This window comes from Delphinapterus leucas, chromosome 2, assembly GCF_059928025.1.
Source record: "Delphinapterus leucas isolate spDelLeu-1000000601 "Yukka" chromosome 2, BTC_Dleu_Yukka2, whole genome shotgun sequence".
In the NCBI taxonomy this organism is placed as follows: domain Eukaryota; kingdom Metazoa; phylum Chordata; class Mammalia; order Artiodactyla; family Monodontidae; genus Delphinapterus; species Delphinapterus leucas.
Genome location: NC_143130.1, coordinates 42,427,656 through 43,004,371, shown reverse-complemented (window position 1 = coordinate 43,004,371; position 576,716 = coordinate 42,427,656). Strand labels below are relative to the sequence as shown.

Below are 576,716 nucleotides of genomic sequence, written 5' to 3'. Positions count from 1 at the left end.
GCCAGGTTTGTGCCCAGGAAGCCAACCCAAGAGACATGGCCTCCTCTGCTTACAGGGCAGAACTGAGACCTCCAAACCCCAGAAAATACAAGATGCATCTTGTACCTTGAAGGCCTGGAGTAAGAGCTGAAACAGGAGCTATCTATCTCTAATGGGCATATTCTGGGAGGCTCTTACGAGTGAAGTGAATCACTCCACAAAGCATTCCCCACTCATACTGCTCACAGTTCCATGGTTTGAATGTATAGTGAGATGCAGGTCAAGGTCATGGTTATTTGCAGGGCTGGATATTATCCCCAAGTCAGTCAGCTATTCATGCAAAGAATTTCACCAGGCACGTAGTCTAACTTAAACTGACTTAATCAACTAAATTTTCTCTGCGTTTCCTCCCATCTATGAGAGGGAGGAGTTTTCAAATTCACTTCGAAATAATAGTCTTTAGAAATCAATTCCTCTCAATTATCTTAGCAAATTCCTAGAAACATATGCCATTTAAACAAGCTGCATCTAGTATATTATTGAAGACAAAGATGGTGGCATGCACCATATCCAGTGGAATAAATCCAGTTACAAATTCAGCTCTGCAAGACCAATATCATCCACATCTTACTATAAGGTAATTAAAATTCAGAGAATTTAACTTACCTAACTAAGGTGTGGCAGAATCCAGGTTCAAGCCCAGGGTTTACTCCAAGCCCAATGCTCTAACATACCATAAAGCTTTGCCTTTAAATGGGCAAACGCTGGAAATTTCAAACTCTTATTTAAAGGGCTTGCTTTTCATGACTTATATATAAGGCAAGTGATTACAGAAGGCCCATCCAGTATGGTAGTGGTTCTTAACTGTGGGGAGATTCTGCTTCCTAGGGGACATTTGCCAATGTCTGGAAACATTTTTGGTTATCACTACTGGGAAGGCGCTCCTGGCATCTAGTGGGAAAGAGCAGGGATGCTGCTAAACAGCCTGCACCACCCAGGCCAGGCTCCCACGATAAAGAATTATATGCGCTAAAACGACAAGAGTGCTCAGGGCGAGAAACCCTACGCTGTGGTATAGGGAGATGGGAAATGAAGAAGGGAAGGGTTGAGGAGGAACCCATCTGAATTAATACGTACAAAACTTGACTATAGATACTCTCTTTCCTTTCCATGCTATTTTTTTTTAAACCCAGACTTGAAGACAATTATATACCACTGGTGTTACAAAGCATAAACAACGCAAACCAGCTATTCGACTTTTAGGTCCTGCAACGCAGGTTCTGCCTGGGGAAGGGCAGAGATGCAAAGTTTCCAAGTTGAAAACTCACATGGTCTTCCCAATCTGGAAGCTGTGAAGCCCGAGGGTGAACAGTGAGGGGAGAAGGCCATGGCAAAGACTTACTTCCAGAGAGCTGAAAATCCAAATGTATATATACATATGCTACAGTTTTCCAAATGGTTGGAGTTGATGTTGTGATCGGTAAAACACAAGTTCACTTAAAAACACTACTAAGGGCTTCCCTGGTGGCGCGGTGGTTGAGAGTCCGCCTACTTATGCAGGGGACACGGGCTCGTGACCCGGTCCGGGAAGATCCCACATGCCACGGAGCGGCTAGGCCCGTGAGCCATGGCCACTGAGCCTGGGCGTCTGGAGCCTGTGCTCCGCAACGGGAGAGGCCACAACAGTGAGAGGCCCGCATACCGCAAAACAAAACAAAACAAAACACTACTGAGTGCATTGGCATTGTTTATCTTTTTAGTCAGTGAATTAAATAAATTATTATGATAGCAGATCAGGGGTGATTGCTACTGACCTACAAGCATTTTGTAGAAGTATACCACCAGGGTAGTGCCTGAAATGTCACTGAACCCAATATGGAAACCATCACCAGTCCTGGAGAGATTGATAGCTGTGTCTGTCCTAGGAGAGAGAGAGCAGAGTTGATTTTAGTTAGTGGAGCATTTTTTTCTGATTAACTCTGATATCAAATTAGACTCTGGGACGATAACCAAGTCTGAGAATTCTAAATGGCTGGCTTTGCAGATTCTCAAAAGAACTCTGAGCCCAATCTGCAAGGTACAGAGCTAGGGCTGCACCCCACCTTGGCTGATAACCTCAACCCTGACCCCAGTCCACACATGCAGCATCTTCCCCCAGTGAGAAATGGCCTTCCTAGCCATTCCCTGGCAGGAGGCTTCATTTCCTGGGAATAAATGTCCTGCCCTGCAACTACATGAAGGTGAGAATTTAATTTAGAGATAGAAGGAAAGAAAGGAACTAGATTTGGAAATAATAGCCTCACATAAATATCAGAGTAAAATCAATCAGGTGGTTTCATAACACCTGAAACTTAAATAATCCCACTTAGGAAATATTCTTAAAAATCTTGACAAATCATCTACCATACATGAGAGTAGTTTGGAAACTCACAGCCAACCAGTGTGCTCTGACATCCGGCACACGGCTCAGGCCCTGTGTGTGGCCCCAGGTAAGCCTCCTCCAGCACCTTGGGGGCCGTGTGGAATAGTGGACAGCTCGAGTCTACAGTCGACTTGGCCTGGATCAAATCCCAGCTCTGACTCAGACAAGTCAAGTGATCACAAACCTACCTAACTACACTGTCTCAGTTTTTCTCCAGTATAAAATGGGGCCAATAGATCTACCCACAGGATTTTTATGAAGGTAAAGAGACAATGTGTGTTTAACCGAGTGTCCTCAAGTCTTGAAGCAGGCAGGAGTCACCCTTCCCATTAACATAGAAAAAAGAGTCAAAGTTCACCCACCCCACAGGGAGAGGGAAGTCAGGGCTACCTCCAGAACTTTAAGGATCCTGGGAACTGGTGGGGTGGACACATAGATTTTGCTGTCACTTCCTGCACCATATGCTTATTTCTGCTCCTTCTGGGTCCTCCCTCTGGGTGAATTCCCAGTCATCCTGCCAGGTAGCCCACACCAGTGGCTGCTGTCCTGTCACTACCCAACTCCACCTCAGCCTGAAACAGCCCCCTTTTCCTTCATTCCCACAGCTCGGCTAATTCAAGGCTGGGTGTGCAGCAGAGTCGGCTAAGAGTTTGGAGCAGAGCTTCTCATACTTAGCACTAGTGACATTTGGGACTGAATAGCTCTTTGTTGTGAGGCAGACCTGTGCCATGGAGAATGTTTAGTTGCATCTTTGGGTCATGACTCACTAGATGCCAGTAGCGCTCCCCCGCCCAGTCACGGCAACCCCAAATGTCTCCAGACGGCATTGCCAAATGCATGGAGGACAAAATCGCCTCCCCCTGAAAACCATTTCTTTGGAGGCAACAGTGGAGGGATGAGACTGTGGCATAAGGGAAAACTAACACAGGTTGATACTTAACAGTAGTATCTTCTACTATTAAGTAGTAGGGCTCTTCCCCCTGAGTCCCTGGATGCTTCTTCTGACCTCTTCCCCATCCCTCCTCCCGTGCAAGCCACACCCTCCATCTGTCTCTGCTCCAGCCTGTTGTAGAGTAATTTCACCCTTTCTTACTCTCTGCCCACTCTTACCTAGACAAGCCCATATTTCATGATCAGCAACCCCATCAAATTGTTTTCCTAAAAAAGAAAGCCCTTCTCCTCTTCAACAGAATTCTTGTGCAGTTGTGAGCAGCAGACCCAGGCTGCCTTTAACATAGCTCTCCCATCCCCATCGACCAATGGAAACCGCCCAGCTCAGTGTGTGGCACAGAGCAGCCCTCTGTAGATGACGGCTGTCAACACCGTGACCGTTGGCATTGGATCTGACAGCGGTCATACATGTACACCAGCCTCTTCATTTATCCTACGGGGTGCCCTTCGAAGAGGGTCTGAGTCAGTTCTTCTTGACTCTGGAATTGGCTTGTGGTGGGCGGTTCATTAAAAGCAGGCTTTCTCCTTCCATCCCTGCATCACTGAGAGTCCCAGGGAAGCGGAGTTTCCAGTAACGACAATGTCTTCTGTTTAAGCCAGAAAGTAATATATTCTATAATATTCCTATTGAGGGTGTGCGTGTGAGAGAGAGAGAGAGAGGAGAGGGTGGCAGGGAGCCGTGGGTCGGAGGGCAGGGAGGTTTTAAGGGGAGCACAGGCTGCCAATTGAACAAGGAGAGGATTTAACACCCACTGCACCTCCAGAGGCTCGTTTCCCTCTTTTTCTGAAGCTCAGCTCAAGGGCACACTGCGGATGCTATGGCCGTGCGTCAAGGCCTCACCGTCCTTGCCTTATGGTTTCAGTTTCACGGGTTTAAGTGTCTCCCTTTGCCAATAACATTTCCCCTGCTGCTTATGTCCTTTCCATCTGACTTGTATCGATCGCTTCCTCCTGGTCCTGAAGTTATAAAAGCTGCAGTAGCTCGTGTCCCCCATCCTGGCCCTCGGCCTCAATAGCAGTCCTACCTTGGTAAATCAGACTTCAGTCCCAGGCCAGGTCCTCCACGTGGAGGCCTCTGACATCACACCTGCCTGGCCAGAGATCCTAAAATGGCAGAGCTGGAAGTGCAGAACCGAAGCATCTAACTCTCCCTGCTCATCTAACAGGTGAGGAAATAAAGCTCAAGAGAGACATCAGAACTTTCCCAGTACCGCCCAGTTCCACCCAGATAGTTAGTACAGAGCTAGGACTTGAACTCATGACTTTTTATGCCTGATTCACATTATAACAGTTTCCTCTATTCTTCATTCCGTTTTGGAAGCAAAGATCCCTGTTTACTCTGGAATAATCTGGGGGCTGCCGTAATACACGCAGAGCTCTTAATTTGGTTGCGTATTCCAAGGGACTCTCGAGTGACATTTGGGGTCTTTAGGGGCTCGACCACGCTGGGGGTAACCCCAACGTGTCAGCAACTCCAGCCAAAGCTCTTTCTGCCAACACAACCACGTGTCTTCAGCTGCCAGATTCTTACAGAGAGTTTATTGCTGTTTCAATCGCTAGGACAGTCCATCTTGCTTTACAAGGAGAGGTGTGCTTCTGAAAAAATTGTACATCTGGTGAAAACTTGATTCATAAGTGCTCTGGGTCCAAATCTCCTTTTTAAAAATTCCCACTGAGGGGTAGCCAGGGTGGCAGCTTTTGCTGGAGGAGGTATCTGCAGTTAATACAGTAGGATTTTTTAATGAAATCCCATTTTCATTGACTTATAATTCCCAGGAAGCATTAATGAATGCCTCTTCATTTCTGATTGATCTTTAACGGATGGTAACTTTTAACACTTTGGCCTTTTGGTTTCCTCTTCTCTTTCCCTAAAATAAGCAGTTTGTGATCTATCAGGGCACATTTAAATACCCAGGGAGGGAAGCTGCAGGGCAGGGGCTGTTATTAGATGGTTGCTATTTAAACATAATTTTGTGATGGTGCCAAACCCCTCTTTAAGCCTAAGACCTGTTATGTAATAAAAAGAATTGCCTTTTAATTGGCCTGTTGGTAACTGTGGATTGTTTTTTCTGCCTTCCTTGGGAGGCAGTGGGGTACACTGGAACAATACTCTGAGTCAATCCTGGTAATCAAGGTATGAAACGTTGCTGTTTATTTGCTTTGTCATTTAGGGTAAATCATTTAACAGCTCTGTCCCTCAATGTTCCCACCTGTAAAATGGGATTGTCGTGATGATCAAATGGCTATAGAGGCTCCCTGCTTCTTTTCTTCTTGTCCTTTCTTTTATTTCTCAAGGCAAGAAATACTAAAAGTAACCAGTGTTGTTTAGGGATAGGGTGCTCCTAGACCATCTGCTGCCCTGTCCCCAGTTGAGACTTGTTGGCATCACCAGGTGACCCAGTGCTGGCCTTCAGGGTCAGTCACTGCCTCCCCTGGTAAGGTCCTTTCTCCATGTGAGTGTGTTCTGTACCCTTGCTGTGGGATCATTGCCGAAACATCTGCAGAACCCCAAACACAAGGGGTAGTTTCAAGGTGCCCCAGCCTTTGCACATACCATGCGCACCACCCAGAGCACCTTCCCACTTTGTGCATTCTGAAAACCACTTTCAGGAAAGACTGACTTCAGAAAAGTCTCAGCACAAGCACCACCTCACCTATGAAACCTTTTCTGACCAATGCCCTTTCACAGCCAACTTGACCTTTCCCCCAAGACTTATGAACAGGGGTCCGATCATGGGTTCCGTAAACCTCTACTGAGCTTTCTTGTGGGCACATCTGTCTCTTCAACTAGTTGGTTGAGCTCCTTATGCAGAATGACCTTGACTTATTCAACATGTTTCCCCAGTATCTAACATTGTGTCTGACACTAGGTGCTCAGTAAATGTTTGTGAATGACTGACTGACTGAATGAATGAATTAGTGTTAAGCTAAAGCTGATGGCCAAGCAGGGTGTGCTGGATTGAATAGTGTCCCCCCAAACTCTAACCACCTAAAACCTGAGAATGTGGTCTTATTTGGAAATAGGATCTTTAGAGATAGAATCAAGTTAAAATTAGGTCATACTGGATTGGGATGGGACATCACCTAATAACCAGTGTCCTTATAAGAAGAAGGAAATCTGAACAAAGATGCATGCACAGAGGGAAAGTGGCCATGTGAAGACTCAGGCAGAAGCCAAGAAATGCCAAGGAAGAGACAAGGGAAGATTCTTCCCTAGACCTTTCAGAGGGAGCACTGCCCTGCAGCCTACTTGATTTTGAATTTTCAGCCTCCAGAACTGTGAAGGAGTAAATTTCTGTTGTCATAAGGCACCAAGCTCATGACAATTTGTTAAAGCAGCCCTAGGCAACTAATACGTAGGGTCAAGATATGTCTCTAGACTACTGAAGAAATGGGTGGAAGGGTTTCTCCAGCCCAATGTCTTTTGATTGGGTAAAAATGCAGCTGGTATCCAAACCCAATACACCCAAGTTTTTCTAACATCTAAAGCACTGTTCTTTCCATAGCACACCCTACCTAGACTTCCTACAGCCAGTGAGAAGGTGGGAGGCTTCCAGAATACCTCTCATATTTGCAGTTCCTCCTTTTCCCTCACAGCTGGGGAGACAGCTAAGCTTCTGGGGTGCTTCTGCCTGGAGCATATTCTGGTATCTTCATGGGTGATCTTGGGCATGTTACTTAATTTCCTTGGGACTTAAGTCCCTCATCTGCCCAATAGTTACCTCATGGGAATGTTGTGAGAATTAAATGAGTTATTACAAAGAAATCTCTTATTATGGAAGGTGATAAGGGCTCAATACATGTGATCATTAGTTCTGTAGCATCATCATCATTATGCTTTTTCTCAACTTCCAAGTCCAGGTCACCCCAATCTGTACCCTGGTGCACACACACACCATCCCAAGAACACCCAGCATTTTGACTTCCAACCTGCTTGATGCCCAGCTCCAGGCAGAAGTTATAGTTTGAATAATGTGACATTGCCTACATAAAATTGTTTCCGACCTACAAAATATGGGACTTTCATATGATTTGATTTCATAGATGACAACTCTTTTTGTCCTTGAAATGGAGAGACATAAACAAAGGTACCTTGCTAGCCTTCCAGAAGAGAAATTTTTAAATAATTAAAAAAAATTTTTTTAATCCAGCTGGAAAGAGTGATAGAACTGTATGCCCTTTACAGACTCCCCTGGCAAGGAGGGAGTGGGCCCCCAGGGAATGGAGTCCCTCTGAGAGGAAATAGGTCCCAGAGCCCCTCTGTATGATGGGAGACAAGCCCAGGAGTGAGGACACTCCCTGTCCAGGTGGTCTAACATGAGATTTGGCCCAGAGCAATAGTTAGCACTTTGGCTTCTAAAGAACAAGGAGGAGGATGACTTGAAAGTCGTGAGACAAAGGGGATTTATGCTCAGAACCCCCGAGCGGTCCTCTTCTGCTCTCTAAGAAGGGCCCCAGTTGACACAGGGCAGGTGGGCAGGGCCGCCTTCTCCGGCTCCTAACTCAGCGCCTTTGAAGCGGGCTCAGATCTGCTCTTTCTCCCAGAAAGCCCCTGCTGCCTCCGTCCCCGCCCCCCCCACCCCCCATGTTAGTATTTCCTTAGCACCCTGCCAGCAAGAAAAGCTATTTAAACAGCTCCTCCTGACACGGGCAAGTCTTCCCCTTCCATTTAGGAGTCTCTCTGCTTCTGACAATGGCATAGCTGGGTGTGGGGTCCTGCCCAGCTGGATCCCAAGATGCCTGGCCTCTGACCTTGCTCTGTCCAAGCCCTGCCAGCCCACGGTCTCCCATGTCTGCCAGCACTGAGGGAGGCGGGGAAGGGGCGGGGGGCTGCATGGGACTGTAGGATCAGACTGCCTAGAATTCCAGCAATCCCAGTCTCCTTGGCTTTGACTTTCCACATTGATGCAGAAGGAACCACCCCTGTATATGTTATTAAAGGGCTCCGTTGACATCTACTCCATCAGCAAAACCCATTCTTCCCACTTTACTGCACTGAAAAGCAATAGATGTGCTCACAGAGGCATCATTATTCATTGATTCTTTGACTCTTTGGTGTATTCATCCGAATGACTATAACTAATATGTATCAGACACCTACCCTAGGGAAGGCCCTATTTTGAGTTTGCTGCGGTCTCAATGTCTTTTGCCATGGGAAGTACCAGTACATTAGGGTTGGATAGAATTGACAAGCACTGACCCAGGGATGGGGAATGTCTGCAATGGTGAGTCTTGGTGGCATGTGACTCTGCACCCACGAAAAAGAGGAGCCCTGTCAAGTTAGGGCAACATGAAAGAACAGAGTATTTGTGTATCTGCGGGGGTGGGGATGGCAAAAAGGGAAGGAGCCAGCTAAGGTTACTGAAAATTGCTAAAATATTGTTCAGTCTCTGGTCCTGTTTGGCATCCATCAGCAATGCTGGAGTCTGGACCATGTAGTGGACTTTCAGAGCCTGACCAGCCATAGTCTCATCTAAGTGAAATTAATGCCTGCACCCACTCAAGGGTCAGGTTAGGCAGCCATATGTTGTATCCCACGATCCCTTCCCCTAACACAGAGGATTGCTCCAGGGCGAGCACCTAACAATGGTGGTCCTTCCATACACCTGGCATGAATGAAAAAATAAGCTGAGACAATTAGAATTCTTTTTGTCCAACTGGGACACACAGAAAGATGGAGCACATCACAGCAGAAAGCAGGATGGAATGAAGTGTGGAAATATAGTCAGATTATCGATGAGCTTTGTGCAAGCCAAACGCATGAGGCCCCGGCAGTGATGAAGAAGCAAGGGAGAGTGAAAGGAGCAGATGCCCAGAGACGAGCCAGGGTTGGGGAGAAAAGGAGGAAGAAAAAAGGAGGGGCGAGGAGGGCAGGGAAGGAAAGAGGGGAAGAGGGGACAAGAGAGAGGTGGGGGGACGGGAGAAGGAAGGAAAGAGAAGGAGGACCATGCCGCAGCCCCATGAGAGGAGAAAGTGGGAAAGAGAGAGAGAGAGGAAGAGAGAGAGAGGCCTAAAGCTGTTTCCATCTATGATGTGCCTTCATTTCTTCCTCTAGTTCCCCGGGAGAAAACCACATAGCTTTACTAACTCCCTTTTCTGAGATTTCTGGTCCTTGCATCCAGAAAGCACCCACTAAAGCAGACTCTAGAAGATGAACATGCCATTCCCCCGGTGCTGGAAAATTACGGAATGTCGTAAGTCCTGGTGCCCAGTGCCTCTTCTGGAGTCCTCAGGGCCGGCTGCATTTCAGGGTGCAGATGTTTGCCGTCTTGAGGAAAAGAATCCGTGCATATACTGTATGTCCTCCAGCACCCTCAGCAAGGCCAAAGGTAGCACCTGTAATCAAACACATAAATATTCACACTACATGGATAACCTCGCCTCAGATAAGGTCACATTTTTGCAGCAAAGTGAGTTCACATCAGGTCAGGTTTTGCTGCTAATTAAGTTACGAAAGAAGTTTCCATTTCTGAGCTCTTTTGGAATTGCAAATAAGGAATTGTGAGCCTGTTGTATTTGCCAGGGAAATACCAAGCTCACTGTCTTGGGACCTTCTTTAAAGCAAAACAAGGAGGCCCTGTGGATGCCCATTTGGGCCGTCAAGGTGATGGCTACACAGCAAGCAGCCAGAGGCCTTGGATTGTGGCCAACACCCCGCTGACAGCACCGTCCTGGCTTGGAGAGCTCAGGGCTCTGGTGACTCACTGCCCGTCCATGTGCACTCATCTCCCTTGACCTTCCAGCAGAGCGATGCCTCTTCTCACAAGATTCAGCAAATCCAGCCCCCAGGGAACTGGTCAAGAGTCACTGGCCTTGTGCCAAAGGGCCTCATTAAGCACTGCCTGCTGTGGGAGCTTGGGGCTTCCTGGAGCTGCCTCACCCTCCCTTGTTCCCAAGGCCATTGCTTTATTAGGTTTACTCACCTGTATGCATCTCCCAAGGGGGACAGGCCTCATGGGGCAAGTAGCTCTTTCCGGCTGGCTCTGTGGACTGAGGTCTACCTGGTTTGTTCTGATGGGGTACTGGCGCTTGAGCCAGTGGGGTCTGCAGATTCACCTCAATTCCCCAAACCTTAAATGAGCACTTCTATGAGAAAGGCCTGGTCTGAACACTTTGAGAGCACCTGCTGTGTGCAAGGCCCTGGTCTACACACTTCAGGGAGCTCACAGATGAATAAGACCTAGTCACTGTTTTCAAGGAAAGGGAATAACCTTCCTGTGGCTTGCTAAGTGAGAGCTACTTTACATATGTTAACACACTGACACTCATGACTCTCCCGGGAGCTCTGTGGGCTCATCTGACATTCCAGGGCTGAAGCTGCTCCCCTCACCCCATATTAGCCTGTAGGTGTTGCTATTTGGTGCTTGATGAGAGTTTCAGGAAGCTTCTAGGAGTGGGATGGAGAGGAAGAACAAGCATGACTTAGACTGATGGTGAAACGGGCAGCTTCCAGCGGCTCAGCAGGGAGTCCAGCCCTGCCCCAGGGGCCAGAGTAAGGTCCAGAACCAAGGCTTAGCCTGCCTGGCGTGCACCCCACTGGGAGCCTTCAGTTTCCATGACAGTTGTTTTATCAAGAGCATTTATGAAGCTAAAGAAATTGGAGGAAAACAAAAAGCGAAAATGGATTAAGATACCTCCCACGTGCCAGGTACGCTCATATGCATATGCTCATCTCATTCAATTGCCCCTATAACCCTGACAATCATCATTACCCTCATTTCACAGGTGGGCATACACCAAAAGTCTCAGAACACACGAGTGCCTGAGACCGTGTCACTGAACCAAGGGCTGCGTGACTCAAGTCTACCACATCAGGATGCCATGTGGGCTGATGGGATTAAACAACAAATACAGGATAAACAAAAGGCAATATGTCCACACAATGGGATATCATTAGCCATAAAAAAGAATGAAGTACTGACACGTGCTACGGAACGGATGAACCTTGACAACGTTACGCTAAACGAAAGAAGCTAGTCACAAAGGGCCACGTCCTGTATGATCCTATTTATATGAAATGTCCAGAAGAGGCAAATCTATGGAGACAGAGAGATCAGTGGTAGTCAGGAAGGGGGGATGGGGCACAAATAGGGAGTTCCCGCTGAACGGGTATGGGGCTTCTCCTTGGGGTGATGAAAAAGTTCTGGAATTAGATAGCAGTGATGTTTATGCAACATCGTAAATGTACTTAATACCTGGTACTGTACACTTTAAAATGGTTAAAATAGCAAATGTTATGTGTATTTATTTTACCACAATAAAAAAATACAAAAATTTGAAAATATCATCCACTTTTACCTTGACAGCCCAGCAGGGATCTTGTCCCCACTTGCAGCGGGAGAAGCAGTCGCAGACATCCACAGAAGTTCCTCAATACTCTGTCCCTCTATCACTAGCCCTGCTCAAAGTTCTACTGAAGGCTTAGAATAACCCAACCCCAGTGAATGCGCAGTGGTAAAGGGAGTCTGTTCCTTTAAAAACTAACCATCCTTCACACACACAGAGTTCGTCCTACCCTCCTTGAATACATGGAAACATACACATATGAATACAGGAAAGAGATGCATATATACATATGAATACATGGAAACATATATGAATGGGGCAAACAGGAAAATCTCATTCATTTATACTAATTACCATGACAAGAACAGCTACAAACTGAGTGGTCTCTGTGTGCTAGGTCAGAGGCAAGGTGCTTTTGATTACATATACATTTTACAACAATTCAGCAAAGGTAGTATTGCCAACCCCATTTTACAGACTGGGAAACTGATCTCTCAGAGGTTAAGTGGTATGCCCGAGACTACACTGTTTCTATGTAGTACAGCAAGAATTCAAACACTTTATCTAACTTCAAGGTCTATGCATACCTAGGGGAAGAATTGTCTGAAATGGGGAAAATCCTGAATTATACGATATGAATAAATTACTGCCGTTTTTTTTTTTCCAAATACATTAACGAAAGCTGGCAAATGGAGTATTTCATGATTTTCCTAGATGTTAAGCATTACACAGAAATTGCATGCTAAGCTTTTGTCTGGAATGTGAGTTTCTGTGTGCTGATTTGTGGCATACATGTTCACCACTGGAAAAGAAAATATTTGCAAAGAAAAACCAAAATTCAACAATGCTAAATTAGTGGGTACAAATTAGTGGGGTCTTAGTAATGTGTTTCATCACTTTCCAGTCCCATCAAGGAGTGGTGCTGGGCTTACCCCTGCACACAGCCACCATCATCTTATGAGTGTCAGGGATCCTGCACCATTTTCCACTTGGGTAATGTGAGGGGGCAGTGATTCTACATGTCCTGGGCACTTGAGGATGGAGTAGTCCAGACGGGGCAGTTTGGATGGACTCAGCAAAGTCTTGGGAGCACGGGTGGTCTCCATCAGCTGGACCACTCAGTGGCCCCCTGCAGTTGCTGTTGTGGAGAGCCCTCAAGGGAGAGGGAACAACTTGAAGAACAGCTCCTCAGCCCAGATGCCACAGTGACCATCCAATCGGTGGGGAGTGAAGGAGAGACTGGCTTTATGTCTCAGTGGCTCTCAAGAGCCACGGGGCTCTTTCCACAATCTCCTCGCCCCTCCCCTCTCCAGTTCTCTGAGTGGGTGGAGAACATTAAGGTTAGTATCATCTACACCTGGTTCTGTTCTTCTCCACTATTATTATGGAGCACACGGTGCCTAGTCCCCTCACGATCTTCCGGTTTGATCCTCAAGAGCTTGTATTGGAAGTTTAAGTTATTTTTTCCCTATGGCTCCCATTTTAACCGCCTAATTCTTCTTGAAGCAATGCAGATGCCCCCTGCGCAATGGTTTCCAAAGTGGGGTGAAGATGATTCATTTAGGTCTGAGAGAAAATTTGACTTCAATACATTTTTTCAAAAAACTTTTTAAAATATGCTTTATTAGCTTTGAATATATATGGATGGATCATAGTGTATGTGCATATTTTATAAGTAAATACATATGTATATGTTCAACTAATAGGAGTGCACAATGAAAGAAAATTAATAAACTCCTGTTCTAGGTGATTCCAACGGGTCAATATATATGTAAAATAGGAAAATAAATGAAAAATAAAAGATAACTACTTCAAGATACTGTCTGCTTTCATTTGTTTTCACACATATGGCCCATAAAGACTAAACATTCTCTTATAGCAGAAATAAAGTGCAGGTAGATATTAATCCACCTTAAAAAGTGCTCCTAGCCCAATGGTACCAATGGGTCCTGTGACCTGTAACAGGAGAGTAATACAGGAGTAAAGCAGGAATTGTGGCACAATACCTGATATGCAGGGATTTTCTTTTTCTTTTATTTTTTCTAACCAGCTCCTTCGATTCTATGCCTCTGTGAAGGATCTCACTTTAATGTGAAGTCAGTCTCAGGATTTATGGGTGTGGGTGTGTACAAACCCACATACAGCATCGGTAGGGGAGGAAGATGACCTTATGGGAGACATGCTTCTGGTCCATGGATTAATACACACCCTCACGCCTGGCTTTACTGGCCTAGAATGTCCCAGCAGTTGTAGAGCAAGGCTCCATGTGAACCCCAACCTTGGCTGTGGGTGTGAGCTGCTCACGGGCTGCCTCCTTCCCTCGGCCTCAGTGCTCACTGAGATCACATTAAGACCTGGAAGCCTCTCATGGGGGAGAGAAGAATACACTTTTCTTATTGTACAGTCCATTTCATTCCCAGCTGCAGGATTAAATTTATTCCTTTCTGAAGTGTTGTCTGTGCGTATAAATCATTTAAGCTTATATGTTTTCGTTGCTGTGGCAACTGTGTGGCTAATTGAATTCCAAAGTGTCTTTCTCGATTTCAAAGCCATGAGAAAGAGCCAGAGGACTTCACGGTGGGAGTCAGAACAGAGGTAGAAGAGGTGGTGGAAGTGAAATGAAAACGACACATTCTCCAACTGTCTCCTGAGGTCCCAGAAAAATGCCACTCAGATGTGCCAAGCAAAGGTGCAGGAGACCTCCTCTGAAGAGAATGGTTAATGAATAGTTACCAGGGCTTCTCTGCAGAAGCGCCTGCATCTTCTGACTCCAAAGCTCCGGGGTCTCCCTCTTCTCATTCTCTCTGACCTGCTCGCTCTGCCAAGGACAGGGACTGAATCTTTTCATATTGAGGTTTACTAGCTGTTAGTAAACACCTGTCTGATGAAAGCTTCTTGATGGATGGTTGGATGGATAGATGGATGGATGGATGGATGGATGGATGGATAGATGGATGGATAATTGGATGGATGGATGGATTGGAAAAGAATTACCAGAGGCAATTTGAAAGGAAACTGGCATCTTTTAAGGGTCTATCCGATGCTAGGCACTGTGCTGGCATATGTCCATTACAAACTCAAAACAACCTTTGTAAAAGCAAGTGTGATTGTTCCTTTCACAGATAAGGAAACTTCAGACTTAAGTTTCAGGAACTTGTCTAGGGACCCTCTGGTTAAGTGGCAGATGTAAGATGTACCCAGGTCTCTAAAACTCCAAAGCCCATACATATTCTACACTTTCAACTATATTCTACTAGCTCCCCCAAGCAGAATAAATGGATCATATCCTCCTGTGCCCCCCCATATTAGCCCCACTCCTCCTTCTCCTTTAATTTCTCTTTCTCTCACATTCTTTTGCTTTCTTTTCCTTCCTTCCTTCTTTCCTTCCTTTCTTCCTTTTTCTTTCTCCCTTCTTCCCTCCATCTTTCTCTCTCTTGATTCTGTCTTTCTTAAACAACTTTATTCTTATTTGTCAATATGATATGTGCACACTATAAACATTTAAACAATATAGAAAAAAATTAAAGGATGCAAAAAATGTCACCGAATACCTCACCACCTAGAAATAACACTCCAACTAGATAAGCATCATTGTAAGCCATCATCTATACATATTCAGTAGGTAAATAACATTTTTAATACACTCTATCTTAGATACTTTCTATCTTAGATAAAATTATTGAATTAATAGTTAACCTTTCCCCATTAGTATTTATTCATCATAAGAAACAATAATTACTGAAAACTTAATCTATGGTTGATACACAAATATGAAAAACATTAAAATGTTGGAGTCATTTTTATATTGCTTGTTTCACTTTCTATCATATTGACTAATACCCCACTAGGAGAAATGGAGAAATACTTGCAATGGTTTCTACCACCTTTTGTTACTTTACATTATGTTTTGTATTGCCAAGTATATATATATATATATATATATATATATATGTGTGTGTGTGTGTGTGTGTGTATATATATATATATATACATACATATATGTGTATATATATACGTGTGTATATATATATTATATATATATATATACACTTGGTAATATATTACAATATACTCCAATATTTGCAATATATAAATATATTGCATTTTTACTAGGTGTTTCCTAACATGGGCAATTATATTCAGACCTATTTATTCTGATCTAGACTGGGTGAGTTCTGTTTGACACTCCTCCCAGTTGAACTGAAGCCTTTATCCACCAGCAGGAGTTTGAGAGTTGAGTAATGTGTGTCATCAGTTTGCTGTAGCTGGAGAAAATCCAGGGAGGAAAGAGGGACTGCGCAGCAGGGAATGAGTTTTGAAGGACTCGGTGGGGTGCAAATGTACTTTGACAGAATATCTGGCTGATAGCCCAGCCATAACTGGACACCCAGGAGGTGTGGTTGGATCTCTCCCCAGACAGAGTGGAGCCCTGAGCCCTGGGGAGCTCTAATCGCCTTTCCTGCCTCTGTTGAAATGTTCACAAGTAACCAGGGGCTTCTACACACAAGGGTTTGCCCTTGACTTTCCAGCACTGGCTCAGCCACTTATCTGCAAATATCAGCTTTTTTTTTTTTTTTTTTCAACTCACATTTTCTCCGGCTTCACTTCTAAGGGCCGAGGGAGGAAGAGGAACCATACCAAGTCCGCCAGAGTGTTTATATTTACAGCCAGTACTTTTTGAAGTTTATGTCGTGAGGTTACACCCCAGTCCTTATCTGTTTCCTACTTAGTAAATTGTTTTCAGGTTCTTTCTCTGATCCTTTTTAATTATTGGGAGGGAGAGATTCTGTTCCTGTGCTTAACTCCACCATCTTTACAAAAAAACTCCTTCTTAGATTATTATTCCTTTAAGCGGCATAATGGCATTAAGTTTAGTAGGTCTGCAGGCCTTGGTCTGAAACCCAACTCTATGCTTTAAGACAGTGGTTCTCAACCAGGGCCAATTTTGTCCCCATGAAGGACATTTGACAATATCTTGGAATTTTGATTATCATGACTGGGGTTTTCTACTGGCATCTAGGTCAAGGATGCTGCTGAACACCCTTCAGGGTACAATCTGGCTCCAGCTCACATACTCACGGGAAAGCCGCCCACAACAAAGAATTATCTGGCCCAAAGGGTCAACAGTGTAGATGTTGCAAAACCCTGCTTTGGTAGCTGAGTACATTTGAACAATTTTTTTAACCTCCCTAAACTTTATTAACTTTGTCTTTAAAATGAGCATAAGAGATTCAGTTTTCTTAGACTGATGATTCCGTTTTCTTATTTGGAAAATGGGAATAATAAGGTCCAGCTAAGCAACAAACAGATGAACCTTAAATGATAGCTTCTGCCCTTCCCTTGTCCCTCTCTATCACTCAGTTTTTGACAGCAGGACCAATTTTCACTTTTATAAAATGTATTCTAGTTTTGAAGCTCTGGGAGTTGTTATTATTCCTGGATCCATTAGTGGCTGCCAGTAACCTTCTTGTTGTGTAACAGTCAGAAAGAAATAGCCATGACCAGGCTGGGGAAACTGAGGAGAGATGGACTGAATTTGGGCAATACGTGGAGAAGTGTCTAACTCCTGGGGTTTTCTTTTATTGTTTGATTTAATGAACCTCAAAAGGGCTTGGCCTTGGGAGGCACAAATCAATAATGTAATTCCATGCTGTCAGGGGCTTTCCTGTCCACCTCGATAGAGAGAAAGTCTCCCGAAGAGCATCTAAGGCCAGTCAGAGAGGAAATGAGTTCTTAGAGGAGGGGAATATGGAGCCCTGATGGTGATGGTTATGATGGTCATGGTGGGGATGACAATGATAGTAATGATGGTGATGGCGGTGATGACAATGGTAATAATGATGGTGATGGCGGTGATGACAATGATAGTAATGATGGTGATGGCGGTGATGACAATGATAGTAATGATGGTGATGGCGGTGATGACAATGATAGTAATGATGGTGATGGCGGTGATGACAATGATAGTAATGATGGTGATGGCGGTGATGACAATGGTAATAATGATGGTGATGGCGGTGATGACAATGATAATGATCCCACCATTCATGTAAGGCTTATTAAGGGCAAGACCAAGTACCAAGCACTTTGTGCATGTCCTCATATGACTCCATACTATAAGAACAGATCATAGTATGACTATGTGTCTTTTACATATGAGAAAACTGAGGCCCAAAGAAGTTAAATGACTTGGCCATGGTCCCCAGTTGATTAGTGGATGAAAAAAACTTTGGGAGAATGAGAGGTATTTTTCCTTCCTCGCTGTTTGGGGGACAAACCTTACAGGTGGTACCAAACAGAAACAAAATTTGCTGAGCAGTTAGTCAGACAAAAGCTTGAATTTTGCCCTTGCCTAATACTTGTTCGTGTCATTTGACAAGAAAATTAATCTTTCTGAGACAGCATCTCCAAGCCTCAGTTTCCTTATCTAGAAATATGAAGATAAAAATACATAATTCATAGGGGATAGTTATGATGGCTCAGTGAAGGTTTAGCGAGATGCCTATCTGGTGCATATTATGGGCTTAATGAAAGTTTAGCTTCCTTCTAGGGACCCAGGTGAGGGACCAGAACAGGGAAAGCTCAGGGTTGGAGCCCATACCAGCTCTGCTGAAGCTGGACTACAGGAGTTGGGCAGCCAGGGCTGACTGAGAGTAAAACTGAGGGAAGTTCCAGCTGTGAGTATAATACTGCAGGGAAAAAAACAAAACAAAACAAAAAAACAAGAAAAACCATGGTAGAAACTGCCCTCATTTCTCTGGAAAAAAAAAATGTAAAGTTCTTATGAAAGAGATGCAGCCTTGTTTTTTTTAAAAAAAAAAATTGTCTCAAGGAAATTTGCTGATCCATTCTTTCTGGATGGAAAACCCTACATTTATAGAAGGAGAATAAACACTATTATAACTCTCCTTGGGTCTTTTAGCCAAACTTTGAAGTCTCCTGATTTAGTATGGGAATCTTCTTGGATATTTCAGAATGACTTCTCACCCCTACTCCTCTGATTATGCTTGAATGATGGGAACTTAAACATGTGGAGAGCATCAACTCAAGATGAGAGAGTCCAACTCTCTTCTCTCTGCATGAACCGAAGCCCCATCCAAAGGCTGGAGATTAGCGGTCATTTGGTTCTACCTGTGGATCCAGGCAGGATCTGGATTATCCTACCCTACCGGATTACTTTCAGGTGGTCAAACACCACTTTGACTCTGAGTTACTCTCTGTCATTTATTTCCACTTGTTTTGAATCACAAGAGACTTCTGTCATAGGTGACCATATCTCTAACATATACACGGGTATCTGTCGCAAGGCACAAGAGGTAACAGTAATGTCCTCTCACTTTAGGGTGTCAGGGTCCTAGCCTCACCCCGACAGACAGAACGAGGGGCTCAGAGCCTACCTCATCCCCCCAAAGGACAGAGTCCCTGATAAGTATACCATCAATAAATACCAGAGCAGATGTCATGAAATTCCGATCAGAAGAATTTATAATGTGAATTCAGGTATTATATAGTGAGAAATAGATAAACAGAAATTGTCGGTCAAACTCCTGGCAGCTGGGGCCGGCATCAGAGGCAGTAAATAAACTAACTCCATAAATCACGTTTATGATCAGCCCCATTGCGCATAACTCTACCAGTGGGGCTTTCCATTAAGTAGCAGGAGGCAGTGGCTTGTTGCGGCTCATAGAGATCGAAATGAGCAAAGGCAGTGTGTCCCTGGAACAGTGACCGAAGGGTGTCAGACTATGATTGAGACATTACCCTGCTTTCTAGGTCAATGTTTGCGTAAGGGCTTGGGAGAAGGGTTCTGGCTTTCCACCTGGAGTAATATCCAGGAGAAGGTCAAGACATCCACGGAATTCTGGTTTGGTAGATCTCAAAGCCCTAGACCTCTCCATCCACAGCACAAGGGCAAAAGGAGTGAGAAGTTGGCTGTATACTAAGAGAAGCTGGGGAAGTCTCTTTATCAAAAACTCTTCTGTTAGTCATCATCCAAGTCATAACTGAAATCCTGTCCTCTGTTGTACTCTCTGAATCTTCTTATAGCCTTGATATTAGTAACCCAGACGTTCTTCTATTCACTGTGGAATCCAGAGTGTGGGATAAAGAGGCGTATGGTCTGGGGAGAGAGTCTTAAATCTCCTTTACATCTTCAGGCTTTGGCACATTATAGTACCTCTAATAGAAGACCGCTCCTAAATTTATTACATCAATAAATGAATGAAAGACTATCCTGAAAGTGATATATTCTAAACTGCTTTTTCCCCATTGTTTTTGTTTATTTGTTTGCTCTTTGATTACAACCCTCCATTGTGGTCTTGGACAGCAGCTTCAATCCATGTGATAGGAAGGATAGGATGGTGATTAAGACGACGTGTACTAAACCCAACTGCTGGTTTCAAACCCTACCTCTGCCTCAAGTAACTGGGCAGCCTTGGACAAGTTATCTAAATCTCTGAGGCTTGATTAGCACATCTATACAATAGAAATATTAACATATGTCCTAGTTAAAAGAAGTAACTCATTCAGGGCTCTTGCAGACAGCTTGCTGGGCAAATAGTGACATATGGCTTAAATATGAATGCCCATGACCATGTCTTGGCACCTTTTCTCTTCCACGGCCTCTCTCCCTTATAGTTGAGTATTTGTCTGCTAAGACTACTTGAGCTACTACTTAAGAATGTTTTCAAGAGTCTGAGGAGAAAGGACTATGATTAAGACACTCATAGAGATTGGCTGGTCCATGCACTGAAACATTAGAGGAATAGGTTCTGAGAAGCTCAAATAGAATTCCTGGGAGCTCCCTCATATGTATGTTCATGACCCATGCCAAAAAATTACCCCCTCACCTAGGACATCAGGTCTGATAAATCTACCTTGTGTCTAATGAGTACCTTCCTGGCATGTCTGTGATCGATGCCATGATAGGCAGTCTCCAGGTTCAGGTTCAGGGATGGCCAGCTGCTATTTCTGAAGTTTCCCTGTTAGACCACTGCTTCTTTGTGTCACCACTGGAGTGATGGTTTTTTAGGGGCATGTTGTCTTTATAAGACAATAGTATCGACCATGCCTTCAGGCATTGGAAGATGCTATCAATAGTTTGTCTCAGTTTTTGTTTACCTGAGAACCCTGGCTTCGGGCAAGTAGTTGAATGAGATTATTAATCAAGAACCTTCCAGACTTAGAAGTCTGTAACCTTATCCAATCCTTGAACTGTCTTTCAAAATAAATGCCAAATAATGGGTCAGAAGGATGTGAGGATGCTCTGAAGTGCAAGTGCAAGACCCCAGGGCCTCCCTGGACTTTGTGTGCAGTAGGAAGTAGTCCCCTGCAGAAGGGTGAGGGTGGGGGTTTCATGTATGTGGCGTGGGACCCGCTGTCTCTCCCTGCATTTCCATGATTTGCCATCACTGGACTAGGCAATAAATAGGCCAAGCCACCAGGCCTGGACTTCAGAGAGCATTTAAAAATCCTACTTTGAGAAACATTACTTTTGCCTTCAGGCAGCCCAGGAAGACACTAATGTAAAGGCAGCCACATGCTGGGGAAGAGAGAGATTTACTCATAACTTCCATGTTGTCAAGTGGTTCAGAATTCTGGATCCTGAGAATTTTCACATGTGAGGCTCATGAGGCACAGTGGTAGCACTTTGAATTCAGTACAAATGATCTGGGCCTTGGAGAATGAGAAATCCAGTTCAACGCAACAAATGTCTACTAAGTACGTACTATATACATATCACTGTACAGAGAACATTAGCCCTTGTCTGGAAAGACTTAATGCATGTTCCACTTACTCATCAAAAAGAGTTTATACACTGAGGACTTTTGTCCCATGCCTGCAAGGGGCCTAATTATGAACTTGTAATTTTTTTTTTAACTCTAATGGCATTTTAGTTTATATATATATATATATATTTTATTTTTGGCTGTTCTGCGTGGCATGTTGGATCTTAGTTCCCTGACCAGAAATTGAACCCATGCCCCCTGTAGTGGAAGTGCTGGAGTCTCAGCCACTGGACCGCCAGGGAAGTCCCATGAACTTGTAGTTTTATGTGGCCGGGAGGCAAGGGCCGGGTGAAAAATGTAATTTATTACAAGGGACAATTGAAGAACAAAAGTCTTTTGCCCTTTAGGTATGCTAACTTCCTTCACTGCGATAGAACCTTCAAAAAGCCTATTTGGGTTTCTTCCCACTCAGAGCTTTACGAATTACACACGTTTTTTTAAGGCGGTGTGAACAGGTATTCTAGTGATAACAACGTGTTTGATATATGGAGATGAGGAAGATATTTCCATTACTGTCTGAAACCCAAACATGGTGTTGTAACTTAATCCTTAGCTACAGTCTTTGAAGGGAGATGCGCTTAGAGGAAGGAGACAAGTTAACCGCATGGTACGGACAAGCGGCTGGTCTAGAAAGGGCTGGGGCACGCACGACCTGGAGCTCTTGATTTTCCTGAATGAAATTTCTCTTTTAATACTGTGTGACATTACATGGTAATGTCTAAACCCTTATACCAATGGTTCTCAACCAGGGCAATTTTGTACACTCCCCGTCCCCAGGGGACATTTGGCTATGTTTGGAGACATTTCTGGTAGACATACCTGGGAGGGGGACAGAGGAGGAGTACTAATGCTCTAATGAAAATGCTGGTAAACATCAGAAAATGCACATGACAAACCCCACAACCAAGAATTCTGTGGTCCAAAATGTCAATAGGGACGAGGCGGGGAACCCTGCCTTAAAGCTTAAAGGTGTACTCTGGTGAACCCTCATGAGTGACATTACAGCCTGTGCCTCCCTGTCCCTCCCCGACAATCCACTGATGTTTTTGAAATAAATTAATGGAAATAAGTCTTCCTCATTAAAGGAAACACATTATATATTGTAACGAAGAAAAAAGGAAAGAAAGGGAAATTGGGAAGTAGAGAGAGAGAGAGGGAGGGAGGGGAAGGAGAGAGAAAGAGAGACTAGAAACGAGATTTAATGTAATTATGCCAAAGAATCATAAAATCTTTGGGGTAAAAAAAAATCCGAGGGAGTATATTTTATCCCATCTTAGGAACTAAAATTATTGTAACTAAGAAGTTGAGTAACAACATATGTGGAATGACAGGACATCATGACATAGAGCTGGAGGTCGTCAATCCTTTCCTTGTGCCCTGCCTCAAATTATAAATATATGTACGTCCTTCTTGAAACATTCATCTCAACCCAATATCCAACTTAGGGTCTACCTTAAGCATTGTGCAAGCTATTTGACCTTCAGCAAAACAGGGTCCCAGCTCTCAAGATGATACTGAATCCCACAATCTTTGCACACATTTGGACTTTCCCAAACTTCAACCTACCTTTAAATTCAACACACTTCCCTACTGAATAATGAATACAAATAAAACAAGGACATTGATGTTTTATACTTTATTTGAGAAGATACCCTACATAAACTATGTCAGGAGGATACAGGTCTACACACGATTTCATCAGTCAATAAATGGAGTTGTTAACATAACACAGAAGATATGATAGCATGAGGAAGACAGAAGTATGACCAAGGAGTATTTACAACTCTCGCATATGCTATATTTATATTGGAGATGGATATATACATATATACATGTACATGTGCATATACATACATATGTCCATACATACACACACATATATACATATATATGTATAAAATGTTTTTAAGCAAAAACCAAGAAAAGAGTTTGCCTTCTTGGAGTAATTAACCATTTGAAAGTGAAGAATGGTTGGTTTCCATTAGTGTCATGGTGTTAAACCTCCGTCCCCACATTGAACTCCAACACTGATAGATTCCAATGAAGACACGTTGCCTTGGGATGGAAGCATGAGGGTGAAGAACGGGGTGATGGGTACAGGGCCAAGAGTGAAGGACATGCACAATGGGAGAATGACCTTTGGTGATACCATTAAATCATCCTTTTGTATTAAACATAAATTATTAATACAATTTAAAAAAATAATTTTCTGTTTTCTTTTGAGGTTAGGGAGGAAGGAAGGGTGGGCTGGGGAATACAGAAAGGGAGGGCACTTGCCTTTTCAACACATCTCTTAATATTAACTGAGAATACATCCCCCTACGCTGGGGCCATCTTACCAAATTTAGAATCTGTTTTTGTGGATTTTTTTTTTTTTTGCATAAAACACACCTTTACATAAGAACTTTACTTAGATGATAAGCCTCTCCTCCAAAGGCAAATAAAATACAATCATCACTTTAACTAAACTGACTCTCCAAGACTTGCCAGGATGCAGATAAACTTAGCATGGCCAGTGGATGTATTTGTTAGAAAGGAAAAGAATGGAAGAAATAGTACCTCAAGGAAGGGGCACTATGAGTAAAACCCAGTTTCACTAAAACCTCAGCCACCCATTTTAAGTCAACGACTTTGGGATCCAAATGATGAGAAGCAAGAATGATCAGCAATTTCCAGTGGCCTGGGAAAAAAAAGAAACAAGCATTGTGGAGGAATATTTTTAAGTCATAAAATAGACCTGAGGAACAATCAATTGAGATTAAAATAAATGATGTAAAATCCAGTTGAGCACACCTCAACTCGGCTGCTGCCAAGGTGTCCACCAATGAATGGTGAGTTGGCAATATTATATCCTTCATTAAACTTTTCCCAAGCCACGCTACATAGTTTCTTTTCTAAACTCTGTAAGATTAACTTGGCCTCAGAACAAGTGCCTAGATGGATCATATGTCCACACGCCATAGACACCATTGCTCAGCAGTTGCCATAATCCATCGAACACTTCAGATGGCTACTATCTTTACACAAACATTGGGAAACACACACAAACCCACGGAATCAGACGAGATATAATCACTTTACATATATTTAATACAGAAAGCTTAGGGAGGGGGTGGAAATCAGTTACAAGAGCACCTAAACTTCATTTGCAAAATTCCTTCAACTAGTGCACTGAAGTAGGTACCAGCTGATTTTCCAGATATTGAAAGTTTGCTGCCCAACCTCAGCCTAAAGATAAAGGGACATGTAATGTCCAGTAGGAAACAAATCAGTGTACATCATTTACACGCAATAAATCCTTCATTTCCCTTGAAATAAGATATGTAAAGTAGCACTTAGTTTAATACAAGTTTTGTTCTGCTTCAGACCTAGCTGTAAAAAGCCATTCATGCAAAAAATTACCTCCAGTTTTAGCTGGATATTTAAAGGACACTTCTACTGAAAACAAGTCCCTTTCACATAGGGAAGGGGAGCAAATCCCACTCTGGACAGCCAGTGTCGGCTGAGGGTGGAAAATACAAGACTTTGGTGTTTGTAGGGCATTTGCCTTAAGAACCCAGAAGTAGCACTGAGCTCGCCTCTAAGGAGGCAGAGGGCTAGAAGTGCCCTTGGAAATTTTAGGAATTTTGCAGAAAAAGTACTGAGAACCTCTATAGGATTTTTTTCTCTGGCCTGTTCTCTCCTGAGGCTGCCCTGGGCATACCTCCATTTGTAAAGATGACTACTTCTGTATCTCCATCTCAGACCACCTTCCTCCCTGACCAATGGATCATTTGTTTCCTACCAGTCAATCTACAACTCCTTCCTCTCTGTTTTAAGGGAAAAGAATCTGTTTTATTAAACTCTATTACAGCGGTTGGTCATTCATGTGCATATTCTTTCTAAACTAGGGTTGCTCTTTGATTTCAATATAAAACAAAGCTCCTCTATTCTAAAGGACTCCAGTAGAGAATTTTTGACCCTGCTCTCCCACCATCCTCACATAAATAGTCAAGAGAAACTCTTGCCATGGCCTTTTTTGCATAGCAAGTGTGAGCACTGGAATGGGATGCCCTCAAGAAGACAAGGAATGCAGGGAAAGGATAGATTTTTTTTCCCCAGACCCATTCCAAAGTTCAAACTCACAGCTCCATTGAACTCGCTCCTCTGAGATCTGGCTCTGGTTCTACCACCTCACTTAACCTCAGAAAAAATCCTTTATAGTTTTACACTACTAAGTGTTATGAATCATGCTAAGCAACACTGAAGAGAGGGGGAGAAAGTGGAGGAGAGAGTATGGTGGGGTGTTCAAAGCCTTGGACTGGATGGTTCAGAGGCAAGTGAAGTGGAATTTATCTAACATCTGTGAAATAGAAGACAGTATTTAAGGTGAAATCCTCAGTGACTCTCTTGCCTTCCCAGTACAGTGTCCATCCTGACATGAGTGAGGCAAATGCTGCCAATCAGTTAAGAGAAAGCAATGTTGTCTCTACAATGACATCTGTGTATGATTGTGCTGTATGACAACTGTCCCATCACAAAGCAAAGAGACAAAATGTGCTTCTGCTACGCATTTTCTCAGCGCAACCCTTCAGTCTAGCCTGACGGAGGCCTTAAGGAGCCATTTGCATTTTTACTATGATTGTTTAAGGCTAAGTTAGCTGCTGAACAGCATTCAGGATTGAAGGGTGGCTGCTGTCATTCAAAGCTGTGCCCCACCCTGAGTCTTCAAAATGTTAACAACAGCATCACTGGGCCCTTTTCTGTCCCCAAAGCTCATAGCTCCTGCTCAACTCCTGTGAAATACTGCCTCCAAATGCGCATGGAGTAAAACATAGACTTGTACTTTGTGGGAAATGTGCAGACATTTTTTTTTCAAAGTGATTGCCAATAAGCTATCCTCCATTTGGGAGTTCACAAGTCCATGGTGCCTTGCGAAGACTTATTGCAGTGGGTCCCTGTGCCAAAGTGTGTCCTCCACTGATGTCTAAGTGTCTTTCTTTCCACTGCTTTGAGCCAAAAGACCTGGGCACGTTAGCCCAACACCCATTATTTGTTAGCAGATTGAGAACGTGACACAAACAAGCTTGGAAATTAATAAAAGGTGTAGGCACCTGAACTTAAGAATAAAGTCTTCCAGCTTGAGGTCCCAAAGGATGGAAGTAAAAGAAAAACCCCACCCTTTCTTGACTGGCAGGTCAATCAGGCTAGCAGTCATTGGTTCAATTGAGGGAGGTGTTTGCTGTCTCTGGTGCTGAAAACAGATACCCCCCAAATCACTGACGGATGGGAGAAGTGAGAAACTCTGCCTATCAAACTGAAAACTCTTTCAACAGAGGCTGACTTTGGGTGACAGCACTCAAAACGTGTTTTAAAAGTCTCTTTTCTTATGCCATTCCAAATGAAAGCAGCCCTAAAGTGACCCTAGTTTTCCCGTAGGACAGAGTTAATGCATTGTCATAATACCAATGGGGTAGCTCATCCAAACCGCCTCCCCATTCAGGACCTATTGGCATATTCTCTCATATGAGTCAAGGACTCCAAACTCTTAGAAAAGAAGCCTATAAGTGGATTCAGCACTGAGGTCTACAGAAACTGCTTACTGACTGATTCCTTTTCCTGATACCTTTGCAGACATAGGATTGATGTGGCTTGCTAGGACTAAATGTTTCTGAAAGAAGTATTTGGGTAAAAATTTACCATATACTGAAACATGGGCCTCTGAATGCCTCTTCACCCCTAATTTCATGGTCACATTCTGAGAAACTGAGCAGAACTTTTACTATGCTCAAGAGAAAATCTAAACTTGTAAACAACTACTTCCTAATGTTCCCAGCTCCACTCCCAGCCAACACACACACACACACACACACACACACACACACACACACACACACAGAGGAAATCTCAGAAAGTAAAACCTACTTGAGAAACGAATGTGATTCTTCCCTTAACAGTACATGAATCTTTGCCAGAGAGAGCAGGGCTACTGTTTTCTCTCAAATTCAAACAGAGAATTTCTTGTCCCAACTTGCGTTCTTTTCATTTTATTTTGACATACCCTTGAACTCATCTGCCTTGGCCCAGATACATGACCAAGAAAAGTCCTTGATTCTGTAGGGTAACAAAAGATTAACATGGGTCGTTTTGGGCTGCTTCCAACTGCAATGGGCTTGGGGGAGCCTTTGCTGTAGACATGAACTATAATCAATCTTTTCCAGCCTTGGAAAGGAAATAGCCCAATGGCCTCAAGAAAGGCTAAATTCTCAGAGAGAGGGAAGAAAAAAAGCATTAAAACAAGTTCTTGTTGCTCCTGTTAATATATTAAATCAAATTTTCCATATCCGGTGAGTTATTTCTCACATGATACCTCTGAAATCCTTAAATAATCAAGTCTTGTCCCTAAGAAGTTACATAGGGAAATGGCTTGTTCAAGGAAGGCCTTAAACAGTGCTGTGAGGGCGGTCATCTCCTTGGGATTATCAGAATGAATTATGGAACATCACCCTGAACCAGCTTGACTTCTCCAATCTCACATCATAATTTAAAATCCTAGTCATAACCCAGTTTGGACTCTCATTTCAAAGAAAGCTAGAATGCTTTCTGTCTGCTGGACAGCTGCAGGGGGAAAATCACTGGGACAGAGTTTCAGAGCAAAAGTGTTGCTTTTCTATCTAAGAAAAACAAAAATTGAGCCCCAGGTAAAAAGAGAAAAGGGAAGCTGAGATAGTCTGAACTTGAGCAAAAGATTTGTGAATTTCTTAGGATTTCAGTTACTCAGTGTTATTCTGATTTCTCTCTGGAGTAAGAAATTAAAAAAAAAAAAAGGAAGCATGCACAGCATTTACTCAGTTGCATCACACCTGATCATTTCTTGGAGATCTGAAGGAAATCACATTTGAAAGATTCAACAGACCAACTAGTCACCATTGCAAATAGTGGCTGGTGTCACAAACAGCTGGGATTCTTTTAAGGGGCTGTAAATGACATCACTGTTGTAACCTTGGCTATCTGGCCTCAGGATGTATTGTCAGGGGTTTCATTTCCAATCAGATGTGTTTCTCGTGGGAATCTCAATCACACCTATTTGTTAGTGCTCAAGGCTACTGCAAATGTGATTTGGCATTTGGTCTTCACTCCAGCGGTTATTTTTTTTCCATCTTAAGTTTATTTCCCCATATACAAAATGCTGGCCCCATAATACACGTGATACTGCTTCAGGATCATTATCGCTTTGGTTGCTTTCCTTCAAGATTGGTTTCTCTAGCCAATTTATCAAGGAAGCTTCATAGAGTCCTACTTAAAAAAAAAAAATTACATTTAAATCTACAGAAACTCATGAAAGCAACAATGGATAATAGGAGTTAAACACAGCAGGAGATGCCATTTTGCTACAAAACATTCAGGATTCCAGGCCTGAAAACAAAATCTACCATCATTGCCTTTTCAGTGACAGAGCCAAATGGGTAAAACATCTTCTTTCCACTTTGATTTTTGTAAAGGCATTTCTGGCCCTCTGTGCTCGATGGCCATTCAAAGAGGAAAATGCCAATGACAAAAATCTAGAGGGGGCGTGTAAGGGATGGTGGATGGATGGTAAGCGTTCAGAGTTTCAAGAGCTTTCAAAGGAGAGCTGCAAGAGATGAACTGAACACAAGATGAAAGTGGGGCCAACTTCAGGGAGGGGACGTTTGCAAACTTGTTCTAGGTGAGACCTGGAGAAGCTATCCTTCACTCAGAACTGATCTGAACAACAGATGAGACATAGATTGATCTGCCCCATCACTGCCAACAGAGAAGGCCCCAGGTCTGCAAGTTGCTGCCCGCTGCCCACTGTAGACTAAGGACGCTTGCACATTGGCCCAGAGAACTGAAGTGACTTGGGCACAGTCACTCAAGCGACACCCAGTGAAGCCAGCTGACTTCCTGCCCGGTGCTCTGTTCTTGTCCTCTGGGACGTTGAACTTTCCCAAGGAAAGTCTAACCCTTCCCCTTCATGTTCCCATTCTATTTGAATGTTTGTGTTTGATATCTCATTGTTTCAGCCCCAAGATAGGTTCAGTAATCTGCTTGAACCAACTTACATTTATATTTATACTTAATATGTACTACAGGTCCCAAATCAGTGCTTCTGCCCCACCCCGAAAAATTAATTAAGTAAAATCTGCATCAAGGTTCAGTTTGGTTTTGTGTTTCTGAGAAAACAAGTCCAGCCTTTAAATATGAAGGCTCTCAAAACTCAGGATTTAGTTGCCCTTGAAAAGGCCCTAATTTCATAAATGATCAAAAAGTGCAAAAAGTTAGAAAGTCAAAGACTGTGTGCTGATCAGAAAAGGTGAGCCATAGTAAGCTCTAGAAACCACAGGCTTGGTGCACACTTGTCGGCACATCCATACGCATGGAGGTTGGTGGGAGAAACACAAATGGGGCACACTGCTTCCTGGGCCTTTTGGGACCTTCGGGGAGTGTAGAGGCATTTGTGTGTGTATGTGTGTGCATGCAAACAAGTATAATCTAAGTAATAAAATAGAAAGATGAATGTAGTTTGTCCTACGTGGGCTTGAGCACCCAGAACAAAATACCACACTGATAACTGCTTTTAAGTAAAGTTATCAGGTTTGCCTCTTTATGGTTGTGACATCACTTGGCCCAGAAATCCATTTTTCCAGTCAATAAACACAATGTCCTTGACTGGCAACTTTCATTTCTCCTGAAGGAATATCTAAGAGAATACAAGGAGATTCTTGTTACTCATATTAAAGACAAGAGGCAAAGTAGGAAAAACAATTTCAGGGAGAAACAGACATCAGTAAAACCCCAGGGAAATTTGTGGTGGATGCATCTAAGCTAAAGGACTTTTCTCAAGACTTTTTGATGTGATGAATGGCCCCAGTTTGTAGAGAAGTTGCGATTTCAGCTTTGAGGTTTCTGCCAGCCGCTGCACCTCTGTGTGGTTCCATAGCGTGAATTAGAAGGGGTCTGGGTCATTCTGGAGCCCACCACCCCATAAGGAGAGAGCTGGCACGCTGGAGCTTAGGGGACAGTTGCATTCTTTGTAACAACCAGGAGAAAAAGGAGCTGGGCTGTCTCTTTTGTTAGGACCATAGGAAACTTCTACTCAGACATAGGGCAAGCCCTTTGTCCATCAGAACCCACTGTCCCCACCTGACCACCGGGCTGCAGTCAGGACCTGTTACATCTGAACCTGGAAATGCTGGAGGACCGGAGAGCCCAGAGCAGGGCTCACGGACACGGGGCACACTAATTCTTTATGAACCATTTCACTTTGTGCAGCATAAAGGTACACGGCAAAGCTGTTTGTCATCAGTAGAGTGGCTTTCGTGCCTTGATTTGTAGTCCCCTCGGGGGAAAACCAATACGATGACAACCACGTCACTCTGAGCACAAAGCCTGGTTCAGCACCGTGGTCAGAGAGAGGTCAAAACTCCTTCTCCTGGGGTCAGAGCCCAGATGGAGAGAAGAGTGGGTGCGGAGTGAAGGCAGGGGGTGTGGCTGATGGGATTCCAGATGCGATTTGCAGAGATCCACCGCATGCATCTCAATGAGCTCTGCAGTAAACTTCACTGCACAAAGGTTAATCTAGATGTCAACGTTGTCTGACAGCACTGAAATTACTCCAGGGCAGGGCTCCTTCAGAAGTCTTAATATAACAGTCACTTCCATCCTGCCTGCAGGAAATGAAAGTTTCCTGCTTTGTGTGCCGAATCATTCAGCGCCAATTTTCTCCGTTTGAAGTCCAACTGTTTGTGGTCCCGGGATTCACCTCGTATTAAGACCTTCATGAAGTTTAAGAAACTGGATTGTCAGTCCTATGGAAGCAGGAGGATAGGAGTCGAAAGAAAAAGAAAAAAAGGACAGAAATGAAAGACAAGCTTCTTTACTGAGATTTACTTCTCTACTGTGGAAAGCAGTCATCAAATCATCTGGACCAGGTTTATTTATTCACTCCGAACGTGAGCTCAGAGGCACCAGGTAATGTCGGGAAGCTGTTAAATGGAGATGGAACATAAACTCTTCTCCAAGAGAAAACAAAAGATGTCAGGAAGGTATTCATTTGAGTATGTCCTACCTGTTAACATATTACAAAATTTGTTTTTAGGACTCCTGTGTACTCTTCTTTTTTTTTTTTTTTTTTTTTTTGCCGTACGCAGGCCTCTCACTGCTGTGGCCTCTCCCGTTGCGGAGCACAGGCTCCGGATGCGCAGGCCCAGTGGCCATGGCTCACGGGCTGGGATCTTCCCAGACCAGGGCACCAACCCGTGTCCCCTGCATCGGCAGGCGGACTCTCAACCACTCCGCCACCAGGGAAGCCCCCATGTACTCTTCTTAAATGAAGGAAAAGCTACCAGACTTAGCTTAGGCACTCATATTTCTCACTGGGCTTTAGAGATGTTGCATCCATAAGAATGTCAGAGTAGACCATGGTTAGTGGCTGTCCAGGCTCTCAGTCTACCTTTGGACTTTCAGGAAGGATACATAAATTTGTCACAGTATAAAGTGAGAAGAAACCAGCTTCTCTCGTGAGATGTTAAACTGAAAAGCAAGACTTGAGTGACAAGGCGTTTCTCAGAAGGAGAATCCAACAGGCGTTTCCTCAACTACACTATCTTGACACATCTTCTATTAGAAACTTCTAGATTTGTTGGCCATAAGTATCTCTTGCAAGCTACAAGCTTGGGCCATGGCACTGCACACAAAGCATCGTTTACCTTGGTGATTAGGAAAAATTAGTAGAGCTCACTGTCCTGCCTCTGTAGGATGGGAGATAGCCCAGCTCACTGGCTTAAGACACCATCCATACCGCAAATATCAGACCAGGTCTTGTTTTAAATTTGGAACTTGGTCAGTTAAAGATGAAGGGGAATCTGAATTTTCTTATTTTGCCCAAGAATTCCAAGTACTTTGAGAGAGGCCCCGAATCCCCTTGGATCTCCTCATGAAATAGAAAAGTGTCTATGTTGGCATACCAAGACTTGGGCCAGAGGATCTCTTGTTGCAAAGTACAGAATGTGTTTAGACAGTCAACAGAACTATGATTAGGAGGAATGCACTAGGAAAACAGAGACTCTGTCAAAAGCCAAGACACAGAACCTTAGGGTGAAACAGCTTACGTTCACAGCAAAAGTCCTAGTACCCAATGCAGGGCTTCAGATATTCACCACATCTCCCACAGTCAGCAATGCCTTTCAGAAAGAGTAAACAATGATCCTCATCTCACATTCTCTCTGTCCCGTCCCTCCTAGGCACTGGTTTCACCTGCAGTGCTGGTGACTTCAATAGCAACCCCAGAATGGGATGTGATGTGGTAGAAACGGTTAGCTCTTGTGTGATCTATCAACCAGGAAGAGTGATTTTCAGATGCTCAGAATGTTGTCATCAGCATAATTTAATTCAGGGAGCACCAAATGATGAAACTCTACAAGATGCCAGATTTCCCATCAGGACCTTTCTGAATGTCTTAGGCCAGTCCATCTCTGGATTTCTCATCCCTGAGAAATGTAAGGGTCAAAGAAATGAAGAATGATGGAATCAATTTGCTGACGCCAAGGGGAACTTCAATGAAGCCATCCCAATTAAATATATAGGTATAAGCATACAATGTATATAGGCCTATACTCTCCTCATGATGACATTCCCGGTGACGTTATGCATCCCAAAACATGTTCCGAAGCCTATATTGATATATTAATGACGATACAAAAACTTGGAATCTTCCTTTGAAACCTAGTAAGTGTTGGCCAAAAAAGAAAGAAAGAAATGGTATCAAAGAAGATATTGGTGCTCCAGTAACCAAAAACATAGTGGCTACAGCAGCATTTTTTGCTCTCAGGCAAATGGCATGGAGTATTCTAGCAGGCTGGCTCTCACCCAAAGTTGACAATAGACATCCCAGGGACATTAGAGGGCAGCTGTCTAGACGGCCAACACACAGGGGCTCATGGGACAAACATCTATAGATGTTTCTCGGCTCCAGACTCTGAGCAAAGCACAAGAAAGACCCCAGATCTCAAGACTGTCCATTGGAATAACCGTACCTCGAGTCAAAATAATACTGCTGCTGTTGGGTTTGGAAACGTGTGGCAAAGAAGCCGCTCATCACTCCTGAATGGAGAAGAACTTTAGTGAATGGTCTGCACCTTAAAATGCTGCCCTCTTTCCAACATCCTAGCTCCTCACAATAGCAGGTGAAGGTAAAAATCTCTTGGATTTTGACCCAGAGTGCAGATTGCCAGTGGCCTGTCTGGGCAGTAGGCAGGCCTGTCTCCACATCTTGGAATAGTTTCTGTCAACTTTGGGTATGTTGGTGTTGAATGGAGTAGGATGGCCAGTTGAGGAGGACAGGCTGCTGACAGTCAGCCAAGGGGCCGGATGGCAGCCTCCCTGAAGAGCATGAAAATCGGGTCCTGGGCTTGTCTGCCTGGCCTCCCTCCACCAACAGCCCTTAAATCTAACAGTCACTGAGCCTTTCTTGTTTGCCTTCTATAATCAATTTCTTACCATTGATAAGTGTCCCTCATCCCCATCGTTAACGACCTTTTATTTTCTCTTATTTCTAACAAGCAAATTTAAAAAACAAAAAAGTGAGACCGGAACATAATATTTTTTAACTGAAAGGGACCTTAAAGATACCTATTTCCACCTTCTAAATGTCTCAGATGAGAAATCTGATAATTTGAGAAGTTAGCTGACTTGGCCAACGCCACCTGAGTAACTAGAGCAAAGCCAGGAATTTCGATGGTCTTTCCACCACTCCATGTTGCCACCTAACTTCCCATGTATCCCGCACTCTCCAGGCATGACTGACCCCTTTTGCTTCTGAGTTGTCTCGTGCAACCCCAGAAACTTGCAGTCTGCTCTCCCATTGGTGTTGATTTCTGCAGTATTTAGCACCAAAAATACATGCACTGGCGTAGTCTGCAGAGTAAGCATCACCAGAGAAAAAGAGCCACGTTCAACCTGAACCCCGAGGGACCAAGGATCCTTTGCCTCCAGCGGGAAGCCTCTCTCCAGGGATGATTTGTGCACAGTCTTCTGAGTGGAGGAAGCATCAAGATTTTGTCTGTTAACTAAATGAGGCTTAGTGACCCTCAAGATCCACCCAGAGGTCAGGGATATAATTAGAGGGCAGCATCTGGTTCACATTCAAAGTAAAGAACTGGAAGGACCCTTGGCCATGGCACCCTACTCCAAGGTGGGCATCCAACAGCAGGTCACTCACACCCAGTCCTGGAGGGGACCAGGTGAGGATGGCATGGCAGGGAGACCAGCCTGGGGAACCTGGAGCATCTACCACAGCTACAAAGGAGCTTGCATAATGCTACACCCCTTCCCGGTCGCTCATACATGGACTTCTAAACCGTGGAGTTTGGTAGGGGGCGATGAGATTGAAGTAGACTGGAGTGGCCATACTGGCTAATGGGATGTCATTTCAACACCCATTTAACTACCTCAGGCTCCTTAAAAATAAATAAGTAAGTAAATAACACTTCACCAGGGCCTTTTGCCTGTGTAGGAAGTCTAGGAGGGTGAAGGAGACCAGATGCTCCTTGTAGGCGTAAAGTAACCTCGGGCACTTCAGCTCCTTCATCGTTGTGACTGCAAAGGAGGAGAGGACAGTCTTATTGGAACCCACCTGTGCCCAGGCCGACAAGCCCTCTGAGGCAACTGCCCCCACCCATGCAAGGCCTGCAGAGGGCTGCCCTGGCATTCCAGAGTGGTCCTGAGAAAAGGGACACAGAGAGTCGGTGCTGTTAGAGTCTAAGAATTCCACAATGTAGAGATTAGCAAACACACCTCTTATTTTGCAGATGGAGAAACGGAGACACGGGGGAGTCTTCTCGGTCCTCCCTCTACAGAAGAATCCACCTTCTCTGCTCACCCCAGAGCCCTGAGTACCCTTTCCATTTCCACAGTCCCATTCTCTGTCTCCTTCACTCTCCAAAAAGACTTTTTATTTTGTCCACCTGCTGAGGTTAGTAAGTCAACATGCAGACTCTCTACACAGAGAGCACAGCAAGGGCAGTGAGAAAGCAGGCCCTCCCCCTCTGCTCCTCCAACCCCGTACCCTTCATCTTGGAGTCTTACAGGAGACAGCTGCTTATGGTGGATGTGAAGAGGGTGTGACCCCCAAGGCCTACACAGAGGCTGAAGGGACTCAGACAAGGGCAATCTGACAACACCAGTCTCCTTGTCCGCAAAGGAATTGCGTACTTCCATTAGGCCATGAGGACGCAGCGCCCTGCGCTGAAACCCTACTACATTCTGCATTCCCAATTGCCCATCAATCCCTCCCCACCCTCCCTTTCTTCCAGACTATCAGGGACTCTGAGGTTCTAGGAACACACAGCCAAGAAGATGGAAGCTACACAGTGTCTGTATGGGGGAGGATGTGGCAGCAACAGGAGCCTTGGAGCCTCATCTCTCACTAAGAGACACCTCCCTGCAGCTGCCCCAGATCGCTCCCCCCTTGAACAACTTTCCCTTAATTCGCTAGGGCCAAACCAGACTGCAGAGTTCAACCCAGCATTAACAGCCCCGGAAGAGACCAAGGCCCACCAGGTGGAAAGACAAGGGGGGAGATTGCCATAGGATAGCACAGGATTCTTTTGAGGGAGTGCATCCCAAGAGCTCTCCACCAAAGTCCTCGGGGCTGGGAGCACAGCACAGAGAGAAAAGACACACCCAACTCCAACACCCCTCCCTCCCCTCCCGGCCCCACTCAGCAGCCTCAGCCATCCCTGAAGCAAGCCTCCACCCCCACCCCCCCACCCACCCTCCCACCTCCCCCCAGCCCCCGCCACCGTGGCCTACAGTCCGAGCACAGCTCGGAATAAAAATATTTGTGGGTCTAAAAAAAGAAGCAAAACCACCAACACAAAATTCAGTCCCAAACCCCACCCAGGATGCCTGCACTGCAGCTGACCAGAACATCCAGGCGGCTGATGGTCCCTTAAGCTGGCCAAGAGGGGTGCAGGTCGGGGGACCCAGAGGCTCCAGTCGGGCAAAGCCCAGTCCATTCGGTAGCTCTGTGCTTGGGTGAGGCGGAGGGACTGGTGGCCTGGGAGAAGCACATCCTCTTCTCCCCAGCAGGAGGGCTCTGTGGGGCTAAGCTGTGGGTTTCCATGGGCATTTTGTTGTCACGGGTCAGGGGGGCCCGCAGATGCACCCCTGTCGCAGTCTTTGACAGCGGCAGCTGGGAAGGCAGTGATTCCCCTGGTGTCGGGGCAGAGGGAGCTGGCCCCAGCCCAGATGCTTCCTTCTCTCTCCCTGGTCAGGGCTCCGTCCTCATTAACATGCCAAGCCTGCGGCAGCGGCCAGGCATTGGATGCTTCCCCAAGCAGCCTCGGCCCCTCCCCCTGCACCCAGTCCACAGAAGTGATTTCTCAGCCCCTGCATTTTCACAGCACTCAAAGGCAGATGCATCAATCCTTCCAGGGGCTGGAAACGTGAGGAGAATGACAAGGGGCCAGATGTAGGTGCCAAACAGATTCTCCCTGCCCCGCCCCCCGGCTCCTGCCCACTCCACTGCCTGGCTCCCTGAAGCAAGCACTGCCCCAGCCTCTCGCCAGACCTGGGCCCCTTTCTCGGCAGTGGGGTTTACCTGGGACTTCCTAGAGGCCCAGGAAGTGGGAGCTAGAATCTAGAGAAGGCAGGTTGAGAAACAGACGACCCAGTGGGGCAGACCTTATAAGACCTGCAAAGAATGAAGTCTCCTGCCGTTGGAACCCTGCTGTGCCCACATGTGCAGACAACACGGGGGATGTCTGACACCCCCCTTAACTCCCCAATAGCCTGAATGTCGGGGGTGCGGCCAAGGAGACTTTCCAATGATGGAAAGACAGGAGGCAGTGCCTTGACAGGGTTCAGATTTCAGCTTTTAATTCTGTGGTTCTTTAAATCCAGGAAGTCCAGTTCTTGAAGTCCAGAGGAGAGATGACACATCTCTTTCAAATTTAGGAAGGAACTTGAGCATGGTTTACAACAAGATGGATGTAGTCCACTGTCGCCATGGTTTTGTGTTTTGCTGTCGTTGTTGTTTTGTTCAGTGTTTACCTGTAGGCGCCATTGCTGACTCCCCAAAGCATCAGGACTATACTTTCTAGAAAAGACAAATTAGAAAATCGTCTTGAGGGGGAGGAAAGGAGGAAGGCATGGAGCAGACGGTCAGGGGATGTGTGAGGCGTCCCAGAGGCCCCTGGTGCGGTGTTCTTTCCTTGCTGAGCCTGTCGATGAGGTCTGCCCGTGCACATATGCAGAGCTTGGAGCTAACACACCTGTGCAGATGATCACCTGTGCAGCAGTGATTGGCACTCCACCCCAGCTCCTCCAGTCCCAACGTGAAGATTGTCTCTGTGCATCGTCAAAGTCTTCTGCTCCCAGACGCCGGAGCTGAAGAAGCACGGGCCACAGCCTGCGTCTAAGGGAAGTTTCAATTGCATTCATAATACTTAAGATTTTCTGAGTTGTTGTTACAGTCTTACGGTTTGTGTATCAGCAGCTTCTCTGTGCATCAGAGAAGAGGTTATCTCTCTGTAGATATAGATAGTTAGATATATAAATATATATATTTTATATATATATATATATATGCCAAACTGCCTTACAGGGTTTTTATCCTTTCTTTTTTTTTCAGTGTTGTATGTGTAGCAGGCACTTGAGTTTATATGAAGATGTTTGCTTCAGTCAAGGATGGAAGAAAAGAGTCTGTGCAGTGGAAAAGAAGGGGTGTGAGGCCGGGAGAGAAGAGGCAACAGAATATGAATTCACGACCACTGGCCACCACTAGCCAAGGATGTCCAAGTAGATGGGGGTGGCTTTCCCCAGAGCATGGAGGATTTTGTAGATCTCCTTGATGTTCAGCCGCTGCTGCGGTTCCCTCTGCCAGCACCCCAGCATGACATCATACACCTCTTTGGGGCAGACTCGGGGCCTCTCCAAAACACGACCTTGGGTGATGCACTCAATGACCTGAAAAAGAGAGGAGAACAGGGAAGTTATCACCAAAGCTCAGCCTTGGCCCTGTGGCTCAGGCGCAGCAGAAGGCAATGACTTCACTGATGAGCTTCAGTGCAGAGGCGGGGTACCCTCCTGAGGCTGGGCTGGAGACCAGAGTTGCTCGCCTGTCCTGTGCATGGGTTCCAAGGGCCATGATCCAGCACTAGCTGGTCCAGCCCACTGCTGCCCTCTATTCTCCATCTCTTAGGCCAGGCCTCCAACTCCCACAGACACTCTTCCTTTCACTTCTCTCTTCCTCTCTAGTCCTGAATCTTATCTAGATGACTGAGCTGCATTCATTTCCCACTTGACAGTGGGGATTGGCAACTGACCTGTCCCACCCCCTCTTAGGAGCCTGCATGATTTTGAAACCCCCTTGAAGGAGCTCTGCCCCTCCATGGCTCCCACTTCCTGTCAAGCTCCCCTCCCAGGCACAGCCTCGGTGCACATGTGATGCTTACCTCTAAGCCATTACACAGGTCCCTTCCTCAGTGAGGCGCATCCTCCCTTGCTCTTTGCACTAAACCATGTATTCTGTTTCTTGAAAAGTCCTTAACACTAGGACTAACCACCTGATTCACCACTGCCCAGCTGGGTGTCCGGAGAAAGTCAATTAACCTCATAGGATCTCAGCATCCTCACCTGTAAGATGGGGATCAAATGTCTCCCTTGACCACCTCCTAAGACTGCTGTAAGGACCAAATGAGGCCAGGGAAAGGGATTGTATGAGCCACTGTACCAAACGGGAGGCCATAGGGAGGAGTAGGAAGAAAGCAAATAATGTACACCTGGACCATCCCCAGCTGGCCCCTCAGGACCACGCCTGTAATTTGCAGTTCAATTCCAATTCCCCAAAAAGATTTCTTTGCTGACACTGTGAATTTTCAAGATTCTATCTTACAGTTCTCAGGTTATTTTAACTTCTGCCTAACTCTCCCACTGTAACGTTGGGCAACTTATGTACCCCGAACCACAGTTTCCTCGTTTTGAAGACAGACCGTGATGATAAAATCACACAGAATTTTCTCTAGTAGAGTATGTGAAAAACGTTATTTCCCTCTCTTTGCCCCCATTAATCTGTATATAGTTTTTATCTCCCTAGGCTGCCCCCAACAGCGCCTTGTCTGGAGTGTGGGCTCATGTCACTCTGACTCTGAGATGGCTTTGTCAAACAATCACTGTGTTAGCACTTTCCTGGTCCTGGTCACCCCAGAGTCTGCAAAGGCCCGCTAGGCTCTGTTCTTTGCCAGCCTGAAAGGTCTCCAGCTGTTCCTGTCCCGTTTTTATTTGAACCCTGTCTCCACCTTCCATTACCTTCACCTCCATGAAAAGGGGTCCAGTTCAAACTGCAGTAGCCACTGCCTAGTGCTAAGATTAAAAGCACTGAAGGGTGGTGTCTCCTCCAATGTGGGGCTCTCCAGCTTGTCAATTTCAATACAGCAACTCATTATCAGTGACTGTCAGGACTTCACTGCTGGTGTTGGTAGAGTGGAAGTGGTGGCCGGGGGTAGGAAGCCCATCTTCAAGGCCAGTGCCTTACCAAGCAGTGTCAGAGACGACCACAAGAGCCCCGTTAGCTACTCTAAGCCAGTTTAGGGAACCAGGACAGATCATCTGCTGAGACCAATAGAACCCTCAGCCCAGATTCCCCTCTTTACTAGGGCAACCAAACTACATAGGGGCTGTGATCAGGGTGCCTTGTGTGCCTGAGTGCATGCAAATGTGCCAACACGTGTACACAAGCATGTGTATATATGCATGCATGCATGTGTATGTGTGTGTATGTTTACCACTACTCCCTACCCAGGAAAACAATAATTTTTTAAAGCATCATAACAAATGAGTTCTGATATACACACTTACATTTTTTTTAAAGGTCGTCAAAATATTTTGTCCTATTTTGGGAAATGTGGTCAGGACCCATTCAGTTTGCAAATGATGAGACGTTACAAATGTAATGAAATGCCTTCTTTTCAGTCTTGGACATTTACTTAATTAAACGGTCAGGGTACAGGAAAGCAAAAATGAACATAGCTTCCAAGAAGAGAGACACTTTCTGGAATATTCAGATAGGATTCTAATATTAAAAGGTCCTCATGTTCATGTTTTCCCGGAAAAGAGAAGACCATAAACTGCAATCTTTTATAGGTCTGCTGGGTTGGGAGACCAAGCCCTTTACTGTTTACAGACTGGACTGAGTTCCCTGGGATGACACAATGGCACTGAGAAGCATCTTGCTTTGGACCACGGCCCAAGCCTTCTCCAGGCTGATGCTTTCACCTCTGGCCAGTCCATTCCAGAACCCCAAGCAGCGCCCCTCCCTTTGTCCTGAATTTCAACAAGTGTTTGTGTGAAAAGTACTGAGTTAATATAGGCTAATGTGCTTAGGAAAATGCCTGGCACTAAATGTTAGCTATTATTAAATTTGATGAGTAGCATTTTTTATTAATATTGTAAATCAAAAGTATAAATACATAATGTGTATATTATTACATTTACTGTTATGATTCATCTTATTCCTGGAAGTCCACACACAGCTCTATCAGTAACATGAAATTTGCCTTGCCAGTTCACCTTCCTGCACATCTCTGGGCCTGGTCTACCTAAAGCCTTTGGGGACCCAGATGACTTGGGCATAGTAGGTGTTTCCACAAGATGGCACAATTGAAAAACTCATAGTTGTTTTTTGTTTTCACTTTCTGTCTTAGTGAAACATTTGTGATTTTTAAGTGTAGCAGAGCAAACAGAACCGTGACTTGCATCTCAATTTCAACATCTAATTTCATGCTCTCTTGACAATCACAGCACATCTCCTACAGCTATAATTTTTTTTCTACCAAGAAGGTCTCTCCCTCTGCTTCTGCCAGCATTTGCTCTGCTGGCTCCAAACCCCACCTAATGTTTTACACACTCTAAGTGCTGGCCTGAGATGTCTCTTATCAGCCTTCCTCCAAATCAAGGTTCCCATCTGTCCCCTTTCTGTACCTCTGTGTTTGAGAGCTGGAACCATGGCTGTTTTCCATAGGTGAAGATCTCCCAGAGAATCACCCCAAAGCTCCACACATCACTTTCCGTAGTGAACTTCCGGTACATGATGCTTTCAGGGGGCATCCAACGAATGGGGAGCATGGTGTGTCCTCCCACCTAAAAGGGGTCGAGACAGAAGCACACACAGTGACCAGATTGCCAGAATCAGTCATATCAGTCTGCACTCTTCATAGGCAGATGCCCTCTTGATGCATCTTATTCTAAGATAGCCAAACATGATGCAACTTTTGTGATGAGCGTGGGGGGCCAGTGGAGATAAGCCTGCGATACTGCAGGCAGCTAGAGTAGTAATTAGAGATAACACCTAAGGGAAGGTATGTTCCTTGGCATGGAATATAAAGAAAGATTACAAGATGATTTGAAGTGGGAGAGAAGATTTCAGAATCTGGTACTACAATCAAATCTAACCTTGAGAGGGAGTCCAGAGGGAAGTCACAGAATCACTGAGCAAGGCTACCAAGTGTCAGAGTACTTGCAGATATTAGGTTAGGCTCCTTGGCCAAGGAGGTTGGATGCATGGTCCATGTGCATCTAATCTGTATTACTATGACTTGAGCTTTATCTGACAATCTTGAATTTCTCACTGCTACTTAGAACTCAGTGTTCTGAGTGAAGGGGATAGGGAAGTTCAAAAGTATGAAAGACCACATGCTAATGAGAAATCAGGTGGACCAGAAGAGAATTCACAACAGTTCTTAGCAAGATCTCAAAGGCCAGTAAGGAAAGTGTTTTTTTTAAATAGCCCGAGGAGGACGTCAGCCACCTGTGGGTTTACAGATCTGACAGTCAAGGGCAAGAGGAAGTGACTGACATTCAGGGTACACTTTCCTGAGAAAAAACATTAGGGAAATCCTCACTGCCCAGGAGGTTAGAGATATTATTAGCATAAGTGGGAGAAAATTCACAGCATGTTTTAGAACTCAGGAACTAACTGTATCATTCATAAATAGAGCATCAGAAATGGGAACTTCTGGCTAATACATGAAACTTGTTGGAAAACTGCTTTCGACTGATAGAAAAAGCTCTCTATAAATGTCCTGATGAACTATTGGTATTAATCAAAGTTCTCATTTTTATGATGGGCCAGTTGGAGGAATTATAATCATAAACACTTAAGAAAGAATGACTTGTTGGCGATGGGCAACCTTGTTTCTAAAAAAAAAAAGAGATCATGTTTGCCTTATCCACTTGAAGTATTTTAGAAGATAAATGATAATATGGATTTGCAGAAGTTGTTTTCAACCTGGGATTTTATAATCAAGGTAGCTCTGTATCAAATGTAAAGACAAATGAAGATGTTTCTTTCAGACAAGCAGACTCAGAAAGTGTACCACTCACAGCCTTTGAGAAAAACAAAGAAGAAAAAATTGAGGATGTACTCCAGAAAAACAGAAAAAGAATCTAAAATATATGATGACTTGGAATATAACAAAGAGTGCAAAGCAAATAAGCCACAAAAAACACAATTTAAATCTAAATAATGGTCACTAATGTGGTAGTAAAATGTAATATAATTACTAATAAATGATTTCTGTAAAATAGAGGCATAAAGTAAATAATAATAGTAATAATACAAATAGTACCATCACTGCTATTATTAACGATATTCTGGAATGAAACTTCCAGATAATTTCAACAATAAGTGCACAGACGAGTAGGTAGGGAAATAATCAAAAGCCTGATAAGGGCTCTGTCTTTTAGAAGGAAGGGCAAGGGAGCTTACAGAAAGTCATCAGTTGTTGATTACAACAGTTTAGATTTAAATGTGCTTGCTAAAATTTTAAAGTAGCTTCTAAAAGAATAGAAATAGTACATATAGCTTCCAAACCAGTTTCAGGAAAATAGAACTAAAAATCTCTAACCAATACCAAAAAGACTACAAAAAGGGGGAGGGATAATAGTGAATAGCACAAAATGAAAAAGAAGTTTAAATAATATCACTATAAACAATAAGAATTAATGGGTTATATATGATACCTCTTAAATAAGAGAAACATTTATGTTAAAAAATCAATATGCATGTTATCTAGAAAAGACATATTTAAAAGGAAATAACAGAAAATACTGAAAATTTTGAAAATACTGAAACTTTTGAAAGAATACAAAAATATAACAAACAGTAAAAAAAATTAAATATACAATGTGTATAATATTAACTATACATAATAATATATGACAATATATAATTGAATATATAATATATATTGAATAGATGATATTCAATATGTATAATATACATTGAAAATATAATTCATATATAGTATATTGAATATATGTCATATATTTAATATAGAACATATCAAAATTGAATGCATATATGAAAAAATTTCAGAAAGCCAAGAACTAAATGGATACAAAGTGGTCTATATTATATTTGAAGATGGTAAAATTCGCCATTATGAAAATTATGAACTTTTTTGCTCCAATTAAGATAGCAACAAAAATGTATAAAAAGTAAAACAGGTTATAAATAAAGGAAAACTAACAAAGCTACAATTACAATGGAAAATTAAAACACTTATTTTGCAAAATGATAGATCAAGAAGACAACAGAAATAAAGATACATTTAAAAAATAAAAGAAATGAGTTTTAATTGATATATATGAGTGATGCATGTACATTTCAGCCTCCTGAAAAAGCTGCATATTAATTTCAATTATCTAAAAGGCATTTATAAAAACCAATCACATATTATCCTCACAGGAACTCTGAAATTCCAAGAGAAGAAACAAAGTAAACATAAGGTAAAAATAAAAGAAGAAAAGCCATTCTTTCAAAAGATGCCCAAAATTACCAACACCCTTTCCTGATTAAAAGCCCTAATTCATTAGTAATAAAAGGTAACTTCCTGTATTTAATATACTAAATATCATATTAGAAGGTATCTTCTATTACTGATTTTATGCAATACTTTTCAGGTGGCCCTAGCCACTACAATAAAGTAGGAATAAAAACAAGGTAAAAATACTGAAAAGGAGGAGTCAAAACACCATTGTTCGCATATGATATGACAGTTCAAGACAATTAGCTAAAAAGCAATGAGAACCATTATATGATTTAGTAAGCTACCCAGACATGAAATGAATATACAAAAATCAGACTATTCTCATGCACTAGTAAAATGACTTCAAAATTCAATAAACATGCTCGTACATTAGCAACAACAACAAAATGTTTAAGATTCCTAGGTATAGCTTTAGCAGAAAATATACAAGGTCTATGTAAAGAAAAGTATTGAAAAACATAAAAGAAGATCTGAATACATGGGAAGATTGTCTTTTCCTTGGATAGGAAGACTCAATATCATGAACCTCTCATTCTTCCCTAAAATTAATCTAAAAATTCAACACAATCTAAATAAAACCCTCAATGGAATGATATATGGAAACTGACAATATGATACCAAAATTCATTGAGAGGAGTAAATATTTGATTAAAAAAACTAAGATATACTTGAGATAGAACAACAAGGGATATTTGCTGTATCAGATAGCATAACATATTATCAAACTACAGGAATGAACACACTGTGTTACTGGCATAGCAATAGACAATTTCACTGATCAATGGAACAAAATAGAGTCCAGAAGCAGACCCATGTATCAATACTGGAATTTAATATATGAAATGATAGGTTAGTAATCAGTGTTGGGACAATGAACTATTCATTTAAAAAGTACACTTAGATACCTACCTCACACCATATACAAAAATCATTTCCAGATGGATTAAAGAGCTAAACATAAAAAACAAAACAATAATCATATTAGAAGAAAACTTAGAAAAGTATTTGGATAACCTCAGGAGAGGAAGTCCTTCCTAAATAAGACACATGTTCAAGGAGCCATAAAGGACAGAATTCAGAGATACCACTGGTATAAAATTCAATACTTTTGCATGGCAAAATACAAAATAAGCATAGTTAAAAGACAAATGACAGAGAAAATATTTGCAATATATGTAACAAGGAATTAAAATCCATATATTATAAAGTGCTTCCTTAAATTAGTTAAAAACAAGAAATCCAACAGAGAAATGAATCAAGGGTAAGAGTAGATGATTCACAAAACAGCTACAAATGGCCACAAACACATGAAGAAATGTCAAAACAATAAAAGACACATTTTTTTAATATTATGTGGGGAAAATGAAGGGACTGGTATTATCCAGTGCATGAGAGGTCCTGAGGAAGAGTTATTCCTTGCTAAGACTGGGGTAGCTTTTTTTGAGGGCAGCCTGGCAGAATCTGTCCACACTAAAGATGTTAAGTGTCTTTTAATCCAGCAATTTTACTTGCTCATGTAAGCAAAAATACTTCGTTGAAGATATTTTATTTCATTGTTTTTAAGGGCAGGAATTTGTTCATCATTAAATGTATATGCAGCAGTTAAAAGGAATACAGTAGAGTTATGTAGAGTGATATGTCAATACGTCTAGGATATAGTAAATGAAAATGCAAAACATTAAAAATATATATTAGCATTCTCATTTATGTAAAAATGTGTATGCATAGGGCTTCCCTGGTGGCACAGTGGTTGAGAGTCCGCCTGCCGATGCAGGGGACGCGGGTTCGTGCCCCGGTCCAGGACGATCCCACATGCCGCGGAGCGGCTGGGCCCGTGAGCCATGGCCGCTGAGCCTGCGCGTCCGGAGCCTGTGCTCCGCAACGGGAGAGGCCACAACAGTGAGAGGCCCGCGTACCGCAAAAAAAAAAAAAAATGTGTATGCATAAGCAAATATATTAAAAGGCAATAATGTATTATATAACTCTGTAAATGCATAGAAAAGGTCCAGAAATATAGCCATTAAACCAGTGGTTTTCTCTAGAAAGGAGAGTGAGAACTGACCAAAGAGAAAATTCCATTTTTTTTTACCATAGTATGTATTTCTATGCTGTTTGTAATTTTATCATAATCGTGTGCCACATTTGAAAATTTTAAACAATAAAAGAAAAAAATAAACATATGACTAAAGGAAAACCAGTGGACCTAATTTATTTACATTCTAAATCAAAATATTACTTTTGAAGAAAAATTGGGTTTTTGATAGAATCTAGTGGAATGGTTTATTGTACCTGGTTTCTTGAATAAAAAGAAAAAGAGGTTAGGAATATGGGAACATTTTTCTTGATGAAAAATGGTAAATAACAGGTTCCTCCAAATTGATGCTGGTTGTTTGCCTCATTTGATGATTTTATACACAATCTGAAAGAGCCATTCCAAATTGAAATTTCCAAGTTTACCGTAAGAGGAATTTGAATGTGCTGGTGTAAACTTTGATGAGCTTAAGCGTCTGGGCAGAAAATTATCAGAAGGGTATTAATTTGCCACAGAGGTGCCACTAAGAACTTTATCAAGATTTTCTCTGGGTGGCACCACCAATGTGGGTGAAGTATATATGACATTCCTCCAGAAGTGGACTAAAACATTTCAAGTGAACTGTGATATAACAATGAAAAGTAATAAGTTGGAAGTCAGAAGCTTGTATTCTGATGTAACTTATTCATTTATTTTTGCGCTACACGGGCCTCTCACTGTTGTGGCCTCTCCCGTTGCAGAGCACAGGCTCCCGACGTGCAGGCTCAGCGGCCATGGCTCACGGACCCAGCCGCTCCGCGGCATGTGGGATCTTCCCAGACTGGGGAATGAACCCGTGTCCCCTGCATCGGTAGGCGGACTCTCAACCACGGCGCCACCAGGGAAGCCCTGATGTGACTTGTGACAAGCTCTTAACCTCTTTGAATTTCAGTTTCCTCATCTTCAACATAGGAGTCAAGCAATGGCCGTATCTAAAGTGAGATGATGTATATAAAAACCAACTGAGCATCACTAAATACAAAAAATAATACATGTAAAGTGCAATGACTGTGCCCTATGTGTAGTGAGCAGCAGAGCAAACCTGATTTCCTAGATTGTCCATATTTCCCATAGATCCACCTAGACTACACTGATTTTCCTTCAGAGCTACCTGCATTCTTGTGTCCTTCTCCCACATTGGAGAGATACAGTCTGGGAAAGGTAGTGGTCAAATCCTTCCTTGGTAAAAAAAATACTGACAAATATCCCCATAGCGAAACCTAGCCAGGCAAGCAATGGGCTGAAATAATAATCTTAATAAAAATAGTCCTAATTAATGCACACTGAATTTCAGCCACTGGATGTTTACACACACCCCACATTTAATCCTCTCTCTCGTCATATGTGGTAGAATTCCCTAGTATCCCCATTTCACAGATGAAGATAAGGTAATTTGCCTAGGCACTGCCTGAGAAATTCTTGCTAATGATCCAAGCTCTCAATGAGATACATTAAGGATCTGAAAGCTGAGCTTTAAAATAGGAAATATATAGGAATAAGGCGAAGATTCCAAGAAATGAGTCTAAAAATAAAATAACTTCTTGGAGAGCTTCGGATTACACTACCTTGAGTAATACCTTCCACCACCTCTGTTATTGTGGATTCGGGTGCTGTCAGCCTGATCTTCCTTTATGAAGTTCCCTTTTAGGGCTTCCCTGGTGGCGCAGTGGTTGAGAGTCCGCCTGCCGATACAGGGGACACGGGTTCGTGCCCTGGTCCGGGAAGATCCCACATGCTGCGGAGCGGCTGGGCCCGTGAGCCATGGCCGCTAAGCCTGCGTGTCCGGAGCCTGTGCTCCGCAACGGGAGAGGCCACAGCAGTGAGAGGCCCACGTACCGCAAAAAAAAAAAGTTCCCTTTTACCTAACAATGTCAGCAGCCACTGATGATCATTGCCCAGATCCATTACTTCATTAGTGGCTTTAAAAGGGTGACATTCTAATTCTAACATTCCCTCTGCATAGATTAGCTGGAAATCTTCTATGAATAAAAACTTTCCTTCACTAACTATTTGGTTACACTGATAACAGTTTATACTAGAAATTTTCCTTCACTATATGGTTACACTGTTTTGTTTTAGTTTGGTTTTGAGAAGCATCATCAATTCTTTGTGTGTGCGTGTGTGTGTGTGTGTGTGTGTGTGTGTGTGTGTTAATACATTTGAAGTGTTTCCATCAATTATAATTGCTCTTTTTGATGTTCAACTGTTCAATCTTTGGCCAGTAGCAGCCTCTTCAAGTTGGCACCTCTCACCAGACCCCAGTGGTCTTTGATAGCATCCTTGCTTTTGGACAAGAAAAAATATCCTAGGCTCATCTTGTCCATTTGCTGCCCTGGCCCTAGACTCTGTCATTTTTTCAAGGAACCCTGGATCCTTTTGGTGGACAATGGAATTTAGAGACCACACTATGGAAGCCAGGAATGCTCACTGCTGTTGGGTTGGTCAGTATTTCTGGGTCCTTATAATGGAAATAACTAGGAAAAACTTTTCTTTCGAAAGAAAATACTTCAGGAGTTTATATTGCTTTTTCCAACTCAAATTTAGGATTACAGAGCTTTTACTTGACTTTGGTTTTATATCTGTACTTTTTTTCTTATGCTGAAAATCTTGATTCTTACATTAGTAGTATTACTTATTTGCTTTATCCTAATACATATATTTCAAATTCAGTTCAAGTATCTTTACTAACAACATGATTGCTGAAAGCTGTCTATAGTCTTTGCAGTTCTTTTCATCTTTAAGATATACCTACTAGGGACATACCTAAAACATTGCTATGTTTTAAAGTCATGTGAAGTAATTCCTCTCTGAGAGACGAAGTCACCAACCTAATACACAGGTTTATCCATTTCATTTTGCTTTTGATTTTTAAGAATTGCTTTGCTTTTTCTTTCCCATTCGACATAATGTTTTACAAAGATGCAAAAACCATTACATGGTTTTAAAGTCAAACCAAAAAATCAAGGTACATGAAATCTAAGTCTAGTTCCATCTCTGTTCACTCTCCTCACCCTGATCTCCTCCCTCCAGAGGCAACCATTTTATGTTTGTTTTTAGTTTATTCTTTTATTGTTTGTAACATAAGCAAATATGGATTATATTCATTTTCCTCACTTTCATAAATGAAAGTAGGATACCATACCTGTTACATACTTTACTTCTTTTCCCCCACTGGGGTTCTCATTCCTTTTATAGCTAGATAGCACTCCATGTGCATGATCACACCACAGTTTATCCAATCAATCCACTATTGATAGGACTGGGTTGTTTCCATTCTTTTGTTATTGTCAACAGGGAAATGCTCTCTTTACGTATAGCTCAGGTGGTTCTCACTCCCCCTAAAGGGTAATTGCCTAAAATTTCCATGGAGTGTAACAGGCAGAGATAGACTGCAGTGCCCACTGAAATGTTTTCAATAACATAACTTTGGAGATACATGAAGTCTTTCCAATGGGTACCCAGGCAAGGATAGTTTTGAAGGATTATGCAGATCCTCAAGTCTCCTATGGATTTTTTCTAACACTGAGAACTCGCTGTGGTCCAGCAATTTCCCTGCCCAATTGTGCATGCACACACACACATGCCTGCCACTCTCAAAAGGAAAGACAAATCTCTCACTCATTCTAAATCTTAGGATAGAAAACCTACAGAAGACAAATGAATAAACTCTGTGAAATATTGGTATGGGTGTTGAAAATGAATGTCTCTAGTAACTGGGAAATAAATTCTTTTGCAAGTCTGGTGGTTTCCAATTCTTTTCAAACCACTGAAGGGGGACAGACTTCAAAGAATTATCAGCTGAGAGAAGATTAAAAAGAAATTTTGATAAGAGACCAATATGTGATTTTAGGCAAAAAACGAGATATGAGTTCAAAGAATTGTCACGTTACAGTAACAAAATTCTTTCCTTTCCCATCCGGTTTATTGTGAATAACGTTTCTCATTTCTTATATTTATAAAAATGAAAAAAACAGTAATAGAATTGATCCTGAACCTTAATCTAATTCCTTACCTTAGCAATAAATAATATTCATCAATGAATACAAACTAATCGAAAAATATAGAGGTATTTCCAAAAATATTGTACACCTTATCTTTCACATTCATCAAAAGTTGTGATATATATACATTATTTTGATCTACTGCCTATTTCTGTGTATTACTAGTAATTGTAATGATAACTCAATCCAAATCTCTTAACATCTAGAAACTTATGATCATTGGGCATTAAAAATTATATTTAAATCTTTGTACATATTTCTGTCACACTAAATTATGATAGAATGGCCAATAAAAGCCTTTCATGCATAAAATGAGAATCCATAAGGATAAAATTTGGTAGGGAAACTGGAATGAAAATATAAATTCAAGAAGAAAAAGGAACCATGTAAACCTGAGTGTTTAAGTACTTGTTCATGTGTTTTATAGATGATAGGTCAAATTGCTCTGGTATTTAAAGTTCATTAGCATTAAAGGAGCGATGTATCTTTCTAATGTCAATATTTACAACGCTGTGGAAATGACATACTTAAAAGTATGGTGACGATTTTAGATGGCAACTTAAAACATGCAAAGGGACATACATGGTTTTTCAAAATTATTTTAGGGGTATTAAAGTTTGAAGATGACAGGTATAGAGCCTGGGCATCTAGGGTGTAAAGTTTATCTTTCCCCAAGGCTGTATGTCACCCATCCTCAGGCCTGCAGCTATATCCTGGGAGAGGATGTGAAAAGAGGAAAGCAAAAACTACAGCCTCACCTCCAGCCTCAGGTGCTTGCCTGAAATCCTCCAGCCTCATTTCTTTCATTCAAGCCTTCAGCCCTCACTCCCAGCCTTGCCCTGAGGGCCAGGAGTAAGTGGGATTGAAGGGTGGAAAAGCAGGATGGCTGCAGAGGCTGCCAGGTTCCTTTTCCTTCTGGGGGCAGGATGCCCTGGGGCAGAGTGTTCCTGGTGGGAGGCAAACCTCCACCCTCCCCACAGCCATCCCTTCTCTTCACAGCCTGCCTTTCCTGAACAAGGAAATTGTCTTGCTTATTTCCATAGAATGATGTCAACTTCCCTGCAGTCAGAGGAACCCACTGCTGTGGGTTAAAAAGAAACTCAGCTGAGCTCGAGAAAGCTCTCAGGTCTCTGCATCTAATTACACAGAAAAGGAGGCAGCTTCTTCAAAGGACATATGGAAGCCCGCTTCTCTCCCAGAAGTTCAAAATGTCTATCTTCACATAATTCTGACAAGGTATAAAGGAGACAAAGTGACCCATATATTCCAGATAAAGAAATAAGGACCCAGCAAAGGTGAGCAAATACAGGGCATTATTGATACCAAGGGAAGGATTCAAGCTTCCTCTGTAATCACTAATCTATATGGGCCATGTCAAAATCTGTTAAAGCCGATGAGAATGGCAGATGCTTTCTGAAGAGTTATAGAAACTTTGCAATGTACATTAATGGCAAAATACCCTAATCAGGAGATTATCATAAAGATTGTCACTTATGGTGCCATTATTTTTTACTTATTCAATTTTAATCTCTCTTAATTGCATGTCTCAGCACATAGAAGAGTCTCCATATCCATTAAGGAAAATAAAAGGCTTAGCATATATGCTTTCTTCATCCCCTGGAAAGTCTCCTGGTTTCCCAAATGCCCCAGTACCTTTGCCTCTTACACCCAGATCTGCTCGTCTGAGCAGCTCGTCAGCCAGGCGGGGGGCAGTCACCTTGAACATGCCCCAGGTAGGAGTCCCAGCCACTAAACACAGTCTTTAAAATCACTGCCACTCTTATTCCCGAGGGTCTGGGGTTTTCAAGGGCTGCATATCAGTATTAGCTACATCCAATACAGACACATACATCCATACATCGGGAAGGAGACTGTTTAGATGAACATATGTGCATGTCAATCACATGCATGTGAGTACAGTCATGGATACAAACAGGTCTGTCACTCATGCCCCGAACATATGAAGTTGGTGAAATCTCCCTCTGACACCTCTTGAAATAAATGACCTAAATGTAGGAGGAAAGGCCCAAAGTTTTTTTTTTTGCTTTTTTTTTCATTTTAACCATTTTTTAAAATTGGAGTATAGTTAATTTACAATGTTGTGTTAGTTTCAGGTGTATAGCAAAATGATTCAGTTATACACACACACACACACACACACACACACATACATATATACACATACCTGTAGTTTTTCAGATTCTTTTCCATTATAGATTATTACAAGATATTGAATATAATTTCCTGTGCTATACAGTAGGTCCTTGTTTACCTATTTTGTATATTGTAGCGTGTACACATTAATCCCAAACTCCTAATTTATCTACCCGTCCCCTGCTAATCCCTTCGGTAACCATAAGTTTGTTTTGTATGTCTGTGAGTCTGTTTCTGTTTTGTAAATAAGTCCATTTGTATCATTTTTTTCAGATTCCACATAGACGTGATATCATATGATATTTGTCTTTCTCTGACTTAATTCACTTAATATGATAATCTCCAGGTGCATCTATGTTGCTGCAAATGGCATTATTTCATTCTTTTTCATGGCTGAGTAATAGTCCATTGTGTGTGTGTGTGTGTGTGTGTGTGTGTGTGTGTGTGTGTGTATCAAAGTCCTTGCATCCTGTCTCCAAGATAGCAAAAATAAATGATTTCACTCTAAACCAGTTGGTTAGCTTTGCTGACAGCCTCAAAACTCGCCAGAATGGCAGAGCCCTCCTTCCTGGAATTAACCCTTCTCACTGCCCGCCCCACTCCAACTGCTGGGCTCTCCTAATAGCTCCATCCCCACATATATGGGAGGCCCTCGGAGCCTTTGAAATGGCAGCCTGCCCTCAGGGAACTCTCTCAGTTCTAACTTCTCTCTCCTCCTCCTCTTTCCTTCTCCCCTCACTTTCTCCAGTGTGGTCTTCTGAGTTGAGGATGCTGTATTTTCAACCAGCTTTTCACCTCCCTGCCCAGCTCTAAAATTTGATCATTCACTAGGTATGCTTCTTTGGTGTCTGAACCTATACTCTTTCCCTCCAGATGACATCTGGATTCCTGGTGCATCTTTAGGGGACCAGTCTGCACTGCAACTGCACACTGTCAAGCCCCTCAAATCCAAGTTCTTTAGAATCCAAGGTCTGAAAGGAGAGATTCAACACTAAAGCTATAGCTCATGAACACACAGGGCTGGGAAGGGCCTTGGAAGTTACCTAATCCCCCTAAGGGCATGGAAACCTTGGTTGGAAGAGAGGCAGTGACTTGTTCAAGGTCACTAAGGAAAGTTAAATAAAATGGAACTAAAGTTCCAAAGAATCTTGTTCTCAGTGTGAACCTTTTAGTGGAGAAGGGCATACATACATAAAGGTGTACAAATCAAAAACACACAGATTGAATCTTATGAAGTTTAAATTTTGGATCTATAGTCTCCTTTCCTCACTGATGTGTACGGACTTTGGGTCACCTGGCAGAACTCTGAGTTTCCTCCTGTTGTAATGGTGTGTGCCTTCGGGATGTATTAGCTTGAGTATTTGTTTGGTTTAGATCTACAATCTATGTGTGTGTGCATTCATAAATATGTGTCTGTCTGTGGCTTCATACCAGTTGCAGAGATTTCACGGATGAAACCTTTACACAAAAGACTGAGATTTTTCTATAGTGACATCAGACTTCTGACTTAATAAGGCAAAATTGTTTTGGCTTCTTTTTGTCTCTCTTCCTCTTCCCAATCAAGTAGGGCAAATTATTATGTAACTTCTTATAGACACAAACTGAAGATCACGGCCCCAGGTCTAATGGGTGCTTGGAACTCTTTGGAGGGAAAGTGCAGAGGAAACTCACAAAGACACTATTATAGCACTGCTCCCTCGAAGCAGGGCTTTATGACGGCTTAAGCAAGAAATGTCCGTTTAAGAGAACTTTGGTGGAATGGATGTTTCAGGCTGAGCCTCTAGCCCCAGGATTAGGAAAAACCACTGGAGTTTTCCAAAAATACAAGGAGTTTTAAGAGCCAAGTTGTTCAGCAGTGTGAGCCTAGAGGATAAAGAGGCCCATTGTGATTCTGCCCAACTCTCTTTACCTAGAGCTGCATCTGCCGGGAGCAAGTTCTCAGATGGAAGCCCCAGGACACATACCTTTTATAACTTCCCCTTTTGTTTTCCTCTTTCTAAATCCTGTCTAAATGCTGGCACTCATTCTGAGAACTCATTGTCCTTTACTGCCCCAAACAATGTATATTTCTATAGAGCCTACATTGCAAGTTCAAAGATGTGGGCTGAAAAATGACTTGGCTCTGGTTTTCTTTTCCAAATGCCCAGACGTGGAGCCTCCTGGCTGCACTCATATCTTCTCATGGAAGCAAACTTGAGGGATGTTGTTAAAAGGGCCCAACTTGCTGAACAAAGCTGGAGATATCAGCTCAGCTCAGATCCATGGATCACACTGGATCCAGACTGATCCATTCAGACCCCAAGTGCTTGCTAAACATCAATAGATAAAGGAAGGCAGGAGGATAAAGCCTCTTTGTGATCAATCTAGATTTTTAATTTACCCTGTACAGCTCAGGCACTGATAGGTTTTGGTTTAGATTCAGATTTATTTAGCAAAAATAAGATAATCCCTTTCAAGCAAGAATGGCTTTGCTAAATATTTAGATGTCTCCCCAAATCTGAAAAATATAACAACTGCTATTGAAAATGTGTGTATAGGATGAAGAAACAGAAGATCCAACAGAGCAAAAAGGATAATTTATAACTTGGCCAATACCCTTTACTAGCTAAGCAACCCTAGGGGATGTATTTGACCTCTGAAGACTCAGCTTTCTAGGGTATAAAATGGGGACAATAATGCAGCTACACAGAACATGGACAGACACTAAATGAGATATTAAATGGAACAGAGACATGGTGGGTTTTCAATACACATGCTCAGGCATGTGACTTTGGATCAAAATCTTTCTTGAAAGATGCTACTTTCTCAATGTCTATGTTTAATGAATGAATAGCACCTCTCAATTTTTCCAGGGACTTGGACATTCTGCTCAGTGACCCTTACAACAAAGAGACACCATTCTTGATTTATGGATAAGGAAACCAGCTCAAGAATGGAATGTCAGCAAGTCCATGGTGGATAGAGGCCAAGCTAAAAGTCAATCCACTGCCACACTCCAAATCTCTCTCATTAGGGGTTTTGTGGGTTCAAGACAATTCGACCTACAAACACTGGGAACGGCTAAAAGAAGCTTCCAGGAGCAGTGTGGCCACCAGACCCGGATCCTTGGAATATTTGGCTGTTTACCAAAGCAGGGTTTAGACACTTAGGAAGTGCACCTAATGTGAATCTCAGGGAAGACAAGACCGGGCAGGTTAGTGGCTGCACAGCCTATGAGAGAGGCCTCAGGGGAAAAAAGGAAGAACAAGATAATTTGAATTTTAAAAAGCAAAGACTAAGATGGGATCTTTTTCCTCCAAAAGCAAACCGAATTATAATTGTCTCCTCCAGCCATCTTCTCAGAGACATTAATAACAATAGCAATAATACTTCCTATTGAATGAATATCCCACCAGCCTTAAGACGACAGCATTGACTTTTTAATCACGATTCTAGTTTTATGATATCATCTTATAAGCCTGGGCTTTCCATCCAGGAGCAGGGGTGACCAGACAGCAGATGTGCACCAATGGCTCCATGAGAGAAAGAGCTTTTCTAATAATCGCTGGAATAGCCTCCCTTGAAAGCCAATGAGGCCTTATCTGTAAATAAGCTCAGGCTGAGTCCCCACCTCTTAAGCTTTGAATGAGAGGCTAGACTATGTGGCCTTCTTAACTGAAGGCTTTTTTTCCCTCTAATTTCAAGATTCCAACAGCCTGGCACACTTGACCCGTCATTTATAATGTCTGTTATGCAGACCCAGTGCCTGGGTCGTGGGAACACCTTCTTGCCCTTCCATTGCGAGGGTCCCAAATCAGCTGTCCCAGAAACAGACAGCTTAAAACAGCCTCTGTTTGGTGCTATTGATCTTCATCTCAGACAGAATGTGTGAGGACTAATTAGAGAATGTTTGTAAAGCCTAGCCAGTAGCACGGGACTACCGTTGAAAGCACTGATGTATAGTATTATTTCCTATAATGACAGGGATTTCTGTGCTGGTCTGACACCTGCCATCATGAGGGGCTGCTTCTGAACTGTCTCTAAAAGAGGTTTGGCCAGCTGCGGTCTTCCCATTTCCCTCACTGTGAGAGCCCTCGGGTCATGCTGCATGTGGCTCACACATCTCTCATCTCTCTGGGCCAGAGGTTGGAAAAGGCAGGTAGCTGTTTCTGGGTCAGTGGAAGGTAAGACCTAAAGCCTCTAACAATCTTTGCACCCTGCACACGCTCTACTCAATGCTGTTGAAAAAGCATAAAATCTCCCATTAAAAAAGCTGCTGGGTGCAGAAACTGGTCCCCAGAATGGGAACAGAAGGTGGCCCACCCTTAAGCAGATCGCACAGCAAAGGCAGTATAACATCATGATACAGCATTAGACACAAGGCTGCAAATTCATAGCCATGTCACCTCCAGAAATCACTTAACCTCTCTGAGCCTCGGTTTCTCCATATGTTAAACAACAACTGGTATTTACTTCCTAAAATGACCATGAGGATTAAATAAAAAAATCCATGTAAAGCATTTGGCACAGTATCCAGCACATGGCAAGTGTCAATACAACGGTCCCCATTAGCACTATGGGTGTGCTAGTAGCATTGCTATCTTAGCACATATTTGCAAGAAGCGTACTCCACATCGAGGATTTAGATAACATAGGGGGATAGGTTTTGAACTTCTGTGGGTGCAGGTAGACGGGGGTATTTGGTGATGGTAAAGATTGAGGCCGGATTAGGAACTAAATCTCAGGTGTCCTTGGGTATGGCTCGTTCAGTGTTGGGCTTCCGAGAAAGAGAAGTCTTTTTTGGTTTTGTGCTGCCATAAGAAGCAAACAAACCCTTACCTCCTTTCTCCCCTCTCCCTCCACTTGCCCTGTGCTCTTAATGAAGCATTTGCCATCCCTCAGTTACAGTGCTTAGTGCAGGTTGAACACATCAGCCAGAAAGGCACGGCTGTAGCTAGAGGTAAAATCTGCTACTTCTGAACCTCTCCAAATTAATCATTCTAACCTGAGGGAGACTTGGGCCTTTGGGCCCACCTTTTTGTTTTATTAACTGCCAACAAAAAATGCCGGAAGTGGCTGGGGAAGAAGCACAAAACGGGGGACAGGGAACACTTTGCATATTTTAATTACTTCAGTAAACAATACATATCACAGCAGAAGCCTACCATCAATGGCTACGTCCCAGGCAAAGGGAATTTGGAAGATCATCATGGGACCTGACATAAAAAACATGCACCTCCTCCTTAGGCTAGAGGCTGCCTTATCTAGCTTCCCTGAGCTGGAGTTAAACTTGCAATCCCTCCACAGACTAGTTGCTGGAGCAGCTCCAACTAGGGCAAGAAGGTGAACAATACACAACTTTTCACACTCAAACCTTTCTGGAGAATTGAATGCTCCTCTTCACCCAACAGAAAGAGGGATTCTTCTCGGAGTCATGAAACAAGACCCTTCGATTCTACAGGCAGGACACTTGGTGCCTGAGAGGAGAGAGCTCACAGATCACTGGCTGGATCTCTGGCAGGACCACAAACATGAACCAGTGGATAACATTCTCCATCCTCATGTAAAGGTGGGGATTCAACTTAGAAAAAATAACAGGATTAAGTTCTCAGGGAAGCCTGCGGTTAGGTGATAGCAGCTGAATCACTCTTCGAACTGCCAAGTGATTAATCAACTTGTTAATACCACTACTATTTTTATGCATCACAGGTTCTTAGTTAGCCCTTCCCCTACGAAATTCCAGGAAAGAGTATTAGTTAACCTAGCCACCCCCCTTCCAGTGATGGGTGGCCTCCAGCATCTTGGGAGGAAGGCAGCAGGAAGGAAGATCTGACACCAAGGGAAGCCGTGGAACCCAGTGGAAAAAACACTGGATTAAGACTCAGGTCAACTGAGTTCTTACCCTAGTTCCACCCGGATGTCGCCCTGCGGCTTTGGCACCCTGTGCTTCCTTTTGGTCTCAATGTTCACATCTGCAATAAGGAAAGAATTGGACCAGAGGATTGCTACGCTTCTTCTCCGTGTGAAATCGGCATGAGATTGTCCAAAGCAAAATTTTCTTATCTTCATCAATATACCAGGAGCACTGAACAAAAGCTCAAGGTCCTTCCCAACAACAGCAGCCTCAGCTGCCTGGCTTTCCAGAGTGTGTGTGTGTGTGTGTGTGTGTGTGTGTTCCAAGAAAGACAAGAAGAGCAATGGGCCAGAACTTGGGAGCTCCAGGGCCCTGCCTTAGGTTTACATCACACCACCTGGCTCATCCCTGGGCCCCTGGGTCCTCATTTATAAAATTGGTAGGGTGAGCGAAGAGAATTGGGCTAGTTGACTTTTAGGCCATCTAGTTCCAAAACACGGTGATTCGGTGAAGCAAAGACTAGATGACCTCTGGATGCCCCTCCCAGCCCTGGGAGAAGGTTGGAGTTCTGAGACCCACTAGTTCCACACAGCCCACTACTCTACAACTGGATCCCAGGGTGCCTTTTTGCAGTGAAGGGTGTGAGCCAAGGGTAATCTCAGATGAAAGAGCTGGAGGAGCTTTCCCTCCACACAGCATCTGGCATCCCAAGCTATCATCTGAGGCCTGCAGCTGTGGGCTGCCCCTTCTCCCTTTATAAACAAGCCCTACCTCTTGGCTTCTCCCTCAAGGTCAAAAGGAGGGGGAAGACTGCTCCGAGGATGAACCCAGGAGAAAGTCTTAAATGCTAAGCCAGTAATCACAGTTGGATGGTTTTTTTCAAAGGCATTCCTACTCTATTGTACACATTCATGTTTCCAAAAGCGTAGAAGGAGGATAAGGGCAAGTGGGCTTCTTGTCTCTAATGAAACTGGGATGAAACATCTTACTCAGGGTCACTTAGTGAGTCCCCAGGAGGTAGAGCGAGACTAAGTCTGGGGTAGGCAATCCTCAAGCATAGTGCCCTCATCTTAATTTATTTAAACCTCTGGTCTCCACTGCAACAGAGGTAGAAAGAGATTCTTTCATTATTTCAAGGTTGGGGCAGAGGTGGAAGGCTTGTCCCAGTGAACAGGGATACAGAACAAAAACTTACTGAGTGTTTATACTGGGCCAGGATCTATGATAGATAAGACAAAATGCACTGCTTCATCCACTCCTCTCAATATGCCTTGGCTCTGGAAATTATTATTATCAAAAGCATTGTATGAAGGAAGGAAGGGAAGGAAAGGGAGGAAGAGGTTAAGCAACTTATGTGAGTTCAAAAGGCTGAAGAGTGAAAGATCCAAGCCTCACACCTAAATTATTCTGATTCCAAAACCAATGTTCTTTTGCACCCCCAAGTCAGAGGTCTTATGCATTTTCAAGTTGAAGGGAGACTCACTTGTAAAAAAAGTTTTCAAGCCTATAAATTGATGGGCTGGAGGTGGCAGATTTGGGGAAGTATGATAGAAATCCCAGAATTTGATTTCTGTAAAAACACCCATAAAAGCTAAAGAGGATTTTCATTCAGAAATATCTAAATCTGCAGATTCAATGAAGGAAGATGGAAGCCAACATCGGCCCAGAGAATGCTCATAAAAATGACACTGGAAAACATCATATGTTCCTCCTCGTAGACGGACTGGAAAAAGCAGTCAGTCACGGGCTTTGCTTCCTTGGTCTTTGCTTTGCAGATTTTCTCTGCGTGATGCCTGGCCTGACTCCTGTAGAAGTGAGGCTGATTATTTCAGCTGGGCTCCCCATGGCAAGGACTCCCTGATGAAGACAAGTCTTTGTTAGTGATCAACTAGGTCCCAGATAATCTGTTCAGCTCCTGCAGCATGTATCATCATAATTTTCAAAATTCATTAGCCTTGATTGTTTGGAAATCTATTTCCCATTAATGTCTCTTTCTCTAAGATCATCGTTTCAGGCAGAGAAAGAGGAAGGCAGAGAGAGATGGAGGGATGATGGGCAGGTTGAGTAGAGAGGAGAAGGAAGGAGGGAGAGAGCTAGCAACACATGTCAAGCCTGGTGACTTATTTGGGTCTTAGAATTAAGCCACTGCAGAAATAAGTTCTAAACCTGGATTTGGTGATTACTGGGACAATACACTGCCTTTTTGCTTAAGATAGATTAAGTTTTTTGTCACTTGTAGCCAAAAGAATCTTGATCTAACAGTCGAAAATTCAACTCTCAAGTTCATCTTTATTTCTAGGAATAAAATGTCGATTTCTAGAAATGAACCTAAGAAGAAAGACTCAGAGAGATGCCAGAGGCCCAGATAGAAACCAGCTTGCCCAGCTAGGATGGAATTGCAATATACCTTTTCTCACCCCCTGAGTGCACTTTTCTTCTTTCCTGCTCTGCGTGCTGGTACCCACATGCCAGGGTCTCACCAGCCACCAAGCATCACACACATGTGGCTCTGAGACAAGCACCTGAACTGAAAGCTTTCCTTGTATGACTGCACCTGCCCAAAACCAGTGCGATTGGCTGCAGGTCGCATCAGACATCTAGTTTCCGTTAGGGTTAGCCACAAATGCCAGCATGGGAGGAGGTGGCAGAAATCAGAGGAACTAGCTAATGCTCAAGAGAGGTAGGGACCAGCCCAGCAGACCCAGGCAAAAGAGATAGCGGAACTTATGTTATTTCCACCAGCATCTCCAGACAGGAGGTCTTGTCACAATCCTTCCAGACATATGGATTTCTCATAAGTCATCTGTCCCCAAAGAATTGTGGAAGCAAATGGACTTGACCAACTTTGAAGATAAGATCCAGAACAAGGAGTATAGAATCCCATCAAAAATGCTAGGGCACCTTTGCTAATGAGCGGCATTATGGCACAACCAGACGGTTCCCTTCTTTTCTCTGTCATCTTCCCTCTGGCTCCCCAGAGCCCTTTCACGTGAAGCCCTGGGCCCCACCCCATACCAGGCAACTCTCAGCATGCTCTTCTGGGGGTTTGCTCTGATCTGAGACGTCTATTTTCAGATCATCAGAGAGCAATGCCAAGAGAACCAGGAGTTCAAAGATTAATTACCATTGAACGGGCAGAGCTCCTATCTCTGGATAAATCTCCAGGTGAGAACCCAAAGGATTGACCCTGGGAACACACAACCAATTTCCCTGAACTTAAGGACATGAGACGCCACATAATTAAGAGGCACCTCCCACAGGACAATGTATTAGGCTCCCTCCCAAAAGGCCAGTCTTCACTTTCTTACATTGCAAGGCTTGGAATAGCAACAAAAAGGTGAAAAATCATATCCCACAATTTCAACGCTGTTCAACTATGTTGGTTTTTGACTCCGTCAAAGTCCTAGTGTGTTTTAGAATACTCTCTAGCTCATAGACAACTTCACCACAACTTGATTCACCCTACAACATCCGTCCGTGATGGCTGAAAAACACTAACCTGCAGAGAGGGGGTGAAAAAAGCTCATCTTGAGCTCTCCTTTTGTGCCTTGGGTGTGCAAAGAGACAGGCATGTGTTTTCAGGTTAATTAGAAAAACTGGGTTCATTGGGGTGAGGAGATACATCCTTGGGTTCCCAGCATGCTGGTGTAAAGGGTGTGCCTTGGGTCTCCAAGCGAGTTCCCATACTGGGACTCACTTACGACCATGTACCCTCACAGACTTGGGTCAAAGACCCCAGCATTGTCCTTCTAGCTGCAACTAAGTCCTTTCTAGAATTAAGACATTTAATGTGTGACTGGCAGGGTGGGCAGTATGTAATCAGTGAAAGAAGGAATATCCTTGTCAGCTTAAAAGATAAGCAGACATTTCTAACCTTTACTCCTGTTCCAAATTGGTACACCACAGAGCACACGGATGCAGAAGAGAGAAGTCAACTGATGTTGAAACGGGTTCATATTTTAGAAGAAAATGTAGTTTGCTTTCTTGCCTCTTTTTGCCAGGGAGGGGACTCGGAGACAAGTCAGGGAAGAGTATCCTATGGAGGAAGATGAATGATGATTTTCTCCTTAGCTCGTGAGTTTCAAAGCGATGGAGGGAAACTAGATAACAGGCTATAAGCAGAAAAGAACCAGGATTTGACGGGGCAGCCATCATCCAATAGCTGGAATACCACAGTAAGGGACATTCAAGTGCCTGGAGTATATTCTTAAGTGATTCTGACATTGTGATGGTAAAGAAAATCCTGAGTAAATGACAGAGTAATAACTTCTATCCATATGACACATATTGTGAAACTAAGAGACATTGCCTTGACGTGGACTGAGACCTCTGGATAAATATGTTACAGAAGTCCAAGGAAATAACTGCGTTGCAGGTGGAAAGATCCTCCTTTAGAGTAAAAGGAAAACGGGAGAGGGTTATTGGAGATCCCAAAATAATTCTTCACTTTGCTACAGCAGCTCTCTCTGGTGCACGTAAACGGCGGTTTTCTTACCACACCACTTTACCAAGAGCCCACCTTATGCATAAAATAAGATTCTACTTAATTTTTTTTCTGAGAAGTATGTAAATGTACATTACAAATAGACACAAGGTCACAGAGTGATATCAACGTTAAGTATAACCATAAGAAGGTGTGGTCCAGAGACTTCCTGCTTCTTGTTAATAGCAGTCCCAAGACTGGATGAAGTCAGTCTGTGGGTTCCATTCACAAAGGCAGGCAGGAAACTTAGGATTCTCTTCAAACTCAACTCTTCACTCAATCCCCTGTTGAAAAACCTTTGTCTGGTCTCAGACGTCTGCATGCATTCTCCCCAACCCTATTACCTATACAGAGACCCATGCACCGCCCTCCTTCCAACGTGCACGAAACCCAGGAACCCAGGACACACTGAAGTCAAGCTCCACCTCTGCCTAGGATGGATGCCCCAATGGGAAGACGAGCTCTCATGCCCCCCGAATGGTCCATGCCTATCCCCATTCCCAAGGACAACAACATAAGGAGAAGCAGCAGAAGTTGCTGTACGTCATGCACAGTCAGCAAAGACATGTACAATCACCCCAATACATCTACTCCTCATCCAGCCATGCGCGTCAGCCAATTCGCAGGACCTTCTGGTAATCCAGCGAGTCCTACTTCTCTTTTCTTTCTACTACTTCCTGCCAACTGGTATCTATGGATGGATGCTGAGACTAACTGATAGAAGCAGGGTTTCAGATATACTTTCACCTGGGTTTAGATCCTGGCTGCACAATTTTCTAGTTCCATGTTTAAATGTCGGTGTTCTAACCCATAAAGTAAGACTTTGATAAATTCTTCGTGAGAACAGTGTAAATTAAATAAACATACTCAGAGCCCCTAGCAAAGTGCCTGACAGGTGTAGGTGCACAATAAATGTGAGTTGTCATCCCCTACTATCCCCAAGGACACCAGATGGAAGAAGAAAAGCCTTGAACTATCCTGAATGGCCAGGGCAAGTCAAAGATTGAGGGATTTTCTACAAAGATGCTCCCCAAGTGGATAAAGCCACAGCCTCATTCACTTTCTGACACCCTCTCAGTGATGTTAGTTGGAGATGAAACCTATCAAAGACAAGGTATGCTTCCAATGCCATGGCCACCCCTGATTCTGTCTCCTCAATTTTTTTTGGTCATTCTGAAGTTTTTGAGGTTTCTTTTGCTTTGGATTCAGAATTTCCAGATTTGACTTGTTTCAGAAAAATTTAAGCCAAGCCATTAAAGCCTTCCTTGGCTAAATTAAATAAACTAAAATACACTGCAGTCTTCAGGAGACTCAACTGCTTTGACCTCCCCGTCTAAAACTGCAAACACACATGTGCACACACACACACACACACACGCACACACACACACGCACACCCCACCACCACCCCACCACCACCCCACCACCACCATTACCATCACCAAGCATTTCTTTTTCTCTCCTCTGCTTTATTTTTCTTCTAAGGACCTGTTATTCTCTAACATGAAATATATTTTACTTTATCTTTATTTTCTATCTTCCTTATTAAGGTCAGAGATTTTTGTCTGTTTTATTCACAGTTGTATCCTTAGCACCTAGAACAGTTCACAGTACATGAAGAGAGTGACTGTATGTCCCAATTTCTCAGGGAAGGTCCCAGTTTATGCCTGTGGTATCTATTTAATTATTAGTAGCTTCTCTTTTCATTCTCTGAGACATCCAAGTTTAGCCAGTCAAATACACATAGTTGATTAATAATAAATATTTGTTGAACTTAATTCATAAATTTGACCAATTTGATACTTTAATTAAGCCCATCAACTCCTGAAACCAAGAGTTTTACCTTGATGTGAATGAAATGCATATGATGTTTTAAAAGCATGAGTGATTAATCTCTTATAATGGTCCTGCTTTCAAAATTCTCACAAGACTGGCAAACATGTTCTGATAAACTCAAGCTCTACACAGCTGTTAGCACTGAAAAATCCTAAACGTTAATCCCTTTATTGGTAACAGTGCCAAGAAGAGATACCTATAAAAATGGGATCCTGAGAGAACTTGGGAAGCTATGCTTAATTTACCTCCTTAACCAAATCATGAGAGAAATGAATGGAATTGTAAAAGCAACCCCGTTCACCTGCCCAGAAGACTGACATCAGGATAATGTCATGTAATAGAAACCAGAGGCTTCTCTCTTAAAAATGAACTACAACACACCCAGTTAGTGTCTGGAAACAGCATCTGGCCTGTGGGAAAGCATCTCGAGATGGCAAGAAGGACTCGTATTTCCTAGTCTGTGTGAGATTTTAAGGTTGGGTAGGTAAATTTTGTGTTTCTATTTTCCCAAGTGGACCATTCCCCAAACAGAAGGAAACAGCCTCTAGGCAAAAAGTGGAAGGAAGCGATCCACTTCTGTCTGATGATCAAGGCAAGACAGATGGAACTTTGACTAACGCTGCAGTATGTCCATCTCCACTCCAGAAACTACCGTAGAAATTACAATGGGGAGGGGGAAAACCTTCCCCTCAATACTCAGGGATATGACTCAGGCATGGAGCTCTGTAATAGCTATCCTGAACATCAAATTTCTTAGACTAAGCTTCGCCTGAAGTCAACGGGGAGACCTCCAGTTTTTCAGACCCTGAAGTCTATGTGGTACTCTTAGTTCCTTAAAGGGAGTCTCTTAGGGAGTGTAGGCATCCAATGTGTATTCAAAACTCAAGGCACCCTTCCTGAAACGCAAGAAAGCAGCCAAACCACAGTCCATGCAGAGCCTCCAGCCTCTACACACGCGCAGGCCCGGACAGAATCCCTGGCAGCCATTTGAACTCCGGCGGCTCTCCCAGATGTGCACCTCATTTTAGCAGAACATGGCCCCGGCCCCTCCACCACCACCACCACCACCACCATGCTTCTTGCCCATGAGACATCCGAAGCACATCAAAGCCTTTGGCAGGAAACTTCCATGAATGTTAAACGATGTCCCCATGATGGGAGGCAGGGGAGGAGATGTGGGGAGCAGCCCCAGCCCATGGAAGTTCCTCTCCAAAGTCTGCAAGCTGTCAGTTTGTGTGTGGACTGCCCAGCCCCCTGACCCCAGAAACGAAATCCAGACTCACTGTGGAAGCTGCCGATGCTTCTAGCCTCTGCCGCTGCCATGACACGCTGAGTGGGCCCTTCTGGCATAGCCCTTCCTGACAGTGAATGGGGGAGAGAGGGGGGCAGGGGAAGAGAGAAGAAAGGGATGAAGGCATAGGAAGGAAGCATGGAAGGACGAAAGCAAGGAGGAGAAGGGAGGTGGGTATATCCTTAACTGAATGGCCTGTCTCTCTTGGCCACAGCTTCCAAACACCTCTCCCATGTTACTAGAGAGAAAGGCTGACTGCATCAACTCATCCCAACTGCCCTCACTCAGGAGTCCACGGCTAGGCAGACACACCATCACACCACTCCTAGTACACGACAACCAGCTTCTTCCTTTGTGAGCCACCGAGATCCAACTGGTTTCCCTCCAAGTGTTCTACTCCTGACCAGATGAGCCTTCCAGCCAACTGACTCTCTGAAAGGAGGTAGATTTTTACCTAGAATTTTCATCCCTTTAGGTCAAGAAATAGCACCTTCTCCAAAGCTTCTGAGGAAATATTTGTCTTCAGCGAAAAATCACTGAATTTATCACTACTTTTAGGGGTTTCTCTCCCAGATGCCCTTTCCTGCCTTTCCAATTTAGAAAGGAGGTGAGCTAACAGGACGTCATCTGTATAGAGCCTCAGCCCTCTTCCTCCTTGCTGTCAACAGAATCACCATTTATTTTCCCTGTTACCACTTGGGAAAAACCGTTTTCCCTCAAAAAGCCTCTTGAGAAGTCAGAGGAGGGGGTGTGTGTCAGGCTGCCTTAGAGAAAGAACTTACGGTACCTTAGCAATAGCATTTTTCAAGCACCTCCCAAATCAAGAGCTGTGGACAGAAGACAAGAGACACAGTCCCTGCTCTCAGTCAAACCAGAGGCAGAGAAGCACAGGAATGAATCAAAAAAAAAAAAAAGAAGAAGCACATTCAGGGCTTCCCTGGTGGCGCAGTGGTTGAGAGTCCGCCTGCCGATGCAGGGGACGTGGGTTCGTGCCCCGGTCTGGGAAGATCCCACATGCCGCGGAGCGGCTGGGCCCGTGAGCCATGGCCGCTGAGCCTGCGCGTCCGGAGCCTGTGCTCCGCAACGGGAGAGGCCACAACAGTGAGAGGCCCGTGTACCGCAAAAAAAAAAAAAAAAAAAAAGAAGCACATTCATGAAGCAATACATCTGTGTGTGTAAACCAATAGGGCGATGCCAAGGAGACCATCCCGTGAGGACAACGAAATGGGCATCACTGGCTTTTGATGGCAGTGAGGAACAGACAGAGAGAAAAAACAAAGGGGGATATGAGAAAAAGAGCACATGGGAAGTTGGGAAGAGAAGATGTTATGGGCTGAATTCTGTCCTCCCACCAAATTCTTACGTATTAATCCCCAGTACCCCAGAATGTGACTAGATGTATAGAAAGGGTCTTTAAAGAGGTAGTTAAGGTTCAAAGAGGTCATCAGGGTGGGCCCTAATCCAATATGACTTGGGTGCCTAGAAGACTAGGACATTTGGACCCAGACATGTATAGAGGGAAGATGATGTGATGACACAGGGAGAAGACGGCCGTCTACAAGTCAGGGAGAGAGGCCTCAGAAGAAACCAACCCTGCCAACATCTTGATCTCAGACTTTTGTGGTACTTTGTTATGGCAGCCCTAGCAAACTGATGCAGGAGTCCTTATGAAACAATGGGAATGAGCAAGTGCCATTGTGGAATGAGGGACAGGCTGGCTAGGTGTCAGGGGGCTTCTTGTGGGAGGGAACAGGAAGGAGACTGGCAGAGTGCAGGGTGAGAAATGTATATTTTTGAGAAATTATATTTCCCCAAGCTTTTAAACAAGCAGGCAGAATGATGAAAAGTTTGAGAAGTATGGGATGGAGGGCTCTGAGACTGAAGGTGCACACACTGATCCAAGTGTTGGTCTGATCAGGGTGTGAATTAGGATCATTCCAGCCAACATTCAAAGAACAAGTGATGCTGAGGTGCTATGAAGAAAGATATAACAGGATTTGGTGAAGAATTAGGTACAAATGGGGAAGAGACAAGTTCAAAAATGACTCCCATTCCGGGAACCTCCCAAAAGAGTTTTTGTTCATGCCAACAGACTGCTGAGGAGTGGCTATTTGAGAAGTAGGAGGTCACCACGGTGAGTAGTATCTCCAACGAGACAAGTTTCAATCACCAATGAACTGTCCAGGGGAGACTTACTGGTTAAGCAATCAAAGAGAGAAGAGGTAGAAGCTAAAAATGTAAATTCAAACAGCTTCTGCACAAAAGCAAGAAAGGGTTATAACCATGTGAGTGTGTGAGCTTTCCAAAGTAGATGTCTAAAATGGTGGCACTAGAACTTCCAATGGGAAGGAGAGAAACCAGTGGAAGAGGTAAAGAATGGCTATAAAGGGGAGTAGATCATAGAGCATCATTAAGGCATTGAACAAGGATGTTAAGCAGTGGGGGAGTGGAGGGGTGGGAGAAGGAATGGGGCAGTTATTGATAATGTCATTCAACAGTTAGTTCAAAAATGGATTAGACTCTTTAGAGGAAAGGAATCTGAATTTGGCCGTGGTGAAATAATTAGTGAACCCCAAAATGCAGAGTCAAGGAAGGGGTAAGATCAGAAGCTTAAAAATTAAGACAGAAGATGAACACAGCCTATTAGAGTAGTTGAGGAGACAAATGAAAGTTGGAGGTGACAGAAAGGTCAAATGAAGAGTTTTCTTTAAAGTAAAAGAGATCATAGAAGACAGAAAGAAAGACTTCAAGATAGAGTGAGACAAACAGTCACAGCAAGAGGTGGGCTAGAAACAGGGCAGGTGACAGATGGTGAGGTGTGAGGGAAGTGAGAAAGAATGCAGATGTGTGAATCTGTTGATATGGAGAGGGTGAATCTGGCCTAATATTTCACAGCATTACAAAAATACATATTTGACACAGTTCCTGGCATAAGCATAATAGTTCCTTAAATTACTCTGCCACTTCTAACTTTAAACTCTACCTAACTTTATGGAGATAGTACTATACTGTTAGACCATTTAAAATGTCTATTCACAAATGGCCTCACATTCTTTAGAAAACCTTACTTAGGAATCAGAATACGGAAACCATCTCTGCCCTGCCCAACTTTTTTGTGCAATCTGAGGAACACCAACTAATCTCTCTGAGCCTCGGTTTACTGGTCTGTAAGTAGGAATAATAACAATAGCCTGGTTGACCTCAAAGTCCTTTGATGATGACCAAAGAGAAGCATTGGACCTGTGAGATGGGAGACCAACGTTCTTATTTTAACTCTACCACCAAATAGATGCATGAGCTTGAGAAACACCTGCTCTTTCTCTGGAGTTCAGTGTCTCCATCTGTCAAATAAGTGGGTTCAACAAGATGACCTCCAAGTTGATTTCTAGCCAGGATTTCATGAGTTTGCCGGTATAGATCGCTTACCCAAATTTCATGGCATTTATCAAGGGCTCTCACAACTGGCTTAGGAACAAAAGAGGTTAATGGATGTAGGAGGACAGTCCAATTGGGTGGCTTCAGTCAGGGGAGAGAGGAGGATTTAAGCAGAAGACTAGGAAGCCAAGAAGTCCTTGCTATCAGATCAACAGGGATATATCAGAATTTCTAAGCTAGATGACACTGACCATTTGATTCATCTGACTCCCTTGCTCTGATTTCTTCCTCATGTAACCTTCTCAGTGTGGTCAGGCTCCCCACACAGGCTGGCTTACTGGGAGTGAATGCTTTGATCACACAGCCTTTCAATAATCTGGTCCCCTGTGCACATTAATAAATTGTCCTCCTGGTGCTAACTGCAGTCTCATGGGTGTTTTAATTATTGTGAGACATTCTCTCAGGACTTTTCACTGATAAGCAGATGTTTGGGCCTTTGGTAGGGAATCAGATCCTGCTGGCTTTTTCTTAGGTGACACCACTGCATCTTCCAGATATACCTACCCAGAATCCCCACATACTGACTATTGGTACCTGGCAAGTGGGGACCGTTATAGGACCATTAAGGAATAATAGCCGTTATTCCTTACCCATCACAAACACTTGGCATAGGGTAATATATTTTTTAATTAAGCACTTTTATTAAGCGCTTTTTATGTTAAACATCACGGTGATAAAAATGGAGTGGGTTCCTTTGCCTTTAAGGGAATTTATGCTGTAGAGGGCTACAGGACATGCATGTACCCAAATGACTCAAGGACATGACTAACTAAATAAATACAAAGATCAGGAAGTTGGGGATTGACCCATTGAGTAAGAAAATTATCAACTTCAAGAACAAACTGGGCCACAACTCAAAGTTCCATCCTAGCTACAGAGGCTGGAGAGCATGACTCAGTGGAAGAGAGGTTGTCATGGTGATTGGCAGAGTAGAAGAGATGGCCTACTGACAACCACTGCCAATCAAGTTTGGGGATGAACTTGTTTCCAGAGTGCACATGATCATCTACTAAGCAGACTATACTGCTGGTGATGGTGGTAATGGTGGTGGTGGCAGTGGTGATAAAATCAGCAGCACCCAAGCCAACAGTTCACAAAGCTCTTGAATATCCGTTATCTCATGTTATGCACAGGAATGAGCAGTGGCCATCGAGTTGCATATAATAAGAGATAAAAAGGAGGGAGGACTGGGCTTTAACCAGCCTTGTCTCTATCCCCAAGGCTCTGGGGCACATGACCCTAACATCTTCCTCTAGGGTAACAAGGGGCATCACACACTTAGGAGGCCTGGCCTGGAGAATGAGCTCTAGTTCTGAAGGCCTTTGTCTACCACAGAATTCATGGTTATGGTTATCAAAAGTTAGCTTCTTCTTGGAGCTACCAGGTCCGAAATGGGAAAGTTCTTCCTCTGACCAACTAGAAGTGCTTTCTTTTTCCTCCTGGGCTTCCAACAGACCAACTCCAGTGGTCTACATCAGTCCTGGAAGAGTGAGCGGCTTTGTTTTTATCTCCCTGAGTTCTCTTAAGTAGGCTCTTCTCCCCTTCAATGTTAGGATCTAGCACCAAAGACCATCATAGGAAATACCCTGGCTTGTAGCTAACTTTAAATTATTTAAAATTTCTTAGACGGATGGTCCCCAACTTATGATAGTCCACCTTCAGCGTAGTGTGAAAGTGACACGCATTAGGTAGAAACAGCACATCGAATTTTGAATTTTGACCCTTTCCTGGGCTAGCGGTAATGCAGCAGGATGCTCTGACGTGATGTTGGGTAGCAGCAATGAGCCTCAGCTGCCGGTCAGCCATGAGGTCACAACCCACACACTTACAACTATTCTACACCAATACGACCCTGCTATTTTTCACTTTCAGTACAGTAGTCGATAAATTACGTGAAACATTCAATACTTTATTATAAAATACACTTTGTGTTCGATGACTTCGTCCAAGTGTAGGCTAATATAAGTGTTCTGAGCACGTTTAGGGTAGGTGAGGCTAGGCCCTGATGGTCAGTAGCTTAGGTGTATTAAATGCCTCTTTGACGTAGGATATTTTCAAGTTACAATGGGTTTATCAGGAAGTAACCCCATCGTAAGTCGAGGAAGATCTGTATGTGATTTCTACCTTATTCATTCACATAGAATAATAACTACCATCTATTGAGTGCCTAATAGGTACCAGGCAATTTGCATACATTATCTTATTTAACCCACACGAAAGAAGAAATTGTTCTCATTTTTTTTTTCTCAGATGAGGATCTAAGGCTTAGAGAATTTAAGAAAATTTCCTGAGGTCACATAGCTCATAAGCAGAAGCTCAGGATTCAAAGGAATATCCATCTGCCGGACTCCAGAGTTACTGGGTACTTTGCCCATTTTCTCTTGGGTTCTTCCCATCCCCACCTCAGCTTTGTCCTGTGGGATTGGCTAAACTTAAAAAATAAACAACTGGGAGTAAAAACTCTGTTTAAAATTCTGAATATCAAACGCTATGTTGACCCAGTCCTCCTCCCTCTCCTCCTGTTTAGACTCAGATCACAAAGTCCTAGGCTTTGAGGATTAGGAGAGAAATACAGTCCCCTACTAGGAGGAAGTCAAGGGAACATACTGTTCTCTTTACATGCAAATATCTTTGTGTGTGTGTGTGTGTGTGTGTGTGTGTGTGTGTGTGTGTTTGCAGTACGCGGGCCTCTCACTGTTGTGGCCTCTCCCGTTGCGGAGCACAGGCTCCGGATGCGCAGGCTCAGCGGCCATGGCTCACGGGCCCAGCCGCTCCGCGGCATGTGGGATCTTCCTGGACCGGGGCACGAACCCACGTCCCCTGCATCGGCAGGCGGACTCTCAACCACTGCGCCACCAGGGAAGCCCACATACAAATATCTTAATTACAGCTGGTAGAGAAGATATTTGTATGGAAATTTATGTATCTTTATATGTTATATATTCAGTTTCCCATTAAAAAAAAAAAAAAGCCCTTTATACTTGAGGACCCCAAACTGGGTCTGTTATAATACTCGCCACAGTCAAGTTATAAAGAGGCTGCTATCCCCACCGTCCACAGGAGCAGAGAAGGATAAAGTGAATCAACACCCTGCTGCCTTCTCCTCTCCTTTCTTGAGGTTGGGTTCCAGTATAAACATGCCTCATGTTCTTGAAACTTTCTGATGAGGATTCTGCCTGTCCTTATTTTTCCGCAATATCTGTCCCCATGGAGATCAGGCTGACTATGATAGCATCTATCCCATGCCTGCACCACTGTCACTGACAAAAGGAAACAACTAGATTTCAATATTACAGGGAAGTGAAACCAAATTTAGGAGACCCCTGGAAACTGCTCTCAGAAAGAGGATATTATGTTTTTGGCATGTCAAGGGAGGGAGATATTTATATCCTATTGATTCCCCTCCAGCAAATAAAACACAACCAATTACCTATTTTGGTCTCACTGAGCATCTTCACGTTTTCCTGAGTGTTATAATGTCTGTTTTATAATATAAACTGTGTTTATCTCCTCTAAGGATATAGGAAAATATAGACTTATTTTGCAGCAGGTAAAATTCTGGCTAGACATAACTGAGAACTTCCCACTTCTAAAGGGTGTTACGAATTAGAAAGAAAAATATAGATAAATCTCTCACTAATGATAGCTTCCCTTTGCCACAGCTGGAAGGAATAAGGGGGAGCCAGTGGAATCCCAGGAGATGCACCGGAATAGAGCAAGCAAACCATCTGTCGGGAATGATTCTGAAGCTGTTCTGCCTGGGGCCACAGGGGTGAAATAGATGACATTTAAGGCTCCTTCCAGCTTCATGTTTCTTTAAAATTGAATGATTTGGCATTTGTTCATCTGTTTTTAACACTCTAGGGATGCAGAATGGACTAGGTGGCCTAAAATATGCATTTGCAAAAAATCCATCCCGACCCTCCATTTCACTGTTATTCTTTTTCAAGCTTACAGTACAAAACGGATAGAGGCTTTGAGTTCCCAGGCCCTAGCCTTGAGTTCATCTTTCCCAGCCCCACTAATTCCGATGGCTTCTCTTCCACACTCCACTGCTAACCCCATAGCAAACAGCCTTATTGTCTCTTCCCTGGACCATTGCCATGGCTTTAGTGGCCTCGGGTCCCAGCCGTCTCTCCTACATGCCACTGCCTGATGACTGGTCCTCACAGAGCCTCATTTACACTAAAACAGATGACAAACTTCCCATGACTGTCCTTCAGTTACCCACGTCAGAACAGCTGGCCTTTCAAGAGCTGCCATAGTGGTCCCATCCTTCCTTTACAAACATCCTTCCATGCATCTTTCATGTACCTTCAGGTTTGGCTGGTTGAGTGACACACTGTTCCAGATCACTCTCCTGGTTTGCCTATTTCAAAACTATCTTTATTCCTCCTAAAATTCAACCCACTGATTGCCTCAAGACCCAAATCATCCCTCTAATTACATGGGCTTTTGAAATTGGTAACCCTATTGTGTTATGGTGGAATTACAAATTTTCATCCTGTTTCACATTCCCTATGAAAATTTCATTTCCTTGGGAATACAGATCACATTCTCTTCATCCTTGCACATAGTCAGGGAATTGTATTGAATCCTGTCCCCAGCACATGGACCTTCTCAATGGCTAGGGTATTTGGCACAAGGGGAAATAAACCAGCATGGACAAGTTTAGCAAATGTACAAAGTGGATCACTTATCGTAAGGCTGTATAAAGGATCTAACGCTGACTTGCTGCTGGAGAATCTCAAGGTCTTGAACACATCACCAACCCTCTCCAAGGCTTAACTATAAAACGGAGGCCAATAATAGCTGACCTGGAAGATTTCAGAAGACCCTCTTCCTTTCCCAGTAGAGCACTAAGAGGCTGGTGAGAAAGTGCAAAGCTCCACAATCAGCATGTGTAAAATGAGCATGCCTCCTTCAGCCGGTTTTGGTGTGAGGGCTTACATGATCAAGCAGGGAGCCCCAGGACACAGGAGAATCAGGCGGGATTCAAGAGCAGATTTATTCATCCACTGATTCTCTGCTGCTACCATTCTGGTTGTCACCTCTGTCACTATTAGGTGTAGCTGGAACACATAAGATCTGCCCTAGATCTTAACTGGGGAGCTTATTGAAGGGATCCCGATGCTTGGCCCTGCAGGGCATGGAAGCCCTTCCACAAAAGTGATGCCTATTCAGGCTCCTCTTGGTCTGGCCTAATCCACTTCCTGCCTAACTCTGAATTCCCATTCTGACTTCATTCATTCTTTCATGCATTTGTTCATATGTTTATTGGGTGTCTGCCAAGTTCTAGGTCCTGTGCCGGGCACGGAGGACAGCAGAGTGAACAGGAAGGTGCACCCCTGGCCCTCTGCATCAGGAGGATCAGAGCACCAATCTCTTACACCCCCATTCTTCCTGTGTCAGCATACCACCTCCCCTCCAAATCAAAACATCTGAAAACATTTCTATTCTGGAATTCCAACCTCGTCTTCTTCAGGACTTTCTTTAATTCCAGATTTGAGCCCTAAACTCTTAGTGTTGTCTGATATTCTGAGAAAGATATAATGGTACCAAAACCCCACCCTTGTCAAAGCCAGGTTAAAGGCAGTCTCAGAAGTGTATGAGTCAGTGACCCATACAAGAAAAGGGATCTGTCATGGGGCATAGTCTTAAGAAGCGAGAACAAATCGCTCTGGCACTCACTCTGGTGCAGAGATGTTTGTTTTCTCTCTGTAAATATGTAACAGGAAATTAAGCAGTTCACCTTTGTACATCATTTTCATACCACCTGTGCATGAGCCAGATGGCAGCTCTTTGTTTTAAAAAATTAAAAAGGAAAGAATAGAAGGAGGAGTTTATCTCCACCTCTCCCTCTGCCCTCCTATACACACCCTGGAACCTACACTGGGCAGATGAGCGCATGTGCGCGCACACACACACACACACACACACCTGAATTATCTGCATTTAGCTGTGTTAGGTACCAGAAATCAGCAAACTCCTAGGCCCAACAGATTTCAGTAACGTATGGTAGCCGAGAGGTGCAAACCTGTCCCGGGTGTCAGCTTGCAGAGAGAATCCTTCAGCGTTCTTGCTATCTAATAAATCACTGTATTCCCCCAGAGTCTCAGCCGGTGTACCAAACAAAAAAAATCTTTCATAAATCACCTGAACATGGACTTAGCTCTAAGATTCATGAGCAAGACCATATAAACACAGACCAGAAGAACAGGCAAGTACTGATGACCCAGTATTTCTATTTAAGTTGAAACCTTGGGAAGGAAATTTTCCAGAGGTGGTCAACATAAAGGCTCTGCTCCTTTGGGGCAGCTACACGATCCCAGTTTATTTTCCAGTGGTCAGGAGGTCCTTCTCTCTGACCCGAGAACTACATGTGGAAATAAGATTATCCCTGAGGTTCTCCTGCCTTGGGTGTGAAGGGGACTAAGGAAAATAAACAACAGTTTATCCAGTAAGTAGTGTATTCCGGGCTCTTTACGCAGATCAACTTGCTTAACATCAAAAATAACCTGATTGAGAGACCATGTTTGTCCTCGTTTGAAAAACGGGGAAATTAAATAGAGGTTTCAGGAAAGCACATTGAGGTCCCATGGCTGTTAATGGCAGTGTTAGGATGTGAACATAGGTAACATTGGGCCCAAATACAGAACTCCCTTGTCACCTTGATGTCTTCCAATATGGATAATAAGACTTCACAGTTTATTACTGATATGACCTCAGGCAAGTCTACTTCTGCCTTTTGTTTTACAGAAGGTGAGGGAGGGGTTGGGGCTGTGTACACATGACGACCTTGTGGGCACCTGTACTGAACATGAAGATATGACACAAGCTGCTCTTTGAATATGCAGAGTATAATATCTACCCACCATGAGTGGATATGCGGTTCTCTGATGGTGCATTGTGTTTTTACTGCAATAGCTATCCGTTTTTGTTTTTGTTTTTAAGTTTTTGGCTGCACCCCATGGCATGTGGGATCTTAGTTCCCCGACCAGGGATCGAACCCACGCTTCCTGCATTGGAAGGCAGAGTCTTAACCACTGGACTGCCAGGGAACCCCCAGCTATCCTTTTTTTATTTTATACTTCCTTGGGACCAAAGACACACATTTTCAGGCCAGCTGGCCTCTGCTTATACCTGGCTTAGAACTCATGAAAAGGGAACTGTGGATACCTGGTATGTGAACATGTTCCCACCTCACTCTCCCATCCTTGAATTCCAATCTGCCCTGGAGCCCACAGAAACAAGATGGATCTACTCCTTGTAGCGCTCCCAGGTATAAAGGGCAACAGTTCACAACTGTTCAAGTCAGGGCACAGCAGGATCATTTGGAGATGTAATCTTTTTTTTCTTCTCTCTTTTAAATCAAAATCAAGAAATATCAATTGCGCTCCTTGAAGCAAGCTTAAAGTTGAGTTTGCACACATTCTGGTCAGATATTGTTTCCCAACACCCTGGTAAAGCCAGTGGAGACCAGATTGGTATAATCAAACATCTGCCTCACACAGAAAAACAATGATCCATCCCTTGCTTTTATCAACACCAACATAAATCTGAGCTCAGCCAGACAGGCCAGCAAACCCCATTATGCAGAGTGCAGAAGCAATTAAACGGTGCCAGTTCCAGCTAGACTCAAGAAATCTATGACCCATGGGCCCTTAGTGACCACACCGATGCCTCTCTTGGAAATGACTGAAAAAAAATTGGTCTAGATGCGAAAGAAAGACTCCACTTTGACATTTCCTGGCAGGTCTGCCCTGCCCATCAGTCTGTGCCTACTGCTACATCATGCTCCTTTTTCCATATCTAGGGATGTTGGACTGGGCAGGTAGCTAGAGAAACTGCCCAGTTTTCTGCAGACTTTCTACCTTCACTACTGTTTGGTCTACTTTGCTTCATATTCTCATGATGGTCTACCATCTGCCATCTTTTGGCTGTACCATGAACTCGTCCATTTTTAGCCACAAAAGGAATTTCTCAAATATTCCATTTTTCTCCAGGTTATGGCTAAAATAAAGTGTCTTGAGTGATCCCTTATAATGTCTGAGCAATGTTGTTTAGGCAAAGCCATCAAGAGCATCCAGACAGAATTGATTTACAGATGCCAACCCCAAACCCACAGCCTCCTGACCCACCGTGCTCAGGCCAAAAAGACATATATCTAGGTCCTTTGATTCACAATATGATCATTCATTCTGTACAAAGAAGATGAGGGAAATGGCTGCCATGCCTCTCAACCTCCAAAACATTGCCCCACCCTCTCCTTATATACCATCCAAACTCCTTACCCATTCAAAGACCCCAAAGTAAATCCTCCATATATCTGAGGCATCTGCCTCCCAATCAACTTGCAGAAGTTATCCTATCTCTGTATACAGGTTGCACCCATATTTCTCCTTTTGGGAATAAATGCCACTCACGCCCACCCGTCCTTTCCCTGGCAATAATAACATTGTCAGAACCACTCACTGATCCGTGGGAAGATGATTCCCAAATACAAAGGGGAGCAAAATAAGACACCTATTAATATAAAGTAGACACTTTTATAGAGGTAAAATTGAACGTGATATCTCCTCTCACAATCAGAAAGCTTTTCCTAAGGCCCACCTGTACCTCTCTCCAAAGTTGGCAATGAGAACCTGCTTCCTTCCCTCATCTTTCCTACGCCATTTGGATAATTCTGCTCAGCAATACGTTAACCATTTTTGCTACTTTATGTTGGGTTCTGACTTCTTATCAAGATCTACCTTTGAAAACAAGCCTATAAGCTCACCAAATAATGTTAAAGAATAAAATGTGTCGTGGGTGGGCTGGATACGGAACTCAGTTGAAAGATGTTAAAATGTAGCACCAAGTTGAGCTTGTCCACGTGAGCATTTGGGGATATATATGTGTGTGTGTGTGTGTGTGTGTATGTACCTGTTTGCATGAAGAATGAGTATTGATGGAAGTAAGAACACAGTGCATTATGTCATTGCAATGTAAGTATACAGTCAAGTATCCCTATCCAGGTGGAAGGGAGGAGTGAGCTATCCAGAGAATAATTAACAGGTATGTTGAGATGCAGGAGTGGCCAAAGGACAAGCATCAGATGTATATCTGGGCACAGATGTGTATATGTGTGCTCCGGAGTAACAGGGTTAATGGACAATGACAAAGACATGTGAGAAGGCACTAGCTCTGCCACGGATTGCTGCATCTGGAGAAGCCACCTTACCCTGTAGTAATCAGTGCTGTAGACATCTCTGGACATGCCAAAGTCTCCGATCTTCACCAGCAGGTTAGCTCCAACCAGGCAGTTCCTGGTGGCCAGGTCCCGGTGCACGAAATGCTGGGAGGCCAGGTACACCATGCCAGAGGCAATCTGACTGGCAATGTGGAGCATTTGAGAGAGCCCCAGCTCTCCTTTTGCCTGGCGTGGCTGCCCGTCCACAAGGATCATTGCATCTGGCCCATGGGCCCTGTGGGGTTAGGCAGAGAAGAGAGGGGGCAGAGAGAATTAAGGAGATCAAGGGGAAATGTCTTCTTGCGTTCCTGTTCTCTGGAATGCACCACAGAAATGAATAAGATCTCTTCTCAGTCTACTTATGGACTATTTCTATCTACCCAAAATTATATTCTGTGAGTATGGATATGGTCAAACTCTACAACCAGATTCCCAACTAAGATGACAGCAGACGTGCTTTAACGAATCAGGGAATGAACCTACTCTTGAATATGTTATGGTTATCCAGGGGCTTCCCAGGTTCTTGATGTCTACTACAGAACAATTAATAAAACAATTAACTCTTACACAGCCCTTACTATGTTCCACACACTGCTCTAAGTGTCTTAAATATTATGTATTAACTCACTCAATCTTCCCACTCCAATTTTGAAGATAAGGAAACTGAGGCACGAAATGATCAGATCACTTGGTCAAAGTCACAGAGGTCCCACAGTGGCCACATGGGTGACATGTGGCTGTGGAAGAGAGTTTTAAACTAAGCTTCCAGAGGGCTTGTTAAATACAATTCCTGGGCCCCTACGATTCTGATTGGCTAGGCAGAGCTCATTCATTTGCATTTCCCAGGGCTGATGCTTCCAGGGCTGATACAGTCCACATTTCAGGTAGCAACGCTCTTCAGTCTACCTCCTAACCTCTCCACCACACTGTCTAGGATTGGGTAACTTTTGTTAATGGCAAGATGGGATGAAGAGACCCTGTGACCCTGAGGCAGAGACCTGGGGAGCCACAGCACCTGCTCCATCCCAAATCATGGGCCAGATTTGTTATCCTAACACCTTGCCCTGTCATATCAGTCACTTTTAGTGTTCACTCTTTTCTCTAAAGAGCCCAGTCAGCTCTAACTACACCCAGGGCCCTTATTTATGAAGTTGTGAGCCAAGGAGCCCTGGTGTACAATGAGACCTCAGCCTGTTTTACTGCTTCTCCGGTTTCCACTGAAAGGTACCGTTAAATATAACACGCTCATTTTATTATCTCCTGTGGGCTCTGCCTACCTCATGCCTCCAAAGGAGAACTACTACATCAGCTCACAAGGAAGAGGGATCAGCAGGCAAGCCACATTCCCACTTACCAGGAGAGTGCACTGCAGCCTGCCCCTAAAACACACCAACTGGGAGATGCAAGAGCAGGAAGGGCCTTCTTCTCTCTTTTTCTTTTTCTTCCTGTTCCCTTAGAGCGGGCATGACAGTGGTACGGAGTGGCACTCGGGACCTCTCTTTAGCCTTGCTGGTGGCACTTGGGGCTGAAGGCACTACTGAATCTATGGGGAGGGCTTGATGGTAAATGGACCATGTCCCTCTGACCTCAGGGAAATGGAAGCACAGGAAGAGGAAGATCCTGAGTCCTGAGAAAGGATGCTGCCTGTATTAGAAACTACCATGGTTCACAGTTCTGATAAAATAATAATTGTAATACTTTTAATCGTAGCTACCATTGACTGAACACCTAGCTACATGGGAAACTTGTCCAGGCCTTATACAAATATAGTCATTGAATACTCATAACGACAAACATGTGAAGCAGTTATGAATAGTCTCATTTTCCAGGAGAGAGAATTAGGGGTTAATAACTTGCTCCAGGTTACATCACTAAGACATATTCAGAATATGAACCCAAGTCTGTCTTATGCTAAGGACTCAATTCTTCAGGAAAGGAGTAAATTTCACTGTGAAACCAAGTTCAGGAAGTTTAGGAAAGCCTACAGATACCTTCCAATTCCTCTAGGGCCAATTTTGGAAACCTGCTACCAACCCTTTCCATTCCCTCCTCAAAACACCACACCACTCAGTTGAATGTCCCACTTCAAGGAGATGCTCATCAAGGCTTGGGGAGTGTGCTAGAGTTTGCCATAACCCACATCTGAGCTCTGGAAATCTCATTCTCAGCAGTGGAACCACACCCTAAAAGCGTCCAGGGCCCGAGTGTTCAATATGCTTCCTGGGACCCTAGATTCCACAGACGCTCACACATGCCTGCTTCTTCCACATCTGGGCACTACTTGGAGGTAACAGGTATGAGAGGCAGAGAAGTGCTAACTCTGCTCTGTCAGTGAGATGCTATCTTCTTTGGGGAAGGTAGATTTCACATCTCCCCAAACCCCACTGTAACTCCATCCAGAACATCTGCTTGGGGTCTCAGTCTCTTAAAAGTTCCATCAGGAGCCCCTCAAAATCCAGATGATCCTGCTTCCAGGCTTGTGGAAACCCTTCTTACAAAAAATCCAATCCTTCTAGAACAGTGCTAGCCAACAGGACTTTCTATTAATGGAAATGTTCTATGCTGCACCGTCCAATATGGTAGCCACTAGCCACATGTGGCTATTGAGTATTTGAAGTGTGGCTAGTGAGACTGAGGAATTTTTAAATCTTATTTAAATTTAGTTATTGTAAATTTAAATTTAAATAGCCATATATGGTTACTATACTGGATAGCCCAGCTCTAAATTTATCTGGGGGAAAACCTGCCCTTGAATTCAACCATCTCTGTCTCCCAGTGAGTTTGTAACCTTGTACCTTCTTATTCATCATCAAAAAGTCTCTGACAAAAAGGTTTTCAGGAGGTGTGGAAGGTGCTAGCCTCACTTTGCTAGTGAGAGCATAAGGCGCAAAGTCAGAAAGCTATTCACGGCATCAGGGGAAGGGCTGGCCCTAGAATCTTAAAGTTGGAAGTTACAGGCTGGCAGGTCCTCTGATCTCCCTTCTTGGACCCATTTCACACCCTGCCCTTCTTCTTAGTCTACCTTAGAATCAGGAAGAAGAGTACAGGTTCCCTTTCATAGCATCCTCAACATCCCCCCCTAGAAATCAGGGGCAAAGGCCTATATCCAACTGCTCAGGAGGTAATGTAGAAGAATGAAAGGTTGTTTTCATTTCTAATCTCCAGACTGAAGTGTTCAGAGGAGCGACAGGACTTCTGGCTCCAGAGAGAACCCCAGGGGTTCGGTGGGGTTTAGGGGCGGGGATGGCCATCCTCGCTTACCTGAGGAACTTGTTCAGATCTCCGTGCTTCATGTATTCAAAGACCATGATGAGGGGGTCCCCATCGCCACACACCCCATAGAACTTGACAATGTGCTCGTGCTGCAGGTTGGTGAGCAGTTCAGCTTCCCTCTGGAAATCCTTCCTGGCCGCCAGGGTGGGATCCTTCAGGGCCTGGAAACAACACGGGATACTGGTTTTTAGCAGCTAGAGGGCAGGGGTTTGTCTGTTCCCCTCCTGGGAAGAAAGCTGGTGCCCATAATAAAGACAATGCTGATTCCCAACAAGCACGATCCTAATCGGCCTTTAAAGATCATGAGGCTAAATCACAATAGCCAGACCTGACTCCTGCTTCCTTCAGCATTTTGAACCTTGTAGAAACAGAAACCAACTTTTTGACACCCACGTCCCATCCCATCCACCAGCCAGTTATTTCAAACTTTGTTCATCTCAGAGCCCTAGGCTTCCTCAGAGATCAGCGTGAATGGCAGAGGGAGGGAGCTGGGAGGTAGAAGGCCTGACAAAGACCCATGCCCCCAAGAATTCCCCAAAGAAATGGTCTCACAGTTAAAATAAACAGTGGGGGAACCAGTGCCCCAAATGCTTTATCTTTGTAAATTAGCCTATGCTCACAGCCCATCTGAAATCAGGATGACAATGTAATTAAGTTTCCTTGCTCTTTCTATTTCTTGATTTTAGATTATGAAAAAGTGTATATTTGCAGAGAAACATGAACACTTTGGCTTCTAGAAGGCACCTGTGTCCTCCTTTAGGGGACTGAAGGAAGTACTGGGGTGTAACTGGGACTACAGCTGTGGGAACAGCAGTTAATGGGCAGAAGGCTTAGGACCCACCCAGGACTGGGACCTGGTAAGGTATCACAAAGTCCCAGGGTAGGATGGGAGGGTGGGCATCTGGTGGCCACAGAAATGTCACAACTTGGCCCCTGTGGGAGTGGGAGACCCGGTGTGAGGGAGAAGCACCAGACCAAGCCACTTGCCCTGGGACCCAGGAAGATAAATGGAAGAGCAATGGTTAAAAGGGGTGTCAGTGAATGTGGACTTTGTAGACCAGAAGGGGAGGGTGAGGCCAGACCACCTCCAAGGGTCCTTGAACAGGACCTTGAATAGAGCCCAGCAATGACCAACGCAGCCATGCTGAATGATGAACTGTGAAGGGCAGGGTCATTTCTACAGGAGGAGCAGCCTGCACAGTTGAGCTCACGTATGTCTTCAGCCTTTCCCATCCACCTCATGAGGTCAGAAGGCAAATGGAACCAAACATCCACTTGCTTCAAATGACAGAGTTTAGTAACCTCAAAAGACAAGACATGAGGCAATGAAGGAATGGGTGTGAAGTTTACACATCATGCTCAGGGTAGTGGAAATCTAGACACGATTGGTTTGCATTCCCTCTGCCAAGCATCTGGCCTTTTCTGGTTATTTAGGCAGACTAGGCTCCCCTGTAAATTATGCTACTCTTGAGAAGCCTCCCGAACCAGAGATCTTCCTCTTGCCACTGCAATCCCCACTAGCTGAAATCCACAGGGCTGCCTTGGCTTACAGCGCTGCAGGAATGTGAATGTGCAAAAATCATATCTAAGGGGCCCATCAAACCTCCGTCAGTCATTAGCATACATTAGAGATGCTGGACTCATAGCTTTAAAAGGGCACTAGATATCATGTTTCCACCTGCTCATTTCTGGTGGCTCAGCCCTCAGTTTCCTCTGGGGATCAGGACACATTCACACAACTTGAATGACAGAAGCTAGAGTTTAATTATACCACAGTAATCTCTTGGTGCTGGGCTTCTTGGTGCCACCAAGTTCAATGGCAATGCCTCTAGAGCCATGGTGTCTCAGCCAGCAATCAAGGCCCACTCCAACTTCAACAAGCACCACCTTGCATTCTTTTCAAAATTTGGAGGTTTCACCAAAAAAATGTTGGATTAAACGATTCTACTCTTGACCAAAATGTTGGAAGCTGTCTAATACAGTTTTCCCATCTTACAGGTGAGAAATCTGAGGTCCAGACAGGGAAATGATTTGTCAAAGATCATGTAAGAAGTAATAGCTTGAGTGTGGAGCCCAGGATACATTCCTGTCCAGCATACCTGCTTGAGTTAATTTATCAGATGAATTAGTCACTGGTCAGGTCCTCAGGGGAATGGTGGGCACGGAAGTTAAAAGATGTGAAAGGGCAGAGGAGAGGGTCAGGAAAGGTGAGGCGTGTGGGCAGTCAGCAGAATGGCTGGGCCCAGCAAGGATACCAGGCAGGCCAAGGCCAGCAGGAAAGTGGGAGGGCCACTGGTCCATTACTGATTTTTACCAGCTCTGATCTCATGTGCTTTCCACCTCATCTCTGGCTGCCTTCTCAGAAAATCTACCCGATAATAAAGGCATAGGCTGCCGTGTGTCCACATGCAACCAGAACAAAGATGTCTGCAAAGCCTTCTTTCTACGGGTGGAAGAAGGCAGAGACTAATGGTGAGAGGGAGCCTCTCTTGGTGACCCAGCTCCTGAGCTTCATGGACTGGGGCATGGGTATAGGATGACTGTCAGTGATTTACTTATTTTCATGAAGAATAAAAAGGAAAAAAAAAAAAAAAAAAAGGAACCCAGCATGGGTGGGATGAGAATACAGAGATTTATGTGAACACTGGATTTATGAGAGGGAAAAGTAGATCAAATTTGGGGCCAGCCAGATGGCCTCTCTCCATCTCTGTAAATCAGTCTCTCGCACAGTCCGGATGCCAATGGCAGCCGTTGGATATTTCCATTCTCAGCTCTCGAGCAGTCGCAGCCATCATTCCCAGGGCTGGCACCTACTCTGCAGAGCAGATAGGAGTTCCTCATTTGGAAGATGGGGCACAAAGCAACTGCTGTCTCTTTTGGTCTTTCCACACCCCTTCTCCTACCCATTATCTCTCTACTTTTATGATGGGCTTTCCAGCTCTTGGGTTAAACCTGAAGTTCCTATGTAATTGGCAAGGGGTCTATTGTGGCAACTGGGGTCCAGAGCTGCAAGTGGCCCAGGTCCCCAGGGATTGATGCAATTGGGACAGAGATGCCAGGAAAAAAATCTTGAGAAGGAAAATCAGCCCAGAGACTCTCATGCACCTCTCAGCAGAGTCCATGCTCAACCTCTTCGGAGCCGGGAAACTTCAAAATGGGTCACCAGCCAGTGGCATGGGGTGGAATGGGTGTTCCTCACAGCTGCCAACTGTTGGTGCAGGAAGACAGGGCTTGCCAAGGAGTCTCTGAAGCCAGGGAGGTTGTGTCCAGGCCCTTCCAGTGGTATCCATAGAGCAAAGAGGAGATCTGGAATTTTCCCTTCTTATCTCCTTTTTCCCCCAAAGTCTGAAGACATTGCCCTTTTTAGTCTCTCCTTTATGTACATCAGGTCTCATGTCCACTCCCAACCCTGGGTTTCAGTGGGGCTGTTTCGTCGGTTGGGGGAGAAGCAGTCTAGATGGCAAGAACATTCAAATTTCTCAACAGCTGCCATCTCCTTCAGAGTCACTTCACATCATCATTTCCAGTCTAGGGGTTTTGCTGCTTTCCATTTTCTTTTTCTTTTATTGGGGCAGAGATATTTCAACAGATGCTCAGCTTCAGATTTTACTAATATACTAAAACCCATTTTAGTACATGTGCAGAGATACACACATCCATAAACACTAGAGCTTAGTTGTACTTATTTTTTGAATTTTAAATAAATGGAATCATACATATAGTGCTATATATATATATAAAATATATGTATATTTCTATATCTGTCTTTTTTCATTCAGCACTGTGTTTTTGAGATTTTTCCAAATTGTTGCATGCAGCTGTAGTTCATTCATTTTCCTTGTTGCAAAGTTTCTCACTGAATGAATATACCACATTTATTTATCCAAGCTGCTACTGATGGACACTGGGGTTGTTTGTAGCTTTTGGCTGTTATAAAGAATGCTTACGAACATTCTTAAACACATCTCTTTGTGGAAAGATAGATAGAGATAGATAGATAGATAGATAGATAGACAGACAGATAGATACATAGCTGTCAGGTCTAGACCTAGAATGCAAGTGCTAGGTCACACAGATGCCAATGTTCTAAAATACCAAGCTGTTTTTCAAAACAATTAGACCACTTTATATTTCCACCAGAGTATGAAAGTGGCAATTGCTCCATATCCTTGTCAGCACTTGGTTTTGTCATTGTCATTTAGCCATTCTGCTTGGTATACAGTGGTATCTCATTATGGTTCAATTTACGTATTTCTGATGATTAATTAGAATGGACACATTTCTCATAGTCTTATCGGCTATTTGTCTGTCAGAGGAGACTCTTGAGCAAGTCTATTGTTTGTCAAATAACTATTTAAAAGTTGCACTACCTATTTAAAAATATGAATTACATGCTTTTAATGTCACTCTTAACACTACACATATATACAGATTACACTCTGTCTTGTCCTGCTCTGCGTTTGTTTCATGGGTATTCTCTTATCTCCCCAACAGACTGCAAGTGTCTTCAGAACAGAGGCTGGGATTTCGGCTCTTTGTTTCCACCATAGCAACTGCTGGGCAAAAAAATCTTGCTTTAAAAACCACAACTGTGGGAAAACTTAATTTGGGGTTATACTTGGATGTGTTCTCTGGAAGTCCATAATTACCCTGCATCAACTTGAGAACAAACTCAAGAGGAGGAAGCCTGCAAAAAGGAATACAATCTAAAGAGGATGAGAAGCAGGAAGCACCATTTCTTGGCTGTTCTCCAGAGAAGACAAGCATCTCCTCCAGGGGTTGGTCGCTGGGCGGATCCATTGGGAGGCAAATGGTGTAAAATCCCAGAACATTCATCTTCTCAAGCTTCCCAGACCAAAAAGGAGGAAAGGAAACCCTTTTAAAAGGGTGACAACAGAAACACATTTTCTGCATTACCCAATCTGGGTACTGCCCCTTAATACCAGACCACTCATCGGGAAACGTTTCCCAGGGTTTAGGCCATCATTTCATTTCCTGCTCAAAGCACAAAAATATTAAGTTCATCCACCAGTCCCCAGATGGATGCTGGAACACCCAGTCGATTAGTGTCATCCTATAAATTAAAATTTTTAGGGCAGGGTAGATTCTAAGTTTAGGGACAAAATTAGAAAGCTTTCCACATCCCTGGTCCAAACTGTTTAAAGACACCCTCACTAATCTGACCATCCCATGTCTATGGAGACACACTGAGCAAGTTTACTCACAGCATATCCAGCAATAATAAGCATTAGCCTTTTATGGGGCAATATGCTAGTTCCTTATTTATTTTCTAGAGCAGAGGTCAACAGACAATGCCCACTTCTGAAAAAAAAAAAGAAAAATTATTGGAAGACAGCCACCCCCCCATTCATTTATGTATGGTTTAGGCTGCTTTCCCACTACATGGGTAGAGTTGAGTAGCTGTAAGGAAGAGTGTATGGTCCTCAAAACCTAAAATTTTTACTATCTGGCCTAGTATAGAAGGAGTTTGGCAACCCCTGTTCTAGACGGTTAATGCAAGCTCAGCAGGTCATATGTCGTGTGTCTAAGCACATTGGATAATATCAACATCAAGAACAATGATGTTGATAAAAACAAATAGCAATGAGTCTTTACTAAGCATTTACTGTGTCCCAAGCAGTATACTAAATATTTTTCATATGTTATGTAATTTAATCACCAAAATTTTAAAGAGGAGATATTATATCTCCTATTTTACAGAGAAGGAAACTGAGGCTCAAAGAGGTTAAGCATCTTGCACAGGGTCACAGAGCTAATCAGTGATGGTCAGGCACCCACCCAGCTCTCTGATTCCTACCCTATGCCTGTAGCCTGCACAGCACTGCCTGCATCCATGGAGGGCACTTACCCTCTGCAGACACAACAAACTGTGAATACAGAGACCCCAAAGTCTCAGAAATATGCAACTGCCATAAGAGGTGGCTCGGTCATGAGCCCTCAGTGCTAAGGATGGACCTTTTGAGGCCCAGGTGAGAGTCCTCGTGGGGAAGGAGGTATCTCCTGCTCTCAGCCCAGAACATCACGCAGAATTCACGCTGGCCTCAGAGGCCTGCTCGCTGCACCCACTCCCACAGGGGCCACTCCACACCCCAGACCTGTGGGTGCCTCAGTGAGGCTACTTGACTCTTGTCTGTGCCAGTCGTGTTCAAAGACGTGTCTAACAGTGACTGAGAGAAGCTGCTTCCTGCTGGAGGAAGGTAACTGGTAGTAGCAAAGTTCCTTCTCTCCTGCCCCAAGCAAGTCGGCTCCAACTGCAAATCTGCAGGGCTGGCTCAGCAATACCAAAGCCCTGTGGTTAATGACCCATCTAAGAAGGCAGGAAACCTCAGGCATGCTGCCCCTTGGGCGCTGAACCTGGATCCCACGGGGTACCTAAGAATGTCCTCCAGCCTCACTCACTGTCCCTCCCTGTGCTCAGTACCTGACCCCCCAGCCCATCTCCTATGCCCAGTGACGTCTGCTGACTTGAGCAGTGGCTCCCAGGGCCTCTGTAAGCTACCCACCCCTCATGCAATTGTACTCCCGAGAAATGGTCAAATGACTTTCTGGGCACGGGCAGCACATCCTGCAAAGTCCTGAGATGGGAGGAGGGACAGCTGGGGACAGCGGTGAGCCCAGGGCCTCCAGAATAAAACCAGGGCCCATCAAAGGCATAACTTGTCCCTCCGGCTGCACCGTGGGCACAGTCCCCTTATGTGCTACAGCTCTTGACTTCCGAAGCCAAAGGAAGCTGATTTGGGTCCTAAGGAAACTTCATTTACCTTGGAGCAAGGGCATCTGATTACGTTAGTTGATACCATCTTCCAGCATGGAGTGAGTCTCTCTTTCCCTCCCACCTGACCCCAGCCACACCTCTTCCTTCCTGGGGCCCACATGCCTCTGAGAATTACCTTCACAGCCACGAGCATCTTGTCCTTGGTGGGGCTGAGGTTGTAGCACTCGGCCAGGAAGACCTTTCCAAAGGCTCCCTCGCCCAGTTCTCGCTTCAACACGATGTCTCTCCTTTTAATGTGCTGCACATCTGCAGGAGGGGACAGAAGAGAGCAGCCAAGTCAGTCCCAGGCACTTGCCCTCCTCGGAGGCTCAGGGGGACAGGGGAGCACAGGGGTCTAGAGCAGGGAGTTCTGCTTTTGAGTCCACGGTAGGGACAGGCAAGCTCTAGCACCTTACCTTGGGCGTGAAAACAGCCATCGCATGGTGGTTTGAGGGTTCCACCCAGAATGAAATCTCAGCTCTGTCCCCGACTAGCCCCGAACCTCTCTAAACCAGTCAGTAATCGTTAACACCCAGGATTCCGGCATAATCAGCTATAGTTGCTGGAGAGAGTATACAGCAGTCTCAACAGTTACTGTGCATGGGAATCCCCTGGGCATCATGCAGGTCCTGATTCAAGTGGCTCTGAGAATCTGCATCGCTAATAAACTCTCAGGGGATGTCTGTGGACTGTGGGTCCATGCACTGCACTGAGTAGTCAAGAATCGAGTTTGAACCCTGGTTTCCACTCCCTGCTAGTTTTTGAGCTTCGGGAAGTTATTTCACCCCAGCGCCTCAGTTTCCTCATCTGTAAAATGGAATTAACACCAATACTTTACTCTCTGAATTCTTGGGAAGATTAAATGAGATAATTCACATGAGAGTTTGGCCCAGTGCCCTCCCCCCCAACACACATGCACACACACACACACACACACATGCACACACACACGGACACACCACACTGGCTCTTGTTATAACATAATGACTACAGTGCTCCTAGCACAGTGTCCGGTTCATGATAGAGACCACTAAGTGGGAGTTACAGTTATCTGGGGGAAGCCTCTACTTGACAAGTCCCTCTCCTGTGAGAGAGAAAACACAACGAAATCACAAAATCAAGTCCAGAGACCTCCCCAGAACCAGGCTCTGTGCAAAGAGAAGGGCTACCACGGCCTTGGCTAATTTAGCAACCTAATTAAAGTCTGCCTGCCAGGAGAAAGCAAAGATGTGACCTCAGCCCTCCCACCTATTTGGAAAGAATGCTTCGAAGGAATTGTACAAGAAGTGGGCTGCTGAGGTGGGGAGTGAGCCGGAGATTACTCACCGACCTTTCCATTAATCGTTCAACAGGCAGAAGCCCATTAAATACCTGTATTCACATTATGAAGAGCATCGCAGAGCCAGGAAAGAGGGTTTTCTCAACCTTGTCAAAAAAATAATAGTTGAGGACACAGGACCATGGCAGACTGTCCCCAAGAACAAGAGAACACATTACAGGGACAGAGGGGTGTGACTGCAGGGCCGTAGTTAGTGTTTTGGTTGGCCAGGGGATTCTTCTCATAATAGACTACACAAATCTTGTTTTTTTCTATCAGAATTATTGGTAGCCCTGCCATGCCCCAGATGACCTGCCGGCCAGCATCTGTGGGTGCAAGCATTTACAGACCATTATTCTCTCTTCCCAGCAAGACAGACCTGCACGCTCCCAGGCCACAGGGCTGCCAGGGAGCTGCCACGTGCTGCAGGGCTTTGCCCCCATCTTTACAAGGGAATTAGAAATCGGTTCCCTCTTCACACCCTCTGCTGCTCTGTCCTAGCCCTCTGAGGAATGGTATTTGTTGGCCTTGAAGGGGAGGCTGAGTCTCACATGGAGAGAAAATGGGATGTCAGGACCTCTCCAGGGAGGCCATCTGCTCATTACTGCACAGTCATTCCCAGGTGACTACTGATGGGCTCCTGCGAGATGAGCATTCTGACGCAGCCTCAGAGTGGAGATGGGATGGCAGATTTATAGGGCCATGCCCACGCCTCTGAGCCCGCAGGGATCAGTCAGGGATGGAAAGTCAAGGGCACTGGGCTCAGGACCTGGATTCTCCCCCACTATGGGCTGGCCCACCTCACAAAACATCTGGAGTCTCAGTTTCCTTATCTGTAAAATGGGTGTGGGAGGATAATACAAGTTCTACTTACCTGCTACAAGGGCTATTCTATGTAAAAGTTAGAAAACCTTCAAGTCCTCTGAAATGGTGTGTGTTTTCACCATTACTGATATTATTTTACAAGAGGGGAAAATGAGGGCCAAGTCAGGAATCGCCAACTGGGTTGAGATGGGGCTCGAATCCAGAGCATCAGGACAGACCAGACTAGCCAGGCCACTTGAGGGCCCTTTGGCCCCTGACCCCTCCCCAACCCCAGCCTCCCACGACATTGCAATAGGACAAAAATCAAAATCACCTAGAGGGCTTATGAAAACTGTTCACTGGGGCCTTCTCCCAGAGCTTTCTGTTCAGGAGGTCCAGGTTGAGGCCTGCAAATTTGCCTTTTCTAACAAGTTCCCAGGTGATGTTGATACTGCTGGTCCGGCACCCCTCTTTAAGAACCACTGGAACAGGTTGACATGAGTGGGGTGAGGAATTAGTCAGCCGATGACCAATGTTCACTTTTTTTTTTTTTCTGTCTTACTCCTCCGCCATCTTGAAGATCCTCTCCTCTTCCTGCCCCTTTCTTTTTTTTTTTTACATCTTTATTGGAGTATAATTGCTTTACAATGGTATGTTAGTTTCTGCTTTAATGTTCACTTTAACAGCTTGGCCTCAACAAGTGCCACAGCCACAGGTACGTGAGACATGCATCACCACTCAAACACCAGGAGGAGGCCTGCAATCCCGGACTTACCCGTGTGGCCTAGGTGGAGTCAAGCCCCCTCTCAGAGCCTCAATCCCTCATCCTCACGATGGAGATCACACCTCTCTTGATTTCTTACATTCTGGACGCACCTCTACAAAGGCAGAGCTACAGAGCTATATATGTTCCTGGGTCCCTAAATCCAACTCCGGACTGGGTGACGTCACCAGCTCCCCCGCCAGAGCTTCTGACTCTCAGCCACCGTGAGTCCAGAATGAGCAGGGAGGACCTCTAAGGAGAGTGGGGCTCCATTTTCCAGCTGCTGTGCCTGGGTCACGTCTCAGAACCCTCCATCTCCTCTCCCTCCCTCGGCAGCAAGAATCACAAGCCTTGAAAAGTTCAGAAAAGTAGAGCTTCCGGGAAGATGGCGGAAGAGTAAGACGCGGAGAGCACTTTCCTCCCCACAGATACACCAGAAATACATTTACATGTAGAACAACTCCTACGGAACACCTACTGAACGCTGGCAGAAGACCTCAGACCTCCCAAACGGCAAGAAAGTCCCCACGTACCTGGGTAGGGCAAAAGAAAAAAGAATAAACAGAGACAAAAGGATAGGGATGGGACCTGCACCAGTGGGAGGGAGCTGTGAAGGAGGAAAGCTTTCCACACACTGGAAGCCCCTTCGCGGGCGGAGACTGCGGGTGGCAGAGGGGGAAAGCTTCGGAGCCACGGAGGAGAGCACAGCAACAGGGATGCGGAGGGCAAAGCGGAGAGATTCCTGCACAGACGATCAGGGCCAACCAGCACTCACAAGCCCGAGAGGCTTGTCTGCTCACCCGCCAGGGCGGGCGGGGGCTGGGAGTTGAGGCTTGGGCTTCCGTCAGAGCGCAGGGAGAGGACTGGCAGCGTGAACACAGCCTGAAGGGGTTAGTGCGCCACGGCTAGCCGGGAGGGAGTCCGGGAAAAGGTCTGGAGCTGCCGAAGAGGCAGGAGACTTTTTCTTCCCTCTTTGTTTCCTGGTGCGCGAGGAGAGGGGATTAAGAGCGCTGCTTAAAGGAGTTCCAGAGACGGGCGCGAGCCGCGGCTAAAAGCGCGGACCCCAGAGACGGGCATGAGACGCTAAGGCTGCTGCTGCCGCCACCAAGAAGACTGTGTGCGAGCACAGGTCAGTATCCACACCCCCTTCCGGGGAGCCTGTGCAGCCCGCCACTACCAGAGTTCTGGGATCCAGGGACAACTTCCTCCGGAGAACGCACGGCGCGCCTCAGGCTGCTGCAACGTCACGCCGGCCTCTAGACGCCGCAGGCCCGCCCCGCACTCCGTGCCCCTCCCTCCCCCGGCCTAAGTGAGCCAGAGCCCCCGAATCAGCGGCTCCTTTAACCCCGTCCTGTCTCAGCGAAGAACAGACGCCCTCCGTTGATCTACACGCAGAGGCGGGGCCAAATCCAAAGCTGAGCCCCTGGGAGCTGTGAGAACAAAGAAGAGAAAGGGAAATCTCTCCCAGCAGCCTCAGAAGCAGCGGATTAAATCTCCACAATCAACTTGATGTATCCTGCATCTGTGGTATATATGAATAGACACCGAATCATCCCAAATTGAGGAGGTGGACTTTGAGAGCAAGATTTATGATTTTTTCCCCTTTTCCTCTTTTTATGAGTGTGTATGTGTATGCTTCTGTGTGAGATTTTGTCTGTATAGCTTTGCTTCCACCATTTTTCCTAGGGTTTTATCTGTCCTTTTTTTTGTTGTTGTTTTTAATTTTTTTCTTCTTATTTTTTTATTTTAATAACTTTATTATATTTTATCTTACTTTATTTTATTTTGCTTTCTCATTTTTCTTTCTTTTTTCCTTCTTTCCCTGCTTCCTTCCTTCCTTCCTTCCTCCCTCCCTCCCTCCTTTCTTTCTTCTTCTACTAATTCTTTCTTTCTACTTCTACTAATTCTTTCTTTCTACTTTTTCTCCCTTTTATTCTGAGCCGTGTGGATGAAAGGCTCTTGGTGCTGCAGCCAGGAGTCAGTGCTGTGCCTCTGAGGTGGGAGAGCCAACTTCAGGACACTGGCCCACAAGAGACCTCCCAGCTCCACATATCAAACGGCGAAAATCTCCCAGAGATCTCCATCTCAACACCAGCACCCAGCTTCACTCAACGACCAGCAAGCTACAGTGCTGGACATCCTATGCCAAACAACTAGCAAGACAGGAACACAACGCCACCCATTAGCAGAGAGGCTGCCTAAAATCATAATAAGTCCACAGACACCATAAAACACACCACCAGATGTGGACCTGCCCACCAGAAAGACAAGATCCAGCCTCACCCATCAGAACACAGGCACTAGTCCCCTCCACCAGGAATCCTACACAACCCACTGAACCAACCTTAGCCACTGGGGACAGACACCAAAAACAACGGGAACTACGAACCTGCAGCCTGCAAAAAGGAGACCCCAAACACAGTAAGATAAGCAAAATGAGAAGACAGAAAAACACACAGCAGATGAAGGAGCAAGATAAAAACCCACCAGACCTAACGAAGAGGAAATAGGCAGTCTACCTGAAAAAGAATTCAGAATAATGATAGTAAAGATGATCCAAAATCTTGGAAATAGAATAGAGAAAATGCAAGAAACATTTAACAAGGACCTAGAAGAACTAAAGATGAAACAAACAATGATGAACAACACAATAAATGAAATTAAAACTACTCTAGATGGGATCAATGGCAGAATAACTGAGGCAGAAGAACGGATAAGTGACCTGGAAGATAAAAGAGTGGAAATAACTACTGCAGAGCAGGATAAAGAAAAAAGAATGAAAAGAACTGAGGACAGTCTCAGAGACCTCTGGGACATTAAATGCACCAACATTCGAATTATAGGAGTTCCAGAAGAAGAAGAGAAAAAGAAAGGGACTGAGAAAATATTTGAAGAGATTATAGTTGAAAACTTCCCTAATATGGGAAAGGAAATAGTTAATCAAGTCCAGGAAGCACAGAGAGTCCCATACAGGATAAATCCAAGGAGAAGTATGCCAAGACACATATTAATCGAACTGTCAAAAATAAAATACAAAGAAAACATATTAAAAGCAGCAAGGGAAAAGCAACAAATGACACACAAGGGAATCCCCATAAGATTAACAGTGATTTTTCAGCAGAAACTCTGCAAGCCAGAAGGGACGGGCAGGACATATTTAAAGTGATGAAGGAGAAAAACCTACAACCAAGATTACTCTACCCAGCAAGGATCTCATTCAGATTTGATGGAGAAATTAAAACCGTTACAGACAAGCAAAACCTGAGAGAGTTCAGCACCACCAAACCATCTTTACAACAACTGCTAAAGGAACTTCTCTAGGTAAGAAACACAAGAGAAGGAAAAGACCTACAATAACGAACCCAAAACAATTAAGAAAATGGGAATAGGAACATACATATCGATAATTACCTTAAATGTAAATAGACTAAATGCTCCCACCAAAAGACACAGATTAGCTGAATGGATACAAAAACAAGACCCATATTTTTGCTGTCTACAAGAGACCCACTTCAGACCTAGAGACACATACAGACTGAAAGTAAGGGGATGGAAAAAGGTATTTCATGCAAATGGAAACCAAAATAAAGCTGGAGTAGCAATTCTCATATCAGACAAAATAGACTTTAAAATAAAGAATATTAGAAGAGACAAAGAAGGACACTACATAATGATCAAGTGATCGATCCAAGAAGAAGATATAACAATTGTAAATATTTATGCACCCAACATAGGAGCACCTCAATACATAAGGCAAATACTAACAGCCATAAAACGGGAAATCGACAGTAACACATTCATAGTAGGGGACTTTAACACCCCACTTTCACCAATGGACAGATCATCCAAAATGAAAATAAATAAGGAAACACAAGCTTTAAATGATACATTAAACAAGATGGACTTAATTGATATTTATAGGACATTCCATCCAAAAACAACAGAATACACATTTTTCTCAAGTGCTCATGGAACATTCTCCAGGATAGATCATATCTTGGGTCACAAATCAAGCCTTGGTAAATTTAAGAAAACTGAAATTGTATCAAGTATCTTTTCCAACCACAATGCTATGAGACTAGATATCAATTACAGGAAACGATCTGTAAAAAATACAAACACATGGAGGCTAAACAGTACACTACTTAATAACGAAGTGATCACTGAAGAAATCAAAGAGGAAATAAAAAAATACCTAGAAACAAATGACAATGGAGACATGACGACGCAAAATCTATGGGATGCAGCAAAAGCAGTTCTAAGAGGGAAGTTTATAGCAATACAATACTACCTTAAGAAACAGGAAACATCTCGAATAAACAACCTAACCTTGCAGCTAAAGCAATTAGAGAAAGAAGAACAAAAAAACCCCAAAGTTAGCAGAAGGAAAGAAGTCATAAAAATCAGATCAGAAATAAATGAAAAAGAAATGAAGGAAACGATAGCAAAGATCAATAAAACTAAAAGCTGGTTCTTTGAGAAGATAAACAAAATTGATAAACCACTAGCCAGACTCATCAAGAAAAAAAGGGAGAAGACTCAAATCAATAGAATTAGAAATGAAAAAGGAGAAGTAACAACTGACACTGCAGAAATACAAAAGATCATGAGAGATTACTACAAGCAACTCTATGCCAATAAAATGGAAAACCTGGAAGAAATGGACAAATTCTTAGAAATGCACAACCTGCCAAGACTGAATCAGGAAGAAATAGAAAATATAAACAGACCAATCACAAGCACTGAAATTGAAACTGTGATTAAAAATCTTCCAACGAACAGAAGCCCAGGACCAGATGGCTTCACAGGCCAATTCTATCAAACATTTAGAGAAGAGCTAACACCTATCCTTCTCAAACTCTTCCAAAATATAGCAGAGGGAGGAACACTCCCAAACTCATTCTACGAGGCCACCATCACCCTGATACCAAAACCAGACAAGGATGTCACAAAGAAAGAAAACTACAGGCCAATATCACTGATGAACATAGATGCAAAAATCCTCAACAAAATACTAGCAAACAGAATCCAACAGCGCATTAAAAGGATCATACACCATGATCAAGTGGGGTTTATTCCAGGAATGCAAGGATTCTTTAATATATGCAAATCAATCAACGTGATACACCATATTAACAAATTGAAGGAGAAAAACCACATGATCATCTCAATAGATGCAGAGAAAGCTTTCGACAAAATTCAACACTGATTTATGATAAAAACCCTGCAGAAAGTAGGCATAGAGGGAACTTTCCTCAACATAATAAAGGCCATATATAACAAACCCACAGCCAACATCGTCCTCAATGGTGAAAAACCGAAAGCATTTCCAGTAAGATCAGGAGCAAGACAAGGTTGGCCACTCTCACCACTCTTATTCAACATAGTTTTGGAAGTTTTAGCCACAGCAATCAGAGAAGAAAAGGAAATAAAAGGAATCCAAATTGGAAAAGAAGAAGTAAAGCTGTCACTGTTTGCAGGTGACATGATACTATACACAGAGAATCCTAAAGATGCTACCAGAAAACTACTAGAGCTAATCAATGAATTTGGTAAAGTTGCAGGATACAAAATTAATGAACAGAAATCTCTGGCATTCCTATACACTAATGATGAAAAATCTGAAAGTGAAATCAAGAAAACACTCCCATTTACCATTGCAACAAAAAGAATAAAATATCTAGGAATAAACCTACCTAAGGAGACAAAAGACCTGTATGCAGAAAACTATAAGACATGGATGAAAGAAATTAAAGATGACACAAATAGATGGAGAGATATACCATGTTCTTGGATTGGAAGAGTCAACACTGTGAAAATGACTCTACTACCCAAAGCAATCTACAGATTCAATGCAATCCCTTTCAAACTACACTGGCATTTTTCACAGAACTAGAACAAAAAATTTCACAATTTGTATGGAAACACAAAAGACCCCGAATAGCCAAAGCAATCTTGAGAACAAAAAACGGAGCTGGAGGAATCAGGCTCCCTAATGTCAGACTATACTACAAAGCTACAGTAATCAAGACAGTATGGTACTGGCACAAAAACAGAAAGATAGATCAATGGAACAGGATAGAAAGCCCAGAGATAAACCCACGCACATATGGTCACCCTACCTTTGATAAAGGTGGCAGGAATGTACAGTGGATAAAGGACAGCCCCTTCAATAAGTGGTGCTGGGAAAACTGGACAGGTACATGTAAAAGTATGAGATTAGATCACTCCCTAACACTATACGCAAAAACAAGCTCAAAATGGATTAAAGACCTAAATGTAAGGCCAGAAACTATCAAACTCTTAGAGGAAAACATAGGCAGAACACTCTATGACATAAATCACAGCAAGATCCTTTTTGACCCACCTCCTAGAGAAATGGAAATAAAAACAAAAACAAATGGGACCTAATGAAACTTCAAAGCTTTTGCACAGCAAAGGAAACCATAAACAAGACCAAAAGACAACCCTCAGAATGGGAAAAAATATTTGCAAATGAAGCAACTGACAAAGGATTAATCTCCAAAATTTATAAGCAGCTCATGCAGCTCAATAACAAAAAAACAAACAACCCAATCCAAAAATGGGCAGAAGACCTAAATAGACATTTCTCCAAAGAAGATATACAGACTGCCAACAAACACATGAACGAATGCTCAACATCATTAATCATTAGAGAAATGCAAATCAAAACTACAATGAGATATCATCTCACACCAGTCAGAATGGCCATCATGAAAAAATCTAGAAACAATAAATGCTGGAGAGGGTGTGGAGAAAAGGGAACACCCTTGCACTGCTGGTGGGAATGTGAATTGGTAGAGCCACTATGGAGAACAGTATGGAGGTTCCATAAAAAACTACAAATAGAACTACCATATGACCCAGCAATCCCACCACTGGGCATATACCCTGAGAAAACCAAAATTCAATAAGAGTCATGTACCAAAATGTTCATTGCAGCTCTATTTACAATAGCCAGAAGATGGAAACAACCTAAGTGTCCATCATCGGATGAATGGATAAAGAAGATGTGGCACATATATACAATGGAATATTACTCAGCCATAAAAAGAAACGAAATTGAGCTATTTGTAATGAGGTGGATAGACCTAGAGTCTGTCATACAGAGTGAAGTAAGTCAGAAAGAGAAAGACAAATACCATATGCTAACACATATATATGGAATTTAAGAAAAAAAATGTCATGAAGAACCTAGGGGTAAGACAGGAATAAAGACACAGAACTACTAGAGAATGGACTTGAGATTATGGGGAGGGTGAAGGGTACGCTGTGACAAAGCAAGAGAGAGGCATGGACATATATACACTACCGAACGTAAGGTAGATAGCTAGTGGGAAGCAGCCGCATAGCACAGGGAGATCAGCTCGGTGCTTTGTGACCACCTGGAAGGGTGGGATAGGGAGGGTGGGAGGGAAGGAGACGCAAGAGGGAAGAGATATGGGAACATATGTATATGTATAACTGATTCACTTTGTTATAAAGCAGAAACTAACACACTCTTGTAAAGCAATTATACTCCAATAATGATATAAAAAAAAAAGTTCAGAAAAGTCATGTGGCAGCCGCATAGAGGGGGCCTTTTCTTGACCCTCCCTCCACATGCCAGGAGTTAAGAGCCTGGGGGCAGCTGCCAAACCCCAGCTTCAGGAGGTCAGAGCTTTGAAAGCTGTGGGTCTTGAATGTGGCAGGGGGCAGGTGACCATGATGCCGGAAACTTGTCTGCTCTCTGAAAGCACGAAGCAGAGCCAGCCACGGACCAGTGTCTGCCCTCAATCTGCAAATGGATCTCTTTCAGAGACATGGAAATGCCCAGTGGCTCAGAATGAAATCACTGGGGCTCATTCAATTTGTCTGCAGGGAGAAGTATTTTGAGACCAATACCTGAGCTAAGCCCACGGATGGGGTGGTGAGATCTGAGAAGGGGCAGAAGAAGCAAGGGACAATAAAAACAGACTCCATCCCACCATAAATCCTCCCCCAGGAGAGAACTTCCTCCCAGCCATAGGGATAAGAACTCCACAAGGTAACCTGGGAACTTTGGCTTCGGCACAGAGAGGCTGGATTAGGGCTAAATGCATAAAGCAAATCACTTCCATGTGGAGAACCCCGTGTACCAACAAGACTCTAGACTCCAAAATACCATTCGAGCAGCTTCTTTCCCTGAACCTAAATAGGAAGACACAGGTAAAGGGGATTAATTTGTGCCCAATCCTACTATTTGTTCAACATTCCATTCTCACGATAACCCTGGGAGGTATGTGTGATTGTACCCCTTTCGCAGATGAGAAAATGGAGGCGGGGGGGGGGGGGCGGGTAACTTTCCAAAGTTTGCGGAACTAAAATGTGGCCAAAGGACTCTCTCTTTTTTTTCTGACTCCTGAGCCTGTGTGCTTTCTGTTACCCGGGGCTGCCTTTCCTCTGTCCTCCCCGACTTTGTGGCCGCCAAGACCATCGGTCCACAGAAGCTCAACCCTCTGTCTTCCCCCTTCCCCTACTCCTGCCTGACTTCTCTAACCCTGTCCATCCCTGGACCCTGATGCAACATCTTCCCAAGGGAAAGGGTAAGAGCCCCCACCCACCCACCCAGGAGGCCCCGGGGAGGAGGGTGTGGGTGGGGAGTGTGGGAGGAAAGGGCACTGACTGTTCAGGCCCCTGGGGAGTGGCGGGAATGAGCCATTTTCATTTCTGACGTCCATATGTCTATTGGGGCCTTTTTTGTGTGTTGATTTTTAGCTCACACAGTACTGCTCAGAGCTGCCTCTGGTGAAGCCATCTGACCCACAGGCCACAAAGTGATGGATTTTCCTAGGAGGCAGGGGCATCAATCTCCTTTTCCTGCCTGGCTGGCCAGCTCAGCAGAGTCTGGGTCACAAGGCTCAGATGTCGGGACATGGGCAGGGGAGGAGGAGAGAGGTGGATACACAGCACAGGCCGTGGGAAGACCTCCCAGCCTCCTGCACTGAGGGGGCTGCTGGAGAGAGCAAGGGGCTGGTATACAGTAAGGAGTGTTCTTGGGAAATGGAAAGGGTTCCTGACCTCTTCTGGCCTGGCTCTTCCCTAACTCCTTTTTTTGGGACAGCCACCACTGGATTCCCCCAGAGGAAGCCACCTGTACAGCCTCCTGTTCCCATAGGGCAGCTAATCGATTCATCAGACAGGCACAGACTGAGGATTTCTATGAAATAGTTACTGCACCACAAATTTTTCTCTATATTGAGGCCCAAGATACTCATTTCATCTGTGTGGGATTCACTTTGGGGAGGTCTTCTAGGCCCGGAGCAAGCTTGACTTAGGGCAGAATCACTAATCCAAGGAGGTCACCAGCTACCTCTGTTCAAAAGACCTTGGGACCCTGAGAAGTCGGCAGGCAGGCTGTGTTTACACCCTTGTCCTTAATCTGCTCACCTGGGCTGCCTCATCCTGGCAGGTAGAGGTTTTCTGCAATACTTAGTGTGACCTGCAGAGACCCACTGGTCATAGATGTGGCCCAAGACACGGGTGACCACTGTCAGCTTCACCTCTGTGTTCTAGGAAAATGGGGGTATGGCAGCCATATACTACTTATTCATCCCTGCAGACCAGGGATGAAGAAGAAGCATAAAACCCAGGGGAAAACATTATGTTGCTGAAAGAGTGAGACCTTGGGAAAAGAGACAGGTATTTTAATCCTGACCCTGCCACTAACTGTGCCTTACCCTCCCTCAGGCTCTGGTTCCTTATGTGTAGAATGGAAACCTTCAATATCTACTTGGCAGAGTTGTTAAGGGGACTGATATAAAAATTTTAGGTAAAAGACAATAGAAAATATCTGAAACATAATGGACATTTAACAACAGTATGTCTCCTTCCTTTCTGCAAGATTTTGCTTTTAACTAAAAGCTCAATCTACCTGTGAACAAAATAGTGGCCTGGAAAGAAACTTGGAGAAGGGTGGTGATATTCTCCTGAAATAAAATGACATGAGGTTGCATGGGGGTGGTGGGGGGCCAGCAGTGACTCAGGGGGTCACTGGCAGCCTATCTGAGCCTGCCACCGCAATGTCCAACCGCCTCCTCCTTCAGGTCCAAAATAGTTTGCGGGAGGAGGTTTTTCAGACAATGGAATAAAGACATCAAAGGCAGAGACAGCCACCTACTAAAGATTGCTATTGATCAACAGAGAAAAAACAGATTTCCCAGGCTTGGCAGTTATAAATAATGGTGATCCTGACTCTGCTGTATGTCAACAGTAAAGTCAGTCCCCCAAAGCCAGCATGCTCCCTCAGTCACACTCAAAATTCCTTAAGAGAAATTCATTGGCCACCTCGGTGCTTTGGCTAATTATTGTCCTAGGAGGGCAAGTATTCATGCAGCACTGAGATTGTCCTTCCCTGAAGGCTGTCGCCTAGGGGTTGCAGAAGCAGGCTTCCCAGCACTCCCAAGGGCTGGCCATAAGTTCTCTTAGCTGAGCCTTGATGGGTTTTCCTAACCACCCTGGCTTACCTTCTTCCCTGGCCCATTGTAATACCCAGCTCCTAACTGGTTCCTAGGCTCCTTGCTAAGACCCCACAGATCTTTCCCCCATCAACTCTATCTCACCCTGCACTTGTCTCTTTTAGCCCATTGTTATCCCTTTGTGCCCTTATTAATAGTAAAAATAACTGTCATTGACTGAGCACTTACCCTGTGCCCGGCACCGCGCTAAGTAGCACCTTCTCTTCACAACTCTCTTAAACGCAGCACATTGCTACCCAAGTGCTACAGATGAGGAAGTTAAAGTTCAAGGTGTTGAAGCAATTGCCCAAGCTCACCCAGCTGTTAGAAGTGGCCCACCAGACTCTAAACTCTGGGATAAGCAGATGGCTGCCACCGAGCCCATCCTTTTGTCACAGCCCCCTCACCTCTGTAACTCGTACGCCAGACAGAGGCACTGATTTCACATCTATATACTCAGCCATAAAAAGGAACGAAATTGAGTTATTTGTAATGAGGTGGATGGACCTAGAGTCTGTCATACAGAGTGAAGTAAGTCAGAAAGAGAAAGACAAATACCGTATGCTAACACATATATACGGAATCTAAAAAAAACGGTACTGACAAACCTAGTGGCAGGGCAGGAATAAAGATGCAGACGTAGAGAATGGACTTGAGGACCCGGGGGAGGGGGGGGGAGGGGAAGCTGGGATGGAGTGAAGGAGTAGCACTGACATATATACACTACCAAACGTAAAATAGATAGCTAGTGGGAAGCCGCCGCATAGCACAGGGAGATCATCTCGGTGCTTTGTGACGACCTAGAGGGGTGGGGTAGGGAGGGTGGGAGGGAGGCTCAAGAAGGAGGGGATATGGAGATATATGTATACATAGAGCTGATTCACTTTGTTGTACAGCAGAAACTAACACACCATTGTAAAGCAATTATACTCCAATAAAGATGAACAGAAAAAAAAAAAGAACAGAGATTTTCTTCCAATGGAACCCACTCCTGCCACCCTTGGTCGTCACCACCTGAGGTCCAGGTGAGCAGTGAGGATGCCTTCTGGAGATGAGGGTGGTGCCAGAGGCAGAAATCCGAGACCCCAATGCCCCGTAGAAGAACAGAGGGTCTCCACAGCCTTGGAGGCTCGCGCATTACAAAGTGAGTCCTGAGAGCAACTGTGTGCAAAGGAGGAGGGAGATTCTTGGCAGGAAAGGGTGGAAGAAGGAACAGGGAGAGGAAGGAACGATCTCTGAGAAGTGTGTGTTTTCCTTGCACCAGCCAGACCCAGGGTCTCAGGCTGCCAAAAATGCTCAGAAGAAAACATTAATGCAATACCACACATTTAATTACACATGAAATGGAATGTCTTTAAATGAAAAAGAATAACATTCCCGGAGCTCCAACTGTGGGTTTTTGAAGCGGCAGGAGGCAGATAGAAGGCCAGCTCTGAATCTTGGAGGGGGAAAGTGACTGCCGAGAGGGCAGGACCCTGCCTTTGCTAGTGGTGGGAATATCCGCCTGCCATCACAGACCTACCCTAGCCCCTCCTCCTGGCCCAACTGGCTGCGTCTTGCATCATGCCTATGCGTGGCAGGACAAGTGTAACTAACTTCTCCTTTTGTACCATATAAGAGCATGACAGGTAAATGTGCCCTCCCAGCCAGCTACCGACCCTTTGTTGTGGTCTGCAGTCAACCCAGCCAGTTCTCCACCTGGACAGAACAGAGCATGGCTGTACTGTCCCAATAACTGCTCTTGCAAAGAAATCCCTGGTTCATTTATGGACTAGGAAAACAAGAGGACCTCCTGGGTCCATGTCAAGGATTTTCCAAGAGAAGATATTTCCAAGGCTAGAGAGCCAACAGAAGAACTCTGCAGAATTTCTCTTGGAGGTATAGATTTTTAAATTAGTCCCCAGTTACTAACCAAATGGAGGTAACAAGGACAATGGAAAAGGATTCCAGGAACACCAGCGTTGTCTGTTGCTGTCGCTGCCCCACGGTGGATTGTTTGTCTAAGACCCTGATGTTTCTGCAGGCCAGCCCATATCCCATCCCAAGGCTCTTCTCACTGAATTCCACACCCCACGTTACTTTCAGTTTGATGGCTTTGCAAAGGGGCTCTGGAGGGTGCTAGCAGATGTTAAAATCAAAAGGGCAATACCCTGTGTTATTGACTTTGTAGATTGGGTCCAGCACAGGGCCCAATACACAGTAGGTACTCACTAAATATTGAATGAATGAATGAATCAATCAAAAAACACCTCCAGGGCGCTGCTAGAGACTTTAGCAAGAAAAACACTACTAAGAGAGAGGAAGAAGGGAAGCCGAGGAAGTAGTAAAAAGAAAAGAAAGATGAGTCAGAATGGGAAAGGAACAAGAAAGTTCCAAAGAGCAAACTTATTTATGTCCTGGCTCCAAGACTGGCCCCAGGAACCAGGATCACAGGGAACCAAGACAGTTCTGAGACTCACATCCTACCTCTCAGTCTCTGGCACTGCAGACTTCTGAGCAAAGTGACCCTGCAGGTCTGCATCTGCCAAAGTTCCGCAAACACCAGGTCTCTGCTCCAGGGCACATGTGCACCCTTAGGCTAGAGGTAGCGGTCTAGGGCTGCAAGACACCGTGTTCCCACCAAGATGAATAAATAGACAAGACACCCTGCTGTTTCTGGAAGCAGTGAAGAGAGAGGATCAGCAGAGGACTGTCTGTTCTGGGGTGATTTCCAGCTCACGTTTCCTGACACAAGAAGTTCAGTGAGTGAGGCTAAAGTTCAGATGTGCTTCTGCCCCCAGGTGCTACCCCTCGGAGCTCAGTCACAGGAGCTCAGACATTTACTGACATCACGGGGCCCCTGACACCAGCCTCCCTAACCAAGCCCATCCTTTCCTACCCACTTCCTTCGTCTCCATGCTGTGTCACCTCTTCCCATGGTGAGAGTACCCCTCTGGCTCTAGTTAAGCGTGGACGGCCCGAGCCAAGAGGAAAAAGCAAAAGAACTCCCCAAGGAGAGCATCTGGAATTGAGAAGTTAGGTGCTGAAAGATGAAGCTCAGGCTCTGACTGGGAATCTGTCCCTCCAACAACTTGCCCAGCTTCCCACTTCCTCCCCCTTTCTTCTGGATGTTCCCTTTCCAACTTGATAATGTCAAACTCCCACTCGAAATGCCCATACAAGGGGTTCTTCTGCATCTCAGTCTCCCCAGAGGTCCTTCTCCTCCAGCATCAGTGCAGGGATGCTGCCTCAGCCTCCCACCCCTGGCATATAACTCTCTCCCCCAAGTGCATCTGGTGATGTCATGGTTTCCCACAGCAGACATGGTTTCCCAATATTCAAGGTTGCTCCTTCCAGCTCTGGAGCTCTGGACCAAGACATAGACTGCGGGGCACCATGGAGCCCTGCATCTTCACACAGGAAGTCTTGAGGTCAGGAAGCAGAAACACCTATGAGAACCCCAGGGTGAAGCAGAGGAAGGTGGACCACAGAATCACAATCACCCATTCATGGAACATGCCACTGGCCTGGACAATTACCGGTGACCTTGGATCCAGCCGAAAACTGAACCCCTTCAGACAGGAAGAGGATGGGCATTGGAAGATGGACATTAGGAGACCTCTGTAGTCAGAAGCAACAATATGTCCAAATATACAAAACAAATACAAAAGAAAGAAAAGACACCAGTATTAGAGGCAGGGGAGTGAAGAAGAGCTTGGCTCTGGAGTGAGACAGGACTGGGTACAGATTCACGTTCAATGACACATCTTAGGAAGGAGCATTTGACAATTTACTAAACCAGTCTCAAGCCTCGATGTTTTCCTGAGTGAAATTAAGAAAGTGTCCATCTCACAATGTTGTATCTTTTTCAGTGTAGAAGTCTTACAAAGCTTGTGTTAAATTTATTTCTGAGTATTTTGTGCTATTGTGAACGAGATTTCTAAAATTTTATTTCTGGCTTGTTATTTGCTAGTATACAGAAATACAGCTAACTTTGGTTTTCTGATCTTGTATCATGCAATCTTACTAAATTCACTTAGTCCTAGTTCCTTTTTTTTTTTGTGGAAATTCCTTAGAACATTCTACATACAGGCTAACGTTATTTTCAAATAAAGTTTTATTTCTTCTCTTCAAAAAACAAAGTGTCCACCTCATTGAATTGTCATGAAGACTCAATGAAATTATGTGCGTGTACAGAGATGTGTTTGCGGTACGTTGAATGAACTCATGCTGTAAATATTCATAAAGGAGCAGACCCATTCCTTCCTTTCACCCACCCCTTCCTCAACCCTCCAATGATCCTCCCTGATGACTTAATCTCTCTGAGCCTCGACTGCCTCACCTGTAAAATGGAGAGTAAAAGAGAAAAAAGTGCCCGTTGCATGGGGGTGAGGTATCTTTAAGCGAGTAAGAAGCGTTAAATGCTTAGAACAGTGCGGGGGCACAGAGGCAGCGCTCGGTACACGTTAGCCTACAGCGCCAGCGCCCTCAGGGTAATCTTTAATCTTAGCTCTGGTAGTTGAGAACTGTGATAACATGGCCCAACTCAGCTGGGCCCAGACATGCTTCCTTTTCAGCCCCATCTGCACAAAGTGCTCTTTGTTGCAGGCTCACTGCTGCCCACCCCATTATACCCAGTCAGGCCTCCCTTCACCTGGCCTCAGGGTTTGCACCCCTTTCTTCCAGACTCTGTTGGAGGCCCCTGAAGCCCACCTCCACAGACTGCGGAGGCCGTCGGGGGGCCTAAGGGGTTCGTGATTGAGCCCCTTCCAAGGGGGATGCTCCCATTTCCAGCTCCCCCTCCCAGAGCTAAGGCGTCCTCCAGTCACGGGCCCCCTCCCTCTCTAAGCCTCCCGCTCTAGTCCGCACTCTCTTCAGCCCTGTATCTGATAGGGTTCAAGGTCAGAGGCTGGAACCTGTGGGTCCCGGCCACGCAGGCCCTGGGTGTGGGCAGCTTGAGCTCAGCGCAGCCGGCAGATTCGTTCCGCACAGCCTCTGCGATCCCGAATCCCAGCCTCCCGTGTGGAAGCCCGCTCGCTCTGCCAGGTGTTTTCCCACCACGTCCTCTGAGCTGACTTCCAAGAGTTCCCCCCTCACCAGATGTTAAAAGCACTGGCCGGTGGTTTCCTGGCCTCTCTCCTGAACCTCCCCCTACTCTATAATTCTGCAACCAAAAACAAACAAACAAAAAAGATAAAGTTTGAACTGGTGGAAATCCAGGTGCCACACTTGGAAGCTCAGACTAGGTCTAATCAAGTTCACCAAGTTCCAAGTTTGCTGCCTCTCGGGCACTGGCTAAAGGCATTAGCAAACCCTCGTATGGTGCCTTGGATCAGAAGCTCATTCTTTCTAGCTCTCCTAGTGCCCAAGGAAATGGAGACAGATAGAAGTTTGGGCTTTGAACAATGTCAGTATTATTTTTTTCTTACCAGTCCTTTGGAAGATCCCAGAATTTGGGGCTAAGTAACCGTTGGGACTAATGTCAGTGGAAAATCTGGAGAGAAGAGACCTCATTGAATATCACAGAACCCAGGCCGGTGCTGCTGACAAGTGGGCAGCTCTCATCGTTAGGTCTGGACGCCCTGGGGTGGCCCCCCAAAGCATCAGCCTCAGGAATCCACATAAGACACACTCAAGAGCTCCACAAGACGCCATGTTCCCATCTCCTGCAGGTGGACCCCAACTCTCCCTTCCCATCAAGATGGGGGCAGTGCTTCCCTGGTGGCGCAGTGGTTGAGAGTCTGCCTACCGATGTGGGGGGCGAGGGTTCGTGCCCCTGTCTGGGAGGATCCCACATGCCGTGGAGCAACTAAGCCCGTGCGCCATGGCCGCTGAGCCTGCGCATCCGGAGCCTGTGCTCCGCAAGGGGAGAGTCCACAACAGTGAGAGGTCCGCATACCGCAAAAAAAAAAAAAAAAAAAAGATGGGGGATCCCTCCCCTTTCATTTTTCATAGGAGATTTTCATTTAATGTCGCAACATTTATACACCCTCTGTCTACTGTGGCTGCCTTCACCAGAGAGCACTGCGACCCTCTCCTGACCCTTACCACTGCTTTCTCGTTCTCTGAGAACAAGCTGTTCTTAACCCCTTGCCCACCTGCCCCTTCTCCTTGTGGGTTATTAGCCTTCATTGCTGGCCTGCTTTTTACTCCTCTGTGCAGCTGCTCTGCTCCTGTGTGACCTTTTCAGTGTGCATGTTTGTATGTGTGTATGTGTGTGTGTGTGTGTGTGTGTGCATGTGTGTGCTTTCTTTTTCTCTGAAATAGATCCCCACTGCAGGCTCCCCAGGCAGGAGTGAAGGGCTCCTGAACCTCCATGGCACAAAGTGCAAGCAGGGTCCACAGGCCTGGGCTGCTGTTCCCTCCTGCCAGCTCTCTGAGAGGCCAGCCTTTGAGCAGGGCTCCCTTTGCACAGCCCATCCTGGCCCCACTGACTGCAGGCAGAGGAATTACTTGAGATCAGATGTTTCCTGCACCAACTCTTTTACCCTTTCCCTGTAAGTCTCTTCTCTGGGAACTTACCCATTTTCTCATTTTCAGCACAAAAAGTACAGAAGCTGAAAGCCCAGGCAGCTATGGCCCTCTCCTGCAAATGTGTCTTTTGTCAATTACACATGGATGTCATCCTCTATAACTTTTCCATATCTGTGAGATTTTGGATCAAACATATGTGAATCTCCAGTTACTCCAGGTCATGATTTAGGCAGAATGATTTAGGAAATCCAAGTTATAAAATCAGGAAGGAATTAAATATTTGGATGGAAGACCAGTCATGGAAAAAAAAGATGTTATCTGCAAAAGAGCAAAACCGCTTGATAAATGTCTCACTGAAATGAGGAAACCCCCAAAAAAGTTTGTAGCAGACCAGAGTTTAATAAATAGAATTCGCTGTACAGTGCCCAGTGAATTTAACATGTGTGAAAAGCTATGTCATGCTCTTCACCTGATGTGCTGTCTGTTCCGTTTTAGTTTCGTGGATGTTCAAAATAAACAGATTAATAAATAAAATCAACTGTAAGTGCATTCATAAGTTCCCTGACAGCTACAGTGATCTACAGGGGTCTGATTTTTTATATATATAAATCTTTTCGCTGCTCATGTTGCAATTTTGGGGGCCATAGATTTCCCAGGAGTGTGGTCGGGAGAATGAACCGTGAGACGGTGCAGGTTTTTGGTCTTGTGGGAGTGGAAAGGGCAGGGGGGTGGAGAAGCACTTTTTATGCCTTGGTGGTCAAAGGCCCCAGTGTTGGCATTAGACATACCCAGCTCTGCTACTGACTAGCTGTGTGACACTGGGCATCTTAACCTCTCTGAGATGATATCTATTCTGATAAATGTGATCCACCTTAGATGTAAGTAAATGAGATAATATCAGTCTGTAAACCTCTTAGCACAGTACCAGGCATCTAATGAGTCCTAAGACTGCTAAGACATTCATTTCTACTCTCTTAGCCCAGATTGCTCAGTTTAGGCTGTCTCACACACGCTCACTTACCCTGACACTCGTGGACACAGAGAGAGGGATGGATTCAAAGGTCCTCTCTTCTCTAAGTACACGCCTACTCCGCCTACCCACCTACCCTGAAATAGGAATTCGTCCTCAGAAGCCTCTGCCTGCCACTTTCAGCTATAGACAACTCCAATAGCTCCAGGCCAGATGCCTTCGAAAAGGGCACTTTGCTTGGCTGATGGAGGCTTTTTGTTATCTGCTGTCAGGAGGGTCGGGAGACCTGGGGGCACGGCAAGGCACAGGGAAGCTGGAGGGCAGCAGGTGACACATGATAAGCTCACAGTAGGTGGAAGTTACTTGGAGTAGCCTCTACCTTGGCTTATGGAGCTGTAGGAGTGGCTGAATGGGACGCTGGCCAGTGAGTGACTCTGTGTCTGGGTCCTGGCGAAGAAGAGCATGGAAGGAGCTAGAAAATGTCCACCCGCCACAGAGCCTGTAAGTAACCCTTGCTCCAAACCTATCTGGCAAGTACAGCCATTGATCCACCCCAGCCCCCTGCATGATAGTGGTGGTCCTGCACAGAAAAGAAGCCAGTTCAACAAAAAAAGTCATTTTGACAGAGATGGAAACTGGATTACCCACCTGGACTCTCCTGGGGCCACACAGTCATTCAATCTGTGATATAGTTAACAAATGTGCATTAAAGTTACAGTGTGTCTCCCTATGTGCTGGGGACACAGTGGAGAACAAAAGGCTATCCTGGGTCTACAGGAGCCCACTAGTCTAGACCCAAGACAGACGAGTCACGGGCAAGTTTAACACGGTGTGATAAGCCCCGCAGAGGGGCGGGGTAAGGAGAAGCCTCCTGCACCACCTGGAAGGTACATCTAACTGGGTCTTGAGGGATCAGGGAAGACTGTGCAGGGAAACTATCTCTCCTCTCTGAGCCTACATTGCTTCCCGTATAAATGGGAAAGTATATGTAAAGGTGACCTTCCCCAGCAATCAGCAAGAAAATGCTCCATTTCTGTCATCCTCCGAGAATAGCAATAAAAATGCGTGAATAGCATGCTGCAAGTTACTCCAGTAAGTGCTCACAGACTGTGCCGCTCTGTTTTTCAGTGGGGGGAGAGGACGCCGTTTAAAGGAGAGCTGCCCAGGAAAGCCAGCCTTGCTCCGATCACCGCGCCTCAATCCTCTGGCTGTGCCTAAAAATCTCCCATCACTGGGGCAGAGAGGAGGGTTTTATTGCCTCCTTATCCTACCTACTTGGCTCCAGCCAACCATGGTCAACATGACGAATAGACCAGACCGCCTGGGATCAAATTCAGACTACACCAGTCATTTTGCTCTGTGATCTTGGGAAGGTTACTTAGCTTCTCTGGTCTTCAGTTTCTTTATCTATACAAGATTTGGATATAATAATAGCGCCCGCCTCATAGAACTGTTCTGAGTATAAATGTGTTAGTGTGTGCAAACTACTTAGAAAAGTACCTAAATTAGGCAAGCATCATTAAATGTTAATTATCTTCACTATCACCGTTGTCCTCCTCCTGTTCATCAAGATCTTCATCATATGATGAACACAGTCCCACAGAGAAAGCATTTACACCGGCGGCACCCTCATTGTGGAGTGTCATTAAGAGGTTGGGTGTGGGGGGCTAGAGTGGGAGTATGGGATTAACAGATGCACACTATAATATATAAAATAGATAAACACAAGGATTTACTGTATAGCACAGGACACAGGGAACTATATTCAAGATCTTGTAATGAACTATAATGGAAAAGAATTTTAAGGAAAGAATATATATATGTATAACTGAATCACTTTGCTGTACACCTGAAACTAACACAATACTGTAAATCAACTATACTTCAATAATAAAAAAAGATGTTGGGTTGACTCAAACCCAGGCTTCACTGCCACTAGCTGTGTTGTCATTTTGAGCCTCAACTTTCTCATCTGTGAAATGGGCTCATAAGAGGACCCATAGTATGGTATTTTCAGATTAAATGAGCTCACCGATAGAAAGCATCCAGCAGAACCCCTGGAACAAAAGGAGCTCTTGGTAAATGGTCATGGCTGGGTTGCTACTAGGTTAACACAGAGGAAGTCAATGTTTACGTCTCATCCGACTGTAGTCACTGTCTCCTTTAAGAACGGGGGGGGGGGACATGCTTCATATAAGTGAGAAATAAATCTTACTGCTTCTTTGGCCTCTCAGAGACTGTGAAAGAAGACAAAAACATTTTAGCCTCCTTCTAGTTCTCCCTGATACTGGAAGTTGGACCCGAAGTAGCTGGCTCATTATTTAGCAGAGCACATTAATTAGTCTGTGTAAATGCAAAAGCAGGCTCAGCGCTGAGTAAGGAAAGAACTAAACTGCACTGAACGTTGAAATGTGGTGCCTGGATTTCCCTGGGAGGAGATGAGCGAGGAGAACTTGAAAGAGAAAAAAGGGGGGCCTAGCATCATGGAAGTGGCTTGGTGGCTGGAGGGCCATTCAGGAACAGAAATGTCTAAGATTTCATATTTGGTAATTTGTGTTGCTTCCACATAACCTTCCCCTGTAACATCAAAACTATAGCAAAAGCCACTCTCTGTGATGTTCTGAGAATAAAACACTGAACAAAAGGCACGTTTCACATATCAAGGATAAAGATTCAGGAGAGCTGTGGTCCATGTAGATGCTGAGGCAGGTCTGTAAACTCGCCCATCCAGTGAGAACAGGAACTTGGAAATTTTTATGAGAAGAACAAGACACCCTCAGCCTACCCCATCCCTGGGCATCCTTGGAGGATGGGCTGGAATGTGTATGTGGGGTGGGGCTCCCACAGTTTCATGTGAAGGATGCTCAGCTGTCATCTGGCTTGTGAAATCATACTCATTATCCCAATCCCTACCTGACATCTCAGCTTGAGTGTCTAGTGGTCTTTCACATGTTGCACAGCCAGAAGAGAACTCTCTCTTTTTACCCTGCCCCTGCCCCTCCCCAGGGCCTCAATTTTCCCCAGCATGGGAAAGGACATTCCCATTCACTCAGTGGCATAGACCCCCAATCCACCCGTTTTACTCGATGGTTCTTTTCCATAGTGCCACCAGACCCATCCATATATCCGATTGACTCCAACCTCCAAACATGTCTCAAATCTGTCTGCATCCCCACTTCTTCTCACCCCGCTGCCACCATCCTCCATCCTCACCTGGGCAATGGTCTCCCAACTGAGCTTCCATTCTTTTTCCCACCCCTCACTCCCATGCCTCCACCCCTTCTGGGACACGGTTGGCCAGCCAGGGTCATCTTTAATAAAAAGTAAAGTAGGAAATTTACTATCCCTTCCCTACTTCAAATCTGAGTTTAGGATGAAAGCCAAACTCACTTTATCGTTGCTTATGGGATGTAATCCTGCTCTCTGACCGCACCACCGACCCCTCCTGCACCCTGCTTCCTTCCTTCTCACACATTCCAAGCTCAGTGCCACCTTAGAGCCCTGATAGCAGCCCTGACAGAGTCCTGATTACCTGTCCCCAAATGCCCACTTTCCGACCATTCAACTGAAAGGGACACTGGGTAGAAGGGACACTTCTATCACAAGACACTGTTTAAACTTTCATGCATGGCACTGCTGCCATCGGAGAGTTGTCTTCCTGACTTGTCTGTTTATCCACTGGCCTCCCCAGTGGAATGCCAGCTCCATGAGAGCTAAGGATCTTTGTGTCCCCATCAGAACTGTGCCCCAGCAACTCAAGGGATAGATGAGTGACCGCACGGGTGGGTTTGATTATCATTATTCCATAGGCTCCTGTGACTCTGAAAACCTCCAGTGAGAACTGGAGATCGAGCACCATCCATGGTGGCTGTGGCTTCAGCAGAACCAAATTCTGAAGCCAAGGTGGATGTGCTAATTATTAAGCCAGGGCAGTTCCCAGCAGGAGGGCAATCACAGCTCTGAGTTAATATAAAGCTTAAGGCCACAGTCATCTGAGCATAGATTCCACCAGTAAACACAAGAATGTCAAAGTTACTGAAAACCAGAAGCTCAGGTTTTCCGTCTCCCCTGAAATCCCATCTTCTCCTTAACCTGAGTCCCTGCACCCAAGTGAGGGCTTGATCACAACATTAATTCATTAAACCACTGACACAGACAAAATAAAGAGCCATTTCATCAACTGGGAAGTCCTGAACTGCATTGCAATTAGGTGGGTTCTGTGAATGTCTCCAAGGGTAATGGCTAGGAGGCCAGGCATGGAACCTCACTCCATCTCTGGGACACAGGGTGGGCATCCTTGTATGGGCCAGCATATCCTGCCACAGCCTGCCAAGCTGAATCCTCAGCAGGGTGGGAGACTGAGGATGAAGGGGTTTGCCTACTGCATTTCCCAGATTGCACCCTACTAGGCAGCCACCAAGTTTGGCTACGAAGCACCCACAATCAAATGTGCATAGAAATTGAGTTCAGCCAACACTCACAGTAGCGGAAATAGGCGGTATTTTGCGTCCTTTATGAATGTAAGTTCATCAAGATCTGGGTCTCCTTCCCAAACAAGACTGACCCAGGGCCTCCTTCCAGGGGAACCATAGAAAAAACCTTCCCAGTGCAAACTGGCTCATTCTCAGTGACTTTGTTCAATACTTTGCTAATGAAACAAAAAGAAATTCCCTCAATTCCCTCTCTTCAATTCTACTTATCTCACTTTTATTTTTCCCTCGTCTTAGATGAATTGATAGTTCTTTTTTTTCCAAGGATACCCTCTCCACCCAAGCTTTCATCTTCCGTTTTTTCCATCTACTTTTCAGATATTGTCCCATCTAGTATTTACCTCTGCTCGATATTATAAATCTCTCCTTCCCACTGACTTCTCACCTACAGAATAAGGTTTCCCCATTCCTAATAAAAAGCGTTCCTTGACCCTACTTCCCCTGGAAATTTCTCCCGTGCCCCACTTCATCACCAGATTCACTGATAGGGAGTCTACCTACTCGTGCCGGCTACTAAGCTTCAGCTCCCTATTTGTTTCTCAAGCCTTTAAACTCTTCCTTTTACCATTTCACTCCCTGACCTGTCACAAAGTCATGGGGATCTCCTGATACCCAAATCCAACAGCTTTTTCTTAGTCCTCATTCAACGCAGATGAATCCCGAGTCCTTCAGGGTCTGACCAAAGCTCACCTAAGCTCTCTCATCAACAGCTATCTTGCCCATGACCAGGGGCACTCACTTATCTATTCAGACATAGATATGATCAGGATTCTGGAATTCCAGGAAGCAGAGAACATACAGAGAATGACCATAATGTTGTGTATTACTTCACTGTGCATGACCATTTCAGTGACCAGAGCTGAATTCTCTTTGCAACCCTGTTGCAAAGCCCTGTGCTTTGAATTAAGTTTAGATACCCATTCAATCCTGGAGTATCATTAAGAGAATGTGTGCCACTGAGGCAGAAAAATCCTCAGTGAGTCATATGGGTGAACTTCCAGGGAAACTGGAAATACTCCTTCCTGGGAGATCTTTCAAAGGAAAGGAGCATTTAGTTAATGCCTTAGTTAACAACTTTTGAAAATGAACAGCTATTTATCAAGCACACACGGTGCTGAGCACGGTGGCATTAGCAGTTTTGCAGATCAGCGCACCAGCTGCAGCAGGGCCCGGGGAAGGGGAGGGGGGAGTTAGGCAGGCAGGAAGCAAGCCAGACCTGAGGTGGCTGCAGTGGCAGGGCCGATTCCTGGGTGCGCACTGTGCTCTCCGCTTCCTGGGCTGGGGTAGGTCCTGCCGAGGGCATGACTGGATGAAATAAGCAAGAAATGGACACTAGTATGTCAGTGAGGGCACCAGGCCCCCTATGGCCTGGGCATCAGTGGCTGCTCCAATCACCTACAACTGCTTCTTTGCAATCCCATTGCAGGGAGGGAGAAAGACAGTCTCTCAGAGGTCCTTCCCATGCTGTACTTCCTTGATTCCCAGCTAGCCTGGCTTCCAGGAGAATGCCAGAGAGCCTCATATGGTGGGCCACACATGCCTGAGTGGGCTTCCAGGGCTGGCATCCACGGTCCCTCCCTCAGCCTGGCAGATACGAAGGGCTAGCACCCAGGGATCCTGGAACACACATGCCATCTTGGCAGCCGCCTCTAACAGATGACCCACGAACAGCTTGCCTGGGCTGTAGGTAGTGACACAAACCTAATTGCACTCGTTGGTCTCCATTTCAGTGCTCCTCCCAGGCCCAGTTTTCCTTTCCCTTCCCTGTTACCACCCGATCTCAATCCTTAATATCAGCCCCTTATGCTTGTCTGTGCCCCCATATGTTTGGGTTCTTTCTGGACCATCTGCTGTGCTGTCCATGTACCTCTCCTTTCCCCAGGACCTCCTCTCCAGCAGATAAGAGCCCAGGAACTCAGAAGAGGGGAGGGTCAGTTTCTCCTCTTGGTCAGCCTCTGTCCCACGCCCACCTCAGAAGGACACTAAGGGCCCTTTTAGGAAAAGAGAAGGGGACTCACTGGAATCCCAGCATGCTCTTTGCTGTCACCACTGAGAGCTACCACAGAGAAAACATGGCTGTCGCTTGGCCTCCAAAGCTGCAGATTTAGATAATCTCATGATCAGTCTCTCCACTTCTTCATCTTTCCTGTTGCTATTTCCTTGAATCCGCTCCAGCTGGTTGACTTCTCTCCAGTTTGGGCCCCTCTTTTTTGGCTGGAAATGTCTCGCTCTGAATTGTCTGTGGCCTTTCTTGCAGCCAGCTTCAACCTCTACTGCTGTGCCCCACTCAGTATGTTCCCAGGTGGCCACCTGCTTAAAGGCCAGGGCAGGAGGTCAGGGTACATGGGGACTGCCTCCCAACCCTCACCCTGACCTTGAGAAAGTCAAGCTGCCACGCTTGGTCAGCCATCTGAACGACATATGAGATTAGAGGCTTCACTCAGAATCCCATTAACATTTCGACTGTGCAGCTCAGAATCCCCAAACCTAAAATGTGGCAGGACTCTGGCCAGAAGAGCCCTTTGGAGAACAACATTATGGGAATACTGACAGCGCTTTGAAGTCACCTGGGCAAAGGTAAGGACCCCTACACTCACCAACTTTGTATCCTGGGCTCTGAAGACATCGTGTTCTAGAAGGAGATGGCTTCCCTAAGTTAGCTCTCTGTTACAAGAGGACAGCTGTCTTAAGGAGAGCCCACTGGCTACTTGGGGATTCTTGGGGAGTCCCTAAATACCCAGGGGTGTCTGCAGTGGGCCACAAGGCATGGATGCAGGGACACACAGCGCCTCTGGTGGGCGCTGCCGCTCAGCCATCCCCCTCATTCAGTTTAGCTACCAAAAGTGTGGAAATGCCTGCTGTTATTCATGAGAATAGAAAAATAAAACAAAATAAGCCAAGTTTCCAAACTGTAAAATAAAGATGGTATATCCACACAGTGGAACCTTACCCAGCCATTAAAAATCATGCTGCAACTCTGTGTTTATTGAGGCTGTGGAGAACCTCATTCTCATATATTATTACTGAGGGTACACATTGGTATAACCTCATATGGGTTATAGGTACAAAACAGGTATACCAAATAGCCTGTGGGGATTATTTGGACCTGTATTAATGTTGTATTTAGGTTCAACCACATTTATTTAGGTTCGTTATATTTTTGATCAATCCATTGAAGTTATTTGTAAGAGCAAAATATTATAAAGAAATTAAATGAATTTGGATACACCAAGGCAATGGAATAGCATGTATCTCTAAAAAAAAAAACAATGAGCAATTTCTCTCAGAGTTCCAAAAAGCTTGCAGGGGGAATACTATAAAGCACAGGATAATATGTGTGATATAGTTTTACATGTGCAAAATGGAGGGGAAACAAGAGTGTATATTAATATTTGTTTATATATAATTTGTTTAGATATAATTCATAAGGACACACAATAACAGTGGTTACCTGTGTGGTGATGGTGGTGGTGGTACAATGAACCTGCAGATGAGGGACAGGTGTAGGAAGAATTCATGTATATATGTAACATATATATAATAACTGAGGTAAACAATACCTCAATAAAGTTTGTATATAAAATCTTTATTTTACATCAACATGTTACATATATTTATTATATATATCATACATATAAACTTTATTTTACATATATATTGACATATAAATAAATAAACTTTATTGAGGTATTATTTACCTACCATAAATCTCACCCATTTTAATGTACAATTCAATGATTTTTAGTAAATCTACCAGTGGCACAACCATCACCATAGTCCAGTTTTTGTACATTTTCATCACCCCAATAAGATCTCTTGGGTCCATTTACAGGTAATCCCCATTCCCAACCCCAAACCTAGGCAACCACTAATCCACTTCTTGTCTACATAGATTTGCCTCTTCGGGACATTTCATAGAAGTGGCATCGTGCAAAACAGGATCTTTCATGTCCTGCTTCTTTCACTACTTAGTATATTGTTTTCGATGTTCATTCACGTAGCATATACCAGTACTCCATTCCTTTTTACTGCTGAGTGGTATCCATTGTTCGTGTATCCCGTATTTTGTTTATCATCAGTTGATACACATTTGGGTTGTTTCTACTTTTTGGCTATTTTGAAAAATGCTGCTATGAACATTCATGCACAAGTTTTGTGTGTGTGTGTGTGTGTGTGTGTGTGTTTGAACCATGTGAATAGATTATCTATAAAAAGTCTTTTAATATTGCAAAAGGTTAGTTAAATGGCACATGAAACAACCTTATAAAAAAGGAAGTAGCAAAGCAATGGGTGTGTGTGTGCACGTGCACATAGAATGATTTGATTCTGTTTAATAATTAAATAAGAACATAAAAAAGATTTGAAAGGCAGAAAGCTAAAATGTTAGCAGTGTTGTCTCTGGGTGATGGGACTGTGGATAATTTATGTGTTTGTGTGCTTTTCTGTATTTCAACAAATTGTCTACTGTGAATATAAATTACTTTTGTAATCAGAAACAAACCACAATGCTATTAGAAGAAAAACACCATCATACCCATGCAATTTCTCCAAGGTCTTTACCTCTCTGCTGTGGAAACATACCCTCCCAATAGTCCCCATGTAGGGGAGGGGAGAGTGCATCCTATCTCTCTCTCTCTCTCTCTCTCTCTCTCTCTCTCTCTCTGTTTAATGCTGGTCACAGCATCCGGAAAACAGCAGATCCCCAATAAATACAAATCAATTTTGGAGACCTCAAGATCAGTCTCCATGGCAACCTGACAAGGGCATGACACTATATGAGCACCACCTCAGGGTGGAGATGGTCCAGCACAAAGAACGCTTGACTTGAACAGCCCGAGGCTGCCAATGGACCATAGTATTTATCTATGTGGCAATGGGATCAGGCTTCCCAGACTCAAAGAGGCAGACATCTCTCTAAATGACAGAACATTGAAAGTCTGAACTGATCATCCTGATTGTGGGTTCCCTGAACTGCCATTTCTATTTATACAGCTGCAAACAGATGTCATGATTCAGTATTTTCCAGAACTACATTTAAGAACTAAGTGTCTTTCCTCTATGTTTACCTCATTCACAATTTCATCATATTGCTTCATAATTACTCATTTGTCTGCACCAGGCCTGTCCCTTACATTTGTAGGACCTGGGACAATAGAATAATTAGAAGCTCACATCTCACATGTTCAAAAATTCAGAAGTCATTAATCAAGCTAACACGCTCTTAAATAAGGTACATCCTATCTTCCTACCTTATTGAATACATTTTCAGAATGACCTGAAGAACCAGGTACAAATTTAGACATCTCAGGCTCCTTGGAGTTGGGAGTTGGGCCATGCGGTGCCAGAGAGCTGGACCCTGGCTTGCTCCGCTTTTCCATTGCACAGCCAAAGAAGCACAAGGCGCCCCAGCCTGAGCCACCACTCACCCCTCACTCACACTCCCCTCTGCCCCCAAACAGCAGCCCCTTGGCCAACTCTTGGGCTTTACAGGGCACACGCCTGCAGTGCAGCCCACCCTTAGGAGAAAAGACCAACGGACAGGCCTGCAAGTGCCCTGGAAGTGGGCTAAGGACCATTTTGGTAAGGAATTCTGGTTTAGGCAACTGCAACTTTATCTAGAAGGGGTGTAGGACAGGGGATATGGATGCCATGGCCCTCGGACTCCTGGCAGCTGAAGGAGGGCCCTGAAAAGTATGAAAACCCTCTTGCCCAAGATAAGGGATACCGATCTGTATTCCCACTAGACTGGATTTCTTGACCTTGGCACTACTGACATTTTGGGCCAGGTAATTCATTGTTATGGGGGCTGTCAGTTATGGGGGCTATACCCTTATTTGTGATAATCAAACTCCCTGGGAGACAAGTCACCCCTTCCCCCAATAAGAACCAATGCAGTAGACTGTGAAGCTCTAGAGGGCAGGAAATACAACTGCTTCACTCAGTGGCAGAGTAGATGCCACTCATGGTACAGAGTAGATGCCCAATAACTGTTTGAAGGATGAATCAATGAACCAACATCAACTCATGACCTCAGAGGCATTCTTGAAAGACCTTATTTTCCTGGTGAGGATTGTGAAATACTGGGGACAAAGGGCTCCTCAGAACAAGCTGAGAGCCGTTCTTGATCCCCCAGATATAAATGATAAATCTGGGTTATACAGGTAGAAACGCTAGGAAGCATAAACACGGTGTCGTGCACCCAGGACCCCAAGGACGGGACAACTCCCTCTGTCTGACGCATGTATCGAGTTGACCCGACGAGGCTCCTTAAGACCTTATGCATTTCATGGTCCAATCTTTCTCCACCAAAGCTGCCCAGGTTAGGTGCATGAGGGAGGGACCAGGGTCTCTAAACTTAAATAGACGCTCCTAAGGGACCTGGTAGAACACTGCTAAGTCCTACGTGTTCCTTAGACAAATCCAAATGCGATGCACAATGAGGGCTATGATGCACATGATGAGACTTCTGACCCGCAAGGTGCCGATTGCAAAAGCTCTTCATCCCCCTGACATTCATTCTCCCTGTCCGCAACATTGGGATTCTGCAAACCCTGTTCATGCCGAGTCTCTTCAATCGGCCAATAATATTTACTGCTGCATCAAGCCCACGTTCCTTCTCCAGAGCAAGCACGCACCCAACCTCCCAGTTTTCTTTATAAGAGATGAATTCTTTCTTGTACGGTTCCCACATTCCTAGCAACCGAGCATACATGGTTATATCCAGTTGGGTTTGGGCTGGCACTTTAGGGGCAGTGGTGATGTTTGCATTAAGAAATGAAGTTCTGATGGAGTCCGACATTTGGAGCAAAGTGCATAACTGGTACCATTCACTGGTACCAAGAGGACCTAGACTTGATTTCCGAATCTGCTCATGCATCGGTTTTCCCTAGAGTGGCAGGTCTCAAAATGTGGTCCAAATAGCCCTGGTGGCCCTGAGACCTTCTCGGGAGATCCACGTGTCAAAACTATTTTCCTAGGAATGCTAAGATGGTCTGTCCTTTTGTTCACTCTCATTCTCTCACAGGTATACTAGGAGTTTTTCCAGTGACTTCCTGACATGTGATGGCATCATTGCCCTGATGGCTAAATAAAATGTGTGTGTGTGTGTGTGTGTGTGTGTGTGTGTGTGCGCGCACTTGTGTTTTCCGATGTTTCTCAGTTTTAATTTAAATTACAGTAATTGTAGATGAATATAACCCACATAAACAAAAACTCTTCAAGGTCTTTCTAATTTTTGAGTGTAAAGGGGTTCCAAGCCCAGAAAGTTTGAGAACCACTGTCCTAGAGCAAGAATGCTAGTCGTACTTCTACAGCATTGAAAGTAGGGAGTGGGGAAAAAAATATTTGGAAGACCTTTCTGTGAGGTAGAGTAAGTTACCGAATATAAAAATAAGTACACTTTCAGAGTTTTATAACAGGAGTGTCACTGTGACATTTTAACTGCAAAATGTTCTCTAGGTTCTTCGAAGTGGAAAAAAAACAAGTCTAGAAAAAAAGCAAAAGTATTAATATTTTCAGTAAAAGCAATACATCTTAAACACAACATTGCTTGTTTGGAGGTTTACCGATGATCTGATTTGCACCTGGACCAGCCTCAACTCAAACACCCGCAACCTGTCCAAAGATTGGCTCTATTTGTTGGCATCCCTGAGAGTGTCAATTACACTTGCAATTTTAAATTTGACTGCAATTTTGAGATTATCAGTGGCTTTCAGTTACCCATGCTATAGAATCAGGATGCATTATCAAACAGAAGTATTTTTATTAATATCTAAACAACATCACTGAGGAAAATAAACAGATGAAAGACCCCATTCCCTCTGGGTTTAACACCAATCCTTCCATCACATCTGATTTTCCCTTTTTAAATTTCTTTAATTCCTTTTCCCCCTTCATGTAACAGAGATGCTATTTTCTTGCCACCCTCACCCAAGTGCCTAGGTGTTTTGACCACATGGCGTCATTCATACGCCCAGTATACCTACCTAGAAGAGGCATATGACAATTGGCTCCATTTTTTAGATGGAACAACTGACACATGAAATCCACCTTCCCAGATCAACATGGCCAACTGATGGCCAGGCCACCAACTGCTACCCAAGATGCTACCCACCCATACTGGAGCGGGGGTCCCCAGATCCTTGTCTGAAGAGGCACAAGCTGGAAGCTGATGGGGTCGTTTCTAGAAACTGCCTCTCCCCGACTCACAGAAGCAAAAGCCATACATTTTCTTAATTAAAAGAACATTAATAGTAATCATAATAACAGATAAGGAGAGGTCAAGAGCGTGTCACCAACAAGAAAAGTTTTACCATTTCAAAGCTGGGGCAGTTGGATCGTGAACTACCATCTCAAGCCCAGCCACTTTTCTACATCCAGCTTCCATCTTCTGCGCTATAAATAATTCAGAGTTTTCTTTTTTCTTAAATATCACAAAACCAAGTCGGAATCTTTATGTGAAGGATTCTGCTGTGTCCTTCTCTCCCTCCTCCTCTCCCTCCCTAGCCAGCCCAGGCAACTCCCAGGAGAACGACCCCTCAAGCTTTAACATTTATTCTTTGACATTTCAGACTATTTGTTAGGCAGAGCTGCCTTCTTGAGATCAAAGTTGGAAAATCTCTCCAAGAACTCCCGCTTGGCCCTGTCCGACGGTGACAGCGAGGGTCTATTAACCTCCAAGAATCTGCTCCATTCCTCTTCGGGAGAAATCCACCAGCCCTCACCCAGAAGGGCAGCCATCCTCTCCCTCCTCCCCCTCCCCAGCACTCCAGGAGGGGCCAGAGGTCGCCCTCCCCACGTGATACACTAAGACACTCAGCACAGAGAGACAGACCCCAGAACCAAAAGATGTCCCCCACTAGGAGACAACAGTGACTCGTGGGGACATGGTATTTGGGACACCTGTCTGGGTAGGACCTTTTATCTGAGGGACAGCAAGCTCAGAGACAAATATGGAACAAGGAAAGGTAACTTACCCAAGTCATTTTGCTGGCGGTAGTGCTGAGACTGATGCCAGCTCTTCACTGCCGTGCACTACTGCTAGATGATGTCACCTCCATCCACCTGGGAGGGTGACCAGGTTTAGGGCTGAAGTCTTAAGCTCTTACGTGAAATGACTTACCATTTTCTTCCGAGGCATTGCAGTGAAGGGTTCCTGCACTTCACAAGAGCACCTACCCACCAGCTGCCAGAATCATTTCTTCCTCCATACAAAGCCGAGGGCCAAACTGGGGGACCGAGCCTAAAGCTGGGCAAAGGTGTCGGGGTGTTGTGGTTCACCTTTTTTTTTTTTCTCTATTTTTTTTTTTTTTTGTGTGTGGTGGTTCATCTTGATGTAAGAGGTCAGTGGTTGACTAACCCATTTTGCTCGGTTCTTCTTCAAAAAGCTTCTGCCCACACCCTGACCCAGTGTTACCTAGAGTGTATGCATGAGTCTATTTAGCGTGAAGAGTGGTTTATGTTCAATTAGATTGGGAAAGAGGTAGGATAAAAAGGGTTATTTAAAGGAGGACTTCTCAGAGCCTTTAGTATCCTAACACGCATGGTAAACCTACAAGAGGTTGGCTATACCATACAATGCTCTCCAAAGTTATTTGATGGGCTCTTAGCATCTTCTGAAACTAGAGGGAAACATTTCCACAGCCAAGGAAAAGGAGAGCACTTGATCCTTACAGCATGATTTATTTAATAACAAGTTGGGCATTCAAATGAAGACAGGACCCCATTGTAGAAACTGAAGCTTTCCCAGAAAACTGATCAATCCATGTAGGGCAGTAGTTGGTCAAGTGGCTGACCCACAAAATTACTAAGATGGCCAAAGATACCATCCTAGAAATGCACAGTGGTGTCATTCTGGTCTTCTTAGTGACCAGGTTGTCCGTTTGGTATCAAAGGTACTACACAGCAGTTGCCTGTTACAGTACTGGGAAGTGTCAAGTTGACAGCCACAAAGATTGAACGATTCCGTGAGTCATTCGCGCATGAACTCAGAATTTCAGTTCTCGCAGGAAGGACATTCTCCGAATATATTCTTTATTCATGGTGCCTCTCCTACCCACCCTCCCCGCCAGAGTCAAGTTCTCACTGGTCGGCTCCGCATCTGGCTCCCTCTGAAGCAGAAGGCTTTGGTCCAGAGCTGTGGCTCTAAGATGGGGGCGACAAGAGAGATCCTGGCTGTGCCCTCTCAGCCAGCGTGAGTTTTCAGAGACCTAACGCTCATGACAAAAATTGCTTTGAGATTTCCTCTCAGGTTCTCTGTCACGTGAGTCTTTTTCTCAGAATTAACAGTAAGAGAAGGCTGACACGTTGGTGTATACATAATACGTGGGCTGGACTTAGCATCTAGCCTGCATTCCGGAATTTTCCTTATCCCTAAGGTTGCTTGTAGGAGGGACCTGGGAGAGGTGCCTACATTGGTTGGCCCATGGTACACAGACTTTAGGACTTGTCCTTCTTGACTGTGGCAGCAGGAGGGCAGATATTGGAGACAGTTTGTCTGGCCAGTGCTGAGAAGGGTTGGCAGTGAAACAGCGTTTGTAGGTCCAGGGGTCTCCTGTGTTATGGGATCTAAACCCTCTCAGCTCCAAATTCAAGGGTGTTCCTTGTCTCCCTGCTCCCAGCACCCTCGAGAACCTGGCTGTGTGTAGTAAATATCTCCCTAGGCCTGTCCAGCTACTAAGAACTGTGGCACAGACTGTAGACAGATGTCATTCCTCCAAGAGCACCCAGGACCCCTTCCCCCCAGCCCCACACCTTCTCTTCCCCTGAGAAGTCCATCTGGGAGTCAGGATCACATGACTTTGGCCAAAGGCTGCTGCAAACGTTGCAATGTAATGGACATTGCATTGCAATTTTAAAACATTATCACGGGGACCAAAACACACCAAAGCTGGTGTGTGCTTCAGAGTAAAAAAGTAGGTGGCATTTCAGAGCTCTATAAAAGAAGCATCACCAGGCCATAGTTGACAGCAGTGAAGTCACTTTACAGGGGTTAGGTCCTTGCCCTTCTCACTGCAGAATAAACGTAGGGACAAGAGAGGGAAGCCTTGTCCCTTGCCTTTTGAAGGGAAATAGGCCGGTTGCTCCACTGAGGTCCCCAAAGGCCGAACCAGGCTTCATTTTGCTGCCATGGTAACAGCACATGGGAGGTAGAAACGGGGAGGAGGAAAGAGAGCTCCATAGACAAGCTGGGTGTCGCTGTCAGCCACCAAGGCCTCCGCCATTACTCACCCAAGTCAGGCTTGGTGGGGTTTTTCCGAACTGACATGACACTCTGTTCCTCAAACTTGGATGGAGCCACAAGTCGGACACAACCCTGGAACTCATACCTTTGAGCAGCCTCAACCCTTGGTCTTCAAACCTTCTCCACAGCCATGTAGGCCATTCTGATCCACCTTCCAAACTCTCAGACGGCGCCTGCCATTGCTCTTAGACAGGGTGTGAAGGGAGAATTGCTCTTTCCCTCTCAGAAAAGCCAAGCTCCATTCTTCCTGCCTTATGCCACATGCCCCACCCCGTCCACTCTCAGCCAAATCAAAGTCAGGTTTATGGACATCAGAGCGGCCTTAAGCGGCTCCTATTTGCAGAGGGTCGTGGGAAGACACGTGATCCTGAGATGCCCAGGGCTGCCTCTGGTCTGAGTAGGAAGCTCATGCATCCCCTGTTTTCCAGGCTTGAAAGTCTCAACAAAGCTCTCAGTCAGGGTTTCTCTACAGCTCGGATCTTCCCTGGGAACTTGGAAATCCTGCCTTTCTCCTCTACCCAAGTAGTTCCACATTCCTTCCCAAACTGGACCTGCATGGACCTGGCCTTGCCTTTGGCACAGAATCTGAGTCATCAGCATCCTCTGTGTCCCTCTAGGATCTGTGCTTCTCAGAGATCCTCCTGCCTTTCTGGTTTCTTTCTTGCACGGGAGCCGAACAGGCTGTAGTCAAAGGATAACCCCAATATCTCCCTCACTCTCCCCAGTTCTCACAATGCCCCACCCCCAAACCTGCAGAATATCTGAGCAATGCATCCCCTCCAGCTGGAAGGCAAAGGGGGTGGGGAAGGAAGAGCTACTGCTCTCAGGTACACACCCAGGAGGGGACAGGATCCTGATGGAAAGAGACGAAAAGGCAGCGAGCTCTTAGGCCTCATCACCCACCCAATCTCCTCCCCGAGCAAGCAGAGCTTAAGTCCCAGGGGCAAACTGGGGTCACTTTATCGAAGGAGGAATTGGGATTAAAATCCTACCCTCGGAATCCTGATTAAATTTCCAAACCATGTGCAAAAGCAGACGAGAAATCTGATCTCTTGCCAGCAAGAGATCTTCAACTCACTTTGGGTTCAAGGAGAGTGGAAGGAGGCTTATTTAGCTCTGGGATATATGATTAGATCTTGGCTGAGATTTTCTTGAGAGGTGAGTAGGGCGGTGTGGGGGGGTGGGGGTGGTACAGGATTTCTAAAGGCAAAATGCAGAACCAGAGCTATCCAAGGCAACTGAGGCCACTGGCCGCTTCGGCCACTCCCCAGCAGTACAGTGGGGATGTCAGGGGTGCGGCAAAGCTAGGGGTGCAGGGGAGTAGAGCTTCAGGCCTCCTGGACAATTTGGATGCGGACCAGGTTCCCCTGAAGCTCCCACCCTCCTCGCTGCCCCGTCGCCTCCTCCGCTGTCACACTGAAGAGTTTTCCCTCTGTCCTTCCCAAAGGAGCCTCAGAGCAGCCAGCATCCCTTCACCTTCACGCCTCCCCGTCTGTCCCTCACTGCTACCCTCATCTTGCTCTCCATTTCAGAGTCACTCTGGAGGCCACCTGTGAGTCTAGCCGGAGCTCCGAGTCGGTAAACACTGAAGGAACAAAGGCCCTCTGCCTAGTCCGCATGTGGTGCAGTCCAGGAAGCTACACACAATGAAGTCACCCTGCATTGATCTGCCGGCTCCCCGTGCTCTCTCCACAGCATCAAACCCTCCCTGGCGTCTAGCTGCTGTATCTGAGACGCTTGAGCGTCTGCTCAGGCCTGGCCTTGACCTGCAGGAGCTGGGCAGAGCCAGGGGAAGCGTCACGGCCCAGTGCTAGGCTGAGGTCACACCTGCGGCTGGGGAGGGGAGCATGTGGTGCCTGGGAGCTTGGCTACACAAAAGAATTCCCACGTAAGAAGGGAGCGACAGGGTAGCCCAGAGCCCAGCTTCTTGGCTTCCAAATTGAAGATGCTTGGCATCTGCTCTTTCCCTGGGTGAGAAGCACATGGCCGAGCTTCCACACACCAGGAGGTCTTTGAGGAAGGGTGAACAAAGTTCAGATGGGGGTGCACAAGTCAGGCAAGGATCTTCCTTCCACTACCTTCCTGCCTGAAGCCGCTCCTGCTTGCCCAGACCTGAGCAGCCTCACCTACCAACTTGAGGATCAGGTGTGTCTCAGCCAACAAGTCCCTCTTGACAGCAAAGATGCCACCCTTGTCTGTTTGGGGATCTCACCAACTGAAAACCAGATGATCCATCTTAGATGTAAGAACAACCACATTTTCAGGCATCAAGGGTCACTAAATGCTAGAATGTGTGAAGAAGGAGCGTGGCAGACGTTCTTTTCAAAATCACCGTGTTCGGGTGTTTCCAGGAGGAAGTTAGGGATAGCATCTAGCCCCAAAGACCCCTGAAGGACTTCATCTAGGGAGCCAGGGGGAGGCTATGACTGTGGAGATCCCAGGACTGCAGCTTTCCAGGAGCAGATGGGGCTGCTCTATGGGGCAGCTGAACAGCCAAGAGCACCAGGAGGTCAAAGAGACCCCGTGTCAGTCCCGGCTCTGCCACTCACAGCTGTGAAAACCTGGCCTAGTGATTACTAACCCTTTCTGAGCTTCAGCGTCCTCATGGGTCAAATGTGCCTGGCTCTGAATAGGCGCTTCATAAGTTCGCCATAATGATCGTTACTAAGGCTCCCCAGGAAAGCCCATTCTTTGGAGCTTGGCAACCAGTTCCGGGATCTGTCCACACAGCCCTAGTGAAAGACTCAGGTCCTCTCCAGAGCATGTCCCTGGAAGGCCCTACAACTGAGCTGACCACTGTCTACAGCTTCTTAAGGGAACAGTGAGCTCCCCACCCTCTGAGCTTCAGGGAACAGGGTTCAGAACCAGGGCCCCTCAATCACTCCTTCCAGAATGAAGATCCAGACAGCACATGGCAGGCACACCGGTTTCATGGATTGAAGCTTTGCCGCGAAATCCCCTAGGACCAAAACGTAACCTCAAGTCTGAGAAAGCCACTGTGAAATCCTGTGGGTGAGATTCCAAACACAGAGCTACGGGTCTTGTTGGTCCCCTGAGCCTCCCTGCCTGAAGCCTGTCCAACCCAGCATCCTTGGTGGGCTGAGTTCCTCTCTCCACGCCTCCCCTGTGCCAGCGCTGACTGGCCCAGAGCCTCTAACGTTGGGGTAGATGCCATGGGACTTCAAAGCCCAGCAGGAAAGCATGGGGAACAGAATCCTGGACACTCAGAACAGCTCCCCAGTCTCAGCCAGTCCTCATTCCTCCCGGCAACTTTTTCATGCTTCCCTGCCATCTGCCACGGTCTCTTCTGCTGCTTTAGACCTTCTCAGCGCTCTTAGATGCTCTCACTTGTAGCACAAGGCCTTGCCTTACACTTGATAGGCAAAACAGAAGCCACCAGACAAGAGCTCTCTCATTCCCTTGCCTGCCCCAAACCTCTAAACCCTCATCTTTTCCTCTTCCTCCTGCTGCGCCAGGAGAGCTCTCCCTCCATGTGGCTGAGCCTTCCTCCTGAGGATGGGCGCTTTTCTTTCCCATCTTCCCAGGGGCCGTTTCTATTCATCATCTTTTCTCCCAAGCATTGGCAGGCTCTACGCATCCTGATAAAAAAAAAAACCTTAAATATCTCTACTTATTAATAATGAAATTCTCCCTAGAATCCATGCAGCCTGAAGGTCCCAAAGGCACTCTCAACCCTTGGGGCATCCCTGGTCCAATCCTGGAACCCTTGAGAACAGGAGAATGCGGAGCTGGGCAACCCCCTACCCAGGCCACTCTATAGAAAAGGAGCTTCCATTGGGGATGAGGTGAGGTGAGGGCTCAAACCAAGCTAGACTTAAATAAGAGATTGAGTAAGGGTAAGTAGAAAAAGCACCAACCTAGCCGAATCAATCCCTGTTGGACTTCCACCTTGAGCTCACCCACCTTACTTCCGCATGCCTCATCTTTATTTCCTAAGTAAGAAGCCCCCAAAAAGCCTACTGAGACCAAGGGAAGGGTCAAAATCCTCCCAACCCCCGACCTCCTCTCTTGTTCCAAATCTCCTACATACAAAGTCCCTTCCTCCTAAAAGGAAGATATTGTAAGTTACAGAAGGCATTTTGACCCTTCTAGCTGGGTCAGGGCCCAGGAACCAAGGGCAGACAGATACAGCCAGCTCATCTAAGCATTTTAGCCTCAGTAGGACCCCAGGACCCTTCTGCCTCTCCTTTTCTGGCAGCCCACATGAGACCTGACATGAGAGTTTGGCCTACCTTAGTGTGTATGTGTCTGTGGGGGGGCAGGGAGTGGTCTCTGGATGATTGGCATGTTGGCCTACAAGCCCAAAACCCCATCTTCCTCTGGGCAAAGTCACTTCCCCAAGATCCATAAGGGAGATATAAAACCACTGCAACCAAGGGAAAAATTACACTGGCTTACTGGTGCACCAAAGATAAAGGATCCTTCAACCCCACTCCCAGACCCCCTTACACATCAGCTCTGAAGAAAGTATCTCCATAAGCCTTGGCTGTACGGACAATAAAAGAGTCCCCAGCCACCGAGGAGACGAGGGTCTCAGTAACTTGAGTTGTAGCTGAAAGAGTCAGGTTTGAACCTGGCTTCTGTCTCTTGTGCTTGTGTGACCCTGAGCGAACCATTCAACTCTCTGTGCCTCTAATTCTTTCTCAGTAAGATGAGGAAACCCTTCACTGTATGGACTCAGTCTGTATCTGGAGGGGTCTCAGTGAAAGCAACCAATGGAACAGATTGTAAAATCCTTTGCAAACAGGACTTGGCTAAGAAACTTCTTTAAAAGAGTAATAGTAAAATTGGGGGGAATTAAAAAACAGGGTAGCCTGAAATTTCTATGTATCTTTAATATTCTTTGCAAAATTGCCAAATAAGAGGTCTGATCCAGTCATTTCATTAGAAAATAAAGTGTTTATTAAGAAACTATACACTGAACACTCCTATATGTCTCTGCGGAAACACAACGCCCCATGGTCATAGCACAAGGTGAAGAAAATGGCAGAATAAAAGATGCTGGGATGGATGGAGCCTGGGAGGCTGGAAATGAGGTAATGATTTACAATAATTAAAAAACATCATCCTCAAGCTTACTCCTTAAAGCCACACTCAGGAGGGGGCCCTGGCCCAAAGGGTTGGCAGGACACAATGGGGAATAGCCAGACATGAAGCAATGGGGAGCAGGATGGCGGGGAGCTGGGAGGGGCTAAATAAACGCACTTCTAGGCCCTGGAGAGAAGCTGAATCCCCGTGTGATACTCTGAACATTCAGGCGCCCGGGAGGCCACCCCAGATACTAGGCAAGAACTTGGAAAGCTGTGCATTTTTAAAGCCCATGGAGATGTCTGCAGAATCAGGCTGGGAACCCGACGTGAAGAACCACCATCCACAGGACTCAGGACCTAAAACCTTAAGTGGGAATCCTAACCCCCAGGGCAGAGAATCTGTTATCTATTACTGTGCATCATCACTCCAAAACTCAGTGGATTAAAACCACCACCATTTTGCCCTACGATCTCCCCATGGTTGGCCCCCTCTTCCATGCTCCGCCCTCAAGGGGGCAGCCTGCACTGACCCCCTACAACGGAGGCACCATGGGTGGGTTGGGGGGAACTAGGCCAAGCCCGAAGTCCACGCAGCCAACATGGCAGCAAATCTGGGAGAGGTTCAGGCCCTACAACTGTACCTTTCCTATTGAAGCAGGGGGAAAAGCATCCCTTTCCCTCTCCCCAGTGGATCAAATTGAAAATGGGGGAAACAAACCTCCCTCTTTGGGAGAGGGTGGCCATGGAGTAAGGCATGAGTCAAAGCAAGCAAAGTAAACACATATATTGACCAGAGAACAGGATGACACTTCCATTGGAGCCATGAGAGGGGCTGGAGGAGGCCAATTTTTACTTCTCTTCCCCTTCAGTTCATCTTGGCCTTGAAATGGTGATTCCATTGGGTGCCAAAAGTTCTCAGAGTCAAGAATAAGTAAAAGTGGGGGAAGAGAGCCAATCCCGGGATCATGGAACAGCAGGAAGGGCCTTGGTCCCTGATTCCCTTGGTCCCTTGTGGTCCTAGCAGGATGCCCAATTCACGGGCAAGACCTCCTGCAGCCAAAGCTTGTCGGAACTGCAGATCTAGAGGCCAAGAAGGAGCCCTGGAGAAATTCTCTTCTCCAAGGAGTTTTCTAATACCACTCACTGTGAGCCGTTCCAGAGAGAAGAGGAAGTAGGGGGAAAGTGTGTCCAAAAAAAAGGTATGGTTTTCTCCACCAAAAAAAAAACAAAAAACATATATATATAGAAAACGATTGGTTTCCATTCTTTCCTCTGAGACCTAATCTGGTGCCAATACTTGGGCCTGGCTCCCTCTCCTCTCACCGCGCCGTCTCCACCTCTGCTTAGATGTTCTTCCCCACGGGAGGCTGCAGGGCGACGAGGTCACTAAGAGGATGGCCTGGTATCCTAGGGAGAGCCAGGGAGACCCCACGCTTCCAAGCGGGGAAAGTGAGGCCGGAGCACGGCTGGACTTCATCAGGCTTTCTCGTGGTGGTTGGGTTGTTTGTGGAAAGCAAGAGAATGGCTAGTGTATTTAAGAGATGGCTCCTGGTGCACAGGTTTTTAATTCTCTTTATTGGCTCTTAAGATGATGGCAGGAGCTGCCTTGGAGGCCAGAAAAAAAAGGAGCACAGTGATGATTGGAGGGAAAGGGCAACCCTGCCAGTGGCGGATGGGGGCAAACACCCGTCTTGGTGGTGATAAAGGATGCAGGGGCACCGGCGGCTCGTGTAGTTTCTACTTAGCATCCCCGGATCCAAACAGAACAATGCCTAGAGCTTCCAACCTCTCAGAGGGCCCAGCCTACCAAGGTGACATCAAAACAGGGAGGCTTAAAAGGAGTTTTTAAAAGCCATGACGTCCTTTGCTGAAATAAACATTGACATCCTCAACATAGATGCCATGGTTAAGAGGCTTGGAATGTCCGGGAAGGCTTATTGGATTCAACATAATTTCTCTGAAACCTATAAAAAACAAAAACAAAAAAACAGAAAAACAGAAAAAAGCAAAATAAAGTAAAAACCAAAACCCCCAAAGAAGATCAAAACTAGAAGGGGAAACAGAGAGGGAGCTTGAAAGGTAAGGGGAAGAACTAGAGATACGGGACACGGATACAGATATATTGGGAACAGCCAAATGAATTCTCAGCAAAAGGGAAGGATAGGAGGAGGGGATTAACTTAAAACCAAGCATGGTCAGAGAAACTGGAAACACTCCACTTTTGCTGCAGCCTCCACTGAACCGAGGAAGGGACGTGAGCAAAACATTTGGGGGCTTGGCCTTGGATTGTCCTGGAAGAGGAGGGGAGGGGCAGCCTCATCTAAGTAGGAGGAGGCCCTGATGATGAGCTTGAGAGGGAGGTGGGAACAGGGCATAATCGCTAGGGTCCCTGGGGGGCAAAGGGGTGGGAGGAAAATGCTCTCCAGACCTTACATTCTTAAGGGATACCTGAGGGCCATTTCTAACCCTAGGAGCTGGGATAATGTGAACCACCTTTGATTGCACCAGGTTGGGGGCACTGTACTTCCAAGACTATAAACTCCTTCTCCTTCACTTTTTCCTCTCATTTCACCCAGTCAGTGCAATGATGGCTGATCTCTCAGCCTTCCCATAATTCCAAGTCTCATAGGGGATGGAATACCCTGAAGGAGTAGCATTGGTGGCCATCAAGCCATGGGCAGCCTCAAGCAAGGAGGACTTCCATGCTAGCTCAGCTCCTCTCTGGCCCCACCCTGCCATGGACGGAATTAGGATGTCCAGAGACGTGGGTGTTCCTGATCAAATCTCCAGAAGGAGGTTTTTCAGTCAACCCCGGATTAAAATAATGTCTATAAAATAATGTAACGAGTGCGTGGGTGTTTACGTGCGTGTGCAGACAAGATAGGAGTAAGCCAACCTTTTTAGGAAAGCTGTGTGCAGGTATGTGAAGAGTGTAATGGCAGCTAGACGTTGAGGCTATGATGGGGAGAGATCGAGTTGGTAGCACTGAGACTTTCCCCTCCTCATTCTGAGGGCATATTACGATCAAAACAGAGTTGAGTCATCTTGGATGTTGGGTGCCCTCCTTCTGCAGGGAGTGGGGTTAGATTGTGGAGATGGAGGAAAGTTCCTCACTGATGAGGTCATGTTTAGAGGGAGACTTGGTTTCAACATGAGATGTTTCTGTGCTAGCATCACTATGCTAACCCAGGACAAGGGCTCTCTTGGGTCTGAGGCAGAGGGAAGGCAGGCCATTGGCCTAGAGGGTCTGTGACTCCATTGTTTCTCTCCAGGCAATGGTCCCTCTCTCACTACTCCCAGATGCCTCACCTAGGCCCTGTGAAGTATCCTGGCCTGGAATATTTCCCTCACCTAAGGGATTTTAGTACCAATCCCATACTAGGCATCTAGTCATCCCTGAGTCCTCTGGGACCTACAGAAACTCATGAGGTCTTAAGATCTTAAGAATTAAAATTGGTGAGGGGGACAGGGGGTCTGTACTGCATACAAAGACGTCAAAGGAGGTAACTCACCATGTGACCTTGGGTAAGACACTTCCCCACTCTGGACCTCAGGTTCCTCATATATATAGTGAGTTGATGGGACTAGATGATCTCTATTGTCCTTCAAGTTTAGTATCCCATGATTGTCTATGTTTGAAAAGACCCCTGGCAGAAGAGGCAGACATGGGGGAATTAATGGTCAGTATTGAATCCCATGTGCAAAGACATGGGGAAGTACTTTTCTTAAGTGCACAAGGCCAGAAACAGAAATCCAGGTGTTCCCAGCACCTGTACTCACACTGCTTTACCTGTAGGGGCACCTGCTTTATTTTAGGCATAAAATCTAGATACATGGTCCCCTGAGTATCACACAGTGGCATTAAGGAACTGCATGAGGGGATCACCATAAACTCTGTCTAACCTTTCCCTACCATGCTTACCCCCCCATCCCTCTTCTTGGCCCAGGGGAATCCTGAACTTGTGCCCATCACTGCTTTTGTCAATGCCATTTCTGGGGCTGGAAGGATGATTCCTATGAACTGAGCTGATGATCCCACAGGTCTTGAGAATACCTTTTTGGTCCCTTCTCTCCTAGAAAAGAAATTCAGCTACTCTCCAAGAGGGAACAACATGACAAGGGGGAATGAAGAGGAGAAGAGATGGGGTGTTTGGCCCCTTGAAATCGTTCTTGCCTCAGTTAGGGCATAAACAGAACGACAAAAGCTGGTGGTTCCCTAGAGACCTGACAACTCTAAGTCCTATGAAAGAGGTATCATAGCTTGTGAGTGAAATCTCCCTTGAAGGTCATGCAGCATCGTGGGCCCTGGAAGGCTCCACGTTGGATCCATTAAAAGCCAGGGCCAAGCCTCTGCCAAGGTCCCTGAAGCCACCTCCATGAACATGAGCCTTTTCCCATACGAGCATGGATCTGAAGTTTGTTTTCTCTGGAACTCTTTCCCAGGTGAAGCCTTTCCAAGATTCTAAATGCTGAAGCCTTATAGCATAAGGGGCACCGCTCCAAAATCCTCCATTCTTCCCCCTTTCACTCAGAGCAACCCCGGAGCAGGAAGGAAAAGGCATATGCTTGGGGGAAGGCAGGGGGGACAGGGACCACCATGGACATGGACTGGGAAAGGGAGAGATGGCTGGAGGAAAGGCCAAAGAGGAGCAAATATACTTCTGAAGAAAGCCTCGCCCCCCAGTGGCCCATGGATCCTCACGTCTAACCTTTTCCTCCATCTGTCAACAGCTGTCCCCAGAGTCATCCAGCACAAAGCTACTCGTAGGCCCTCTGTAATTCAGAACAGAGCCTGGTCTTCAGGGACTGTCTAGGTGTATGTTTCCTAAGAAGCAAGCCAGAGACTCTGGGATCGTTTTGGGAAGGGAGGGAAGCTGTGAAGGAAGAGGCTAGGGGGTGCTAAGCACCCAGAGAATTGGATGAAAGCTTTCGGAGCCAATCCCATTGGGCCAAAAGCCGGTTAAATCTTCAAGGGCAAGTTCTTTAATATTCACTGCATCAAGAGAAGGGCTGCCTTCTATGGCCATGCAACACAAAGGATGGCCTAGACCTTCACACCTTTCTGTTTTTCTGACAATCTTGTAAATCCTAATCATCTCACCCTCTCTGGGGTTTCATCCCTGCCCCACCCTCTTGCTCTGGCCTTGGAAGTCTAGCGCTACCAGCTTTCCAGCACCCACCAGTGAGAACTTCCCTTGCATCATTTGTCTACACACTCATATGACTTTGGATTCTCAAGGCCTGCCTTTCTGTCCCTGCTTCTTCCTTTTTGTTATCTGACATGGTAATTTTATTCCCTAACCCCATAAAGTGGGTTTGGGTTACGGCCTTGATAAAAGGACCAATACCAAATGGAGCCCTATTGGATTATTTCCCAACATTCCCTCATCAAATGTATTCATTCATCCTCTTAAAGTTGCTACATCACAGAAACGCTTAGCATTTACATAGCATTGGCTGTGAGAAAGAGGAGGTTGATATACACAGGAGTCCTGGCACTGAGGTCATGGGTGGCTTAATCATAGGGAATCAGAGGCACAGAGCAATTGAGATCCTTGTCCAGAGAGAGTGAGAGCAGGAGGGGTCCACAGGATAGATGTCAGGGTGGGGAGCCTGCACTGTACCCCACCCCAGTCAGGGGGCATTCTAGCCACACCCTCTATACCATTCCCCAAGGGGTGAGAAGATGTGAAATGTCTTGAAGCATGCTGTGGGCAGGAATGGGCTAAAGAAGGGAGACTCAAGCAATGCCCAGCTATAATAGCCCTACCATCCAATGCATCACTGATCACCCTGGAATCCAAAGACCTATATAAGTTAGTGATGGTGCCAGGCACTGCTTACAGTTAATTAAGTATCTCCATTTTATTTTATTTTATTTTATTGGCTGCACCACGCAGCTTGCGGGATCTTAGTTCCCCGATCAGGGATTGAACCCAGGCCCTGGCAGTGGAAGCGCAGAGTCCTAACCACTGGACCACCAGGGAAGTCCCTCCAATATCTTTTAAAAGTTGATATTATTAACTCTATTTTACATGTGGGAAAACTAAGGCTCAGTAATATATATTAAAAAAAAAAACCAAGTACACTTTGTGGCAGAGTCTGATATTGAACATTGAACCAAGTTTTTCATAACCTTAAACTCCTTATAATGAACTGCTTTGCAATATGGCTTCCATTTGTTGAAAATCAATGTACGGAAAAGGAGGCAGAAATGGAGGTCAAGGCCGCAGTGATGGGGACATTCTCCAGGGGAAGCAGGGCTTTACCTCCGGCTCCTTCTGCAAGGCCTGGCTGGAGGGCTAGAGTGTTCCTTCCTCACTAACAGCTTCCCTACCAGAGAGCCGAGTGCCCCCCATGCCCCGCCACTGCCCTCCTCCAGTAGGTGCCCAGCTCAACCCTTTCCCATGCTGCCTCATTTTCTGCAAGTGTTAGCCAGCCACACCTACCACTTGGTGTGTATTAGGACCTACCAAGTAAAGAATCCCAAACTCTATCTAGACATTGACCCCTTCATTTTGATGTTACTTCTGGGAGTTCAGCTTAAGAAGGATGAAAAGTAAACCTGATGAAAGAGAGATAATCATGAATTTGTAGAGAAGAGCAATTGTTCAGAACATAGTCACACCTAGAGCAAGAGTGTAGAATCTGAGAATCCTCCTGGGAGGCCAAGTACGGAGCCCAGAATTGCTCTCTCCCCAGCACTCTCCCCTTGGGTCACTATGTGGGCAAGAAGTGACAGGAAAAGGTACATTATGGTAAAGAAAATGTCCCTCATAAATGTCGCTTGCTTCGTTTGCTGCCTGTGTGGTGACCTCTCTAAGGTCATGGGAAGAAGGTCATCAAAGAGCCCCAGTGATCCCGGGTTATGACTATTGTTACGTGGTTCTGTACCTTTGCCTCCTGATGTGGCTATTGTTGCTCTCAATCTAAGTTCTTTCCTGCCATCAGATTCAGTAAAAAGACTGTGGCACTGAGCCATGCGGGTGAGACCCAAATGCCTAGACTTGCTGGCCACAAATGATCTTACTTAAAGCTCTCAGATCATTGCCTCTGTTATTCTGAGGTTGCAAACCTAACCAATGGGCCACCTGTGGCTCTGGGTTGTGTCTCCTTTTAGCATGATTTTTAAAAAATTTTTGAATTAGTTGCCAACATCTAAATGTTGGAAGATTTCACATTTAAAATATCCCTATTTCTAGCTTCCCTTAAAAATCCAAGAGTTCTGTCAATGTTGGGCCAGCATTTCTGCACAATGATAATCAGCTAGAACAAAGTGGTGGCCACTCCATTTAGACAGGGCATGTGTTCTCTAATTCGCCATATGCCACACCACTCCCTATTATCCTCCACCTGGTCCCTTCACTTATTTACAATCCCTGCATGGCTTGTCTCAGCATTTGAGTTGAAAACTTTACAATAAACATAAAGCCAGCACTAGGTTATGGGCTGTGCATTAAAGACCAGGGAATGCCCTCTCAACAAGTCTCACTGATTATCCCTATAATGACCAAACTTATGCTCCCTCTGGTTATGGTTAAAAATGATACATAGTGGCTGGAAACGTCCATCAGAGGGATAAACCTATCTCAGAAAGAGGAGATAGTTCAGGAATTGAACTGTATGGGTAAGAGGGCATTGTGTTCAGAAATCAGGTTCCCAAGAAGAAAGCATGCTAGAGACCACTTATAATGCTACTGTTGGGTGAGAAGATGGTATTTTGGGTATTTGTATCATCAGCTGGCTGTGCTTCCACTTTCCTTGACACATGGAAGGCACTTGACCAAAGGTTACCAAGTGCCAGCTAGCAGGACTTTTCAATACAGCTGTTAAATTTCATGGGGTATGATTTGACTCAAAGTATTCCCATATCCTTACAACAACAAACATGCTACAAAGGCTTCTATAGGGTATGCAAATGTACTTGGAACTGAAACGTCCCTCTTGTATATTTTATGGCTAAGAGTGCTGAACTGAGATCCCCAGCTTCAGTACGCAGCACCTTTTCCTGCAAAGTTGCCTCAATACTGCTGGGAAAATCAATGATGAGACTGCCCTGGCCCATGTGCAAAGCCGGCTTCCAGCTGTGCGCAGATGCTCTCAGGGAGGAGGCTGCAGCTGAATGTAACCCAAATGTGAGTTAGCTCGGGGAATCATGCCAGGAGAAGTCACAGTGGGAGGGCATCCACACCTAAGCGCAATAAAAGGGCATGGAACACTGAGATTCTCAGACGAAAGCCAAAGGCTCTTCCCTGAAGGAATCTTGAAGGTTCTCCTGACTCTTCCCTGAGGAATACTGCAAGGCTTGCACTCAAAAGGAGGAGGAATGTGCTTGGGGGCTTCGCTCTTGGCATCACTATTGTCCCAACAACAAGCTGAGCTTGGATCAAAGGAGTGAAATGTTAGTTCCAGAGAAAGGGAAATTCCTTCTACTCCAGGACCTGGATGAAGTGACCTCTTAGAATCAAAATACTTCACAAGCCATGGAGTAAAATTAGTCACCTGGTAAAACCTGTTTACCATTCTCAAAATTAACTATATAAGGGACAATTTGTAATACCAGACTATCTCTTGCTTAATTGAGAGGAGAGAGAGCCTCAGGTATGAATAACCTTTCTCTATGTTCACTCCCTCCCTGCACTTCAAAATACTTGTCTTTATATTCAGCATATTTCCCCTTTTTGATTCTTTTCCAATGTTTGAAATATCTGAAATAAGAAAGCGTAGAGATTATCAAAACTGTGTACCTACCACCCAGTATTAACAATTTATTACATTTTGATACCTTCTTTCCAAATTTTTGAGAGAAATAATACATGACACCTATGGTTGTGAGCCCATGTGAATGCATCCATGATCCTGTCCCTAACCTAATCCCTCACCAGAGGTAATCGCTGCCCTGAAATAGATGAGGGTCATTTCCAGGCATCTTTTAATAATTTGCCTGCAGAGGTATATATCTGTAAGAAAATTGGCTAAGTTTAAATTTTAAAACAAGGGATGTTTTTTCTAGATTTATCCACATTAAGACTTGTAGTTCTGTAACTTGTAACTCATGTAGTCTATCATGTGACTATACTACAAATTATTTGTCTGTTCTACTAACTGACACTTATTTCCATTCTGTCATTACTCCAAAAAAAGTTGCAATAAATATTATTACACAAGTCTCTTTACGTGCATGTGGGAGAGTTTCTCTAGAGCAGCAGTTGGCAAACTTTTCCTATAAAGGCCCAGATAATAAATACTATTTTAGGCTTTATACAAATCATACGGTCTCTGTTGCTGCTACTAAATTCTGTCATTGTAGTCTGAAAGCAGCCATAGACAACACAGAAACAAACAGATGTGTTCCAATAAAACTTCAATGATAAAAACAGACAGTAACCAGATCTGGGCCTTGGCCCACAGGCCACTGTTTGCTGACCTCTAGAGGCTTGTTACTCAAACTATGGGCATGTAGACCAGCATCAGCATCAGCTAGGAGTTTGGTAGAAATGGAGACTCTTAGACCTCAGTGAATCAACATCTTCATTTTAACAAGTTCTTCAGGTGATTTCTATGCACAAAAAAATGTTTCAGAAGAATGACGTTAGTCATTTATAATTTAGTCATTTAGTCATTTATAATTTAGTGTGTAGAAATCCTTCACTGTATTGCTAAACGTTTCCCCAAACTGATGGGACCAACTCATATTTCTACGATCACTAAATGGATGAACGTCTTACCCTGTATCTCCACATATGATATTATCTGATGTGTGACAGATGTTATCTTCTTGTAGCTTTAAGGTGCATTTCCCTGATTACTGCTGAGGTTCACATCATCTCAATTAGAGTTTCCTGTTCTGTGAAGTGTCTCTTCCTATACTTTCTTCATTGTGTTGTGTGTGTGTGTGTGTGTGTGTGTTATACGTGTGTGTGCATTATATATATTATGTGTGTATGTGTGGATATATATTACCTATATAATAATATTATATAATAATATGTAATATATAATACATACACATACTATATATATCTATACATACATACATACATTGTATATAAGTTGGTCTTTTTTATTTGTGGGAATTTGTTATTTATTCTGCATGTAAATTCTTTGTTGGCTGTATGCATTGGAATTATGTTCTCTCAGTCTATGGTTTATCTTTTACCTTTGTATATGGTAAAATTAAAGATTTTTAAAAATTAATGTAGACAAATGCATTAATCTTTCCCTTTATGTTATTTATAATATGTATCTTAAGATTCTCCTCCCTCAATGTCAAAGGATATACTCTTTTCCTCTAAAAGTACTATATTTAACAATCTCTCTTAGAGAAGAATTCCAAAAATTTATGTAGCGTCTCCTCACTCAAGGAAATGGAGCTTAACTCCCCACCTTGTGTGCTGTGTTTATCAGCTTACTTCCAAAGAGTATGGCAAGGGGAAAACGTAACTTTACAGTGGAGAATCCTGGTCTCAGCCAGGCGATCAGGGCTAGCATATTCAGTGATGCCATGTGATAAGCATGATATGATGTGATGAGGGCAGCACACATCTCTGTGGTCTTCCTCCCCAAAACTCATGACCCCAGCCAACAAGACTAAATTGGGAGGCATTCTGCATAAAATCTGACCTCAAAACTGTCAAGGTAATCAAGGACAAGGAAAGTCTGAGAAACTGTCACAGATCAGATGAGGTTAAAGAACCATGATTACTAAATGTAATGTGGTATTCTGGATGGGATTCTGAAACAGAAAACGGACATTTGAGGAAAAACTGGTGAAATCAGAAAGAAGTATTGAGTTTAGTTAACAATAACGTGCCAAAGCTGGCTTCTTAGTTGTGACAAATGTGTCATGGTGATTTAGGATGATTACAATAGAGAAAACTGAGTGAGAAGTATAAGAGAATTCTCTGCATTCTTGTTGCAACGTTTCTGTATATCTAAAAGTATTTTAAAACAAAAACCTTATCTAAAGCAAAAAGTTCTACTTTTAAATTTCACCCAGAATTTATAATTTATTGTGTGGCTGGTATGAGATTATTTTTCCTCATGTGGTTTTATTGAATAAATTCTCCCTTTCATACTGATTTGCAATGACACATCAAAAATACACACATAGCCACACATCCTTCTGTTTGTTTATCTATATATCTACATACATACACATGTATGTTTTCTGCTAAAAACATATTATTATGCTTTCGCCTATTTGTCTCCCCATCTTAATTACTAGAACTTTATAATAAGTCTTTTTGTCTTTGTCTATGAGAGCAAATCTCCTCAACCTTCTTTTAAAAAAATACCTTGGCTATTCTTTGTCTTTCATTCTCTCATATAAATTATAGAATAAGCTTATCAAGCAAGTGTCTTCAAAAACCCTGCTGGGATTTTTATTGGGAGTGTATTTAATTTATAAACTTGGGGGATAATCAACATCTTCATTATATTGGTTCTTCCTATTTATGAATAAGATATATGCTCCATTTTCTCATTCTTCTTTTATACTCTTAATATTGTCTTGTATTTTCTAGAAGATATTGCATATCCTTTGTAGAATTTATATTTTTTTGCCTTTTTTGTTTTATTTCATTTTTGCTATTGTAAGTGTGATTTGTTTTCAGTTAAATTTTTCTAACTGTGTTTAGGGAATATATTAATTTGTGTTTACTGATCTTGTATTAGTAACGTTGCTGAGCTCTCTAACTTGTTCTAGCTTTACAAATACCTTTTGATATTCTATGTAGGATGATCATATCATTCACAAAAAGATGGTCGTATGTCTTTCCACAATTCTTATATTTCTTTTCTTGTCTTATTGCATTGGGTAGAATATCCAGATCATTGTTGAGTAAAAGTCAGGATAACAAACATCTTTATTGTTAACTGTTTTTTTTTTTCTACATGGTTCATAATGTTGGATTGTAGTTTATTTTGAGTAGGAAGTTTTTTTTCCCCTCTTTTCCTTTTGTGCTCAGTCATCATTGTCTAATGTTTTTGGTGTTGTTGTTGTTATTGCTGCCTCCACCAAGGCTCTTAGAACTTCAATTCCAAACCCATCCTATAATGATGGCCTGGGGCCCCTAAAGGGTGATAACATTTTAAAATAAAAAGCTGCTGAAAACAAAAAGTTCTACTTCTAAATTTCAACCAGAATTTATAACTTACTTTGTGACTGGTATGAGGTAATAATATAACTTAATTATTCCTCATGTTGAATAGTTTCTCCCTTCCATACTGATTTGCAATGGGATATAGCAGAACCGTCTTCAGCTAGGTGAGTGGCTTAAGTCAGTTCATCATCTCATGGTTACATCTTTACCTCTCTCCCCTACCTCCTTGGGTTCAGAGATTCCTATTAGCTGTGCTCTCAGATAGGGGTTGGCAACACTATTTTTTCAGACTCTTTTCATCAGTGTGGAAGCCTGTCCCCAACCCATGGCTTCAAGCAGTGACTCTAGCCCTGATCCCTTGACAATCTGGACCACATATAGTTGTGCAGGACCCTTGAGAGCTAAATTTCTGTCCTTACTTTTTGCCTCCAGACTTGGAGCCCAGCCTGAGAATGAATGTACCTCTGCTCATCAACCTTTTGTTTCTGTACTATTTCTGACTCATCAGGTTACTTATCTTGCTCTTAGGCCCACATAGCTGGGTCTTAGGCCCAGCTACGTGTTCTTATATTTTTCTGTCACTGCGATGTGTTTGGAGCAGAGGAGGTGCACTAAAGCATGAACCCACTGCACCATCTTGACCACAGCCTGATTACTTTTCTTTATTTCTGTATGAGAGAAAAATGTATTTTCTTTTTTTCTTTAACTGCTGCCTTCAATCCTATCTCCAACTTCTTTCCTCAATTATTTCCTATCTCTCCAGTATCTTCCATAAATCCTGTTCTATTCCCCTTTCTGCAGAAATCTACATATGGTCATCTCTATCTTTTGGTATGTGCTCATGTACCAAATCCATGTGTGCCCACATTCCCAGTCTCTCACCTAGTAAATGATGGAGCAATGTCCTCCACTTTACATACCGTCTGCTATCATCCCATTTCCTTAGTTCCTCTGGGTACCAACATTTTGCATGATCCAATTCCAACTATAACTCCACTATCTCACAGATCATTAATGCTTAACTTCCCATAAACCAAGTTCTATTCCCTCCACAGAAACTGACCTCTTGAAGGTCACCAATGGTTACTCCATAACTAGATTTTCTCCATTCCTCTTCACCTTGGTCATTCCACAGAGTGTGGTATCTCAACCATCCCACATCCCCCATGACACTTATAATACTGTGTCATCTTTCTACCTTTCCGCTCCTGTTCTTTCTGTTGGCTTCTTTTCCTCCACCTGTACCTATGGTGGTTTCTCAAGGATCAGTCCTTTCACCCTTGGTTACTCAGAGTGTTTCTTGGACCAGCAACTGAGAGCTTGCTAGAAATGAGGACTCTCAAGCTCTTACTCCAAACCTAGTGAATCAAAACCTGTATTTTAACAGAATCCTCAGGTGATTAAAGTGTAGGAATGCTGTTCTAGCCATCTTCTCTCTCTCTCTCCCTCTCTCTCTCCTTGTACAATCCATCATTAATGTCCACATCCAGGGGTGTGACATCTAACCCTTTAACTCCAGCCAAAACCTTTCTTCTAAATTCCATTCTCATGATGCCAACTGGCTACTTGGCATTTCCATTATTGTGCATCATAACCACAAACCCAACATTTCTATAATCCCCATCCCAAACAATTTCCCTTCCTGATAGGCCAATTCTTTAAAATCTCTACCATGCTTATAATCACCTAGGCACAAACTATCGGAACCATCCTCATTTCTTGCCAGTGTCTTTCTAATTTCCCATATCTAATCAAACATCAGGTTTCAATATTTGTTTTACAGTTTCTCATGTACACATGCTTCTACTAGATTCCCCACTTCAGCAAAGCATGGCAGAAAGATCTGGAGACAGATTGACTGGCTATCAAATTCCTGTTCTACTACCTACCAGGTATGTGTGACTTTAAAATCTTGAGTAAATTACCTAATTCTCAGAGCCTTGATTTCCCTTTCTGTAAATTGGAAATACCATTATCTATCTCGCAGGTGCTGTTGTGATTTAAAAAAAAAAAAAAGCATCAGGTCAAAGTCTGGCACATGAAACAGATGATTAACAAGTACTGGTTTAGGCTTCCTCAACCCCCATTTCAATTTTAAGGCCACTGTTTTGGGGCTTTGTAATATATTCCTCTGATTCCAGTCCCTAGGTTAAGCTTTCTGACACACCATTGTCAAATTATGTCACTAAAACATCATGTTCGCCAATCCACCACCGTGTTCAGGGGCCAACACACATTGAAAGTGCCTTTGTATGAATCCCAGATGGCTTAGGCTGCCATCCTGGTCTTGCCACAGCCTGTTTTCAGCCAGATATTCTGCCCTTGTCACCCACCCCTCCCCTATTCACAATCTCTGGTTAGATAAACTCTAAGTTGACCATATCTTACAGTTTTTAGTTTCCGTCCTCACTTCCATGGTATTGTGCTGTCCTGAGTGTTTATCTTCTAACTTATTTTCCCCATCCAATTCCCATGAATTCTTCAATAACCAGCTCAAATCTCACTGTCTGTATAAGTCATTTGGCAGTTAATTGCGACTTTCTGTGTGATATTTCTTCTCCTGTTATCTGGAACTGTTTTAAATATAATATACAACAGTGAAACTATTCGTGGATATATTTTTTTCATTTCTCAGTAAGATCATTTTTTAAAAAAAGCTAACGACTAGTATTTATAAGCATTTACACATGCCCAGACAATGAGTGAAGTATTGTGCATGGACTTCCTCATCTAACATTCACAGCATCCCTATGAGGGGAGAACTGTTATGGTCCTTAGTTTGTGGATGAAGAAAAAAAGGAGTGAAGATGTTCAGTAACTCATGCCAAGTTGCCCTGTGAATAAGATGCAGCGCCATCTTGAATCTAGGCTTTCTCATTCCAGCTCTTGTGCTATACTGAATTGTGCTATATTAACCCCTCTGCTATACTGAAACCAAATCAGGAAGCACTTCCAACAGCTCCCTCTATTTCTCACCTGATAGACTAGCATTTTAGAGAATAGAAAACTTATTTTTTAGAACCGTGTGGTATGACTCATGTGTGTGTGTGTGTGTGTGTGTGTGTGTGTGAATCTGTATAACAATATGCCACATTATTTTGAAGTTCTACTATAGTATCTTGGCATTTACAAAGCATTTCTTCTTCCAAAACTTTAAATGATTATGTTAACCTTACAATAACTCTGTTAGGTAAGGAAAGAGAAAAAAAATTATCTTAACATCAATGCCTCCTTGTTGATCATGTGGCTCTCCCAGAACCCAAGTCCTCAAGTCTATCTGCTATCCCAGGGTGCCTGACTTTCCTCAGGGTCATGGCCATTTTGTTTAGGCTCCAATGAGCAAAAGGCAAAGGCCTGAATCTAGCAGGAAATGTACTCAATAAAGTCCAAATCCCTGAGTGGTATAAATTTTAAGCAGATTATCTTAGAGTAGGGTATGGCTAATAGGATCAAGTAGCTGGCACATTCTAAATTTATAGCCCTAACAATTAAAGAATATAAACCTATGAGTTGCTTTTCTGACTTGGAATTCCGATGATTAGTGATAATGATGAAGGTATTGAAAATAATGGTGAAGGGAAAGATGAAAAGAAGACAGACAAGAAGGGTCCCACCATGTGTCTCTATAGAGCAATGGTTCTTAACCTTTCTTGGGGTTTGCTCTCTTTAACTAGAGGGAAGCATCATACACACAGACACACACACACAAAAAGACTCATTCATTTTGGGCAGTGGCGGTGTCATGGTCTAGCTAGGAACCACATTAAGAGTAGTAGATAGATGCTATACAGGTCAGAAAGCATCAGCACTTTGCAGTGACAGACACCGGCAAATGCAGATTCAAATACCTGCTTTCATTGTGCTCCAAATCTCCAAATTGCCAACACGTATTGAGGGGCCTCCTGTGCTCACGGGCACTATGTTCAGAGGTGGGAAGGGGAATACCAAGATGAGTAAAACCCAGTGACTACCCTAGAGAAACTTAAAATCCAGTGCCATGTACGTGAAGGTTAGACCTTTCTAAGCTTACCTAGCAATAATTTTTGCAAATATCTGAGTAGCAATTTTCCACGAGCAAAAGAAGAAAAAGAAGTGTACAGTCAACTAGGATCCTAAAATAAATTATTATAATGTGGGATCTACTCTAGCAAGTGTTGAGAGAAAGGTACCCACCCAGAGCTGTGGGAGTTCAGTGGGGGAGCAATCCCATGCGAGAGGAGGAGAGGGGGTGGGAAAGATGGTCACTAGGCAGAAATGCGTGGGGGGCATTGCAAATGGTGAGAGAAGCATGGGTGAAGTATAGCAAGTGGGGGATTGTTATGGGTTGATTTGTGCCTCTGCAAAAGATAACTCCGCTACTTCAGAATGTGACCTTATTTGGAAACATTAATCTTTGCAGATGATCAAGTTAAGATGAAATCATTAACACTGTCAATCAATTGTACTTCAATAAAAAAAAAAGATGAGGTTACTAGGGTAGGCTCTAATCTAATATGACTGTCCTTATAACGGGAAATTTGGACACACAGATACACACATACACACACACACACACACACACACACACACACACACTAAGAATGCCACGTGAACCCGAAGGCAGAGACTCAGGTGATGCATCTACAAGGAATGCCCAAGGTTGCTAGCAAAATACCAGAATCTAGGAGATACACACACAACAGATATTTTCTTAGTGCTTTCAGAGGGAGCATGGCCCTGCTGACAACTTGCTCTTGGATTTCTGGCCTCCAGAAATGTGAGACAATAAATTTCTATTGTTCTAATATGGCAAGTTTGTCGTACTTTGTTAGAGCAGCCCTAGGAAACTAAAAACAGGGTTGTTGTTTTTTTTTCCAGAGAAGCACAGTATAATTTGGCTGGAACACAGCAGGAATAAGGGAGAAATGGGGAACCAGCTCAGCAGGGGACATTAGGAAAGCAGTGTTGGGCACTTTTTGTGGGTAATCTTATAAAATTGTGACACCCCCAATCAAGGGACGGTACTTGGGCTGCACTGTGGAAAGAATTTAGAAATTGATGGACAGATAGCTGAACACAGACAGGCAGATAAACAAAGACTGATGAGGGATCAATAGATATGGTATAGGTGGATACATGGATATGAGATTTAGATTCAATGACGTATCAGTGAATGACCATGATCTTTCTACTTAATGTTAAAAATCAATTTCTAAATGTTGAATCCTGTTTCCCACTTTCAAAACAATGTCACATAGGCTTGGGAGAACAAGTCTTATAAATTTACAGGAGTTACACACCTGGAAAAGCAGTCTCAGGGACAGGGAGCCCCTGCTCAGGCAGACACACTCAGCCCGCACTTAGCAACTCTAGGTGACAGCTGTGGGGCACCTCTGCCCTTAGGGACCTTGGCTGAAACAGCCAGGTGTAACAGAAATGACCTCATGCCTTAAAAGCAGGACCGGAAGAGCATTAGGGCCTTCCGAGGAATTAACTAGAGCGGGAGACGACCTCCTCAGAGCAGATTGCATTTGCTGTGAGGCTTTTTTTCTTTTTTTTAAAATTAATTTTTATTGGAGTATATTTGCTTTACAAAGTTGTGTTAGTTTCTGCTGTGCAGCAAAGTGAATCAGTTATAGGTATACATATAACCACCATTTTTTAGATATCCTTGCCATTTAGGTCACCACAGAGCATTGAGTAGAGCTCCCTGTGCTATACAGTAGGTTCTCCTTGGTTATCTATTTTATACATAGTAGTGTATATATGTCAATCCCAATCTCCCAATTCATCCCACCCCTCCTTCCCCCCTTGGTAACCATAAGTTTGTTCTCTACATCTATGAGAGAGAGAAGATTGCTGAGAAGATGGGAAGGAAAAGTTATTTCCGGCAGAAAGAACTACTTGAGTGATGGTCTTAGTGGGGAGGTGTAAGATACGTCTGAGGAGTGCAAGGAGGTCCTATTGGGAAATAAATGGAGATTAGCTTGGGGCAGATGTTGAAGGAACTCAGGAGCTTGAGCAATGGATGAGTTCGGATAAATGTGACAGAGGGGATGAGTGGAGAGGTAGGGCAGGGGCCTGCAAACTTTTTCTGTCAAGGGCCAGATAGTAAGTATTTCTGGCTTTCCAGGCCATACGGTCTCTGTTGCAACTATGCAACTCTGCCAGCATCACGTAAAAGCTGCCACGGACAGTAGGTAATGAATGAGCGTGGCTGTGTTCCCATAAACTTTATTTATGGACACTGAAATTTGAATTTCATATCATTTTCACGTGTTACAAAAGATGATAGTTCTTTTGATATTTTCCTACCATTTGAAAATAAAATGATTCTTAGTTCCTGAGCTGTCCAAAAAAGCAGGTGGTGGGCTAGACCAGGCCCGCATGTTATAGCGTGCAGACCCCTGGGTTAAAGGGTGACTGAGGCACAGGTGGACAGTGGTCAATTAGGGCTGGGATCATGAAAGGAGAATCAAGGAGATGGATGCCAGAGAAATGCAAAGGTATCTTATGCAAATCAGGCATTTCGCATCTCATTAAATGTGGGAGGTGGGAGAGGAGGTGGGGTCTAGGCAGCCCCAGGGCTCTCCAGCGTGACTGATCACAGGACCATTGGCAACACTGCAGAGCACCTGAAAAGGAGTAGGTGTGGGAGAGCAGGTGATGTTTTCAGAACAAGCCCAGAAGAGCATCCTGCAGCCCTTAAAGGAAGTGTAGCAACAATTGGAATCGGAATTAGGAACCTTACACTCTTGACTTTATTTCATCAGACCGGAAGCAAGACACTTGTCCTTAAGCGATGCTCCTCAAGCAATGCACTACAGCACACAGGGTAATTCTCAGCTCAAAGCTCTGTCGTCTACTCCAGTCACAGTAGAGCTGCTTTAGATATGACAAGATCAGTGGAAGAACTGAGACTAAGGTCAATTTATTGCAGAAACTTTGTGCATTGATGAATTCTTTGGGGATCTCCCTGTTCCTATCCTCCCCCAAGCACACCAGCTGGCTTAGGAGTCAGGAGATATGATTTTTAGGCTCTGGACTCTCGCCATAGTCAACTAATTCAACGCCTTAGGGGCCCTGTTTCCTCTTCTAATGAGGATGAGGCTATCTTTCTTGCTTGAGGAGCAAAGAGAAAGGTGTAATTGCCCTGATTGTTTAACATGGCAGCATGGTAAAGGGAATAAGCAAATCCTAAGTTTCACCTCTTGTTCTGCCAGCAACCAGGTGTGGGTACACACACAAGTGATGTCACCCCCTGAGCTCAGGCTTTCCACTGTATAATAAGGATAATTTTACTTCCCTTGGAGGCCCGGGGGGTTACAAATATGTATGTGAAATGCACAGGGCGGTGCCTGGCCACAAGCAGAATGAATTAGATTATAATTCCAAATGTGAGCCATAGGCAATGTGCAATGATGAAGCCATAGGTGCCCTAGGAAGAGAGACAAGGCAGTGAAATGATGAGACATTGGGTTTGAACTCAGTTATAGAATCTCTTAGTCCTACAAATCCTTCAAAACTCCCAGGCAATAAGTGCGAGTACAGTTATATTCTTATCATCCTGGGTGACCCTTCTCAGCTTTATTATTCCACTAAATCAACAGGCTCTGGAAGGTATTCCACCTGCAAATATACACCCAGACAGACACAGAGAGTTGAGGGGTGCATGGGGTTTTTATATGACTGCATTTTAGCAGGTCATGTGTTCTTAATTCCAAAAACGCCACCTTTCCCTATTGTCACAACAGGTCATGTCACACTTTATGTAACCACCAGGGCTCCCAAAGCATTTGAACATGAGCTGGAATCAGACTGTACGAATCACCATGTTTTCACCCACTGTAAAGACCTTACTCCTCCCCAAGTATCAAATGTGATCAAGTCTTACCATTATCTTAACATCTAGTACTTTTGATGGAGATGTGTGCTTTGAGACCTAGGGGAAAGATATGAAATTGGGGTACTTTTCCTTCGTAAGACACCTGGGGTCATGGTTTCTCCAGAGATGTGCCATAAGCGCTTAGATAAAACCTGCACCTCTTCTGAACACTTGTGGGCCCCAAAGTCCATGTCATCCCATGCAATTTGTACCAGTGGCAGCAGAATGAGAACTGGACAATCAAGCAGATGGCCGACCCTGAGAGACAGGGAAGGCTCATGACCTCTCTAAGCTTCAGTTTTTCAATCTATAAAATAGAAATAAAACTTTTATACCTTCTCCCTCACCAGGCCATTATGAACTTTAAATAAGAGTCTGTCGGAGTCTTCCTTGAAAGAGTACAGGATTTCTTAGTCTCTACCTTACTGACATTTGGGGCCAAATAATTCTAGATTGTGGGCAGCTGTCCTGTGTATTGTAGGATGTTTAGCATCCTACAATAGATGCCAGTACCGCCCTCCATCCCATTGGGACAACCAAAATTGTCTCCAGACATTCTCAAATGTCCCCTGGGGTGGGGGGCAGAGTCATCCATGATGGAAACCACTGTTACAATGTGTTCTATACCAGTAGAGGACCTCACCACCCGCTGTACTTCAGGAACTGGAGAAATCAGGATCCTTAATGCCAACTAAAATTCTGTCTTCAGCCATAATATATTCTGATGCTCCCCAAAGCCATGGACCATTAATAGGACTGAGAACAACATGGCTGCCTGCTGTGATGTGTGTGCCCTGGCTGTCGGCAAGGGGGTCAAGGACGCCTTGGCTGCATGAGCTGTGGGGTGGTGGCCACGCTGGGAGCGGATGCCTACGCAGTGGTGGTGTGTGCCATGGCCAGGGAGCCAGGCTGGCAAACAACCCATATTGGAGTCTTAGGAGTGAGCTTAGTACAATTATATGAGTTCATGTTCTGATGCATTTTTTTAATCCATAAACTCATTGCCAACCACCCCTTATTATACCATATTAAGGGGTTTAATCACTTTTAATCAGAGTCTTTCCTAGATGACCAGAAACAGAAACTAGAGGAACTTCAATAGCCATTATGCCAACCAAGAGTAAGACAGATTCCATGGGAGCAATCTCCCGTGCTGCAATCATGCTGATTAAGGCCCCCAGAAGAGTCAAGATAAAAATGTCAAATGAGATTTGTTCTGGATTTCAATGATTTCTGGCCTCACATGATCAAGTTCCAATAAGCCTGAGAAGAAAAGTCTTAGTGGGAGGTGGGGGTGGGATGGGATGTGTGCTGCTGGCTCTGAAAGCTGACCTGCAAGGCCCCAGTGTGATGTACTGGGATGGAGAAGGAAATTCCATCAATCCTCAGCAACGGAGTTCCCCAAAGGCTCCCCTTTTCCAGGCAATGCTGGGTCTCCCCAGGGTAAGACCAGGCTCCATGGGTGCTCCTAAAAGCTTCTCTCCTCCACCCACCCACTTTGTGAAGTGGGTTTGGGCATGAAGCCACTGACTTGCATCAAGGGGATATTTTAACCAACATTCCTAAGAGGTGCACCATTGGATCTATTTTCAGGTTGCTGGTGAGTGTAATTCTGCACCCCACACCCTGCTCTTTATGTGGTGCTATGCGAGAAGCTTCTGTTAGACCACAACATTTGCAAAAGTTATTCTTCCTCTGAACAGCAGCCTGTAACCTAAAATATTTACCTCTGTGCTTTGGCCATTAGGATGCCTGGAGCCAAATCTGCAAGCTTCTTCCATCATCAGGCGCTTAACAGTCTAATCTTGCCACTAGTTTTATTTTATTTCCTTATACTTATTCCCCCTATTTCCAGATATTATCATTCCTTTCATTCATCATATCGCATGCCTGCGTATATTTTTGCAAACCACCTCTAAAACTTTTTGCAATGAGACAGAATATCACTGAATAAATAACATGTAGACGTTTTCCCTTCTCCCATGTAAATTTCATTTCCCATGTGTTGAGCTATATAGATATTTCTCTGGGAGGGACACAGCGGCCACATCATAGAAAGCTGCTGTGGGTATGGGATTGATGAGTAGCTGAACTGGGCGAGTTCACCTCCAAGATTGTATCTCTGACACCTTGGATTGGCTCATGGAAGTCTGAACTCAGATGAGGAAGATGGCATTGGGACAGACAACAGAGGCTTACTGGAGAATGCAAATGACCCTTAGAGAGAGAAAAAGAGAAAGAAGGAGAGAGAGAGACTTTTATATTGTATTATAATATGATTCAGTAGAACTAGACACTCTTCTCTGTGAGACCCTACTCAAAAATATTGATTGAAATGCTGATTTTTATCAGCTCCTGATCCACAGACTTGGGGATTCTAAGTATGCAGAGCTCAGACTTCTTGGTGTTATGACGGTCCTATTCAAGGCATGTGGATATAGGCTTTCTGTTGCTCCCAGTGGGATAACAGAGGAGCCCTGAGTGGAAGTCACAGGATTCAGGCACAGCTAAGGACTAACAATTGGTGGATATGTACCAGTATGTTCATTGTTCAAATGTAAAGTATATCCACACCAGTTGGTAACTAGTCACTGCGCTGAGTGGCCAGACCTTCAACACCACTGAGCCAGCCCCGGTCCCTCCTCTGAGAATCTCTGCAATTCATCAACAGGGCCCCATGCAAGGTCGGGTGTACACATCTGTTCAAACTGCGCAACGTCCATGTAAGTTTGGGGTTTTTTTCAGAATTTTTTTTGAGATCTAATATACATACAATAAAATTCACTTTTTAAAATTGTATAATTCAGTGGGTTTTAGTATATTTCAAAAAGTTGTACAACTATCACCCTATGTAATTCCTGAACATTTTCATCATCCTCCCACACACACAAAAAAAAACCGAGAAAAAAAGTCCACACCCATTAGTAGTCACTCCCCACACTTCTCTCACCTCAGCCCCCATCAACCACTAAACTACTTTCTGTTACTATGGATCTGCCTATTCTGGATAAATCATATAAATGGAATCATAAAACATGATTTTCATGTCTGGCTTCTTTCATGTAGCATAATGTTTTCAAGGTTCATCCATGTAGTCAGACATATCAGTTCTTCATTCCTTTTTATGGTTCAATAATATTCCAGCGTACAGATATACCATATTTTTAAAAATCCACTTTTCAGTTGATGGACATTTGCATTGTTTCCACTTTTTAGCTATTATGAATAATCCTGCTATGAACTTTAACGTACAAGTTTTTTCAAAGACGTATGTTTTTAATTCTCTTGAGTATATCACTAGAAGTGGAGTTGGTGGGTCACATGGTAACTCTATGTTTAATGTTTTGACGAAATGCCTGTTTTCCAAAGTGCCTGCACCATTTTACCCTCCACCAGCAATATATGAAGGCTCCAATTTCTCCACATCCTTACCAACACTTGCTGTTGTCCAACTTTTTGATTCTAGCCATCCTAGTGGGTGTGAAGTGATATTTCAATATGCTTTTGCATTTCCCTAATGGCTAATGATGTTGAGCCTCTTTTCATGTTATTATCGGCCATTTGTACATCTTCTTTGGAAAAATATCTATTCAAATCATTTGCTTATTTTTCAATTGAGTTATCTTGTTATTGAGTTGTAAATGTTCTTTATATATCCTGGAATAACTCCCTTATCAGATATGATTTGCAAATATTTTCTCCCATTCTGTGGGTTATCTTTTCACCTTTTTAACAGTGCCCTTTTGGAGCACGAGAGTTTTCCATTTTGATGAAGTTCAAAGCATATATTTTTTCTCTTGTTGCTCATGCTTTTGGTGTCATATCTAAGAAACCATTAACTAATCCAAGGCTACAGAGGTTTGCACCTATGTTTTGTTCTAAGAGGTTAATAGTTTTAATCCTTACATTTAGGTCTTGGATCCATTTTGAGTTAATTTTTGTATATGGTGTGTGGTAGGGGGTTCAACTTCATTCTTTTGCATGTGAATATCTACTTGTCTCAGCACCATTGTTGAAAAGACTATTATATTCCTATTGAATCATCTTGGCAACTTTACTGAAAACCAATTGAACATAAATGTAAGGGTTGATTTCTGGACTCTCAAGTCTATTCCATCGATTTATATGTCTGTTTTTATGCCAAGTACCACACTGTCTCAATTACTGTAGCTTTGTAATAAGTTTTGAAATTGAGGAGTTTAGGTCTTACAACTTTGTTCTTTTCAAGATTGTTCAGCTATTCTGAGTCCCTTGCACTTCCATACACATTTTAGGATCAGTATGTCAATTTCTGCCAAAAAAGGGCCTCCTTGATTTTTGATATAGAGATTGTGTTGAATCTGTAGATCAACTTGGGGAGTATCTTAGCAATATTAAGTCTTGCAATCCAAAAGCTGCAATAGTTGTTAAATGAAAATAATATTTGAAAAAAATAAAGTTAAAAAGTATAAATAGGGAATTCCCTGGTGGTCCAGTGGTTAGCACTCCATGCTTTCACTGCTGAGGGCCTGGGCTCAAACCCTGGTCAGGGAACTAACATCCTGCAAGCCGCACAACACGGCCAAAAAAAAAAAAAAGTATAACTATTTATGCATTGATATAATAATGGTCCATGGGAGGTTGTGAACTCCCCATTAGGAGAAGTATTTACAGAGAACGTTGATAATTTTGGCCAGGTGCAGTGTAAAAGGGATTTCCTCTATATGAAGGATATCACTCCTTTCAAAGTAAAAATCTAAGAGCTGGAGTTTTTGGAGTTTTCTCCACTCCTCAAGCTATTAAGAATTCAGGATCATACACGAAACTATACTGCCATAAAATCTCAAAGGACAGAAATAAGTTCAGTCAAGGATGGATAATGGAAGACCTGTTCAAGACATTTCCACTAGCAACCTGACTCTGCCCTAACTGCCCTCAAAGAAATGGTGAATCTGTTGATAGTGTTTATGTGTGCTGACACTCATCCCTGCTGGATGAGGTTGCTAGGAATTACAGGAGGATGGAGGAGCCCTAACCCAACCAATACCCATCTACCACCAAACTAGGAACTGCCAGTTGGGGAATCTACGGGATCTCTGCTTTAATCTTTAGATTTTTAAAAAATATATATATAAATACTGGAGTAACAAAGCAAAGCAACAAACAGGTGTACAATTTCATTGTTAACCTCATGTTGAAATGGAGAGGAACAGTTTTACAAAAGTAAGACCCAAGAAAAACCTGAGAGGCTATGCAAAAACAACAGCAACAACAACTTACTGGAAGCCCAGAGAAAACAAGACTCTTATGAATCAAAATACACAGGTTCTTAAAAACCAGCAACAAAAAAATAAAAACAAGCATGACTAACCAGGTAAATCTCAGCCTATCACAATAACTAGAGCATATTTAAAAACACAAACAAAAAAGCAGACTCCCCAAGTAAAGAGAAGAGGAAGGAAGCCCAGAGAGCTTGGTAAGCAAGCCCAAACCAGACATTAAATGAGTCCTCAACACTCAAATGGCTTTTGAAAAACCCTCCAAGGCCAGGGAGAAGACTTTAAATCTACCAAGTGCATCATGACAGCATGTGAATCCTTAGTTCCACCCAATAATCCCAGAGCAAACCACAGGGCTAGGGTTGAGAAGGCAGCAAAGGAGATAAAGTCAATGAATTATCTGACTAATTCTTTACTGAGGCAATCAAATGCTAGCCACTCTCTTGTCTTTTGAAGCAGACTAATGTGGAACACAAACAGAATGCTCTGGATCTAACTGACAACTCTATGGAGATAAGTTGGAAGGTCTCAAAGCAGCCACCTCTGGGCTTTGAAGCAACTCTATGAACTTGTAGAACTATTGACTAAACCATTCATATACCTCATGGAAACTGTAAGCCCGTGTGCTTCAGAGCTTCCTTGAAAAAATCTTGACTGGCATGTTCTGGGGACTTACTGTGTACTAGATGCTGTTCTGAGCACCTGCCAGGTTTTAGTTCCTTTACAACACATAACTCCAAGACGCAGGTACCACATTGGTCTAATTTCTGATGAGACAACCGAGGTGCAGAGAGAGCTTAAGTAACTTTTCCGGTGTTACATGGTCCCTAGGAGGCAGAGATGAGATTTGAACCTAGGTGAGATTTCTCCAGAAGCCACGCACCTTAACTACAACAATACCCTGCTCCTCTGGGAAGCAAGAGGACCACATAACACATTTTCAACCAGGGAATCACTCATTGCTTAAGCCAGCATAACATATGGAGGAATAAACACTTTCTCCATAAGGAAAAGTTAAACCTGATGAAAATCCTCAAAGGAGTAAATAGGCATAAGGGTGTGGAGAACCAACTGCTATGATATCTTTGGATTTTGGTGTTTTTTTTTTGCACTAAGATTATCCACCCCATGGCTATTTTTAAAATGGAAATCTCCATGGTAATTGAGGAGATATGCTGTCATGGATGGGAAACTGGTCAGAGTCTCTTGGAAATCCTTCCTCAATCAGAGCAGAATCTCTTGCGTCAGGGCCACATAACAAAAAAGAGACAGGAGAACAAGTATCTTCCCTAGCCTACCTAGCTTTCTTGGGGTACTTCCATTTGCTGTGCCCCTGACTTGACTGTGGGCTCTACCTTATCCTTATCTTGTCTCTCAGCATCTGTGCCATACTCCACCTGGTCTGATGCCCACACTTTATCCATCATAAGCTCCTTCACTCCTTACCTGTACCCTCCATTCTCAATGTACCTTCTGGTACCCTTGATCTCCAAGAGGGAGTACACCAGAGTACCTCTGATTTTTCAATGATCCTGAGCTCTTCCAGGTACTATAACGCTAAAAAAAAAAAAAAGGCATAAAGTATAGGAAGATGCCATGAGACTTTTTGAATGTGCCTTGAACAACAGGAGGGAGGTAGCCCAGAAAATGGGCAGATAAACTTTCATATGGACAAGAAAAGGGGAGTGGCTTCTCGTCAACGGAAATCTAAATTAGGCAGCCTAGAAAAGAGACATAGGACAGATTCAAAAGTATTCCTTGAGGATATGGTCTCAATATGTGCTACTTTGGCCAAAAATACCAACACACCGCTGAGCATTATCAAAACAGCTATTAGAAAAAGAACACATTGTCCTACTCTTGTGCAAATTCAAGGGGCATTTCCATCAAGAAGAGTGTGTGTGCCACTGCCCTCCACAGGGCAAGAAAACATTTAAAAGAATTTAGCAGGTGTTTAGAGCAAACTTAAAAGCTCTATGTGACTCGGCCTTGAACTACAGGGGTAAATATGAACAATACCGAATTTGTAGAACCAGGGGAAGGATCAACTCAAGTGAGTGATGGCGTCACCAGTATTCAGTTCCTCTTGATCTGGGCCCACAGAAGGAATGGATGGAGTTTATCACAGCATTGGCATATTCCATACGTGAAATGGCATGTCATTTAACCCTTCCAATGGCATTTATTATTACCATCTTTCAGATGAAAAAAATGAGGTCCAGTGAGCATAATTTGTGCAGATATGGTAGTACACCTGGGGTTTAAGCCTACATTTTTATAACTCCAAAGATTTTCTATTGCATCCTTTTCCCTATATGGACCCTAGGCTCCTTGCTCACTGGGTCCAACCCCTTTGGGCACACTCACACTAGTCTTCCCTGACTGATGTCCTCTGGACACATAATGATACACCAGAGAGGAGGCCTAAGTAGAGCCCACGATGTTTCTCTGAGGTCCCTGAGGAGGAACCAGGCACCTTATGTGCTTGACCTCCAGGTCAGTCAAGATATGTGATGGCCCCAGACAGGCCCATGAGGTAATAATGTCATCACCTGGGAGGCTTGTGTTAAGACCAAAGTCTCATGGGGACAGGTTTCCCTTGTTAATCACCCCAAACAGCCATCAGTGTCCATCAAAGGGTCTGGCAATGGGCGTGTCCCTAAAGCTCACAGTTTATCTACCCTAAAGTCACACTGGTTTTCATGAATTCCTTTACAAAGTCACCTGATTTTACCTTCTGCATGGGATCTCCCCCTGCAATCGGTGGGAAACCCCCCTTCTATCTGCTAAACCTTTAGACTTCATGAATAGAATAGGTTACTTCAATTCTAGTTAATATTTCCATTCTGAAGGGGCCTCTGGTATTCCCCAAATCCTGGGACACCTGGCATCTGTATATCCTACAACCTAACATGCAGACAGAGCAGAAAAATATGCTAGTAGGAACCTCCCCCTCTAACTGACACGAGCCCGGGACCCTGACCTCTCCCACCACAACTGCACGGTCTACACCTCAATCTCCACAGCACCCGATTTTCCTGCAACTAAGATTTTCTTGATTTTCTACCCCTGAATATCACTAACAACCTATCAGAGATGGGGCGATACGTTTGGAGGGATCTTTGTTCAAATACATATGGTAAATCCAAGGCAGACCAGAGCATAACAGGTGTGTCGGGGAAGGACCTCTCATCTCTGAATATGCTGAGGGGCACTGAGGTTTGCTTGGGGGAAGACAGGATGTATAGCATTTCCCAAACTTATTCCCAGAGGAACCCTTTCTTCAAGAGCTTCTCATAGGACCGGTGATCTTCAGAACACACATAATTTCCTCGGAGCTGTCCGAATAGCCCCAACTTTAAGCAAGAAAATAAAAATGCTTATTCCCAAATCCAGCAGGCAGTAGGGTGGGTGATGAAACAAGAATACTTCAATCCTCCAAAAAAAATGTTTTTCCACACCTCTTATAATTATTCTGAGCGTTTTTTCTTCTTCTCTCCCACTGCCTCCATAAGAGTGTAACTCAGGAAAGGGATTTAAATGACACAGGGACGAAACCTCTGCAGCTATTAATATCTTACACGGCTCAGGTATCATTCATGGTAAAGTGCTTTTCAGATTAGTGACTGAGACAGCTCTGCTTGTGGAGTGCCTGGTACGTTGCTCTGCCCTTCCAGGAGCCCATGGACAGAGAAGGGAGAGCTGATCATTATGCCCATCCACAGGTCCCATGAAAAGGGACTGCTGGTGGCCAGTAGCGGCCTCAGCAGAAACACAGCTCCATCGGGGGGCAACAGCCCTCCACACGTACACAGCACATGTGGCTTCAGGTGGAAAAAAGGATGAACTGAAAAGCCCTGCCCCGTGGCATACATGGGCTGATTCTGGGACTTGAAGAAACAGGGAGCATCTCCTTGATGTGAAAAATGGGCCGGGACATCCGAGGCTCTAACATTAGAGATTTATGGGAAGATATGTGCGAACACAGACACATGCACACTCCCGGAGAGAGACACAGTTGGATTTCTGCACACACGCACACACACAGACTCACACCTGCACAGCCCAATGCAGACGGTCCCCAAACTGGATTCCAGAATACAGCACCGCCTTAGAGACAGGAAGCTACACCACGGGTAAATTTCACACTCCCTTCCTCATGCATGGAAAAGTGACCAAGGCTCATCTTGGGAGAGTCTGCTTAGCTGAGAAACACATGTGAAAACTGCCAAAAAGCACGTGGAGCACTGCAAATGGGGCCACATGAGAAGCAATGGAAGGATGTGTGAGGCTTTGGTATGAAAAGAGGGAGACACGGCCCCAGTCCTACCTCACTGGGAGGAGCCACGGGGAGTCAAGGGCCTGCCTGGTGCTAGAATGTGCGTGATAGTTGGTGTTATAGTCATCGTAACTCTTCCGACGTGGGACTTTATTACCCCCATTTTCCACACAAGGCTCAAAAAGCTGAAGTGGGATTATTGGAGACACACAACTGGTAGTTGGCAGAGCAGGACTAAAAAAACCCAAGGTCAAAGCCAGGGCTTGCTCTCAACATGGCACTGCTTGCTGAGTGTCTCCAGGCAGAAGAATGATGTCCAGGTAGCGTGTTCCCAGGAGCCTGATTCTTAGGCCAAGACAAGGGGGCCTTTCTCACAACTAGATCTTCCTGCACGTGGGCTGGACCATGGTGGAAGGAGGAGATTTGGGTCACTAGAAGAAGGACTTGAGATGGATGGCCACCTGCAAGGGACGTGAAGGAGACCCAGGCTTAGAAACATCTCTCAAATCTCCTTCAATACTAAGATTTTCTAAGATTTTCTTTGCTGAGAAACAAGCAAAGACCTGTACTTAGGAAATTGATTTTTTCCTGCCTTCAGCCTGTTTCCAGATATGTGAAATTCTTAATGAGCACATTAAAGATGTGCTCATTTGAATCAAGGCAAGGATTAGGCAGAGGAATCTGAAGACCTGAGTTCTAATTCTTCCTCTCTTCCACACACAAACCAGCTGTATTTCTTGGGCAAGCCACTCAACCTCTCTATGCCTCAGTGACCTCATCTGTCCAATGGGTAGATGAATGGGACACCTAAGGATCCTTCTGCCTCATGATGCTGCACTTCCAGGCATCCTTGGTTGTGAAAGCAAATGTTCTTTCACAACTGTAGCTCTGCAGCTTCACGGAAGGAGAGGATTTGCCAAGGAATTATCTACTAGGATCACTCGACCACTTCTCTCTAGAGAAGCAGAGAATCAAGGGAACCAAAATACACTAGAAAGAAAGAGCCTCCTATTCAGAAGGGAGGTGTCCCCTGAAAGAAAGAAGTTAAAATTAGTTTGGGTTGGGCCTCTCCAGGAGAAAAAACAAAGGCAGAATGCTGAGACTAACTGAGAGGGGATATACTTTCAGAACCTGCGAGAAGAAGAGCGGTGATTCTGGAAGTTCCTTGTGTAGAATGTTAGGAAGGAAATTTCAGTGAAAAAGGAAGGTAGGGCATCTGGTTCTGATTATACCAATGCCACCAAGTCACAGAATCTCTTGGGACAAGTGTCTTAGCCACTCAAGGCTTCAGTTTCTTATCTGTAAAGCAACAGATTAGATGGAATCAGTATCTGAATCCCTAAGAAGCTAGCCAGCCCACACTCAGACTACCAACCAGGATCTTGGGATGGGGTCCAGGACCCAATGTTTTCTAAAAGCTCCTGGGTGATTCCAATGCAGATGTCTGAGGACATGTATTTGGTATCCATGGAACTCGGTAACTTTTAAGCACGTCACATTTTAAATTCTCTGCCTCCAGCAAGTGAGTCTGTTTTCCGGTCCTTACCCCAGTCTCCTGGCACTCAAGGTTCTTGGTGGTAGTAGAGGGATGCTGAGGAGGAATCAGGGCTCTGTCCCCAGCAATTCTTCATATTAAACAGATGCTCCAATCCCCTTGATCCATGCTCCATTATTCATAAAGTCATATCAATTACTGAAATATTATCTTGACCACTACCGGGAAATGGAATAAATGAGATCCACCTCCATGAGCACCGTCTCCCTTTGCTCTCCCTGCTGGAAGATGCCCCTTCCATTAGCAACAGCTCAGATATCCCCGACTTTGCAGACCAGCCCCTTTCTTGGGCCCAGAAAAGAAATAAAGTAGGACCGAAGTGGAGGGCTGTCAACACTCAGCTAAAGGGGAACAGACTCCTGGTGCTCTTTTCTGTCTGCCTCACAGGGCCCTCTAGTTGAGGGAGAGGGGTTAGTCTACTGGGAAAAAAGTTGTCATTGCCCATAAATTTTTGAGGCTTTATAGCTAAGAGGGCTGGGAGAAACCTCAGACCCAGTGGCATATTCAAGGAGTTTAATTCTCTGTGTCGTTAAAAATATGAGGATAGTTCTGATGATGACGATAATATTAGCTAACATTCCAAATTATGGAGCTATGACTATGGGCCAAGCTCTTTGCAGACACTTCCTTTATCCTTGTTTTAAAAATTTATTATAACTGAACATGCACATAACCACAGAGCCAGTAATTTCAATCATAAGTACACCTCCAATGGAAACGTGCATATGTGGATATGCGTATGTGTGTGTGTGTATATATATATATATATATATATATATTCACCAAAAAATATGCTTTAGCATTTTAATGTCCACACTCAGCATTATTTTGGATAGCAAAAAAAAAAAAAAAAACAGAAAAAAATAGAATGAACTCAAATGTCAGCCAACAGTAGGATGAATAAATGAACTGTGGTGTATTCACATGATGGAATACGACAGGGCAGCGAGAATAAACTAATTCCAACTATTAATACATACCACAATGTGGATAAATGGTACAAGTAAAGTGAGAGTTAAAGAAACTACACCCAAGAATACATAGTGTGTGACTCCATTCATATAAAGTTGAAAATCAGGCGAAACTAATGGATGGTATGATAGAAGGCAGACAATTGGTAAGACAATTGCCTTACCCTTGACAAAGACAAAGGGGCATGAGACAGCTTCTGGGGTGCTAGTTACATGGGTGTAACCAGCACTCACACAGCTGTACATTTATAATTTGCCCACTTGGTTTATACCTCAATAAATGATTTACGTTAAAAAGCGGGGGGTGGATCACAGACTAAAATGACCACAAAAAGGAGGTGAGCAATGTAAATGAAGGGCAAGAGTCAGGTGTAAGCCAACAGGGAGTGAAGGGACTCTGGCAAAAGGCAGAAAACACACTCTGTCTAGAAAAGGCTGTTGCCTCTAGGCTCTAGCTAATAATTGCCATGCAGGAATGCAAGCACCTGTTGCCAGATCCTTCCATGTTTCAAGAGAAACTATAAACACAGAATTGTTATATGAACTTTCCCAAGTCTCAGTTGTTAGCAACAAATGAGAAAAAAATCACAGGCTCTGCAGAGGCCAAACAACACACCTCTGTGGGTGGCACGTGGCCTCGGGGCTGCTGGTTTGCACCTCGAAGCTGCAAGGCGCTATTTTGCAGATGAGAAGTTAAATGACTTAAGCATTCACAGCTTGTAGGTGCTGGAGCTGAGGCTGGAACTTAAGCCCAGATTTTTCTACTAGGACATGTGATCACTAATGTTATAAGAGGCACCTCTGCTCCTATTCTCAGAGCATCCTCGGATCCAGTCAGGAAAGAACACACCATAGAACGATTTTCCTTCCCAATGATATTGTGGACTCCTTTGTCCTCCAGGTGGCCAAACCGATCCAAGCCAAAACATCTGGTATAGAAAGAAGAAATCCTCTTTCAAACGATCAGGCATGGAAATTGGCCCCAAATCGCCTTCAGATCTAGAGGACAAGGTTATGTGGTCACCTTGTCCTTTTCTCACCATCCTGTCACTGCTATCTGGTTTGTCTCCTCCAACCAGTCCCCCCTTGATCCTTGTGATGGGGTGACCCACCTCATCCCTCTTCTCCAGGTTTCTAGGACCCAGCTCTTCCCCAGATCTGGTGACCTGACCTCGGTCTACTGCTTCTGCCTCTGACACCACCCTTCTTTTGCAAACTCTTTCTACCTTTGGATTCAGCAGCCCTTTCCAAAAGCCCCGCTCTGTCTCCATCTCCCGTCCTTTCCTCTCCCTAAAATACGACCCCAAGTCCATGGCTCTGTGCTTTATCTATGCTTTCTCTATGCTATGCTTTATCTATGCTTTCTGCATTACTTTGCTCTCAAAGCTCCAACCACCACGCTGATCCCCGATCAAGATTTAAGGTATGAATATCCTGGGGAAAGGAGAAAAATTTATGTAAAACAAATTGGTAGTTCTTTCTCCAAGCTTTTTAATATTTCTTCCTGAAGTAAAAGGAAAGGTTGAGAAGAATTAAACTATTCTTTTTGCTGATTCACTTTGTTATACAGCAGAAACTACCACACCATTGTAAAGCAATTAAACTCCAATAAAGATGTTAAAAAAAAACTATTCTTTTTTATTTTAAATGATGAATGTGTTGAAAATATGCATATATTGCTAACAGATTTTACTCCTAAAGACAATTTAATAAACTTATTGAATAAGGAGGGTTTTAGTTTAAAAGATATACATTCTGTTTTTGTCCACTAAGATCCAATAACAGAACTTGCAAATGTAAGAGCAAAAAAAGAGCAAAATATATGCCCAGCAATGCTAGGGTTTATACACATCCACTCAAAGACCTCCCACACTATCCCAAATAACTTGGGTTGGTTAACAGGTCTGGTTGTATCATTCACAGACACAATTTAGTGTGTCTGAATCACTCACCTGATGCCATACTGTGGGTTAATAGTAGGTACCTAGGCCTGGTTTGCCAATGTTTAATTCAGAGTTCATGCCATCACACACACTGTCACCCTTATACTACCCAAGAAAAGGAAAAAAAAAATCCGTTTTATTTTTTGCAAATGTTCTTCTTGTTCCTTTCTGATCCATAGCTTGTTGGGGGATATTTCTGTACCCCAGTATTAGCTTCAAATGGTTTGAAATAAACAAGCATGGCACCCAGGCCATTACCTCTTGGCTTCTGACACACACCCTTCACTCCACTCACCCAGAACTACTGACTCTCCCCAGAACATGTCTCTATAATTTTTCATGTGCTGCTCCTTCTGTCCGGGGCCTCTCAGCTCTTGTTGCCTATAATTTCTACTCATCAGTAAGTGTTCGCCAACAAAAAACTCTGTCCGTGGCTGGCTTTTAAAAAACCAAAATAGAAAGGGATTAGAGAAAGTTTAGCTGCAAACTCATTAGAATGTGGCTCTACTCTTAATTCTATGAAGGACTCACAAAATGCATGTATTTCCATATTTAACAGGAAGAGGTTAGATGTACCTAAATTCAATACTTTAAGGGGCATTCACTGTACTGGTATATTCTCTGAACTTTTGGAAATCATAATTACATTCTCACTAATCTGATATTTCCTGGCAAAATCATCTCCTTGACCTTGGCAAGGAAGTGAAGTTCTGGGACTGGGTCATGGTTCAGGGTTAACTTGGTGGAGAAGCCAGCACTGGAGATACACAGGTCCTGGCTGTGGGCATATCAGCCAGTCACTGAACAATGTCACTGTAATGTGACACTGGCTTGGATAAAGGGAGACATTTCCCATCACACGTTTCTCTACCAAGGGGAAAGTGTGATTTGCCAATGATGTCAAACCAAATCTGCATGACCAAATAAATACTCCTGGGATGATCTGGTAGGTCAGAAGTGTTCTAATGACATTTCAAATTCCTTCTTTAGTGTAACTAAGGCAGACTGTAATCATGGTACCAATAGCCTAATAGCTAGAATTTAGTGATAGCTTTCTAAATGCAGGCAGCTGTTTGTATATGTCCCATCATTTAATACACAGAAAGACCTAATGAGGCAGGGGTTCCCATTATTGCCATAGGGACTTCGAGAGATGACAGAGCAGCAGGCCCAAACTCCAATGTCCATCAAAGCCTACACGTGGGAAGGCCTGGGGGACCATGGGGGAGAGGCACCCACTGTTCTTTGAGGAATTCAACATTCAGCTGTCTAACTCCTATCTTGCCATCTCTACGTCATCCTCAAACCCACAAAACAATGGACACCTGAGTGGATTGGGACAATCCAATGCAGCCATTTTGACATGGCTGCTAGGACTTGGTAGATTTGATATAAAAGAAACATTTTAACACCATTTAAAATACAAAATCTTCATACTTGCATTCTTATTATTTCCAAATAACATGCAAAGCCGGCATCCTTACCCCATCCCTGATCCTTCCCCACACCTTGCTTACCCCATTTCTCACTGTCATGACACTCTGACCCCAAGCTTTGACAAAGTCCCCCATTTGGAGGGGCCTAGGACAGCACAGAAGTCACAGATGGTGTGAAGGTAAGGGATGAGGGTCTTTTGTTTATATTACTATTACCCAGAAAAGTGTTTTTACACATTCATATCAAAACAACCACAGCAAAACGACCTATTTGTTTGCTTATTTGTGTTCTCAGCACCCAATATAGTATCTAGAACTTAGTAGATGCTCAATAAATGTCTACTCAATGAATAAAAATTTTTAAAATACTGCCAACAGTTGTATTAAAACCCATCTCAACTTCTTCAAATATTTTATTTTATTTTATTTTATTTATTTATTTATTTGGCTATGCCACATGGCATGTAGGATCTTATTTTCCCAACCAGGGATTGAACCCTCGCCCCCTGCAGTGGAAGCACAGAGTCTTAACCACTGGACCACCAGGGAAGCCCCAAATATTTTAGATGGAAGGAAAAAAGGCAGCCATAAATATCTTACTTAGTGCTTCTCAAACTTGGGTGTGTATCAGAAACACTTGGAGGGCTTATTAAACACAAATTGCTGAGCTCTGCCCCTAGAGTTTCTGATTCAGTGGGTCTGGGGAAAAAATCTCGAGGATTTGCATGTCTAACAAGTTTCCAGGTGATGCTGATGCTGGTGGTCTGGTGACCACCCTTGAGAACCATTATCTTATAGGAATGAAGGTCTTCTGAAATTCCACTGTCAACTCTAGAGTGATAGGATGCTTAAAAATCATGAACACCATCTTCCTTTGGGTCAGAGTTTAACCAGGCAATGGAGATGTGCAATGGAAACATGGTGCTTGCCTAGCATGGGTTCTGCACACAGTGGGCCATCAGCCAGTGTTTGTCAATGGAATACCTAAAGATACAAAGCCATACGCTCGGTGACGCTAACACAACCAGCTTTCCACAGAAACAATAAAGAACGTCCCAGTGTGCTGTTTGTCAACTGCAAATCATGTGAGGCCATTTAGAAGCTGAGGAGTAGAAACGAATTCCCTTTGTGAACGGATGCATTAAGTAACATGAAAGCTGCATGGGAATCAAATAGATGCCTAGCTGCAAGTTGGTTTCCTCTTTAATGCCATTAGGAACTCAGACAGTCTTCTCAAAAAGATCTATTGTGTGCAAATGACATTTTAGATCATGTGCAAGCACTCTTAGCAGTGCCTGACTTCAAGAAACTAGAGAAAATATTAAGATAGTGACACTGTCTTTCACCAGGAATCCAACGAGGCAGTGTGGCAGCGCCCCTTGAAAATTTACTAAAATAACAAAGAATCACTCCAAAGAGAAATGGTGATATTTGAGGTGTTTTAAATCTGTGGAACTGTTGGAACAAACCATACTTGATAAGGATGACTTCTGGGTTCAACTGCAGAATTCCCCAAAGTCACTGAAACCAATTTCTGTAGCAATTACTGCACCTAAGTCAGACAGTTCACTTTTGTCAGACATTCTTTATTAAATGACCCAGACAAAATCAACTTCTGTGAGGGAAATGAAAAGACTGCATTTCCACTTATAGGCTCAGGAGAAGTGAGAAACATCAAGAGAGAAGAGCCATTGGACAGAGTCCCCCTCCTGCCTCCAAAAAATCCTGTGGCTTTATTTCACAGAATTATGACTCTGGCCCTCAGTTTCCTCATCTGTAGAATGAAGAGACTGGTCTTAATGGATCTCTTTGGTCTTTTTTAGATTAAAAAAAAATTCTATGTTCTATCAGGAAGTTAAGTTGAAAGAGAAAGAACAGGAAAGGAAAAACTTTGCTTTCAGCCAAGTCCTATTCCTAGAATGATTTGGGGTCCAAAATTTGAAAGCAAAAATGTAAGTGAGGATTATATTGCAATTGACTAGTTATAAAACCAAGGCCAGCTATGAGTTGATCACAGGTTTTGCCAGTTTTCAATATGGCAAACATACATGCTCTCCCAGGTGCTTCAAGAACGAATACTTCTGGGACTCTGCCTGGCACATCCTGCAACACAGGAGCTGACTCTTCACAGAAACACGGACTCTGATTCCTCTTCTTACCAGCTCCAGAGAATTTCCTTCTTTTTTTTTTTTAAGCAAAAAGTATTGGTCTATGTATGTTTAGAAATGCACAAAACAAATCAAGAAATAAATTCGTATGTGGAAGGACAGAAATGCTAGTCTTAAAATCTAGGCAAAAACCTCCATTTTTATAAGCCTAGGAAGACAATATAAATAAATCAGAAGGAGTCAAACCTGCTGTCAGCAATTGCTAAATCTCTGCCATTTTCTAAATAACCTGCCTTGTGCTGAAAGGTATATGCAGTGACTGTTTCATCTCTCTCCTTTCTGGGACAGGGGGCTTTCTGTGTCTGCTTGAAACTGTCCCTAAATTCAGAGAGGATCACCTACTTTGTTTGACCTTTTTGATGATAAAATGAGTGGTTTCTTTACTTCTCAAAACACTCCCTACTTCTGAGAAACTGATAACAATGACAAGTGTGGGAAACAAAGATTGGAATGATTTAAGTGCAAATTCCGTGAATAGATGCATCATTGCTGTTTCAAAAACCTATCCTATGTAAGAACTAACATACGACCCAGCAATCCCACTACTGAGCATATACCCAGAGAAAACCGTAATTCAAGAAAACACACGCGCCCCAGTGTTCATAGCAGCACTATTTACAACAGCCAGGACAAAAACCTGCCCTATGTAATAGGTCAACAGGATGCTTCCTCTACCCAGGGACCCTTCTCCAGTTACCCATGACCTCCATCCCTGTCCCTTCAAAGGCCCCTGTCTGTATCCAGCTACTGCTGCTGTGGCCTGGAGGGGCCTGACCTTCCACCTCTGCCCACCTAAATCCTCCTTAGCTTTCTAGGAAGCTCAAACCCTCCCTCCTCTGTGGCAAGCCTCTGCTCCCCTAATTTAAACAAGCTGGCACTCTCCGAGCACACCTGGCCCTTTCCTTGTAAGGTTTCTGTGACAGCATCCCTGATACATGCCTTATGCCTGGATCACACGCCGCTCTGTTCCTCTCTCTCAGCCTCATGGCAGTGACTCTACAGCACAGTAGTTGCTCCATAATTATGAGTTCTGTGCAAAAAACATCTTCTGTCCTCATTTTTCTCCTGCACTGTGTTTACTCTGGAGTTGGCCTTGTGATAGAGAACAAAGCAGTGCATTTTGATTGACTGATTGCCAGCTCTACAAGGGCACCAACGTGAAAAGGGCCCTGGCCACGCATATGTAGCCACTAAAAATTGCTGCATTATTTTTAATGAGATGAAATAAAGGTCAATGATGTACTGTTAAACAACAAATTCAGATTATAAGACCGTATGCAGAATGTGATCTCATTTTTGCATAATACACGTGTATGTATTGGCATAGGCATGTCTGTCTGTCTGATTTGTTATAAATGTAGGGAAAAAAAAGGGAAAAAAAACCACTGGAAGGCAGCGCACCAACGTGTTCATAGGTTCATCACCGGGGACGGTATTGATGGTAATTTCTATTTTCTTCTTTGTACTTTTCTAGATTTTTCCTAAAATATTTGCAATGAGCATATACTACTTTGGAGTTAAATATTAGGTGTCATTTTATTTTATTTTATTTTATTAAGAAGCAAAGAGAGGTGAACAAGAGCTGTGAGTCACATCACTATCAACAAAGGACCAACTACCGAACACGTAGCTCCCATGGTACGTGGTCAGCACATGTGGGGAGAAGCCACATAGAGTTTTGCTTAAGGACCAGGAATCTGAACTCGCATGGCTAAGTATTCCTAAGCGTTCCAGCACCTCTTCCTATGAACTTTCTCCTGGACCACAAGAGCTGGAGCTATTTGGGTCATTTTGCTGAGACCAAAAGAAAGGAATGAGCTTACCTCTAGTTTCAGAACTAGGCCAACTGCTGTGGCCAACTGGGCCCAGCAGGGCACGCCTGCTCCCAGGGGCCTCTCACTCACTGCCTCTCACCCTTTGCGTTCCAGCAATGTGAAATGACGGATACTTTTAATACAGGAGACCTGTCATTTATTTATTAGCTGGGGACAGGCTCTGCAGCACAGAAGGATGCATTATAAATCAACTCCTTTCTCAGTCATTAAAAATTAATCCAGTTCATAATGTAGAACGTCAGTAATTTCTTTACTAGAGCAGCATGTCGTTTTTTTTTCTTTTCTTCCAGGTTTTGTTTTTTACTTCCTCCCTTCCCTGAGGATACGTTTTTTTCTCACAGTGGGCTGGGTATAAATTACCCCAGGGAAAGGTATCAGGAAATATAGCTTTTTCAGACAGGTTACAATGGAGCACTGGAATCAAAGCTCTGCAAAAAAGACCGTTGACTAATTTCCCCTCAGAAATATGTTCTTACGGAACCTTCCCATTTTGCCCCATGGAAGCTCATTTATGATATTATTCTTTTGTTTCGGACCCACCGTGCATCAAAAATGGAAGGCATTTTAGGTCCTTGATAGGCTAGAGAGAAAGAAATACATAAGGCAGGTGATTTTAGGTGTGTTGGGAGGTCTCTGTGCCCCATCTGTGGCTGGTTGCTTCCTCACAGAGGGACCTACATTAGCTTTTCTTTTTTTTTTTTTTTAACATCAATACATATTGATCTACTTTATTATTTTCAATGACTACATAATATTCCATTATATAGATGCACCATCATTTTTTAAACTTGTTCCCTCTTGATGGGTCATTGGCTCTCACTGACAAAGTTTCCATGTAGCTTTTCTAATGTTTCCAAATTAATTTGGCATTCACCAAAAAAGATGTATGGGTATTAGAAGCCCAGGCCCAGAACAGGAACCCTTCATATACCTCCCCGCTTTAGGCCTGGGATTCAAAGATGCCAAGCAGACCAGACGATGCTGGAATATGCCAAGAGGCTGCAAAGCTGATCCTCTGAGAATGCTTCCCTTTGGTTCTTCCCCTGAGTGGCAGCTCTAGGAAATGCAAAAACTTGGAATTATAAAGAGGGTAACTTCTGTGCTCCCTGGCTTCAGAGGGAGTAAAAGGGAGAATCTAGAATATATGTGCATCTTCTCCCCACCTTGGGCACATTGAGAGGTTTGCAATGGTTGGGTCAACCAGATGACCTCCTCAGATGACCTACCAAGGGCTGTGTATGAAAGGAAGGGGACCTTTCCACACCTGCCTGCTCTGCCCCCTGGCAAGCTGTCCTGGTCCTGGGGGGTCTCCCCGAGACAAACAGTATGGCCCCAACCCAGGTTACTGGCGTTGATATCTTTGTCAAACCAGCCACAACTGAGTTAACCCTCCTAAGTAACAAATCCCCACAAATCCCCAAGCACATATTTAAAATCTATTTTCAGAATTACACTGAGCATAATTCAACCAATCAATGAGCCATTAGGAGGTTAGTCCCAACACTTCTTCATTACCAGTGGCATTAGGGCCACCCGACTTAGCAGAATCCAATGCGAAGAGTTGCTGTGTCACCAGCAATTCTAGGTCTGGGGACGGAAGCTAACACAGTGCCTGGTGAGAGGCCCGGCTGGCTACAATCTGGGTGACAAATTAAGCTACACAGCCACCAGGGACAGGAGAAAAGGAAGCTTGGCCAAGAAAGAAGCCAATTTGACCCCAAGGACTCTCATTCTCTTCCTCCCAGTGTAGCTGCTGCATCCCCTCCACTGCCCATTGATTTTGGACCCCACTCTGGGAGGCCTGCCTTCCAGGCATCTGAAGTTCTAGATGACCTGCTGAGGTAGGAGTGAGGAGGGTGCTACCTACATGGGAGCCGTGAAAGTGCTAGAAAGGGACTTCCTTCTGCTGACTCGATGGTGGGCACCATGGGTCATCCAAGCCAGCATCTGTCTGACAATCACCAAGCTCATCCTCAGTCTCCCGGAAGGTGGGGTGCAGGTGAAGTAGAGGTCAGCTAATAGTGAGGGGACACAGCCTGGGCCAGGGCAAGAGGCATGTTCCTAAATCCCTGAGTTTGAATCCTGACTCCATCACTGACCAGCGAGTGACCTTGGACAAGTTCCTTAACTTCCATGAGTCTGAGTTTCCCAATCTGTGAAATGGGGACCATAACACTTACATGACAAGTGGATTTAACATAGACAGAAGGACTGATGAGGGGAAGAGAGGGTGGCGGGCTCCGTTGTACCGCAGTTCTGTCATTGCCGAGCTCTGAGACTACAGGAAATGACTTAATCTCCCCAGTGCCTCGGTTTCCCCATCTACCAAATGGGGGAAGTAATAGCACCTGTGGTTTTTATAAGATTAAACAATTTATCATATTTAAAGAGTTTTCAATGCCAACAGTAAGCACTCCGCTGTGTACGATTTTATTATTATTTTCACCTGCTTAAAGCTCAGACCCCAGCCCTGAGTAGGTATTGAGAGGTACTGAGTAAATGTGATTTCTCCTCTCTTCACTACTCTGCCCCTTTCTTTCTCTTCAACAGCCCCTGCCCCGACCTACTCTCCAGAAACGATGCTTCCAAAGGATCATACAGCAGCTCCCAGGAATTCACACAGCTTGCTCAACCAAGATAATCGGATCCAGCTAAAACCACATGAAGAAATTTGTCTTTGCTTGGGCATATTAAGTATAGCCTTGAAAATTAGCAGGACAATTTCCCAGACCAGAACAGTACTGACAACGACCACAAATTACCAGCTTGCTTTCCCTCAGCAGAGATAGAGGAGAAGTAAAATTTGCATGAGATCAATGTTCTCATCTTCCTCCTGCCACTTCTACCCCAAGAGGCCTCTGTGTACTCCTAGCAGAGCAGTTGACCCTCGTAGAAGAACTGGGGTGGCGGGCAGTGTCATTTCTCACTTTCTTTCTTGCTAACAGACTCTGATTCTGTGGAGGGTATTCACACCCCTCCGGGCAGCCTTATGCCTCAGGGGAAGTGAGCTGCAGCCCCAAGCCCAGGGGAGTATCTGGAGGAGCCTAGGTGTTTGTTTTAGTTCCATTTTCTTTATGGGTGACTGGCTTAAGAATAAACAGATGACATAATTCTGGCCAATGAGACAGGAGGGAAAGGCTGCTGGGGAACTTGGGAAAAGGTTTTCTCAATTTCAATCAACCCACAAGAAGAGACAATTCTGTGCTGTCCCTGGGCCATGTGTTTGGTTGTGATGCCTGGAGCTCCTGCAACCATTCCATAATCATGAGGGGAGCCAGCCTGGTGGTAAAGCCAAACACAGAAAGGCAGAGGCAAGAGAACCTCAGAAAAGCAGAACTAGAGTCCTAATGTACTTAACCAGGAGCCTTCCCTACCTATTTACTTGAGTTATGTGATGACCAACTGCCTTCTTGTTTAAGCCCAAGTGAGTCACGATTGCCTAGTACTTTCAGCCAAAAGATCTGAACTGATACGATCAGTGCCCAAAACATAAGATATGTGCACAAATATAAACAAGACCCATAAACATGTACATTTGTGTCTAAAAGTCCCACGTGTATGTCTGCTGAGGAAGAATGAAGGGGCCGTGCACTTATGTATAAGAACAAGGAAAATGGGCTTCCCTGGTGGCGCAGTGGTTGAGAGTCCACCTGCTGATGCAGGGGACACGGGTTCGTGTCCCAGTCCGGAAGGATCCCACATGCCGCAGAGCGGCTGGGCCCGTGAGCCATGGCCTCTGAGCCTGCGCGTCCGGAGCCTGTGCTCCACAACGGGAGAGGCCACAACAGTGAGAGGCCCGCATACTGCAAAAAAAAAAAAAAAAAAAAAAAAGAACAAGGAAAAAAGGAGGCCACTTGAGCAGCCAGGCATTAAAGCCCTAACTGTATGGGCACAGACATACAAGTAACTCAAGTGATGCACTTGGGCAGGTATATGGGGGAGCAGGGGCACTGCAGTTTCAACAAAATAATGTTTCCTGACAAGGGGGAATAAACAAAGACTATAAAACCAACACAGAATCTCAGCATGAATCTCTCCGCCATCCCCTAGTTGCACCCACAGCTTTGCAGTCTCATAAACCCAAAAGGAAATTGGCCTGAGCACTCTGCTCATCTGCATTGATCGTTTCCTGACAACCAACATATTACAGTCCTGACTCCCAAGAGCATCTCTGTGGCTGCGGATCTGGGTGATAAACTGCTATTCCTTAGAGTTGGGGGAAAGAAATCATTGGAGGGAAATATTCTTATCTTTTCAGAAATAACTTCAAGCTTTGCAAACCTCTATTTTTGACACCATCAATCTGGTTTCCTCCAACAGCATATCTGAGGCAGGAATTGTAACTATCGTTGTAAGAATGTCGTTGTCAAGGCAAGGATGGTCATGTATATGCCACTTTGGCAAGGTGACAGAGCCCTTTCAAATTCTCATGCCACGTCATCTCAAAAAATACCAGCTAAGGTGGTCACATTTTCTTATCTCAAGTTTAGAGATGGTGGATGCCTTGCCCACAGTCATGTGGCTGCTGAGTCAGTAGGCTGGGACCAGGGTCTAGGACCACCCATACTCATCTTGCTTTCTTTTCTAATGAAAAGGGATCCCCTTCTTGAAATAAAGAGGTGCTCTGACCTTCCACCCAATGGTTTGGAAACAGTGGCTTGGGGGCAGCAGCTTGCATCTTGGATTGTGCGTTTCTCCTTAGAGACAGCTCCCTGAGATTCCAATCCTAAGTGGCAGATCTGCCTGGAAACAAGGAATGCAGTGAAATTTGGCCATGACCAGCATCTCTGGTTTAGGAAGTGTTAGAGGCACCTGCAAGAGCTTCTAGGCAGAGAATAACCAACAAAGACCCCTGATCCACTTGCATGAAGGGCACTTAGTGCTCTGCCAGAAATCCTGAAGAATGCCACCACCCCGACTTGGGACATTCCCATGGAACTCAGCCACTTCCTGTCCCTCCCAGATGCCTGGGAAGAAATGGGACAGAACACATGCCAAACAGGTTCAGGCCCATCTGGGCACTCTGTCACATGAGTTATCACATCTGCTGGGGAGGCAAAAACAGAAACCCAAACCCCCAGAACAGCCCAGAATGCGATCCACTGAACATCTGCGTCCACAGAGAGATGCTAATAAGTGTACCTCAAAAATCAAGTTCGGGGGTCCAATAAATTTGGGAAATGCTGCAGACCCAAGTGTTCTCCTACAAAATTGCAATGACCTTTACCATTAGAAGCTCTCAGAATCCCACAGTAAAACAAAAAAACATATTCAATCCAGGTTTTCCCAAACTTATTTGACCGTGGAACTTTTTTTTCTGAAAAACTCCCAGAGCACCATTTGGGAAATCCTGCGTTAAAGGCAGCTGGGGAGAAGACAGAAGGGCAGTTGCACCCAGGGTTTCTTGGCTAACAGGTGAGTAGAGCTTGGGTTTTTAATTACTGACCATTAAGAAGACAGCACAATGAGAAGGAGAACTTCCCAGCTCTTAGGCACATCTCCCATCTGGAGTATGACTCATGTGCTCATTCAGAGGAAATGGAGATGATGACCATTTTCTCCTGGAAAGGGCTTCTGGAAAGAGAATACTAATAGGGACTGCCACTAACAATAGCACCCCTTGCTGTCTCTAAGGATGGTGAGGGGGTTCTTTTTTCCTGTCTTTTAGCCTCTGCCCATAAAACAGGAATTTCTTTCTCCTCAGAGACACAGGAAGTAACCCCCAGCTCTTCCCCCAAACTGTGTGCTTGGTCCCTCTCTGTGAGAAGTGAGTGATTTACCTGATGGGTGAGGTGGGCAGAGTCCATCATCTCTCATCATATTCTCTTCCAGGTAGGGCTAATGCAGAAAAGGGAGACTCTTCCTGCCTGTGTGGTTTTCCAAGGAGCTCCTAAGCTTTCTGACTTGCAAAAATGAGGCAGACCATGACCCTCCATGCAACCAGATAGACAACATCTGCTCTGAGACCCAACTCCTGTCTGTGCATCCCAAGTTCAAAGCTTGGGAGAGGCATCAAGAAGCCCATTTTGGCTTTACTTCTAAGCAACTTTCTTAAGTCTAGCAAGAAAGCCCAACTTTTGATTCCTATCTGATCACTGTGTGGATTTCTCAGCTGGTTCAGAATGATCACCCTTAAAAACTCCCATCCAATTTAGATGCTTGAATCCAGTTGAAGGAAAAAAGAGTAAAGGTCTGGGAAACCTTGAGCTGGAGAGGATCTCTGGAGGGAAATTAATCCTCCCACTCCTTGGAGACAAGACTGAGGCCAAAACATGCCAAGAAGACAAAGAGTCCTTCAGCTCCCAGGGCTCTGGACAGGAAGGGAAGGACCCACTCCACATCTCACTCACTTTCAGCTGTTGGGTGCACCTTCCTCTGCGTTCATGTTCCCCCACAAAATGACATGACTACAGGCTGGCTGAGGGTCTTATCATTCCTCACCTCCTTCTCCACCACGGAGCACATGCTTACCCCCTAAATACTATTTTTAAGCCAATTACCGTGTATTTACAGTGAGCATAATTATACCTAATTACTTAATTAGCATGACTGCATGCAGCTACTAACTTTGAGTATGTGATTATGGCGGTGAAGCACAGAACATACGAGGTCATGAGACTCAATAGGAAGGCAGGTTGTCTTGGCTCAGGGAGATGGACCAGAGTCTGTCCCTTTGGACTAGTTTGGTTACAGCTCCAAAGTACATGCTCAGCAATTTCTAGTGTTTCAGATAATTTGGGGGAAATGCAATCACATGATTTTTTTTAATCCTGGGATAGAGAAAAGAAATGGCAATATGCTATGCTTAGATTATGCCTAGATGTAAGGGATTTGGGAGTCAGTAACCACAGAGGTTACTCTCCAGGGACTGAAACCCTCAGGACAAGCTCAAGCATGTGGGCCCAGGACTCACTGCCTTGGCTTTCAAGATAACCCATTCTGGAATCATTTAGCTTCGTCTGGAAAGAAAAGAAACTGGTAATGTGTCTGAGCGCTCCTTTCCTCCTTGGGCTCACCAAACCTAACACCACAGCCTTCTCAGGGGTCTGCTACTTATTCTAACCGGATCTGAAAATAGGATTGAAGAAAAATCCAAGGCGAGCAATCCTAATTTTTGTTTGTTTAAAATGTTCTGTGGGGCTTCCCTGGTGGCGCAGTGGTTGAGAGTCCGCCTGCCGATGCAGTGGACGCGGGTTCGTGCCCCGGTCCAGGAGGATCCCACATGCCGCGGAGCGGCTGGGCCCGTGAGCCATGGCCACTGAGCCTGTGCGTCCGGAGCCTGTGCTCCACAATGGGAGAGGCCACAACAGTGAGAGGCCCGCGTACCGAAAAAAAAAAAAAAAAAAAGGTTCTATGAAAGACTGTCTGGCAAACAGAGCCTGGAGATACCCAATCGGTGAAAAGGGCTAAGGCAAAATATCACTATTACCTTCACCAAGATTCAACCTATAGTTCCCTTAATGGGGACCATCAAGATCCAACCAGCAGAATAAAGGAAGAGATGTATCAGAACGGCTCACGCCCACATTGGTCCTAATCTCTTCATGTCACATTTAGCCAGGCCTCCCTCCTAAACCAACCAGAGTGGAGCAAACAGCAACCCCCCCACACCCTGTAAACCAGCCTCCACTTCAGCTCCACTCCCAGAGGAAGAGCTCCTAGCCCAGCCCTGTAACCAGATACCATTCCTTCCATCAGGCAAGTCCATCAGGACTTGTGCTAGAGAAAAACCTAGAAAGGCATATTCTTCAGTAGCAGCAGCTACGACTGCTGTCTCTGCTCCTGGTTCCGGGGCGGGTGGCCTCCCAGACAAAGGAGCCCATTCTCCATATTTCATCTGCAAGTCCGTTACGCTGAGCTAAGTGGCTGGGAATAAACACGCATCACTACCTTGTGCTAAGCAATGTTTGTTAGTATAGAAGGTGACAGAAATCTATATCATGCCGATGCACTATTAATACTGCATTATGTCCACAGGCTCCATACTCCCCACCACAGCTGGTAAATCGGCCCTGGCAGTTCCTCCTCCAGAAAAGACAGGGTCCGTGGCTGATTGGCCCAGAAGAGGAGGAAGAGACAAGCCACTCCCTCACTCCTGATGTAGGAAACACTGGTCCCAGCTAAAGGGACACAGTTCACAGACCTACTGGTTCCAGCTTTGGTCATCTTTGTGGACGTCCTCGCCTTTTAGGCTGGTATGATAAGGGGGTGCATCAAGCAATTGCCCCGAGGAAAGAGAGTGAGGACAGGACCTCCAAACAGCTGCAATGTAGCCAAAGAGAGGTAAGGAAGGGTGGGTCCTTCACCCCATCCCAGGGCCCACGTCAGAGTAGCTGGTACTCAATAAGAGCTCAATGGATGTTTGTTGACTGACTGAGGAATAAAGGAGAAAAGGGGGTTGGAGGGAACCAACACAGATGGGGTATCAACAGCCCAATGAGAATGACGTGCTGTGAGGGACCCCAGGACAGAGCTGCCGGCTCAGCCAGGGAGGGCGAGTGACAGGTCTAAGAAAGCAGGATGTAGAGGTGACCAGCCAGGAGAGGCTGAAGGTTGAACGCACACGTATGGTTCAAAGTGTAGAGACTCACGTGGAAAACAGAGTCCTGAAGGCCTGAAAGGAGGCCCGAAAGACCAGGGCCAGCTTGAAAATGACTCATGGGGAAAGAGAAGGCATTAGCAAGGTTCCTGGGAAACCAAAACAGAAAAGAGCTTGGATGCCCGAAGAGGTGAGGGTCACTGGGGGCTCCGGGTGGGCACCATAGAGAGTCACTGTGACAAACTGCTTTTGAGACGCTGTGAAGGCATGAGCACGCTGGTCAGAAAATCAGGGCGTCAGTTCTGTAGTCAATGTGGCAATTGGCCTCTGACCAATGACAAGTTAGAAGTGAAGTATGCTCACTATAGGCTAAGTAGCTACCCGGTGAGAAGTATACCATCATCATGCTGGTATAGTTTAGAGCAGAAGACATATAGATGCACACACTTGTGTGTACACACACATACACAGACACACTCAAGAAAGCACACAGAGTAGGTGGGTGTGCACTGACAAGTCCAAGAGACCCTGGGGCAGGAGCTAAGCAGTGGAGGCCAGTCTAATATGAAATGAAAAGAACCTAATCCCCCTTGGTACTGCCACCTGGAAGACAGTTTGGCTGTTTCTTACAAAGCTAAACATCCTCTTACCACGCGATGCAGCAATCATGCACCTAGGCATTTATGCAAAAGAGTTGAAAGCTTATGTCCATGCAAAACCTGCACACAAATGTTTATAGCGGCTTTATTCATAATTGCCCAAACTAGAAAGCAACTAAGATGTCTACTGTGGGTTGAGTTATGTCCACCCACACCCCCCCCAAAAAAACAGGTTGAATTCCTAACCCCCAAGTACCTTAGAATGTGACCTTATTTGGAAATAGGGTCATTGCAGATGTAATTAGTTAAGTCAAGATGAGGTCATACTGGAATAGGATGGGCCCCTAATCCAATATGGCTGGTGTTCTTGTAAGAAGAAGGCCTTGTGAAGACAGACACACAGGGAGGACACCATGTGAGGACAGAAGATTGGAGTGATGCAGTGGCAAGCCAAGGGATACCAGCAAACCACCAAAAGCTGAGAACAGGGAAGAAGGATTCCCCTACAGGTTGCAGAGGGAGCAGAGTCCCCCAAGACCTTGATTTTAGGCTTCCAGCCTTCAGAACGACGAGACAATACATTTCTATTGTTTGAAATCACAGTTTGTGGTACTTTGCCACAGCAGCCCTTAGACACGAATACAATGTCCTTCAATAGCTGAATAGATAAACTATGGTAGAGCCATACGATGAAGTATTATTCAGTGATAAAAAGAAATAAGCAATCAAGCCACGAAAAGACATGGAAGAACCTTAAATACACAATGCTAAGTGAAAGAAGCCAATCTGAGGAGCCTACATACTGTATGATTCCAGCTATAACAACATTCTGGAAAAGGCAAAACTGTGAAGACAGTAAAAAAGATCAATGGTTGCCAGGGGCTGGGGAGGGGAAATGAATCATGGACCACAGGAGAGTTTTAGGGTAGTGAACCTATTGTGTGTGATACTTAAATGATGGATACATGACACGATGCTCTTGTAAAGCCCATAGAACTATACAACACGAAGAGTGAACCCTGCTGTGAACTATGGACTTTAGTTAATGATAATATATCAATATTTGTTCTTCAATTGTAACAAATGTACCACACTAATGCCAGATGTTAATAATAGGGGAGATTTTGGTGGGGGAAGTGTGAGGGGGTAAATGGGAACACTCTGTACTTCCTGCTTAACTGTTCTGTAAACCTAAACCTGCTCTAAAATTTTTTTTTAAAATTAAGAAACTGACTTATCCCCAGGACCAAGTATTTCCTTATCTGAAGGCAACCATGGTCCCCTGGGAACTTGATTTTGGGGAAGAATTCAGAAAGGAGGATAAGTCCCAACAGCCAGACCAAGGCTGACCTAGCTTCATGACTACAGGGACCTTCAGCCAAGGTTCTCTTCCCCATAGGGCTGTCCTTATCCTGGAAACAGGGAGAACATTGAGCCTCCACAATACAGCATTCCTCAAAAGCCAGCTTCCCTGAGTCCAGGAGGTGGAGAGTAAATGCTTGTGGACCACTGGAATCCCAGGCAATGTGATCTGACAGGGAAAGGATGCATCCTGGAGTCAGTAGGTCTGGGTTTTCATCTCAGGCTCTCTCTTAACAGCTGTATGATCTGGGACAAGTCCCTTAAGCTCACTGAGCCTCAGTTTCTTTATCTATAAAATGGGTATATCAGCCTCTCCCTCAGAGAGTGGGCGAAAGATTGCATGAGGTAAAAAATGGAAAGCCCAGCCCAGGGCTTGGTGCAGAGGAGGCTGTCGATGCAGATCAACGACCTTTCCCTCGGTCTGTGACATCTCTCGAGAGCCTGTGCCTGGAATGAAGACACACTCACCAAGTGTCATCTGACACTTGGTTGGTTGCTATCTTCTCCAACCCTAGTCCCATGTTGTGTTTCCACAGACAATGGAGACTGGTAACACAGGGGACTTCCCTGGTGGTCCAATGGTAAAGAATCCGCCTTCCAACGCAGGGGAAGCAGGTTCGATCCCTGGTCGGGGAACTAAGATCCCACATGTCGTGGGGCAACTAAGCCCGAGCGCCACAACTACTGAGCCCACGCACCTCAACGAGAGAAGAAAAAACCTGCACGCCACAACTAGAGAGAAGCCTGTGTGCCACAACTAGAGAAAAGCCCACGCGCCGCAATGAGAGATCCCACATGCTGTAACTAAGATCAGATGTAGCCAGAAATAAAAATAAATAATAAATAAAGGAAAAATTTTTAAAAAAAGACTGGTGACACATAAGAGCTACTTCTTGGAATAAGTTCAAAGTCAGGTTTGGGAAACAGGACCCACATCTTTGAGAAGGGACAGGACGACCTAAGATTTCACTCAAAATCATGCATGACTACTGTGCATGGCTTTTCCTCTAAGCCGTGGGTTCCCAGGAGGGAAAGGTCACTTTGCAACAGGATGGGTCTAGGAAGAACTCACACGTGGTTGGAAGTGAGCCAGATGCCCAGTGATGAGTAGGTACAGGAAGGAAGAAAAGGGAGTGAGGGGATGTGGGGAGAGATATGGGCATTTCAAGTGGGAATTACACTGTGGTAACAGTCGGAGGTGTGAGCTTGGAGGGAGACCTGGAAAGAAGTGACTAGGGGTAGAGGCTGGTGAATCAGCAGCAGAAAGGAGCAAGGTGAAGACACGAGGCCCTGGGAGTGGCCCCAAGGGGGCAGAGGGTCCCATCCTGCATCTTGGGAGAGCAGCCCCGGTGGCAGTAAGCCCCTGAGGGTAGGGACCATGCATGCCTTGTTCGCCATTGTTTCCAAAGCCGAAAAGAAGGCCTGACACAAACCCTCAATGAATATTTATTGAATAGATGAAAGGGAGAAAAATCAGCACTGTGTGAATGACTCAGATGCTAACGAAGAGGAGGGACCCAAAGGAATATGCTCAAGTTTTACCAAGAGAACTCAGGGGTTCCTGGGGAAACAGAGCTATGAGACAGGGAATGTGAAGAGGTATAATGCTGAGTGGAAGGGGACAATGTCTGAAAGGGGAGGTGAGAGCAAAGGATGGCTGGCCAGGGTCAGAGAGAGTCTCTGACTACCAGCCCACCCGGAGGGGAGAGGTCAAAGGGAGGAGTGGAGAGCTGGGAATGCTGACTCCGGGAAGATGGGGTCCCGTAACCCCTGAGACAGAAACAACCTGAGAATAAAGGCTGACAGCCTGGCCTGGGGACAGAGGGCAGGAGGGGAGGGTGACATGGCTTAGCACCCCCCAGCTAGCCTCTGCTCTCTCAACCAAGAGGCAAAGTTGTCCTCTGAGAATGGGTTTGGGAAAAGGGGATGAACAGAGAACCTCAGGGCCTTGAACAGAGCCGAAGAGCCTTCCAACCGAGCAACGGGCAAGAGGCAAAGCATGACTCCTAACACAGCCGCCTGCAGTCCAGCCCAGCACAGGCACCACAACTGCAGCCCAGAGCAGTCACAAGGGGGACAAAAGTCACCTAGTGCCCAACGTTGCTACAAATAGCTTGACACTTCTCCCCAGTGACCCACCTAGACCGGCCCCTTGCTGTCTCATTCAGAAGGACCTTGCCTCAAATTGGCTGTGTGACATGGAGGGCTGTACCGGTTTCCTGATGCTTTCGAGCATCAGGGGGCTTTAAATAAATAATGAGGGCTGCCTCACCAGACTGCAGATTCTATATCCAACCCGGAAGAGCAGCATCTTTATTCAGCTCTTCCAGAACCCCTGGAAAGACGGAATAAATTTAGAATAAAGACAATGCCAAATGCAGAGCACTCGGGAACGTAGGTGAGGGGCTGCAAGCATCTGATAACGGATGGTACTAGGTGAGCTCTACACATCCCTGCAGCCCTGACACACTATGAAAAATGCTATGGACCAGACTGAAGACAGAGAGAAAGTGAGAGGGCAGGAGAGGAGCAGCATCTTAATCACTCCAGCCAGAAAGGTCCCACCATTTATGACAAACACATGTGTAAAGAAAGAAAAGCACTTCTGTGCTAAATCCATCAATGGAGGACTTGCGGAAATGAGGCCTAAAGTCAGGTAAGCTATGTCCCTGCGATTTCTTCCCACAGTCCGCATTGTTAAATGGGACGAGGAAAGGACTCAGATGGGAGACCCCCCACCCCGGGGCCCCAAGATATGAGTATTTCTCCTCCCTTAATCCCCTGCTTCTTGCCGTCTCCCCCCAAAGGAGTGACCCCAGCCCCGTCTGCAGCATCATAAACGTTCGCTGCTTATTTATCTGCCAAGGCACATGTGGTTTTAATTATTTATGATAGTGTTCCATCGCACATGGGGATGTGTCTTGGAGTCCCTTCCCTTGACTGATGAAGCCTTTGTAATCAGAGACCTGCTGCTTCCCAGCCGGTAAATCTCAGCAAGGAGAGGGCCAGGCGCTCCCTTCCAGGACGGTGTGAGTCAGCCATGGATTTGCAGAGGGCGGATTAGCCAAATCCGGTTACAAGGCTCCTGCACGTTGTTTGTCCTTGCCACACATGTTTTCTGAAAACAATTAAGAGCCACCCATTGTCTGCCGAGAGGATAAAATGTACCGCTTCCCTGAAAAGGGTATCTTCCCTAATATCAGAGGGTTTGGATAAGCTGGATTCATCCAGGGATTTTGCTCTGATGAGGTCTTGTTTGTTCCCTACTCCCTCAAGTCTTGTCACTAAACCTGCTTCCTCTCTGTCTCCACCGACCCCTTCCTGTGTACACAGAAGTGCTGTCTGGACGTAGAAAGGCCGCCTGCTTTGAGTCACAAACACAAGGAGCTGTGGAGACACTTCTCCTCTGCACCGTTTCCCAGGGCGACAGCTCCTTGGCTGGGTGCTGGGTCCTGACATCAAAGGACACTCAGAACCCACCGGTCTCTCCACGGTGCCCACTTATTCTGATGGCCCAGAGGGATCTTCCTCCCCACATGCCAGATTCGCCCCATCTGGAAACTATGCCACCACCTGGTATCAGGAGCCCATGGGACCCTACTCTACCCCAGGGCCCAGAGCTTCCGCGACAGGGAACAAAGCCCATTCTCATTTTTCCCGGATTCTGTCTTTATGAATTCACCTACTCGCTACAATTTATGTGCAACCCAGAACACACACACACACACAGCGCTTTCACAGTCATTCACAAACATTCGAGAAGTGGTGACAAATTTGAGTCACCCCACATGCACATTCCCGGCTGAGGTTAAAAAGCCATGCTCTGCTTTCTCGTTTCAGCTCTCATACTGTAAACAAGTGTCCTTCTCGTGGTCTATCCAATGCCACCTTTTTTGCATATATGTGCTTTTCGTGGGTGAGATTTCAGTTTAAAGCAGCCCCCAAGCATAGTGCTGAAGCTCTGTCTAGTGCTCCTATGAGTGAGAAGGCTGCGATGTGCCTTATGGAGAAAAGAGGTGTGTTTGATAAGCTTTGTTCAGGCATGAGTCATAGTGCTGTTGGCCACTATGAGTTCAATGTTAAGGAACCAACAGTATGTATTAAGGTGTCTTTAAACAGAAGCACACATAATACAGGTTACGTCTTGATCAGCTGATAAAAGTGCTGTGACCAGAGGCTTGCATGAACCTAACCCTGGATTCCCCCTAGGAACAATGGTCCAATATTCGCTAATTTAGTGGTCAAAGTGACTTTACAGAATACTTGGAATAACGAGAATCAGTTGTATATTCAACAGCAATGCCAAGTCTCTATTCAAATATCAATATCGCTCTAGAAAGCTCAGGAGCGCCAACCCTGGACCGAGCTTGGACCCATGCTACCATCCCAGAAGGGCTTTCCTCCCAGCCTCACCGAGGTCAGTCCAGGATGACCCTGATCTGAGGTGAGCGCTTTAGCCAGAGTAGAACCATTCTTTGCACTGTCTTCCCCACTGTTTATCTGAAATGCAGGTATCTTTCTTCCCTTGCCCAGCCCTGGTCCAGAACCCAAGTACCCTTCCTCTAACTGGTACTGATGGGGGAGTCTGATAAACACTGAGACAGATTCTGGAGGGCATCAAGGTTGGGAGGCAAATGATGACCTTACCCTGATTTTAGCCCAGTCCCTCCCACTGTGGCGATCATCTCACTAAAAACAGAGGCAGAAACACAGAAGCAAAGGTGGACAGGGTGGCTGGATGCCCACTCTGCTATAAGATGGACGAGTGGGGGCAGCAAGAGTTCTGTGAGCTACAAAGAGCATAGCCCAAGTATAGAGAGCTCTGCCAGCAGGGAGAGCAAGACCAGAGGCATTTCTTCCTAGGCTGACCTGGGACCAGCTGACCAGACAAAGAGAACAGATTGGCAGAAGCCCACGGGCAGGGAAGGGGGACTCACAGCCTCCCAGAGCCTCGGGTTTCCTGTCTATAGATGAGGCCTTAACCTACCCCATCCCTTCTGTCCCTTCTAGCTCTAAGGCACTCTCCAGGTGTCTCTGTTCCCTCTCCTGACATAGCTGACTGTTTCTTGGGAGCAGAAGCCGTGGGAGGGGAGGGGTGTGCACTGTAGTCGCTGAGCCTAGATTGAGCCTGGGGGCACAGCAAGGGAAACAGCTGCTGGATGGAGGGCCAAGCCACGGAGGCACCAGGAATGGGGAGAGGCCCTAGCACACTCAGCAGAAATACAAAGGGAGGGGCTGAACCACCAGGAGGAAAGAGAGATTAGGAAGCAGGTGCCCTGAGCCCTCTGGTCTGAAGGAGACATCTGTAGCGGGGAGGGGAAGGGTCCTAGCACAGGGGCCATGATCTGATTCTCAGAACGTGCACTTCGGGGCACTGGAGGGGCAGCTAGAGAGAGGTTTCCATTCGAAAGGTCCTCACCGCCCTTCACTCCCTTCCCCTCTAGTGGAGGCTGGGGCAGCGGGTCTGACGACCTCAGGGGCTATTGTCTGGACAGAGTCAGGTTACATTTCCTGAATACACAGGCCAGGTGCACAGGTACAACCAGCCGTGTCTGTGCCCCCTGCCTTACTGGGAGCACCTCTCCAGGTGGGGCTGGGCCTCCTGCCTCCAGGCTGCTCCCCGCCCCGCCCCGAGCCCGCTCTGCCCAGGGGACTCTGTCCCAGTGGTGTCCCCTCGCCCAGGCTATTCTTCAAGTTTTGAAACAAAGAGGGAGGGTCTCTTAGAGAGTGGGAGGTTAGCAGGTGGTAGGTCACCCCAGAAGGTTCCAGAACCCCAGCTACGTGGTCTATCACCATGCCACCCTCCCTCCCCAGAAGGGACAACATTCTACTGTGGTACTCACATGTGTCTGGCTTGTGGCAGTTGTGTCCCTGACGGAAGTACTGGGGGTTCTCAATGACCGGGATGCGAGTCATGCCGATGACCACTGTGTCCGGCCCGGCATCCAGAGATGAGGGCGTGGTGATGCCATGGTTGATGTGATGCAGCGGGCTGGCTGAGTCCTCCTCGCCACTGATGACAGCCACAGGACCTGCACACACCAGGAGAGACACAGGACCCCGGTGAAGTCACATCCAGCCAGTGCCCAGCCCTGCCCACAGACCTTTTCACTCTTTTTCCCACCACATTTTCCATAGGAGCAAAATCCACTGGAAGAGTATTCCTCGAATGCTCTGGATTCTGAATTGAGAATAACCGCTTAATTCTCTTTCATGAGAGGGAGAAAAATCTACCTCATCACACCACGGAAACAGCTGCAAAATAAGAGTGAATCTAAATGATTATGACATGAAGTATCCCCACTTTCCCCAAATCCAAATTAGTTCAAAATCATTAAAAGTTCAAATAAGTTTCTTTGCTTATACAACAACAACAGGATTTTAAAAATGGCCTAGCAGTAGTATGCAGCCTGTCCCTTGTCTCTTCAAGAGCTTTCAAAACTACTGGTGCTGGGTCCCACCCTCAAAGATTCTGATTCAGTTGGTCTGGGGATGCAACTTGGGCATCAGGATTTAAAAGCTCCCTTGTGAGTCCCAAGTCCAGCTAAGATCTGGAGCCTCTCTTTAGGGCCTTGGAGGCTGAGAACCTTTCCAGAGTGGCCATGAGATGCCCACAGGAGTATGAAGTAACTTTCCCTGGATTCTGCTATCAACCCTCCCCGGTCCACAGACAGATAAGCCCAACGTGGGCTTGGATCTAACTCCGGCCAGCTTTCGCAAGCGACAGCATTCAGGCTGCAATACTAGTAGCCTACAGACAGCTGGGCCAGCTGACCCACTCTTGAAAGTTCCCTATTTGCCCCAATGGCTTCAGAGAACATCATTTGCATCTTCACCAACCCTAACGCCACCATATTCTAACCCAAAGAAGAAAGCCAGTAAATAAGGTGATTTGCGAACACAAGTTGAGAAAGATGATTAATGCTGCTGTCTTGGTAGAGAAATGATTCTGCCTGGTGGTGTGATTCTCCCGTAAGTACAAATAAAACTCCTGTAAAGTGAATTAGCTGTGACTGTTTGTGGCTTTCTACAAGTGGCATTTTAAATGGCTGCTTTGCAAGACACACGGTCCCAAGACAAAGCACCTGCTGTGATTTGGTTTCGCAGCTTTTGAACAATATTTCCACTACAGAAATCCACTTACATCTTACTGAAGTTTATGGGGAGACTATTTCCCATCAAATAGCAAGGTGAAGCGCCAATGAGGCAGAACTAAATGGAGGATGGGTAAATGCAAACTGAGAACCCTGAATTCCACTCTGTCAGCACAGACAGGCTTATTTCAATCCACGACAAATGTCTGACTGTGCTTGGAGACCATGTGAAAAAAGTAGCAGTAAGGGGTTGCCCAAATACTCGCAGGCATCACGTGCCTTGCAAAAAGAGGCCAGTTCTCGAAAATACCTTGTGAACTTTTTTGAAACACTTCACAGTGATTTCCAGTTAAACATGGAATGCTGAACACTGGTCTTTAGCCTGCTCACCCCAAATGTTATTAACATACAAAGGAATTAAAGAAATATTGGTGCACAAAGAGGAAGAGGGGAGACAAGAGGAAATGAGATGTTTCAACAATGTTTTGGCAAGATGAGAAACCAAAGGAGGAGAAGCTCGCTTACAGAGAGGAGGAAGATAGGGAAGAAAGGACCACCAGGTCTGCGGCAGGGAATCATGACAGGAAGTCAGTTCTGCTGGGGAGACCCAGTACTTGAAGGGTCAGGGGACCAAGGAAGGCTGCAGTGAGGCTCGGGGCTGGAACAAGTCACTCCGGCCATCACCTCCCCCCAATCCGTCAGAGTCTAGTGGTTTCATCCCAGAGAAATTGAACCTGAAACGTTCAGGGGAGGGCTGGGGTGAAGCACGAGGCAGAGCTCCTTCTTCTTGCTCCTAAAACAACAGAAACGGGACTTCCCTGGTGGTCCAGTAGTTAAGAATCCTCCTTCCAACACAGGGGACGTGGGTTCGATCCCTAGTCAGGGAACTAAGATCCCACATGCCGTGGGGCAACTAAGCCCGCGCGCTCTAGAGCCCACATGCCACAACTACTGAGCCCATGTGTTCTGGTGCCCGCTTGCCGCAACTAGAGAAGCCCACGTGCCACAAGGAAGAGCCTGCGCAATGCAACGAAAGATCCCGCCTGCCGCAATGAAGATCCCGCGTGCCGCAACTAAGACCTGACGCAGCCAAATAAATAAATAAATATTTTAAAAATAATAAATAAAACAACAGAAACCAGGAACAACACTGCTTACCCAGCCACCTCACCCTTGGTCTTGCCTCAAATACCGCCACCCCAGAGGAGATTACAGAATGCTTCTCTGGAGAAACTAAATGCCTTAGAATGGACTTCTGGAGAGTGACATGTGAGGGTCTCCCAAGGAAGTCGAGCTTACATGGCAATCATGCCTTAGTGAAGCGGGACAGTTGACAAGCCCCACTGTGCACACAAAGCAGGATCTTATTAGCTTTCTAGTGTTCAATTCCTATATACGAAGAAACAGTCCAGGATCACCAGACACTTCAGCAAAGCTTCAGCATGAGAGAGGGGCACAAGACACACAATCAGGACCTGCAGGAAGCAGAGGCAATTCAGGGAGCAGAAGATTTTTTTTTTTTTTTTTTTTGCAGTACACGGGCCTCTCACTGTTGTGGTGTCTCCCATTGCAGAGCATAGGCTCCCGACACGCTCCGCGGCACGTGGGATCTTCCCGGACTGGGGCACGAACCCGTGTCCCCTGCATCGGCAGGCGGACTCTCAACCACTGAGCCACCAGGGAAGCCCTAGCAGAAGACTTTTTAAAAAATATCTTCAGAAAGATAAATGAAGATATTGCATCCAGAAAACAAGATGATACTTAAAAATGACCAATTAAAGGTAAGAAAGAATCCTTGAGAATTGTGATCATCAAAATTTGAAAGTCATAGAAGAGTGGAAGATAAGTCAAGAAAATGTCCCAGAAAGTCAAACAAAAAGGAAAAAGGTGGTAAATAGGAAAGAAAAGATATGAAAATTAAAGACTCGATCTAGAGATCCAACATCTGATTAAAAGCAGAGAGAGACAGAGAGGGAGAGGGACAGAAGGAGAAAGATGAAAGGCCAAAATAAAAGAATAGGGAAAAATTTGCCCAAAATATTATCTACGCAGTTCCCAGAACAATTAACACATACGTGAGAGCATGCATGCATGCACATGCGTGCACGCAGGTGCGTATACACACACACACACACACACACGACACAAAGTTATGAAATGCCAGAACCATGAGGATAAAGAGAAGATGCTAACAGCTTCCAGGAGGATGGGACAGGTCATATTTCAAAAGGAACAGGAAGCAGAAAGCCTAATTCTCCATAAAAACCTAATACTGTTACTGTAACTGACCAAATTCCTTCAAAATTCTGATAGACAAATTTTCAACCTAGAATTCTATACCTAAAAATGTATCCACCCATAGTAAGGGCAAAAGGGACATATTTTCAGACATGTAAAAATTTACCTCACCCTTTCTTAGGAAGTGACGTGAAGTGGAAGGTTCAGCAAAACAAAGGGGCAAAAAAGGAAAGGGGAGTCAGGGATCCAGTTCTCAAAAGACAAAACAACAGAAGGTCCCCCCACACACATTGGTCCCTTCTGTTCTCAGCATTACAGGACATGGGTTGTTACAGCAACATGGAGGAAGGACACCAAATCAGGAGGAGTTTGGAGAAGACAGAACATTGGACATTCGAATCTGCTTTCATCAAGTCAATGGACAAAGCGAGTGATCAACAAAGTGGTCCAAAAGCCTGTGCTTTAAAACAGTGTCAGCTTTCTCGACATTATTTATTCTGGAATCTGAAAAGGGCTGGGGAAAGAGCCATGGGTAGAAGTGTCCTTCTATAGTCTCCCAAGCCACGGAGAGGATGGATGGGGAGGCCCACAAAGACCTGACAGAAATAAAAGAATAAAGCAGACTAAGGAGCCCTGGAGGACCCACTACTTAAAATGCAGGCGGAGAAAGGGGAGTTGAAAAAGGAGAATGAGAAGAAACGGCCAGAGAAGGCTGTTCTCTTAGAAGTCAAAGTAGGAGAACTTCCAGAAGCTGAAGAGCATCATATACAGAGGCCAAGTAAGATGAAGAATGAAATCAGGCCACTGCATTTGACAATAAGAAGGCGGCTTTAATGAGAGCAGTTTCCACAGAACAGTAGAGGAAAATATCATATTATAGTGGGTTGAAGAGCTAGAGAAATCACCATCACCATCATCATCATTTTTATCACTGAGTGCTTCCTATATATCAAGCTCTGGAAAGGTAACTTTTTTACCTTTATACCCTTATACCTTTATGTGCCACCAGCATCCACTCCAAGAATCGATTTCCCTTCCCAAGTCTGGCTGATTCTCCTGTCCTTTGCCTCAGGGGGAAACCCACAGACCTGTGGTCCCTCTGGGAAAGGAAGCATTTCTTCTTACCTGAATATCCACAGAAAAGAATTTATTAAGATACAAAGAAGGGACAAGTAATTCAGGGGACATCTCAGCTGTGTGGGGAGCTCTCTTCTATTTTCTGAGCCCTAAGGCAGGTCAGGAGGAGTCAAGCTTGCTGTCTTCTTAGCTCTCAACACACACACACAGACTGTCTAGTATCTGTGATGGGCCTCTCTGCTGTCACTAATCCATTCCTAATTGTACATTTATTTTGGTATGCAGCACTAATAAACAAAAAGAAGGAAACAGGTTTATAGCCCTTCTGGTTAGTTCAAGCTTTTGAGAGAGACCTGAAGGAAGACAGGTCTGCTCAGACACTCCCATCACACGATTCTCTTCCCAAATAGGTGCCTTTTTTTCCCTTCAGACCTATGGTGGGTTTTGTTCCTCCAATCACACCGTAATAGAACCATTAGATAATTAGAGACAGCTTGATGGCCCCGACAGGTGTCCTGCCCAGCAGGATGGTCCAAACTGTCTTTCCAGAGTCTCTCTCTTTCCTTCCCTGCTCGTTCTATAGGAGAAAATAAGGGAGCAGAGCCAGGGATGGCTCGGAATTTCATAAGTGGTTGATTCCAGTGTAGGGCTCAGTTTCCCCCAGAAAGCAAAGGTCTCTGATGGGAACACAGGTGGAATTTCACTGCAGTAGAGTGAGCTCTGACCCAGGTGGGCAGGGCCCCCATCGCAGGGAAGCTGGGGGCTGCAAGGCACCACAAGGCCTGCAGGGACATGGCATCCTCAGAAGCCTCTGGAGACTCAGGGTCCACAGTACAAAAGGGGAGGGGAGGAGGGAAGGGGTGCATTGCACACAATGAAAGAGGAAAGAGTAGTAGCCTCCCTGGTAATGCATGACCACAGAAACACTCACTGCCTCTTTCAGATCCGAGGAAGAACCTCCTTAGAATCATCTCTCCAGTGTTTCTTACCCTTGTCACCTAAATCCCCTTCTGTTCCACAAATACCCTAACTTACAAAGCATTAACAATTCTCAGACATTTGGCCCCAAGAACACCCAGTCATTGACTCTACACTCTGGCATTTGCCCAGTCAATGTGTGGAAGTGGAAGTCTCCAATTTCCAAAGGAATGACTTGGAGTCCCAAGGATGTGGTTACAACGAAAGGGAAAGGGAGGAAAAATAAACCAACTTTTATTAAACACCTACTATATGCCAGAAATATTGCTGGGCATTTTATTCTCATTTGATCCTCCAAAAAATACTTTTATCCCCATGCAATCAACTGGAAAACTCAAATAAGTTTGGTTTTTCAAAAATCACTCAGCCAGGAAGTGATGGAGCCTGTATCTGAACCTATGTTCATCTCCAAAGTTCTTCCTCTTCCCACCAAACTACCCAATTTCTCAATAGGATGACTGACACCTAGTATTTTTTATAAATAGCCAGAACTCGGTGTGAACACATGAGCCCATTAAGGAAGCCAAAACATCACATCTGAATCAAGTCACCTAGGGATAGATCACCAAATATTTTCAAGGCTGAACCAACCCATATAAGATAACTTTGGGCAGTCAAGGCCAATATTTATGGCTAGATTGTAAAATCCTGGAGCCAGGATCCAACCATTTCTATACTCCTTCATTTATCCTTGTACTTCTTTCCAAAGTGGGGCATGGAGAGGCGGCAATCTCGCCTAGCCATTCAGAAAACCCTCTTAGAAATTATGGTCATCATGACTGCTGTTCACCAAGTATTTCCAGGCACCTGGTAGGAAGGCAGTTTTCTGCACTCCTTGAGGTGAGGCAGTGCCCTATCACTTTCTTTGGCTAATGAAAATGAGCAGAAGTGATCTGTATCACTTCCCCATGGAAGCTTGAAGATCTAGTGTGTTGATAACATATCACCTCACACCTGTTAGAATGGTTAGCATCAAAAAGGCAAGAAATAACACATGCTAGTGAGGACATGGAGAAAAGGGAACCCTTGTGCAGTGTTGGTGGGATTGTAAATGGTGCAGCCACTGCAGGAAAAAAATATGGAGGTTCCTCAAAGAACTAAAAAAATAGAACTACCGTATATTCCAGCAATTCCATTTCAGAGAATACAGGAGTCCCCCCCATTATCCACGGTTTTGCTTTCTGTGGTTTCAGTCACTGGTGGCCAACCGTGGTCCGAATAGTAAATGGAAAATTTCAGAAATGAATAATTCATAACTTTTAGGTTGTGCACTGATCTGAGTAGTGTGATGAAATCTCACACTGTCCCTTCTCCATCCCACCCTGGACATAAATCACCTCTTGTCCAGCACATCCCACGCATTAGTCACTTAGTAGCCACTGGGTTAAAAAAGATCGACTGTCATGGTATCACAGTGCTTGAGTCCAAGTAACCTTTATTTTACTTAATAATGGGCCCTAATGCAAGAGTAGAGATGCTGGCAATTCAGATATGCCAAAGAGAAGCTGTAAAGTGCTTCCTTTAATTGAAAAGGTGAAAGTTCTCGACTTAGTAAAGAAAGAAAAAAATCATACACTGAGGTTGCTAAGATCTACAGTAAGAACCAATCTTCTATCGGTAAAATAGTGAAGAAGGAAGAAGAAATTCATGCTAGTTTTGCTGTTGCACCTCAAACTGCAAAAGTTACTACCACAGTGCATGGTAAATACTCAGTTAACATGGAAAAGGCAGTACATTTGTATAATAAGAGACCCTGAGAGAGAGAGAAACCACACTCATATAACTTTTATTACAGTATATTATTATAATTGTTCTATTTTATGATCAATGTACCAAATTTATAAGTTAAACTTTATCATAGGAATGGATGTATAGGAAAAAACATAGTATACATAAGGTTTGGTGCTATCTTCAGTTTCAGGCATCCACTGGGGACCTTGGAATGTATCCCGCATGGATAAGGGGGGGACTACTGCATATCCATAGGAAATGAACATACTATGTCAAAGAGATATCTGCACCCTTACGTTCACAGTACCATTATTTACAATAGACCAGACATGGAAACAGCCTAAGTGTCCATCGACAAATGAATGGATAAAGCTGTGGTATATATATACCAAATGGACTTGGTATATATCAACCAATTTGATATGTATATCAAATGGAATATTATTCAGCCACTAAAAGGAGGAAATCCTGCCATTTGCAACAACATTAATGGACCTTGAGGGCGTTATGCTAAGTGAAATAAATCAGAGAAAGACAAACACTATAAGATCTCACTTATGTGTGAAATCATAAAAAACAAACAAGTAAACAAAAATAAGTCCTGGGGATATAATGTACATCATGGAGACTATAGTTAATAAAACTGTACCGTGTATTTGAAAGCTGCTAAGAGAGTACATCTTAAAAGTTCTCATTACAAGAAAAAAGATGTGTAACTATGTGTGGTGATGGATGTTATCATTTCACAATACACACAAATATTGAATCACTATGTTGTATACCTGAAACTAATATAATAATGTAATGTCATATGTCAATTACATCTCAATTTTTAAAAAAATCCAGTGTGTGATCTGCCACATTTTCTTTTTCCTGCCTTGGCAATTGTGGAAGCATGAGGCAGAGGGCCAGGCAGTCCTGAGTGAGGCTGACACAGAGCTGGGGTCTCCAGCCAACACCTGGTACACATAAGTGAGACATACAGCTTTGTTGTTTTAAATCACTGAGATTGGCAGGGGTGCTGTTTGCTATCAGCATAACCCAGTTCATGCTGACTAATACAGGAATGAAGTCGTCTCATGTTTAACAATTTTACTTTAATCCTTTCCTTGAGACAATGAGCATGCTTCACACCATCCTCAACAAATCTCTACAAAAGTGTCTTATGAAAAGGGTGGGCTTATTGTCCCTAATGATGTGATTCATCTTAAACGCCTATTCCCAACTCTGCCCCCAAATTAAGTTCTAATCTAATCTAATACAGTTCCACTAAGAGCCAGATCATGGCCTCCTTTGTTGAAAAAAACTCCGCCCTACCTCACTCTGACTTGGGAAGTATAAGAAAACAACAAACCTGGATGGGTCTCATGGTTTTTTAATGTGTCAGAATGAAGCAAACAAGCCAACCTTTGGATTAAGAAAATGATTTTTTAAAAACTTCAACCTTTTCCTACTGATAAAAATCAAACATTGACGTGTCCCTGGTGGGTGAGAGCTTTGCATCAACAAATCTGAGAGCCGGAACTCATAAAACAAAATAAGTGAAAGCACAACAAACACAATTAAAAATCCAGCCATGCTCAGAGAGGGATTCCATTTACAGTCTCATAAAAAGGGCTTAGTCCTCAGAGGCAAACAAAAGAAAATCAGCTTCTTAATTTTTATTGGCAGAGGTGGGACAGAGGCCAAATGAACATAGGCTGTGCCCAAGAGCATACCTGGGGGCAAGTCACCAACTGTTCCTGGACCAGCTCCTGTGGTCCCTCCCCTCTCTGCCTCTTCCAGCTTCCTGACAGTCTTTGCCACTGTGATCTCTGGGGCTTGCCAGGTCCTGCAGGCTGCCCAACAAGGCATGCTCTCCTCACTTCTGCACTCCTCTCCCTGAATCTTTTCCCAAAAGGTAAGCTTTATTCTCTGGCTCCAATTCCCTCCCAGCCTCTTACAGGAACCAAAGGCTTTGTTCATGCCTCGAAGCATTCATAGCTTGGAGGTATTGCTTGGAGATTGAAAATGATGCTACTGAACAACCAGCCAGAGAACACACATTTAAGGAAAGGGAAGGCAGGACTGGCTCGCTGAATACTTGATTTCCCTTATCTCGGTTAATCATCACAACAACCCTGGTGTTAGATCTTGTTATCCCAGTAACACAGTGGAGGAAATTGAAGCTCAAGGTTTCATCATTTGCCCAAGGTCACACAGTTAATAAATGGTAGACAGACTCACGTCTATCTGACTTCAAAGTCTGGGCTCATTTCACTGCATCATGCTCCCTGACCCTCCAGCATTGTTTTTCTGATATTGGGACAAGTTATGATGGGTCAGCCACAGCTCCTTTCCATGCCCAATCTTTATTCCCTTGAGACTCATTTGTAAGAGAACTGGCTTCATTGAGTGAGGCAGCTCATGACATTTCCAGGGAACTTTAGACCCACAACCCATGCACCAGGTTGTAGCCGGCAGAGGCAACCAGGAGTTCATAGACAGAGTGGCAGGCAGCAAGGGGCCTGAGAAGGTAGAAGTATGCAGCCTGGAGGGAAGGCAATTGTCATCAGCTTTCTCCAAACACTCTTTATACACTTTATAACACTCATAATATTTCAGAACATCCCAGGCACGAACAGGAAGCGAGTAGTCACCTTCCGAATGCGTGTATAAGCCAACTGGAGTACAGTATGCTGGTGTTTTTGTCCAAGGATTATAGCTCAAATCTCAACTTTTCTAAATTCAGCATTAGCCACTGTACTAGTCAGTGTTACCCCAAAATAGAGGCATTTATTTCCTCTAAAGAATTATCCATAGATCTTCCCCATCGTCTTGGGGACTGTGTGTGCATGGAAGCATGCTGAGCACGCTGTACTAGGTGTTGCCATGTTGGATCACCGATGTCTCCATGTCCTTCACCCACTCGCTCATGTCACTTTTTTCATTCCCTTAACTATATTGCATAATCTAATTTCAACACTAAGACCAAGAGAATGAGAGTCCAAATTCCTGCGGGCTAAGCCCAGATGTCTCTGACTTGACCTGGTTCACAAGTGGGAAACAATATCTAAAACCCCATCCATTGACCTGTGGATGGTTTCAATGTGAGGTTCTTTAAATTAAAGTGAGGCATGACTAGTTAGAAGAGGTAGAGACAAAACTCTTTTCAGGAGAAACTTGGGGCCTTACAGGCACTGGCTCACGGGGGGCTTCCCCACTAGAAAAGCTTCCCACGGTTGCCTGGTCCCGCCACACTGCTTTCTGGGCAATAGCTTATCCAAGGTATGTCAGGAGGAAACCCCTTGCCTGGTATTTCTAAGTACCTGCGGAGTGATGCCATGGCATAGTGCCACCTATAGAAAACCCTGCTTCCTTCTGCAGAGTGATGGCCTCATAGGCTCAAACAAAACACCGTAAAAAGAGCTGATGTCTGCTGAGCACTTTCTGGCCAGCGGGCACTGTTCTGTCTCATTCAAGGCTCACAGTGGCTCAGGGAAGTGGGTCCTATAATTAGAGTCGGAGCAGTTGAGTAGTCTGCCCAAAGTCACACAGGTAGTAGGTGACAGCGTCGTGGTCGTAGCTGGCTGTCAGACTCCAGAGACCATAATCTTAATTACCCCCCTACCTACCTTATGGTACATAATTATACAGCCTCAAATCAGTGGGGTCTAGAATGAAAACACTTGAGCTACAATGCCCCTAAATCAAAGATGCTGAAATGAGGCCTGAATTTAGATTGGAGAGAAACCGTGAAAGTCCAACAGCTTCTTCCAGACCAGTCTGAGATTGTAAACTCATTCCCAAGCCCTGAGTGTTCACACGCAGCTGTCCCTGTGCTTGGTACAGAGCCCATCGCCTTACATCAGACAAAAAGACATTTCTCCCTTTGCTAGGAAATGCTCAGTGGAAAGGTCTGAGGCCTCCTAGGAGTCCCAAGTTAGTGAGGAAAATGAGAGTTACAGACCCTAGAGCTTTTTAGAATGGGGATCTCATGATTTGGTGCATTAAACCCCATAATCTAATAGCAGTGGAAACCCTCGGATCTGTGTGACATTTTACTGCTCCAAGGCACCTTCTTATCCATGGACTCAATTACCACAGCAACCCAATGGGATACTCAAGATAGAGACTACATTGCCCATTTTACAGATGAGGAAACTGAGGCTCAGAGCTGTTGAAATGACCTACCGCACATTCAGGGGAAAGCTGTGACTTCAACCCAGCTCTTCTGACTCCCCATCCAATGTTCTTTGGAGCTCACATCAAACTTAATTCCTCTAGAAGTGTCAGGGGTGGCCAGGAATCGCAATTCTCCATCTAGGGAGTAAGATCCAAAGTGGCGTCTCTGGGAGCTGCGAGGACTCCCCACCAGGTGGATCTTTGTGGAAGATTGGAGATTTCATGAGCTTAGCTGTGAATCTCTTCTTCTAAAATTAGAAACTCATAAGACTGACTTAGAAACCACAGGGCCAACGCACGTGAAAGAGAAGCATAATAAACCCAGACAAAAGGAGACCCTGCCTTCCAAAAGGCAGTACAAGGTCAAAATCAGCACTGTGAGTGTCCAGCAAAACTATCCCAAAGAACACAGATTCTTGTGGTTGTCACTGGAAGAGACATAGGGCTGTCAAGACATGCCCAGGTTTCTCTGTGGTCTCCAAACGGGGACCCAGGGTTCTCTGTTGGTGCCCACAGAGGTCAACAGCTCCTGACCTGCTGACACCCTGAACCTCACACCCTCTCACTGTGGGACCATATTCCCTGCCCTTGCAGAGATGCAAGGAGAGATGCAGGGAGAGATTCAAGGAGAGAGGCAGAGATGATGGGGAGTTGCTGCTGCTCACCGGCCCTTCTGTGGCTTCTCACCTACTGCTTACTGGACCAGGGGTTGGCACCTGCCGGCCCTGGTTGGCACATCTCCCAGGCCCAGCTATCTGCAAGACAGGAATTCCAAAAAGACTGTAAATCCGGGACTCAGGGTCCTATGACAGGAGGCTTTCACCCTGCATCCTTGGCAAGGATATCTCCACAGACAAGTCACTGAGCCGTCCTTTGAAATTTTACTTTGGAACTTAGTTATGCCATTGACCGGTATGGCTCTTTCTTGAATTATGATGAGCTTACACCCCAATAAACCTATCATAAATTGAAAATGCATTTAATACACCGAACATCATAGGTTAGCCTAGCCTACGTTAAACAGGCTCAGAACACTTACATTAGCCTACAGTTGGGCAAAATTCTCTAACACAAAATCTATTTTATAATGAAGTACTGAATATCTCATGTAATTTATTGACTATTGTACTGAAAGTGAAAAACAGAATGGCTGCATGGGTTCAGAATGGTTCCAACTGTATCGGTTGTTTGCCCTCCTGATCGCGTAGCTGCCTGGGAGCTGCAGCTCACTGCTGCTGCCCAGCATCACGAGAGAGTATCATACTGAACGTGGCTAGCCTGGGAAAAGATCAAAATTCAAAGTACGGTTTCTACTGAATGCACATTGCTTTTGCACCACGGTAAAATCTAAAAATCGTAAGTCGAAGGTAAAATCGAAAAATCGTAAGTCGAACCATTGTTAAGTCAGGGATCATCTGTATTATGATTTTCATTAGAATCACTGTGTCCTTAGAAAACTATGAGGAAGTCATATCTCTGTTTGACCCCTACATTTGAACTGTCCTGTTGTTAGACTATCCTGGGGTCAACACTGACCCATTTCCTAGCTCATCCGAACTCAAGCTCCTCGGCTGGTCCTGAAGTCTCTAGATCATAAACTCCTAAATGTCAAGCACTCTCTCCTGTATGTCTTTGAACTTCTTTGAGGTCCTAGTAAAATGCTTTTAATACAGCAGGCAGTTAGAAAATATGTGTTGTCTGCGTGCTATCTCAGGCATCAGTAAGCATTGCTGCCCCGAATGCATTTAGTTTCCTAGGGCTGCTGTAACAAAATACCAAAATCTGGGTGGCTTCAAACACCAGAAATGTATTCTTTGAGAGTTCTGGAGACCAGAAGTCCCTGAACATGACCATGCTCTCTCTTGAGACTCCAGGTGGAATCCATCCTTGCCCCTTCCTCCCTCCTGTTGGTGGTTGGCAGTCCTTGGGCATTCTTTGGCTTGTCAATGGATCACTCCTCTGTCATCATGTGGCCTTCGTCTCTGTGTGTGTGTCTGTCTCCACGTTTCTTCTCCTCTTTTTAGAAGGCCACCCTACTCCAGTATCACCTACTCTTAACACACATCGTAATCACATCTGCATAGACTATTTCTGAAGAAGATCGCATTTGCAGGTACCGGTTAAGACTTCAGTATATCTTTTTGCAGGACACAATTCAACTCACACCACCAAATCTCCCATCTGTCTCCCTCTCAGCTTGGGTCTGAATGGCAGGGGCGGGCATAAGGAACGAAAGGGCATTATAAGGATGGTGATAAAACTGGAGAAACCTCAGGCTCTGGGTTGAGTTGGGAACGCATGTCACGGGCATTTAGCCTTCCAGGGGCAAGTTCCCAGGGATCCTAGCACTAAGCTAGTTCCAGAATCCTAACATTTGAATTCCTGGTTCATGCCACACCTTCTGAAACAGGCCTTCCCACCCACATCCTTCCCAAATACTACCTTCTGTGCCAGACTCTGAGCCACGCACTAGGGAGGAAAAAGAAGATGAGGCCTGGCCAAGAAGAGACTCCCAGGTCTACAACAGGGGCACACAATAGACCAGGGGACGTGACACAGGTGATGAGGATCGCATCACAGATGTGCCCAGGGCAATGGGGTGGCACATAGGAGACACTAAACCAGGGCAGGAGAGAAAGGAAGGCAGCCCAGAGGAAGATCTCCAGCCCCACAAATGCTCTAGCTTTGAGGTCCATCACCCTTCATCCCCGCAAACAGTCAGTGCCTCACCCCAGAGGACTCCTCTTCCCTCCTGCCCTACAGACACTGTCTCCCCTAGTGCGGCGACCATCACCTCCGAGGCACCTTGAACCTTGGCCACTGCCTCTTCTCCCCACATGCCTGGGCAGCAGTTGAGCAAGGGCCTCGCGGCCCCTATTAATCTCTTGGCTCACTCATCCCTTTCACAAAGCCGTAAATATGATATAAGCATTTCATTCAAGCAGTGCTGCCACAGGAACTGGGGAAGGTGCAGAGGATCCATCGATTTCCAGCATGTGAAGGTATAAACACAACACCAAAATCGATCAAAATAACATCATATCAACTCTGTGATCGCCTCCCTTGTATGGCACGCTTTATATACTGTAGTATCTGTGCCCATTTACACACCTGCCCTCCAGCCCCCTGCAAGGGCTCCACTGGCCAGGCCAGCACTCAGAGTGTCACATTCTCTAAGGAGCCCCTTTAGTCACACAGGGCAAGGTAATGATGTCGCATGCATGCTTCCCACCAGACCCTCATAAACATGCTGGAAATCCCATGCGTGCTCACACAGATGCACTCCTGAGCAAGAATACGTATGAACTCACACATAAAGCAACACTAGTTTACTGGTTATTAAACAGGTGTTTAAGGTCTACATTTCTTTACAACTTTACCCCTTCTCCATCTCACCAAAGTATGTCTGTGGGTAATGTATATACTGTACTAAAGTATAATATATCAAGGACATCAAACACTCAAACCGAATATCCCAAAACGGGGTGGTGAGGGAGATTCTAGTAGTAGTGAGTTAGCCATTAATTTTTCTAAAGATGGACACATGAGCCAGATTGGTACAAAGGAAAAGGAATCCAAAGATCTAACCATCTAATCTGAAAATGCACATTCCTCTTCAACTTTGTGACTTCCTGCAATCACTTTTAAGGTGTTCTTCTTTTTTTTTTTTAATAGATAAACAAGGATTTACTGTATAGCACAGGGAGCTATAGTCAATATCTTGTAATAACCTATAAAAGAAAAGAATCTGAAAAAATATATATGTTGTGTGTGTATAAATCTACCTATATATAATCTATCTATCTATATATAGATATAGATACAGATATAACTGAATCACTCTGCTGTATACCTGAACACAATATTGTAAACACAATGTTGTAAATCAACTACACCTCAATAAAAAGAAGTCAAAAATAAAAAAAACAGACACGGTTGACTAAACCTTAAGTTCACTAGTCAGATTCTCCCACCTCTGTGTGATTACCTGTCACATCCTATTGCAACAGAATCCTGAAAACAGAGATTTCCATATCCTAGTCCTAGCCAAGACTACTTTATTTTATTTTTATTTTTTTAACATCTTTATTGGAGTATAATTGCTTTACAATGGTGTGTTAGTTTCTGCGTTATAACAAAGTGAGTCAACTATACATATACATACATCCCCATATCTCCTCCCTCTTGCATCTCCCTCTCACCTTCCCTATTCCACCCTAAGGAGTTATTCTTATACTGACTTCCAGATTAGGTAATATTATTAAACCTCCCAGTTCATAAAAACTTATTATTTTCACGGTACCTCCTCATCAAAACCCTATTTCCTGGTGAATCCATTAACCTAAAGGAGGTTCAGGTAAGGAATTAAACCCTGTCAAAGAGACAGCATCTCCTCATTTAGCTCAGATATGCTTTGTTCTTAATTACTGAAAGGGGTGACCATACATCCTGATTTTCCCAAAACTGTCCTTGTTTATACCTGTTGTTCCAGGATATTTATCAATAGTGCCTCCTTTGGTTTGGATGATAAATGATATAGTCTCCCTAATAAAAGTACCTTGGGCCTCCTGTGCATGGGAGTGGAGGCTGGAGAAAAGATGGTCATGGGTAGAATCAATTGCTGTTCCAGACTCCAGACACAAGGGGGCGATACCACAAGTGAAGCAGTGAACCACTCTAGCCAACTTGCTTCCCTTCTAACTTTTTAAACTCCCTTTGAAGCAGTCCTTGGAGGGACCTGGCATGTATCTTTAAACTATCCATATAGGACACTGTCCTTCTTGGACAGTCAATAAATATCACTTGATGATAATGATGACGCAGCCATTGATTTTCCATTCCCTCTTCTCCCTCTGTTCCCTCCTCCTTCCCCACTTCCTCAGGGTACAGGTCAATCAATCTTAGGCCGTCTTGATCTACTTGGAAAACTTAACTGCCATGAAGCTAAACCACTTGTCCTCTGGCTCCAGTCTCTTAGAGAAATTAGTGCCAATGGAAGTGTCAGTATCAATTTCATAATGTTATTGGATGAAGGCAAGGCTGGGCCAAGTCCCATATTCCTGGCGGGCTATCAAAGTGATGAGGATTATGGGTAAGGAGACAGACAGCTCTGACAGGAAAGGCAATGACTCAAGATCAATTAGACTGACAAGCCTATCTTTAAGCCATATCACTTAATGCTGACACTGTATGTTCCCCACAGAGATTTAGAATACTAGATGCAGAGTTTTCCCGGTGTCTCCAGGGGTAACTAGGGAGCCTGGGGGCTTGCAGAGCAGCCCTTGGCCCTACACCTGTCCCAAGAGAATCTGAGCAAATGATTCTAACGAAAGAGAAGGATTTTGCTCTGGTGATGGGAAGAATGAATACCTGGCCTCCGTTTTCCTTTTTATCTTTTTCCTGCCTTCTAAAGAAAATGTCAAGATAAAATGTAGCCTATGTATTTAAATTTAATTCCTTTGCAGAGTCAAGGGACGTCTTGGGATTATTAAAATGGAAATCAAGATCCTGTAAAAGTCAAATCCTCCTAGCAGGAGAGGAGATTTGTCAAGGAAGACGGGAGCAACAGTTGGAGGCCACAGGGTCCCAGGTTCTAATCCGAGTTCTTAGCCCAGCATTGCTGTGAATACAACAGTTTGCAATCACGTCATTTCTTTGGGGCTTCAAATGCCTCGCGTAAGGTCAACCATAACCTCCTGCTGCCCGGCAGCACTGTGAGGAAATGAAATGCCAAGAGTGCCAAGGGCAACAGAGGGATCAGAGATTCTTTAAGACCCGGCAAGCTGTGCAGACATTGTTTTGTTGTTGTTTTTTTCTGTGTTTGGTAGAAGATGCACAGAAGCAACCCTGGAGCTGAGGATGCCGTGGATGGTGAGACTGAAGAGAGAGAAAAGCCAATCTTGTCTCCTGCTAAGTGAACCATGTGCAAGGAGCATGGAAGTGATGCTCAAACTACTTTTCTAGTACGCCTAGACTATTTTAAATCCTCCGGCTTAACAGGTTACTTTCCCTAGTTCTCATGAGCTTATGTTCCCAGGACAAAAGGCATAATTTTGAGCTCCTGAGATTATAGCTATTTAAGCAGGTTTGCTTTATTATTTTTTTAATTGCTTAACCATATTTTTTGTTAGCATTCTATTAAAAACTCTACAGTGATTCATAATGGAAGTTAAAGTTCACCTTAGTGTAACGTGTCCATTTCAGAATATGTATGTGTCAGTGGGGTTAGCGAACACCAATATTAATTCGCTGATCTTGTCACTGACTTAAGTGGTGACGCAAAGCAAAATGACATATGGGAAAGACCAGTATGGAGCAAGCCTGAGCTGGGTAATGTCAACCTTGGCCAGAAGGCTGTTGTCAATATTATCTGGAACTGCTGACTTCCCAAACACACTCAGAACATTGCCCTAATACGCAAATGTGTGAATCCCAAGATGCCTTCAAATAGAAGACCCTTTAGCTGCACTAAGGATCTTTTTAAGGTCATTAACCAGCTGGAAGAGGGGCTGGGGGCAGAGAAACTTGACATGTTAGAAGTTCCCGCTAATCAAAGATGGCTCAGAATCAATGATTCATCATCTCTGGAATGGCTGGCGAAAACTGTCGGAATATACTAGACAGTAAACAAGTTTTGTTAGGCACACACATGGGTTCAGAGGGCCTGCACGTGGAATGTTTTTGATTTCAGATGTGATACATGTGTCTTTTCAAAATTTCACTAGGTAGATTGAGTCATAGATACTACATATATGTGTGTATATACATACACACACATACACCATACACATGCACACACACCAGTGAACTAGATGTTATCTATGGAGAATCTTCTGCACTCCAGGCACTGGACTATGCTTTCCTGTATTTTCTCATTTAATAAACTACCCTTGGATGAGTATCTATTATGGCCAAGAATTGTCCCAAGCAATTTGTAAATATTGCCTCGTTTCACCCTCATAACCTTGCAATGATCATCTCCATTTTATAGACAAAGAAACGGAGGCTCAGAACTATTTTATCACCCTGTCCACAGTCCCTCAGTTGATAAATGATGAAGCTGAATTCAAATCTAAGACCATCTCATGCCAAGGCCGGTACTCATCCTGTAACGTAGTCTGCCACAAAGTATCATTTTAAGAAAACCTAAAAAAACAATATGAAGAATGAGAGAGCATATTTAACATTTCCCTTGGGTCTGTTGCAGAATTTCCATCAAATTCACTCTCTAATTTTATTAAGGTGTGTCCTGATTCATCACATATACAATTTAGGCTTGATACTCAAAGCCCATCAGTATCTAATCATCTACCGACCACAACTCCTACTATTAACTGAGTAAAAGTTCCTTTTGTGTTATTCCCCAAATAAACGATCTACATTTCTACCCCAGTCGTACCTGTGTTCCAGCCCAAGCCACTTGCCCTGATGCCTCCAGTGCACCCATCAGACCCCCCACTTCCCAGGAGCCAGCTCAACTCCCACCACTGCCTTGAAGCCTTTCTTGAACCTACCTCTCCCTCTGCTTTCCCCCCATCCAGCCCACCTGGCCACTTCCTTCTCTAAATTCTTGCAGCACTTCTGAAAACCAAGGTTTTCCTGTCACCCCTCTTGTGTCCTTCTATTGATCCTTATCCTCTGCAACTCAAGGATAAGCCTTTAAAAAAGGGAGGGGCTGGTTCCGATGCCATCTTTTTATTCCTCTCGACTGAGAAAAGACAAGAGTGCTTATCACGATGTCTATACTCCCACCATTGTCTTAACTACTATGAAATTAGTCAGGCCACTTAACCTCTCTAAGTATTTGTTTCCTCATCTATAAAATGGGGTTAATAATAGTAGCTGCCTCATCAGGCTATTGTTAGAGTTAAATTAAATATTTATGTAAAGCACCTGGCTTGGTATAAGTGCTCAGTAAATGTTAATAATAATACTGATAAAGTAAAAACAAAAACAAATGGCAGTTAGCTAACTCAAGAATGTTGCTGTTGATACTTTTAACCTCTGCACTAATTATTGATTTGAGAGCCTCTTTTTTTAATATGGCCGCTAATGATAGCATTTGCATTTCTGAAAGTCTCCCACTCCATGCTAGGGAATTAGAATTAACCAATGCTTCTCACCTCTGATCAAAGAAAGAGTACTTAATGATGCAAAAAAAGAAATGAGCTTTGTTAGAGATAGAAAAGAGGATCTGAAATGACAGTTTGGCTAAATCTTCTTGGCTTCCATGGACTTCAGCCTGATTCTTCACCTATCCAGGAACTTGGTAGGGATGCAATAAATGTTAAAGGGCAGTGCTGCCCTCTGTGCTACATGGACATAGTTCCCTAATTTCCATACATAAAGGGGAAGTGCAGAGTAAGGGATGTAATAAATATTTCCAGGTGTTCATCTGAAATAGCTAAAAGAACAGGGCAGGAAGTACACAGAACTTGACACAGGATTCCTCATCCCATATCATGTCCTGGGGAGAGGCTGGGAGATGAATGAGCAAAGGGGGCATCTCTTCATCTCCCAATGACAGGAAACTGGTTCAGAGAGGGAAGCACACATGGCTAAAAAATGGAGAGATCAATTTGAACCCACATCTGTCAGACTTAAAAACCACGTCTCTAGTCTTTGCGCAGGCACGTGACTGCCATAACCCCAACATATCAGAGGCCGTGGGCATCTGATGCCAGAGGTCTCAGGGGCCATCATGTCAAAAAGCTGAGTCTCCCCTCCAACCATGCATTGTATGATACTGTAGGTTAAATGTAATTAATGCTGATTGTAATCACTAGGAATTAATAGATTTATTATAATAGTGAGCTAAAAATGGCTTATGCTAATAAATCAATGAGCAATGAGAAGGGAAAGTGAAAAGTCTTTGGGTAATGGGGCCAGGAGTGGAAGTGGTAGGGAAGGTAGTGTATGTGCAGAAAGCTGCCAGCAGACACGACAGCCAAGGTGAAACAGCAACAGAAGCACTCACTCCTGGAACAGCTTGTCAGACTCCAGGTATCTGACCACCAAGGAGCTGGAAGTTAAAGATACTTTGGGCCCAAGGGTATCAGCTGACAAAATCTGGGGGCCTCATCAGCTGTGTGACTTTAAATAAGTTACTTAACCTCTCTGAACTTTGGTGCCCTCATCAGTAAAGCTAGGTAATAAGTCTAAGACAGTCCACTCACCAATTTCGACATTTATTAAGCATCTACTATGTGCCACGCACTGTTCTAGGGACTGGAATACAGTGAGCAGAACAAAGCCCCTCTCATGGGGAGTTAACCTTCCAGGGGGATGTGACAGACTGTGGATAAGTAAGTCAATAAATACATGTCAGGAAGGAATAAGAGCCATAAAATGCAAGGGGGGGCAGAGAGGGATGGAAGCTAATTTTATATATGGGATGGTCATGAGGGTTATAGGATCCAATGGGTTCAAAGGGCCTGCCCTACAGTCAGCACATGGGTGCTCCTTGAGGTAAGCAAGGCAGGAGGCCTGGAACCTCGTAAGTAGTGGAACTGTTGAGCTTTGGGGGGAGGGCTTAATCAGTTTCCTGGGACTGATACACAAGATCGTGTAAAGGGTACTTTTCAGGAACAATCTTTGAAACCTGTAACCCCAGATGCTGCCATTCACCCTGAGTTTGTCAAAAGCAAGCCAACCATAAATCTGACTCCCAACATCCAGCAAGGCCATAAGGGACTTTGGTTCAGGGTAAGGACTATGGCGGGAGACTGTCCAAGTTCAAGTCCAGGCTCTTTGGACCTCAGCTGGGCAGGTTATTTGTCCTCTCCTGTGCCTCAGTTTCTGCACCTGAATAATGGGAGAAATAATAGCACCTACCTTACAAGACTCTAAGATTGCTGTGAGAATTAAATGGGGAAATGTCTGGAAAATACTTAGCACAGTACCTGGCACCCAGAAGGGGCTAAATAAATGGGAGCTGTTAGGAATAGCATTATTAAGTGGGGATACATGTATGTATATGTTGAGATGAGAGGCTGTGATTAACTGAACTGCTAAGGATTGGAATTTCATGTCCTTTAGCAATTTGCCCTGAGTTCTCGTCTCTGCGATTCGACTCTGCAGAAAGGCACTGATTGTTTCATTTGACACTACAGGAAGTTGACAGAAGAAGGTTGGCCCCCTTCTGTGCCAAGGTAGATGGCATGTGCCCTGCTGTGGAGGGGAAATCAGGCTGAGAATATTCAACGCATGGAGATATCACAGGCCCCGGCGCCGCAACTGATGGCGCATCAGTTCAGCAAAAGCCGGAGGCCCTTCTGAGCAAAAAGAAATGGGAATAATAAAACCTGCCTCATTTGTTCGTACTGCCAGTTAGGCAGCCAGTCAATCCCAAAAATATACTGAATGCCAGTTGTGAGTAAAGCATTAAATAATAACATTAATAGTTACCATTTGTTGAGAACTTAATATAAGCCAGGCGTGACATTCTATACATCCTACTGACCCAGCTCATAGCCTCATCCTCTGTGAATTCTGGTCTGAGCCCCTCGCTACTTTCACCCAGCCCCTGCTCCAAGGGAAGGGACCCCTCCTGCTTTGGCATGCATCGTCACCCCCCAACCCAGACTATGGTACGCAGTCTATCCTGCCCTACAGCTAATTATGGGGCCTTAGGTGCCCTGCCTTTGCAGGCCCCTCCAGAGCAGGGACATGTTAGAGCCATGTCCATGTCCTTAAAATGAGCAGTGCATCAACAGGCATCCAATATGGTTAGAATGAATGAATAACTGGATGAATGGACACTGCAAAAGAGCGTGGCACCTCCATACTTCAGCCCTGGAGTTTCTGCAAAGTCCTTGGTAGCTGACATTCTGGTGGCAACCACAGGGGTCCAGCCAGAATATTCCTGGGACTCCATTCCCTCCTGGGTCAGTAGGATACACAAAGCTGCCCCTGGCTTCTGAAAATATAGCAGTGCTTACTATGTTCCAGGCACTGTGCTCTTTGCAGGCATTTCCCCCCTCACTGGATATTCCCACAATTCTGTGAGCTAGGTACTATGAATATCACCATTTTGCAGATGAAGAAACTGAGGCTCAGAGAAATGTAGTCCCTTGCCCAACATCAAGCAGATGGAAATTCACAGAGCTAGGATTTCAACGTCTATACGTCTAGAGCCTGAACACTTCCTGTGCTTTACAAAGCCATGAGGTGGCAGAGGGTCAGGGAAGGAGGGATGGCTGAGGGTGTGATGCATCCTGTGAGCTTAGATTCTGGCTATAAATGCACCTCCCAGGCCCCACAGTGGAGCCCCAGGGCCTCCTAATTCTATAGATAACTCAAAGCTCTTTGCCAACCATCCTCTTCAGCCCTCCCCATCTCTCTATAGGAAAGAGATTAAAGGAAATCTGTACCACTTAAAAAATTAAAGCGGGAGGAGTAGGCAGATGGAGACATGTGGTGTCTCAGTGACCACATCCAACCAATAGCGCTGGGGAAACCAGAGGCAGCTCTGGGAGAGAAAGCACTTCCCAATTTTTGGATCGGGCTCAAGCTCAGATTCTCATAATGCAATTTTATAAGAACAGCCAAATAACATACTTCCTGGAAATATAAAATATATTAAGCCGACGCCCCTTGGAAGCATCATCATCACCGTCCTTCTAATCTTCATCACAGTGTCTGAGACCTTACGTGTGCACAGCACTGGATGATTCCAAGCACTTTCACATTCACTGGCTCATTTGCTTCCCTCTCCAATTACTCCCAGACAGAGATAAGGCAGGTAACGTCCTGCCCTTCTAACCAGTGACAAAACTAAGACCGAGTGAATTGCCCAAGATTGCACAATCAACCAGCTAACGTGAGAAGCCAGGATTTCTGACCTCGTGCTCCTATGCTTTGATTCCATGCTGCAAAATACCCAGCCTAGGGGGTAAGGCATTAAACAGGGCAGTCACTAAGTTCGTTAAACCCATCAAGTAGACATCTCCCCCTCCCAGCAGCTGGAGCAAGTTTTGAATTCAGGTTGCCTTGATAAGGAAGGGAGGATAGGATGGAAAGGGGCTCATATCTTATCTCCCCAGCATCACTGAAATGAGACAACCAAACTGCAGAAGCCAGAAACGGGCAGAGAAAAGTGCCCTGGCAGCAGAGTGGCATTAGATGTAGGTTAAGGTATGACTTGCGGTCAAACTAAAGAGAAAGCAGGCAGACAGGGGGAATAAAAAAGCAGAGTGGCAGGCCCCTGAGTTCCATTGGTAAAATTTTCCTAGAGCTTTCAACTGAACAAATCAGTTAAGACAAGGTGCGGGAGACATTACAAGCACAGACCCTTTTCCTATATATGTATCTTTAATGTGGAACCTCTGTCATATGGTAGAGAGTTGAAGAAATATGTGTATAAAATGGAAATCGAGCAAAATATATATCTTTTTATAGCCAATGATTCATACGAAGTGACGGCTCTTAAATATTAATAATAAGTAAATGTTTAGGGCATAAGATTGCAGATGAAGGGAGATGATAACATTTCTCTATTTTTTTCTTCATGGTCCAAATTTAGAAAAATAAACACAGTAAATACTCTACTTAGAGTTGGCAATACTTATATAGTTTATCGTCTGCCTCAGGGCCTTGGTTCCGCTTGGGAACAAATGCACTGCTTCCACTTAACAATGAGATCATAATTTGGAGCTGGGAAGAAACCTGTTTCAAGAATTAAAATAATCTCACACAAATTTCAAATATGACAAAGAGACGGCATTTTCACAAAAATGCAAAACTCACTCGTCACCGACCTGCACAAAACCTTAGCATGCTTCCTCAGCGTTAGAAAATCTCTAATTAAGAGACTCTGTGGCCCCTCTCCTGCTATCTTCCCATTGTGATGCCTCCCTGGACAGAAGGTAGAGAGCTCTCCTTCGGGCTGATGGGCTTTAGGGAGGGACCAAGCCCCTTCGGATGATCACCTTCACTTGAGTGATGGCCTCCTTCATGTGGTATCAGTAGCAGAAAGAAGTGTCCTGACCAAGGGCACTTATTTGAGTTCCTTGGCCAGTCCCGGAAGCTGGAGGGACAGGACACTCACGGTGACCTTCAAGGAAAGGTAAAGGTGTTTCTATGTTGCTGTCAATTACAACTTCAGGAGAGCACCTGGGAAGCAGGGTCTATCCTCCCAGCACTGGGCTGTGCCCCCTAGGGGCTGTGAGATGCTGATACAACCTTGACTCCCACCTCCAGCAAACCAGGGCTGCACCCAAGCTCACTCAGATGACACCTTTGAGCTACCGCCCAGCCCTTTTTCAAGCCCACTCAAAATGACTCCCACTATCTTTCTGGGAGAAGAAGATTGACCTCTTCCATGTTGCTCTTCCTCTGCCTCTGATGATGTTCTGGGGAGAAGTTTGCTGCCTGCCTGGGGCTGACACACCACTGACACAGTGAATCACCTGCAAAGGGAAAGGAAGGGCCAGGGATGAAGAGCTGAGCAGATGCTCTGACCCCAGAAGCCACGGGTGACAAAGCTCACTCTCCCAGGGTGAGACCTCGTGACTCTCCAAGTCTATCCCTCTCCCTGGCATGTGGAAGGGAGAGCAGATGGCAGAGAGCACAGGCCAGGGCCTTGGACTCTGATAGTGTCTGGAGCGAGTGTGCAGGAACTCAGGTTGCTTTGGGCAAAGGGGAAAGGTTGAGGGTTTTGCACAGCAGTTAAACACAAGGACTCTGCCATCAGACAGATTTGAGCTTGGCTTCAAATCCCACTTTCTCATTTACTAGTTGAGTGGCCTTGGGGAGGTTATTGAGTTTCTCTCTCGGTTTCTCCATCTATAAAATGGTACTGATAAGACAGCAGAACCCAGGGTTAAATGAAAAGTGTTTAACATTTATTAGGTTATTATCATAAGTGGAACTGAATATCTTCCTTCCAAAGGTCAAAGGTTAACAAAAGTCTAAGGTCAAACATGGGGAGTTCTGTCTTTGAGACTCTCTGCATTCCTGAAGGACTCCTAGCATTGCCATTTTTTACCACTTTTCCCAAAATCCCGCCCCCAAGCAAACCTGGCACCATGAACCCCACGATGGTCCAGTGCCCTTCCCTGAGAAAAGAGCCAGCCAGCTAACCCAGCAGAAGGCCTCCTGTATATTCAGATGCAACCATGCTCAACTATTCCATCCTTCTGCAACCTGACCTAAACCACAGGGCTGGAAAAGGGAAGTGGAATCATGTTCAGGAGAGCAACTCGAGAGCTGTGTGTCAGATTCCAGAAATCTCTATGTCATCACAACACACAAGATGATGCTAAGCGGAGGGTCTGGTCATCAGGGAAGTGCCCCCTGCATTCTCTTCTCCAAGCAGCAGAGAAAAGTGCGGGACTCTGGCCTCTTCCCGAGGATTCAGATGTTCCTCACGAGAAGCAAGCTAATTGTTAATCTACAAGAGACCCAGCAAGCCCACGGAAGGTGCGCGGCCCCTTTATTTCACTCATACCCTCTGTCTGAGGCTTGTTACAGCTCCCCTGGAAGAAGATAAAATATTCCAGCAGCAATGGGTCAGGGGGGCAGGAAAAGGGCCCGTGCCACTCCAAGAATTTGATGAGCGTCTGATATCAGCAGCATAAATAAGCCCGTTAATAAATTAGAGAGCTATTCATTTAAATGGATTCTGATGTCCCCTCAGTGCCAGTTAATCTGTAATTCAGATAGACCAGGGGTGGCTCTGCTGGAAGACAAGAGTCCAGAATGTAAAATGATTTTGTCTCCTGAGAGCCAGGGATTTCACTTGGTAAGCAGCACACATGTCCTATGTGTTCATTTCGTGGTCACTACTCTCTCTCTATCACCTATAAACCCTGAGTGATAGGCACAAATCCCAGTGATTTGCCTGGGACAAACACACACTAACCCAGACCCACAGAAATACGGCCCATGCACATCCCACATCTATACATGCCTCACACACATTCCATCCTGTGCACAGCTCCAACTGTATAAACACACGCCCTGGACAATCTTCCAGAACACCCACCCTGTCTTCAGAGAGCTGCCTTCACTCTAAACTATAGCAGAAGTCTGGGGGGGGGGGGACACAGCCTCTTATGGGATGAATTTTGTCCCCTCAAAATATGCTGGAGTCCTAAACCCCAGCACCTCAGAATGTGAGGTGTATTTGGATTTGGAGACGTGGTCTTTAAAGAGAAAATTAAGTTAAAATGGGGTCATTTGGGTGGGCCCTAATCCAATATGACTGGTGTCCTATAAAACAAAATTAAGACACAGACACACCCAGAGGGAAGACCATGTGAAGACACAGGAAGAAGATAACCATCCATAAGCCAGGTGGAGAGACCTCAGAAGAAACCATCCTTGACCTTGGACTTCTAGCCTCCAGGACTGGGAGAAAATTAACTTCTCTTGTCTTAACCCCCCAGTCTATGGTGCTTTGTGAGGGCAGCCCTAGCTCACACTAAGCCAGGTGGCAGTCGGTGCTCGGGGTGTCACACAGCCACCATAGAGGGGGCTCAGCCTATATCAGTAAATGTTGGTCAACTTCTGCACAAGGACACTTGTCTGGAGGACCCTTCTAGTCTTTGATGGTGTAATCACCAAAGGCCACATGGATGTTAAAAAGGTTTGCCAGCTAGACCGTACTATCAGAGATTTCCTGCTGCTGCTCCTATAAGTACTACTGCATATGTGAGCCCAACTCAGCAGCAAGGTCTGAGCATTCCTAGAGCATCCAAAGACCACAGAAGGACAATAGCAAGGACAGCGACAAAACGACTAGCATTTTTTGAAACGCTCAACGTGCCAGGCCCGTGCTAAGCACTTTCAATCCATTACCCCACTTAATGCTCCCAACAATCCTATCTATATAAGTAAGTACAGCTACCGTCCTTATTTTAGAGTCAAGGAAATTGAAGCTCAGAGAGATTTAAGGGAATCGTGTAAGCGATGAGCTGGGACACAAGCCCCTGACTTAATCACTACGATAATTTAGGTTCCATTCGGTTGCACAAATATTGATTGCATTTGTTTTCTTTTCCAGGTCCCATGCTGGGAGGTGCTGGAAGATGCCTGGTGCTTCTAGCCAGGGGCCTGCTAAATAAGTTCCCATCAGGTACAGGGTGTAGGCCCACAAGTTGTCCCTTGAAGGCTGCTGCGGGCACAGCAGAAGTTTCAGGTCTCTGGTATGACGTCCCAAGCAGGGGGTGCAGGAAGAGAACCAGCCTGACCATCAGAGACCTGGGTCTAGTCCCAGGCCCGCCCAGCTGCTGACCAGCTCTCGGCCTCAGTTTCCTCATCAGAAAAGTGGAGACAGTTATATCTGTCCTGGCCACCTCCCAGGGTTACTTGAGGCTCCATGAGAGGATAAAATGGGGAGAAACACCTACCAGGTCATATAACAAATGCTGCTGCACCTTCCGGGAGCCAGGCTCTGGGAACACAAAAGCCGGAGTCCCTGCCCTCTCTAGGCTTGCATCCTAGCAGGTGAAGCCCATGATAAAGAGGAAAGAGGGAACCTACAGCACACGGTGAGGAACTGCTAAGCTCTGTGTGAAGCAGGGTAAGGGGCTAGGTGTGATGGTGGAGGGGTGGTCGGGAAGCCTCGCTGAGGAGGTGACATCTGAGCAGCGGCCGGAGTGCCATGAAGGAGGAGCTGGGAGACCAGCTGGGGGAAGCAAGTTCCCGCAGAGGGAACACCATGTGCAAAGTTCCCCAAGAAAACAGCACACTCAGCGTGGTCAGGAATAGCACGGAGGTTAGTAGGGCTGATGGGAAGTGAAGGCGGAGATGAGGGTAGGAGGGGAAACCCCGGGCCCGGCCAGGCAGGATCACATGGATCGTGGGGAAGAGCGTGCTCTCTGTTCTACACATGCTGGGAAGCCATCGGGGGTTGAACACCCAGGGCTGGCACAGTCTGACCGTGCTTCACACGGGATCACCCGGGCTGCTCTGTGCACAGGGACTGTGGGTCCAGAGGAGAAGTCAAAGCATTAGCCCCATTCAAAGGCTATCTCAATCATGCAAGAAAAAAAAAGATGAAGGCATAACCCAAGTGTGAGAAGTTATCCTTGTTCAAGAATATTTACCTTCAGCCACTGCTATCATCTTCACATTTATTCTCAGCATATTCACAGTGGTTTATGTTTGCATCTGGGTATCAGACAAATGACTGCGATGCTTCTCTTCCCTTTTCTTTCTTTTATTGTTGTCGTTTTTTTTAACATTTCAAATGTTCTTCATTAAGAGAAAAAAGCTGTTCTTAATCTGCTCATCCATTTCAATTGTTTCATGTCCCTTTATTGATTTTTATGTGGAAATATTTCTTTTAATATTTCAAAAACAGACCCGTCGTTTAGTGGCTTTCAAACCTGGTATCAGGTAATAGCTTGCTTGCCAAGAAAGTGAGCTTCCCCTTCCCCCCACTAATAAAAAAAATCAATAAGTCATTAGAGATGCCTTTAATAAAGATTAAATAAATGAATAAATTTAACTTTTACCCGACCATGAAACGCACACTTGCTAAGGTAAAATAGCACGGTCAAGTTTGAATGCTTGATGATTAAACTGGGCTCGGAGAACAAAGCCCTACCAAGGCCTCCCCATCACTGACCGACCCCCTACCTGACCTCCAGTGGTCACAGTAACATAGAATGCTCATGCCTCCCTCCCCAACACATGGGGAGGGTCAGCTGGGCATTAACTAATAGTTGCTCACCTCTTACCTATTTTTAGCTGGGCAAATGTTTTCCCAAAATAAAGACTATATTTCCCAGCTCACCCTGCAGCTAGGAATGGTCATTTGACTCCATTTTGGTCAATGGGATGTAATCAGAAGTTTTGGGTGACAGCTTCTAGGAATTCTGCCCCTGAAATGCTAATGTGATGGCTGGAGCCCTAGCCACCAACTTAGCCCATGAAGCAACATGGTAAAGACAGTGAAGCAGCACAACAGAAAGACCCTGAGGATCACAGAACCAAAATAACAACCCTGGATTGCCTACATCCAGACTACTTTTTCACAAGAGAAAAATGAATGTCGAGTTTTTAAAAGCCACTGTTATTTGGGGTGGGGGTGGGATGGTTCTGCTACTCATAGCCAAACTAAGTCTATCATTATTATCATTACTATCATTGTTCTCAGTATTATATCTGGCAGAGAGGTAAGAAACTCCTTTTCCTTGGGCTACTGAGGGTCGGCCCTGGGTTTCTTTCTCCATGTGCTTGCTCTGTCATCCCCCCTGTGCCAAAGGCCCAAGGCCCCCTGTTCTCCTCCACTTCCAGAATCTCAGGCATTTAGAACTTCTTGTTTTCTGCATATAAAGGCGTTTGGGGAATGAGGTACCTTCCATCTCCCTCACACACACACACTTCCACTGCTCTGGGGGGAAAAGCCCAGATTCCTTAGACTGGGGCTCAAAGCCAGGTTCCATAGTTCCCTGAATGTCAGCGCTGTTGATGATAATGATGACAGCAGTGGTGAGAATCAGGCCCACGTGCCCAGCCTCTTCTCTTGCTTCCCCGCCACCAACTCACGAGCACATCATGGCCAGACAGAGCTGTTGATGGCTCTCTGAACGGGCCTGTTCTCTCAAGCCTCCTGATTCTGCAGATTTTCAATCTGTCTGGAAAGAGCTTCTCCAGCTATTAGATTTGCCATGTCCCTGAAGACTGAGTCCAGGTGCCACTTCTCTTGGGAGGCCTTTATGGATGACTCCATGCTCCGTCAGGTGTCTCTGCTGTGCCCCCAGAGCCCTGGGCTGGTAGCTGCCAGAACTCTCAGTTCTCTGGCTGTTCCTCAACTCATGACCTGCCCCCCTTCCCCTGAAGACTGTGAGTCCTACCAGGGTGGGGAGCATGTGGTTCACATCTGTACCCAGCACCAGGCACTGGGACGGCCCCTGGCTGACCCCCAATCATTAGCAGCATGCTTCTGTTCTCCTAGTTTATATTCACGCTCCAATGCCTGGCATAGCATCCATCTCACATGTACCAGTGCTCAACAAGTACATGTTGACATGGGCAGAGGGCTGAATGAACTGCTCCCAGAGCTTCTTTTCTCTGGTCATGGAAGTCCAAGTAACCAGGAGCCCAGAAGTAGGAAATGGATGAGTTGGATGAAAAGAGAAAGAACCTCCCTTGCTTCTGTCTTGGTCAGTGTAGGGGACTGAACAGTAACCTCATCCCCTGCTGCCAAACAAAGAGAGAGATATCCACCTGGAACCTCAGACTGTGACCTTACTTGGAAGTAGAGTCTTTGTAGATGTAATAAAGGTAAGACTAAAGACGAGATCATACTGACTTAGGTCGGATCCTCAATCCAATGACACGTGTCCTTCTAAGGGACAGAAAAGAATGCAGAGAGGCACAGAGAAAAAGGCCATGTGAAGACAGAGGCAGAGCTTGGTTTTATGCAACCACAAGCCAAGGAAGGTCTGGAGCCACCAGAAACTGGAAGAGTCAAGGAAGGATTCTCCCCAAGAGCCTTTGGAGGGAAAATGGCCCTGTTGACACCTTATTTTGGACTCCTGGCCTCCAGAACTACGATATAATAAATTTCCATTATTTTAAGCCACCCAGTTTACATCATTTGTTATGTCAGCCCTAGGAAACTAATACAGTCACCTAGGGATGGATCAGCTGATTTTACAGACAGTCCCTCAAGGCCACACACTCCCTTACCCCAGCTCTAAACTTCACATACACAACGTCCACATCCTCTGCTTTTGATCTTTTCCTTTCTTCTTTTTTAAAACGCCAGTGAAGACACATGCGTTGCCTCGTTAAACACTCCCCCGGCCTTTTGGGGGTAGCTTCTATCATTATCCCCATTTCAGAGAGGAGGAATCTAAGTCTTAGAGAGGTGAGCCATTTGCTCCATGGTGCACGACTGGGTCTCCCCTCCACTGCAGTGGGACTCAATGTCTAGACCAAGAACCCCAGAGCCCTAAGGAAGAGCCAAAGCTTAGTTCAAAACAGGTTTCTGGGGTTTTTGCTACTGAGCCCCAAGTCCCATCCTTCAGTCTGTGTAACTCCTTCACTTTGGGACTCAATGTCTCCTTCACCACTACCCACAACAATGGACCACATGGTTTCCTGAGGGTCAGGAGGGAGGAATCATGGATGAGAAAAATGTCTTTTAGACTGCGGGCTCTTTAAGTGCAGGGACCTCATTTTGTTTTTCTTGGCTCTCCAATACCTGGCACATAACCTACGCTTGAGAAAGGTTCTTTTGTATTGAATCAAGGGGGTATGAAAACTAGATAACTATAACTACTCTAATGCCGTGGCTCAATGGTGTCCATGCATTTTACAGACTCAAGCTCCATGACTGTATTTCCTCCACCCATTACAGAGAGGAGACGGAGGTCATCTTAGCTTTTCACTACTGATGAGCAGCCAACCTAGCACGGAAGCCCAGTGTTTCCAGTCCTATCCCTCTCCTCTGTCTACTGGGTCAACGTCCTGCCCATCAGTCTGACCATTCCATTACCAGGGAGAAAAAAATTCCATGGCAATCATAGCCTCTGGCTCTCCAGCAGAAAACTTTCTACTGAGTCCTGTTTCCAGTTCAGAGGACTTTAAGATTAAAGTCAAAAGTAAGCAAGGTAGAACACTGAGGAGCCCATATGGTCCCTGTCCCTAAGTCAGGTGGTTTGAGGCTCTGCCCGGTGACCAGATGGCTGCTCAGGGCTGCCCATTCTCTAGGACACCCCCCTGCCTGGAATGGAGGGAAGGGTGTTCCAGACGGCCAGAACTGGGCAGATACCCCAGAATGTTGCTGGAGCACAACCTACACCCCTACCAGATGCCATCTGGATGGCTGTCCCCTCAATTTTTATTCTCATGAATCCTCTGGGGACAAGTCCAGCTAGAGATTTGATTAGCCAAATTTGTACTGGAAAAGTTCTCCTTGGAACTGTTCCCTTGTTATTTATGCAAACCTCCCTCCTCTACAAACGGGGCAGGAATTTTAACCCAACAGAAGTTCCATACTCCAAGTTCTCTGCTGAAATAAAACTCTCTCATCAGGCAGCTTTAGGACTTGTTGGATTTCTCCAGCGTATCCTTCGCCTGATCCTTTTGACACCCTCACATGAGTCACACCACCATAATTCTTATCCAACAGGGGGAGAGAGACCCTGATTCAGAGAGGAAAGTTGACTTCACCAGAATGGCCTACTGTCAAGGCTAATCCCTGAGAAAGGACATCTGGGCCTTATGACATTTGAAATAACACCAGAGCAGCTAAATCATGCATCAAAGGCAAAACTCCAGATATAAAAGAAACAACCATCTGGGCTCTTTCTCCCCAGTGCAGAGAGGACCACAGTTTGGCTTTCTGACATAAACTCTTCTGATGTCAAACCCCTTGAAGGTAAAAACCTTACATTCCTATGCACCACAGCCTGTAATCCACCCTAGAACAAGGCAAGAGAATCAATGGATACCCCAGACATACATGGGAGAGCCATGCCTCATTGACTATCAAGGCAAGGTCCTTCTCAAAGACAGTGAACATCTGCTTCCTGTTTTACCTGGAAAAGGGGGGTGGGATGTAAAGATGGAATCACTGTCCAGGGTGAAAGTCCTCACCTGATGGTTGCTGATCCTCTTCCTAGTCAATCATTCTAAGAAACAACGGGAGGTCCGTAAAGAGATGAACACTGCCCCACCTTTCTGAATCACAGCCTCCTCCTGCCTCTTTTGTATGCCCTTGAATAGGAAATTCTACAGCCAAACAGCACAGTCAGGAATATTTGCCCAACAGAACTGCAAAGCTCTGGATGAACACGGCAGGGACCAGGGTGGGGAGAAGAAGAACATGTGAGAGGTTGTCTGTCCCAAGTTCACCCCAGCTTTCCATAATCTTCCCTGGCTACCTGTGGGCAAGTCCATATACAGTCACCACAGAACCACAGTCATCAACCACAGGAACAGTGCTATCCTGGGATGGATTTTTCTCTGTGTGGTTACGACACTGAGCTGCAGCCTCCAGACATATGTCCCACACTTGTGCAGACAGCCTGCTTCACTGATTCACCTACTGGGGAACTTGGCTCTCCTCTCCGGGCGCCCTCAAGGACTGGAGCCCTGAGCCTCTCTCCATGGGTCCCTGGGAAGAGCCTGGCCCTCACTCCCCTTTCCAGTTTAGCTCCGTTCCTCCAGGGCTCCACTCGGCTTTAACATCCCCGTGTCAGCTTATAAGGCCCACTGCAATGACACATTGTCCCAAGTCGGCCTCAGCATCTCCCACCCCACTCCCAGCCCCACTCACACAGTTGTCAATTAATCCCGCTCTTACTCTACCCAGGATGCTGCATGGCTTCTGGAAGTCTGCAGTCCACCCACGGGTTTCTGACCTTATCTTGGAACTACTCCACTGAATGCGCGGTACCAAAGGGCTCAGGCCCATTCAGCACAGCTCTCAGACTTGTGCACTCCTACGCACTGTTTTCATTTCACTTCCTCTAAATTATTCCACTATCCCTGGTCTATATATTTACCCATACAGCCTCCCATGGAGCATTACTCCCTACAATAATTATCTCCGGTTTCCATGTATTTATCTCTGAGATCTATTTAGGTAGGGTATCTACCATCCCTCCTGGATCTATTTTCATGTCTCTCTCTGTCTATAGTATTTATCTCTATTTTAACATGACTGCCTTTTTTTTTAACCCTCAAACTGGGACAGTTCCCAAGGGGATGGATTTTGCCTGCAGTTAAAAGCACGATGTGATCCTACACGTGCTCAGCAGCTAAATTCGTGGTGGGTCGGAGCAGCAGTGCTTGTGCAGCAGAAAGGCATGGATTTGGAAAGCCAAGAGGGCACAGAGGATGTGGGAGGGGCCTATAGGCTGTCTTGAGACCCTCCTGGGGTGAGTCCACCCTCAAAGAAGAATGGGATAGAAGAAGGGAAGAATGGAAGAATCTGGAGGCACATTCTGGCTTCAAATCCCAACTCTACCTCTTAGTTAAGCTCTCCCTTCGTTTTCTCTTTGATAAAATGAGAATCCTGTAAGTCCCTAACTCATAGGCTTTGGGGCCAAGGTGAAGTGTGATATACATGAAAAGTTCCTAGCAGTGGGCTTGACATAGAGTAAGTGTTCACTAATGAAAACGACTGCTCTTATAATTATTGTTATTCTTCTCAATATGCTCTGATACCTTGTTTGGCAGTTTTTATGAGCATCAACGCCTCATAGGCTGTGACTGTCTTAGGATGGAGACTTAGTGATATGTATATTCCTAGCTCAGGAATATAGTGGATAACAGATAAACATTTAATCAATGGACAAACCTACCCAGACACTTTTATTTTTTATTATTATTTTTTTTTTGCAGTACGTGGGCCTCTCACTGTTGTGGCCTCTCCCGTCGCGGAGCACAGGCTCCGGACGCGCAGGCTCAGCGGCCATGGCTCACGGGCCCAGCCGCTCCGCGGCATGTGGGATCTTCCCGGACCAGGGCACGAACCCATGTCCCCTGCATCGGCAGGTGGACTCTCAACCACTGCGCCACCAGGGAAGCCCCAGACACTTTTAAGTGATACAGGAGAGGAAAGGTGAGGATACAGAACAAGAGTGAGGTTTGGAAGGAGGAAAGCTGCTAGTTGCCAGCACTGGGCAGCGTCAAGGTCAAGCACGTATGCCAGACATTTCACTGAGAGTTAAAGAGCTGAGCTATGGGGCTTAAAAGGCGGTAGATAAGGCCTGGAACTGCTACTATGGGGTGAGCAGGAACCAAATCAAAGGCCTGCCAAAAAGCAGTGGGGATCCTGCTGGGGCGCGAATGCCAGATTTGCAGTGGACCCACCTAGTATGCGTCTATAGCTGTCCTGCTCAGCGACTCAGGACAGGAAAAAAAAAAATCACACAATGGGGATCAGCAGAGCAAGGGTTGTTAAAGCAGGCCGAGCAAGAACAGCAAGAGTTGGGGAAGCCTAGAGTCCCAGGGAGATGCCATGAACGGCTAACAATGGGGTTGGTCTGGATGAGGGAGCAAATGGAGCCAAGAGAGCTCAGAGGTCACAGGGGGCCAAGAGACTGGGCGTCAAGAGAGGCTCTAAAGAGAAGGTACAGTGGGAAGAAGGAGGGTAGAAAGACAGAGGTAGGTCTGAATCTCAGGGAAATTCCAAGCCATAGGGCAAGCCAAGAAGTGGCCTCGCTATTGCATGGCTGAAATGGAGAGGAAGTGAAGGTCATTGGTAAGGAAGGGGTCAAAGACATGGGGAGAGGGGCTTCCCTGGTCCCTGGCGCAATGGTTAGGAATCTGCCTAGCAATGCAGGGGACACAGGTTCGATCGCTGGTCCGGGAAGATCCCACATGCTGCAGAGCAACTAAGCCCGTGTGACACCACTACTGAGCCTGTGCTCTAGAGCCCGTGCTCTGCAACGAGAGAAGCCACCGCAATGAGAAGCCCGCGCACTGCAACGAAGAGTAGCCCCCACTCGCCGCAACTAGAGGAAGCCCGCACACAGCAACAAAGACCCAACACAGCCAAAAATAAATAAATTAATTAATTTTTTAAAAACACACGGGTGGAGGAGAAGTATCAAGGGTCATCAGCGCTGTGTCTGATCTCAGAACTTCAGTGCTGCTCTCAAGTTCTACAGCAGAAGAGTGAGACTTTAGAACAACCTTGCAGAAAGAGATCCATCATAACAACCTCTGGGCAAGTCCCACTTGCCTTCTCTATCCAAGATGATATCACAATGTAAGAAGCTATCAGGAGGCTACTTGAGCTCATGGCGGAGCATCTTGAAGATCTGTGATGATTACTCCAAGTCCTGGTGTTGCTACAACCTTTATGAGTCACATTCAACTTTGCACAAGTTTGCCCAGAGGGGAACAAAAGTTGCTAACCAAATCTATCAGCCTAGGCAGAGAACTGAGGTGACATGCAAACACCTGGTATTCCAATGACTGTGCAGTGCTATCAAAGGGAGCGAAGTATGTAGGCAGCCTGGGTGCAGGCAGAGTCACACTGGCTCCTCCCATGAAGAAGCATTACTCCCTGTGGAGTAATGCCAATGGCAGAGGATGACTAGTAAGAAGCAGGATGCTGACACTCAGGACCCAGAGAAGCCCAGGCCCATGTTAACAGGGCTGGCAGACAGATGGGGCCACGACATGGAGGAAGCTGGCATAGAACCTGCAGACTTTTGCTTCCAAACTGCCAGATGTCAGCTACAGCTTTCCATCTGCCTTTTCTCATCCTCTCCTTTAGTGTTTCACTGTTTACATGGTACACATCCAAAACATTTGCTGACCTCACCTAGGCAGGTGGGTTTGGTGAAAAGGTCAGGGACCTCAGCACTCAAACTGTTCAAAAAATGCAAGCTACCTTCTCTCCGGCACATGCCCAGAAGCCAGAATTCACAGGGCACTGTTCAGAGTCTAGAGAGATTTCTGAAAAATCCGGGGATGCCATAGCAAGAGCTATACTCACTACCGTAGACCGTGTACCGGCTTCACCTGCCACCAACCCATCTTGCAGCCTTTTCAGTCCTGCTTCCTTCTTCCCTTCTCCCGTCATTCTTAGTGCTGCCATGTGATGCAGGGCCGTCAGTGGGAAAAATAAAGACCCCATCAGCAAATTCAACAGAAAACTGGCCTCCATGGGCAATACTGTTCCAGAAAGAAGTCTGAAGAAGTAGGAGGAGAAAAGGTTAATACTAGAAGGAGAACTGGGAAGTTCCAGGTGCCCTGGGGTCTACCAGCCTGGGGCAGCTTCCTTAGAATTATCCGTGCCAGGTGTGCCATAGACGGCACGAGTCCTGCCTTGATCATCCACCAACTTGAGCCCAGAAGGAGAGCAAGGTGGTACCCATGGAAAGGGGCACTAAGGTAGCTGTGGGCACTCCATCTAGCCATCAAGCAGGTTGGGACATAAGGATCATCACAGATGATCCAAACGTGGCGAGAGGGGCAGAGAAATATGACAAGGGATGCAGAGGGAGAACTTCAGCTTTCCTCCCTTCAGTTAAGAGGGTCTTGTCTAGGACACTGCTGAAATTCGGATGGCCAAAAATCAGCCCTAATCCTTTCCTTCCCACAATTCTTTGCTCTTTCTATTCTAACTCCCATTCCGTATTCACTCTCCCCCACCTTCCTGATCACCAGCATCCTCCCCGATGCCCACCACCACTCCCCTAGTCCCAGCCCACCCACCTGAGGTCTGCAAGGCTTCCTGGGAGCAGGAACCTGGACCAGGACCACAGCGACATGTCTCTTCTCATCCTGAACTGGAAGTCAGTGAATGATGCGCTTAGCAACCAGGGGTCTAAGGACCACTTTTAACTGGGACCCAAGAAGAAAAGCCACTACTAAAAGTCAAGGAGAGAGAAAAGGAGAACCAGATAAAAAAGAGAAGGAAGGCTCCTAACCCTCTAGCAGAAAAATAGATAAATACAGGCTCTTAGGAAATAAAAGATAGAGACAGAGACATCAGCCTGGCCTGGCCTGATTTTTTTCTCTCTCGCTGCAGTAATGATCTGATAAGGGTTTAATCCTACCACATTCTTCATGTCCTAACTCATCTTCACTGAGTCTCAACTGCCTCCTGAAGATGGACCTCAGTCATGGAGGCGGCAGCTCCGATTAAGTCCAGTGCCCAGTGAGCTGCGGGCTGCACATGCCGCCCTGCACCTGAGGCCCAGGGCCTCACTGCCTCCTAGGGATGAGGGCGAGGGGTGGGCGCTGCCTTCCGGTTCTGCAGAGCAGCCTGCCTGGGGAGCCCTCTCCGCTTGCCTGCCACCGTGCCTGAGCACGGGACGCAGGGGGGATTGAGGGAACCACAGTGCCCGCTGCTTAGAAGATTCCAACCTGTCCCTTCTGCTTGGGTCTCTCTTCTGATGTTTCTGTCCTCGCTGGCCAAGGCCAGAATGCCAGGGAGGTAGGTGGGTTGGCACAAGCCATTGCATTCGAGATCACCACATTCATCTTTGCACATCTGGAGCAGGGCTTCCAATAGAGCTGAGGTGAAGAAAAGGGAACCGATGTTTATCAGGCACCTACTATACGGTGGGCTCCATGCTGTCTGATTTTATGCATATTCTCACTTAGTCTGAACAGCAACCACCCGACAAGAGGTCATTAGGCCCATTCTAGAGCTAGGAAAACGGAAGCTGGGGGAGACTAAATGACATACTCCAAATCACAGAGCTGGAAAGCACTGACACACCTGATGAGAGGATGCTAGAAAAAAATGGATTGAGGAGCTATGCACAAAGCACCAGGACTGTGCTAGAAGCAGGCGTTGGCAGACATATAATCCTTGCTTCTGTATTTGCTCTGCCGCAGGGCCCCATACTCCCAGCCTCTGCCCGGCTTCTGAGTCCTGCTTCCGTGCCTCAGTTCCTGACGGTTTCTGCCCCAGCACAGTAGCCTGTCCACAAAGCATCCTGGGATGGTGATCTTCGTTCTCACAGACCCCAGGACAAAACCAAACCTCCACCTCACACCCCCTCAGGGGGAGCCCCAGAGAAAGGCCACGTGCCCCCGACAGGCTGAGCTCAGGGACGCTCCGGGTTTTCTCTGGATCCATTACAGCGTAGGGCACTGCAAAGCAGCTAGGAATTTACTGCGGGGTCAGGGTGGAGGGGAGATGGTGGGGGGCAAGTAAACTACACTTTCCCAAATCTCGCCTCAGGCTGGAGTTGCCCTTTCCTTTCCTTCCTGTTGTTGTTTTCCATTTTCTTTCCTCCCTTTCTTGAACTGCTTTTAGTTACTTTCAGGCAAGGCAGCCAAAAACTCCAGGTCAGCTAGAAATAAACACGTTTTATTCTTATTGTAACACAGTTAACGCACAATTTGATGGGACGCACAATTTGTTTGGGAAATCTGAGGAAGTGGTAGTGAGAGGGCAGAGGTGCGGTGGGCATTTGAAAGCTGAGATTTGGCAGCCTGGCTGTGTGGGGAGAGGGCTGATGAGGACTGCCAGGCTTGGAGAGCAGGGTGAGGGGCAGGCAGCACTGGCTGGGGGACGGCAGAAAGCCATAGATGGGCAAATCCAGAGCCACGGATGTTCTGTTTCCTAGCAGCCTCACGGCAGCCCAGCCAAGACAGCTCACGTGTAGGGGAGAAGAAATCAAGCTTTTATTTAGCACCTATTCTTGGTCTTTTGATTCTCACAACAACCTTAGCCCTTATTTCCATTTGACAGATGGGAAAACTGAGGCCCAGAGAGCTTAAGTTCAAGTTTAAGAATGGCAGAGACCAGCCTTGACTTCACATCTGACAAATCCCAGAGCTAACATTGGTATAAAGACACCAGCAGTTCTCAAAGTGTGGTTTCCGGACCAATGGCATCGGCCTCACCTGGGAATTTGGTAAGAATGCAAATTCTCAGGCTCTATCTACCTCCCCAGAAATGAATCAGAAACTGTGGGGAGGGGGCCCAGTGATCTGTGTTTCAATAAGCCCTCCAGGTAATGCTGACACGGATATTTCTTCAGGGGCACTCAGCGGACAGGCAAGCATGGCCTAAAAAGAGAGATTCCCAAAGTGTGGTCCCCAGACCAGCAGCATTTGTAACTCGTTAGAAATGCAAGTTCTTGCCGCCCTACCCCCAGACCTACCGACTCTGAAACTCAGGGTGTGGGACCCCCAGGACTAGTGTAACAAGCCCTCCAAGGTGGTTCCGATACGCATCCAAGTTTGAGAACCACTTCACCTTCTGCTGCCTCTTCCTCATAAGCAAAGTGGGATGAAAACAGACACCCTCAGCTTGTCCAAGTGCACAATGATGGGCACTCTGTCACTAATTAACAAGCTCCGGGAATGAAATATTTTAATCTGTTATAGGTGCATAGAGGGCAGGTGGATAAGAAGATGAGAGGGAAAAATCTGAAGATGCAAGACCCAGGGCGAGGTCCAGAGGGCTGCAGCCCTCCAGAAGGGAAAACAGCTTTGGCATGATGGAAGCAGGGCCATTCTCACATGAAAAGATTGAGAAAAAAGTAGGGTGCCTCCAATGAGGGTTTTGTTTTTTTTTTCTGATGATATTTATTCCAGAAGCAATTAGGATTAAATAGCAGGAAGACCGAAGACCTCAGGTAACTTCACCAAATGGAAATCGGTCTATAGAAGAAACGTCCCAGACCAAAAGGGCTTGTCTTTGTCTCTCCTCAATAAGAAGTCAGTGCCAGACTCTGATGACCACCGATTGTATGCCCAGCACCACGGGCCATGCTTTTCACACACGATCGGTTTATCTCACAATAGCCCCACCTTCCCTTTTTATAATAGGGGAAACAGAGGCTCTGAGAAAGTAAGCATTTTACTCAAAGCTTCACAACTCGCAAGTGAAGAGCAGGATCCACACTCACCTTGCTGTCGGAAACAGCCAGTGGCCTCTGGTCTGGCACTGTCCATGAGAACTTCCGTTAAGAAGGGAAATATTTGGCCAATATGGTAGCCATTTGCCACGTGTGGTTACTAAGCCCTTGAAGAGTGGCTAGTGTTACTGAGAAGCCGCTTTTTAAATTTTACTTAATTTAAATTAATTTCAATAACCACATGTGGTGAGTGGGCATTGTATTGGAGAGTGCAGCTCTAGACCAATGGCGAGTCACATCTCGGATTTCAAGTTGATCTTTGTTCTCTGGATGACTCAAGCTCTGAGAGAACTGGTGACAAAATCCTAGGACAGGCCCTGGTCACAGAACAGAACAGCAAACATCCTTTTGCCCAGATCACCTTCACCCAGCATCCCCTTGCAGGTAAATGGTGATGTCAATGGCCATACGTGACCTGGCTCTCCTGTGGCTTTGACAAAGCAAATCTCTCTTTTCCTGGGGCATCCCCATCCCACCGTCACACTGGGGAAATTCATCTTGTCATAAAGGTTTCCCAGGATTAGAGTTGGCCAGTCTTAGTCACACATTAACCCTAGTCCTTAAAGAGGAGGATGGCCTTAAGCAAACTACTGAATTTTTAGAACCTCCATTTCCCCATCTGTAAAAATGAGGAAAAAATAATTAGCTTGGATGGTTATTGGAATGAACTGAGCTGATGTAAAACGTAAGGCACCTCCTCCATTTGCTGACATCCTTACCCCCTAAACCCACACTCCACTACATGATTGCTCTAAGGTCTAGAAGCCTCCCACCACCGGGGGTTGTTCTGGCTCTTCATGGATGATAAGGCACCTCACATATCCGCCTTAAATAATATTTCCCCGAACGCATTTTAGAGTCAGAATCCAGAATCCACAAGCAATTGCAGTCACCCGCAGCCCAGGGACCCCAGCAGCTGCACCTTAGCTGCCTGAATCAGCCGGGTCTCCCCACATGGGCTGGACGCCACCGGCTGCTTCATGCTTGGCCTAACTCAGGCCACCTGAGAGGCCACCCCTGCCATCCACAGGGCCAACAACTCCATTCACACAACGGTGGCCTCTGTCCAGCCGAGTCTACGACGAGGATGTCTAAAATCAAGTTAATTTTGCCTTCACCAGTAGGATTGTCAATAAAAAGTTATTATTCAGTCAGTGGATGTTTTAATTACCATATGTCAAGCGCCGTCACTTTCCATGAGCAGTTTAATGGACCCGAGAGACAGCCCTGAACAGAACCCCAGGAGAATCCCCAGCCCCTCTTCTGTCCCTAAAGAGGACCCCACCAGAACCACTTGACCCTAACCGCTCTGCATTCCCTTCTTAAAAGTCTCCAAAGGGAACACCTCCCTCTCTCTTGAAAAGCATCCATGCACCCCAAAGCTTCCTCAATCCAGCTGGAATCTCTCTTGCTTCAATCTTGTGATAGGTATTTGCAAGAACAGTTGACACCAATTTACAGGCAATAAAGTAGAGGGACCTTTAGCACCATGGCAGGGGTGGGGTGGGGGGGTTCATATGAGAATCCCAGCCCATGGGCAATGTCTGTGCCCACCGACAAATTATTCAGCTTCCTTGGGCCTCAGGTTCTATTCCTACAAAACAGGAATAGTCACACTCACCTCACATGAGATCATGTATATGATGAATTTAGCTCAGAGCCTGGCTCACTGTATGGGAAAAACTGGTTTTGTTGTTGATGGTACAATAGTTGTTATTATATAGGAGGCATCATTAAGTGGTACTTCCTCCATCGAGTCCCTTCCTGATTCCCCACTACATTTGCTTTATTCCCCTGTATTTATTGAATGCCTACCAAACACCAGAAACTACCCTCAGGCCGGGGTTGCATGAAGAAAATGGATAGGTCCTTACCCTCATAAAGGTTGCAGAAGGGGAGCTGAATATTTAACAAATAAGCATACACACCACACACTCAAAAGCATTTAAAATTGTGATGAATGCGATGGTGGAAGAGTCCACAGTAGAAGAGGGAATCACAGATTCTCGTTAAGTCCGAGAATCACAGGTTTTAAAATACTTCCGAGGATGAAACTGCATTTCTGCAGGTAGATTTTGAGTGCCTGGAGGGGCAGGCAAAGAACCAGTTCCCATGATCTAGCAGAGTTTCCAGCTAAGATGGAAAATGTGCTAAGGGTTAGTTGAATTAATGAAGGGATGGATGGCTGTATGGACGTAAACCTTTTTGCTACACCTTCAGTTACTAAACTTGGCTTCTGGTCCCTCACTCCCATACCTGCCTCCGTTCACTGGGGTTTTGCCTTCATTTTCTCTGTTTCTCAACATCATCTTAGCCCCACCCCAAAGCTGTCTCGAGTCACGAACTGCATGCCTTGGAAACGCCTCCTGGAATGCCGTTTGTTCTCAAAAACCCTTCGCAGACAACATTTTCCACTCTGCCCTCCCAGCCCTGCCAGAGTTGTCTCCACTTCTTCCAAGGGGAGTTTAAAAATGGAAAGCCACGTGCAGATGAAAATCTTGAGAAACCCGGCGCCTTGGAAAGGTGAGCACCTTCCCTGGGAAGGTGGCTTATGCTGGAGTCATTTGTCTGGCTACGTTAGATGGCAAGGTCTTAGGCCAAGAACGAGAATTTTATGGCTCCTAGAGCGCTGTCAGCGGGGGCACTCAACAAATCGTAAATAACCCTGGGGAGGAGGCAGCAAGTGGGAAGACTGGGTAAAATACTGCAAAAAATGGCCCTCCTGCGTGCAGATCTGGGATGTGGCTTCATTCTCAGTCTGTGTCTCAGAGCATACTGAAACCAGAGCCCTGGCCGGACCGTCACCTGAGGTCAAGGAACTTCACCCCATTGATAAAAAGCAGGTAAATCTCCTTCCCAGACAACCGTGATGTAGGAACAGCGGCACAACAAACACATAGCAATGCGGACAGAGGACAGACCCATGTGGATTGCGAAGGAGAAAGACAGAATCCAATGGGGAATCTCAGAGCTCACACTGATGTGGATTTACAGGCCACCTGGGCTACAGGGATCCAACCCACGGTTAACACTGCTTTGGGAAAGGCAGCCAGGACAGCAGCCCCAAACCAGGGGCTGTGCCTGTAGGAAAAGAGAGAAAACCTCTAATAGGAGCCAGAGCTTGGATCTGCAACATGCTAATGCCGTGGCCTTGAACAGGTGGGTGCATTAATATCTCTGAGCCTCGGCTTCATCATCCTAGCATGGGGCTCAGGGGCTGTTGTGAGAACTTATCCTCCATGGTAGGTTGTGAGGGCAGAGCTGTAGCAACGCAGCTAAGTCCCTGCTGTCAGGCACTTCCATTCTAACTGGGGAAGAAGAAACAGATAGATATCTTGTGTGGCAAGTCATGATAGGTACTACAGTGACAAATAAAGCAGGGTCAGGGGAAAGCAAGGCCAGAGAAGACCTCTGCAATCAAGTGACCTCAGAACAGAGACCTTGATAAAGTGAGGAGGCAGGGGGCGCAACATTCCAGACAGAGGGGGAAACGGGGCACAGGTCCTAAGGGAAGATGTTCTCAGGGTGTCTGAGGAACAGCAGGGAGGCCAGGGTGGCTGGTGGACAAGCAACGGGGACAGTGGCAGTGGTCTAGGTTGGAACACGTAGGGCCTTGGGCTTTTTGCATGAAATAGGAAACCACCGTGGGTTTGGGGCAGTGGAGAGAGACCTGCAGCGTGTTCCAAAATGGCCCTTCTGGCTGCTGGGTAGAGATTAGAATGTGGGGAGCAGGGGTGGCCGAGAAGAGGCCATTACAACTATGCAGCAGGAAGTGATGGGGCAGGAGGTAGAGGTACTGGTGGAGATGCTGAAAAGTGGTTAGACTCATGACACAGTTTGAAGGCGAAGCTAAAAGGACTGGGTTAGACGTGGAGTAAGAAAAGGTGTCAAAGATGTCCCAGGGCTTAAATAACATCCAGGCCAGCACCTGGCACAAAGCAGATGCTCAATATACATTCGAGCCTTTCTCCCTTCCTGATCCCACCTGCCAGCAGCCACGCTGCTCAAGGAGCAGGAACCCAGGATGCCTCCTGGTTCCAGAAGCTTGAGACACATGGGAAAGGAGAGAACTCGAGGCAAAAAGTGAGAGAGCCCATGTCATCAGCAAATCCTGTCTCCAGAGCACTGGCAGTCACAAACTCTCAGCTCACAGCTTAAGAGGAGAGCAAATGTGAGGGTATGGCCCGCTGATACAGAGCTGACTAGGGGCAAGGATATTCTAGTACAAAACCTTCCAAGGACGACTCAATTTTGTTTTATATGAATTTAGTGGGCGTGCCATTTGACCCCCAATTCTACTTTATATGAATTGACAGGAGTCTGTGCAAAACATTTAAGTAAAAGGACATTCACCAAAGCATTATCAATAATGGAAAATTGGAAGCAATCTAAATTTCAAACAATTAAGGATGCATTCAATTCCTAATTTGAAAATGGCAAAAGAAAAGCACAAATTAGAAAATAAAATTCACTAAAATATCCATACCTAGAAATAACCATAAGGAAATTGCAGGCATATATCGTTCCAACTTTTTTTTTCTATGCATCTATTTGAATTTTTTGTTGTTGATATAAAAATGGGATCATACTGAATATACTGACTTGCAATCTGACTTTTTCTATGTAGCAAATATTGTACATATTTTTCATGCCATCAAACATTGTTCTATGACATGTTTTAATGGTTTCATGGTGTTTCATTATTTGAATGAACCATGAGTTACGTAACAGATTCTGTATTGTTGGACATTTCAGTCATTTCCAATTTTCCATCATTACAAGTAATGCTTCAATACAAAACCTTGTACATGAACTTTCATGAACATCTCTGATTATTTCCTTAAGGTAAGAGAATGCCAAAACACGGAATTGCTGAGTCAAAGAGAATATCCATTTATAAGTTTTTGAAAAATACTGTCAAACAGCCCTCCAGAGAGTTGGTACCCATTTATATACTCCCAGAGCAGGGAATGCGAGCCCCCATTTCTCCGCATCTAAACCACCATGTATTATTATTTTTGTCAATTTAATAGGAGGAAGCAGAATCTTGTGACTGATTTAATTAGTGGTGCTTTGATTCCTACTTAAGCTAAACAAATTTCCATATTTTATTAGCCATTTTACTTTTTTTTCCTTTCTAATTCTGGGAATTGCCTGTTGCTGCCTTTTGTTTATCTTCTTCATGCTGATTTTTGAGAGCTTATTAGACCCACAGGCAATTTACAAGGAAAGTTACTCCAAAAGCCACCATGGGCCTGAGAACCAAACATCACTTACAGCAAGCCCCAGTGTGTTTAGCTAAATCCCATAATGACATGGCTTTTCCAAACTTGGGGCCAAAGGACCCCAGGTTGGTGAAGGGAGGAGCTGGGAACCAGAGGTGGAGAGCAGTAGGCCAGGTGGGGGGGTATACAAGCACGGCATTTGTGGCCTCAATATGGCAGACGTTTGGCATCTCCATAGAAAGGAAAGGAAGTGGGCACACACACATATAACTGGCCCTGTTGGTCCAACCAGTCAAGTTCCAGAAAAGGACTTATCTCTCAAGAATGAAAGTGTCAATACATGGCAGCATAAGTCTCTGAGAATTACCGTGTTTGGTTTCCCTACCTTAGCACTAAACCAAAAGAGGCTAGGATGAATTAGCCGGGAGGGTAATTTTATACATAGTTCACTTCTAGCACTGGTTGGCAGAGGGCAGCTGCTTAGGCTGGAAAGAAAACTGTTTTCTAAAGTAGAACTGAAATCTCCCTCATGCACGAGAGTGGCTGGCCTGGCAGAGGTTCAGGCCTCCACACAGGAACCCTAGAAAGGGGACCGAAAGCCTCAGGGCCTGGACCCAATGATGGCTGTGGAGGCTCAGGAGGGGAGGGAATGGGAGAGTGGGGTGAGGTGTGTCCCACACCTGCTGGACCACCAGGGAACAGCCCAACGTGCCCCCTTACTCCCGTCAGGGCCTTGACCCTCTGCAAACTGTTGCCACGCTTTGTCCAGGCCACATTCCTCAATCCCACTGACAATGGTTTGTTCCGTTTCCCAACCAGAGCCCAGACACGCTAGCCCGACAAGGCTAACTCCGTCTCTTCAAGCAACCTTCCAACTGTCTGTGACAGGCGCAGCCCCTTTCTGGAAGCCTGGAAGGTTGGTTGTGGACACTCTGTTCTCTTGTCTGCCTCCAACTTGCCAAGTCCCTCTGAATCTGAGAGAGTGGGGCGGTGAGGGCTGTGTAGGCAGCGTCCCCCTATCCTCAGAGCCCCCAGATTTCTCTGCATATCAAAATGGTGAAGACAGGGGCTTAGGTCATCCCTCCCTATAGATTGCCAAGAAGTGCCTGAGGCGGGGCTGGCTCCCCTGCCCAAGTGGCCACCATATTGCAATCACCTCAGGGCCCGCTAAGACCCCATCCACAGCCTCACTGAGTCTCACCTTCGTGATGAGGCTGAGGCTATTCAGTCAGAACCCACTTGGGTTCTCCCAGCTCCACCATGGCCATCTTTGTCACTCAAGCCCTGCTTGGAGCAGGAGACCCTGCTTGTGCTTTCTGAGTTGACCCTTCCCCATGCCTTGCTCCGCCCGGGCTCTACCCTCATCCCCGCACCAACAATCTCCAAGCCCAGACTTTCAATCACTGTGCTAAGAGGTGCACCTGACAGTGGTGCCCTCAGACTTTAGCGGGGGAAGAAGGTGATGATGATTTTTCTGTTTTTTGGTTTACCATCTACGTATTGTATTGCATCTATGTAATGCAATTGTATTACAATTGTATTGTAATTGTATACGTATACAATCAAGAGAATCAAGTGTACTGATCTTACGTGTATAGCTCAAGAAATCGGGATACAGGTGTACACCTGTGTCACCACCAGCCAAGTCTAAATACAAAACATTTCCCAAGAAAGTTCTTTCATTCTTTCCTCCCAATCACTACCAGAAGTGACCACCATTTGATTTCCATTAGCACTGACTCGTTTTGCTTATTTCTGAACTTCATATAAATGGAATCACATAGCATGTTCTCTTTTGCATCTGGCTTCTTTCACTCAACATAATGTCTGTGAGACATTTATTAACTTCGCCGCTGGCACTAAGGGCCGAAGAATTTAGTGATTCTTATTCGAGAACACTGCTTGTGCTTTCAAGCTGTGTTCCAAGGGGACCTATGACTCCCACTCAGCGGGGAAGGGAGGGGCAGGAGGTTATAATGGGGGGAGTGAGCTACCCTCTGGGTTCCTCTGCTGAAGCTGTTTATCTGTCTCACACAGAGGGCTTCCATTAAGATTTCTCTTGCCTACCAGAGTTCTAAGGCCAAACAACAACAACGCAGTTATAGAAGCTGCCCAGGTTCTCTCCAAATACACTGTGTTTCTCTGCTCCATGGTCAAAAATTGAGATAGAAGGTAGATAAAAACACCAAGGCCAACACACTTTGGGTATCTGGATGATTCCAGGTGATAAAAAAGCCCATCCTCCTTCAAGTATCCTTATTCTTATTACGAGAACAGAAGACCTTCCAGCCCCACCCTCTTCCGACCGCAAGAATGGGATCTGGGAAATCTAAGACATAGCTTGCCAACCCTCACCCCACTCCCTGCTATGGGCCCCCTATCCTGGCCATCAGGGGGGTGGTACTTCTAATGGCCACGTCTAAACAATAATAGATCCGTATGTTGCCAAGAAAGGTTAAGATAGGATGGCCAATGTGGCCATGGTCAAGGAGTGGCACTGACATCCCACCTGTCAAGGTGGCTCATGTCAATTTCTCTTCCTTCCACAAGTTCAGGGTCTTTGCAGGAGTCAGACACTGACCTGTTGAAGGCACAGGGGAGGGGTGGGGAACAATTCAATTAAGAGCAAAAGGACTACAGGCTTGAGGATTGAAAAGAGCAAACCTAAGACTTCCGCAACACCCTTGGCTCTAAGCCCCAGAGGAGAAGGGCATGGGGAAGGGGGGCTGGGCAAGGCTTCTCCAACCCCTCCACAGCCTCTGACTCTGCCCCAGACCCTGGCGGGACACAGACACACATTTTGACAAACACTCTTCCCCTCATTTTGAAGCCCCTATGGATTGCAAGGGAAATTTAATCCATATGTCTCTGATTCATTTATACTAAACTCATCAACATGTTGTTTTGTAAGAGCCATTTCATGTCCAAGTGCCTTTTTGAAAAAAAACTCTTAAAACCCCGGATTTTTTCTTCAAAACGGGAAATCAACTGTGCCAAGAGAACAGGAACTTGAACCCTGAGAGGGTCAAACTGGGTTCAAAGCTGCTGCTTCCCCAGAGACCCCAACCAATTGGAAGTGTGTCCACTGCCCCCTTGCCCCCCTCACCTCTCTGGGAGGCAGAGAACCTGAAAGCAGCCAAATCAAAGCAGGAGAAGCCAGGAGAGAGAAGCAGCATTGGGCTATTGTCAAGGTCACACTGTTCCGTTCACAGCAAGGCCACGCTCCACGGAGCCTACAGAGGCCTGCAGGCCTGCAGGAGGGAGAGAAAGCCAGCCAGGAGCTCTGTTCTGGTTCATTAGAAGTAGCATCTTTACTCAAAACAGAATCCCTGCAAGAAGGTTCCTCTGGAAATGACCCGGGGCACCTGGCGCTGAGCTCAGTCGTGGGCTTTGGCAAGGTCTCTGGAACGGCAGTGAACTTGGAAGGTCCAAACTAGATGGATGCAAGGATGACACTCTGCTCTGGCTTCCCCTTCCCCCTCTGTGTGCTCTCTCTCACCTTGTTGAGTTTTCTCTGTGGTTTCACATACACAAAGATGTCTCTCTGTCCCTGGCCCAGTGGAGCCAAAGGTTATCAAGGCGATGGAAAATGAGTGGGTTGATTTCCTTAAACCTCAGAAGCCTTTAAATGTAGGCAGGGATCCTGAGAAAGATGTGCTGGGGCCACCTTAAGCTCTGGCAGGCCTGTGGCCAGCCACATCCTCTCTTCAACAAGGAGACCATAGAATCAAAGCATGTGCAAACCCCAGTAGGGGAATGCACATGGTCTGCACACACAGCACAGTTGGATAACCTTTATTTCAGGGGTTGTCAATCCTTGACTGCTTCCCTAGAGAGCAAGAAGAGAATTTAGAGTGAATGCTTATGTTAACTAATTTTTAAGGTCAAAAGGGTAGAAAACAAGGTAGTCAATGTCAAATAAAGCAGAGGCAACTTTAGCACAGCAGAGAAGCTATGGCTGATAAAACCCCCAATCCTCTTCTCTTCCTGTATTGAGAAAAGGGTTTAAAGTCAAACATCACCAAGATACGGGATGGGACTTTTAGAAGCAGGAACACCATCACCCACAGCCAGGTAAGCATATTACAGTGGGGTAGGTTGGGTTATTAATATTCTCTTCCCTCTCTCTCCCTGCCCACTGATGCTGGGCTTGGCCAGGTGACTTGCTTTGGGCAATGAAATGCAGAGAAAGTGATGATGACAGTTCCAAGTCAAGGCTTTAAGAGGCACAGCATGTTTCCTTGCACTCTAGCCATCTGTCACGAGAAGAACATGCTCTACCCCTTTAGCTGGAGCCCCGGAATGAGAAATGTGGAACAGAACAGGACCTAACCCACAGTGTGGGGCAAAACTTAGCTGAATTTAGCTGGAATTAGCCAAACCCTAGCAAACTCACAGCACTTATTTCTTATTAATAAATGCTTGTTGGAAGCAACTGAGTTTGGGGATGTTAATTACCCACCATTATGCAGCAATAGCTGACTAAGACACATGATTATAATCTAATGACCAGACTATGAGAAAGCAGTTTGGTCAGCTCTGCCTTCTATATGAGACCTGCTCTGGGCCAGTCATTCCCTAAAACTGGTCTCCATGGCAGTAGGATCACTATGTTATTATTAGTTTATTACATCATTCCACAAACGTCTATTGAATTAAACTGGGCTGGCCACTGGGAATACAGAGATTAATTAGGACATATCCATGGCCTTAAGGAGATTATAGGTTACGTGACAACAGTCACACAGAGAAGGGAGACAATGGCAATGACTGAACAAGCCTAGGATACTGAAGCTCTGCGATCTAAGAGGTACACCTAAGTAAGGGTTGGAGTGAAGTGCAGGAGGGGGACAAAGGGTGATCAGGGAAGGCTTCATGGTAGGACTGATGTCTGAGGCCTGAATCCTAAGCAATAAGAGAGACTATTCTCCGTGCAGAGCTCTGCCAACAAACCACACTTTTCCAAACCTTTGGAGCAGCTGCCCAGTTTCACTAGTATAGATTTGGCCATGACTGCTTCCCTTGTTCATATGTTCGCAACACTTTCCTTGAGCACCTACTATGTGCCAGACCTGCACTGTCTGATTCTGTAGTGAGCACTTGAAAGGTGACTAGTCTAAGTTGTGATGTGTTATATAATTGTAAAAACACACTGGATTGCAAAGACTTAGCACAAAAAAAAGGATTTAAGATGTCTCATTAATTTTTAAAATCGGAAAGCTGTTGAAATGATAATATTTTGGCTATGTGGGGTTAAATAAAATACATTATTAGAATTCATTTCACCTGTTTCTTTTTCCTTTTTTTAAAAAAAATAGGGCTATTAGAAAACTTAAAAGTACATACATGACCCTCATTATATTTCAATAAGACAGTGCTATGCTAGACTCTAGGCCTAAGTCAGGCCACACAGGAGAATCCCCCAGTGAGCTTTTAAAAATTCTAATGCCTAGTCTGCCCCCCAGACCAATTAAATCAAATGTCAGGGGTGGCACCCGAGCATCAGTATTTTATTAACTCCCCAGGTGATTCCAATGCGCAGACAAATGCAGGAACCAATTCCAATGTGCAGACAAATGCAGTTCTAGCAAGATGCAAGGGAAAAGGCACAGCCCTCTTGTCATCCAGTGGGCACACAGACATGGTCACTGTCTGTCACCGTCGACTATGACAAGTACAACGTGCTGGGTCCTCAAGGGCAGATGGCTGGCCTCTCAGAGCTCTTCCTCTCCTCGCCTGGGACTCTTGTGGGCTGATTGCCCCAGTCCCTCTCCTCACACACATCCATGGCCATCCAGAGAGTGGTTTTTCAGAGGCCAAGCCTAAGCTCACCTACAGCCAGGCCCCCTTCTCAGCCCTGTACTCCCCGACTTCCTGACTCTGGTTTTTTTTTAAAATATTTTCCTGGCTGTACCACGCAGCATGTGGGACCTTAGTTCCCCGACCAGGGATCTAACCCGTGCCCCCTGCACTGGAAGCGCTGAGTCCTAACCACTGGACCACCAGGTAAGTCCCCCGACTTCCTGGCTCTTAACCTCTCTGTACCTGAGGAGACTCAACTCATCACGTTATTTGGTCACAGAGCGGTTTCCAGCAATGGAACACACACACGCACACAAACACACACACACTTAACAATCATTCTGCTCACACAGTTCATCTGAATATTAACTGAGGGCCAGCCATGTAAAGGTCATATAACAATTAACTGGACACAGCAAGTTCCCCAGAGGCAAAGTGTGGGCCGCAGGGAGTCAGGAAATTTTTGTGTATGTGGAAGCAAAAGAGCTGGTCCTGCAGAGTCAGCAAGGTTCAGCAGCTGAAAAGTGAGAGGTTGGGGGAGGCTCCGCAGGGTCACTCAGTGGCGGGTTCCACTCCCCAACTGGCCTCAGGGGGCAGTGTCGGGTGCAGGTGTTCCCGGGAGGGGTTGCTCTCCTCTCGGGGTCTCATCTTCCTTGCGCTGTGAGTCCCCCTTGCTAGAGGCACCATCCCTGGAATAAGTTTCTGCTGTCACTCAAGAATTCTGCTCTTTGGCCACAGAAAGTGCCACAAAAAGTGGGGACGGGAAGAAGGAAACGGAAGTGAACACAGACGGGAGAAAGCCTGGACCCTCCCGAGACCTTCTTCCTGGGATCAACGGGACAGACGAGGATAACCCAAACCAGGCAATGTGCACAGACTGATAAGGAAGTCTCAAAAGGAGACACCCCGCCTCAGCATCATTGGAGCCCAGGGACATCAGACTCGGGAAATGATCACCACCTTGATTGTGGTGATGGTTTCACAGGTGGGTACAATGCCAGAACCTCACGTCGCACGCTGTAAGTGCTTCCAGATTACTGTGTGTAAATTAGACCTCAATAAAGCTGCTTTAAAAAATATCAATGCTGAGGTGTGAGACCTTGGATAAGTCCTGAAACTCTCTGGGCTTTGGTTGCCCCAACTGTAAAATAAGGACAATAAGAGTACCTGCCTCGCGGGGTGGTTGTGAGGAAAGCCGGCAAAACACAGCCCGGTGATTGGCTTGGAAATACCAGCTCCTATGTTTAGTATAGTAATAATAATAATGATGAAGATTATCATAGTAATAATAAGTATAGCAATACCATGAGGCAATGAGTTAAGAGGCATGACAGATTTCTGCTCATCCTCTTGTGCCCCTGCCATCTGCCCTGAGAAGACCATGCTCTGTCCCTTCAGCCGGGGCCCCAAAATGAGAAACACGGACTGTGGTAATGGCAGTAATATAGTACCAGTAGTAATAATGTAGTAATAGCAGTAATCGTAAGACCATGTAGTAAGAGTAATATAATATAAATGTTAGTATATGTAAGATAATATTATACAGATATCAGCATAGATAACATACTATCATAATAGTATAAAATTCATTAATAAAATAAAAGCAATGTAGTAATTATGTTAGCGACAATTATTATTGTTAAAGCTAGAGCAGCATGGAAGCTGTCAGGCCAAGCGTGGGCTGTGAAATGAACGGGCAGCCTACACGAGCTAGAATTTATCATTCAAGGAACTTGAATGTGGTTCCTGTCTCGCAAGGCCCTGTAGCAGAGGATGGTTGAGAACGCAGGTATTAGACAGGGCTTAATCCTGGCTTCCCTACTTTCTAGCTGTGTGACCTCAGCCAGGCTGCTTCCCTACTCTGACCTTCAGTGTCTCCATGTAAGCTAAATGGAGCTAAATCTATTCTACTGCCTCTCAGGGTTCCTCTGAGGATCCAGTGGGAACATTCACATTCCATGCTGAGCACAGTTCCTGGCACAGAGCTGATTAAAGAAAGCTGGCTAGTTGTGTCTCCTCCTCAGCGTCAAAGCTGAGACCACGTGGCCCATGGCTGTGGGCTGAGTGACATCTGAGCTCTCCTTAGTGTGATGGGAGGAAGGTGGGTCCGGAAGCCAACATGCCTGCATTCAAATCTCACTCTACTCCTTCCTGGCTGCACGCCTGGAGGCCAGTTACTCAGCCTTCCTGACCTCAGCCCCATTATCTAAAAAAATAATTTAATAACCAAGAGCCTTAAAAATGCATATTATTTAACCTAACCACTCCATTTCTAGAAATTTAGCCCAGAGAAATAATCAGAGATTTATATACAGTGACATCCAAAGGCACATTTTTTAAAATAGTGAATAACTGGGAATAACTGAAATGTCTAACATAGGAAATTAATTACATTATGGTGCATCCAAATGATGTAATACTGTTCATCCATTAAAAAAACATGTCAAAGACTATTGAAAGACATGGGGGAAATGTTCATGACATATTATTAAGAGGAAAGAGTGGTTTACAAAACTAGCTGGGTCACTATTAGCCTTGGGGTACCTTGGATGAATTCGAGAAAGATGCTCCCCTCTGATGGACCGTGCCGCTTGACCATCTCCAGCCTCGACTCTCTGCCCTTGAGCAGGGTGCAACCTGCACCACTGGACACAGCAGCCTTTCCTGCTTCCCCTGGGGTTTATTCCCACATGGAAGCCCCTCCTAAAACACAAGTCAGCTTACGTCCCTCCCCTGCTTTACAACCTCCACAAGCTCTTTACTCACTCAGAATGGCTGCCAGAGTCTCTACTGTGGCCTAAAAGGCCGTGTGTGGTCTGGTCCCATGTAATCTCGCTGACTTCATCTTCTGCTACTCTCCCACTCACTCCCTCCTCTCCAGCCACACTGTCCTTGATGTTCTTTGAACATGCTATTCTTTGCACTGGCCTTTCCCTCTGAACTATGCATTTCTGCCAGAAATGCTCTTCCCCAGATATCTACAGGATTCCCTCCCTCACCTCTGTCAGATTTATTCAAATGACATCCTTTCTATCAGGACTTTTTATAGCCACCCTATCAAAAATTGTAGACTCCCCCCAACACACTCTGTCCCCCTTCCCAACTCTATTTTTTTCTTTAGCACTTATCACCGCTTGACATTTTATGTATTTTGCTTATGTATTGGGTTGTCCTTTTCTCCCTCCTCTAAAGTGAGATCCCCAAAGGGCAGGGGATTTTTTGGTCTGATTTGGTCACTGCTATGTTCCCAGTGCTGAAAACAGTTCTTGGTACATAATAGGTGCTTAATAAATTTCTGTTGAATGAATGAAGTAGGCACAATAGAATCCAATGTAGATTTTATATAAAGCAACTCACTGATAGGAATTATCTCAGGGCGGTAGGAAACCACAGAATTGTTACTCTTTTCTTGTGCTTCTCAGTATTTTCCAAAACTGCTCCATGACTGTGTATTACTTTAGCCTTCAAAATGAAGAAGAAAAGCCATGGCACTGGTTTTCCATGGGTACAACAAGCAGACCTCACCACATGGTGGCTGGCGAGTTTTAACTCCTCTTCCCACAGCAGACATGGCACTTTAGGGAAGGCAAGTCAGTGTCTGGATCACTTGGGGAATCACAAAAGAGAATAAAGTGATGTCGGTTTTTAGCTATAAAATTCAAACCAAAATCCCTGCTTGTCTCCAGTTTCTCCAGAACCAAGACCCTGCTTTGTCCTGCCAACCCTCCCGGGGGTGGAGGCCTGTCCTTGTGCCCCATCCCCGGACACAGACCTGTCTCATCACCAGCCCTCCCTGTCACCGACTTCCCCCTAGATCACCCCCTGTCACCTCTGCCAAGCTTGCTGGAGCCACCCTGGGGCCTCTGCTCTTGTTCCTTATACAGGAACACTCCTCCCCCAGATGTCTGTAAGGAGTGCCCTTCTTTGCTCAGGTGGCCCTTATCCCTTATTCTAGAGGCTTTCCTACCCTAAAGAGTTCCCCAGCCCCTCCACCAGGCTGTTTCTTCTTAACCTTAGTCTCCTCCACCTTGGCCCTTATCACAACCTGACAGGTTATATCTGTATTTGTGGGTTTATTGTTTGTCCTTCCTGCCCTTCCCCACTAGCACAGAAGCTTTGTGAGAGCAGAGACTTTTATTTACTACTGAATCCTAATATGTAAAGTAGCCCTTGGTGAACAGAGGATGCTCAAAAATGTTGGAGGAAGGACAGAAGGAAGGAAGGAAGGAAAGAAGAGAGGGAGGGAGGGAGGGCGGAAGGAAGGAAGGGAGGGAGGGACCCCTAGACCTCACAGACAAGCATTCTTCCATCCATATCTACATGAAGAAGGGGAAAGAGTGAGATCTGCTCAGAATCTCTATCAGAGAATCACTGGGCAAGCCCGGTAGGAAATCCTTAATGCGAATCCAGCCATGGTCATTTTCCCTCTAGCAATGACATGTCCCAGATCTCTCTCCAGCCACTCCTAGGGGTATAATGCCAAACAGATAAATAAGTTCACAAACCAACTTGCTACTAATGTCCAGGACTCAGACTTACATTGTCCTCCCCCCCACTCCTTCCTCAGCCCCTAGCATCCCCACAGCCAGCTGACCCACCCACAGTCCCAGTCACCAGCCCCTGGCAAAGCCTCCTTTCTTACTGCTGTCCCTTCCTATCACCTACTCTCAGGTGGCCAGTCCATGGCCTCCAGCCCTAACTGATGGCGGAAAGGGCTGTTTCCAGGACAACTTGAATACACACCTCCTCTCACCGCCCCTCTGGGTGCCTGGTGCACAGTGGTGCTCAAGGCATCTGACCAAGATTCTCACCTTAAAAAAAAAAAAAATCAGTCAACACCCATCACAGGAGAGCTGCTGATTTCTAAATTTAGTGCCCATGCTTCCTCTATGATCTGTGACCCAGAGAAAAGCCAGAGGCACTATCTCTACTATGACATCTGCCATGGGTCCGAAAGGGAAATCGGGGTAAATTGGGAAATGGCTTTACTACCTGCAGCTTATCCTGATCAAAGAAAGAGGCCAGACTTCTGGATGGATGTCTGAAAGGGACTTTGGAAAGAACAGCATGCCTGCTGGGAATTAGGGCAGATTCATGATGTCTTAAAGTTGGAGAAAGAATTAGCAGGAATGGCAAATGTATGTCACCTCAAACATCAAACCCAGATCAATTGGTAGTGGATGACTAAAGCCCTGTGTTAAGAAGGATTCAGTGCCTGAATTTAAACCTAATAGTGCTGTGATCAATTAGTGATGTCTTCCACAGGCACAAGGGTGAGGAGATCACATACTTCCGACCCATATTTGTGAACTGGAAGGAAGGGGTAAGTGGTCCTTGGGCATGGCTCCCAGACTCTTTTTATCTCCATGGCTCACCTGCCAGATGAGCATCCCCCAAATTGTGAGCAATTCCCAGTGTGCTAACTAAAATGCCACCCCTTTCTGCCCTACTCAAGAGAGCATCTCAGAATGCAAGCCAGTGAAAGCACCATGAATCTGCGGTAATTTACTGAACAAAGTAAATCACCTGCAAAAGCTGGCATTTTAATATTGCTAACAAGTTACGTGCATCCCATCTCACAGTGGATCATACATCACAAGGAGGCAAATGGGAACCACGGATCTAAGACGTCCTGCCTTGCGTAGCACAGCAAGCCAAGGCACGGCCACCTGAGCAGCTCCTGTCCGCAGCCCAGACCCTGCCTCAAGCTCAACAGACAGACAACCTCCCCCAGGCAATCAGGACAGACAGGTCAGATGAAACTCGGCCAGCAATGCCGCCCTGCAGTGTTAAATAACCTTAAAGGGCTGGACCACAGCTCTGGTCACTGAGATTACAGGGGTGAATCTGGTCTTGCCCTGTTCCAGCATCTGGTGGGTGCCGGCATTCCTTGGCTTGTGACCATATCACTCCAACCTTCAAGGCCAACACCTTCAAATCTCTCTCTGCTCCATCCTCCTATTGCCTTCTCCTCTGTGAAGGGTCAAATCTCTCTCTGCCTTTCTCTTACAAGGATATATATGACTTCACTTAGGACCTTCCTGGAAATTCCAGGAGAATCTCCTCATCTCAAAATCCTTAATTTAATTACATCTGCAAAGATTCTTTTTTCCTTAGAAGGTAACATTTACAGGTTCTGGGGGGGAGGACATGTTATTTTGGGGGGGGCGGTGGATGGAGGTGAAGGTGGCATTATTCTGACTACCACAGAAAGTAAAACCAAATGTCACTGTACTTCAGTGTAAACATAATTTTTTTTCCCTTGATAAGGAATCTCAAACAGATGGGGAAGCATTTTCTGGCAGGAGGAACCTCCTTTTGGATCACAAAGTCAAACATCTATTCTCCTGGAAAAAGTCAATTCTCAAGGGAGTAAGAAACAAAGGAGGAAAAAAGGGAGGATATTCTCACATAACCACCAGATGGGCAGCATGACTGGGGTGTAGGGAAGGGGAAAAATCTAGAAGGGACACTTCTAGAGGACCTACTACATGCCGGGCAGCCTGCTAGGTGCTTTATTTGCAGTTACGCCTCTTATCCTTATGGGTGGGCATCCACTTCTCTACTTAACAGAAGGAAACTCAGCCCTGTAAAGGCAAATGGCTTCCCCAGATCCCACAGCTCATAAATGGCAGAGTCACGATTTGAACAGACATGCTCTGTCTGCATCTAAAAGTCACCACAGTATATCTAGTCTCTGGTGATGCAAGTGATCATCGTAAGGGCAATTGTGGAATCCAATCCCGGAGGCAGTGCCATGACCGTGACTGTGACCGTGACCGTGCAGGCATCACCCGCTATGGGCACCCTGGACTAGAAGGCAGGGCTTTTGCTACTGACTCAGTAAGGATCCCTTTAACCCTCTCTGGACTTCAGTATTTTTGTTATAAAGTTAACATAATATAAGCCCTCTGCTTATCTTGTGTAAATAGCTATCATTCACTGACTGTCTTGACAGCACTAGTTGGTACCATTCTTCCCATTCCCACAGGCAACTGAGGCCTGGGGAGGGCAAACAGCCCTGGCAAGGTTACCATCCTGGTGGAGCCAGGATTATATGGAGCCCTCCTCAGCTCCAAATCCCATGACACAAGGAGAGGATGCATTTTTGATCCTCTGCGTAGATACTGTGCGGTTCCTTGGAAAGTCTTTAGAAAAAGCCAGTAAAGTGGGCTTTTCTTGCTGCAGCCTTCAGAAGAAAGTAAGCTGTGGAAGTGGTCTTGGGAGAAAGAAGGAATCTTCCGTCAGCAACCCCAAAGCAGATCCCGCCCAGCCTCCAGAGAATGCTGGGAGCAAGAATGAGATCACACCCATAAAATACTCTGCCTTCCCGGGAAGAAGGATGATGTGAAAGTGTGAGCCCCTCACCCCTACTCCAGGGCTGGGCGGGGCACAGATTAGGAAACCAGGCCCTGGGGGACCACCTGCAGCCCCTGGCAGTGTTCACTAACTGAGCAAAGCCCCAGTGCCCTGCAGACATGAATGCACCTCCCTAAACACTTGATTTACTCCCAGGGGATAACTTAGACAGTGGGAAGATTACAGCTCAGTGTTTTCTATCATTATGAATTATTATTATTGTTTAGATTAAATCTGTCTAAACCCATCATAACAGAATGAGTCTGACTGGCCAAATGCTTCTTACAGAATTATTAGTAGAAATGTTAACGGCTAAATGAGGGTGGAGGTCTCACAGATCTTGTTTCGACAAGATGGGCTCCCCGGTACCCATTACCTGAGAGTTGCGGACATACCGCAAATTGATGGCACTCTGAGCCAGCATTAGGTGTACCTGTTACCAAGGGTCCAGACTCTCTTACTTCCATGGACATTAGACCACTCTAAGAAGAAAGGATGGAAACATCTCACATTCTCTAGGAGGTTGACTGTGTTCATATCAATGGTCACATTCTAGAACTTAATAATCCCCTCAGAATATGCTCTGGCTGGGAAGCCACTTGAAGAAACAGCTGCTGTTTGGAAGAATGTCTCAACAAAAGTGGTCTTGCTACACTCCCTTCCTACTGAAGCAGAACTGAGAGTTGTACAAACCCAGCTTTGTAAACCCTCAGTTCCATTTCAGACCTGTCTGCTATCCTACCCAATTAATTGTAGATCAACATCAAATCTTCAAAGTTAAACTTCAAAAAACATAACAAATTGGCTGGGACAAGAAACCCACTGGAGTCCAAATCAATGGGTGCTTCATTCTTCCTAGGTTTAGAAGGTTGCAGAGAACGCTTAGGTCTAAAGATCTAGCTCTGGTGATTTTGGTGCCCTTGAGGATGAGGCTGGGAGTAAAGGTGAAGTTAGGACACTCCCATTTCTCCAAATTCGACTCCAAAGGAGGATCTAAACCTCCAAGCCCTTCCCTTTTTCTTTTCTTAACTTGTTACTGTGCAATGATTATGGACCCACAAAAAGTTGCAAAAATAGTACAGAAGTGGTCCCCACATACCCATCACCCAGCTTCCCCCAGTGGAGACATCTCACATAACCATAGTGAATTATCAAAACCAGGAAATTGATCAGCACAATCTTACTCAGATTTCACCAGAAAGCCCGATCCCCTTTTGCAGTGTCCTTTGTCCATTTTTAGCTACCCAGCATTTATTCCCTAACAGCAACCTGATTTCCGATTGGGGCATCATCTTTCTTCCATTGTGTGTAGTATAGTGGGAGGATAATTTTAGATGGTGCCCTTCTGAAAATAAACCAGAGTGATCTTTCTCCCTGTCCCAGAACAAACAAGGGGACTACAGGATATCTTAACAATTCTGTTCCACTACAAGATGTTAACTATGCTGCCAGCTTACTACATACATTATTGAGCAAAATCTTATTCCATCACATGTCTAAACCTGGTCAGCATCCTCCTCCTTGGTCCTGTTACGTCCTGAGAGTCTTCAACATCCTTCTATCAATTACCTTTTGTCTGGTTAGCCAGAATCAGTTTCCGTTGCTTGTATATAAAAGAATGCAGACTGAGTCACCTATGAATACTATCAACTGGGAATGACCTGACTGGGGTCATGCCCATTCAAGAAGATCTCGGTGAATCTTGACATAGACTCAAGGGCAGATGCTACTGAGGCCCCACCTTACATCCCTGGCCCACCTGGGTTTACTAGCAATCATGCAGACAGTCTCCATACCCCTCAAGAGCCTGCATCTTTCTTCTTTGCCTGAGGGCTCTCTCCAGTACCAGGAAGTATGCTTGGCCCCAAGCAGGTACAACCCAGAAGTGCAGGGGAGTTCACACCCCTGGGGACAAGCATAACCAATGAAGGGAGGACAAGGGTCAGTGAGTCGATGCCCCAGTCCCTAGATCTTCATGGGAGCAGTTTTGAGGCATGTCCCCCACCCAGATTCTCAGATGGTCCCCAGCAGGGTTACACTCCAGGGACCCACAGCGAGAACTGCTCATTGTCACCAGCTCTTGGCGTTCTCATCTCCCCTCAGCATTGTCCCCTCTGCTCCCTGGAATCACCTCCCAAATAAACTACCTGCACAGTAAGTCCCTGTCTCAGAGTCAGCTTCTGGGTACACCTGAACTCAAGACTAAAAACACAGAAAAGACTTTTACAGCCTACCTAAATGAAGGAAGAGAAAATCTGACAGAGCCTTTAGGCTTCTTTGTGGAAGGCTGTGTTTGAGCGCCTGATATGTGGCCAGTGCTACAAGCTGAACTGATAATATTTTGAATATATTAGGTTAAATAAAATATAGTGTTAATATTACTCTCACCTGTTGGATTTTTACCTTGATTAAATATGGCTACTAGAACATTTAACAATACATACATGGCTTGAATATATTTCTATCAGCACAGGCGGGAGGAATGTGTCAGGTCTAACAGTTGGGATGTTATTGCTACTATCATTGATACTGTTAGCATGATAAACTGAATGGACCAGAGGACTCTAAAGACTACCACGATTATTTATATGTCTAACTGAGGAACTCCCAGGGTAACAGTAACTCACGGATTAAAAATTACTTTTACTCAGTGCAAGAAAGGGATTAGGAAGGGGTACTCTCATATGCTGATGGTGGCTTTGTCGCTTGGTCAGACTCTTCTGTAAAGCATTTTAGCAATATGTTCATCCTCCCTCTTAATACAATAATTCCATCATCAGAAATCTAAGCCAGGCAACTCATCCTAACAAAGGAAAATGATACGCACAAAGATGTTCACTTCATGGTTGTTTATCACCTAAGTGACCAATAAAGGCCAAGTGATTAAATTTTAAAAAGATAGATTTATGTGGATTAAAAAGCAGGCAATCCTTAAAAATGATGGTTATAATGATCAGGTAATGATATGGAGACAATTTTGATACCACGCTATGTGAAAGCAAAGATAGAAAACTGATCTACAGCATAAATAAATATGTAAAAAAGACGAGAAGGAAATGGACCAAGATGTAAACTGTGGTTATTCTGAAGGTGTTAGAACAAGGATGATTTAATGTTTTTCTCCATTTCCCAAGTTCGTTTTACAGGCATTCTCTGCCTTAATGAAGAACAAAGAAAATGACCATCTTCTTTAATATGTGAGCTGCTAAAAGCATGGACTACAGTATCCTTCTATTTTGCCAAATTTATGTATAAAATCTATCTTTTCCTCTGACAAAAAGAAACAAAGGTAAATCTAGTTCAAGGTGCTTCTGAAACAAGCAGGCCAACGGGAGGAGGACACTTTAATGCAGCCTTTAGGCACAGAAGAACAACTTGGTTTATAAAGAGCAAGTCACACCTGACAATGGCAGCAATGTCTTTTCCTGATTGACCCAAACGAGCAGGTGGCCCAGGAGACTGAAACCGAGATGAGAGAGTGGAACTTCAGAGAAGATACTGACGTGGCCTCTATCCAAATCTTCCTTGAAAAATTAGCCAAATTGGCTGGAATATGCATGCTATCAGCTCCCATCATTCACAAGGACCATAAGCTCTATTTACAGGGGCTTATCTCTCAAGCCATTTGTGGAGCTTCAGCAAGTCTCGAACATGAGCCATGAAGGTGCTTGGACGAGGATAACAGAGACCTGGGTAAGATGGAAACACTCACCAGGAGACTGTAAACAACAGAACTGATGATAAAATGCAGTTTCTTTTCTTGAGCGAAAGCCTCCAGTTAGTGCACAGGCTATGGAGAGGTTGGAATTAGGCCCAGAGAATGTGTTAACATCTTTAGTAACTATCTGGAAAAAGATGTAAACAGAACATTAATTCACAAGGAATAGATCAGCAAGGACCAGAAGGCTAGAGGAATAACAGGAAAGGATGGCTAGAAGCAAAGCCAGGAGAAAAGGAACACAGTGAGATGGAGTATGAATGACAGGTCTGGTCTAGGGTGAAATGAACGAGGCACTCATCTCAGGCACAAAATTTCAGGAGGTGCCCAAAGGCTCAGTAATCAAGAGAAATAATAGCATGATGTAATAGTCTAAAAAAAAATCTAAGTTAATGCAAAAAAAAAACACTGACCTTTTTTTTTTTTAACCTTGATTACTGGGGGGTTTGGCATCCTCTTAAATTTTGTGCCCAAAGCCTCACTCACCTAATTTTAATGCTGAAAGACACTCAGGAGAGAGGAAGTGTTCTGTGTGAATGACAAGGTATAAGAGCAAAGGCCAGAGGGAGAGCTAAGGGTGGAAAGAGCAGGGCATGTACTGAGTGGGGTAAGCCCTGGACATTCCAGAATAAGGGCCGAGGACCGTCAAGGAAGCTGTGAGAGGCTCTGGGGAGGTGACCAGTGGAAGCATATTGGGCAGCTTGTTAGCCAAAAGATGGCAGCAACTTGGAGGGAGTTCAGAGAACCAGGGAAAGCAGTCAAAATGTGAAGCATGACTGAATTTGGAAGTGGAAGGGAAAACATGCCCCAGCTGATAAAAGGAAAAAAAAATGACAATCTGGAGAAGGTACATGGGAGAGACAAGGAGCCTTGGTTGCAGTATCTGCTAAAAGCTGACGCAGTCCATAACCATAGGAGCTGGATGAGAGAAAAGCCTTTGGAGGCGAATGTTCCAAAGGACAGAAATTCAAAATGTGGGTCCTTAATTTTACTGATTTACCTCATCCCTTAGTTGCCCCAGTATTCCCTGAAATTCTTAAAGATTTATGAAACAAAGAGGCCAAGAATTTAAGCTCAAAGAGGTACAAAATGCTACAGTGGAAGGAACAGAGCATCAAGAGTCAAGAGACTGGGTTCTAGCCTGGTTCTGCCCCAACCAACACTGTTCTCCAAGAAGTCACTTGATTTCTCTCCAAGTCTCCAATATTGCAGCAAAAAGGAGGTGGGGGAGAGGGCTTAAAACCATTTGTCTCTTATTCTATCACCAGGTTGATCTAAGAGTTATTAAGTGTTCATATGAACAGGGAATAAGCATGGAAACCAGAGACTGGATGTTATAATGGGGTGACCCACGCACTTGTTGACAACTCACAAGTGGAACGTAATGCCACAAGCACCAACTGAAAAGACTTCAGGATCTGGGGAGGGGAGTACAGAGTTGGCCAGGAGGCCTGGGTGTTTCTCTGGACCTCTGAGAATTCTGCAACTGGGAACTCCTCAAGGCAGCAATGGGCAGACAAAGTCTAACTGTGGATTGTGTGGACCCCTGAATTATTCTTCTAGTGATGAGGATGAAGGCTTAACTTTGAACTCCCTGAGGCTCATTCTTCACTCCTCTGTGTCCCACCATCCCCATTCCCAGCCCCAAGGTTGGCCCCCTTACAGACACCAAGGTCTCCTCAGAATCTGTTAGGAAAGGACAAGACAAAGAGGTGAAACAGGAAGCAAGCACTGCTCCAGAGAACAACTCAAGGGGTTTTGGTGATGTCGTAAGTAAATTATAACCAAGGAGCCAAAAAGGACTGATCCTACCATTTACTCCTTCTCCCCACAGGGCGCCCATTTAGAGAATCTCATGCAAGAAAGAGTGGGCAGAGGGGAAGCAAGCATCATGTGGTTAATCACTGAGCCAGCAGCCAACTGCCCCAAGTGGAAAGTTCTGGTAAACCTTAGATGGTCCAAACAGAGCTTACTACTCCGCCCTCTGTGAATTAAGTAGGCCTTGGCTAACTTACCTACCTGAGAGCAGGCAGAAGCAGGTGGAAGAGAAAAAGACACCCAGCCAGGATTATGTCCGAGGAGAAGGTCATAAGGAAGAGTGCACCACACAGGTACTGACTTTTGAGGCACAAGAAACTTGCCCACTAGCAAAACACGACCCCATGAATGAATGCCCAGGGCTCTCTCCAATCAGGTTAGAAAATCCTCCTGGCTTGGGATAGTTGCTGGCAAGGGGAAGAGGAGATGGGGGATCCCCACCCACCAGCACAAAGACCTGCCCAGGACCACAGTGACCTCTGGGGCCAGCTTCAGGACAGCATCTCCCTTGGTCCTATGCAACAGAATTATTGATGGATGGGGAGAGGATGCTAACAGAGGAAGCAGGAGTGGTTCTTCATGATGTTCTCTGGATACGAGGCATTCAGGAAGATGCTTCTAACTTCTCATGAGCTGCTAGACCTGAATTAAGCATCTCTATTTAGTTATACCAAAAAAAAAAATCTTTCTATAAATAGACCACCCGGAAAGGACAAAGCAAAAAGAAACTTGGGAAATAAAGAACTGGCGTAAAGGCTACCAAAAGAAACTGCCATTCCCCCAATACCTCCCCAGGAAGATGCCATCAATAACTGCATTTCCATCAGCATCCTTCAGTCAGCTGAGGGATATTCCTACACCTGCCTGAGGATTACCTTCCAGAATCCCACAGCCCTTCAAAGCCTGTCTACACTGGCTCAAAGGCCCTGCTGCACAAAGTTATAGCCACCTTCCAGTCACAGTTGATGGAGAGGCTTCTGATGGTCCCCGGTGTATCTCTCATGGTCTTTGCGGACGATACTAAAAGCAATAGCTACCTACTCGTAAGTGTCTACTGGGCACAGACTAAGAACTTTACAGAGATCAATACATTTAATCCTCACGACAACCCCACATTATAGACATTACAACTCTACAGATAAGGAACACTGAGGTTCAAGGAAGTTAGGCAATACGATGGTCAGTTTTATGTGTCAATTTGGTTAGTACCTACTCATTCAATTGCTCCTCAGTCTAGGTTTCGGTTGAAGGAATTTCATACATGTTGTTAACATCTACAATCAGTTGGCTTTAAGTAAAGGAGATTCTTCAATAATGAGGGTGGGCCTGGTCCAATCGGTTGAAAGGCCATAAGAGAAAAACCTGAGGTGTCTCAGAGAAGAAGACACTGTTTCAAGACTGTAGCATTAACTCCTGCCCGAGTTTCCTGCCGACCAGTCTACCCTACAGATTTCAGACTTGCCAGTCTCCACTATCACATGAGCCAATTATTTAAAATAATTACATACATGTATATATATACATGCACACATATATATACAGGGGCCCCCAACCCCTGGGCCGCAAACCGCTACTGGTCCGCAGCCTGTTAGGAACCGGGCCGCACAGCGGGAGGTGAGCGGCAGGTGAGCCAGCGAAGCTTCATCTGCCGCTCCCCATCACTCCCCATCGCTCGCATTACCGCCTGAACAATCCCCCCACCCCATCTGTGGAAAAATTGTCTTCCACAAAACCGGTCCCTGGTGCCAAAAAGGTTGGGGACTGCTGTACGTATATATACGTGCGTATGTGTGTGTATATATATATATATATATATATATATATATATTTATATGCACTCACTTATACACAGAAATTGGCCCTTGAACAACTCAAGGGTTATGGTGCCAACCCTCTGCACAGTCAAAAATCCCCATACAACTTATAGTTGGCCCTCCACATACATGGTTCTGTATTCACAGATTCGACCAGCTGTGGATCATGTAGTACTACGGTATCTACTACTGAAAAACATCCAAGTATAAGTGGACCCTTGCTGTTCAAACTCATGCTGTTCAAGGATGAATAGAGAGAGAGAGAGAGAGAGAGAGAGAGAGACAGATCTCCTAGTGGTGTGGGAAGGCAGACTAGAGTGTGATTTTTCTGATTCAAAAGAGTGATGAAAAGATGGGGCAGCTTTAATACTGCCCATGAGTTAAAGAGGCAGAAAGACCTTAGATTATACAAAGACAGAAACCTCCTCCTTTCTTTGCGTCAAAAGCCCATCTCACCATGACAGTCTTCCACTCTCTATAAAACCGCTGGGAGGTAAATCATAGGAGACAGTGACTTTCAAAGGCTCCAAGTCTTCAGTGGTCAGGCCAAAAGTCTTTCCCATTAGAAGGTGAGGGATGCAGGCATGTGGAAATCCATCCACAGCCTCCCTTCCCCCACAGAGCCCCCACCTAACCAGAGAAAAGGGGCTCCATCCCATTTAAGAGTCAAAGTACAGACAGAGATTCTAGATGCATCCCAGAGGCCCTGAACTCCATGCCATGGGACACCAATGGACAATTCTAGACTACAGACACACTTCCTATATGCCTGGCTACTGACTTAGGTTTGCTGTGCTACTGAATTTCCTCCCCAGTCTAGCCTGCCTCCTATAATGGACCCTCTCCTTTCCCAACTAGCCAGATATCTGGAGGAACATGCCTAGCCTGCCGCCAATAGAATATCTTAGCTACAAATAACACTAACTTAGGATCGCTGGTTTCAACAAGACAAGGTTTGATGAGAGGTGTATGACACATATCCATCTTTAACACTGAAAAGATGACGACTTTTTGTTGCATGCAGGTGTGTCAAGGAGAACTGCTGCATGAGATTCTTTCCAGCTCAGACATGGGTAGGTTACAGTTTATACGTAAAAGGTACTTCTCATCTCCTTTTGAAATCCATTCTATTGTTTCTAATGAAGATGTGCGTTTCGTTAGAACAATCTTTGTCTTCCCTATTGCAACCTGAGATAGTGTCTCCATAATGTTTGGTCATTTATTCCTTCCTTAACACTCTTTCACGAGGATGAAAATTAGATCTGCTGGCTTCCCACTCTGCCATCAGCACCATGTTTTGACTTTGGCTGAGTTGCCCTTGACAGTCTCATGCTGTTACCACTTCCCAGCTATCAACACAGAAATTCAGTTGTTTTGAGTTGTGTGTGTGTGTGCGCGCACGCGTGTGTGCTCATTTACTGGTTGACTGTCCTCTCCCAGCCCTTTCTGCAGTCTGAGGCCCTGCATCTCCATACTGTACTGTCTCCTCATTCCCATGGCCAGCTCCATGCAGGGCCGGAAACTGGGATGCTGCAGAGTGAGGATAAAGCATTCCTAAACAGCTCACGGGCACTGGCAGGGAGATGAGAAGAGAACATGGCAGGGGAGTTATCTACCTGGAGGGGCCATGAGGCCAGAGCCAAGGGGTCAATTCCTGACTCACTTGCCCTTTTATGTTTAGAACACAGTTACGCTGCTTCATCAGGTTCGGCTACTGCTTAGCCTGGGAGAACTCCTGGTTCTCACTCGACTCAATGGCAAGACTGAAATTTTCAAGTCCTGGCACTCTGGATGGACTGATGTCTCAATAGACACTAGCCAAGAGAAGACTGTGCAAGGGCTCTGATTACTAAGGCTTCATTGGTCTTCCCAAATGACTAGGAAGGATCATCATACATAATTCAAACTGAGCTACGCTTAGAATGAGAAAGCACATTGCAGTGAGGCAGTGGAAGGGATGGTTACCACAGCTCCCCCAGTGTATGCTGGACATTGCCAGGTCCAGGCAACCGCCGGGGCTCTTCTGGGTGCTAGTGAGTGCTGGCCTGACCATCCACTCTTAATGCCTCAGAAACATCCATCCAGAATGAGGGACCCGTTCAAGGCGGGGCAGCTGACTCAGTCACTGCTGCCTTAGAGCCAGAGGGCTGGGCTTGGGAGAGGCCTTAGCGATGAGGTGGCCCAAGCAGTTGGCTCACTCTGAGTCATGGAAATGGGGATCAGAGAAAGCAGTGACCGCTCAGGCCACACAGCCACTCGGTACCAGAGGCAGGAGGAGGACCCACACCTCCCTAAACTGGTCTGATACTCTTCCACCAGCCCTGACACACTACTGCTTCCCTGGGTCTGCATTTATCTTTCTGTAAAATGAGAGCAGGGCTATATCTTTGCCCTGTGGTTCATACAGAGGTCGAATAAAAATAACTCCATCAAGTACTTTACGTTCATCAAAAGAAATGGACCTCATGAGTGGAACTACACATACACACATGCTTGTGCGTGGAAGCGATGCCTTCCTCCCACCTGGGAGAGCCCTAAAAACATGCCAGCTGCCATGTTTTTGCCCAGGTGATTGTCACTGCACCGAGGGCTTCCCACATGGAATCCCAGCTAATGCTCTCAAAAACGGTATCAAGTCAGCGCTATACATTTACGTTACAAATGAGGACAAATGAGGTTCAGAGAGTCTAAGGGACTCGCCCAAGACACACATCAAGTGTCAGGTCTGGGACTCCAGGTCCAGTCTTAGCCCAGAGCTTGTGCCCCCAGGCACAGCTTCCCGCAGCCCCCATCTCAACCCTTCAGCCTTTGCTGGAGTGTGTACATGCATACGATTAAGGATGCTGTCACTAAGATGACATGTTTCATTTGAGTGCACCCCAGCTTCCACACTTTCAGCCGTGTCCCTCAAGGCCTTTGAAATGCCCCACAGTGCGGGACCCATGATTAGGACCGATGCCACTGCCGACAGAAGAAGCTTAGCTTGGCTACTGCCAAGCCTCTCATACCTGATGCTTCCTGGACAAAGCCAGGCTGGAAACACCCACAGAGGGAGCTGAGAGGAGCTGAGAAACTGAGAAGGCCTGGCTTGTGTCTTTCTTACACTCATTCACATTTTATAAATGCAGCCTTTGCCCCTTTGCCATGGAGCCCCAGGGAAAGTGGATTAAATTCTGAATGAACCAGATGAAATGTGAAAGCAAGCAACATGAAAAGAGGAAAGGAAGCAAGAAAGAAAAATAAGCTTTGCAGAGTATTGGAAAAGCTAAAGACATGGGTCTATTGAATGACACGGGAAGATGTTTAAGAAATATTAAGTGGAAAAAATAGGTCAAAAAAACTGTATGGATTGTTCAAGCCTAATTTCATTGAAATATATGTGTAAAATATAAATGTGAATATAGATATTTAGGTATATAGGTCGGTAGTTACATAGATCTGGGTGTATCTCTGTATGTGTGCATATGTATTCACGTCCAACAGGATTGTCACTGATTTTTTTTCAGTATTTTCTAGATTTTCCATGATGGAGTTATACTCCCTTTATAAAAATTAAAATATAAAATATAAAATACAAAATAAAAATAAAGGTGTGAGCCTTCCTGGGGCTACAGTGTGACTGGGATCCCTGGTTTCCAGGGCCTTTGTTGGTCCAGAAAGACTCCAGAGGTGACGGCAGCCACCCCATCACACCGGACTCTGTCCACAACTTCACAGGCTCCCTGGGGAAAGCCAGGCGCCGACAACAACCAGCTTTGAAAGCCGCCCTGGCCTCCCTGACCCAACTAGGGCCCATCCCAGGTCTGCCAAGAGCAATCACAGACACAGGAGCCCGAGCCCATCCACTGACAGATGGACACGTCCAGTTGGGAAGAATGGATAAAGTGTGCAGAACCTTCTGTAGGAAGTAGTGAAGTGAAAACATCACATACTCTGAGACCTGAACTCACCAAATAAAGTGCAGTATCATCACTAAGCTGGCAGTGGGAAAGGCCACCTGGGGCCCAAGAGATCAACTAGATAGAGAAAGGAAAGCAACTGGGGAACATTCCAAGCGTAGACCAGCGGGGGAATCCAACGCAGGGAGAAAGTGACATCCTAGAGATGTGATGGCAGGCAAGTATCCTGGGCTGGACCGAGGGGCTAACCATCACGGCATCAGGAGAAACCAACAGCACCCCATAGGCAGAAACCCTGGGTTTCTGCCTATGGATGGGAAGTGTCCCAAAGTATACTCCAGCCATTCAGAGAAGCCAAGTGTGTGAGTGAGGAAGCACGAGCCACCACCCCTACCTGCCAGGAGTTCAGAGACTACCCTGGGGCTGTGGACACACAGCACAAAAGAAAGTTCATTGCCCATCTCCCTCAACCTTTGACCTCTCATGATTCAGACCTGCTGATCTTAAAGGAATAACCAATTTATGCAACGCACACTCCTCCCAACTCCCATCTCCCAAGGAATTCTCACCCTTCTTACTCCACGCTCCCTCTAACCTACCCTGACTCCCTTCCCCAATCCACTGACAAGTCATAGGATATTACAAGGACAAGGGACCTTGGAAGACACTTAATTCAAATCCTTCTTATTATGGAGGAGAAAAGTGAAGCTCATAAGGTACCCAAAGATAAATTAGAGTACAGCCAGGGCTAGAACACAGATTTCTAAACTATCCCATGACACTTCCCAAAGTAAATATTGCAGGGTTCAGAAAATGGACTTGAGGGTCCGTTATGGAAGCTAGAGCCTTGCTAGGCCAAGTGTAGCTGACAGAACACCAGGAGCAGCCTCCCCTGGGTGAGAAATTCAGAATCGCAGGCCCTGCCCCAGACCTACTGAGTCAGAGCCTGCATTTTACCAAGATGCCCTCATGCTGTCATGCACAGTAAAGTTGGAGACACCCTGAACGAGAGAATTCTCCCTCTGATCTACAGTCAGGCAAGAAAGAGTCCCTCGCTCTCTGTGCCCAGCCCACGCCTTACTTTTCCCCAACCCAAGAGAGGGCCTGGAAATTGATGGCAATAAAAACCAAAACAACAATGCTCCCATTTCTGGTCAGTGGATGCTTCTCTCCTTATCCGTGGAGAGCCTCTGCGAGGCACTTAAATCTCTCCGTTAAGCAAACGGCACGACCGACTACACATGTAAGAACAGGTGGCAGATCACCTGCGAGAGCCCCGAGGAGCCGCAAGAGGGCTGGGTCATTAAATACTGCAGGGGCACAGATGTGGCAGCCGGCCCCCATGCAGCAGGGTGAGAACCGGGCCGCTCCATCACCTCACTGAAGGAGGGAGGGAAGAAGCCAAAACGGAAGGAGAGAGAGCCTGGTCCCACCCTCGTCTCTTGGTCCTTCATCCTTAAGCCAGATGATACCTGACATGAAACAAGCCACTCATCCTTCCTAAAGCTCATATAAGAAACAGGTCTTATTTGACAAGAATTCGTGCGTCACAAGTTCACAGTGAAAAGCAAATGGGAACATATAAAGTGCCAAGCACAATGCCTGACACATAGCTGAGGCCCAATAAACAAGAGTTTTCCCTGCCATGTCTTCACCCCTCCATCCCTCCTACCTCCTTCTGTCCCAAAGTGTTTGTACTCTGTCAGAAAGAGGCAGGGGAGGTCGCAAGGCAGGTTCATAGCCTTGGTTGCCCACTGAGATCACCTAGGCAGCTTTAGAAACTACTAGAGTCTGGGTCCCGTCCACTGAGATTCTGACTTAATTGGTCTGGGAAGCAGCCCGGCCACTGGAATTTGTAAAAGATCCTCAGGTTAATTCTAACGTAGAACCAAGGCTGCAAACCACAGCCATTATGGGATCTGTGGATTACTCGGTGCTCGTCTGAATGGAGCGAAAGTCATAATTATTTCTCCCCTCACCACGTTCACTGAGTGATTACTACATGGCCAGGGACTAAGCTAATTGCTTTATATACATAATTTCATTTAATTCTCACAAAGCCCTGTACAGTAAGAATTAGCCCTCTCATTTGTCAGTTGAGGAAACGGAAGCCCAGGATAGTTAATGAGTCACTGTAAGTGCCCCAGCTCCAAAGCAGCAGAAGTGGGATTCGACTCCGGGCCTGTCTGACTCTCAGCTGTAACGGGCACCAGGTGCGTGGCTAGGGAAGAGGTCTCAGTGACGCAGACGGAGGAAGGAGTCATACAATGGGTCTGATTCCACACAAGGTGGCGGTTAAAGGAAGAGACCCAGAGGGAGAGGGAGGGGTAGGTAAACACGGTGTGATCTTAGGGAAAGGCAGGTCCATCCAGCATCTTCCTGTCCATGGAACGCCACGGGGTAGGAGGAGGAAAGCGAGGCAGGGGAAGAGCTGTTAGCTGGAGGAGAACATTCCTGTCTCTAGCTTACAGGTAATCAACAGGCACCGAAAGAAAATATCCAGATCACATGCCCCATCACAGTAGCCACAAAACTGGGGGCGCCAGTGGACAGGGGAGGAGGGCTAGGCTCCAGCGCTGCAGAGGCAAAGCTCAGGGGGACCAGAGGACATTCACGCACCCCTCTGCCTGAGGCAGCCTATCGGCATTAATAAAGCTGTGTGAGTTAGCCCATCACTGTCCCTCTACTGGGACAGGCGAGCGATCACCAAACACTCTTTGAATAACGGGGCAGGATGCTATGGAAGAAAAGCACGTGATGCTGAGAAGAGGGGTCACAGGGGCTACTCTGGCTCTGGGCGGCCGGGGCAGGAGTGGCTGGGCAAAGAAGACTGGGCTGGAACAAGAAGGAGGTGGAATTGGGAACCCACGAAGCTGTGGGGTGGGGAGCCTTTGAGGCCATCCAGGCGGAGGCACTGCGGCCTTAGGGAGAGTGAAACATTGAGGAAGCAGAGGCAAGGCCCCCATGGCAGGACTGGAAATCCCATAGCAAGCTGAGGCTGGGGAGGTAGCAGAGGGCCCAGGCAATGCTGGGCCTGGGCTGCTCTGTCAGGCATGTCGGCATCTCTCCTAAGAGCCGGGGGAAGCCTGGAGGGTCTGGAGCAGAGAACGGGACACACGAGCAAATTTCCATTGCAAAGTATGGCCCTGATGCTTAGACTGCAGTGTAGAAAACACAGCAAGAGGGCCAGGCCCAGAGGGTCGTGGGAAGTCTGCTTAGAAAGCTGAGGTGGGAGCCCTGGAGAGAGTGGAGGGGGCAGTGTACAAAGACGGGGGGCGGGGGGCGGCTTCAGGGACTATGTAGGACGTGACACAGACCGGACCAGGGCTGTGTCAGAGCAGGCAGGGGTGGATGGCGGGGACTGGAGAAGGAGAGGTATGTGCCAAGGATGGATGACTCCTGTATCTCCAGCGTATGGGACATTCACTGTGACACAAATGATGGGGGTTTGCCCCTGAGTACAGTTTGGGGCATGATGGCCAAGGCATCTACGGAAACTTCAGCTTTCTCACCTGTCTCAGCCGCCTCTTTGAACCTGGGCCAAGCTCCCCACTATGACCTCAGGTAGAATCTGGAAGTGGGGTTTCTGCCAGGGTGTGCTACGCTGTTTCTGGGAGTTGTAAACTTGGAGAGACAGAGGAAGAGAGAGCAGAAAGCAGTGGGGGCTGAGATTAAAGGGCCACAAAAGACCCCATTAACCTGCAGCCAAGTGTCCGCCTGAGGCAGGATAAGCAGCTTATGAACTGATAAGAGGAAAGTATGCAGCTGTTAGCTTGGGGAGCTTTTGTCACCGGTTTGTGAGCAAGCAGGAGGCTCTCAGATGATGGAGGGAAGGAAAGGACCATCTGTCAAGGGGTCTCTGCAGTTCTCTGGGATGGGGACCCTCCAAAGCTCTCAGCGGCCCTGGAGCCTCTTCTATTCTGACTTTCAAAAGCAAAATCGTGGCTTAGAGCATGCAGCCTTGGAGTCAGATAGACCCAATGACCCTATCAGGGTTCTCAAAATTCCATTTTTTTCATCTGTAAAACTCAGGATGATAATATTGATCTCAGAGCATTCCTGATTGTTAAAATAATGGCAAGAATTATATAATTAGCTATTTGGTTGAGCAGTTACTATGCTTTGGGTACTGGGTTCTAGGTTATGGGTTCTGTTTTATATATATTATCTCAGTTCACCCAGTGAATAAGCCAAGCCTTCAAGATTTTATGTAATGAATCAACATCTCAAGGCAAACTAGGCTCTCTCAAGACAGTAGCTATTGTGGATAACCAACAATGACCTACTGTATAGCTCAGCGAACTCTGCTCAATATTATGTAACAACCTAAATGGGAAAAGAATTTGAAAAAGAATAGATACATGTATATGTATAACTGAATCACTTTGCTGTGCACCTGAAACTAACACAACATTGTTAATCAACTATACGCCAATGTAAAATAGCAAGTTTAAAAAAAGATGGTAGCTCTTGGTATTTTTATTAGAATAACCTCAGAGGATACTGGCCCACCTGTATTGCTGACTGGCAAAGCCATCAGGCTGAACCACCAGCCTCAGAGGCTGACCCTAGCCGAGGAGATTTTGCTTCCCCTTGAGTCAGGGAAGTGGTGGAGGCTCAGGCAGGCTGGGGTAGGGAGATGGGAGGAGGAAAGCAATGGCCCAGATGGCAAAAGGCCACCTGCTGGCCAGCACCACTGTTCCCTCTTGTTCAGCCCTGCTGCAGACTGGTTGGGTACCAGCCTATCTCCATGGGCTCCGAGCAAGGTGAATGTTTAGCATTAGCCATCTGGAAACTTGCACTGAGGGAGGGCCACAAGAAAGTCTCCTGATGGACTTCCCTGCTGGAGCAGTGGATAAGAATCCGCCTGCGAACACAGGGGGCACTGGTTTGAGCCCTGGTCCGGGAAGATCCCACATTCCGCGGAACAACTAAGCCCGTGCATCACAACTACTGAGCCTGTGCTCTAGAGCCTGCAAGCCACAACTACTGAGCCCCTGAACCACAACTACTGAAGCCCACGCGCCTAGAGCCCATGCCCCGCAACAAGGGAAGCCACCGCAATGAGAAACCCACGCACCACAATGAAAGAGTAGTAGCCCCTGCTCTCCGCAACTAGAGAAAGCCTGCCTGCAGCAAAGAAGACCCAACTCGGCCAAAAATAAATAAATAAATTAATTTTTTAAAAAAAGTCTCCTGATGCCCACAGAACCTGGCAGATCCCAAGACTTCTCAGGACCCCACTCTACTGAGATATCTGTGAGGTGCAGAGTGATCCCAGGACTTGTACTACCACGAAGTATAGAGCTGTGACTATTCCTCCTTAGCTTGAAAACTTAGAGGGACTTGGGGACATCTGAAGCCCTGAGAACAAATTTTGAAAACATTCTTTCCCAAAGGCTAGAGAGAAATAGGACTGTAGCATTACAACTTTCCTCCTCAGCTTTGCAGACCTGCCATCACTGATCACGTGTCCTTGGGCTAATCACTTTCTTTCAATTCTTATTCTTTCAATTGCCTTGCCAGGATAATACCGATAATAGCTACTGTGCAGCATTGTCTTAAGGTTTAGTATGTGTCTGAAAAAGTGTTTGGCATATAATAAGCACTCTATTAATGGTCCCTATTTATAATATGACCTGCTTCTTCAAATATAAAGAGTTCTTGGCAGGCTCCTCCATCTTCTGATTAATTTTTCAGGGTACTAGGTCAGTCTACACCAGGGATCTGAAGCTATGGTCCACAGGCCAAATCCAGTCTGTTACCTATTTTTGTAAATAAAGTTTTATTGTAACACAGCCAGACCAATTTATTTACAAAGTGTCTACAATAGCCAACACGAGTGATTACAGCAGAAACCATATGGCCAGCAAGGCCTAAAATACTTACTATCCCGCTTCTTAATGAAAAAGTTTGCCAATTTCTAATTACACTGAAGTTTCTCAAACATTAATGAGCATCACAATCACCCAGGGTGTTTTTTAAGAATACCGATTTCCAGGGCCTACCACCAGAGCACTGGATTCAGGAGACGTAGCCCAGGAACCTGCATTTTAATCAGCCCCCACCACCATCAATGATTCTGATGCAAGTGGCCCAAGGACACATTGGAAGGAACCCTGGTCTGTGCAATCAGCAATGCTAAGTGACACCAGAGCCCCGGTTGTCCCCGTGAAGGGGCAGATGGAGCCTAGGTTGGGAGAAAGTCAGCACTCTGCATCTAGTAAGGAGGTGAATGCATCCTGTGCCCCCTTTCCCCAGCAGCTGCCTGCTTTGTTTTAAAGTTCAATGCAGAAAACTTGGAAGACAAAGAAAACAAAAGTCACAAAGGATGAAATAAAAAAAGCTTTCATAATCCAACTATCCAAGGATAACTACCATTTATATTCTGACCTATCAGTCTATATGATCCCAGTATTCTTCCCAGGTATATATATGAAAATATTTTCTCTTTATTTTACAACAAAAACAAATGGGCACCTGTTTGCAGTCTTTACTCACTGGAAAATACATAAATATTTCGATAAACTGAAAGCATTTCCTCTAAGATCAGGAATAAGATGTCCACTCTTACCACTATTATTCAACATAGTTTTCGAAGTCCCAGCCACGGCAGAGAAGAAGAAGAAATAAAAGGAATCCAAATCGGAAAAGAAGAAGTAAAACTGTCACTGTTTGCAGATGACATGACACTATACATAGAAAATCCTAAAGATGTCACCAGAAAACTACTAGAGCTAACCAATGAATTTGGTAAAGTTGCAGGATACAAAATTAATGCACAGAAATCTCTTGCATTCCTATACACTAACAATGAAAGATCAAAAAGAGAAATTAAGGAAACAATCCCATTCACCATTGCAACAAAAAGAATAAAATACCTAGGAATAAACCTACCTAAGGAGGCAAAAGACCTGTACTCAGAAAACTATAAGACACTGATGAAAGAAACCAAAGATGACACAAACAGATGGAGAGATATACCATGTTCTTGGATTGAAAGAATCAATACTGTGAAAATGACTATACTACCCAAAGCAATCTAAAGATTCAATGCAATCCCTATCAAATTACCAATGGCATTTTTCACAGGATTAGAACAAAAAATTTTACAATTTGTATGGCAACACAAAAGACCCCAAATAGTCAAAGCAATCTTGAGAACGAAAAACGGAGCTGGAGGAATCAGGCTCCCTGACTTCAGACTATACTACAAAGCTATAGTCATCAAGACAGTATGGTACTGGCACAAAAACAGAAATATAGATCAATGGAACAGGAGAGAAAGCCCAGAGATAAACCCACGCACCTATGGTCACCTAATCTGTGACAAAGGAGGCAAGAATATACAATAGAGAAAAGACAGTCTCTTCAACAAGTGGTGCTGGGAAAACTGGACAGCTACATGTAAAAGAATGAAATTAGAACACTCCCTAGCACCATACACAAAAATAAACTCAAAATGGAGTAAAGACCTAAACGTAAGACCAGACACTGTAAAACTCTTAGAGGCAAACATAGAAGAACACTCTTGGACATAAATCACAGCATGATGTTTTCTGACCCACCTCCAAGGTAATAAAAATAAAAACAAAAATAAACAAGTGGGACCTAATGAAACTTAAAAGCTTTTGCACAGCAAAGGAAACCATAAACGAGATGAAAACATAACCCTCAGAATGGGAGAAAATATTTGCAAACAAAGCAACTGACAAGGGATTAATCTCCAAAATATACAAACAGCTCATGCAGCTCAATATCAAAAAAACATACAACCCAGTCAAAAAGTGGGCAGAAGACCTAAATAGACATTTCTCCAAAGAAGACATACAGATGGCCAAGAGGCACATGAAAACATGCTTAACATCACTAATTATTAGAGAAATGCAGATCAAAACTACAATGAGGTATCACCTCACACCAGTCAGAATGGCCATCATGAAAAAAATCTACAAACAATAAATGCTGGAGAGAGTGTGGAGGAAAGGAAACCCTCCTACACTGTTGGTGGGAATGTAAATTGATACAGCCACCGTGGAGAACACTATGGACGTTCCTTAAAAAACTAAAAATAGAACTACCATGTGACCCAGCAATCTCACTACTGGGCGTATACCCTGAGAAAACCATGATTCAGAAAGACACATGCACCCCAATGTCCACTGCAGCACTATTTATAATAGCCAGGACATGGAAGCAACCTAAATGCCCATCAACAGATGATTGGATAAAGATGATGTGGCACATATATACAATGGAATATTACTCAGCCATAAAAAGGAACAAAACTGGGTCATTTGTAGAAACGTGGATGGACCTGGAGTCTGTCATACAGAGTGAAGTAAGTCAGAAAGAGAAAAACAAATATTGTGTATTAACGCATATATGTGGAATCTAGAAAAATGGTAGACGTGAGCCTATACGCAGGACAGGAATAAAGACACAGACATAGAGAACGAATGTGTGGACACGGTGGGGAGGGAAGAGGGGGTGGAATGAATTGGTAGATTGGTATTAACAATCCCATGTGTAAAATAGATAGCTAGTGGAAACCGGCTGTATAGCTCAGGGAGCCCAGCTCAGTGCTCTGTGGTGACCTCGATGGGTGGGATAGGGGGGTGGGGTGGGAGGGAGGTCCAAGAGGGAGGGGATATATGTATACGTATAGCTGATTCACTTTGTTGTACAGGAGAAACTAACACAACATTGTGAAGCAACTATACCCCAATTTAAAGATATGTATACATATGAACACTTTCACATGTCAATAAATATTGCTCTCAAGTATCACTCTTGATATTCAACTGTTAAAAAAAGAATGCAGTAAATACGTACATGTATGAAATCATCACACTGTGCACCTTAGACTTACACATTGTTGTGTGTCAAATATATCTCAATAAAGCCAGAAAAAAGAGAAAAAAAGAATGCGGTAGATCTCTGTGAACTAATATGAAATAATCTCAAAGATAGTCACCAAAAATAATGCGGTCCAGAACAATGTGAATACAAGCTGGCATTTGCATAAAGGCAACGGGAAACATCTCTCCTTGTATAGCACTGACTATCTCGGCAAGGATACACAGAACCTCTAAATAGTTATTATCTCAGAAGCAGGAAATTAGGCAGATTGAGAGTATCTTTTACATTATTGGGCTTTCTTACTATTTGCATGTATATCCTTACAGAAATATTAAAAATTTGCTTTTAAAAACTGTCATTTCTCTTTCTTTCTTTTTTTTTTTTTTTTTTTTCATTTTTTGGCTGGGTGACATGTGGGATCTGGGTTCCCCGACCAGGGATGGAACCCACGCCCCCTGCATGGGAAGCGCAGGGTCTTAACTACTAGACTGTCAGGGAAGTCCCCCAAAATTGTCATTTTTAAGTCTTCATTGAAATTACATCATTTGTATGAACCACAGTGTGCTCAACTAACCATTTATTATATTTAAGCAATTCTTAGTTGATCGAATTGACTGTGTAAGTCACAGTGGGATGAACGCCCACACACATCAATATGGGCAGCCGTTGGTGATCACTACCTGAGGTTAAATTCTCAGAAGTGGAGTTTCTGGGACATGGGCTTCCTCTGATTTTAGCCTTTTAATAAAATTTGCCAAACCACTTTCCAGAAAGGCAGGCTCTGTCCATACACTTAGCAACAGCAAACATGAATGTCCATTTTCCCTTTCGCTCAGATGGCCCCTCATTTCTGACAGTGCTTCTCTTTAGAAGGCCTCCAGCTCCAAACACAGCCCAATCAGGCCGGCGTGTCCCCCAGATGCCCCCCACCTCCAGCCCCGCAAAGCAAGCCCAGGCAGTGGCTGGGACGATTGGAGCCATTTCCTCACCTCACGGCCAATGACAGTACTCAAATCCTGCCTGCTTTTCTTAAAGACTAAGCCAACAATGGGGGTGCCCCCTGGCACCCCTCCACTGGCCCAAGGCCAACCCACTGAACTCAACTGATTTGGAAGGATTCACTTGGAAAGGTAGTTCCTGGAACTACCTGGACACCCTCCTCGGGGCTTCAAGTCAGACCTCCTGGCGGACAGACCGACGCTGGCATTCTTCTCCCCCACCTGGGAACAGGTGTGCATCGCTGTTACAGCACAGAGGCCCCTCTGAACTCAAGAACCCCATCAGGTAGGGAGGCTCGGCATTGCTGGGACTGCTAAGGAAACCGTTCCAGTCTTTGGCCAACTATGCAGTTCTTATTCCACAGTCAATTGGGAGGGCAGGGCAGGTGTCCAATGTAAATACCACTGGAGCGGCAGGACTGAGGAGAATAAAATTCCAGCCACCAAGAGCAGTGCCTCTGAGGCTGGCAGGTGCCCTGGGCCACCACTGACTTAACCCACTAGGCTTCCTCCACCAAACAACACGCGCTGATCCACTTCAGGGCCTGCCAAGCCCAAGCTGCTCCCATTTCCTGTAGCTCGCAACATTACCTCCAAGATCAGCTATGGGAGGAAGAGGAAACGGGACGTGGAAGTTTCTAGAAGAGGAGAGGAGTGCCTGCCCAGTCACACAAGGGACTCTGGGCTGGGAATGCTGCCCGCCCATTGACTGCTGGCCTCCGTGGGGCTCTGCCTCCAGCCCTTGTGTTGATGGACCTCACGTTTGTGCTAAGATCAACAGAGGCAGCAGGCCTTACAAGTGCCCTTGTGTGGAAGGAGGTGGCAGTTCGGTATGAACCAAGGAAGTCACTGCAGAGCTGCTTTAGGAAAGAAGCAAGGCTTATTTACCCAAAGAGGGTAGAACTAAAATTGCCTTAGAAGTCGTGGTTCTATTTTGTAATCGTATAGTCATATTATTCCAACTAGCAGAGTCAGGGGTTGAGGCCGGCTGATTTTGCTAATGATGCACAGGAAGAAATGGAACACAGAGATGTGACCTAAGTCCCCAGGTCCCAGTCCTGAGGTTTTCACTTCATCCTTTGTTCCCTGAACTGTGGGGCCCGGAGCAGCATCCTCTGGAAACTGCTTAGAAACACTGACTCTCAGCCCTTCTCCAGAATCTGCATTTTCATAAGATCCCCAGCATCCCCCAGGATTCAGTGCAGTGGTTCCTAAACTTTAGTGAGCATCAAAAATCTCCCTCACTTCACCCCAGGTCTGACCCAGTGGGTATGGAGTGATCCCAGGCATCTACACATTTCACATGGTCCCAAGGTGACCAGATACACCGGTCTGCAGACTGCATACATGACCTGGGCAACTAATTAAATGCACAGATGCATCTTGGCCTTACACCGCTGGTTCTCAATCTTGGCTGCACAACTGAAATCACCTGAGGTGTTGAAAAAAGCATGCCCATGCCTGAGTTTCGCCTCTAGAATCGGATTTAATCAGTCTGGGGTGCCGCCTGGGCCGAGGGAGTCATACAATTTGACCAAGTGATTGGAATGTGCAGTGAAGATTGAGAACCATTGATTCAGAGGGACCGCATTTAAAACCTAGTTTTTTTACTCACCAGCCACATGACATGGGGCAATTTAACCACTCTGAGCAGCTTTATTGACTTTACAATGTGGAGAACAGCCACTCATCAGGACTAAATATTATAAGGTATATTAGACCTTATATGCCTACGTGTGCCTATATGTGTCTGGCACATAGTAGGTACTCAATAAATGCCCAATGCCCCCTATTCTCTTTCCTTGCTATGATTAGAAGTGAAAAATCAGCTGATACTCTTATCTTTACCCCAAATCCCAGCTCCTCTCTGAACAGGAAGCATAGAAATATCGGTTTCCCTCCTCACCATTCAGGAAGAAAATGAAGGCTCTAGGGCTTGAAACCACGTTGGAATGTGTATTCAGGGAGCAGAGCTGGCTTCACGGGCCTGACCCTGACTCCATGCTCAGAAGAGCCCCATGACTGGGGTATAAGTCTCTGCTGTAGCTGTCCTGCAATTCTAGTGCTTTAGGAAGATTTTGCACTGGGTCCCATAAATTAGGTAGCCGGGCCTGTCAGGAAGGAAGCTGGTTTGGAGACCAGTGCAAGGATGCCAGCAAATCCCTCTCTGGCTTGTGGCAGCAGAATTAATACAAGAGAAAAGAATAAAGGGGTGTGTACCAGAGTGACTTGGTGAATCTCTCTCTAAACTAAACATACAGGGGTATCAGGGAAGGGAGGAAGAGAGGGTGTCACTAACCCTCTAAGAGAAAGAGCCAGGAAGAGACCAACCGGAAGCTCTTCTCTTTCCTCGGGATGCTCTAGGGCCGGAGGCGGTGGCAGACACCACTGGCGGCTGAGCCCCAGCTGGATGCAGGCTCCCCTTTCTCCTCCTGCAACACGCTCCTTCCCCACCCCATCCAGCTCATCCCCCACGATGGATGCACAGCACAAAGGGCAACGGGGTGAGGAGTAGCTGGGGCCAGGGATTTGCAGCAGTTTGCTTGTTTGACGTTGTTTTCAGTGTGTGGTTTTTCTTCCCGAGTCCAAAATCATGTTTCCCCATCAGCAGTTGTTTTGATCTCTGCTTTGCTGCCTGTGGTTCCGAGGGCCGCTCTTTGGACATCCAAACGCCTCTGCAGAGTTCAGGGGAGAATGGGCTGCGTGAGCCCAGGGCTCGGACGCTGCAGCCATGTGGAAGCTTCTCATTAACCAAAGCCCATGGTCCTTCCTCCTCTGGGCAAGTGAAAGCCCCCAGGACCCATAGGAGAAGATACAGAGATGGAAAGAATGTGCCATAAGAAGACAGGAGATTCTGTTGGAGCTGTTTCTGCAACTTGACTGTGCAGGGGTGCAAACCACATCGGACCAAGAACATTGCAAGAAAGTCAAGACCGGCAGCCGCTTCCCCTCTTAGTTTTCCATCCTGGTGCCAGGATACAGTCAGATTTCTGGGTCAGTGAGGAAGTGTGTCACCAGGACTTTGGATGAATAATAAAATACTAAAGTTTGTGAATTGCTTAAGAATAAAAATTAGTATGGATTTGATTTTATTCCTAGTTTTAAAAATGCTAACTCCTATGCAGATATATTTTTCTTAGGTGTGAAGCTACAGCAAGGGCCAGCATTTGTCCAAAAGCCTGGTTACACCTGCAGGAGTGTATAAGGCATGTGACTGGTAGTCTTCTGTCACATGTAAAGTGGGGGACGAGAGGCTGAGAACTTTTAACCTGAGGTATCAAAGGGCTGTTAACCCTGTGGGAGCCTGTTGCAATGGCAGGAATTAGTAAGAACTGTCCTGTTGCCAAAATCAAATGAATCAGAGGCAATGGCTTTGGCTATGGAGCCAGCATATTGGCCACCTTTGGCCCTGCTGTACAGGCGGCAGGGGCCTGCCAGGAACAGCCCACGAGCAGGTAGCCACAGAGGAGAAACATTTTGTATCAGACTCTATTTCCAGGGATTTCTCTTCAAATAGAAGAGTCAGTGTTGGAGAACAGCTGGTTCCCTGGTGCCCTGAGAGAGAGGAACGGAGCAGGGCAGCCTTAACACAACCATTGGTGACAGTGCGGGAACTTCCAGGACCATTCACTGCACACCTGCAAAGATCCCAAAGACAGAGCAGCAAAGGCATGCCAGAAAAACGCACACTGCCTTCCAGCTTTCTCAACCCTCTGGGCACCGCATTCTAGAACTCTGTCACCAAGCCAGGTGCGACTGCATCTGCAACCAGAAATTTGAAATGAAGTCCAAAGCAGAAGAAGAGAAGCAGAAGGCTCCTGGCTTTGATTACTTTATGTCCTGCCTATGGATTGGCCACACACGTAACCTATTTTATTTAGACCTGAACGAATGCTAGGAGTGTTCCTTGGGCTTGGAGGGTCTCTCAAGGAGTCTGAAAAGAGGGAAGGGGCATGGAAACTTTTGTTAGGAGAATCCAAGGGCCTGAGGATAACAGAAGTCTCAAAATTATGTTCAAAGAGGCATCTTCCACCAGGAATCCCAAGCACAGGGTCATTGCCAAGGCCAGGGGTAACCTTCCTCACTTGCGTACCTCAATTCAGAGGAGGAAACAGCAAAGGAAGTCAAGAAAGAAAAACAAGCAAGAAGGAAAAACAGACTTATTTCGGGAAGTCAGGAAACCCAAGTCCTCCACTCAGTTTCACTTCTGCCTTGCTCTTGGCTTCTGATGCCCCGTTAAATCAAGGCCAGATAAGTGTATTTCTCAGGGCAAAAAAAGCTGCCTTGTCAGTGGCGCTAATGGTTACCTCATCCAGGGTCAAGGTCACCTTTCAGTAGTCTCAGAATTCTCTATTTCTACCCCACACTCATTGTATCAATTCCCTGGCTCTGTGCTCAGGGCTATAGATACAGGGACCCTCTATCCCAGCTGAAGAAGGAATGCCAGTTAGAGAATCAAACATTAGGAGGCCAGGATCCCAGCCCTACCTCCATCCAGCTGGAAGAAACCCTTCTCAGTCCAATGTTCCAAGGTTAGGAGAGTGGGCAGAAATGACTCCTTCCCCAGTCTAATCATTCCCGTTAACCAAGCAGTTAAACCAGAGGGATAACAGGGCCATTCAATGCAGGCAGCCACCCCCGAGATCTTTTGGCAGCAACCAATCAGTCCCTCCAAATCTGACTCTGACAATCCACTTGGAGAGAAGTTACCATCTGTTTATGGGAAAAAAAATGTTAATAACCCCCAATCATAATCAAATAGGCAACCACTTTAAGTACCTATTAGCTGATGCTAATTCACAATGGAACAATCCTGGAGTGCCCATCCACGGGCCCATCAGGGGCACCAGCACACGTCCAACCATTAGGATGGACGGCAAGCAGATGAAGCACCTAAGGTATTACCGGAAGCCCAACCAGCCTTTCTAGACTCCTGTCCTTCCCAACCCTCTTTCTGGCTTCTGCTGCCTTGCCATGCAGTCCCCAACATGTCCAGAAAGAGACAAAGGAAGTCCTCTAAGCCTGGGAAGCAAGACTCCTCCATCAGCTCCCACCTTTTCCCCAGGCCAGGTGTGTCCCAGCTTGAGAAAAGAGGATTAATAAGAGACATGTTTGAAAGCCCCTTTGAAGCAGGACAACATTCAAAGATAATTAGATAAAGTATTGGAAGAGCAGACCTGATTTATTCACAATCCGTCTTCCTTTCCCAGACCTTCCCAGGCTCTCTGCATACAGCACACAGGTGGGAAAGCAGGCCAGCACTGCTCTAGCTAGTCGTGCATTTGGGCATGCCATTTCATTTCTCTGTGTCTGCTTCCTTACCTGTACAATGGGGACATTAGCCTAATAAGTCTAGGGTCTGTTTCAACTCTAATAGACCGTTATTCTGTTTCCTCTGTGACAGTAAGAGGGAGCCAAGAAATATGAAGTTCACTCCCACAGTATCTCTGATCTAGACGTATATAAAGATGCTTAAGAGGTAGTCAGACAAGAGAGACCAAGTAATGTATGCCCTTTTTACAGCCTGCAAAAACCCCACACGTTTGCTTCTTTCTCCATTAAACAATAATGATAGTCACCTTATATGAAAACTATAGGACATGTTTAAGTATTTAAAGACACACTAGCATCTTCTACCTGGTTATTGTTCTAACAACCACGTGAAATAAAGATGGCAGATGCACGTGGATGTTCATGGTGGGGCGGCCAAGACCAAGGAGTTAGGTCATTCTATCCATAGTTGCCATGAGAAGTGACTGAGAATGCAAGGTAGAACGTCCGTTCTAGAACCAACGCAGCTTAACCAGACTGAAAACCAGAGCAGGTCACCTCCTTTCTTGGGCTTCCTATGCCTCAGTTTCTCATCTCTAAATAATGACACTGCAGGGCCCGGCTAGATCACTGTCACGATCTTTCAATGTCTAATTTTAAAATATTATATGAGGATGAGCATGGAATAAATTCTAAGCCATGTCACTTCCAGGCCCAGGATGCACCGGCACAATATAATTAGTTAAGATACTGACATATTTTGATATATTTCTGTCCCTCCCAGTAAACGACCCCTGCCCTGAACCTCCCGACCACCCACCACTCAACCACCCTGTGATCCAGCATGATTATGAGTTAACACCTGGCACAGCAGGGAGCCCCCGGGTGCCGGCTCCAGCAGGAGGGTAGTATGTGCTCTGACTGGTCAGTGCCCACACCACACCAAATACTTCAGGATCATCCTGCCACTCTAAAGCATGGGGCTTCATCCACAGCCCAAAGAATGCCCACTGGACACTCAGCCCCATTTTAGAACCTTTGTGATTATAAGAGAAGATGAGCTCGAATCCTAACCCCTCCACAGGGCAGAATCCTGACCTCTCCCCAGGCCAGAATTTCGATCAACGCGATGGCAGTTGATAACAGTAAAAAAGTGTCTGAGACAATGCATTTTCAGTTCATTTCTATAAACTCTGGTTAATACATTCAACCTCCATAAAATAGGTCCCCAGTGGAATTCCTGTATGTACCAACATGGAGAGATCTCTAACACATGACAAGCAAATAAAGAAGATGCAGAAGGGTGCTTAGAGCATAAACACGTGTACAAATTAAAACATACACAAAGTAATGCATCTTGTAAATGTATTCACATATGTAGACATATATATGTGTATGTATATATGTATATCTTTCTTCACATCCTGTACCTATCTGTGACCACTCTTGGGAGTGTTACAGTCTTTAATCATGCTGTTTAAAACTCTCGGGACACAAGCTCTCTCATCCACATAAAATTTATTAATAAGGTCTATAAGAGACAAATATACTTTTGATTGTTTTCTAGATGTCTATGAATAAATGCAACTGTGATTTGGAAAAAACAAACAAAACAAAACATATATATATACATATATGTAAGTAGAACTATAAAATTGAGCTGGTTACCAGGCTTGGCCACTAGGATTGCCGTAGAGTAGAGGCAGTTGCTAAGTTGGCAGTCCGCAGGGTATGGGGTCAGCTGGGAGAGAGCCATGGCGTGAAGGGTGGGTGTGCAGAGACAGCAGAGAAGGAGAGACAGAGATACAGGGAGAGAGACAAAAACAAGTGGACTGATGGATGCACAGTGAACTCAAGCTAATGACTGCCTATGGAAATGGGAGTGGAAATGGGACCGGGGTGACAGTTAAAGCCATCTTAGTTTTATCAGTAATAGGAATAAAACATTAGATGCAACAGAAGACAAAACAGTAACAGCTGCTTATGCTAAGTGACAGGAATATGAGTGCTTGTCATACCAATGTCCGTATTTTTCTATATATTTTTTTATTTCTCAGAAGGAAGTTCATTTTAATAAGGCCTCCTCATCCATACACTGTGTTCCAGGCCCTCAGATGTGGAGGGTGGGAATTATTTATGAGTCTCCCAGATCATCTCTGCTCCACCTCCACTGCCCAGGCATCTCAGATTTCCAAATGAGCCCTAACTAGCCCATTACTGATTAACAAGCTGTGCTTGTTTTCTGAGTAAAACTGAAGTCATTCATTTCTAAGTTCAGAAACAATTTGTCAAAGACTGTGCGAAGTTTCAGGCATACTCAGCTGAGTGACTGCGGGTTTCTGCAACAAGTCACTCCTGGTCTAACAGGACAGGTGATGTGTGAGCAAGGTAATGACAGTGCTCCAGGATTAGGGTAGAAGAAAAGCATTTTTACTAAATATTGTGTGGGACAAAAGAGGGCATGATTAAGCCTTGAGAGGGCAGCCCTTCCTGGAAGGACAATGAAAGAAGCTTGGACAGGCTTATACACAAAAAAGAAGAAAACTACAACCACAGGTACCCTTATAAATGTCAATTACACACAGATCTCAACACTCAGAGCAATGCAATGAGGGAGGTGGTATCATTCCATCATTTTGAAGTTGTGGGAATAGAGGCTGTGAGAAGTTAAGTAACTTTGCTGGAAACAGAGCAATTAAGTGACATCACAGATTTTTAACCCAGATTTGAAAATTCAAAGCTGAGGAACGGGTGGCTCTGAAGAGACGGAGGTTTGCCTGAGTCAGATTTGGGGGACTTCTGGTACATGCAACTTTGCTCTTTTTTCTGGACTGGGAGGCCCACTGCTAATAAAAGATCAAGGGTGTATGCAGCCTGGGGCATTTGCTGTTTCATCCTAAGATGAGAACTAAATACAGTCAGGCATAACAAAGATCAGAAAGATGCAGGCTTAATTCTAAACAGGGTCAGCCTTGGATACAACATCTTATCTTGCCTCTCACTCTAGCCAAGCTTCTTCAGGTCGCCTGACTTTAAATTAAGGAATATTTCACTTCCAAACTTATGGATATGTTCTTGTGGCGCAACCAGGGCCAATGAAGGCAGCTCAGCCCGGGAGAGGGGAGTGGGTGTTGGGAGAGGCTCCAAGGACAGCTGAGGGGAAAGCACCACCCTGGGTGCTGCCTAATTCATCCGACATGGGGACACGCTCTTCCAGAAAACAGATGACAATTAAGAGGAAAAATCTGCTTGTATGGTGGTGCCAGTCTTGTTGCAGGGTCTCAGCTGGTGGTGTGCCTCTCCAGGGGGAGAGCAATAATGCCCCGTTTTTCCCTTTGGTCAAGGCCCTGCTGTTTCCTTAGGTGGAGGGAGGAAGAGCTAGGAAAGTTCCTCCCATGGTAGGAAAATTTTGCACAAGTACTAGTGCCAGGTCCTCAAAGCCAGGAGCCCAAGGATGATGCTAAGACTGAAGGCTCAGAGCCTGCATGGTGGTCACTGATCTTCCAAACCTGTGAAGCCCTGTTTGGCCCGTGGGGTACTGGTAGATAAAACCTCTCCAGCCAAGGTGGCTGACCGTGGTCTCCTCTTGTTTAAGTCATCTGGCTTCAGGCCAAACTTCTAATATACAGAGAAGTTTTATAATTTGCCTTTACGAGTTATTTCTCTTGGTCAAAATATTTCATTTGCTTCAAGAAAACCTGGTTTGCTCTTCTGGGACTTGTTCAGCTTAACCAAGAGCAGAAAGAGGCAGGAGGCTTCTGGGAAGCCAGACAGTCCTCCCCCATAATTTCTGCCTTTCTAGTTCTCTATGGCTATCCCTTGCTATATATCAGTGTTCTAAACTTGTAGGGTGGTCACAGACTCTTTTGACAATATAATAGAAGCTATGGATTAGTTCCTTCCCAACCCCGCCCCCTGCCACCGTGTACAAACAATTAAACATTTACATATAAGTTCAGGGGACCACTATCCCTGTGAATCTCATTCATGCTTTCCCCTTCAATTCCTGAGCCCCCAGGTCAAGACCCCAACCACAGATACCAGTTCGTGTGCAGAAGTCATCGAAATTCATCTTTCTGGATCCCATAATCTCACCAGAAGACTCCAATCTGAATCCTTGCTCAGGAACCTGACGGCTTGTCAAACACTTCATACTCCCTCCCCACCCTTCTCCTATTAACATCAGCCATAAATGGAAACCCCAGCTGGGAGTATATCTTGAAATTCAAGTTTCTGTTTAAGCACTGGTATCCAGCCTCCCTTGTGCCATTTGGTCAGATCCATCCTGGGACCAGGCAGATGGATGCTAATTCACCACATTAACCCCTTTTGTGCCAGTCCCCTTTTCCCAAGCCTTGGTGGAGAGCCACGTCTCACATTCCACCCCAGCTGTAATGGGGTTGAGTACTCTGTGTTGTGGAAACTGGCCAGCAGATTTAGCAATCACGTTGCTCTTGGCATCCATTCTGGAACTCTGTGTAGAGCTACGTGCTGAGATACCATGCATGGGCAACCTTTCAATGCCACAGTCTACCATCCTACATTTAGTTCTGCTAATACCTTCTCATCACAACTCCAAGGATGGGTGCAGACAAGAGAAAAACCAGGTTACTCAAACGAAGAGTCCTTTTACCCACCAAAAATAAAAAGAAATGTAAGTCCTCTTCATTTGCCCTCAAATCCAACTTCTTTCCCAAATCATCCTCATTGTACCAGCCCAGTGAAGCAATGTTTTTAGCCATTACAGAAAAACCAGGTGGTCCACAGTTTGGTCCTCACACCAACACTGCCTTCAATCCATCACTACCAATAATAAACGTGTAGATGGGAGTCTCTACCAGGGCCACTTAAGCCCACCACCCTGAAGCCCTCTCAGAGAGCAAAGAAATTAAAACAGCATCTTTTGATCAAAAGGAGCCATGTTTCCCCCATGAGACCCTCGCAAATGAAAATTCCACCTTACCCTTCATTCCAAATTTGGACCGTCGACCATACTTGTTGATCATGATAAAGAGAACCACCAACAGGACACAGGCAAAAGCAGCAAGTCCAACGGCTATGGATACCTATTGGGAGCCAAAAACAGACAGTCGAGCAGTTACAGAAAACCGGAGTATGAGGTAACACGCATGCTCAGATGAGAACATCCTATTACAGTAGCAACCGTAGCCCTCCCAGAACTTCAGTGAACTTCAGAACTTCTCAGACTGAGTAAGGTCTTGAGAAGATGTAATTTATGAGACTCTAAGAACATCGAAAAATAAATTACCCAGATTGATTAGAGAAAGTTCCATGATTCAGTGTTCTGAGCCCTCTCATCTGGGGACCATCCTAAGAGATGCAGGAGGAAGCCCAGAGATGCTTCTGTCTGTTGTTCCGTTGTGGTTTTAATTAGCAAGCAAATCTTGCATCTTCACATTGACATTCTTTGCATAATATTCTTATCCAGGAGATTCTAAAAAGACCCCTTTCCTTTTCTCCCCAGAGAAACCTCAGGCTCTGAGAGCGGGGCGGGTGGGGTCACCTCCCACTCAAGAAGATGCCCTGGGCAACTCTGACTTTTGTAAAAGGCTGTACAGTTAGCAGCCCCTTCGAATCAGGCCCAGCTGGCTCCTAATGGAGTGGGAAGTTTCAAACTGTTCTCCTCCCGAGCCCTAGGGCTTAAAGCAGATCCTCAAAGACTTCCTCAAACAATGAATTATTCTCATCAAACAAGGAAGGTTTTAACCACCTGAAAGGAGGTCATTCATCACGGCTTCTCTATGCCACGTGTGCTAGAGTTCCAAATAAGGCAGTATTGGGAAAAGTTAGCTACTAAAACAGAAGCCTGAAAAACTACTGCATCAGTAAACACCTTCCTCTTGACCAAGGAGTGACTCACCCCAAAAGTGTCTTCCTCTGGTTTATGGGTCACAGTGATAGGAGGGGTGGGGCTCACTTCGTAGACTGAAAACCAAACATAAATAGAGAAGAGTAGTTAGCTTCCTGGCCATGAGAGCCTCAGCCACGGTCCCTGCCTAACTCCCAAGCCCTCTTGAAAGTTCTTGCTGGAGAACATCCCCTTGAAGCCAGACTCTGACTGCCTGGCCTCCCCAGGCTTTGCAGGGGTCCCCAGAGATTGGATCTCCGTGTGGCTGCCTGGTGGGTACTGATGACTCAAAGACAGACTCCATAGGTATAAAGAACCTTTGCTCCCGTCCCCCAATCCCCATCCCAGAGTAAATAATGTAACCTGGACAATGTGGGCCATGAGCTATTGAATAAATAAGAGGGAAAAAAATGGTTTGGGATCACAGCCAGGGTCTGGATTCGGCCAATTTCGTGGGTGATGGTAGCTGTTGCTGACATTCAGCTCCTCTCTGCACCCTTTATCCTGTCCCAGACTCTCCATGCCCTTCCTCGTTCCCTCTTCACTCCTCAGTGAGATCCAGGAGGCCTGTGGCCCCATAAACAACCCACTATCCATTGCCCTACGGCAGATTTCAGAACACAGTGGCAGCTTCAGTTGGCAGCAAGTTTATCTGACTAGGAAACATCTGCTCTTCCCAGCAAGGCCTGGATGGGAAGCCGAGCATCCATTAGTCCTCCTTCTAGAGTCAACTCCTTGTCCAGAGAGAGCCCCAGTTCAAAATTCTCTGGAGGGACATCCTTTGAGATGACAAGTCCTCAAAGACCGAGGACAAACAAAGGAATCCAGGTTATATTTACATCTGTGCCAAACAACAAGGGGCGTTCTAAACAGGACTGTCTACTGTCTCAGGCCGAACAGGGAGCAGAAATGGCCTCAGCCGTCCCTGTTCCTCTCCCACAGGGGACAAAAGGAAAAGGAATAAATATGTTTCCCCACAGACCATGAGCGAAACACCAAATCCTTTGGGGATCGTCTAGTCCTGGCCCCAAATCACTTATAGACTGAGCCTCAATAATCTCATCTGAGGACAGGCGAACCTATCAGGAGACCTTGTCAATCACAGCTCCACACGAGGTAGGTCCTGGCTCTCAAAGCAGGTGACAAACACTAACATGTTTATAGGCTCCACATTCTCTCTGCAAGAACAACCGAGATGCTCAACAGGGGTCCACCGGGGCACGTGAACCCCACATCCTTCCTCACACCACCTCGGTCCGTCTGGGTGGGAAGACACACAACATGGTCAGACCCTAGAAAACTGCGGGGAAACTGAGGCAGCAAGTGACTGTCCAAGAGGAGTGGGCTTGGAACTGCTCAAGTATTTCTACTCTCCTTTCACAGTTCACTCAGATGCTCTCAGCGGCCACGAGTCTGAGGATGCTGGTAGAATATGAAAGAGGGCTATTTGGACTCAGTAGTTACCAAAAGTATCAGAATAAATCACTTTCAAAGCAAAAGGTAAAAGAGACTTACAAGAGACAAAGTTATCCGTGCTCTCTGCAAAAAAGACAAAGAGATCATTAACAAACGTAATAAAAAACCAGAACAGTCGCACTCTGTCTTTCTCATAGCTATGATCTCTCCCACTCACCATGATCCCCTGTTGCCCTGGCAGCTGAAAACTAAAATCCTTGGCTCGTCACCCCTCCCCCACACTCTTTAGAAGGTGGTCTTCCAAATGGAGAAGGAATAAGAGCTAAAACTCCTGGTTTCAAGGGAGGTGGCCTGGTCCACCTGGAGACTAGAAACCATACTATGAGATGAGGAACTACATCCAGACTCACCATCTCACCCTCATTCCTCCCGCCCTCAGGTGCCCAGAGTGTTGGGAACGTTGGTGGTACATTAGCGCCAAGAAGAAATGCTTGCAGGATGGGCTTCCCTGGATCTTCCTGGAAAATGCCAGCTATGATCTCAAGACACAATTCCTCAGATCAATATGTAGAGTTTATTCTAGTAGGTCATTGAGACGTTCTTGGGAATCCCTCTAGAATCTGTCCACTCCCCAGATGAAAATGTGTTATTTGGTCTTTGGCCTTTAGAAATGGCTCACCTAATAATGAAAGCCAATCATTGTTGGGCATTGATTATGAGCGAGGGGCTGTGCAAAATGCTTTATGTAATACATCAATCCTTATAACCACCCTAGGAGGTGGGTAGCATTATCCCCTTTCAACAGAAGAGGAAAGAGACTTATAGAAATTAAGTAACTAATTGAATGTCACTCATCTAAGAAGGGATAGAGCTGGATTCAAATCCAAGTCTGGGCTCAGAACCACTCTATCAGAGATTCTCAAACTTTAGCATGCCACAGAACCATCCAGGAGGTGATCACTACCATTCTCCAGTAAAAAGAATGAGGGATCCTTGGAGAAACACATTAATTCCAGGGCTGGGGCAGAGAAAGTACAAGATGTGCTTGGAACATCTTGCAGTACTGGAAAGTAAGAAGGTGCTCAAGAATTAATGGGGGCATGAAGAAGGGACACAGGAGCCAGTATGAAGGGGTCTCCAATGGCCAAACTGGGGATGATTTGAGCAACAAAATATAATGACAATATAATGACAGTCATAGATTGTTATGAGCTGAATTATATCTGCCCAAAATTCATATGTTGAAGTCCTAACCCCCAGTACCTTAGACTATGACTGTATTTAGAGATAGGGTCTTTAAGAGGTAATTAAGTTAAAATAAAGTCACTAAGGTGGGAACTAATCAAATATGACTGGTGTCCTTATAAGAGGACACTAAGACATAGACGTACCCAGAGGGTGGAAGGAACCAACCCTGCTGACACCTTGATCTCAGACTTCCAGCCTCCAGAACTGTGAGAAAATAAATTTCTTTTGTTGAAGACACTCAGTCTCTGACACTTTCTTACAGCAGCCCTAGCAAGTTAATACATGGATTATAATTCATAGAACAAAATAAATACCCATGAGTCCATACAGATATAAAGAAGTAATTTAATCAACAAATGAGGAAGAAAAGAAAGCTTTTCCTTACAATAAAATCCAATTAATAAATGTAGAGGAAAAGGATAGAAATAGAAAAATCACCATTGACAAATGGCACACTAATATTTGTTTCAGGCAAGAATCATCAATGAATGCTAAAACTAATGTGTGAAAGAATGATGAGAAACAAGATATTTACAAAGCTTCAAAATATTATGCTTATTAATTACAGAGGAGAAAAAAATAGTCACTCTGCAGTGGAGAAACCTAGCAGACACCATCCTGACCAAGTGAGAAAGTTAACATCACTGGTAATAAAATGTACAGACGTCGCGTACCCCTGACACAACGTACTGAACGGGCACAGCATCACTTCTGCGGTGTTACTGCCAAAAATGCCTAACTGGCATTCAATTGTGAGAAAACATCAGGCAAACCCAAATTGTGGGACAGTCTACAAAATAACTAGTTAGGATCCTTCAAAAGTGCACAGTGAGAGAGTGGCATGGACATATATACACTACCAAACGTAAAATAGATAGCTAGTGGGAAGCCGCCGCATAGCACAGGGAGATCAGCTCGGTGCTTTGTGACCACCTAGAGGGGTGGGATAGGGAGGGTGGGAGGGAGAGAGACGCAAGAGGGAAGAGATATGGGGATATATGTATAACTGATTCACTTTGTTATAAAGCAGAAACTAACACACCATTGTAAAGCAATTATACTCCAATAAAGATGTAAAAAAAAAAATTAAAAAAAAAAGTGCACAGATCGTGAAAGACAAAGAAAGCCTGAAGAACTGCCCCAGATTTAAAGAGAATAAGGTAACATGGCAGCTAAATACAATGTATCAATATAATCCTGGATTGGATCTCAGAGAAGAAAAGGACAGCAGTGGGACAACTGGTAAGATTTAGATAAAGTCTGTAGATTAGGTAATAGGGTTGTATCACCATTACTCTCCTGGTTTTGATCACTGCCCTGTAGTTATGTAAGATGGTAACACTGGGGGAAGCTGGGTGAACAGTATAAGGAAGCTTTTTTGGTACTATTTTGTAACTTTTCTGGTAAATCTCAAACTATTTCAAAATGAAAAGTTAAAAATCTTTTAAAAATTTTTAAAGAAATATGGATTATTGGTCCTCACCCCAGAGTTTCTGACTCAGGAGGTCTGGGGGAGGTCTTGAGAATTTTGCATTTCGAACAAGTTTTCTTGTTCTGCTGGTCCCTTTGAGAACCACTGCATTTTACTCCACTTCCTCCTGGCACAAGCCTACCACACCCTGAAAAATAAGAACTTATTCGTTCATTCATTCACCGTGGGTCTTCCATTTACCCAGGCCCTTGGCTAGGCTTTCACAGTCATTGTACTCACAGCTCTATCAAGTATGCGCCAGCAAATATTCTTCCCTAACTACCCGTGGGGGAAAATTGATGCCTTTCTGTGAAGGAGTCCCTTAGAGAAAGCCTTATTCACAGTAAATTCACTGCTAATAGGTTGCTTGCTCATCATCCACTTTGTGTTGTTTTGTGGGAGAGCAATACAGCTTTCTCCAGATTCCTGAGTGTGCCCTTCAGGCCCCCCACCCTCTTCTAAACTTCAGGTGACCAAACGGCTGATTTGGGAGGAGGATGGAGGCAAGGGGGCCCTAGCCTTGGCTTCAGAGCCTGAGAAAAGAGAGGTGCCAGATCAATTCCTAGTTAACACCAATTTGCATATTTCTCATAAGGCTCTCATTTATTAGAGAATATGCTCACGTCAGCCAAATGTTTTGGCCGAATCTGTAAACCCTGTAATCTCTCAATCAGCCTATGAATGCTTATCTCCTTTGCAAGAGCCTGGAAACATTTATACACCCAGGAAGCACACAAGCCTTGGAACAGCCAGACCTTCTGGGTTCTCTCTAACCTGTGGGAGGACTCAGAACTTCACCCTGGAAAAGGATGGTACCCGAGAGTGGTCCTCACCTCAGCCTGCACCAGCAGGCTGGGAGGACAACCGGACCAGTGTGCCAAGGCAGCATCTGAATCCCAACGGGAACTGGGCATGAAAGCAATGCACATGTGTCCTCCAGATCCCAAAAGCCTCAAGAAAAACCCAGCGGGAAAAGCCAGTGGGATCCAGAGAATGGAGAAGAGAGGCAGCAGCTTGCGTCCAGATAGAGAGAGATGCACATAGACATGATAAGGAGAAGAGATGCCCTGGCTTCAGGTATAAGGAGGGAGTGGGGAGCTGCGCCAGGCGTCCACACGCTCTGCCTACCCAGCACAGAAGGCCACATGCTGCTGCTGCCTCCTTTCCCCCAGCACTGGCAGGTTGGGACCACATTCTAGTCTCAACAAGTTTTTTGGGGAAAGAAACCAGCCTTGATGCGGCTATGGACACTGGGGCAATGGTGTGTCCCACGGTTTGTACCCAGGGCCCTGACGGAATTCTGATTTCTGCTGTCACAAGGTCATGATGAAGAGGCTTCCCAGTCAGGTAGAAAGAAATGAGGATTCAAGAGTTATGGCAGCTCACTTATTCCTAAACGTTTTGTCAAGTGTTCTCAGATATTTGTTGCACATGTGCAGGCAAACACACACACACACACACACACACACACACACACACCTTGTCAACATTCCTCCTTCTATCACATCATCATCTAAGGATCCCCAACCTTCCAGGTACCACCTCGACCCTAACATGATCCCCAGCCTCCCCTGACACTCGGATCCCTGACTCCTCACGGTCTCCACTCCTAGGCCCAGATCCCTGGAACACCAAAGAGGATTCCATGCTCCTAGAACAAATCTCCCTTTCCAGGGACTGGTTCCTACACTAAGGCTGAACTCCAGGCTGAACATTCTAGCGCTTCTTTGGAAATGCAGAAGGAAACACCAACATTTGTATAGCATGTGAAGTTTACAAAAAGCTTTTCCAGAACATTTTCATTTCAATGTCTTGCTCTGAAAAAATCCTTCTGATGGAGGCCTCTGCATCTGCAGACGGCTCCACTGAATATACTCAATGCAATCAAAGCTCTCCGGTGGGTCTCCAGCCCATGAACAGTCAGGAAAGAAGACCCTCACCTTCAGATCTCTGTTTTTCCCCCAAAACAAATCCCTTTTCAGTTGCCCTTGGGTGTTTTTTTTTATATATAATAATAAAATCAAACAGTAATTCTGTGCTTACTCTGTGCCAAGCACTGTGGGAAATATTTTAGGTGGATTAATCCACTATGTGCGAATTAATCTTCACTACAATCTTTGAGGCAGAAGCAGGGGATTGAGTAATTTGCCTGAGATCACAGAGCCGATAAGCAATTGAATGAGAATCTGAATCTTGGCATTGTGACTCCATAACCACTACCCTAGTAAACTACCTGAAGCCTGTCTGTTAGAACTTAGCAGCTTGATTAGAGAGCAACGACCAGATCTAGAACTCCTAAACTCAACTCCTAAACTCTCCACCTAGAATCCTAGTCGTAGCCAACAGCTATCGAACCTTCCCTCTATCCGGACACAGAGCTAAACGCTGGGTGGGCATCACTTCATTCATCCTCAGGGCAATTTAGGCGGGAGCTCTGGTTATCATTCCCACTTCACAGATGAAGAAACAGAGGCACCGAGCAGTGATCATCCTTCACCTCACGCCAGCCATGTGCTAAGCCCCATTATCGGAGCCAGTAGGGCCACAGATAGGATAATACCTCCATCTGTCTGACTTCAGAACCCTTGCTCTTAATGTCTGTTTTGCTGCCTGGGAGCGAGAGGGGTACAGATGACAAATACAATGTCCCCACACCACAGCAAGAGAAGAGCAGGAGTCCACCGAGAGCCTTTGTATCCAGGCTCAGCAGGTGTGAGGTTTACTGTCCACTCCCCTGGATAATTTACTCTCCTGACGCCTAGATATTTTGTCTCTTGACATGACTGGCCCATCTTTTCCCTGTCACTGCCTTTCCATCCACTGACTCCTTTACAAACAAGCAAACCTTCGCACAGGATGGCCCTGGCAGGGTGTAGATGGGTTTGAGGGACCCACTGCAGGTGAGCTGTTTCCCTTCAAGTTCCTCTGTAACTTCACCCTCCCTCTGGCCTCCTGGGTCCACCAAATGTCATGGCAGGAGATGGCAAACGAGGGAGTGTCTGAATTTTCGGGGGCGGGGGGGCTTGTTAAAATACAGACTGCCGGGCCCCACCCCACAGTTTCTGATTCAGTAGGTTTGGGTGGGGCTCCAGGATTTTAGTTCTAACACCTGCCCAGGTGATGCTGATGTTGCTGGTCTGGAGACCACCCTTTGAGAACCACTGGCCTGAGGAGAACTGAAAAGGTGACAGGCATATCCAGAGATGAAGAGGAGGGGCAGCTGTGTCTCTTGGGGACTGAGGAGGCGTCTGTATGGCTGCAAGGATGCAGAGAACTGCTTCCCTCCCAAGGCGAGGGAGGACAAAGGAAAAGCCGTGGCCACTGCTCCTGCTGCCCCATGGCCAGGACACCCTCTGCATGCAGAAGCCAGGGTGGCTCCCCCTCCCTCCCGAGCATTCCAGGGCTCCCTGCTCTCGCCAGGCCCCAGAAGCTTCCCTTTGGAAACAGAAGCATGACTTTGGTGAGGGCTTCACTCCTCGCCCATCGGGGAGTGTCGACTCTCCTCTTTAAAAACAGATTCCATTCTCTAATCACCAGATGGGCACAAGCAGGGCAAAGGGCCACTCCAGCCCTTTATGCCAACAAAGCCTAGCCTGACTTTGGCCCCAAAAAGCAAAGTATCTCTGCATCTAAAAGCTGCTGCTTCTGCAGTGCAAGACAGGACTCTTCCAGCTCCCGTGTGGCCCACACTGGGAAGTGTCCTGAGGCCTCTTACTGGGCATACTTGGAATGATGTTGGAAATGTAGGACCATATGGGATGGCCAGGGTCTCAAACATCGGCACGTTCTCAGTCCTCTCCTGAGTGATGGCTCCACCATCCCCTGGCCCTCAGTGGCAAGAATTTAGCTTCCCAGGCGGTCTCATCTCTCCAGAGTTTCTCTCAAAGCCTCTAAAGTTCGAGTTTCCTCGCACTGAGATTAAAAAGGCCTCTTGGAACTGCCACCCCCTGATTATCCGCATGCTGTGAAATCACCTTCACAGAAGCAGATGCTGCACAGTGCTAGTACTCCAAAGCCCTGTGTGTGTGAGAGACAGAGAGATCGAGGTCAGTCTTTACACTCCCCTTTATTTCATTAGAATCCTGGATTTCCAGGAACTGAAGGCCGAGAGGTCTGTTGCCAGCAGACATCACCAAGGTCATCAAAGATATATGGCTTCACTGACAGAAACTTATCAGCTACCAAAACCACCCCCAAGAGATGCTGCAACCACTTTCACTAAACTCTTGGGAGTATTTTCTTCTCCTCTAACTTCAGGAAGGTATTTGAAATATTCTAGCCCAGACAGAGAAAGACAGACTCCCCTCCCAAATACTCAAAGTTCTCTCATCATTTCAATGACCCCGTCCACTAGAATCAGCACCATCCAGGCTGACAGCATCAGGTACCCTCCACCCATCAGCTCACCACGGAGCTAGAGGAAAAGAGACACAGACCTGGAAAGCCAGCCAAGGCCTTATCACTACCCAGCAAGTGGAAAGATTCTGTTCACTTGCCTGTTACACGTGGGGTTGAACCAGATTGACCCTGAAGCCCCTCGTAATGGAAGGTCATCAAACCATCGTTAGGTACCAAAGCCTGTGATACGTGCTTTGTCTACTTTAAGGTATTTAAAAGTCATGAGATTCTTATGGGAGAAGTACAATCATGCCCATTTCACAGACAAGGGTATTGAGGCAACGATCATGTCCAGAGTCTCCCAACAAAAAAAAAGAATTGGGTCCAGACTCTCCGCCATTCTTATCCACCTCTCAAGTCCCCACTTTCTCTACCGTAACACCATATGCCCTTATATGTACAGCTGTGTATTTCTGAGGGGGTCTTGGTTTTCACTGTGACTGCTATTGGAAATCAGAGACTTCATCTAGTTTACACAAAATTCTGGTGGTGGCTGAATATGTTCCAGTGTGTGTTTGGTTGTCGATGACGGTATTTGTGTTGATGCTGCTTCTCCTCTCAAGCCCCCACTCCCCGTCCCCCTGAGCTCCTGGAGTGGATCAGTCACCCCAGAGCAGCCCTGCCCTCACCTGGAAAGGGCTCCTTGAGGAAGTGGCCATTGATGGTCTGGTTGGCTGTGCCCAGGGGGTTCTTGGCGATGAGGGTATAGTTGCCGTTGTTGTAGTGGGTGGGCTTGTTGAAGAGCAGGCAGCCCTCGGAGACCTCGCCCTCCTGGTAGTACTCCACGTGGATGATCTTGGACTCACGCAGCGGCTGCCCGTTGTGCAGCCAGTGCAGTGTGGGCGGCGGGTTGCCGCGCACCACGAACTCGATGCAATGTTCCAGGCGCAGCTCAGGCTCCTCCAGGCTCACCACGCGCGGGGGGTCTGCCGGGGAAAGGCCAGCTGACACCCAGAACACAGAGCCTCCGGTGTCCCAGAGCAGCCTTCCAGGAGCTGGGGTGGGCAGCCCAATTCTTCCCCACCCCGCTTTAAAAAGACCTGAGGGAATCAGAGGTTTCCCCCACAACACCACCCCCAAAGAGGGGAAGAGATGTCTGTCTTCACTCAAGCTTCCTGGATCCACTACAGCTGGAGGGTTCCCTCTCATGACCTTTTAGGGGTTTAGCAAAAGGCAGACTTGGGCCAACTTAGGAGTAAAGTCAGAGCTGAGTTGGAGGGGCATCATCTTCTGAGGGACAGGGACACCCTTTCTGGGGTTATTAGCCAAGGACTGACTTGATTTGCTCAGTCCTGCCCCACAGGAGTCTTTCTGCCCCTCCTGGTGGACCAGGCCCATTGCAGCAGCTCTGCCCGGCCCCAGCCTCCTATGCTGAGATCCCCAGGGTCCCAGCCGCCCCCCACAGGGCATCCGCTCACAGTGGACAGTGAGGGCGACGCTGGCATTGCTCATGCCCACCACGTTCTCTGCAATGCACGTCAGGGTGAAGCCGTTGTCCTCACTCGTCACATTTACCAGCGTCAGGTTGATGGCGTGTACGTTGGTCCAGTTCAGATTTGTCTAAAAACCCAATAAAAAAAACAACAATCATGTGTATAAAATAAGCTGCCAGGATGTATTGTACAACATGGAGAATAGAGCTAATATTTTATAATAACTAAAAAAATGTTTAAGACTGTACATTTTAAGTTATGTATACTTTACCACAATAAAAATTTAGGAAAAGATAAAAGAAAAAAGAAAAATTAGATGACGGTACAAAAAAAAAAAAGACAACAAACAGTTTCTACAAGGGCGGCTCCCCCACCTAACCCCCAAACACCTTTAGGAATCAAAAGGAAAGCTGAGCAGTAGGTGAAGGAGGCCTTGCTGGTGAAGGCACATTGACCAAGGGCCAAGCTCTCTACAGTCAAGAGCTTAGGTAACACTCACACTTATCCCATGAGATGAATGGTAGCATTATGCCCATTTCACAGATGAGGAAAGTAAGGTACAGAGATGTTTATAGCATGTTCAAGATCAAGCTGGCTAGAAAATGTTGCAGCTGGGTGGAACCCAAGTCTACGTGCTTCGTCCTATAGAAATAGGACCACAAACTTCCCCTCTTCTTCTTCCTTATTCTCACGTCTCCTGCTTCTATTCATGATTTTAGCTCATTAAGACTAAGAGGTGATAGGTCCCAAGCTTCGGACGCCTACCTGGTGGGTGTTGATGGACTGCAGTCCGGTGACTATCCAGTCCACGTCGGGCAGGGGCGATCCAGAGCCATTGCAAGTGATGACAGCATTGTCACCCTCCCGTACGGTCAGGTTGGCATGGCTCACACTGATCTCAGGCAGGTCTGGGAGGGAAGACAGGGTGGGTGAAAAAACAGGCAAATACTTGCTACCAAAACTTTGTCCGTGGGGGCAATGGTGGCACTGCTTGCTTTGTCCAATAATGACTCCACAAAACCTGCCTGACCTCTCAGAAGTCCCCCAAGTCCCAGAAGCTTCACACCACCTCCCAAGCAGACGGTATAACTCAAGATTTAAGCCCATGCAGTTGGACGTGGTGGTTGGGGAGCGGGGATTGATGAGGAGGACAGTTGCTAAAGGAATGCAGCTCATCAAATGACATCAAATGACATCTTCCACTTTGGGCACTGGTTCTCAAAACTTTGGTCCGCTTCAGACTCCCAAGGGGATCTTGCTAGAAATTCAGATTTCCAAACTCATCTCCAGATATTCTGATCTCTTAAGTCTGTGGATGGACCCAGACATCTGCTTCTCTAAAAGTGCCTTAGATGCTCCTGATACAGGAGATCCAGAGACCACACCTGGACATAACACTCCTTCAGGTTTGCTTAACAGGGAACTGACAGAGAGAAAGGACTCTGGTCCAATGACAAAGAGCACACTTAACCCCTTTCTGCATCCCTGGAACCAACCTTCCCACAGCTGGCTCATGAAGAGACAAGAATGAGCAAGGAGGTAAGAGGGGAGCCAGATCTGCACCCAATGCAGAGTTCAAGGCTGGGAGGGCAGTGGGGAAGGAAGGCCCTGGCTTTCCCAGCTGATGTGCAGCACCATCCCTGGTGTCTGAGGGAGGCCCGCGTGGAGCCAGCTGGGACCGGGCGGCTCACTCACCGCACTGGCTGATGTTCATGCGAAAAAGTGGGAGCTGGGAGCCGTCGGCACTGATGCAGTAGAGGTTCTGGCTGTTCAGCTTGGCCTCCCCCTGCTCCTGCCACAGCTGCATCCAGCGGATGTCACAGCTGCAGTTGAAGAAGTTCTGCTCCAACCTCCTGTGGGCGAGAAGCGAGGGAAGGGAACCCCTGAACCGAAGGTGGCCCAGCTCCCTCCCAGGGCTGTGAGGCCATGCATGGGCCCCCACCTGCTCCTAAGGGACTAAGGAGATAAGGGTTTAGCAAGGTCTCCAAAGAAATAAAAAATACTTATAGAAGTCCATGAATTTATATAGTTTTTAAACAAATAAACTCATTCCAAAAAAATCCACTCCACTGAACTTACCTGCCAAAGAGACCTTTAAAATACATCGGCTTGGGAAGCTCCTCTTCTCAAAACCCTCCACTGGCCTCCCAACACTTTGAAAGTCAGAGTCAAAGGCCTACGGGATCTATACCACCCTCTGTCACCTCTCTGACTTCATTGCCTGCCTCACCCTCTCCTCCTCTTCTTCAGCCACTCTGACCTTGCTGTGTGTCAAGTTTACCAGGATGACCTGCATGCTCCTGCCTCAGGGCCTTTGCACTTGTTGTCTTTCTGCCTACAGAGTTTGGACTGAGAACATATCTGCTAGATCAACTCCCTCCCTTCATTAAGGAATCATATAGCCTTCTCTGACCACTTCTATAGGAAAGTTACCACCAACCCCTGCCCTCACACTGCCCAGTCCCTTGCCTGACTATTTTCTTCTTTCTGGTATTTGTCACTGCCCAGCATCACTTTAAATATTTATTTGCTTGCTTGGAAGTTTGGGGCTAGCAGATGCAAATAAGTATATATAGAACGGATAAACAAAATAAATCTAAAAATTAAAAAATAAATATTTGCTTGCTTGTTTATTATCTGTCTCCCCAAACAAAAATTAAGTTCCATCAAAGTCAGAGACATTGCCTATTAAGTTCATTGCTATATCCCCAGTACCTATAACTAAGCCTGGCATATAAATACCCGTTGAATGAATAAAAGGAGGGAGGAAGGAAGGAAGGAAGGAAGGGAGGGAGGGAGGGAGGGAGGGAAGAAGGAAGAAAGAGGCTATTCTCCCCGGGGAGAAGGTGATTCGCTGTTTCCAATATCTGCTCAAAGCCTATCTTGGGACCAGCTTTATTCCTTCATAAATTCAACAAAATCCTTAATAAGCACCTCATCCATGTCTGGCTGTGGGCTGAGTGCTGCTGAAACAGAAATGAATAATCAGTCCCTGTCTTCCAGGAGCACTCAACTTGGTAAAGAAGACTGTCTGATAGAGGAAGAGTCAAGTTCAAGGCCTTCCTTCTCCACTCATTTTCCTTGTGACTTAGAGGGAGTCATCTCCTTAGGGGGACAATTGAAGGGCATAAGCTGATGTAAAACTCTTAAAGTCAATGGCACCTGATAAATCTGAATGCCAGGATCACTCAGGGGAACATGATTCTCTTTCTGGACCAGTAAGGGGATGAATCTATTGGTGCCCAGAGGGAGGGCCACTTGGGTAACTGCACTAAGACCCAGGATATTTTTGACAACTGGCAAATTCCAAAGTAGTGAAGCACACATCAGCATTAACCAGCTTTCAGAAAAAAGTGAGGCCCTTGGAAGGGAGGAATCAGTGCTTTCTAGCCAACAGGACAGCACAGGTAGAGTGTGCAAACACCCCTGTATGATATCCTCTTAGTCTAAAAGTGCCCATGACTTTGCTCTGCACACCACACTCTTTCAGCAAAGAAGACAAGAACTAACCTTCATCAAGCATCTGCCTCTCAGAGCCAGCCAGTCTCTCGTCATGCACAAGAGGGACCCCCTCCTATGTTTGGAGGAGTCAAGTCACGTGCTCAAGGCCCCTCGGCTGGTACGTGACAAAGCAGGGCTTCAAAGCTTAGCCTGTTGGACTCCAAAATTCACGCACTTTCCCCGCCATCTATCACGTGTAAGGCGTAGCTAGATGGGAGATTCTAGGAGGAGTAAGCAGGATCCCTGAACTTTGGAAGCTTGTGGAGGGAAAGACTAGGGGAAGGGTTAGAGGGATGATGCAGGCTGGACTGTGGAAACAGGAAAGAAAGCTTGTGCTACAGCAGGAGCACCTGGAAATGAAGCTGGAAGGGCAAGTGGAAGCCAGATGGTGGAGGACATTCACTGCCACATCAGGAAGCTTGAAATGCATCCAAGAGGCAGTGGGAACCACCGAGGCCCTTGTAGTTGGAGAATGAAGTGAACAAAACTGTAAGAAGCGTAATCCAGCAATGTTGAACAGGATCAACCAGAGAGGAGGACAGCCGGAGACTGGGACCCCGGTTAGGATGTCTGATAAACACAGGGTCACCGTGTACAGTGCTGAAGTTCATGCATGTCTCAATGCACCCAGCCAAAGGGATGAATGGGGGATGAAATCCAGCCTGCATACCCTTGACCAGACCCAGTGCCTGGCATGGGGCTCTATCCACCCAGAAGAGGCATCTTTTCTCATTCACATATAGGTACCATATAGGCTAGCAGGCTCCAGGTCAATGTTCTCCAACTTTTTGGTCTCAGCACTCCTTTTCACTCTTAAAGATGACTGAGAGTCTCAAAGAACTTTTAGGTGGATTATATCTATCACGATTTACCATATTAGAAATTACAACTGAGAAAAATTTAAAACACAAGAACGCATTAGCACAAACTCCATCAAGCATCAGAGGAATGATGTTAACGTATGTCACATGGCCTCTGGAAAACTCCACTGCCCACGGGAATGAAAAAGGCAAGTAACGTCTCAGGGTTATTATGAAAATAGATTTAACATCTTGGTCTCCCTGTAAGGGTCTTGGGGGTCCCCATGGGACCCTGGACCACCATGAGAGAATGGCTGCCTAGTTACTAAGAGCCTGGAGTAGAGAGGTAAAAATTGGGGAGAAGGAAGGGGGAGATGGAGCAAACATCATAAAGGAAGACACGGTGGTATTTGGTGCTTCCTTGGAGGTAGAAGAAAAGGAAAGAGTAAAAGATGACCCCAAGGTTTTAAGCTCCAGGGAACAGGAAGTCAATGGAAGACAGAAGTATCTTTGGTTGAAAACAGAAGAGAAAAACCAGTGGAAAGGAAGAGGGGAAACATATCAGGAATCGGGTCAGGGCAGGGCTGGGGGTGGGGAGGGAAAGGTAAGGTCCTAGAGCAGCAAAGTGACGGATGAGGTCCAGGACCCTTGGAGGGGTTTGCCCTGGGGTCAAGGCAGATGCTTCTGCAGCTCAGAAATGAGGGAGAGGAGAGAGAAAAGGTAGACAGGAGAAAATGAGGGAGAAGTCAAAAAAATAATTGGATAATAACGTTTGCATTGCATTTACTCTGTGCCCAGCACTACGCAGAAGGCCTTACATGCCTCACCAGCTCTGACCCTCACAACAAGGAGGAAGCAGGGGAAGGGAACGTCTGAGGGCTTCCTTAGGAAACACAGGAGGTCAAATTCCCTGTCCGGCGTTCCTGGGGAAAGGGAGTGGAACAGTGGTTGGGAGTCACGCGGTAGCGGCTGTGAGGAGAGGCCTGGCAGCCCTGCTGGAAGGATACTGAGGGTCCAGATGCCAGAACACATGCACACTGAACCAAGTCAGCCTGATTTTTCCCAGTTGCTTACTTGACAAGATGTGGTCATTCATTCTTAAGTAGCTGTAAAAATACAAATTACCCACCTGGGTGGAAAATACTAGACAGGTGAGAGTCTTGGCCAGGCTGCTTCAAGCTACATGTGCTTTATTCAGTTCTGCCTCTTGTCTGAGCCCTGCACTACTGCGTATCCCAACATCTCAGGGGCCCCCCAGAAAGGTGGACGGTGCCACAGCGTCCTGAGGCTGGCAGGGGAATCCAGTGAGATATGTGGGGTGTGTCTTAGACCCTTCCAGGCATGGGCACGCTAAAAGCTTGTTTGTTTCCCTCCTACTTTTTCCTCCAGAAGGCATGCACCATGAGACCTGGTCGTTTCCTCCAGCCCAGGGTCTCCTGGAAACTGCAGAAGAACTTTGAGTTCTTCCCCCCATCCCTCTGGACTCTCCTCCTGGACAAGACATACATACGGCAGAAAGCATTTTCAGTCTCAGAACAGATGCCCTGGGCATCTCACCGAGCAAATCCACTATCGTCTTCATATCCTGACAAGAGGGGTCAAACAGTGAGGTGGACCAGAAGCAAAGAAGGGCAAGTCCTGGGTCTAAATGATGCTGTCCATCCTTGCATCAAATCAGGTCTGGAGCAGAGGGGCCTTCAGCCAGGGCTTCAGGGGCAGACTCAAGGAGCCTAAAGCAAGCCTTCCCCTGCTCCATCAATAATGCAGGCGGCCCCATGAATAATACAACAGCAGCTCCTTCACAGCAAAGATTACCAACACCCAGCCCTTTCCTCAAGATGGCCCAGGGCCTAATCGTAGGGCCCTTGGGGCTTCCCACAGATTAACTCAGCCCCATCCGAGTTTGTGCACAAAGACACTTTGCTGAACAGTCAAGGCCAAGGCTGAGCATTTAAAAAACACTGATTCCCCACTAGTCATCACTCTGGTTTTCTTCCCTCCGCAGCATCAGTGCTGCCAGTGGCAATCCATGGCCAGGTAGTGAAATATGGGGAGGGGGCCCGAATCTGTTGTCACAGAAGAAAACATGCCCAAAGGGCACCCTGGAGATGCCAACAGTCCTGTGGTTAAAAAAAATATCCAAACAAAAGATCTGAGTTGAGCCAGTTGTGTCACCTTGGGCAACTATAGTAGATTGAATAGTGTCTCCCCCATCCCCCAAAATATGTCAAAGTCCTAAGCCCCAGTAGCTGTGAATGTGACCTTATTTGGAAATAGAGTCTTTGCAGATATAACCAAGTTAAGGACCATGGATGAGATCATTCTGGATTACCGGGGGCCCGAAATCCAGTGACTGGTATCTATGTAAGAGAAAAGAGGGAAAGATCAAAGACAAAGAGGAAGATGGTCACATGAAGACGGAGGCAGAGACCGGAGTGGTGCTGCCACAAGCCAAGCAACACCAGGAGCCACCAGAAGCTGGAAAAGGCAAGGAAGGATTCTCCCTAGAGCCTTGGAAGAGTGTGTAGTCCTCCTGACACCTTGATTTTGGACTTCTGGCCTCCAGAAGAGTGAGAGAATCACTTTCTATTGTTTGAAGCCCCCAGATTTGTGGGAATATGTTAAGGCAGCCCTAGGAAATGAATACAGCAAGTATTCATTCAGCCTGAATTCTCCAAGGCTCTGTTTTAATGTCTGTAAAATGGGGTAATTGTGCTCAATCTGCCTTCTTCACAGTTACCATGAGGATTAGTGATAATATATGTTAACGTGCTTTGTGAAGTAAAAGGGGCTATAAAGAGGCCCAAAATTATTATTATAATAACAGTATTATTAACATGATTGTTGAGTGATTTTGAGAGCCGTGGCAAGTGGTCAGGGCCAGGACTGGGGGAAGGAAAGTGACAGGATCAGCACAAACCCATCCCCAAAATTGAGTTAATATTTTACCAAGTCGATTAAATCTGTAAATTATACCAGAGGTAATTATCACTTTGCTTTAAGAAAATGAAATATTCCAATCTATTTTAATCATGTCTGCTCCATGCATGCAGGGTATTAAGAGAAGCCTGTTCGAGATACACTAATGGTCCTTAGAGTATTTCTGGAGAGTTTCTGTGTTGTGAGTTTATATCCTTTGGTGCCTCTTGCCTTTGCCTAAATGGTATCATGGGATTCAGAATCCAAGCTTCTTTTCTTTCCAATTCATTCTTTACCTCTAAGTCAATCTCTTTGATTCTTGCTCAGCTTTCTGGACAGACTGTTCCCATCTTCTCGGTAAAGGGAAAATACCATCTTGCCATAAACAGAAACTTCGGAGAGCACTTTGCAACACCAACGCAAATTTCTCCAAACCCGTGCCATTGAAAGAGTGCTGGCTACTCAGAAGCCAGTCTTGAAAGATGCTTCTGGTTCCATCAGTAAGAGAAAAACACAGCCTGGACAGTTGAGAGGCGGGCCAGGTGCCCGGCCAAGACCACACCCTTCATCTCACAAAAGTAAATGAGAAATGAGTGAAGGAAGTCTCTGGCACACGGTAAGGGCTCTGAGATGCTAACTTGTTTGGATTTTTTCCCCATTTGATTCCTCTGAGGGGACCCGCCATCTTGAGTTCTGGCGGAAGGGGACGCATAGCATGAGGGCTATGGTGCTGAGTTGGGTAAGGAAAGAGCTGGTCTTTGAAAACAATAGACCTGGATGGTGGCAATGCTAATAATCACAATACTAATTCCCATTTACTTGCCATGTGATGTTGGACCAGTTATTTCACTTGGCCAAGCCTCCAATCCCTCATTTGTCAAACTGGGTTTAAGCATGCCTCCTCTGTGGGATTGTTCCAGGGGTGAGACAGGACCTCGTATATATTAGATACTCAATATACACCTCTTTTTTCTCCTTCTCTGTTACTGGAAAAGTTGTAGACACTCAGCCCTTCTGATGGGGAATCCCAACAGCATTAGTTCTTCTATCAAGGATCAGAGGAGGGGCTGCTTGGGGCAGGCAGAGATCCTCAGTGATGGAATAAAACATGCTAAGAAATTGTTAAATGCCCTAGCTTGCTCCTTCTGTTCCTGCAGAAGGTCGCTCGAAGCCTCACACTTCTGCCCTTGTGTTCTTCTGGCTGCCGCAGCTCACAGAGCCATCTCCCTCTGGCCTCTCTCCTCTAGGGCCAAAATTCTTTCTTCCTGGAAATACCCGATCCACGCCCACACCCCAGCCCACAGGCTCCACTGGGCAGACCCTGGCAGTCTAGATGGCTCATGGCAGATGGCACCATGTGGACTAATTAGGAAGTCAGACAAGAAAATATGACCCACTCTTCCATTTGCCAGGAACTGGGACTGTTTGGATTTTAATCACAGCCACAGCTAAGAGCCAACACGCGGCCCCTCCAGCCAAAAGATAAATTTTCCACTCTCAACATTCAATTCTTCCTCAAAAAAATAGACCCCTACCAGGGTGACTGCTCCTTAGAGGGGGGGCTTCTTTATTTTCCAACATAATTTTTTTACTTATTTAACAATATGACAGAAATAAAATACTCCGTGGACATGGTGGCTCTCACACACTGACTCACCCTGGAGGGAACGTCTTCATTCCCCCATAAGTCACATCCAGCTCACTGGTGTATTGATTCACAGGCAAAGATGAATGCAGAATCCCATGATCCTCTGGGAGAAATCTGACATTTTCTTTAAATATATATCCACGGAACAACTGTTTCTAAAACTCCACGAAACAGGTCACCGGGGCAGCACGCCATCGATTTCGCAGCCAATGATTTTTTTAGAAGGAGCACTGAACATTTTTGCAATAATTCAGCCAACAGTAGACCCAGATGTCCCCTGGAGAGATGCTATCCCTGGCCTCCCACAGATGAAGGGGCAGGGGTCCCAGGAGAACTGGATGAAAGACTCCAATTAGCTCCTTTAGGGCAGGGTTCCTGGTCAGTTTTAGAGCAATGTAAGGAAAATCTGCAATTGTGCATTTTTATTTCAAGTTACTGTAGAACAGATCGTTGGATTGAAAACAGATTGAGAAAGTTGGGAGACGGCGAAGCATAGCGGTGAAGATCTTGAGTCCACGTGCTACCATTTAGTTAATGGGTGACCTTAACCAAGATACTAAACCTTGCTAAGTACCCCAGTGTCCCCAAATTTGAAGTGACAGTAGCCATTCCGACCTGATAGAATTGTTATAAGGATTAAATAACTTTCGTAACTCGATAGATTACTTGGCACACTGCCTGGCCCAGAGTAAGATCTCAGAAATCAGTGTTAGTGGTGATCAAAGCAGTCATGTTAATTTACCTCTAACGTCTTTTCCACCTACAAAGAAGGGAATGAACACAATGCATCAAGTGTAACAGTTTGACACTGAGATGTCTGTGACATTGTCCAGTTTTCCAGTGTTTTTTAAAAAAATAAGTACATATGCAACTTTTCCCAAGCTCAGGTAGGAGTTTTTATTTGAGTACAGCTGGATGGCAGCCATGTATGACTAAAGAACTCTGATCACTAGAGCTATTGTGCTCATAGCAGAGGAGAAGCCTGGTGGGAGGGGCAAAATCCTAAAGCAGGAAAGCAACCCACAACAGTCTTGTCCTAAACTCTCCAACACTGTCAGAGACCATCTCTGTACTTCCCATCCCTGGACTGGCATTTTTAAGCATCATGTAGGCACTTGGGTCCATAAGGATGAGTAGGGTATGTACAAGACTGTCATGGAGATGTAAATATTCCCCTTCCTGACCAACTGGGTCAGAAAAGGTAAGGTTATGACGCATCCTTGAACTCAGGTCTTACCAGGTGGAGGGAGAGCAAGTTGAAAGGCCAACAGCATGGGCGGGGATCCAAGGCCATTCACTGCCTCTTGGTAAAGGATAGAAAGCAACCTGCATTCAGTGAATTTGGATCTGAGTCATCAAGTAAAAGGGAAGACACATGAGCAGTGTCTCTGGAACCCTGACTCCCTAACTCCATCCATGCCTCAATTCCTTTTCAACTTATTCCTTGATTTGTCCCCTCAACATAGTATGCCGTCCTTCACGCACAGAGATGACCCTGATGACTCACACATCAACATGACTTATTTTTTCCAGCAGTGGTCACGAGCTTTCATTCATCCATCCAATGTGTGTTTGTGCAAAATGGCTGGCTGGGGTGGGAGTACATTGATCAGCCTCGGAATGCAGCAAATCTAAGCAGTCCACAAGCAGACTGAATAAATATATGGGCTTAGTCCCTCCAGGATGGCCATACTCAAGCCAAAGAGGCTGACAGAAGATCACGAGAGTGGAAAATACATGCAATCTGAAGTCAAAGGCCTGGGTTCAAGTCCTGGTTCTGCCAATCCCTAGCAATGTGATCTTGGTTGTGTTTCACATGCCTTTCTGGAGCTCAGAACCCTCACCTGAAAGTATAGATACCTTTTATACAGGAGGTATGATAATACCTACCTCACATGACATGTGATGATAAATCAAAGGTCATGTAAATGAAAGCACACCTAATAATCTATTTATATATTGCAAATGTTATTATAACTTGATAAATTATCTTTATTATTATAAATATATATAAATATAAATGTTATTACTAATTTCCAACAGATCACAAAACTAGGTCCTGCTAAGAGATGAGATTCCTATCTTCTGAAATGTATTGCACCCAGAAGGAGCATCAGAAATCAAGGGATGGGGTGGCTCACTCTCACTGAACATGGTACACCCACATCATCCAACCCAAGGAGCCCCTTCAGGTGTACTCCCAGCTTCAGGTGGCTCCACCCAACCTTTGACCACCACTCCACCGACTTGGACAGTCTTCAAAACTGAACTTACAATTCCCGAAGACTCAGCGTCTGGAAGAGCTGCCATGAGAGTGTGGTGAGCCGGTTACTCGACAGGTTTCTGCAAGATTGACAAATAAAGAGGAAATTAAAGGACAATGTGCCATGTCATGCTCTCCGTAGTAAGTGTGGTCATCTCATGGGAGCCTGGCTTTGTTGTTCTTCTCCACTGCTCCCTTCGGCTAACAGTACATCTGACAGTCGAGGCTACAGATCATGTCTGGAGAGGAGGCTGAGACCTTTTAAAAGGCAAGGTTTTACAAATCAAATGAAATAAATAAAAACTTCTTGGTCATTCTCCCATATGCTCTCACCACAATGAAATTTCAGAGAGCCTTTTTAAACCCACCCTTCTACAGGAGGACAGATAACTCTCAGAGTATAAGGTATACAAACCAGCAAGCATTCTTTTTTTTTTTATTTAAGTAGAGTTGTTTTACAATGTTGTGTTAATTTCTGCTGTACAGCAAAGTGATTCAGTTATACATATATATATTTTTTTCACATTCTTCTCCATTATGGTTTATTATAGGATACTGAACATAGTTCCCTGTGCTATACAGTAGGACCTTGTTGCTTATCTGTTTTATATATAGTAGTTTGTATCTGCTAACCCCAAGCTCTTAATTTATCCCTCCCCTTTTTTTTTAGTTACTGAGGTATAACTGACTTACCAAAAAAGCTGTACGTATTTAATGTATATGTCTTGATGAGTTTGAAGATAATATACATCCATGAAATGATCGCCATAAACAGTGCCATAAACTTAACTGGCATCTCTAAAAGTTTCTTCCCTATTTTTTTTTTTTTAGTGATAATAATATTTAACGGAAGACGTACCCTCTTCCCAAATTTTTAGGTGTACAATACAGTATTGTTAACTATGTACTACTCTGTACTAGAGATATCTAGGACTTCTTCACCTTGCATAAGTGAAACTATTGTGCCCTGTTACCAACAAACATTCTTTTTTTTTAATAGATTTATTTATTTATTTTTGGCTGCGTCGGGTCTTCATTGCTGCGCGTGGGCTTTCTGTAGTAGTGGCGATCAGGGGCTACTCTTCATTGCAGTACATGGACTTCTCATTGTGGTGGCTTCTCTTGTTGCGGAGCATGGGCTCTAGGCGTGCGGGCTCAGTAGTTGTGGCTCACGGGCTTCGTTGTTCTGCAGCATGTGGGATCTTCCCAGACCAGGGCTCAAACCCATGTCCCCTGTCTTGGCAGGCGGGTTCTTAACCACTGAGCCACCACGGAAGCCCTCAACAAACATTCTTAACATTCACACAAGTCGAAAATACTCTGCAGGTCACCTACAATTCCTTCAAGCCAGTCCCTCCCTCAGCAATCCTGTCCATCAATGATCAAGACATCAGCTTTTTTGTTCACACTTCTGTCCTCCTCCTAATGGCTTTTTTTTTTTTTCATTAGGATGTACAGGGGAAAGGAGTAGTCATTAGTCTTCTGAATAAAAGAAGAAACACACCCACGGTTATTACCTTGCCAGGCTCAACAAACAACTTTTTTTTTTTTTTTTTGCAGTACGCGGGCCTCTCACTGTTGTGGTCTCTCCCATTGCGGAGCACAGGCTCCGGACGCGCAGGCTCAGCGGCCATGGCTCACGGGCCCAGCCGCTCCGCGGCATGCGGGATCCTCCCAGACCGGGGCACGAACCCGTGTCCCCTGCATCGGCAGGCGGACTCTCAACCACTGCGCCACCAGGGAAGCCCCTCAACAAACAACTTTTGATGTGGTAACAGTCCTTCAAGGCAGTGGTTGGAGACGGCTAGAGCTGAAGTGGCACCCAGGAACCACGTACTTATCTAGTGATGAGAAAGGAGAGCGGTAAGAATTGCACTTAGGTAAAGACCTATCCACATGCACACACGTGTGTATAAGCACGGGCGTATTTATGTCCATTAAACATGTAGGTAATAAATGCAAACACAGACTCCTGCTTATACACATATGCATATACTTACAGGTGCACCTATATTTAGAGGACTTCTATAACAGATATTTGTTGAGAGCCAAATATAGGCTACACTAAGGAACGAGGGGGTGGATGACAGATAAGGTCCCTCTGGAGCTTATGTTCATGTTACAAATGAATAAGCAAAAGAAGTGTAGTTTGTGATGAGCAGAAGGAAGGGAATAAGCAAAGTGGAGTAAGTAACTGATGTGGGAGAGAGACGGGGCTACGTCAGAAGATGCTTCCAGAAATGCCGTCTGAGAAGGGGATGTCGGAGCTGAGAAGAGGAGTGAGAATGAGCCTAGTGCCAGGGAAGGTGTGTTCCAGGCAGTGGAGCAGCAAGTGCAAAGGCCTGAGAGGGTCTAGGGGGCCAGAAAAGGGCCCAGTGAGGAAGGAAGTAGAAGAGTGGTCTAGGATAAGCAGGAGAGGGGACCCACCACACCCACCTTGCTGGTCAAGGTAAGCCACCCGGATTTTACTTTAAGGAACAACGGGATGGCACTGGCTGGATTTAAGTAGGGACGTGGCATCATCTAATTACCATTTTTAAAATAGGAACCCAAGACTGGAAGTCATCAGAGCAATTAGGAGCTGCTGCAGTATTCCAGGCAAAAAGAGAGAGTAGAGACAATTAAGCTGATGGAATTCAAGCTAGGTGGTGGAGGGAGAGCTGCCAGAACTTCCTATGGGATTGGATCGGGCAGAGGAGGGAGACTTGAGCAACCAGGAGAGTGGTGATGTCATTTAGTGAGCCGAGGAAGGCTCAAAGGGGTCCCAACTGGGGAGCGGCGTGGGGATCAAGAGCCTCTCCCTTGCAGACACTAAGTTTGAGATGCCTGTTAGATGTCCAAAGAAGAGAGATAAGATAGCTTGTTGGATGCCTGGGTCTGGAGATCAGGGGAGAAGTTCAGGCTGGGTGAGGTACAGACAGTAGACACAGCTCATCAGAGGAGCAGATATTCAAACACAAGGACAAGCTATGGGATAGGGCTTCCCCTTCCCATTTGAGGCAGCTCTGCCTTTACCCTCTCACTGTTGTGGCCTTTCCCATTGCAGAGCACAGGCTCCGAAAGCACAGGCTCAGCGGCCATGGCTCACGGGCCTAGCCGCTCCGCGGCATGTGGGATCTTCCCAGACCGGGGCACGAACCCGTGTCCCCTGCATCGGCAGGCGGACTCTCAACCACTGCGCCACCAGGGAAGCCCCTCAACAAACAACTTTTGATGTGGTAACAGCCCTTCAAGGCAGCAGCTGGAGACAGCTAGAGCTCAAGTGGCACCCCAGGAACCACGTACTTATCTAGTGATGAGAAAGGAGAGTGGTAAGAATTGCACTTAGGTAAATACCTATCCACATGCACACATGTGTGTATAAGCACGCGTGTATTTATGTCCATTAAACATGTAGGTAATAAATGCAAACACAGACTCCTGCTTATACACATATTCATGGGTGACAGCCCATGACTGTGTGGGGGAGGAAGACCCCATTCTTGGGGTGCAGGGGACTGGGGCAAAGGGAAGGTGTCCAGTAGGCATCACCCAAGTTTACTGTCCCACTCTCTCCCCAGTCCCCAGCACTCTCTCTCTCCTTTCAGAGTCCTTAAGCCCATAGCCCTTGCTAGGAGAGCCTCCCATAGCCCCATACTGTCACCCACTTCCTCTCTGCAGGACTGTAGAGCACTGGTGTGTGTGACAACACAGGCTCTCACTAAAAGACTATAAACCTCAACCCATCCACATGCTCAGCTTCACAAAACCCCTAACCATGGCACATCTTATTCCTACAAACGGCCTCCTTCCCCCACTGACCGGAAGGAAAAGGGTGACAGAAGAACTGCATGATGGCCCCTTGAGGACACCCAGGCACCCAGCTCCCTGCAGAGCAATTCCTGATTGGGAGGGAGGAACAGGGGATCAGACACGTACGCTCATCAAAGGCGCTGACCTTACACCCGGAGCTGGAACTCGGGGTCAAGGATAACAGGCTTCATTACCTGTTCATGGTAATTCTCCATTACCATGAGCCGCTATGATGTTTCAATAAAGGTGAGTGCCTCACCCAGACAGAAGTCTTCTGTTTTGTTTTGCTTTTCTTGGTTTACTGTCTACGCACAACAGCATCAGGGGCAGCAGAAGTTAGACAAGGCCCGGGGGCCTTGAGCTCTCTGCCCGGCTCCAGCGCAGCCTTGAACAAAGCCCCTGGTTCTAAAACTGAGCAGCAGCTCCTGTGAGAGGCGGCCGCCGGGAACACCAGACGCACTGAGCCCTGGGAAACACGCCCCGCCCCCGGCTCCGCCCCCCGGCCGGAAGGAGGAGGCGGGAACACAGGAGCAGCCCGGGGAAGTGGAAGCCTTGCCCACCTCCGAGGGAGAGGCAGCCCAGGAGTGTGCCAGTAGTTCTTGGGGGGCCCGAGGCAGGGAGCGGGTTGCCAGCAATGTCCTTTCACAAAGGTCATGTTTTGCTACATTAGGCATAAATGTCAAGAGAAAATTGGATTCTGAAAGAAAGAAAATAACAGGCATTCTGGGCAAATAAAGAATAAGAAATAGCATTATCTCCTTATTACATGTTAGAGGGGAGAGGGGGCCTGGGACACCTGGTAAGGGGGGAGGTGGGCTCTGGCTCTCCCAGGGGTGTCTCATCTGCGGCTTCTCCCCACCCTCCCCCCACCCACCAAGCCCCACCTGGAGGAGAAAGGGCCCCTCCGGATTCCTCCGGTTCTTTGGCCAGATGGAGCGGCCACAGCAACACTCGTGGGCTCTGTCCACGACTGCCCTCTCCCCTCCCTCCTCCCTGACGGTCCCAGTGGTGCACAGACCACCTTCTCCTTCCGCAGTCCAGATACTCTCCTCCTCTCACCCCCTCCTGCCGCCCTGCACCATCTCACAATCAACAGCTGCCATTCACCAAGGGCTTACTAAGCACCAGCTACTGTGTTACCCACTTCTGCATCCATGAGCTCATTTAATTTTTACAGCAACTCTACAAGACGGGTGTTGCTATTATCTCCATGCAACAGATGAGGAAACTGGGGCTCAGAGGTGGCCAATGAAAGTTGGACATCTCTGAGTAGCCTTAACGTGAAGACTCCAACAACAGGCCACAAGAGGCATACCCAGGAACATTTGCAACCAACACACAGACATGTAAACGCCCAGGTACACATACACACGACCCAGTGTGTGTCCCCAGAGACACAGACGCTGTGCTGCACAAGTCCCAGGAGGAAAGCAGTGCACACAACCTGGGCAACCGTACACAGCACCCTGCCAGAGACACACGATAGAAGCATCCAGCCACAGAGACCAACAAACACACAAAAGACAAGAAAGGCAAACATACACCGCCAACAAGGCAAGCAGGGCACACCTCTGGCCGTCCTGCCTTCAGAGGCATTTATAACTGCTCATGTGCTGGGCAGATGGGAAAGAGGCAGGGGGCTTTAACCAACTTAACACCCACTCAGAACTCACTTCCCCTGATTTTCCTTCTAGCTGATGCCTCACCTGTGTTCACCTGTCATCAGTTATTGATGGGCCGGTTACCCCCCTCACCAGACAAAGGTTTAATTAAGAACCTCTGGGCCTCACCGCAGCCCTGAGCCTCCTCCCTTACAGATCCATTATCACTCGTCTCTAACTTGTGCTCGAGTCAATGGCCAGTTTCCAAGTCACCTGACCGTTGGAATTAATTTAGTGAGCAAGATATTACGAGATGATGCATCAAACACTTTCCCAAAATCAAGCTCCACGACCTCGCCCCCGTATCCCTCACCTGAGACTACCAAACAAAGCCATTAATTTTGTCCTGCACTACTGGCTCATTCACAGCCCAGACTCTGGGGCCCAGAGTAATGAACCATGGCAATGCAGCTACTGGGTCCTCTGGAAACAGGGAGCCAGACACACAGGTGGCCAAACTCTGAACCTGAGGAAGAACAGGCTGAGATGGCCCCTCCTGCATTAGCCCTGTGGTGAACAAGGGGAACCTCAGGATGGGAAGCAGTCCCCATGGCCCTCCTAAAGGGGGTGCCCAACTGCAGCAGGATGGGGCCCCACAATTGGGAAGGATGTCACCCTCTACCCTGGGAACCCTACCATCCAACAAGAGGGTCACTCGAGATGGACCCTGCAGCCAAGAGAAGCCGACCAGATGAATCCTTCTGTTGCCCCAAAACACACTGCATCCTTTGAGGCTGACAGTTGAGAAGGAGACACTGATTCCCATCCACAGTGATCCTGAAGCAGGTACCATGGATTTCCCAGATTAAGGGTACGGCTGACTTTGGAAGTACCTCCTCTTGTACCAGCAGAGGCAGGCCCAGGGGCAGGCTGTGTCTTAGGTCTTAAGTGTCTTAGGACACTGAGGAGTGTGTAAGGGATTGTTGGATGCAGGTGCCCCGTCGTTCCTGTGCTATTAAGCCAGGCTGCCCCACCGGCACCATTCAGTAGGGCATCTCCCCTGTCCACACCACAGACCTTTGCTGGGTTCGCCCTACTGCCACTTCAGCTCCTGGATGTTCACTCCACCTCTGCATCTCCTTAGTCCCTCTCACTTGGGTTTTATCTTCTGTTATGACAGGCTGGACTGTGTCTCCTCAAAATTCATATGTTGAAGTCTGAACTCTCAGGACCCCAGAATGTGACTGTATTTGGAGACAGAGCCTTTAAAGAGGTACTTAAGGTTAAAGGAGGCCATTGAAATGAACCCTAGTCTGATATAACTGGTGTCCTTATAAGAAGAGATTAGGACACAGACATGCACAGAGGGAGATGATGTGAAGACACGAGGAAAAGTCAGCATCTATAAGCCAAGGTAAGAGGCCTCAGAAGGAACCAACCCTGCTGACACCTTGATCTTGGACTTCCAGCCTCCAGAACTGTGAAGAAATAATTTCTGTTGTTTAAACCACCCAGTCTGCAGTGTTTGTTACGGCAGCCCTAGCAAACTAGTATACCTGTCCTCAGCCCCTCTTTTGCCCCAAGGTCCTGACAGTTGGCTGCCCAACTGTGATTCCTGAAAGCCTCCAAAGTCATGATTTTCAGTCCCTCCCTCACTCTGCCTATGTCCCATCGCTCTAGGGAACCAGCTTCCCAATCAGGGTGCAGCCATGAAGATGCAGCATGGCATCCATCCACTCAGTCAGCTCCCTGCTGGGCATACGCAAGCCTCCTGCTGCAAAAGATGGTTATGAGAGAACACAGAGACCCAGGGGTATGCTCAGCTGGCATCCTTAATGGTGAATGCCATGGTCACTGACTTTTCCTAGAGGATTCACGCTGCTGCTTGCAGAAAGCACTAGTCTAAGCACCGTATGGGCTCAGAGCAGCAAGCATGGCTCCCCAGAGAGCAACAAAGGTCCAACCCCTCCTGCTTTCACAGGCTCCCATGGGGGCTGTGGCTTGCTGGCTGCCAACATCATGATGTAAATATGATTTCCTCCATCCACGAAGGCAGCATTAGAAAGATGCAATTCTTCCTTCCTGAAGACCCAACACCTCCTCAGCTGTCTGTCTCTCCCCTTCTAACTTTCCCCATGAAAGAACTCTCTCCTCATTCTTCCTGAAGACAGCCAACTCCCTCCCCTGCCATGCCACGCCAAGATTCTTTTGAAATTTCTGAAGGATCTGGAAAAAAAAGTCAAGAAAGGAGAATTCCTTCATGCAGCACTGACCCCACAGAGAGTTGCTAAAAAGGAACAAACCATGGAGACAGAGAAGGCTGACAGTCTCCTCCCCGCTTCTCCGAGAACCAGGGAACTTACACGTCATGATCTTGAACCTGGGACTTTAGGCATATCAGCCCAAACCGAAGATGCCTGCAGCCCCGCATGAGGAGCAGTTAGGGTGGCTGCCATCAACCTCCTCAGGTTGAACCAACCAGTGGGAAGGAAGGAGGCTCCAGGCCATCTCTCCACCAAGGCCTGCTGCCCACCCCCGAGCCCCCCTGAGCCAACCCCTTAAAATCCAGCGCCTGTGACAAGGAAGCAGACGCTGCGGCCCTGTGTCCCTCTTGGAGGCCAAGAAGTATTTTTCTACATCATTGACATATTTGCTTTTCCCTCAATTAAATTGCTGTAAGAGGGGGTGTGGGTTAAAGCCATCTGAGCCATTTTTATTCAGCTAAATTACACTGGATGGCTCATTTAATGAACTTTAATGAAGCCAAAATGCTTTCTCTAATCAAATCTCAAGTGACGTGACTGGTGTCTTGACCTTAGATCAGGAGACTGCAGGCAGCTTTTCCACAAGGCCCTGGACTGAGCTAAACCAGGGTTTCCCAGAGAATGTTCCTAGGAATCTGAGATCTGCCGTATATTAATGGGTATTACGAGGGAAAAAGTTTCATGTTGCTTGAAAAATGTGGTACTACATAAAATTAAACAGGCTTATTTACTGCAGAACTTCTCAGAGCCTTTACTAAATGAAGGATCTGACCCATTGAATCTCTCAAGCTTATTGGCCCACAGAACCTCCTCCATGGAATTCTAGCAAAAATATCACCCCACATAATATACTTAGAGAAATGATCATGGTGATAAGAAGTATATATTTGGTCCTTATCCACGGTTCATGGCTCACAGCTCCCCAAACCCTTGGAATTTCTTGAAGGATCAGAACAACAGGGGCACCCTTTCTTATAACACTCGGTGTCCTGTCCTCAGTTCCTAAAATTGCTTCAGAGGACAAAGTGACTTTCGGAAATCCCCTAAAGATGGGAGTCTGGTTGTCAGGGGAACCAACCATGAATAGAGGGTTGGGACCTTTCATTCCCACCCCTCGATTTACTTTGAGAGGAAAGGAAATCAATCACCAATGGACAATTGTGCCTAGGCAATGAAGCCCCCATAAAGCCCCAAAAGGACAGGGGTTGGGGAACCAGAACACTTCCCTTCGTGTCAGGCCCCAAACTCCACGGGAACAGAGGCTCTTTTGTTCAAGGCCTCGCCCTTTGTATCTGTTCATCTGGTTGTTGATTTGTATCCTTTAATATCTTTGTAATACACCAGTAATCTAGTGAGTAGATGAGTTTCCTGAGTTCTGTGAGCCACTCTAACAAATTGATCGAACCCAAGGAGGGGGTCATGGAACCTCTGATTTATGGCTGATTGGTCAGAAGCCCAGGTGACAACCTGGAGCTGCGATTAGCACCTGTAGTAGAGGGTGGCCTTGTGGGACTAAAGCCCTTAGCCTGTGGAGTCTGATGCTATCTCTGGGTAGATAATGTCAAAATTGAGTTGAATTGTGAGACACCCAGCTGGTGTCCCAGAACTGCTTGGTGATGTGGGGAAAAAAATCACGTTGGAATTGTGTGCAGATTCATTAATCGTTGGGTGCCAAGGTCAGCAAGCTATGGCCTGTGGGCCAGCACTCTGTTTTAGTAAATACAGTTTTATTATAAGACAGCCACATCCATTTATTTACACGTTGTCTAAATCTATGGCCCAGGTGGAATAACAGTCCTCCAAAATGTCCACGGCCTCATCTCTAGAATCTGTGAATATGTCAACCTCTATGGCAAAAGGGACTTTGCAGATGTGATTAACAGTATGGATCTTGAGATGAGGAAATTATCCTTAATTATCCTGTGGCCCCAAAGTAATCACAGGGGTCCTTAAACATGGAAAAGGGAGGCAGAGAGGTCAGAGAGAGATGAGACACAGAAGAAAGCACAGAGGCAAAGAGAGTCAAAAGCCAAGAAATGCACATGACCTCTAGCAGCTGGAAGATGTGATGCCACGGATTCTCCCTCCGGGAGAATCCTCCAGAAGGGAACCCAGCCCTGACAACACCTTGATTTTAGCCCAGTGAGACCCATGTGGGACCTCTAACCCACAGAGTGTAAGACACGCAATTTGTGTTTTTAAACCACAAAGTCTACGGTAATGTGTTACAGCAGCAATAGAAAACAAATACAAGTCACTTTTGCACTAAAGCAGCAGAGTTGAGCAGTTGTGACAGAGACCAGATGGCCCACAAAGCCTAAAATATTTAGTATGTGGCCCTTTATGAAAAGTATGCCAATCCCCGAGCTAGACCAGCACTCACCAATAACGCAAGCCACACATACTTTTTAAAATCTTCTAGGAGTCACATTTTAATAAGTGAAAAGAAAAAGGTGAAATTTGTTGTGTTCGTATATTTTACTTAACCCAATCTATACAAAATACCATCAGTTCATGTGATCAATGTAAAAAAATACTGATGAGCTATTTCATATTCTTTTTTCTTTTTTGTATTGTGTCTGAAATCCATGTGTATTTTACATTCACAGAACTTCTCGGTTTGGACTGGCCACATTTCAAATGCTCCATAGCTACGGGTGGCCAAGCCTACTATATTGGAAGGTACAGGCCTAGAGCATCCATCAAAGCCAGGCATTGATGAGGCCTTCAGTGGAGAGGAGCAGCCAACAGGTGGAGAAATATAACTGTAAGTTCACCAAGGTCATCAGGTGTCTCTTCCCCAGATGCCAATCTGTCCCACAATCAAGCAGTCACATAGCTTGTTGTACGGAAGGAAATCACGTCGGTTGTCCTCAAGTACACGGCAACATCCCTGAGTGACTGCCAGTGTCCACTTGGACTGGAGAAGCTCAGGACAGGAAGGGAAAGAGGGGACAGGACTTGCCACATGCTGGGGGGCAGGGGGGTGGAGAAGGACGCGTGGGTGACCAGACTTGGGCACAGATTACTGGACTCTTAGAATGCTTGGCCCACCTAATCAGGTCCAGACTCTACGTTGAAGTTCAAATCTTTTCAGACGATGACCTCAACCTCCTGTTCCCATATACTCTCGCACCACCCAAGTCCCTCCCCCATCCTTCATCCCCTCCCCATAACCAACACTAAAGACCAACCACGAACAGAAGGGTATCACCCAGCGGGCTGCCTGTACCCTTGGAGCTTCCTGACACTCCTCCCTCTCTCCTGGCACTGCCCAGTGGTTTCGACACCTTTTGTGTTCTTGTTCCCCAGCTTCAGGTACATTTAAGTGGTTCTCTCTAGGTATGGCCAGTGCCACGCACTCTGAAACCTTTCTTCCCTCCTCCTTCTCTCACTGCATTCTTCCTGGGCCTTGAGCACAGCCCACGTCTCAGACTGCCAGCTTTGAATGGCAGCTGTGCATGTGTCAGCCTCCCCCATCAGATTGCTTTTCTTGAAGGCAACCATTTCTTTTCAGTGTGATATCCTTGATAGCACCTGGAATCCAGTAAGTGAGTGCTCAGTAAATGTGCAGCAAGTTCACCTGAAAATTCCCACAAAACTTCTGCATCACATGGGTCTGGAGGCCAGTCCTACCACTGCCACTTCCATGCTCTGTGACCCTGGGTAAGTTCCTTAACCTCTCTGTGCCTCAGTCCTTGGAGTTGTGGTGAGGATTAAGTGGGGTATGGCAAACGGGGTGCATAAAGCAGGTGGTACAAGGCCTGGCCCTCAATGAACACAATCTATCATCATTGATGGATGGCGTCTCTCCCCTTATCTGCTCATCTCCAGACACCAAAGCTGCAACAGGCCAAGCCCATTAAAACAAATACCAGAGGCCCAGGCAATGCCCCCTAGTTCAACACTGACAAAATCTCAGTTCAACAAAATAATATGGAAACCCATTTTAATGAGAGAACAGGTAGCATCTCCTCCCCTGGAGACGTGCTGGTGTCTATGCCCTTGCCCGTCACAGCCCACCCTTCACGTGCTTGGGCAGAGCCCAAAGTCCCCACAGGTCCAGGGAAGAAGCAGCCCTCACCCCGAGGCCTGAGAGTCAGAGGTGTGGACAGAGATCAACCTGCATCTGGGTATTCACCAGGCCGCAAACCCCAGAAAAGGTCTTAAAGTCAACTTTGTTCCTTCACTCGCCTGCTTTATATCAGACCTTGAGTGTCATTGAGATTATTCTGGGGGTTTTGTTCCCTGGGAGTTTCTTTTCAGACAAATTAACCAAAAGCTGATTGCCCTGAAGCACACGAGCTGTCTCTGGAGCCCCAGAAGGGCATAGCCCGGCAGACACGGGCGTTCCCAGCAGTGGCCACTCAGGGGCAGAGTGAGCCAGCCTGGCTCGGGGAGCCTACCGCCCCAGGAGAAGCTCTGGTGCATGCAGGATGACGTGGTGATGGGACCAAAGCCTCACACTCATTTTTTACTCCAGAGCTGTCGTGACAAGAGGAAAACAAAGATGCAGAGACCATCTGTGAGAGCATCCGTGGGAAAATCGAGAAACCACAGTGACAGTCTGCCGTCTGTATCTGCGGGTTCCGCATCCTCGAATTCAACCAACCGTGGATAGAATCCGCAGTTGGTTGAATCAGTGGATGCAGAACCCGCACATATGGAGGGCAGACGGTACCATGCCATTTCATATAAAGGACTTGAGCATCCTTGGATTTTGGTATCTGGCGGGGGTCCTGGAACCAATCCCCCCAGATGATACCAAAGGACGACCCTACTGACTGAAAGTGATGGGGGGACTGTTGAGGGAGGAGGGAACCAGAGGTGAGCCTGGTGCAGGCCACACTCAGGCAACTGCCTAGGGTGCTGTCAGGACCAGGGAAACCTGAGTCCAGGGAAGGCAGGTGGGGAGGGAGACAGGCAGGAGTACCATGCTGCTCTTCAAGATACAGAAAGCATAATCCTGCTAATTACCTGTCTACCAGGCCAGGCACCTGTCCTCATTCTGAGATCTACTCTTGGGATTCAAGGAAAATCTATGGCTCTCTTAAAAACAACAAAATTGTGAGCAGAAAGTTGCCTTGGGCCTTTTTATAAAGAAATCTGATTAGGCCGACATTGCATCCCAACCCTCCTTCAAGATGAGTGGTTGAAGAAACGCAGGCCAGGTGTGGATTTGAGAACAGCATCACAGAGAGGTTCTCCAAGTCTGGGTATCAGAATCACCCGGAGGCTTGTAAACCTGACAGCCAGGCTCCACCTCCCTCCGGAGTTTCTGATTCAGTAGGTCTGGCCTAGAATTTGCATTTCTAGGCAGTTCCCAGGGGATGCTGATGTTGTTAGTTTGGGAACCCTACTTCAAGAATCACAGATCTAGAGAAATCTAGTAAATGAGTTTACTTTTGTTCCTATCAAATCCTTCTGTCCTAAAAGGTTGCACGATCCTACATATATAAGAGAATAAAACAGTCAGATGTCCAGATGTAAAGAGGCACTCTGTCAGGAGTTAAGGCATTCCTACGACGGCTCCTGGGAACAAATGTCATTATTCATAGCTAGGAAGGGGACTTAGCAATCCCCGCCTGAAACTTGGTGGAGGATCGCCAATGGGGAGGTGCCACCAGGAAGTCTGGAGAAGGGCTGTCACCACACTGGAAATTGACTAAAATGAACAAATTGGGCCCTGGCTGCCCAAAGTGCCTCCTGGATTTGCAGGATGAATCTGTCTGCTTCCCTCACCCCACCCCCCGGCCCCTCCTCAGCAGGATTTCTGAGTGTAGGACGCGGGGTCACCACCTGGAGACTGTTTTAGGGAAGCCCGTGGGGGGTCCCTCCAGGAAGGGGTCCCTGTGGAACACCGTGTCTGGTGGGCCTGGAGGATGAAGGAGGGTTAGGAATCTGAGAAAGGGAGAGGCAGCGAGGGAAGTCCAGGCTGCCATGGGGGAAATGGACCTGCAGAAAGGGAGCAGCGGAAGAGCGAGGGAGATAGTAACACCAGAGCTCCAAACCGAGGAGTGTGATCAAGGCTGGGGCCGGGGAGCCTGGCGAGTGGAGGGGTCACCCAGGCAAGGGCAGAGAGGGTGGTGCTACGCATGGAGACGGAGGAGGCACATGGCAACAGCGGGCCAGAACCACGCTCCGGGAGAAACGATGGCGCCCGGCCCTCCCGACAAAGGCCACACTCCTGGCTGCCCGAGGACGGGTCCCCACGAGAAGCCTGGAGCACAGTGTCATCAACTAGGGCCAAAAGGTTAACTGAGGCCTCTCTCTGGAGTAGCCAGGGCGGAACACAGCCAACTTTGCTGACAGTGGCCTGAAGGCTTTGGGTGCCTTTGAAACCGAGCAGCTCAGGCCTCCCTGTCCCTCCCCTTTCTCAGACCAGAGTCTGCAGGGATAAAGAGCCGTAGCTGGACGCTGCCTGCCTCCCTCCTGGCAGAGGCCAGGAGGACACATGAATGCCACTGGCGCTCGGGGCCTTCTCCTCCGCCCCGACTGGCCAGGAGGCTCAGACACGGAGATCATGTAAGGAACTGGGTAACAGATGAATTTTTAAGGAGTGCACGGGCAGCTGATCTAGTGCAGGAAGAGCCCCGTCAGGCCGTGTGATGGAAAGCCTAATCACGTCCCCGCTGTACTGCTCTGAGAAGCCGCATCGTGCCAGGCAGGGAGAGATCTTCAAAGTGTGGTCCCCAACCAGCAGTATCAGCATCACCGGGGACTTGTTAGAAATGCACATTCCCAGGGCCCCCACCTCAGACCTGCTGAGTCGGATGCTCTGGTGTGGGCCCAGCATCCTGTGTTGTATCAAGCCCTCCAGGGAATGCTGACTCAGGCTCGAGTGTAAGAACCACTGGCGTAGTGATAAACAGCCCGGACCCTGGGGCCAGACAGACAGGCTAGACGCTTGGCTCTGGTACTCCCGAACTGGGTGACCCTCCCTGAAAAAGTGACAGAACCTCTCTGGGTCTCAGTCGCTGCATCCTAACCACAGAAGTCATAAGCAGAAGGCTTAAAGAGCAGCTTGGAGGATTAAGATGAATTAATACACGTGGCCAAAACAAGTTCTTGGCACAGAGTAAGTATTCAATGCTTCGCTGGGGTGGCTGAGGTATTGCAGGTGGTAGTAATGATGGGAGCTCACACGCCCAGTGGTCCTTGCTCTGGGCCTGCGCTCTTTAAAGGTTTTGCACACGAGCCCAATTAAACACTGCAACCACCCCACCAGCCATGTGCTACCATCATCGTCGTCATCATCAAATCATCAGCACCCTTGTCCTGGTCTCCACTTTACAGAGGGGAGATCACGGAACAAGGAGGTTAGATAGCTTGCCCTGGGCTAGCAGCTGCTGCCTGGGGGAACCAGGAATTGAACCCCAGCAGCTTGGCTGCAGAGTCTGTGTTCTTTACCACCTGCCAGGAACAGCAGGAGGAGCTGTGTTACTGGGGTTTCCACCTCCTGTGCTCCCAATGTCTCCCACCTGTCACCACCCCTAGGACAGGATCCTACCGTTCCTAAGCAGAATTTGGAAAACCCTCCCCACCCCGTATCTGAGAGGACTTGACATCCTGGTCTCTGAAAAAGGAACTCGAGTCAAATTTCCCATTGTGTCCCCTGAGCTAACTGAGACTATGTGTGAAAGCCATAGAGGATGGAGAGCCATCTGCTAGCACCAGGGAAAAGCATGGAGAACCGTCAACCAGAGCTGACCTTTGTATTCCCCCTTCAGGGGCAGCCCAGAGCCCAGGCAGGGAGGGGGCTGGTAGAGTCATACACACGATAACACGCCCAGGCTTGCAGCACCTTGGAGCCCGTCTCCAGGAGAGGCGTGGGCAGGAGATCTGAGCTGGAACAAGCACGAGCTGCCAATGAGCCTAGCACAGGCCAGCCTTTCAATGTGACTGCGTAGTGCTGGGGGGCTGACAGGGTTCAGGGGCTGGATGCATTCTGACCCACAAGCATTGCTTCCCACTTCTGCTCTGCCCTCAAGCTGCTGAGGAATTCCCTCTGCATACATCAGATTTTAGAGACAGCAAGCAAAATGGAAGCTCAATAAAGAACAGGGCTCCCGTCTCATATCAAATGCTTGTACCTGTAATGAACCAGCAGCACCTGCGACTAAGACTCTCCCGCAACAACCCAAGTCTCCTCTCCCAGATGCTCTGAAGCACCAGCATCCTAGCAAACAAGGATAGAAGGCTTCTAGAAGGTTCCATCTTTGCTCAGCCGCTTTCTAGCTCTATAATTCTTGGATGGCTCACTTCACCATGCTGAGCTCTGAAATGGGAGCAAAATCTCTACCACATTAGATGGTGAGAATTAAATTAAATAATACGTACAGACACTCCCTGCAGTGCCCAGCGTATGCAGGTCCTCAATGGAAATGGGCTATTACTACCCGCAGAGACTCACAAAGACAAAAGCTGATGACATGACACCTCTGAAGCTACTGTGAGCAAAGTGGGGGTCCATCAGGTGAGGGAGGGATGAAGGGTGCAGCCCGCGCTCAAGTTCCCAAATCCTTGGAAGAAAACAGGCACATGGAGGCAACCATCACTGCGGGAGCAGCAAAACAAGAAAACTCGCACCCAGCAACACGCTTGGCAGACGCTGCTAAATGGTTTCCAATTAATTAACTGATTACACGATAGGACAGAAGGGGATTCAAAAGAGCGCTGTTGACCTTTAAGAATAATTAATATCAGGATAGAAAACCCATCCAAGGAAAATAATGAGGAACATTTTAATATTACATTCAAAAGCTCTAGATGGGGAGGCAGAGGGCCTTATCTAAGCAACGCCCCAGCTCCCTCCTGCTCTGGCTTCCTGTCTACCCACCACCTCCCCACCAGCCTCTTCCTCTGGATCCTGAGACTTCCAGGCAGCCCAGGGAGACCTCTGGACCTCCCACCTCTGCACATGGACAGTGGCTGCCCCGGTCCAGTCCTGTGGCCACTCTGTTTGCCCAGCAACAATAGCAGAGGAAAGAGGGCAGGGTGAAAGCTACCTCACATCACCGTATGGGAGGGAGGATGCTGAAAGGGGCACATCAGTACCCCCTTCACAGTCTACTTGAGGATCTGGAAGCCTCTCTCCCTACCTAGTGCACTGCCAGGGTCAGTCAGCACCTAGGAAGCCTCCAGCCTCCCATCTCACACCATAATTCTCCTGTCGCAGCCCTGATGGATTAGATGATATTCTATCTGATGACACAACAGTGAGAGGCCCGCGTACCGCAAAAAAAAACCAAAAACAAAAACCACAAAACGCTCACTTTCCCTTGAATATCTGCATGGATACAAGATTAATTCATTCAATAAGTACTGATGACAGGCGACCACACGGCCAGGTGTGCCCAAACAGTCCCAGTTCATATCTGTGGTCCCAGAATCCCATCTAGTTAGTTCCTCTTGTGCTCTCAGAGCATTCCAGTCTGGACAATAATTTTAATGAATTCCTACTATGTGCCACGCCCTCTTCTAGGTGTTGGTTTACAGCACAGAACAAAAGAGATGAGCAAATTCTCGAAACAAAATGAGTTTTAGTCTCATCCCAGCTTTTACTCTGTTAAAAGGCAAACGCCACCCCCTCCATCATTCAACACACACTGATTTAGTACCTAGTCCATGCCAGGCAATGCTAGGCACTGGTGCATGGGGTTAACAAGACACGTTCCTCCATGGAAAACTCTTCATTGACCACATTTCCGGAAGAATTTGGGGAAGGGGACCTGTCCGAAAAGGTTTGCTTGTGGCTCAGAATTTGAATTTTTTTCCATTGCCTAAAACTTTTTCTGGTCCCACAGGGTGGTGAGATGCAGTCAGCCTGGCCATGGCCCCCATGTCCATGCACGTCAGCTGGCCCAGGTCGGGTGCCCTTGCATAAAATATCTTGTTTCTTCTAATCCTTACAAAGGGCAAGTCAGAGGGTATTCTCAAGAAAGTCCAGAGCTGCAGATACATGAGACCCAGAACCATCCCCAGAAGCCCGTGATCCCGAAGCCACCAGCCTCACTCCTGATCTCCCTCCTCATTCCCCAGGTTCTCATCTGTCTTCACACAGACCTCTCCTATCCCCACTTATTCTAAATCATTGCGAAGTTCAGGAACCTACAGCTCTCTCTATTTCCAAAGCTCATGTGGCTTTCCTTCTACTAAAATTCTCCAGGTCTCCACTCTCCCTCCTCCTCGGTTTCAGAAGCACTGGCCTCGCCGAGCTCTCACCTTGTGCGATTACCTATGACAGCTGCATCCTCTCTGCTGAGCTACAGCCATAGGAAGAGGCCCGCCGCCCCCATCCAGCCACCCCACCGCCATCTTGGTCTCATTTCCAGTATCAGCTGAAAACATCTCTTTTTTCCTTTTAATTAGAGTTCTCTGCTTGCTCACTCTCTGTTATTGGCCTCCTGACTCGGGGCTTTAATTTATTCACCAAACAATGTCATTACACCACTGTTTTCTGTAATTTATACCATGCACAGTCTTTTGGTCTCTATTGTCCGATTCTGCAAAATGTTTGAGAAAAGCATCGTTCATTCCTATTCCCCATGGAATTCCCCTATTCCCTCCCTCCTGCAGAGACCTGGCCGAGTCCATGGGGACTTTTATGGAAGGAAGAGATGAGACAAGAACTCTTATCTCATTTGAATTTATGGAACCCAGAACTGCCCCTCGCTCCACTTGGTTTCATGTAGAGTGGAACGACCTCCAAGAAGCTATTTCTTCACCTTCCCCCAGGCTGCGTGAGGATGGAATCTCAACTGGGAAGGGAGGGCCTTCGCCTGTAGAGACGAGGCACTTTAAATTGAGACTTAGAGAAACGAGAGAGAGAGAGAGAGAGAGAGAGAGAGAGAGAGAGAGAGAGAGAGGAACAGAGGGAAAGAGCACATAGTGCCTGGGCCTGACAAAGGCTGGCGCTCCCAGGGGTGACCATACACACTAGCATTGGTGAACTGCGTTTCTGCTGATAGCTCTTTTCAAAAGCGGAAGACGTAGTTCCCACTTTGATCACAATCATTGTTAGTTAAACGAAAGCATGCAGGTACATTTCACCGAAGGGTCTGAATTTCACAAATCTTGCACTGATCAGGGTGCCAAACTCAACTAATTCTTTCTTATCCCAGCACTACTATGGCTGACCTCAGCTTAATTTAAACCACGAGCTTTAAAGACAAGTGCAAACAATTAACTTGCTAATCATTTTTCCCTGCTATGGGAATTTTTCCAGAATCATTAACAATAATCATGTCAATAAACTAAAGAAAACTGGGATACAGAAATAATTTTCTGAGAAACAGAAATAATAGGTAACATTTATTGAGTGCTTGATAGGAACTAATACTAAAGATATTAGATATTAAAGATGTTAGTCCATTGAATCTTCCCCAAAACCTTTTATGGTCCACATTATTTTTTTATTTTTATTTTTTTGCGTACGCGGGCCTCTCACTGTTGTGGCCTCTCCCGTTGCGGAGCACAGGCTCCGGACGCGCAGGCTCAGCGGCCATGGCTCACGGGCCCGGCCGCTCCGCGGCATGTGGAATCCTCCCAGACCGGGGCACGAACCCGTGTCCCCCGCATCGGCAGGTGGACTCTCAACCACCACGCCACTAGGGAAGCCCTGGTCCACATTATTGTTATGATTCGTTCCCATTTTACAGATTAAAAAAATCCATGGCTTAGAAGTTAGGTAGCTAGTTCAAGGTCACAAAGCTGGTAATGTTAAAATAGCACCTGAATCATTGTGTCTGATTCCAGCATCCATGCCTTTAACACACTACCATAGTGTACACCTGTGTGTGTTGTATGAGTTGTGCATATGCACACGCTCATCAGCCGGAAGTTGTCTTGCTCTCCAGTTGGGACTTTGTTTTGCATATTCAGGTGAAAGCCTTCCAAGAATGAAGAAGGCACACATCACCTCGAAGGACAAACCCACCAGCACCATAACTCAGCCTGCTCTGCTGTTTCTCCCACAGTTTGTCCCCTCTGACTATTCCTCTGAGAAAGCACATGACAAATGCACTTGCTCAGGGTCCCCATTCAACAGAAGCAGAACAGTCTTGGCTAAAGGGACTGAGCACAGCAATCCTGGACACAGACCCTGGGGGCTCTGCCCCGGAGGAAAGAACCCCACTCCAGCTTCCCAGTCCCTTCCCAACTTCATGATGCCCCAGTTGAGGGCAACCCACTCATAAATCACAGTCCCTGCTCCCTCTGTATGGGGCCTGGGAGGAGAAGAGGCTGGAGGAGCAGGCCTTTCTCACATCCCCTCCCGTTTACATCTGGATCCCACCGGGCAGGATGGCTGAGAGCAGGCCACCTGTCCACCACATGTACTAAGCTCTTCCTGAGTGCCACGTGGCTCTTAAGGTCACAGGTCAGCGGCTGTGATGATGCTAGAGAGAAGATAAGGGGGAAGCCAGGGACCGGGAGCTTCTCTCTGGAGAGCTGTTCACAGCCCATGTGCCCAAGAGGGCTCCCTGGGCTCTGGCCATGGTGCTGAATCCCCAGGGAGTGGCACATGGAGGTTGAGAACATGGTAAACAAAAAGAGTGGTAGTGAGATACCAGTTTCTCTGACAAGAAGAAACAATCTTCCTATGTCCTTTTTGGGAAAGTTGGGCTCCTGACCACCCTCAGATAGATGACCTGGCCTTTGCACCATGATACAACAAAAAGAACATGAGTTCAGAAGCAATTTATAGATATGAGTCCATATCTTTAGCTATGTGACCTTGCACAAGATACATAACCTCTCTGAGCCCTAGAGTTCTCATTTGTAAAACAGGAAGAATATTACTTATTTGAGCAGGATTACTGTTGGAAGAGTGCCTAGTAGAGAGTTTAGCACGATAAATATTTCTTCTCTTTTTCTCTTGGCTTTGTTCCCTGTTTGCTTGCAAATGCACACACACACACACACACACACACAAACACACACACAACCTATGAGTTTTCTCCCTCTTCCTATATAATGTTGCATGTCTTCCTTCAAAGACAAATTTAAGACCCATGTCCTTCTTGAATCCTTCCCCAGCATCCCTGGGATACAAGAATCTCTCTGCCTGGTATGGTCAGCACTAAACAGCAGATGTTAGCATTTTGGCATCTCTGGCCTAAGAAAGCTAATTTTATCTTCCCAACTAGATTGAACATTTCAACTGTACCTGGACCAAGTCCTGTCTTAGTATCTCCATTCCTCCTCCCTCCCCCAAGTCACAGCACTGGCCACAGGGAGACATTTCCAGAGCACCTGTTACCTGCATTTAACAAGGCCCTTCATAGCATCATCTATACAATCATCTAATATAGATTTTTTTTTTTTTTTTGTCAGTACGTGGGCCTCTCACTGTTGTGGCCTCTCCCGTTGCGGAGCACAGGCTCTGGATGCGCAGGGTCAGTGGCCGTGGCTCACGGGCCCAGCCGCTCCACGGCATGTGGGATCTTCCCGGACCGGGGCACGAACCCGTGTCCCCTGCATCGGCAGGCGGACTCCCAACCACTGCGCCACCAAGGAAGCCCTAATATAGATTTTTAACCTATATGTTAACCTATATGTTTTCAAACTACTTTGGAGTTAGTTTCTGGCAATGATCCAACTATCACATTGCCAGTAAAACCAGTGTTGGTACGTATTTCCCATGTCACAGGAAAGGAAACTAAAAGAAAGAGCAGGTGGTGATGAATCTATGGTAAGTCTCAGAGCAGCATCAAGACCCCAAGGTCCAGAAACCAGGTGAGTGCCCACCCGGGGGTCAGCGTTGACTTAGGAAACAGCCCAGTGTAGCAGAAAAGACAGAGAGCTTGGAGTCAGACCCAGGTCCTGATACACACTTCACTGCTTCTAGCTATGTGGCCTTGGGTAATCCACTCTCTGTTTCCTCAGCAATAAAATGAGGATGCCAGTAATTGCTATTTCACCTTAACACTGCATGTTAAATGAGATGGTATTTTTGAGAAGTGGTTTATAAAGCACTGTAGCCATGTTGGTTATGAGAGCATATTATTCAAGGAATTGGGCAGTAGTCATAAGAGGAAACATGTCGTTGGGCCTCTCATAACACTAAACCGTGCACAACAGTGACAGCCCTTCTCTATGTCCACCTTCAGGGTCCCACAAAGACATATCCAATGCATTTCACAGATACTTGGGGAGACCTATTAGGTGCCTAGCATGTTCTAGGTACATCAATGAAAGTGTGGGTCCAGGACAACAGACATAAACTCCATAAAATTCTGGTATGATCTAGAGCTATAGCAAAGAAAAGACCTAATATCTGGAAAGAACTTGCTACATGTCAGGACTTCAAATGCATTACCTCATCCAAGTCCCAAGACCAGCCTATGATGGAGATGATTTTATCACCAGAGAAAGAATCAGCTCAAAGAGATTAGATGAACTTGACCGAAGTCTTGCAGCTGGTCAGCAGTCAAGCTGGAAATGGAGCCCAGCTATGAATGACCCCAATCCTCGTGTCCTCAACACAACATTACCCTCTTCTCAAGGCTTAACAGAAATGGGGATGGGGGGGTGGTCAAGAAAATCTTAGCACAGCCCCATGCCTTTGAAATCACTTAAGAAATACTGCTGGGCTTCCCTGGTGGCACAGTGGTTAAGAATCCGCCTGCCAATGCAGGGACACAGGTTTTAGCCCTGGTCCGAGATGATTCCACGTGCCACGGAACAACTAAGCCCGTGCACCACAACTACTGAGCCTGCGCTATAGAGCCCGCGAGCCACAACTACTGAGCCTGCATACCACAACTACTGAAGCCCGTGCGCCTAGAGCCCGAGCTCTGCAACAAGAGAAGCCACTTCAATGAGAAGCCCGCGCACCGCAGTGAAGAGTAGCCCCTGCTCGCCACAACTAGAGAAAAAAGCCCACGCACAGCAATGAAGACCCAACGCAGAAAGAAAGAAAGGAAGGAAGGGGGGGGGAGAGAGAGAGAGAAAGAAAGAAAAGAAAGAAAGAAAAGAAAAGAAAGAAAGAAAAAAGAAAGAAAAGAAATGCTGTTGATGATCTTTAAAAAGATCAGTGTTGATGATCTTTAAAAAGACTGGGCTCGCAAGTATGCCCAGTCATAGCTGGGGAGAGAGGCTTTCCAGAGATTGCTGAGGTCCCATCAGAGACCTGCACCAATGAGAGAGACAGAGGGGAAAAGGAGTAAGGAAGGATGGGAGGAGAGGGAAGGAGTAGAAAGAGAGAAGGCTGCTGGGAAATGCAATTATTAATATTCTAATTGGAGTTCTGAATGCTTAAGCTTTATTTAAGAACATGCCTGGCTGTGTAATTACAAGGCCTTAAGTTGTTTTCTTTTCCTCACAATAAATAAGGAGCACACGGCTGCTCTTTGCAAACACTGCCCTTGCTGGCATCGGCAGAGGCTCCTGATCGCAGACGGACAGCTGGCACTCAGAAGGGCAGCCCCACTGCCACCTGGAAGGGATAAGCTACCTGCCTCCTGGGCCACAGCCGGGCTCTCCAGGTATGGAAAAGGACGAGGAACTAAGGTGCCCTTTCATTCTTGGAGGAAAACACTGGGGTGCCTGGGTGGATGAGTGAGGTCAGCCCCTTATTTCCCCTGTGGAGCGGGCATTTCCGGGGGTAACTGGCTCTGAGCGGCACGGACACGGTATGGAACCAAACTCAACCAGCATCGGGGAGGTTGCCCAGCCTCTCAAAGGCAGAAGCCTACTTTCTATTGTCCTGAAGGCCTTTGGGCTTCGGATTTACCCAATGAGAAAAAGGAAACAAATGACCGTGCAGCTCTTCCATCGAGTCACCCGTTCATTCATCCACTGATGTGTCTGCCACATGCCAGCGCTTGCCAAGTTCTGGGTACTGGGTGGCAGAGGAGAGAGGCAGGATGCCTATCTTCAGGGAGCTTTCAGACCAGCAGGGACAACAAACATCACATAATTGAAAGATAATTATTAAATTCAAACGTATATTTTACGAGACAGATTCCATGGAAGAAAAAGAACAGGGACCTAAGAAGGGTGATGGGAACAGCATCTATGGCGGCGGCTGGTGGTGGGGGGCGGGTCACAGAAAGCTTTCGACCAATCCTTGGGCTGAAACTGGAAGAAGCGGTAGGCAGTAACTAAAGAGCCTGGGGGTGGGATGAAAGCCTTCCACCCCGAGGGATCAGCACAGGCAAAGGCCGTGAAGGGTGGCAGCATGGCACGACGGAGGCTTGGAGGGAAGTACAGTGCCGCGGGAGCCGGGAGCAGAAGAGGTAGCGTGGGAGATATTGGTGGAGAGCGCTTGGGACAGGTCCCGAGGCTGGTCCCAGGCCTGTACTGCGCTGTCCCACCCCGGTCTCTGTCCAGGCTGCATGCTCACCTGGTAGACTGAGGGAATCTGGCTCTTAGCCCAGGAGCATCAGAAGCACATTCACGAGGATCAGATTGAAATATTTAAACCAAGCTGGGATGGGGTTAAGCATGACAGCTCTGGGGAGACCTCTTAGGACACTGGCGTATAAAAGAGACTGGGGCCCTGGGCAGGGAAGCACGAAGCCCTCCCTCTGGAAGAAGGTGAGGAGGCATCAGACACCTACTGCTTGGCAGCAAATGGGGCACACGGGGCGGGGCAGGGGGGGTCTGTCCTGCAGCCCTGGCTTCCCGTTCTCTTCTGGCTCTCCCTGACGTGAACCACTCCCCAGAGCTCTGCTGCCCAAGCGACAGAGGTCTTAGATCAGAGGACCACTCTGGGAGACAGGAGAGCCGGAAGCAAGATTCTAACCTTTTAGTACCGCCTACTTAAGGCCCAGAAGGCAAGATGATGGCGGGAGTCATGCTTTGAGCCTGATTTCAGGTTCAGTGGGGGCCTGTGGTCCCTCAAGCACGTCATACTTCCTCTTTCACTGCCAAGCCTCTGGACGTACAGAACGAAGTTCCCTCTACCTGCAATAGTCCTCGTCCAATACCCCACCACCCAGCCCCCCACCAAGCTCTTTCAGCTGCTGACTCCCACCCACCCTCAGGTTTCAGGCTGTCTGTCATCACCCCAGGGGGCCTTCCCTGCTACAATTGCCCCCCACAAAGATGCAACACCTGCCTTTGCCAAGTGCTCCTCAGGAGCCCTCAGTCCCCATCACACTGAAGAGTAACTGCCTCTACCCTTTGCCTCCCTCTCTCGCCCCCGGAAGCCAAAGACCTAAGTGTAATTTACCTTGGCAGCTTTGCCTGGGACACAGTAGGACCTCAACAGACGTATCTGGTGGGAATTAATGAATGCATATCTTGGGAAAATGCTACATAACCCTGTGGCAGTGGACTTCACAGGACTCTAAGACACAAAACATCAGTGGTTAAATGCCAGGCTCAGGGTTGCTTGTTTTGGGATGAGGCTGACGTCATCTGCATCAGCAACACTCTTTACAAAATCCTTATAACGTGATCATCAAACCGAGTCAGAGTTCCTTTTTTGCCTCCATTTTTAGCTAAACCCAAGAGGATAAAGTGTTTTGGTCATGTTTTCCCAGATTTTGGTATTTGGGTGAGGTCCCCTCACCACACCCCATGGCAGCATCCGCTCGTGGTCCCAAGCTCCCAGGAGGTTGGCAAGGAGACGACAACCCAGTATTGTCTGTCCAAACCCAGGAAATCAACTACAGACACAACGTCCCCTTGAATATCCTGTCAGATGCTCAGGTTCCACTCTCGTCAAAGTCCTTTCCCAACACTATGCACTCAACCCTCACCATAACCCTCTGAGGGGACATGCAGACAGCAGGATTGGACCCATTTTATAGACGAAGAGACAGGTGTAGAAGAGGAGGTCTCCTTTTGCTATCTAAAGAGAACAGCTCTGCACAAGCTCTGCCTCCTTGTAGCAATATGTTGACCAAGACCAGGGTATGAGGAGCAGAGGAAGGGCCAGACCACCACACCCTCGAAGGCTTGGGCTCTGGGTTCATGTTCCCATCAGGCCCATTGTAGGGTCCCTGAGGACTCCTGGGGCCTCATTACTCTGTGAAGTCAAATGAACTGAAAGGACCTCCCCAAAGCCCAACCCTGGGTAACTCCAGTTGTTAGCAAAAGCCCCAGCTTAGGCAAGACAGATGCAGCCACATCCAACCAGTCCACTGTCTTGCAGAGAGAAGCAGGTGGCCCTAAAGGGTGCCTTACACCACAGGCATGGGCAGAGCTCGAGAGAATTCCGCTCCTCTGGCTGAAAAAACTAGCTCTGGCTAAATGCAAATAGGATAGGAGTTATTCTGAGCAGAGGCTTCAAAATCACAAATCAAGCCAGAGTCTTAACCACATTAAAGAGATGCAGGTGTAAACTCTGAAGTGGAGACATGAACAGACCCATGGAAACATCTATCAGGGAAAAGGGTGGGACACAGCGCTGAAGAAGCAGCAATGGAGACTTAGGATCCCGAGAGTTACATGCTCTAAATCCAGCTCTTACATTGCCCCACGTGCCTGACCCCACGTCACTACCACCCCTTTTTCTGTTTCAATTCCTTTGTTGAGAATGGCAATGTAACACTAATAAAGCCCCCTCCCTGGCAATAACATTATTCTAATACATCCTATGAGCTGGCAAGTGTTCATGGCCTTGACACTGCCCCAGAGGACAGGGGCTGGGGTGGCATCCACTGGCTCCAACCAGCATACCAACACAACTTTCTAACTCCCTTACCCTTGAGTTTCTGGTTTCCCCACATACTGGGTTAGAATTCCAGAGGAGCCTCAGATCCACCTGTTTAGAGCTTGGGCTTCCAAACGCCTTAAACAAGGACTGAACTTCTGAGCTTCTGTAATAGCTTCCAGGATAAGGATGGACTCTTTACTGAGCACCTACCATGGGCAGCCACTAGGGGAGGTGCTGTATGTTCGTTCACTCTTTCAATCCTCACAGAAAGGCCCGTAGGGTTAGGGTAGGAATTCGTTCCCAATGTCCTGGGAAGGATACTGAGACGTAATTCCTTGGCCGAGAACACAAAGTAAAAGAGATGGCAAAGCTGGAGATTCAATGTCACCTCCAAAGTACATGCTGTTTTCACTCGTTCATTTACTCCCTCATTCATTCATTCATTCTTCAAACCTGCAATTAATACGAAAGAAGCATGATGTCATAAGACCTAGAGTTTGCACAGCATGGGGGAGAGACATACCTCTCCGAAGTGTATTTCAGGTCTAACCTGGACTCCTCAGGTGGGTTTCAAGGTCAATGTGGGGAGCAGCCCCTATTGGCAGCCAGGGGACTGCCATGGCTTAGGTCAGGGGTAGCACATGGCTTACCCCTGCTCTGGGAGACCCAATGCCCTTCCAACCCAGAATAGTCATGATGGTTGCATCACCTAGACGGCCACCCAGAAAAGGCAGAGGCTCCTCAAAACCAAGGCAAGCCCCGAGAGACAAAAGGGTTAACCCAGGAATAAAAGAGACTTTCGCAAAGCCATCGAGAAGAAACCAGGAAGAAATACGAGACTGCCAGCCTGCTAAAGCATGAAGAGGGACAAAAATTAATGATGACTCCAAAATAGCCACGAGACTAATCTCATTTTCTAAATCTGTCCTTAACAAGAAAAACGGAGAAGAGAGATGTGGACAAATGGGAAGTAATGAAGCCTTAGGGGAGGGGGGAAGAAAAGAAAAGAAAATCTAGGATCATCAAGGCTGGAAAATACGGGCACATGGTCTAATCCCCAAGGCTAGGAGACACGCAGCCCAGAGGCCAGAGTGTTTACTCAGCATGAGACTGAGTCTTGAAAGGCAAAGCTGATGAAGTTACAGAAAACTCTTAAAGTTCAGTCTGGAGGCTCCTAGAGAATGGAAATACCTGAAATCAGAAAGAACACAACCTTTACATTGAACGTAGGGCTTTGACTACAAAAAAATGCAAAATAAATATCACAGACAATGGCCGGCAAGGGAGGTGCGTGGCCATACAGTCTGGGTCACATTGGATCTGCCCCGGGTGGATCAGAATGTTGTCCGCAAAACAAAGTGAACAGAAATTATCAAGGAAGACGTGAGTAATCCCAGGACCACGGGGAGTCTGGAGGAGAGACACAAATGGAACAGAAAAAAAGAAACTCTATTTAGGAAGCTTGCCACCTGCCTCACGAGGGCCCAAGGAGCAAATCCTTCCCAGGGTCCCAGAGGGGCAATCACCCAGGAGACCCAGGGTGTGAGTGGGCTGGAAATTGACATTTTTTTTGGAGGCAGCAAATAAATGAGTAGAGACTAAGAAATTCCAAGTTGAAAATCTGGAGCTTGGTGAATTCTAGGGTACGAAACACATTTTGGGTTCAATAGGACCAAAAAAGGATCCATTTAAAAGACAACAAAGGCCCTGTCTGAAGTCATCAGATGTCACAGGAGCTGGGATATGGGAAGAATGCAGGGATCCAGGCAGAAATAACACCACTCGACTGCACTGGGAGGTATCAGGTGTTGAAGCTGCAAAAGTGGCCTCAGAGTTCACATAATCTGGTCCACATCCCCTCCTTTCCCACTCCCATACCCAGATCTTGTAATGGGGTCTGCCACCTACAGATATGGTCCTATCTGGGACTGGGGCCAAGCACAGCCAGGGCTGGTGACATGGAAAGCAGCCCCATGCTGCCCTGGAAATGGGCAGATTGAATGTCTGGTGTTCCTGCAGGCACATATCATAAGTGTGGATTTATCCCCACCTGCGCTGTTCTCTTTGTTGAGCACTCATACTCTGTGACTACCTGATAATGGCCCTCTTGAGTGCCAGCCAGTAGGCTAAAGGGCATTGCCAGCTCCCCTAGACCTTGCTGGCAACCACGTGTAAAGGACTTGGTTTCAGGGACTTCCTTAGTAGTCTCTCACAGTCCTGCCAAAATATTCCCCCATTCTGAGAAGTGCTGCTCTGAAGCTTATTGCCTGACCTTCCTCTCCAGCTGGGTTCCAGAGAACTGACACCAGCCCTGGTTGGACCTGAGTTGGCCATGGTGAACAGATGGTAGAGTGGAGTTATGAAGACAACAGGTTCTAGAGCTCTAGAGGCAGCCCACTTAGGGCTGGCTTCTGTCTCTGCCACTGAGTAGCTGTGTAAATGTAGGCAAGTCACTTAACCTCTCTGTGCCTTTAATTCCCCATCTGTAAAATGGAGACAATGATGGTGGCCACTTGCTGCTATGAACATAAAATGACATATAATGTGCATATAGGCTAATGCCTGATATATAATCAGTGTTTTCTAGATGTCCTTGGAACTCACTGCATTGGAATGCCTACCAGAGAAGTAGTGCAGAGGCGAGGGCCAAAATAAGCTGAAAACAGCTTTCCTCTGGCCTCGTCTTTGATGGCCCCAGATGCCACTTCTCTTCCAGGAAGAACTTCCCAAAATTCGATGAGGCCAAGTCTGGGCCATTTGGTAACACTACCTCATTCTACAGATGTGGAAACAGATTAAATGGGCTACACAGCTTATCCAGGGTCACAGATAACCCAGAGAAAGAGCAAAGCCATGTGTAAGGTGTGATCATCCAGCACTGTCATAGCCAAATAGTACCTCTCACAACTGACAGCCAATCAGGGCCCAAGCCCCTCCCCACACGCATGTGGATCCAAAGTTCAGCATCTTCTCCCTTCCTGACTCAAGCTTCCCACATCATTGGATTGCAAAAATCCCACCGCCTTGACACATGGCTCAATTTCCAAGTCCTGTTCCCTTGGAATTCTTTCAGCATTTACCTGCTGGCCAGACTAGATGGCCTGGAACCATGAACATGTGTCTACACAGCTCTGGGAGAAATTCCAAAACAGGAAAAGGGCTGTACTCATCCCACGGTGAGCAGCAGCCCCTGTGCCATAAGCAGGCCATCCACCCATCCAAACCCACACCTCCTACAATGCCAACCCCACGGCCACCTCCTCCATGAAGCCTTCTCAGCTGCTCCACCGCTGATCCACTGTCACACTTACAGATTAAACCAGGGGCCCCTCCACTGCCTTGTATTGGAAGACTGGAGAAGGTACAGTGCTTCAAAGTTGTGAGCGATCACAGCTTTGTCACAAATAACCCACGAGCTCTAAGAAAGAACTGCCACTTGCCTACGATTTTCCCTTCTATACACGTAAACGAGAGGAGGTTCGAAGCCATCCTGCAGTAGCACCCCTCTCACTTGTGTTCTGAGACCCTCTCTTGAATAGGATTGAAAGAAACAGGATGGCAGCAAAGGCACCGCGAGTGAGCACGGCGTGCCCTCCTTGGTGGCCTACCCACCCCATGCACTGATGACAGCCACCATCGTGGTTTGTCCTTTTCTCCTTTTTTTAACCACAGCAAAAGTTTCTTTCTTTCTCATACTCCGTGTCCGCAGAAGGTCAGCTGTGGCTTTGCTCCCATAATCTCCCCAGCGAGACCCAGGCTAATAGAACAGCCTCTGTCTGGAACGTTAACATCCTCTGTCCCATGGCAGAGGGCAAAAAGACTCGATGGACCAGGGGCCCTGGTCCACACGCAGGCCCTGAAAGCTTCTGCTAAGGAAGGATGTGAGACACACACGCGCATACACACCTGTGCACACTCATCAGTTTTACTGATAGGCAACTGACCTGATTAAATGTGTGATGCACTGGCCTTTAGTATACTCACAGGGCTGTGCAATCCTCACTGTAATCCAGTTTAGAATGTTTTCTCGTTGTCCCCCAAAGAAACCCCACACCAGTATATTCCTGACTTACCTTTACCATACTGGAGATTATAAACTATGAAGGCATTCTTTTATGCCCGTGAGAATACGGCATACTATAAATCTCATTTGTCACATCTGGTATAATAATTTGCAAATGGCTAAGACCTGCTAGGTATAATACCTCACATCCCAGAAACCGCACACCTCTCTCTAGGACATCCTTGGAAAGGGTTCTTAACCCAGGGTCCAAGGGGAGTCTGTAAATCCCTGAAAATGCGTGAGAAATGATGTATGCATGTGTGTATGAGGATTCTTATGGGAAGAAATTCCATAGAATGATCATGGCAGAGCAGAGTCACTCACACACTCAGCAAATAGCCAAGGACCACTGACCACGTGACAGGCATTATTCTAGGTGCTGGAGCCACAGCAGTGGCCCCAAGTCCCTGCTCCAAGGAAGTTCATTCTAGTGGGGGAGACAGAGTATAAACAAGTAACTGAATGACATACCTTCAGATCATCAAAAGTAATAAGGGCCAAGGAGTATCCCTTCTAACATCCTTTATAATAAACTGATAATGGTTAAAAAAAAAAAAGTAATAGGGCCAAGGAAATGATGTAGCAAAGAGTGAAGTGAAGAAAGGCCACTCAGATTGGGAGGCCAGAGAGGCCTTGCTGAGAGAGACGTTGGAGGGAATGATGAGAAGGACCCAGCCCTGCAGAGATCTGGGGCAGGATATTCATCTGGGTTGGATGGATCAGCAAGCACCAAACCTCCAAGGGGAACATGAGCTTGGTGTGTTCAAGGGATTGAAAGAAACGTTCATAGGCTGCGGCAGAGGGCCAGGGAGAAGAGAGCAAGGAAGGTGAAGAGGGAGATGGAAACCAAATCAACTCGAATCCCGTGGCCACGGTAAGAGGTTTAGCTTTTATTATACAGTGAGAAGTAATTGGAGGGCTTTAAGCAGCAAAGTGACACGATCCGATTTATGTGTTTAAAATATCACTCTGGCAACTGTGTTGGGAATGAAATGTAGGCGACAAAGCGGAGGCAATAAAACCCGTTAGGAGGCCATCATCATAGAGCCAGGTGGCTTGGATCAAGACAGCCTATGTGGAGGGAGAGGGAAGTGGATGGTTATAAAGTATCCTATGGACTTGATGAATGGAATGGTGGAAGAGTGGAGGAGGGCAGGGAAAGGGAAGAGGAGAGTCAAAACTGACTCCTAAGGTTTTGGCCTCAGCAATTTGGTGGATGGTACCACTTAGAGAAACACGAAACACTGAGGGTTTGGAGTGAGGATGTGGAATGAAACCACGGATTCTGTTTTGGCCAAGTCAAGTCTGCCTTGTGTCTTAGCCACCCAAGTAGAGATGCCAGGGAGGCAGTTTGATTTATGAGTCTAAAGGGCCAGGATGGGAACAAGGCTAGGAATATAAATGTACAGGTTTAGCGCTAAAGTCCCTTCCACCTTTAACTATCTATGATTCTGTGAAATCAGAGACCAATGAGCAGGGGCGAAGTCATTAATAACAGCAAAACTACTGAGTCTTTCGTAAAGCACTGCCTTAAGCACTTTTCGAGCATCGTCTCATTTAAAGCTCAGAACAATCCCATGAAGTGGGAACTATTATATTCCCTTCAAAGCTCACGGAAGCTGTAGGACATGGACTTGTAAATCTAGGATTTGAACCCTGGCCTTTCCATCTCCAAAGCCCACACTCCTAACTGTTAGCTACACAGCATTCAACGGCTAAGTGCTGCACATAAGACAGAGGAGGAAGGGCACATGCGAAGAAAAGGTCATGGGACAAGCGTGCCAGTTACAACCCCTTTGGGACTTGGAGAAAAATCAGTGCAGAGGTAAGGGGCAAGAAGAGGCAAAAGTCTACAGATACAATATCTACACATTGTCTTGGAACCCAGGATGGGGTGGTTATTTCAAGGAGAGAGAACACCAAGTAATTTACAATGCGTAATAAATCAATCTCACCACATGTTCACCCCAGTGGTCTCAGGAGAAATGTGTTGCTGACTCAGCCATGTCCTGAAAGGGCAGGGACTCTGGCCACTTCCTCTTTTCCTACCTGCCCAGTGTCGCTGCCTTTCTCTCCTTGTGAACATGACACTGTTGACACAATCGTGCCCAAATCTGGACATTCTCTCCTCCCCACCCCATTCCCCGCCCACACAGGTCAGCTCTGGGCTGGCTCTCTCAGCTGAACACCTCGTGTATGTTTGCTTACAACAAAGAGGGATAACAGTGTGACTTAGGGAGAGAAATCAAGCAACTGAACACAAGAAAGATCGCACCACAACAACTCTAAGGGATTAAATAAATTATTTTGGCTTGCTGGAATCTTACATTACATATTCTTGGAAGTAAGTGGGCCACAGGCTAACGTTAAGAAATTTCTTACAGCAAAGATATTCAGGTCGTAACGTAGCTGTTGTTATAGGATTTGACCTGAATAGGAAAAGAAATGAAACAGAGCTTTCTCAACAGAGCTCTTTGAGGATGGATGGTGCTAAATCTCCCAGGGGAAATAGCGGCTCTCTAATAAAACTTTAAAGACCCTCATCCACCCGCCCCCCATAAGGAATTCTTGCTGTGAAAACTAGACAGAGAAACAAAACATGCCTAGGAAGTAGAAAAGTCCAGGGACTTCAGAGTCAAAAGGATCAGAGTCCAAATCCTGGCTGTTCCACTAACTACTATGTGACCTTGGGGGAACTCAGTTATGACTCCTGAGCCTCAGTGTTCTCATCTATGAAATGGGGATAGGGGAACCCTAACTTACAGTTACCCTGAGGGGTGAGATCATATTTGCCAAAGCACCAGGTCCAGTCCTTGGCACGTAGTAAAGTTCTCAATCAGTATTAGCTGTTCCCTCTTCTCAGATACCTGCATTTTTTATGCAATTCTGTAAAAATGTTAAGAAAAATTTTTAATTGCTTCAATGAAAAACATTGTCCCTTCTGGCCCATGAGCTACAGTAGAAAGATTTCTAGAAAGAGAATCAGAGGACTTTGGTGCAGTTGTATTTCTGGTACTTAGAAATCAGACCCTCTCTGGACCTGCCTTCTGGGCTATAAAAGTGCCTACCGCACTCCCCAACCCAGGATGGTAAGAGGATTAAAGGAGATAACATAGGAGAAAGTACTTTGAAACCATGAAGCGCTCTACAGATGAAAGGAAGTACCATCACTTGAGTGCAGTTCATAGGTAGACATCGCCATGACTCTACTTATGGGGACCCCAGACTGTGGCGATCTGGTCTCTATGTGAGACACCCCAGAGAAAACAAACCCCAGGAAGGAAGAGATGAGTCAGCTGCGGGGCGGGGGGGTGGAGAAGATTCAGCAACCGATCCAAGTTCACTAGTGTTAGTGGGTGCGGTCTCAAGATGGAAATAAAGCGTACGCTCGTCAACTGCCACTGGGTGGATCCTTTCTGAAACTACCAGGGCTAGGAGGGGTCTACATACAGTCTAGAGCAAGGGGGACTAAATGGAGACCACAGAGAATCTATCAGAGTTTATTCATCAGTATTCAAGGAAGAAAGTCATCTGAGAGATTGTAGATAGGAGTATTCTAGTCACCAGAGAGATGCAGGACAGAAATCCAGCTTTTCCAGAATAAAGTAATGGTCAGAATCCCTGTCAAGGCCACCTAATCTCTCTTCTTTGATTCCATGATCACCACCACCAGTAATAACAATAATTACGTCACTGTTAGCAGCTTCCATTTCTAAACTCTGATTATTTACAGGCACTGGGCTAAGTGCTGTATGTGCCTTGTATCATTTAATCTTTATCACATCCCATCACCAGAACAGGCACCATTTTTACATCCATTAGCAAATAGCCATTCCAATTACCTACTTGGAAAATCCCAATCCTTAAGAATCCTTGGGACTTCCCTGGTGGCACAGTGGTTAAGAATCCGCCTGCCAATGCAGGGGACACGGGTTCGAGCCCTGGTCCAGGAAGATCCCACATGCCGCAGAGCAACTAAGCCCGTGCGCCACAACTACTGAGCCAGCACTCTAGAGCCCATGCTCAGCCACCGCAATGAGAAGCCCACGCACCACAATGAAAAGTAGCCCCCACTTGCTGCAACTAGAGAAAGCCCTCGTGCAGCAATAAAGACCCAACGTGGCCAAAAATTAATTAATTAATTATTAAAAAAAGAATCCTTAATCCGAAATCCTTAAGATCAGGGAAAGGATATAGGGTCAAGAATATTCCAGTCTCTCAAAAAGTATTTCCCTGGTGGCGCAGTGGTTGAGAGTCCGCCTGCTGATGCAGGGGACACGGGTTCGTGCCCCGGTCCGGGAAGATCCCACGTGCCGCAGAGCAGCTGGGCCCGTGAGCCATGGCCGCTGAGCCTGCGCATCTGGAGCCTGTGCTCCGCAGCGGGAGAGGCCACAGCAGTGAGAGGCCCGCGTACTGCAAAAAAAAAAAAAAAAAAAAAAAGTATTTCCCTTGATGTGTAGGAATCAGTATTTCATTTTTCACACTCCAGAAAAGACAGAGAAAACAGAAGCGGTCAGAAAGAGATGGTCAGTCACTCGTAAACCTTGAAGAGTCCTCATCTCCAGCCTTCTTTGTGGCAGACCACCTGGCCTTCACATCGTTGGCTCCTTTTCTGGCACAGGAAAGAATTACACTGACTGATGCAACAGCAGCTTAGAGGTGGGAGACAGTTGAACCAATCAGAACAATTTGGATAACTTGACATTGGTACAGAAGGCAATGATCTCACTTCTGGCTTCTTATTGGGTACAGAGGGGAGAAGAAAAGACTTCTCAGCCATCACCCTGAGAAAAAAGAAGAAGAAGGGGGAAAACAAAAGCCGCCAAGCCAGGGCTCGGCAATTAGTGCTGGAGTAAGTGATCATCTTGTGATTGCTCAGCTGGGGCCTGAAGACTTGTAAATGCATGTAGAGGACAGAAATAGAAGATGCTGTGAGAGAGCAGAGAAACCTGGCCCATCTGCCAGGAGAAAATGTCCCGAAGCTGCCGGGAAATTCACTCAGTCAGGATTTGGGGTTTGTCTTCGTAAGGAGTAAAAGTTAATAAACCAACCCATCGATGAAGCCAGTGCACATGCCTCGACCTCTTAACTCACTTCTCTGCGATCCTCAGGCTCCTCCAGCAGCCCCACCGTGCCTATCAGAGCCCCTGGACCAGGTGCTGACCCTCTCACCTTGATCTGAGCATCCAACTAGCCCCCAATATGCAGACAGGCCCAAACTGGGGCTGGACTGATGGTGACCCATCTTTCTCACTCTTGATCCCTTTGTGGCCAATACCAAGTACTTTGTCAAGAGCCGGCCAACGTATCCAGGAGAAAACAGTGCCCAAGGTCATGGGCAGGCTCACTGGTGTCATCAGAACCTATTCCACCCAGACCCTTCCTGCCCCCAAAGTCTTGGGAATCTTGCAAAGCCCCACCAGCCCGTCACTGCCACCAGCCAGCAGACCCAGATCATCTCAGAAGAGATGGTGGGTCGCAGCCCTCTTCTGGGATCTCAAGGGTAATTCAAAGACAGGTTCTAGTACAACCCAACTTCTGAGACACCTTTAACCCAAGATGCATCTCCCCCCACCTCTATGGCCCATGGAAACATGATGGGTCTGGAAGCCCTCTCAGTTGCCCTACGAGCTTCGGGTGGCCCAGTGCCCTAGCAGGCTCTGAGCACCAAGCCACTGTCGTCAAAAGGGACAGAGCCCCTCCTATGCTGGCAGCTTCTGTCCAAAGTATGACCCTAGACTGCAAACTGGCACTCCATATGTCATATTCTGCCCACAGAGTAGTTCTGCCTGGCCCATGAGTTGAGAGATTTTATTTTTAGTTGCCAGTATTTAAAACTTGAAAGGTTTCACTGGACCTCCAGCTCTTCTTGGAAAAAAAAAAAAGCAGTAAATCTGGCAACCCGAGGCCCCGCCTCCTCATGGCAGCAGTCAGCTGGAATTGCTTACAGGCTGCCTCTCGGGGGGAACACATGGTCCCCAGCCTCCACTCTCCCCACCTGGTCCGCCGTGGGCATTTGGCTTTGTGACCCTTGTATGAGTTAGTGTGAAAAGGAGACTTCTCAGAGGTCAAAAGCTTCTTCTCCTGGGATAGTTTACATTGAAACTCAAATCCCCAATAAAATAAACACCTGGAACATCCGGTCCAAGGCCCTCCTCTGGTCCCAGCTATGCCCCCAGCTGCGAAGAGCACACATCAGAAGAATCCCACCACAGAGGCTCAATTAGGGCAAGGCGGCAATGGCTAAATGAGACAGCTGCAGGGGAGGCCTCGGTCCTCCACAGGTACTACATCAGTGGCCATACAGTGCGCTATGTCCAGAGAAAGGAAAGAAAGTTCAGCACAAAGCAGGGGTGGCCATAACTGATTAAAAAAATACTTACCAAGCACTCACTACGTGCTTGGGAAAACACACAGAGGCCCGGGGGTGAGGCCAGGGCCCCCCAGAAGAGAAACAACTCACCCACTGCAATTCTCCACGACTTTTCTTTTTCTCTACCTCCCCTCCACTTCCCTTGGGTGCTGTGTCTCTTCCTGTGAGACTCCTATGCAGCCAGGATGCCCTTCAAGTGCAAAGTGCCTGGGCCAGTACAACTCTCAAGTGGCCAAAGGAAAGATTCATCTGCACACCATTCCTCCATTTTCTCCCCAAATACAGTAGACTCCATCCCCCTGGTTCCTATGGAATCTCTGCTCTTGGAGAACATGCCCAGCAGATGTCCAAAATGGTCACCATCTGAAAAGAAGGCTTGACCGAAGAGTAAGGACCCCCAACAGGTGCAGCATGTTGGCACTTCCCCTAATCGCTGGCCCTAGGCTTCTTTTCAAGCCCGCCTCTCCCCAGGAAATGGTGGTCCTCCCGTCTAATCCCAGAGTCTTCAGCCCAGAATTAGGCTTGGAGAGGAAACACCAAGCTCGTGTGATTCCACCCCTACAGGTCTAGACAGAGCCGAATGCCAGGAGGCCCCTCCACCATCAGACATGGCAGTGGTGGGAGGGGAGAGGGGAGAGGAGGGGGGCACACCCCCCCCAGGGGATCAGGTGACATGGGGATCCCACCAGGGTCATGTCACCTCCAGCTTGTCCCAAAGCTGTGTGACCTTATATACAGGTGTCTCTGCTTTTCAGAGCTCTTCTCCACTGAACCCAGAATCTATTTCGACATGACACGTGGCCTGGCCCTGCTTTCCCCCTTCCAAACCCCACGCCACCACCCCAGTGCACACACACACACAAACACACACACACACACTTACGGACCTACACATGGTCTCAGAAGTATAGTACTCACATCACACACTACACTTATATGGGGAATTTCCTCTCATTTACATTCCAATACAATTGCAAATTTCATCACAGGAAGTGAACACACTTGGGAGTGAAGAGACACTCCCTCCTGCTAATCCTTGGTCCTAGGCTCTTCCATCCAACAGGAACCTTACAGATCATCAAATCCAAACCCCTTGTGTTAAAAGGCAAAATCTCAGGTCCAGAGAAGTGAAGGGACTTGCCCCAGGACACAGTGGCAAAGCCGGGTCCAGATCTCAGGCCTTAGGCTTCACAGCCCAGGACTCTCTCCCGCCCTATGACCCCACCCACCCACTCTCTAAGGCCCGGGTCCCAGCTCTCAGCTCTACTTACATATAGCGCAAGTGGGGATTTTTGGCAAAGGCTCTGGGTTGGATGCTCCGAAGTCCTGAGTTCTTGATGGTCCTGGAGAGAGAGAAAAAGATGTTTAGCAGAGATTACGGAGCAGAGAAACATCTCTGCTCTGGGCCAAGGCTGACAGCCAGTGAGGCCAAGACTGGACGGCAGCCGCCCGGTGAACTGAACGCATCTCTTCACCATCAGTCATCACTGGGTGATCCAACTGAGGGGGTCCAGTGGGAGGCATCTGGGCTCACACCCCACCGGGACCTGGGTCAGGGTGAGGGATGTGCCCGTCCTGGCAAGTGGGTAAGAATCTGGTCCACGACTACTGCACTGCCACCCACTTTGTGCCTCTTCCCTTCCACCCCAAATCTCCCACAGCCACTTGCACTGAATCCAAAGGAGGAGGTGACTGCAAATTTCCTGCTGCACGGGGACCATCAGCCAAGCAGAGGGCTGAGAAAGGAACACTAGCCCAGGAGACCTGGGTTCAGGTCCTGCTTTGAAACCCAAACTATGGGCTGAGCCCTAGCCCATCCCACTCCCCACACACCCCGGGAGCTGGTGCACTCACAGTTTCTGGAGGCCGGTGTAGAGCTCCATGTCCACGGCGTTGAGCGTGTGCAGACCGCGCCAGTTCTCTATGTGTCTGCAGGGGAGAGGAAAGGCAGGGTTCGGGTCAGCAGAGGGGCCACGGGGAAAGGCACTGGCTTTAGTGCCAGAGACCTGGGTTCAAATCCTGGAGCAGCCACCCATGAGCCAGGATTTCCACCAAGTCGTCAATTATCTCTGAGCCGGTTTCTTCCCCAGTGCGGTGTCACGCGTGCCACCTGGCTGATGGGCTCGCTGTGGGATCCCAAGCGCCAAACTCATGGACAGCATTTAACGTTCCCCCCTCAGCTCCAGAAAAACTACTCTTTAAATTCTTGAGATCCAATCTCCCTGTGGGTCTTCCTGACTTAGTTTCCTTCCATTCTCTTTCATTCTTTTTCATTTATAGGATTGTTTAAAGGACAGCCTCGTTTTCTTAAGTTCCTGCCCGTAAAGACAATACAAATGACGTGGTTTAAATAAAGGGGGTGTGTAGGGGGGCTTGCTGGTGAACATGGCTTGGGGGTGGAAAAGCCCAGAAGGAACACACACCTCCTCAGGGTCCCCCAGGGGCCAGACATTGATGACCCCCTTTGGGTGACCACGGCCCAATCCATCTGGAGTTCAAGAACATCAATGGCTTGATAAGGCAGAATCAACTCCACAAAGGAGGGGCGACCACAGGCCTGGGTGTCATGGAAAGAACATGAGGCTGGCAGCCGAGACGCCTGATTCCAGCCTCATCTCTGTGACTTAAGCAGCCGTGGCTTTGAACATGAGCTTTCAGCTCTCTGGGCCTCTGGTGTCCTCATTTGTAAAGACAGAGGGTTGCACCAGATCAGCAGTTTCTCCCCCATCTCTTCACAAAGATCTCGTTTTAGAACTTACTCCCAAGAGTCTTAATATTTAGCTCCCTAAACATGTGTCGAAAAAGCACACACATTTATTAAGTAATAATTAATTCATCTTCTCGGATTTATTAATCCAAGATATAAATCACTATTAACCAGAGCTTTTCATCAGCAGGCATAAACCAGGGCTGATTCACCCAGTGGGTAAATTCCAGCCCAAAGCAAAGGAATTCTTGAAAGTACTGTTAGCATGGAAGGGCTTATCATGGGTATGCACTTGATTTCCTTTGTTGCTTTATTTGTTTGTTTTATATTGACAAAACACCAGGGACAAACATCCTCGTTACTGCTTTTGGTGTCAAGGTAGAGAACCATCAGACTGTTGATTACCAAGGTCCTTTCCAGCTCTAGAGCTGTCTGAGCGAAGACCATTCATACACACCCGCTACCCCAAGGAGCTTCAAGGGGCCACGGGAAAAGGCTTCCCGCTGCCCAAGCTGCCCTCCTGGGATGTGACTCTCCTGTCAGTGCCCCCAAAGTCTAAGCCTGCTCTTTGCAAGGAGGGAAAAGAAGTGACAGCTCACCCTGGGACAGAGCTACCCGAGGCACAGAAAAGTGGCAGCCACCTTCCCCAGACGTCTCCTCCCTAGCCCCACCCCACCCGTGGCTCTGCCATCTGCCATCAAGTGGAGCTGGAGCCAGGAAGGCCACAGGGAGGTGGTGGCCAGGGCCTCTGGAAGCATTTCAGAGTCGCGCAGTAACAAGGTATGCCAAGAGCCCTTTTTGTACCACATTCTCTCGGAGCCCCTGCTAAGCAGCCAGACACACTGGCATCTGCTGGGGACATGGACCAGGTGGCCAGGTCAGTACTGAATTCCAACTCCAAAGCCTTCTCCCTGGAAGCCTCATGGCCCCACGACAGTTTGCTTGGTCTGGTCTCGCCAGGGCAGGGACCCTGGCTCCATGTCAGATGAAAAGGAAGGCCAGAAGTGGTAGAAGGACCTGGACCAGCCCCACTCCCACCCAGAGTTTTCACTGGGCCCTCGGTCCATGTAAACCACCCACCAAGTAGACTGCAGTGTTTCTGCAGGCGGCCATTCATTCATGGGAGCCCAGCTTCAGACACGAATCTACTTCCAACAAGCAGCTGTCAATCAAGTTGTTTAAATAAATGAAATCATTTTTCTGAGCCCACATTAGAATTCCAGAAATGTGTTTTTATTATGGCTGAGGTGTCAGTCATTATTGCATTCTAATACTTTACCCCTCTCAGCCCTCCTGCCCTTATGCCCACAAATGACCCTTCCCCTGCATAGGCACACACCGAGACATGGCAGGACAATGGCTGAAGTCCTTGGTGCAAAGGACTCCCTGGTCAATAGCATATGGCCCCTGCATCCTCTTTTGGGTCTGAGTTTTCCTACATGGGGGAATAGCACTTTTACAGCAACGGTGCAACAGTGTGGCTAGGAGTTGGGGCTCCAGAGCCAGGCCAGCAAACTACAAATTCCAACCCACCGCTCATTTCTGTACAGCCTGAGAAAGAAGAATCGTTTTTACATTTTCTTAAAAATCAAAAGTAGAATCCTATTTTGTGACATGTGAAAAGTATATGAAATATAAATGTCCGTTTTCATATCTACTCATTTACTCTTGTCTGTGACCACTTTTCCCCACAAAGATGGAGATGAGATGGAGCTGCAGAGACTCGCCTAAAATATTGACTTTCTGGCCTTTTACAGAAAAAGGTTGCTGACCTGCATAGCGCCAGGCTGCCAGGATACTGTGTGACCCTGTGCAGGTTACTTCACCTGTCTGTGCCTCAGTTTCATCATCTGTCAAATGGGGATAATATCAATGAAATGTCTTCATCATAAGAAGGACATGAAGATTGAAAGGCTGTGTTAAAAAGCCCTTTCGGCAGCTGGGACGCACAGTCAGTCTTCAGGTAGTGCCTGTGATGATTGTTTTTAAACCTAGGCTTTGTAGAGGCTGAGCAATCTTTTCTCAGTTTTCAAGCTAAAAAGGGCAAGCTGGTTCTGCTGGAAGTTGTCACCTCTCAGCAATCACTGATTAAAAACTCTGAGGGGCAGAAGGGTGGAGGGACAGTAAACCTGTCATTCATGACCTCCAGGAAAACTGTTCAAGCAGAAATTATAAACAGCTTCAGAGGATGCACAGACGGCAGTGCAGAGCGGGTTCCCAGGGAAAAGCAGGGTGGCGAAGGTGCAGCCTGACATTTGCAGTTGACGTGGGCAGGGCACCTGCCAAGTTTTCTCGATGACTCACCACTTGGTACCAGCCCGGGGGGTCAGTTATGGTAACTCTGCTGGCTGCTTTGTGCTAATAGGGAGGCCATGAGTTTTAAGTTTAAAAGGCAGGCTCTAAAAATATAATAAATAGATAAAGTATGAGAGCAGTCTGCTTTGGTTTGGTTTGTGGTAAACGGTGGTTCCCTCCGCCTAGTACAGTTACATGTGACTTCTTTTTGTGTGCTTTTCTGGGTCGTCCAGGTTGTTTTCACGGAGCACTGATTTTGTCATTTGAAAAACAATCAAGAATGATGTTTTTGAAGGAAGGTTAGGCCCTTGAGCCCTGTACGGGGCAGTCACTGGTCACCCTGTTCCAGGACCACAGGCTGCACCAGCCCCCCCCCCCCCCGAGCAGAGGCATCTCACACGCCTGCTGCCGCTGTGGGGAGACGAGAACTCAGAGCGATGCCAGGAACATGGGTCAGTGGGACCGCCAGATCCTGCATCTGTCTGCTCAGGCAGTGTGTGGTGGTAGATGCCCCACAGAGACCTGAAGCCTTGCTCTCAGTGTGACTCCAGGCTCCCATCCCTACTTTAATTACCTCCACTTTAGTCCCTTGAATACAATGGTTCCCAACTGGAGGCGATTTTGTCCCCCAGGGGACATTTGACAATGTCTGGAAACATTTTTGGTGGTCACAACTGGGGGACAGGGAGTGACACCGGCATCCACAGGGATGCTCCTAAACATTTCAATAATGCACAGGGCAGCATGCCCACAACAAAGAATTATCAGCCCCAAATGTCCACAGCATCGAGGTTGGGAAACCCTGCTTTATTATACAAGGCTTCTACCTAAGATTCCATTGAAAAAAAAGTTTCATGGCTTCAGACATAATTTTGAAAATGATTGTTTTGCAGCAAACGCCAAAAGGCCCCAGGCCAACACCAAAAAGCTTGCCTCTAGGTCACAGGGTCCAGGTGAGAGAAGAAAATCAAAAGCCATGGTTCTCAGGACACTCCCGTGACAAGGGCATTACTTGAGAGGAAATGAGGGGTCTTTGGCCCACTGGACCTTGGCCCAAGCCAGGTTACACATTCTAAAAGCAATAATGGTCTCTTCTCACCAAGCTCTGGCTGGAATCCACTGCCTAGTGCCTTGTCCCTCCACTGAAAGTTATCCTTCTGCATTTCTAAGGCCTCGTCATTGCATGGAAATACGAAATGTGCCATCCAGAGAGTCAACGCAATGCCCTGTCCCTGCCCTCTCGCCACTGCCCTTCCCTGACACCACAGAATCATGACTCTGCCAGGAGCCGATATGCAACACTGCTCCAGAGAGAGGGAGGAAGTGAGGCTTAATTCATGACAACACTGAGCTCCCAAGCCGGAGCTGGGCTTAGGGCTACAGCTCAGAAAACTTCAATGAGATCTTGGGGGTCCCATGGTCAAAGTACATGCTGCTTCCAGGTGGACTTGGGAGGAAAGGAGCCACTCCCAGTGGCTCACCCAGCAACCATTCCTGGAGCAGATAAACCCAATCCACAGTTGCTTCGGACCCCTGTGGAAATGAGCTAGGATACAAATGAAGTATTAATTAATACTTTCACAGGGAACATAAAAATCCTTCGTGCTAGATTAAATCCAATTGTGCTTTTGTACCATTGCTTCTTCCTCCTTCTGTTTGGCTTGGGCCAGTATGGTAATGAGTTGGCAATCTCCAAGCATATAAAAATTAGATGGTACAGACTGTGGTCCCTATTTTAATTAAAAACATGCCATGTAGATACGTTTAAGAGTTGCTTATACCTCCAATATTTAAATCCTAAACACAGAAAACCCTAGAACACTGAGACGTTCAAGTCCATCCAACACCAGGGGACTAAGTTTGTTGGGGAGGCCCATGAGAGGGGCAAAGCACCCTTCATCTGGCAGAACTTTCCTCCTCACCTGGGTAATCAGCAAGACAAGGATTGGTTGGTGGGACAAGGGAGCATCCTCCCTTCCTTTAGATGTGGCAGGCCCAGTATTTCTTCATTTTCCCAAGCTTTCCTCTCTCCTCCCTTGCTGTCAGATGGCTGTTATTTTCACTGTGATTCCTCACCGCTATTAATGAGCTGTTCTTCATAACCAAATTTTCCAGACAACTAAATTTAAATGCAAAACTTCGGCATGGGGCTTCCCTGGTGGCGCAGTGGTTGAGAATCGTCTGCCAATGCAGGGGACACGGGTTCGAGGCCTGGTCTGGGAAGATCCCACATGCCACAGAGCAACTAAGCCCGTGCGCCACAACTACTGAGCCTGCACTCTAGAGCCTGTGAGCCACAACTACTGAGCCCGCGTGCTGCAACTACTGAAGCCCGCGCGCGTAGAGCCCGTGCTCCGCAACAAGAGAAACCAACACAATGAGAAGCCCGCACACCACAATGAAGAGTAGCCCCCCCTCGCCTCAACTAGAGAAAGCCCGTGCGCAGCAATAAAAACCCAACACAGACAAAAATAAATTAATTAAATAAATAAATTTATTTTAAAAAACCCTCTGCGTGTTCAACTTCCTTGCTGAATGTTTCTTTTTTCCCAAAAAACTCATTACACACCTCCTTGACTTTTGAAGCAGAGTAAACAGAACACGGCTTAGATTTCCTTGATGATCCTGGATCATCGTGATCAACCTACCTAGCCCACTGAGCTGTAGCACAGTGACACCACTAGAGGCTCTCAAAGTAAGCAGAGCCTGCACCCCTACCCAAAGTGGTCCTACCCTGAAATGACTCTTGAATTCTAATCGCAATTGCCTTCATTTTTAATGGTTTTCTGGCTCTTCTTTGCTATTGGGCTGTGCCCCCGGGGACCTTGCAACATGCTGAGACCAGTCTGCTCTGCAGTCCATTGGAGAACAGAGGTCAAGAGCAGGCACCCTGAAGGTAGGCTGACCTGGAGACGACACCCAGCTCTGTGCTTAGAAGCCTGATGCCTCTGGGCCAGTTACTCCAGCCTCTCCAGACCTCAGTTTCCTAGTAGGAAATCCAACGGCCATGGGGATTAGATGAGGCCATGCCCACGTCCTCCATTCGGCTCTGACGCCTAGCACTAATGCAATGCATAGCTGATTCCATGACTGTCTTTGGAACTGTGCCTTCAGTAAGAGTAAAAAGAATCTGAATAAGGATTTTAGGGAATATGAAAAACTTCAGGCACAGACATGCAAGCAAGCAAGCAAGCAAGCGCGCGCACACACACACACACACACACACAGAGAGAGAGAGAGAGAGAGAGAGAGAGAGAGAGAGAGAGGTAGATATTTGCCCTTGTTTTCTTACTTTGTTTCGCATTCCCTTTCTGGATAATTGAGCTCGCCAGATAAGTAAGCATTCTTGTTGGTAATTCATAATTCACATTTTCCTGGTGGCACCATCACTAGTATATTATATTCAGTATATTCATTCTTGGAGCTGTATCCTGGCAGGAGGTAGCTGAAACTGGTGTTTCTCAGATGTTCTGTATATGAATTCTCCACGCCTCCAACACAGAACATAAGAGCTTCGGAAAACAAGGCTCGACAGGTGTGGCTTCATCACCAGATGCCCCTGTCCCCTGTCAGACCTGAGGCTCCCATCACCTTCTCACCTGAATCCTGTTCTAAGACAGAGTTGGGTGCCTGGGGAAACTAGCCTGGAATCTCATTTTCTAATAAGTCAGCGTTGGAGCACACACATGCATGAGCGTGCACACACACGCACACGCACATACTTGCACACACACAAAGGATGTGCCGGGTGTTTGACTTCCCAGCCTTGCAGGCCAAGGAGGAAATTGATTTGTTATCCAGGCATATTATGTCTAGTGATCCAGACAGAAGCATTAGCTTTCAATTATCTGATATGTTTAGCATTATAAACAAACCGTCTGGAGCAACAGCTCCATGGAGCGCAGGCACCAGGGGGGCTGGAGGAGAGCTGCATCGGATCACACCAGCCAAGTCACCCGGTTCTCCCTCCCTTGACAGCTGTCAAGGGGGATACTAGAAGCCTGGGGAGCCTTCCTGGGCTGGCAACCCTGGCATGACAGCACGTGAGCACACCAGCTCTACAAGCAGCTGCCCGCCAAGGACCACGGTGAACCAGCCCCACATCACAGACACCCCCGGGACTGCAGAAAGGAACATTCAGATCGTGTGGTGAACAGATGGAAGATGGCAGCATCTGTGCTGGCTTCCTGATCAATTCCAAAGCTCGTGCCAGGAACGAACGGGGTATGTTTGTGTGCACACCTGTGCTCTTCAGGTGCTGAAATGCTGCGTCTCCTAACAGAAAAGGTCAAGGGCACACATCTGGAACTCAGCCAGCTCACTGGGGAGTCCAAGCTGCCCTGCTTGGGTCCCAGCCTGTGATCAGACTGACCTGCCCATCACCAGTCTGTCTGTTTCTCCCTATTTTCACTGCTGTCCACACATCCGCACACCAGGGAGCCACCGCCTCTAACTGCAAACGGCCACTGCCTCCTAGCTGGCCTCCCTGCTTTCACTCTTCTCCTTCCACAGTCTCTGCTCCAGAGTGATCATCCCCTCCCCTGCTTATAACCCTCCAACTGCTTCCTTTGGTCCTTACAATAAAATCCAAAACCCGGGCCGTGGCCTACGAGGTCCCTCATGAGCTGATTGTTAGCTGCTTCCATAGTCCCTTCGCTGAACACATTCCGCTGGTTTTCTAGGCCCTGGCCACGCTGACGTGCCTTCTGTTTTTTAAACCTGCCAGGCTTATTCCCAGTCAGAACTTCCATGAAATGCCTTCCCTGACTCCTTTTAATCCCTCAGGTCTCCCCTCCAAGGTCACCTTCTCAGAGAAGCCGGCTCCTCTGTGAGCCCACCCTCCCTTCCCCGCCAGCTGCTCTGGCGCAAGCCCGTTTATGTCCTTCACAGCCTTTCATAACCATCTGTAATTGTCTTATTTGATTATTTGATTACGTGTTTGTCGTGTCTCTAGAACTATGATACTTGAGAACAGAGATCCTATCTGTCTTCTTCCCCACTCCCTCACCTCCAGAATCTCAAATAAGGGCAGTTACCCCAGGATAAGTACATGCCTGGGAAGCCATCCAGGTTGGTGCTAAATAGCCACCTCGATGACCCAACTCATGCCAGAGGTTTTCCAGGCTCAGCACTGGCAAGGTCCTCACCCTGGGCCCAGCTGAGCAGCCCAGAGCCCTGGGCCAATCCCACAGGAACCCTGAACTTGATCTCTGAGGAGGAATGTGGCCCAGGGCACACCATTCAACATCCCAACTGGGGACAGGCAACTTGGGGCATCACTACAGAGCCCAGAAACGGGGTGATCCCAGAGGTCTCAGGAGGCCCAGATCCCCCCCCCCAGGACCAGATGTCATGTCTACTGCCCACCACGGGGGTCAGGAGTGGGGGAGTGGGCAGGGCCTCCTCTCAGCAAACATGGCAGCAGATGAGATGGGAATGCTCTTGACACCTGAGCTCAGCTTTTCCATCTTTCCCTTGCCCAGGTGACGATGACCTTCACCAGAACATGAGTTTTCTGAGGGCACTGACCTGGGGTTTGTGTCCCCAGTGCCATGCAAATGCTCAGTGACATCTGGCTGAAGGAATGAATGAACCCCGAAGTGATCAACAGCAGAGCTTAAGTGTTTAGCCCTCTACCAGCCCCCCTGTGGACCTTCCCCTGCCCTCACCCCTCGAGACACCTTCTCGAGGACTCATTCCTATTTTCTCCCTCTCTCCTCTGTCCCCCCACTCTCACCCTCTTAGATTTTTCCATCAGCATACAAACACATCCTAGGAGAGCCCATTTCAAAGAAAATCTCCTGGACTCCATGTTCTCCAGCTACCAACTCATGTCTCTCCAGCTCCGTATGACAAATGTTTTCAAAAGAATTGTCTATATTCCCAGGCCTCACTTCCTCACCTCCCTTTGATTCTTCACCCCAATCTGTCTTCTGTTCCCACCACTCCACTGAAACTACACTGTCAAGTCACCAGTGGCTTCCACGTTGGCAAGTTCTTCTCTGCCACCCAGTTTCCCAGTCTCTTGGTGGCATTTCACCTAGTTAACTACTCTCTCCTTCTGAAAACATTCTCTTCTCTAGGAATTCCTTAACTCCGCTCTCTGCCGGGTTTCTTTCTATCTCCCTGGCTGGCCCTTCTTAGTCTCCTTTGCTGGTTCCATAGTCTTTGTCTGACCCCTCAGTGGTGGAGTCTCCAGGTTTTGCCCCCACCCGGCCACAGGGATCTCACCCAGGTGCTTGGCTCCAAACACCATCCAAGCGCCCAAAGGTGTCTCTAGTCAGACCTCTCCACTGAGCTCCAGGCTCTTCCCTGATACGTCCGCAGGTCCAACACCAGCCCTTGCTGTCCTCCCACTTGGGCTTCTCCATCTCAGTAAATGACACTGGTACCACCCGGTCGTCCAAGTCAAACTTCATCATCATTGATTGCTCCCTTCCTTCCCTCCAACAGCCGCCCCTTAGCAAGTCCACCTCCACAGGAGATCATCAGCTCTGTCCGCTCCTCAGAACCTCCACTCTTATCACCCCTGATCACCCAGGCCACCATCGCCCCTCACAAAGACCACTGCCTCAAAAGCATGACCACTGCTTCCACTCCCACCTGACTAAACCTGTCCTCGCACAGAAGGCTGAATGAGCTTTTCATAACATAAATCAGATCATGTCCCCCTCCCCCACCCACTCCCCACAAAAAGAAACCTCCAATGGCTTCTGCACTTGAGATGGAATTCAGACTCCACCTCAGCCAGCAAGATCCTCCGTGTCTGGCTCATCTCTCTCCCTCCTCAGCTCAGACTAACCTTACCCTTGTTCACTTGGCTTTCCTCCCACTGGTCTTCTTTCTAGTCCTCAAAACATCAAGTTCCCTCCCCCCTCTCAGGACCTTTGCAGTTGGTTTTGTCCTTAAAAGCACTTGGACTCCCCTTCAATGTCATCTCCTCAGGGAGGCCTTCCCTGACCAACCACCTAAAGACATTCTGTATCACCTTCCTCTGGATCAATAGTTCTCAAGCCGGGGTGGATTTAAGCCCTCAGAGAACACTTGGCAATGTCTGGGGACATTTTTGGTTGTCATGACTGGGGAGGGGCTACTGCATCTAGTGGGTAGGGGCCAAGGATGTAACTAAATATCCTACAACACAAGACAGCCCCTCACAACAAAGAGTTATCCCCTCCAGAATGTCAGTAGTGCCAAGGTTGAGAAATGTCACTCTAGGTACATCCTTTATATCATTTGACAAAATCTATAATTACCTCATGTGTGTGTTTACTTGTTGACTGTGTCTCTCCCCCAACAGAATGCAAGCTCTCTGAGGGCAGGCAACCTATCTTGTTCACTACTGTATCCACAACACTCAGCCCAGTTCTTAGTACAAGGTAGAAGATTTAAACGGACAAATTAATAAATGACTGTACTTCCTCAGAACCCTGGGACCTTGCAGCAAGTCATGAAAAGGCTATGGTTCCCCAGGTCTTGACGGGACCAGCATTTTCTCCAACTATTTGAAAAGACAAAGGTGTAAAGAAGCAAGCTGTGCCTGGCGGGTAGGGGAGGGAGGCACAGCCCTGTGGCCCCTTGGAGACAGTCCCCTCTTGTCTACAGATGAGACGCAAACCACATTGATCATAAACCCTCCAGTCCCTACTAGACATCTCAGCTTTGAACTAGGAGAGAAAGAGGAGGTCTCTGATCAAGAGCAGAAACAGCCTGAGGCAGGGAGAGACACATTAGCTTTGACCCTTTCTCCCCAATGGGCCTTGGAGGAGAAAGTCTGAGTGAGAAGGAAAGTCTACTCGAGGCCGGAGCAGCTGGCTTGAAAGTAATCCAATAGCGCAAGCTCTGGGCCTAAGAGCAGCTGGCCGCAGCGGTCCTGAAAGTGCTGCCTTTCGAGTGGCCAATTTCCTTAGGAAAATCTGAAATGGCCAGGCTACCCTTTACTGAATTATAAAGCACTTATCACTTCTTTAATAACTACCCGTATGGAGGACTTAATTCACTCAAAATGGAAGTTATAAAGGCAAATTGGTAAGTGAGCATTAGGCTCAAGTGTGTTGCATAAAGACTTACGAGGGCAATATTTTCCCCTATTAAAAGGGTAGATTTCCTCGCTGCAACTCGGCCTCAGAGTTAATGCGGAGAAGTCGCTCCAAAGCTCTGGGTGCTTTCATTGCGAGAGGGTAATTCCAGGTCACTGGAAGGAAAGGGAGTCCTTGACTTTGCGGGAATAATTATCCCCAGAACCTAAGGGTTTCAGAGTGATTAGTTAAGGTAGCCATCAGGAAGACAAGATCACAAGTGTGGTACCTAGCCTTCCCTCTGCACAGCAAGCTGGGATGGGACCAAACCACAGAGAAGAGAGAAGTCACGGCACAAAGGAAGAAGGGTGAGCTGGCCCAAGACCGGAAACAGGATGTGGAGTGGGAGACTGCAGGGAGAGAGGCTCCTTTAAAGCATCACTGCTGGAAGAAACACTGGCTCATATCCGAGACCTAAAAGGAAGGCGTCAACAGCATTAACCCTTGTAATCTGTAAGGAAACCAGCACTTCAGTTCCTTAAGTTTCCAAAGGATTCCACTTTGGGGGCTGGAGAGATGCAGTTTTTTCTCTTGTTAACTTTTTTCACTTTCTTGCTTCAGCATCGTGAGCAGTTTCCTATCCTCTGGCAATAAGCTCTCTGTTCTCTTCCCCATCTACTCACTCTGTTGGAAGACATCCCTCCATTCACATGACTTCAATTACTGCCTAATTAGAGATGAATTCCAGCTCTACAGCTCTACCCTTAATGCCTAACCTCTCCACTGTCCTGTCTTCCTGTTCTCACAATACGCATTCCCCTGGACACCTAAGAACAAAAACATAGACAGAACAGCTTACTCTTACCTCCTGAATTCTCCCAAACTACCTCTGCTGAGTCCTCCTGACTTGAAACATTAGAGCAGAGATCGAGTAGATTTCAACTTACGTGCAATACCAGTGGGTTAGTGAGAGTTAACACAGATTGCTGTGTTTAGAAGGAGTCTGTGGTTGAGCCCAAAAAAGAACTGTGATTGATTAGTGATGTCTGCCCTGGGCACAGGATACAGAAGGGCACAGGATACAGAAGGGCAACATAAATACCATCTATTAACCATATCTATCCAAGAAGACTTTTGATATCTCTCTCTCACTCCTTTTCAGATTCAAGTCCTACTAATCTCTCCTCTGCTGATATTTCTAGTAGCTCCCCTCATCTTTTTATGTCCACAGCCCCTACCTGAGAGAGCCTCATGTCCAGATGGATACAACAACCTTGTAGCAGACCTTTCAGCTTCCAGCCTGTTCTAGGCTCTACTCTCCCAATGATGACACTGAACCTGTCCCTTAAAGGCTCAAAACCCTACAATGGCTAACAAATGCTTCTCACGCCAAACTGAAACATCTTAGGAAGCTAAAGTCTGCAGGGAAAGCTGTAGCTGAGGAGAAGAGGATGGACAAAGGGGCACAGATCCTTGGAGGAAAGAAGCAACTTTTTCTCTATTTCCTGTGTCCAACCCATTGCACTGGTGAAATGTTTCCCTGAAGCTCAACTCCAAACCAAAGCTGAGAGGAAGGGGGGACTGCGAGTTGGACTTGTATGAATGGCTTTTGTAACTCTCATCTTCTATATATATCCTCCATATATCCCCTCATGCTTCTGTCACAGAAAATAAAAAGTCAGGCTGTGTGAGGGAGGTGTGCTCACCTCAGCAGAGAAGCCAGCCTATCAAGCTTCACCATCCTTCTCCTCCCTAGTTCTTCTCTAGACTTTTGGAAGCAGTTTGGTGCAATAAAAAATAATAGGCTTTGGAGTCAGCAATGAACTTGAATCTCCAGCCTGCCACTGGCTAGCTGGGTAACCTCCCATGGCCTCAATTTCTGCATCTATAAAATAAGGATAGTGATGCCAATTTCATGGAGGCATCATAAAGATGAATTAAAATAGTGTTTGTACAAGACGTAGCACATTGTCTGGAATATGCCAGAGCTCAGAGAATGATGATTGTCCCTTCCAAAAAGAAAAGCAATGTGACATCATAAGAAAATACATATACTGGGTCTCTGCTCCCATTTTCAGACACATAGCTCCTAAAACCCTTGGAATCTCCAGTGCTGTGTCTTTTTGTGATGTGTCTTTTTGTATGATAATAAGATAGCCCTTGGCTGGGAGCTCCTGGAGAGCCTCAGGATGGGAGCTGGCAGCCAAGGAACGCAACCAAGTGATGACAGGGTTGGAACTTTCAGCCCCACCTGACTGGAGGTTGAATTAATCATCAAAGGCCAAGAAGTTAATCAATTATGCCTACATAATGAAGCCTCCATAAAAATCCTAAGTGGGGTTCAGGGATCCTCTGGGTTCATGACCACGTGGAGGGGCTGGGAGGGTGGCGCACCTGGAGAGGGCGTGGAACCTCCGTGACCCCATCCATACCTCGCCCTTTGCATCTCTTCCACCTGGCTGCTCCTGAGTGGTATCCTTTTATAATAAACTGGTAATAATAAACAGTAAGTAAACTGTTTTCCCAAGTTCAGTGAGCTACTGTAGCAAATTACCAAACCCAAGGAGGGGGTCCTGGGAACCTCTGATCTATAGCTTGTCAGTCAGAAGCTCAGGTGACAGCCTGGACTTGTGATTGGCATCGGAAGTAGTGGGGTGATGTAGTCTTATGAGACCAAGTCCTCACCTGTGGGATCTGACACTCACTCCAGGTAGGCGGTGTCAGAATTGCTTTGAATTGTAGGACACTCACTCAGTGACCAGAGAGAATTACAGGATTGATTAGTATGGGGGGAAATCACATGTTAGATGGCCAGAAGTGAAGAACTGTATTGAGAGCAGAGAAAAAGAAGTGAGTTTTTTTCTTCACAAGCCGTCACTGGATTGTACAGGCATTGAGATCAGGAACTGGGGCCTCCTTGGTCAGGAGAGTGACAGTGCTTGTAGCTGCACTGGTTGAGGCTGTGACATGCATGTAGTGTGAGACCCTCTTCCCCATCTCTCCCCTCACACACCCCGCCTTCTAGTAGAACACAGGCTGCACTTTACAAGTCAACCCAACAAAGCACTTGCCGCTGGGACTCGTTCCCTCCTGCTTCCTCTGAGCTACTGTTCCTGTCTGCCAGCCAGCCCGCCCCTGGGTACCCAACGAATGTTCGTGAAGCTGAACGTCTTTTTTCAGGTGCCAATATGCCGCATCTTCCTCCCTCCACTAAGCTTTTATCAAACCATCCTCACCCAGTTGCAATGACCAGTGATCCCCCCCCTCACCCTCCAGTTACTGGGGACTTGTGTCTTCGTGGCTGCTGGTGTAGGTGTGTGACCCTCTCACCTGCACGTGGAGGCATCATTTGCCTGGCTTCCCTCAGGGGCGCATAAATTCCTTGACAACAAAGTCCGCTGCAGTCTTTATTTTGGTCGCCCTCCTCTGGCCCTGTGCTGGCTCTGTGCTCCAAGTGGTCAGAGCCCACAGAGGTTCCCAGCAGCTTCTCCTTGAAACTGGGACCAGGGGAGCTCCAACCTGTGGTAGAGAAGAGCTGCCTAGGGTGTGGGGCAGGGCTGGGGTCCAATGTCAAGGGTCAGAAAAGCACAAAACGTAGGGCCGAGGAGAGATGTTGCTGACCCATGCTCCTCAGACCTCCTCCTTCAAACCTCAGCTCAGACGGACCCTCCTTCTGGGAACCATTCCTGGTCCTCCCCTTCCAGGTCCTGAGTGACTTGGCTATCCTGTCCATCCCAGAACCATGGTTGATACTCAAGATAGGTGACAACTAGTAGAGCACAAACTCCGACCAAAAAGCACTCCAGCCAAAGGGCTGCATCAGGGCCCCGAGGGTCTCCTCCTAAGCCCGGTACTGATGCTTACTTAGCTCCTGGATCCCGGAGGGGCCAGGGTGGCTGGAGAATCAGGTGTGATCACTAAGGGAGCTCAGGACGCAGGTGTTTAACCACTGCCATGGAAGCACTTCACCATTTTAACAACCTCCAGACCTTAGCTGGCATGTGCTGACAGAGTATCAGCTCTACGCACAAGCTGTGCTTCTCACAGGACACTCACCATGTTGTCTTGTACCCTGTGACACCCCTGTCTCCCCATAAGACTTTGAGATCCTTGGGGGCAGGGACTGTGTTTTTTATCTCAGCATCCCCAGCACCAAGTCGGGCGCCCAGCTCCAAAAAGCCCTCAATAAACATGGCATGGATGCGGCAGGAGCTCTCCTTTCCTGTGCTGTCGGCTTCACGCTGGGGCGAGAGCACCATCTGGGAGTCCCCGGTAGGACAGGAAAACTGAATGCCACAAAGACACCGGTGGTGTTCTGTTAGGGAGCCTGGTCACGCACACTCCCTGGAGACTAACCCTCTCATTGGAGGTATAGAAACCCCAAGGTCAAGGTGGTGCCTCGGCCTCCAGCTCCAACACCTGGGGGAAACTTCTTGGGAAGCCAGCCTATGGCCCCGCCCCTGCAGGCATTCCTCCTTTCCAGGCTGCTGACAGCGGGGTTTGCTCAGGACACCAAGGGCCTTGGCAATGTGGAACTGCACTGCAGGCTCCCCAACTGGAGTTCAGCCGCGGGATGGCCCGGGCTCCCCCTTCCAGGAGAAATGGCGCAGGAGAGAAAGTAGCGGCGATGCCCAGTGAGTACGGGAAAAGGGACATCTACAAGCTGGGGCGGGAGCTAGGACAACAGACACGGGATATTCCCGGCACACTCCAAGAGAGCTTGAGCTCTCTTCTTAAGCCACGCACGAGGAGAAAGGAACACAGAGCCCATGGCTGTCGGGATGGAGGGTGACAGTGACTAAGCTGACAGCATGACTGAGCACTGACCAGAGCCTCTGCTGCTGGGCTGGACCGTGCCCAGCTACTCTCACCACGAGGAAGGACTTGATGTCTCCAGCTGCCTGGAGCACCTTTACCCTGCGGGCTCTTCTCAGGCTGGTCCGGCAGAGCCGAACCTCGGCACAGGTGGGGCTGGAACTCCACTGCAGTCATTCATTTATAAAGGACCCACTATGCACCAGCTGCCTCCGCCCAGCATCTGGGGTACCCCAAGAGGCCTCCTGTGGCACCAAGCCGTGGTCGCCGCCTCGTGCTCACTGTGTCTCATCAATAGGACAGAAGCTCTTCCCAGGTCCTGGTTGTTACTTCAGTGAGATGCTGGGGGTCCTGCCCAAATTCTAGCCACTCAGCTGGGCCCTAACGACCCAGAAAGGACACATCAGCCTCCTTTTCCCAGCGGATGGGCCCAGGTTTCACGATTTCTCATCACCACCTTGCTAACGGCTCATGGGACCAATTTCAAATCGCGTGGACTCCTGTCTGACCCCTTGGAATCACAGCATTATCGGTTCCTGTTATCAATAGCTTTGCTGCCCAGACCCCCCATATTAGAGCCCACGGTCAGCCACACCAGCCCAGATCAGACCCAAGGCCCCCATACCCTACTCCGCCATGACAGGTTGGAAAGGGAATGATGGCTATACTCTGGGGACCAGCCCAACAGCTGTGTCAGTTTCCCTTAAACCTGAACTCCCCTGTCCCTAGCTTCCTTCCTTTCCTTCACCAGCATGGCACTGGGAATTTGAAATGCCCAGTAGCTGCATCTACCACCAATGGATCCCAGGGCCCTGTCCCTGGGTGTGTGAGCGTATGGTAGGGCCACTCAAGCCTCACAACCACCACGTGCAACTCAAGAATGCAAGTCCCAGGCCAGCACAGCACTTGCCCGTGCATTTCCTGAAGGGGAAAAACTGTTTAGGACTCAGATCAGACCCTCAAGGAAACTGTGTGACACCAGACTCTCACTTCTGGGTACTTCCTAGAGGCTATGTGTGTGCAGAGGGGTTAAGGTGCAAATGAGCCCAAGGCAAACAAACACTCCCAATTCACACCATCTGGACTCATGGGTGGCTTTGGCCGGCCCACCAAGGTGGAGATGGTGCTGAGTCTGCTAGGCCCAGTGCTTAAATTTGTGAGATGTTTGCCATTGCCTGACGGTGCCTGAGGGCCCCAACACTTCAGAACATTAGGACAGGACACCAAGAGGCTGGGCTTTTTCTTAATGGAAACTGCCTGTTTGCTAAAGAGGGCCCAGTCCATTGGATCTAGTCCTGAGAGATTTCCCTGGGATAAACATTTGCATAGGACACACCAAGCTCTTCTTAGGGACAGCAGCTTTACGAAATAAATGTGAGAGGGGCTCTAAATTATTCTGACCTCTTCTATTCCCTCTTTCCTTCTTTTCTTTGTAAAAGATAACACATTTCCAAGAGGTCTGGATTCCTGAAAAGAGATCACACTAGGGTCGAAATTTGCAAATCTATCTGCATTCAAAGAGGGTCAGGGGTCCACAGATTAGCATTCCCAAACACCCCTTAATGGCTTTTCCCCAGGTGACTACCACTGCCCCAAACCTGCAGGAGCTCCCCTCCAAGTCTCCATTTCTCGCCTTCCAGGTCCTCTCCTAATTAATCTCACCCCGGGTGGGAGGCGGGGGAAGCTTCTCTCCACCACCAGCCTGCCTCTCGGCAGCTTTGCCAGCTTCTCCCCACCTCACTTCCGTCGGAAACCCACCCCGCCCCCAGTTCATTGGCTTCCTCTCCCTTTAGTCATTCATCTCCTCTCCCAGCCAGCCGATCTGTGCAGTCTGAAATCATACTTGGCGGTGACGGAGAGAATGCCCCATTCTCTAAAGCAGAAGCCTCAGAGAACCCAGAGAGTGAGTCAGTGTTTCCGAAAGGCCGCACGCACTCAGCAGGCTCCTCTGGACTGTCATGGGGTGGGGGGGTGGGGGGGTGGGGGGGTGGGGGGGTGGGGGGTGGGGGGTGGGGGGGTGGGGGGGTGGGGGGTGGGGGGGTGGGGGGGTGGGGGGTGGGGGGGTGGGGGGGTGGGGGGTGGGGGGGGCGGGGCGCAGATAGCTAAACATGCCCTTTTTGCTAAGAGATCCATCCAAGCTCATCTTCAGGGTGTGGGCAGCTGGAGCCCCAGACCTGACCCTGCCCTAGAATTCCTCCAGGGGCCACCTCTCCATCACTGGTCCAGCCCCCCTTCTCACAACAGCATGTTTCTTGGAGAGGAGGATGCTGCCAGGGAAAGCATCCCTGTCTGCAGCGTGCCTACCAACTGCAGGAGGTAACCTGTGTCTCCAAGAGGCTGGGCAGGTAGCATGGGCCTGGTTTCAGCTCAGAGGTGGAAGCCTAAAACAGCCAAGGCTCAAGACCACAGACTTAAAGATAAGAGACTAGGAAACACACATGGAAATAGCTAGCAGGAAAAATACGGTCAGGAACGGGCTGGGTAAGACACTGCAATCCTTCCAGAGCAAACACTACACTACGTGTCCTGTGCCCCCTGATGTCCCTGGGACCGTCCCACTTCATGCTGCTGGCTGAGTCCCAGCTGCCAGCAACTGCATCTCTGCCTGAGAGTTTTCTCCAGGGCAGGCCAAGTGTCTGGGGGACTGAGCACCCCAGAAGCACCCTCCTAGGGGTGACAGTGGGCAAAGAGCCCAGATCCCTCGCCTGCCTCTCCTTCAGGTAGGATAACACCGAGGCCTGTCCTCTACACCACCTCCCAGAGTTTCCTCCTGGGATTAAAGGCCAGCCATCCCGTAGTGGTTGCTGGCTTGGTATCACACCCTCTCTGGCCTCCTGTCTCAGCTCTCCATCCCCTCCACTTAGGTTTCCTAGGATTGTGTCCCAAATAAACTACTTGCCTTGACTATTTTTCTCATTCTGCTTCTAGGGGTTCCCAAACTAAGACATCTTTTTGCCCATCAGCCACTAGACACAGGAACCCACATCTGCCTTTCCAGTTGTCCTTCCTACAACATGACTCGGACCCCACAAACCACTTAAAACAATAAAGAGCCATATTGTCTGGTCTTTTCTGTGTGCCAAGCCTTGCACTTTCCCCCAAGACTTCATTTTAATCTCACAGCCACCCTAACAAAATGATTTTATCATTCTTGTTCATAAACAAAGGCAATGAGGCTCCCAGAGGTTCGGTGACCTTCCCAAATGTCCTGCAGCTAAGAAATGTGAAGCAGATGTGAGCTCTCATTGGCTGGATTCTGAAGCAGCTGCTCTTATTCCCGACATTCTATTGTCCTTTCAGCAACCCAGTCAACGTGGTCCTCCCACCATTCCTTGTACTCCCCCTCTCTCTGGTCTACCCTCCCCACATCTCCTTGCTAAAAATATGTCCTGCCTGTTTCACAGTTATTACGAGGACTAATATTAAAAAATCTAAAACCATATGAAACCATAACACATTATGGGAAGGTCAGGAAGTCATATTTTGATCATTTCTACTTATCCTTCAATACTGCTCCCTCCACAAAGTCTTGCCTTGATCTCCTGACCCTTGGTCGGGCTTCTCTTTCCAGCCTTATCACATTCCAGTTGGTGGGGAAGGTCTCTGTGGGTGTATCTCATCTCCCCTTAAGGAGGCCCCGTTCTCTGCCCCCTGCCTGCACCATAGGATGTACTAAAAATCCTGGCTGAATGAACCGATCAATTATATGGAGGTGTGATGGTGGGAACCCGCACAGCCCAGGTGCTGTCCCTGCACACACCCACAAGCTGAGAAAGACAAGCAGGCTGCAGGCACTGAGCAAATATCCACCGAGGACCTGCTACCTGCTGGGCACAGTCCCTGGCTCTGACACACACATCAGGTGTCACCTCTCAGCAGGGAAGGACGATCTGGGCCAGGAGACACAGCCCCTGTCCTGCTGGATCAAACCCAGTTTGCCCCTCTGGGCTCCATTTTGATGGGAAGTGAGGGGAAAGAGAGGAGGGGGTGATGGCAGAGATTATGCATTTCTAAGATTCGTTGTTAATGAAAAACTAAGTTTATAATCTGGGCGATATCTCCCCTCACCCACGCTTTTCCCACAGGGAAATAAGCATTCCTCAGGAGCGCCGTGAAATCTGAGGGAAAGGAGAAAGCAATTCAGGGATGACATGGAACATTCATTAAGAGGGGTTTTCTCCCCCTGCTGCTAGACTTAGCATGTGGTTCTGTACAGGGTGGAAAGACAACAGATTTTGATTCAGGTTCTGAGACACGTTTCAGCTGGAGTTTTGATGACTTAGCGTCCCTGTGAGGTGAGAAATAGGGGCAGGCACAGACCTCTCTGGCCCCGGGAAGCACGTGGGCAACAGTGAGACATGTCTTGTGTCCAGATTGGCTGATGTGGATCTGGGCTCTTGGACCCAGCCCCCTCATCAGTGAGGCCTTTGGGGACTCTCCTGCAAGCACTTGTCCAAACTTCCACGGGGACTGAGAGTCCAGCAGGGCGTTGATGCGTACTTGGACTCACACTTATTATCGGATCTGCCAAAGATAGGAGGCTATGAACTTCCACAGACATGAGCTCTGGCAGTCTTCCTAGGGATCCAGGAAATGTATCCAGCCAGAGCCCTTGATTCCCAGAGCCCCAATATGTGACTCAGCCACACACAGCCCTACTGAGCAATGGCCACCCTAAGCCCCTGAACTGGTGGCCCCAGGCTCAGCCCTCTCACTCCCATTTGATCCCTCCTCTTTCTCCAGGCCTTGGATAAATATAAGAGTGATCCTGACTGCAAGAGATGGATCCTGGATAGTTTGGGGATGGGAGGGTACGCAGGCTGTATAGATGTCCCCCAGGACCCTGACCTACCATAGCTGAGCCTGCCCAGGCCTCCACCCCACCGCGTGCCTAGGGCCTCCCATGAGGAGTCTAGAGGCTGGGTCTTGCCCTCACCCGTGAGACCGGAAGGCACCGTGGGAAGAGACGGCTTAAAGGAGGTGTTCCAGCTGCAATGGCTGCCTTCCTTGTGTTCCAGGACCTGCTTGGCCCCTTTCTCATCCATCCGCCACAGCGGCTGGAGATGGTCTGGAAGCACACTAGCAAAACTCTTCAATGGGGGCCCCAGGGTCTGAGGATAGGCCCAGACTCCTTAACATGGCCAAGCACTGTGGGGCTGGACCTTGCCCGTCTCTCAGCCCCTCTCTCCAGGCTTCACCTCACCCCTGCCCTGCAGCCACAGGGCCCTCCTGCCCAGGGCCTTCATGACCATGTACTAGTCCCCCCGCCTGGGAGACGAGCCTTCCACACCCCTCCCTACCTGGCCAGCTCCTTCAAGTTTCAGGGGACACGCACTTCCTCAGAGAAGCCTTTCCAGACCCCCAGGACTAGGCTAGGCCCCCCAGACCTACATTATCACAGAAACCTATGCTCCTCTTCAGAGCACTTATAGTTCATCCCGTACTCACTGGTTTCGTGTATCTCCCCTACTCGACTGTGGGTCCATCGAGGCCTGCTCAACGAAATTTGCCAAGTTGCTTGACCCACACGGGATAGTTTTACAGGAGGGTGATTGCTGGGACAGTGGCCTCAGCTCCCTGGAGGGACGACCCAAGCACCCGTTCCCGGAGTGATGCTGTGTCCTGTGAGCTGGGCGGTGGAGCCATTTTTCACTGCTGGGCCGGTTGTGACAACGAGGCCACGTGCAAGATGCCCTTCACCCCAACTTTCTGTCTTCCTGCCCACAGTCCAACCACACCTTGTACTACATCATTTCTCAAATGAATCCTGGTTTCTCTCGGAGCATCTCTTAAACGTATCTGAAGAGCTCAAGACGAGATACACACAGCGGTCCTTCTGAAGCATGTTATGTGTTATCGCCATGACCTAATCCCAGCACCAACTGTGCAATAGCGCAGAGGCAGAAGAGGCAGCTTCGCAGCCAAGACTGCCCTCCCAGACAAGTCACTGTCCCTCCCGGCTTCCTGGCCCCGCCATCAGCATTACCCTCCAATCTGGCCTGAATGCACACTGTGGCCAGAGGCACCGGGCTCTGGGGAGACAGCAGAGATGTAGTCGGATATGCGAAGAGTCCTGCCTGCTCCAGGTTACCTTTAAAAGTCACCACTCCTGGGCTTCCCTGGTGGCGCAGTGGTTAAGAATTTGCCTGCCAATGCAGGGGACACGGGTTCGAGACCTGGTCTGGAAAGACCCCACATGCCACGGAGCAGCTAGGCCCATGAGCCACGCTGAGCCTGCGCGTCTGGAGCCTGTGAGCCACAACTACTGAGTCTGCGCGTCTGGAGTCTGTGCTCTGCAACAAGAGAGGCCGCGATAGTGAGGGGCCCGTGCACCGCGATGAAGAGTGGCCCCCGCTTGCCACAACTAGAGAAAGCCCTCGCACAGAAACCAAGACCCAACACAGCAAAAATAAATAAACTCCTGCCCCCAACATCTTCTTTAAAAAAAAAAAAAAGTCACCACTCCTGTGGACACAGATCATTGTGTTCCATCTGAACCTGAACAACAGGTAACCCTGCGGATCTCGATAAGCCAACCTCCAGAAACTCCCTACTGTGCTTGGACCCCAAAAGCACGAGGCAAGCAAGGCTGCTTTATTTGCATCAATGCCAATCCACTCCCTAGCAATCGGATCTACTGCAGTCCTCCATCCAGCACAGCCAGAGCATCCCTCCAGCACTCCTGGATCATTCCCAAGGAAATGGCAATGTCAGAAATGGGAGTCTTTCTTTCCAAACAGCCTATCCGGAGGCCTCCCAAACACTGGTGCCCAGTGTGCCCTGAAAGGCTTCCATCTCCCAAAGACCACCCATTCCTCGTCTCCCCTCCACACTCGGGGGATCCACCACTTCATCTAACTCCTGCCTGGTCTCCATTTCCTTGGGACGTGCCATCTGAGCTGGAGAAAGAAATGTAAGATGATACCCTTGTAAAGGGAAGCAAAACAGGGTGGATAAGAAAGGAAGCACAATGCACGGTGAGCAAGAAATTTGACGTTTGTGTGATACCTGCATCACTGCTTCTCAGACTGTAACATGCATTCAAGCCAGTTGGGGAGCTGGTGAAAAGGCAGGTTCTGACTCAGCAGGTTGGGGGTGGGGCCCAAGAATCTGCATTTCTAACCAGCTCTGGTGATGCAGATGTTGGTGGTCCACAGAACGTAATTTGAGTAGCAGGAATCTGTCTACACAAAGCTTGGCCCAAGGCAGGCACTCAAAAAGATTTGTTAGGTTGGATTACTTTGTAAGAGGACCCGGGTTTAATGGTAGAAATCATCAACAAACAGCAAGTGATAAATTGAAGTAGTTAAACCAACGGCTAGCAACACTGGCTGCACATTAAAATTACCCAGGGAGCCTTTTAAAATGCCAGTGCCTGGGCCCCCCCTTCAGAGATTCTGACATCACTGGTCTAGGGTAGAGCCTGGACATTTGAATTTTTTGAAGCTTCCCAGGTGATCCTAATATGAAGCCTGCTTAGGGTCCCACTGAATTCAGGAAAACTGTGTCATTGCCTGCTCCGAGCCAGGCGTCGTGCACTGAGTGGGACACTGGCACAAAGAATTGAGCAAGCCAGGTCCCCGCCTTCAGTGACTGTGTCCACTAATGAGGGAAACAGGTCCACTCATGACTCTAATGGAAAAAGTAATAAAAGGCTTATTCAGCTAAGCTGTATTGAGAATAACAGATGAAGAAGCAACTGATCCAGTCTAGGGGAAATTAGAGGGGGGAAAAAAAAAGGCAGAGATCAAGAGGTAGTGATATTTGGACCTTAAAGCCTGAATAGGAGTTTTCTAGGCAGACAAGGGAAGCAGCTGTCCCAAACTTCTGTTCTTCCCCATTCTTGGTCACAAGGGGATGATGTGTGGCCAGGACCCAGGGTCCTGTATTCTGGGCCAGCTGCCTACTGCTGCCCCAGGTACCTGAGGAAGGTGTAGCCCAAAGTACAAGGTCAATCCAATGCATGTTCTCTGTTACTGGCTGGTGCTATTTAGAAGGCCGCCGGGAGCACCCAGGATGCTGTTTAAGCCAGAGTCCAATCAGGAGAACAGAGTCCACACCTTCTGCTTGATAAAGGAAAGTTCATGGAAAAACTAGTGACATGTTAAAGTGGCTGAAAAACCAAAGAGGGAACCACAGTGCAACCCAGAGACAGCAACAGCAGGAAGCCCACAGGCTGAAGGGATGAAAGGAGGAGGTGGTGTCATGAAGCCCAGGGTCAGAGCCGGCTGGTGGGAGCTGGCAGCAGTGGGGATCGCCCAGCAGGAGCCGGAACTACTAAGAGAGGCAATCATTGCCAAAGATGCAAAGATGATACCCTGTGGGGGGGGGGGGGCGTGCCGGCCTTCCCCCTCCCCCCCCAGCTCAATCAGTGCCTCCCACTAGCCAAATCCAGCCAAGAGCCAGCTGGCAAAGGAGGCTGGGATATGTAGCTGTCACGGGTGAGGCCCTGAAGGGCAGGGAATGGGTCTGGGCACTTACAGGGAAATGACAGATTCATTCAGGCCCTCTGGCCAAAGCAGGCTGAGGATACCCACCCACCCCCATCCCTTCTCCCTACACTTAAAACTCCATCTTGGCCTGGAGCTCAGCTCCCCAGCCAACGTCCTGAAGACACTGTCCACACAGGGGCTGGGGAGACTCCGACTACCACTAGCTGCAAACACCCTCCCCATTTATCCCCATGCTGCTAGCAAATATGATCAGTTTCTCAGTGTGCAATGGTGCACAAATGTTTGGGAAGCACTGCTCTCAGAAAAAGTTAAGAAAGAGGGATTAAAGGGAGGCCACACCTAGGAAGAGAGAGTTCTTCTCCTAGAACAGGGACGGCCTGTCAAGGTGAGGCAGCCTCAGACCCACTGAACTGTGCAGACCGCCTGGGAGCAACAGTAGAGAAGCAATTCCAAGAGGGAACTGGTTCCAAAGCGGAAGCATGGCCTGCCCTGTCTTCTTCGTAGAATCCTGAAGATGGAAGAAATTCTCCAAATGAAACCCCAAACTGCCCCACCCTCAAGTTTTGAAAGAAGTAAGGGGGGGACTTCCCTGGCAGTCCAGTGGCTAAGACTTTGCCTTCCAATGCAGGGGGTGCGGGTTCGATCCCTGGTCAGGGAGCTAAGATCCCACATGTCTTGCAGCCAAAAAAACAAAACATAAAACAGAAGCAATATTGTAACAAATTCAATAAAGACTTCAAAAATGGTCTACATCAAAAAAAAAATCTTAAAAAAAAGAAAAAGTAAGGGGACACTGCAGAATGTTCTGTATCTCAAGCAGTTATTGCTCTGTGATCCCTAAATTCCTTTCTTGGCTTTGCACCATGATGGCTTGGAACGAAACAAACTGGCCAGAGGGAAAGCTCAGAGCAGCAATAACTCTTCTGGTGCCCCTGAAGGGGGCGCTGCCGGGTCCTGCTCAGGCCCAGAAGGTCACCGAGACCCAGAGCCACTTGCCTCTGGTTTTATTTAGAAATTCCCCTAAGTGCATCTCTTTCAAGTTCAAGGAGAAAGCCCAGGCCTGCCCTCACCACAGCCAATCTCACCAAAGTCTTCTGGCTTATTTGTTTGCAAATGGCCGTGAAAGCTCATCCTGAGATTGTAGCAATGAGTACAACCATTACCATGCCTTTAACCAAAGACCGGGCACCAGGGGCAGGTGCCATCTGCAAAGGACACAGCTTTGGAGGAGACTTGGAGCAGTGAATGAGGGGGATATGCCCTGCCCGCGACCCAGAGCAATCAGATAGATGTTCCATCCAGATCTCCAACACTTCACTTGGATTCCAATTGGATTTCTACACTCCACTCATTTTTTAAAATTTCAATGCAATATTTTCTCTTTCTTTATTGAAAAAAAAATTTGCATAACATAAAATTAACCATTTTAAAGTATATAATTTTGTGACATTTAGTACATTCATAATGTCATGCAAGCACTGCTCCTATCTACTTCCGAAACATTTTCATCACCCCAAAAAGAGACTCTGTACCTGTAAGCAGTCATTCCCGTTCTCCCCTCTCCCCACTCCCTAGCAACTACCTTTCTCTTTTCTGTATCTATGGATTTATGTATTCTGGAAATTTCATATAAAAGTGATCATCCAATATGATGATGTTTGTATCTGGCTTATTTCACTTAGCGTAATGTTTCTGAGGTTCATCCATGTTGTAGCCTGTATTAGAAATTCATTCTTTTTCTGTGGCTAAATGACATTCCCTTGTAGAGATGTACCACATTTTGTTTATCCCTTTATCAGTCAGTCAATGGACATTTGGGTTGTTTCCACCTTTTGGCTATTTAAAACTGTGCTGCTATGAACATTCATGTTTAAGTGTTTGTTTGAATATCTATTTTCAAGTCTTTTGGGTATATACACCAGAATTCCACTTAACTTTCAAAGGATTTGAGGGACCATATAATGTAGATATAATATGAAATAGCAAATCTGGTACATAAGCAAAACATACACTTAAAAGGGAACAAAGGAGTGTATGTTAACAGGAATCCAAGATGAGCTAATTCCCACGATCAAGCACTAAATTTTGCCATGGGTTTCCTGGCAGCTAAAGTGAAAAGGAAAACAAATCAAGTTACCAAAAGTCATCTGTAGAGATAAACATTTTTTCCCTGACATTAAATCCAGAAAGGCATCCGTAATCCGGATCCTTGTATAAAAGATTGTGACATTGTAGAAAACAGATTCTATATATTTCTGCAAGAGACAGAAATGTTCTTCAAATGAGTGGTTTTGTTTTTTTCTTTTTAATCAACTCTATATGGATCGTGACCACATTTCAACTGTAATTCAGTAAAGCCAATTTTGCAGGATAAGGCTAAGAAAATACAGCCCAGACACACTGCTTTCTAAATGCACAATTTAATACATGAATCAAACGTGAAGCAGCCCAAAGAAATAACCCTTGAAGCATACATGAAAATCTCTCTCTAACAGTTGGTTTCTTGAGCACACGTCTCTTTAACACACGGATTCTTTAACACGTGCCTGTGATGCAGATACTTTATGCAGCTCGTTACAACGAACACCTTAAACTTAGACATGAGACAAGCAAGAGGGAAAGCAGTCATTCAGGTATGGGTTTACGAGAAGCTTCTATGTCAATGAACCCCCATTCCCCCCAACAATGGTTACTACTGAGACCTGTGCTTGGCTGCCCCCGACTCTACCCTCTCCCACCTCTTCCCTCTTTCCCAACCTGGTCCAAGCTTCATCAAAGCTATTTTTGGTTACTACATCTCACACACACACACACACACACACACACACACACACACACACACCAGGCCCTCTAGAGTCAGCACTCCCATGGCTGCTGTGGGCCAAGAAGAAACTCAGCAGGCAAACCTCCAAATATTTGGGCTGAGAGCAGTGCCTGAAGGGCAGATGTCAGGGCCCCTGGAGTGGGTGGGGCGCCACTCCATCCTCACCCTGTCCTGGGTCAGAAGCATCCCCCGCCCCCCGCGCGCACACACACACACACACACACACACACACACACACAGATGCACGTGGCCAGCCTCCGCAGGGCCGGGAGGCGGCCTGCCCTGGGCACCTGTTTGCCCCAGGTTTACACTGTACTAAAAATATGCCTTTTCTCTGTCGGCCAGAGATCAGCTGGACTGGCTTTCTTGCATGGCTCCTCCTCTGACATACAGGGAAGAGCAAGGAACATTTACTGATCACCTACGACCTGGGGGAGTAAATCTCACTTCACACAATCCCCACAAGGTTCTAAAGTCAGAGCATCATTCCTGTTTTCCTGTTTGACACATAAAGAAACCTAGAATGAAACAGGGAGGGACAAGGACAAGCTGCCCACACACACACTTGAGGTCCTTTCAAGTTTGTCCTGGCCCTTCTCTCGCAGAAGTTGACACTGCAAAGTCCAGGCAGACAGACGAGGCAGTTCGGCATCATCTGGGGTGTGAAGAGAGCTCTGTGGTTCAGAAGCAGATGTGTAGGTGGATTTCAAATAATCATTGCCTGCACATGAGGCTTACGCTCTGCCAGACACTATTTTAAATGCTTGGTAGTCACTAACTTATTGTCACCCCACACACCTTATGAGATAAACACTACTACTATCTCCATTTTACGAGAAGAAACTGAGGCACAGAGGGAGGGGCCAGGTAACTTGCCTAAGGTCACACAGCTTAATCAGGGTTTGAACTGAGGTGATATGGCCTGGGCATCCATGCTTTTAGCCACTGTATAGTATCCTAGGGCTCTCACAACAAAGTATTGCCAACTGAATGGCTTAAAACAGTAGAAAATAATTCTTTTACAGTTCTGGAGGCTAGAGGTCTGAAACCAAGGTGTCTGTAGGGCCTGTGCTCTCTCTGACGGCTCTAGGGACCAATCCTTCCTGGCCTCTTCTAACTTCTGATCGTTGCTAGCAATCCTTAACGTTCCCTGGCTTCTCACTACATCCCTTCAATCTTGGCTCCATCCTCACACACCTTCCTCCCTCTGTGTGTGTCTGGGTCTTCACATGGCCTTTTTTTTTTTTTTTTAATATAGTTTTTCTCCTTTCACTCTTTTTTTATTATTATTATTTTTTTTTTGCGGTACGTGGGCCTCTCACTGTTGTGGCCTCTCCCGTTGCGGAGCACAGGCTCCGGATGCGCAGGCTCAGCGTCCATGGCTCACGGACCCAGCCGCTCCGCGGCATGTGGGATCTTCCTGGACCGGGGCACGAACCCATGTCCCCTGCATTGGCAGGCGGACTCTCAACCACTGTGCTACCAGGGAAGCTCTTATTATTTTTTTTAATTGAAGTATAGTTAATTTACAATGTTGCGTTAGTTTCAAGTGTACAGCAAAGTGATTCAAATATATATATATATATATATATTCTTTTTCAGATTCTTTTCCATTATAGGTGATTACAAGATATTGAGTATAGTCCCCTGTAAGGACACCAGTCTTTGGATTTAGGGTTCAGTCTAATCCAGGATGACTTCATCTTAACTAATTATACCTGCAAAGACCAAGTAAGGTCCCATTCTGAGCCTCCAGGTGGACATGACTTTTACGACTTTATTCAACCCAGTAGAACCACCATGCTACACTGTTTCTAGAAGGAAAAGTAACTAGATCCAGGATCTCCCTGAGCCAGGAAAATATGAAGCCAGAGAGAATCAAGACAGAAAATGAGCCCCCAATGAACACTCTGCATCCTTCCCAGGTAAAACCAGCTTCCCCAGCACGACTTCCGTGGGATCCCAGTTTGAAGAGACTTGCCATCCCATCCTCATAACCAGCTGGGCACAGGTCTGCCCATCCACGAGGAGGTGAGCTCCTTAAGGGGGGTCTCCCAGGGCTCAGCTTCACGGTCTGGTGTCCAGAGCAGCTCCTGGCGCACAGCAGGGGCTCAGGGACGGGGTGGGGAGCAGAGGGCTTTCTGAGCTTCTCTTTTCCCCAGCCCTGTGCCGGTTTCCTCCCTCACCCAGCATTTAGGCTCAGGAAGCAATTCTGAAGTTCAGCGATGGCAGTTTATCAGAGGGAAAACATCCCAGTTTGTTCACAGCTTCCCTTACAAACCGAAATTCAAACGGAGCATCACGCTCGGGGGTCGGGAAGGAGAGCAGCTGTCACCAGGGATGGGCCAGAGCAGCAGGCCTGGCTGCAGGGTAAACGCAGGCCCCTCGCAGCTTCTTCTGGTGCTCATTCCCCCCTCCCTCTTTGAGGTGCTATTCCGCCCTGTGCACGTATTCACCCTGCTCGACACCGTCATTTCCTCACCCCTCCCCACTCCCCCAGCAGCGCTCAGTGCTGGCTGGGAGGGAGCTACTGGGAGAGAAACTCAGAGGGTCAAAAGGCAGCTCTCAGCAGAGTTAGGCTAATGCAGGGATGAGAGAGGGGAAGAAACGAGGCCTAAGGAACTCTAGAATGAGAGATCGGGAAATTTCAGCTCTAATGCTAGCAATAGACTGCACAGAGGCATTTTGTAAACTCAATGCAAGGTGGACCACTTCTGGTAAGAAGCTTGCCATCGATTGCCTCAGGGGAAGGGAGCTGGCAGCCGGGAAGACAACTTTTCACTGTACCTTTTGAATACTGAACCAGAAAGTGTGACATATGCCAAGAATAAATAAAATAAAAATGCAAATATTCACGCAAAGGGTCTTTGCTCTTAACCCCTCCTCTATGCCTTCCCATCAGAAAGTAGAGGAGGGAGGTCCCTGGTGGCCTAGTGGTTAGGATTCTGGGCTTTCACTGCCAGGGCCAGGTTCCATCCCTGGTCGGGGAACTGAGATCCCACAAGCCGTGCAGCACAGGGAGGAAACAAACCCCAGCCCTAATTAGGTTGTGGGACTTGAGTAAGGAAATGTATGTGAAGCGGGTGCCTGTGCCACGTCTGCTCAGGGATGCTGGTGGTCCTACCCCACAGGACTCCCATTTAATCCACGATCAAATGACGGGCGGGGGCAGGCTGCCGTGTTCTAGGTCACCTGGGGCAAGGAGGGCAGGAGTTGCTGATCCCCAATCCCAGAGAAACAAACTGCTGGCATAACAAAAAAGCCTCCTAGGGCTTCCCTGGTGGCACAGTGGTTGAGAGTCCACCTGCCAATGCAGGGGACACGGGTTCGTGCCCCGGTCCAGGAAGATCCCACATGCCGTGGAGTGGCTGGGCCCGTGAGCCATGGCCTCTGAGCCTGCGCATCCGGAGCCTGTGCTCCACAACGGGAGAGGCCACAACAGTGAGAGGCCCGCGTACCGCAAAAAAAAAAAAAAAAAAAAAAAAGCCTCCTAAATTTGATTTGCTTACCCTGGAGCTTAAGGTCCAACACCCTGGTCACACCAGGGCTGGGTACTAAAAACTCGCACAGGGTGGCCCCAGGCACCTGTCCCAGCTCAGAGAGAGGCCATCCCGAGTACCTGGAGAGACACCTGGTTACAGAATCAAATGCACCCAAACAGCCCTCCCCAGGGCTCACCAGCCCAGCCTGAGCGCCTGGCCCCATTAGCACCAGGACGGGGTAGAGGAAGAAGTTCTGCCAGCCCCAAACTGGCAGGGAGACCTGGCAGAGGGCTGAAACACATGGGTACAGCCAGAGGGAGAGCTGTCTCCTTAATCCAAGCTCAGCGGCTGGAAGTGCCTTCTGTCATTTCGTCCATCCTCCCCTAGAACAGGACTCCAGGAGACACATCCCTGGGGGTGGCCCAGAAAGGTGGTGGCTCTTTGCTTGGGGGATTACTCTCACCCCCTCTTAGGGGAGCCCAGGGTCATGTCAAATGCACATCTTCCTCCTGCTCCAAGAACTGCAGAATCCATTATCTGTCCCTCTCTTGGGAAATGTACTTCATCCGGCCTTACTGTAGTTGTCTGTGGAATAGCTTCAAGCTCCACTTGTCTTTATCCACAAATGCCTTCAGAATAAGAACTATATTTGGTTGTGACTCCAAAGTACCAGTGGAGTGAGGCAGCCTCAACAGTTTAGGGTTCGAAGTTGACAGATCTTCAAAAACCTGACTCTTGTGCCCAATGAGCACATGAAAAGATGCTCAGTATCACTATTCATTAGGGAAATGCAAACCTTAATGAGATACCACTTCACACCGTTAGGACAGCCACTATCAAAAAAAAAAACAACAGAAAGTAACAAGTGTTGGCAGGAATGTGGAGAAATTAGAACCCTTGTGCATTACTGGTAGGAATGTAAAATGGTACAACCACCATGGAAAACCATATGGCACTTCCTCAAAATGTTAAAAATCAGATTACCATATGATTCAACAATTCCACTTCTAGGGGTATTTAAAAAAAAAAAAATTGAAACCAGGATCTCTCAAGGACATTTGTACAGCCATGTTCATTGCAACATTCACAATAGCCAAAGGTTGAAGAAACCCAAGTGTCAACCCAAGGGATGAATGGATACACAAAATGTGGTGTATACATAGAATGGGATATTACTCAGTCTTAAGGATGGAAACTCTGACACGTGCTACAACATGGATGAAACCTGAGACTATACCAAGTAAAATAAGCCAGTAACAAAAAAGATAAATATTGTAGGATTCCACTTATATGGGGTACCTAGAGTAGTCGAATTCATAGAAACGGAAAGCAGAAGAGTGGTTGCCAGGGGTACGGAAGGGGGAATGGGGAATTATTGTTTAATGTGTACAGAGTTTCAGTTTTTCAAGGTAAACAGTTCTGGAGATCCGTTGCACAACAATGTGAATGTTTTTAACACTGCTGAGCTGCACACTTAAAAATGGTGAAGATGGTGAATTTTATGTTTTATGTATTTTACCACAAGCAAAAAAGGAAAACAAAACTCTGTGCCCATCCTCCAGGGCCTCAGGGGCCGCCACCTTGGAAGGACACTTGGAGGACAGGAAACTGGCTCTTCCCAAAGGCCTCTGTGGGCCCAGAACATCTCAGGCTTGGACTCAGTTGTGCCCAAGGAGTCGTTTCTAATCTAGCCCAACCCCACTGCACATCACTGGGCAAGTCACATGTCACCCCACCTGTAGAACAGGAGGAGGGCATTTGCCTTCAGTACAAGCAGGTGCCCTTTGTTGAGGCCTCTTGTGGACGTTTGTAGGCAGCCTGCATAGAAAACCGCTTCAGAGCAAATAAGCAGGCCTTTGCTACAAGGCCACGGTCATTGGTGGAGGAGACCCAGGCTATGGAACTCTGCCATAGCTGGATTTGAACCTGCCCTTGCCACTTGCTAACTCTGTGACCCTCTGCGACTTTCTGGATCTTTCTGAGCTTAGGTTTCCTCCTCTGTAAAATGGGAAAATAATGCTCATCACCTAGAGCTGTTCTGAGGATGAGAGATGATTCTTGCTGAGTGGCTGGCACACAGAGAGCACTCAGCAAGTGCTGTTCTGCTGATGATACTCTGAGTTTTAACCACCCGTGCCGCCAGTCAGAGCAACCACGTGCCTGCTCTCAGGCTCACAGCCCACTGAAGGGCTGGGGTCCCTGGGAGATGTTACCCCCAGGCCACATGTGACTGTGCTGCTTCTGTGTCCCACACCAGGACCAGAAACTCGATGACGTCACCACCAGCATCGACACAGCGTCTGCTCCCCTCAGACAGGGGTCTGACTTTATGTTAACCCTTGTGAGAGGAGGAGCTTTAGGGTGCCTGGGACTCCCTTGGCCTAAGAGTTCTTCATTCTCATCAAACCCACCTGTCTATAAACCCAGCCTGCGCCCCACCATCAAGGCTTTTCTCCATCCCAGCTGCAAGAACATTTCATACCAAAGAGGGCGTGACATCACCCACCTGGTCTCTCTCACAACACAGCCTGGATGACAGATGCCATAGCAACGGCCCTAGCAACGATGACAGGAGACAACCTCTTGGACACAGACCGATGGGAAACTTGTAAACAACCACAAGCCATGTATGCAGGAAGGGCTGCAGAGGGCCAGAGGAGCACACACGTGCGGGACGCCACCTGCCTGGGCACAGAGGGAGCCCCATTAGCCAAGCCCAACTTCCCCTTTCAACACCGAAGGGAAATAATCAATGGGAAAGGGACAGGGGAGGCTGGAAATCCCTCTGATCTGCAGCAAATTAAGTTTAATCCTCTCCAGCCAGCCAGCTGTGTGGCTGTTCGGATATAACTGTGCTCTCCGCTCCTACCTGGCAGCTCCCTGATACCCAGATCCCGGGAAGCTAGAACACTGCAGCTGTGTTGGGATCCCTGAGCCACTCGAGGCTGTACCCTTGGGGCAGAAGGCTGGCCTCCTGGCTTCGGTGCTCTACAGCCATGGAACCCAGCAGAAGCCTAGGAGTTAGAACCAATCCTGTTCCCCTCGCCCGGGGTGGAACTCAGCAAGAAGTCATCATTCTCCTTGGACAAGGTTGACCAAGCCCAGGCCTCCACCAGCCCCACTGTGAGGGCATTTCCATTTACAGAGCACTTCATTCTGGTGAGAACTGAAGCTCCTGGGGTGGTGACTTGTCCGGGCTTCCAGGGGTGATTAAGGTCAAAATCAAGACTAGAAGAACATTGATGATGGTGACTGACACACATCGAGCACTTCCAGGTCCAGACCCTGCAACTGAGTAAATTACAATTGTGCTCTGCACACCCCTCTGAGATGGATGACATTACCCCACTGCACACACGATGAAACCAGGGCCCCGGGGATGACTTGCCTGAAGTCACACAGCAATCACTGCGAAACTTGCTTTCAAACCCAGGAATGCCCTCACCTCCTCCCTCACTCCGACTAGCCCAGCCTACAATGTCACCTGTATGCTGCCGGGAGAGAAGAGCTTCAAATGCCTGCAGAAAATCTCCAAGTAGATCTGGCTACAATTTAGCAGGCTTGGGTTTAAGAGAAGATGTCATCAGAAGACCAAAATACAATAAGAGAAAATAAATGAAAGAAGAAAGAAGAAGAATGCCAGCAGCAGGGATGACAATGAGAATGACAGTGGCACTGGGCCACACACAGAGACACTGCAAAATCTCCCCAAGCAAGCCAACAGCTTAAGCATTTGGGATGGGGGTGGGTCTCTGAGGCAGGGGTCCAGCTAAAGGCAAGGAGAAGGGAGACAGCCCACAAGAAAAACCACAAATAAAACCCCAGCTTCTGCTACCCAGAGGGGCGAATAGGACCTCAAAGACCCCCCAAGCTAGAGACCCGTGGGCTAGCCCCCAGTGGCACCTGCCTGGGCACAGAGGGAGAAAAAAAATGTGCAGGTACAGATGGCAGTTCAAATCCAGGCTCTGCCACTGAGTAGCTGTGTGATGTTGGGCAAGTCATTTAGCTTTCCTGTGCCTCACACCTGCGAAATGGGGAGGAAAACCCCAGTGTGTGAGTCACTGAGGATGACATATGACCAGAGATGGGAAATGGCTCAGCCCTGCAAGGCTCTTAAGAGATGCTGGCTAAGCGAAGGGCACCCCCCCACCCCCCACCCCGCTCCAGGCAGTGCCGGGAGCTCACGCAGCTTTTGGACCACCCATCTCCAGCCAGCGGCCACACACGCCAGAGCCAGCTTCTTCCCAGCTGGAGCAAGAACCCTCATAAGGCACCTCCCTCAAGCCAGAGGACTGAGGCTGGCCACAGGACTCCGTTCCCAGCCCAAGGTCTAAGACAGCGCATTCATAGGGAATGATCACGGCAGAAAGGGCCCAAGAGAGTAACACATCCGGGGCTCTAAACCTCAGATGCACATCTGAAACTCCTGGGGCCACAGTCCCTGGGGTGGGGCTCAGTCCTCGAATTTTTAGCAAGCTCTTCTGGGGATCCTGGTACACAGCCAGCCAGGGCTGGGAACATAGTCCAACACTTTCATTCTACACGAAGAAACTCTATCATTGCTAAACCTAGCAGTGAGGAATTTCAATTATTCTTTTCCTGGTTGTAAAGGAATAGAGACTCATTGCAGAATGTTTGGGAGAAAAATGAAAAGATACCAAGAAAATTAAAGTCACTCATAATCACGTCTCCCAGAGATAACCACCCTCAGCGTTGGGGGCATTTTCTCTCATCTTCATTCTTGGGCAGATGAGATACTTATGGATATACAACTTGAATCCTAGCTTTCCTTCACTTAGATTTTATGTTAAGTGTTATATAATGTCATTACAAATTCATAGGAAAAATCAATAAGGATGAAAAAACGGAGAGATTTTAAACATGGTAAAAAAACAAGGTAAGTAGCTAATGAATGCCAAGGGCAGGGCCAGGACCCAGATACCATGATCCTACTTCGGTGCTCACTCCTTCACCCAAGGAGTTTGCCAACCCCCAACTGTCACACTTTATCAAGGAGTCCAGGCCAGAATGAAAAGGCACTGAGATCAGCCCCCCAGGGATGGGTGAAGGGGGCTAGCAAGGCTGGAGTCCTCTTATTGGCTGTCTCACAGGGCCAGCTCAGGGAGTCAGATTACAAACAAACAAGCTAATGACACAGTCCTGGAGACCAATTAGGCGGCACAATAGAAAAATTACAGGGCTGTTTGGTCCCAACAATATAAGATTAATTTATCAATACAGTTTATGTGACACTGGAGAGATAGCAACCTGAGCGAGGGTTTCTTGCAGACCTTAAATGCAGCCGGAATCTCTTGGCCAGCCAGTCCTCAGAGCAGGAACCAGAAAGCAAACTTCTGAGCCCAGGCAGGGTGGGGCCGTAGGGAAGGGGCTGCGTGGTAGCCACCTGGGACCCAGACATCCTCTGTCACACAGGCATTGGTACGGATCCCAGAGCCCAATTCCAACACACACACACACACACACACACACACACACACACACACGAATCTACACATTCTCCCAACATGTGCTGGCCCTGAGTCTGGCACACAACCGGCGCTCAAACCTCACTACAAGCCTATGAGGCAGATACCACTGTTATCCCCATTTTACAGACCAGGAAACTGAGACACAGAAAGGTTCCATGATGGCCAAGGTCACACAGCTGGCCAGGAGCAGTCTTAGGATTCAAATTAAGGCAGGTGTCAGCCTGTGCTCCTGCCTCCGAAATGGCCTTTCAATAATAAAAGAATAATTTTAAAAATAATAATGATACATCCCCTTCCTTGGACTCATCTCTTTCAGTATACAGAGCACGTTCACATGCCGTTTCACACAGAGCTGCCTGTTGCCGTCTCGTGAAATGTCCTGTGACCCCATTTGATAGGTGGGGAAACTGAGGCAGACGCTTGGTACTCAAAGACTTGCCTGTAATATTCAGGTTGTCCAGTTATTAGGCTGGAATTGTATAAATCTGCCGTTATGGGGACCAAAAGTGGTTATCGGCACTTTGATGCCGACTGACTGCTTCCTGGAGGAAAGAGTCATAATCTACAGCTGGAGCACCCACTTCTAGAGGGCTGGGTGCCAGGCACCCGGCATTCTCACCGCCACTCCGGGAGGTCAGTGCTGTGATTAAGAGCAGACAAGGAGGGCTTCCCTGGTGGTGCAGTGGTTGAGAGTCCACCTGCCAATGCAGGGGACACGGGTTCGTGCCCCAGTCTGGGAAGATCCCACATACCGTGGGCGGCTGGGCCCATGAGCCATGGCCTCTGAGCCTGCGCATCCGGAGCCTGTGCTCCGCAACGGGAGAGGCCACAACAGTGAGAGGCCCGCGTACCACAAAAAAAAAAAAAGAGCAGACAAGGAAACCTGAGGCCCAGGGAGAGGCCACGACCTGATGGCCAGGCAGCGGCCGAGTGAGACTAAAGGGTCACTGTGGGACCACCGGGATCCTTTTGGGATGCTGGACTGCCTCACCCCCTGCACTCAGTGCCCCCTGAGCTCAGAGCAAGCAGTGGGGGGAAGGGGAGGGGAGAAGGCCCTCGCGCCGGGGAGGGGGTCGAGGCTCGGTCAGCAGAAGGCAGATGTCAGCAGCTCCAGCTGGAACACCCCCAGAACACGGGCCCCATGGCACACAGTGACCTTCCCCAGAATCAGCCCAGAGGACTGTCCTTGACCAGCTGGCCAGGGCACAGTGTCACAGCAAGGCCACCCAGGAGGGTTCACTGGCCTGTGTCACCAGGCGTGAGTGCTCGGGCGGGTGTCGCAGCTGTGCCCCTGCTGCCGCCCTGTTCCCTTTCTCCCCGGAGCCCCTGCCACACACACCTCGGAGGCAGAAGAGCAGCTGGCAGGCGGAGGGTTGCACCAGGGACAAAGAGGACGGCTGGGGCAGTGGGGTGGCCTGGTGCCCAGCAGCAGGGCTGGGGAGGCCCTGTGTACAGAGGCAGCATCCCCACTGCCCTGCCGTGTGCTCTCAAGGTAGCCAGACTCCCGCATCTCCATTATTTCCCTCCATGTAAAATGGCCATCATAGGAGCATCCACCTCCTTGGGCCATGGGAGGGTTAAATGAGACGTTGCGCACCAAGAGCTCTGGGCATGAACTAGTGCTTGATAAAGGTGGTCGTTAGTGTGATCAATGGGGTGGGAAGGGAAGGCGTGGAAAGTTATGGCCTAGAGACTGGAGACAGAGGCGATGCCCCATGGGCAGAGGACCGAAGGACCGAGGGACAAGAAGCAGGGGAAGTGGAGTTGCAGGCAGGGTGGAGCAGACAGGTGCATTCCTTCTGTGTACTCCGGGGAGCTGCAGAGTTAAACGGGACACCAGCAACACCCACATATCCACATGCCCACCTAGCTCGGGTCTCAGACTCCGCCTCTCCGAGCAGGTGCAGAGACTGTAGGACAACAGCCCCGGAACAACCCCGCCACAGACCGCGCAGTGTTAGTGTCAAGCCCCTCTGTGAGAAACCGGCCTCAGAGAAATGAGGCCCTAAGTTCAGATTAGGGTTCTACCTGCAAGGTTGGGGGGCTGCCCCTGTGCCCGGCACCAGAGCTCAGGCCCTAGAACTGAAGGGGAGGGTCAGGGCAGGCTGGGAGATCAGAGTCTGAGGCCCCAGCAGCAAGTAGTTAGGAATCTCCAAGCCCCTGCCTGCCAGTACTGTAGACAAGCCCCCGCAGGCTGCACTTCGGGGCCTGAACAAGCCAGGTCCAGGGACTCACTCCCTCACCTCCCAGCTGGCTGGGGCACGTTACCCACAAACCTCTCTGAGCCTCAGTTTCTTCATCTGTCAAATGGAGCTAATGATGTTATTAATTCCCACTTCAGCCAGCACAGTAATAATTCCTGAGATCGTCTCTGTAAAGTGGGTAGCAGGGCCTGGATCATATTAAGACTTCAATAAACAGTAGCTCTCACAACCGTCACTATTATTCTCGTTAGGTTTTTTGGCCAGTGACGCCCCTTCTTGAATAGGAACGCAGGCCCAGGCGCCCACAAGGAAGGAGAGCTATGATGCTGAAAAGGCAAGTGCCGCTCAGACCAGCCTGCCCCTGACCTTGAGGAGTCCTCGCCTCGCTGGGGAGGCTTTTACGCAAACAGTCCTGCACCACGGAGCCAGGCAGATGTTGCTCCAGGGGGGAGCCCCTGGGGGCGGGCTCTACAGAAAGATACTGAGCTCCGGGGTTAGCAAGTGCAAAACTGCAGCCCTTTTATTTGAAACGCTGACTATTTTGATAATGCTTACTCTTTTTTTCCCCTATAATTATCCCACTTTATTCTCCCTTAGTATTTAGTCATTTATTTTTTTCTTTTAAATGTCAGCCAGTACCACCAAGAGGACTCAAGAAAGATGGGGTTTCTCACAGGGGCTGTGTAGGGGGCCATGCTCCTGGGAATCAGAGGGACAGAGCCTCAAGATGAAACTGAGGGGTACCCGCAGTGGGTCTCTACCCCCTCCACCAACGGGGTTTCTTTCCAATATGGGTCAGGGTTTCACTTGAGTAAGAGAAGCCATTTCGGCACAGAAAACATCAAATATGGGGCTGACGCAGATGTGGGTTCTCCACTGGGCTGGGGAGACCAGAGGCTGCACCTCTGCCCGATCTGAAACCAGTCAGAGATACAGAGGCCACTGCCCCCGCCCCCTCTCTGCAAATCCCAAGAATGCTCTGGTCTCCGCTCTCCGTAGGAGGAACCCCTGGATGCTATTCAGAGAAGGCCCCCAAAGTGAGCTTCAGATGAATGAAGCGTGAAGCGAATGGAGGGAGAGGAAAAGGGAAAAGAAGCAGAAGGATCTGGGGCAGGACTGCAGCGTGTGGTAAGGCCTCTCTCTCGACATCTCTGCTGTAAGTCATCCCACAGCCCCAGTTCATAAAGCAGGACCACAGTGATGGGAACCAGCCAGGTGCAGATCACTTCCCCTGTCCTGACAGCACCAGTGTTTCCCACACGCAGACCAGATCCTCAGCCCTCTCCAGAATTGCAAGGACCCCTGACGGCCTGGCACGCAACACCCCGTGGAAGGCAAGGGAGGCGCGGAGCCCTGGGAGGCTGATGTAAGGGCCAAAACAACAAGGCCCAGATGCCGCCCTGGGGGCCTGATGGGCTGCAGTCAGTGGTCACTTGCTGCCCTGATGTACACGGCTGCTTCTGCCTCAGCCTTGAGCCCCTCTACCCCAGACAGATGGCCCTTGAAAAGGGCAGATGTGACAAGCGAAGGGTGATCCCAGGAAGCAACCTAGAAGTCGAGAGAGCACTGGATATGGAGTCAGTGTCATGGGTGTGAGTCCTCACCCTGTCGTGTCCGCACTGTAACTCCAGGCAAGACCTCCCTTCTCTGGTCACCAGTTTTCCTCATCTGTGGCCTGAAGGAAGAGAACCAGACCATCTCGAGGTCTCCAGCTCTGAGGCTGAGAGGCCTAACACCCAAGCAGCACATAGGTTGCCCCAAGGAAGCACAGCGCCCCTCCCGTGTCCTTCCCTCCCTCCCCGCCCCGACCCCTGGCCCCTGAGCATACCACTAAGGTTGCTCTCTTCCCCTCTGCAGAGGCTGCGGCCACCAGAGGATCTCATTCAGAGGTAGATCTTGGGAAGTTCCAGGTAGATGGTGTGAGTGGATGTCATCAGCCTTAAGATGTCCAGGGAGGCTTGGGATTGCGTACGGTAAGAGGCCTACAAGTTTTACCATATTCTCATCCCAGAATATACTATCTGTCTCCATCAGTTCCATACACAGTTGTTCCAGATGTGGCCCCTAGTGGGTGGACAGAAGTTCCTAGAGGATGTCGGCTGCCCCGGGTCCTTCTGACCACGGCAGATCTTGGGATCTGGGATGTTCAGCCTCAGAAGGCCCTCCTCCCTGCTCTCAGGCCCACCCTCAGCACCCAGGACAGCACTGAGCCATCTCTGTGTACCACCTGTAGCTGATGCAAATCTCCAGCAAACTCCCATCCTTGCCCTTGTTCCCACACTCACGTCAGCAAAGGATCTTCTTTCCCATTCCACTACCAATAAAATCAATAACAATAGGCACAACTAGGGCACCTACCAGGCACCCGTGGGGGACCATGGACACCTAAAGGGACAGGAGGAACCCCCGGCGACCAGGCCAGAGGTCGGGCCTGAGCTCCTGTGGCAGGAGCTCCGAGTCCAAACCGCTGGACTAACAGAGAACCTCAGACCCCAGGGAAAATTCATTAGAGTGAGGCCTCCTGGAGGTCCTCATCTCAGCACCAAGACCTGGCTCTATCCAACTGCCTGCAAACTCCAGTGCTGGACGCCTCAGGCCAAACAACCAGTAAGACAGGAATACAGTCCCACCCATCAAAAAAAAAATTAAACAACAAAAAAATATGTTACAGATGAAGGAGCAAGGTAAAACAACCTACAGGACCAAATAAAGGAAGACGAAAGAGGCAACCTACCTGAAAAAGAATTCAGAGTAATGATAGTAAAGATGATCCAAAATCTCGGAAACAGAATGGAGAAAATACAAGAAACATTCAACAGGGATTTAGAATAATTAAAGAGCAAACAAACAGTGATGAACAACACAATAACTGAAATTAAAAATACTCCAGAAGGAATCAATAGCAGAACAACTGAGGCAGAAGAACGGATAAGTGAGCTGAAGATAACATGGTGGAGATAACTGCCAGGGAGCAGGATAAAGAAAAAAGAATGAAAAGAACTGAGGACAGTCTCAGAGACCTCTGGGACAACATCAAACGCACCAACATTCAAACTGTAGGGGTCCCAGAAGAAGATGAGAAAAGGAAAGGATCTGAGAAAATATCTGAAGAGATTATAGTCAAAAACTTCTCAACATGGGAAAGGAAATAGTCAGTCAAGGTCACAAGTGCAGAGAGTCCCATACAGATAAACCCAAATAGAAACACACCAAGACACATAGTAATCAAACTATCAGAAATTAAATACAAAGAAAAAATATTAAAAAGCAGCAAGGGAAAAGCAACAAATAACATACAAGGGAATCCCATTAAGGTTAACAGCTGATCTTTCAGCAGAAACTCTGCAAGCCAGAAGGGAATGGCAGGACATATTTAAAGTGATGAAAGGGAAAAACTTACAACTAAGATTACTCTACCCAGCAAGGATCTCATTCAGATTCGATGGAGAAATCAAAAGCTTCACAGACAAGCAAAAGCTACGAGAATTCAGCACCACCAAACCAGCTTCACAACAAATGCTAAAGGAACTTCTCTAAGCAGGAAACACAAGAGAAGAAAAAGACCCACAAAAACAAACCCAAATCAATTGAGAAAATGGGAATAGGAACATACATATCAATAATCACCTAGAAGGTAAATGGATTAAATGCTCCAACCGAAAGACACAGACTGGCTGAATGGATACAAAAACAAGACCCTTATATATGCTGTCTACAGGAGACCCACTTCAGACCTAGGGACACATACAGATTGAAAGTAAGGGGATGGAAAAAGGTACTACGTGCAAATGGAAATCACAAGAAAGCTGGAGTAGCAATACTCACGTCACATAAAATAGACTTTAAAATAAAGGCTGTTACAAGAGATAAAGAAGGGCACTACATAATGATCAAGGGATCGATCCAAGAAGAAAACATAACAATTATAAATATTTATGCACCCAACATAGGAGCACCTCAATACATAAGGCAAATGCTAACAGCCATAAAAGGAGAAATCAACAGTAGCACAATAATAGTGGGGGACTTTAACACCCCACTTACACCAATAGACAGATCATCCAGACAAAAAATAATTAAGGAAACACAAGCTTTAAATGACACAATAGACCAGATAGATTTAATTGATATTTTTAGGACATTCCACCCGAAAGTGGAAGAACACACTTTCTTCTCAAGTACACACGGAACATTCTCCAGAACAGATCACATTTTGGGTCACGAATCAAACTTCGGAAAATTTAAGAATATTGAAATCATATCAAGCATGTTTTCCGACCACAACGCTATGAGATTAGAAATCAATTACAGGGAAAAAAACAGTAAAAAACACATATACATGGAGGCTAAACAGTGCACTGCTAAATAACCAAGAGATCACTGAAGAAATCAAAGAGGAAATCAAAAAATACCTAGAAACAAATAACAATGAAAACACGATGATCCAAAACCTATGGGACACAGCAAAAGCAGTTCTAAGAGGGAAGTTCATAGCAATTCAAGCTCACCTCAGGAAACAAGAACAATCTAAAATAAACAATCTAATCTTACACCTAAAGCAACTAGAGAAAGAACAAAGAAAACCCAAAATTAGTAGAAGGAAAGAAATCATAAAGATCAGAGCAGAAATAAATGAAATAGAAACAAAGAAAACAATACCAAAGATCAATAAAACTAAAAGCTGGTTCTTTGAGAAGATAAACAAAGTTGATAAAACTTTAGCCAGATGCATCGAGAAAAAAAGGGAGAAGATGCAAATCAATAAAATTAGAAATGAAAATGGAGAAATTACAACTGACACCACAAAAATACAAAAGATCATAAGAGCCTACTGCAAGCAACTACATGCCAATAAAATGGACAACCTGAAAGAAATGGACAAATTCTTGGAAAAGTACAACCTTCCAAGATTGAACCAGGAAGAATTAGAAAATATAAACAGAACCATCACAGGTAATGAAATTGAAACTGTAATTTAAAATCTTCCAACAAACAAAAGTCTAGGACCAGATGGCTTCACAGGAGAATTCTATCAAACATTTAGAGAAGAGTTAAAACCTATCCTTCTCAAACTCTTCCAAAAAATTGCAGAGGGAGGAACACTCCCAAACTCATTCTACGAGGCCACCATCACCCTGATACCAAAACCAGACAAAGATAACACAAAAGAAAATTATAGACCAATATCACTGATGAACATAGATGCAAAAATCCTAAACAAAATACTAGCAAACAGAAGCCAACAACACATTAAAAGGATCATATACCATAATCAAGTGGGATTTATCCCAGGGATGCAAGGATTCTTCAATATACATAAATCAATCAATATGATACACCATATTAAAAAATTAAAGAATAAAAACCATATGATCATCTCAATAGATTCGGAAAAAGCTTTTGACTAAATTCAACACTCATTTATGATAAAAACTCTCCAGAAAGTTGGCATAGAGGGAACCTACCTCATCATAATAAAGGCTATATATGACAAACCCACAGCAAACACCATTCTCAATGGTGAAAAACTGAAAGCATCTCCTCTAAGATCAGGAACAAGACAAGGATGTCCACTCTCACCAGTATTATTCAACATAGTATTGGAAGTCCTAGCCACAGCAATCAGAGAAGAAAAAGAAATAAACGGAACACGAACTGGAAAAGAAGAAGTAAAACTGTTTGCCAATGACATGATATTATATATAGACAATCCTAAAGATGCCACCAGAAAACTACTAGAACAAATCAGTGAATTTGGTAAGGTTTCAGGATACAAAATTAATGCACAGAAATCTCTTGCATTCCTACACACTAACAACAAAAGATCAAAAAGAGAAATTAAGGAAACAATACCATTTACCATCGCAACAAAAAGAATAAAATACCTAAGAATAAACCTACCTAAGGAGGCAAAAGACCTGTACTTAGAAAACTATAAAACACTGACGAAAGTAATCAAAGATAACATAAACAGATGGAGAGATATACCACGCTCCTGGAATGGAAAAATCAATATTGTGAAAATGACTATACTACCCAAAGCAATCTACAGGTTCAATGCAATCCCTATCAAATTACCAATGGCATTTTTCACAGAACTAGAACAAGAAATTTTACAATTTGTATGGAAACACAAAAGACCCCGAATAGCCAAAGCAATCTTGAGAAAGAAAAACAGAGCTGGAGGAATCAGGCTCCTGACTTCAGACTATACTACAAAGCTACAGTAATCAAGACAGTATGGTATAGGCAGAAAAACATATAGATCAATGCAACAAGATAGAAAGCGCAGAGACAAACCCACGCACGTATGGTCACCTTATCTTTGATAAAGGAGGCAAGAATATACAATGGAGAAAAGACAGCCTCTTCAATAAGTGGTGCTGGGAAAAATGGACAGTTACATGTAAAAGAATGAAATTAGAACACACCCTAACACCATACACAAAAATAAACTCAAAATGGATTAAAGAACTAAATGTAAGGCCAGACACTACAAAACTCTTAGAGGAAAACATAGGCAGAACACTCTATGACGTAAATCACAGCAAGATCCTTTTTGACCTACCTCCTAGAGTAAGGGAAATAAAAACAAAAATAAACAAATGGGACCTAATGAAACTTAAAAGCTTTTGCACAGCAAGGGAAACTATAAACAAGATGAAAGACAACCCTCAGAATGGGAGAAAATATTTGCAAATGAAGCAACTGACAAAGGATTAATCTCCAAAATATACAAGCAGCTCATGCAGCTCAATATCACAAAAACCAACAACCCAGTCCGAAAATGGGTGGAAGACCTAAATAGACATTTCCTCAAAGAAGACATACAGATGGCCAACAAATGCATGAAAAGATGCTCAACATCACTAATCATTAGAGAAATCCAAATCAAAGCCACAATGAGGTATCACCTCATGCTGGTCAGAATGGCCATCATCAAAAAATCTACAAACAATAAATGCTGGAGAGGGTGTGGAGAAAAGGGAACCCTCCTGCACCGCTGGTGGGAATGTAAACTGATACAGCCACTATGGAGAACAGTATGGAGGTTCCTTAAAAAACTAAAAATAGAACTATCATATGACCCAGCAATCCCACTACTGGGCATAGACCCTGAGGAAACCACAATTCAAGAGGAGACATGTACCACAATGTTCACTGTAGCACTATTTACGATAGCCAGGACATGGAAGCAACCTAAATGTCCATTAACAGATGATTGGATACAGAAGATGTAGCACATATATACAATGGAATATTACTCAGCCATAAAAAGGAACGAAATTGAGTTATTTGTAGTGAGGTGGATGGACCTAGAATCTGTCATACAGAGTGAAGTAAGTCAGAAAGTGAAAAACAAATACCATATGCTAACACACATATATGGAATTTTAAAAAGCGGTACTGATGAACCTAGCTGCAGGGCAGGAATAAAGACACAGATGTAGAGAACAAACTTGAGGGCATGTGGGGGAAGGGGAAGCTGGGATGAAGTGAGAGTACCATTGTTGTATATACACTACCAAATGTAGTGGGAAGCTGCTGCATAGCACAGGGAGATCAGCTGGGTGCTTTGTGACGACCTAGAGGGATGGGATAGGGAGGGTGGGAGGGAGGCTCAAGAGGAAGGGGATATGGGGATATATGTATACATATAGCTGATACACTTTGGTGTACAGCAGAAACTAACACAACATTGTAAAGCATTTATACTCCAATAAAGATGTGAAAAAAATTTTTTAATAAAATTAGTAACAATAATAATAATACAGAACTTTTAAAGAGCCCTCAGCATGTGTCAAGCGTTTTACAGGCATTATCTAACTTAATCGTCCCAAGAACCCATTAAGAAGGTGCTACGATTATCCCCATTTTACAGATAAGGAACCTGAGGCTCGGAGAGGTTACGTAACTCACTGAGAAGGTCTAGGACATCTGATTTGAGCTTCCTCATCTATTTTCACTTTACTAATGAATCTGGATATTTACCTTTTCCACTTGCCTTCCTTTCCCGGAGAAACAAGGTCCCTTTCCTTTTACTCATTCAAGACCCAGCCTTGTGTGAGGTCCGGCAGACTCAGGTACACAAGCCAGTGTCCAGCCTTCCAGGAAGCACAGCTTCGGTCTGTGTCCCTCACTCTCTCAATTCAACTCCGCAAGCCCTGTCTCCTCCCTGACCAGTGTCTCCTGCTCCATCAGCCTCTCCTTTCCACTGGCTCTTCCATTCTGGCTACAGGCACGTTCAGGTCTCCCCATCCCTTGAAAAAAAATGTGTTTCCTCCCAACCTACCCCTGGCCGTCCCTGGGCAACCAAAGCCCTCGAAGGAAGGATCTGCATCACTGATTCATGTGCCTGTTTCTTTCCCTTCCCTACAGTCCACCCTCACTTGGCCATGGACTTGGCTGAGGACTTCTCTCACCCTGGAGGCTGCTACACACTGTCCCTGTGAGCACGCTCCCTCCCTGGGCTCTCTCCTTACTCCTAGCTCCAAATTGAGACAGCCCAGGTTCTCTCCCTGGCCCTTGTCCCTTCTTACTGTTCACTCACACCCTTAGCTTCAGCTCTCACCTCTAGGCACAGAATTTGCAGATCTCCAGCTAAGTCCAAGGCCGGCCCTGAAATTCCAACCACCAGCCAGATGTATGCCGCTGGATTTTCCAAGCCAAACCTAAATCCCATGTGTGAACCCAGAGGCATCCTGCTCCTTCCCAACCCACTCTCAGCCTGATCTGCTTCTGTCTCTTGGCAATCACACCTCTCTCTCCCAGGCTCTTCACTGGAAAGCCCAGCTCTCTGACTCCTTCCACGCCCCCTCGGCCCATATCCTGCCAGTCTGACCTCCACGCCATTTTCTCTCCCATGCCCTCCTCAATTTCGCCCTAAATGCCCTCCTCCTACGTCTGATTTTCATCCCTCCATCTGGAGAAGATTCTCCATCTTCCAATGAGTCTGCCCACCCCAGATGTCCACTGCTCTGCATCCGTCTCTGACTGCTATCAGATCAATGTGCCTGCCCCGGCCCTGGCCTCCAGTCCATAGGGAAACCCCCCCGGCCTGCACCCAATGCCCTGAGAGCTTTGGCGATTGCTGGCCCTGGTCCTCCTGTTTCCTCTTGTCCAGTGTGACTCACCATTCATGTCCTTCCTGATTCCCCTGGGCAGGACCAGAGCCTCCCCAGGAGCCCCACAGCACCCGACCCCAGCTCTTTTCCCCTCCTCCCTTGGATGACAGATGCCTACAGGGCATCACTGTGATGCTCAAAATTACTTCCACGACGCCGCGGGTGGTGCCTCAGCAAGGTAAGAGAGGGAACTAAAGCATATGCACGTTCACAAGCCCTCTAGATATGGTGGCACACACCGTCCTCCAGTTCCCAGAAACATCTCTCAACTACCGTCTCCCTTGCCTTTTCTCACTAGAGGCCTGAGAGCCACATGTTCACTCGCTCAGCCACCCTGGCCACCTTTGGAGCACATAGAAATCTGGGTATCACCCAAGTCAGTTTTCAGTTACTTGCAGCCAAATGCAAGATCATACATGTGATCTCATTCAACTCTAACAGCCACCCTGCAGGGTGGTCGTTTATTTTTCACACGAGGAACTGAAGCTCAGAGAGGTTATGTGACTTGCCCAACAACCCAGAGCCCATGAGGGAGTGAATCAGGATCAAATCTGCCTGATTCTTAAACCCAGTCTGTTTCTGACCTGCTTCGCCATGCTATATTTCAATGTTTGTTGAGTGACTCAAGAAGCAAAAAGATTATGCACTTAGCAAATCCTCCTCCTTAGGATCCCCCTCAGAGATGTGGGAAAGGGCTATAACTTCCTCCAGCTGGGTGCCCTCATCCCTCCCCATCCAAAAGAAGGTGCCCTGGTCAGCAGCTAATGTGGTCTCTAACCAGTGCTGTCCCTTGTCAGAGTCGATCTGGGTATACCAGGCAATGCCCGGGGGACCTCAGCAGTCCTGAGGCTCTGTCCCAGCTGCTCTCTGCACAAAGGCAGGTGCAGCCTCCCTCACCTGCTCACGGGCACTTGCTCCCCCCCACCTCCCATCCACATGAAATGAAGCAATCAATGGTACAAATATTTTATCTCATTCCCCACACAGTTATTTTATTTGAGGCAAATGGATCAATGTAGCCCAGGGAGCATGGAGCAGGATTTCTCATTGAACTGATGTTTGTTTGGAAAATCTAACCAAGTTATAAGGCAGCTGCTGAGGTACGGGGCTGGGGTGTGAAGGGTGGTCCCAGCAACCCTGGGTGTAGCCTGGATGGGGAGTCCAGAGCCAGCCAAGGCTGTCATCCAGAAAGGTGGGCATGGGAGCCTGAGCTCCAACCCTCTTAGTTGCTTGCTAGGTGCGTGATCTTGGGCATATATACTAAGTTCTCGTTGCCTCAGTTTCCTCATCTAGAAAATGGGACCAATAATGCCTATCTCATTCAGTCATGTGAAGATTAAGGCTATGAAATGAAAAGTGCTCAGCACAGATCCTAGAACATAGTAAGCACCCAAGGTTGGGTGACTGTATTATTATGACTGTCATTGTCATCATCATTATCATCAACAACATCATTATTTATAAGGACTTCTTCTGATCAGAGGGGATAAGAGAATGTCTAGATTTTCAGAGTTCACATATGGGATCCTTTTGTTCCCTTAAGTATGCTCACATGTTCCCATTTTGGAGTCAGAGAATATGATCACGGTAAGACTGGAAATTGTGGAAAGGATTGTTTTCCTTAACACACATCGAGGATTTTGGATAAATCATTTGCCTTCTCTGGAAAATGGAATGATAAGGTCTGGCCAGCCTTCCTCATAGAGTAGTAAAAAGTGATTGTGGGGCTTCCCTGGTGGCGCAGTGGTTGAGAGTCCACCTGCCGATGCAGGGGACACGGGTTCATGCCCCGGTCCGGGAAGATCCCACATGCCACGGAGCGGCTGGGCCCGTGAGCCATGGCCACTGAGCCTGCGCATCCGAAGCCTGTGCTCCGCAACGGGAGAGGCCACAACAGTGAGAGGCCAGTGTACCGCAAAATAAATAAATAGATAAATATAAATAAATAAATAAAAAGTGATTGTGAAAAGTCATTTGAGTGGTCAATAATTATCATTTGAACTTTCCCCATGATTATTAATACCCATCTAGCAACCAAGCTCCTTGTTATTCTACCTAAATGCCAACATCTTGACTCCTCCTATTACCTTGCTATACCTGTTTGGGATAAGAAGCAGGATCCTACCTGCAGAAGCGGTGAGGCAAGGGCTGGAAGGGGGAGAGGGGCAGAGAAGCCAAAAGGACCTCGTAAATAAAGACAAAAAGGTAAGATGTTTCTGGAGTCACCGTTTTTAACAAAGCTCTCCCAGGTGAAAGCCCCTCTCCTGAAGAAATGCCGGTTGGTTGGACACCCATCAAGAAGGCTGCCTGGTGGCCATGGCCCCTTCTTTAACAAGCATCCTGGCTGCTTTGTCAGTTGGTGAGACTTCACAAAGAAGGGTCCTGATCAGAGACACCAGGTCCTGCTCCGGTTCCCGACCTATGCTAATCATCTCTCCCAAGTCCCATGGACTCAGGTGTCCCAAACAGAAGTCACCATCCCAGACCCTCACCTGTACCTGTTCAAGGCAGCAATGTCCTCCTGTTCATAGTGAATTTAAGGTTCTTGCCTTGTTGCGAAAAAATTCAGAGATGAAGTGAGAGAGCGTGGGCCATCTCAGAAGGCAAGAGAGCCTCGAAATATGGCGTGGTTAGTTTTTATGGGCTGGGTAATTTCATAGGCTAATGAGTGGGAGGATTATTCCAATTATTTCAGGGAAGGGGCGGGGATTTCCAGGAATTGGGCCACTGCCCCCTTTTTGGCCCTTTATGGTCAGCCTCGGGACTGTCTTGGTGCTGGTGGGTGTGTCATTTAGCTTATGCTAATGTATTACAATGAGCGTATAATGAGGCTCAAGATCCACTGGAAGTCGAATCTTCCGCCATCTTGGACTTAGTCGGTTCTAACCAGTTTTTGTAATGTCCTATGGCTATGCCATTCTTTTAAAGGTTGTGCCCTGCCCCCTTCCTTCCTGTTTCACTCCCCTCACCCAAGTTCTGGAAACCTCAGTGCCTCTTAACAGCTCCATCACTCACTCAACAGGTGTAATCTGTTCTTTGAAATATATTTGTAGAGTCTCTGAAATCCCTTCCCTCTCCATCCCCTTTGCCTCCTGCCCCCATCACCCATCCCTGAGTTACTGCACTCACCTCCTGCCTTTCTTCTCTACTATTTGCTTCTCCTCTTCCTCGAGCTGTGGTACACGTGGCATTCTGCTTATTCTTCTTAAAACACACATCAAAATGACCTGCTCAGGTACATGTAAATACGCACACACAATGGTGTGCTTTCTTCCATACACCGAACTTATGCAAATTTAGCTTACACACCCAGAAAGAGCGAGAAGGAAAATAATAACTACTTCTAAGATGCTGGCGCTTCTCCCCCCACGTCACTCAATAAAGGCCTCTGTCAGACTAAGCTCTGAATCCACCACTGTACGCATGGCCGGCCCCAGCTCCTGTGTGCCCCTCACAGTGGGCACAAGGGGCTTCAGGGGTCACCTTCTGCCTTATGCAGACTCTAGAATCAACCCTACTGAAGACCTGAAGGAAACCCACCCCAAAGTATGGGGTTTTTTCCAGGTTGCTGCAACTCTAAGTGATTTCTTTGTCTATTTTCTACTTTGGGTTATTTCTAATTTTCCATTAGCAAACATACTTATCATCTTTTTTTTTTTTTATGCGGTACGCGGGCCTCTTACTATTGTGGCCTCTCCCGTTGCGGAGCACAGGCTCCAGACGCGCAGGCTCAGCGGCCATGGCTCACGAGCCCAGCCGCTCCGCGGCATGTGGGATCTTCCCGGACCGAGGCACGAACCCGTGTCCCCTGCATCGGCAGGCGGACTCAACCACTGCGCCACCAGGGAAGCCCCTTATCATCTTTTAAAGCCATTTGAACATTTTTTTTATTTAAGATGGTGTTGCTAAACCTTCAACGACTCCAGTCACTAACCCAATACAGTCCAGATGCCTCGGCCCAGCATTCGAAGCCCTGCCCAAGTGGGTCTCAAGGCACATCTGTCTGTGTCCCTCACACCCCTCCATACTCGTGAATGGGAGCCTTGCATTTCCTCTAATGCACTGGGCACTTTTGTTGTACCTTCAGCCCGAAATGTCCTCCCCACCCTTCCCTCCCAATCCAGATGCGACCTGTGCACCAAGGGACACCCCCATATCAGCTGCTTCACCAAAGTTTTCCTAAGCCCCACTCCACCGCCACTACATCCCGTCCTGTGGCAACCCCACTCCCCATACCCGCTTTCTCTGGAAGAGCTGGTACACTAGTCAGACCTCCCCCCAGGATAGTTTATCCCTCTGTTGTAGACTGTGCAATACCTAGCTTTGCACACCACAGATGCTCAAATAATGGAGCAAGTGAAGCGGATCGAATTGGATTGAACTGAATTGGACAGCTCTGGCTTGACTTGATTCAATAGCTCTGTTCCTTAATACAAAGTTTTGGTAAATTTGGCAAACTGTGCATTCAGTAAGGCTTTCAATGAGTTGCCTCTAGGCAAATTAGCCATTTGCTCCTCGGTCATTTGGGCAACTGGCCCTCTGTTACTTGGCTTTCGGGGGACTGGATTCTGACAGGTTGATCCCTCCATGCAGTGACCTGATTTTCTGTTGAACTGACCAGAGCAGACGGTGAGCAGCAGGGGGATGGATCTCGCAAAGGCCCCAGAGGCCCCTGAGGACCAGGGAAGCTCAACCCCAGCCCTTCAGTGACTCTTCAGAAGCACTCCCAGACACCCCAGCCCTGGGAGAGCTGGGAAAGCCGGGGGACACTCACCCTTAAAGAGTTGCTATGTGGCGATGCCACTACCCCAAGCCCCGAGAAACCATCCATCCAGCCTCGAGTTTCTGTCTGAGGATTAGGACCCACTCCTCACTCATGGGCAGCACCCACAGCGAAGGGGCCCAGGGGGTGCTCGGCTGCCCCCACCCCTGCCCTTTCCCCCCAACCCCTACCCTTCCCCCGGCCCAGAGTGGAAGTTTGACTAAAGCTCAGTGTCTTTGCTTTTATAAATCTCTGCCTTTTAATGATGGCTCAAGGCTGAGGGGAAAAAGGACCATTAAACTCACTGAATAAGTTAATGGGGCAGAGAGACTCTATTTCGGAGCCACCTCAGGCTATTTTCCTCTGTAGCTAAAGCCTGAATAAGTAAAAAGAAAAAATTAAAACCGCAGAGCGCATTGCCAATAAATAACCTCCAGTAATCTCTCAGCATCCAGGACTTCATTTGCAGAGATACTATAATGCAGATCACTTGTAAAACACCTCTGGTTTCAGAGTTCCACCTGCTGTGGCAGCTGGGGTCTTATCACCTGCCTGGTTCTGTCCCTCCCAGCAAAGGCAACCAACTAAGGGCTGCTCCCATCTGGGCTGCCAGGCCCTTTAGGCATCGCTGTGAGAAGCTGCCCCCCAGCAAACGTCAGCACACAAAAACAGAGGAAACCCCAAGACCCTCCAAACCCCCAGACATAGAGATTCCCTCAAAGACTCCCTAATTCACTGTCCTGAAACTCAGAACTTTCTCTCATCCCTCGGCACAAACCACCGAATCCAGCATCTTGGTTTCTTTGGCCTGGACAGCTCCACCTTTTCACAAAACTCCCCTCCTCCCCCCTCCTCCCCCTCCCTCCTTTCTCTCCTCCCCCCTCTTCCTTCCCCACCCCCTGCTCCTCCCTCACTCCAGCCCTCAAGCCCTGCTCAGCCCACTTCCCTGCCTCCTCCTGGGAGAAACAAGGCCTCCCTTGAACAAAGCTGGAAACATGACCCTTAGGGCCTAGAAAGCACAAATAATTAAATAAGTCAGCACTCCTGTTGGTAAGTGTTGAGTCCCACTAGACACACGTTGTTTACTCTTTAATATTTAAACATGTTAATTAAATCTCTGAATAAACAAATACATTTTAGCAAGTGGCATTCCTCAGTCGGAGCTCCTTCCCGCCACCGCACACCTCAGGGCCTTCCAGGCGGGACCGGGCCTTCCTCGTGGGCTACTGACGTGCTGGTGGATGAGGTCCAGGATCACTGCCCCTTGGCAGCCTGGACTTAGCATCAACATGTGATGGGCTCCAACCCCCCCGTCCAACCCACATCTGCTCCTCTCAAAACCCAAGGCTCCCTCTCAGCTCCCCTGACCTTCAAAAAGTCCCACCCCGGGGCTTCCCTGGTGGCGCAGTGGTTGAGAGTCCGCCTGCCGATGCAGGGGACACAGGTTCGTGCCCCGGTCCGGGAAGATCCCACGTGCCGCGGAGCAGCTGGGCCCGTGAGCCATGGCCGCTGAGCCTGTGCGTCCGGGGCCTGTGCTCCGCAACGGGAGAGGCCACAGCAGTGAGAGGCCCGCGTACCGCAAAAAAAAAAAGTCCCACCCCCTCCAGGTCCCCTCATTCATTCATTCATTCATTCACGTGTTGCCCAGCGTTGATCTAGCCAGGCAGATGCTGAGCACTGGAAAGAAAAAGATAATCAAGGGACTTCCCTGGAGCTCCAGGGGTTAAGACTTCCCCTTCCAGTGCAGGGGGTGTGGGTTCGATCCCTGGTTGGGAAGCTAAGATCCCACGTGCCTCGGGGCCAAAAAAACAAAAAAAAACATGAAACAGAAGCAATACTGTAACAAATTCAATAAAGACTTTTAAAATGGTCCACATCAAAAAAAACCAAAAAGAAATTTTTTTAATAAAAAACAATTTTTCAAAAAAAAAAAAAAGGATAATCAAGACGGGACCCCAATCCTCAACAAGCTCACAACTGTCCCGAGGAGAAGCCCACCTCCCTCATTCTGGCCTGGCCTGGCCCCTCCCTACCTCTCCAGCCAGAATGAACGTCCTCAAGCTCTTTAAAGGTTCCCTTGCTTCCAGGGCCTTCTTCATGTTGTTCCCTCTCCCCAGAGTAGCATCCATGGCTTGTGCTCCCCACCATGGGGCTAATTCACCCTTCAGGTTTCAACTTAGCAGTCCCTTCCTCTAGGGACCTCCTCCGCGTGCCCCAGCTAGAGGATCCTATAAGCCAGTGAGATTTCTCCAACACACTTATTGCACCCATTTAAGATATAAATTGAATCATCTCCTCTTTAAAAGGAAAAGCCTTCCAGAGCCTCCTATTTCACTCAGATTAAAATTGAATCCCCTTCCCATGGCCTGTAGATCTCTCTGACCTCACCGGCCTCATCCCTCCCCCTTGCTTACTCCAGTCCATCGCCCCCTACGCTCCTCCAGCCTCCTTTCCATGTCAACAACATCTAGTCCATTCCCAACTCAAAAGTGCTGTGCTTGCCAGAAAATTCTACCTTCGGGGATATTCCCGAAGTTCTGCCTCTTGCTCATTCTTCAGATAAGAGCTGGGCTGCGATCTCCTCCTGGAGCCCGCCCCCTGCCAGGAGAAGTCCCCACCTTCCACCTCCCGGTCAGGCTTCCCATCACATCTCTCCGCTTGGTTCCTTCCTAGGACTTGTGGCTCTCTGACATTATCTGAGTGCCAGATATCAAACACTGATGGCCCCTGCCCACTGAATTTCCAGGCCAGAAACCTTATCTGTCTTGTGCATCACGGCATCACCAACGTGAAGGAATGAAGCTTGTTTGTGTCACCACCTGCCACTCATTTAGGGCTCTGAGGGCAGGACCAGGCAGGCTGATGCCACAGCCCTGCACTCAGCACCCACCTCAGACTGAGAAGGAGTTAGTGGACACGCGCTGGGCTGGGGCTCCCCCATACGCCATGTCTGAGCACTCAGCAAGCAGGCCTCTCGGTTACATCATTTCGGGACGGAGATGTGGAACCAGAGCTGTGGTCTGGCCTTTATCTGTCCATTGCACACAGGACCCAGCCCAGGGCCCTGAGAGGGGCCACATGACTAGAGTGATGGAGAACACAAAGAAAAGAGGCCAACCCCAGGCCAGAGAGCACCAAATGCACCCCCTGGCCCTGGTTTCACAGTGTCAGAGAGAAAAAGGGCGCTCTGAGAGCACCAGGAACATCCTTGGGCTGCAGACACCAGAAGGTGCCCCCAGGAACAGCACCCTGATTTTTCTGCCTGCTTCAGCCCCCCTCCTGCAAGCAGCAGCGTGTCACAACAGAAACCCCACAGGCTCTGAGTCAGACAGGAGCCCAGCTCTGCCACCTACCAGCTGGGTGACCTTGCCACCCCTGTCCCCCTCAATTTCTTCATCTGCAAGACAAAGATACAATAGCACCTGTTTCGATGAGTCATGCACGTGTGTCTATCCTAACCCAGATTCATCAAAAGCAGCCCTATTGTGTAAGCTGGTGCAACCACTTTGGAAACAGATCTGTCAGTGTCTTGGAAAGTTAAATATCATACAATCCAGGAATTCCACTCCTGGGGACAGACCCAAAAGAAATGAAAGTGTTTGTTCACAAAAAGCCCTGTGCATGAAGGTGCAGAGTGGATTTACCCATAATAGTCCAACTAGATGAGTTTGGCTGGGGCAGAGGGTTCCCATGGTGGGGATCATGGGAGGCAAGACTCCAGAGAGATGTTGCAGCCAGAACACGATCACTGAAGGCTGAATTTTACGCCGGGACCAATTAGGACCCAACAAAGTTTCTTGAGCTGCAGTTACCGAATTATGTCCCTGCCACCCAAATAGTTTTTTAAAATCAACTTTGAGTCTTGCAGGGCATTCTCAAAACCAGCTGTGCTTTCATTTCTCAACTGCATATCAGATGACATAGGTCAGAGCACGTTCGGTCAAGTCCAGCCCTGTGGGGAAAGGTTAGTGGAGGCCAAGGTCAGGACAGAGCCAGGCATCTTTTTGGGGGGTGCAGAGAGAAGAGATAAAAGGGAAACGGAGAGAGAACTCAGCACCTGGGCGAGCGCTGTCAGAACGTGCTGGGGAGCAGGTAGTGTTCTTCAGGAATGGGGGCGTTCAAACGTTTTGTAGCCTGGGAAACTTCATAAAAGTCTTACGCAGAATACCACGCCACCTCTGGCCTCACTTCAGGGAGTAGAGCTGGAGAGCTGCCAACGCGACCGTCATGCTCAAAGTGTGGTCCCGGGATTAGCAGCATCTGCCTCACCTGGGTGCTCACTAGAAATGGCATCCTCAGGGCCCACCACAGATCTACAGATCGGAGTCGGAAACTCTGGGCTGGGGTCCAGCAATCTGTGCTTTAGCCAGGCCTCCCGATGAAGGGGACGCACGCAAGTAGGAGGACCACCAGGGTCTGATCCCACACCGCTCCCCCCACACAGGCTCCACCCCCAGAGACATCCTCCTGCAGCCTCAGCGCCCTCCAACCTTCCACCCCGTCCGCAACCACCACGTTAGACGTATGACAGGTCAGGGCCAGAAGAGGCCTCAAAGATCACCTGGTCAGGCCCCTGATTTAAAATGTAAGAAAACGGAGGGTCAGAGATGGCCAGTGCCTTGCCCAGAATCACCCAGTAGGTTGGTGGCAGTGACAGGACAGACCCCACAGGTCACTCCGTCCTGCCCCGGTGTCCTCACTTAGAGGACGTTCTCAGGATGTGGCCAAAAATACCTGTGCCCACGAAATTCAGGGATGCCAAACCCCACTGGGTCCCAGGACCCCTTCTGCCCCTCCCTCCTTCTCACTATCAGTGTCAAAAACAGAATAGCACAGAACCCATCGTGCCCTGTGGGAGCTGTGGGAGGGCGCTGGACCCAGGACTAGAAGCAGAGATGACAGGTTGCAGGGCGGGGGGCAGGACCTGAGAGCATCTGTGACACGGGGCGGTTGCGTGAGCAGGGGCTCTGGAGCAGACCTGCTGATTCAAACCCCATGTCTGCCACTTCCTGGTTGCATGACCCAGGACAAGTGCTGTAGCCTCTCTGTGCTCAGTTTCCCCACCGTTAACATGAGGATGCTAATGGTCCCTGCCTCATTGGGTTGTGCTGAGAATGAAGGATGGTTAAAATCAGACTGTCCTATATAAAAGAGGATGTATATGTGTGTATAACTGAGTCACTCTGCTGTACAGCAGAAATTAACACAACATTGTAAATCAACTCTACTGCAATAAAAAATAAATTTAAAAAAATAAGACTATTCTGAGAACAGCACGTGGGACCCGGTCACAGCACAGCGTCTGTCGTCCCCATGATGAGTTAAGGTTCCCTAGAAGATTCCCTCAGCAGCTGCCCCACTGAAGGCAAAGCCAAGGCCCACAGAGGCGTGGGAGCCATGAGAACAAGGTGCCCGGCACTCCGGGCAGGTGCATGCACTGTCCCCAAGCTGGGTTCTGCGGTAGGTGTGCGAGATATGCTGGTAGAAATCAGCCCCTCCTATTCAGCAGGTCTCTATGGAGTCCCTGTGAAGTGCTGGCTACAGGATAAAACACAGTCCCTGCCTCTGACACAGCGCGCAGAGAGAAAACAAAAACATCCAGGAGCCTGACGCCACCCAGGGCATGTGGGTGCAGCTCCAGGGAGCCTCCCCTGGGCTAAGATGCTGGCTGAGCCACCCTCTCTGGCCAGCGACCCACCCGGGGAAGGTGAGGACTGGTACCTGGGAAGGTAACAGGGTGGAGCCTCAAGGCCAGGTGCCTGATCAGAGTCCAGGTAACAGGCAAGTCACCTGGGTGGGGACACAGCTTGCGGCCCAGGACCGGGGGCGGCAGGATGGGAAGCAGGGAAGAGTGACCAGTCATTTCCATGGAGACAGGGCGTGACCCTGGATAATGACGCCTGCACGAGGGTCAGGGACGGATAAGGTTGCTCCTCCTCCACCATGGCTGCCCCAGGTCCCAGGGCGCTGCTCTGAACTGCAAAGAGGGAGGGTAGGCCTGTCTCGGTCGCAGCCAGGGCAGGGGCAGTCCCCCAGAGGGCTAGACAGAGGGTCTGCTGGCTGCTGGGAGAGGGAAGCCAGGCCCAGCCCTGGACCAGCACGTGCAGCCAGTCTTCGCTTGCCCGTCCGGGTGCTCACCCCCCCATCACATGGCGGAGGAAGGCTGACCGCCGTCCCCCACCACCACCCCCCGCCAAGTCACCCTCTGACGGAACTTTGTCCCAGGAACTTGGCCTGGGGGACCCAGGGAATCTGGCTGCACCTTCGGCACCCCAGCCCACCTCCCGCACAGCCTGGAGGTAGATTCCAGGTGGCAAAAGAGAGGGGCTTGACCTTACACATCCTGTAACTATGGGCAGAACACAGATCCATCGGTCCGCCTGGTTGATGTTTTCCCAGCTCTCACCAAAAGGGCCAGCCCAACAGAGGCTCTCAAATAAACATGCTGAATAAATGCAGAAATAGGGAAACGAGCGAGTGCCTTGAAGAGACTCGGTGACATCTTCTGGAACCTGGAACCCGCTGTTCCTTGGGTTTCTCCCTTCCCGTCTCACTGCTCCCTCCTCCGGGCTGCCCAGGGTCACCTTCCCCATAAGCCACCAGCCCCCAAATCTTTGTCTCTTATAATTGGAAAGTGACAAGAGACGAAACACAATTGTCCTCTCTTGCCTTCGATATGCTGCATCTGCTAAGGTACCATGGGGCCTCTGTGGACCAGCAGCAGGACGGTGAGTCAAGGTCACGGCCGGCCAGGACCACACCCTGACAACCAGCTCTACTATTTCCAATCAGATGAACTCGAAAGCAGGTAAATCTAGAATTTTTAAATCTCCATTTAGAAAAAACTGCACCCTCTCCTCCTCAGGGAAGCCCTATTTTCATATCTATACATTTTTCTTTCAATTTCCCATTAGATAACATTTTCTAAAATTCTGCCCCTGCTTCTCTTGAGACAGCTCTTCCAGCTGTAGATGTCTTGGCTAATAATACTGGCCACCCCGACTCGACTCTAAACTCCAAGAGGGAGGGAGGGACTATGGCCTTTTATTTTTGCAGCGTCGTGTCCCAAGGGTTAGCACCATCCCTAGCACATGGCTGGAGCCAAGAGCTGGGACAGAAGAGGGTTGATCCCCTCCTCTCCCTGTGCTGCAGAGAGAAGGACCCGGCCAGCCCAGCTAGCGCCCCTGGCCATCCTTCCCCAATAGTCCAGATGCTGGGACAGGCCTGGACAGGCAGTGAGGCAGGCGGCCAGACGCAGCTCAGCATCCATCGTGGGAGGAACACACCGCCAGCTTCAGGCCCCCGTTAGCAGTCTGTTACGCACTTGGAAGACAATCCTTTGAAAACAAATGGAATACAAGGCCTCCCCTTCAACTCCTGCCCCAGGGACAGAAGCCGGGGGCTCCCAGAAGACACAGGGCCCTCCCACGGAGCAGGGAACACTTCAGCCATAGGCCACATGCCCTAGGAGCCAGGCACTTCTTTCCACGCCCTCCCCTTCACTGCCAGGGGCTTCGAGGGGCCCTAGCTCCTACAAGGGCCTCAAAGACAAGGTTTCTGCCAAGGGTATAGAACTACACCCCTCCTCCACGCCCCTCCCCCCTCCCCATCTATCGTGTTATTTCCCACTTGGTGTCTTATAGCCACACTTGTTAAAATGACTGCCACTTAAGAGGTGGCAAGAAGTCAGAAACGCAATCTGGAGCAAAGCTGATATTAAATAACTTCCTGAGCCTGGCACGTCTGCCAAGGCCCCCTCCAGGATCTCAGGTGGATCATAAAGAAGCTACAGAAGATAAGGAGCCAGAGGCACCCCAATTCCAGCCCCAGAGCCACGCCTCTGCTGGGGGAAGGCCCCTCCCTTCTCTGGGCTGGAGTTTCTGCACCAGTAGAGCCTAAAGTAATTCCTTCCTATGTGATCCCACCCCCCCCCACACACACACACACTGAGTAAAGGATATGAAATGACGTCTCACACTCAAATCTACACTGGAAGAGCCCTTCCTGTCAACCAGCCCTCCCCTCCCCTCGCCGTTTTCCAGATAAACACACTGAGCCTCAGAGATCTCGAGTCTCATGGCTGAGGCCAACCAGATAGGCTGGGGATTAAAGAATCTCAAGAAGAGTAATACCCAAGGAAAATACCAGAAAGGGTCTGGCTGTTAGATGCCGGGATTGGTTGGCTACAATGAAGTCAGTCAGGTGCACAGGTGTGTTCTGCAGCTGTGGCCTCATGCCATTGGCCCAGCAACAAACACTCCCAATGGCCATCATCACACTCGTGTCCTCAGAGAATCATCTCTAGCTGCTCACACTTGAAGGGGAGAGAAATTCATCTGACGGATCCTCTGAAGCCTGGCGCTGAGTCAGTCTCATCTGCCTCGGCAATGCCCACCATGGCCACCCCACCAGATCAGAATACACTGCTGTTCTCCATTCTGGCCACTTGGTGTCACTGCTGTCCCCAGTGAACTAGAACCATAGCGGGCTCCTTGGGAAGTAAAATGATCCTACCAGGCCAACAGGATCCCATACATACCCCCTGCACTGTGTCCTAATTCCATCCTTCCTCCAGAAAGAGACAGATGGTCCATCATGGAGTATCTATTCATCATGTTCCAGACACTTTCCACACATCATATAAACTAATCATCACAGCAACACCTCCCAACAACACCTGACTTTGCAGGTGAAGAAAATGAGACCCTGAGAAATTAAGCAATTTACTCAAAGTTCAAAAAAAACAAGCAAGGAGGAGGGCAAGAATTGGAACCCGAGTTTGACGTCAAATTCCATGACCTTTTCACAACATACTTTAGCCTCCCTTGAGTTATCAGACTCTGTGCTATGGGTTCTGGTTAAATCGGGTTGGTTTGCCATGACCCTGGGAGGTGCTGGGAGAAAACCACGTGCAGCTTTGTTCAAAGGCACAATCATAATAGGGCAGAATAAATAGCACCTCCCTTCCTGCAGAAATCATGGTCTAGTGCCCTCTTGTGGCTGATCATAGTACTGGAATGAATGCGCATGGGAGGCTCTTCAAGGTGGATTGGAGGGACTGAGCAGTCACCCCCTTCCCACTGGACTCATCCATTCTTTCTCCCAGGGCTGGTCCTGGAGCCCCATCTGTAGCTGAAAGCCCTAGTCAATTACAATAGCCGGAAGAGAATCATCCAGTGAGTGGGAAGCTACATAGAGCAAGAACAGCGGTAAAACCACATGGAGCAACACCTGCAAGGGGCTGGGTGCTCCTGAGTCACCCTGCATGCAGGTTCCTGGCATCCCAACTCCCAAGGCTGGGGAGTCGGGGAGGCGGGCAGCAGGAAGGCTCTGCCTGGACACTGCCACTTGGCTTCCCAGCTGAGGCTATCAGTAGCAACCATTACAATCTCCCTGTTCTTGGGCAGACATGTGCCTCAGCCACTTTGTCACCTTTTCCAAATACACACCATGTTAGTCCTTCTGTTGCCTCCCTGAGCTCTGGCCCTAGGGGAGGTCCTAGCTCCCCTCTCATCCCACTCTTCAAGGACCCAGAAACGCCCCTGCCCTTCACCTCTGAGAGACTCCTATTGTACCATTTGCCAGTTTGGCCTCTGTGCACCCATCATATGCCAGGCACTTACTATAATCTCATTTAATCCTCAAAACTACTCTAGGAAGACGGATCTAGTTAGCCCAGTTTTTCAGATGAAGAGACAGAAGATCACAGAGGTTAAGTAACTTGCCTAAGCTCATACAGGGGCAGAGCCAGGATTTAAACTGAAGGTTATCTGGCCAAAGAAGCCACTATTCTTCCTATGACACTGGGTTGCCTTTGAGGCAAAAGAACCATTGAAAGTCTTGGGGCCCAGGAATAGTTCTAATGGAAGCCCTTGGTTTAAAAGATTAATCTGTCAAGATGTGGAGGATGAGCTGGAAGTAGGAGAGGCTGGACTCGGGAAGAACAGATGAGGGTCATAAAAAGTAACCACACCTGTGGGAATGATGTTCTGGAGAGTGGTAATGAGAAGAGGAAGAAAACGAGAGGGGGAGACAAGCATTAAGACTTTTACGCACACAGACTGGAGTGCACGTTCTCATCAAAATCTTAAAAATAACCCAGTATTATCAGTATTATTTCTGATGAGGAAATGGAAATCAAAAAAGTATCCAGCCCAGGGTCACACAGCTGGGAAGAGGCAGAGTTGTGAACTCAAGCTTCATTTAGCAGGTGCCATCCATTAGCAAGGTTGTCTACGCAAATGATCTCCAGCCTAGTAGGACGGCCATAAATGTTATGTTCATCCCTGTTCTTCAGGGATCAGCCTCAAAAAAGTATCAGAAATAAGTAGGTGGGAAAAGACTGACCACAACAGAGAGGGTCCCACCTGCAGCCCTGGGTCCAGCAGCCATGGGATGGCCCTCAGGGCAGGGCTGCAGGCCCCAGATCTGAGAGCTCAGGACCCACTAAAAAAGAGGGAGATCCCGTCTCCAAAACGAACAGCTGTGTTAGTGGGACAAGGCTCCTTCATGAACCAACTAGTGCAAAGAACAAGACAGCACCTGCTCAAATACGAGACAGCTTGGAACAGCCAGAGAAGAGCTCAAAGCATGCACAGAAAGGAAACAGTCAAAACTAGCCAGTCCAGGCAGGTCCCAGGACCCTGGTTTGCACGGCACTTTGATACCCATCAATTTAGATGGGTGTCTCTGAGAACAGAGGTGGTCTAGAGAGGTTCAGAGACAGCACCAAGCTCTCATGTCTGGTAAATATCAGGGCCCCGTGCTTCCTGAGCAGCTACTTGGTGTCTAAGTAATTACCAAGCTTGGCATGGCTGGGGTCGGGGGCAGCGGGGAGAGACAGGGGAGAGATGCCTCCACACTTGGACCGCCATATCAAATGGCCTGAGGGAGTTCATAAAGCTCCCATGACACTAACTCTGCAGTGTAGCTGTCTGTCAACTTCTCTGTGTCCCCATCAAGACTTATATTCCTGGGCAGGAACAATGTCCCATTCATTCATCTCCATGAAACCTCGTGTAGATGCACTGACCCCTCCTGCTGCTGCTGAGACAAACTTGGTGGGAAGGAGAGCACTCCAGCCCACTTCTGGTCACCCAGGGCACTCTCCCAGCCACCTCCTGGGAAGCTCAGGTGCAGGAGACTCACATGTCTGGGCTGCAGACATGATGGAGGCAGGACCCCATGATGAGGGCTGCGAGAGGCCCAGCCTAGGGGAGAGCTGACCTCCCTGCTCAGCCCTGGCTCAAAAAAGGCTCTGAAAGCCAGGTCAGCCGGTGCACATCTCACCACACTGGAGCCGCATCCCCAGCTCCCAGGAAAGGCAGCCACCACCAGCCTCGGTCGGTCTCGTGCGCAGCACTGCCCTCTGGTGGTCACCAGGAGTCTAGACGCAGACGATCTTTGTAGGCAGGAAGCCAAAGGCTTCAGGGCTTGTTTACGAGAGACCTCAGTCGTGATGTGCGTGGAACACAGAAGAGATGCAATTGTGGGTGCGCAAAGACGCCTCCAGATGCGCGCACACAGCCCACTTTACCGCGGGAAGCAGCCCAGATTAGGACTGCGCATCTAAGATTGCTCCTTCTCTGTTTGCAGGAGGCTAAGGGCTCCTTTCCCTGCCTCTGGAAGAGCCCAGATCCCTCAGCCCCAGAGCAGAGGCTTGCAGAGGGCGGGAGGATGAGAGCCACACCAGCAGGGGAGGCGGCCTCGGAGGCGTTCTGGTCCCACTGTGCCAGGAACTCGCTGGGTGATTGAGTCAAGTCCATTCACCTCTCTGGAGCCTTGGGTTCCTTCTCTGTAAAACTGGGTTTGGCCCCAATTATTTCTGAGCCCCTTTCCAGGTCAGATTATTTATGGTTCAAAGTCTTGATCTTTTTCCTAACTCAAAAACACTCTCAGACGTCTAGAAATGTAAATAAGCAACATGGTGCCCTACCGCTTGAGGAGCCCATGGAGTATGTGATCACCCTGATCTGACAGTGACCCTGAGAGGGAGATAAACTCCAATTCCCAGAGGTGACCCCAAATCCCAGAAGGGGAAACCAAGGCCAGAGAGGCTCTAGGCTGTGGTGAACTCTTCCAGCCAAAAAGCAGCAAAATGGTGTGTTTCCACAAATTCCTGCCCTGCAATCGTAGCACTTTGCTGGGTACCCCAGCTCTCTCTGCAGGGACAGCTGTAGCCATCCCCCATGCTCATCCCTATGGAGAGACAGATGGAGCTTCCCTGAGCAAGGGGGGAAGAGAGATGGAGCAAAGAGGAAGGGTTGAGAGGAGTAAAGGCTGCTCATTTGAGGAGGAGGGAAGAGAAGGGCCAGGAAGAACTAGAATTCACCCTCCAGGAAAGAGCTTCCAGCTCTAGGTGGGCACATCAGACATCCCCCTTCTGCTCTGCATCCAGTGGCAGCCTTGGAACTCCAAAACTCAAGCTGGGAGAAGCCAACCTGCCCTCTATTCTCCCATCCAGGCTCTCTCTGGCCATGGGCAATTGGGGACACAGTCCTGCTGACCGTGTCTCAGCCCAGAGTGGAGCTGGCTGGGGCCCAGCCGCCAGCTTCCTGAATACTCGTCAGCCTCAGCTGGCACCTGGTCTCCTGGGGGAGCTGACCTGACCTCAGAAACCAGGATGCTATGGGGTGGTCAACAAGGCCTGGGGAGAGGGCTTGGTTGGGATGAGCCTCATGGGAGGCCTCCCCAAGCCTCCCCATCATTAGAGCCTGGCTTTGACAGTGCTGGCCAGGGCTGCTTGGCCAACACCAGACCCACCACTGTCTCATCTGCCTTCCTCTCCAATCCCAGCCAGGGGAATTCTCAGCTAGGGAACTGGAATGTTATAAAATAAGGGATCCTCCTAGACCTTCATGTCTACTCTTTTATTATTAATTTATCTTGATGGTCATAGATTCGTGAATGTGTATGTATAGCAGTATATATCCACATGCATAAGAATATAGCGAGAGTATAGGCAATGGAGCTTAACATTAAATGTCAGACTCCTCTGATTGGCTTCGTGAAATGAAGCAAGTCACATTCCATCTCTGGACTCATTTTCCCCATCTGTAAAATGGGACGAATAATAGTACTTATCTCCTAGGGTTGGTGTGAGGCCGTAATGGGTTATATTACCTCCAAAGTGCTTGGAACAGTGTCTGGAACATAGTAAGTGCTCAGTAAACGCTAGCTGCCATGAGTTATCATGTATCGACAGCTTTCTCTTTACGCGGCATGACGCAGGCCACTGACCCTCAGAGTGCTGCTAAAAGGTAGTTGTTATTATCCTCATCTCACAGAGAAGGCAACTGAGGCCCAGAGGAGGGAAGGGGTTTGTCCAAAGCTAGGAAAAGGCCAGGTCTGGAGGAGCTGCTGGGGACAGGTTCCTCTCCCTGCTGGATGATTCTGTCTGGGGACAGAATCCTGAATCTTCCACCACCCAGACGGGGGACACTTACGATGGGACAAGCCAGATAGGGGAACAGGGGCAGAAGTGAAGTTAGAAAGGACAGGCTCCAAACTGGCTGCACCCACAGATCCCTGAGCCCTGTGTGTAAATAGAGCTCAGCAGAGCCCTCCCCAAGAGCAGTTTTAATTGGCATGGGCTGCAGGCTGCGAAGAGCCCTGGGGCTGCCAGCCTTGCATAGTTGCTGCCTCTGGGGACCCCAGATTTGGAATCACTGCCCCAGAGGGAGACACAGTCGTGGGCGAGGCTCTGGCTTTGACAGAGTGCCCAGAAAGGGTGCCAGAGCTGAGTAGGAGAAGGCAGTGCTGCCATCTGGGCAGGGATGTCCTCCAGCAGCCCGAGGACCCCTAAGTCCCCGCCTCTCTCTGCACCTCTCCTGGGACCCTCGCAGGTAAGGTGAGGGAGGAGCTGACTGCAGGGGTCCCTTCCAACTCTGAATTCCGGGGAGCCCTGTCCTCGGAGGTAGTAGGCAGAAATCTGAGGATCCTCATGGGAGTTCCACTGGGCACTGAGAATCTGGAGTCTTCATTCCTGATGGTCTGACATCCAGTCCATCAAAGAGGAGCTGCCAGCATGCCTGGCCCCCAGGAGTGTTTAGGTTTCCCAAAGTGGAGGCCAGCAAGGCTCAGGGGATGACAGACGACTTGAGCTGAGGGCTCAGTTGCTCATCGATAGATCTGGGGGACCGAGTCCAGCCTCCACTCAGGCCACGCTTAGACCCAACCACCAGGCCACTCAGCTGCCCTCCACAAGGCCCTCATGGATGGGCCGCTCCCATAGCGCTGCCCCTTGGGAGAGAAGGAACTTTCTGGATGAAGATAGTCTGCTTCTCCGTTCCCAACAGCCAGAGGGTATCCAGCTACAGGGTTACCGCCGGGGAGAGAATGGAGTCCAGGACACCAGAGCGGCCACGAAGGGAGCATCAGAGGAGGAGCCTCAAGACCCTTCTGGATCTTTCCTTTTGTGAGACACTCAACCACTGGGATTCAATTTCTGTTCTTTATTTTGTTTGTTTTGTTAATCAGGACAATGGGGCTAATAATCCCTGCTTAGGTACTTCAAGTAGCTGTGGCAAAAAATAAACACAACAGGGACTTCCCTGGTGGCACAGTGGTTAAGAATCCGCCTGCCAATGCAGGGGTCACAGGTTCGAGCCCTGGTCCGGGAAGATCCCACATGCCGCGGAGCAACCAAGCCCGTGTGACACAACTACTGAGCCTGCGCTCTAGAGCCCACGAGCCACAACTACTGAGCCCATGTGCCTAGAGCCCGTGCTCCGCAACAAAGAGAAGCCACCGCAATGAGAAGCCCGCGCACCACAACAAAGAGTAGCCCCCGCTCGCTGCAACTAGAGAAAGCCTGCGCACAGCAATGAAAATCCAACGCAGCCAAAAATTAATTAATTTAAAAAATAATAAACACAATAACTGTAAACTGGAGAGCAGGAAGAAATGAATTTGCGGGGGGAGGGATTCATGGAGGTGAAGGATGTGCTACAAGGGACAAAGGGCAGGACCCAAAGGGCTACTAGGGACTGTCTTTTGAGAACTGGCCTGGCCCTGGGACTAGGGGTGCTTAGGAATCCTGATCCCCTCTGCCACCCAGCCTGCTCCCTCCTCACATGCCCCTGCCCCTACTCCCAATTCATCAACCCCTCCTGGGAACAGAGCCAAGAAGGAGAGCCAGGGGCTTCAGGACCACCCCTCCTACTGTCAACCCGGCTCCCTCTCAAGCCCAGGCCCTTCCAGCCACGACAACATTGCGCACCAAGCTTTTTTGATTATGCATGCTTTAGCAATAAAAATTCATCTCGTAACCCCCAAACACTCCTATTTATTAAATTATATGCTTATACTTCTTCGATTCATATATTAAACATTAAATATTCCCTCTTCTCAACAAGAATAACTTGAAATAGAAGCTCTAACGTCTTCTTCTCACACCCAGCAGAGGCCCCTGCTCTGGCAATGAGCTGAAACTCTGCAGAAGGACATCTCCCTGCCTTGAGCTCACGGAACACGGGGGGCATGGGGGCGGGCCACGAAGCTGGGTGTCCAGCCTCTAATGGGAGGCTGCAGGCCTCGGCGCATTCTTGCTAGGGGTGGCACTTGGTTTGGACAGTGGACTCCAAACTGGGTGGCCCAGAGTCCTCTAGAGGTGGAAGGGGAAGGAACGAAGGGAAAATGGCCAGCGAGGGAGCACCTGCTGTCTTCCTCTGGGTGGCATCACAAGGGTCAGCACCAAGCCCAGGGATGGTGCCCTTAGAAGTGGCCTAGCAGAACCTCCTTGGGGATGTTCCCTGGGCCCCGGGATGGCATATGTCTGAGCTGGAAAGGACACTGCTCCATGGCCTCAATTCACAGTTGAATTTCCAGGCTCAGAAAGACTACCAGGCTCAGAAAGACTACTACTTTCTACACGGTAGAAAGTCTTCTACCGTGGCTCACAGAGGATAAAGGGTAAATCCAGGTGTGGGACTCATGTGTCTCATCCCTTTCTCTAATCCTACCCTGCCAATGGCCAATTGGAGGCCGCAAAGGGAGGCTGGAGATGGTGTCTGTGATCCCAGTACAGTCCACTGAACGCAGCCCTCTACATGGGGACCCCAGCCCAGGCAGCAGCAGAGATGCCACAATACTGGCAAAGGCCAGCCCAAGGGAGGCCTTTGTCCACCCCTACAGTCAGAGAGAAGGAGTCAGCCACCAGGGACAGGTAAGGCAAGGATGGAGAGCTGCCCAGGGGAGCGGATGTCAGGCCCGTCCCTCTTCACAGCCATTCTTTCCACTTCCGCTCCACAGGAGAGTGGTCAGCCTCTTGCAGGATGCTGGGCTGACTCCCAGGCTGCATGCTCAGCCCTCAGTAGCCAGGCCAAGAACTCTCAGAGCTAGGGCCGGGCTGGGCCGGTTTTACCCAAACCCATCATGTGCTCAGGTCCCCTGGAGCTGCAGAGCTGATGCCCTGGGCTTCGGGCTGTGCCTCGGAAGACTGACCTGGGCTGAGGATTCTGGCTCCAGGGAGGGTCCTCCAGGGAAGGCCTGGATTCCACCCACCAACAGCCTGGCCTCCATACAAAATCTCAGGGCCTCTTCAGTCCAGGGTACCCAGCTTTTATCCTGGAAGTACCTCTTTCCCCAGGGCTATAACCACTTCCCCTTCTAAATCTCACCTCAAAGGCCCCTCACATCTCTACCTCCCTCCCTCAGGCCTAGCCCCAATGTGGGGGGCTCCTGATTGAACCCTATGATGTTCTTGGGGCCTGGTTCACACCCCTGCCTGCAGCCCAGCTCCCACTGGTAATTGTCAAGGCTGGCTCTTCCCTTGACCCTTAGAAAGGCTAAGAATCAGGAAGTCAGTATAGCAGCCAAAGCCCCAAATGATCCCTCACCCAGCCAGGGGAGGGCCTGCAGGGAAGACAGGGGAAATCAAGGGACCAGAGTGCTGTAAACACCAGGGACCCTGTGGTGGCTCGTGTGGAGACCCAGCTGGCAGCTCAGGGTCCCAGCCAAGAGCCCACGGTCTTCACAAGCCCAGGAACACCCAGCCCAGCTATGCCATCTTCTCCCCCTGGATTTTCTTTCTAGCAGTCCAAGGATGCGCTACTCCAACCCAACCCCAGGCAGGCCTGGCCTAGAGAAGCCAGAGGGCCCCCCTCCCAGCCACCACCCTTCTGCCTTTGTGACGTCAGAGCCTGGCTGGGTGCGGCCGCACGTGGACCCTTCTAGGTAAGGTTACTGTGTGTCAAGAGTTCCAACGGCAGAGGGATCGGCCTCTTGAACAGAAAGAAGCCAAAAGGGAGAGCACTTTGGGAGGGCGGAGGTGAGACCCACACTTCTGCCCTGAGGCCTTGCAGCGGATTTCCTCCTGATACTGATGGGGCAGCCACCTACCCCATCAAAGGCACCCTCCGATGGGGACACAGGAGCCACCACACATGCCACCCCTGAGAGGAAGGACCACAGGGAATCTCTGGTCCCTCTGAAAACTCAGGGGTGATCAGTTCAGCACCTGAGGGAGAGACCTCAGGAGTCCACAGCCCCGAGAACAGGAGGGTGGCTGGGTGGCGGTCACCCCAGGTTCCCTTAGCTAGGCCCGCTGGAACTCCAGCTTCTGCCCCAGCCTCTTCCTCGGTCCCCAGAGTCTGCCCAAGCTGCACCCCCAGACATACACCAGCATCAAGAGCTTCAGGTTGATGGAAGGCTGTGGGACCCCTTGATCTCCAAATCTCTGATAGCATCAGAAATCTAAAGAACACATTCCTTTTCAGCAAAGCCCGGGCTTGGACTGAAGCCCCACATCCAGGTCCCACTAAAGGAAGCCCCCCCTCCCTACCTGGAGGGCTCCTCTCTGTCCTCAAGCCCCTCCTTCCAGCCCACGTCCATAGGTAGCCCTGCAGAGTGGGGGACCTGGGTTTTGGGGTCCAACAGACAAAGGCCTAAGCCTGGCTCACTGCTGGGGCTATGTGCCCCCAGGAAAGTTACTTTGTAGCCTGAGCCTCCATCATGAGGTAAGACAGGGATGATGACACTTGCTTCCCAGGGCAAGCAGGACTCCCGTCCTTCTCTGCTCTGCCTCCAGACCAGAAGGCTAGGCCCTTCCCTAGTTCCGTCAATACCAGCCATGGATATAACAGGGCACTGGGGAGAAGATGGGATGAGGAAGGGTCATCCCACCCATGACCTCTGACCCTCCCCCACCTGCCACTCGGCACAGCTCCGGTGGGAATCCAGTTCCCTGGCTCTTAGGTGTTGGGGTGGATTCAAGGAAAGGAGTCCTGACTTCCTGGCAAAGTGTCTGAGTCCTGAAACAAGGATGGAGACACACACAGAGGGACTCCCAATCTACTCCCGGATTATCTGCCCCAGCTGCCCCTCTGGGGTCCTTCAGTGGCAAAGCGGACAAGAAGCCACCCCATCCCCTCCCATCATTACCTTCCCAGCAGCCCCACCTTGGACCCTTTGCCTGGAAAGCTCAACCCAACTCTTCTTTATCAGACTGCTTCCCCTAGCTTTCTTTTCAGAGGGGGGACACCTCTGCATGGCCATAAAGAGCCTACGTGATTGTGACCCTCCCCGCCTCCCACCAGCTTCCTACAGGGACACACACCCTTGGAACAGAGAACAAGCTGGCTGAGGATCACCAGCTCCCAGAGACCCGCACTGGGCACCTGGGGCACCGTCTCTCCAACCCCTGGCCCACCCAATCCCCTGAAAATCCCTAGGTCCAGCTCCTGAGCTCCTGGACCCACTGCTAGGCTCCCCCCTCCCATCCCACACACACCCCTACCCCCACCCCTCAGTGCACGTCCAAGGCAGAGGTTCCCTGACAATCTCACTCCCACCCTCCTGGCTGCATCCTTGGGGATGCTGGAATGCTGTGGCCTGCAGGTGGGAGAAGCTGCATTGGGTCCATCCTGTTTCTCCTGCCCTCCCCTCCACCCCACCCTTGGCTATTTATCTTGTCACCCCAGGCCAGCCGGGCTGAAGGTGGTGAGGGGGTGAACGGTCGAGCCAAGATATGGGTCAAGCTTGTCTCCTGGGCCAGGAGTCAGGGACACCTCCTGGGCTGCACACTTCCCTCAAACTGTTAGCTGCAAGAACACGAGCAGAGTCTCCATTAAGCCAAGAGGGTTGGTGGGCTTCGGAGAGAGCAGGACTGCAATTCCTCCAGGCTTTACAGCCCCATCGCACTGGGGCCGAGGTGAAGGGAGAGCTGATGCCTGGGAGGGCAGCACCCACGGCAGAATCCAGCCCCTCTTGAGTCTGCCCAAATGCCTGCCTCAGACCCCAGCCAGGACTTCAGTGCCAACCCTTTTCAGCATCCCACCCACTTCAGGGGTCTCCAAGGGGTGGGGACCTTGAGGGGAGACAGGTGAGAGCTACCCCCTGAACACTCCCAGTGCCATCCACACCCTTCTCTGGATGGCAGGATGGGATGGGGGTCACCTGGCTGAGGTCAGTGGAAGATAATCTGGACAAGCTCTCTCCGCCCATGCTTCTAACCCACATCCCTGCCGAAGAAAAATAACGGGGGTGGGGGGGGTAGGGGGAAGAGCAGGCCACCACAGGTCTCACTCAGCCAGGACAGAACCAAGCAAATGCTAGTCAGAGTTCAATTTTCCAAATAAAGGGATCTGCACGATCGTATAAGAAGCCCCATCCCCAAAACACGCAAGCCTTCCCTCCTCCCTTCATCATCCTGACTCGGAATTACTGGAACAGTTATCAAAGCTCAAACAGGAACAGGATCTGTAGGCGCCCAGATGCAGATGAGGGTGGGAAAGGGCGGGGGGTGGGGGGTGTCTCGGAAATGCCCAAAATGGGGTTGGAGAGGGCGGGCGAGAAGGAAAGGGAAGAGGTAGGCGTCCATGACGGCCTCGACATGTCCAAAGTCTCCCTGCGAGCAGCCAACTCCCAACTTGTTTACTTGACAGCGTGTTTTGCTGTTTCCAAAAGGAAACAGTTAAACCTCTGGGCTGGATCGCGAGCAGTCCCTAACTGTCACCTTCCCTCCCGGTTAAGCGCTGCCGCCGCCACCGCTGTCGCTGCCGGCGCCGCTGCCGGGGAATTGAACCTCGTCTACTTTATTCCACTTGAGCGTGGCCAAACTGTTGCTATTTAGTGGGGGGCAAAGAACCCGATTCGCACCCTCGAAACGAGCCGCAGCGCCTGGGGGCGGGGGCGGGAGCCGGGCCCCGCGTGCCCCGGCCGGCTGGGGTCCTCTCGCGGGAGAGGCACACACACGCATCACCAGATCACGCCTCGCCAAGGCCGGAGTCACCTGGAATACGCAGCCCGAGAGCATCTCCCGAGCCAGAGCGAGCCTGACGCGCGCCCGGCGGGCGGCGGGCGGCAGGCGGCGGGCGGCGGGCGGCGGGCGGCGGGCAGCGGGCAGCGGCGAGCTGGGGCGGGCGGAGGGCCAGCGAGCCTGACGCGCGCCCTGCGGGTCGGCGGGCGGGCGAGAGGGAGACGCGGAGCGAGGGGAGAGGCGGGCTGGGGAGCGGCCGCCTGACTTACATGGAAGTGATATTCCTTGAGATGTCCGTGATGTTGATGCTGGCATTCCCATTGCTGTTCCCTGAATCCTGCCCTTCCAGGAGGGGGAAGAGATTCCCATCGTCCGGCCGCCGGCAATTGATCTCAGTCTTGCTGCAGACACAATTTGCAGGGCAAGCCAGCACGGAACCCACATAGTCCAGCCAGACGCTTCCCAGCAAGAAAATCCGCCAGAAACTACACTTGGCTGGGCAAAGAGAGACATCCATCTCCGATCGCTGCTTCTAAAAAAGAGGAGGAGGAGAGGAGAGGGGGGTGGGGTGGGGGGAGTAGGGAGAGCTGGGGGGGAAGGAAACAAAGACGGCGAGGGAGGGGGGAAGGGGGAGGGGGGCCTCTGCCTTTGAAACGCCGTGCGATCAGATGCAAAATCCTTCAGCGTCTGAAACCATCGCGGCCGCCGCCGCCGCCGCCGCTGGGTGGGAGCCGCGGGGAGCGCCTAGTGGCGCGGTCTGCCTGGCATGGTGGCCGGCTCTGCGCTCGCCGGCTCGCCGGGTCCGGGGGCTCGGGAAGCGAGCCGCGCTCTCCGACTCCGAGACTTTGCAGGGTTGCAACAGACGGTGGGGAGGCAAAAAAAGAAAAAGGAAAAAAAAAAAAACACAAGGAAAAGGAAAATATGGTGCTAAAGTCACCAAATCCCACCTACTGGGCAGAATTAAAACGGACACACCTGCAAAATACACACACTCACACACACTCACACATCCACACACCCGGCGCCCGGAGGAGGAGGAAGATGCGGTCGGAGCTGCAGCAGCCGCCGCAAATGGCTCGCTGCGCGCCTGCAGAAATGTACAAGTGCTCCGAGCCTTACGAAACGCACGGGTTATCCGAGCGTCTTCCTCGGTTCCCTCCCTCTCTCCCCCACCCTCCTCCCCTCCCTCCTCGCGGCCTCCTCCCCCCCGCCACCCGCCCCGGCTGGGAGCGGCAAGAGAGTGGAATCTCCCCCCTCCCTCCCTCTCCCACTCCTCCCCACACCCCTCTCTCTCTCCCCTCCCGCCCTCTCCCCTCCTCCTTCCCCACCCACCCACCTACCCACCCACTCGCCGGCTCGCGGCTCTCGCCCGCACAGTCACCCGCGGCCACGCGGCCGCCCGCCCGCCCGCCAGCTCCAAGCCTAGCGGCCCGGCGCCCGCTCGCCGCAGCCAAGAGGAAAGCAAGACGGAAGGGAAAAAGTTGCAGTTGGGATTGCGAGGGTCTGGACTGGGGAGGGGGACTTGGAGAGCTGGCGGCGCGACGCGGAAAGGCGCTCTCCTTTCCACTTTTTGGCCCTCGCGCTGCCCGGTTTTGCTGCAATCCGGACCGCGAGAGGAAGTGAAATGAACGCGGCCGAGGTGATCGGGGAGCGTTCCCGAGCCTGGGTGGGGGGCACTGGCTTGAAGACGGCGATCAGGGGTGCGGGAGCACACAGGACCCCCAGAGAGGCACCCAGAGCCGGGGACCGGGGCCGCGGACGCCCGGTCCTCGGTCTAAATGACACTCATTCCCGTAATCGAGAGTCCGGGAGCTAGAATCGGCTGGAAAGGGACTGCGGGGCACCGCTGGGTTGGTGCCCCCGCGCCCCTTGCGCCTTCTTGGCGGTGGGTTTTGCGTCCTTGGGCAGACAGGGAGCGAGGAAGGAAGGAACTAGCGCCGAAAGGGCTGCGCTGCAGATCCGAGGTGGCCCCAGGCGAGCTGCGCGTGCGAGAGAAACCGCCGGGGAAATTGAGATGCAAGGGGCAATTTTTGGCAAGCATCAGGCCAGTACCGTCAGAGGCCGGCTTCTCGGGCTCGGCTCTCTCGGGTGCGCTGAGCTGGCTGCCGGGCGAGGGGGCGGGCGGGCTGCTTTCTCCGGATTCGGGGGCGCAGGACCTCCCTCCTTCCCTCCCACACAAGCACCCCTTCCTGGTAGGGGCGCAAAGCAGGTGCAGCCTTCTACGCGAGCTCAGTTTCCGTCGGGAGAGGAGGAGAGTCCCCGCTTTTTGCCTTGGTAGAGATATTTCTTTTTAATAAAACGTCAGAATGCCAAATGTTAGATGTTTGCTGAGAACACGAAAGCATTCGCTGCCGGAAAGGAAAAGAAAGGGTTAGGGAAGTCCGAGAAGGCAGACACACTACCGCATTCACACGCAGAAGAAAGCACAGCTCTCCTCGCCGACTTGGAGGAGGGCAGGCGAGGAAGCGAACACACTGAATTCAACTGCATCCAGCATCTGAAAGGATTCTCCCCCGCCCCCCTGTGGATTCCGATGCAGGTCATGCAACTTGCGGGCAAGATGGGGGAAGGGGTATGCGGGGGGCCACCGGCCCGCCCCGGGCGCAATCACAGACTGGCTGGGCGCCTGCGAGTGGCACTGTTGCTGTGAGTAAACTTGGAAGCAAAAAAAAAAAAAAGAAAGAAAAGAAGGAAGGAAGGGAGGGAGGGAGGAAGGAAGGAAGAAAAGAACGTGTCTATAAAAGGCAGTTTTCCCGATTCCCCCTTACATTCCACCTTCCCTTGGCCTCAGTGCAACTTTTACCCCCTGTTGCCAGTGTGACCTTGTTGCCAGACTGGCATTTTGCCCTCCCACCAGCAGGAGGGGACAGAGAGTGGAGACCTCCTTAGACTTTCAAACCAGTTCCTGCTGGCCCAAGGCCATCTCTGATAGCCTTAGTCCACCGTAAGTGCCAATCCGTGGTTGGCTCTGGAATATGTTTGAGAATCAGGGAAACTGAGGTGTAGTCAAAGCTGTCACTTGGCCTTTTTCAGGAGGTGGCAGGTGTTAGCAGAGAAACACAGAGAACCTTTCTCAGACCATGTCAGGGGAGACTCCAATAAGCAGGATGAATCTTTTTTAATGGACAGGAGTGAGCAGTAAGGGGCTCTGACCCCTGGCAGGTAGTTACAACCCCTGGCAGGTGTGTGCCCAAGTAAAGACTCCAATACACCATGTGGATTTAGCCCAGCATGAGTTCTCCAGCCTGGAACTAAGATGGTTGTGTCTTAAAGGTGCCCAACACACTTTTTTTGAGAAAGAAATGATTTTTAACACTTCCAGGAGAGAAGTGGAGGCGTCTATAAATCAGAACAAATTTAAAAACTTGTAAAACCCCTTTGGAGATGGTACAAATGCAGCTGTGAAGCAAGAGGCCCTGATGGGACGAGAAGTCTCTCATCCTGACAGTAAGATGGGAATTAAGATGGAACGTTATGTTACGTTTACGCTAGAGCTCGGAGTCTGAGCAGGAAGTGGCAACTTACAAGGAGAAAGGCCTTTTTTAAAGTAGATGATGGGCCGCGACACTCGCGAGAGCAGAGTTCTGTTTGGGACCGCGGGCAAATCACTTAAGCCTCTGGGCCTTAGCTTTCACGTCTGTAAAATGACTAGGTTGGTCCACGCTGCCCAAAGCCTGACCCTCTGACCAGCAGCATCCACATCACCTAGAAGCTGGTTAGAAATGCAGCATCCGAGGCCCCACCTCAGACCTACTAAACCAGAATATCCATTTTAACAAGCTCCCCAGGTGATTCATAAGCACACTACAGTTTGAGAAGTACTGAGATCACTCCCATAGTCCCTTCCAGCTTGAATAGTCTCTGATTCTACATGGACCTGGGTGGGAGGGATTGTTGAGAAAAAAAAGAGGTTTCAGGGATGTAGATTCTCAGAATATTATTCAGGGTGACAAAAAGTGGGTGTTTCAGATGCAAGGACCTTGTCAAAAAACAGACCTGTGCAGTTTCACTTCAAGCACAAGGGAAATATCCTGATGCTTCATTAATTCTTAACCTCTGAGAACAGCCAGATCTGGATGAGGGGGCAGGAGAAAGTGTCATAGACGCCCTCCTCTTGGTCAGTAGGGGTACGGAACATTTGAGGTGTCTTGTCTGCTTGGCAAGAATGTCCCGGTTGACAAGGAAGAATGGCTGTCACATCACCGTGATTCCCAATCTCCAGCCGTCACTGGGTCCTAGAGAGATCGTGACCCAGCTCAGCACCCTGCCAATCAGGGGATAATCCGTCCCATCTCTTACAGCTAGCATCTTAGAAAGGAGGAAACTTCCCAGTGGAACCCATGCTGATCAATAAGAAGCAGGAATGGGCAGAGTTCTTTGAACAGTAAGTAAAGCTTTAGAAACCTTTTACAGCTGAGCAGTCGCCATCTGATACCAGAGGTATGGAGAAGACAGGAACATTACTAAGATTTGGATGTGGTCGCCCACCAGTCAGGCCAGAATGGGGGCTGCCTTCCAGAGCACAGTGATCCAACCTTCCTGACATCTAGAGAAACTGAACACATCTTATTCCAAAGGGCATATACCAGCTGCGTGAGCACCTGCGATTTCTCCTTGACTATTTGTTTATAAGATAACCCCAAAGCCAAATCTTCTGCCACCTCAAAAAGGCAGAAGGGAGTGGAGACTCAGGAGGCATAACAAACGAGATGCTGCCCGGGGAACCATCACCTCCCAGTGCCACCCCTGCTGGCCTGCTGCTCACACGTCTACCTTTCTAACCCAGCCACCTCCCCTTTTCCAATGAACCCACACCTCTGAGTCAGTGGCCACGTTATTGGGATGCAGGCCGGACCCCAGACGTTTCAGATTTACCCGCCGTGCCCTACTCCTAAGATGTCAGCCTAAATCCAAGAACCATGCTGCAGAACTTTCTAGTTTGAACAGAAATAGGACCCACCACCATAACTCTGAGCTGGGAGGGGAACTGCGGTGCTGGGTGGTGACTGGGTGGGGAGGGGGGAGCACAGGGGAAGACAAAGGGAAAACTGAGCCCTGAAGAATTTGCTGTTGCAAAGAGTATCTCGGCTGGCAGGCTTGGACTTGGGTCAAAGAAAGTCCTGTTTTCTGGGTGGCCTTCACTCAAGATGCAAGGGGAAAAGGCACATTTGGAGGCTGAGAAGATGTAATGGTATCCAGAAGGCCCGAAGCCCAGGAGGGAATTTCAACTGTATATGGAGAATGTAAGCCCACCCATGAAGGGAGACAGTCAAGCACCAAGGTGGTCCAAGGAAGCAAGAAAATCCAACCACAGGAGGTCCCAGCTCAGGACCCAGATTTAAGTCCCGAGATTTTAGGCACACACCTGCCAGGGATTGGAACTACCTGCCAGGAGTCAGAGCCCCTTACTGGTCACTCCAGTCCATTAAAAAAGATTCCCTGAAGGATACCTAGCTTCTCCTCTCCTGCCCTGGTTGGAGTGTCTGGAGACATTTAGGGGACCAGTGATGCTACCCAGGTGATTCGCCATTTATTCTACTCACCCAGAATGATAGATTCATAGTCTCTGGGCTGGAAATGACTCCCGCCAACAACCTGCAACACCACTGGCTGTAGAAATCCCCTCAACAACATCCCCAAGTATCCAGCCTGTTCCCTCTTGAACACCTTCAGGGACAGGAAGCTCATACCACCCAAGGCCTCCCATTCTGTCCTCAAATAGCTTTATTCCTTGAATAGCCTTCAGTTTGAAAGAATGAAGCCAGGCTCCCTGAAGCTTCCACCCTTGGTACTAGTGCTGGCACCTAGAAGCCCAGGGGAAAATCTTGTCACTTTTCTGCAAGCCAATCAGGAGGCTGCCCACATCCACCTCTTCTCTGAGCAAAATATCCTCAGTTCCTGCCCTGTACCTCAAAAGCACAGCTTTCTGGTCCTTCCCCACTCTGCTCATTCCTGATGCATTCAGGTTTGTCAATAGCCCCTTTAGAGTATGGCTCCAAATCATGCAGGCTATTGGTGCTCGGACCTTGTGGACAAGAGAGTCAGCAGCTCTAATGGGACTAAATAGGGTGTCATGAACTGAATTTACCACCCACTAGCGTTTGAGCCTGGGCAAGGCACTTAAGTCTTTGTGCCTTGGTTTCCCCATCTGCAAAATAGGAGTTTAACAGCATCTAACTCACAAGGTTATTGTAAGATCATGCAGTAAAGCACTTTGAGCAGTGCCTGACACACCGTAAGTACTTGGTGAGTGTTAACTTCATTTTTCCATTTTTGAGGTTCCCAGAGGGTTTTGCTGCCCCGGCCAGGAAGCCCCAGCACTGGTTGTCTACTCACAGCCAAAAACACTGCCCCCATAAAGCTCGTCCTGCATGTGTGCAGAGCAGTGCCCCCTGGCAAGTTCCTGCATCGTGCTGGGCTGAGGAGCTCAGCCTTTGCCCATGGATGCTCTCAGCCAGACGCCTAGCTGCCAGAGCCATGAATGGCGAGGGTCCAAGTCCCAGGTCCCTGCAGAAGAAGGCGCTGGTCCAAGCTGGGGTATGTCTCCATTGAGAAAGAACCCTTCGGCCCTCCCTGGTTCCCTTGCCAGCCTGTTGCTCCTTCAGGAGTGGGGCGAGGTGGGAGGGCATGGTGCTGGCTTTGGCCTGCCCTTAGTGGGGTAACCCCTGCTGAGTCACCATTAGCTGGGAGCAGTTGGGCTGGGCTGGGAATTCAGTGTGGCACCCGTCCTGGCACATGGGAGTTCCCAGGGCAGGGCCGCTGCACATCCTGCAGAGAGCAGGGCCCAGAGCAGTCAGAGGGATTCAGGAATAAAATCAGTAATCAGCAGGCATCTAGGGAGCCAGAGAAGCGAGCACCAGAAAGGTGCTCAGAAGATGCTTCAGGCAGCATCACTGGCAGGGAGGACCGCACTCCTGCAACCCCAGGACGCACCCTCACGCCCAACCTTCATCATATCATAGACACAGCCCTCACGTGCCTTCCCGGATAAGCTCTCCACAGTAACTTACATCACACCCCACTCTGCACAATACCCAGCCATTTACCTATTTATTGACCAGAGGGTAGCCAGGGGCCATGACCTTCACTTGAAGACGGGTGAGCTGAAATTGACAAGGTGGGAGGCAAAGACATCTGGATGCCTTTCTGATGCCCAAGGGAATGTTCTTCCTGTTATCAGCTTTTACAATGTAAGTTCATTGAAGACAAGAACCTTGCCTGTTTTATTTACTGATTTGCCAGCCCCTGAAACGACACTGAAAACATAAAAGATGCTCTGTACATATTTATTAAACAACGCCCTGCACTTTTGAACCACTCACCACATTGTAAATGAAGGTTCGGTGTCTGTTTCCCCAGAGCTGTAAGCACCAAGAGAGAGCCAGGACCTACCTCAATGCCAGCTCAGGAGTAGACACCACCCATTTTGGGGGTGGTTTAATGTACATTTTTGCTGCCCCAAACCCCATGTATATCCCCAAGAGAAGTTTGGGACAGAAATGCGTGCTCTGAGCTCACCACCTCCTCCACACCCCAGAGTTACACTTGCAGCTACAGACTTGTCCCTGGTTGGGCAAATAGCAAGGGGCTTCCGGGAACAGAAAGATGAGTAGCTCCTGTTCTCAGCTCCAAAGTCAGGAGAAAGTTGGCAATAGCGGCTTCTAGGGCAATTCCAGACTTCCTGGGCCCTCACTAGGCCCCCCTCACCCAGGCCCAGCAGCCCCATTACTGTGGCTTCCGTCCTACAGAAAGCCAAACCCTTCTCCCCAGCTCCAGGGTCCCACTATATCCCATTGTCCTTCTTAACCAATCCAGCCAACTCCTGTTCAGTACCCAGGCTGCTGTTATGCCTTCAACACCTCCCATGGTGCCCTTTTCTCCACCTGCTTCTCACCAAAGCAGCCCATGTCACACCCTCCCCTGGCCTGGCTCAGACTCACAGAACGTTGTCTTTCAGACCCAGCTCTGCACTAATTCGCTCATTTAGTATCAAAAGCCTATTGGGCTGTGTCACCTTGGGCATGTTACTTAACATCTCTGATCCTCCACTTCCTCCTCCACAACTTGGGGGCCCAAGGATCCCAAGGATCAAATAAAATGTTACACATGAAAACACCTCATGAACATTGAACACTGCACAGATGACAGACACAGGTTCCTGCTAACCAGGCAGAGGACCCCAGGACCTTTGCACACTCCATCAGCATTTCATACCTGACCCACCTGCAATTATCAACCAGATGATCTCAGAGAGAGGGAAACACAAGGCAACAGCTTCCATCCACACCACACATTACATTCCCTCTTCAAAGGCACAGCTAAAGTCTGGGTGTCGGCCCCAGGCAAATCTGATTCAGACCTCAGCTCCAGCACCTGCTAGCTGGAGACCTGGGCATGTTATGTCGCCTTGCTGAGCCTCATCCTCCTCACCTAAAAGAAATGTACTCTTGGGTATTGTTCACGGATATTTCCCCTGTGATGTAGTTTGAGGAATGCAATCATTAAATGTACGTGAAGCACCTAACCCAGGGGTTGGCATATAGTAGCTATCCTTTCCTTTCTTTTTCTTTCTATTCTCCCTTGGGGGGGGGTGTCCAACCTTTACCAGGTGGTTCAGACCCCATATCTAGGGTACTTACAAATTCTGCCCTGCCTGTTGGCTAGAAGCCACCCTGGCTTCTATTTCTTTAAATAAGCTGCACAGATCTCCAGCAGCTCAGAGGGCTGAAGAGGTGACCCCTCAAAGTCCTCAGGACCAGAGAGGAAGAGATTGCCAGCATACCGGGGACTCAAAGCAAAAAATCAGCAAATTGGCTCCAATTTCCTCTGGTGCTGATGACGACTGGGAATAGTGCGCGCACACACTTAAGTAGGTATCAAGAGCAAGTGGAAAACCAAAAAAAAAAATTAGTCTTATTTGCTGAGACACCAGTGTGGGAATTTGGGGGAAGCATTATGATGGGGGGTGGGGCCTGAGGAGCCAGGCTCGCCTTTGAAACTAAGAGACAGCTCCCTCCCACGGGCTTTCTGCCACATCCTCCACCCCCTCCCCAGCCCACAGCACCAGCTGCACTGCCTGGGAACCGAGGAAACAAAAGCCCAGCCCAGGGAGTTCCGGGATGGGGGTGGGACACGGAACGAAGGTGACAGTGTGGGGAAGGTGCAACCAGCCCTGGTGCGCCTTAACCAGAGCTGGGATCGGACCCCCAGAGCTATGGGGTGAGGGTGCGGTGTTGGGGAGGGGGTCCCAGAGACCCAGCCTGGAGGCAGACCTGGGAGACACCATGAGTTCATCCAACGGGTAGAAGCCAGATGACCCTCTAAAGGCGGGGACACTTGGTCTTCCCCTTGGATGCCCTCTTCCTGGTGTCAAGATCTAGAGCCATCCTCAGGACTCCAAGAAAGAGAGCCCAGGAGCCCAACACTGTGTTTGAATGGCCGTGACCCTTTCCCAGTGTGCCTGAGGCTGTGCTTCCTCTGCACCCAGTGACAGCTCTGCCCTCTGCTTGCCCAGGGCTGGACAGCCTTCCCCAGCACGCTGGTCTGAAGGATCCAGCTTCTTCCTGCAGAGTTAATGGTTTTGCCAGGCTCCGTGCCCCACTGTGTTGACATGTAGCAGGAGCCACCCAGAGGCTGCACCCACATACTAAAAGGGGAGCTTCACCCTGGACCGTAGCAGGCCACCTCCTATGATCCTGGGGTTCCAGGGATGAAGATGAGCAGAATGATGCTGACCATGAAGATGGTGACGGCTGCAACTGCAACGCGTTGGCTTCTACATGTAACATTTTTCTATGCTCCTTATAGGCATGGTTTCATTGAATCCTCACAAACCCCATTTACAGATGAGAAAACCAAACTGGAGAGGTTACATCCCTCGTCCAAGGTCACTCAGCTGGTATGTGGTATGAGCCCGGTTTTAAACCCTAACAACACACCCACTGCACCGAACCACCGCTTACATTAGACTGGCCCCTGGTGAGGCGATGAGGAAAGGGGAGGCTGCCCCTCTGCAGGGGAGAGGGACATCTTAGGACACACTGCCCTTTTGCATCCTGACAGCCCTCTCCTATTTCTTGTCTTCCCCTAGTAAACGGGAAGAGACAGAGGGAAGTTAGACTCCAGTTGTTATCGCTGGGCTGGGGGGCTCAGGCGGCCTTTGTCGGGGGGAGCAGAGGATGATCAGTCTGCCACCTGCCTCATGGGTGGGTTCACCTAATGCCCAACTAACCCCTTCCCAGGAGGAGATCACTGCCCCAGCTTTCTCCTGGCAAAGGGTAGGAATTCTAGAGGTGGACCCTTTGACACAGAGGCCGCATTGAATGTCCTACCCCAGCGTCTGTAATAAACAAATCAATAATTAAGAGAGGATGCACATTAGCCTTTGAACAGGTTCCAGAGAGTGTTTATTTTTGATCTTCCACGAGGTGAATGAGTGTGTGCGTGAAACCTGCGGGGAGGCTGTGGGCAGCAAGGGAGAGAGGGGGCCAGGAGGGGTGGACAGAGGGGTGGGCGGGAGAGGACGCGCGGAAGCCTCCAGCCCATGGGGGCATCTGTGAGGGCCAGGCTGAGCGTGGGGGAGCCGGGTGGCGGGTGGGCGAGCATTTAGACTGTGCTGGGCACGCACATATATGTGCAGGGGGGGAGGAAAGGCGGGGGCCGAGGGGCGCGGCTGGGTGGGTGGGTGGTAAAGGCAGCTGCTGGGCCCGGGCAGATGAGGCTGCTTAATACGGGATGCTGGGGGGAATCTTCATTGCCTTGTGCCAGACTGGGTTAGAAGCCGTGCTTTTAATCTGTTAGCTCTCAGATAGGAAGATTGTGGAATAGAACATCTTAAATAGCAACCCTCCTTCCGGACTCCCACTTTTTTCTCCCATCAATCCCTGCTGCCTGAGGAAGGCAGTTCACTTTCCCTTCAACTTCTAAGTTCACTGGAAGTTTCCAGTCCTGGGACTATGGGAAGAGGAAAGAAAACATTCAGTCGTCTTCTGTCGGGTCGGTTTATCATGAACCCCACCTCCTCCGGCACACATACCCCAAATAATAATAAAGCAGACGTTATAATTAGAGAATGCTGACATCTGAAAAAAGGAAACCCTAGATCAACCAGCCTGGTGTTTCTCCAACAAGAACCCCTAAGCCCAGAGGAAAATGAACTCCTCACCGTGGGTGGCGGAGGGAAAGGAGGAGTTGGGGGAAGGGCTGCAGCAGGCATGAAACTTCTTTGAAGTCTCGCATGTTACTTTCAAAATTTGAGCGAGTGTGTCATTCTACAGCCTAGTAGGTCTGTGTGTGTTTTGGTGTGAACTAATGTTTAAAAATCTCTCCACGGAATAAAATGAGTGGCCCTGGAAGGTACATGTCATGTGTGTTACTCCTGGGCCCTCAGAGACCCCTGGGGTTTTGACACAAAACCCTCTGTGGAAACCTACCACTTTCGGAAGCACATATTTAGTCCAAGCCCTTGCTCCCGCATCCCTGTCATTTTATAGGTAGAAAAATTAGGCCCGAGATGACTAAGTTATGTCCCCAAGGCCACAGAGCTAGTTAGGACCAGAGCCAAAGGCTTCTATTTGAAGCATCCATTTTGCCGTTCAAACAAGCAAACAAACAAACAAACAACAACAAAAAACAGATTCTAAGCTAGAGCTCTCAGAACCTCATGTCCCAAACGCAGCTGGCCCCTCCTGGACCACATACCTCTCTTCTCAACCGGAGAGCTACCTTTTTAGCACAACAGCATTTTATGACAGATTCTTATGACATCTTCTCTCTAAGCCTCTTTCTCCAAGGAACACAAAATTCTCCAATACCACCACACCCTGGCCTTACAACCATCTCCCAGAGTTCAGCTGAATACAGCAATCTTGGGTGCTTATAGGGTTCCTATTTATCCCACCTCCTCTGCAAAATGGATTTGCAGGTAAATATGATGACCTCTCCATCGTACAGGTGGAAATAACGTGGGAACGTGACTTTCTCAAGGTCACAAGATAGATTTGGGGCAGTGACGTGGATGGGATCGCAGGCACATATTATACAGTTTAAAGGAGGTCAGGATTTACCCACCAGCCCTAGCTGAATGACTGTATCCGCTTCTGCACAGAGGCAGCTACCTTCACTAGCCTGAGCTGTGAGATAGTGACGCTGAGGCAGGGGCTGGGCAGGGGCTGGGGTTGGTTGGGCAAAGGCTCTGAGTGCCTCCTGCTGAGCTCAGTAACAAAAGCTTCTAAAAATACCAAGCACGTTTCTTGCAGGGGTGGGGGGGCTGATTCAGCTGACCTTTCCTAAGGATAGCCAAGTTGCTGACTCCATGCTGGGGGCCAGTGAGCAGAAAGTCCGCCTGTTTCTCTCCAGCTGACTCTTGGGCTGAAGTGGGGCAGGATGGGAATATCCTCTCACTCCCAGGATCCCTCACCTCAGATGGATCCAGTGAGAATGATAAAGAAGAACCCTGGACCATCTCGAGACTTGACGGAGAGCAACCCGCAGGCCAGGCAAGAGCGTGGGAAAGTCAGGCTTGGTCTCTGTTCTCATGCACCTCAGGGTCTGCCAGCCCAGCCAAGGAGGACAACAGATTGTCACCTGTGATGGGAAGCAAGCAGCAGGGGGTATGAAGAAGAGGTTAATTCTGGGTGGGGAGAGCTGTCCTTTCCTTTGTTTTTATTCATTCATTCATCTGTTCGCTGTACACAGTTCTGTGTACTGAGTTCCTTTGCAGCTGCTTTGGGAATAAGATGCTGGTCACCGAGTCTGGTACTGCCCGCTCTCATTTTCCTTATCTGTAAAATGGGCAGGTTGAAACTGGGGGATTTCACAAACTCCTCCCAGCTGGGACAGCCAGCCAGCTGGGTCCTGGCTGAAGTTCAGGGCACTCCTGCCAAGTCCTGAAGTTCTGTGTTATCCCTCTTTATCTTCGCTGACTCTCTCAGAGCTGGCCCTGCTTCCGGCCCCCTCCCAGCCCCTAGAAGGAGACACAGCAGGGGCAGCTTCCCTTGTTGGGCTCTCTCTCCCCGAGGCTCCTGGTAGAAGACACTCCCTCTTCCATTTCTGGCAGAGACAGTCCCTGGCAAGCCTAGGGGTCTCATCCCAGCAGCCTGGCATTCTGGGGAGAAGGTTCTAGTCTCCACCTGTGTGTAGCTCATGGTTTCTGACCCAGGACTGATGTGGGCCAGACGGGTGGGCCCGACAGGAGGACACATGTGGGAGTCATGGCACATGCTGGCTCATCCTCACGCAGCTCTGTGGACCCCCTGGGGTCTGGCTCTGGCCTGAACTGACTCCCGAAGCCCTGGCCTGTGGTCCTCCCTGGCTGGTCCTCTGCAGACAGGCCTGGAGCCTCGCTAGGAGAGGATGCTGTCCACCCCAGGATGGAAATGAACACTGACAGCTCCTGATTTATGGCCTTGTTATCCTGTAAGAGAGACAGGGAGGCAACTGAAAAGGCCAGCAGCATCCCAGGAAGCCCACTAAGGAGTTCCACACCACCTGGAGCTGCCCACTGCTCCCCAGCCAGAGAGATCTGCGCCCTGAAGGGCCAAGAGCGTGCCTGAACAGGGAGAAGTGGGGGCGGGGAGGGCCGGTGACCAATGCCCACAGCGCAGGCGACAGCGGAGTTCCAGCCACACAGGGAGCTTGCTCTCCTGATCCGACCTCCACAGGTGAAGAACCGCTTGGAGAGGTTGAGACTGAAGTCGCGCTGTGAGGACAGGCACGAGCTTGAGTCGGTCTGACCTCAAGGCCCTGCCTCCTACATGGCTAGGGACAGTGGGACCTAGTGGACAGAAGGATGGGAGCAGGGAGGAGGGTCCCTGCTGTCAGGACAAGGGGAAGGAATGTAAGGCTGAGGATTTAGAAGAGGGAAGGGATGCAGGCGGGGTGAAGCTGGAGGAAGAAAGCAGGAGCAGAGGCGGTGAGGGAGGGTGGTGAGGGCTCAGGAGCCCTGCCCACTCCAGGTCGGACTTCCTGCTCCACGGCTCTCTAGCCGTGGATTCCGTCTGGGTCAGAGGCAAGGAGAGAACAGGCAACTCCAGCCCCGGGGCCCTGGTCATGCTCCCGACCTGGGAGTGGAGCAGAGCCCATGGCCAGACCCTCCCTGGGGCGGGGGGTGGGGGCAAGGCTGGTCCAGCTCCTCATTAAAGAATAAAAAGGCAATGCCAGCAGGGGGTGGAAGTGGCAGGGCAGCTGACCTTTTGTCGAGAGATGGCTGGATCTCCAGCTCTCTCCTGCTTTAAAACCTTTTGTGGATCCCCACCGCCTGCAGGACTCCAGGCTCCATCGCCCAGCACCCAGCGCTTTCCCGGATCTGGCCCTCCTCTCTTCTCTGCCTTCAGGTCCCCAGACTGCCCGGTCCCCATGCCCAGCTCCCGCACACTTCCTGCCTCACCTTCCCCACTTGCATTCACCTCTGCCCTTTTGCTCCTAGGGCCCGGCGGCCTCGGCCTGTCAAAATTCTGCCTCGATTTCAAAGCCTTGGACATCCTTAACAAGCCTCCCCAAGTTCTCCTACTAACCCCTCTGGCCCCGTATGTTCAGAGTGCCGACTCAGCATCTGTTACAGCATCGATCAGAGCCTTCCCCGCTCCGAGGCAGCCATGTGTGTTTCTGCCTCCCTCCTGGAACTATAGGTGCCTTGAAACCAGGCCTATTGCATTTGCACAGAGCCTGTGTCGATCTAATATGCATTGAACTAAACTAGAAAATTAAACCAGGAAACAATGTGTCCTATTCTTTCCCTTCTCCCATCTTCTACCTCAGCAGAATCTTTCTTGGGGTCCCAGGGACAAAGCTTGCACACTGGGCAGTGTGGTCTTTTGACAGAGTTTTAAGTTGAAGGCAGGTGGGGCTGAGTGCCCTTCCCAACTCCGTGTGAGGTTAGAGACTGTGCTTCTACAGATGGGGCCTCAGAGATGTGGGTCTCTTGGGCATTGGGAGACTGGCCTCATGTTCCTACAGGATCTCAGGACAACCTGAAAGGAAGTCAGCATATCTGAGAACAGAGCCAGCGACCACAATGATTTCCTGGCTCCAAGGAAATTCAGGTACTGAGTCCAACGTCAACTCTGCCCATCCTGAAAGAAGGGGTGTTTGCCAGAAGCAGAGCCCAGCACCTAGAGGCCACAGGGCCACCAGTGTTTACAGGGCTACAGAAAGCGGAGGCTGCTGTCCATCTGCAAGGTCGGCCTGAGCGTGTAACTCCTCCCGCCCCTCCCCCTACCCCCAGTATTAGACACCCCAAGGCACTGTTTCCCAGTATGGGGTGACCAGAGGGGGAAAAGCAGGTTCATTTCCAGATGCATTAGACGTTCCAGGGGAAAATGAAGGGCTGGCAAATGAGAAAGGGGGGGCAAACCCACAGCACGAGAGGTGTTGCCCTCGGTCCCTGAGCTGTGGGGGGATTTCAGGCAGCGCTGAGTGCAGGGACAGAGCACCAGTCCTCAACGTCGGCCCCAAGCTGTCCTTCAGAGAACCACTGGCTCCAGCTAAGCGAACCAACTTGTCCTGCTCTGCCCAGGACTTCCCAGGTCTTAGCACTGAAAGTCCTGCATCCCAGGAGCCCTCCTTCCAGGGCAAACCAGGCAGGTTGGTCACCCTGACTCTAGGCAAGCAGATACTATTGGGCCAGGACACAACAGACTCTGGGTAGGGGCCTCACACTACAGTCTGGGAGGTAGAGAGGGTGGCGCCTAAGGATGGCTAATGTCAAGGGTACCTGCCACCACCCAGCCAGTGCCCATGCTGAGGCTCAGAAAGGTCACCTTGACCCAGATCACTGAGCTAGAATTTGAACCCCAGCTTCTTGCTGGGAAGGGGGCAAGAGGGGAGTGGCATAAACCTTCGTATCTGAGCTGTCCCGCCTCTGGGACCTAGGAGCACATAAGCTTTGTTGATGGCCCGTGTCCTCATCCTGAGACCCAAGGGAATTCATCACAATTAGCAATCCCAGCCTCAACAAAGAGCTGGGTGCAGCCACAGGGCCAGTGGGAGAGACAGAGCTGTGAGGCCACTGACCTTTACAGCTGCTTCAGGTTGTGGCTAAGTGGCCCCAAGGCAGCCCCGGGTGTAGAGGGATGGAGAGAGACTTGTTTAGTCTCTGTGGCCCAGAGGGAAATTCGGGGGCTTCAAACTCAACCCCATCCTGGGTTGGCAAACCTCCAGGGAACTCAACCCCTCCTGTTGTCACATCTGCTCCACGGTCATCACAAGCCAAGGAGACTGGCTCATTCACGGCTTCGTGCCCACCCCCACCCCACCCCCCACCGCCAGGCCTGGTTCTCCCCACGATGAAGAGCTCGGGTTCCTTCAGTGGTTTCTCGAGTTTTGAGTCTCTTTGTCCTGCTTGTTCCCCTTGGTGTCTGTTTCAGTGCATTGTGTCTTTTAAAAGACAGCTCTGGCTCTTCTTCATTGGGTCACATCAATGAAGATTGGAAAGTGACCAAGGGAGAAGGAACAGAGGTGAGGGTTTCAACGTGAGCTGGTATGAAATGGATCACATAGAATGTTCCCTAGAACTGAAAAGAACAACCAAGAGTGCTTGACCAGAGCAGACCAGAGCTCGGAACTTCACTCTGAACCTTCTCCCGGCACGCATTCATGTCTGCTGCATTCCCATCCCACGGCTGACTCGGATCAATTAGAAGCACCGAAGCCTTCTTGCGAGCAACCCTGAAGCCTCGCCTCTCGCATCCAGTTGGTCTTTAGAACTTGACTTTTATCTTTGTTATTTCACACCTCATTGATTCATCCTTCTGTTCTTCTCCGTCCAGATCTTTCCAGGTCCAGAAAATCACCTACCCCTTTCCCACTTCAGGTCAGTTACAAGTCTGTTTGGCTTACTTTATCCAAGTCTTCAATCAGATTGCACATTCTGCCGACTTGGAGTCTCAGCCAGAGAAAAAGAACTTTGTCTGAGGAGCCAGTGCCCACCCGGATCGCTTCAATCCTTGTTCATGTCCCTGCCTACACAGTATCCCCCTCCCTCTGGGTGCTGATGTGCACACGCACCCACCAGCCCAGTTCCTGTCCAGCAGAGCTCCCAAGGATGGCCTCTTTCCATTTTCTGATTGCCCAGCCCCCAAAGTTCAGCATTTCTCCAAGGTCTGTGCACCTGGGGAGCTAAGACCAAAGTCCCAGAGCCCCAGTGCCCAGGTTACCTGTCATTCCTCTTCTTGAGGATGTGGGGAGGTTTCTTTGTAGATACGAGGAGGCTTCTTTGCTTGGAGAGATGTCCATCAGATGAGGGGAAATAAAGCATATTCAACAAATGTGTGAAGTCTGGAGCTAGGTGTTGGCTTCCAATGGCCTTCAAGGCCATCAGAGCATCCTTCCCACTGTTTCTCCATTGGGCCATCATTGCTAAAACCCCGAGGCAGAGGAACTACCATGTTCTAAAGACCTCCAAGGGGGAGGGGCAGTATAGCCTCCATGCTGCCACTGACTCACTCCCTCAGTCATGCACCACATTCTGAGCACGTGCTGTGCGCCAGGCCCTGGATAGGTGCTGAAGATAGAGGGGTGGTTAGAAATGGCTTCCAGGAGCTGACAGTCTCCTGGAGAAGGGAGCCGTGGAAACAACTGAGTTTTGCCACGTGTGAAGTGCCCCAGTAGGGTGAAGTAAAGCTTGCTCTGAGCTCCCGGAGGAAAGAGAGCCTACCCGCACTTAGAGGGGGTGATATTTGAGCAAGTGTGGAGGCAAGTTCCTGTATCCCAGTTGTTCTAACCTCTCTGGGGAGGAAAAGGTGAGGCAGGTTCTTTTCAACTCATTTCTGATTCCTAGAGGGGAGACCAATTACATTCTCCTAGCCCCTCCGGTGTCCCGAATCAGCCCTCCAGCCCGCGGTGCCTGGCACCGCATCCAGAAGGGCTGCTGGGAAGGCAGGGCCCCTTCCTGTAAGCCAGGGCTGCGGTTGGCTCCAGCGCTCCAGCAGGGCCTCGGCTGGCATCTAGCACCACCTACTGGCCACACAGGGAAAAGCTCCTTGAAGTCGCTCCTGGCCTGGCTGTCACACCCCTTCTCACCCCGATCACTTCCCGACCCCTATCCTCCATCCCAAAGGCAGAAGGCAACCTTGAAAGGTGACATGGACACTCTGAAGGAAACAGGAGGTCACGGGGACAGCTGGAGCTGTCAATCTCCGGGACAGTCTGTGTCCAGGAACTTGAGGGAAATGAGACAAAGAGGGCAGAGCAGGATAGGAGCTGGGAAAGGGGACAAAAGGGAGAGCAGGAAAGGGAACAAGGGTTACAACCAGACAGGGGAGGTGCTGGAAGGTTACATGGAGTCTTCCTGGGGAAGGAAGGACTAAGCTCTCATGGGCATTCTGATGTCCCGGGAAGGGGTCACATTCCGGCCACTGCAGGCCAGGTGCCAAAAGGTGCCCTCATGCCAGACAATGTCACTCCTCTTGCCCCAGACGTTCTGGGCAACTCCTCCCAGGCTTTAACTTCAAGCAGGCCTGCACTAGCCCCCGCTGCTCCCGGGACCACCTCTGGTGTCAGGAAGCACCCTTCTTGATGCCCAGCTCCCACTCTTATGAGTTGGAAGAAAGCAACAAAGATTGGGAAGAGGGACTTCCCTGGTGGCACAATGGTTGAGAATCCACCTGCCAGTGCAGGGGACACGGGTTTGAGACCTGGTCGGGGAAGATCTCACATGCCGTGGAGCAACTAAACCCGCGAGCCACAACTACTGAGCCCGCGTGCCACAACTTCTGAAGCCTGTGCACCTAGAACACGTGCTCCGCAGCAAGAGAAGCCACTGCAATGAGAAGCCCGCGCACCACAACGAAGAGTAGCCCACGCTCGCCGCAACTAGAGAAAGCCCGTGCGCAGTGACAAAGACCCAATGCCGCCAAAAATAAATAAATTTTAAAAGATTGGGAAGAGACAAGAAAGGGAGAAGGAACAGGGGTGGAGGTTTCAACACAATCTGATATTAAGTGAATCACATATAAAGTTCCCTATGGAAGAGGAAATTGCAAGTAAGCATCCTTCAGGTATGAATCACTGGCTCAGGAATTTCTGCTGAGAAGAGAGCTTCCTGGGCACTAACAGAAGCTGCACCCTCCTATTCCTGGGGCTCCAAAGAGGGGCCCACACCTGACCTGCTTCCTGTGGAGGAGCATATGGGGCTGTAGGCAAAAGCTCAGGCTTGGGAATCAGACAGAGCAGCTGTTGACCTTGGGCAAATCACTTCACCTCTCTGAGCCTTAGGCTTCTCCTCTAAGAAATAGGGACATTGGGACTTCCCTGGTGGTCCAGTGGTTAAGACTCTGCATTCCCAATGCAAGGGGCACAGGTTCTATCCCTGGTCGGGGAACTAAGATCCCACAGGCCACAAAGCACAGTCAAAAAATATAGAAATAGGAACAATAATGCCAATTCATAGGACTGATGTAAAGGGTAAACACTACAAACCACTTAGCACAGGACCTAGATGATGAGCTCAATAAATATTGGCTAGAAAAAAAGGAAAGAGAGGACCCAGGCCACTTTGTCTCTGAGCACCTTGGGGCCCCTTGTTGGGCGTTCCCAGGCAGGGCTTGAAGCCTCCCCCAGCCAGCTCCCAGCCTCCTGTGGGCGAGGAGGGAAAGGCGGGGGCCAGGCCTGTTCTCACGGGGAAGGTTGCTCCTGGGTGGGTGCTGACTGCACACCTCACCCACGGGGAAAGGCGCGCAGCAAGTGAACGGAAAAAGCCAGGGCCCCTCTCTGCTGCATTCATTCTTCAGACCTTCCCACAGCCCGGCGCCTGCTATGGGGGCAGGTAGGAAGCACCAGCCGAGGCCAGTTTTGCCTTCTCTGCCTGAGGTGTGGACAGCAAACCCAGTGCATAGGCCCCAAGTTGGGTCGGAGCCAACTTCCGGACCCCTGGCTTTCCCAAGGCCCAGGGGTCGTGGGTGACTTGGCTCTGGATTAGTGGTTTTCAAACTTCTGTGCATAAGCGCCACCTGGAGGCAGGTTAAAATTGTCCCCAGGGTGCTGGGCCCCAGCCCCAGAGATTCTGATCCAGGAGGTCTGGGATGAGGCCCGAGATTCTGCATTTCTAGCAAGTTTCTAGGTTTGCAGCTGCGGCAGCTGCTCTGGGACTATGTCAGTTGAAATTTCAGTCAATTAAAATTGAATTTAATACAATTTAAAAATACAGTTGCTCAGTCCCACTGGCCACATTTCAGGGTTCCATTGCCACATGCGGCCAGTGGCTACCATATTGGACCAGGCAGATAAAGAACATTCCCATCACAGGAGAAAGTTCTGTTGGACAATGCTGCTCTAGGAAGACAAGGGTTAGGAGAAAAAAGAGTGTGTGTCTAAAGACCCAGGAGACTGAGACTTTATGGAAGCTTGAAGAACCCATGGGGGAAGGCAGGTCCCTCAAAGGCTCTTCAGCTGGATCAGGGTGTGATGTGAAATGGCCCAGCTCCCCGCTGACCATGATGGAGGAACACAAGGCTCCACGGCAACGCAGAGGACGGACATTTCTTAAAGCCAGCTTGGGGAATGGATGGAGGTGAGGCACAAGCTAAGATTTGAAAGAAGGCTGAGCAGGGAACAGGCCTCCGGGATTTCTGTTCAACTGTGATCTGCTCGCCCAGGGACCCGTGAGCAACCCTGTCACTCGGGATGTGAGCAAGTGGCTGGGTTTTATTGTGTGGGGCAGGGGCAGCTGTGAAGGACAGAGTCTGTGCCAGGCAAGGAGCCTGAATAATGGGATGCCGGCTCCGAGGAGAGACACACATCAGTGTTCTGAACAGATGGCCCAGCAAAAGGGGTTAAGGAAAGAGATGGCTGTGAGGAGTCTTGTCACTTGCGTTTGAGCAGAGACCCAGGAGAAACTGACTTTTGGTGGGTCCGAAATAGCAAACGCTGGGGAGGGGCGCCACCTTTCCCTGCCCCCAGCCCTCCTCCCTCTGCACAGGCACCTCCCTCCCCCTCCTCTCAGGGAGGGACAGGCTCTGACAACCGATCCCCTGGGGAAGGGAGGGCACTCTGGTGGGTTCTGCCATGTCTCTGTGTGTCTCCTAGAAAAACGGCTCCATCCTTGAACACAAAGGAATCGGCTTCGGGGGCAGGAGGCTCCTAGGCTGCACCCTTGAGTGCGCCCAGACTTCTAGGGGCTTAGAGCTGTCTTCCAAATGTCCTGACCTTGATCTCAGGTCTTTGCTTCCTTTTCTGCCTCTTCTGTAGGGGTCCCTCCAAGAAGACCACCCCTTGGAAGCCAGTCTGGGACACAAAGCTCCTTGGCTAGGTGTACAGAGACCTGGAACAAAACTGGAAGCTGGGTCATTCACACGCTCAACCACTTTACCCCTTTGCTCCATCTCCATTTCCAGACAACGCTCTCTATCTTCTGCCTCTCTCCCCTCACACACTTCCCTCTCCTTTCTTTCTTTCTTTCTCTTCTTTTCTCCATCTTTCTCTGCCTTTCTTTCTCCATCTCAGATCTGCTCTGATCCCCAAGGAAGCCCATCCACGTTCCAGTTCTGTCTACTCTGAGCTTCGCAAAGCCACCCCTCACCTGCCTCTCCACCTCTGGTCCCTACAGTTCCCAGGACCAGTCTCCCCCTTGGCACTTGGCCCAAGAACAGCACTGCCTGCCCCTCCAGCTGCCCCTTCTCCCTTCCTGAAGCCTCTGTCTCCCTGCATTCTCCATCGGTCAGCCTCTTCTGACTACTCCTTCCTGGAAATCCCTGCAACCAGAATCAACAACTCACTTCCTTTCAGTTTCTCCAAACTCGTTATCCCTGACCTCTGGGTATAGTGGCTTGGACCCTGGTCCTGCCATCTTTTTCTTGTCCAGCAACCGTATCTTTCCCATTTATAAAACTCACTGTTACCTTGGATAACGTTTTGGTCTATAAGGAAGGCAGATTTCATGATGCCTTAAAAATTAAAAAATTATATTTAGCATAAGAAGGATTGCTAAAGGCAAAAAGAAATCACCCACTGACTCAAATTTCACACGTCCAAGGAACTTTGCCTGGCTGGGCTTCCTTCTGGAATATGGTAAAAAAAATTGTCACCACCTTGGGGTGAAGGCAGGGATGCCATTCTGATAGGAAGAGTAAAAGTGGACAAATGTTTCCCAGATTTCCTTTAAAGATCTATTTCTTATTGGGAACCCCGGACCAGGGTTTCACAGTCTCAGCACTATCTACATTTCGGGCTGGATCATTTTTTGTTGAGGGGTTGGCTGGGCACTGCAGGATGTTTAGCAGCATCCCTGAGTTCCACCCACTCGATGCCACTAGCAACCCTCTCAGTTGTGACAATGAAAAATGTCCCCAGACGTTGCCAAGCATCCCCTGGGGGGGGAAAAATCACCTCTCATTGAGGACCACTGACTTGACAATGGGCAGGTTGATTTCAAGTGACAGGGGAGAGATTGGTGGCTCTGGACAACTCCTGAGGCTCTAGGGGAAGGAATATGACTCGCTTGGGCTCCTTTGGGTTGTAGGACAGTCACGTGACGACAGCTCCTGCACACTGAGCTTCATCCCATTCTGGGCATGGAGCTAGAGACAGCATCCCATGGGTTACATATCACACATCATGGAATTTAGCCATGCTGCAGGGAGGGGAGGGCCTGAAACTTGGGGAGGCTGAAAGGCTGATTTAGCCCTTAATCCTACCTCCATGTTGGGTGTCTTCCCTTGTCCCCTTGGTTAGCTCTTTGTAGAGATGAATGAATGCAGAGCAAGAACCAAGCCCATGCTACAAACTCCAAGTGTGCAAGCTCTTTGCAAACGTTAATTCTAACACTCTGCCTAAGTTCCAGTCCTGAGCCCCTTCCCTCCTGGCTGGGAGAAACGGCATCTTAGTCCATCTTGTCCCACACGTTCTTCTTAGAGTGTGACTTTGAAACTCCTCCCATCGAGAGGTGGGGGTCCTGTGGCTATGGCAGAAGTGACATTATGTGACCCAAAAGGGAGGTACAGCTTTTCCTGGTTCTCTTGGGATGCTTGTTCTTGGATCCTAAGCCACCATGCTATGAGGAAGGCCAAGCAGCCACATAAAGAAGACACCTGTGGGTGTTCCAGCCGACGGTCGCAGCTGGGACCCTAGCCGACTGCTAGAACAACTGCTAGACGTGGGAGTCAACAGCCTTCAGATGATTCCAGTCCCCCACTGGCAAGTCGTTCCCAGCCTTCGACTCTCCCCAGACTTCATAGAACAGAGACCAGCCGTTCCTGATGTCCTCTTTCTGCATTCCTGACCCATGAGCATAACAAAGTGATTGTTTTACAAAATTCAGAGTGGTTTGTTATGTATCAATAGCAGGTGGAACGCCAGAACATCACCATGCAGATGGGGTCCTGCCTCCTTGCTGGGGGTTCTCCCGAAAACAGGGCAGGAGTCCTCACTGATCTGGAACTTGCACACCTCTCTCCTCCTTGCTCCTGCCTGGGGATCTCTTTGCAGTCCAGGGTGAAAAGTCTAGCTTTCCTTTTTCCTCCTCCAAAACACTTGGTTTGCACCCAAGCATCTTCCTTCTTCCTTTCATGTCTATGAGGCAGGAGATAGATGCGCCCCAGGCTGAGCAGCTGGAGTTTGTACTCCAAGATGAAGATAGGAGAGGCTGAGCCCTGCCCAGATAAAGGATAGAGACCACATATTTCTCATTCTTGAGGTCAAGGAGACCTTCCCAACTATAAAGGTCCTTGAAAGTCAAAAAGGGAGGGAGTGCCATCCCATAGTAGGTGATGTCAACCTACCCATAGGGCTCTTCGCTGGAATCCATCCTGGCTAAGAGATGCACCCGCACACAGGGGAGGACCCTGAGATAAACCAAATATGGACTCAGAACCAGGCAAAGCAAGATGATTAGCCAAAGGAAACCTGGAAGAAATGCCCCATATAAGTGATTCAAACTATTACGAGGGCGCGGCTCTCTGAGTCCGCTCGTGTATCTTTCCACATGTACTGTATTCTTTTTCCTCCTAATAAACACTTTACTTGTTTCACTACTTTCTGTCATTGTGGGAATTCTTTTCTGCAAAGCCGAAGAGCCAGGACCTTGTCACTGGCCACTGGTCCCTGGTGGTCTAGTGGCTCAGATTCAGCACTCTCACTGCCGTGGCCCAACCTCAATCTCAGGCTGGAAACCGAAACCCTGCTTCAAGAGGCTACCGGCCGAGGCTGCCTGAGATCATCTCCATAACTCATCTAACTTTGCTGAGGGTTTAGGCTTTTGAAGCACAAAAGCCTGTGAGCTTTTCAGGCCTTTCACATCTCCCACCATCCCTCCCCCGGGGAAAGGAGCACAGAGCCAGGGAGATACTTCAGTGGGAGAAGGGAAAGGCACAATACCCACTGGGAGGGGAAAAAAGGTGCATTGATTATTTTGAATAGCTTTATTGAGATGTAATTCACACAGCATACAATTCATCCACTTAAAGTATACAATTCAGTGATTTTTAGTATATACAGTTACAGAGTTGTGCAATCATCACTACAGTCAATTCAAGAACACTTCGTCACTCAAAAACAGAAACCCGGGCTTTTCTGGTGGCGCAGTGGTTGAGAGTTCGCCTGCTGATGCAGGGGACGTGGGTTTGTGCCCCGGTCCGGGAAGATCCCACATGCCGCAGAGCGGCTGGGTCCATGGACCATGGCCGCTGAGCCTGCACGTCCGGCGCCTGTGCTCCACAACGGGAGAGGCCACAACAGTGAGAGGCCCGCGTACGGCAAAGGAAGGAAAAAAACAAAACGAAAAAACAGAAACCCAATACCCCTTAGCCATCATTGCTTAGTCCCCCATACCTCCCAATGCCTGGCGTCCAGCGATCTTTCTGTCTCTATCGATTTCGCTATTCTGGACATCTCACACAAGTGGAATCATACAACATGTGGTCCTTTATGACTGGCTCCTTTCACTTAGCATTTAAGGGTTTCAAGGTTCATCCGTGTTGCAGTAGATGTGCAGATAACACAAAGACATCCTTCCAGCTTCCCTCACCTCTGTTCCAAATTGTGGGGAAAATGCTCTTGGCATGTGAAAAGGGGGTCCTGCCTTCACCCACACAGTCATTCCACCTATGACTTTTGCAGCGAGATCAGCAACGGGATCCCAAATTTGGGGGCCATGCTCCAAAGCGAAATGAGAAATGGAGCTCCCGACAGCCCCCTCTCTGGCATCCCTCCCTGTGTGATTAAGTGCCTCGTGGGTGTCTTCAATGAACTACTTACTACACTGGACCTTCTCCCACATGAACCTTCTCCCACATGAACCTGTCCCACCAGTTACCATGAGCTCAGAGAGGAGGCCAGGAGCTCAGGGGAAAGACAGCAAGACCCTAGCCTTGCCGAGGGTCTCCAAAACACAGGCATGGAGGAATCCAGTTCTTAGGATTGCTGGCACAGAGGGCCGAGAGCAGGCAGGGTTTAGGACCCAGCGCCAAGCAAGAGGCAGTGAGGGCTGCCAGTGGAGGGCTTGTGGCTCACCTAAGAAATGGATGAAGAATGAGCTGGAGAGGAGCATGACCATCAATGAACCACAAAGCCTTTTAGCATCCATTTGCGACTGCTGCTGAACAAACAATTGCAAACACACCGGTCACGAACTGGGGCTTGGGTCTCCTGAGACAGCCTTGAACTCCAGCCCAGAGCCCCATCCCCAAACAAAGGAGAGAGGATGTGCCCTCAGCAGCCCTGTCTTGGGTTCTGTAGCTAGATCCAGAACTGGAACCCTGCAGCCCTCCATCTCCTTGCCTTCCCCGTTCATGTTCCCGTCCCATTGCCAAGGAGCCCCCGACACCTTTTGCTCCATAAGCAATGCTTCGCCATGAATAGAGATGAGTTCCTGGGCTCTGCTGTCTCAGTAGCCACTGTTTAGATATCAGCTTTCAGAATCAGATCCTGTTTACCTAATCCATCCACGGCTTAGGGTTTCCCTTGCTGTTGGGAGGCACAGTTTCTGTGTGTTAAGGGTAAGGCAACAGGCTCCATCCCCTGAAACAAAGGCCAGGAGGTCTGGAGAGCCCTTGATTTGGATAAGCAGAAGGGGGGCTGGTCCTCCAATGTTCCCTTCCATACTCCAGTCACTCTGGAAGGTGCTGGACCCAAAGGTCTGCTCAACTAGGCTGGGTTTGCAGGCCAAGAGTAGGGTGTGGAATACATAAAGCCGCAAGGAACTCCTAGAGGGGATCTGAATTCCTCAGCAGGAGCAAAAGATTAGGCTCATCCATCCCCACACCCAATGCCTCCCTTTGATCCATGGACCAGGCAGATCTTTCTAGCACACCTTCCAGAACCTGGGGGCTGGGGTCTCTCCACTTTGCAGGTAAATAGGAAAGCTGGAGCTCTGGGAGGACCAGCCCAGCTTCCTAGCTCTGCCGGCTGACTGTGTATCAACTGGAGGGAAAAGGAGGTTTTGCTGAAATGGAAAACTCCTAGTTAGAGGCCAGAACATAGTAGATGTGCAATAAAGTCTCGTTGAGTTTGTCAACTCTCCAGCTCTTTCAGACCCATTGGCGAAAGAGGGCAAGAAGAATGACCATGGAAGAAGTCAGGTACTTTGAGAAAGGGCTTAACACAAAGACAGAAATCAACTGGGCTGGGAGAGGACGCTGTCCCTGACTCGGGTCCCCAGTGCCATCAGCCAGACAGGCAGAACTGCCAACACGGCTACAAAGCTGTCACCCTCCCCCTCCCGGCCCTGCTGTCCACCGTCCCCCTCCCAGTGGCGTCCGCCTGTTTATTTGCTGAGCCCTGGTTTAACAATGCGCTGTTTTTATGAGTTGTGCTGTAGCTCTTGGTAAAGCACTTTAATCCACTTTAATGCCCCCACTCTGCTCCTCCGCGGCAGCCTGGTGGTTACTCTAATGCATCCCTCTCACCTCAGGGTTACTAATGAGGTCAGAGGGAACGCAGTATCCCACTGAATAACTCACTAATCAGATGTTACAGACTCCAGGGGTAAAATTCATTTCTGACGCCTAGACGGCAAATGGGTTTGTGGACACACTCACTCTCTCTTTGCTCCAGAGCTATTTCTGCTAAATGGAGGACGAATGTGTTTGCTTAACAAAAGGGCTCTGGTCTGGCCACAAACACAGCTCGTCAGTTGGGGCCTTGCGTTTCTTCAGAGGGTGGGAGGGGGTGGGGCGCTGTTCAGAGTGGGGAGGGGGGCTCTCACCACGTGGGGCTGCCTCCCGAGCCCCCATCTCTCCCCTGGCAGGCAGCAGGTGCCCTCCCACCCAGCTTGTGCTAGTGGACACCTCCAGTCCCTGCTCCCTGCCCCCCGTTAGATCGGGGTCCATTGTGAGATCAGCCTGGATGCAGGCTTCTTGCAAACATAGAAAGCTCCCCAGAACCATTCCCCGGGGAAATGCATACACCCATTCTAATTTTGTACTCCATGTTCAGGGGTGCCCAGGTCCCCTAAAGGCCTCGGCCTCACCATAAGGCTCTTCTCTGCACTGGGCTCTGCTAGATTATCACTAAATTCTTTACCGCATCAGGTGTCCATGTTCCCAGTTTATGAAATGGAGAGGGACAGCTAGAGGTCTCGAAGCTCCCCCCACCTGGCTCTGAGATTCTCCGCACCTCAAACAGTGCCCCCAGGGCTCACTTCTTTATGCCCCTGCCGAGCCTGGAGAGACAGGACCCTCAGATGGGCTGCTGCCTCTGAGGGAGGCGTCGGCCCCTCAGGCTCCCACATCCTCTCCCTCAGGGGCTGGGAGGACACAGATCCATCTTCAGACTCTGTCCACAGAGGGTGTCACCTGTCCTCCAACAGATGTGAAGTTGCAGTTTAAACTCCAGACAAATTTCCCCGGGAACCAGAGCAACAGCCCCCCATTCTGGAACATCCCAGGCTCCCTTGGATCATGCCAGGTTTCTTTTTACCCCTTCAAGTGACCAGTCCCTGTGTCGGGTTCAGGGTATCTGATAAAAAGGAACATGGGAGACCTATCACAGCACTGGTACATCAAGCAGAGGGCTCTGTTAATATCCTTTAAACTTGATTGCCAAAAAATAGTAATAAAGGCATATGGGCACACATGAGACGAACCTGAATATCCCTCAAAAATATAGACTATAAATCAAAATTATCTTCAGTTCTGAAACAGATCCTACCAATCACACGTCTTTTGTTGTGGAATTAGAATCAGAACCTCCAGCGCTCCCTTTCCTTTTTCAAACTCTAGCCCTACTCCCCAGCCCTACTCCTCCAGCCTGCCCAGGTGCCTCAGGCTCTGGCCAAAGGGCTGGAGAAGGGAACCGACTTGGGCAGGGGACTGGTTTCCAGCCACAGCCTGTTCCCTGCCCTGGGCGGGCACGGCACTGGAGGAGCCTTGAGTGTCTGGAGTCTTCGGCTGCGTGGCATCCATGTGTTTTTGTTTTTGTTTTTTTAAACATCATTATTGGAGTATAATTGCTTTACAATGGTGTGTTAGTTTCTGCTTTATAACAAAGTGAATCAGTTATACATATACATATGTTCCCATATCTCTTCCCTCTTGCGTCTCCCTCCCACCCTCCCTACCCCACCCCTCTAGGTGGTCACAAACCACCGAGCTGATCTCCCTGTGCTATGTGGCTGCTTCCCACTAGCTATCTATTTTACGTTTGGTAGTGTATATATGTCCATGCCACTGTCTCACTTTGTCACAGCTTACCCTTCCCCCTCCCCATATCCTCAAGTCCATGCTCTAGTAGGTCTGTGTCTTTATTCCCGTCTTACCCTAGGTTCTTCATGACCCCCTTTTTTTTCATGTGTTTTTATTCATCAGCAACCATGCCACCTGAGGCTGCTCTTCCATCCCCACCTCCCGAGGCCGCCCAAAGGTGCTGGAGACGGGCAACAGCTCAGCAGCTAATGAAGGGCCCTCTCTGCCTGGAGGGGAGGATGTGCGTCCCAGCTGCTGACAGCTCAGGCAGCCTAATTGCCTGTCCCCCCAGCTCAGCCCCTCCCTGGCTCCCTCCTTCACCCCCTCTTCTCTGGCTCTACAAGAAGCTAAATGGGCTGGGTTCCACGCCCCAGGGGCCTGCGGGGGGCCGGGGGGGCGGGGGCGGCAGGCGTGGGTGAGGTCCCTAGGCTGAGTAACGTGTGGCCTCCGGGTCACAGGTCTCCAGCCTGCTTTCTGTAAACAGAGGCAAAAGTGGCTGCTCCCCAGCAGCCTGTCTGAGCCACCAGCCTGCAGACTGAAGCAGCTCCCCGGCTTGACCTTTGCTCTGAGGTGTGACCCCAGCTTTGCACTCTGATTCTAATTTAGGAAGCCTCCTCCTCAACTGGTTCCTGGGAGCCTTGAGCCTGGCAAATGGATCTGAGTCCTGCATGGCTGATTCTGGCAGATTAACACCTTCACTCCTGAACCGGAGCCTGGCTGGGCGGGCAGACCGTCATCAGAGGGTCCAGCACGAGGTTCTGGCTCTGGCTCCCTGGTGCTGGGGAGTCTTCTTTGCCATTGACTTTTCCAGAATCTGTCTCTTCACTTCTCCACCTCTTGGTGCTCAGCCTTGAGTCCTGAAGCTTTCCTCCCGTTTGAATCCAGAATGAGATGGTCGGCTGGACATCTCATGGCTCCCAGGCCCCAGCCTCTCAGAAAAGCAAAGGGAACTAACATTCGCTGAGCGGCTTCCATGTGCCAGGCGCTGTGCTAGGGTCTCTATCCTCGAGGCAACCCTTGGAAATATCCTTGTGACCATTTCACAGATGAGGAAATTGAAACTCTGGTGGGTTCAGTAGGTCACCTGTGCCCCTATTCATTTGCTAGACCTCATTTAGCTCAGGAAAAAGGAGCAACTGAGTCCTGAATGACTCAGGAGACCAAAGGGGTGTTCTGGAGGTGAGCAGGATGAGACCTCAGCCTGCAGCTCCATGGAAACCCCACGGGAAGGAAGGTGCGTCTCTTAACTCCTGGGGAAGCACTCAACCCTAACAGAAGTAACTACTCCTCCCCAGGATAGCACAGCTTGGGCTCTCAGGGGAGGCAGTAGTAGGGTGGGGGGCAATGGAAAGAGATTGCAGAGTCTTAAGCACCCCAGTTCTGTCACTCACCAGCTGCATGGGTCTAGATGGGTCATTTCACCTCTAAGCCTTGGGGTCTGCATTATGGGGAAGGCTGGACCAGATGACCTCTCATATCCCCATTCAGTTCCATCATTCAACACTGGAACATGGATTCTTTATACAAGGAGGTGATAATGAACATGATCATGACCAAGATGCTAATGATATTAATAAAAATATATCAGAAAAGAAGACTGACATTTATTGAGAGTGTGTTACATGCCAGGCATTGTGCTGTGTTTCACATGGATTATATTATTTCACCCTTACATCAATGAGAACTAATACTGTTCCTGTTTTACAGATGAGGAAACTGGGGTTCAGAGGTGCTCTGCAACTTACACAGGATCACACAGCAAGATATTATTGGAGCCAGGAATCACACCCAGGCTCTCTGACTTCAGAAACTGTACTCTTGGCCACTATTCCAGGCCCTTCTTTATTATACATAGAAGACTTTGCCAGTCCCTGGCCAGGCTGTCTTGAGCCCCAAAGGCAGAGGGCAGGGCATCCTTTTCCAGGGAGTAGCAACCTGGGAGTTAGGAATCTGGAATCCATACCCAATGGCTTTGACCTGCTCTATGGCTCAATTTCCATCTCTAAAATGGGACAAAAGAACACTTCTTAAAAGAGCCTGTCTTAACCCAATGTACAAGGGATTATAAAGAGAGGAAACTCAAAAGGAGATTCTATATGGAAAAACTGCCTATATATGTAACATTGGAATTTTGGGTTCCTTCATGATTCCAGATCCTCAGGATGCCCTCCCCACCCCATCCCACTGATTCAGTTTCTCCCTCCAGTCTGTCTGAATGAGGAGACAATACAGGAGGATGTGCTCTCTTCTTCACATTGATTCATTCACATATTCTCCCATTCCATTCATTCCACCCATTCATCCACCCATTTATACACTACTTTTATCCTTTTACTAGGTTAATTCATTCAAACATTTACCTATCCACCCACCTATACATCCATTCACCCATACACCCATCCATCTACCCACTAACCTATTTACTCCCCTATCTATTCACTCATTCATCTATCTATCCTCCCATCCATTCATCAAACCACACACTCCATTTATCCATTCATTGACTCAGTCATAAATTTTATCCATCCTTCCATCCATCCACCCACATGGACATCCATTCACCCATATACCCATCAACCCAACCTCCACCTATTCATTCATCCATCTATTCATCCACTTACCCATCTATCTAATCACCCATCCATTTATCCACCTGGTTATCTCTCCGTGCACCGATTCATCTAGCTATCCTCCTATCCATTCATCAAATCACACACCTATTCGGTCATCTATTTATTAATTTATTCATAAATCCTATCCATTCTTCTATCTACCAATTCACTTTTCCATGCAACTACTCTCGCACCCACCTACCTACAAGTTTACCTATCAACTCACCCATCCACCCGTCCATCAACTCACCCAGTCATTCATCAATTCTTCCATTCACTCAACACACTTTGACCACCAGACCCTATATTATGTGCTGAAGATAACAGGTGGAAAAAAATCACAGACTCTGCTTTGAAGAGGTCAAATTACAATGGATAAAAGAGTGATGCAAAAATAGGCGACTGCAATAGGGAATAATGAGGGATGGCATAGTGGGAGAGATGTGGGATTTAGGAGGACAGAAGGGCCTCTGTGGGGATCAGAGTGAGGATCACAGATCTCCTAGGAACTCACATCTGGCCTGGGTTTCAAAAGGTGATTAGGAGTTTGGTAGATGAACAAGGGAAATCAGTGCTAAGCAGAGGCGAATGCATGTGTTGCATAAAAACATGAGAGAATACAAAGCTCTAGAGCAGTGATTCTCAACTAGGGTGATTTTGCCCTTGCAGGGACATCTGGAAATGTCTGGAGAAATTTTTGATTGTCATAACTTTGAGATGTCACTGTCATCCAGTGGGTAGAGGCCAGGGATGCTGCTAAACATCTTTCAATGCACAGGGCAGCCCCCATCCCCAAAAGAAGAATTATCCAGCCCAAGTGTCAATACTGCCAAGGTTGAGAAACTGAGAAATCTGGTCTAGAAGGACAGTAGATAGTTCAGGATGGTTGGTGTGAAGAGAAGAGGAACCAATGAGAGACAATCCCAGAAAGGTAGGCAGGAGCTAGATCAAAGACTGCAAATCACATTTATTGAACACTTACCATCTTAGTTCAGGCTGCTATAACAAATTGCCATAGACTGGGTGGCTTAGACAGCAAACATTTATTTCTCATCATTCTGGAGACTGGGAACTCCAAAATCCATTTGGCTGGTGAGGACCCACTTCCTGGTTCACAGATGGCTATTTCCTCACTGTGTCCTCACATGGCAGAAGGGGCAAGGGAGTTCCCTGGGGTCTCTTTTAAAAGGGCACTAATCCCATTCATGAGGGCTCCATCCTCATAACCTAATCTCCTCCAAAGGCCTCACCTCCTAATTCCGTCATGTTGGGGATTTCAACATACAATTTGGGGTGGACACAAACGTTCAGTCCATAGCACTTACTCTGTAGTAAGTTTTGTGCTAGGCACTGGGAACCCAAAGATAAAATAGGATCCAGTGGTTTCTCTCTAGAACTTTACAATCTCATTGGAGAAATGATACATATCCATGAGGGGAAAGGAACCTCTAGTAACTGAGCCCCTACTATGTGCCAGTCTCTGTTCTAGGATCGTCATGTATATTATTTCATGGATTTCCTACAATAATTCTATGAGGTAAGTACTTTTATTTCCCTTTTCCAGATGAGAAAGCTGAGGCTCAGACAACTTAACAACAAAATACAAAACTGGCTCTACATCACATGGTAAGTAAGTGGTAATGCACCAAAGTCCATGCTGTCCCCTCTGACAACTCAAGGTTGCAGACTTGAGGCAAATTACTAGCAGAGAACTTGATGGAGATGGTGGTCCACAGAGACTTCACGGAGAGGGCACAACTTTACCAGCATCTTGAATGAGGAGAGGACTCAGATATGCAGGAAGGACAGGGGAGGCGGGAGGGTAGAGTGAGTAAAAGGCACAGGTGAGCAAGAAGGTGGCAGGTTCTGGAAATCCTGGGTGGTTGGGGGATTGGAAGATGAAAGAGGAGAAGGGTCCTACTGGGAGCCTAATGCAACAAACTGCATGTGGGGTCCTGCAGGTAAGGTGCTCATGGCCGTGGGACCCAAAAAGACACCAGTGGCACAGACGTTAGAAATACCCCAATCAACAACCTCTGAGGGATAAAGAGAGAGAAGGAGAGAAGTGGAGAGGGATTTTACATTTCAAGCCTGAGTTTTGCCTAGAAATATCTGTTTCTGGTCTTCCAAGGATGGAAACTTCCTCTGTCTGCCTCCATCAATCTCTGGGGGAAAGGGCACACCACGCAGATGACCACAGCAGAGCCTACTGCTCTATCCTGTCCTGGCCAGTCCTGGAGGGGAAGCAGCTGTCTTTGGGGGCATCACATTCACCTCTGTTAAGAGAGCTGTGCTCCTTCCTTCAATTCATTCCTACCCTTCATATACATCATCACACAGGCGCACACGGGCACACCCACACACACACCATATCTGAGGGTTTAATAGACACTGCTCATCAGATGAGGAAGACAGTTTGCTGAAGAAAATGCTCACTGGCCCCACTGCTCTGAGCTGCATTGGGGTGAGAAGCTTAAAGAATCAGTTTCATCCAAGAAATGTGAAAGGAGACAGGGAAGGGAGGGGCCGGTTTCAGCAGTAGCCAGAGAGACAAGGCAAAGGAGTCATAGCCCAGACCAGAGAAAATCTTTGCAAATTGAATTTCTGACCATGGCAGGGAAACAAGCCAGGGCAGGGGAGAGGCCTTATCTCTGTGGGAGGAGCTCAGTGCTCCTGAGTCAGAGGGCTGCCCCTTGCCTCCTAGGGAGGCATGTAAAAAGAACAGGAAAATCCGGTCCCAGGGGGACAGTGCCCTCCCTGCCAAGCTGCCCCACTGGCAACACACATCCTCCATTTCTCCTTCACCCCTTAGCACCTCTGCTCCCTTCCTAGTGGGAAGCGGGGGGAGGGCAGGTCCTGAGACTCTGCCTGTAAAGTAAGGCCTTAGAGGTGGGGACGATCTGGGCAAGGAGTAGGTATAAGCCTGCTGCCTGTAGGAACCCCAAGGTGGAGGCAGCCCCCCAGGCCCTGCTCCATTGCTTTGAACCCAAAAGGAATCTTCAATCACTAGTCAACTAGTTCTCCTTCTCTCTGAATTTGGAGGCCCCTCCCATCCACTTCCCTCTCCGCGCCCCCCGCCCCCCCACCTCCCGGCTTCCCCCAAGGAGTACCTGAGCTGGCCATCCTTGGCTGAGCTGTGTGGTCATGGTCAGTGCTACATCCACAGAGATGACCATACTACGGAAGCGTAGGCCTGAGTGTGGGAAATAGGGTGTGTGTATGTGGGTGTGTGTGCTGCACCAAAGCGTCAAGCTGCAGGAGTCAACTGTAGCCCATTCCTTGGGAGAGAAGCAGGCTGCCCAGCCATGAGCTGATGGATTACACACTGTCATCTTCACCTGGCTTTGGTTTGAAGAACAAGACCCCAAAGGTTTGTGGGACATGGGCTCAGGGAGTCCTGGGGAACCAGGGTTGTCTGCACACTGGAGTGGGAGGGCTGCAGACTCTGTCCCATGCCTAGTGGCAAGCCTGTCCCATTAAGCCTCTGGGCAGGAATGCATCAGGGTCTCCGACAGCTTTCACAACAATGGAAACCCTTCCAAAAGCAATGGCCTGCTGTGTGGTGGGATCATGGTGCCTCTCTTTCTTTCATCGAGGATCTGCTGGTCTGCAAGTTTGTTCATGTCCATTACATGCATTACAGCCACTAGAACTGTTATTTTTTCAGTGTCTCAAAGAGCTAAAACAGTGTCTGACATGTACTAGGCACTCAGTAAATACTTATTGAGGGAATAAATGTTTGCTTTATTTAATCCTCCCAACAGCCCTCAAAGGAAGACAGTTCTGTCGTCACAACGCGCTGATGAAGAAACTAAGGCTTGCAGAAGCTGAATAACTTAGACCAGGCCACTCAACTTGGAGTGGAGCCAGGACTTGCATCCATGTCCATCTCACTCCAGGGCTCACGTCCATCCTCATCCTGACACTCTGCTCTCTTTCTTCATAATCCAAGAAGCCTCATCTTAAACTTGGGATTTGTAGCATGTTAAACAAGATATCATAAAGCAATTATACCCCAATAAAGATGTTTAAAAAAAAAAACAAAACAAGATATCACTGAGTTATAAACGGAGTGAATTGCCATGGCCAGAACCAGCCAGGGGAGGGAGGCCTTGTGGGGAACTGGCAGGAGGGAGGAAGAATGCGGGGTGTCTTTAAAAAGCCCCAGAGCCTCCTCTGTCCAGAATGGCATGCACATGGCCCAGAATGGAGAAAGGCCCTTCGCTGGTAGCCGTGGAAATGCCTGAGGTAAGGACACGGGATCCCTTGAGGTCAGGAAACTGCTCGCAACAAGAACCGGATCTGGGAGAGCAGATGCCACCAGCACAGACATTGGGCCACCTTTGAATCATAGAATGATCCCCTGAACCCTGAGACTGGCAAGATGGGGGCTCACCTGTGAGCATTCATGACCTGGGACTCCAGCTCCTGGCCCCCGGCCCCATTCTCCCCACCCAGACCCTCCATGGTCAATCAGCCTTGCTATTCGGGACCAGCTGGTGAGCTGAGACATCAGGTTTCCTCAGGGCCTGGTGCCCTCGATGACCTTGAGCTCACCTGAGGGGGACAGGGTACTGTCCCCACAGACCAGCATCTCTAAGGCCCAGCACCGAGACCTGTTATACTCCTTTCCCCCTCCCCTCCACCTTCCAGCCCAGGCTCTCTGCACCCGCACTGAACATGCTCTTCTATCCCAGCCCCTCCCATATTGGGGCCCAAGTGAAACCCCTGGCCCCTCCCCCAGACCAGAGCTGCTACAACCCCTGCAGAGGGGTCAGGCTCTCCTGACCACGGAGAGATCATTATTTTAGAATGTGCCCGCACCTCTGGGAAGTGTCAGTGCACAGAGCAGAGTGAAAATAACAAACCAACACCCCCCAACAACAAACACCATACGTCACAACAGGGACCTGACAAATGAAGAAAATAACTTGGAAGGGGGAAAGAAAGTTTAAGGCTCCGAGTCTTGGCAGGGCAAGGGAGGTGCGCCTGAAGTCTCCAAAGGGTGAATTCCCCCAAACTAGGGCACCATCCCTGTGGCCCTGTGCTGGACTATCCTCCTGGGTCAGGTGACCTGGGCTGGGACACAGCACTGGATGCAGAGAGCAGGCACTGGGGGCCTGTCTGGAGGGAGGTTGGCTACGGACCAGACCAGACGACCTGCAACGGGGTCACCAACCCCAGGGCTAGAGACAGAGCAGGAGTCCAGGAGAAAAGCTAAAATGAGGTGCAGAACCCAGGAGAGACACTGCCTGTGGTAGGGCCGTGAGGGAGAAATCCTGCACCTAGGGTAGCTCTCTTGCCCACCTCACACACATCATGAATGGGCTTTGAAAGGTGCGTCTGTTGTCACTGCCTGGTCCGATTCCACCCCCTGCTCTGGTAATGGTGCTCCCTTCTCCTTCGGGGACAAGTCCTCCCCTACACTCAGCCCATGATTGGGGTGGGGGGTGGGAGGGGGGTAGATGCCGGCCCCAACCTCTAGCTTCAGAGGTAAGCAAGTGGCCCAGGCCTGGCCAATCAGAGTATTCCATCCCCCTGTCCATGCCAATAGCTCCATGGATAGGCCTGAGAGTAAATCCTGTTGAGAAAAACAAACTTGCCAAAAGCGTGACATAAGCCTATTGCTACCAAAGGTCCACCATGGGAAGAGGGCCTGAATGCGAGATAAGTAGACAAATGGAAAAGAAATCATAGAGTGAGAGAGAAAAAGAGAGAGAGAGAGTGAGTTCATGGCATTATTTGAACCCCTGGAGCCAGCTGTACCTGACATTTCAGTTATGCAAGCCGACACATCTTTTTTGGGTTTAAGCCACTTTGGGTTTAGTTTCTGTCACTTGCAACCCAAAGGGTCTTGATTCACCCAGATACTCCAATAAAGAGGACCAAACAGGGTGTCATCTCTAGCTGATGCCAACCAGGTAACTTACACTAGGGAAGCAGAAAGTCCATTAGCCAGATGAAAGGTTTCCCAGAGTATTTCTGGAGCTGATTCCACAGGGCATCCTATGGGAGGCCAAAAGGGCCAGCAGACTGGGCCATGAGGGGGGTTTCACTGCATCTTTGTCACCTGGTCTTGCCTCCTTGTCGCCGGAGAGACGCACTTGATGGAAGCCCAGGCTGCACGCCAAGGGTTACAGACGCAAGCCTCTTGTATGTCCCCTTACAACATGGGACCCTCTGAGTGTTTGGGGTCCAGCCTCACATGGCAGCGGTGGCCTCTCCCCTTTGGTACACTCCCCTAGAGCACAAAATGCTGATTCCATCCTGCTCTGTGCAACTGTGACTTTTGTGCATGGCTCCTCACCCTACTAAGTTGTGGCCACTCTGTTCCTTGTTTAATGTAATGGGACTATAAGAAAGTTTTGGTTTTTTAGAGAAAAAGATTTCACCACTATTTTTCCAATTTAAGTGACTTTTAGGCCATGATTAGCCTTGTCTAGGACAGGGGTTGACCTATGCATCTAATCACAAACGTGTCTCAGTTCTGCAAATTGGGTCTCTTGACCTTGTGGCCCCACTGTAGGCAGCTCATCTTTTTTTGTGTGTGGTAAAACATATACAACATAAAATTTACCGTTTTATCCATTTTTAAGTTTACAGTTCGGTGGCATGAAGTACATTCACATTGCTGTGCAACAATCACCACCATTCATCTCTGGAACTTTCTTCACCTTCCCAAACTGAACATCTTTGCCCATTAAACAATTACTCCCCAGTCCCTGGCAACCACCATTCTACTTTCTGTCTCTATGAATCTGACTATTTTCGGTACCTCATATGAGCGGAATCATGTGATATCTGTCCTTTTGTGACTGGTTTATTTCACTGAGCATGTTCTTAAGGTTCAACCATGCAACACAGCTTTTGAGATCTTCTGTGGACATACCTACTAACTGCGGAGCTTCAGTTCTTACTAGGATAGCCAACTCACCTGCTTTATTTCACACCTGGGGAAGGTGAACTTCAGACAAGAGAATATCTATTTCTAAATATAGGTCCAGCACCCTAAAATTCCAGCAGACCTGAATTAATACTCCTGGAACTGAGATGCTATTTCCTCAAACAGCTGGTAAGCCTCCCTCTTAAAATCCTTTTCTGATAAGCAACAAGGAATCAGATGCTGACTCCACCCAGGAAACCACCCTCCCTCCCCAAATAGAGGAAGGTAGTCCCCGGACCCTAAGAACAATTTAGCTACCTATTGATTTGCTTCTCTCTCCTTCCATTTCCAACCAACCTCAGATGCTGATTTAAAGAAGGTATCATCAGGGTGACTGTGATGCCTTGCCTCAGTCTCAGAAAATAAACCTTATCTGAGTGAATTCATGTGGCCTTAAAAAGAATTGAGCTTTTGTTCCTAAGACTCCCACCAAAAAAAAGCAAACCAGGTGTACCCACGGACACACTCATACAGAAACTCCATCAGAGGATGCTGGATCTCACTTGTGAAACTTTTCCAGATCATCCATTCTGAGTCACTGCTTCTTGCTCCAGTTGTCCTGGATTCTATGTGAGTTATTACTGCAGCTTGGAACCACTCCCTGTCTCAGGCCCCCAGCACTTTGTAGATGCTTCACCAGCCCTAACACAGCAACCCCTTGGACAGTTTTCTGAGACTCCTGCTCTGGCCCTATGCACTGCCCGCATTCACCCTTGGAGCCCAGCTGCTTCCAGTTCCAGTTTTCAAAATAAAAGGCCAGCGAAGGGGGATGGACACTATGCCAGAGAGTCAGTTCTCCCACCTGCCCGATCCTGGCCCACAGGGGAACAACAGGAAACACTGGCACAAACATTCTACAGAATGTTCCCATACCATTCTACCGAAGTCTCTCTCCACTACGCAAGGCTAGCGAAATCCCCATGACCTATCTCCTGTCCCTACAGGACACCCCTTGGCTTAGCCAGGAAGTTAAAACCAAACTGACCGAGTATGTCCATACTTGTCTATTAGAAAATCAATGCAATACCTGACATTCCCTTTTAACTTAGGTGAAATCGCCTGGTCATCCAAGAGCCAGGTGCGACATAACTAGAAATTCTGTGAGACCTTGACGCTCCCCAGATTGAATTGATGGGTAAGTTTTGCCCCACTGATGTGAAAAATGAGAGTCTGGATTAGAAGTGTACCGAGAACCTTGTGGTTTTATTATCCAACATGATCATAAAATGGACATGTCCCACCTAAGTGGACACATGAAAAATGAGAAGTAGAAAGAGGTCTGGATGAACCCAGGTCCAAAGGTTGATTTTTCGTTTTTAAGATTCTTCTATCTTAATTCCACTTCCATAAAATGTAGGCAGTATTGTAGTTCTACTCAAAGGGCTGAGGAAGTAAGTGACATAGTGAATGTAGAAGTGTTTGACAAATTGCCTGACTTGCTGTAGATTCTGAATATCACTTTCTTCTTTATTTCCTCTCTCTCTCTTCCTCCCCTCTCCTTCCTTCTTTCCTTCCTTCCTTCATTCCCTTTTCTCTTCAAATGAGCCATAATTTATGGAGGGATGAGACTCCCGCGGCATTTGCCTTCCTGCTTGCCTCTCAACCACCCCACGCCCAAAAAGAGATCTGTATCTGCTTGGTCCAGGCGTAGAGCATCCACTGGGCCACATGCATTGGGTCACTGTTTTGAGAGGTTGTGAGTCCACATTCAGGTCTCTCTTCCCTCCGGTCTATGCAGGGGCCCCTCTTGGGCCCTGGCTGTCCCTCTCTCCACTGCCTGTCTCTGTTCAGCTGGCCACAAGTAGTAAACACCTAAGATGCGCATTTGGGCTTTAAGGCGTTCTTTACCATAGAGCCCGGCATCAGCCCAGCACCAGTAAAGTGGTTCTTCTCTCCCTTTAGTTCTTCACTCCCATCCATTACCTTCAAATCCTGTAAAAGGATAGTTGTCAAGTCATGACATGAGCATTCCGGAGTCTCTGGCAGATATACCATCAAACTCTAATCTCATATGTGCCACCAACGGGACACTTCTGCCTGACCTGCCGTGTTCCTTGGATGCTTGGAGGAATTCCTTTGGGCTTGACCTTTGGTCAAGCCCCGGCTGACCTGTCCACATTCCTCCAACGAACTCCCCTGGCCAGGATGCCTCCATTCATTCCCTGCAGTAGAAAATGAGGGAGGCGTGGAAGAGGCTGACACCCACCCACAAGGAGACAGCCAGCTTGCAACAGGCTATGAACAAGACAACCCTTCACCCAGGAATACTTGTTAGGAGGAAAAGGAACCTAACAGGCTGAAAGGTTAAAAAAAAGAAGGACTCTGGCTAACGAGATGAGGGGCCTCAGCCTCCAGCCTCAGACCTGCAGTCCAGTCCTCTTGCCTCTGTTTTAGGTAGGTCAGATTTTGTGGCTAAAACAATGGATGCCATCTGCATGAATATAGTTCATATTGCATTGCACATGTTTATAAATATAAGTGCTGTAGCACCACCACGTTGCCTGCGAAGAATGCAAGCAGGTTGTGATTAGAGGTGAGCCAGTTGCTGAGTGTGGGTTAATTAGCTCTGCTAATAAACTGCCTGTAGCTTTAGTTAAGAAAAATAACATATTTCATCCTAGGTAGAATGGTTACAGTGTATGTAAAATAGATATTTTTGCCTAATGAGCATCTGAAATGCTTTCTTTGGAAAAAAAAAAAACACACACACACATATACACACATCACTCTTTCCTTTAAAAAAAGAGAAAAAAATCCAACCCCCGCATTCCCCGACTGGATTTGTGGTGACGATAAACTTCAAAGGGGTTCTGCAGTGTTCCAGCCCAAACGTTGACCTTCAGCTGATGGTCATTGGCAACAGAGCAAATCTTAATGAAATCAGAGTTGGATTCCAGTGGGAACCTGGGACTGTGGGATGAAGAGCAATGTGAGTTGCTAAACAATAGGGCTCAGTAGAAATTCCTTAATTAGCAGTGAGAAGGACATTTGCAGTGAGCATCCCTGGGACCTGGTGAAGTGGCCAGCAGGGAAAGAGAGCCAATGAAAGAGCAACAGTGGCAGCAGTGTAAGGGCCTGGGTGGTCCAAGGCAGCAGGATGGGGACATGACTGCAGGCACAATATCAGGGAACATTTGTATCCTAGGTCTGCGTGAACCTCTGATTAACAAGGGTCTTAGAAACTTGGGGCTAGAGGAGACCTTAAAACTCATCTGATTCTGGGATGGCAGCCCTGACATACAGACTACCTTTCTCTCCTCCAGCACTCCTTGGCAGACATGGCTAATTGGTTATAGGATTCTTTCCTACTAGTCCCACACGGTCACTCAGCATTGATTAGAACTGGTCATCCCTGGTCTTTGCCATCCCTGATCTAATCCTGCCTCTGCTTCAAGGTAAGAAAAGTGAGATCCAAAGTAAATTTGTGTTGTAAGTGCTTTAAGTGACCTTTACTATGGTCTCTTGACTCTTCCCACTATAAACCATGTCCAGGATACTCCCAGATATGTGTAGCTCTTGATTTCACCAAGGCTAGCCTCAAACGGGTCACAATAACCCTTCCAGAATCCAGAAAAGTAACCCACAGGAATGCAGGCAGAGAAAGTGATGTTTGTTCCAAAGAATCAGCTTTGGATGAAGGAAGTTGCAAGAACACAGACTGAAGGGAGGGGGCGGGTCAACGGAGCCATTAGGTTGCACGCCAGTGAGAAACCTCTTCCTTGGGCACTGAGACAGGCAAGATGGCAATGTCGACTAAGATGAACATTGTTCCAGTCAGGGTGTCTTGGTTTCTAGGGCTACCATAATAAAGTACCACAGACTGGGTGGCTGCAGTAACAGAAATGTATTTCTCACAGTTCTTGAGGCTGGAAGTCCGAGATTGAGGTGTCAGCAGGTTTGGTTTCTCCTGAGCCCTCTCTCCTTGCCTTGCAGATGGCCACCTTCTTGCTGTGTCCTCACATAACCTTTCTTTCAGTGCATGAACATCCCTGGGGTCTCTTCCTCTTCTTATGAGAACACCAGTCCTATTGGATTAGGGCCCCACCCTTATGACATCATTTAGCCTTAACTATCTCCTGAAAGGCCTCATCTCCAAATACCATCACACTGAGAGTTAGGGCTTCAACATAGGAATCTGGAGGGAGACACAATTCAGTCCACAGCAAAGGGTCATCAAATCATAGCCTTTAGAGCTGGAGGGGTCTCAGAGGGCACCAGCTCTCAACCCTGCCCAGTGCAGGACTCCCTCTCCAGGTCATGACTGTGCTCTTCCAGCCTCTGCCCTAACGGTGCCAGGACCTCTGCATCCACACACACGTGTGCACGGAGGAGGGGCTAGCAATGCTGCCAAGTGATGGTTATCAATGCACCACTATAGTAGGCGAATAACGGCCTCCCAAAGATAGCCACGCCCTAAACCCAGAACCTGTGAGTATACTAAGTTACATGGCAATGGGAATTAAGATCGCAAATAGAATTAAGGTTGCTAATCAGCTAACCCTAAAATAGGGAGACAATGCTGGATTATCTGGGTGGGCCCGGTATAAACACACAGGTCCTTAAATGGGGAGGAGGGAGGCAGGAGAGTAGAGTCAGAGGGAGCTGTGACTGTGGAAGAAAGGCACAGAGAGGCAGTGTTGCTGGCTCTGGAGATGCAGGAAGGAGCCACAAGCCAAGGAAAGCAGCAGTCTTTAGGCACTGGAGAAGGTAAGGAAACAGACTCACACTTAGGGCTTCCAGAAAGGAATGCAGCCCTGCTGGCACCTGGATTTCAGCCCAGTGAGATCTGAGTTGGACTTCTTGCCCACAGAGCTGTAGGATAATACTTGTGGTGATGTGTTACAGCAGCCATAGGAAACTAATACAAGAAACTGATGAAGTTCTCCCAAACGCTGACAAAGGGGAAAGGACAGCAGCACTGGAAGGAAAGCTGGCAGAAGGATTGAAAGGGGAGAGACGGCAGGTGCCCTACCACTTGGGAGAGTAGCCCCCACTGCTCTCTGTTGATGGAACATTTCACATCTCACTTTGCTGAGAGTGACTATCTCTCAGGCCCAGCTCAGCACCGGCACAGAGTAAAGGCTCAACACCGCTTCTCACAGCTTCCTGGACCCCACGGTGACCCGCTATGGGGCCTCTAGCCCGCAGGACAGTGTGGGCTCACAGAGTGTCTCTGCAATGACACCACCAGCTCCTTGCACTAGAACTATTTGCTTTTCATAAGGGCTACCAGATCAGATTTGGAGTCAAACATGGATTCTCAACAACTATTTGCAAGGAAAGGCAACGTAGAGTTCCATTTGCCCACAGAGACATTAGCATCTCTAGAAGTCTTGCTGTACAGCATTTTCTTTCTGAAACAATGCATTTCTTGGTGGCAGTTTAACCTTTTGAATGCTGTTCCCTGTGAGGTCATTCATCTTCTCTCTGAATGGCTCCCTCCTCCTCCCTAAGGTCTTGGCACACAAGTCCATGAGCTCTGGAGATCTAGGTCCTCTTTGGCAGGAAGTCTCTTTGGGGAGGGGAGACAGTCAAGGAGAGAAGGAAGGCAGGGGACCCTAGGAAGCCATGGTTTCTTCCAGACCAGGGAGCCAAGCTGAAAGCAGGCTGTCCAATCCCGGAGAGCCTGGCAGATAAGTACAACCAGTTTCCCCTTCTCTCCCAGAGCCCGGAACCCAGGGACATGTGCAAGGCACGTCTGGGCTTCGGTGTAAAAATAAACCTGGGGCTGTCAAGCCCCAGCATATTAATGGCAATTAATGATTCGCTCTAATCCTCCCCAGCTCTCCGTGGGCATCTGCGACATGCTTGGGGCTGGACACCCCTCCCCACTCCCCCCGCCTCCTGCGGATTCCGTCCATATGCTGAGCTGCTCAGGAATGCAGGTCTGGGAGACAAAACTTAATGGGAAGAGATGTCCGCTACAAAACGCCTGCCCAAGGCTAACAGGAGAGATGCAGCCCACCAGCCACGGGGGTTGGGGGGTGATCTTGTACCCACTCTTCCCTGGGACCGGCAAGGCTTAGGCAACTAGCAGCTCCTTACAAGACCCCCTGAGCCAAGAAAACTGAGGCCTCCAAGATGCACTCCTGGCATCAGATTCTGGCATTTCAGGGGCTCCTGTCTCTCAGTTCAGATTGCACTCAAAAGGCAGCCCCATTTCACCCACGCTGGTCAGCTCCGCTTGCGCAGGACCCCAGACCCTATAGGCAGATGGCAGCTGCTCCCAGAAAGACTCCATCCTTCTAACCTCTCTTCTGGGCTGAGTGTGTCTCGGATACAGTGAGTCCCCTTTCTGCATCCTCGCAGCACCCATGCTCCCCCATTACAGCACTCCTCATGGATGCGTTCCATCACCCTGCGTCCCCGCCTGGACTATAACATGGGAGGGCAGAGACCACACCACCATGTTCCCAGTCGGTCCCAATTGCCTGGCATGGCGCCAGGTGTGCCACAGGTGCATAATACAGGTTGGATGTCTGCCTAGTCAACTGGCCACGTGTGGGAAGTGATGGAAATGCACCTCGCATGTGCTAAGCTCCCTGTGTTCGCTCCTCTCGCTCTTGCTCCTTGACTGCTTCATTTAATCTTCCCACCTCCCTATGCCTTAGGTACTATTATTACTCCCCTTATTTAGAGGAAGAAAATTAAGTTCCTGCAGCTGAGATCACTTGTCCCAAGTCCCACAGCTCATAGGCGCTACAGACAAGAGCCATCCCAGGCTGTGTCTGCCCCGTTCCATCAAGGTCACTCTGCAGGAGGTTCCAGCCTCGCCAAAGCCAAACTTTCAAGGTCATTGCCCGCCCCCCCACCCCACCCCAGGACCAATTTGGTTTTCACAGCAGCCCCAGGAACTGGATTTTTGTTAAAGACCCCCACTTTACAGGTGAGGAACCTCAAGTTTAGAAAAGCTAAGCAAATTTCTCAAAGTCACAGAGCAGAGCTTGGGTTCCAAGGACCCGTCTGTGGATGACGTTGAGTCACAGATTTCTGACTGGTCAATCCTTGAGAGATGGGAGCAGAAGGCTGAAGAAGGCCTAGCAAGAGGCACTGGGATGTTTATGGGAACTTGCCCTAGGGTCTGGGCTCATCACTGTGGGTCCAGAGGCAGGGAGAGTGATGCAGAAGCTGGAGGTAAAATTATTTGCATTGCTGATCACTGGTCCAGGATTTCTCTGCAAATCTGGGAGTAGGTGCTTGGGCGGCTCCAGCCCAACCCGTGCATTTACAACCCACTCACGCTGGAGAAGGAGAGGAACCGCTTCTCCCTGTGCTGTAACGAGCCGGAGATAAACTTTGCCTAGATAACACACTGCCTCTTCGTGCCAGTTCCATTTGGGATTAAAACCACAGTGAAAAAAAAAAGAAGAGAAAAACGGAATCAAAAAAGGCCCCGGGGCTTCCCTGGTGGTGCAGTGGTTGAGAGTCCGCCTGCCAATGCAGGGGACACGGGTTCGTGCCCCGGTCCGGGAGGATCCCACATGCCGTGGAGCGGCTGGGCCCGTGAGCCATGGCTGCTGAGCCTGTGCGTCCGGAGCCTGTGCTCCGCAACGGGAGAGGCCGCAACAGTGAGAGGCCCGCATACCGCAAAAAAAAAAATAAAATAAAAAAATAAATAAAGGCCCCGAAAACCAAGTACCTTGAAGACTTTCCCCTCTTTGAAATCTCTCTAATTGGGCAATTATCTAAGGCGGGAATGTGGGCTTCTCCCAGCCGTTACAGAAACACACACAATGAGGAAATTATTGCCTTCTTGATCCTATACGGAATGGCTGTTATTCCTGCTGGAGTGAAATTGGGTTTCCACACTGAAAGTCTTTGGTGGCAAAGAAAGTCACTCTCCCCGAGTCCCCAGCTGGCCTTGGTAAAAAGAATCAGGTTGCTGTCGTAGATTCAAATTTAACCACCAAATTTCTCCTTTCAAAAGGACAGCTTCCTGCACAGGCAGTCCAGTAATGTGATGCAAAACACCCAATTCTACTATGTTTCTGCTGCCATTTCAGGCATCAAGGCAGCCAGGAGGGTTTCACCTGCCCACCACTGTGCTTTCACCTGGCTCAGAGCTGCTGCTCCGTTTCCCTCACAGCCTCTCCATCCAACTGCTTCTCATCTCCATGGTGACCCATGCTGAGAAGTACTTTCCATCCTTGCCCTTTCTTAATCCCCCAAGACACAGAATCATGGGGCTTTCATCCCAGTAGCAGCCTCTCTCAGGTTGAGGTGGCTGTTTTACAAGAGATCACTGGGATCCACCTTTTTCCCCCTAAGCAAGCAGCACATTCCTTGAGTTTTTCTTATGGAAGAAGGATGGCATTATGTGACAATCTCCACTCTCTTGACCCATCCACATACCCAAGAGCCAGGGACGGCCAAGCAAGCACAGAATGGGCATAAAGACATATTTGTTGAGATGTCAAAGCAAATCCTGCATTAGGGCCTTGAATGACTAACCCCTCTCCCCGTTTCCCCTATACACACACACACACACACACACACACACACACACACACACACTTCTCCATTGCCTAGGCCAGCACACTGGTGTCCAGGCCTCTCTCCAGACCACTGCAACAGCCTCCTATCACATCTCACACCATTCATCTCTCCCCGCCAGTCCAGCCCAGGTTGGTTACACAAGTGCCTTGTTCAAAACCCTTCAGTGGCCCTCCATGGCCCCCAGAATAAAGGTGATGCCTTTAGCCAGGCATTCAAGACCTTTCTGAACCTGGTCCCAGCAAATCTTTCCAGCTGGATCTTTCTCAGAACCCACACACCCTCTGGCCAACTGGTCTACTCCCCATCTCTTGCTCACACACCCACACTCCTCCTTCCTGTGAGCTTGATCATTCAAATCCTCAGCTTAGAGTGTCCTCCCCTCCATCTCTACCTGTCAAATCCCACTTGGTCTTCAAAGCCCAGCTCAGGTGTCACCTCCTCCACAAAACTGCCCACACTTAGCACCTGGGAAAGGCGAGACATTTTCACATGGCCACTTTGACGCAGGCTTTGCAATGCAACTGATCTGGCTCAGCCATGTCTGTGCTTAGAACCCCCGAGTCCCAGCTTATCCTAATTCCCGTCCCATCTCTGATACTCCCCCTAGGGGTAAGGGTTGACCAGGGGGTGAGGTTGGGAGATGAGGTGCAGATATCTGGTGTGTACATTTCTTAGTTGGAAAATAGCTGGGAGTATAAAAGTTTGGTTTCGCGGTGCATCAAAATGTTTCACCATTGAAACTAGTGCATCAAGGTCTCCTGTCCTCTGCCTGCCCCGTGATATGTCTTACACATGTTTGCTGAATAAGTGGTGTATTCTCCCCTCCTTGGCTCACTCTGAGCTAAGCAACCTGACCCCTCAGGGCACCTCCCGCCGTGCCCCTCGCCACTGCTAGAAACCCCTGCCCCTCCTGCCCTCCCCACCCTTCCCCACCTCTAAGCGACAACAGAAGGGAAGGAAATATAAGGAGCCTATGGCAGCCCTCCTATAGGCAGTGACTCAGGGGTGGGTCAGCTTGCCAAGGGCCCACTCCGATCCTTGCCTCTGTTCTGGTCAGCTTCTGCCTTGACCCTGAAACCTATCTTTTTTCAAGTCTCAAACGTACCTGTAGGCTCAGTTCTCCACATCCTCCACAGTTTGGCTTCCTTCTACCCAGAGACTACAGTCCCAACCCTGAACCGCAGTCACAGGATAAGAACTCTGCCACCAGGGACCCAACCTGTCTGATGCCCCCTGACTATGTCACTGCCCAGTGCCTGCCCCAAGACTGCTTGTTTCCAGGAACATCACTCTCTTCTGTCAAATCCGTAGTGGCAGACTGGCTAGATTCTCACCAAACCCACTCCCCCTTCCTCCTGACACACACCTAGACTTCCTTCTGAGGAATAAAGGGCAGCCAAATGACTGCATTCTGGCCAGAGGAATGTGGGAGAAAGTGATGAACTTCTGTACTTCGCCTCCAAGTCCAGCCCATGAAACTTCTTCTGCAATCTCTCCCTTTCTCTCTCTCCCCCTGGATGATTGCAAATAAGGATGAGGCTCCAGGCTGCACTGTCCAATATGGTAGCAGCTAGCCACGTGTAGTTATTTAAATTTAAATTACTTAAAAGAAAATTTAAAATTCAGTTCTTCAGGTGCACTGACCACATGTCAAGTACTCCAACATCAAAGTGCGGCTACAGAACATGTTCATCATCACAGAAAGCTCTAGGACGGTGCCGCTCCATGGAACCCCCGTTGAGCAAAGTCTGGCCCTTGAATAAGGGCTCAGAACAGAATCATCTCCTCCTCCTCAAGTGCCCTTTACAGCAGCTAATGTGAGTGAGCAAGAAATGACCTTTGACTGGGTAAGCTGTTGAGATTTGAGACTGATTGGGACAGCAGTTAGAAGACCCTAACACACCCCCACAACTCACTTGTCCAATGCTCTAGACACAGAGCCCAGCACCGCTGCCTCTCATCTGTACCTCCCTCCCTATTCCCAGATGGCGGGGGGGCAAGTGGCCAGGACTTCAGCCTCTCTTCTTGAACCTTCCTCATTCCTGCTTAGGTCTGTGGCTCTTGCATCTCTGTCCCAACTTCTGCATTTCCCAAACCCTTTTCACCATTTTTGCCAAATCCATATGTGACTGCCATTGTCATTTATGTCATATCTTTCCTTAAATGGACTCCTTTTTTATTTAAATAAATGTATTGAATAAGGACACTTTATGTAGCTTCTTAAATGGAATACTAGTATTACTTTCTGTATTAGTCAGGGTTCTCAAGAGAAGCAGAACCAATTTTATATATATATATATATATATGTGTGTGTATATATATAGAGAGAGAGAGAGAGACAGAGAGAGAGAGACAGAGAGAGAGAGCTTGATTGTAAGAAATTGGCTCACACAATTACAGAAGCTGACAAGTCCCAGGATCTATAGTTGATAAGCTGGAAAACAAGGCAAGACAATGGTGTAAGTTCCAGTCCAAAAGCCAGCAGCCTCAAGAGCCCAGAAGAACAGATGTTTCAGTTCAAGTCCAAAGGCAGAAAAAAACTAATGTCCTAGCTCAAGACAGTCAGGCAGGTGGGAATTCCCTCTTACTTGAGGGAGGGTCAGCCTTTTTGTTCTAGTCATGCCTTCAACTGATTGGATGGGGCCCACCCATGGGAGGGAGGGCAATCTGCTTTTCTGAGTCTACTGATTCAAATGTTAGTTTCATCTGGACACACTCAGAATAATGTTTGACCAAATGTCTGGTCACCCTGTGACCCAGTCAAGTTGACACATGAAAGTAGCCAACACACTTGCCACAAACAGAAGATAAATACAATTAGGACCTAACAATTTTATTTACATCTAGCTGGAATCTGCAGCCTGTCTTAGGCTCTGAGCCTGAGACTTGCTATTTTTTTCTCTGTTTAAAAGGGAGATTAACAAGTATTGGGGAAGTGTTAAAAGTACACCAATGCTACACTGAGGCTTTCACCTTAAAATAATCATAAGGATTGTAAAGGAGTCCAAAAGAAAACACTCTTTCCCACTGTGTGATTCAGGCTTTCAACGCCAGTTCATATCCTACCTTAAGTTAACCCCAGTGCCCACCAGAGGAATCCACACCCACCCGGGGGCCTCTATCTTAGACTGTGGACCTCTGAAGGCCAAGACCACATCCTAAGGACAGTCACATCACCCTCATACATCAGAGCCACTTAATAAATGGTAGATGAGTGACGGCATGGCCGGGAACATTCTCTGACCTAGTTGGCGGTTTCTGTCAGAAGCAGAACATCATGACAAAGGAAATGGAACCAGAATGTTAAACCACACTAAAGGTTCCGTCTACCAAAAACCTACTGTGGCACTTTGGGGCAGGGCTGTGTCTAAAGGAATTAAAACATTCAATAGCCCCAGGCCAGGTTAAGACATTCTGAGTCTCCAAACTCTGTCCCACATCATCCAAAACAACAGAATGTATTTTCACAGAGAGAACATTGAACATTTCTATCTAAACACAAATTCAAGCTGCATATATACAAAACAGTGTATTTAGAGAGAAGGAAGAGAGGGGGAGAGAAAGAGGAACAGGAGGAGAGAAGGCAAAGAAGGAATCGAAAATGGAGGAAATCTGAAATCTAATCATGGCTCTCCCCAGCATGAAATTCTACAGTGATTTTCCCTTCATAATAGGGACAAATCCAAGCTCCTTTTTAGATACGTAGAACTTTGGACCACTTATGTCAAAATATAGCCTCCTAAGACCACCCAGTGCCTTCAGGTCCCCACAGGAAGAGCCAAGAAAAGCCATCCCCATGCACATTCATGGACCACCCAGGGGCATCTTTAGCTGACAAGGCTTTCATATCACCAGGACTTTCTGGGCTGAGGGAATTCTCAAAGATAGATACAGAGATCTGGGAATTGTTTTCAAATTTCCAAAAAACCTAATGGGTATCATATATTTTTTTCCTGCAACAAAACCTACTAAATGACCTGCAGTCCCATAGTGGGGTCCTATACTTACCTCTAATCCTGCATTTCATTTTCCTGCCTGTCTCCCCAAAGGAGTATGAGCTCCTTACAATTGGGAACCATATATTTGCCTGATTTCATGTTTTTAAAAAAGATATCCTCAATGCCTGCCACATAATCCTTAAAAGATGTCTGAGAATAAGCCAGTGAATTAGTGAATGAAACAAATAAAGGTGACACTATACTGTTTTACATACTTGGTGTCTTTGAGTAATAAAAATGTGAAGGCAAATCCACTAGCAGTAGGGTAGCAGATTATTTGAAAGGAAAAATCACTCAAAATAAGTGAAAAAAATAATGAAAGGAGTGCTAGGCAATGAAGAGGTTGGGAGCCTTTGACAGTACACATACACATTTGTTCCCACACAAAAAGCCTAAGAAACCCGAATCCCCCCGGGGAAGCAGAGCCCTGGAGACACAGTCTGTTTCTGAGCCACCAGCTCCTAAGGCAGAATTTCTCAAAGGGAGGCCTGGAGACCACTGTATCAAAATCATTGGGAAACTGATCAAAATGCGGATTCCTAGGTCCTTGCCCCAGACCCAGAGAGTCTGAATGCCTGAGACTAGGACCTGGACTCTACATTCTAGGAAGTTCTTTGAGTCATTCTGAAGCACACGCGAGTCTGAAAACCATTGCCCCAAGGGTTCCTGGGCAAATCCCTTTCTGGCCACCTGCCGCCCAGATCAGGGGGTGGGCTAAGAGAGGCTGTCTCATCCGTGTACTCCAGCTGTGAGTGCACATCCCTCACCTGGGACTCATAAACATTGTACTGGAGAGAAGATGTAGTGAGAACTGGGCATAAATTATGTTCCTCTGCCCCTCTTCCCACCCCCAGCCTTCCCCTAAGGAAGGCCCCGGCCCCAGGGACTGCTCACTGGTATTTCAATAAACTCCAACTGGCCCTTTATCAGATGGTCCAGTCGATTAGAACTTCATCAGAAATCAATTTGTGAGGCCCAGCCGAGATGTAACTATAGATCAGGGCAATGGCAACTGATTATCCCACTAATGGAATATTCCATTGATTAATTGAGTATTTAAATCTTTCAGAGTGTGGCCATGCTTGCTGCCACCATTGCTGGATGAAAGGGGTACGAGGAGCATCCTGGTCAAAGAGGAAACGGATGTTTCCCTCTCCATTTATCAGCTCTCAGCAAAATAACAGGTCTGTCCTGGGTCCTCACAAAACAGGAGCATCGCAAGGTCTTCAACACAATGCAGGAAACTCCCAGAGCTGATTGGGCCAATCAGAGGAAGATGGATTTAAATTCTCCTTTTTCCTGCATGGCTGTATACCTAGTGGCTCAAAGAAATATCCATACCAGTGCGTCTCGCACTTCCAAATCACCTGGAGACTTGTTAAAACACAGATCTCTGGGTGCATCCCGGTCTGATTCAGCAGGGCTGGGGGGGGAGCCTGAGAATATGCATTTCTAACAGGGTCCCCAGTGAAGCTGAGACCACACTTTGAGCAGCACTTATCTATAATTTATAAACATATATTTTAACAAGTGGGATAGAGGGAGACAAACATTATCTAATACCTGTGTGATTTATGCTAGAGTCTGAAATTTTAAAATGCACATTATCGATGCCAATGCAATATTGACAATAAATGTAAGACAATACATGCTACACCAGTGAAAAAGTGGATGGACTTACGTTTTACTGGGACCCTTGGTTAAGAGTGAAGGTTTTGTTTGGGGCTCACATCCCGACCCTAGTTCTTCTTAGCTGCATAGGTCTGAATAAGGAACTTCACCTCTCCAGGCCGGGGTCTCCTTGTACTGAGGCTGCCCGTTCCTGCACCACCGATTGGCCTGTGGAAAGAAAGCACATAAAGCACTTAACGTGATGCTTGGCACATAGTAAAAACACAAGAGATGGAAGCTATTATTATTATTACCCTGATACCCAATACCTAAAAAGGTCTCAGAAGTCAGGTTCCCTTTGGGGATAAGAGGGATGTGATTGCTTTTTGCCGAGAAGCAGATGCTTCTGCTTACGGGGATGGGAAGAGCCAAGGAAAGCCCCTTGCTCCCAGCATCTTCTCTAGTCGCTGCACTGGGTCTTTACCACATGACTGTGAAGTTTCTGACACGCAGAACTTCTGGGGACTTTGGGTGGGTGGGGACCAAATTTCCCCAAGCAGCTGGTAGATTGTGAGGGCAAAGGAAAAAAGAAAAGAAGCTGGCCTTTATTGAAGCCCTGCTGTATGCTATGCACTTCTTTTGTTAAGGGATCTCATTTAATCTTGACTGAAACTGGAATAGGTTGATTTAATATCCCCACTTTTCAGATGGAGAAACTGAGACCCAGAGAAGGAAAGAGATTAGCTCTAGACAATCAGCTGGTGGGCTGGAATTGGAGCCAGGTTTGCTTAACTCTAAGGTCCGCGCGCTTTTCTCTTCACCACACCATGTCCCAGTTCTGGGAGTCTTTGCAGGTATAGGGGTGAGTTTGTGGGCGGTGCTACAGTCATAAGCACATGACTGTGTGGAGGTGTATCTACATTCCACACAGCAGACGCGAGCCATCGGTATTCAAAGCATACCGGAGTAAGTTATTCCAGTCACTCGGAGTTCAACCTATCCTCCCGAGGACTTCTTAACATCAGGGGTTGCTCTTTCCCTGACAAATATGGATTGCTTCATTGGTCCTTAAATTTTCATTTGAGTGACCTACAAAGCACAAAGGATGACAGCACCTCTTGAATTATTTTTGCCTGTAAACCACTTCAACAGGGGAAAAGATCCCATCAGCTACCTACTGCATGGTTCCTGAAAATGAGAATCATCACCATAATTAATGGCAAGACCGGCACTGCTTTTGATGGAACACCAAGGAGTGGTGTCTGATTTTCAGAAAATACCAGAGGTCAATTATTCATCCATGCCACAGCAAATTGGATCCACTGTCATCTTATAAAAATTAATCCTAAAAGAGATGCACCCAGCAAAATCGGAGGGCCTCTTATGTGGATATCTGAGAACACTCAAGCTCTGATATCATCTTTCTCCCAGTGACTTGAGCCCAAGTCTTGGAAGATAATAAAAATCCCAAGGCGGTAAGATACTTAGATAAATGTCTGCCCTCAGTCCCAGCTTTCATGAGCACACTTCCTCATGTCCATTTTTCAGCTGTTCTCGGCACCCAGGAAATGGATCCATGTATTATTTAGTGTCATGGAGGTTACACTAAACTTGGAGTCCAGGATGTTGACCCAAGGCAGGTTTTTCCACTAACCAGATGGTAGCCTTAGAAAATCATCTATTCCCATTTGGGCCTCAGCATCCTCAGCTCTAATGCTCTGTGATCCCAAAAGGTGTTCTCCGTTTGGCAGATGTGATTTTAAGGGTCCTGGCTTTGCAGGGAGAGCTCCTGCTCTAGACGAGGATGTTTTCTCAAAGGGTAATTTGAGCTTGAGCCGACAAAGTATAACATAGACAACTTTTTCATGGCCAGCTGGATGGAGGGCAGGGACAGCATGAAAAATTTAAAAAGCAAAGATCAGAATTTAGCCAATGGTCTCAGACCACACCCCAGCTAAGCCTTTTCAGATTTCCTCTACGTCCTGTGTGGGTTCTAAACCCTGCCAGCTGCAGGCTCATCCTGGCCAGTCCCTGAGCCAAGAAGAGCCAGCCACATAGCCTATTCAGAGCTCCACTCCATCATAAGAAGGACATTTAGAGGTGTCTAGAATTTGAATGTCATCTTCTAGGTGGACATGGGGTCAGAGTAGTTCCCTGAACGCTTTCAAGACGGTAATGCTGTACCCTCTTTGCTCAGCACACTGGGAATGACCTTCTGCCCTGATGTCTGGTTCTTGAATTCACTCCAGTTCTATCAAAAATAGGGGTCTAGCCTGACCCTCTAAGCTATTTCCTACCAATCCCTGACTTGCCACAAGAAGGTAGTAGAAGATCTGGAGCTAATACCTAGATTCCTAACCCTGTACTCCTTTCCCCCCACCACACAGCTCCACACACTCATAGCGATAGATGGGAAGATGAATCTACAGCAGTTATGATGCTTTTGGACGCATGTGGCAGAACACTCAACAAAGATTAACCAAGAAAGGAACTTAATTACCTAACCTAACAAGTTACAGAAGCATGGGAGTTCAAAGGTCTAACTACTCGTTTAACAATGTCATCAAAGAGCAAGGTTCTTTCTTTCCTTCTACTCTTCCATCATCATCAATTTTCTTCAGGCTTATTTCCTCATGGTCTCAAGATGACTGCTGTGGTTCCAGGCATCACATCCTTACACAACCATGTTCATAGAAAGAAAAACATTTTCTCCTTCCTCTTTTCATCAGGGAGGAAAACATTTCTCAGAAACCTCCTGGCACTTTTCCTCTTAGTTTCCATTGGCAAAGATTAGATCCTGCTGTCGATATTCTTGATGCAAAGGAGCCTGGGAACGTGAGTATGTGACATTAACACTTATAGTAGAAGTCTAGCTCTACCAACAAAGAAGGATTTGGGATGCAAAGAGTTCTGATAGTTAGGCAACCAGCAGTGTCTGCCCCAACCAGTCTTTATCTGGGTAAAGTTGAGCATGAATGTCTTTCAGGTATGTGAAATTGCTTCTCGAATGAATTTGGGGTCCAGAATGGTATAAATATTAGGTAACAAGTGTTGATATGAGTTTTGAAAGGCCATTCCAGGCATAAGGCTTAACCATATGGCAGGCAGAAATGGCAGACTTACAGAGTGATGCCTATTGCAGCTGGAGTTTGAGGAATGATGAGCATCAGGGCTTCCGTGCTGCACAACTCCAGGGGGTGTCATCCACACAGCGTGCAATGACAGAGCACTGAGAAGGTGTCCATGTTAGTGAAGACAGTCTCAGAAGAAGGCCTTGGTCCCCAGAACAATTAGAACCTTCGACACTGTCCCTGGTCTGAGGTCTCCCTGCCAGAGTCTCATCCCCCGAGCATCTGCTCCCCATCCCAACTCCGCCCTCACTCTCACCCCTCTTACCAGGCAGGGGATGAAAATGACCCCTAAGCCCAATGGATCAAACCTCATGACTAATCTCTGATGAGCAAGAAAAAACAGTTATTGTTTGCATCCTTATCCCTCACTCCCCCCTTCTGCCTTTGGTCCCATTAGGACTTAGGTTACAATGAGAGCCCTAGAAAAGAGCAGAACAGATAAATGCACATCATTGGGACAAAACTGAGGATGTGGGCTCTCTAGTAAGATCTCTTTGCCATCCTTGAGGCCTAGGTTGGCAAATGACCAGCCCTACTCATATCAAGATCTGTAGGGGCCAAAAAAAAAAAAAAAAAGAAGGAAAAGGTAGCTGGCCTCTTGGAGAGCCTGCTCTGTGCCATGCATTAGAAGGGTGTTATCTTATGTACAGTGATGTAACTAGTAAAAATGAACAAGCCCCAGTACAGAGTCTAATACCAACCACCCTCTTCATGGTTTCCCCCTGCAAAAGTGATAGAAAGAGTTCCCTTCCTTTCTCCTTTCAGATGTGGAAGTGGGTTTGGAAAAGCAGTAGGAGGTCCTGAGTGGTGAGATGGGGACGTGGGCAGATGGTGTGGCGTGTGTGTGTGTGTTGTGGCTCTACAGAGAACTGAGCACAAATACCTTGGAGCCAAGCATGGTGGCATTTCCACTATGCCAAGTGCTGTCACTGGAACGCCATAGTTGCCCAAGGCAGCTGCAGAACTGATTAGGGTCTGAGCTAAAATTATAGCCCCTCTTGTACCCACAGATCTTGCCTTGGTTCTCTCAGGTTACCAGCCCCAACAATCCACATGTTACCCTGGGAATGAGCCTATGTGGGGTTTTCACAGCCATGGGCCCCTACAAGCCATTGGCTCAGTGTTTCCTAGTTTCACATGATCTTCTGAACTCCACGCAGTGGGTGTCGCTCCCTCCATTGTACAGAAGAGACGTCAAGTGGCCCTCTCAAAGCCACAGAGCTAGTAAATGGCTGAACTTGGATTGGATATCTGATCTTTGTGACTTAAAAGTCCTTCAGTGGAACGAGAGCCCCATTCTCCCTAGGATGGGGATGGAGGCTCTCAGGATGCCTGAGGCTAATAGAAGAAGACAGCTGCTTTGCCCACATATGTCTGGTACATTTTTGTAGCGTGAGAAGCTCTCTTCTCCCATAGCAACCACTTGGGGTTTTCAGCTGCTAACCCTGTCCTCCAGGACAATAGCAGTCTCGTCTAGGCAGGCCCGTGTAACCACACTCCACTCCAACCTCTTTGTGTTAATAAGCCCTGGATCCCACTTCTTTCTTCCAAGCTTCTCATTTATTTTTCCAAAGAGCACAATAAGCACAATTGATTTTAAAATAAAAACCTCTGGCATATGCACAGAGGCATTCTTCAGAGAGGTTAAAAACGATGAGGAGGCATTATTTGCCATTATCCGTACTGTGTAACCTTGCAATTGAAGCACCACAAGACCACAGTGGCCTCCCTTGATGGTATCCCGTGTAGGTGGCTTTTGCAGGTAGACAATGACTATGGCAGTGCCTGGGTGTCCTTGGCTCAAGGTGGATGCAAACCACAAAGGACAAAGTCTCTGTAAGTCAGAGCCGGAAGAGGCCTTCTGTACTATCTGATACAGCTCCTTCCTTTGCTTGACGGGGAAAGCGAGCAGAGAGGGAAGGAAACCTTGGGAATTTGTAAGTCAGTGTGAGCAAAGAGCTACATGGAAGTCTACAGAAAATTCATTCAAAAAAGGGAACTTGGCCTTCCCCTTGGGATGAAGCAAATATTTTCTGTAAAAAGAGGCTCCACTGAGAATTAAGCTTGCATTTCCCTCTCTTTCTAGTGAAAGAGGTGGTGGGAAAACTTCCTGGGAGGATTAGTCAAGTCAACCCTGGAAGAGTTACTAACCGTCAGTCATTGAAGTGGGGGCAGTACTTCATAAGGCGGAGAGAAATCACTTGTGAGGGGTGGGCAAAGGTGGACCGCCGTGTTTGGAGGGTCTGAAGAGAGTCTGAAGGAAGGGATGTGAGATACCTAGGTTAGTTAGGTATTGTTCTAGCTAACTCATCATTAGACATCATTCTTCATGATACCTACTACATAGTTGCACATTTTCACTATGTACCCTCAATAGGGGCTGTTTTCGCTATAATAGGAGGGTTTGTGCACTGATTCCCACTATTCTCAGGGTATACACTCAACTCAACATGAGCAAAACTCCACTTCGTAATCATATTTGTAGCTGTCAACATGACCCTCTTCCCAGAACATTTCTTAGGTCTATCCGTTATACCTCGACGATACTCTGACTACCCAGATGCCTATACAACATGAAATACTATTGCATCAATAGGCTCATTCATTTCATTAACAGCAGTCATGTTAATAATTTTCATTATCTGAGAGGCATTCACATCCAAATGAGAAGTCCTAACAGTAGAATTAACTACCACAAATTTAGAGTGATTAAATGGATGTCCTCCACCATATCACACATTTGAAGAACCTCCTTACGTTAACCTAAAATGACTAAGAAAGGAAGGAATCGAACCCTCTTCTACTGGTTTCAGGCCAACACCATAGCCATTATGTCTTTCTCTATAAATGAGATATTAGTAAAAAATTATATAACTTTGTCAAAGTTAAGTCACAGGTGAAAATCCTGTATATCTCTATGGTACATCCTCTCCAACTAGGATTTCAAGATGCAACATCACCCATCATGGAAGAATTACTACACTTTCATGATCACACACTAATAATTGTCTTTTTAATTCGTTCCCTGGTCCTTCTATTATCTCACTAATGTTAACAACTAAGCTAACACATGTCAGCACAATAGACGAACATGAAGTAGAGACCATTTGGACGGTTTTACCAGCTATTATTTTGATTTTAATTGCCCTGCCATAACTATGAATCCTCTATGTGATGGATGAGATTAATAACCCATCTCTTACTGTAAAAACTGTAGGTCACCAGTGGTATTGAAGCTATGATTACACTGACTACGAAGATTTAAGTTTCGACTCCTATATAATCCCAACATCAGACTTAAAACCAGGGGAATTATGACTACTAGAAGTAGACAACCGAGTAGTATTACCCATAGAGATAACAATCCAAATACTAAGCTCCTCCGAAGATGTATTACACTCACGAGCCATACCTTCCTTAGGCCCAAAAACAGACGCAATCCCAGGACGCCTAAATCAAACAACCCTAATATCAACACAACCAGGTTTGTATTACGGACAGTATTCAGAGATTGTGGGTCAAATCATAGCTTCATGCCTATTGTCCTTGAACTAGGACCCCTAAAATACTTTGAAAAATGATCCGCATCAATGCTGTAAGTTCATTAAGAAGCCAGGTAGCGTTAACCTTTTAAGTTAAAGACTGAGGGCTAAGACTCTCCTTAATGGTATGCCGCAATTAGACACATCAGCTTGACTCATTAGCATTTTAGCTATATTTCTAGCACTGTTTACTATATTTCAACTAAAAATCTCAAAGTACACTTACTACTCGAACCCAGAATCAATACATACCAAAGTACAGAAACAGTCTACCCCTTGAGAAACAAAATGAACGAAAATCTATTCGCCACTTTCATTGCCCCTACAATAATAGGTAAGGATGTGAGGTCCTAAGTCCCGGAAGTAGCACATGGCTGTCTGACCCAATCCTGACCCAGTGCAGCTGGGCAGATGGAAGGACAAGGTCGGGGATGCCACCCCAGATACAACTTTCTTGGGTCTGAAACATGAATAATGGTGCATGGAGTCCCAGGGGGATGAGACACGGGGTTGGGGAGAAGGACACCCAATTACATTGCAGACAGGAAGCACCTTCCCTAGCAGAGCCCTGCTCTGGGCTCCCAGAGTTCTAGCAGAGTCCTAGAGATTCTAGCGGAATCCTAAAGATCCCCTGCTGGCTGGGAGGTTGACTTTGCTACTGGATCATGGGGAGGTCCAAGGGTGAGCCAGGGAAACAGCCAGTGGGCTGGGGTGGTAGCCATTCACCAATCGATACTTAATCATTCCAATATTAAGTGTCATGGCTGTGTCATTAGGTGTGGTGTGAATACCGGCCTTGCTCTGTGACTCCACATAAATAGCTTTGCTAAGGTCATTAGTGACCACCATGTTCTAAATCTGTTCTAAATCTAATTTTCAGGCCTCATCTTATTCGATCTTTCAACTGCGTCCAGCACTCTTGAACATTCCTTTCTTCTTGAAACACTCCTTTCTCTTCTTCTGTGGCTTCATTCTTTCCTGGGTTTCTCCTACAGTTGTGACACCTCTTTTTCAATCTCCTGTTCTAGCTCATCCCATTCCATTGGCTGTTTAATTTTGTTATTCCTAAACACTCAGTCTTAAGCTATCTCTTCTTTCAGTTCTCTGCTTTCTTCCTTGGCAATCAGACCCAGGCCCATGTCTTCAATTTCAATTTACACACCAGTTAAGTCACATTTTCATATCACCAGCCCAGAACCTTCCTCTGTTCATTAGCTCTAACCACTTGAGTGTCTCAAAGGTGCATCAGGACAAAGTATATTTGTTACACATATCTGATAAAGGACATGTATCCAGAATATACATTCAGAAACTCTGAAAGGTTAATAATATAAAAACAAACCCAATTTTTATCTTGTTTGTTTGTTTATTTTTGGCTGCATTGGATCTTCATTGCTGCGCACAGGCTTTCTCTACTTGCGGCGAGTGGGGGCTACTCTTTGTTGGGGTGGGCGGGCTTCTCATTGCAGTGGCTTTTCTTGTTGTGGAGCACGGGCTCTAGGCACACGGGCTTCGGTAGTTGTGGCACATGGGCTCAGTAGTTATGGCACACAGGCTTAGTTGCTCTGCAACATGTGGGACCTTCCCAGACCAGGGCTCAAACCTGTGTCCCCTGCATCGGCAGGCAGGTTCTTAACCACTGCACCACCAAGGAAGTCCCCAAACCCAATTTTTTTTCTTTAAATTTATTTTTATTTATTTATTTTTGGCTGCACTGGGTCTTCATAGCTGCGTGGGCTTTCTCTAGTTGCAGCAAGCGGGGGCTATTCTTCATTGCGGTGCGTGGGCTTCTCATTGCGTTGGCTTCTCTTGTTGCAGAGCATGGGCTCTAGGCATGTGGGCTTCAGTAGTTGTGGCACGCGGGCTCAGTAGTTGTGGCTCGCGGGCTCTAGAGCACAGGCTCAGTAGTTGTGGCACATGGGCCCAGCCGCTCCGCAGCATGTGGGATCTTCCCGGACCAGGGCTCGAACCCATGTCCCCTGCATTGGCAGGAGGATTCTTAACCACTGCACCACCAGGGATGCCCCCCCAACCCAATTTTTAAATGGACGAAAGTTTTTTGTTTTTTTTTTTGTGGTACGTGGGCCTCTCACTGTTGTGGCCTCTCCCATTGCGGAGCACAGGCTCCAGACGCGCAGGCTCAGCGGCCATGGCTCACGGGCCCAGCCGCTCCGCGGCATGAGGGATCCTCCCGGACCGGGGCACGAACCCGCGTCCCCTGCATCGGCAGGCAGACTCTCAACCACTGCGCCACCAGGGAAGCCCTGGACAAAAGATTTGAATAGACACTTTAAGAAGATATACAGATGGCAAACAAGCACATGAAAAGATGTCCAACAACGTTAGTCACGACGGAAATGCAAAATAAAATCACTATACAGCTACTGAAATGGCTAAAATAAAAGTGTGGCTAATACCCAGTGCTGGTGAGGATGAGCAGCAGCTGGGCCTCTCATCCATTGCTGGTGGGAACGCAAAATGGTGCGGCCCCGTGGGAAACCAGTTTGGCAGTTTCTCATAAAGTTAAACATGCACTTACCATTCAACCCACAATCTCACTCTGTTGATTATCGCTAGTTATTCAAGAAAAATGAACACGTATGCTTACACAAAAACCTGTATGTGAACATTTATTGTGGCTTTAATCATAACTACTAAATGTTGGAAGCAAATCAAGTGTCCTTCAACTGGTGAATGAATAAATAAACTGCAATATAGCCATATCACAGAATAGTACTTAGGAATAAAAAGGAACCAACCGTGGATCCATGAAACAACAAATCTGAATTTCAGATGCATTGTGCTAGGTGAAAAAAGCCAGACTCAAAAGGCAACAACACATTGCATGATCCTGTTTAAATGACACCTGGAAAAGACAAAACTCTAGGAACAGAACACAGATCAATTGTTGCCAAAGATCTTGGAAAGGGGCAGGAGGAAACTTTTGGGGGTGATGGGAAACAGGACCAGCTACACAATTGGCAAGGCCCAGTGCAAAATGAAAATGCAGGGCCCCTTGTTAAAAATTATTAAGTATTTCAAGACGGTGACAGGACAGCATTAAGCCAAGCACAGGCCCTTCAAAGCACAGCCTTATGTAACTACACAGGTCATGTGCCCATGAAGCAGCCGTGGATGGAAATGTTCTATTTATTTATTGTGGTGGTGGTTACACAGGGTTATGTGTTTGTCAAAACCCATAGAATCATGCACTAAAAAGGATGAATGTTACTGTATGTAAATTAAACCTCAACAAACCTGACACAGAAAACTCAGTCTTGTCATGAGGAAGCCTCGCTAAAGCAGGTTGAGGTTCATCCTACGGAGGAAAGGCCTGTACACTTCCAACTGCCCATGAAAGTCAGGGAAGTACTGAGAGAATGCTCCAGACTGAAGGGGACAGAAACAACATGGCAGCCAAGTGCTACATGTATCCCTGGATGGGATCTTGGGCCAGAAAGGAAAAGACCTAGTTGAGAGGATTGGTGACATTTGAATGCAGGTTGTGGTTTATTTCCTGACCAGGGAGCTTGTATGATGGGAATGAAGAGTGTCTTTGTTGAGGGAGTAAAGGTGATGGAACAGATGCAATTAAATGCTAACTACATTTAGGTAAGTCTGGGAGGAGGGGAGACAGGAGTTCCTTGTGTTCTTGCAGCTCTTCTTTAAGTTTGAAATTATTTCAAAACAAATTTTTTTTTTAGTACTTCAGAATCAACAGGTCCAAAACCAAACACAATCTCTCCCAAACCCCCAGCCCTGAGCTTGGCTGCTTCCAGTGCCCTTCTGTCTCAGGAAATGGTATCACCTGCAATCGGTTAAGTGAACTCAAATCTGGAAGGCTCTCCGGATGCTGCCTCTTCCCCTGTGACCCCTGCCTACCTTCCAGGTACTTCTCTCCCCCTTCATAGCTTGCCTTTAGCTGGACCGGCTGCTGCCCACCCCAGAGGCTACACACATACTGTCCCACCTCCAAACGCCACTTCCTCGGGTAAGCCCTGATTCCCAGGCTGGGTCAGGGCTTGTGCTGTGCTGCCTCGGGGCACCCTGGCCCTTTCCGTCCCTGGGTGTCTCACAAGCATGGCTCTACACCATCTGCACGATGCTTCTACCAGCACCTGCCTCCACCATGAGGCTGTACTACCACTCTGGGAGGGACTGGGTCTGGCACTGTGCTTCACACCTGGGGCAGGCTCCATAAGTATTTGCTGATGACCATACGGAGATGTGAATGCACCCCAGCACGTCTCTTTGGAGGGCCAGATTCTCATCAGAGAACTGCTCTGGTCAGCTTCAAGTCAGAGCCCAGAGGCATGAGCTGGTTTTGAGATCAGAAAGCTAAGACAGATTTCTGTTCTTTTGGTTTCCCTACGTTTGTTTCCTGAGCTCTGGTTTCCCGTCTTGTAGGCAGTCTGTCTCCCTTCTGAGGGATTCTCTATTTGTAAGGGTGTTAACTTACCTGGCCCCCTAATCGTCAAGTTGACTTGACTCAACTCAATGTGACCTGTCATTTTGCCTACCATTCGCATCTATATATGTCTTTTGTGGGGCCTTAACTCTTACCACACAACTAAATTTTCCTCTATTAACAAAACCTGGGGCACCATATGTCAGGATAAGACTTCACATGGGGGTCCCCTGCCCTGGCTCCCCTTTTCTTTCCACTCCCATTCATTCTCACACCACAAGGGGCCTGGTCCCCTCCTGCCTGTGGAGTCTAAGACCAGCGAAGCCAGGCTCTGTTCACAGCCCTGTGTGCCCCTGGACACCCCCTGGAATGGGGGGTGCACATACCAGTAGGTTCATTCTGGGGAAGCAGCCCAGGGCCAGAGGCCTACACAGGCCCTGGCAGTGGGCTCCGGGCATCCAGGTAGCGAGGTGAAGAAGAGAGTATGGGTTCTGGTAGGTGTGTCCCTCTTGGCCCTTGGGGAAGGGTGCAGCCAGAGGAGGGCCAGAGTGGGTTGGGGGTTGGGACAGGAGCCCGGGCTGCCAGTTCTACGGGCAGTACTGCCATATGCCACCCCTGGCACTACCTACTGTGGCAGTTTTTGTCCTGGTCTGTTTATTCAGAGGGCAGCCAGGGCGTCCCTGATGGAAGGTGTGTAAGATGCATAGTTCTGGAACATTCATACCTTCCTACTGACACTGAATGCCGAGGCTTGTCTGAGTGATGAGGTCTGAATATGAAGCATTTTTAAAGACATAAAATAACTTCTAAATCATAGGGGCCCAGTCCAACTCCCTTAAAGAAAAGTAAATTGAGCTCCAGAAAGTCTGAATAACTCCCCAAAGTTGAGCATCTAAGTGACAAAACCATGACTGGAACCCAGGGCCCAGAGCATCTCTGTCTGGGCACCCAGGTACTGCTCCTACACCCTTAATAGCTCCAAACATGCCCACTCAGGGGCGATGTTGTGCACGGGAGGGGTGTGAGTTAAACAGGGTCAGGGCACCAGCCCAAGAGTCAGGCTGCCCGAAACTGACTGCCTCCACCTCTCAAGAGATGTAGGAGCTTGGGTAAATTATTGTGTCATGTTAAATATGATTTTCTCATCTGTAAAATGGGTGTCAAACGAGGCACAGATTCACCTGGTTCAGCTATTGGAAGGATTAAAATAAAATCCATACAAAGTAGTTAACGTAGTGTCTGGCATAAAGGAAGAAAAAGAAGCTCGATAAATGTGAGTCACTATTATTTTATATGACGGTAAGGAGAATCACATTAATAAAATATCACTGGTCTCCTTGGGCTTCTGGGAAGGGAGGGTTAAGTGTGGATCGGGGCTGCCGTATCCATTACTGGTGCAGGAACAGTGCGGGAGGCTCTTGGACCTCAGTTTCTGTATTTCTAATTTCCTCTCCACATTCTTGCTGAGGCAATTAAATTTATATCATCTCTGTTTTCCCTCAATATCTCTCCCTTCCCTTAAGCAGGCTCTTCAAACAGATTCATCTATTTTGCTAGACTTTTCAAGGAACAAACTTTTGGTTTTACTTATCCTTTCTAATATACTTTCATTTTTATTTCATTAATCTCTGCTTTTATCTTTATTCTCATTTTCTTTGGGTTTATTCAGTTGTTCCTTTTCTAATTTCTTGAGATGATTACCTAATGCCACCCCTTTTGGGGGGAAGGGAGCTTTCTTCATTAATAATGAAGGCATTTAAGGCTATAAGTTCTCCTCTGCAAACAGCTTTTGTCGTGTTTGATAGATATGGGGACCTAGGCCCTCTCCGCAGAAAGATTTCTGAACACAAGTAAAGTTCAGCTCAGGCCTTTAAAAAAGTGATCTCAAGTTTGAAATTAATGAGACCCATCGCTGGCAGGGTAACGCTTGACTGTTGTTATCCTCAAAGCTCTTCTTCCTCTCCCCCCGCACCAGGCCGCCAGTGTCCAGGCCTGCACCCTCTCTCCTTGAGCTTGTGCACTCACCACTAATGACCTCCCTGCCTTCCAGGTCTTTCTGTACCACAGGGCTTCTGTGATCTTTCTAATCCATAAATGCCATCTCATTGTCCCTCTGCCTCAAACCGCTCAGGAGCTTTCTCACTGCAGCATAGTTTTCAGCACGGCAGACACGACCCCACGTCTGGGCCCCTGCCCTTCTCCAGCCTCGACCACCCTCCCTCCTCCACTCCAGCCACCCTAATCCTTCATCCTCCAGCAGAACCGCACCGTGTGTGCTTCCCAGTGTTCCCGGCTTGCTTTAGAACATCACCCCTTTGCTCTGCAGGGCACATCCCTGCACCCGCTGTGCCCACCACACCTCCCCTGCCAACCGCTGCTGTGCAACCATTTCATCTGGACTTCAGAGCCACTGGCTTCAGGAAGCTTCCTTGGCAAAGAGCCTCTTGGCTCCCACAGCCACGCAGACGTTGTTCCTCCCTTTCTCTTGCCACATTGCATTCAAATCACCTGTTTGCTTGCTTCTCCATCACTTTACTGTTGGCCAAAGACAACATTTTCTTTAACCTGGGTCCCCAGCCCCTCACTTAATGATTGCATTAAGGATGTCTAGCAACTCCAGTATCCCAAAGTGGACCCTTCATCAGTGTTCCCAGGGCTCTTATACAGTACATTCCAGTGAGACAGCAGGTCCTGGTGGAGACCGGTCATCAGGACTGAGGCCATTGTCACCATCGTCAGGGCAGGACCCCAAAAACCCAAGCCAGGGGAGCCTGGGCAAGCCCTCTTCTCCTCCTCCTCTGCCTTGGCTCCAGTGCTTGTACTCTCAGAGCACTGCAGCCTCACCTGACTACCTCCCGGTTGCAAAGAGGGCCCCAGGGGAGAAGGACAGAGGGCTAGGTAAGGTGGTATCCATGGGGCAGAAGATTCCATTTCACACCAACTGGTCAACAGGTCAGGGAGACGCTCCCTCTCTGGCCTGTCTGGGAATCCACCTCAAGGGTACTCAGGTAGCTGCTGGTCCTTTAAACGGAGCCAGCTCCCACTGGGCACTCTTAAAGCTCACTTCATTCGTGAATTAAGTCCCTGACATCCCATATCTGTAAGATCAATCTGTTTGTTTATTAGCAGCAGCTGCTGTGTTTCAGCGAAGGCGGTGGGCCCCCGAGAGAGGGCCGCTCGGTAACCACAGAGCAGGGCCTGGGACAGGGGGAAGAAAGGCCTCCCGCTGGCCGATGGGATCTGGGGCTGGATAGGATTTCATGGTAATGGTCCTTTAATTGAAATCACTGCTTCAGTAGACTGTTGGGTAGGGAGCTGTGCTGATGGCTCCTGGCTCGGCCCCCCTTCAAGAGGTCCATTAACTGGTGGATGTGCTCCCAGAGCTGGGCTAGGGGAGCAGCGGCGGCACTGGGGGAGCCGAGGCTGCAGTGGTCAGCACAGCTGCTGTGGACCGCACGGAGGGGAGTGGGACTTGGGGCTTGGTTGCTCTCAGGATGTCAGACCTGCTGATTTGACCTCCCTGGCCTGTTCCCAAACCCGAGCTAGGCCGCTTGTCCCCACCCTGGGTTCATTTCCCCTCAGTGACTCAGGAACCTCATTCCTAGGCTGACTTATGTTTTTCCAGAAGAGGGGAAAGACTCATCATTTTCCAGTTCTGATATCTGCTCTGTGTCAGTAATTCAGGATCTGCATCTCTTGTCTGTGTGTGGTGCTGGAGGGCCAGGGAGCAATCCCTGAATCACTAACTCATTCATTCATTCATGCATTTGGAAAACATGTAATAAGCAACTTCTATATGCCAAGAACCATGCTAGGTTCTGGGAACACAAAGATAAAAGAGTGTAATCTTGTCCTAGAGGGATTTAAAGTCTTATGGGGGTAAAAGCATGCAAACGTTGACAATACAAGAAATTAGAAGCTTTATTGGGAATATGTGTGAGGTACAGTGGGAGCACAGGAGACGAAGACGAAACCTGTATAAGTCAGGAAGATGGAACCCAATTTGATCTAAGGGAACCTCTCCTAAGCTTTTAAATTAGTAAATTTCCAGGCCCACAAGCCTCCTCCATTTCTTCCAGATCCCCCATCCCAGTCAGGACTGGCAGGTCTCCTCTACACCCTAGAATATGCACTGTGTACCATAGCCTGGCAGGCTATGCAGTGGTTCTCATCTGGGGGTAATTTGCCCCCCAAGGACATTTGGCAGTGTCTGGAGCATTTGTGGTTGTCACAATGTGGGAGGCGGGTAATGGGGACAGGACCACTAGCATCTAGTGGGTAGAAGCCAGGGATGCTGCTAAACATCCCATAATGCACAGGACAGCGCCCACAACAAAAAAATTATCTGGTCCAGCATGTCAACAATGTCAAGGTTAAGGAACCCTGGACAATGGTGATGTCTTCATATTTTATTCTGAGTGAGATGCAAACACAAGCACCTTCACCATTTCTGCCTTAATTCAGAACCACCTTCCTTCATCCATCCATCATATCTAATTCCAATGTGCGACCAACCCTTCCAAAGGATAATCTTGCTGCCTATTCTACCATTTACGTTGTCATCTTGGCCTTTGGGGCTTGATGTTGGGTACCATTTTCTATGACAGGACCCTGGCTATTTCCAGTTCAACCCCCAAATCCTCTAAACTTGGGGCTGCCCTCCTGAAACACGTTCCCACTGGGCTCATCCCATTTTCACAAATATGCATCCCGACTACCTCTGCTCCCATCCTTGGTCTCCTGCCTCCACCCTATATTCAGCTAGAAGTGTGGACACATCATTAAGACCACCACTCTCCAAGTCTCTCACCAGAATCCCTCCCTCCCAAAGGTCTCATCCTTCAGGCCTACATCTCACTTGGGCACAAACACAGATGGTCCTAGCACACTGAAAAAGGTTAGGTGAATGTGTCACCCCACATTTGCCAGCACCTGGCTCAGGGTATTGACCCAAGGATATGCCTGCACCCAAAAGTTTGGAGTCATTTCCAGTATCTTATTAAGGTGTCATGATGTCAAAGATGCTGAGAGATCCCATCCTTCTGATTCCTTCTGTACAGGGTGCTCAGTAGAGAAACTTAAGTTATCAACTTACTGTCCACTAGCCAACTTCTAGGAGGTTATAGAAAATGTCGATTGTTGCACTTGAACTTTCTAAGCCTGAGATGACAAACAGCTGCCTCCAATAAATTGATGCTAGCTGCCTGGAGCAATGTGTTGTGAAGAATTCTGGGGAAGTGGGGCAGCAGGGACCAAGAAGGGTCCTTGGGGAGGGGGTATTTGGGGTTTTCAATCATTTCTGCCTCCATTCCTTTACATAATTCAGCTTTGATTCTACAGCCTAACCCTTATTCCAAGTAGGCAGCTGGCCCTAAATCTCTCTTATTATAAAAATTCTGGAACCTTAACTCTTTGAGGCCAAGGTTCAGGAAGAAAGAGAGTCAAGATCAATGAGCAATATTTTCAAATACATAGAGTTGAGGGGAGTAGCGGCCCCTGTGCCAGATGTTTTCTATTCTTGCATCTAAAAAGGAAATGAATTCTCATACATTCCTCTTGCTATTTTATTAGTAGGACAGTGACTAGAGTTTATGATTAGTGCCTGGGCCTTCATGAGAGACCCAAATGAGTACTGAGATGGATTATATCCTAAATGAAGTTGACAATGCATTCTTGTGGTTTTTCACCCGTGGATACGTGTACAAATTCTGTTTGGCGATATAATTGAAAAGTAAAACCGTCTTCAATCTGCAAATTTCAATGACCCATTCATTGCAGAGGTGCCAAATCTGTGACGACTTTGTTTCCCTGAATGTCAATATGCACATACCTTAGAATATCCCAATAATCAGGGATTTTGAAAGTCCCCTTTTGAAAGATTGAATCAACCACTTACACAATGTTTGAATACATTCTCCAACATTTCTGCCAAGTTGCCCTAACTTTTGTCTGAACAGATCCACGGATGAGGACTTATAGCCTTCTGTCCAGTGCAGAGCCAGAAGCCCTGGCTGTTTAAACAACCTCCTTAAAGGGAACAAAATCTATAGACCTATACTTTCCAACCTTCAGCCCCACTTCTCCTGCTTGAGGACCCTCAGAACAGTCCAGTCCTCTTTCGGACATTCCTTCAACCATCTTATGATAGAATCCTGTAGACCAGGGATCAGCAATCTACAAGCCCAGGGCCAAATCTGGCCCGCCACCTGTTTTTATAAATAAAACTTTATTGAAACACAGCCACACTTATTCATTTATGTATCGTCTATGGATGCTTTCACACTTCAACAGCAAAGCTGAGTAGTTGTGACAGAAACCATATGGCTTGAGAAGCCTAAAATATTTACTATCTGGCTTTTTACAGAAAAATTTGCCAACCCCTGCTGTAGACCATACCTTCTTCAGCACTGTGCTGAACCAACCAGCTCTTGCCAGTGACCACCATAGGGCATGGTTCTGAGTCTTTTCAACTTCACTGCCCTGATCACTCTCCTCTTAACAGCTCCCATTAATTTATGTTCATTTTTTAAAAGGTGATCCCAGAACTGTGCTCCTGCAGGGGCTGGACAAGACTTGTCTCCTTGCTTTTTCTTAATAGTGAGCCCCTCTTTCTACAGGGGAAGATTGCACTGGCCTCCTCATGGTCAACTGTAACTGCTGATTTACAAGGTGTTCCCTGTTGACAACAAAATCACACCACAATTACTAGCTAACATGTACTGAGCACTTGCTATAAGCCTGGCCAGTGATAAGCATTTATTTTGGATCACGGCTTTGTTTCCATCCAACTACCCTACAAGGAAGATCCTATCATTACCCCCATTTTAATAAATGAGGAAATGGTGGCCCAGAAAAGTAAATACCCGAGGTCAAACATTCACAAAGGACAAGACTAGATTTCAAACTCAGGTTCCACTGACTCCCAAACTCCTTATATGACAACAGCTTTCCTCTTCCCAGGTGCTAGGACTTGGTTGGGTTATTAATTTAGCTATGGTCCCCAGTAAAGTAAACTTTGACTTGCACTTCACACTTTAGCTCATTTGCACTCATTCATTTAATCATTATTTACACAACAAAAGACCCATTGAGCAATGACATGTGCCAGACCTTGATCTAGGTGCTGGGATAATAACAGTGAACAAAAGAGGCAAAAATCACTGCTTTGGTGGAGCTCACCTTCCAGTGGGGTAGGAGAGAGAGGAAGAGGCATAAATAAGATAAGAAAGAAATCAGAAGGTGGCAATGCTATAAAACAAGACCAAAAGACAACCCTCAGAATGTGAGAAAATATTTGCAAATGAAGCAATTGACAAAGGATTAATCTCCAAAATTTATAAGCAGCTCATACAGCTCAATAACAAAAAACAAACAACCCAATCCAAAAATGGGCAGAAGACCTAAACAGACATTTCTCCAAAGAAGATATACAGATTGCCAACAAACACATGAAAGAATGCTCAACATCATTAATCATTAGAGAAATGCAAATCAAAACTACAATGAGATATCATCTCACACCAGTCAGAATGGCCATCATCAAAAAATCTAGAAACAATAAATGCTGGAGAGGGTGTGGAGAAAAGGGAACACTCTTGCACTGCTGGTGGGAATGTGAATTGGTACAGCCACTATGGAGAACAGTATGGAGGTTCCTTAAAAAACTACAAATAGAACTACCATATGATCCAGCAATGCCACTACTGGGCATATACCCTGAGAAAACCATAATTCAAAAAGAGTCATGTACCAAAATGTTCATTGCAGCTCTATTTACAATAGCCCGGAGATGGAAGCAACCTAAGTGTCCATCATCGGATGAATGGATGGAGAAGATGTGGCACGTTTATACAATGGAATATTACTCAGCCATATAAAGAAACGAAATTGAGCTATTTGTAATGAGGTGGATAGACCTAGAGTCTGTCAGACAGAGTGAAGTAAGTCAGAAAGGGAAAGACAAATACCGTATGCTAACACATATATATGGAATTTAAGAAAAAAATATGTCATGAAGAACCTTGGGGTAAGACAGGAATAAAGACACAGACCTACTAGAGAGTGGACTTGAGGATATGGGGAGGGGGAAGGGTAAACCGTGACAAAGCGAGAGAGAGGCATGGACATATATACACTACCAAACGTAAGGTAGATAGCTAGCGGGAAGCAGCCGCATAGCACAGGGAGATCAGCTCGGTGCTTTGTGACTGCCTGGAGGGGTGGGATAAGGAGGGTGGGAGGGAGGGAGATGCAAGAGGGAAGAGATATGGGAACATATGTATATATATAACTGATTCACATTGTTATAAAGCAGACACCAACACACCATTGTAAAGCAATTATACTCCAATAAAGATGTAAAAAAATTAAAAAATAAAATAAACAAGGAAGTAATAGCTTGCTGGAGTGGGGCAGGGTCACAAAATAGGGTGGTAAGAACAGCCTTGCTGGGAAGCTAACCTGCAGGAGGTGAAGGACTGAGCCACATGGGCCCCTGGAGGAAGAGCCTTCCAAGCAGAGGAAGCACAAGATCGAGGACCCTAAGGCAGGAGCATGACCAGCAGGGTCAAAAAGTGGCCAAGAGACCAGCTGGCTGGAGAAGAAGGACCAAGGAGATAGTAGTAGGAGGTGAGGTAAGTGCAACAGACTGAAGGTTTGTGTCCCCCCCTCACTCCCAAGATCCGTATGTTAACTCCTAATGGTATTTGGAGGTGGGGCACTTGGGAAGTGACTAGGAGCTCTTGCAAATGGATTTTCAGTCTCAACGCTCTCTCATCTGAGGGATTTCTGCTGCCTTCATGAACAGGATTAGTGCCCTTATTTTAAAAGGGACCCCAGAGAGCTCCCTTGCCCCTTCCACCACATGAGGACATACTGAGAAGACGGCTGTCTATGAATCGGGAAGCAGGCCCTCACCAGATGCCAAATCTGCCAGCACCTTGATCTGGACTTCCCAGCCTCCAGAAGTGTGAGAGAGACATTTCTGTTACTTACAAGCCACACAGTCTATATTTTGTTATAGCAGCATGAATGAACTAAGACAATGCGAGGGGTAACAAGGGATCAGACCCTACAGGGCTTGAGGCTTCAGTAAGGCTTTGGGGATGATGAAGGGAAGGCACTGGAGGGAATCTGAGCAAAGCAGGGACATCATCTGACTTGTGCTTTAAATGGCTCCCTCCAGCTGCTGGGGTTAGAATGGACTTTAGGGGACAAGAGAGGAAGCAGGCACAGCAGTCAGGACGCTACTGAGATGATACAGAAGACAGATGATGGTGGTTTGGACCAAGGTCACCGTAGGAGACATGGGGGGAAGTGGCTGGGTATATTTTGAAGGCAGAGCCAACAAGAATTCCTCGTGGATAAAGGATGTGGTACGTGAGAGAAAGGGGAGGGTCAAGGATGCCACCAAGATTTCCGGCCTGAGCAACTAGAAAGATCGAGTTCCCTTCAACCGAGATAGGAGAAGACTGTGTGAGGGGCAGGTCTGGAAAGGACGATCATGAGTTTAGTTGAGACACATGAAGTCTGAGATGCCTATGAGACTGAAGCTCAGAGAGGATCTTTATGTTCATTCTGCCCTTCATTCATCCACAGCTGTTTACTGAGTGCCTACTTCAGTTCAGCAAGTTGCAAAGGCATAAAAATGTTTCTGGGGAAAAAATATAAACTGGTACCTGTGTTTAGATCAATACTAAATGGCACGTCCTACTATCTTAGACTGTTAAGAGCCATCACTTCTCCATCCGCAGCACCAGCACACCCACGTCACACACACACACACACACACACACACACACACACACAGGCTCACAAACCACAGAAGGATGGAGCCTCTGTAGAGGAAATGGGGGGAGAAGAGAAAGGGAAAAGATGGGGCAGATGCACACTGGATTGAGGCAGAGAGCTCTCTCTCTGAGCTCACTGTTTCCAACCTCCTGTGACAGTTCCTCCGGCTCCAGAAAATGTCCCACACCCCCTCAACTTCCTCCTCGTTCATCTCGCCTGGCCACCTCTAACAGGACTGGCCCAGCAGGCACCGCTGTCTGAGGAAGGTGTATGGCCTCCTTCTAGGACTGCATCAAGGGAAGATCCCCATGGTCTTAGATGACATCCTTTTTTTTTTTCTTTCTTTCTTTTTTTTTTATTTTCCAGCTTAATTATGGCTTCTGACAGAGAGGGCTCAGCTGGTGCAGAAATCTGCACTCCGAACTCACTGGCACAAAGGTTCCAGCCAGACAGACCTGGGGAGACTTTTCTCTTGGACTCCGGCTGGGAGATACAGACTTTTTAATTAGAAGTTGTTATTAATGGGAAATGCTGCAAATTAAAACTAGGCCTCCTCCCTCTCCCTCCCTTCTTCCCCACTATATTTATCTCTGATCTCAATTAGAAAGTTCAGGGACTCGCTGCTGAATAGAATTTGTGGAGATGAAAGTTGCTGGAGACACCGGGAGGAGGGTGAGGACGGGGGAGAGGAGGCTGGGGGTGGAAATGGGAGAGGGAGGGGCGGGGCCGAGACTGAACGGAGGGTTGGGGAGTCCTGGGGACCGCCTTCTGGCCCTCAGCTCCCACATAGGTCCTGGAATTGGCCCAGGAAAGTCCTCCTCGGCTTTTTCTGTCTCTAACACTGGTGACAAATGTCTCCACTCCTCTGCGAGGGAGTAACTAGTCACTGACACACGGATGAGACATCAGAGGTGCTACACTCTGAACAGGACTAGCTTTGGGAAGAGTGGGTAACACCTTCAGTTTGGTTTGATCTATGCATTTTCAAATGGAAAAGGCTTTATTTTTCCCACTTGCAAAGATAATATATGCTTGTTATTTTAAAAACTCACATATTATAGATAAAAAGACTATAGTAAAAATCATTTGAAATCCCACCATCTAAAAAGATCTATACTGTTAATAATTTTGGTGAACATCCATGCTTACTATCCATCTCTGTCTCTCTTTCACAATTTTGTATCTTGGGGATCATTCTATATATATCAAATGTCCCGAGGCATGCTTTTTCCTTAGCAAAATATATTGTGAGGTATCTTTCTATAACAATCAACATAAATCCATGTCATAAGTTTTAATGGCTACATGGCATTCCATTTGTGTGGGTGTATTATAATGTATTTAACTCGGCTCATCTTGATGGTCATTTAGGATGTTTCCAGGGTCCGTTCTTAAAAGGATGTGCCTTCCCTTTTCCAGAGCTGAGCTGGGACTGGCCTGCATGGCTCCCTCCATCCCTTACAACATGGGACTTCCCAGGGTCCAACAGCTCCACCTATGGGCTGGAAGACCCCAGAGCAATAGCATTTCCTCAGCGACTTCTTTGCCCGGAGTTGGAAAGTCTAGTGTAGGGCTTCCAGCCCCAACATTCTCCCTGGTGACATAGAGCTGTGGAAAGCTGTATGGTCAGGGGATTTAGAACAACAAGCAAACCTCTCCTCGTGGGCTAAACCCTTGGGTGGACCTTCAGATGGATAATAGCCCAAGCTCAGCCCTCTCAATATGGTTTGCTATTATGCTATGGAACCATGAGATGATATCTGGAAGCATGATAATGATAATTCCATTCCACCAAAGAGAGAGAGGAAGAGCGTTTTTGGAGCTGGCCAGCCTGGGAGCAAATCCCGATGACTCCCTGTCCTAACTGTAGTACAGAGGTCAAGTGACTTGGCCTCTCTGAGTCTCACTTCCTTCATTGGAAAATGGCAGTAATGATCCCTCCCTTGCAGGTTTGTTTGAGAATTAGAAATAATGTATTGAGATGCTCACCACGTGGTCAGAGCAGTGGTAGCTTTAACTGTATTATTATTAGCATTATTAAAAATAGCAAAATAGGGCTTCCCTGGTGGCGCAGTGGTTGAGAGTCCACCTGCCGATGCAGGGGACACGGGTTTGTGCCCCGGTCCGGGAAGATCCCACATGCCACGGAGCAGCTGGGCCTGTGAGCCATGGCCGCTGAGCCTGCGCGTCCGGAGCCTGTGCTCCGCAATGGGAGAGGCCACGACAGTGAGAGGCCCACGTACCGCAAAAAAAAAAAAAAAGGATTGGATTAATAACAAATTTCTCTCCGTCATGCCTCAGGTGGTCTTACAAGAATATGTGCAAGACATGGGCCCTGCCCTCAAAGCAGGCACAAATCTATCATAGGCAACTTCCCAAGGAAGCAGGTCTTTAGAGAGGCATGAGGTGGCTGTGGGGAGGGAAGGCTTCCTGGAGGAGATGACACAGAGGACAGAATAAAATGAACAGACAGTACAATGAGAGGAATTTAAGAATCAGGGGCGGGAAGGGACGTAAAGATCATGAGTCCAACCCCCTGTTCCCACACTGAAATGGAAACCCGCTCCACACAGGTCTGTCTTGTTTGCCCAGTTCCAGGGATGAGTCGAAACCACACCTTGGAGGCAGCGCTTTCCTTCTGCCAACAACTCAGAATTAGAAAATTCTTGTGCTCAAAGTGGAGGTAGCTCTAGCATAGGCTTTCTGGACTGTCAAAATGATTAAACGCAGACCTCTGAGGGGAAGAGAGATTATGGAGTTACAAACAGGGTAAGTGACCATGGTTTGGGGTGGCTTTGGTCATCACCTGTCAAAAGCAAGGACCAGTCCAGATGCCCAGATGACCTCCCGGCTACACCAGCCTTGTGCCGCACGTGTTACACACATGTCATCCGTGATCTGTATTTCCAACGCAGGCTGTGGCCCAACTGCTGCTGAGGACCACGGAACACACCCAGGACAGTCAGTGTGGTGCTGAGGGCAGAGCAGTGGATGGGGCAGGGGGTCCTCTTCTCTCCATCCCACACCACTGTCCCAATTCAGACTCTCACTGCCTATTCTGTAGGCAACTATGAGGATCTCTACCTGGTTCCAACGGTCATCATCATTCCACGCAGAGCCCTTCCCCTGCACTACTGCCAGATTAATCCCCCGCGGCTGCTCCCCAGCTCAAAACCCACCCAGAAATCCCCACTGCATGCAAAGCGAGCTTCCAACTTACCAGCCCAGCATGCAAAACTCTCCATTATCTGACCCCGACTCTTCCCCTAGCTCTACCCTCCTCTTCAGACTTATAGAAATGTCTGATGTCTCCCATACATGCCCCATACTTTCCCCCCTTCCTGTCTTTGCTCAAGTAATGCCCTCTACGGCAGTCTCTCTCCTCTACATCTCCACATATCCATCACTCCAAGGTGATGCCTGTGCTGGTCACCCATTCAGAAGTGAGCCCTCTCTCCTCTGGCTTTCGTTTGTATCTTTCCTATGGAAGTTAGCATCTTCAATCTGTCGAGTGCGAGCCTTGTAGACTCATCCCGGAGGACAGGGACGATGACATTCGTATCTGCCTGCACACTGTAACCATGACTACTAGTTGATGAAGGTTCAGGACACACCCTTTGACACTCATCAACTATGCGTCCTCAACTAAGTCACAGTCGAAAGCCTCAGTTTCTTATCTGTAGAATGGGGCTAAGAATACCTTCCCAGGGCCATTTGTCAATCCCAAAGCTAATGAACAGAATCCTACACTCCACAACAAAACTGGTGATTAAAGGTGCAACCAGTAGAGAGACCTCTAGAGAAGGTATGTGGGATGAAACAGAAAGAACCCAAATGTGGCTGTCTCTGTTCCCTCACCTGGAAGCTGGCAAAGTCCACTGCCTTCCCAAAGCTGGTGTTCCAGAAGGTGGGGCAGGGGACTACAGGGAAGCTTCACTTTATCCCCCTTCTGGAGATCCTTGTCCATCTGCCCATCCCTCAGAAAGATGATGGACCCGCTTCCACTGCTGGAAGCCCTGTCCTGGTCCCTTACCTATCCCCCCACAACCCCCCTTCCCACCCAGGGCCCCAGGCCGCGTCTGCCCCCTGCTGGGGGACTTGGGCTCCCCAGGCAGCAACACCAAGGTGCTTACTCTCCCCGCCGGAGCAGCCCAGACTCTGAAATTACCCCTTGTCTGTTAATTGCTTGTTGCTATCTCTCCCTCTCTGTAGGGCTATCACTGCCAGCAATTAGCACAAAGATCCTTTCCCACTCTAGTTAAGATCCCAAGCTGCAGTTAAATGCTCCCAGATCCCATTTAAATTATTTCAAATGCAATTCATTCTGGCTCATTAAATAATTCCAGGGCTGGCTTTTGTTGCTTTTACCACCTTAGAAATCTCTTTTTCCAGAAAAGAAAAAAAAGAAAAGAAAAAATGAGGGAAGTTTGATAGCGGGAGAAGGGTCTGGTCTGGGAGAGGGAAGGAGAAGGTTTTCTGTCCCCGCTTCTCCAGACCCTTGTTCTGCATTTCACTCCCTCCCTCTGGCTGCCACCCTCGCTCCTTTGCTCCTTTTTTTCTCGGAAATGACTTCACCTGACAGCTATGGATTTAGAGCTTTTTTGCCAATTACTTATGCTCAGTGAGAAAATAGGTTTTTAATGTCTGTCCTTGTTCCGCCCAGACTGGCTACCTCACCGTGAAGTGAGCCCACAGCCCTCTCTCCCCAGCAGGCTGTGCTCATAGCCCAAGCTGCCCAGGCTGGGAGGACAGGGTGAGGACTGCTGGAAGGGGCCGGGGATGGGGCGGGACAGAGGCTCGGGTCCGGGAGCAGCACCTAGACTACTGCGCTACTGAGTATGTACGAGCCCATGGGATCCACATCCTCGCACTGCCCAGTTCAACACTCATTCATTCATTCTTCATTCATTACGCAGATTTACTGAGCATTTACTATCTGCCAGGTACCAGGAGAGCATTTTACATGTATTAATTTGCTAAATCTTTGGAAAAACCCTGTAAGATAGATGTTATCCTGAAGGTGGTTTTACAGGGAGTGAAATTAAGCCTACAGAGAAGCTTAATAAATCACCCCAAATCACACAACTATAAATGCCTAACTTGGGACGTGAACTCAGACACTGCTCTTCCTAGACACACGTAACCACTCCAGTGCCCCAGCCTTGTCCCTGGTGAGCTCCTGCCCTGGCACAGCTGCAGAGGCCTCGGCAAGCCGAGGTCCCTGCCATGTCACAGCTCATGTTCTACTTCGGGAGACAAATACTTAAACTATTTTTCTATAATGCGGCACATGGTCTGGTAAAGACTATGATCAAAGTCTGTGCAAAGTGCTGTGGAACTCAGCGACCAGAACCATCCATTCTGCCCAGGGAGCGAGGAGGCAGGTTGGGAGGGGCTACAAGAGGAGGCAGCCTGTCATCCAGGCTTGGCAGGCTAAGAAGGAACTCATCAGATGAAGGAGAGAGCAGGAGGGCATTCCTGGGAGAGGGAACAGCATGTGCCAATGCTCAGGGGCTTGAAAGGGCCTGACATAATTAGGTAGCATAGTCCCAGGCAAGACATGAGTGAGTGTGGCAGGTGATTTGTTGCATAAATATTGTTCTAGAGCAGTGGTTCTCAACTGGGGGAGGAGGGGGAGGGTGGCGATTTGCTCCACCCCCCCCACCCACCCCCAGTGGACTTTGTCTGGAGACATTTGGACCAATGTCTGGAGACATTTTTGGTTGTCACAACTGGACTAGGAGGTGGAACTGGCATCTAGTGGATAAAAGCCAGGGATGTGGTTAAACATTGTACGATATGCAGGAAACCCCCACAGCAAGGAATTATTCATCCCCCAAATCTCAATAGAGCCAAGGTGGAGAAATCCCCATCCAGAGGAGTGATGGTGCCATGGCACTCAGAGCAAAGCAAAATCAATTCTAGTTGAAGAAATTAGAAAAGAGTTCATGGAGAAGGGGCATTTGAGCAGCTCTCAAAAATCGGTAGGGCGCACATGTGGGGATGGAGGCAAAGACATCCCCAGCAAAGGAGAGAGCATGAGCAGGACCTAGAAGGTGGAAAGTGAAGGGTGTATTCAAGGAACTGTCCAGTTGGCCATGTACCTCATGAGGAGCAGGCAAGAGAAAGGGGCTGGATAATTAGTTTAGGGTTAGATCTTCATGAGCCCTAAAGCACTGAGAGTGATTCAGGAATGCATTAGGGAGCCATGGAAGGGCTTTGAGCACCAATAGACAGGATCAGAGATACACTTTAATTTCTCAGGCTCTAATTAATTAATCAGGCAATGCGGGTAGAGGCTGGAGGAAGGGAGACCAGCGAGGAGGCTGTTTCTCTGTTCCTGGCAGGAGTTTCTGCCAACATGACCTCAGAGAGTGGCAGCCACAATGAGGAGAGAACAGTCCCCTGAGACTCCCAAGGGAGAGGAGGATTGGGAACTGCAAGGACCTGGCCCCTGACTGCAGCCATGAGAGGATATGGAGGAGGAGAGGAGGGTTGAGTGGGGAATCCTCATCTCTGGGGAGCAGTGAGCAACGCAGGTCACAAAGTGAAGGGAGCTGAGGGAGCCTGGAGGGATGCTTCCCACTGACCATGACCCGCTGCTGCTGGGAGAAAGCTGGCAAGTGGGCAACACCCACATCTGCAGTCACAAACGTGGTACAAAGGGTGGAGCCAGGAAGATGGAGCAGGAAGGCTGGCTTGGAAGGGCCTGAACAGCATCGCCTTGGCAGAGGAAAGCAAAGACTGAGCATCTGGCTCTACTTGTTGATGATGTTGATGGTGACGGTAATAATAATAGCAGTTACCTGACATAATCACACTACTAAACTATATAAAATAGATAACTAATAAGAACCTACTGTATAGCACAGGGAACTCTACTCAATACTCTGTAATGACCTGTATGGGAAAGGGATCTAAAAGAGGATGGATATATGTATGTGTATAACTGATTCACTTTGCTGTACAGCAGAAACTAACACAACACTGTAAATCCACTCTACTCCAATAAAAATTAATTTAAAAAAATAGCAATTACCATTTATTGGGAGTTTACCCTGTGCCAGGCCTGGTGCTAAACATATAACACAAGACTGAGCCATAGCTGAGCCTCATTTTACCCACCAGACAGTTCTCTGGGAGGTACAAAACCCAAGCTCCTGTCAATTAATTTAAAATTTAAATGTAATTTGATATTTTAATTTGTTAAGACAGGCATGCATTACTTTGGCAATTAAAAATACAAGGAGTTTTTAAAAAATGGAAACCAAGATTTATGCACAAATATATCCATTATAGTATTTTCTAGAATAGCAATGTGTTTGCCATCAGTGGAACACCAACTACACATCAGGCACTGCACGGGGTGTTTTACATGAAAACAAACAAGTATTTTCTTTGAAAAAAAAGAGGAGACTTTGCTTTTAATGGACTGGCGTCTAGTAGCAGTTCAATAAAATGTGTTGAATGAATTATTAAATTTATCCCAAGTAGAACAGAAGGGCCCCTGACTGGGACTGGGCCTTGGGAATAAACAAGAAACCTCAGATATGAATCTGAGAGCTGAATCATACTGGGCTTGTCTCTGAAATGAGTAGACGTGGGTGACGGAAGTGGGGCTACAGCGGCTTCAATCCCTCCTGCTCCATATCATGACCAGGAGCTAGGGGAGCTGAGTCTGTGACAGAGGAACAATGTCACAGCTGGGAGTCAGGCAGAGGGACACTGAGGAGAGGACCCAGGAAAGGCAGACAGGTGAAAGCTTCTGTGAGGTATGGGGCGCTTTATGAAGGAGTGCTGTAGGACTCATTGATGGCCCCCAAGATCTCAGAGGCCTACAATATCAAGCATGTCTTTGTCACTCATGAGTCAGGGGGTGGCCTAGGCGTAGCTCTGCTCCACCTGTCTCTCACCTGCCTCCCAGGAGCAGTGAGCTGGCCGGCTGGGTTTTTCTCAGGGCAATGGCAGATGCTCACGATGACAAGATGAACCACACAAGGCATTCCTAGCTCCGTCTTACACCAGGTCTGCTAATATCCAACCAGCCAAAGCAAGTCATGTGGCTGAGCCGAAAGTCAAGGGGCAGGGAAATATACTTGCCCTTTTGTGGGGGGAATTACCAAGCTTCATAGCAAGGGACCTAGATATATGCCCGGGTAGAGGACTGAGAGCAATAATCAGCCATGCAGCCTCAGCCCAAAGCGACTTGCAATTTCCTTGTCTCATATACCAACTGTGCTCAAAAAGGGCCATGTTGTGAGCTAAGAGGTGCGCCTTGTGATGGATGAATGCTCTCTCCCCTGAAATACGGAACAGGAGTCACGGGAGAGAAGTAGGGTGTAGGGAGAACACTGGCCTATGGGCTGGAAGCCTTGGGTCTTTTCATTGCTCTTAGCGTTCAATCTACTGAGCTTCAGCTCCATTTGACACTGAGCTGACCCTAACTTTAAACTCTGACACTGTAGGTGACCTTTTCCTTCATGAAATTGCTTTCCCTCCTTCCAGAGCATCATTCTCTTACTCTTTTCATCCTGCCCCCCAACCCCTAACCCAAGCAGGCCCTTCTCAGTTTCCTTTGGAGGTTTTTCTTCCACCACCTGCCCCTGAAATACTGGCACCCTTCAGGATGCTGCCTTAGACTTCACTTCTCACTCCACACCACAGATGAGCTTCACAATACCTACAAACTCCAAGAAAGTTATTTAAATTCTTTGAATTTTTCTCTGCTTGTAGATTTCTGAATTGAGGGTCCCCAGGTTTCATACGATCCATGGAGGGGTTTCGGATTGCCAGTAGGCTCCAACCACTGCTGTGTACTCTTCCTGCTTGATTCTCATCCTCCTTCAGACTTTAACCATCACGTATGCCCTGACGGCTCCTAATCTTTATTCCACCCAAACCTCTCACCTCTCTCCACACAACTACCCACTCAGTCCCACAGGCACCTCAAAACAAATCCATGGCAGGTAAGGCAGCGCGAGTTGTCTCCTCTCCTCATGGATTCTCAAACCCGATGACCTCATCATATTGCCCTGTCTTCTGCACAGACTTCACAAAGTTGGGTCTGCTTTCTGTCTTGCTTTCCAGTTGTTTCTTAAATCCATATTTTCCCCCTCCACCCCAGCTATCCTCCCTCATTGAGAGCCCCAACATCTCTTATCTGAATATTCTTCCAGCTGCTTTACTTCACTCCAGTCTCCCCAGTCCATTCTCCTCTGTGACATCAGTGGTTCCTTCTAAAATCCAAATAGGATGTACAAATCTCCTGCCTACATTGTACCCAGGGTCCCCACTGCTTGCAGGAAAAGGTGCAAAGTTCTTGGTGGGCCACAGAAGCTCATCATGAGCTGATTCCCACCTACCAACCCCATCACTCCCAACAAACCCCGCGGCCCGTGATTTGCGGTTCCCAGAGCACACCCTGCTTCCTCTCACGTTGAGATGTTTATGTGGCCACCCCCTTACCCTGCTCCGGAGCTCTCAGCCTTCCTGTAAGAGTGAGCTTCAACATTACCTCCTCCAAGGAAGCAGTCCTGGACCCCAGGCTGGATAGGTATCCCTCTCTGAGCTCTAAAAGAGCCAAGGAGCTCTTTTGTCAAAGCTCCAATGAGGTTGTACTGCCCACTAACTTATAAATATCACATGAGCAGGAATATTGTTTTTGCCTCCCAGAGGCTTTATAGTACATGATATGACAGCAGGTATTCTATAAATGTTTGCTGAATTAATGAATAATTAAATAATAGATGAACAGATGAAATGTTGGTGGTACCACTTACTGGTCCTGTGATGTTGGGTAAATCTTGTAACTCCTAGGGGTCTTATCTTTCTCATCTGTAAAACAGAAATAATAGTCTAAATATTAACACTGAACAATGAATGGTGGCCCATTCACACAACTGAGAATTACATAATCAAAAAGTGTTTATCAAGACCATGTAATAACATGGAAAATTCATATGATGTTAAAGTGAAAAAAGCAGGATGCAAAAATAATTGAGACAGTGCAATTACAACTATACCAAAAGAACAATCACACACACATGCACATTCACACAACGAAAGACTGGAGAGACATGTACTGACATTCATCCTTGGGTAATATGCCTGTGCATGATTTCTCCTTCACTTTATATCCCATATTTTCCACATTTGCTTTAGAGAATGTGCATTACTTTTATGATGAAAAAGTAAACTTTATTACCAAAAAATAAGAAAAGAAGTGTCTAAGAAAAGAAGCCTGCGTCCTCCTCAATTGGCAATGTGTTGAATGCCTCCTAGCGCTCTCAGAAAGGGAGCTTGTCGTTTCCTTCTCGGGTCTTCTTATTCCGTTAGAGAAGCATGTCCACACCCACACTCTGTCCCTCCCACTGTGCTCGCAGGCGGTGCTGGGCACCCAGGCCCAAGCGGTGAGGACACCTATGAAGACATTGCCTAGAGTGAACTCTGCCCCTGGTCTTGTGACCATGGGAGGAAATGCAGTGCGGGCTTAGTCACTTCCTCTGACCAGTAAGTTCAGTGCAGAAGAGACGAACATCATTCTGAAAGCTTGCAGTGTGAGAACACGCTCCTGGAACCAGCTCTTTGCGACTGCCCATTTTCAAGGTCTCAATTTTTGCCCTTCTATCCCTGGAAGGACATCCCACTCCATCTCATTTAGAGCCAACAAACTGCTAAGGCAGACATATTGCTCTGACTCGCATTGGAGGAGCTTCTAGGAAACCCACCTTCTCATCCATCACTGGTGGGAGTGGAAAATGGTACAATCTTACGGTTGAGCTCTTTGGCAAGATGTATTTGACCCTGATTTCCCCTTTAAGCATTTATTCAGGAATACGGCAATAGGTATAACTCAAAGAATGTTCATCAAATACTATTTATAATATAAAAAATTGGAAACAATGTATATTTCAAAATAGAAACTAATTAAATATATTATGACACAATCATTAAATGAGTTACCATGCAACCATAAAATAACAAGGTAGGGGAACAGTGAATGACATGGAAATAGTGGAATATTGTTAAGTTAAAAAGCAGCTTACAAGACATTCTATACATAATGATCCTGTTTTGCAGTATGTATGAATGTATCTATAAGCATAGAAAAGAGACTGATAGGATAAACAAAAAAACTGTTGGTGGTTATTTCTGAGTAGTAAGCTTTCAAATGGCTTGTCTTCTTTCGGCTCATTTCTATTTCCTACATTTTCTGCAATTAGTTTGGATTGCTTTTGTAACACGAAAAAAATATTTAAAAGAGTTATACTTTTGACAATCTTTCAATTCTCTTCAGCCATCTTCTTTTCTAAGTCTCATGCTATGGATTGGCCATCTTTTCCTTAGTTCTACTCAGGTCCACCTTCTTAAGGTTTAGGGAATATGTCTGATTATGCCCAGCTTCATCCACCCTTAGTTACCATAGGAGCTTGCCAAAGACTCTAGTCATTTCTTCTTTACCAAGCAATTTCTCCTTATCAGTTCAAGGACTAGAATAGCAGGGCCTCACGTGTTTCTCCCTGTCCACAACAGATGAATTTAACAGTAAGGCAAGTCAAAAAAGCGTTAGTCATCAGCTTGTAGCTGAATGGAATTTCTAGTTGGACTTCCCCATCCCGAGCTGTCTCAGTTCTTGGGCAGGTTGTTCACTGCACAAGGCACGCATCCAAGGGGCAAGCAGGGGCGAGACTCAGTCCCTGTTTTGCTAACTGGGGCTTGTGCCTGGTGCATAGCTGGATCCTTAATGCAGAAGGTTTCCTTTGAAAATTTCCAAGGCAACCATCCTATCGTGAGCCTGGGTGGGTGCCTGCAGGACTGAGGCCTCTACAGGGAATGATTTTCTAATTTGCACAGAAATACCCATGGACTCGCAGTAACACTGTCCCCAGTCCCCAAGATAGTCTGCATTGAGAAGCCAGTATCAGCTTCCTCCATCAGAGCAGGCAGCTTCCATAAAGACCTTAGCTCTTGACATTCACAGGAAGATAGACAAGATGAAAAGTCAGAGGGCTATGTACCAGATGAAGGAACAAGATAAAACCCCAGAAAAACAACTAAATGAAGTGGAGACAGGCAACCTTCCAGAAAAAGAATTCAGAATCATGATAGTGAAGATGATCCAGGACCTCGGAAAAAGAATGGAGGCAAAGATCGAGAAGATGCAAGAAATATTTAACAAAGACCTAGAAGAATTAAAGAACAAACAGAGATGGACAATACAATAACTGAAATGAAAAATACACTAGAAGGAATCAATAGCAGAATAACTGAGGCAGAAGAACAGATAAGTGACCTGGAAGACAGAATGGTGGAATTCACTGCTGCAGAACAGAATAAAGAAAAAAGAATGAAAAGAAATAAAGACAGCCTAAGAGACCTCTGGGACAACATTAAACGCAACAACATTCGCATTATAAGGGTCGCAGAAGGAGAAGAGAGAGAGAAAGGGTCTGAGAAAATATTTGGAGAGATTATACTCGAAAACTTCCCTACCAAGGGAAAGGAAACAGCCACCCAAGTCCAGGAAGCACAGAGAGTCCCACACAGGATAAACCCAAGGAGAAACACGCCAAGATACATAGTAATCAAATTGGCAAAAATTAAAGACAAAGATAAATTATTGAAAGGGAAAAACAACAAATAAAATACAAGGGAACTCCCATAAGGTTAACAGCTGATTTCTCAGCAGAACTCTACAAGCAAGAAGGGAGTGGCATGACATATTTAAAGTAATGAAAGGGAAGAAACCACAACCAAGATTACTCTACCCAGCAAGGATCTCATTCAGATTCAATGGAGAAATCAAAAGCTTTACAGACAAGCAGAAGCTAAGAGAATTCAGCACCACCAAACCAGCCCTACACCAAATGCTAAAGGAACTTCTCTAAGTAGGAAACACAAGAGAAGAAAAGGACCTACAAAAACAAACCCAAAACAATTAAGAAAATGGTCATAGGAACATACATATTGATAATTACCTTAAACGTGAATGGATTAAATGCTCCAACCAAAAGACACAGGCTCGCTGAATGGATACAAAAACAAGACCCATATATACGTTGTCTACAAGAGACCCACTTCAGACCTAGGGACATATAAAGATGAAAGTGAGGGGATGGAAAAAGATATTCCATGCAAATGGAAATCAAAAGAATGCTGGAGTAGCAATACTCATATCAGAAAAAATAGACTTTAAAATAAAGAATGTTGCAAGACACAAGGAAGGACACTACATAATGATCAAGGGATCAATCCAAGAAAAAGATATAACAATTATATATGCACCCAACATAGGAGCACCTCAATACATAAGGCAACTGTTAACAGCTCTAAAAGAGGAAATCGACAGTAACACAATAATAGTGGGGGACTTTAACACCTCACTTACACCAATGGACAGATCATCCAAACAGAAAATTAATAAGGAAACACAAGCTTTAAATGACACAAGAGACCAGATAGATTTAATTGATATTTATAGGACATTCCATCCAAAAACAGCAGATTACACTTTCTTCTCAAGTGTGCACAGAACACTCTCCAGGATAGATCACATCTTGGGTCACAAATCAAGCCTCAGTAAATTTAAGAAAATTGAAATCATATCAAGCATCTTTTCTGACCACAATGCAATGAGATTAGAAATCAATTACAGGGGAAAAAAACGTAAAAAACTCAAACACATGGAGGCTAAACAATACGTTACTAAATAACCAAGAGATCACTGATGAAATCAAAGAGGAAATCAAAAAATACCTAGAGACAAATGACAATGAAAACACGATGATCCAAAACCTATGGCATAGAGCAAAGGCAGTTCTAAGAGGGAAGTTTATAGTAATACAAGCCTACCTCAAGAAACAAGAAAAATCTCAAATAAACAATCTAACCTTACACCTAAAGGAACTAGAGAAAGAAGAACAAACAAAACCCAAAGTTAGCAGAAGGAAAGGAATCATAAAGGTCAGAGCAGAAATAAATGAAATAGAAACAAAGAAAACAACAGCAAAGAAATAAATGAAATAGAAACAAAGAAAACAATAAAAGCTGGTTCTTTGAGAAGATAAACAAAATTGATAAATCATTAGCCAGACTCATCAAGAAAAACAGGGAGAAGACTCAAATCAATGAAATTAGAAATGAAAAAGGAGAAGTTACAACAGTCACTGCAGAAATACAAAGCATCCTAAGACACTACTACAAGCAACTCTATGCCAATAAAATGGACAACCTGGAAGAAATGGACAAATTCTTAGAAAGGTATAACCTTCCAAGACTGAACCAGGAAGAAATAGAAAATATGAACAGACCAATCACAAGTAATGAAATTGAAACTGTGCTTAAAATTCTTCCAACAAACAAAAGTCCAGGACCAGATGGCTTCATAGGTGAATTCTATCAAACATTTAGAGAACAGCTAACACCCAAACTCTTCCAAAAAATTGCAGAGGAAGGAGCACTCCCAAACTCATTCTATGAGGTCACCATCACCCTGATACAAAAATCAGACAAAGATACTACAAAAAAAGAAAATTACAGACCAATATCACTGATGAATATAGATGCAAAAATCCTCAACAAAATACTAGCAAACGGAATCCAACAACACATTAAAAGGATCATGCACCATGATCAAGTGGGATTTATCCCAGGGATGCAAGGATTCTTCAATATACACAAATCAATCAATGTGATACATTATATTAACAAATTGAAGTATAAAAACCATATGATCATCTCAATAGATGCATAAAAAGCTTTTGACAAAATTCAACACCCACTTATAAAAAACTCTCCAGAAAGTGGGCATAGAGGGAACCTCCCTCAATATGATAAAGGCCATATACGACAAACCAACAGCAAACATCATTCTCAATGGTGAAATACTGAAAGTATTTCCTCTAAGATCAGGAACAAGACAAGGATGTCCACTCTCACCACTATTATTCAACATACTTTTGGAAGTCCTAGCAATGACAATCAGAGAAGAAAAAGAAATAAAAGGAATACAAATTGGAAAAGAAGAAGTAATATTGTCTCCTTTTGCAGATGGCATGATACTATACATAGAGAATCCTAAAGATGCCACCAGAAAACTACTAGAGCTAATCAATGAATTTGGTAAAGTAGCAGGATACAAAATTAATGCACAGAAATCTCTGGCATTCCTATACACTAATGATGCAAAATCTGAAAGGGAAGTTAAGGAAACACTCCCATTTACCACTGCAACAAAAAGAATAAAATACCTAGGAATAAACCTACCTAGAGAGACAAAAGACCTGTATGCAGAAAACTATAAGACACTGATGCAAGAAATTAAAGATGATACTAACAGATGGAGAGAAATACCATGATCTTGGATTGGAAGAATCAATATTGTGAAAATGACTATACTACCCAAAGCAATCTACAGATTCAATGCAATCCCTATCAAATTACCAATGGCATTTTTTACAGAACTAGAACAAAAAATCTTAAAATTTGTATGGAGACACAAAAGACCCCGAATAGCCAAAGCAGTCTTGAGGGAAAAAAACAGAGCTGGAGGAATCAGACTTCCTGACTTCAGACTATACTACAAAGCTACAGTAATCAAGACAATATGGTACTGGCACAAAAACAGAAATATAGATCAATGGAACAGGATGGAAAGCCCAGAGATAAACCCATGCACCCATGGTCAACTAATCTATGACAAAGGAGGCAAGGGTATACAATGGAGAAAAGACAGTCTCTTCAATAAGTGGTGCTGGGAAAACTGGACAGCTACATGTAAAAGAATGAAATTAGAACACTCCCTAACACCATACACAAAAATAAATTCAAAATGGATTAGAGACCTAAATGTAAGACTGGACACTATAAAACTCTTAGAGGGAAACATAGGAAGAACACTCTTTGACATAAATCACAGCAAGATCTTTTTTGATCCACCTCCTAGAGTAGTGGAAATAAAACCAAAAATAAACAAATGGGACCTAATGAAACTTAAAAGCTTTTGCACAGCAAAGGAAACCATAAATAAGACGAAAAGACAATCCTCAAAATGGGAGAAAATATTTGCAAACGAATCAACAGACAAAGGATTAATCTCCAAAATATATAAACAGCTCATGCAGCTCACTATTAAGAAAACAAACAACTCAATCCAAATATGGGCAGAAGACCTAAATAGACATTTCTCCAAAGAAGACATACAGACGGCCAAGAAGCACATGAAAAGCTGCTCAATATCACTAATTATTTGAGAAATGCAAATCAAAACTACAATGAGGTATCACCTCACACCAGTTTGAATGGGCATCATCAGAAAATCTATAAGCAACAAATGCTGGAGAGGGTGTGGAGAAAAGGGAAGCCTCTTGCACTGTTGGTGGGAATGTAAATGGATACAGCCACTATGGAGAACAGTATGGAGGTTCCTTAAAAAACTACAAATAGAATTACCATATGACCCAGCAATCCCACTACTGGGCATATACCCAGAGAAAACCATAATTCAAAAAGGCACATGCACCCCAATGTTCATTGCAGCACTATTTACAGCAGCCAGGTCATGGAAGCAACCTAAATGCCCATTGACAGACAAATGGATAAACAAGATGTGGTACATATATACAATTGAATATTACTCAGCCATAAAAAGGAACAAAATAGGGTCATTTGTAGAGATGTGGATGAATCTAGAGACTGTCATACAGAGTGAAGTAAGTCAGAAAGAGAAAAACAAATATAGTATATTAACACATATATGTGGACCCTAGAAAAATGGTACAGATGAACCGGTTTGCAGGGCAGAATTGAGACACAGATGTAGAGAACAAACATATGGACACCAAGGGGGGAAAGCGGTGGGGGTGGTGGTGGTGGTGGTGGGATGAATTGGGAGATTGGGATTGACATGTATATATTAATATGTATAAAATGGATAACTAATAAGAACCTGCTGTATAAAGAAATAAAATAAAATTCAAAAACAGGAATAAAGTACTGATACACACTATTTTAAAAAAAAGATCTTAGCTCTCTTATTTTCTCCTATAATCTTCTCACATGCTCTCCAACTTGCTTTTACCCTGACACCCTCTATCCTACCCTGCAACAAGCAACAGCCTTGCCCTTCAGCGTATGGAATGGCAGTGGATAGTGTTCAGGTTCTCAACCCGGCTGTCCATCAGAATCCCTCAGGGAAACTGTGAAATTCCAGACAACTCAGCTGCACCTCATAGCAATTACATCAGATCCCCTAGAGTATGACCCAGCCAGGTCAAACTCTTGAGAAGCACTGGTTTACTGGAAACAACTGGAAGGGGGGTTTTGTTTGTTTGTTTTAAGTCTGGGTGTAAGGTTCAGTCCCTCTGCTTATTGCCAGACAATCTTAACAAGTGACTTTCCTTTTTTCCAGCCCAGTTCTTAACTGTGAAACCACCAGTTCAACGTTTTCTAGACAAAATTACACCATGAACTGGAAAATCCTATAAATATTCTACCGCTGACCCCAGAATGAGAGAGTAAAAGCAACACAGCCACTGTTACCAACAAAGAGTGGAGGGAGAGGAACAAGCATGAAGTGCTAAAAATCTGGCTCACGGGGCCATAAAACAGTGGGTGAGAATTACAGGTCTAGATGCTCCCTGAGGTTCCTCTCATCTCTTAAAATTGGTGTTCTATACATGTGTGCAAAACTGGCAGAAAGAGAAACCTCTGTGCTTCCACATGGTTCAGAGGGGATTGTTCATTGCCTAAATATGATGCCATTTCTTTTTTCCAGATTCTGGTCATTGGGCTCAGAAAATTTGCTGTTATTGCCACTCCCTCCTCATACCATCTTGAGTCCTTGCTTTCCATGTACTAAGGCAAAACCTTTTAGTGATTACCAGCCATTTCCAACCAGCTAGTTCCACTGAGAGAAATAAAGTCACTCAGCCAGAGAAGTAAAAACCCTTCAAGGATTTTATCAAATCTCTTACCTTTCCCACTTTTCAGCCCCTTCTGCAAAGACAAGCCACATGCCATTTTCTTCCAAGCTATCCCACCAGGTCTGTTGCAGTAGAAAGAATTCTGGGTGAAGCCCAAGAAGACCTGAGGTCAAGACAGAGCTCCACCGCTTCCTAATTGCTTAAAGAGGCATACCTTACCCAAGCCTCAATTTCCTCATCTGTAAAATGGGGAGAATAATATCTGTTCTTTCCTTACAAGGTTTTGTGAGGATCAGTTGATAAAGTGCACCTGAGAGCAATTATTAAGCTCTTATTATTTTAGCCAAGTTTTTGTGAGGTCTGCCCAGCTTATATCCTCCCACCCTCAGACACTGTGGTTCACTTGGGCCAACTGCATCCCCCTGGCCATGCTCACTGGCTGAGAGATAGCCATATGACCTAAGCTGGTCAGTGAGCCTTCTGCTGGTTCTGTTGAGAAAAAGAAGTTCTCTTTCTGCTGGGAGCCATCTTGTCCCCACAGGGAAGAGGCAGTCCAAAGAATGAGAGCAACACAGAAAGAAGCAGAACAAACGATGTTTAAAGACAAATTTCTAATGAAGCCATTTGAGCACCTGCATGAATTGATTCTTTCATTCTTTAATTCAACTAGTTATCACATTCCTCCTATATTCCATGTCCATTTCTGGATGCTTGGCATTAGGTGATGAACAAACTCCTGGAGCTTGCATTCCAGTGGGAATCCCAGGCAATAAATACCAAGTAGACATGGAATACCATGCCAGCTCATGATAAGTGCTATGAAGAAAAATTAAAGCAGGGTAAGAGATGAAGACCGAAGGGTAGGTGTTATTTAAGTAGAGTGACAGAATCCAGCTTTACCTCTGGACTTTCAAGCTTCGAGAGCCAATAAAGGCTCATTGCGCTAAGCCAGCTTGAATTGGTTTGCTATCAGTTGCCACCAAGAGTCTTGATGAGTACTGTTTTACAGATGCAGGGATTGGTAATGATACTGATGACGATTATTATAAGAGCAGCACAAAAGCCTCTTGCAGAGGAACTGGATCACAACTCTGGGAATTCATGTCTAAGATATTTATGCCAATGGAACAGCCCAAGGACCAGAATTATCAATAGATTTCCAAAAGTATTCTCTGTGGAGTTAAATGCATAAAAGGATTACTCCTCTGGATTCATCCAAGGCAACAGTTCACTTGAAAGTCAGAAATTTAACCTTAAAAATGTGTTTAGAAAGTTGAAGATATTGATCATCAAGTCAAACAAATCATCGAATTGGTCATCTGTGGCCACTTGGTAATAGCAACATTGCCAGACAAACACCTATCACTTACATGGATTTAAGGGAGACTCTAAGAGCATTAGGTATAATGAAATGCAATTAAACAGCCAGTACCCACAGTTGGTTGATTTCCTACTGTTCTTACAAAATAGTTTGAAGCTGATAGTCACACACTTTGACCTTTCACAAGGTCATTTGCAAGCAGACATCAAGGGTGAGAGTGCAACTGCACAATAATATCATCACTCCCACAGTTTTCTGAACTTGGGTCCTTCAATTTTAAATTCCTAACACCAAGAAAATTTTGAAATGTTTTATAACTCACCCACACCACACACACACACACACACACACGCACACACACACACACACCACGCAGACAAACACACAAATTCTGGTATGAGGACTATTATTTAAAGGATGCCTCAACCATGGAGTCTTCCCACTTCGAACTTTTAGAAGACCATTGGAACATTCTTTATCATTTTGATGCATAGGATGTATGACCAAATAAAGGAAAATGTGAAATTGGAACTTCTATCATTGTCCTCCTGGGCTGCCACACCCACACTGTGAATAATATTTGCCTAACTCAGACTAAGACGTGTGCAAGCCAAGATGAGCCTACTCAAAAAAACAAAGCAAGTGCTCCAAGCTTTCCTGTAGCTGCTGGAATTTTCTCATGTTTCTCTTCCACAAAATGTAATGATTGCTGAGATACTGTATTACCTGCTGGGAAAAGGTGTTTCAGTATTACTGAACTAGACAGCATGAGGACCCTTTCCAGAATGTCAAACAGGTATTGTCTTCTGCTGCTGGGCTAGTTTAAAGTGATGCACACAAGGGCTGAAATAAACTTTGCAAAGGGAGTATTCTTTCAGGAGTGCTATGATTATGGTTCTGGGCCCTTTTTGCACCAGAATCTTGACTCCAAGAAACATTTATGATCTACCAGATTATATAGATAGATAGATAGATAGATAGATAGATAGATAGATAGATAGATAGATAGATAATAGATCTCTATGTGTCCCTAGTAATGTTGGAACACGGGTTGTTATATGAGGAAAGGGTTCTATAATTAAGCAAGTTTGAAAAACACTAGGTTTTTTTTAAAAAAAGACTTTTAGGTGATAATACACTTTGGTTAAGGAGAGCCTTTTAAATGATAATGCACATTGTGAATGAGGTATGCCAGAAGTCCCAAATTTATTTTATCAAAATTTTTAGGTGGGAATACCTATATATACCCCATGGGGCACAATTTGCGACAAATTGAGCTATAACAATATTCACTAGAATTCTTTATCCCCAGACTTGGGGATTCAACACAAAGGAATAAATGAGAATGTTTGAACTCACGCACTATCTAAAGAGATTAAAAGAGATTATACTCCGGGTTTAATTTAAGTGTAATTGAATCCAACAAACTACAGAATAAAAAAAAAACTACTCTACTTATGAATTTCCAAGTTATAAACTTTCATAGATACAAACAAAAGCTACAAAACAAGATCACATTAATTCGGCCTCCTGCAAACAGATGGCGATAGATGTAGTGCAAGTTCCTTCCAGTCTGGACCACAGAATCCTTTGTTAATAAGTGGCAACCTTACCTCTTAGTTTTGAGGTAGTTTGCAAGCATGGTTAATCCCACTGTATCCAGCAAGTACAAGAGCAAAAGTTTTAAAGTGCCTGAAATAAAAGGTGTGTGATTGTGATAAAACTAAAAGAAGAAATCATAAAAGGTTGAAAGTGCTGAGAAAAAAATAATGACTGCTGTGCTCGTGTGCCTTGATTCATTGCAAAAGGATGCACAGTTTGGAAGGACAAAGTGCTTAGCATGCAACCTGCTATGCTTACGCCATCGCTGATAATCAGCAAGAGGGGAGGGAAAAGAACAAGGCAAGAACTTGAGAGTAGGAGGCTATAAGATGAGCACCCCCATGGGCTGCCCATGAGCCAGGTATTAATGCAGGACAAAGCTGGGACTTTGCTCAAGGACCTAATGGCAGAGTGTGGTGAAAGTGCTGCTGTTGAAGTGTGTATTCATTCATTCACCACCTATTTTATTGAATGCCTAATATGAGCCAAACATACTTGCTGGCTACTGGGAACATGTTGGTGACTAAACCAAACGCAGTCCTTCCCCTTGAAAAACTAACAGTCGGGCTTCCCTGGTAGCACAGTGGTTGAGAGTCCGCCTGCCGATGCAGGGGACATGGGTTCGTATCCCAGTCTGGGAAGATCCCACATGCCGCGGAGCGGCTGGGCCCGTGAGCCATGGCCACTGAGCCTGTGCGTCCGGAGCCTGTACTCCGCAACAGGAGAGGCCACAGCAGTGAGAGGCCCACGTACCGCAAAAAAAAAAAGAGAAAAACTTACAGTCAGTGGGAGATGGGGATAGATACAGGTAATAAACTAAAAAACATTAAAGTGTAAATGTTGTAAGGGCTATGAAAGAAACAAAATAGGAGGCAGTGATGGAAAGCCAGGGAAGGGGAAGTGGGGTGGGAGGTGGTGTAGAGTTGATAACCAGGGGAGGATCACAGGTTCCAGGCCCTTCGAATCTGCACAGCGTCAGAGTGAGTGGGGAGGTGGAAAGTGCAATGATCACGGTGGCTGTGGTGCTCCAGGAGATGCAGGTGGAGGCAGGAAGGAGTTATCAGCCCCACAGACTCCCTTAGTGCCCCCAAGTACTTGGAGAAAAGATTGCCTGTGAAATACTTATCAGCATGAAGAAGAGTCTCCTGGTTTTAATGTTTCCAAGGATTCGTTCTCTGATTAAGTTATGCTCCCAGGGCCTCAGTCCCTCTGGACTCAAACAAATAGACTTAGGAAGAATGTAACCTGTTATTAAGTAGAGGAGGTACTGTGTGCTAACTAGCAAGGCTGTGGTGCTAATTTTTAATTTCTTACCACTAAAGAACCAAGGAAGTGTTTAACTAGATTTAGCTAAGAGAACTGTCTATTAACCTGATCTGGGTTTTTTCTTCCTGTGCACCTAGGAGTCTGCTGAGCCTCTGCTGTTCTTCCTACACTGATCTGGACCCAGAATGGTGTGCACTTCCTTGCCATGGTCTTCTGTTTGCAGACAATCCCTAGTTTTTATTTAACAGGTCAAAATTTAGTTCAGCATTTATCCATCGTCCATTTATGATGCTGTGTTTGCTAAGATTAGGCTTGCATATGAGTAGCAACAAATCCAAAATAACAAAGGCTTTAAAAGATGAAAGTTTGTTTCTCTCTCAAATAAAAATTGAGAGATGAATAGTCCAAGGATAATGGCAGCTCTGCTCCACCATATCCTCAAGAAGCCATGCTCCTTCTCTCTTGTAGCTCCCCCAAGCACGGCCTCTGTTTACCTCATGAGTCAACATGGTTGCTCCAGCTCCAGCCATCTATCCCTCAGAGAGCAGGAAAAAGAAAGTCCTTTCAAGGAACCTTCCTAGTAGCTGCACTTACCTCTTCCACTTATATCCCATTGGCTAGGACTAGTCATAGCCCATACCTAGCTGCAAGGGAGTCAGTAAATTTATTCTCTATCAAAAATAGAAAAAGAAAGGGCTGCCTCATCCAACAAGCTCTGCAAGTTATCTGTTACCAGTTTTGTCTCTCAGTTTCCATGGCTCTGCTGTGCTGTTCTTCATCTGTATCCCTACCTCAGCTTCCCTCTGGGTTCTGTTGTCTATGAGAGGTCATATCTCCTTCTTCTTTGGGAGGAAAAGACACATTGTGATTTTGCCAGAGCTGAAAATGGCCCATTGGGCAAAAGCTCAGACACTAGGATATGTCCCATGAATTATTAGAAAAACATGTGTCTAGACAAAAGGAAGATGGCAGAAGAGTAAGACGCGGAGATCACCGTCCTCCCCACAGATACACCAGAAATACATCTACGCGTGGAACAACTCCTACAGAACACCTACTGAACGCTGGCAGAAGACCTCAGACCTCCCAAAAGGCAAGAAAGTCCCCAAGTACCTGGGTAGGGCAAAAGAAAAAAGAATAGAGACAAAAGGATAGGGACGGGACCTGCACCAGTGGGAGGGAGCTGTGAAGGAAGAAAGTTTTCCACACACTAGGAAGCTGCTTCGCGGGCAGAGGCTGCGAGTGGCGGAGGGGGAAAGCTTTGGGGCCACGGGGTGCGGAGGGCAAAGCGGAGAGATTCCCGCACAGAGAATCGGTGCCGACCGGCACTCACCAGCCCGAGAGGCTTGTCTGCTCACCCGCTGGGGCGACCGGGGCTGGGAGCTAAGGCTTGGGCTTCGGTCGGAGCGCAGGGAGAGGACTGGGGTTGTCAGCGTGAACACAGCCTGCAGGGGGTTAGTGCACCACGGCTAGCCGGGAGGGAGTCCGGGGAAAAGTCTGGACCTGCCGAAGAGGCAAGAGACTTTTTCTTCCCTCTTTGTTTCCTGGTGCGCAAGGAGAGGGGATTAAGAGCACTGCTTAAACGAACTCCAGAGACGGGTGCGAGACGCGGCTAAAAGCGCGGACCCCAGAGACGGTCATGAGACAGTAAGGCCGCAGCTGCCGCCACCAAGAAGCCTGTGTGCGAGCACAGGTCACTATCCACAACCCCCTTCCTGGGAGCCTGTGCAGCCTGCGACTGCCAGAGTCCCAGGATCCAGGGACAACTTCCCCCGGACAACGCACGGCGCGCCTCAAGCTGGTACAACGTCACGCTGGCCTCTGCCGCCGCAGGCTCGCCCCACACTCCGTACCCCTCCCTCCCCCCGGCCTGAGTGAGCCAGAGTCCCCGAAGCAGATGCTCCTTTAGCCCCGTCCTGTCTGAGTGAAGAACAGACGCCCTCTGGCGACCTACACGCAGAGGTGGGGCCAAATCCAAAAGTGAGCCGCAGGAGCTGTGAGAACAAAGAAGGGAAAGGGAAATCTCTCCCAGCAGCCTCAGGAGCAGCAGATTAAAGCTCCACAATCAACTTGATGTACCCTGCATCTGTGGAATACATGAATAGACAACGAATCATCCCAAATTGAGCAAGTGGACTTTGAGAGCAAGATTTATTAATTTTTTCCCCTCTTCCTCTTTTTGTGAGTGTGTATGTGTATGCTTCTGTGTGAGATTTTGTCAGTATAGCTTTGCTTCCACCATTTGTCCTAGGGTTCTATCCATCCTTTTTTTTTTCTTTATATTTTTTAAAAAATATTTTTTTCTTAATAATTGTTTTTTATTTTAATAACTTTATTTTATTTTATCTTACTTTATATTATTTTATCTTCTTTCTTTCTTTCTTACCTTCCTTCCCTCCTTCCTTCCTTCTTTCCTTCCTCCCTCCCTCCTTTCTTTCTTTCTTTCTCTCTCTCTCCCTCCCTCTTTCTTTCTTTCTTTCTTTCTTTTGTTCTTTCTTTCTTTCTTTCTTTCTACTTTTTCTCCATTTTATTCTGAGCTGTGTGGATGAAAGGCTCTTGGTGCTGCAGCCAGGAGTCAGTGCTGTGCCTCTGAGGTGGGAGAGCCAACTTCAGGACACTGGTCCACAAGAGACCTCCCAGCTCCAGATAATATCAAATGGCGAAAATCTCCCAGAGATCTCCATCTCAACACCAGCACCCAGCTTCACTCAACGACCAGCAAGCTACAGTGCTGGACACCCTATGCCAAACAACTAGCAAGACAGGAACACAACCCCACCCATTAGCAGAGAGGCTGCCTAAAATCATAGTAAGTCCACAGACACCCAAAACACACCACCAGACATGGACCTGCTCACCAGAAAGACAAGATCCAGCCTCATCCACCAGAACACAGGCACTAGTCCCCTCCATCAGGAAACCTACACAACCCACTGAACCAACTTTAGCCACTGGGGACAGACACCAAAAACAACGGGAACTTCGAACCTGCAGCCTGCAAAAAGGAGACCCCAAACACAGTAAGATAAGCAAAATGAGAAGACAGAAAAACACACAGCAGATGAAGGAGCAAGATAAAAACCCACCAGACCTAACAAATAAAAAGGAAATAGGTAGTCTATCTGAAAAAGAATTCAGAATAATGATAGTAAAGATGATCCAAAATCTTGGAAATAGAATAGACAAAATGCAAGAAACATTTAACAAGGGCCTAGAAGAACTAAAGAAGAAACAAGCATCGATGAACAACACAATAAATGAAATTAAAAATACTCTAGATGGGACCAATAGCAGAATAACTGAGGCAGAAGAACGGATAAGTGACCTGGAAGATAAAATAGTGGAAATAACTGCTGCAGAGCAGAATAAAGAAAAAAGAATGAAAAGAACTGAGGACAGTCTCAGAGACTTCTGGGACAACATTAAACACACCAACATTCGAATTATAGGAGTTCCAGAAGAAGAAGAGAAAAAGAAAGGGACTGAGAAAATATTTGAAGAGATTATAATTGAAAACTTCCCTAATATGAGAAAGGAAATAGTCAAACAAGTCTGGGAAGCAAAGAGAGTCCCATACAGGATAAATCCAAGGAGAAATACACCAAGACACATATTAATCAAACTGTCAAAAATTAAATACAAAGAAAACATATTAAAAGCAGCAAGGGAAAAACAACAAATAACACACAAGGGAATCCCCATAAGGTTAACAGCTGATGTTTCAGCAGAAACTCTGCAAGCCAGAAGGGAGTGGCAGGACATATTTAAAGTGATGAAGGAGAAAAACCTGCAACCAAGATTACTCTACCCAGCAAGGATCTCATTCAGATTTGATGGAGAAATTAAACCTTTACAGACAAGCAAAAGCTGAGAGGGTTCAGCACCACCAAACCAGCTTTACAACAAATGCTAAAGGAACTTCTCTAGGCAAGAAACACAAGAGAAGGAAAAGACCTACAATAACAAACACAAAACAATTAAGAAAATGGGAATAGGAACATACATATCGATAATTACCTTAAATTTAAATGGACTAAATGCTCCCACTAAAAGACAAAGATTGGCTGAATGGATACCAAAATAAGACCCATATATATGCTGTCTACAAGAGGCCCACTTCAGACCTAGAGACACATACAGACTGAAAGTAAGGGGATGGAAAAAGATATTCCATGCAAATGGAAACCAAAAGAAAGCTGGAGTAGCAATTCTCATATCAGACAAAATAGACTTTAAAATAAACACTATTAGAAGAGACAAAGAAGGACACTACATAATGATCAAGGGATCGATCCAAGAAAAAGATATAACAACTGTAAATATTTATGCACCCAACATAGGAGCACCTCAATACATAAAGAAAATACTAACAGCCTTAAAAGGGGAAATTGACAGTAACACATTCATAGTAGGGGACTTTAACACCCCACTTTCACCAATGGACAGATCATCCAAAATGAAAATAAATAAGGAAACACAAGCTTTCAATGATACATTAAACAAGATAGACTTAATTGATATTTATAGGACATTCCATCCAAAAACAACAGAATACATACACATTTTTCTCAAGTGCTCATGGAACATTCTCCAGGATAGATCATATCTTGGGTCACAAATCAAGCCTTGGTAAATTTAAGAAAATTGAAATTGTATCAAGTGTCTTTTCCAACCACAATGCTATGAGACTAGATATCAATTACAGGAAAAGATCTGTAACATGGAGGCTAAACAATACACTACTTAATAACGAAGTGATCACTGAAGAAATCAAAAGGGAAATTAAAAAATACCTAGAAACAAATGACAATGGAGACACGACGACCCAAAACCTATGGGATGCAGCAAAAGCAGTTCTAAGAGGGAAGTTTATAGCAATACAATCCTACCTTAAGAAACAGGAAACATCTCGAATAAACAACCTAAACTTGCACCTAAAGCAATTAGAGAAAGAAGAACAAAAAAACCCCAAAGTTAGCAGAAAGAAAGAAATCATAAAAATCAGATCAGAAATAAAAAGAAATGAAGGAAACGATAGCAAAGATCAGTAAAACTGAAAGCTGGTTCTTTGAGAAGGTAAACAAAATAGATAAACCATTAGCCAGACTCATCAAGAAAAAAAGGGAAAAGACTCAAATCAATATAATTAGAAATGAAAAAGGAGAAGTAACAACTGACACTGCAGAAATATAAAAGATCATGAGAGATTACTGCAAGCAACTCTATGCCAATAAAATGGAAAACCTGGAAGAAATGGACAAATTCTTAGAAATGCACAACATGCCAAGACTGAATCAGGAAGAAATAGAAAATATGAACAGACCAATCACAAGCACTGAAATTGAAACTGTGATTAAAAATCTTCCAACAAACAGAAGCCCAGGACCAGATGGCTTCACAGGCCAATTCTATCAAACATTTACAGAAGAGCTAACACCTATCCTTCTCAAACTCTTCCAAAATATAGCAGAGGGAGGAACACTCCCAAACTCATTCTACGAGGCCACCATCACCTTGATACCAAAACCAGACAAGGATGTCACAAAGAAAGAAAACTACAGGCCAATATCACTGATGAACACAGATGCAAAAATCCTCAACAAAATACTAGCAAACAGAATCCAACAGCACATTAAAATGATCATACACCATGATCAAGTGGGGTTTATTCCAGGAATGCAAGGATTCTTCAATATATGCAAATCAATCAACGTGAAACACCATATTAACAAATTGAAGGAGAAAAACCATATGATCATCTCAATAGATGCAGAGAAAGCTTTTGACAAAATTCAACACCCATTTATGATAAAAACCCTGCAGAAAGTAGGCATAGAGGGAAATTTCCTCAACATAATAAAGGCCATATATGACAAACCCACAGCCAACATCGTCCACAATGGTGAAAAACTGAAAGCACTTCCACTAAGATCAGGAATAAGACAAGGTTGCCCACTCTCACCACTCTTATTCAACATAGTTTTGGAAGTTTTAGCCACAGTAATCAGAGAAGAAAAGGAAATAAAAGGAATCCAAATCGGAAAAGAAGAAGTAAAGTTGTCACTGTTTGCAGATGACATGATACTATACATAGAGAATCCTAAAGATGCTACCAGAGGGCTTCCCTGGTGGCACAGTGGTTAAGAATCTGCCTGCCAATGCAGGGGACATGGGTTCGAGGCCTGGTCCGTGAAGATCCCACATGCCGTGGAGCATCTAAGCCTGTGTGCCACAACCACTGAGCCTACGCTCTAGAGCCCACGAGCCACAACTACTGAGCCTGCACACCTACAGCCTGTGCTCCACAACAAGAGAAGCCACCGCAATGAGAAGCCCACGCACCACAATGAAGAGTAGTCCCCACTCGCTGCAACTAGAGAAAGCTCATGTTTAGCAACGAAGACCCAACACAGCCAAAAATAAATAAAGAAAAAATAAAGAAAAGAAAAATAAAATTAAAAAAAAAGATGCTACCAGAAAACTACTAGAGCTAATCAATGAATTTGGTAAAGTAGCAGGATACAAAATTAATGCACAGAAATCTCTGGCATTCCTATACAATAATGATGAAAACTCTGAAAGTGAAATCAAGAAAACACTCCCATTTACCACTGCAACAAAAAGAATAAAATATCTAGGAATAGACCTACCTAAGGAGACAAAAGACCTGTATGCAGAAAATTATAAGACACTGATGAAAGAAATTAAAGATGATACAAATAGATGGAGAGATATACCATGTTCTTGGATTGGAAGAATCAACATTGTGAAAATGACTCTACTACTCAAAGCAACCTACAGATTCAATGCAATCCCTATCAAACTACCACTGGCATTTTTTACAGGACTAGAACAAAAAATTTCACAATTTGTATGGAAACACAAAAGACCCTGAATAGCCAAAGCAATCTTGAGAACGAAAAACAGAGCTGGAGGAATCAGGCTCCCTGACTTCAGACTACACTACAAAGCTACAGTAATCAAGACAGTATGGTACTGGCACAAAAACAGAAATACAGATCAATGGAACAGGATAGAAAGCCCAGAGATAAACCCACGCACATATGGTCACCTTATCTTTGATAAAGGAGGCAGGAATGTAAAGTGGAGAAAGGACAGCCTCTTCAATAAGTGGTGCTGGGAAAACTGGACAGGTATATGTAAAAGTATGAGATTAGATCACTCCCTAACACCATACACAAAAATAAGCTCAAAATGGATTAAAGACCTAAATGTAAGGCCAGAAACTATCAAACTCTTAGAGGAAAACATAGGCAGAGCATTCTATGACATAAATCACAGCAAGATCCTTTTTGACCCACCTCGTAGAAAAATGGAAATAAAAACAAAACTAAACAAATGGGACCTAATGAAACTTCAAAGCTTTTGCACAGCAAAGGAAACCATAAACAAGACCAAAAGACAACCCTCAGAATGGGAGAAAATATTTGCAAGTGAAGCAACTGACAAAGGATTAATTTCCAAAATTTACAAGCAGCTCATGCAGCTCAATAACAAAAAAACAAACAACCCAATCCAAAAATGGGCAGAAGACCTAAATAGACATTTCTCCAAAGAAGATATACAGATTGCCAACAAACACATGAAAGAATGCTCAACATCATTAATCATTAGAGAAATACAAATCAAAACTACAATGAGATATCATCTCACACCAGTCAGAATGGCCATCATCAAAAGATCTACAAACAATAAATGCTGGAGAGGGTGTGGAGAACAGGGAACACTCTTGCACGGCTGGAGGGAATGTGAATTGGTACAGCCACTATGGAGAACAGTATGGAGGTTCCTTAAAAAACTACAAATAGAACTACCATATGACCCAGCAATCCCACTACTGGGCATATACCCTGAGAAAACCATAATTCAAAAAAGAGTCCTGTACCAAAATGTTCATTGCAGCTCTATTTACAATAGCCCGGAGATGGAAACAACCTAAGTGTCCATCATCGGATGAATGGATGGAGAAGATGTGGCACGTTTATAGAATGGAATATTACTCAGCCATAAAAAGAAACGAAATTGAGCTATTTGTAATGAGGTGGATGGACCTAGAGTCTGTCATACAGAGTGAAGTAAGTCAGAAAGAGAAAGACAAATACCGTATGCCAACACATATATATGGAATTTAAGAAAAAAAAATGTCATGAAGAACCTAGGAGTAAAACAGGAATAAAGACACAGACCTACTAGAGAATGGACTTGAGGATATGGGGAGGGGGAAGGGTAAGCTGTGACAAAGTGAGAGAGTGGGACATATATACACTACCAAACGTAAAATAGATAGCTAGTGGGAAGCAGCCGCATAGCACAGGGAGACCAGCTTGGTGCTTTGTGACCACCTAGAGGGGTTGGATAAGGAGGGCGGGAGGGAGGGAGATGCAAGAGGGAAGAGATATGGAATATATGTATATGTATAACTGATTCACTTTGTTATAAAGCAGAAACTAACACACCATTGTAAAGCAATTATACTCCCATAAAGACGTAAAAAAAATAAAAAGAAAATAAAAAAAAAAAACATGTGTCTAGATTGCAGTAGCTTATTAATTTATCATTTACCATCTTAATGTCCACTGTCCTGTGGATTGAAGTGGTAATATTATTAAAGGGTCTGAGCAAGGGAGCAAAGTAGGGAATTAATGTTTAAGGAAAAGCCACGTTATGCCTCACATGAATTTGGAAGCACTGTACCCACTTAGAATCCCCAAGAAATAATTATTGGTTCAGAGAAGTTCATTGACTATATTACTTCACTCACCACCTATTTCTTGAGCATCTGCTATGTCTCTGACACTACTAAGGTACTGGGCATACAGCAGTGAACAAGACAGACAGGGTCCCTGTCCTCATGGTTCTTGTATTCTAGTGGTAGAGAGGGAAGCAATAAACAAGCAGAGAAATCAATAATATATTCACAGATAGTGGGTAAGAGGAAAGAATGACTAGGGTGGGTGGAGGACCGTTCTAATAAAAGGTGACATATATTATTGACCAGTAATAATAGCTAATTCTCACATAAATTTACTGTGGGATAGGCATTATCCTAAGACTTTACATTTACACCAACTCATTTAATCCCCACAACAATTCATCCACTCAGGCACACCAGATACTCACCTTGTTCAAGGTGGCAGAGCTGCGATTTGAACCCAGTCAGGCTAGCTCCAGAGTACTTGCTATTAAGGTTACATGAGAAGGTCCTTCTGAGAGAATGAGTAGGAGCCAGCCACGTGAAGACCTGGGGAAAGAACATTCCAGAAAATGGGATTAGCAAGGATAAAGGCCTTGTGGCTGGACCAAGCTGGGATGTTTGGAGAACCATGGGAAGGTCAGCACAGCTGAAGACTGGAGGTGGCCAGTTAGGCAGGGAATGTGAGAGAAACAGACTGAGGTCTGCTGACCCCGGGGCTGGGAAAGCCAACCCAGGTAAGAAACTTCCAGGCACAGAAGCAGGTTAATGTGCCACCTTCTTTCCCACCACTCAGCCCCTCTCAGTGTGACACTGATGAGACACACTCAGCCACAAAGCACCCGGGACCATCTGCCAACATTGATACAAAAGACTTCATTGTTCCTGAAGTCGAGGCACCATTTTTGCTTTTATAATCTCTCTCTTTTATATGGTGGCTGATCACAGGTGCTTTGGGGGCTCCTTGGAGAAAGAGCCCACACCTCCTGTCCCTGTGTTTGTACTGCAGTGTCTCAGTGGGGGGGTTCTGCACCCTCCTGACCATGAGTTCCCAGCGGTCAAGTGGTCTGCCACACACACAGTGCTTGGCGGGGCCTCTTTCCTGGGGGGTGTCTGCAATGGACACGGAGCTCCCCACCTCAGGTGGATGAATAACAGCACCTAATAACCCCCTGGATCAATGGCTCACTGAGGTCTGGGGCTGCCGTCAAGAAGTATTAGTAAGGAGCCTGCCCAAAGAATTCAAGCCAGTAACACAGGCTCCCTGTCCATAGCGACACCTTATATTGAGAAGTCACCCACATGCTCATTCCACGAGACATATATTACCTTCTTCTCATTCTGCTACTTGAAAACTCCCATTCCTATAAAAAAGAGCAAACACTCCCACTGTGTACATGGCTTCTTAATGATCCAATTTCTGCCTCGATAGCCAGCTTCATCTGCCAACACTCTCCATCGTGCCCACTTTTCTCCCTCAGGTCAAGCAATTTACAATTCCCCAAACACACAGTGGGTTGGTTCAGGCTGTGCTCTCTGCCTGGAATGTCTCCCCGTCTTCTCTGTCTTTCAAGTTTTCACATAGAGCCACATCCTCTGCAGAACCTTCTCTGACTTCCCCAGGCAGAGTTGGGTGCTTTTTCCCACCTAATCAGGTAGCTCCTTGCATGTCATGCTGTAATGTTCATCTGCCATTTCCTTCATCACAGGCACTGCTTGAGACAGGGTCCAGTTTCTATTTACTTTTGTCCTTCAGTAACATTTGAGAGTTTTCTCCAGAAGGATCTGGCATGTGTCCTGTTCGGAATTATTCTTGGGTGCCATTATTTAGGTTTTACTGCCCTTGTGAATGGAATTTTTTCTCTATTATATTTTCTAGTTAATAATTGCTGATATAGTGGACTTCCTGTGTTTTTATTTTTATCCTTCTACACACTTAAGGTAAAGAGTCAGCTGGTTCAAAGATAAACGTCAAGTTCCAGCCCTCTTCCTCCCTACTTCCTTAACTCATCCCCACAGGAAACAAATTTTAATTCTTTTAGATGATTATTTTGGTATTTACCTTGCTATTTATAAATACCATGCTTATACTGCTATTTCTTGATTCATTATTTGCAAGAATGATCTGTTAACGTCCCACTGAAGATGAAGGGCTAGTTCTTTCCTCTTCCTTCCCCTGCCCGCCCCGCCCCCCCACCGATACACACATACTTTCCATCCGCATTAGTTTACTAGGGTTGTTGTAACAAAGTACCACGAACTGGATATCTTAAACAACAGGAATTTATTGTCTCATAGTCCTGAAGGTTAGAAATCAAAAATCAAAGTGTCGGCAGGGTTGGTTCCTTCTGAGGGTTGTGAGGAAGTATCTCCTCCAAGCCTCTCTCTTTTTTCTGGTGGATTTTCAGCAATCTTTGGCCTTCTTTGGCTTGTGGCAGCTTAACTCCAGGCTTCATATGGTGTTCTCACTGTGTCTCTGTCTCTATGTCCAGATTTCCCCCTTTGATAAGGACACCAGTCATATTGGAGCAGAGCCCACCCTAAGGTGACCTCACCTTAACTTGATCATCTACAAAGACCTTATTTCCAAATTCACAAGTTCTGGGGGTTAGGACCTCAACCCATAACACCATCCTTTCAGAACTGTATAATTACATCATCACTCTGGTTAGATTAATGTGCACTATTTACATTGTAATGAACCTACCACTCAATTCTTCAGAGCTGAGCCATGTAGTTCCATTTCCTTTCCTGAATAATTTTTTATATCCCTGGAGTTAATAATTGTTTGTTACTCTGTTTAATTTTTTATGTTCTTTTCACTAATTCAAATCAAAACTCATTGCCAGTTGTCTAAATCTTTTTTCATCACATTCACTCATCTCAGCTCTTCTATTATTTTCATCTTGATGAAATCCCCCTTCCCAAGCCTTCTGACCTTATTTTGTGTCTTTTGGATCAGTAGTCTTCCTTTTTGTTGGTTACTCCTCTGATTTATAGGTCATAGCTTCCTAAGAAAGTGTGTAGGAGGTAAATATTTCAGACTTTTTATTTCCAATAATGTCTGTACTCTACTTTTACACTCAATGGATAGCTTGGTTAGGTGTAGAATGACAGGTAAGAAATCCTTTCACTTTAGAATTTTGATAGCACTACTCCATAGCTTCCAACACTGCTGTTGAGAAAGCTGAATTATTCTACTTCCTGATTATTTGACTGAACCTATTGATTTCTCTCTGAGAGCTTATTAGAGCTTCTGTTGGTCTACAGTTATAGTATGCAGAATTCTAAGATGACCTCCAATGAGTTACACCCTTGTATATCCTGAGTGTGGACAGAATCTGTAATTTGCTTCTAGCCAAAAGGATATGGCAAAGGTGAAGGAAGAGTCACTCCCTTGATTAGGTTACAGTCTATTGCAAAGGTGATGGGAGATAGTCTCTCATGTGATTACATTATATAAGACTCTGTCTTAGACTGGAGTGAGAGGTTTTCCTGTAGGCTTTGAAGAAGTACACCACCACGTTGTGAGAGGGCAATAAAGTACAATCACAATGTTGTTGCAACCATGACCACTACCTACTTCCAAAATTTTTCATCACCCCAAATAGAAACTCTGTACCCATTAAGCAATAACTCCCATTCCTAACTGCTTTTTAAACAGTTTTCTACCAATCTTCTTCCCCTCCCCCCCACCTCCAAGTTCTAAAAGTTTCTGGTGCAACCAATATCTGAGCCTTTACATTCTGCAGTGTAAATCTGGTTGGTTCTTAGGATTCTTCTGGTTTAGGATTCTGCTGGCTTAGGATTCTTCTTTCTTATGTTAGCTACATAAATTACCATTTTTCCATCTGCTTTCTAACTCCCCAAATGATGTTGTCTCCACTCTCATTCTCCCCATCTTTGTGGATTTATGGGAAAAAAAACTTTACTGGTAGTTTTAGTGGCATTTCAGAACACAGTGAATTTAAATGACTGTGCTTAATCTATTAATACCATTTTCACCAAAAAGTCAATTGGGTATGTAGACCTTATATCTAGCCACCTTCCCAAATGCTCTAACTTCTAACTACTTCTCAGTTCATTTCTTAAGTAGGTGATGGCATTGTATACAAATAATGAGAGTTTTAAGGCTTCTTGCAACATGGGCTGTTGAGTTGATGGAGTTCTCCCCTCCAGTCACAAACACATGGAAATGCATGATATTATTTGAAAAACATGGCTGCACTGAAAGAAAGAGAAAGAGAGAGAAAGAGAGAAAGAAAGAAAGAAAGAAAGAAAGAAAGGAAGGAAGGAAGGAAGGAAGGAAGAAAAGAAAGAAAGGAAGGAAGGAAGAAAGAAGGAAGGAAGAAAAAAAGAAGGAAAGAAAGAAAGAAAGAAAGAAGAAAGAAAGGGGGAGAGATGGAGATGGAGATGGAGGAAGGGAAGGATATAATAGTGCCAGCAATCAAAAGAGCAGTCGGAGCTAAAAAGATATAGGCAAGGTCATGATCACCCACAGAGTGTTTGGCGTCATGGACCAGGGTTCCAACACCCACATAGGTACAGGAAATCCTGCTTTGGCTCTTGAAGTGAGGAAGCTGGGACTGAGCTGCAAGACGTGCTTTTTGTGTCCCATGTCATACGGCTTTGGCCAGCCTCTGATTTCCATGCAGAAGGTGGCAGTGTCCCACCTCCAGCAAGCACCTAAGAGCAGAGGCTAGGTCATGTGGGGCCCAGTAGGCCAAGATAGGAAGTTTGGAAAGGTTTTATATGGCAGAGTGACGTTATCTGATTTATATTCCCAAAAGATTCCTGTGGTTACTTTGTGGAGAAATGGATGTTAGTGGAAGCAGGGGAAGAAGTCGGGAGGGCACTGCAGTAGACAAGGGGAGTGTTCTGATTATCACTGCACAACAAACCAAATTTAGTAGCACTAAAACAATAACCATTTTATTATGCTCATGGATACTGTGAATCAAGAATTCAGAAAGGGCACAGGGACAATGGCTTCCCCCTGCTCCGTGATGTCTGGATCCTCAGCTGGGAGGTTTCAAATGGCTGGGGATGATTTAAACGTCTGAAAACTGCAAAAGCTTGGCTTAGCTGGAACTGTCAACTGGAACCCCTACTTGTGCCTCTCTTGGGCTTCTTCACAGCATGACCGCTCAGGTACAAAAGGGAGCATTCAAAGGGAGTGTTTTAAGAGAATCAGTCAGAAGCCTTGTATGACCTATCTTGAGAAGTCACATAGCATCACTTCTGCCATACTTTACTGGTCAAAGTAGTCTCAGGTCCTTGCAGATTCAAGGGGAGGGAACACCACCCTCCACCTCTCAATGAGAGAAGTGTCAAAGAATTTGAGGACCATGTTTTAAAACTGCTAAGGGAGAGATGATTGTGGCTATGACTAATGCCGTAGAAGTAGAGATAGCGGGAGAAGACAGATTCAAGACACATTCAGAAGTCAAGCCAAGGACCTTTCTATTGAATTTTGTGCTCAAGAAAGAGCGGGGTAGCGGGTGATATAAAAAATGAATCAGAGATGACTTCTAGGTTTTTGGTCTGAGCATCTGGGTAGATGATAGTGCCATTTATGAGATGGGGTGAAGTTATCCCAGAAGGTTTTATTTCATAGAAAAGGAAAAGTTAAAAGAAAATTACATTTTTTGAGTAACAAATAGATATACAGACTTTGTGCTTGAAATGCGCTTTTTCATCTAATCTTTAAAATAGCCCTGTGAAGTAGGTATTTTCATTTCCATTTTTTGGATGAAGAAACCAAGTTCCCACAGGTAAGTTACGTGCATAAGGTTACACAGCAAGTAAGTGGCACAGCCAGGAATCAAACTTCAAAGACTCTGTTCTTTCCATTCAATTACACTCTTTCCCAAGGGGTCACTGAAGCTCAGAAAGATTAAGTAATTTACCCAAGATCACAAAGCTAGGAAATGACAGAACCAGAGTTTAAAATAAGTGCTGGCCCTAATCTCCTCTTAGCCGTACAGGTGGTGATTGAAGGCAACAGAGCAGGTGTATCAATAGGAAGAATACAAACACTCTTGAGTAAGAGCGCCAAGTTTCCTCATGGCCCCCAATGACCCCTGGATGGTCTCATGCACATTGCAGTGCCCTGTGAATGGCAGATGATTCTCAATTTAAAAAAAAACAAAAAAGAAATAAAAAGGAAAAGGAAAAAAGACCTGCTATTAAAAGCCTTGACCTAAAAGTTACTCCTTAAAAATTGTCCACAGATCATTCTATCCACCCAGGACATGGTATTATGGATGTTCCTTGAAGACACAGGGCTGCATGGGTGTTTGCCCAAAGGGAACAGTGGTATCATCAACTTTTGAAATACAAGGGAGAAACTGTCTGGTTTTTTGTTTGTTTGTTTTTTGTTTTTTCAGTATGTGGGCTTCTCACTGCTGTGGCCTCTCCCGCCGCGGAGCACAGGCTCCGGACGTGCAGGCTCAGCGGCCATGGCTCATGGGCCCAGCCACTCCGCGGCATGTGGGATCCTCCCGGACCGGGGCACAAACCCATGTCCCCTGCATCGGCAGGCGGACTCTCAACCACTGCGCCACCAGGGAAGCCCAAAAACTGTCTGTTTTGCTTAAATCTCGAATCTTTGATCATCCACATCCAGCGTCTTTGATGGTGGCAGCAATCTACAACTGTTGAAAATTAACACTCAGGTAGGAAACAGGTTAAAGAGGCAGTGAGAAGAGAAATTAAAGTCTGAGATCTGAACAGCCGTACACTTTTTCTCCATCTGCTTGCCACTCAGAAGATGGGGCTTGTTTGTTGTCTCTCTCTGCCACTGGGAGTGAAATTTCTTGAGACCTTGGACTTATCTGCCATGTTCATTCAGTCTCTAGCACCTAAAAAAGGATCTAGTATGGAGTACATCCTCAATAATTACTTGTTGAGTAAATGAATCAATAACCTAGTTCATATTCTTTACTCCTACACTATAGAATGGCATCTTTCTTTCATTGGTGAAGTCTCAGGGAGCCAAATCAATTGCAGACTTCCCATCCCAACTGCCCACCACCTGGACCAGGGTAACTTCCTCCCGAGAACAGCACAGGGCTTCCTGATGTCTGGCACTCTGCCTGGCGGGCATCCCTCCATCCATGAGCCTGTTGGTGCCTCCATGTGGCCAGCAGTCCCTAGGCCAAGAAAGTGTCAGATGCACCAGGCAACCAGTGAGAGGTACCCACTGTGTCTCTCCAGGATGCCAGTCTTGCAGTTAGGAGCAGCTAGGACACATCCTCGGCTGTATCCCCAGCCTGTCCCCAGCCTGACCACACCAACCAGCCAGCCTCGGCTCCCTGCCCAGAGCTGTCACCAGCCTTCCACCCAGAGAAATGCCCATCTGGGCTTTGGATTCAACAGGGGACTCAGCTCAGGATATTTGATGACCACACACAGCCATAAGAGTGAAAAAAGAAAGCAAGGGGGTGTGAAGGAGAGACGGAAAAAGAAGAAATGACAAATGGACATTAGTTTCAAAAGGAATGGATTTCTGTGGGAGGAGAGAAAAGGACAAAGTGAGAAACTCTTTCTTCTTATGATGAATTTTTCCCAAACATGTCAAATTCTTCTCCAGAAACTTGAATAAGCTGTAATCAAAGGTCCTCATGAACCCTGGAGGCAGACAGACCTGGTTTTGATTCCTGGCTCTGGCTTCTGCCTACTCTGTGGCTTCTGTGGCCTCTCTGAACCTGTTTCCTCCTTGTAAAGTGGGGAAATAGTTCGTAGGAGGCTGTGAAAATTCAGTGAGAGCTTGTCTTGTGCACCTTGTAGCCACTCAAAAAGATGTTCATTTTTTCCCTCCCCTTGTTCTCCCACTATGTGAAGACCTGCTTTGGACTGGGCTTTATTTTTAGGTTGCGGATTTGTCTGTTCCACAGCCCCTGAAAAGCATCTGAACTAGGATTGCGAGCTCAGGAAAGAGATCTATTTATGAAGGAGACCTATGATAAATGTTACTACACCCCAAGTTAGCAGTCAGCTGAAACTGTTCCAGGGAACATATCCACCTTCGATGCTGCAGCTCACCTGAGAGTCTCGTGGTGAGACAAACCAGGGGGCTGCACGGGGAGTGGGAGGTCACACAGGTGGGGACAGGGAGGAGGAGGAGGAAGGAGGATCTCTCACACACACACACACACACACACACACACACACACACACACACACGTAAGCTCAGGCCTCAAGGATGCTCTGGGAAGCAGTATGGGGAGCAGAGAGGGTCCTCTCTCCAGTCAGGAGACTGGGCTCCATGAGGCTCTTTCCTTCTCTGCGTCTAGGTCTTCTTATCCATAAAGCAAGAAAGTCAAAAAAGGTGGCCCCTTGGGCCCTGAAAGTCTGGCGCACAGAGACTTCTCCTGCCCAGGCCCCAGACCACAATGCCACAGGGGCCTCAGCAGTGTCCTGGGAGGGCATAGGGAAGCTGATAGGGTGAGGAGGCCAGCGGTGCCCATTACACAAGGCATCTCTTAGCCATAGGCATGACTAACCCACTGCTAATGGCAGCAGATCTGAGGCTCTTGGGAACTCAAAAACTTTGGCTCAATCCCTGAACCCCTTGCTTCCTTCTTCCAGGGCCCTTTTCTTACTGCAAAGCCCAAGCGCTCAAGGAACTCAACCTCAGACCTCTCCTCCCATGCGTCCAAGATAAAAAAGCTGGGTTTATGGAGGACCCTAAATTAGACTCACAGCAGAGCAGGAAAAGGAAGCCAGCATTCTAGTGTGAGCAGAACATTGAAGTCAGTAATAATAACAGCCTGTAGTCATTGGTTGAGAGCATCGGGTGCGGTGGGAGCTCTCATTTCATTCCCTCCACGGCTCTGTGAGAAGGTGCTATCATTATCCTCACTGTGCAGTTGAGGAAGCTAAGGCCGGGGAGGTTAACAAGTTCATCCACGATGGGTTAGTAGGTGGCAGAGCTGTGATTCCAGACCGAGCCTACTGAAACCAAAGCTTGTCCACAGAGCTTGCAAGCTGGAGGTCTCTGCCACTGCACCACGCAAAGAGAAGGTTTCAAAGAGGACAGGTAAAGTGTGTACATCCTGTGCAGGGACAGACACCAAACATTTCCAGTGGAGCCATCAGGGATGCAGGAAGGAGAAGCAGGAGGGCAAGCTGTGTCCTGCACCACAGCCCCGAAGGACTCTGGGAGCTCCTTGGGAGGAATTCAGGGCTGGCAGTGGTCTGTGTAAATGTCCCTGAAATTCTACGGATGGAAGCCGTACCCAACAGGTCCTTTAATGCAGACAATAAAAGCCAACTCTGGTTAGTATATCTGATACAGGAAAGGAGTATATTGGAAAGAGATCAGAAGAACTAATGGCAGCCCTAGAGAACTTGGCAGAAATCAGTAGAGACCTGGCAGCCACAAGCTCCCCAAGTTCACCCTGGCACCAACACCCCACTGGTGAGGCTACTGACTCTCCTCAGCCATCCTGTCCCAGTGATTCATCTCTGCTGCTCCTATGTCTCTGCACCACTCCCTCCACATTCACAGGTCCAGGTAGCGGCCTCCAAGGAGCCCAGACTAGGAGGGCTGTGTGTGTGTGTGTGTGTGTGTGTGTGTGTGTGTGTGTGTGTGAGAGAGAGAGAGAGAGAGAGAGAGAGAGAGAGAGAGAGAGAGAGACAAGGGGGTGGATTCCAGGAGAAGTGGTTGGCATCTTTTGCCTCCCATGGTAGAAGGTGGGTTCCTGCCTCCCACCAAGATTTTCTCAAAGCATGGATTCTCCCAAATAAAAAGTGTGCCTGCATGCTGGCTAGCCAAACAAAGACAATGTCCACCTGAGATGCCGAGCCATTGTTTGTCCCAGGTTTGTGACAGCCACAGAGCTCACAAAGGGCTTTCTCGGACACTTCTGGAAGGTGGACAGAGCAGATACTAGGATTCTGGCTCTGGATGGGAAACTGAGGTTCAGGGAGATGATGTGTCACCTGGCCAAGAGGTGGTGTGGGCCAGGGATGAGGACCCAGGGCCTTGCCTCTGTTTGCACAATGCTCTTCCTATTATGGCGGCTGACACGCTCACCTGGAGCCCAGCTTCCTCCAGAACTCCCTGATGCCACCGCAGGGCACCTCCAAGGAAACCTGTCTCACCGTCACCGGGCAGACAGGCAAACCCGAACACAGCAGGGGTCGGAAAAGACCTTCTGAGTCCTCTGTCTCTTTCTTCTGACAAGCTCAGCACACTTCCCGGAGACCCTCTTCTTCATCCCCCTAAATGCTGGGAAATGGCAGACAAAGAAAGGAGACCACTGAGGTCAGAAAAGGGAAGTCTCCTGCCACGTGACTTTGTGGGCTCACCCCACTGATATGTGTCTGTGGCTCATGCTGCAATTTGATGCCAGACCCAGAGAGCAAATTTCAGCTCCTCACCAGCTGAGTGGCCTTGATGTGTCATGTTAGCCCCAGCCTTTTGCATCCAACGTGGAACAGTAAAACAATGATCCATCTCATGGTGCTGTGGGAGGCATTAAATGAGAGAAAGAGGTACCCCTGAGTAGGACCATGAAGTGAACAATTATTACTGTAACCAGCAACCTAGACAAGCTGCACTTGCTGGCTTACAAACACAAACACCTTTGCTTTTTGTTTTATTCTCCACACTGTCTGACCTCCTTTCTCAGCCCGTGGCACATTGAGCAGATCGCCTGTGTTTTCCGGTTATTTTCAGGTATTAACAGTTTTTACACGTAGTGAAAGGCTGGAAGAGTCTAATAGAAAATCTTTGGTCTCATCTGATCTAAATGGCTCCATTCCCCCTGCCCGGAGCCCAAAGACATAGTGGGTTCCTCCATTCTTCTTGTCTCCTTCTCCGCTCCCTTCACACAGCTGCTTCTAGTGCCTCTAGGAACAGGATAGAGGGCTAGGGAGGGAGGGGAAATAAGGGTCAGAGAAGTTCTCATTGGATTGGTTCTGTTGTGGTCTGCCACTGATGTCATCTGCCACTGATGGCTTTTTAAAAAAAATTATTATCGGTAAGAACACTTAGCATGAGACCTATGCTTAACACATTTTTAAATGCACGTTAAGTATTGTTAACCATAGGCATGATGTTGCATACAACAGGTCTCTAGAACTTATTCAGCTTATATAACTAAAACTTTTATACCCACTGAACAGAAACCCCCATCTTCCTCTCCCCCAACCCCCGGCAACCACCGTTCTACTCTCTGTTTCTGTAAGTTTAACTATCATAGATTCCTGGCTTACTTCACTGAGCATAATGTCCTCCAGGTTCATCCATGTTGCTGCAAATGGTAGGATTTTCTAAGGCTGAATAATATTCTATTACATGTATATACCACGTTTTCTTTATCCATTCATCCATCAATTGACATTTAGGTTGTTTTCACATCTTGGCTATTGTGAATAATGTTGGAATGAACATGGGAAGGCAGATAATCTCTTTGAGATCTTGATTTCAATTCTTTTGGTTGTACACCCTAAAGTGGAATTGCTGGATCAGATGGTAATTCTATTTTTTATTTTCTGAGGGACTTTCATACTGTTTTTCATAGCAGCTGCACCATATTACACTCCATCAACAACGTATGAGAGTTCCATTTCTCCACATCCTGGCCAACACTTGTTATTTTTTGTTTTCTGATAATAGCCATCTTAACTGGTATGAGGTAATAGTTCACTGTAATTTTGAGTTGCATAATTAGTAATGTTAAGCATCTTTTCATATATCTGTTGGCCATTTGTATGTCTTCTCTGGAGAAATGTCTCTTCAAGTGCTCTGCCCGTTTTTCAATCGGGTTATCTGGGTTTTTGCTGCGGAGCTGTAGGAGTCTGTAGGGGTTTTGAGGGCCCCACCCTCCCCCTTTGGGAGCCTCTCTCTCGGCGTGGCGTCCTTATGCAAGGGAAGTGCTCTCTGGTGACTGCCTCGCCACTCCTTCTAGAGCCCACATCCAGGGGCACAACCACACAACCTCTTTTTGTTGGGGGAGTCATCTTGCATGCAGTCCTTTCCAAATGGCTTCTATCCCATCACCCTCATAAGACTCAGAAAAAGTTCACTGGAATTGGGAAGGGCAAGCCCCTCCCACCTCACTCTTTCTCTGTGTTCTGACAGGACAGGCATTTCCAGCCAGTTCCAGCCTTTAGATGCTTTTCGCAAGAGTCAGACCCAACCCCTATACCCACAAATGCTGGAGGACACAAATCATGCTCTCTCAACAAAGTTCTTTCACCTCACTCTACCAGTATCCTGGAGTCCACAGAGTTCCTCCCCACAGCTGGAGGAAAGTAAGGGGCATCCCCTCCCCTCCGCGAATGAATATCATGTTCCATTATCAGGCAGATTACATAAGAGGCCGTTTTGTTAACTCATCTTTAACTGGCATTGGGGTTTTGTGCGCAGCCCCTCGTGCTCAGGAAGAGCCCAGGGGAGCTGTGAACTTCCAGAGAAATGTGTTCTCACAACTGCTCTGTGTGTCCAGGAGCATTTCTCCAACCAGGACTGCAGACAGAGCTTGGTGGGGCTGGGGGGACAGACAAAGCTGGTCTCCCCCTCGTTCAGCATGTGGTGTCTAGAAGCAGAAGCTGTCCCTGGGCCCCTGTGTGAGGGCCCAAGGATCAGGGCAGCTCCTGTGGAAGAGGGAGAGCTGGGGCTGGAGGCTTGGTGAGCCAGGAGGTCAAGGGCGAGACATGCAGGGAGCTCTGTGAGCCTTCGTCTGCCCCAGCACACCTGGTGGTCCTCACAGAGGGGCAAGCTTTCCTTCTGCAGAGCAAAGGAGGGAATGAGGACTAAGATGACTGTAGAATAATGATGATGGTGATGACGATGGTGGTGGTGATGGTGATGACGGTGATGGTGGTGGTGGTGATGACGATGGTAATGGTGTTGATGATGATGGTGATGATAATGATGATGGTGGGGGGGTGATGATGATGATGGTGGTGGTGGTGATGACGGTGGTGGTGGTGGTGGTGGTGGTGATGGTGGTGGTGGTGATGATGGTGGTGGTGATGGTGGTGGTGGTGATGGTGGTGGTGATGATGATGATGGTGGTGGTGGTGATGATGGTGGTGATGATGGTGATGACGGTGGTGGTGGTGATGGTGATGATTATGATGGTGGTGGTGGTGGTGGTGATGATGGTGACGGTGGTGGTGGTGGTGGTGGTGATGATGGTGATGACGGTGATGGTGGAGGGGGTGATGATGACGATGGTGGTGGTGATGGTGGTGGTGGTGGTGGTGGTGGTGGTGGTGATGATGGTGATGACGGTGATGGTGGGGGGGGTGATGATGACGATGGTGGTGGTGATGGTGATGGTGGTGGTGGTGGTGGTGGTGGTGGTGGTGATGATGGTGATGACGGTGATGGTGGGGGGGGTGGTGATGACGATGGTGGTGGTGATGATGGTGGTGGTGGTGGTGGTGGTGGTTGTGGTGGTGATGGTGATGACGATGGTAATGGTGTTGATGATGACGGTGATGATAATGACGATGGTGGTGGTGATGATGGTGATGATAATGATGATGGCGGGGGGGTGATGATGATGATGGTGGTGGTGGTGATGACGGTGGTGGTGGTGGTGGTGGTGATGGTGGTGGTGGTGATGATGGTGGTGGTGATGGTGGTGGTGGTGATGGTGGTGGTGATGATGATGATGGTGGTGGTGGTGATGATGGTGATGACGGTGGTGGTGGTGATGGTGATGATTATGATGGTGGTGGTGGTGGTGGTGATGATGGTAATGGTGTTGATGATGACGGTGATGATAATGATGATGGTGGGGGGGTGATGATGGTGATGGTGGTGGTGGTGATGGTGATGATGATGGTGATAGCTGCCACAATTTGCTAAACTCTTATCACAAGTCATCACAGGCCTAGGTTACATGTATTGTCTTGTTTAATCTTCATAAGAACACTCTGAGGTGTGGCAGGTGGAATAATGGACCCTAAAGATGTTTCCATCCTGATCCCCAGAACCTCTGAATATATTATGTTACATGCAAGGGGGAATTCAGGTTGCAGATTGAATTAAGGTTACCAATCAGTTGAACTTAAAATAGGGAAATTATTCTGGAGGAAGAAGAGTGGGTGTCAGAGAGATGCCATGTGAGAAAGACTCAACCAGCTGGTGCTGACTTTGAGGATGGAAGGGGCCACAGGCTACAGAATGGGGGTAAGGAACAGGCAGGGAAGCAGATTCTCCCATAGAACCTCCAGAAAGGAACCCAACCCTGCTAACACTTGGATTTTAACCTAGTTGAGACCCATTTTGGCCTTCTGACCTCCAAAAATGTAAGATAATAAATTTCTGTTGCTTTAAGCCGCTAAGATTGTGATGATTTGTTGCAGCAGCAATAGAAAACAAATACAAATGGATACTCTTATCAGATGAGAAAACCGAGGCTCAGAGATATAAAGCAACTTGCCTAAGATCACATAGCTTGGAAGGGCAGTGAAAAATTGGAATTTGGATGTACAGACTGTTCTAAATCCAGGGCTTTTTTTACTCTGTCATGCTGCTCTTTGATGGGGGTGGTTTTGATGTGCTCCCCCCATTGCACACTTGCCATCTCACTGAACCTTCACAGCAAGCCCATGAAGTCAATAACACTTACCATTTTGCTGATGTGGAAGCTGGGGACTCTAGGAGGTGACGGGACTCAATCAGGCCTCACAGCTGGAACATAGGAAGAGCGGAAGCCCCTGACGATTGAGCTGTAGTTACCTACATCAGCTCCTCCCTGACACTCCTCTGAAGCCAAGCCACTTCTTTTATCCATTCAACATTTACTAAATGGTCTGCTAAGTGCTGGGCACCACAAGAGTTCTGGGATCACAGAGAGAGATGCAACCCCATTCCAGTCCTTGGGTTCCCTACAATCTAAGCTTCCCTATAATGTAGAGAAAAAGCCTGCTCCCTTTTTTCCATTCTTGGCCTCCACACCTCAGTTCTAAGTCTTGGATCATGTGTCCCAGAGGTCATGGAGCAGAACCTGACTTATTCTTTTATCTAGATTCATGTTAGCCCAAGATTCCATCCCAGAGGAAAAGCATCTCAGCTGCTGCTACTAGCATAGTGGTCTCTGGACAGTGAGATCTGGTTCCATTACATCTGTGAGTTTCTGGCTTCCCTCTCCCCACCCTCATAATCATCTCCTTAAGGCCTTCCAAGAAAAGAAGGATCTGTGCCCCTGCACTGATAGAAAATCTACCCCAGGGTTCAGCCCCATGGATGAGAGGGTAGGGGCAGCAGAGGCACAAGGGACAGAGAAAAATACTCCCACGGTGGCTAGATGTGCAATCACTACAAATGTGAGGAGAAGACTGGATGACTTTGGCTTTCCCAGTTGGTACCCCTGCCCAGTCTGCTGGGCTTTGTGCCTGGGTGAGTGATAAAGAGGCTTTTCATTGACAACTGGAGGAAAGACTTACTTGGCAGATGTTTCCCAGGGAAATGCTCTTCCTCTTCATCATGGATCTTCAGATCCTCCAGGTTAGGTTCCAATGTCTGTTATCAACTGGAAAGAGGTGATTACAAATGATCAGTCTCTCTTGGTCTTCACATCAGGAAAGGATGTGATCTAAGGAAAGGATTGTTGATTTCACTTCAAGGATGTGGCGTCTCCAGACCAAGAAGAGGTAGGTCATAGGGAGGTGCCTTGCTTGTTCATGCAGAAAAACCCAGTCTCATCTCTGTCTACTCGTTGATGTGCCCCAAAGGACCTGTCCTGGGAAACACCCCAGTGGTTTTTTTTTCCCAGATGATTTCCAGTGTGGCCAGGGCTCAGCCCTCCATGTTCCTCATTATGCTTAGCTGATTCCCAATATTTGGTCTTACTCCTGGCAAGAGAAGTTGGGAGTGGAGTAGAGGTGCCCATCTTACAAGACAAGAACACTCAAAGGGATGCTCAAAATAGAAGGAGAAGATCCTCGGGAGGACCCAACATCAGGACCAGCCTGAAGAGAGAATGAAAGGAGAGAGTGAGGTTGACAGTCTTGCAGATGATGGACAGGTCAAGAAGGTGAGGATGGAAAAAGTCTTTGACACCCATCTGTGCACAGAAGTTTAATGAGCTTCTACATATTCATGGAAGGTAGAGTCTCCTTTCTGGTGAAGTACCTGTTCCTCCTTTCTAATTAATGCTTATTCTGGAGTGGGTATGAGGCTGTGACATGGTTTACCTTCATTTATTACCCTGAAAGCTTAAATAACATCAGCTGAATCAACTGAATCAATAGTTTGTTTTTGTTTTTGGGGGGTTTTTTTGCGGTACGCGGGCCTCTCACTGTTGTGGCCTCTCCCGTTGAGGAGCACAGGCTCCAGACGTGCAGGCTCAGCAGCCATGGCTCACGGGCCCAGCCGCTCTGCGGCATGTGGGATCTTCCCGGACCGGGGCACGAACCCTGCATCGGCAGGCGGACTCTCAACCACTGCACCACCAGGGAAGCCCCTGAATCAATAATTTGGAAGAGGTAAAATGGGTACAAGTTTGAGGGGCATAAGAAGTCACCACTGAGGCAGTGCTCATGGCCTGGCTGGGGTCAGAGACATTCTTCCTTCCAGAAAGAAGGGAATGGTCAGAGCTGGTAGGGGAAGGAGGCAGCATTTAAGGATTGAGGGATTGAGAAGAATTTTAAGAAGAGTTTGCTGAATGAACAAAGGTCTTTGGGAGAAAAACAACAATAAAAGAGGACAAGCTAGGGAAGGAAAGACTGTTAAGAAATTTGTTTAATGGGTGAAGCATCCACTTCAGAACCAAGTCAATAATATGAAGGGAAAGCACCCCAGGTTGAGAGAATGCTCGTGTGGGAAGGGCAGACCACAGCCCTTCAGCCTAAAGGAGTAGGAAGTTACCAAGGCCATGGTTGTGGGAGCACCCTTAGGATTAAATAAGAAGTTTGATTGCTAATGTAGGGGGATAAAGAAAATTACTATTTTACCAGATGGCACCAGAGAACCTCCTAGGGAAGGAACTACCTTTGTTTGTGAAAATATCATCAGAGTTTCTTAGGTGGTGCAAGGTGGGATCCTGGAGAACTGGATTGGAAGGAAACAAGGAGAAAGTTAAGCTCTTTGGCAAGTTAAATGCATAGAAACTTAGATGTGGAGAAGAGAAAAAGGACGGAGGAGAGAGAAGGCCTAGGAACATCACTGGGGGCTTACGTTGTAAGAAATGGCTGAGGGAGGACTTCCCTTCAGTGGTTAAGACTCCGCCGCATTTCCACTGCAGAAGCATGGGTTCAATCCCTTGTCAGGGAAATAATATCCCGCAGGCTGTGCAGCGCGGCCAGGAAAAAAATATATATCTGAGGGACAGGGAAGGGAAATATTCGACTTTAAATTATCTGGCTGCAGTGCTGGGATGTTCCTTTCCACAATGTGCCTTCAAATCACAAGGCAAAATCTACTATGCACAACTACCTCATGTGAACTGTATTTGGGAGGTGTGAAGGTGCAAAAAGGCGGATCAGGAAAAGCTTTTGGGACTTCCCTGGTGGTGCAGTGATTAAGAATACGCCTGCCAATGCAGGGGACACATGTTCGTGCCCTGGTCTGGGAAGATCCCACATGCCACAGAGCAACTAAGCCCGTGCGCCACAGCTACTGAGCCTGACCTCTAGAGCCCACAAGCCACAACTACTGAGCCTGCGTGCCACAACTACTGAAGCCCACGTGACTAGAGCCCGTGCTCTGCAACAAGAGAAGCGACCATAATGAGAAGCACGTGCACCGCAGTGAAGGGTAGCCCCTGCTCGCCACAACTAGAGAAAGCCTGCGCACAGCAATGAAGACCCAACGCAGCCAAAAATAAATAAATAAAATAAATAAATTTATTTATAAAAAAAAAAAAAGAAAAGCTTGTGTCCCTTATCAGAGCTGTAACGCAGGTGAAGATAAAGGTCCATGGCACTAAATACATAATAAGAATTATCAACCTCCCCAGCCCTTCCCCCTCCCCCACCCCTGCCCCTGAAATCAGAGCCATTGTTGACTAGGAAAGCTTTTGAAATTTACAAAAACCAACAGAGGGAGCTACATTGGCCTCACCTTCCCAAAGACAGAGGAGTGGGGGATTTGAGTCAATTTCAGCTAGTCTTTTAGACAGTGCATATCAAATTTCCATGCACAATGAAATCACCTGGATTCTTATTAAAACACAGATTTCTGGCCCCCACTCCCTGAGAGTGTGATTCATCAAGTTTGGGTGGGGCCCATGGATTTTCATTTCTAATAAGTTCCCAGGGGGTGCTGATGCTGCTGTGAATAGCAGTGGTTAAAAGATAGGATGACCCCAGCCCCTAAAAGTACCCTTAGGACACTTCTTTCCTGAATCTACCTCTCTTGCCCGGGAACCCAAAAGGCCATGCAGTGTGAGGTTCTTGTAATACCCAGAACTTCTAATCATCATTGACTGCTACCTTACCCAGGAAAACAAGGAGGGCTTTGTGAGAAAGCATCTTTTGGATCCTTCCTTCAGATCCATGTGCAGCAGCTAGGCTACTTCATCGATGGATAAAATGGGAAACCACCAGCATATTTCCCATCACTCAGCATCCTATTTGCCTAATGCCTTGTCCATCTCTTCGACTTAAACTGTGAGCTCCATGAGCGCAGGGTCTGGCACATAGTGACTGCTTAATAACTGTTTGGTACGTAATAGGGTGAACAAATTACCCCTTTTGAAGTCCTGAACAGGAAAAACATTTCACTCTGGGCAGGAAAGTGGGGAGCTGAGGTCCACAAGGTGGGCCCAAGGTCAAAGGTTTCCCCTCTTTACAATCCCATGAACTCTGGTCTCCCAGCCTCCTCCTTCCCTCAAGAAACTGTGGGCTCCCCAGTTCTAGACCTAAGACTGTGTTGGCCAAGGCGGAAGATGCCACCTCTTGGGAGAGAAAGAGGAGAAGCGAGGAGGGGCTCTGGCCAGCATAGAGGGCTGAAAGAAAAGAAATAACATCTCCCCAGGGCTACGGAGGCTGTCTCTGAGCAGATGATGCAAAGTTTGTGAGGGAGGCTGCCACCGCCCCCCAGCCCTTCACCATTCTCCCATTCTGCCTCCCTGCCCCCTCCCCGCCTCCTACTCAGAACCAGTGACTAATTGCATCGCATTTCTCTTTGACTTGCGTCACCCAGCAGAGAGTGTGTGGTTGTTTTTACAGCTTATTCTTTCAGGGATTCTAAGTGACATTTTTTAAGTGCTCTTCTCCTGTCTTGGAGGAGCGCACCCTCCTCTACTCTCTCCCCCTCAATCTCTCTTGATCTCTCCCCTGCTCAGCTCAGTTCCCTTTCCAAGGGCTGCTGGTAAGAATAAGAACAACTCAGAGGTAGGGGGCAGGCCCCACAAAGGCAGCAGAGAGGCTTTCCTGCTCCCTGACCCTTGGGAGACCCCCAACAGGAAGAGCCCCTCAGGAGGCACCCCCCAACCCTGCAAGAGAGGGTCCACACTGAAAGTCACACCTGGTCAGCTGTCCTCGCTCCCTTCCTTCCTTCCTTTTCTTCTTTCCTTCCATCTATGAACATTTTCTGAGCACCAATTGAGTGCCAGCCCCAAGTATAGAGTGGCAAGCAAAACAAACATAATTTATGTCCCCAGGGTGATGGGTGGAGGGGGAGGTCCATTGTTATCCATCAGTAAACTGACGATTACAACTCAGTGGGTATATCCTATAATCTGGAAGGCTATACAGACTATTACATTGCATTGAGTAGGCACCAAACCTAACCTGGGGGAAGAAGGATGATCAGGGGAGGCTTCTAGAAGGTGATGTTACAAAATGAGGATGAGATGCTATAGAAGGGGGACAGGGAATGGACAGAAATAAAGCAAAAAAAAAAAACTATCATCATGGTTAGGATACAGTAGAAAAAGCAAAGGAGTGAGACACAGCTCAATGTGAGCCATCAGGCAACCATCTGTGAGCCTGGAGCTTCCTCCATAAAACAAGGGTGTTGGGCTAGATCACCTCTAAAATCCCCTTTAGCTCTAAAACTTTGATGGTTAGGCAGGATCTTCTATCATCCAAAAAAAAAAAAGGCAAACAGCACTATGAAGGAGAGCTGTAGAGTGAAATGGACAATGGGCTTGGAGTCTGAGGACCTGTCTTTAAATGCAGGCCACTTGCTACCTGTGGGACCTTGGACAAGGCAGATAAGGTACATGAGCCTCAGTCACCTCATCTGTAAATTGGGGATAAGAATGTTAGCTATTTCACAGCACTATTAGTAGAATAATATTAGTAGTATTTATTGCTAATAAATTAATAATTTATTACTACTAATAAAATTATTAGTAGAATAATCCTGTGGAAATCTAACAAGAGAATGCATTTGCAAGTGTATATTGAGCACAGGCGTGACTAAGTTCTGAGCTACTGTTGCCAGGGGTGTATCTATTGGCCCACACAAAATGTTAAGGACATAGGGATCTCTTTTTAGTTTAAATTTCAAGTAAAGACTCTTCCCATCAAAAAAAAGGGAGTTGCTTAACATCCAAAATTCCAATGGTCAGACAGCATGGAGTGCAGCTGCCAACACAACACTGCTGATCTCAACGGGCTTTTTCTTCCAGCCAGAAAAGCCACTGATGGGGACAGGACACTGCAATATCACAGGATCTCCCTAGATTACCAAAGACTTCCCCACTCCAAGGGCCTCAAAGCAAGAAGCAGGCATCTCAGCACAGAGTGGACCCCAGAATACAGAGGGGCACTTGGACCAAAATCCACACCAGACCACGACCAGTCTCAAATCCACTGAGCTAAGAGACCTGACCTGCTCCTTAGTGAAGAGGACGCAGAGGTCAACATCAGGACAGCCCACATTGTCTCTGCTTGTGGAGATCACTGGTCAGCTGTCACAAGAGTGAGCCCTTCCCAGGAAATACTTTGGACAACATCCAGAAGTCTCCAGTTGAAGAAGAGCTCTCATTCCACACACATACCTGGGCTAGTGCGCCTTGCCTGACAATTACAGTCAGGACTCCAGTGCCAAGAGGGAGCAAAGCCAGGGGAGCCACTGCCTTCCAGAGTTCCATCTGGGGGTTGCTGCTGTTACAAAATGTCTAGCATATAGTGTTTGTCACACAACAGCTGACACCAAATGCTACTTGAACAACATCTTACTTGTGTCTAATATTTGCAAGTGATTTTCCCTCTATTATCTCCTTTAATGCTTTCAATAACCTGGAGGGAAAGTTGACATAACAATACTCATTGTGACAGCCAGTAGTGCTGTTCACCAAACCTTTCCAGATCTCCCCCTTTCTGGGCATATGGTAAGATTGCTCTTCCCTTCACCTTTGGAATTAGAGATGACTATGTGACTTGCTCTGACTAATGAAAAATGAGCAGAATAATGTGTGTTACTTCCAGGTGGAAGTACCATCAGTTGCGCCCAGTCTCCCTGTCCCACTACCACAGAAATCAGCAATGTTTCTGATGGTAACTATTTTTGTCCATCTCTGTCCTAAAATAAAGACAACATGTAGCAGAGCCCTCAGTAGACCCAAGATGGACACAAAAAGTGAGTAAGAAATAAATCTTTGCTGTATTCAGCAACTGAGGTCTGAGGGTTGCTTGCTACTGCAGCATGAGCCTATGCTGACTGATACAAGCATGTCACAGATAAGAAAGCCAATACTGAAATAGGTTAAGTGAACTTACTTGCCTTAAGTAACACAGCAAGATAGTGGCAAAACAAGCATTTAAAGGACATTCTTTTTGAAGCTAAGTTCAATATTGCAAAACTAGTTTGAGTCTTGAACTCAGACCCTTTGAAACTAGAACTACATAACTTCTTTCATCCTTGTCATCAGTCCCCAGGAGCTCAGCTTCTGGCAGAAAAGAACACACAGAACAGTCAGTTCATGAGTATCTTCATATGTTGAAACTTCCAGGAGGCTGGAACTTTCCAAATATAGCCAAAGCTCACACTATCTGTTAGCAGATAAGGCCCTGTACTCTGCCTCAGTTTCCCTACTAATGGAAGAACAAAACCTGGCTTAGGTCACCAGCCCTTTCTACTTTCCTATTTAGGGCTATGTGAAGAGACTAGTACAGGCATACCTGTACTTGAACCAAGTGAGGGCTTAAGCAGGGGAGGCCAAAAGTCCTGCCCACAAAGAACTGCCAGACTACCAGGTAATTCTGAAGAAACCTAAGAGATCTGGGAAGGCTGGGAATAACTGTCAGTGGAGTTCACTCATCAGTGACGAGAAGTGGACAGGGGCCTCAGAGGTACAGCCATGTCCAGCATAGACTGCTCCTCTAAGAAGAGGAGTAGATCCAGCTCTGTCACCTGGAGGTAAAAATAGCCTGGTCACTGCTCTTAGGCTTAGCTGATGGTCCAAGCCTTTTAATGGAAGACCTGGGTATACCACACAGCCAGCCTCACCCCAGCCCAAGCCTGCATAATGGCCTCTTGGGCTGCCCATCTGACCTGTGGTCACTACACAATGTCCTTTGTAGGTTCCTCTGAGTTCACTCACCCTTGTCAAGCAGTTCCAATGTGCTAGGGTGGTGGGATGGGTGTGGTATCTCGGGTCCCAAAAAGGAGCACAGGGATGTCCAAGACAGGAGGCGCTGGTGTAAATCCAGCATTTACCAAGTGCATACAGACTTAAATCATTTAGGCTTCACTATCTCCCTGTTGGATTGATGTTCTCTTCATTTTGTAGATGAGGAAACTGAGACCCAGGAGATAGTGCCTGCCAAGTATTAAGTACTCACGTAAATAATAATTCTTATTATTGTCATTATCATCATCATTATCATCATTTGGAAGATCCAGACTTCAAAGAGTTCTGTGGTTTCTCCAAATTCCTTCTTTTAGATACCAGCAAACTCTTTAGATCAAAATTTCTCAAACTTTGATGCAAATCAGAATTACTTTGAGAGTTCTGAAAAAAATGCACCTGCACGGATTCTACCCCAATCCAACTAAATAAGAACCTATAGGTTTGGAGCTCAGGCTTTGGCCTTTTATCTTGCAGATAATTCTAATATACCTCCTAAGTTAGAGAACCACTGACATAGATGGAAGAAAGTTCTACAACCACCCACCTACCTACACGCACACTCCCCCATCCCAATATCTCAGTCTCCTCTGCATTGGGATAGGGCCTCTAAAGTCTGATTTCTGTTGTCTTAAATCTTGGGGGCCTCATCTCTGATCCTTAGGGATCAGCCTCCCCACTGCTGGAGGACACAGCCTCTAAGATGGCCCCAAATTTGATCCTCACTTCCTGGTTATACCCCTGTGTAAGTCACTCTCTTTGAGTGTGGGCTGGATTTATTGACTCATTTCTAACAAAAAAGAATATGGCAGAAGTGATGGGATGTCACTTCCAATACTGGGTTATAAAAAGACTGTGGCTTCCATCTTGGGCACCCTCTTCTGCTCTCACACTCGCTCACTCTGAAGGGATTCAGCCGCTATATTGTGAGCTGCCCTATGGAGAGGCCTGTGTGGCAAAGAACTGATGTCTCTAGCCAACAACCTACCAACAGCCATGTGAGTGAACTTGGAAGTGAATCCTCCTTCATCAAGCCTTGAGATGACTACAGCTCCAGCCAACCTTGAATACAGCCTTGTGAGAGACCCCCAGCCAGGGGGGTGTCCAAAAAGCATTACTAATTAAAGCCTAGCTTCCTACAGAGATGTCAACACTATTATCAATACATTTGTTCAGGAAAAACTCTTCCCAGTGTTGTCCTGTTCACACTTGTATTAGTTTTTCTTACCAACAGAATTTCTTACAAACAGAAATGGTGAAACAGTAAATGGTCATTGTTTAAGCCATGAAATTTGGAGGTAATATGTTAAGAAGCCATAGGTAACTAACACAATTACCCTTGGGGCTAGAGCATAGTGGTAGGCAGAATAATAACCCGCTCCCCAACCCCTGCAAAAGATGCCCAAATCCTAGTCCCTGGAACCTGTGACTGTGTTACTTTATATGACAAAATGGACTTTGCAGATGTGATTGAGTTATGGATCTCGAGATGGGGAGATTTTCCTGGATTATCCTCGTAGGTTCAGTGTAGTCACAAGGGTGACAAGCGGGGAAGAAAGGGGCCAAAGAATCAGAATCAGAGATGAGGCACAGTAAGAAAGGTTCAACATACATTGCTGGCTTTGAAGGTGGAGGAAGAGACCATGAGCCAAGGAATGCAGGCAGCCTCTAGAGGCAGGAAAAGGCAAGGCAACAGGTGTTCCCCTAGAACCTCCAGAAGGAACACGGCATTGTCAACACTTTGATTTTAGCTCAATGAGATCGATTTCAGACTTCTGACCTCTAGAACTATAAGATGACAAATTTGTGTTATTTTAAGCTACTAAGTGTATCGTAATTTTTTAAAGCAGCAATAGGAAACTAGTGCAAGTGCGAACAGGACAACGCTGGGAAGAGTTTTTCCTGAACAAATGTATTGATAATAGTGTTGACATCTCTGTAGGAAGCTAGGCTTTTATTAGTAATGCTATTGGGATGAGGCTATGGGGTTCATGAGAATAAAGATGAAGTAATTAGTTTGCCTCCAGAAGAGAAACCAATGGGAGTGGCTTGCTTTCCTGTCCCCAGAGCACTCACCCAATACCCATCAGCTGCCCCACAAACGCATGCCACAGACTAACTCTTTCGGAAACTTACTCACAGCGTGGGACTAATGCAGGACTCTAATGTGGGTCAACACCACTTGAGATGTCTATGTCATCTCCAAGTACCATCAAGGCAAAGAGCTTCCCACACAATTTTCACCTAGCTTTCCTACTGATGTCCCATCTCCTCCCCACCACTCAACCTCCAGAAGATGGAGGCTGGGTCAAGAGTAATGGGGTAGTACTGGGGAATCCCTAGACCTCCAGGCCACTGAGATTTCCAGAGCCGTACCTGACTTTTCTTTACTCAAACAAGTAACCTCCCCATCTCCACCCCAGACAACTCAGGAGTCTACCTACTAGACTGCTATTATATTAAAATTTCTCACTTTACTGATCTGATCTAATTCTCTCCCTAGCCAATCAATGAAGTAAGTGGAGAAACTAAAGCTCAGAGAAGTTAACTGATTGCAAAGCCAAGAAGAATCCAGATTTCCTGATTCCAGCCCTACATTCTGTCAACAAAACCACACTTTTCCCACTTACAGCAAAAGAACTTGTATTAAAATCTAATTGCAAAGGCTGTGAGACAGACAACTGAGTTCCAAGGCTGGCTGTCACAAGGCTGGCTGTCATTTCCCTGTGCCTCGATTTCCTCATCTATAAAAAGAAGATCTATTAGCGAAACGTGAGACAGAGTTTGTGATAGTGTCAGGGAGCTGAGGAGGAATACAGAATTCCCCCTAAAATCAGTAGCCACCCCCACTCAGATTTCCAGACCCAAAGCTGGAAACCATGAGAAAAAAAAATTCTCCAAAGTTTTTTCTACAACAAACTTTGAATGTGGGTGTGAGCAGTACTTTAAGGGTTTATAAAGTGACACGTGGATCACCTGTCAGGGAGCCAGGATTGGAATACTGGTTTTAATTACACCGAATATTTCACTTTCTTATGCAGAGGCATAATCAATTATCTTATTTAAAGGCATTACGATAACGTGTGTGTAAAATGGAGCCATTCCCTGTATTGCATTAGATTCTACTAATTATAGGAGAATGTTTGGAGCTAAAATGTCAGCTTGTCATCCGGATGGCCTGTAATTCAGGATTTGCATTCACAGATGGGAAGGGAACTCTGACAAAAATTGCGTTCAGCTCCAGCTCATCTGGCCTTCGCCTCACAGGCTCCAGCAGCATGGAGAACACTGAAACACAGATCGTTGCTCTACCCGACCCCTGTCTGCCACGATGGCCGGTGGGTGCTCCAACTCTTCCCTTTCCCAAGAGGGCAAGACTGGGAGGAAGGTTTGTGGGGCAGTGACAGGGTGAGAGGGCAGCAAACCACACTAGCTGCAAAAATGGAAGAGCAAAATCCCTCCTGAAGACCCACCCACCCTCCTATTTCGTTTTCTTCCTAGTATCTGAGATTCTAAAAGTGACATTTAAAGGGATTTGTGTTCCTAAGAATTTACAATCTTTGGCTTTCTTGGAAATAGCGATCTGATGGATTTAATTCAATGCACATGTATTTCATGAGCGCCTACTATGTGTATCATGCCGGGGAGTTGGCTTAGAGGGCACTGGTTAATAGTGTGGGCTCTAAACTAGACCGCCACATTGGCCTCTGGAACTTACTAGATGTGCACTCTGCACCAAGTAACTCTTGTGCCTCTGATTCCTTGTCTGTAAAATGGGGATAGTAGGATCGTTACAAGGTTGAGATAGATGTTATTTGTGAAGTGCTTAGAAGGAGTCTGATGTCAACTAAGAAGTCAAAGATAGAAATTTCTGTTTTTCACAAGCCACCTAGTCTGTAGTGTTTTGTTATAGCAGCACGAACAGACTGAGACAGCCATCCACCAGGTTTCAATGGTCCCCTGCACCCCGATGAGTCCCACACCTCCACCCAGCCCTGGCCTCTCTCCTGAGCTCAGGCCCACATGGCCAACTGCGTCCACTGTCTCCTTCTCATACCCGTTCATCTCCATCTCAGACCTGCCCTCCTCCCACCTTCCTTAGCGGCATTGTTTACTCACTTCCCTGGGCTGGCAAACTCCATGGCATCTCTGACTCACCCTCCTTGCTCATGTAGTCATTCATCAAATCCTGTTTTGTCTCAGAAAAGTCTTACATGTCATCCCTCTCCCTCATCCCACCACCACCACCACTGTCACATCTCCTTGCTGTGGCGGTCAAGGCCCTTCTCTCCCCCAGTCTCATTGGCAGTGCTTCTCTCTCCCTGAAGACCTACTATGTCCCAGGCACAGTCTCAGGCACCTGTCATGGAGGCCCTTCCAGGGACAAGGTGCTCATCGGAGGTCCTGGGCTACATCTGAGAATCCAAGGCTCAGAGAAGCCAAGCATTTCAGTTATCTATTAATCAGTAACAAAGCACGTGAAAACTCAGTGCCCTGAAACAATGATGATTTTTTTATTTCTCACAATACGTGTTTTCAATCTAGGTGATCCTTCTGCAGGTCTTACCTGGGATCCCTCATATGGTTGCAGTCAGCTTACAGCTCACCTGGAGCTGGAAGGTCACCTCACTCACATGTGCTGGCTATGGATGGGAGCACCCTGGTTCTCCTCCACATGGGTTCTCACCCTCTACTAGGTTAGACAGGCTTCCTTTCATGGTGGTCACAGGACAGCATTCCAAGAGAGTAGAAAGCAAAAGCGATAAGGACTCTTAAGGCCTAGGCTCCAGAACCCACCTATGACATTCCCACCATATTCTATTGGTCAAAGAAAGTCATAGACCAACTCAGTGTGATGGGGATGAAGAAACTCTGCCTCTCAGTGCAAGGAGTGATAACATCCCATCGCAAAAGGGATGCAGGGAGGCCCGATTTGGGGGCCCTAATTAAAATGAACTGGCTACCACACCAAGGAACTTGTCCACAGTAATTCATTCAACTTGAAAATCCTAGAATATGAACCAGGGTCTTCCGATGCCAATGTTCTCCCATTTTTACATTTGCTGTTAGACCTGCTTCCCACCAAGAGGAAGTCAGCAATGGATGGGTCACCAAGAGCAGCCACGGTGGCCACTTGAGCTGGGCCACCCTGAATGAAAGTAGCCAGCACCATCTCATTTTCCAGTAGCTCTGGCTGACGGCAGCTTCCCGTCCCACCTTCCCACTCACTGCATCCAACTTGGCTCCAGCAAGCAGCATAATGAAGGACTCGAGAACTCCCCCAGGTCCCCAGACTCCATTAAGGAGCTGATTAAAATTTGATGCTCCCATTTAACACCTATTAGCAAACACAGTGCCCTCCTGCTAAGAGAGAGAACTTGGAAGAGGGGGTCTCCCCAGCTCCCAGTAGCACCCTTCCTGCCAAGGTGGCAAACCATTAGATGAAAGAAAGATAAAGCAGAGATGGATGGGGAAGGAGGACCATCTCTTCCTGAGCCCCAAAGTGGGTCTGAGAGCTTAAGTGTCCCGCAGTGAACAGTGGGACTGGGCCAAGGATAAGAAATTGGCATCTGAGAATCTGCAGCCCTAAGTGATGGAGAGAGGCCACCTTCTCTCCCCTGCCTTCCCACCAAGCAAAGCTCTAAATTGTCCAAGACCATGAGAAGATGTGTCGTGGGAATGAATGTAATCAGGATACAAATGCTCCAAATGGCAAGAATTGGATCTCTGTTCCCAAGGTCAGCTCTGGGAACTCTCCAGAGAAACTCCCAAAGGGCAGGGGATCCCAGAGAAACTGACAGTATTCCATCTCTCCTTCCTAAGCAGAATGTCTCAGGGGCAGACCTGTTGAATTTGGGGTAGGAGTGAAGAGATGATCAGCCAAAGGTTGGCTGAGTGCTTACTATGTACCAGGGCCCGGTGCAAAAGGGGGCTTACACAGAACAGGAAACAGAATATCTACCCTCAAGGAGTGTATAATTTCACCGAGGCCACAAGTGCACACACATGCAGTTAAGTTAACAACACAAGGTGTTGGGAGGAGCATAGAACTAGACTTGGCTCCCAAGCTCATCACTTACTAGCTGCGTGAGAAGCTTCTAAAAAGCTAATTCACACCTTCCTGGTTAACACTTAGCAAACACTGTGCCCTCCTGCTAGGAGAGAGAACTCAAAGGGGGCTTCCCCGTGATCTTGAAGAGCAGTGTGGCAGCCATGAAGAGGAGCCTAGCAAGTCACATTTAATCTTGAGCCTCATCTGTAAAACGGGGATGATAACACCCATCAGATTGTCATGAAAGTGGGATGATCTAGTGCATGTGAAAGCACCTTGCGAATGTTCAACAGCTTTTCAAGGTCACAGCCTTGTGATTAGTGTGTTAAGTATAACCCACCTCCTCCACGTTGTGGAGCTTCCTGCGGCCACTGAAATAACATGGAAATTGATATGTTTTAAGGTTTATCCAGGAAGCTTTTTTCCCTACGAGGCCCTCTCCCTAAGATACAAAGCCCTTCCAGTCCCACCCCATAACCATGGCTTCGACCACATCCCATACTAGGTGTTTTCACAGCAGAGCCCATGATAGTCCTTCGGGGAGCAGGGTGACTAGGGGAGCCCCATGATGACCCTTGCCTGTAATTTGGACGTTGCCCCAACACACTCACCTCCCCCCTCAGGATCCTGTGGTTAATTGATGGCTCCCATGATCTCTGCCTCCCCCTTTGGCCTTTTCCTCTAACCAGGGTCTTCTGCTCTGGGACTCATCACCCTCGGCTTCTCTTTGAAGCCCTGTGTTTCCTCTTTTACCCAGAACAAGAACTTGGCCAGCTCTCAGCACCACTTCCTGAGAGTAACGGGGACATCACACCATCACGGCGCCAGGGGAGGGCCGGCTCGTCAGGGAAGCCTGCAAGGGAGGTGGGCGCCCAGCTGCACCTTGAGGAAAGCATCTCCCAGATCTATAGAGGGGTGGGGTGGTCTCAGCAGAGGGGCCACGGTGTCTTGCTGGGGCCAGTGCAGCAGAGGTTCTGTTGGGAACAGTAAGAACTGGACCTGAATGAGAAGACTGGAGCCCTGTGGAGGCCGGGCCTTCCCTGCCAGGCTGCGGAGCCAGATGTGCCCTTCGAACCATGGAACCCACCGAAAGTTGGGCGCTTTTGAGCAGTAGAGGGATGGAATGGAATTAAGGGTTTGGGGATGGTACCCTGGCAGGGGTTGGGGAGGTGCCTTTTCCGGGAGGACAGCTTTGGATGCAGGGTGACTGGAACCACCCCTGCGGCCCCGTCAGTACCCCCCACCAGGCTTCACAAAGGGAGACCGCAGCCAGAGGCTCAGCAGGTTGCCCGAGGTCTCTCTCAACCACCCCCTTGATTCCTTGCTCTGGAATTAAATGTAGACTCCCAGCAGAGGAGCTACTTGCCTGACTTCTGTCACCCCAACCCCTGCCACCTCCCCGTGCCCTGCTGTGCTCTCCTCCACCGCCTCCAGTGTGACCAGGTGCCCATAAAAATGTCCTTTCGGGTTTTGGGTGCCTCATGCTCCCAAACTGCCTCCAGCAGGGTGTCCAGGTTGAAAGATGTTGGCATATAGAGTAATTAACCCAAGATCCGAGCTCCCCTTTTTCACTCACCAGCTGTGTCGCCTGGGGCAAACTGCTTAATCTTTCCAGGCCTTGGTTTTCTTATCTGTAAAGTGAGACCATAAACTCCCTTTGCAGGACAGTGGTGGGATTGAATGACATAATGTCTATAAAGCTCCTGGTGCAGAACCTGGAACACGAGTGGGAGGCCCCTCCCTGCCCCTCCTCTGAGGCACCATTAGATACCTATTAGCCATCACGGTGAGGGCACATAATGGGGTGCTTTTTCACAAATGGCACTCCATTGGGAATGCGACCTCAGAGATGACCTCCTTTCCTCCCTGCCCCCATATCTGGGCTGTTTCCACCTATGGATTCTCCTCTCCAGTCTGGCTTCTTGCTCCTGTCCCTGCTGTTACTGACTCCGTTCAGGCTCTCATCACCCCTCCCACAATCTACTGAGACAACCGCTTCCCGGCCCTCCTGCCATGACGGGGGCTGGGGGGGCTTTTCTATAAAGTCAAGAAATCTCCACTAGAGCCCCATGGCCCTCAGGATCAGCTCAACTCCTTTTCATGGCTTATAAGGGCTTCCCAATCCCACCCCAACCTTCTCTCCAGTCTTACCCGCTGCTCACTGCCCCACCTCACATCTGTAGTCCAATCACTCCAAACTCCCCACTGTCCGGCAGGCATCCCTGCTCCTGCCTCCTTGCCCAAATAACAGCACTTGCCTCTGCGTAGAAGGCCCACCTCTCCCCTCCCCAGCATACGGTCCCAGTGAAACCGTCATCTACTGAGAATCTCAGACCCAGCAAAGACTTCCCTGGTACCCCTAATGGACTCCACTGCTTTTTCCTCTATGCTAGGAGTCTGCAAACTATGACCCAAATCCAGCCACCGCCTGCCTTTCTACGGACCATGAGCTGAAAATGGTTTTACATTTTTAAGTGTTTTTTTAAAAATCGAAAGAAGAAGAATATGTCAGGACACGTAAAAATGTGAAATTCAAATTTCAATGTCCATAAATAGTTTCATCAGAATCCAGGCACGCACGTTCGTTTATGTATTGTTGCAGGCTGCTTTTGCGTGACAAGGGCAAAGTTGAATGGTGGCAAGAGACTGCATGGCCCGCAAAGTCTAAAACATTTACTCTCGTGGCCCTTGACTTAGCAGAAAAGCTTGCTGACCCCAGATCTAGGCTGCTACGATTTTCATTTCAAACAGCTCTTGTCCTAGGATTCCCTGTCTTCTCTGTGGATGATGAGCAAGTTGAGGAAGAATCTTGTTCAGCAATGTCCCTTAGGCCTGTTCCAGTCCCTGGCAATAGTAGATGCTCAATTAATATTCTGCTCCCACTGGACACACCTCTTCAACTGTCCCCGCCCCCGCAGGCAGGCCCTGACACCTGGGATCCCTTATCACCACTTCTACTATCACCCTACCCCCAGCCCTGGCAGTGGCAGGGTCTGCTGGAGACACCTCCTGAAGCAGCGAGCGAAGAGCATTACTCCCACCTACAGACACAGAAACTGCAGTCTAACCGGATGAGCTGATGTGCCTAAGATCATGCATTTAGGAGGGGCAGAGCAGAGATACCAAATCCAGACCTTTCCCTGCACACAGCCCACCACGTGGAGGACCAGGAGAGCCAGGATTTCTTCAGCAGCAGAGTCCCAGGACCAGAGGCAACTCCCCGGGAATGTTTGTGGCGTGGGGCTTATAAGCAGCATTTGTCTAATAAAGTAATTTATGAACATCTTACATCCCCTAATTACTTGTCACAATAATGTGAGGCATCTCCCCACATGCTTGTTTTTCCCTTCCGTGGCACAGAGTGGGAGCTCCTGGGCCTGGGAGGCGGAGATAAATATAGCCCTTCATTTACTCACCAGTCGGGTTGCCTGAATGCACAACCGTACACGTCGCCACCCCAACACATGCTAAGCCCGTGCACGCGAGGGGAGCGGAGCTGCTTGGACCACATGACGTCACTGACACTCTCGGGCCAGTTCTAACTTGGAAAGGGACTTGGATTTGTCCAGCATGATGCCAACTGTCCACAAGTGGGACCATTCTTTGGGAGTTACTGGGAGGCAGATTTGGGTGTGACATAAGGAGGAGCTTTTCTGATGATGAAGCATCTAACAATGCCCAATAGAGGGCATTTTTCACTAGGTGAGGATGAGTTTGCTTCTGAGGTTCCCATGGGTTCCAAGTCCAAGACATTCTATACTTAGAAATGTTCCACCCACTTCGCCTCAGCCTCCAGCAGCTCAGATTGAAGCACAGGGGGCGTGGGTGGGGCTAGGGATATGGGGGAAAGGCAAGGCTCTCACACAACAGTTCTGCAGCTGTCCTCCAACTCAACTCATGTCTTTCTTTAGGGTCCGATGCCGGGTTCTGTCACCATCTCTGCCTCTTGGGAGAATCAGTAGCAGGACCACATATGTGGTCCTAATTCATTCCTTTCTGGGTCCACACTCCCATCCTCCCTCAGCTGTCCCTTCTGGTGCCCTGTGTCCCCCAGGCCTCCCTAACTCCCAGCACCCCCTACTTAGAGCCTTGATCAGACTTTATTTCCCCATCACAGTCTGGAGGCCACAGATACAGTGATCCTAAAGAAAAAGAGTGTGTGAGTGTGTGTGTGTGTGTGTGTGTGTGTGTGTGTGTGTGTGTTTCTCCTCTTTCCATATGTGTACATGAACAGAACTGGCCCCAAATTTTCTAGAAAACAGTCCCACCCTAGACCAGCAGAAAACTGCTTCCTCCAGGCAAATTCTACTATCTTTCATGGTCTTGATCAAAAGGGTTCCTCTCCCTTGAAAAGTTCCAGGTGGATACAGACCTGAAATATCTGGTTGGGTGGTATATGTCCAGCTCATCCCAATGTGGGGATTCATTCCTGGGGTCACAGAACTCCCCTCCTCTCTGATGTCATTCTGTGAAACACCAGGGCTGTGTGTGTTCACAGCAATGCCCTCTAAGCCCAGTTGTGTTCGGTAAAATACAACAGCATTTGCCAAACATCAAGGTTGATTGGAAAGGCCTTGGACAAACAGACAAGTAGGGTTATTCGGAAGAGATAGAGACCAGGTCTCTCCAATGGAGATGTCTCCCGTAGAGACCCCTTATTTCCCAACACCTCTGCCCAGCCACCTGCGTCCACCCAAGGTTTACCCAGTCAGCAGCTTTTTTTCTCATTGGTTATTCCAGAAGACCATATTTTCTTTCTTATCATTTCCACTCCTGTTCCCTTCTACTCCCTGAGCAAGCTGAAGTTTCCTGCATTCCCATGGCAATCCTGGGAACCAAGGCAGAATATAGAGTGAGCCCAACTTGGGTGATATTGCACCTCTACTGAGTTTCAGCCGTACAACCGGGTACCAGCTATTTAACCTCTATTAGGATCAATTTCTTCAACTATAACATGAGGGTTGTAATATCTATCTTTGATGGACAACTGTCATTTTTGCCTACCCAGCAACCATTCTCCCATTTTCCAGTGTCAACACCATGATTTTCCTTTGGCAAAACCACATCTTTCTTACCATGTGGTTTAGATCGGGCTGATGCCCCCACCACAATTGGGCAGATAGCCCTGGGTTGACCAGTGAGAGGACAGCAATCGCTTGGCCACAGTGACTAGTTCAGGAAAGGCTCTGTGACCCAGGCCGAGCCAATGATAGTCAGCCCTGGGATTTTTGCTGAAGCCCTCTTTCCTTGGGAATTGCTACAAAGGTAGAGTAAAAGTCTAGAAGCTGCTGGTGGCCACCTTCGCCACCACATGAGGCATGTCTGTCTGAGAATGAAATCAATACAGAAGAAACCAGAACTGAGAAATACAGAAAGAAATTCTTTAGGACATTATTGAGGACCTGGATCTAATCATGTCTAAAATTTGTCCTTGAACTCCCCATGACATGAACCAATAAATTTCCTCTAAGCTAGTTTGAGTTGGGTTTCTTTCACAGGCAACTAAAAGTCCTGACTAACATACTACCTCAGGCCTTTTGTCAGAATCAAATGAAACAGCATCTACAATCACCTAGCAGAGTGCTGGCACATAATAGGAATTCATTAAATATTAGTCACCCTCCCAAAAAGAGGAGGAAAGGAAAAGTGTCAGTGGACACAAGACTAAGAATGCAAGAAAGATGTATAACAGAGCAAGAGCCCAGGGGAGCCAAGGAGGGATGAGATCAAAGCGTGGGTGGAAGGCTTAGCCTGAACAGGGATAGGGACGCTTCTTCCTTGGGGGCAGCAGGAAGAAACCCTGGGAATTCAGAGAAGTTGAGGTGGGGAGGAGGAATGTAGAGGGACTTCACAGCAGGTAGCCTGGTCTCCTCGACCTTGGGGTTGGGGTCCTCTGCCGAGTGGAGCATAGGGGTGGCCTCAGGGGCTTAAGGACAGTGAGAAAGGTTGGATCAGCTGCTGTAATTGTTAGCAAGAGAAAAATGGAAGGTTGCTGCACAGCCAAGGCCCTGCTGCGCTCGCCCCTGCAGACCCAATCCACACAGACTCATGCCTTCTTCCTGTAAGAAAGGAAGAAGGCACGAGTTTCTTTGGCTCTTTCTATCTTCCTTTTGGGTCTTGAAAAGAGGGCACTGCATCTGGCTTGCCAGGAGACAAGCTTAGGGGCCCAAGCCCAGGAACACACTCCCCCACCCCCAAAACACGCAGCTCTAGTTTGGAGAGGACTCCTATGGAGCCCAGCCTCCTACCTGTCCTGCTTCTGCTAGAAAGACAGAAACTGGTTCGCAACAGAAGCCATCTTTCGGAGTACCCAGGTCAATCTCTCCTTCCTTCCTCTAAATCAGAAGTTGGCAAACTTTTTCTGTAAAGGTCCACAGAGTAAATATTTTAGGCTTTCTAGGCTATATGGTCTCTGTCACAACCAACTTCTCAACTCTGCAGTTGTGGAGCAAAAGTAGCATAGGCAATACATAAACAAATGAGCATGGCTGTGTTCCAATAAATATTTATGGACACCGAGATTTGAATTTCATATCACTTTCACATGTCATGAAATATTATTCCTCTTTTGATTTTTTTTTTCCCCAACCGTTTAAAATGTGAAAATCATTCTTAGCTCGTGGGCTGTACAAAAACAGTCGGTGGATGGGACTAGCCCACGCGTCATAATTTGCTGACCCTGTTCTAATAAACGGCAATGGCTGCCATTCATTAAATTCCTACTCCACACAAGATCTACTGATATTTCCTTAGTTAATCACCACTCCAGCCTTATTAAATTAGTAGGATTATCCCCATCTTATAATTTGGAAAATCTGAGATTCAGAGAGCTTTTGTGACTTGCCTTAGAGTATCCAGCTCAGGAGTGGGAAAGCTGGGGTTCCAGCCTACGGCTATCTGGCCCCAAAGTCTTTCTCTTCCATCAAGCTCCTTCCAGAGCCTCTCACACCTTTCTGAGCACAGCTTCATACTGTTCTGATTTGCAGTTGTTTGTAACATCGACTTAATTCTCCTGCAGAGGTGAAACTGCCTGAGGGCAGGAATGTGTCTATTTTATTCCCTCCTTACTGGCTAGCCCTCTGCGAGCCCATTTTAGCCACTCAACAGAGCAAACCACACAAAGAGTTGTTAAATTCAAGACCACAAACTGCCAAGCACCCTGAGTGCTGTCCAGCAATCCCAGCAGGTTTTTCTAGAAATTTCTTTCTCATTCTCTGCGGTGATGATTGAATACCTTCTCTTCTCTCCATGGCCCTCCTCCACCCCCTGCTCCCCAGTCCCCCCCTCACTCTCAGCTGCTGCTCTCACCTCATGCTTCATATAGAAACAGAAGCCATGCTTGGGTGCTCCCACTGCCTTTACGACATCCACCAACATCCCTCCATCTGAACCCAGAGTCTCTTCCACGAGTTCCTCTAGGATCTGGCAGTAGCTCCCTCGCTGGTCCCATTTCCCACCCTCTCCCCAGCCTCACTGCGTCCCATGCTGTTCCTTGAACAGACCATGCACACTCCCAGCTGGGGCCTCTGCCCCTCACCCCATTCCCACCCCCTCCCACCTCCTACACTACCTCCAGTCTCAGGGCAAAGGTCACCTCCTTAGAGGTCTTCTTGGGTTACCCTGTCTAAAATCGTCTTCCCCAACCTTTCTATCACATGACTTTGCTTTATTTTTCTTCTCCCAGGTCTCATTCCCTGACATTATTCCACATCTGTATTTGCACACGTGCTTCTTTTGTATCTCCCAAGTAGAGTGTGAGCTCTTTAAGGGCAAGGAAGGACTTTGTAAGGCCAACTGGCCCGAGGCAGGGGAACACAATCAGATTCACAGGTTGCATCAGACCGAAATTCTCTGGACCACCCAGTTCCAGAAACTGCCCTGGAGACATTCTGGACCACCCAGTTCCAGGAACTGACCTGGGGACTTTGAACCCAGCCCAGCCTTCCCGCCTTTCGAGGGGCGGGACTAACGGTCCCCCAGGATACCCGAAAAGACCACCAAATAAGGAATACCCTGCGCCCTCCCAGATTCACCACACCCCTTTCCCTTCTTCCCCTATAAAATCTTGCCCAACCCTCGCCCGGGTGCGACTTCTCTGACCCCTTTCTCCCGGACCAGTGAACCTCGCCCGGGAGCGCTCCCTAATAAAGCCCACTTGAAGCTTTCCTCTGTTTCGCGGTGCTGTTTGTTAAGATCCGACCTTACAGACTTGATCTGTTTTGCTCACTGATGGATCTCAGTGCCTAGAGCAGGCACGTAGAGCAGGGACTCAATAAATATTTTTGAATGCACTAAGAAAACTCAGAGTCCCAGAAAAACTTTTGCCAGATTCTCCTTAAACTTCCCATCCCCGGAACTTTCTCTCCCTGTATCCTAGAGGCCTCCCTTCCAGGCTCCAAGGGCTCATAGGGATGGGAGAATCTCAGGGATCCTTCAAGAAACATTCTCCTCCCTCTGCTGCCCTAACCTGCATCTCCAGAGCCTGCTGGCATCGGAGCTGTTTCCGGGGCCTTGTAAACTTTCCTTAACTTAGGAAACCCAGAGTGGTGCTAGAAACCAGCAGTGCAATTATAGGGCTTTTAAACTGCCAGGCTCCTCTGTGCTCATTTCCCCAGGGGTCCCTCAGAGGCCGGGTTGTGTGAGGAGGGAGGGAGGAGGTGAGAGCACTCACCTTTGCCAGAGCAGAGCGCCTTTCCAGCTAATGCAGCAGCTGCCTGCTCAGGGCTTGAGAGGCAGGGCAGCCAGCAGGGCAGCTCAGGAACCGAGAGCAGATCCTGGGCTTCACACCCCAAATCAGAACCTGGAACTGGCTGGGGTTGGAGGGTCTCCACCAGACCAGGGTCAGCTGGGCAGGGAAATGGGGAGTGGGGGGGGTGGCACTGACCTCAAAGTTAAGCCCATCTGCTTGCAGAGAAGCCAGAACTGGCCCTGCTGACTGCTCCAGCTGCATCTCCAGGGAGGCCATCTGGAGCCCTGGGCACATATCTGTCCATCAGACAGCCTATGACATTGCAAAGCTCTTCTTGGATTATCAGTCTGTCTTCCCCGCCAGCCTATTGCTTCTTGAGGCTCAGAGACTGTGACTCTTATGTCCTCACAGTGTGTTCTTAGCCAATGTTTGCCTGATAAAGAAGTGGCCCAGGAGAGGCAGGTGGCATCTGCAATGCACAGGGTAGAAAAGGGATCCCCAGCAAGTCCACCTCACATACAGCGCAGCATATCACGGGCTGCTAACTGCTTTGCAGCTCACAACGGTTTCCAAGAGTGTGCGTTTTGGAGGCGGATGGGGGTTAAGGAATTTGGCAAGGAGGTAGCTAGGACCCCCTCTCAGCTCAAGCCCACCAGGCATATCCTAAAACGCAGGGCTAGCTGTGGCCACGGGAAAAGCCGCTCTGGGGCTCCATCCTGCCTCTAGGATCAGTGGATCAGCATATCTGCACCCCCAGGAGCTCAGCCACCCCCGGGACAGAGACGGGCCGCTGCTCCTCTCCTCTCTGGAACTCCCTCCTTTGAGCACAGTGACAGAGCTGAAAGGGACCTCGGGGGTCTTCTAGGCCAACCTCCTAAATAAAAAATGCTAGAAGTGGACACCCAGAACTCCTGGTGCAGGTATCCAGCATCCCAGCAGGACTCTGGAGAGTGAAGCAGGAAGACCTCCCAGGCACCACGCCTTGGAGGAAGAGGCTCTTCGTCCCTCAGGGCCTCTCCCTCATCACTGACAGCCAGTGGTTCCACCCTGGAGTCTGGGGCAGGGCCCCAGAATCTGTATTTTTAACAAGCCCTCAGGAGGTGCTGCGGGGACATTCCATCAGTGTTGGGAGGAGGCAGCTTGATTCACTCCTCTATTGATGAATGGTTGACAGCCTAGAAAATGCCCTTCCTCCATCCCTTTCCTGGTCTCAGACATGGATGGTTCCCAAGGTCCGAGCAGTTTATAGGGTCCCTCCTCAAGCTCTCCCTGGCTTGGAAGACGATGTCCTTCAAAAGGATGGGGCAGGAGCCCCTCTGACGCTGCCACGGGGTGGCTGTGTCCTAGCTTGCACACTTGGGGACTACGCCCCCCGATGATTCATGCCTCCACACAATGAGGAGGGCGTAGCCCAATGCAGGCCCTCTGCTGGGCAAGGGGAAAGGAAAGAGGAAGCCCCTACTAAGCCCATCTGAACAGGACTCAATGAATACTCACAACCATCCTGTGGGGTGGTGATTATTGTCCCCATTTTATAGAGGAGGAAACTGAGGTTCTAAGAGGTGCAGTGGCTCCCCAGTGTCATCCCTCTGGTAGACGGCAATGCCCAGGGCCAGGGCCAAGAGCTTCTGACCCAAGGCTGGTATTCTCAGCTTCCCCTTGAGGCCTGAGGTAGTGGTCCCCATCCTGACCAGGGGAGCTGAGGCTACCAGGGGAGACATCCCAATGGGCTGAGAGACAGCCAAGATAGGAGGAAGGAGGGCTGTGGGTTCTGATCCCAATGGAGTTCGTACGGAAATATCTAGATTACCCTCCGTGCCAAGCCCCCTGCCGCCAAGTGAAGAGAAAGGTTTTGCTGGTGTGGTGTGCCTCCCCACGTCTGACTGTGATCCAGGGAACAGACAGAGCTTGCAAACCTGAAGTGCTAGATGGAAGGCCATTAATAAAACTCCTGGCAAGGCATGACCTGGGCTGCGCAGGGGTGCCCCGTTCATAAATCTGCCATGGTGCTCCAGCTTCCACACCATGACCTGTGCGACGGGATGACTTGACTTGAGCAGCCTGAGGAAGAGGCCTAGAGAGGAGCTGGGTGTGTCCTGAGCCCTCAGAGGGGCCTTAGAGCCCCTCGAGCCCTAAGCACTTCTCTCTAGACTCAGCAGTGGGCAGTTCCCACCCAGGGAAGCTACACACTTCACGGTTGAGGACTCTCCCTGGCCTGGAGCTCTGGGATCTCAGACAGGTGCTAGGCTGGTCTTTTCATCCAGAAAATGGACCTGGGGAAGCCAAGATCCTTCCAGCTCCCCGACTCTAGGATGCCTCTGCAAGTCTAATTGTGAGACTCAGTTTCCCTCTTGGGAGGGTAAGGAACTAACATTCTTGGAATAACTACCAAGATCCAGGCACCCTGCTTGTTCCACGCCAGTGAATCCCCTTAATAACCCAACAAGGCAAGTCCTATCATGATCCCCACTTTGCAGAGGTGAATCTGAGGCTCACAAAAGTTAAAATAACTTCCCTAGGACTATGTATCTATTCCCCCAAATGACAGATTTAGTCACTCAGATCCTTTTGGGATATGACGGAATGTAAGTAAAAATAACACGGACAGAGGCAGGATTCAAACCCAGGCTGCTGGGCCTGCAAAGCCCCCGTGCTGTCCTATAATTTCTTCTTCTATGCCAGTGGTTTTCAATGGGGACATCTGGCAATGTCTGAAGATATTTTGGGTTGTGACTGCTGGGGGGAAGTGGTATGCAACTGACAGCGAGTGAATAGAAGCCATGGATGCTGCTAAACATCCTACAGTAAACAGGACAGCCCTCACCCCCAGCAACAAAGGATTATCTGGCCCCAAATGTAAACAGCACCACTGTTGAGAGACCTTGAACAGGAGCCAGATAGACGCGTGCTCTGGGCTTTCACTGCCCAGCACCTCTTAGGTCAGACCAGAGAGCTGGGCCAGTGATTTCCAAAGGGTCCAGTGGGGTACACTGGGTGTAAATGGCTATTGTGGGGGGGATGGGGATGAGAGGCGGTTCTTGTCCCTGTAACTTTGGGAAACAAGGGGCTCAAATAAAGTAAGGCGTCTTAGGTACAGGACTTCTCAGTGTCAGTTTTAAGTCAACCTGTCTAGACTAAATCCTCACTTATTCAGTCAAGCACTAATCTAAGTGTCACTGTGTTACTTTACATCTAAAGTGTCACTTTATAGATGTGATTAAAATCCATAATCAGTTACCTCTAAGTAAGACAGATAATCCTAGATAATCTAGGTTGGCCTGATTCAATCGGTCCAAAGGCCTTAAGAGCAGAGCTGAGGCTACCCTGTGGAAGAAACACCGCTTGTGGCCTGAAGCTCCGCCCCGTGCACAGGACCCTCAGCCTGCCCTTCCTGACAGCCTGCCCTTCAGACTCCAGATCTGTCTGGTCAGCCCCGACAGCTGCATAAAACAACTTTTTGCAATAAATCCCTATCGATTTTTCTATCTACCCCACTGGCCCTGTTTCTCTTGTTGGACTCTGCCTGATACAATTTGTACCATGATTCATAATCTCCAAGAGTAGAATGTAGTTTTACAACAATTCCCAAACAGATTTGGTCAGTGGGGCCTTGAGGTTGAGGAGCACCTCATGGGATTCATGTCTGGCAGATCTCCCTCCCTCTCTCTCTCCCTCCCTCCCTCTCTCTCTCTCTCTCTCTTTCTCTCTCTCTCTCTCTCTCTCTCTCTCTCTCTCTCTCTCTCTTTCTCTCTCTCTCTCTCTCTCTCTCTCTCTCTCTCTCTCTCTCTCTCTGACAAACTCTGATTTAGGCAAACTGACCTGGCCGGTCATAAGGGAATGTCAGCTCCCTATGACAGTTGACCATGACCGTGTGCTCACACTGTGGGCAGACGTTCTCATCACCATCATGTCAGCCACCCTCCAAAGTCTTGGCTGCTCACAAAACACGTCCTCCACATCAGCTCAGGTCGAACTCAGTGGGACACCCCGGGCCCAGACGTTTGCTCTCAGTCGACGTCCTAGTCTATAGAGCAGAGCTGACAAGCCCAGCCCTTCACCAAGGGGGTAAAGACAAAATCAGACAGTTCATGGAGAGTCCCTGGCACACAGAGTGTGGTGGGTGTTCAACCAGTGCCAACCCCTCCTCTCTCCTCCCCCTGATAATGAGCTACGCTAAAACAGGCCTCCTATATCTCCTTATATAGATAAAGTATGAGTAATACCTTAAAAACCAATACCTTTAAAACCACTCAGAATGTTCAGCATTTGCCAAAAGATGCTACAGCGCTCTCCTAGGCCCATGGCCCACCCTGAATTTAACAAGCTTATGTTTACAAACCCAAATCCATGCATCTCCGAGGTTCCCACACATATCCCAGCTGTCCTTCCAAGATGTATGTTTGGAGAGTCTCTGGCAGTGTCTCCGCCAGCTGATGCCTCTCAGAGTGTTCCTGACACTCAGTCTGGGCCCCAGGCAGCCACTCAGGGGTGGTGAGAGGGGGAATCAGGCGACACTTCTGTTATCTAAGGAGCATCGGGACCCCAAGCTGCAGGGATCAGGCCAGAGCTCTGAAAGCAGGACATGTAGGAAACTCTAGCAGCAAAGAGCAGGGAATTGGAGCCCAAGACACTGCTCACTCTGGGCCCCAGATTTTTCTGGCTTTCTCTCTCTCTCTCTCTCTCTCTCTCTCTCTCTCTCTCTCTCGGGGTGTATGCATTTACGCTCATGAGCACATGCACACACACCCTTTCCCAGGGCTCAGCCACCCTGTAACAATCCAATCACACCGAACAGTAGCCAAGAACCAGGAAGAAATGCAAGTCCCTTGATTGGACGGAACATAGATCACAGTTGATGCTGTAATGAGCATGCACTTCACACATGGGAGAGCAACTCAGCCCTCACTTGGACTCTATTTATCCTTTCTTACAGCACTGCGTCAGTGAGCGACATCTGAATCACCAGGACAGCTTGTTAAATACAGACCACTAGCCCCACCCCCAGAGTTTCTGATTCATCTGGTCTTGGATGGGGCCCAAGAATTTGCATTTCTAACAAGTTCCCAGGTGAAGCTGATGCTGCCGGCCCAGGGGCCTAACTTTAAGGACCACCACTTCACAGCTTAGATAAGCCAAGTCTGGACTCCCAAGCAATACCTGATCAGAATGGAATCAGTGAGTGTATGTTTTGGGGGCAGGGCAGATGCTGGTAGTGGTGAGCCCTGCCAAAGCCAGGCTTTCTGACAGCTGCAGGAAGTGACAGTTGACAGCCCAATAGCAAAGAAAGAGACAGCAAACTATAAAAAGCAGACATAGGAACTCAAAAAGCAAAGCAGTCTGAAGCCATCTCAGTGGTATAAAATTATTATATACCCCTAAATAAATCCTGAGGAAGCACTCTCTCGGAGCATTGAATAGTCATGATATTCACAGTGGAGGCCCTGAAATATGAAGAAAGTAACTCTTAGCCTGCTTAAGAGGGCAGGGAACATAAAATTAATTTTGAAAAAAGAAAATCTACAACTAATTTGTTGGCAATAAAATAATCTGGGTGCTCAATGGATTATAAACGTGGCAAGCTGGAAAATTTACTCTGTGTGCTAATTCATTTACCTCGTTATCCATGGTTTTACTTTGTGTGTGCACCTGTGTATGTGTGCACCCACACATCTGCACAAGAACGTATTTTGCATAAATGCATTCCCTAACGCTCATTGCTACCCATTCTCAGGTCTATTCTTAAACATCATTTCCCCCTTGACCATTCAGGCAATGTTAGGTTCCCAACTAAAGTGCCTTAGATGCACCTATTGCATCTTTAATTGTTCAAGCCCTTGTCTTCCTTGCCAGAATGTGAGCACTGTGAAGGAATAGGATCGTGACTGCCTTTTTTTCTAGGAGTTTCCATTACCTAAGAGAGTAAAACACAGTAGGTGCCCATTCATGGCTGTTGACTGCATGACTATCACACACTTGCCACTTTTCCTTCGTGCTTTCACTGCACCTCCCCCCACTACCCCCTTTACAAAGACTAAGAAAATGTAGGGCAAGGAGCACGGAGAATGCACCTTTAAGCAGCCCATGTTCTGAAAGATGGCATAACTTGTGCTTACTCCTGTTAGCTAGGGAGACAGTCCTCTGGAGCAAGGTTTCAATCAGAATTTGCACATTCTGGGTGAGGCAGGGACAAGGAGGAGGATGCAAAATCAATTAGATTATTCCACTCCAAGTCTGCATCCGCTGGCTGTTCCTAATGAAGCCATCTTCTAACCCTTCCCCTTCCACTCCCCACCAACACACACAGGCCCCTCCTTATCCTCTAACTCCAAACGAACCACCCCAAGAAGGACAGGGCTTGGCACTCCTGGCCAAGAACACCAGCAGATGGAAAATGGAGAAAAAATGACTGAGAAAACCATGCTTTCCATAATTGATTCATTTGCCTGTAAATAAAGAGCATTAATGAGAATCAGCCTGAATGCCTCAGTAGCAGAACACCCCTATGGGCTGGTGGGGAAAGTAAAGATCTGTGCCCTCTGCACAGGACTGACTGCATCAGCCCAGCAGCATTCAAGGATATTGGAAGACTCTCTGCCACACTCCCCCTCCTGACAACCCCATCTTCCTCTCCCAGCTCCATCGCAGCCTGCAAGCACACAAATTCACTTCATGAGAACTCTGCAGAACTCCTAAGCTCATGAAGAACCCCACTAATACAGACGTGCAAGGATGGGATGAACTAGCAGCTGCCTCAGCCCGTGAAGATGGTTTTCTTCATTTTGCTTTTGGCCAGTTTCAAATGGGGTTATGATTCTCCCAAAACTTCTATCCAGAAGGTTGTTCCAAGAGAGAACATAACTTTTTTTTTTTGAATTTTTGAAATTTATTTTTTTATACAGCAGGTTCTTATTAGTTATCCATTTTATACATATTAGTGTATACATGTCAATCCCAATCTCCCAATTCATCCCACCACCACCACCACCCCCTCCACTTTTCCCCCTTGGTGTCCATACGTTGTTCTCTACATCTGTGTCTCAACTTCTGTCCTGCAGGCCGGTTCATCTGTACCATTTTCCTAGGTTCCACATATATGTGTTAATATATGATATTTGTTTTTCTCTTTCTGACTTACTTCACTCTGTATGACAGTCTCTAGATCCATCCACGTCTCTACAAATGACCCAATTTCGTTCCTTTTTATGGCTGAGTAATATTCAATTGTATATATGTACCACATCTTCTTTATCCATTCGTCTGTCGAGGGGCACTTAGGTTGCTTCCATGACCTGGCTATTGTAAATAGTGCTGCAATGAACACTGGGGTGCATGTGTCTTTTTGAATTATGGTTTTCTCTGGGTATATGCCCAGTAGTGGGATTGCTGGGTCATATGATAATTCTATTTTTAGTTTTTTAAGGAACCTTCATACTGTTCTCCATAGTGCCTGTATCAATTTACATTCCCACCAACAGTGCAAGAGGCTTCCCTTTTCTCCACACCCTCTCCAGCGTTTGTTGTTTGTAGATTTTCTGATGATGCCCATTCTAACTGGTGTGAAGTGATACCTCATTGTAGTTTTGATTTGCATTTCTCTAATAATTAGTGATGTTGAGCAGCTTTTCATGTGCCTCTTGGCCATCTGTATGTCTTCTTTGGAGAAATGTCTTCTTAGGTCTTCTGCCTATTTTTGGATTGGGCTGTTTGCTTTTTAATATTGAGCTGCATGAGCTGTTTATATATTTTAGAGATTAATCCTTTGTCCGTTGAGTCATTTGCAAATATTTTCTCCCATTCTGAGGGTTGTCTTTTTGTCTTGTTTGTAGTTTCCTTTGCTTTGCAAAAGGTTTTAAGTTTCATTAGGTCCCATTTGTTTATTTTTGTTTTTTATTTCCATTACTCTAAGAGGTGGATCAAAAAAGATCTTGCTGTGATTTATGTCAAATAGTTCTCTTCCTATGTTTTCCTCTAAGAGTTTTATAGTGTACAGTCTTAATATTTAGGTCTCTAAATCCATTTATTTTTGTGTATGGTGTTAGGGAGTGTTCTAATTTCATTCTTTTACATGTAGCTGTCCAGTTTTCCCAGCACCACTTATTGAAGAGACTGTCTTTTCTCCATTGTATACCCTTGCCTCCTTTGTCATAGATTAGTTGACCATAGGTGCCTGGGTTTACCTCTGGGCTTTCTATCTTGTTCCATTGATCTATGTTTCTGTTTTTCTGCCAGTACCATATTGTCTTGATTACTGTAGCTTTATAGTATAGTCTGAAGTCAGGGAGTCTGATTCCTCCAGCTCTGTTTTTTTTCCCTCAAGACTGCTTTGGCTATTCAGGGTCTTTTGTGTCTCCATACAAATTTTAAGATTTTTTGTTCTAGTTCTGTAAAAAATGCCATTGGTAATTTGATAGGGATTGCATTGAATCTGTAGATTGCTTTGGGTAGTATAGTCATTTTCACAATATTGATTCTTTCAATCCAAGAACATGTTATATCTCTCCACCTGTTTGTGTCATCTTTGATTTCTTTCATCAGTGTCTTATAGTTTTCTGCATACAGGTCTTTTGTCTCCCTAGGAGGTTTATTCCTAGTTATTTCATTCTTTTTGTTGCAGTGGTAAATGGGAGTGTTTCCTTAATTTCCCTTTCAGATTTTTCATCATTAGTGTATAGGAATGCCAGAGATTTCTGTGCATTAATTTTGTATCCTGCTACTTTACCAAATTCATTGATTAGCTCTAGTAGTTTTCTGGTGGCATCTTTAGGATTCTCTATATATAGTATCATGTCATCTGCAAACAGTGACAGTTTTACTTCTTCTTTTCCAATTTGTATTCCTTTTATTTCTTTTTCTTCTCTGACTGCCAGGGCTAGGACTTCTAAAACTATGTTGAATAATAGTGGTGAGAGTGGACATCCTTGTCTTGTTTCTGATCTTACAGGAAATGCTTTCAGTTTTTCACCATTGAGAATGATGTTTGCCGTGGGTTTGTCATATATGGCCTTTATTATGTTGAGGTAGGTTCCCTCTATGCCCACTTTCTGGAGCATTTTTATCATAAATGGGTGTTGAATTTTGTCAAAAGCTTTTTCTGCATCTATTGAGATGAGATGATTATATGGTTTTTATTCTTCAATTTGTTAATATGATGTATCACATTGATTGATTTGTGTATAATGAAGAATCCTGGCATCCCTGGGATAAATCCCACTTGATCATGGTGCATGACCCTTTTAATGTGTTGTTGGATTCCGTTTGCTTGTATTTTGTTGAGGATTTTTGCATCTGTATTCATCAGTGACATTGGTTTGTAATTTTCTTTTTTTGTAGTATCTTTGTCTGGTTTTGGTATCAAGGTGATGGTGGCCTCATAGAATGAGTTTGGGAGTGTTCCTTCCTCTGCAATTTTTTGGAAGAGTTTGAGAAGGATGGGTGGTAAGTCTTCTCTAAATATTTGATAGAATTCACCTGTGAAGCCATCTGGTCCCAGAGTTTTAGAACATAACTTTTTAAGGCAGTACTTTTTCCTATTTACCACTAATATCCCAAAGGCACATTCCTTGGACAGACTTCCTTTCTCAGATATAAGTTAGGGTATCCTAGATTACGCTATGGTAACAAACTCTTTAAAATCTCATTGACTCTCAATTACAAAAGATTATATCCCACTCATGCTGCTTGTCTGTCACAGATCAGTTATGGCTCTGCTCCAAGAACCGTATTGAAGGAGCAGCCTACTGGAGATCACTGATCATCATGACAGAAGGAAAGTGAACTTGGCAGAAGCACACGCTGGCTTTTACAGCTTCTTTATTGGCTAAAGCAAGTCACATGGCCATGCTTAAGCTCAAACGGATGGGGATATGTAATCCTTCCCCAGGGAAGAGTACAAAATAAAAAGATACCAAGTATGAGTTGAACAGTTATACAATCTACCATAACCCTTGACCTCCCAGGCTTTCAACTTCCTCACAATACATTTGTAAGTTCTCACCCATACCATCGTCACCCACAGCACCATCATTCTCCATGACCCCATCACCACTTTCACCAGCCTCATCACAACCACATCAATATCCTCATTAACAACATTATCACTACCTGCCTTAACCCACGTTCCCTGGAAAAGACAGCCTGCCTGGGGGAGAAGCTTACCTACTGACATTTAGTTTCAGAGTGCAGTACCAGGGAAAAGGAGACTGAGGCAGGAAAGAAGGGACAGCAAATAGAGGGGATATTTAAGAAGCAAGCCACAGTTTCATAACAAATGCAACTGACTGTTGAGTCTTGCAGATCTTCAGATCTTAATGGTTCATCTGCTGCACCTCTTACAGAGTTTATTTGTGAGGAGGAATGGAGAAGAATTTATCTGTTGATCCCTTCCCAGCTCCCATCTCCCATTAGTCAAAATCAGCTCTATGAAGCATTTACACCCTTGCTTTTCTGGAACGTGTAACCTGGTCTCCTGGGCAACCTCTAGAGGAGCCAGAGGTTCTGGGGGTCCAGGACAGAGTAGACAGTCTCTTCTTGTTCAAGGACCCTTTATCTGCAATGGTAGCAATGGCAGTGCTGGAGATCTGGTTTTCTTGCAGTGGAACAATAGTGTGAGCTCTCGCTAGGGCTGCTCAGCTGAAGAGCAAGGCAAGTGACCAAGGCCCAGGCAGAGGGAAGGTGTGGCCACATAGACCTGGGGTGGCACACAAATGGGGTCCAGTACAATTATCCACTGTGCCTTTCAGATCTGCTCATACCCATTTATAATACATGGATCTTATATCAGATCAGTACACTTTCAATTCTTCCCCAAGAGGTGAGAGAGAAAATCCAGTTCTTCAAGGTAATGGCAAATTGCAATATTCCAAAAAGAACTAAAGGAGGTTAGTAAGCCAAACTTGGTACATCCGTACTACTGCAGCTGGTCCTAGAGTTGTTATAACTGACATTCACCATCACACTCATTCAGCATCCATTTTGACTAGTCTGCATTCCTTCCCTGCTGGAGTGACCCACACCTTCATACCCAAAAAGTCTAACTCCTTAGTTGCCTAGACCTTGTAGAGCCATTGTTGCTAGAGTTGCCCGTGCACCAAAATAAGCTCCCAGTGAATCTTCTAGGTTCCAGACATTGTCTTCCTTGTGCCCATTATGTAGCATCAAACCTAGCTCCTCATGGTAATCAGAGTCAATTATTCCCCCACCCAGTAACTCCTTTCTTTTTCTACTGGTTTCACTGGCATAAGGACCTAAAAGTTGCCAAGTGGTAGTTGCAATTTCTAGTTAAGTAGGATCCTTACTGTGCTCCCTGGAAGCCATAATTCCGTTCAATGAGCTCTGGGTCTAAGAACTGATAGAAATCTGGAAATCAGTCAAGGGACCACAATTTTCCACTCTTGTAGGTGACATCAACCTCCTGCTGGGCTGGCAGCTCTGACTTTTTCTGCATCTATTCATAGAGTTTCTCTCCCTTAATCTGTTTAGGTGATGAATTTAATTGATTGGTTTTCAAATGTTATGGCAATCTTGCATTCTTGGAATAAGTCTCTTTTAGTCATAATATATTATTCACTGTCTATATTGCCAGACAAAATTTGCTAATATTTTGCTCAGAATTTTAAAATCTATATTCATGAGGGATACTGGTAATTTATTTTCTTTTAATGTCCTTCTCTGGTTTTGTTATGAACAAAAGTATTCCTTCCTCCTCTGTCTTCTTAAAAAGTTTATTTAATATTAGTATATTTCTTCCTTAAGTACTTGATAGAGTTCATCAATGAAGCCATCTGGGCTGGGAGTTTTCTTTGTGAGATACTTTATAACTATTTGTATTTGTGAGACTTTTATATTTACACATTTATTTACCATTTCTGGTGCTTTCCATTCCTTCCTGAAGATCAGAATTTCTACCTGACGCATTTCTCTGCAACCTAAAGAACTACTCTTAGCATTTCTTGTAGTACAGGTTTGCTGGCAACAAATTCTCTCATTTCTTTTATCTGAAAATGTCATTATTTCATCTCATTCTTAAAGAATATTTTCACGGGAGATATAATGCTAGATTGACCTTTTTTTTTCAAATTAGCACATTGTAGATGTTTTTCCACTGTATTCTGGCCTGTATGATTACTGATAAGAAGTCAGTGGAAATTTGAGTCATTGGCACCATACATGTATCACTTTTCTCTGGCTGCTATCAAGCTTTTCTCCTTATGTTTGGTTTTTAGCACTTTGACTATGATTTGCCTAGATGTAATTTTCTTTATATTTATCCTTAGAGTCACTAATCTTGAATCTGTCCATTTATGTCTTCACATAATGGCAATTTTCAGCCATTATATCTTTTTTGTTTGTTTGTTTAGGTGCTATCTACATGACTGTTTTTTTTCTCCTCCACTCATGGAGACATTTATTGAACAGACATTTACAAGCAAATAAGCACAGAAGAACCATATAATCTCTTCTGTATCTTGCTTAAGCCCCAGTCCTTTTTAGGTCAGTAGTTGTCAACCTCAGCTGCACCTGGGAAGCTTTAAAAAATACTGATGCCTGAGTCCCATCTCAGAGATTCTGATGATATGGATATGGGGTGTGGCCTGGGCACTTGGGCATAGGTTGTTTTTTTTTTTAATATTGTCAGGTTTATTAATCAGCCATTATATCTTCAAATATTTTCTTTTCTGCCCTATGCTCTCTCTCTTCTCCTTCTGGGACTCCAATTCCAAAGACATTAGACCTTTTGATGTTGTCCCACAGCTCCCTGATCCTCTATTCTCTTTTTTATTCAATCATTTTCACTCTCTACTTCAGATTATAGAATTTCCACTCATCTGTCTTCAAGTTCACTGGACTCTCTATCACCTCCATTTTCTCTGACTTATTTTTTTACTTTATTGATTTCTACAGTTATCTTTATTATTTCCTCTTCACTATTAACTTTAGGCTTAATTTATTTCTTTCTTTTTCTAGCTTCTTAAGGTGGAAGCCAGATCACCGATTTTAAATGTTTTTTCTTAATATCAGCACTTCAAGCTGATATAAAGCTATGATGCTTTATTTTTATCCCAAATTCTTACATGTTGTGTTTTCAGTATCATTTAGTTCAAAGTACTTTCTCATTTCCCTTATGATTACTTCCATGACCTATGGTTACTTTGAAGTGTACTGTTTAATTTCCAAATATTTGGGGATTTTCCAAATATCTTATTGTTATTGATTTCTAATTTAGTTTCATTGTGATCAGAGAACATACTCTGTATCATTTCAATCTTTTGAAATTCTTGATGAATTTCATCAAGACTAGTTTTATGGCCCCGTATATGTTCTAGCACAGTGCACATTCCATATGCATTGGAAAAGAATGTGATTGTACATTCTACAGATGTTGGGTATATTGTTCTATAATTGTCAGTTAGGTCAAGTTGGTTCATAGTGTTGTTCAAATTTTCTACATACTAACTGATGTTTTATTTACTGGTTCTGTGAATGACAGTGACATGATATTAAAATATCCAACAATGGTTATAGATTTTTCTTTTTCTTCCTTTATTTCCAAACATTTTGTCTTCATATATTTGCAGCTTGTTAGTAGACGTACACACATTTAGGATTGTTATACCCTCCTGATGAATTGGCCCATTTATTCTTATAAAATAACCCTCTTATCTCTGTGATACTTTTTAACTTGTCTGATATTAATATAGCCATTTCAGTCTTCTTATGCTAAGTGTTTACAAGTTATATATTTTTCCATCCTTCCACGTGTCTAAGTCTTTAGATTGAAAGTAAGTTTCTCATAGAAAGCATATAGTTGGGTCTTACTCTTTTATCCCTCTGATCTTTATCTTTTAACTGGAGTGTTTAGTATTAGTCTCCATGTACATTTTAAAACTTTATTGATATGGTGGATTTAGTTCTATCATCTTACTATTTTTTGCTATATGTCCCCTATGTTTTTTGTTCCTCTGTTCTTCCTTTTCCTACTATCTCTTGGGTTAATCAATTTTTTTTTTTTTTTAGTATTCCAGTCTATCTCCTCCATTGGCCTTTAAGCCATACCTCTTTGCATTATTTTTTGGTGGTTCTCTTAGGATTACAATATACATATTTTATTTAGCACAATGTACCTTGAATTAATATTATGCTACTTCACACACAAGAAGTGTGAAGTAAAACAGTACAACAGTGAAATTCCATTTCATCCCCCACTCTTTGTACTATCGTTGTCATATATTTCCCTTCTACACAATACATTGTTATTATTTTCATTCTAGAGAATTGTCATTTAAGTAATTTTTAATCTTTCTTTTCCCATATATTTACATTTTTATTACTCTTCATTTTCTTCCCTGGATTCAAATTTCCATCTGGCATCATTTTCCCTTTTCTTCAAAAATGTCCATTAGCATTTCTTACAGTGCAGGTCTCTCAGCCTTCACTTATCTGATAATATCTTTATTCTTGCCTTCATTTTTGTTTTTTTTAAATTTTGCCTTCATTTTTGAAAGATTTTTACACTGGATATGGAATTCTAAGTTGACTGATTATTTTTTTCAGATTTTAAATATGTCATTCCATTCTCTTCTGGAATGTTTTTATGAGGAGTCAGCTGTTATTCTTATCATCTTTCCCCTGTATGCTGCTTTTTTAGACTTTTTATCTGGATGCCTTTAAGACTTATTTCTTATCCATTGCTTTCATCATTTTGATCATGTGTGGTTTTCTTTGTATTTATCTTCCTTGGGCTTTGCTCTCTTTTTTTCTATAAATTGCTGGTTTTGATCAAATTGGGAAATTTTTAGTCAGTATTTGTTTAGTTATTTTTCCTACCCCATGCTCTTGTTCCTTTTTCTTTCTTTTTTTCTTTTTTTTTTCTGGGACTCCAAACACATGTATTCTAAGCTCCTTAATATTTCTTTCAAAGGTTGTTAAGACTCTATTCTTTTCTTTTCACCTTTTTTCTCTCTCTGTTTCACTTCAGATAATTTCTATTGACTTGTCTTGAAATTCACTCATCCTCTTTTCTATTCTGTCAAATCTGCATTAATCTCATCCAACAGAATTTTTATTTTGGATATTTTATTTTTTAGTGTTAGCATTTCCATTGATTCTGTTTTACAGTTTTCATATATCTTCTGAAATTCCTCTTCTCCTCACCCACTATGTCATCTTTTCCTACAGACTCAACATATTCATCACAATTATTTTAAAGTTTTTGCTAAAACTGACATCTGGATCATCTCTAGGTCTGTTTCTATTTACTGTTTTTTCTCTTGACTTTGGGTCCCATTTTCCTGTTTCTTCTCATATCAAATAATATATATTTTTTTATTACATCTAGGACATTGAGGATGATATGTTATAGGGCTCTGGATACCATTATCTTCCTTAGAAGAGTATTGATTCTTGTTCTAGTAAGCAGTTAAATTACTGGCAGATAACCCTGATCTTGTGGAAGCTTAATTTTACGTTTTGTTAAGGTAGGTCTTTTCAGTTTTTCCTTTATCCTAAGGAGCAGTCTTTAGTCCTTGTACATAGTCCTTACTCCCAGAGTTTGACCCTTCTCACATTTTAACAAAAAGCCTAAGGTATTGTCAAGCTCTTTTACCTTGGCAGAACTTGAACTCTAAATCATGTATCCACAGCACTGGGGAGTTGCTGTAATATCTGCTTAGTAAGATTGCTAGTGTTTTCTTCTGGGATTCCTTGGAGTCTTGCCCTATGTCTTCACAGTCAGCTAAGGATTTGAAAAAAGATCTGCAGATTTGGGAGCTCCCTCTTACATGACTCCCTCTTTTCCTGGATATCCCCCCTTAACTTTCAGCCATTCTAGCAGCCCTGAACTCCAACATCTGTCTCCTCAGTCCATTAGTAATTCTGTATGAGCTCTATTCCCATACATTGAACAGACTAGGGAGTGCCCTCAGGGGAAGGAGAGGGAACTGTGAATCTTACCTAGGGTGTTTGCTTCTTTCTTAGATTGCAGCCCCTCCAGTTTCTGCCTGCTTTTAGTCACTCTACTATGCCTTCAAGTAATTATTTTTTTGTATTTTACCAAGAATGTAAAATTGTTGTCACTAGGAAAGTTAGTCTGATATAAGGTCCTCTGCCATTATCTGAAACCAGAAATCTCTTGAAATATTTTTATCATACAAATTGAGCAATATCCTAGTCAGTTCTCCATATATTTCATCACTTAAACTCAGTCCTCCTGATTTCTGTCATTTATTTGGTGAGTATCCCAGTAGCCTTCCTGGTAAATCCATTTTGGTTTGAATCAGCCAGAGCAAGTTGTTTACAACAAGGGCTGAGACTAATACTTAGGGTTTGTATTGACCTGTATGTTGCTCAAACCTTGACTACATTGAGAAGCTTCAAAGACCTCTCCACAGTCACTGGCTATGCATGGCTCTCCCTGAAAATAGCACCTCAGATCACTGCCACCTTTAATACTTTTTTTGAATTTTATTTTATTTTTTATACAGCAGGTTCTTATTAGTTATCTATTTTACATATATTAGTGTATATATGTCAATCCCAATCTCTCCCAATTCATCCCACCACCACCCCCACTTTCCCCCCTTGGTGTCCATGTTTGTTCTCTACATCTGTGTCTCTATAATATTTTTTAATTTTTAATTAAAATTTTGACTTAAAATATTTTAGTTTTATAATGATCATATTTTTGCACTTGGATAAGTAGATTCCTTCTTAATACTATTAAGTCATTTTACCGCCTGGTTTGGATCAGCTTCACTAGCCCCTTCACTCTGTACCCTTATTAGAATTATTCTCCTTTTCATCAATTCTAAGGGTCTAAAACATTCTCACCAAACCATTTGCCTTGCTCTCCACCAATGCTACGCCCACACACAGACACACATCTTCCTTAGCCAGTAAAGGCAGATGTTCCAAACTCTCACATCCTTTCCTCCCAGTGACAGGCAGAGAAGAATTCCAATTAGTAAAGGAGAAAAAGACATATATTTGGAACATGGTGTAAGACACCAGAGGCAGAAGTCAGGAGAGAAAGAAAATTGTGAAAGCAAGGATGCTGATCTAGGGAATTTCAAGAAGTCCTCACGAGCTCATTTGATTGTGCACTGTCCAGTCATTTTCAGAATTCCAAACAAAGTGCCGCACTTGTTAATGAGTATGTTAATGACCCTTTAATTTACTCAGTGAAGACCAATTCATAAAACATTTATGCTCCATTATGTAGAATTTTCTCTGTCCCTTTGAGGTGAATCTTTATCTCCTCAGGGAAACTAAGAATGGGAATGGGCAAAGTCTCTTTACTGGGTCCCTGGATCACTCTTCCTGCTAAAGTGAAGAAGGCATGAAAAGAAGGAGAATGGAATTTGGTAGCAGACAGACACAAAATTAAGTCTCTACTCGGCTTCTCACTAGTTCTGTGGTCTTGGGCAAGTCAATTATGAATAACAATAGTTAATACATACAGAACGTTAGGAACTGTGTATTACTAAAATACGTTAAAAGTTTTATTTCATTTAATCCTTATAAATTCCTATTGAGGTAGGTACTATTATGATTCCTATTTCACAGAAATAGGGGAAAGCATCATGACAACATGCTATCTGAGTCTTGCCATAGTGCACAGCTTTTATTCATGGTGTTTGATGTTTGGTTTCATGAATGCTGTGCATCAGATGAAAGAAGCAGCAGGATTGCAGTCTCACTGTATGGTTGGGTATATCTCCTGGCTGTGTCAATTTCAGCTTTGTGGCTTTCAAGTTTGGGTCCTGAACCTTCTAGGAATTCTGAAAATTGTTAGTATACTGTATTCGTTTTCTATTGCTGTGTAACACATTGCCATGAACTTAGTAATTTAAAACAGCACACATATATGGAATCTAAAAAAAAAAAATGGTTCTGAAGAACCTAGGGGCAGGACAGGAATAAAGAGGCAGACATAGAGAATGGACTGCAGGACACAGGGAGGGGGAAGGGTAAGCTGGGACGAAGTGCGAGAGTGGCACTGACACATATACACTACCAAATGTAAAACAGATAGCTAATGGGAAGCAGCTGCATGGCACAAGGAGATCAGCTCGGTGCTCTGTGACCACCTAGAGGGGTGAGATAGGGAGGGTGGGAGGGAGACACAAGAGGGAGGGGATATGGGGATATGTATACATATAGCTGATTCACTTTGTTATACAGCAGAAACTAACACAACAATATAAAGCAATTATACTTCAATAAAGATGTTTAAAAAAAAACAGCACACGTTAATTATTTTATAATCTCCATGGATCAAGAGTCCAGCACCTTTTGCTAGGTCCTCTGCTCAGGACCTCATGTAAATCAAGATGTCAGCAGCTGTGTCCCTTCAGGAGGCCCAGCTAGGGAAAGATCTAATTCCACACTCTCTCAGGTTATTGGCAAAATTTATTTCCCCATGGCCACGCGATCACAGTCCCTATTTTTCTGTCAGCTGGGAGCTACTACCAGCTCCTAGAGACTGCTTTTGGGTCCTTGCCACATGGTCCTCTCTACAATATGGCAGTTTACTCCTTCAGGACCAGTAGAAAGGCATCTGCTTTTCTTCTCATAACTTTTAAAAGATAACCTGATTAGGTCAGGCCCACCCAGAAAAGTCTCACTTTTGATTGATTCACAGTCAGCTGATCAGGGATGTTAATTACAGCAGCAAAATCCATTCTGCCATATAATAAGCATAATCACATGAGTAATATCCTGTCATATTCAAAGTTTCTTCTCACACTCAAAGAAAGGGGATTAGACAAGGCATGTACTCCAAGGGGAGACAATCTTGGAGACCATCTTAGAATTCTGCCTACCACAGTGCCATAGACTAAATGTCTCTGTCCCCCAAAATTCATATGTTGAAACCTAATCTCCAGTGTGATGGTATTAGGAGGCGGGGCTTTGGAGAGCCGATTAGGCCATGAAGGTAGTGCCCTCATGAATGGGATTAGTGCCCTTATAAAGGAGACCCCACCCCAGAGAGCTCCCTTGCTGTTTCTACCATATGAGGACATGTGAAAAGACGTCTATGAACCAGAAAACAGGTCTAACCAGACACTGAATCTGCAGGTTCCTTAATCTTGTACTTTCCAGCCTCCAGAACTATGAGAAACAAATTTCTATTGTTTATAAGCCACCCAGTCTATGGTACTTTTGTTACAGCAGCCCAAACAAGCTAAGACACACATATATACTATTTTAATTCTCTTCCTTCTTAAACTTGGCAAAATGGATTCTGTCATCTGCAGGTGAACCCTAAGCAAAACAGTAAATAATATAAAGAGCAATAAATCTTTGAAGAAATGAGAATACAGGATTAACAGACTGTCTATCCTGATGGGGTAAGGATACAGTTATCAATAAAAGATGTGATATTGCTAGTTTATAACACTTAGAGACAAAATGATTTCTTAAATTTTGCCTGTGTCGACCTGAAATGAAGAGCACGGAATGAAGACTTTGGTGGTCAGAGTGGCAGCTATGATAGAACATTATTAGAGCCTTGAGGAATACAAGGACTGTGTAGACTAGGATTTATAACTGCAATGGTAAGCTTAGAGAATAAAACTTAAAAGGCTGGGGTTTTAAGTTTTCTGCTCAAAGTATGGTCAGAGAACCAGAGTTTCTATGACTACCAAGAAAGAATGACTCTCTTATCTCTAGCAGGGCTGATGTAACTAAGATCAAACTCAGAGTCTGCCTGTAGCTTGTTTAATTATACATTGGAGCTTGAACTCAAAACCCTATCATGTCTTTTGAAAGGGCAGTTGTTAGAATAGAGTAAGAGCTCAAGAACTGGAAAAGTTATATTCTGGAGGATCCATATGACTCTGAGTACTCCAAGCCCAAAGCCCACCGAGCTTCCTTCCCTGTGTCACCAGGCTGGCTCTACCTCATATAAAGACCCTGTAATGACCTCACCTGGCATAGTTACATTGTAAGAATTCCCCCTGTCACCTAAATCTATCCTCTCATTGCCTCCAGATCTATAGTGAGGGTCAAATGACAGTAATCTCCAAGAGGCCAATTACAAAGTTGTACCTGGCAGAAGATGGCCAACATACCAAAAGAAATGTAGGAGTTTGCCACTTATATTGTCCAAAGTATGGGAAGAGGCTTCTGGTTCTGGGTAAGATGGAGTAAGCACACTTTACTATGTACCTCCAAGTTAATAACGCTATAAAACCTGGACAGAATTCATGGAGCTAGTAGAAGGTGGGGAAAACTTGAAGTATCGATGAACTGGTGGTGAGTGTTCTTTTTTTTTTTCTATGATATCTCCCAGCCTGGACTCAAGAAAGTCAGAAATCTGAAAGTGGGCACCAAACATGACAGAGAATGCTCAGGAGGAACCCTCTAGTTCTGGCTCCAGGAGCAAGAAAGGGAACTCCTAACGCTCAGGGAAAGTGAGAAAGTCCTCCATTTTTCTTTCTTTCTTTTATTTCCTCCTCTCCATCCTCTTGTGCTCCAACCCCCAGGCAATCTCATGGAGATAGAACAGGAAGTAACAGCGGGGAGCCTACAGATCCTTAAATTCTGAGGAAGGGAAAACTTCATCTCCAACTGGAGGGCCCGTGGTCCCAAGAGGTGGAGGCAAACCCCACAGCTTTTTTTGTCTCTCTTATTCTTCCTGTCACTTGCTACCAGATGCAGGCATAGCTGTGGGAAATTTAAGACAGAGTGGCAGTATCTATGGCCTCAGTGTTCTGGCTAGAGAACAGAAAAGAGAAGCACCTGGAAAATCCCAGAAAGATTACAGAGAGGGAAAATCTAGGAAAGCGATCCCATAAAGTAGTTTATAAACTCTGAACTCACCCCTGAGCTGCACATGTATGGATCTGGCCCTAACCAGTATACCAAAGACTGAGAATTGGACTATAAGATGGACCACCATTCAGGCCCCAGGCTGGTCACCAGGTGGCAGACCAGGTTGAGACACATTCAATTAGCACAACAGACTATGAAGACCCAACTGGCACTGAAAACAACAACCCACAAAAGGCTAGTTGGAATGTGCAGTCTGAACCTAACTGAGTCGATTGCTTGCCATAACAAAATATCAGCATTCTCCCTACGATTTAAATAAGACCTAGAGTCTCCTAAAGTAATATTTTAAATGTTCAGGATATAATTTTTAAAATTACTCAGTATTAGAAGAACCCCCAAAATTTCAACTCATATGGGAAAAGACAACCAACAGATGTCAATGTTGAAATGTCACTAATGTGGGAAATATCAGACAAAGACTTTAAAGAAGTTATTTCAAAAATCCTTAAGAAGTAAGGATCAATTAAAAGGAAAATAAAGATAGAATGTCTCTGCCAAATAGAACCTATAAAGGAGAACCAGATTTCTTTAAAAAAGAGAAGTAACAGATAAAAATTTTAGAACTGAAAAGCACAATTCCACAAATTAAAAACTCACTGGATGGTCCAATAGCAGAATTGGAAGACTCAACCAGATAAAGATATCAATTCTCACCAAATTGATCTATAGTTCAATACAATTCCATTCAAAATCCTAGCAGGAATTTTTATAGATATAGACAAGTTAATTCTAACATTTACCTGGAAGGCAAAGGAATTAGAATAACCAAAACAATTTTGGAAAACAAGAAAAAAGTTGTAGGAATCATACTACCCAATAGGAAGGTCTACTGTAAAGCTAGGGTAATGAAGACAGTATAGTATTGGCAAAAGGATAGGCAGATAGGTCAATGGAACAGAACTGGGAGAGTAGAAATCAACACATATTTAGGGACGACTGCTTTTGACCAAAGGTGCAAAACCAGTTCAGTGAAGAAAGTATCTCATTTAACAAATTTGCTACAATAACTGGACATTCATGCTCAAAAAAAAATTAACCTCATTCTAAACCTCACAACTTATTTTCTTTAATGGATCAGAGATCTAAATGTAAAACTTAACAGTATAAAACTTTTAGGAGAAAACACAGGAAAAAAATCTTTGTGGTCTGGGTTACACAAAGGTTTCAAAGATCTATACCAAAAGCATGATCTGTAAAGAAAAACTGACTTCATCTAAATTACAAACTTTTGCTCTTTGAAAGGCATTGTTATGAGAGTGAAAACGCAAGCTACAGACTGGGAGATATGTGAAATCACGTACCTGACAAAGGACTTCTGTCCAGAATGTATTTTTTAAAAACTCAACAGTAAGAAACCAGACAACTCAATTTTAAAATGGGCCAAACACCTGGACAAAGAGGATAGATGGATGACAAATATGCACATGAAAAGATGTACATCACTAGCCATTAAGGAAACACAAATTAAAACATACCTATTAGGATGGCTAACGTAAAATAGAAAACTGACAATACCAAGAATGGTGAGGAACTGAAACTCTTATACATTGTTGGCAGAAATGCAAAATAACATATTCACTCTAGAAAACAGTCTGGCATTTTCTTATGAAGTTAAACTGATACCTACCATATGACCCAGCAATCCTACTCCTCACGTATTTACCCTAAAGAAATGAAAACTTACATTCACACAAAAATCTATACATGAATGTTTATAGGAGCTCTAATCATAATTGCCAAAACCTAGGTATAACCTTCAAAAGGTGAGAGAGTGAACAAACTGTGGTATATCCATACGATGGAAAATTCATCAGTAAAAAGGAACAGACTGTTGATACACACAACAATGTGGGTGAGTCTCAAATGCATTATGATAAATGAAAGAAGCTAGTCTCGAAAGGCTACATACTACATGATTCCACTTATATGACATTCTCAAAAAGACATAACTACAGTGATGGAGAACAGATTAATGGTTTCCAGAAGTTACGTGTGGGGGAAGAATATGACGACAAAGGGGTAGCACAAGGAAGATTCTGGGGGTGAGGGAATTATTCTGTAACTTGATTTGGTGGTAATCACATGAATCTATATGTGTGTTAGAGCTCATAGAATTATATGCCCAAAAAAGAGTCAATTTTACTGTATGTTAATATAAAACTTAAAAAAAATTATGAGGAATATGTGTGGGAATGAAGGGGGTCTCATGGACCTAGAATAGGGAGAGAGGGACATAATTTTAGATCAGGTCAAATTTTCTATGTGTGAACATCTACAAGAGATTCTGGATGCAAAATATTGACTCAAGCTACTGGGAAGGATTCCATTTATTTTCTTGGTTGATGGACTAAAACTAGAGTCAACAGGAACCTACATGAATTTGAGATGCCAGAAAGAACTTGATATAATATAGAGGAAAGAATCCAAAAAGCTGGGGAGATAAGAGTATAAGATTTATCATGTGTTCACAACTCCCACCCCAAAAATAACCCACAAGACAGTTCAGAAGATAATCTCTTCATCATAGTATTGAGAAATACGTTGACGATGAAGAGCACCAATACCCTTTAAAATCACATTAGGTAAAATCACACTAACTACTGTGGGTAGAGTATAAAAGTAGGAAATGTTGCCATTATAAAGAGCTCCTTGATTTAAGTGACAAAGATGGAAACAGGATGACAAAGGTCAAGTAGATGTACTCAAATACCAGAGAAAAGGGAGATGCAGTTACCATAATACGTAGCAGAGGCAGAGTAACAAACAAAATGGTTTTACCTACAGGGTTTTACCTATAGGGATCTTTGGAGATAATTAGGCCTCTATGACTTAAATAAATGGGTTACCCCCTAAGGTTTTACTCAATGTGCATAACAACAACAACAACAAAAATCCAGCTAGGCTTAGTAAGCAGAGAAGATTGATTGGAGCTACTATTATAGAAACTCACTACTTCTCACCCAGTTCCCAGCCCTAAATCAGTTCAAAGAGCCAGACCTTTCTGATTGAAAAGGAGATGGGGTACCCTTAAAAAAGAATTATGTAGTAACATTATAAGCATGTGCCATAACACTTTCACCTGACTGTTACCAAAAGGACACAAATTATGTTTCAGGATCACTGTACCCTAGGGGGGTGGGGGAAAGGAATTCCTAGAACTCTGAGGGACTACTTGACCCTGGCTCAGAGCTAACACTAATCACTGGCAACACAGAATGTCACCATGGTCCACTGCTAGGGTAGAAGCCTGTGGAAGTAAAGGTTATTGGAGTTGGATACGAGTCCCGCCACGGTTATTTCATCAGTTCATGGTTGTATAGCCCATAAGACTGCCAGTTTTGTGGGGGATACAAGCAAGAGAAGGCTCTGCCACACCCTGGATGTTGTGCAAAGCTCTGCCACTAGGACTTCATGACGTGGTAAATTTGTGGCTGATTGAGAGCCTTGTAGAGCCTACGGCCAGCCCCAATATGAGCACCACAGCTGAGCCATCTGGGGCTTTGAAACAAAGCCCTGCCCTTTGAGTGGGCAGATGTTTTCTTGACTGTTTGCGGTATGGGCTACACAGCTTCCAGGTGTTCTTGCTAGCCCTTCTGGTCAGGCAGGGCCAGGCTGCTTTTACCCTGGCCGGACTGCACCACCGACTTGGTTCTGCAGATGAGCAAAGTGCTGGCTGGGCTACTGTTTGTGATCTGCAGGGAAGAACTCGGTCGGCCTAGATCCAAGTGCTAGTTGTTACAAGCCCATACCCCATTCTCCATCACAACCAGAATCCCACTGATGGAACCCCACAGATTCCCCTGCAAACCCCAGGGGGCCAGACCAGAATGGGGACTCCCCAGAAGTGACCCACAATGTTGGGGGAGCTGTAAGTGCCCCTTGGGCTCTCTTTTCCCACTGAAGGATCCATAGGCTCTGGGGAAACCTCACCATATGGTTCTAAGATTCTCTCGTTGGTGTCTTGTCCATGAATAGCTGCTAGTTGCTTTTCTTGTGAGTGTGAGTGAAATCAAGAACTACTATGTCGTCATCTTGGTGATGTCACCTCAACAGTTCATAGCTTGTTATTGGCCCTGGAGGAGACAAAAATGTCAAACAATGGGAAAACTGGTGGCCTTGAAATTAAGTTGCCCATCTCTAACTAGGGGTGGCTAGCCAGCATTACGATGTATCCATAAACACTTCATGATCAGATGGAAGTGGTACGTAATGTATAAACTTAGCTGATCCAATAGATACAAGAAAATTGCATGACTCATATTCCCAAGATGTCTACTCCCTCCACATTTCCATACCTCCTTCAGCCTACGCCTAGAGCCTTAAGAGGTGTTCCACATGACCAGCTGACTGAAAAGGTAAAAAGTAGAGCCCCATTTTCAGGTAGTTCTGCACAATATGCAGGCTTTAGACGAAAATGGACTATAAGCCCACATAGAGATAGTCCTAAAGAACAGTAAGGAAAACAAATCTCTCCCAGGGGGCACACTTGTAAGAGTATATCTCATGTTCCACTTTATATGGAAAGAGAGTTGCCCTGGGTTGTGGATCTTCTAGGTTTCACAGGCAGTGGCTAAGGGTTTGATCAGACTTGAAGATAACTAGATTGGAGGATTGGTGACAAGGACTATTGGAGAAGAGGCACGTGAATGGACCTCTCAGAACAAAGTGTGGAAATACTTTGTGGTTTCTACTGAGGAGGAAGCTCACAATAAACAGGTTATTAAATAATCTCACAAAATGTAGCCCTACAAAATGTAGTCTATTCTTCAAGGTTTTTTTTTTCATTTTCAGAATTTTTTTATACATGTTTATTGAGTATAATTGCTTCACAATGCTGTGTTAGTTTCTGTTGTACAACAAAGTGAATCAGACATATGCAAACATATATCCCCATATCCCCTCCTTCTTGAGTCTCCCTCCCACCCTCCCTATCCCACCCCTCTAGGTGGTCACAAAGCACCCTGTGTCACAAAGCTGATCTCCCTGTGCTATGCGGCTGCTTCCCATTAGCTATCTGTTTTACATTTGGTAGTGTATATGTGTCGATGCTTCACTCACTTTGCCCCAGCTTCCCCCTCCCCACCCGCCGTGTCCTCAAGTCCATTCTCTATGTCTACATCTTTATATCCTTTAAGTTAATGACCACAGTTT

The 576,716-nt window shown here is 46.7% G+C and overlaps 2 protein-coding genes across 2 annotated transcripts; both read right to left on the bottom strand.

The window, feature by feature from the left end:
* Nucleotides 1-121,882: 121,882 nt before the first annotated feature.
* LOC149750008 (NT-3 growth factor receptor-like) lies at nucleotides 121,883-277,229 on the bottom strand. Its single transcript, XM_089906829.1, has 4 exons — nucleotides 276,763-277,229; nucleotides 276,457-276,559; nucleotides 185,983-186,171; nucleotides 121,883-132,190 (listed from the first exon to the last, which is right to left on the bottom strand). Exons 2-4 carry the CDS (start codon nucleotides 276,497-276,499, stop codon nucleotides 132,072-132,074), a joined length of 351 nt encoding a protein of 116 aa, XP_089762955.1. The 5' UTR covers nucleotides 276,500-276,559; nucleotides 276,763-277,229; the 3' UTR covers nucleotides 121,883-132,071.
* Nucleotides 277,230-285,900: 8,671 nt separating this feature from the next.
* Nucleotides 285,901-393,565, bottom strand: LOC111169328 (NT-3 growth factor receptor). The gene is made up of 9 exons (XM_089906227.1): nucleotides 393,525-393,565; nucleotides 337,017-337,091; nucleotides 336,434-336,505; nucleotides 298,471-298,539; nucleotides 289,024-289,181; nucleotides 288,094-288,236; nucleotides 287,314-287,455; nucleotides 286,525-286,821; nucleotides 285,901-285,911 (listed from the first exon to the last, which is right to left on the bottom strand). The coding sequence occupies exons 1-9, from the start codon at nucleotides 393,563-393,565 to the stop codon at nucleotides 285,901-285,903; spliced, it is 1,008 nt and encodes a 335-aa protein (XP_089762353.1).
* Nucleotides 393,566-576,716: the final 183,151 nt, after the last annotated feature.

Coding starts and splice junctions, on each gene's coding strand:
- LOC149750008 (XM_089906829.1), bottom strand. CDS start 276,499: ATGATCAACAAGTATGGTCGACGGTCCAAATTTGGAATGAAGG. Junction 186,172..276,456: donor GTCCAAATTTGGAATGAAGG/GTAAGGTGGAAT, acceptor TGGTGTGTGCAG/GTCCTGTGGCTGTCATCAGT. Junction 132,191..185,982: donor CTGCCACAAGCCAGACACAT/GTGAGTACCACA, acceptor TGTTTTTTATAG/GTTTCAGAGAAATTATGTTG.
- LOC111169328 (XM_089906227.1), bottom strand. CDS start 393,565: ATGACGGTCGCGTTGGCAGCTCTCCAGCTCTACTCCCTGAA. Junction 298,540..336,433: donor AATCCCCACTTGCGCTATAT/GTAAGTAGAGCT, acceptor TCAATCTTGCAG/AAACCTGTCGAGTAACCGGC. Junction 288,237..289,023: donor CATGAACATCAGCCAGTGCG/GTGAGTGAGCCG, acceptor CTTCCCTCCCAG/ACCTGCCTGAGATCAGTGTG.